A 576,716-nucleotide genomic window follows, 5' to 3' on the forward strand; every position below is an offset into this window, starting at 1 on the left:
AAGCAAAACAAAGACTTTGCGAACACCGCAGCAATGTGAACTGTAAAAAAACAACCACAAAAATGTCAACTCACTACAAAGAATCTGGGCACTCTGTGAATGACCTACAGTGGGTCATCCTAGAAACCCTTGAAACTGTGGACAGGAATGGAGCCAAAATTCTATTTGAAAAAGAGCAACGTTGGGTGCACAGACTTAAGACAGACAGTGAGGGCCTGAATGATGCCGTTCCGTGGTTATGTCTTAACAAATAATTGATATTTTGCCTGAATTACGAATTTTCCAACGTTCTTTGATTATGAGAAAATTCCGAATGAGCGCCTTAAGAGTATATTCTCATAAACTCCATTTGTCATCTATTTCCAAGCTAGAAATGATTACAATTCTTATCTGAAAATTAGGTATAACAATTTAGTACAACTAATAAGTATAAACACTCGAGTAACTCTTCAGTTTCCATTACTTTGCAATAAAAGAAGACAGGTTACACACTGGCGATTGATTCCGGGTCACCAAGGGCAGAGACAGCACAAGCTGCTAGACGGGTGTTTGAAGGCTAGAGGTATCGAGGAGCATTGTCCTTTTCGTTATGGAGTAAACCGCAAGTATTAAAACCCCTTTACTAAACTCCTTTTTTCCTCACTCCAAAACAGTGAAGCCTCCCCCTAACTGCCGTGGTTCCCGAGGAGACAAGTCTTACATAATGTAGAGGTACATTCTATAAGGTCTAGTTACGCATAAGCGCATCTGAAGACCCTGCTCTGTTTTAAGTTTTGCTTAGTTTTAGACTTTTGTTAGAAGTGCCTACTTTTCGAATAGAATCTCTTTCTGATTAGGCTTTCCAGAGTGCGCATTTAAAGATACTATAGCGGCAGTATGCACATATTCGTTTTTCAGAATACATGTAGAACGAGTGCTTGGTACCGTCTAATAACGAGTGCATGTACTTTTAAATAATTGTAAGAGTCTATACTCGAACAGGTATTACATCGTTATACTAATGTCTAAGAAAATCGTGATGACACAGTAAAATTGAATAGCGCCTTTGACGTCATGGTAATGTAACAATGGAATTGCGCCTTAAATTAAACAGCGCTTTTAATATCAGGGCACTGTAAAGAAATGATCTCATGACGCCTAAATACGATTTTGGGATTTATACATCACAATATTCCGCATAGAATTTTGAGAATGAGTAAGTTGACGCTTAATATGAATGTGACTCTGAGTGTAGTATTGCACAACTCGCTTTTAATTATATGTTTTTTAATAATATGCTTCATAATTCTCAACTGTGTCTCTATGTCATTGTACATTGCTGAAGTGTCTTTTCCCACTTATTCGCTACAAATGTGGTTGCACTATCTCCCTTTTCTTTTATTACAGGTACAATGTGACCTACTACCACAAAATGAATCAGGTTACAAATTTACCTTTTCCCTTTTTTTCACTTAATCACTTTATGGTCTTGAGGAAAGCCGACTGACCAACAGGCAGATAAGGCTGAAACATGTCGACCACTTTTAACCTCACAAGATTAGTGCGCTAGAATTCCTAAATAATTCCATAGCGACACGCCTTAACCTTTTACCCGAATCCAGAAATATTAAAGTTGAACCTCTGGCTGTCCGGGTATTTTAGAACACCTTTATAGCACTATTTCACTTATTCACCATCACTACTGTTTTAACCAATGGTACAACCTCCTGGCGGAGGGTGCAAACAAAAACTGACCCAAGGAATACGCACGGACACGTGTTACAAGAAGCGGGGACACATCATATACCGCTACACGACTCTGAAAAAACACGTGTATGAGGGTCTTTTATTTGGGAGACACCTACCGATCCACCTGCAGACCTTGGTTATGCAGGACCAGTGATCCTTTCCACATTGATTTATAATTATTGAAAGGAGATTGAAAGGATCTCTACTCTCTCTCCCTCCACCAATTTATGATACGTGAAAAGCAGCGTGCAGCTGTGGGAGTTTAAGAAATCTAAAACACGAGTCCTCTGAACAACAGTCCCCTGTGATAATTGATCATGGCTGGGAGTTTTGGACTCAGCTATACGAGTGAAGAAATAGAAGCAATACTTGCCAGACCACCACTACTCATGGAAGGCGACCTTTCTCAAACTCTTTCTTCTACCGAAGAATGGGACGAGTTGAGTGAAATGAAAAAGGAACAAGTCAGAACGGCTGTGCACGGCATTACAATGACCGAGTACCTTCGGGTCAATGCGGCACCAAGAGGACTGTGGGTGACTAATGCCCCCCGGATATTCCTCAAAGATCTAGCCTTCCGGAAAGATTGGTCGTCCATCTCATGGAAGTGCACCAGAGACTACTTGGTACTAATAATAAAAACTGCCACCAGACTAACAGAAGAATTGATGGTAAAAATAGAAATCCTTGAAACCAAACTGAACAATACGGTAAATATAACCATCTACAAGACCAGACTGGAAGAAATCAATAAAGAAATGAAAGATAGTCAAGAATACCTTACACAAACGAAACTGCAAAAACTAGCCAAAGAACTAAAAAGGTTCTCACTAGAACGTATACATCCATATAGCAGTAAGGATTACAAACCTAATGACAATTCATCCAACAATGATTCAAATAGCATATCCTCAAATGACAGTTCAGACCAAAGTGGGGATGATTCCACAAAGCATGGGAGAGGAAACTACCGCGATAGGAGGGGCAATAGGAAAGGACAGAATAACTTCTGGAGACCACCATACTTTCAAAATGGAGGCCCAAATATGCCTTTCCTCCCTTTTAACCCACAATTCCAAGGATGGCCTAATCCTTATTTTGAAGTACCCATGAACCATCAAATGCAACAAGGGGGCCACAACTACCAACAAGGACGTCCTTTTTTAGGGAATGGCCAGTCCAACCGCCGGTCCAGACAAAAAGGGATAACCTGGTCCGACCAAACAAGACAAGTCGAAACCAGGAGTGTAACGAAGGCCAAGACGGGATCGGGCGCAACAACCTCGTCATCAACTTGACTGACAGAATCCTAACAAAGGATCAACTCAGCGTCCTGAATAAAGGACTTGGGTATGTCCCCACTCCAAGAACTGACATTTTCAAAACAAAATGCGAGCTCGCAGCCTTTTGCCATACCCTGAAACTGAAAGCCTTTTTTAAAGACAACCAACAATTGACACAAGAAGGAGATACAACACTGAGGAATAAATCGACATTCCGCCCCCTCAATTCACAAGTCCCAATTGAAATATGCACCTTTGAACAGGCAATTATGAAGGAAGTTGACCTATTGCATAATCAACCACAGAAACCTTTTCAAAATATCACCAAGGCGGAACAACTGGCTCTCACTGAACTCAAGAACGATAGAGAAATCGTAATCAAACCGGCGGACAAAGGGGGAGGAGTAGTCTTATTAACAACAGCTGGATATGACAAACAGTGTATGTACCTCTTCAAAGGGCTTTGTATTGCTCACAAATCGCTCTATGGAAAGGCGCCAAGTTATATTAAGACCCGCCTGATTCCATACAAACCGGGTAGGTCGCTAAGATCTGCTGAAGCAACCCTCCTTACCCAACCACGTTTCAGATTGGCCACAGTGGGTGGCCGCGCCATCTCCAATACCCTCCCAGCAGTTTGGAATAATCTACCGGTGGATCTGCGGAAGGAATCCAATTTGATGACTTTTCGGAAGAAGTTAAAAACTGTTCTCTTCCAGAAGGCCTGGGATGGGCTATAACTCCTAGTACGGCTTCTTAGGAACTCTGCTGTGCTTACCTGCCAAGCGCTTAGAGACCCCTGGGTTATAATGCGCTATATAAGTCGAATAAAATAAATAAATAAATAAATACCTCCTTGCAGATACAAAATTTTATGAGGTTCTAACAAGAGACCCAACTGCCCGTCTACAAAGAACAATATCCATGATGGTGGAAGAAGCGTAAGCCAACAATTGGGTGTCCAAAAAGGAGGCAGAATATCTGGAAGTAAAAACACCAGTAACACCATACTTCTACTCCTTACCAAAAACGCATAAAGGCAAAATGCCACCACCAGGGAGACCAATTGTGTCCGGAATCAATTCGATTCTGGAACCACTGTCAGAATTTGCAGACCAATATTTAAGACCACTGGTCCAAAAGACACCTACCTATCTGAAGGACACAAGAGACCTCCTAAACATGTTCCAAAATTTTGAGTACTCGGAAGGAACAATGCTCTTAGTGGGCTTAGATGTAGAGAGTCTCTACACTAGTTTGCCACAACAAAAAACACTAGACACTCTTGAGACAATTCTCTTTAACATTGACTGGCCAAACAAAACCCCCAGACATTTTGTTTTGGAGTGCTGTAGATTAGCTCTAATGGAAAATTTCTTCCAGTACAAAGACACCCTCTTCCTTCAACGCCATGGAACATCTATGGGCAGTACATTTGCCCCAAGTGTGGCGGGGTTGTACGTTAGCACCTTTGAACGCACCTTCGTTCAGAATGAGAACAATCCCTTTCTTCATCATATTCTCTTTTGGAAGAGATATATAGATGATATCTTTTTAATTTGGAAGGGTGATAAGGAAACCTTGACGGATTTTCATCGCTGGCTTAATACCCAAGATGAATGCTTTAAATTTACATACACTGCCAATGAAAGTACTTTAGATTTTTTAGACATTACCATCTTTTCTAAAGACAATACTTTGCACACCCGTACTTTCTTTAAACCGACGGCCAAGAATAGCCTGCTAACTTTTCAAAGCTTTCATCCAAGACCCTTACGGGAAAATCTCCCGTACAGCCAATTCCTTCGCTTGAGGAGAAATTGCATCTCAATTACTGACTACAAAAGTCAAGCGAATGACCTATGTGACAAACTACTGGTTCGTCAATATCCAAAAAAGGTGATCAACACATGCAAGAAACGTGCCCGCAACCAACCAAGAGAAGCACTCCTAGAGACGTGTCCTAAATTGAAGGAAGATAGGATCACATGCGTAACTACTTATAGCCCAGTCACCAACCAAGTGAAGAAAATAATCAACAGAAACTGGAGAATAGTAACATCTCACAATCTGAATTGACCTAAACCGATCTTTGCCAACAAGAGAACCGCAACCTCAAGGACTTGCTGGTGCACACGAGACCCCCACCTAAGAAAAAGAAAGACACACCTGGACTGTGGAATAACAGTCCAGTAACAGGCCATTACCCATGTGGAAACTGCACAGTCTGTGACACTACAAAACCCACAAAGGAATTACAGCTGCTCCCCAACTTCAATTGGAAATTAAAAAGACATACGTACTGCAACACAAGCCATGTCATCTACATGATAACTTGCCCGTGTCAAATGAGATATATTGGCATGACCTGTCGTAAAGCAAAACAAAGACTTTGCGAACACCGCAGCAATGTGAACTGTAAAAAAACAACCACAAAAATGTCAACTCACTACAAAGAATCTGGGCACTCTGTGAATGACCTACAGTGGGTCATCCTAGAAACCCTTGAAACTGTGGACAGGAATGGAGCCAAAATTCTATTTGAAAAAGAGCAACGTTGGGTGCACAGACTTAAGACAGACAGTGATGGTCTGAATGATGCCGTTCCGTGGTTATGTCTTAACAAATAATTGATATTTTGCCTGAATTACGAATTTTCCAACGTTCTTTGATTATGAGAAAATTCCGAATGAGCGCCTTAAGAGTATATTCTCATAAACTCCATTTGTCATCTATTTCCAAGCTAGAAATTATTACAATTCTTATCTGAAAATTAGGTATAACAATTTAGTACAACTAATAAGTATAAACACTCGAGTAACTCTTCAGTTTCCATTACTTTGCAATAAAAGAAGACAGGTTACACACTGGCGATTGATTCCGGGTCACCAAGGGCAGAGACAGCACAAGCTGCTAGACGGGTGTTTGAAGGCTAGAGGTATCGAGGAGCATTGTCCTTTTCGTTATGGAGTAAACCGCAAGTATTAAAACCCCTTTACTAAACTCCTTTTTTCCTCACTCCAAAACAGTGAAGCCTCCCCCTAACTGCCGTGGTTCCCGAGGAGACAAGTCTTACATAATGTAGAGGTACATTCTATAAGGTCTAGTTACGCATAAGCGCATCTGAAGACCCTGCTCTGTTTTAAGTTTTGCTTAGTTTTAGACTTTTGTTAGAAGTGCCTACTTTTCGAATAGAATCTCTTTCTGATTAGGCTTTCCAGAGTGCGCATTTAAAGATACTATAGCGGCAGTATGCACATGTTCGTTTTTCAGAATACATGTAGAACGAGTGCTTGGTACCGTCTAATAACGAGTGCATGTACTTTTAAATAATTGTAAGAGTCTATACTCGAACAGGTATTACATCGGTATACTAATGTCTAAGAAAATCGTGATGACACAGTAAAATTGAATAGCGCCTTTGACGTCATGGTAATGTAACAATGGAATTGCGCCTTAAATTAAACAGCGCTTTTAATATCAGGGCACTGTAAAGAAATGATCTCATGACGCCTAAATACGATTTTGGGATTTATACATCACAATATTCCGCATAGAATTTTGAGAATGAGTAAGTTGACGCTTAATATGAATGTGACTCTGAGTGTAGTATTGCACAACTCGCTTTTAATTATATGTTTTTTAATAATATGCTTCATAATTCTCAACTGTGTCTCTATGTCATTGTACATTGCTGAAGTGTCTTTTCCCACTTATTCGCTACAAATGTGGTTGCACTATCTCCCTTTTCTTTTATTACAGGTACAATGTGACCTACTACCACAAAATGAATCAGGTTACAAATTTACCTTTTCCCTTTTTTTCACTTAATCACTTTATGGTCTTGAGGAAAGCCGACTGACCAACAGGCAGATAAGGCTGAAACATGTCGACCACTTTTAACCTCACAAGATTAGTGCGCTAGAATTCCTAAATAATTCCATAGCGACACGCCTTAACCTTTTACCCGAATCCAGAAATATTAAAGTTGAACCTCTGGCTGTCCGGGTATTTTAGAACACCTTTATAGCACTATTTCACTTATTCACCATCACTACTGTTTTAACCAATGGTACAACCTCCTGGCGGAGGGTGCAAACAAAAACTGACCCAAGGAATACGCACGGACACGTGTTACAAGAAGCGGGGACACATCATATACCGCTACACGACTCTGAAAAAACACGTGTATGAGGGTCTTTTATTTGGGAGACACCTACCGATCCACCTGCAGACCTTGGTTATGCAGAACCAGTGATCCTTTCCACATTGATTTATAATTCCAATATTGTAACATTTTTTCTACAGAAAAGTAGCTCAGTTCTAAAGCACAATCCTGGAAAACCTTTCTGTAAACACAATCATTTTATCAGAATTCTCATCATGGCTGAACCTTAGATTTACTGTAAATAACCACAGAAAATAGGTTTGTAGGGCAAGCCTTAATTACTTTACTAGTGATCTCGCTTTCTTGTAGACAACATCCGCATTTGCGAAAGTAATAACTATTGGCATTGTAAATGACAAAGCTATTAATTTCGCTATTTGCAAAAACCAAACATATATAAACAAGCACTGGCGTTGCCAATAGGTTTCGCATTTGGAAAGTTGGAGCTATTGGTTTTGTAAATGACATTTTATATTTATATATTGTTATTGACAATGCCAATAACGATATATAAATATAAATTGTCATTTACAAAACCAATAGTACTGTCCCGCAGTCCCGCATCTGCGAGAGGGTGGGGTTACACCCGAGGTGCCCGGGGGCTTCACTGGGCGGGCATGCGTAGAATCCAATATGTTAACGGAGTACGACTGTGCCAGGGGAAGCATGTGCAACCCCTAGCTCTAGTGAGAAACAGATGCAAACATAGATAGAAACGAGGACGTCGCAGTACTATTTCTGTGTGGGTGGGAGTGCCTAGGCAGTTTAAGAGAGATTACTAACTGCAAACTGATACGTATTGTAGCGATAGGAGTTTACATTGTCAAGCTGCGGGCGGGGGAGAGCTCCTGGCAAATGGCCTCGCAATGCTGGCAAATGGCCGCAGGGAAGCCGGATGGGGGCGGGAGAGCCTGGTGGGGGGCGGGAATGCGAGCGAGGGGAGGAGAAGTGTGGCAGGCGGATTAGGGAGATGCGCGGAGGGAAGCCGGATGGGGGCGGGAGAGCCTGGTGGGGGGGCGGGAATGCGAGCGAGGGGAGGAGAAGTGTGGCAGGCGGATTAGGGAGATGCACGTGCTTGTGTGGTCACGTGACTCACATGCACTGTGAAAAAACCGCAGTGGTTTGACGAGTCGATGGAGCACTTGAATTCTCGCGTATTACATTCGCAAGCTAATGATAATAGGTGAAACCTAAAAATGTGTCATTTACAATACCAATAGCTCAAACTTTCCTAATGCGAGACCTATTGCATTGCAAATGCTTGTTGCATTTGATATAACTCTCAGCAATTACCTTTGGCAATTTTGAATGCAGGATAAGACCAATAGAGCTATTGTACAGTCTGATTGGAATCGTGCTGTTGTCAACCTTGTGAATTTAACCCATTTCAATCCAGATTTTGAGCAGTTGGCAATGTGGCTATTCGGCTCTGCAACTAGGGAGAGGTGCTGAACGAAGTCTGTGTACATGAAGGTTTGTCTGCTGTGAGCTCTAGGTTCGAAAGAAATGTGTGTACCTTTACAAATTTAAAGAATTGTCTTGCGAGTTCTTCAACAGCAACGTCGTAGCTACAAGATCCTGCTGCTATACGACGTGAGAAGCGGTCATTCTGGAAGCAGCACTGTTGGAGCAACGTCCCGGCTGAGTGACTCTGCTGAGACTTCGGAGCAGCCCTGCTGGAAGCTACATTGTGGGCGGAATCTGGCTATGACATTGGTGCGTTCCTCTGGCACAGCACATTGATTATTCAGGCAGCGTATAATGTTCGTGACGTGGGTGCTCTATCACCGTATCCTAGCAACGATCTGTATACCGAACCAATTCGTGTAATCTGGACACGATGAAGTGTCAATCAACAGCATGTTATGGCTCAGATGTTTTCGTGTGAGAAGTTGCTTACCGGTCACTTGACTGTTTTGGTAGCTACTGTCATGTGACACACAATGCATTGTTCCATAGTTATTCCTCGACATATTGTCATTACGTTTTAGTTGTATTGATTGTTTACCATGCTTAAGGGCTGTTGTCTGCTGTGGTGAGTGTTTAATGTGGGTAGTAAGTGGATGTTGTTGTACCTTTGGATGAGTGCATGTGTGTTTTTTGAGGTATGGAGTGCATATTACATTTTGAGGTGCGCAGTGAAATTTCTTCATGTGTAAGGGTGTGTTTGGGTTAGGTATTATTTTGTGACTGTGTGTGGCTAGTGTGTTGTTAGATACCCTTTGCATAATTCCCTGTGTGTGGGGATGGGTTAGGTTTGATGATACCCTGAGCGACGATTTCCTTTTAGTAGAAATGTCTATGGTTGGAAGACACCTTTTATTTGCAGAAGTGGAAGTGCTTAGGTCCTTTGTCCTGCGTGTGTGCAATAGTGGGGACATGGTTTATTTGTCCTGCAGTGTGTGCAGTAGTGAGGACGTGTTGGTTCCTTTTTCTTGCAAGGTGTGCAGTACTAGGAGTGCATTGCTACCTTTGAACCTCAGTGGGTGCAGTAGTAGAGGTGCATAAGTTCCTTTGTCCTATGAGGTGTGAGGCGCTTATACGTACAAGTAGTATTCTTAGATATATATATATAAGAAGGTATACAAGCATGAAATGGAGGTGGAAAGACGCAAAGCCAACAAATTCACAAGGGATAGGTTGGACTATGCCAATGGGCGAATTTATACATTCGCCCGCAAACATGACACCTTAAGGAGCCATGTGGCAATGGATATAAAAACAGGAACAGAGCACACAGAGGTGGGGGATAGCTCAGAAATTAGCTCTAATGATGAGGAAACAAGCAGTATGCCATTGGATTTTCACGGAGAGATGCAGCTGGCCCAGATGGTCACGCGACAGAGGGGAAGAGGATTAATCAATACGTGGGGAAGGGAGCGACAAATATCCCCAAAGAAACCCCTAACAAAATCACAACCAGAAGGGGCGGAAAGAGGAGCCAAAGCAAAAAGAGGCAGAGGAAAGCAAAAGTAGCAGCAACGAAACTATCTATATCAGATAACATAGTGATCAATCTGTCAAACATGAAATTATCTGATATACAACTAAAACTCTTAAATAGAGGACTTTCATATTGCCCAAAGAAGAATATCGACATCCCTAATGCACGAATTGATCTATACAAATTCTGCCGAAAGGTCAAATTAAGAAAGTTCTTCGCAAAAAAAAGCCCCCAAAAAACTTGATAGCATTGGATCTAAGGAAAAACTGTCCTCCATCCAACATAAGGATTTACCAGCCATCATGACATTGGCATCGATAAAAGAAGTACCATCATTGTGCCAAAAGAACAACACAAGTTCACCACAAATGGACATTGAATTTTGCCGAAAATCAGGAATACCTACAAATGTAGGAGGTGAAAGTGGTTTGAAGAAAAAATCTAGATTTTGCCCACAACTACCACCAGGAAACAAGGTGGACCTCTTCCACGAAGTGATGGTGGAGGAAATAACAAGGATTGCAGGCAAATCATTCAACCACAATGATGATAAGGACAAGACACAAAATCTATCATCAGAGGAGTACAAAGCAATGTCTGAATTGAAAAATGATCCGACAATACTAATTAAATCATCGGATAAAGGTGGAAACCTTGTTGTGCAAAATGTGACAGACTATATCGCTGAGGCCAACAGACAACTGGACAACCATGAACATTATGAACAACTTAAGAAGAATCCACTTGAAGATTGGACGAATGAATATCACTCTTTGCTGTTAGTTTGGAAGGATAGAGGCCTGATTGACTTCAACGAATACTCATACCTGAAAACTGATAATCCAATAACGGCCACAATATATTTTCTACCGAAAGTACACAAGTGCCTCACAAAGCCACCGGGAAGACCAATTGTGAGTTCAATAGGATCATTACTGGAGACAATATCAAGGTTTATAGACATATTTTTAATGACCTATGTAACCGCACTACCTTCCTACCTGAGAGATACAATGGATTTCCTAAATAAAATCTCTGGAATTGAATGGAAAACGAATTATTTAATGGCTACAATTGATGTCGCCTCTCTTTATACCTCAATACGCCATGAGGTTGGTGTCAAAGTTGTCAAAAAGGCTCTAGAAGCTTGATCAGTAAGTCACTTGGAACATTCTGTGATGCTGTTGGATATGATCACCTACTGCTTAACACACAACGCATTCCTGTTTCTGGGGAAAGTGTATCTCCAGAAACAAGGGACTGCAATGGGGACATCATTTGCGCCCACATTTGCAAACCTTCTGATGGGGCCATGGGAAACCGCGGTAGTTGAGAATGAAAAGAAAAATGGATCAAGAATCAAACTTTGGTGTTGTTTCATTGACGACTTGTTCATTATCTGGGATGGAAAAAAGGATGAACTCCAAATATTTATTGACTTCCTGGAGGAGAATGAATATAACCTTCATTTTACTTCAACAATTAGTACAACAAACCTCATTTTCCTAGATGTGGAAATGTACGTGAACAAGAACAAGCTATGTTCCAAAATCCACAGAAAACATACATCGTGCAACAGCATACTCCATGCGAACAGCGGACATCCATTCAACCTAAAGTGGAGTATTCCATATGGACAAATGCTGCGGGCAAAAAGAAATTGCTCAGAACAAAACGGTGTGGAGGATGAAATCGAGAAAATGAGCTAACGATTCCGGGAGAGAGGGTACCCCGAAGAGGTGATCTCCACTGCAAAATCTAGGGTGGCCTTGAAGAAAAGAACAGACCTCCTGGTACCTGGGAGCAGTATGGGTGATACCCCCAGGAATGAACTAGATCAAGAGAATGAGGTGACACGTTTGATTATTGACTTTAACAACCAAAGTGGGGAATTGAAAAGAGCCCTACGTAAGAACTGGAACATCTTACTCCTAGACTACACTCTAAAGTAGCATTTGACCTCATATATTTAAGCATCACATATAGAAAAACTTCATCATTACATGACATTCTAACCCAGAGCCACCTGGAACTGAAAGAACCACCCAAAAAATCTACATGGATGTCTACTCCAGGATTTTGGAAATGTGCCAAATGTAAGGCCTGTGAGCATGGAACAAACATCAAGGAGTATAAACTACAAAATGGCAAAATCGAGAAAATAAGGGATCACATAACATGTGAATCGAAGTATGTGGTCTACAGGTTGCAATGCCCCTGTGGAAAATCATATATAGGGAGCACAATTAACAAGCTGAAATTGAGGATCCTGCAGCACCTACGGGCGATTAAAAACAAGGACCCAAGCTACCCTATGGCCACACATTTTGCAAAATGTCATTAGAGTAATCCAGATCTGTTGAGATACTCAGGAATCAAATTAAGCAAACCCTCGGAGAGAGGGGGGGATCGCACTCTATAGTTGCGAAAACTGGAGTCTAGAATGATGCTGGGGACGGAAAACCCATATGTACATAATCTGGATGCCGAACTGTTTGTACACCTTTAAAAACCAAAAACTGTGAGAACTGAATGGATTGTTGAGAGTTATAATTCGGAACCACTCAATGTATATAGCTGTAAATAGGCGTTAAACTTGAAAAAGATATATTGTAGTCGCCAGAAGATATGGAATATACATAATTACATCTCATGAATTGCAATATAACCAATTACAAGTGATGAAGTGGACTGACATATAGACTTCCGGCAACAGAATATAGTGATATAGCTGAGTACTTTACAATAGAAACTATGTAGATAACGAAATTGGCAGCCAGAAACTGCGAGGCAGTGCTGTACTATACATTGGGATAGAATAATCACAAAAGCAATCTGGGAAGGTATAATTGATCTACACAATGCACTTCTAAGTGTGTACACTACTGATGTATATATATATATATATATATGGTGAAGAAAGAAACGCTTCTACCGGAGTGCTGGAACCCGATGGAAGTTGGCGCAGATCCCGGCGAAGCAATCCGGGTCAATATGTCCAAAATAAATTCAAATGAAGAATGTCATGCGCTCTCAGGCAAAAAGACAGCAGGGGATCCAAAATAGCAAGGATGCAGTTTAATACACAACGCGTTTCACCGAAAAGGCTTGTTCACGTGTACCTGCACACAGGAACACCAACTTTTAAATAAAGTTTCCATGCTTCATCCCAAATGGTAAACATGAAGGTCGGACTACCCGAAAATACATGGCAGACATCTTTGAATGGTTTACAGTGCATGATAATTACCTGCGCAAAGTGCAAAACTTAAAATCACAAAGTAAAACACAAATGGTTGCTCGTATTTGTTAAATGTCAGAAGCGGGCATCCCAAGTACATAATATTGCCCAAATAACTTCTCATAGTACCAAATGAATAGCCAATATAAGGGTGAAGTCACTATTAAAGGCTGACATGTTGGAGCGGTCAAATTACACAACTATGGTTTGAAGCCCCATGCTGCTGGTCTGTCATAGGTCGCCCGGCAATGAAGCACAGAATGTAATGACTTCATCGTATGGGCAAAGTTCAACAGTTAAATAGACACTGTTTTCGAGGTGCACACTCAAATTAATACAATGTGAACTGTGACATGCAGTAGCTTAGCAACAAGGTTGGACATTTGCGCAAATTATGTGACAAATAAATGCTAAGTGTGATCATGTCTCACGGAAAGATTATTGTGAACCATAATAAAGCATGTATAATATTGACAGGTAATGGTACATGAAAAACAAGGCAAAATGAAAAACCGTCGCCCAGTGCGGCGTGTGGTGTCTATATAAATATACGACAGACTTTCAAACGGCGTAGTAACACCGGTGTGGGCATAAGTTGGTAAGCACAGTTCTGCATGCAGCCAAGGGAAAACACACGTATATGCTTAGTGCAAGGGCAGGGGCGACATGGTTCATTGCTGCAAATGTCATGTGACAAGTAGGTGGCAAATCAAGGAGCAAAATTATCCGTGATAATTCTCGTAATGAGAAGCCAGTAACAAGCTTATTGCTGCCCGGTTAAGTCAAAGTGCCATATCATGCTGGAAGAGTTCCAAAAATTTGGGAAGGTCTGACCTTGTAAGTTGGTGTCTCAAAGTGTGATAAAGTCAAGAGCAGTGATTCCTGGAGTGCAAAGGTTGGGTGCGCCCGTGCAAGTGAAATCCAGTGTTGGGCCCCCTCCTTTCCTCCTGTGGAAAACAACAAAATAAGAAAAACATGAGTTAAATTCACACAAGTTGAATATAAATAATGGGAAAAAATTGCATAACATGAAAATACAATGTCAGAAAAGGAAGTATACATGATTAGAGAATGATTATAGCAGATCTCAAATGCTAGTCAGTAACATAGATTATTCTCTTAAGTGAATTGCTAATTCCTCATCAATATTAAGGCCTCCCGGGAATCGGGTTTGGAATTCAATTATGAGTTTGGACTCACGTTGCGTCAGATTGAGTAATCTGTTACCCCCTCTCGGATGTCTGGGGACCTGTTCCAATATGAAGAAATTTAAATCAGCAATATTGGAAAAGTGTTGTTGTTCGAAATGACGTGCCACCGGGTATTTCGGGTCTTTGTTCGTGATGGCCCTGAGATGTTCCAAGATTCTTTTTTTGGCAGCACAACTCGTGCTGCCAATGTACCAAAGTTTGCAGGAGCATTCAATAGCATATATAACAAAAGTGGTACTGCAAGTAAGGAAAGAGGTCAATTTTTTGGTAATGTTGTTATATTCCACAGATCCTCTGTATTTGCTGTGTTTGCAGGCTTTGCAGTGGCCGCAGGGATAGAAACCGACTAGACCATGATCTGTGTCTGTCTTAGTATATTGGGTGATGTCATTTCTGACCACTAGATCACGTATGTTCTTACCTCTCTTGTAAGTAATCATGGGTCGATCTGGGATGGTATTACCTAAAACAGAATCGGTTTTGAGAATCCCCCAATTTTTGGCAAGAAGTTTTTTAACTTGTTGAGATTCAGAACTGAAAGTGAGGATGAGTCTGGTCGATTCATCGTTTTCAGTAGTGTCAGGCACCCGATTATTTTCCAGTATCTCAGATCTTTCTATACTCTCTGCTCTTTCTTTGGCTTTTTTGAGAACCCAACTGGGGTAACCTCTACTCTTGAACCTAGTCATGATGGTTTCCTGCTTCCTAAGAAAAGAATCATCGGTGTTACAATTGCGTTTCGCCCTCAGAAGTTCTCCGTAGGGGATGCTCTATTTGAGAGCCTCAGGGTGACTACTTAGAGCATGCAAAACGCTGTTCCCAGCTGTGGCCTTGCGATACAGTGAGGTGCAGATTTTTTGTTCTTTGATCTCTAATTTAACATCTAAAAATTCAGTTTGGCTGTTACTGATGCTGCCTGATAGGAAGATGTTGTAGCTGTTGCAGTTCAGTTTAGTGATGAAGTCTTGTGCTTCAGCTTTAGTGCCTTTCCAGACAATAAAGAGGTCGTCGATGTAGCGTAGCCACACGACGACCTTTTCAAAGTCTTCCCTCAAGGTGGCACTGTCATGGATTTCCTGCTCCCAGTAACCCATGAAAAGATTCGCTACACTGGGAGCAAAGCAAGAACCCATGGCAGTACCACTGATTTGCCTGTAGAGGGCGCCGTCAAAGGAAAAAATATTGTTAGTCAGACAGAAAAACATCATCTCCATTATCATTTTCGTGTGTTCACGATAGCACAGAGGTCTATTTTTCAGAAAATGTTCACAGGCTTCAATACCATGTTGGTGATTAATGGTAGTGTATAGAGATTGGACATCTAGTACAATAAACATGAATTCAGGTTCCCATACTATATTTTCGATCTGACAGAGAAAATCTTTCGTATCTTTTATATAGCTGGGTAATTGGATAACAAAGTCTCGAAGGAAATGGTCCACATATTTAGAAATGTTTTCACTGATGCTACCGATGGAGGACACTATCGGGCGTCCTGGTGGATCAGAGGCATTTTTGTGGAGCTTGGGTATTAGGTATTGGATGGGTAGTTTGGGGAAGTCTTTTTTCAGATAGCGATATTCTTCCCAGACAAGGAGCCCCTTGTCTTTCCATGTTTCCAGCTTTTCCCAAATATCAGTAATACTTATGTTGTAGGCATCAATTTTAACTGGAATGTAAAACTTGGTATCACTGAGTTGTTTCATTGCCTCACCAATATAGTTCTCTCGATCCAGGACAACAATGTTTCCACCTTTATCGGCAGGACGGATCACTATACTAGTGTCATCATAGAGTACTTTAAGTGCTTTTCTTTGGGAAAAAGTTAGATTGTTTCTAAACCCTCTCTTCCGTTTGGATTTACTTTGTTTCCTTAGGCTAAGCAGCCCTTGCACAATGCACTCATGGAAGGTGTCTATGCAGTCGTGTGGAAGTGCAGGCATGAAGGTTGATTTTACCCTAAAGTTACTTTTAGCATGTGCATGTTGTGTGAGATTCATGTCATCAAGGCATTGGGTGATAGGGATGGATTGGTCCTCACTGGGAATGTCCTGGATCTCATTTAAATCAGACATGACTGCTAAAGTCTCAGCATCTCCAATGATTAAGTTGGAAGAGACAGTGTTATCTGTGTTACCACTGGTATAGGATTGGCCCAATCTTTTGAGTTTATGCCAACAGCTCTCATGGACGAGGAAACTTTGAAAAAAACGTTAGATACCATGAAAGAAAAACTAACAAAACATGAAGAAGAGATTAAACTACGCAAACAACGCAAAATGAATCGCGATTATGCTGATTATGACTGTGGGCGAATACTTACCTTCAGCCGGAAATATGACCATCTATATAAAAAAGATGATGCCTCCAAGAGTTCTGGAACCTTAGAAGAACATCCCTCCATCAGTGACACAGAATCCGATGTAACGATGGGGAGTGTGTCTAGTGAAGAAGTTGTACGCCGAAAGAATTTTTTAGACGAGTTTCGGGTGATGAAGGAGAATCGTCACAAGGAAAAACACAATCAGATGGAATACTCATCTCCGAAACCGAGAGGACGTGGATGCGGAAGGGGCAGAGGCCGAGGAAGAGGAGAAACCGGAAGAAAAGACTCAGACAACGGTGGGAACATCGACAAGACAAAGGGCGCAGTGGGAACCAGAAAGACACGCTCCAACAAGAACTACTAATGGATGCACAAACGGTAAACAAAACTGTAGTTAATCTTTCTAAAAGATCCTTGTCTGACATTGATAAAAAGACACTGTGCTTAGGCCTCTCTTTCTGCCCCACGACCAGATTGAATTTCATTGACACCCGCATAGAGGTTTTTAAATTTGCACGAAAATTAAAATTAAGAAAATGGCATAAACTCAAAAGATTGGGCCAATCCTATACCAGTGGTAACACAGATAACACTGTCTCTTCCAACTTAATCATTGGAGATGCTGAGACTTTAGCAGTCATGTCTGATTTAAATGAGATCCAGGACATTCCCAGTGAGGACCAATCCATCCCTATCACCCAATGCCTTGATGACATGAATCTCACACAACATGCACATGCTAAAAGTAACTTTAGGGTAAAATCAACCTTCATGCCTGCACTTCCACACGACTGCATAGACACCTTTCATGAGTGCATTGTGCAAGGGCTGCTTAGCCTAAGGAAACAAAGTAAATCCAAACGGAAGAGAGGGTTTAGAAACAATCTAACTTTTTCCCAAAGAAAAGCACTTAAAGTACTCTATGATGACACTAGTATAGTGATCCGTCCTGCCGATAAAGGTGGAAACATTGTTGTCCTGGATCGAGAGAACTATATTGGTGAGGCAATGAAACAACTCAGTGATACCAAGTTTTACATTCCAGTTAAAATTGATGCCTACAACATAAGTATTACTGATATTTGGGAAAAGCTGGAAACATGGAAAGACAAGGGGCTCCTTGTCTGGGAAGAATATCGCTATCTGAAAAAAGACTTCCCCAAACTACCCATCCTATACCTACTACCCAAGCTCCACAAAAATGCCTCTGATCCACCAGGACGCCCGATAGTGTCCTCCATCGGTAGCATCAGTGAAAACATTTCTAAATATGTGGACCATTTCCTTCGAGACTTTGTTATCCAATTACCCAGCTATATAAAAGATACGAAAGATTTTCTCTGTCAGATCGAAAATATAGTATGGGAACCTGAATTCATGTTTATTGTACTAGATGTCCAATCTCTATACACTATCATTAATCACCAACATGGTATTGAAGCCTGTGAACATTTTCTGAAAAATAGACCTCTGTGCTATCGTGAACACACGAAAATGATAATGGAGATGATGTTTTTCTGTCTGACTAACAATATTTTTTCCTTTGACGGCGCCCTCTACAGGCAAATCAGTGGTACTGCCATGGGTTCTTGCTTTGCTCCCAGTCTAGCGAATCTTTTCATGGGTTACTGGGAGCAGGAAATCCATGACAGTGCCACCTTGAGGGAAGACTTTGAAAAGGTCGTCGTGTGGCTACGCTACATCGACGACCTCTTTATTGTCTGGAAAGGCACTAAAGCTGAAGCACAAGACTTCATCACTAAACTGAACTGCAACAGCTACAACATCTTCCTATCAGGCAGCATCAGTAACAGCCAAACTGAATTTTTAGATGTTAAATTAGAGATCAAAGAACAAAAAATCTGCACCTCACTGTATCGCAAGGCCACAGCTGGGAACAGCGTTTTGCATGCTCTAAGTAGTCACCCTGAGGCTCTCAAATGGAGCATCCCCTACGGAGAACTTCTGAGGGCGAAACGCAATTGTAACACCGATGATTCTTTTCTTAGGGAGCAGGAAACCATCATGACTAGGTTCAAGAGTAGAGGTTACCCCAGTTGGGTTCTCAAAAAAGCCAAAGAAAGAGCAGAGAGTATAGAAAGATCTGAGATACTGGAAAATAATCGGGTGCCTGACACTACTGAAAACGATGAATCGACCAGACTCATCCTCACTTTCAGTTCTGAATCTCAACAAGTTAAAAAACTTCTTGCCAAAAATTGGGGGATTCTCAAAACCGATTCTGTTTTAGGTAATACCATCCCAGATCGACCCATGATTACTTACAAGAGAGGTAAGAACATACGTGATCTAGTGGTCAGAAATGATATCACCCAATATACTAAGACAGACACAGATCATGGTCTAGTCGGTTTCTATCCCTGCGGCCACTGCAAAGCCTGCAAACACAGCAAATACAGAGGATCTGTGGAATATAACAACATTACCAAAAAATTGACCTCTTTCCTTACTTGCAGTACCACTTTTGTTATATATGCTATTGAATGCTCCTGCAAACTTTGGTACATTGGCAGCATGAGTTGTGCTGCCAAAAAAAGAATCTTGGAACATCTCAGGGCCATCACGAACAAAGACCCGAAATACCCGGTGGCACGTCATTTCGAACAACAACACTTTTCCAATATTGCTGATTTAAATTTCTTCATATTGGAACAGGTCCCCAGACATCCGAGAGGGGGTAACAGATTACTCAATCTGAGGCAACGTGAGTCCAAACTCATAATTGAATTCCAAACCCGATTCCCGGGAGGCCTTAATATTGATGAGGAATTAGCAATTCACTTAAGAGAATAATCTATGTTACTGACTAGCATTTGAGATCTGCTATAATCATTCTCTAATCATGTATACTTCCTTTTCTGACATTGTATTTTCATGTTATGCAATTTTTTCCCATTATTTATATTCAACTTGTGTGAATTTAACTCATGTTTTTCTTATTTTGTTGTTTTCCACAGGAGGAAAGGAGGGGGCCCAACACTGGATTTCACTTGCACGGGCGCACCCAACCTTTGCACTCCAGGAATCACTGCTCTTGACTTTATCACACTTTGAGACACCAACTTACAAGGTCAGACCTTCCCAAATTTTTGGAACTCTTCCAGCATGATATGGCACTTTGACTTAACCGGGCAGCAATAAGCTTGTTACTGGCTTCTCATTACGAGAATTATCACGGATAATTTTGCTCCTTGATTTGCTACCTACTTGTCACATGACATTTGCAGCAATGAACCATGTCGCCCCTGCCCTTGCACTAAGCATATACGTGTGTTTTCCCTTGGCTGCATGCAGAACTGTGCTTACCAACTTATGCCCACACCGGTGTTACTACGCCGTTTGAAAGTCTGTCGTATATTTATATAGACACCACACGCCGCACTGGGCGACGGTTTTTCATTTTTCATTTTTCATTTTGCCTTGTTTTTCATGTACCATTACCTGTCAATATTATACATGCTTTATTATGGTTCACAATAATCTTTCCGTGAGACATGATCACACTTAGCATTTATTTGTCACATAATTTGCGCAAATGTCCAACCTTGTTGCTAAGCTACTGCATGTCACAGTTCACATTGTATTAATTTGAGTGTGCACCTCGAAAACAGTGTCTATTTAACTGTTGAACTTTGCCCATACGATGAAGTCATTACATTCTGTGCTTCATTGCCGGGCGACCTATGACAGACCAGCAGCATGGGGCTTCAAACCATAGTTGTGTAATTTGACCGCTCCAACATGTCAGCCTTTAATAGTGACTTCACCCTTATATTGGCTATTCATTTGGTACTATTAGAAGTTATTTGGGCAATATTATGTACTTGGGATGCCCGCTTCTGACATTTAACAAATACGAGCAACCATTTGTGTTTTACTTTGTGATTTTAAGTTTTGCACTTTGCGCAGGTAATTATCATGCACTGTAAACCATTCAAAGATGTCTGCCATGTATTTTCGGGTAGTCCGACCTTCATGTTTACCATTTGGGATGAAGCATGGAAACTTTATTTAAAAGTTGGTGTTCCTGTGTGCAGGTACACGTGAACAAGCCTTTTCGGTGAAACGCGTTGTGTATTAAACTGCATCCTTGCTATTTTGGATCCCCTGCTGTCTTTTTGCCTGAGAGCGCATGACATTCTTCATTTGAATTTATTTTGGATATATATATATATATATATATATATATATATATATATATATATATAAATAAAAAAAAGAGAGGGGAAAGAAAACCTTTTCCAGGAAAAGTTTTTGAACTTGTAAATAGTGTACATAGAAGTGCGATCACTCATTGACAACTAAAATAGTGGAAGGATTGTCCTCATAGATGTATATGTATATTTTATTATATTTTTTTGTAGTATGGTTATATTGTAAATATGTACTTTATTTTGAAACTATTGCTAGGCAGCCATCTCTTGAGTTGGGGTACTTTACTTTGAAACTATTGCTAGACATCTATCTCTAGAGTTGGTGAATGGTATAAATGTACTTTACCCTGATATAATTGCCAGGCATTGGAATGACACTCAGGAAAGTGTCCTAATGAGATGTGACATGAATATAAATATAGATGTAAAGCAATGTATATATTCATATCTCTTAGACATCAAATGGGTACTTTACTGGAATGCCAAGAGAGGAGAGAGGGGAAAAAATGGCGTATAAAATGGAGCCATGCAATCTGAGCAAGGTTGATGGTCTAGATGATAACAGAAAGGGAAAAGGGTACTTACACTGAGCACTTAAAAATGGTCTAGACCCCAGGGACTCTATGGTCCAGTGGAAGGCTGGGAGTAGCCGAAACGCGTAGGCCGTCCGTTTTGATGCACGCAATTATCTTGCACATGGTGTGTGAATAAAAAGCTTTTTATAAAAAATCTTACCTGTTGCTGTGCCGTGACTTCTGCCGATGGATGTAAGGCGAGGAGAGTCTGAGAAATATATATATATATATATATATATATATATATATATATATTCAATCTTGCCAAACTTGTCCGGTTTAAAGAAGGCGCTGACACCATGAATCTGAATCCAAACTCGATTTATTAGATCAGTATCTGCTCAGACGCGTTTCGGCGTTGCCGCCTTGTTCACTACATCTGCATCTACATTTGGTTTCTCAATTTATACTAAGAGTGCCATGGGTGTGTTTGTCAATTAGCATACAGGTTCAAACCAGATGTTGCCGTGGTTACATTAAAGGCAAAAACCTGTATTGTGACGATAGTCTTTTCACAGTTTTTACATATATGGCAAACATTACATCAGAAATATTTTACACACAATATAAATACATTACAGTCACCCAAATATGTGTACTAAAATGGTGTTTGCAACCTTTTCGTCATGTAGCATGTTAAAAATCACAGCTAACATTTAGGTACCATTGGAGGCATTTATTAGAATTCTAGTGAAAAAATAATAAAACTTTGGCACACTTTGCTACAGTTTCCCCGTGTTGTGGCCATAGATGTTCCTAATAAAAGGACCTGACCGAGTAGGTCATCTGGTTTGCCTGTTTCATGCTCGTATCACCTTCCCACTCGTGGCTGCGTGTATACTTGGACACAACATGCCGTCTCGAGTCCACCCCGTCCATCATACGCCTACCTATGCCGCTGTGTAAGTGCTTGCGTGCGTTACCAAGTTTATTTTGTGGTTTTGATATTTGTGATTGCTGCACGTACTCATTCATCTATAGTCTTTGTTTGTACAGCACTAGCGGGCTTTGGTGACTTAAAGGATCATACGGGGTATCAATCATTGTCCTGGTGCCTGTCCTTGTAAGCCGTAGGGATTACCGTTTCAAAGTAAAAGTCGGTAACATAGGACAGAATATACCATGCCGCGTCTGGGGAACGGTTGAGGTATTGCGCGTGCATCTCTTGTAGAATCCCGCTCAGACAGTAATTCTCTAAGTAGAGTTAAGGAGACGGGAATTCTGTGTGTTTTGGTGCACATTATCTGAAGTGATTATAGGATTGTTGGATTTAGAATTAAGGTGGGTAACTTTACGACAGTATGCACCATGCCGCGTCAGGAGAGTGGGTTGAGTTATTACACGAGCGTCTGTTGGGCATCAACATCCAGCCAAGACTACTCTAAGTAGAGTTGAAATGGGGGGGAAAAAAACATAATTGTATATGTTTCAAAGTGTTTAAGTGTCTGTGAGGTTGGAAAAGGGGGTGAGGAGTGCCGTGTACTCAGACACCGGTGTGGGTCTGAGATGTGCTCTTAGTATGCCCGTGATAACCCCGTGATACGTGTAGTAGATGAACTGCAGATGTTCTTTGAATGGTACTCAGGGCAAAGGAAATGCCATGTGGGTGTGTTAGATTACATCTTTATAAATGGACACTTAGGGCTTCGTCCGCATTCAGGCCGAATGGGATCTTGGAGTTCAAGAGTATAATGTACCTCGACTCCAGGCGGCGTAGCGCTAATGGGCGGTTCCCCCCTCTTATGTTTTTGGGAATGCTGTCAATTACAAAATACTGGATATTTTTGGCATTACCGTTATGGGTCTCATGTATATGCCTGGCCACCGGGTAAGTTGGATCATTATTGGCGATTGCTCGCAAGTGCTGTAAGATCCGTACGTGCGCTGGATGGATGGTGGAACCTACATAATTTTTACCGCATGAACATGACAGTACATAGACTGCAAAGTCTGTTTTGCATGTATATGCGTCTCTCAGCATGTAAGGTTTAATCCTGAAAGGGACTTGTATTTTTGTAGTGTTCACCCCGTGGGTACAAGCTTTGCATTTTGAACACTTCTTGAAGCCCCTTTGGGAATCCAACCAATTTTTGGGTTTTTTGAGAACCGGCGCATTACACACTAGTTCTTCCCTCATGGATTTTGCCTTTCTGAAGTTTATTAATGGACTGGTGCCCACTGATTCACCTATGCTTGGGTCCCCTCGAACTAGAGGCCAATGTCTTGTCAGGATTTTCCGTAGGTTGCTGTGATATCTGTTGTAACCAGTTATTAATCTCGGAGGATCTTTTTTATTAGGCTCAGTTGTTGTTTGTGTTGCAGTCTCTGGGAAAATTAGATCTTTTCTATTTTTACCTCTGCATTTTTCTTCCGCCCTCTGGCAAGTGCTGTTAGTGTATCCTCTCTTCCTGAGTCTTTTAAATAACTCTAGTTTGGCATCAGAGAGTCCCTCATCGGTGCTACAGTTCCGTGTCATTCTCAGGCACTCAGCATAGGGAATTGATTGTTTTAGTGGTGTAGGGTGGAAGCTGTGCGCATGTAGTAGGGCATTCCCTGCGGTAGGCTTTCTGTATGTTCGTGTTTGTATTTTGTTATCTTGTACATACAGTTCTAGATCAAGGAATTGAATATTGGTAGCATTTGTGTTACATGTAAACTTTAGATTCAATACATTTTCATTTAGAGCCAATGCAAATCTTTCTGCTTCTTCAGCGCTACCTTGCCATAGAATAAAAATGTCATCTATGTACCTCTTGTACATTATTACATTGTCTGACATAATGTCTCTATGTTGGACTCCTAGTACCTGCTCCTCCCACCAGCCCATGTGTAGATTCGCATAGCTGGGGGAGAAGCAAGTACCCATGGCTGAGCCTTGCAGTTGTTTATAGTGGAGTCTGTCAAAGATGAAAATGTTGTTTGTGAGACACCACTCTGCCATTTCCAGTATAATTTTTGTGTGCTGATATAATTCAATGGGTCTGTTTCCAAGGTAGTATTTCATTGCATTGAGGCCGTCTCGGTGTCTGATACTAGTGTATAGTGACTGGACATCTAGTGTCATGAATCTATAGTTCTCGTGCCAGTCAACATCAAAGATTTTTGCCAGAAAGTCACTTGTCTCTCTGATGTAGGCTGGCAGTTTTTTGACCTCTGGTTGAAGGAAGGAATCAATGAAAATGCTCGTTTTTTCAAAAAGGCTGCCAATTGCTGATATTATCGGCCTTCCGGGTGGTGTTTGTTCGTTTTTATGAACTTTGGGTATCAAGTAAAGTTGGGGTGTTATCGGATAATCATTCTTGAGGTAATTTAGCTCCTCCTTGCTAATGAGGCCCATTCCCTTCCATCTGTACAACTCGTTGTGATACTTTTCCTGTACACCAACATTGTGGGTGGGACTCACTCTCATATAGCATTCCTTATCTTGAAGTTGAATCATGGCTTCATGATTGTACATTTGGAGGGGCCACAGTACAACATTACTCCCCTTGTCAGACCATCTGACTACCACATCTGATCTAGATTTGATCTTTGTCATTAGGTTATTGTATTTTCTTCTGTGGTCTTGATTTTCTTGCCAATATTCTTTTGTACTCTGCAGGGACAGGTTTTTTAGTTCTTTAATTACATTGTCAGAGAATAAATCCAGGTTGTCTTTGCCCATTAATGGCATGAATTGAGACTTGGGTTTGAAATTCGTCTTAACCGGAGCACAAATGTTGATTTCTGATGTTATTGCAGCCCCACTGGGTGTTATTTCTTCCTCTGTATTTTGCAGTTCAAGATCTATTAGATCCTGTAGAGCTTCCATATTCGCCACTGACAGTTGTTGAGCATGTTCTTCCATCGGTTTTGATGAGATCGGTCGTTTTTTGGTGTTTACAAAATACTTTTGCAATTTTAGTTTTCGGACATATTGGAACAAATCGATTCGCGTTTGGGCATAATCAAAGTTCGTGTTGGAGCAATACGATAATCCCAGAGATAAAATTTCAAGTTCATGTGTGTTGAATTCCATATCTGTTAAATTAATGACTGTGTTATCTGTTTTATCTTGTACTGTCATTAACGCCGTCTGTAGCGTCTGTTTTGTTTTTTGTTCTGTTTTTGATTTTGACCTTGTGTTTCTCCACCGTCTGTTTTTTCTTCTCCTACTTTTTGTTGTTGTTTTTGCTTTTTGTTGTTCGATTTCCCTTTGTCTGCGCCCGAATCTTGCTTTGATGGAAACCGGGGCCTCAGTGTTCTGAGGCGCTGCAGTCTTAAAAAAGCCAATTCTTGTGCAGGTGTTGGTGGTGGGCCTGTACATGTCTCCCCATCTGTTTCATACTCTGAACTTAGTTCATTCTCGCTTTGTTCCACTGTTACGTTGGCTCCACTTGTCTGTTGTTTCGGTGGAGATTGTTTTCTTATTTGATCATACTTCTTGGCAAAAGTGTAGATCCTCCCGCTTAAATAGTCATTGCGGTCTCGCTGGAATTTAGTTGCTTTGCGTATATATATATATCCAACTCCTGTGTTTGGCGCGAAGCATAAGTGGCCGCTTGCAGCGGCGGGCCAGGACGGGAGCGCCACTCCCAACTATATCACAGCACACGTTCTGCAGTCTCTCAAGAACGACGTCCAGGCCAGCTTAGTTTTCAAAAACCGGTGTTTATTTCACAGCCCACTCAACGTTTCGGGAACCACTTCCCTTGCTCACGAGTGATCGTGTCTGTTTACACCCAGTGTTTTAAGGTTTGTCATGTGATCAGAAACAATATAAACATAGTAGACAGACTCCCATTTCATTAGTTCTCTGGAGCTGTGAAGACAGACTTGTATGCTTTGTCAGTGGAACGTGGCACATTTTAAAGATTCTCATTTAATTAAATGAAATACATTTATGCGTCCTTCAATTGCGACAATAGAAATTAATTTAAATAAAATAAAATAAATTAAATTGGCGGCATGTTTTGGCCATAACAATGATACTCATGATTTGACGTTATTGGCCTCTGTTTCCCGTCGACCGGTGACATAATAGTATTTCATGCAGTCACGTGATTTTTGGCCCAAGTGGGCTAAAACAATACATTGCAATTCCGTCCATTGCATAAATCAAGCAATGTCAATTCTGCATACTCCAAGTTGACTCACTCGTGGTAGATCATATCAGATCCAATTTAATTTATTCTATTTAATTTAAATTAATTTCTATTGGAGAACGTGTGCTGTGATATATATATATATATATATATATATATATATATATATATATATATATATATTTATTCCACAAGTTGTTGCTCGAAGAAATCCTGTACAACAAAGAGCCGACCCAAAGAAATGCTGGTGCAAATTCAAATTTAATTCCGTGAAATATATATATATGAGGTATGTCAAGTCCCAAAAGGTCCGTAGGCACAGCAGTACATCCACACGAACAGACAGGAACCAGCAAGACCCAAAGTGGTGCAATATTATTTTATTAGGTTTTTAAGCCCAGCACCAGCACCAGTCCGCCATGACTCGTTTCGGCTAGAGATAGCCTTGATCACATGACAACGTCACGGGGGCTGACCACCCATTTAAAGTGCAATAGTGCCATCACGTGTCATAAAAACGGAAAAAATACTATTTCGCATTTTTTCCCCCCACATAGTTAATTACTAGTTAATAGTTAATATATATATATATGGTTCCAATCCTGTTTCTCCAAATATAAAGCAGGCACCGACTCCGCGGGATAAGAATCAAAGATTAATTTATTCCAAAACGACCAGATGCATTTCGGCGGACAAGTCCGCCTTGTTCACTATATATATATATATATATATATATATATATATATATATATATATATATATATATATATATATATATATATATATATATATGTCAGAAGAGGTTCCCACGTTCGTAGTTCAGGAAACACAAAAGACTCGCACTCCAGGGTCCGTGTAAATGTCGTTTATTGGCGACGCGTTTCGACCAAGCGGTCTTCTTCGATAGCCAACCAAACAGAGAATACAATCACCATTTTAAAGTGCACCAGGGGATTAGTGAACATAGACATAGGACCACATCCCAAAGTTTGGACTACAGGGCCTGTGTGGACTACAAAAAATGTAGAAGAGAGACTCATTGATGTAACCATTTCATGATATCGTTTTTAAAAGGGAAAATAAAATATGTTACATGTAAACACATTTGCATGATATCTATTGCTTGTACATTAGTTCATTGCATTTTACATCTTCTAAATGTTTTAATTAGCCAACTTAATTAAATTAAATTAATTAAACAAATTAAACTAAACTAAACTAAACATGCTGGCCCATATATATATATATATTTTTTATATATATATTTCCAACAACAACATTCCAATAGGAACATTCAGGAGCACACAGCGGATTCCAAAAACCTTTTATTGTGCCAAGCAGACACGTTTCGGCAATAATTAGCTTTTCTCAATGCTTGTCTCCACAAGGGTCTGATAATATCAGTTCTTTCATGTATATAACAAAACTCACTCCCATTGGTTGCCAGGTCTTATTCTTATAACAATCCAGGTGGTTTGTTTTTTAATCCACAGGCACTACAATTGGATTCTTATAAGACCTGCCAACCAATGGGAGTGAGTTTTGTTATATATATATGAATGAGATGGAATTCAAGGAGGATATAGATCACCAACTGTTGGACACATCAGTACTCCAAAACCTCATGGCCAACCCTTTATAAAAAACAAACACGTTCATTGAACAAAGGCTTATAATACTGGAGGATGCATACATTATCTCTGATGCAGAATTTCGCTACATGTACAATCCAACATCTAGGATTCTCTGCATTTATATTTTATTTAAAATCGACTAGCCGGGGAATTTTCCACTTGGAAGGCTGATAATTTCAGGCATAGGGTTACTCACAGATAGACTCTCAAAGTACATCGACTTTTACCTGCAACCGTTCATCTCAAATTCACCATCATACATAAAAGATACTAAAGATCTGCTCAGAAAGTGGCTGATTTTGAGTGGACAGGGCACATTTCTGGTGACACTGGGTGTGTGTTCATTATACATGAGCATCCCCAAAGAATGGGGAATTTCTGCTATACAAGGTTTTTTAGACACATGGGATTCTACTTTGCTAGAACATACTCAAATGCTACTGGATCTCATTCATACTGTTTTGGATAACAATATATTTGTACACAATGGGGTTTGGTACAGACAATTGCAGGATGTGGCGGGGCACCATTTTCTCTCTCATTTGAAAACCTGTACATGGGACCGTTTGAAAACGTACACATTTGGACCCGATACCCCACACAAGTCAGTACATATATACTGAGGAAGGTATATAGATGACATTCTAATGTTTTGGTCAGAAAGTGCAGACTGGCAAGAACACTTTTTCAATACCTCAATTATAACATCTATAACATTTGTTCCACACACGATTATAGAACACACAAGAATGATTATCTAGATGTCACACTGTACATAGAAGGTGAACATAGAGAGTCAGCCCTATTCAGGAAGCCTACTGCATGCAATTCAATATTGCACACAGGTAGCTCACACCCGCCATCTCAAATCATAGACATTATATACGGGGTGATGGTCAGAATTAGGTGCAATTGTAGTTAGGATATGGAGTGCTTTACGACTTGGACAAATTGGAGACCAGATTCAGGGGACCAGGGTCTATACAACCTAACGCTGGGCGCTGCTTGAAACAACGCTATCAAACTGAAAGGGGATTACTTGCTGACCAGCTGTGGCCCCAGGCAGAGAAGAAAAAGAAAGAACAGGCAATTAAATCTGATCACTTCCTACATGGAATTGCACCAAATTCTCAATAGACTTTGGCATATGTCACTCACAGACGACACTCTGAAAGGGGTGAGAACAGCTATATCCGGATTCACATATGGCAGAGGCAGGACACTGAGGGAGACATTCTGGCACAGTTTTATACCAGCCAATAGACAGAAGACTTGGCTTCCTTCACCCCTAGAGGATTCTTCAAATGTAAATTTTGTAATATCTGCTGTTTCTCTAGAGACAGAACAATCACTTTCCAGTACAATACTAACAGGGTACACAGGATTACCAAGTTCATTAACTGCAACACAAGATATGTTGTATACTGCAGTGTGTGCAAGTATGGCCTAATTTGCATTGACAGTACGACCAGACCACTGAAAGAAACGTTACAGGAGCATCTAAGGGCAATCAGAAATACCAATATAAGTTATCCGCTGGCAGTACACTACAACACGTTGCTTAAGAGATAACAAAACAAGTGAGGGCAGTTTCCATGGCATTGATACCATAGGCATGATGTACGGGGGGGGCAAGACACTTGCCCTAAGACATCTGAAGTCCAAATGGATAATTTAACTCAGTTCAGTGGACCTGGGTTTGAACATTGATAAGGAAATGCATGTCTTCTTGACGGACTGACTGCTTTCTGGAATAGGGCACATTACTAATGTCCACATACTCAATACTAAAATTGATATTAACATGCATCATCTATAATACTGGATGTTTACAGCCATACACACTCTTTAAATTGACATTTTCTCAGTGGTCACCTATGTATGAGTTTTGTCCTAGTGTATTTTTAATGTATATCATAATTTGTGTTTGACTGCCCATGTACACTTCTGTAACCATGGTGCACTTGTTTTAACTTCACCATGTACATTGATGTTACTATACATACTGGATGCTGATCATTTAATGTGATTCCATCTCCAAAGATACACAGTGTGTGGACTCGGGGAAGAGAGGGGGGCCCTTACGGGCGCCAGGCATTAGTTGATCTCCCCCTGGGTGACCGCACAATGGAACGGGCCACAGAACAGGATAGGTAGGGATAGTAGGATGGGCGGGGCTTAGCAGTAGGTTATTTAGTTAGGTTTTTGGGCAAGAAGGCGCTCGTTGAAGCAGTGCCAAGAGCAGTTAGAGAATTTTGTGTGACAGAAATAGTTTTAGTCAGGTAAGGTTATAGTGAGATTTAGGTATATAAATTACCTCTAACTATTGGTGATGGAGGGTAATAAGGAAGTTCGTAGAACGTTAATGGTTTTATGTGAGGCTGGCAGGGAGGACCTTTTGAAACGGGGTATGCGTTGGTGGGTTTAGAACGACCTAAGTGGAGGACGGCTAGTGGCGTAGCTGCTGCAGTGTCAGCATGCTTGCCAGAAGAAAACCAAAATAAAATGGAGGGTGGGGTAAAAATAAAAACATACTGATTGCAGATATCTCTGAGGCTGACACACTGGTAGAATTACTCAACTGTAAATCTGGCTCCCCCAAGGACCCTTTGCCAGCCAAACAATATAAAAAACTGGCACCCCTGCTCAACCCATTCCTTAACCATATCTGGAACGAATCCCTGAGAACGGGCATTTTTCCCGCAAAATGGAAGCATGCGTCCCTAGTCCCCATCCTTAAGAAACCTGATCTTGACCCAGATAACCCTAGTAACTACAGGCCCATCTCTCTCCTGCCTGCCCCAGCTAAGATCCTGGAAAAACTGGTGCACGCCCAGCTTGCCAACTATATTGAATCCCATGGGCTCCTGCACGACTCTCAGCACGGCTTTCGATCGGGCCACAGCACGGAGTCGGGCCTTGTTGAAATGGCTGACTCGGTGAGATGGACGCTGGATCGAGGGTCGAGGGCGGTGTTAGTGCTGCTGGATCTCTCAGCAGCATTTGACACCGTCTCTCATAAGATCCTGCTGAGAAGGCTGGGAGACCTGGGTATTGGCGGTACAGTGTTGAGATGGCTCTCTTCCTACCTGGGTGACCGTACTCAGCAGGTATACACCCCTCCCTACACCTCCACCGCTAGACCACTTAAATGGGGAGTTCCACAGGGCTCCTCCCTGAGCCCGCTCTTGTTCAATGTTTACTTTTCCCCCTTGGCTAAACTGATTGCGCAAACTGGGATTAAATCCACCTCCTACGCTGACGACATTCAGTTACTCTTCACCTTTGATACCCCCACTGCCTCTGCCTTCGACCCATTGAAAAACTGTCTAAGAGACATCTCTAGCTGGATGGACTCCAATTCCCTCCGACTCAACGCTGGAAAGACAGAGATTTTGTTTTTTAACTCATCATCCCCTCTTGATTCTAATTTATGGTGGCCGGATGATCTCAGCCATGCCCCCACGCCTAAAGACTCGGTGAGAAACCTGGGAGTGCGCTGGGATAATCATCTCAGTTTCAACGCCCAGGTTCAAACAGTAGCAGCATCCTGTTTTGCTAAGATCAAGACAATTAGACGGCTCATCAACTACCTGCCGATGGACTGCCGTAAGACTGTGGTACAAGCCCTGATAATATCTCACCTGGACTACGCCAACGCACTATATCTTGGCATCACAGCAGGCCTATGCCACAAGTTACAGACTGTCCAGAATGCTGCTGCTCGGCTGGTGGAGAGAATTCCTGCCAGACATCACATCTCCCCACACCTCCGTAAACTCCACTGGCTCCCCATTTCCAAGAGATGTATTTTTAAGGCCATGACCCTGGCTTTCCGGGCCTCCAAGGGCAAAGGCTCGGCCCATCTGAAAAGCACTCTGAGACCGTATGTCAACACCAGGACATTACGCTCAAATTCCCTACTTCTGCTGGAAACCCCTAGATTTAAACGTACTCGCGCCGGAGGGAAAACATTCGAGGTCTGTGCCACTCGGTGTTGGAATAACCTCCCGGTTGCATTACGAGCCTGTCAAACTGAATTAGCATTCCGAAAGTCCCTGAAAACACATCTCTTCCCCATATAATGCCCCATTGGTGCCTAGCCTCTAAGTTCCATGATTTATCAGCGCCGGGACGCCCCATTGGGGCAGCTGTTGCGCTTTACAAAATACACAAATAAATAAATAAATACTGTGCAAATCGGTGGTGTCAGGAGACTCTCCTGGGCAGCAGTCCGAGGTCTTGTGTGAAGTTCCTGAGGGAAACAACGTTTTGATAGTGGAGAGCGTTATAGCAGCACCACAATGTATCACTCTAGAAAAAGAGGAGGGCTGCAGGAGGAGTGTCGATGCATAAGGGAGGAGCACAAATGGTGAAGCCTGTTATGAGGTCCACCCAGGAATGCATGAAGCAGTTAAGGGGAGTTGCTTTATGTGAATCCAATGCGCTACCTACGGAGGAGGCAGGTACTTTTTAGGTCTTGCTAGAGTCAGCGCATGCGCTGTCCTTGCGAGACATTTAGTAGCTGCTTAAAAAAGCGCTATGTTGCCAGCTACCCGCTTGCTAGAACGCGCACAAGCGAGTGCAACGTGCACAGCACTTTTTCCGGTCACGCGCGCTCGTGCGCACAACTTCACTTTTGCGGCCGCTGACGGCAAAGCTCTGCAGCACTTCTAAAAAAGGTCTCCAAGGTTAGGGAACAAAGTTAACATTTAAACTCTTTCCAGTGACAGATCTCGGCAATCCATCATTCACTAACCTCTCGCATGTACTCTGGTCGCCCTGCACCATGGGATAGTAGCTTCACAGAGTAGTTTACCATCTGCCCGCCATCTGCCATTACTTTCACTTTCGCGGCCGTCCGCCGCTGACGGCGAAGCTCTGAAAATATTACAGCACTTCTAAGAAAGGTCTCGGAGGTTAGGGAATAAAGTTAACATTTAAACTCCTTCCAGTGACAGATCTCGGCAATTCTATTACAGAACCAGAGGCTTCGTATTATGCATTCTCTTTCATTCATTGCTACTCACAGCAGCCAATGAAACTTAGTATTGTGTAACAAAAAAACTACATTTCCCATGATGCACATGTACACATCACATCCTGTCGGACCCCATAAGAGCCACTCATGACCGGATATATACCTCTTTCTTGCTGCTCACGCAGACAGTTAAGTGATAAATGCTTGCTTGTGTTTTAAATGCACTTTATGACCATATTTCGTTACGCGCCGCTTTGTTTATTTAAACGCGACTATAGCGCTCTACGCCGCTTGCTTTGCCTGCATTCTGTTCAGTGTGCTTGCTCTGCTTTAAGTGTAACCGCAGTGTAAATTCCTCTCTGTCATCGGTGCTAAGGCCGCACCCGCCTCCCCGTTGCCATCGGGGAAGGCGTTTCCCATGCTCCAGTTCACCCACTTGCTATGCAAGCAAGTTTGAATCTCCTGCTTGCATGGGATTAAATGCGCAGTGTTCAGCCGTGTCCCCGGCCTTCCCTTCAGCCCCACGGGGCACTAACCTGTGCCGCACCACTGACAGCAGTGTCCCCTTGCTGTCTTATCACACGCCGAGGCCCCCCTCATAGGCCGGTTGCGCAGGAGCCCTATACTTTCAGTTTTAGTTAGTTTCGATGTGCGTAGCCCAATTGGGCTGGATTTTGGTAGGATTGGGCTACGCACGTCGCTACTGCCCGTTTTTCTATAGGAATTAGTTTATTCTCTGATGGGATTTCCCTGGGCAGTTTGTGGTAAATAAATAATTAATTACCGGTACTATTTTTCATAATCAATAAACAGGTAGCTCAATAAATAAGAGTCAGGATTCGAGGTATCTTGAGTCGTCAGGCTTTAATCAGGCATAAAGGACAGGAACAGGACAGCCTGCACGGGAAGGGAATGAAGGCAGCTGCCGGGGGCAGGATCTGGGAATTGGCTAGCAACTTTTAATATGGGTGCACAGTATATATATCAAAACAATTGCATTACATTCAATACAGTAGGCGTAGCAGTAGGCGTGACTCGTAGCAGTCGCGAAAGATAAGGGCAAAATGATGTAACAAGAAGGCGTGTACAGGGCGTATACATAGACATGTGATGTAAACGTAACAGAATATGTCATAAACGGGGCGGGAACATGGAGGGGGCTACCTGAGCAGCTGGGACCTCTAACCTAGTGGTGCGCACAAACGGGCAATGACGTGTTACCAGGGAGAACTGGGGGCTATGACTTCTGCGCTAGAAGAGGTTACTAAAGTCTGGAGTGTCAGAGCGACATGTACCCAAGGCATATCTAGTATCTGGTGTTTAGAGTACATGTTGATAGAATCCAAAAGTTATCAGGGCAAAGGCTAATAGACTCTAAGACTGGTGCATACATAATTCTACATGTATTGCGTGTGCTAGGAATATTCTATGAATATTAATACAGTATTTCTCTTTCATGGAGACATAAAGGCTAGACCATGACGGAAACTATTGATGCGATTCAGTAGCTTAGGAATGCAGAGAAGGAGGGCTGGACTGATAACTAGAAACATAACATACTCTTGGCAGACTGGGAGGCAGAGCCAGGCCGGGCCGGGCACTGCGAGGCATGAAGTAAGTGAAGGGTCAGGGATGCAGGTGGGGGCTGTATCGCTCCTCGGAGAGGGTTCAGGAAACAGGAGCTGAATCTGAGTCCGGGCCCTTTTGAGGCCTAGAAACGGGGACAATTCAATGAATTAACGTGCACACTGTGAAATGTGGCAACGTAGGTTTACATAGGCCTAATATTCGTTGTTTTCACGAAGACTGGAAACTGGGGTACTAGAGATGGACACAACTGTAATTGCGTCTTTAATCGATCAGAGGGGAATACATGCATATCGATCATGCACATATAGCATAAGATGGGGAACACGTAGGCACATACAACATGGCAAAATTTACTTTTCCACAAGTTCCTCTACGCCTGACTGGCAGAAATAACGAACTGAGCCTGGAGGGTGCACACCTCCTGTACAATTAGCTGCTTTTTGGCTCCACTACGCCCTGAGGGCTGTAAGAACTGTGATACAGCTACTGCCGAGGAGCTAGGTACCTGAAATTTAATTGGTTGTGCTGTATGTTGGCTCCCCCCTTTAATCTTCTGGCAAGCATCTCTCCATGAGCAAGTATATTTACAAATTTGGTTCTAAGATGGAGGATTGGGTGCACTATGAAGAGGATGATAACTTATATGAGGAGGAAGTGGAAAACCCTTCCATAGAAGATAATATTGTTGAGGCCCTGAACGCCTCCGTCCAGGAGTCGGTCAACAAGGCCCTCGAAAAAGCAGTCCTATGGACTGTCCAACAAGCACTGGCTACTGCGCTAAAGCCCATAACGTAGCAGTTGAAGAAGTTTGCGAAGCGTCATGGTTTCACTGCTCCTGCAGGAACTCAGAAGGACGCTACAGCTTCAGAGCCAAAATCTGCTCCCTGGCCCCATTCTTCCATGCTGCCCTCCTTGCCTAGCGCTGGCAAACCCAAGGACCCGGACACAGATACGGATACCGCATCTACAGACACCCCAGATGAGTCTCCCCCCAGGAAGAGGGCCAAGAAATCTAAAAATGTGGAATCCCCCCAACCGGTTTCCACTCCCTTCAATTTCAATCCAGCAGATATAGTCCACCCTCGTTCGTCTGATTGGCTTCCGGCCCCCGAGGTCGCTGCATACCTGCATGATAATATTTGCAAAAGTTTCGATAAGGAGGTGCGGAACAGACTCTGTTCAGAGTGCCCCTGACCAGACCTTGCGGACAAGGTTGCGGAAACTCCGGACATAGATTATATCCTTCTGACCTTCTTGAAAAAATTTGCCAAAGACCCGAACAAAGGTATTAATAGGACTTGGAGGGGGTTCCAAGGCAAGCTCCTAGATGTGGTAGTGCCCCAAGCAAAGATCTTAGAAATGGCCTTGGAGGCCCAAGAATCTGGAACAGCAATTGACTATCATGTTCTGGCAGGGTGTACACAGAGGGCCATATGCCTCCTAGGTAACGCCAACTGCACCATCTCCATGGAACGGCGCAAATCGCTCCTGATGCGAATGGATTCTAACCTCACAGAGTTGGCGACAGCAGATCCAGGTTCGTTGGCGGACGGCAACCTATTTGGGGAGCGTTTTGTCAAAGATGTGGCAAAGTATGTGGGTAACTTCACTACTCTTGACAAGGCACAATCAGGTATCAAGAGAGTCTTTCAGGCTGGTGTTTTCAACAGGGCCGGACGAGGCCGGGGACGTTCGTTTGGCCGTCAATTCACACAAGGTCCTCAGAGGGGTGACTCCGGTAGAGTCAGAGGTGACTTGGGCTCCCTTCCAGAGGTCGTCATAGAGTCCGATTCCGGCCGCTGGGGCTGGGGGGCTCACGGCGGAAATATTTCCACAGGAGGGTGTTGGTCCCTCCGCGAACTAGACCTCCACATCAACTGTCTAGAACTGCTCGCAGGATCGTTCGCGATCAGGACTCGGTCACCCAAATAGGTCTTCTGTTGCATCCTTTTGCGGATGGACAACATATCGGCAGTTCGCCACATCAACAAACTGGGAGGCACGAGATCCTTCATGTTAGTAGAGATAGCGAAGGACTTTTGGCACTATTGCCTAAGTCACCAGATATCAGTCATAGCCGAATATATTCCGTGCCAGTCGAACGTGGTGGCGGACTGGAACTCCCGAAATCTCAAAGACTAGAGCGATTGGCAACTCCAATCCCAGGTAGTACATTGACTGCAGGCGATCTGGGGGACATGCCAGATCGACATGTTTGCGTCCAGATTGAATCGTCAGATGACCAGGTTCTTCAGCTGGAGACCGGAACCGTTAGCTCTGGCGACAGATGCCTTCACTCAGTAATGGTCCCAGTCTCTGAATTATGCCTTTCCCCTGTTCATATTGATTTCCCGGGTGTGCACGCAGATAATGCGACAGACGTTAGAAGTGATCCAAGTGACTACCCTGTGGAAGTCGCAGCCTTGGTTCCCGAGTCTCTTGGAGTCGAGCTGCGACTCCCCCAGGAGAATTCTCAGACGATACTCCAAGGCCCTTATGGAGAGACGCACCCGATGGTAATGTCGGGGTAGTTGTCCCTGATGGCCTGGAGACTTTCCGGCAACGTTGTCAAATGCCTGGATTTTCGGAACAGGCTTCAGCCTTTATCAACCAAGCTTGGGCTCCCTCAACCAGGAAGAGATGCACTTCAGCCTGGAAGGGCAGGTTTCGTTGGTGCGTGGAACAGCACGTGGATCCCGTGGGGGCAGACTTACCATGCGTTGTAAACTTTCTTTCTCAGAAGGCTTCGGATGGATTAGCATATCGTTCCATCAATAATTTCCGTTCTGCCATTTCGGCGGGTCATTCCCAGATTGACGGCAAACCAGTAGGGATGCATCCGTTAATATGTAATCTTTTGAAAGGTATTAGAGTAGCGAATCCGCACAAACCCAAGTATACTTCATTATGGGACGCCTCTCTAGTTCTTTACCTATTTAATCAATTGCCACAGAATGACATGTTAACCAGGAAACAACTTTCATCCAAATTAGCCATGCTCTTATGTCTCGCAGCATGTAGACGGTCATCTAACGTTAAGGCTTTGGACATTACAGGTAGTGTATTTACTCCTGAAGGAGTCTCTTTTAACATTATTTCCAGAACTAAGACAATGTCTCGGAGTGTGGAATATCATGCTTTTCCTAGTAATGCTAAGCTTTGTGTAGTGCAGTGTCTTAAGGCCTATGATGAACGTACCAGGTCTATACGGCCTGGTGGTGTAGTGCAATTATTGATTGCTTTTCAGAAACCTTACAAACCTGTTACTGCGGCTACAATAGCCAGATGGTTGAAATGTGTCATGCAAGAGGAGGGTATTGATACCCAGGTGTTTGGGGCACATTCTGTTTGTGGAACCATGGCCTCTAAGAGTTTTATGTTAGGCTCTACTGTTCAGGACATTATGCATTCTGCTGATTGGTACTCCAAATCTACTTTTAAGCAGTTTTATTACAAACCGGTGGGTGATATTTCTTCTGTGGTATTTCATCAGCGTTAAACTAGCATAATACGAAGCCTCCGGTCCTATAATAGAATAAAAAATTAGCTAGCTATCGCACCAAGAATTTTCAATTCTATTAAGGACACGGAGGCGAGGATTATTCCACCCGGTTATATTACAGTATTGTAATGTTTTACCTACCCGTGTGTTTACATTCTGTTTAAGCAGAAATTACGGGTTTTCTGTCTCTCATTCTTCCAGGTTCTGAGAAGAAGATGGATGAAATATGCTTCCTGTTAAAAAGATGTTCTTTCCAGTTGGATTGTTCTTCCAAGTTGGAGGATGTTATTATTGGACTTGAGTTATTATTATGGACTTTTACTGTTCGAAGCAAGAAAGAGGAGGATATCCGGTCATGAGTAGCTCTTATGGAGTCTGACAGGATGTGATGTGTACATGGGCATCATGGGAAACGTAGTTTTTTGTTACACAATACTAAGTTTCATTGGCTGCTGTGAGTAGCAATAAATGAAAGCGAAAGCATAATCCTCGCCTCCCTGTCAGACATTGTCAAAGGTGCACCACCACACATTATGCAGCAGACAGACATTGACAAGGTGCACTACCACGTATTATACAGCAGACAACAGACAGACATTGCCAAAGGTGCACTACCATACATTATGCAGCAGGCAGACATTGCCAAAGGAGCACTATCACATATTATGCAGCAGACAGACATTTCCAAAGGTGCACTACCATACATTATGGAGCAGGCAGACCTTGACATGGTGCACTACCACACATTATGCAGCAAACAGACATTGACAAGGTGCACTACCACACATTATGCAGCAGACATTACCAAAGGTGCACTACCACACATTATGCAGCAGGCAGACATTGCCAAAGGAGCACTACCACACTTAATGCAACAGGCAGACATTGCCAAAGGTGCACTACCACACTTTATGCAGCGGGCAGACATTGCCAAAGATGCACTACCACACATTATGCAGCAGGCAGACATTACCAAAAGAGCAGTACCACACAATATGCGGCAGGCAGACATTGTCAAAGGTGCACTACCACACATTATGCAGCAGGCAGACATTTTCAAAGGTGCACCACCACACATTATGCAGCAGACAGACATTGACAAGTTGCACTACCACGTATTATACAGCAGACAGACATTGCCATAGGTGCACTACCATACATTATGGAGCAGGCAGACATTGACATGGTGCACTACCACACATTATGCAGCAAACAGACATTGACAAGGTGCACTACCACACATTATGCAGCAGACATCGACAAGGTGCACTTCTAAAACACATTGTGCAGCAGACAGACATTGACAAGGTGCACTTCTACAACACATTGGGCAGCAGACAGACATTGCCAAAGGTGCACTATCACACATTATGCAGCAAGCAGACATTGCCAAAGGTGCACTACCACACACACACACACACACACACACACACACACTATGCAGCAGACAGACTTGACAAAGGTGCACTACTATCACACATTATGCAGCTGAGAGATATTGACAAGGTGCACTTCTACAACACATTGGGCAGCAGACAGACTTTGCCAAAGGTGCACTACCACACATTATGCAGCAAGCAGACATTGCCAACAGTGCACTACCACACACTATGCAGCGAGCAGACATTGCCAAAGGTGCTCTACCACACACTATGCAGCAGACAGACATTGCTAAAGGTGCACTACCAAACATTATGCAGCAGTCAGTAATGAGGGTAGCATAAGTTCTTGGCATAGGGTTGTTAAAACGCACCGCTAGGTCTCCTGGATACCCAAAATAAGCTGGGGCTCCCGGACTGCTCTTGTGGGAGAGGACCAATCCAAGGCCATTTCTACTAGGTGGTCGGAGCATCACCAGTGTTGCGCTGAAACACCCCCAATAATACCACCTGCCCCAGCATAGAAGCATTTCTGTAGTCAATACCCCTCCAAGCAAGTAGACTACGCTGGCAGAAGAAGAGACAGTCAAGTCTGGAAAAACTGTTATTTTCTGTAATCAGGGCCAATGTCTGTAGCACCTTTTCTTTGACTGTGTTTTGCGTGATTGAAAGTTTCACCTGCATGCACTAATGATTGTTTGAGACGGAATATTGCGACAGCCTGCTTTGGGGTAGGGGAAGGAAACAAATGTAGCTGCATCCTTTGTGCATAAGGAGCCCTATCTTTGTAAGGTACAAATGCACCCTACCCAGTTTATCGCACGATCTGCAGGGCAGGACTGGGTACCACAACCGGCCCTGGCAAAGTGCTCGGCCGGCTCCCCCCCCCCCTCCCCACTTCGGAGGGGGAGAAGGGGTGGGGGAGGTTGGAGGTGCCGCCGAGCTCTCTGCCGGGGCCGGTTACCGGCGATTTTCGGTACAAAATCCGACCCTGTAACAAAAACGGCCCCCAGGGGACCAAAACCGGCCCCCACCCGTGCGACGCACTGGGCGATTGCCCGGTGCCCGCTATGGCCAGTCCGACCCTGACAATCTGCATATTTAAGAAATATCTACTCCTCGCTACTACTTTTATACGGTGTGCAGGTGTGTTCTTTGTGTGCTTTCCCTAGGCTGGGGCAAAAAGCAGCTACCTGAAGTGATATGATCCATCTCTCCGGGGTAATATTTGGAGGTGTTAGACTGGAAGAGCTACCAATGAGTCAACACAATGTTCACACGATCGTTCATTGACGTCAGAGAGACGAACACTGGTAAAATCCTACAAAAAACAGAAACAATACTCATCCAGCACTGTAAACGTGCTACTTGTAATATTTTTTTCTTGGAAATATGGTATTTGTAATCTTTTTTTCTTACGTTTTTTTTTCTTTCTCTGTAAGCATTTCTGCTCACATCTATCATTGGCACTTTATGTTTATAAGAAGGCATTTGATTGGTTATCATGTTTTGCTTAACTTTCGAAAATGTAATAAAGAGTCACAATTGTCAGAAAGTCTAGCATTCCCTGGGGCCTCGCGCCCGCGCTCGAGAAGCAGTCCAGGAGACAGGTTTGTTGACGGTGCGTGCACCCTCATTTGTGAAGGCCGCAGCCTGCAAGGGGTTAACCAGAACCGGTACCACAGAGGCCTGTCCTCGCCTGTCGTGCAACATCCGAAAACACAGCAAGCTCCCCCGCCGCCTTCACACACTTATTATTTAACAACATGGAGCAGGAGACGACTTCGAGCCTTTTAGGACTCGGTGCAGGTCATTCTGGATAATCTACAAACGAAAAGCAGCCTGCCCCTTGACAGCAGAGCAGAATGGCAAATTGTATTGTTTCGGGTGCCAATTTAAATGCAGTTGCTAAGTTAGAGCAAACTTGCCTAACAGCATCACGGAGCCCGCCTGGGCATTATTCCTAAAACTGCTTATCTTAAGTGACAACTTCCTGGCTGGACCTTTTCCGCAGAAACGTGGAAAATGGCCGAGGTGACAATTGAGTTATATCGAGTGATGTGTTTTCATGTGACTGCTAAGAAACACAGTCTTTATTTAATTAGCCAGAGGCCTTCTTGTGGCGCCTCTGCTGAATCATGTATATTGACGATTCACGCTGTTTGAATTGAGGGGCCATGTTTTTATATTAGCTCAGAGTGGGCAGGATCAGAGAGTGTTGATTACGTCAACGGTAACTTTTGTTTCATTCATCATGATTAAGTGGGGACCCACCGCTCGTGCATGTCTCATTAACACTTTAAACCAATCGAGTCTCGAGGCTAAACTGCTGAGCTGAAACCCGCACATTTGATTTATAATCCTGTCTGCTGCAATTAAATATTTTTTTCATATGGTGAGAGTATTTTAGTCCTAACATTGGATGGTCACAATACCACTCCTCCCCAACTCTTTTTAAATCCTCGGTCTCTTGCTCCTTGATATTTTAAGTGCAGATATATGAATACTCGTGTAATCCACACTGAAAATAAACATGTCAATGTAAAGTTTGCAATTTGTTGCAAACCCTTATTTTTTAAGAGGCAGCTCCAGTTCTGCCCAGTGACCATCCCCTGCAGGAACTATGATATCATAACTTGGCCGCAATTGGTTGTATTTATTGCAGTAGAGCAGTAGGCACACTTACAGTCAAGTTTTGAGCAGGCGCTCATGTGATGCAAGCCATCCCTTGTCCGATGTGAGATGGTTTGCCAGTCTTGGCTTTTTTATTTATTTATTTATTTAATGCGTTTTTATATAGCGCAGAATTTACCCGAAAGTGTCAGAGCGCTTGACAATAGGAACAGAACTGATACATGAGGAGGAAAATTACAAGTGAACAAATTACAAAAGCAAACGTTAAGTTACATGAGGCAAAAGTGACAATTGTGAGCAAACAAAATACAAGAGGTAGGTAGCAAACGGTGCATTACAGGAGGAAAAAGTGACGTGTGCAGTTTACAAAAGCGTACAAAGTACAAGTAGAGGTAAAATACTGCAATAAATGGCAGACACTCAAACACAAGAACAAACTTTACGTATTGTAGCACCTTTTCCTTTGTACACTAGTACATCCTTTCGAGGAATGCTGGAGTGCATGTGCCGAGTGCTATGCACCGTCAGCTAAACACTCAAACCGGGCTCTAATGTCACCAACATGGAGATTCCTACCCACCTTCTCCAGGACCTAAACCAATCTGTCTTCTTTCCAATTTGGACCCTCTTGCAAGGCGCTTAGCACGGGGGCGAATTGCAAGGAAAACAAGCATTTACAATGCAACGGTTTCGCCTTTGCACATGCTCCGCAGTCCCATTTTAAGCAGGCATTATATGGACACATTTTATACAGGCAGGCAGAGGTACCTGCACTGACTCTCGTGGGGTAGATATACATTCAGCGGGGGGGGGGTTGGGAGGGGGTGAGGCAGCGGCCCCGGAGATGTGCCCTGGCAGGAAGCGCTTCGGCAGAAAAGGGGGCTGTGTAGAGGAAACTGGACTGAGAGAACAGGGGTAAAGGCCATGGTCGGGGTCGAGTTTAGGAATAGAAACAGAGTGTAGGGACAGTCGTCGAGTGTAGGGATGTGGTAGAGTGTAGGGACGATGGTAGAGTGCAGAATGATGGTAGAGTAGAGACGGTTGTAGAGTGCGGGGCGATGGTAGAGTGTAGAGACGGTGGTCGAGTGTAGGGACGGTTGTAGAGTGCCGGACGGAGGTTGAGTGTAGAGACAGTTGTAGAGTGCGTGGCGGTGGTAGAGTGTAGAGATGGTGGTTGAGTGTAGGGACGGTGGTAGAGTGCCGGACGGAGGTCTAGTGTAGAGACGATTGTCGAGTGCTTGCGGTGGTAGAGTGTAGTGACGGTGGTCGAATGTAGGGACGGTGGTAGAGTGTAGAGATGGTTGTAGAGTGTAGAGATGGAGGTCGAGTGTAGGGGCAGTGGTAGGTATGCAAACCATAGTGCATCTCTTTATCCATGGTAGTTTGTAGGGACAGGGTATGGTATGGAATAGTGACTGGCGTGCAGTGTAGGGCAGTGATTGAGTGCGGTTGTGTATGGAGGGGTAGATGATAAAGGGGGGCAATGCAAGGAAAGCAAAGTGTGTGTGCATGTGTAACGGGCAGTGAGGACAGGCTGACCAGTGTCAAGAGACCAGACAAGGGGGTAATAGCAAAACATGGTGCCTAGCCCTCCTGTACATAGAAGCGTGCCTATGCCAGAGTTCTGCCAGCCTGCAGGGTCCACAGAGCCTGCAGGCATGCCCCAGAGCAGCCATTGAGCTCGCGGTGGAACTGGGATCTTCTAGCAGCGCCACACCGGCCGCAGACCCCGTCACTCCGCCTCCAGATCCCGTCAGCCTGCAGCAGTCGGTCCACCAGCCCCGGATCCTTGAACAGCTTGCGCTGGGTTTCCGGCACCGCCTCTGGGTCTCCGCCTTTGTCGGCACAGACAGTGGGCGGGCTGGAGGGAGGGAGAAGGCACGGACAACGGGAGGGAGGGCGGGGACAAACAAATGGATCGCTGACGGCGGGATAACTCCTCGGCGAGAGGAGTGGGCGGGAGGGAGGAGGCACAGACAGTGGGCGGGCTGGAGGGAGGGAGAAGGCACGGACAACGGGAGGGAGGGCGGGGACAAACAAATGGATCGCTGACGGCGGGATAACTCCTCGGCGAGAGGAGTGGGCGGGAGGGAGGAGGCACAGACAGTGGGCGGGCTGGAGGGAAGGAGAAGGCACGGCCAACGTGAGGGACGGGGATGATAAACAAATGGATCGCTGACGGCGGGATAACTCCTCGGCGAGACAAAATGCCGTGACGAAAAAAGGGGCGGGTGACGGAAAAAGGGGGCGGGACTTAAAAAAACACACGGGAACGCCCCTGATTCGCGTCCTGACGGGGAAAGAGTGACGGACAACAATGTCTTCCAATGGCTAGCCTCCATTTATGGAGCTAGCCAATGGTAGACTGAGGCGGGACATAGCCACATAGTGTAGATCAATAGATTTCCCCTGCGCGAACGCTGCTGCGCAGCGGACGCCAGGTGAAACCTAATAAACGAACTTGCAGTAGGCATTTCGGACCCAAGTTACTCTAAATTACGTAAACAGGCGTAATCTAATAATTTCCACTCATTTCACATCACAAAAGCAACAAAGCTTGCCTGTGCCTCTCTTGGTGGTGCGTTATCTGTTTTCAGTGTGTCAGGGATTCCTACATACCTGTCCTCTGTTTTGTGTCAGATGTTGGTGTGTACCACAAAGACACTTACACTGCTGCAGCGCAAGATCTTCTTGCTCTGTGCGTGTGAAAGGAGCTTGCATTACTGCTGCTTGTGACTAAAGGGTATGTGATAGGAATATGTATTGTTTGTACTTCACAAGCCTAGTCTTGCAGCGTTCTCGAGCTCACAATTCCCTGCTTTTTCTCTTCCTACAGATTTGCATGCTTTTTGCTCCCAAAAGATTAACACTTTGTCTTTACATTCTTGGTGGGAGAAATTAAAGTACGTGACAGGCCTCAACATTTTATTTTGGGCAGCTGTATAAAGCGGAAACAAAAACAGAGTTTTGAATTCTGTCTTTATTTGTACTATGCTATTAAACTGCCAAAAATGAATTACTGATTTCTGTCACCAACAGACCAATTGGCCCGATTCAAGCAGATTGCCTCTGCACCAATAAAAGTCAGTGGGGAAAATGCATTCTCCTAAAATCGTAGACTTGCCTGCTCTAAAATGTTGGCATATATGCTGATGGGCGCTAACAACGCTTGCAACCCTTGAGACAGGTGACAGGGACTCTAGTGTCTGTATGACCTTAATGCAGACGGTTCCTTTCACTCGAATGTATGACGATACAACGCATACATTTACAACGCATGCCTTTACAATGCAGTTTTTACATCGCAACATCCTTTACAACGCACTCCATTACATCGCATGACACTACATCGCATTTTTAGAAACTACCTTTACAACGCATACCATCACAACGCATACCATTACATCGCATTTCAGGTAAGTGTTGGATAGTGTAGGGGTAAACATTACTATTCTAACTCCAGGGCGTGCAACAGTAGGGTAAGTGTTGGATAGTGTAGAGGTAAAAATTACTATTATAACTCCAGGGGGTGCAACAGTAGAGTAAGTTTTGGATAGTGTAGGGGTACTATGCGATGTAATGGTATGCGTTGTAATGGTATGTGTTGTAATGCCTGCGTTGTAGTGACATGGGATGTAGTATCATGCGATGGAGTGTCATGCGTTGTAATGCCTGCATTGTAGTGACAAGCTTTGTAATGGTTGTTGCGATGTAATGACTGCGTTGTTAGTGTAGTACGATGTAATGGTTGCGTTGTAAAGGATGTTTTCCCTTACACATTGTCTGAACAGTGCTGCCCTCTGCGTGGGCCCAGCTATCCTATATCAAAAGCTGGCCTGTATGCATACGATTTTCTTTAAAGTCCTATTTAGTATCATGTCCTGGCCATTGCAGCCTCTTAAAACAACTACTAACGGTTGGTATATACCCATGGAAAAGTGGCAACCCAAAAGGGTTGAAGTCTGGTAAACGCAGGACGTCACTCTGCGTGACACCATTAGCACTGTTTATGCTAATTTGCTCCCTTCACTATTTGTTTTGGGACTTATGTCCTGTACATACCTGTTAAAAACTGCAGTGGAACAGGCTGTGCCTGCATGCGACAACATTGAGGAGAGGAGGGGGGCGGGGGATGCAGGAAACCAGATTTTCCAGGAAACATCAAAAGTCTATTCTTGCTGTTCGGACACCCCAGAGACATCAAAAAGTCCGGCCTGAAGGAGTGAGTGCTCGAGAGTGACGGGCAGCGGACATAACCAATATCCCCAGTGGACAGTTACAGGCACATGCATCATTCTATGAATTTGCGATTCCTTATTTGCGATTTTTAAGGAATCGCAAATAAGGAATCGCAAAACGCGATGCATCATTAAAATAACGAAAACATAAAGAATCTCTAAAATTCGCAGAAATATTTGCGATTTCTGGCTTTTGCGATTTCGCAATTAGCGAAATCGCAATTTCCGGAGTCGCACATTGATGCATCTTGATGACATCAGAACCAGGAAGTGAGCACTCCAAGCCTCATTTTCAGTGCAGAGGCTCAGGGAGAGGAGGGAGCTGGGTCTGGGAGCAGAACAGGAGTGGGAGAGAGAGATTGCAAACACCTGGCAACCAACTGAAAATGGAAGCTGCACAAACAGCACCGGATAGCCAAACAGGCAGGAAAAGAAAATTAAAATTTTCAGAGAAAGAAATAGAAACGCTAATTGAGGGAGTAGTACACAGCCATGATAAGCTGTTTGGCAAAGCTTCATTGAAAGTACCAGAGCAGGAGAAACGGAAAATATGGATCCGGATCCAGGACAGAGTAAATGCAATTGGGGTGACACACCGCACCAATGAAGAGCTAAAAAAGCGATGGTACGATCTGCGGGCTGAGGTGCGCATTGCAGACCGGTTGAAGGAGGCAAATAAAACAGGAGGGGGAACACCAACAGACACTGGAAACATTCCCCTGGAGGACTTGGTGGAATCCAAAATCCAGCCTGAAGCTGTTGTTGGTGTGACACAGCTGGACACCTCAGGAACTGCACACACATCTGAAGGTAAGAGGAATGCATGTTGCCATTGTCCCAATTACTTAAGTCACAACCTGAGCTCAGCACAGCATACGTGCACACTGTAAAGCATTTACTACATTTGTTATCAAAAAGGGAAGTGCATTATGGGAGATGTAGGCAGGGCAAACAGTTACAATGACAAACATACACATATGCAAAAAAAACGAATACAAATAGTGTAGCAGATGTTCAAATTAATGACAAATGTAATAATTGTCAACTGTGACATGACCTCACAAGCATGAATTAATGCTGTTTTGTACTGTTTAACCTCACAGATGCAGAACGTGTTGAGGCTGGGGATAGTGAGGTCCAGGAAATGCAGCATTCCAGCGAATCTGAACACAAGGACACACCAGCTCTGCCACCTAAACAGTCACGTCTACCAAATTCCCGTAGGGCACCTGTCCCAACACTGGTTCCCATGGCGTCAGATGATGAGGCCAATGCAACACCTGAGGGCAGCCTTCGCCAAAGTACTACCATCACAACTCCACCAACACAGATCCGCAGAGGCAATCTAGAGTGTGACGGAGAAGACATAGAGCACACAGAACACAGCAGGCGGAGCAGACAAATGAGGTCTGGGGTGGCCTGGAGGGACAGATGCTTCGTACACATCGCCTGCAGAGCAAGAACACACGATTAGTGAAGATGAAAATTGCAAAGATGGCAGACAACATAGCAGTACTGTCCAGTAGTGTGCAGGAACTGACCAGGGTCATGCAGGAGAGACATGCATCTCAAAATAGACAGCATCGGCAACTTATGCAGCTCCTCAAACTGTATGTGAAATCAAACAATAGGCTGGCCACTACAACTGCACTGCTGGCACGTAGGTCCGTGACCATGCAAACCCAAATGTGTCATTGGAGCGGAGATGTAGCAAAAGCACTAGACCAGGTGACCAATGCTGTTGAGATGATGAATGCATCCACTAGTGCAGGCAACATGTCTGCGCCGGAAGAGAGTAGTGAATGTAAGCATAAGCAGTACAATAATGCCAGTAGCCACTGCAGTGAGACGCAACACACGCAGCGGCACCTCCTCCACTCCCAACGTGAGGCATGAAGATGCTGTCGCTGACAGGAGTCTGGGTGTTCGTGGGAGAAAGCACTAGGCTCCCATGTACAATGATTTTCAAAGATGGTGACGTAAACATTGTTACAATGTGACCTTATTACTGACTTTTAAGTGTTTGTTCCTTTTCATCTATACATGTTTATTACCAAGACTCTTGTGCCACTAGTCACATTGAAAGTTTGCTTGAACACCCTGGTCATTATTTCCTTACATAAAGCTTACTTTTCTTGCACATTACTGTTTTCGTGTCATCATTACTCACCTTAGAAGTAATTTTGTGTGATCTCCAATCTTCTCCTGCACCCTTCTGCTGCGCCTGATCCTGGTGTTGTACTTGCTGGTTCTTATCCTCCAAATCGCTGTCAGACAGCTCCATTTCCATACCTCCCTTTGTCGCAATGTTGTGCAGCATGGCACATGCTGCCACTATCTTGCAGCATTGTTCAGGGTTGTATTTCAGTGCTCCACCGGTCTTATGAAGACGTCTGAATCGGCTCTTCAGCAGCCCAAATGTGCGCACTATGACGTTCCAGGTTGATATATGTGCTGCATTGTACCTCTGTTGGGCGGCAGTTGTACGATTGAGGTAAGGTGTCATGAGGTAATTCCGCAAGGCGTATGCGCTGTTACCTAAATGTGAGGAAGCAAAGGGTGTCAGTGGTTGTTTGGCATTGACATACGTACAATGAATTTGTTGATCTATTGCACATATTTACCTAGCAGATGTCCCTCTCCAAATTCTCCCCTTGCAAGACGGATGTGAATGCTACTTTGCCTAAATATATATGAATCATGTGCACTGCCGGGAAATTGCGCCACAATGTCCGTTATGATGTTTCTGGCATTACACACAACCTGAATATTGAGGGAATGATAACATTTCCTATTCCTATATAAATATTCCTGTGCTGCAGGGGGACATATTGCCACATGGGTGCAATCAATACAACCCAATACTTGTGGGAAGCCTGCAATCTGGTAAAACTCCAGCTTAGTATTGGCAATGTCATGGGCTGTGGTAGGGAAATTGATATGTGAGCCTATCCGGACCGTCATGGCATCAAGGAATGCTTTAAATTTTCTTGACATTGCACTTTGCGACACACCTCCTGCTACTGCGATAACACCCTGAAAACTGCCTGACACCAGTATCTACACCAGTATCAACACCAGTATCTACTGGCAACATAAAACCTGTACATGTGTTGGGATGGCATTGGTCCTACGAGTCTGTCATTGCAGGATGGGGTCCAATTCATTGATGAGATCATGGATCATTGCTGCATTCAGCCTATACTTATCGTATAGCTCGTCCTCATGCTGTCGCGCAGCCTGCAGCCTCATCCTCCTCACCATCAGGTACAGCTCTGCCATTGTGACTTCTGGTAGCTCATGTGGGTGTGTTTAAATCAGTTTCAGTCGATTTGCAGCTGTGTGAAATTTGCACTCATGATTACCACCTGGTTGTGTTCCTTCTTATTTTACGATTGCAATTTTGCGATTTCCAAGGTAATCGCTATTTGCGATTTTTTATGCATTTCATTTGCGATTCTTTATTTGCGAATCTTTATTTGAGAGTCGCAAATAAAGATTCGCAAATGTTTTCTCAGAATAATTTTGCCATTCTTCAATTTTGCAAAAAATACAGTTTTTCGCAAAAATAACGGTGATGCATTGCTACACTGTAATTTGCGATCGCAAATGCCATTTTTTTGCGATTCTCAAATTTTGCGATTTATTAAATGCCTGATGCATGTGCCTGTTAGTGTTTCATGATATGCGCAAATAAATACCTTTTTCAGCGGCTGAGCAGGTGAAGTGACCTCTGGAGTCAAATACCAAGCCGCTGCGAGAATGTAGACGTCAGCATAACTATCATGAGGTTACAGTGGTGGCCAATTATGCGATCAGAAACTTTTGACGAACGTGCTGGATTACAGAGTAGGGATTTGCAGGTCCCTAGTTTGAATTTTGGCAAGTCCGTCTCCTCTTTAGTCTTTCGCAGGTTGCTAATTTCTGCATCATTTCAATGGTTAACAAGCATTGGCATAGCCAATAGGTCTCGCCTTTGGGACCTTATAAGTGTTTAGCCATGCAACAATTGATGTTGTTGCACCAAGGCTGTTGTACTGCATAACTAAAAACCAAAAGCGAGCCCTATTGGCTATGTCAATGCTTGTTTTCACATGGGCCGGAATGGGTGATCGTATCAGGCGGCAGCGGAGAGCGTGGATAAACTGTCAGGGGTGGTCGGATTTGACCTCATAAACGAGTGTTCAACGTAGATTCCACAAGGCTAAATCGGAGTTCTCCTTCCAGCATTTCCTATTGAACTCCATGAGAACTATGTGAGTCCTTTTGTGACATTCCATAAACAGCGTGCTGGGTTGTGTTGGCAAACTTCGAGACGCTCCCTAACTAAGTGAAAAGGGAGTCTCACCCGCAAATAATTGCTTGGCTTACTGCTTGGTTAGTGACCACGCCCCCTTTACTCAGCGTTCTGCTTTGTGAGGATCCCGTAGCGTTCTTGGTTCCTGTCTGCCTTCCTGTTCAAGTTTGTTCCCTGGTTCCTGAGCCCGTGGTATTTTCTTTGTGTCCCTGTTGGATTCCCGGTATTTCTTCCCGACCCTTTACCCCCGTACTTCGCTGCCTAATCTGTTCCCGATACTTAGTCTCCCTGTCTCCCTTCCCGCTTCTCAGTTATCCCCGGTGCCTTGCACGACTTTCCGCCTTAGCGACTTGTTCTGTCCCTACGCTCCTTTACTGGTGATTGGTTCGTCTTCGGGCCATTCTTTCCGCTCCGTTCCACTCGGTCTTCTGTTCATGAGTGGACGGAGGCTTTCTCTGGGCATTAGCGTTTTTTGTGTTTGTACATGTCCACGCGCTCCACTCTGTCTTTAGTTTACGAGTTGGACGCATTGTGCGTACTCCGTGTGTTGTCTTGTTGAGTGTACACCCGCTCCACTCCGTCATAAGTTCCAAGAGTCGGACGTGGCGTGTGTATTTGTGCTTGTTGTGTGTTCTGTGTTTACCCACTCCGCTCTGTCTTTAGGTTATGAGTAGGAAGTGGGTGTTGTTGCCGTGCCACTTTGTCTTTAGCTCCATAAGTAGTACGAGTCTGTCACCTGCTGCTCTTGTAGCCCAGTCTTGCTCAGTCTTCAGTATATGAGCAGGACTGGAATTGTTTACCTTCTTGCTTGGAGGTATCTCTTGCTGAGTAGTCATCCAGGTTCCCTTCACTACCTCCTGGTTCGTGACTTTTGACTACTCGCTCATGCTTTGATGCTCACCTGGTGAGGTAAGTGGAATTCTATATTGAACACTTGTGTACTAGTCCTGCAAATTACTAGATAGTTTAGTACTATTGTATGTTTGGTTACAGCCATCTCCTGCCATCGAGACTGCAGCTACAACGTCCCTGCTGGGGGAGAGTTAGTATACTCCCTGGGAAATTCCCCCCACACTTTTTGGGAGCAACTGACTTTGAGTGAGTTATCTCTTCTCACTTGGGTCGTTGCTGTTTGGAAGTGTGGGGGACATTCATCTTTGCTCCTGTGGACTTCCATCCTCCTCAACAGGGGAGGACCCTTAACATAAACACCCGCTTATAGAGTGACTGGCAGCGTTGAGCGGGAGGCAAAAAGTAGGCAGTTTGCTCCCCCCCGTGTAAGCTAATTTGAGAGGTGGGGCGGAGGAGGGGTTGGTTATGAAGTGAAAGGAATCGACCAACCCCTCCAAATTGGCAGGCGAGGTTTCTCTTAAGGAGAGATATCTCCACAGCACTTAGAAAAATGCACGGACAAATAATGATGTACACTACATTGATGCTGTTGCAATTGGTGAACACTGGCAACTTGTGTACTTGATCATTGTGTGTAAACGTGGCCCCTTCGACAGTAAGTGGACAAGCTTTGCAAGAACCACATTTGTGGTGTCCAATTATTGGAGAAAGACCCAATTGATTCCTCAGATCAGGTGGTTTCGGTGGTTCAAGGTAGGCCTTGACTACATTGTCTCTGATATTTCTGCCCCTTGTAAATGCGAACAGGGGATGTTCAGTGGTTTTAAGGTCATGCGCTACCAGATTCCAATACTTCTTTATGATCTTACTTATGTCATTGCTCTTTGAGTTGAACGTGGCGGCACATACAATGTTTTCAGTTCCAGTCTTTTTCTCCTTGGGCTGTAATAGTTGCTCCTTGGGACAGTACCATGCTTGCTTCTACGCTCGCTTCAGCAGGCCTGTTGGGTATCCACGGTCTCTCAGTCGGACCAGGTGTTTATAACAGGCTCCAATTGAGACTTCTGGAGATGAGGGCCCTGTGAGATTCTCACAATGCCTGCCAGTGAGTCAAAAAGGTGTCCAGGATAAGTGACCATTCATGTATTACAGTTGTGTTTGTGTTTCTGTGCTCATAGGTGTGATGGGGGTATGCAGGTTTCAAAATAATGACAAAGCAAAATTAAAAGAATATGCAATGCTTGCTCGCAATTTAAGAGTCCTCCCTTACTTTTACGCCTCACCACTTTTAAATGTCACCAGCCACTACTGCGTGACAGCCTTGACTTCCCCAGTGGCAGTCTGCTTTAGATGGATATTACTTTGTGTCCTGGATTCATTTAGATCCTGTAAAACAGCCAAACGATCATGGATATCAAATGGTTTTCCATCAGCCACTGCACCTTCACAATCAAGATCAGGTACCCACATTCTCGTCCCAAATAGGACCTTATATGGAGTGACACACCCTAGAGAGTTTCTTGGCTGGTTACTTAATGCCCACTGTACCCCATAAAGGTGCTTGACCCAACTACCGCCCTTGCCTAGTACCCTAGCTGTTAAATATTGCTCTAAGTCCCACTTTTCTAAAAAAGTTAGTTGCTAAACTTTTCACTACACTTGACAGCTCGTATCCCAAAAATAGGACAGTGAGGTGGACTATTTTTGAATTTTTAAAGTTACATTTGTAGCCTTTAGAGGCGAATCCCATAATAATGGTGCTCACACCTGGTCAAGTGCCTCTTTATGTCATCGGTCGTCAGATAAATATCACCCACATAGGACATTGCTTCTTCATCAATTTTTTGGAGTAACTCAGTTACCCTTGTGGAAAATACCCCAGGGCTATTCCTATACCCTTGGGGGAGATGACAAAATTGTCGCTGGGACCCCAATGCTGAGAATGCAGTTAAATACCTGCTTTCAGGTACTATATTTTGGCAGAAAAATCAATTTGAGATATCAAGTGTAGTTTTGTATTTTTTCCGCACAATGTTATTAATTAATGCGGCACTTTGTGCATTTTGGACAGCGAATGACTTTGTGCATGAGTTTAAATGTCTGTAATCTAAAACGAAACAATATGTAGTGTCGGGTTTAGATACGGGAAACAAAGGATTGTTCATTGGAGAGGTACATTTTTCAATGACCCCCTGATATTCAAGTTGATCTAAGATCTCCCTGACTTGATTTTTAGCTACTTGCTTTATTGGGTATTGCCTCTGAGCATTAGGTGAAACTTTTAACGGGATTACGTGGTAGGTTGACTTCTCATCCAATCTGACGTGATTTTTGTATAACACTGGTACCTGGGCGACTGCCTACTACCGTGCATATTTGTATTTAAGTTGTTCGGGAATGTGTTCGGAGAGAGATGGAAAAATGATACTTTCTCTCCTGGGGCACTCCATAACGAATGCTGGCGGCCAATCTTGTTCAGCTAACAGGATGTCATAACCAGATGATAGGTTCTTCCAAAAGAGATCTTTTACGTACCTGGGCTTGTCCCACTCCATCCGTAGTGTTATTTAATGTAACTTATGTGGGCCGCTGACCCTCTTGTCTGGTGTTTCCACCGGAGTGTCATCATTCAAGTCCGCTGTCACCAGAAATTCCTTCAGGTTCCGGAGCACTATTGTTACTACTGCCTCACTGTCTAGCATCGTCAGAGCCCATTCCACATTCAGAAGTTGCGTCCTCAGAATTCTGGGCATGTCTGATCTTTAGACCTGCCAATTTCTTTTTCTTAAATTGAGATTTTAATTTTGGCTTATCTTCTTTTTTGGAAGTAAAGTATTGAGCGCGCTGCTCGTCTCTGGACTGTGTTCGCTCATCTCTATGTTCTGGCCCTCCTTCTCTCTTAGATTTTTTTGTCGAGCCCTGGAAGGAACGAGAAGAACATGTATCAATATCCTGATACCTGTCAGGTTTCCTAATATTATCCCTATTCCCGAGGTTATACCGCTTTTCAGAGTGCTCCTGTGTAGGAGAGCTACGTCGGGACTGAGATCTGTTGTCTTAAAATTTTTGTTGTTTAGGCTCCCACTTCTTTTTAGAAGAATCAGGTGTCTGCTTAGAAGTGTCCTTTTTGGGCCTGCCCACTAGTTGAGGTTTTAAGGCTTTCCCACCCAAACTGTCTCTGCCTAATTCTGCATACTCAGTTCAATTATTCTGGGTAGTTCACTTTCCTGTTCTAATGGACCGAACTCCCGTAGGCGTTGGTGGATTGCCACTGACGCTTCTTCCCTTTTATTATTAGCTAATATTATGGCGGATAACTGGTTGTAGTTATTTAGTACAGAGCAGGCTCTGCTCCGTACTCATTCTGTATCTGCCTCAATACATCTGGTATCACTGCTAATGAAGGAATACCATGAGTTCTGGTATATATGGCAGCAAATACTGTACCCCAAGAGGTATAATACTCTAACTGTGGTGTAATCCCCATGGGCAAGCAGATGGTTAACATTCTGTGTTTCTCAAATGGAGTTGTATCTCGAAATACTGCTTCCAACTGAGTGCTTTTCTGAGCTACCCAGAAAGGAATTTGTTCACGTTTTGTGGGCATTTTACCCATTACCGCATGTAATGTTTGTGGAATTGTTTTAGTAGATGTACTCTGTGTAGAAGCTGAATTTGTTATACTCATTGTTGATTGGACTGCAAGTGTTCTCAGGACAAATAGTGTCATGTTCCTGTAAAGTTTTATCAACTCTTTTTGTTGTACGAGCAATTCATCATTTGGCATTGTGTCAATGTCAGGATGTGGTGCATAGTTTGCTAATATTGGCCATGTTGCTCCTGGTCTTCCTAATGGACAGAGTCTTGCTCTTCTTCTTGAGTGGGGTAGGGTGCCATTAAACTAGTAAATATGTTCCTGGTAGGTAAGCGAAATTTCTGTCTCCTTGATAGGCGTTAATTCCAAGTTCCGCCCCTTTCGTACATTATGCTTATGAGTTAGCGGAATGTGTCTAACTAATTTCTTGCATTTACGCATTTACATTTATGTTCTTTGTATTCAGTTATTCACTTATGTGTGTGATATCATTTCAGTGTTCTTAGCTTAGCCTGTGTGCCACCATTTTGAATCATTTCTCTGTTTGCGTGCAAACTGCTCTTGCTCATTCCCCCTCCCGTAGGAATAGGAATAATTCCTCATGTCAGCATATTTTCATTCCTTGGTTTACTGTAGCTGAAACTCCTGCTAACGAAACTCCTTATCAGGCCGTTCTCATGTATTGGAGATGTAGCGGCCTGGCTCTGTGTCCTTGGGAGATGATAACAAGTGTTGCTATTGCAGGTGCAGATGCCTCTTGTATGAGGCCATTGTCCACGCTCTTGCGGGACCAGTATTTTTCCATTATGGGCGTGTTTTACTCTGCCTTCTCGTATTATAATGTATCACCATGATGATGTGAGGCAGTCCTTCTCGACACACTCTTGGGGGTGAGGTCGATATAGGGCCCTCTCATATGGGAGTTTGTGGCCTAATAAACTTGCTTTGGTTATTCTTCTCCACTGTCCGGCTGCCTTATTCTTGGGTATCTATAGGTGAGTGAGGTAAGTCACTCGGGTGGAATTTAGCCACGCTTATCATCCTCAAACGGAGTGTAGGCCGCTGGGACTTCTTCATGTATGTAATAATGAAAAGTTTTTGTTCTAGCATTTGCTGCTGGGAATGTAACCCAAGAAAAGAATACCTCTGTCTGATAATCTTTGTGTGCCTCTATCACAAATATCACTATGCCACCTCTGGCTGATACACCATCTTTGACAAGTTTCATAGTGGGTGAGTGTCTGCCATTGGGTACAATATGCATTGCATTGGCATCCTTCGCCTCATCTGACTGAGGAAGTTCTTGTGCCAGTGGGTCTAATTCTCCGTTTTGGTTAATCATTGTGTTTAGAACACGGAATAACTTTCCATGGGAATTCACATAAGGTTTTTGCACGATCGTGGGAACAATAATGTCCCTCTTGATTAACCTAACAGCCAATAAATAGGATATCTCGCCTATTCAGCTGTGGCGTAGTTGGTGCCCACCCACTACAGACGTCTCTGGTGTTTTATGAGTAGGGGTCTCTGAGAATAACCACGACTGAACTACTCAGATTTTACGGTTAAATAAATGCCATACCAACATTGGCGGTGCTATGTTGAGTAGTTCCTATAATACCCATGCAGGACATGCACGTTTGGATAACATAATCTGTAGATTTGGTGGCAGACTAATTCTGAGCACCCCCATCGAATATGTTAAGACTGTTTGTGTTTTAGCTAGCTCACAGTGCCACTAGTTTCTCCTCTTATCAGGAGAGATTTGTTTCTGGCTACCTTAGTACATGACAACCCTGATCCCTCAATATCGTGGAAACAATATAGTACTTTTCGCTCAGTCACTCGTACTTGCTCATTAGGGTCTCAGAAAGTTACACGGAAGACACAGCTGGGCGTGTTACAATTTATTGCACAGTTGTTCTTTTTGTGTAAAATATATGTGCTGCACCCACTGTAAACCAGTAGCAGAGATATATGATCAGCAGTACAGTGAATATAAAAGTATAGTACAGTTCTATAATTTTGCAATAGTCATGAAGAAATACATGAATATAAAATGCATTTATACAAGTAAGCGGGTACTCCTACGATTCCTATCTAGATGTACCTAGGTGTACCTAGCATGTGAGTAGGTGCTACAGCCAAGAATCCCTCTAGGATTTAGTCGAGCCCCATTACCTAAAGTGTGAGAATGTCAGAGCCCTTCTTGGTCTCGAGTTGGACACCCCACAAGGGATGTATCAGACCACTGTCAGCTGGAGCGTCTGCATGCAGGAGCCTCAGCATCTCTGGTCAGTGTGTCGGCCTGGAAGTCTCGGTTCCCTCTAACTACTGATAGCAAGAGGTGCTGTATTTATACAGAAAAGTATAGAGTCCCTTTGTCCCTTGTGACTGGTTTTAGGGCTCAGGGCGGGGGGCTAGGGTGGGGTCGTTTTTGGGGTTGGGTTTTAGCGCTCAGGGCGGAGGGAAGGGGCAGTTTTTAGGGCTGGGCCGGTTTTAGGGTCCAGGGCGGGGTGGCTGGGTTTGGGGTAGTTTTTAGGGCTAGGGTCTGGGTTTTAGGGCTCAGGGTGGGGGTCAGGGTAATTGTTATGGCTAAGGGCGGAGTGGTTTGCAGGACTGGGGGGCAAGTTTTAGAGCTCAGGGCAAGAGGGCTGGGGTGTGATCTTTACCACACATATGCCTTGACCAATCATGCCTTTACAATGAAATTTGTTGTAAAGGCATGCATGATAAAGGCATGTGTGGTAATGATGCGGTTGTGGTAAAGACCACGTTGTTAAGGCATGTGATGTAATCGCACGCGTGGTTCTGTCACACAAGTGTTGAGAGGGGAACCTTTGCTATGGGAATCACAACCATAAGCTGATGCTGCACAATGTGCCAGGAGGCCAAGTAATCAGCGAATGCTACATTATACGAACAACCAATAACACAATATAACACAACACACCACAACATAACATATAACATAACGTAATATAACATAGACTTAGCTCCATAATGGAACAACGCTTGGACATCAGAGGAATGTGTTCAGCTGTTTTCTTCTTTCTTCACATGACAACATCGGTAGGTGAAAATTGTTGAAAGCACTGCCAAGCCAGTTGCAGCAAGAAATTCTCTGCTTGAGTTTAGGAGACAGCTCAAAGCATGTATCTTCAAACAATTCCTGGCACAATACTAACAGTAAACAAAGGACAACTTCCTCACAGACGCTAATCTGCATAATTATTCTGCAAAGAAGTCTTCATCTTAATTGAACATGCAAGAATTCCTAATTAAAAAGAATTTATACATTTATTTCCCCTCTCAAGTTATTTTGCATTTATTTGAAATGCACCTTGTATATAAGCATTAATTAATTTACTGTGTCCGCATTTAGCTTGCTGCATTTATTTTGAAGTTAAAAATGCACATATAATCATGTACCTGAAGTACACATCATGAAGTGTCACCATAGCTGATTTAATGAGGTCTGAATCTGAAATGCATTATGTTTGCCTTCCATGTTGTCTCCTCTGCAAATGTAGTTTCACAGATTCAGTAGCTAGAGAAAGAAGTGATGTGTATTTGATATAGTGAGGACTGAGAAGAAAATCTTGACAGAGACATGAATCGCTAATAACCTGAAGAAACTTCCTATTCATTGTGTATCAGTAATGGTGCACTACCAACGTTGTGTAAATGTCCAGGTGTTGTAGGTGAGACATTCTGGAGACGTGGCCACAGTCCACTTGAATAGCAATTCTATTGGTTCTTGGAAGGGTGGTGTTAGGATCAGATTATGAGTATGTATGTGTGGGTTAATTCATAAATACACAGAGTTTAAGGCAGAACCTTTTGGACTCTGAGTGGTACAGACCTCTCTCCTTACCCTATTCTCGCGAATGCAAAGCTGCACGCTAAACACTTGTTCCCATTTATACGATTTATACTGCAATCTTCCCGATGCTGACACCTTCCTGCTTCTTAAATTTTACCTTCCTGCCACTTAAAGTTTACCTTCCTGCTTCTTACATTTCGCTGAGAATGTTCAATTCTGTACCATCCTCGATATAAACTTAGAGCCCTGGTAGATTACTTTAAGTGTTATACATGATGAGAAGGAGAGTTTGAGTTTTTTAAAGGAACAACAACTTCTGTTTTTTGCCATTTGTACTGAGGGTACTGTGTTGTCACATATCTAATGCTATTTACTTTATTGGCTAACACTTCCTGTTTGAATTCTGTATCAAAATGATGCTTAATTTCCATTGATTATTAATGTATATTAACACCACTTAACTTTAGCCACTGTTTCCTGGTCCTTAAAGGTCATAGGGGCTACAAGGATTTGAAATTGTTCTATTGAATGCTAACTCCTTTGTCTCTCAATTCAATTCAAAATTCAAAAAAATCTTTATTCGGATTTAAGCAAATCCATAAAAGCAATGCATTTAAAAAAAACATAAGAATTATAAGGATTAAAATTCATTTCAAGAACTATATACTACAAAAGGTGCATATGGACACAGGTATAGACATTCTATATAAAGCCAGTTATTAAAGTGCAGAGTGCTTTGACAACTGTGGAACACACAAATAGTTCAGGGGCCTTCCATCATTTTACGTGTATAAAAGATAACTCTCAGAAAAGAGCTTACACGAAAAATCAATTCATCATTCTCTAATTTTAGGAGCATGGAGTAGGATTGGTTCAGGGAAAGTGGTCTATGTTTTTTAAAATATGGGGCCAAAAACCATTTAATATATTTCATATAAAATGTACAATTAAAAAAGAAATGTAAATCATTTTGCCTGCTAACTCCATCACATGGACATGGCATATTTCCAGAGTTCATTATACCATGGCCCAGAGGAAAACAGAGTGAGAATTTTATGGTCCCTGCTCTCATACGAAATAATAACGATCTCTCCCAATTAGTCATTGGCAATGTCAAATATAAAGGGATTTGTTGCAGCAAGAGATCATTACTTACATTATTCACATAAAACTCAACAGTTTGTTTTCGCAATTCTTCTTCCAACCTCTTTTTCCTGAAAAGGGCATATAGTTCAGATTGAATTTCCTTTTTGTCGGTGTTCTTAATCTGAGAGGGATCGTCAAAAAGGTGGCCTTTGCCAACACTGTACAGGCTTTCCCGTGTTACTCGAAGCCATGGAATGCTCATCCCTTTATCGCAGTCCAAGCACTCCTTCAGAATGTCCTGTGTTAGGCTAGCACAATCATTGACCCAAATAGCCAACCAGAACAAGGCAGGTCTTGCTGCAATGAAGTCAGTTATATAGGGCAAATTTAATTCAGCATGACAAATGTACCCAGATGAAGAAATTGGGGCTCCCAGAAGTTTCCTGCACAACCGATTTTCTTCTATTTGCAGACTGGGAGTTTTTACTATCCCCCAGATCTCGGCGCCATAGGTTGCCACCGGGGCACTCTGTAATCTGTATATCTTTAAAATCGCTTTAGTTGCTCCTGTCCTCTTTGGCCGTGGGAGGGAAAGAATTGAGTTTATGGCTTTTGAGAACTTGCCTGTCGCGTGGGCAAGATGCCCACTCCACAGGCCGTTCGCAGCAAAAACCATACCTAAGTAGGGGAATGTTTTTGTTGAATGCAACTTGTCCTGTCCTACATTAATAAAATTAAGTTGTCTGGACCCCGGCCCACAGGACATAATAAAAGATTTTTTTAAATTTACTTTAAGATCAAGGTTCCCCATATAATATACGAAGTTCTTAACCAGAGCACGTAAGGCATTTGGTGTTAGTCCCATGAGCACCGCATCATCGGCGTACAGAAGTGCGGGTAACAGTCCCCCTTTAATTTTCGGGACATCAGTAGTCGCCCTCTTCAGAGAATCACTCAGTCCGTTTATGTAAATAATAAACAACAGGGGTGCTAAAACGCACCCCTGCCTCACACCTCGTTCGACCTTGATTGCCCCGGAAATTGCGCCCTCCATGCCAATCCGTACCTGCGCTTTTGTATCTGTGTGTAAATAGGCCAGAAAATGCACTAAAGGCTCGTCAAGACCATAGGACAGAAGGGTCGACCACAATTTAGACCTATTTACCAAGTCAAAAGCGGACGATAAGTCCGTAAATGCTAAGTAAATAGGCGATGCCCTAGCTATATTATGTTTGCTAATTATAAGATTTAAATTCAGGCATTGTTCAATAGTCCCAACCTTGCTTCTGAAGCCCATTTGGCATCGGTCCAGCACCCCCATTTCCTCAGCCCAGTCATTCACTCTATTGTACAGTACCCGGCCCAGGATTTTCAGGGTATTATCCAAGAGCGAGATGGGCCTGTAATTTGCGGGGTCAGATCTTTCGCCCTTTTTGTAGATAGGGACTATTATACTTGTTGACCAGGTGCCAGGAATTGATACCAACGGGAAACTATTAAAAACATTTACAAGAATTGGTCCCCAAAATTCCGGCTTATGTTTGATTATGTCTATTGGGAAGCCATCAGGCCCAGGTGCCTTGTTGCCAAGGCTCTGGTTAATAGCCACGATGACCTCCCCCTGAGTTATGTCTAATGGTTGCAGATTACCAAAACTATGGTCTTCTATAACAGTGCCCGAGTTGGCGTATATTGTGGAGAAATGTTGTTCCCATTGCTGACTTGAAATGGTGCAACTTATTGGGGATAAATGCTTACCCATATCCCGCATCTTTCTTACTGCAGGCCAAAAGGTAGTACCATTCCCCACAGCGGCGGAGACAGTTAATTCCTCCCAATGCTCTTCCACTATAGCAGCCTTCCTTGCCCCTACAGCTGTTTTATAATTGTGTCTGGCAGCCCGTACTTCTATTTGACACCTAGGTTTTGAGTTTAAAGCTCTGCGTAGGGCCTTATTTGCTGCTGAGCAGCAACTATCGAACCACCTGGGCTCATAATTAGTACTTTTATTGGGGACACTTAGAAGGGTCTGTATAATATTACAGAGATTGACGAAATCTTTAACTATCCTCTGATGGTTCCCATCAATAAGTGAGCAGGAATCAACTATGAGTCGGTGGTTACTTGTAATTGCATTCATGATGCAACCACTATCCACCCCCCTCCATTTCAGTCTTAAATTGTTAGTTGAGGGCATGATATCCCTTGCTCCAGGGGTACTAGCAGGGGCATTGGCGGATCCTAATCTAATGCTCACCTCCAGTGCATTATGGTCTCCGAAGGCGGTTTCTAGAACTCTAGCCATAGCGACTCTGTCTATAAGCTCTGCTGACATAAAAATATAGTCCACTGTGCTAGAGAAATCTCTCCCTCTAAAGGTTGGGATATATGTGGTTGCATTGGTCTTTCTTACGTCCAATATATCCATTAAGATGTGTTCATTAATGAAACTTTCTAATTCCCTGCCTCGTTTGGTAGCCCTATCCATTTGTGTGAAGCCCTCTTTAGCGTTGGGAAACTTTGCATTAAAATCCCCGGCTAAGATAATCCTGTCACTCGCACAGTTGTTAGATGATTCAGCTATTTTTGATAGATTTCCAAATAATTCTATGTAGTTCTTATTTGGGATAGAGTGGAAATCGTTGTTATAAAAGTTAATCAAGTAAAAAGGCAACCTACGCGTAAACTCAATTATTTGAATATTTGGACTTTTGGTAGGTATTAATTTAATGGACCCCCCTAAAGTTATCCTGAACCCAATCAGTAGGCCTCCAATCGGACGTCCAAAAACAGATTTTTGAGCATTAATACTATAGCAGTGGAAGCCCTCTATATCTACAGGAGAAGTAGCCCACGTCTCTTGCAGCAGTATTATGTCTTTTCCGGATAGGATATTTAGCCATTCCAGATCCGACACCCGCTGTTGAAGTCCTGCAACATTCCAACTAAGGATCTTGAGCTCGTTGTTAGGTTGCTTTTTTAGATGTTGTTTCCCTTGGGTTGTGTGTATATCGGGAACTTTTTCAGGGCTCCTTAGATCTGAGGGCTCGAGTACCACAGTCTCCTTGATGATGCCACATTCTAGCTCTTCCCTAATTGATGCCGTCCTTTGGCTAGTTGGGCCTGAGACTGTACTAGGGACCTCCTCAGCACGGACCTCTTTAATCTTCTTCCCCCTGCTCTCACTGACCCGTTTATCTCCCTCTAATTCAATATTTTGCAGCCCAGTCGGTGGTTGAAGTCAATCAACCATCTCTAGGCTACTAAATCTATTGAAAGTTGGGATTTCCCAGTGGGTTCTTTGGGGATTTCTATAGTTGTCTCTCCCCCACTCTCCCCAATTGTTCCCCGGGTCCCTCTGCCCCACCCGGCGCCAACCTCCATCAGAGCCATGATCATGATAGTCTAGCCTAGCATGACTCCTAGATGGATAGAAGAAGGAGAGATGCCTTGTCTCAATACCTTCACTATACCCCTCACTTCTCCAGGAACAAATATAATCTACCGTGCGTGGATCTTCAAAATTAATGATCACGCAGTCGCCCTGTGTTTTCTTTCTCTCGTGGCCCACCCACGGTACTCTCCTAACTGTTAAGATTTTACTTTTACAGTGTGGGGGTAGAGGCCTGTTGTTATTTAGCCAATGGTTGACCTTGTTTACTAGGGACCAGGTGGGTTCGTCAGTGCTATCTAGTGTCTCTGGGACCCCCGTCATCACAACTACAAAGGGGGTTGAGCCTGGGGGCAAATCGGCGACAAAGCTCTCTTTATTTCCTTTGTTCCGATCTTTATGGCTGTCGAAACTCCCGCCCTGCAGTTTTGGTGGGTTCCCTTGGGAATTTGTGTTTACAGTGGGAAGGGTAGGTCTATTTACTACATCCTTAGTTGCCGCAGATAGCTTGGGTTTGGTGTTTGAGGCTACTACGGCTTTTTTTGCAGGTTGGCCCAATAATTGGGGGGTACGGGGTTTTGCAGCCTCTGTTGTGGGCATTACTTTTGTAGGGGGGCTTCTGACTAAGGTGCTTAATTCAGTTAATTGTTTTTCTATGTTCCCTAGTCTTGCATCTATGGTTGCCAAGTGTGCACTTATAAGTTCCCCAACTTTCATTATCAATTGACTATTTGATGAACAGTCTTTACATAATATCCCCAACGTGGGTAGGTGCCCTGTATGTTCCGGCCCTGTGTTTACTTTCTTGTTGCCCTTCTTTGGAATGTTAGGTGGACTTTTCCCCTGCTTTCTCTGTGGTGGAGGGTTCCCCTTGGGTAAAGATACGCTTGAGCCTCTAAGCTGTTTCTGTATGGCTCCCTCCCTTAAACCTCTCAGCGCTCTTGGACTTGGGGTTGACTCCTCCAATGTGTGAGTAATGACTGTATCTATGGCAGGGATAGATTTCTCAGCCACCAAATCCGAGTCTGTAATCAGAATCGGAACAGTAGCAGAGTCATGTGTAGTGTCCATCGCAGTGGTAAGGGGTAGCTCAGACTCCGAAGTGGGGATCGAGACCTGAACCTGGACCGGGCTCATAGCTGGAATCGAATTTGTAACCAGATCCAGTTGTGTATTGAAGTTATCAGTTAGATCTAGGTTTGGAGATCTTTCCAGACTCAGCTGCAAATCGGAAAGTGACTGTGTTACTGACAAATCAATCATATTGGGCATGCTATGGATTTCCACTCTAACTCCAGGCATTGCGCCAGTGTCATTATCCCGGTTTGGAGTATTAGCTGAGGCAATGAGGCCCAATGAAGAACGTTTTGCATGTGCCAGATCTAAGGAAACTCTGCGTTCCAAGAGTGAAATTCCGTGGCCTACGGCCTCATTGGCCCTTGTAATGAAGTTATCAATTGGGCCAGTAACCTTACCTCCTCCTGCAGCAGTCTTACTCCGACTTCCCCTTGTTGTCATAATTTTTGTTGTCAAGAGTGGTCACCCACTTTACAATAAATTTTACAAGACAAGTACTTCCCTTTGTCTCTCAGTCAACCACAAAAGTCTGTCAAATGATATTTATAACCGTGTGCCAACCCGCCAGCATTCCTTACGTCTTGCTTTTCTTTGCCTTTTTCAATGCTTGTTTATCAGGTCTTTTTTTAGAGTTCCCTGAACTGGGGTTGATTCTGATTTATCCTGTATACTATTTTGGGTTTTCAAATTAGATTTGTTTACTTTGAGTATGGAATGGTGAATATCCACTCTTATACTCTGTATGTTGTTTTTTACCAGATTCTGGTTGTTTTTTAGTTGCAGGTCTTCCTTTGCTGGAGCTTTTACTGAATCTTTGTGCTCTATTTCAGGGGGTAGGAGTAGCACCTTAGCTGCCTCCTTAGACAGCATTAGTGCGTTATGTGTACTGTGGTTGTTGTTTATTAAGGGCTTGTTCCTGCAGGCCTGGAAAGGTTGCACATGTCTGATTTAAATTCTGTGATCAGAAGGCTGCTGAGCTTATCTAATATGGGGCATGCAAGCATTTCGCTTCCTGCACGTCTCTGTCTTCTTGCACACGCTTTACCATAGTGCCTAAGTTGTTGCGTTTTCTGTGTATCCCGGATACGAGCACTGCCAGCATATTTTGTAGTCCACTTTTAAATCTACATTTTTTGACTGATAGTTGAGAGCATCTACAGTTGATTAAAATATGTTTTTTAAAAGATTGCTGAGGTGTCTGTTATATAGTTACCTTGTTCAATGCATTGACGTGTTGTAGTTGTTCTCTATCTGTGTCTTGGGTTGGAGAAGTTTAGTTGTTAGCTTATCAGCATGTGTCTGCTCCTGGGTGTGTCCAGCCTCTCTTAATGCTTAATTTGATGATGTATATACTCCTTGACTAACTGCTCGCTGAAATCTATGGTTTTGTGTGTCAATCATGATCAGCCATGTTGATGTTACCATATGATTGCGGCTACCCACGTGTTCCGCTGTCTTGTAGTGCACACAGAAAGTACACTGTTGGGTCTTTTGAAGGCTAATGTCCTGTAGAGCCTTGTTTAGTTCCGCCGTTTGGTTTGGTGGAAGTTCCTCAATGAGGCTGCTATGATGACTCTTTAATCAGGCATTATTTATTCCCAGTGGTAGCAGACTTCTCTTGTCCTCTGAAGTGTGCACTTGGGGGTTGAGTTGTTGCTTATGTGCAGCAGTTGTTTAATGATTGAACTAATGCAGTCCATTGAAGTCTGAGAACTCTCCTTGCGACCCCTCACGGTGTTGTACATTATCTCAGTTTTAGGTCGAGCCTAGAGCCAGTGCGCATGCGCAGCTCTGCAACACTTTATGTATCTACAATACGGGCTTTAATCAAGCCCTTGACTGCCACTCACTCTCTATGGTGCCAATCATAAATGCTGACCCCCTATTGGTGTAGTGCTTCCAGAGTCCCTCCCCTGGAAGCTTGGTTGTTGCCCAGGCAATTTCACTAAGAGAACATTTTTGTTGCCCATCCACCTCATTCAAAGGTTTCTTTCTGTGAGTGCGTGTGATGTACCCTCCTCCCCCTTCCCTCCTCACTGCATGGAACCAGATGGACTTACATGTGTGTTCGGAAGCTGTTATTCTATCTTGAAATGCACAAGGTTCTGTTAAAGCTTGGACATCTGTGCCAACTGGTGCACATTTTGTAAATGTTTTTACTTGATAAACAATCTCATATACAAAGTTCCACAGTTTAGCACGGCTGCTTTCCCAACGCCTCCATTCTAAAATTGCCATCCTCTTCCCTGCTAACAGCTTTTTTAGCGTCTTAAATATTACACGCAGCAGGTGTGCTTTACCTGCTCTTCAGCAAGGTCGTAGCTGCACTCTTTGCCTGCATATGGGAAAGGCTGTTACCAGCAACTTGTGAGATCGCTCACTGGGTTTATGCACCTGCTACAAAACTCTTAGGGGCTGATTTACAAGCCCCTTGCGCCTCTTTTACACCGCCGTTGCGTCACTTTGGTGACGCAGCGGCAGCGCAAAAGATGCGCCATGCTGCGGGGTATTTATAACGTGACGCATCTGGGAGTCACGTTGTCAAGCCCTGCGCCAGAAGGAAGCAGTGGCGGTGCGTCCATGGGGGGCGTTGGGGCGTTGCCCCACTAGCCATGGACGACCGTCACTGTGACATGCATTATAACAGTAAAGTTTTACAAACACTTTTTAAAAATAAATCACAGCGCACTGACTCGGCGCTACCGGCCCGGGACAAGCCCGAAAGAATCGGGCATTGCTTACGAAGTGGGCCGTGGGGGGCGGGGCTGCAGCAGAGTGAGTGACAGCACACAGCACAGGCGGCAGCCAGAGCACTGAGTATAGCCGTAGCGTAAGCACTAGCAGCTGCAGCTGGGTGACACTGACCACGCATGTGACAGCCAGGAGTCATCAGATTTTTGACTTGCCTGCGCATGCGTACATGCATAAAACCTTCCCCCCCACATCCCTCCATTGCACTGAGACACAGGCAGGGACCCGGGCCCCGGTCTCATTATGGGCATATTTTATCCTGCTCGAGGCCAATCCTGGCGCAGTGGCGCTGTTAAGGCTGCAAAAAACACAGTTGATGGACAGAATGTAGAACAATGTCATACATTCACCCCAGTACAAGGATCTGGGCCTAAATCCATCGTTTTTTTGCACTCCACACCACCCTGGGTTAGACACTGGCTATATGAAAATCAGCTCTGACCCTGTGCCTCATGGGAACAGTCCAGACCGAACTACCAAGCCATGTCTTTCCCAGACCGGAATCAAGCATCCAAGGACCGGTTTCTGGCTATCAGCCTTCATCAGCCTGGATAGCTTGACTCCAGTGGTGTGGAGAGCCTGGGATTCACGTCTGAGCATACCCAGCCCACTCGGGGTGAAAATAAAGAACGGTGATGGATCAAACCCAGATCTTTTGACTGGGTGTGAGTGTTTGATTGGTTCAGATGCTCCGTCCATCACCACCCCCTTTTGTACCGCTTTGGCCGCCATAAGTGTGGCAGGGTATGCTCAGACGTGAGTCCCTTGCTCACTTTGCCACTGGATTCAAGCAAGCCGGGCTGAAGACGGCTGGAATGCCAGAAACCGGTCCTCAGAAGCTTGTTTGCGGTCCAGGGAAGGCATGGCTTGGCAGTTCGGGCTGGACTGTTCCCATGAGGCACAGGGTCAGACTGATTTGCATATAGCCATGTCTGGACTGGGGTGGCAGAGTGGGCTAAAGAACGGTGATGGATCAAACCCAGATCTTTTGACTGGGTGTGAGTGTTTGATTGGTTCAGATGCTCCGTCCATCACCACCCCCTTTTGTACCGCTGTTAAGGCTGCGCCAGGATTGGCTGACTGACAACACTGGTACAGCAGGGATGGTGCCGCGCTTGGGTGTTGGCTGCTCAGCACAGTATGGCCAATCACATATGGCTATATCAAGCCATGTCGAGGTGATTGGCCATTTCTGTAAGCTGCAGTCACGTCATTGCGTGTGGCGCACCCTGCCACAACAACGAAAAGTGATAGTGAAAGTAGTTGAGTCAGTCAGAGAGCGCGTGGCTCTAGTGACTCGTCGTGACTTGTTGTGCCAGTGTGCCCACTGCCTACAGACGGACGGACCCGGACGGAATTATATTGCACTGGCCTGCCTGGGTATGCTAATTTTATGCTTCTCTTTTAGATTCTTTATATAGTGGGGAAATATCGTCGATAAATATAAGCAGTTGGCTGCCCAGCAATACTTGGTTGTTTTGACCCTGACCCCTTGCCCCGGCCTCAGCACGCCTTGCTTCGCTTGCGGTGCGAGATCTGACAGTAGTTGCAGGCTGCAGCGGCATCTTTTCTCTGACCCCTGGCCCTAACTCTTTTCTGTAGTTCCGGACCGGTGCTCTCCCTGGGTGGCAGGACTGAGAGGGAAATGGTCGCCGTCGTTCTGGTTTGTGTCGACAAGCTTGTCTTTGAAGTACACGTTCCAATTCCAAATGCACCCCCTTCTAGCTAGTGATGAAACTCTCACAAGCTCCTGACGGTCTGACCCCGGCTAATGAATTTCCGATGGCTGCAACTGAACAGGCCTCAATCATGGAGGTAGCTGCTAGCCTGCTCAGTCTGTGTATATTAACCTCTGATAATACCCTGAGGTCAGGGTGCCCAATGCTGCAGTACTGTCTAATTATGGAGGTGGCTACAATGCAGCTGTCTAGTTGCTCACTGTGCCACATTGGATTCAAGCCCCTGGTGCTGTGGTGAGTAATAGAACGACTAAACTTAGATCTCTTAACTGGGGTCGAGGGGCTAAACGTTTCAGCACTCAATCTTTTGCCATGTACTAGTATCGTTGGCATTTCAACTTCCAGCACTGTAAAGCATAAACCTGCCGATGCCTGTCTTGTGCTGATATATTCAGCAATCGGAAGTATATTTGTCATTGCCATCCATAGCATGTAGGAGACTCAAACACTTAAAAAGAAGATTACTAACTTATTTGTATTAATAAAAGGTGCGTATATATGCCTTTGTAAATACAGCAGTGATGTTTGTAGTAATAGAAAGCTGCTAGCTTACATATGAGAAAATAAATAAAATCTAATGCAAAAGGGAACTATATCTGACCCATGTATCATGGAAGATCAGGACCAAAACAAATGCTGCTTAGAGGTTCAGGGTCATTGCAGTCAATAAATCGCATGAATTTAATTCAGGCTGTCTTGGAAGCTCAAGGTGGAGGAGTGGTGTTTGCTTGTGGTGGTTGTTTTTTTCACCCGAAGCTGTACCGGATGTGTTTAGTCAAGTCTATTATAATGAATGTCGATCTTGGAGGCTTTAGTTTGTAGGAATTCTTCAAAGATGGCCTTGTATCATTCTTATGAGTGTTCGTTTGTAGGACCCTAAACAGATCATGACGCATCTCTGATGTATTGATGTCTTTTCATGATCTGGTGCTTGTTTACTTGAGCATAGTGACTGTTACCTGCAGCATAAAAGTAGTTTGGCCGGGAAAATGTTTACATTTACAAGTAAATGTGTTTTAGAAAACAGGGGACCCCTACAGTAATAGGTTTGCTATATGTAGGGAAACAGAATTATTTTGGGAAACGAACTATATAGCAAACAAACAATTTATAAATGCCATCTCTCTCACGAAAAAGTATTAAATAGTGGAATAGACATAAACCATGGCGACCAGATTTTTGCTATATTCTCAATGTGATGACACAATTTGATATTGATGTACAAAAAGATTCTTTTTATTCATTGATTCATTTGATTAAATTGTTGCATCAGATAGTTCTATATTATATAATGTATTCATTTACAGGTTTGATAACAGCAAACACCCTCAAGAAGATATGGGACGCTTGTAATGAGCACAGCTAGGTAGTATTCTGGAATTTTGATGAAAGGTTTTTTATAGTAGTTCTTCTCCTAGTCTTGAACCGGCATGGGTCAGGTTTTATAGGGAAATCGAGTCTTATAGATGCACCGCGATGTACGATTTGTGGCAATCCTGCATGTGCTCCTATGCAGACAGCGGTCAAATCTTGTAAGGAAACCGGGCGTGTGGCATGCACGTTTGTAGGACCCTAAACAGATCATGACACATCTCTGATGTATTGTTACTTGAGCATAGTGACTGTCACCTGCAGCATAAAAGTCGTTTGGCCGGGAAAATGTTTACATTTACAAGTAAAGCCCTGTGTTCTCAGACTTAGTTAATAAAGTTATATATAGGTAGCACACTGGACTCGGGCCACTCGGCAATAAGTGGCAATGATGCCATGTACAGGTACCCCCTCCACTGTGCTTGTACACTTGTTCAGAGTGTCTCAGATAAGAGCATCCTACTAAGCTGATGCAATGCACTCTCAATAGGGTGCCGTCTTTTGTCCCAGACCCTCACGACTCACCAAGGAATAGGATATACACTAATTTGCATCCACCATCACATGGAAACAGAGGCAAAACACAGGCCCGCCCTGCAGACTCTGCTGTGCAGGAATCCCCTTCAGGAAGAAATAGATCATCCCAAGGCCTAAGCATATCTTAGAGACATGGGAGTCTCAGTGGATCCTGCATTCTGCTGAGGGAATCATTTTGCATTTTGCCACTGCACGGAAACACTCATCTCCTGGTGGTTTTGTTGGGGGGGGGAGGGGCACTGTCGTGCTGCTCCTCACTACCGGTCTCTGGGTCTTCATTGGTTCGTGCTGTGGCTGGGAGGGTGTGGCATTTTTACTGGTGATCCACAAAATGGCTGCCAAGGTTTGGGAGTGTTGTGAAAGGTGCCGCGGGACTCACAGCTGCCACAGGAGGATCCTAAAACATCCCAAGGGGAGCTGCCGCTCCTGCGATATTGTGTAGGAACTGCTGTCAGGCTTTCCAGGGGTTCCTGCTCTCTGACCATCTCCTGGTGGGTGGGTGTTGGTTGGTCATCATAGCAGAGAGTGGAGTAGGCACATGCTGAGAAGCACAGGAGGTTGGGGTGCAAGGAGTAGCCCTAGGCTAGGTGGTAGCCTGCTAGTCAAGTTACCCAATAATGTGGGTTCTTCTCCTGGTGGGGTCATTTATGTATCCACTCAATTTACAATAAACCCTCTCCTAATCTACTGGCGTTGTCTGCATATTTCTACATGCCAATTTACATCAACACACGCTAGTTTCTGATAGCAACGCTGTCCTTGAATGACAAGTCTCAGATTACCAACCGCACTCTACCGCTGTTCAGAGTAGTGTTCTCGCACTCTCAGACTTGCTGTAGCACAATAATGGAAAAACAGTCACAATCCCCAGAGACTGGCAGTCAGTCACACACTACCGGCTGCCCTCTCAAACTTCTGGGAGCCCTCTCACGCCCCTCACAGATTACCACGCAACACTCAACAGCACTCTAACCAGTCCTCACAAAGTAGCAGCACAGCATCAAGGCACTCTTGAATGAATTGTGAATTTCTGCATTTATTGTGGATGGGTGAGTGAGTGAATGCAAGAATGAGTCCGGAGGATGAATAGATGCATGAGAGTGACTGAGTGTATGGATCATTAGTGATTAAGTACATGGATGGGCGGATGAATGTCTTGATGGGTGGAAGCTGCAGTGAAAGCCAAATCTAATGATTTTGGCAATGCTTCCTTTTCATTGGTTTCCCATTTAGGAACGCAGACACTTCCATTAATGAAGGTGCAAACACTGCCAGTTAAGCTGTTTGCACGACCAGGTCTCATTGTACGTGCGAAACACTGGCATCCTTGGGTGCTTTCACTTAGTGATTCACTAACCTCTTCCTCAGCACTTCTCGGCCCAGGGAGGTCTGTGCTCGATATATGTTCTAATCTCAACCACTGCTGACTTCTAGCCATGTGATGTGTCGTCACCCTTTGCCCCAGTGTGCTGTCACTACTGCCTTGCAATCATGTGGTTTAAGGGCTAGAGCGGCCGACTTGGCAACTGGCGAACCATCTCCGAGTCTGTCAACAGGCTCAAACAATTTTTGTGATTCTGGGCAAATCACTTAATCTCCCTCTACCTAAAAAAAAATAGGGACCTGTCTGTCTGTAATGCAACTGGTGCTCATGTAAAGCTCTCTGAGTCTGATACCTGCTGGTCGAGTTCGCTCTGTGTAAAACTGCAACAAAAAAAAAGGGCATCCTAACTTCTGTAACAATTATTTTATGCTCTATGAGTAGGTGAGTCGTGAGTGGAGTGCCATATACAACCAACCCACCCATTTTAGATCTCTAGCTGTTACCAGTGGCTGCCCTCCATTTATTGTGTTGATTCAATTACTCCTGGTATGTTAAGTGTACATTATTTATGCAATAGTTTCTAATCTTAGGTATATTTCCTATGATGAGAGTATTCACTGGAGGCCGGTACATTAGTATGTACAGTAAAGCAGGATTTTAGATTCCTCTCTAACATTATGCTTAGGATTCTCGCTGTTCTGTGGTCATTCCTTGGCAGTCCAAAAGTCTAGTCTGACCCATTCCTTCATTGTGTTCAGTGGATTGAATTCTCATTCATTTTGCTGTATGGGTGACATGCGTTCTTGTTGCTGGCACAAGCGAATTAAATGTCTGATTTTCTCAGTTGTGGACTTAAGGCTGAGAATGTATTGCTATTACGTTCGTTTCTTGTGAGAAGTCTGCCATGATAAACATCTCGTAATGTTCTAATAAAGGGGGCTCTTCATTTATTAGCATCATAGAGTATTTATGTGGCCTGTTGGTGTCTCAGATGGCTTTGCCGTATCTATCCTCTATCTCGGTGGAGGGGATTAGGGAGGCTATCTCATGCGGAGTGATAACAGGCTGAAATCGCCTCGAGGTGCCCCACTGCACTGCCCAGGGATCGGTGTTTCGAGCCATGACGCACTTTCAAATCAGAAAAACAGTACTAGCCAGCAGCAGCACATTTTTCAGCTTTTATCATTTACAATGCTTTCTATGTCATTTAAGGTGCGCAGAAAGCAACTGTTTTCTACACTACAAAATTCTGATTATTAAAATTTGTTATGACCAAGACTTCTTAAGGTCTAGTAAACAGTTACTTTTTGGTCCGTGGAATTTGAATGCGCATCAACTGTATTGTGGAAACACATTTGGATTTGCAATATTTAAATTTGCCTGCAGTGTAAATTGTTAGTTATGTTTGTATGTCAGTAGTAATTGTGTGGTCCATTATTAGGGCAAGGCCACATCCTATAAACAATGTTTTGGTCCACCGTCTCAAGCATTTGAATTTTCCAGCACTATACCCTGTCATGAAGCTCTGTGGTTATACTGAATAAGCAGCTACCTATGTTATATGACATCTCTTTAATAATGTAATACCTGCACTTTAACAATTGCTTTATTAACCTTCCTGCTTTCTCAAATTTGCTTGAAATTCACCATTTTTCCACGATTTTTTCAAAAATTTTCCCGGGGGGAATTCCCCCCGAACCCTCCTTAGGGGGTTCGGGCTCGCTCGCTACGGTGCAGTATCATTAGCATTTTACGCCTCACCACTTTCAAATGTCACCAGCCGCCACTGGAAGGAGGCGTTCCTGCACGGGTGGGGGGGGGCGTTCCGGCGCAGGAACACCTCCTAAAAGTTGCAGAGTGTAATCTACAAGATTTCACTCAGTCACTTTTGAGCCCATGCTGCGTCAAAACCCTGTGCCTTCTTGAAGCAGGCGTAAGGATTGATGCTGCATTGTAACAATAGGGCCCCCCAGAGCATTGCTTGTGTCTGTAGGTGCCATCTCATGTTCTGGCATGACTCAGAGTTCTGGGTCTTGTCACCCTTGATCATTTCTCCTGCGTAGCTGTGGTCAGGTTCTTCAGTGTGACAGGTCTGGTCATACACCCTTCTCTCCTCTCCTTTCTCAGTTGTCTTTTGTTATATGGCATCATGCTATGCAACATGTGTTCTCTTCTTCTGGTGGTAGGTGGCATCAGGCCACATGCCACAGATTCTCTTCTCATGGAGCTCTCGCCGGACCCGTCCTGTTAGTAGGACTGCATGTTTTACCCCATCATGGACCTCTCGCGAGACCTGTCCTGCCTGTATGACTTGACTCTTCTACTAATGGCACGGTACCTGTGCATCGAGGTCGTGCTTTTGCTGCACAGGGTCGTGGGCACCTGGCAGGGTTGGTCCCACGGTGTGATGGTCTCAGTGACAGGCCTAAGGTGGCCATTTGGTGCTGGTGCGACCAGCTGGTATGGCCTACTTTGTGCAGCCATACATTGTATATGTGTCCCCTGGCGGCACTCTTGCTGCACCGCAGTACAACAGTAGTCTCTTCTTCCACAGGGGTCCTTCCTGCCTGTGAGGCAGCAACGCGAGCAGCAGTGACATTCCTTGGCAGTGTCTTTGCTGTGTTGACAGCCAGTGGCTTGTTGCAGTACCTGATGGCGTTCCAAAGGCAAAGGCTGATGGGTTGCCACTTGGGTGCCCTCTCGCTTCTGTGCTAGAGGGTGATCCTCACATTGTTTATAGGCACCATAGGAGGTGCTGGGCATCAGAATCTTTCGTTCAGTATGATCTCTCTCACTGAGGGCTTTCTCTTTCTAGGGCTCCAGCCCTTCCTGTGAAATTCCTGGGTGTGGCCCTCTGTGCGCTGCAGCTTCATGCGGGTCTTACTTTTGCATGCTGGAAGAGAGGCACCGGTGGTGCTTCTGGGTGCGGGGGTGTGGTATTGGTGGGTTTTATTTTACTGGTATCATGCGTCGTCTTTACAGGCTCGGATACCTTGTATCTCCTTATTCGCTTACTACTTCTAGTGCCATGATAAGTATGCTGGGACTTGTAGGTCCATAGCAGTCATAGGAAGAGTCAAACTACAAGAACCAGCTTGCCTAATACATGTTTTGAAATGCAAGGGCTGGCTGAAGGTCACCTTTATTATATCGGCCTATTGCAAATCATTTAATTGAAGACATGTTCCTTTTAGAGAGGGTGCGGATAAGTCTGTTCTTTTACCAGTCACTGGCTGCCCTCCCAGCTTACTATCCTTCACGCCACACTATTGTTTATGGGGTACTGTATGTGACATCTACTTCACTAGGGATATGAGGGACTGGCCCTTTGGTCTGTTCTTCGTTTGTTCTACTACCTTTCTTGTTGTATTACTTGTGCATTCCAGTAAGTCATGAAATCAGCATGTTGTGAAACCCTCTGACATTCAGATATTGGCTATTTCCTTATTGCTATACTCGAGCTGTTATGTGTGTACTATTTGATTCAATGCTTATTAGATTCCCCATGTTAGACTCATGTTTTGATTTGTTACCTTTGCCTCAAATTGTAAAGCGCTCTGATATCCTTCGGGATGAAGTTCGCGCTATATAAAACTTTATAAATAAATAAATAAATGATACCTATTAGGTATAGGTTGCGCCTATAAATACCCTTATTCACTCATCCCCTTCATAATGTTGTGGAGGGAATGAAGTCACCCACACATAGGTGTAATTGAAACTAATACCGTTTGAACGTCGAAGAGTGCACAGGAACAAGAAAGTCAGAAGACTTAAGTGACCTTTCAGGTCTATGAAGCGCTATATAATTGATATATACACAGTAGCGCCATAATCAACAATCGAAAAGTGCTTTATGAATCACAAGCGAGTGGAAAGTGCTTATGGTTGCCACCTGGCTGGTTTTTGACCGACATGCCCAGTATTTTAATGTCCTGGCTGCTACAAAAATTAGGAAAATCACTTCAAAGTTGTATTTTCTGCTTGTCAACAAAGATAAGAAGAAAATACATCAAAACGTGTTAGAGGATCCCTGGCTGATAATTAAAGTAAACAAAGGCAGAAAGGCTGTGTTAATAGTGAATGCACAGGATTTTATAAAGTTCGATTTAGGTATCATAGCCGGGCATTTGTAGAATCTTCAGACATGAACAAATGGCTGGCATTTTTCGACTCCGTTAAACGTAGCAGGCGTAAAGTGCTATATAATAAATAACCATGCAATAAGCCCTTGTGAGATTGCTCGCATGTACATTTACATTTTATACCAGGATAAATCCACTTGTATGTGAGCAAGGGACTCACGTCTGAGCATACCCTGCCAACTTGCTCACTTTTCCACTGGATTCAAGCAAGCCGGGCTGAAGACGGCTGTAATGCCCGAAACCGGTCCTCGGAAGTTTGTTTCCGGTCCAGGGAAGCAGTTCGGGCTGGACTGTTCCCATGAGGCACAGGGTCAGACTGATTTGCATATAGCCATGTCTGAACTGGGGTGGCAGAGTGGGCTAAAGAACGGTGATGGATTAAACCCAGATCTTTTGACTGGGTGTGAGTGTTTGATTGGTTCAGATGCTCCGTCCATCACCACCCCCTTTTGTACCGTAAATCCACTTGTATGTACAGATTACTGTTTATTTTAATACAAAGTCAAGAATTTACCCTTCTAAAACAGGCCATTTGCACACTGAAGCTCACACCAGTTTCCTCCAGTTCTACAACTACATTTATAGTGAACTGAAAGGTACCTATATTATACTAATATTAAACCAGCATTGTTCTGTGTATGGAACAGCTTCCCGCTATTTATTCATCCGTTCTTTTCAACGTTGTTTATAATAAATAGTCATTTTGTTCATAGAGCATAGTTTTAGCAACTGTGGACTTCAGTCCCCATAATCCTTAGCGCTTCCGGTGGCATGTGTCCACTTCAAGACTCGGCTGGTTCTCAGCCGGGCAGGAGGGGATGAGTCCCGCACAGCATTGCGCTGCACATACTAACACCATAAACTATATTTTCTGCTCTTGCACGCTCTCCGTACAAGTGCTGGATCTTATTAGGGAACACTTCTCCCAGGGCTGAGTAAGCTGACACATGACCTCACGCACCAGAAACATTTTCTCTGGGGAGTCATATCTCTTTAAGCAGACTGCCCGGCTCGGTGCACGATCAGACACCAGGAAGTGCAAGCTGCAGTCTAGAGCGCCTCGAAAGCAGAACCCTGCTGCAGGAGCTGCGCGCTCGCAGACCTTGACCTTTTAAATCAATATAGATATATTTTAATCGTCACGCTTAGAATCAGAAATGGGGCGGAAAGTGACCGTGGCCACGTGTGCCCTGAACCAGTGGGCTCTGGATTTTGAAGGAAACCTGCAAAGAATAGCAAAAAGTAAGTGATCGGCTCGGCATTGAAATGTTGCTAATATTATTTCAGCGCCTCGGCAGGAGTAGTAGGCGCTATATAAATGCAAGTTCAATATTTTTCTCATTACAACCAAGCCGGGGGAGTTGCATCAGAGCCGTGCTATGTGGCAGATGCGCGCGAATTCTCAGAATTAGCAAGTGAAAGGGACAGACAGTTCGGTGTGTTCTTATAACTAAAGTGCACCAATAATGAAGGCACTTCTCGGAAAGTCTGCAGTGCAGAGAAGGAGACGGGGTGAGCACTTGTCAGGATATCAGCTACACTGCTTCAGGGCATCAGCACTTCTCACTGGGGTTGTTGTATTTGGTATTGATACACGCCTGCATTACAATACCTATGCTTTTTATACTTATCAAGGCGAGAACTTCTCTTTGGCACTGACTTTTAAAAGGAGAATACAAAAACCTCTTGATAGTGCTTCTATGTGACTTTACATCTTGTACATTTGCCTTTTTTTCTGTTTGTATCCTTTATGTAACGCATGTAATCCTAAATCCTTATGTTTCTCAACTGGTTCTTATGTAAAGCGCTCTGTCACCTTCGGGTAAAGTTCGCGCTTTATAAAATCGCATAAATAAATAAATACATATTTACTGACCATTGAGTTCGAGCTCACCTCTTGCCCACCTGTTCAGGTGTGTGATGCACAGGTGAGGTGTACACACAGCCTGTTTTGAGCCTTTCTTATACCACATGTGAGGTTCAGTGAGCCTGCCTTACCTGGTCTTCAGAAGTCTCAGGCTGCGTTGTGAAGGAGTGGCTGTTCTGCCCCTTCATATATCCTTAATCCACAATAAAGTATTTATTAAAGTATGGTCATATAGCATAAGTTAACAAGAGTCTACACCTTAACCACCTGTATGTGAGGAAGTCAAAACCTATACATGCGCTGTAGTGGTGCAAGCTTTCGACCCACAAACACACACAGCCTTACACTACGGTGAGCTGGTGTGCTACAACGCAGGACGCAGCAGGACATACTTCCCTTGAGCGTGGGCACAGAACTGGTTCAGTTTAGCTAGCTGTTCTCCTTACACAGAACAGATGCAGCTAAACTGGCAGCTGTGTAGACTTCCACCAAATACTTCCAATGTTTAGCTCCGCCTCCCTTCACTTGCCCATACTCCCCGCATCTACCGAAGCAGTAGTGGAGGACGCTCCTTCTCCCACATCTCAGCAAAGTCCCGGAACAGCCTCCCCATGCAGCTCTGGACCATCACCTCACTTCCGTAATTCCGAAAAGCCGACAAGACCTGGCTGTTTGAATAAGCCTCCGGAGCCTGCAAGTGCCTGGATACCCTATCGGGTGATTAGCCGGAGTTTATATATCCTGATTGATTGATTGATTGATTGATTAATTTAGCAGAGGGAGTACAGTAAACACACATGCACAGCATGCATTTACTCACTTACAAATGAGGTACAGTGTGGGCGGTAGCGTATGATTTACTGTCACATATACAAAAAAGTTGTAACACGGAGGGTAGCTGTACTGTGTAAGATTCTCACACCCCCACCAGAGAGCATGGAGGCTCGAGGACGTACAGATTTGCTATCTCCGGCTAATAGCTTATCAAGTGCTGCGTGTCTTGCCCTTCCCTATCTAGGTTGCCAGTCTGGCTGGGGTTCGAGCATTGACCCAAATAGATGTCACATAAGTGGAGCTCATCCACCTTTGGGAGCTTTCAGGAGTGACAAAACAACAGAGTATGGAGGGGTCCAAGGGAATTTAAAGACCTGCGAGGATTGAATCCCTAAACAATAAACACATGAAATCCTCGGGTCTAAGACCACACATATGCCTGAACAAGAGACAAATGCGATGATCTCGATGTGCTACAAGGGAGTTCCTTAATTACAACGTAATCCCATCACCCACCGAGGTGGCATGCTTCATCATCTGGGATTCTGCTCTTGATGGGGAACCCTAACCCCACAAGGCTACTACCCCCTCACTGTGAGGGAGGAGCTCAGGGATGTTTTTTTATTTCTACTCTGTTTAGGATATAATAAATACTTCAGATGAGAAGACTACTAGGTAGGTTGGGTAGCGAGCGCCGTGCAAAACTAAAAAAGCATTAATGTGAGGAAGTGATGTTAAAACTAACTACCAGGAGCAATATGAACTTTATTGGATTGTTCCTGGTGTCAGGATTAAAAAAAAGAGCACCTGCAGTTTAAAATAATAACTGCGTCTGGTGAACGTGAACGGGTCTACATGTTTCACCCTCAAGGACCCTACAAGGTGTCGCGGCTTTGGTCATGACCAAATAGATATTATGAGCTACTGCGATGAGCAAAGTGATGTCAAAGAAGAGCTGTGATAACAAGTAAAGAACACAAAAATGTGTTTACAGAACTAGTAATCCCACTTGTGGGACACCCCCGCGCCGCACGGCCACCAGCTGCTGCGTGTGCCCCCCTGTTGTGCCCTCCGCCTCGCTGCCTGCCGCGCTGCCGGCTGACCCTGCTAACGCTGCTCTGCTCTGTTGCGACAATCACTTGTGCTTGTTTTTTCTTCACAGGCTTTACCCGTGGTTAGTGTTGTTTGATCAGCATTTATGCTTGTTTTTTCCCTCATAGTTGTTTTTCCCGTGTTTAGCGTTTCTCTTATCCTGCATTTGTGCTTGTACTCTTTGTTGTTGTCCCTCGTGTTTTCCCGCCTCCCTCGCCGCCCCCCGCTTCCCGCCACCACCGCCGACCCCGCCCCTTTTTTCTTCTGTTCCCTCCCCGCTCCCGCCTCCCAGCTGCTCCGCCCACCCGCGCACTTGGCCTTAAAAGGCGACCGTGCGACACAGGTGAGTGTGACCCACTTGTGGGACACCCCCGCGCCGCACGGCCACCAGCTGCTGCGTGTGCCCCCCTGTTGTGCCCTCCGCCTCGCTGCCTGCCGCGCTGCCGGCTGACCCTGCTAACGCTGCTCTGCTCTGTTGCGACAATCACTTGTGCTTGTTTTTTCTTCACAGGCTTTACCCGTGGTTAGTGTTGTTTGATCAGCATTTGTGCTTGTTTTTTCCCTCATAGTTGTTTTTTCCCGTGTTTAGCGTTTCTCTTATCCTGCATTTGTGCTTGTACTCTTTGTTGTTGTCCCTCGTGTTTTCCCGCCTCCCTCGCCGCCCCCCGCTTCCCGCCACCACCGCCGACCCCGCCCCTTTTTTCTTCTGTTCCCTCCCCGCTCCCGCCTCCCAGCTGCTCCGCGCACTTGGCCTTAAAAGGCGACCGTGCGACACAGGTGAGTGTGACCCACTTGTGGGACACCCCCGCGCCGCACGGCCACCAGCTGCTGCGTGTGCCCCCCTGTTGTGCCCTCCGCCTCGCTGCCTGCCGCGCTGCCGGCTGACCCTGCTAACGCTGCTCTGCTCTGTTGCGACAATCACTTGTGCTTGTTTTTTCTTCACAGGCTTTACCCGTGGTTAGTGTTGTTTGATCAGCATTTATGCTTGTTTTTTCCCTCATAGTTGTTTTTCCCGTGTTTAGCGTTTCTCTTATCCTGCATTTGTGCTTGTACTCTTTGTTGTTGTCCCTCGTGTTTTCCCGCCTCCCTCGCCGCCCCCCGCTTCCCGCCACCACCGCCGACCCCGCCCCTTTTTTCTTCTGTTCCCTCCCCGCTCCCGCCTCCCAGCTGCTCCGCCCACCCGCGCACTTGGCCTTAAAAGGCGACCGTGCGACACAGGTGAGTGTGACCCACTTGTGGGACACCCCCGCGCCGCACGGCCACCAGCTGCTGCGTGTGCCCCCCTGTTGTGCCCTCCGCCTCGCTGCCTGCCGCGCTGCCGGCTGACCCTGCTAACGCTGCTCTGCTCTGTTGCGACAATCACTCGTGCTTGTTTTTTCTTCACAGGCTTTACCCGTGGTTAGTGTTGTTTGATCAGCATTTGTGCTTGTTTTTTCCCTCATAGTTGTTTTTTCCCGTGTTTAGCGTTTCTCTTATCCTGCATTTGTGCTTGTACTCTTTGTTGTTGTCCCTCGTGTTTTCCCGCCTCCCTCGCCGCCCCCCGCTTCCCGCCACCACCGCCGACCCCGCCCCTTTTTTCTTCTGTTCCCTCCCCGCTCCCGCCTCCCAGCTGCTCCGCCCACCCGCGCACTTGGCCTTAAAAGGCGACCGTGCGACACAGGTGAGTGTGACCCACTTGTGGGACACCCCCGCGCCGCACGGCCACCAGCTGCTGCGTGTGCCCCCCTGTTGTGCCCTCCGCCTCGCTGCCTGCCGCGCTGCCGGCTGACCCTGCTAACGCTGCTCTGCTCTGTTGCGACAATCACTTGTGCTTGTTTTTTCTTCACAGGCTTTACCCGTGGTTAGTGTTGTTTGATCAGCATTTATGCTTGTTTTTTCCCTCATAGTTGTTTTTCCCGTGTTTAGCGTTTCTCTTATCCTGCATTTGTGCTTGTACTCTTTGTTGTTGTCCCTCGTGTTTTCCCGCCTCCCTCGCCGCCCCCCGCTTCCCGCCACCACCGCCGACCCCGCCCCTTTTTTCTTCTGTTCCCTCCCCGCTCCCGCCTCCCAGCTGCTCCGCCCACCCGCGCACTTCGCCTTAAATGGCGACCGTGCGAACGCGCAGCGTTGACGCGCAGCGGGCGCGCCGATTGTGCGCCGAAGGCGCGCCAAAGGTAAGCCCGTCTGCGCCCGTCCGCGACCGGACCGCGACCAGCGCCAGGACCCCTGGCCCCCACCGACGGAAGCCGACCCGACGAACCTACAACGCCGCCGATCTCATCGCACTCAACACCGGCTGCATCCCAGGATGTCATCGAGCCGCCCCGAAGCACACCCACGGACCCTTCAGCTGCCACGCCTGCAAGTTCACCTGCACCCGGACTCACCCTGCACCAGGACTCGCCAAGCCGAACATCAGCAGCAACCACCTCAAGTGCATCCTGCTCAACACCCGCTCCGTCCACAGACACGCCGTAGAACTCTGGAACCTCCTCGACACCACCGCCCCTGACGTTGCCTTCCTCACCGAGACCTGGATGAACGCCTCCTCAGCCCCAGACATCGCCATCGCCATCCCGGAGGGCTACAAGATCATCCGGAGGGACCGCACCGCCAACCAGCCGGGAGGAGGCATCGCCATCATCCACAGAGACACCATCCGCATCACGACCAACACCGACGACACCCTAACCACCGCTGAACACCTGCACTTCCAGATCCACACCAACCCGAGGACCACCCTCAGAGGCACCCTGATCTACCGACCCCCGGGTCCACGCACACGATTCAGCGAGGACATCGCCGACTTCGTCAGCCCGCATGCACTCCCCTCCGCCGACTACATCCTCCTGGGGGACCTCAACTTCCACCTGGAGAACAACAGCGACCACAACACCATCAGCCTGCTCGACAACCTCGCCAACCTCGGACTCAAGCAACTGGTGACCACCCCCACCCACCTCGCCGGACACACACTCGACGCCGTCTTCTCATCCAGCAAAGACGTCACCTTCAGCCACGCCACTGGACTCCACTGGACGGACCACAGCTGCGTCCACTTCAGCTTCAAAAGAACGACGATCCACCACCACCAGCAACAGGTTGCCCGAAGAAGCTGGAACAAGATCACAGCCGACCAGCTCTCCGCCTCCCTGAGCCAGCACCCCCCCGCCAGCTCAGCGAACCCCAGCCAGGCCGCCGACAACCTCACAAAGTGGATCAACAACGGCGCGGACGAACTCGCCCCTCTGAGAACCCCGCCCAGCAGACCCTGCAGCAGAAAAACACCATGGTTCACCGACGAACTCAAGAGCTCCAAGAAGAACTGTCGAGCCCTCGAGAAAGTCTGGAGAAGGGAACCAACCACGGACAACATGACCACCCTCAAGCTCACCACCCGGAAACACCACCAACTGATCCGCGCCACCAAGAAAAACACATACAAGGACCGGCTGGACAACAACGCACACAACAGCAAGGAACTCTTCAACATCGTCAAAGAGCTCTCCAACCCCAACGCCGGAAACAATGACATCACCCCGTCGCAAGACCTCTGCAACTCCCTCGCATCCTACTTCCACAACAAGATCGCGGACATACACAACAGCTTCAGCAACCAACCAACGCAAGCCACAACCACAACAACGCCACCCACCACCACCCTCCGCACCTGGACTCCGATCAGCACCAAAGACACCATCCGCACAATGAACTCCATCCACTCCGGATCTCCGACTGACCCCTGCCCTCACCACGTCTTCAACAAGGCCGACGCTGTCATCGCACCCTACCTGCGGGACATCATCAACACCTCCTTCGACACCGCCACCTTCCCCGAGAGCTGGAAGCACGCCGAACTCAGCGCTCTCCTCAAGAAACCCACAGCAGACCCCACCGACCTCAAGAACTACCGTCCCATCTCGCTCCTCCCGTTCCCGGCCAAAGTCATCGAGAAGACCGTCAACAAACAGCTGGCCGCCTTCCTCGAGACGAATGGATCCCTCGACCCCTCACAGTCTGGCTTCCGAGCGAACCACAGCACCGAGACCGCCCTCATCGCTGCCACCGATGACATACGAACTCTGATGGACAACGGAGAAACAGCGGCCCTCATCCTCCTGGACCTCTCCGCGGCTTTCGACACTGTCTGCCACCGCACCCTAGTACAGCGCCTAGGCAACATCGGAATCCAGGACAAGGCACTGGAATGGATCACCTCCTTCCTCGACGGAAGAACACAGAGAGTCCGCCTACCACCGTACAAGTCTGAGGCCACCAAAGTCATCTGCGGCGTCCCTCAAGGATCCTCACTGAGCCCCACCCTCTTCAACGTCTACATGAGCCCCCTCGCGGCCATCGCACGCCAACACAACCTCAGCATAATCTCCTACGCCGACGACACCCAGCTGATCCTCTCCCTGACCAACGACCCCGCCACCGCCAGATCCAACCTGCACGAAGGTATGAGAGAGGTAGCCGAATGGATGACGACCAGCCGCCTGAAATTGAACTCGGACAAGACGGAGGTCCTCATCCTGGGCTCCTCGCCCTCCGCCTGGGACGACTCCTGGTGGCCCCCCGCCCTGGGCACCGCACCCAAACCGACGGACCACGCACGCAACCTGGGCTTCATCCTGGACTCCTCCCTCTCCATGACCAGACAAGTAAACGCCGTCTCCTCGTCCTGCTTCAACATCCTGCGCATGCTACGTAAGATCTTCCGGTGGATCCCCACCGAGACGAAGAAGACGGTCACCCAGGCCCTCGTCACCAGCCGACTGGACTACGGCAACGCCCTCTACGCCGGAACCACCGCCAAGCTCCAGAAAAGACTCCAGCGGATCCAGAACGCCTCGGCCAGACTCATCCTCGACATCCCCCGTCGCAGCCACATCTCCGGACACCTGAGAGATCTGCATTGGCTCCCGGTCAACAAGAGAATCACCTTCCGTCTCCTCACCCACGCGCACAAAGCCCTACACGACCAAGGCCCGAGCTACCTCAACAACCGGATCAACTTCTACACTCCCAAGCGCCTCCTCAGATCAACCAGCCACGCCCTCGCCGCCGTCCCCCGCATCCGAAGAGCGACAACAGGAGGAAGGTCCTTCTCCTACCTGGCCGCCAAGACCTGGAACTCACTCCCAACCGACCTGCGCCTGACCCAAGACCACCTCTCCTTCAGGAAGAAGCTCAAGACCTGGCTGTTCGAGCAGTAGCGGCACCCCCCCCCCATCCCAGCGCCTTGAGACCCTACGGGTGAGTAGTGCGCTATATAAATGACCTGATTTGATTTGAATTTGACGTTTGGTGTATTCAATTTACTGGCCGTACCTGTAAATGACAAAAAAATAACAAGAGATCAAACAATGCAAACGTCTCTTAAAGCAGACGAATAGGTTAATAATGTCTCCAGGTGAGACGTAATTCTCATCCTTGGTCATTACAGATGTGAAATACAGAAAAACAGTAAAATGGTAGCTTATCAGTGGTGTACGGATAAGTCGCATCACCTCAACCTGGCAACAGCTATGGGGAGGGGCAGTGTTCTGTGAAAAATGGGATTATCACTGTGTAAAAAACATATATTCTAGTGAATTACTTGACATAGCTTCCCTGCATTATACATAAAAACTGTTCACAAGTCAAACAAAAGCACAATGTTAAGCAGCAAGCTAGCTCAGGCTCAGGCTTCCCCAACTGGAAGCAACTAAGAGTAAGGGCATCTGTGACATATTCAACATAATGCAGCTACACTACGTAGTTCCTAGTGGGCAGGGTTTAGCAAGACTTATAACTACCTTTAAATTAATGATAAATAACATCCAATAATCTGCTTGCCATGTTTGACATGCTACTTTAATGCGTTCTGTTGGTTTATCATTATTGTTCTTCAGGGAAGAGGTTTTATGGTGTTAGCTGAAATATGGGCGTAAAATGTAGTGTGGGATTTCATGAACCTGAACTTTGTGCATAGAATGTTTGAGTGTTGTGTGGCAGTTGAAGTTTATGGATGGTGTGTTATGTTTCCATGTTTAGAAAACAAGTTGAAGTTTCTTATATCTTGGCAACTTTCAATTTACTGTGTAACATTTTGCAGACCGGTCTCCAAGGCGTTTGTCACTGTGTATTTGGATCTGGTTTCTGTTTTGGTCTTTAATCTGGTGATGTATTTAGAGTTATGCAGAATGTTCTGTTGTTCCATAATGTGATATGGGTACAGCTCTCCCTTGTACCACCATGTTCGTTTCTTGGCAGTAGCAGAAAGCTGCCCTTCTCTCTAGACATAGTCTTGATGTTATAATAATACAATTCCCTTTTATCTGACACGTAATACTTTACCTAGTCCCTTTCATACCACTTACTGGTCTGAATCGAAATTTGCCTAGCAGTGTAACGGTAAGTTTCAATTCTATTAAGGACACGGAGGCGAGGATTATGCTTTTGTACCTTCTTCGCTGTATTTATTACAAAAGTCACAGCAGCCAAAAACAATCAAATAACAACAGCCCTACCTTAGAACAAAGGATATGGGCAAACAGAAACAAAGTCCATAAACCACAACTCCCATGAGTATTAGTAGGCAGTCCATAACATAGTCCTTTCTCAGTCTCCAGTGTAGCTATACAGGACGTCCCCTTCATGACCACTTCCTCTTTCTTCGCGCGAGGCACGCAAACTCATCACTGATCCTGCTTGGCACCATCATTTCCTATCAAGAAAAGTACCACAGCGTCAGCAGTGAAAGGGCATCCAAAGTACAAACAAAGCAACACAGTCAAGTCCCAACAGCATAAGACTGGAAAACCTGAGTACTTACTGCAGTACGGGTGGGAATCACCGCAGGAGACCGGGCGGGATAATCCTCGCCTCCGTGTCCTTAATAGAATTGAAACTTACCGTTACACTGCTAGGCAAATTTCGATTCTATGTCAGGACCGGAGGCTTCAGATTATGCTAGTTTAAAGCTTACTCACCACCAAATGAGCAATGTCAACCACCGGTTTAAAGTAAAACCTCTTAAACGTGGAGTCCGAGGACCAATCCGCAGCTCGCATCAAATCCTCCAAGCGAGCTCCTAACGAGAACGCCTTCGAAGCCATGGCTCCTCTAGCTGAATGAGCACCAAACTGCTGAGTGTCAATGCCTGCTTCCTGCATTACCCACCGCACCCATCTGGCGATGGTGGGAGAAGAGACAGCCTTGTGCGGCTTTCGCAGCGCGATTAGCAACTGTCTTTCGCCCGGAGGACGAAGTTCCAAGGTCAGATCCTCATAGGCCTTCAAACACTGGACCACACACAACTTGGGAGCATCCACGAAGCATGGGTAGGAAATCGTGCGCGAGCCACACTTCGTGCGACGTCCCAGCGTGAAGACCACCCCATCAGGGGAAAAAACTCTCGCCGTGACATCCAGGGCGCGAACATCGGATACCCGTCTGCACGACACCAGACATAGAAGCATCGCCAACTTTGCTGAAAGCTCCTTCAATGACAGATACCTATTCTGAGACCATGACAAAAAAAGGTTCAGAACGAGATTAACATCCCAAAGAACCGAATAACGCGGTTCTGGGGGCAGGGAAAGGCGAATTCCCCGTAAGAGGCGACACACGAAAGGATGTTCACCCAGCGGCACACCAGCAATCGGTTGGTGGCCCGCCGAAATCGCCGACCTCATCGCATTGATAGTACGATAAGCTAACCCGGCCGAAGCCGATTCTGCCAAGTAGTTCAGCACTGGAACAACACCCGCGACCACTGGATCCAAGTCCCGTCGAAGACACCAACGTGACCATTTATTCCAGGCAGACCGATAACGTTTCGTGGTGCTGCCCGCCCAGGCCTTTGAGAGGAAACTCTCAGCCGGTCTCGAAAGGCCCGGGAGCGACCAACGTCGCCCGAAAGCCTCCACGCCATGAGGTGAAGGGAGCTCTGAGTGAGCAGATGATGGGGATCCCCGTCCGCGTTGAGAAGAAGCCGCGGAAACCGGGGGAGTAGGATTGGAAAATCCCAAGAAAGTTCCAGTAGAACCGGAAACCAAACTTGAGACCTCCACCACGGAGTCACCAGGACTACGTCCGCCCGTTGGCGGCGAAGGTGGGCCGCCGCCCTCAGTATCATTGAGAACGGAGGGAAACCGTAAGACTTCTCCACGCTCCAGTTCTGGAGGAAAGCATCCGTGGCCTCCGCAAGAGGATCCGGCCTCCAACTGAAGAAGCGCGGGAGCTGGAAATCCAGACGAGATGCAAAGAGGTCCACCGAGAACGGGCCCCAGGCGGCATTCAGGCAGCCGAACACCCGAGGATCCAGTTTCCACTGACTGGAGTCCCGCAGGTAACGGGAATGCCAATCCGCACCCTGATTGTCCCGACCCGGCAAGTATTCGGCCGTCACTGACACCTGATGTGCCAGGCAGTAATTCCAAAAGTCCTTCGCCAAGTCCGAAAGGGCCTTGGAACGAGGACCCCCCAGGCGATTGACGTAGCGCACCGCCGAGACATTGTCCATGCGCAACAAGACGCAGGAACGGACCGTGTCCTTGGTCCAGCAACGAACCGCAAAGGACCCGGCCAGCAGTTCCAGGCAATTGATATGGAGCTCCTGCTCCTCGAAAGACCAGGCGCCGCCTGTGGAAAACTCCCCACAACGGGCGCCCCAACCGTCCCGACTGGCGTCGGACTCTATCACCAAGTCGGGGACAGGTCCGAAAATTGCCCGGCCATTCCAGGCCTCCATGTGAGCAAGCCACCAGCGCATCTCCTCCTTCACTTCGTCCGACAGGAGAACCACCTGATCGTACGTCAGACCTCTCCTGAGATGATGCGCCTTGAGGCGCTGAAGGGCGCGATAATGCAGGGGCCCCGGAAAGATTGCCTGGATGGAGGACGATAGTAGGCCCACCACCCGGGCAATTTGACGGAGAGAGGTGTGCGATCGCAAGATCGTCTGGCGGAGGATGTGCCGGATTTTTCCCAACTTCGTGGGCGGGAGACTCAAGGTACACCGCACGGAATCCACAGTAAACCCGAGGAATACCACCGTCTGGGACGGCACCAGAACAGACTTCTCGCTGTTGATAACAAACCCCAGATTCTGGAGTAGGGACACCGTCCGGCGGAGCTGAAGGTCTAACTGTACCGGGCACTGCGCCATCAACAGGATGTCGTCCAAATAGACTATCATCCGGACACCTTGGCTTCGCAAAAACTCCACCGCCGGCCGAAGGAGCTTGGTGAAACACCAAGGCGCTGAAGAAAGTCCGAAAGGAAGGGCGGTAAACTCGAACACCTGACTTCCCCACCGGAACTGCAGAAAGCGCCGGTGCGGGGGATGAATGGGCACCACCAGGTACGCATCCTTGAGATCTAACCGCACCATCCAATCGTTGGGAAGCAAGACGTCCCTCAGAAGATGGATACCCTCCATCTTGAAATGCCGGTAGATCAACCAACCGTTGAACTCTTTGAGGTTGATCACCGGACGCTTCCCCCCGTCCGGTTTGTCCACAAGGAACAAATTGCTCAAGAAACCTGCCGGGTGTCGAACCGAAGGGCAAATGGCGCCCTTGCGTAACAGATCCGACACCTCCTCGTCTACCAGAAGTGCGTCCGCACGAGAGAAAACGATAGGGAGGGGAGGCCTGTCTTGGCGGGGTTGGTCGTAGAATTCCACATGGAAACCCCGTATTGTTTGCAAGACCCAAGCGTCCGTTGTGAGAGCGGCCCAAGCGTCTGGAAACAAAGCCAACCGTCCCCCCACGCGGACCTCGTCTGCCGAAATGAGACCTACCTTTAGAGGTGTTGCCGGCACCATTGTTGAATCCACCACGGCCACGGAAGCGCTGTCCTCTGGTGGGATAGAAGGTGTTGTAGTTCTGAGAGGAGTTAAACTGCCCTCGTCCGGAGCCTTGATTCCTGTTGGTCGCTTGCGGACCACCACGGCCGGTCGCGCGGCCCCCTCCGCGACCGGCCCCTCTAGAGAAACGTTGGTGGAACACCTTCTTGATACTGGACTGGGCCCTATCCAGGGACGTGAAAGTATTAACAAACTTCCCCAGTTCCTTAATAAATGGTTCCCCAAAGAGACCACCCTGGGCGACAGCTCCGGCTTCCGAAGAGGCTAAATCGCCCAGCTTAGGGTCCAGCTTGATTAGGAGGGACCGTCTACGCTCGGTAGACAACGCGCAATTCGCGTTTCCTAGGAAAACTACCACCCTCTGCGCCCAGTTAGAGAGGACTTCAGGGGAGATGGCCGCCCCGGACTCCTTGGCCTCCTCCGCCATGTCCAAAATCTTAGTAATGGGACCAATGGCATCCAAGAGCTTGTCTTGGCAAGCACGCCAGGAGCGGTCAATACCTTTGCGGGGATCCTTAACGAATTTAGCCAAAAATGTGGCCATCTTCGGGTCCAACTCCGGGGTCAAGGCTACCTTACCCTCCAATGTAGGCCTAGGGCACTCCCCGCGCAAACAGCTCCTCGCCTCCTTCTCCAGGGGCTTGCGGAGGCGACCAGCAACGAACTTCGCCACTTTCTCCCCGGGAGCCCAGGCAGCGGACCGCGGATGCATAATTTCATCCGGGTCCAACATCCCAGAGGTATCCCGAGGGAGCTCGGCGGCAGAGCCCGAAGGGCGCCAAGAACGCTCCGACCCATCCTCATCATCAGTGTCCACCGGGGAGGTAGGCGCAGGAGACAGAGGAGCAGTGCCAGCGGAGCCCGAAGGGCCCGGGGCCGGTGAAGGCGCAGGCGCGGGATCCAGTGCCTTAGCTAGGAATGCGTCACGCAACCTCTCAAAGGCGTCCTTGTCCACACCATGCGAACCGCCCGGCACCGCCTCCCGACAGGGTTTCTTAGGGGCCGGGGGAGTAGACCCCGACGGGGCGGAAGACCCAGCAGGCACCCCAAGGTGCGCCTGAGCGACCCTCTCACATTCCTGGGTAATACGGGCAGAGAGGCGGTCTTCCATAGGCCCCACAATTTCAGTGACACACCTATAAATCGAGCTGTCTACAGCTTGGTAGAACTCATCGTCGTTGAGGTAGCCCTGCGACTCCTCCTCCTCGTAATATTCATCACCCATCACCCCTAGCTGACCAGTACCCCTAAGGACTGAATGGAGAAAGAATGAGCCGGGGCAATCTGGGGAATCACTGGTTAAAACCAGGAGAATTACAGGGGCAGAGCACTGCTGCCAAAATCAGGGGCCCAGTGGAACCGGGGAATCAGGGGGGCACCCACCCCACTAGCGCGCAGGCCCTCCTGACAGGACCGGGCCACAGTCACCTCCCAGCGCGCTAGACTCACTCAGGAAGCAGAGGACACAGAGTGCCTTAAAACGCCCGCAGGCGGCAACGCGGTCACGCCGCAATACAGACCCCCGCCGGGGCGTAAGAAATGACAAGAAATGCGGGGCAATACAGGCTCAATTCGAGCGTCAAGGTGAGGTGACAGGGAGCACCGCGCCAGAAACGTTCTCCTCAGCGCGATTCCACCAGCGGAAACCGCGCCGAGGAGAACGAGACGGAACAGCACCCTCTAGCGGCCGGAGACGGCCGAGACAAAGGCAAAGTCGCGTAGGAGCAGAAAAGGCTCCCGCGACCTAAGGGGGCTCTGTAAAGAAAAACGGAGCGCACCGCAAAGCCCCGCACACATGAACAAATCAAATTGAAGCAAAAGCGAGCCCAGCAAACCCCAACATAACCAAATGTGAGGAGAGAGGGCAAAAACCACTTAACTGGCTGCGAAGCAGCGAAGAAAGAGGAAGTGGTCATGAAGGGGACGTCCTGTATAGCTACACTGGAGACTGAGAAAGGACTATGTTATGGACTGCCTACTAATACTCATGGGAGTTGTGGTTTATGGACTTTGTTTCTGTTTGCCCATATCCTTTGTTCTAAGGTAGGGCTGTTGTTATTTGATTGTTTTTGGCTGCTGTGACTTTTGTAATAAATACAGCGAAGAAGGTACAAAAGCATAATCTGAAGCCTCCGGTCCTGACATAGAATTCAGGTTTAGCATACAGTTTTGTTTTGGCTGTGAAACTCACTATTTGAATGTAGACAAATTGTTCTGTCATTGCATTGTCTTTTCTAGTACGGAGGCTTCTTCGAGTATTTGAGTTACTTGTTCTCTCTTGATGCTGGAGAAGAATATTGCTGTTTAGGGCTGATGAGATAATTTACCAAACCAGGCCTCGTAGATTTGGTAGCTTGCTGGCACTATGATGGAACCCAGTTTTCCAGTTTTAGTGCAAGGTATGAAATGCCCATCACAGATGTCTTCAGAATTAATGACTGCCTTTAAGCCCACTTCTCCACCAAGAAGTGGTTCTTCTTAAGCATTCAATATCCCTTCCAAATATTGTACTTTACTATATACTGAATTGAGTCGCTCTCAAGTCATTAAGGAGTTTGAAATATCTAAGAAGTTTATTACATCGACTGTGGAGGAATTGAGCCTTCTTTTTACAGAAGATGACATTTATCAATCAGTTAAGATTTTATGAGAAGCTCTTATATGAAGGTCATAGTTTTATTAATGAAAGGGAGAGTCGTAACCAGTCCTTTTCAATAATCCTGCATCTGGTGAAGCATTGCTCTGTAAGAGATAACTGATGAACCAGACTAGAAGCAACCACTGGCAACCAATCTTCTGATACAGTGGAGCGAGAGTGCGAGACCACGTATCAAACCGGCAAAGGAAAGTGATCTGCTTGATTTCAATAGCTTATGTTTTTCTCTTGTAGGTATTGAAATTGCAAAGGAAAAAGGTGCCAGGTACAGACTTGGACCAGAACTGGAAATATGGTGAGAACCTTTTCCTTTGTTTTACAGACTTATTTTTTTAGTTTAAAGATTTATTTTGACTGAGATTTTGTGAATTATAGTTGTGGTTCAGAGATGGGTCACAGAAGTTCCCTAAATAGAAGACAAACACAACCTGCCGCCATCTAGTGCACGTCGTAAAAACCACTTGCGATGTAAAGCCATGCGTGGTAACAACGCGGTCGCTTTAACAACCACGTTGTTACCTACTGGGTGGTAACACCACGCGTTGTAAAGAGACATATTTGTATTTATCAAATACTGTAACACCTTCGCTGCGGCGGCTATTCCGCCGCAGCGCTAAGAGGGCGGGGGGGCCCGCGCGGCACGCCCATGCTGGTGACGGAATCGCTCCGTCACCAGCCTCGGTTGAGCTGTGCTCATGACGGAGCGGTTCCGTCATGGCCCCGCCCGCTCAATGGAACGCTCCGCGCAGGCGCGAAATCAGCGCCGCGCAGGCGCGAAATCAGCGCCGCGCAGGCGCGTCAAGTGGGCCATGACGGAACCGCTCCGTCATCAGCACACCGCTACCGCAGCTGATGACGGAGCGGTCCCGTCCTCAGCGTGGAAGTGGCTATGCTTGATGGAAGATCAAAGTAATCAAAACATTAATGAACTCAAGTGTTCTGGCCCTTGTTCTTCCGTCCTAGGTGTGCGCAGATTAGCTTTTCAGTGAAGATCCAGATATTAGTCACTCCTCCTTCAGGGCAAGATGGGGCATAAAAAACAAGCAAAAGTGAGGAAAACGAACTGAGGTGATTCTCAGAGCTAGGTCATTTTAGGAAGATATCAAAAGAATATCTGTGTTTCATACATGTTAGGTGAACAAGTGCCCAACGTCCTGCATTACAGAGGGCATATTCTTAAAGAGGGTCCAAAGCACCTTAGAGGAGACGAACCGGGAAACTAGCCAGATCACGTGCTTCTTGGTATAGTTCTAGTTCTCCCCCAAAGGAGGTGCCACAGCTTCATGATATGTGATACGGCTAGAGAGTTCTCTACGGTAGTTCCAGTTATCCGCTCGCCTGCTGCCGGACGTATCCAGTCATCAGTTCGGGTTTCCAATTCTCATTGCCCATAAGCCATATTACGATTGTAGTGATATTTGTGTATAAGAGTGCATTGATGTGATACAATTTTTAACTTTTCAAAAGTTTTCATTAAACGTTTTAGGAATATATAATGGTGAGGGTGCCATATAGGGATCTGAAGTTTGGGAGTTAGAGAGGTCCAGTCAACGGATTTTATAATCAACTTTCCTCATTCTCATAAGTCTTTCATTGTTCTTCTACATTAAGCATTCCCAAACATTCCTGCTTTTGCTCTACTCACATCCTTGACACCTCAGTGGTGTCTTTCACCAACTGGAAAACCCAGGACCAATTATCCTCGCTGTTGCATCTCATGGCAGCATGAGCTGATCCGAAACATCTCAGAAGTCTATTTGTTGTGATAGTGCGGTCAAGGATGTGATAGTCATTGGACAATCTTCTGCCCTTTCCTTATGTGAATGGGGTTAATGCACCGCCTTGCTTGTTCACTATTCAATGCTAACATCCTAAAAAGATTACTAATGGGATCTATTCATTTAAAAGTTTTTTGGGAGTGTTTTTCTCTAACAGGACAACTCAACATCAAACAAAACTAAGTGGACAGAATATGTCACATTATGTGTCTAACCCAATACTATAACCAGAGTCCTCCCTTAACCACCAACCCTGAGATCTTCCAGAGACTTTATAGCACAACTAAATATATTTAGCACTACAATGACATCACTCGTAAGACACTCCTCCAGGCACACAAATGCAGACAACAGGGCTGCAGATCTGTTCAGTTGTTTGAATGTAGCAGCCTCTGCTTCCTTTCAACAAGCTACAATCTTAAATTTGGAGCAACTTAATTTACGAATACCCCTTCCATATGTGCACAACATTGCTTCAAAGCCACATACTTGTCAAAGGTGCTTGTAGACCGAATAGTAATCCTAATATGAATAGTGGACAACCACACTGCCAGCAAAGCACAACTTAAGCACAAAAACATCCATATATATTATGAACAGCACAGATCCTCGACAAGGCCTACGTTGGCTGTTACCCAATGTGAATTATTACTAACCAATCCATAAGCGTTTAATAATGTATTAGGCCATAATCCAGTATGGTTAATTACTACAATACCAAATGCAAGTGTACATTGTGTCCATGGACTGCCTCTGCTCCAGTCATCGGGAACTTTGAAGCCATAATTGATGTAGGTAATCCCAAAGCACTGCAGAATCGGACTGCACTTTTTAATAACTTTTTTTGGAGTTTTATGTAGCGCAAACTAGACCCGAAGATATCGGGTATCGGCGGAGCCCTTTACATAAGCAACAGTTGCGTTACAGACAGACCTGTTCATTTTTGTTGGGCACAGAGAGATTAAGTGATTTGCCCAGAATCACAGGATATTGAGCTTCGTTGCTGAGACTTGAACCCAGTTCCTCGGCTTCGAAGACGACCGTTCTAGCCGTAAGGCTACATCCTCTCCCCCATGTAACATAAACCAGCAAATAAGAGAGAACATCACACACAGAACAAAAGTTGTTTTTAATCCTAGTTTGAGCACAACTCATGTCAAAAAGGCTGTTCAACATCGGATTTATTCAATGTTTTATCCTATCTGACTAAACTCTAATCCTATTTGACTGCCCTGTAAACTGTTTTTAACATGGTATTTATTAAATCTACTGTCCTTGGTGACACCACGGCAATGTATGTGTTTGACATTGTATTTATTCAGTGTTTTATTTTAGCTGATTACCCTGTAATCTGTATTACTGTCGCAATGAATGTTGAATTTTTGTACTGTTTTCTTTTCTTCGAACGGAATGCCTTCTGTAGGAAAGTGCCCTTTTTTAGGTCTCGCCTCTCAATGCGCATGCGCATTGAGCAGAGCGAGACTATAGGGGCTTAAACAGACCTTACCTAGACTGGCGATTTGATGCTGTGCCCGTGCGCTTTTAGGTCAATGCGCAAGCGCATTGACCTAAAATGCGCGTGCACAGCATCAAATCGCCAGCCGTCTGTTGCCCAGCTTGGTGCCGCTCCACCCCCTGCAGCATCAAAGGCTTTCACGGCCGGCCGCGCTTTCAGTTTCACGGCCTGCCGGCCGTGTCTGCCCAGCTTGGTGCCGCTCCACCCCCTGCAGCATCAAAGGCTTTCACGGCCGGCTGTCCGTGCTTTCAGTTTCACGGCCGGCCGGCCGTGTCTCCTTATTTAACTTGTGCCGCTTTCTCTTCATTACCCTTCTCTCTTCTTGTAACATTAGATCCATCTGCCTTCCCTCTTGCCTATGGGTCCATGCTCACGCGCTTTCTACTTAACTTCTTTCTCTCCGCCCAACTATCTCTCCAGCTCTTTCTCTGTGCTACTCTGCCCCCTCTCCTCTTTCTTTCTTCCGCCTCTCTCTCTTTCACATCTGTCTCAGTCTATCTCTTTGTCGTTCTCCCCCAAACCCTCCCCCTCCCCGCCAGCCCCCCTGTCTCCTTCAGTCAACCGGACTCTCCCGCTCTCACAGACTTTCTGTTCCTGTTTCTCAGGGCTTTCTCGGGGTCCCTCACCTATCGCTGCCTCGAGCCCCTCTCTGACATACATGTCTCCCTCCTCGGCTCCCTATCGCTGCTGCCTCCTCTCTCTCTCTGTAGTTTTCCCCTGTACCCCACAGCCCCTCCCGGCCTCAGCAGATCTTCCTCTGTACGCAAGGCAGCACCCGCATGTAAGGGGGTGGAGATGGCTGGGAGGTGAAGAGTGACAGTTAGGGGCTGAGGAGATGGGGCCGCATCTTCACTTTCTGTTAACCAGAATCCTAAATTTATTTTATTTTATTTATGGAAGCAATTATAGAGCCCTTCAGAGCAGGACCACTACTTTAATCTGGAAAATTAACTCTAGTTATGAGGAAAGTGCTACTGTGTGCTATATTTATTTTAAACACGGTCACAGAACTTAAGCATAAGAAGTTGGCCAGACCCAGTAATTATAGAGCCATCAGCTATCAAGAACAAACACAATGCCTCCTCCGGTGGCTCCTTTAATGGGAGGTAGTCGGGCCGCTTTATAAGAAAAAGAATAACTCAGCGTTGTCTCCCAAATGGCTCAATTAGGGCATGCGGTGGTGCAAATCGTCCCGCGGCTGCAGCTAAAGGCTGCAGGGTAAACCACGCCCCCTCGCCACTAATTCTCATTAAGTGGTTGGCACTGGTAGCTAAAGGTCGGAAACTTCAGGAGGTTTTTGTGCTATTGCCCGTAAGGTCTTACAATTAACCTTGTTGGGTAATATATATATATCTTTATATTGGCAAACTAGACAATTATTAATGTATGCCATATTAATGGTAATTAGCATAAAAATTAACCAACAACATTGCTTGTTTTTCTAGAATGTTCCCAGTATCAGTGCTGAGTGCCTGCGCCCCCGCCTGCACATTTTCCTGTCTGTGCTCAAGTGTAGGTCTCTGTACTATCAAGATACCTCGAGCCCTGCGACTCCTTCGCTCTGTCCTAGCTGTTGGGTGATGAGCATGTTGTATTCTGGGACTTGTAGTGTCTCTTTTCGCATTAAACTGTAGGCCTACATTTCCAGCATAACCATTGTGGCTGCGATGTTTGAGGGGACCTTTAGGTGGCTAAACTAGTAGCTGTACAAAGAATCCCCACCTCTGCACCGCGGGGGCTGCAGGTAGCTCGGTGTCACGTGCTGTTGAGTTCAAAGACACTCAAAAGCTTTGTGTTCTTGCAACCATTTTGCATGATTAAGCGTTTCTGGCGGGTGCTCGCACGTCATTCACAGGGCAGGGCTCAGTGAAAAGGATGAGAAAGTATAATTGGAAAAAGTGCTTTGTGGGGCGTCGGTTCAGTGGGTGTGGATGGGGCAGGGGGTGATTTTGACAAGTGTCTAAGAAACTAATGGGGGCTTGAGGGGCGTCTTTGCTGTCTCGTGGTTGGAACTATCGGGTTTAAACTGTAATCCCGTCTCAGCCCCTGAATCACTGTGTGGGAATGTCACACGACTGTCCGTTTCCTCTCTGACACTGTCTGATTGCTAAATATTGCATCTGCTGGTGTCCTACCACCAGCCTGGCTGGGGCGCCTGCTGTGGAATATGACCGAGCCAACATTCCTCTACCAGGCTTGGAAATCGTCCTCACTCGTACTCACACTACTTTATGACACACACACTGAGCCCACACACTACTTTAGGCCACACACACTGCGCCCTCACACTACTTTAGGCCACACACACACTGCACCCTATCACTACTTTAGCCCACACACACACTGCACCCTCAAATTACTTTAGGCCTCACACACTGCGCCCACACACTCTGCACCCTCACACACCCTGCACCCTCACACACCCTGCACCCTCACACACTCAGTGCCACATAATTATATGCTACATAATTACACTGCACTTAATGGAACATACACTCCAAACAATACCACTCAGTGCCACATAATTACATGCCACACAATTACACTCTACTGAATACAACATACACTCCACACAATACCACTCAGTGCCACATTATTATATGCTACATAATTACACTGCGCTCAATGCAACATACACTCCGAAGTGCCACATAATTAGACGCCCCACAATTACACTCTACTGAATACAACATACACTCCTCATAATAACACACAGTGCCACATAATTAATGCTACATAATTACACTGCGCTCAACGCAAAATACCCTCCAAATAGCACTCAGTGTCATATAATTACACGCCACATAATTACACTGCACTCAATGCAACATACACTACAACACCCACTCAGTGCAACAACATTTTATGCTACGTATTTACACTGCGCTCAACGCAACATACACTCAAAATATCACTCACTACCACATAGTTACACACCACATAATTACACTGCACTCAATGCAACATACAACCCAAATACCAGTCAGTGTCACATAATTACACGCCACATAATTACCCTACACATATTTATATGCTACATATTTACACTGCGCTCAACGCAACATACACTCCTAATACCACTCAGTGCCTCATAATTACAGACCACATAATTACACTATCTATCACCCTCACTCTATCTACCGCCCTCACTATACCACTCTACCTCCCACACTCTACCACCCTCACACCCTCACTCTACCCAGTTCTCAGCAAAAATGCAATGTATCAGTGTTTAAAGCTTTCTTACAAAAGTAAAAAAAAAATAATATTACACTTTTAATCTTGATTTTAAAAAATTATAAAATACGCAACACAATCTTCTCACAATTTTTTTTTTTAAATGTAGTGCCATTATACATTACAAAAATTATTATCTAATTAATAATTACTTATAAAATGTATAAGCCATTAAGATTTGTCATATCAATACATGTAAGTCAGGGGAATACTAAACATGTAGCTTTAATAATGTTATAGGTGTCACATTTGCAAATTCTATAAATATTGGCATTTACAATAACAAAATTAATACATTTGCTATTATAATAACATAAACATAAATTAAAAAATTATTACATTTACAAGACTAATAGCTCCAACTTTTCTAATGCGAGACCTATTGCATTTCCAATGCTTGTTTGATTGGTCATCCCGACACTTTTTGCCCTAGTGCTGATGATTAGGACTTTGAAAGTGCATTGGAGCCTGCTGACTAGGACCCAATGCCAGTGCTCTCTCCCTAAACACTCTGTACCAAATTTGTTCATCAGATTGGCAAGGACTTTCACCCCCTTATAAGTATCTAGTAAAGTGGTACCCAGGACATGGGTGTTAAAGGGGTCCCCAGGGCCTAAAGCACTATTTATGCCACCCTGAGTGACCCAAGTAAACAGATGACCGCAGGCCTGCCATTACAGACTGCAGGAACAGTGCAAGCTGCTTCAACTTGACTTTGCCCTCACCATGTGTGGCAAGGTCAAAAGCACAAACTTTATTATGTGCCAGCCACCTCTAAGGTAGACCTCCGCAGCCCAGGAATCAGAAAACAGTATATTAAAAGTGTGGACATATAAATGCAAGTTTATATGTGCCCATAGTGGCCTTTTCCATTAAGTACTACTGTTCGTGCTCAGCGGTCCATTGGATAACATAGGCTGGTACCGGGACATACCGAGGTTGCTGGCTCCATGATGGTACCACTGAATATCTTCAAGTTTGGTATCAAACAGCATGCCCCCTCATCCCTGACACAATTCAAGTGTTCAGGTTGATGTGTCAATTTTAGAGGTTGCCCACCTGGTTGCCCCAGCTTGTCCTATGCTCTGGCTGGCAGCCTGTAGCTATCACCGCCTAGACAGGATGTAGTGTACTTCCGATATTCCCAATAGGCTCTGCGCATTGGAATAATATATCCTATAGATATGACGTAGGATTTATGTCAACTAGGTCTCTATCAAATATACTAAACTTAATTGTGAGTGCTAGCTAGCTCAGAGGTCACTAGAAACTTTCTCGAATACACAAGAAGGGATTAGTTTCTGACAACCGCATAAACATGACAACTTTGTTTCCCTAGGACTGGAAAATATCTTCAGAGGCGTAGAAACAATAGATAAGTATTTCACTCAGTTAATCGTGCATGCTTCGTTTCAACAGAGTTGCAGAGAAATAGAGGGACGGGCGTAGTTGCAGAGAAATAGAGGGACAGGCGTTTTCAATAAAAAGGGTTTATTGAACAGTCTTCTTTCTCATGCAAGAGAGGTGAACTGCTACAATCGTTATGCAGAATGCAAAGTATAATGCGTACAGCGAGAATAGTATTATAAAATAATACTGTAATAGCATTGTATGGTTTCTAAGCCATAAAAATACATTCATAAATAACACAGACTAAAATACACAACTGGTGCTTCTAAAATACGCCTACCCCAATGTACCTAACCTAAGCCTAGTACAAGGGAAGAAGTAAGTATTGTTTAGCATAGGTTTAGTTTTTGCCAAGCATCTACCAAAGGTTTCTCTAGGTTCTAATCAGCTCCAAACCTTGTTAGAATGAAGGAGGTCTGGTATCTCTTGCCCACATGCATCAAAGGGAATTGCATTCTCAAACGGTGCGACTCGCAAAATTCAATTGCAATTTCCTTTTTTGGATGCATAATTTTTTTAATTTTTTCGCAATTGAAGGAATCGCAATTATGTTGCGGTTTCTTAAATTGCGATTGCATTTAAGAAATCGCAATTTGTGATTTCTTAAATGCAATGCATGATCATTTTTTTTTGCGAATTCGCAAATAGGAAGAGGTAAATTACCATGAAGTTGAACTTCATGGTAATTTTCAAAAACTTTCAAAAATGCACAAAAGTGCATTTTTGAAAGTTTCATTTTGCACACAAAAATGTTCTTAAAGTTAAATTTTAAGGGTGCAGGGGGGGTCCTTTGGACCCCCCCCCCTGCACCCTTGAAATAGCATTCTCATTTTGCGATTCCTTAATTGCGAATCGCAAAATGAGAATGGCTTCCTATTCATTCCTATGGGCCTCTAGGCCCATAGGAATCAGTGGAACGGGATTCCTTAATTGCGATTAGCAAAATGTGAATCGCAATTAAGGAAAAATAAGAAATCGCAAAATAAATTGAGATTTTTTGATGCATAGCCGTTTGCGATTTCTTAATTGCGATTCCTTAATTTTCGCAATTAAGAAATCGCAAACGGCAACGTTGATGCATGTGGCCGTCTGTCTCGGGGACTCTATTTCCCAACACCCCGCAAGGGGAGCCGGAAACACTGGAGCTGTGTTTCTCAGCAGAGGAGGTCAGCGTCCTGATCAGTGCTTCAGCTGGAGAGTTGGCTTCCTTCGGCACTTGCTGTAGCAAGCTGCGTCGGGCAAGTAGGTCTTCGAACTGCTCCGAACCAACGTGCTTTGCCATAGCAAGTGAAGGTATATTTATACATTGAAGATGTTTAGGAATACGATGTTTGACTTAAAGCCGGGCATATGAACGTCATAAATGAACCCCTGGGGAATAGTTGTTCATTGTAAAGTAACTGAGTTCTTGGAGAAATCAATATTCAAGCAAGGGAAGTTACCTAACGGCTTAAGCTGGTTTTCCAAGAAATCGTTGTGACGTTTGGTGAATGGATGGAAGTAGCCATGCCTGTATTTGGGTTGCATGGGCTATGCCTAAATAAGGGCTTGATTTCTATGCCTAAATAAGGGCAACGAGAATTGTACATATATACGGGCATGAATCGGGAAATTTCAATCGGAGCCTAAAACGCCACACAACAAGGGATCTGATCTCCTGCCAGGCAGTGTGTACACATCTATCCCTGACAGGATGACTAGTGTAGTGGCACATCAAGGCAACTCTTCTGATATGCATGTAGGCTGACTCCCAGGATCATTTGATACGGCAGGTAGGAAAATTAGTAAGATAGCGGGCGAACACCCCCCAAAGGCTAGCCATAGCCCTAGTTTCGGCTGCCTGGTCTGTACAGGCGAGGTAGGTTTCCACCATTTTTAGAAGTGGCAGAATAGAGAATTCTGGGTAGTAATGGTGACACACACCCCTGTTTGTGGTCACCTCTGGGGTGGATTATCTGCTGGAGCAAGTAGCCCATTGCACACTTGCACCCACTCCCCTAACACCACTAAATCCAGGCTTTAAGGTACACCCCTGACACCAGAACCTCAGATCTGTGAAGACTACTACAAAGGACAAAGAAGAGATCCGGGTCTGCGACAACAGGAGCTACACAAGCCAGAGGTAGGATACTCTGCACCAGTGACAGCACTCCTGGAACTGTTCGACTGAGACTAGTCCTAAACCAAAGAGTCCCTCTCCCAGGCAGAGGGACCCTTTGAGAGCCAAAGGCAACTCCAGGCTCCCTTGAACTAGTGGCACTAGTCCCCTGCTCACCGCAGGGGAGAACAACATACCGAACACAATTATCGCTGGCAATGGACCCTCCGAGGCATCGACTTGTTGGTGACCATTCCGAATACCACACCCTATGACAAAAGGAAGTCACGCAACACCTTCATTGACCACATTAGTGGCCCCGTAGTTGACCTTTTGCATCTGTATTCTCCTCTGCACCTTCTAAGCAGTAAACCCAGGTATCCTGTGGCTCCAGCTTCAGCACCAAGGACAGCCAGGACAACTCTGCACCTGGTCCTCTCTGGCCAGGAACATTTGAATTGACTGTTGTGAATTGGTACTGGAACCTGCAGCACCTTACCCCTCCATGGGTGCCACTTATCTCAACCTGAAAGTGACTGATTGTCACTAGTACCGTTTTCCCATTGACTGCAATGGTAAAGTACACAGCATTGAATTGCATTGGTTTATGATTTGTTCTAAAACTCATAACTTCAGTTATATGTATGCAATTGTATTTGTTTTGAAGTCTTAATTCTTATAAAAATTTGCTTTATTTTTGATTAATTGGTGTCGGATTCTCATTGAGTCGTGTCAGTTACTTATCATCCATGTTGGTATTCTGAAATGCTAAACACATGTTTCTCTAGTAAACACTGACTGCTCTTTGAGCCAAGGATTGATGATTGTGGATCCAAGGACCATCTTTGGGGTATTACATGGTGAGGCCTAACTGGGATCACCACATAATACTCCACTTTCCTATATTGGTGTTAACAGCGGTGTTATCCTGAGCTTGTATTTCACAGTACCAGATGGTTATAAATTAATTTTGCTCAAGAAATTCACTATTGACTTTTAGATTCAAATTATTTGTTGACATTTTTTCGTAATTTTTTTCCATTGGGCCATGTGTAGACCCCCATTCCTAAAGTTAAAGTAGCACAGTTTAGAAAGTTAGATTAAAGGGTTTAAAAGTTTTTCAGAGTTTTAAAATGATTCCATCTTTCAAATAAAAGTTAGGCACAATAGAGGCTGTCCAAAATCTTGACATGCCAGTCATCCGAGCTCTGAAGGGCATTGATCTTAGAGATCTGTGCAAGTTAAAGGGTATTGCTTATAAGGCAACTACCAAAAAGGAGGAACTTGAAAGAGCCATCAGCTCTTTTGAACAGGAGAAGTTAGAGAGGAAGGGCCATTCTTCAGAAGAAGACCCTTGAAGGGGTGAGAAATATGCCCTAGTCCAAATTGAAGATGATGGGGTAGAAGGTGAAGAACTAACATTACAACTCTTTCCTAGACCACCTTCAACAGTGGGAAGTGACAGAAGTCACTCTAGCAGACCCCGTACTGGAAAGGTGGTAGGAACCTTTGATGAAGAGCTTGATCTACTCTCCCTGGAGAACATCTTGAGCTGAAAGTAGGGAGACAAGATGGGCTTAAGGCCCAAAGATAATAGTGACAGCAATTTTAATAGGGAAAAAGAGGAAACCTTTGACCCTCAGATCCCCAAATGGATAGCCCCAAGTTTAGTGATGATGATACCATTGATAATTGGTTTGCAGCCTTTGAGCGGGCCTGCAAAATGAGTAGGGTAGCACATGAGCAATGGCGCCGTCTGTTGTGTAAGTAATTCTCAGTGAAGGTCAGAGACAGACTTCTAACCCTTACTGAGTAAGACGCTGAGTTCTACAAGCACATGAAGGAAAACCCTCATAGGTGTTGGACTCAGCACAGAAGAATACAGAGTGAAGTTTAGGGACACCCATAAGGTCAAAACCAGACATGGGTGGATTTCATAGACTCCTCATTAATAGCACTAGAAGGCTGGATAAAAGGCAATGAGGTGGACGCTTAGGATGAGCTGAATAATTTAATTATATAAGAGCACTTTTTGTCTGATTGTACACAAAGGAACTGCATCAGCATTTGGTGGACTCCAAGTTGGCCTCTCCCATAGAGCTGTGCAAGATAGCTGACAAGTAAGTCAGTACTAGGGTGACCAAGAAGACCCATCGTGGAGTGACCACAAGAAGAGTGCTCAGACTTACCAGCAGTTGAAGGAGGTGAGCAACAACAAAGATTAAATAGGAGTTCTCTAAAGGCCCCCAATGGTCTTCTCGGTAGGGTTAGCCCCACTAGTCAAGGGTAGGGGTTACCAAGGTAGGGATGTGAATCGTATAAAGGCCTCTGGGACATTCTTTGACTGTCACCAGTTTTACTGTAATTTTAGATTTTTTTTATCTGAAGCCCCTGTTTGTTATCCATAAAATTAGGTCCCATAAAATTGCAATTACATTTCTAGTTACATTAGCGAATCCATTGACGTTCTACAATGCTGCCTTGCTTATTTTTAAATTGATTAATGCAAGAAAAAGCAATGTGCTATAAACTAGAATTGAATGCTCTTAGTTTTTGGTATTTTTAAAAACATGCTAAAACTTTTTTAACTGTACTATATTGTGTGTGCTTTTATGGCTGTTTGATTTTAATAGCCGAATAAAGATTTTGATGATGATGACTGTCACCAGTAAGGGCACAAGGAAGAAGATCCAGAATGCTCCAAAAGAGTTCCCCTGTGGTGGTCAATCCAAAAGGTTGGCTAACATAGGAGTGAGGATGGGAGTGTACTCTGGAGAGGCCAGAGGATACTCTGAGGCTACTTTAGAATTCCTGGGTGGTGTGCGTATTGAAGCATTGTCTGTCTTACCACCAATCTTGGAGAAGTGTAGTCAAAGGCCTAAAAACAATAGGAATGGAGTAGAGGCTCTGAAGTATACATGTGCCAGTATAACTATGGTGGCAGAAATTGTGTGTGTGTGTGTTTGTTTTACCACTAGAGCACAAGCAACACATCAAGGAAGTCACGGGAACCTGCAGCCTGAAATAATGTACTAGGCATTCCAAAGCAAGAGAAAGGACAAGAAGTCTGTTAAGGCAGCTACTAAGAGGCCACAGGATAAAGGTGAGAGTTCTCCTGAGGGAGATGCCCTAGTTGATGAAGAAGGGACTGTAGCTGAAGGTAGGCGACTGACCTAGCAGAACATCTTAGTGCAGGGCAACCCACCAGGGGGCAAAAGTTCCAAGGGCAAAAGTTGTGCTGTACTCTTGAAGGCCTTGGGCAGCAAGCTGCTATGGAAGAAGAGGAGGGAGATGCCAGTGATACCCACAGAGTCTACTGGGAAGAGGAGCTTCTGTGCTCTGAGGCCAGGGACCCCAATCCAGGGTCATCAAGGAAAGTGGTGGTCCATCAAGTGTGCAAAGAGTACATTCTGACCCTGGCCCGTAACATCTCCATAGCTGGCCATCTGGCACAAACAAACAACCTGGGACAGGTTGGTTTTCCATTTTTATTGGCCCCAGATGTCTGTAAAGTGGTGGCGTTTTGTCGCTCCTATGTCACATATCAGGCCAGTGGTAAGGCAGGTGGACAACAAATGGTTCCCTTATTTCCACTTCTAGTGGTTGGGCCTCCCTTTGAGAGGGTAGGGATTTATATTGTTGGTCCCCTTGACCCTCCAACTGCATCTGGGAACAGGTTTATTGTAGTGGTAGTGGACAATGCCACTAGATAACTATAAGTTATTCCCCTCAGGACTGCCACTCACACAAGTTGTTACGCATATCCGGTACCTAAAAGGCAAACTATGAATCAAAGGATGCAAAAGCAATCGGAGAAGCTGATTTCCCCCCTACTCCTGAAAATTTAGAACACATGAAAAACAAAAGTTGTTCCTCTTCCAAACTCCAGGACTACGGAATTATCTACCTGAAAATATAACCCTTAGGGATTTATTTAAGGTGTTGATGGCCAGCTGCCAGTCTGCCAAGTACATGTAGGAATGTCCACAGCTCCCCGTACTCCATACTTCTCACCATACTAAAAGATCCCAGGCAGGCTGGCTGGCAACTCTGTTCCCAGCACAGTTGAAGGCACTGAAGCTTTGTCAAATGGGCGCCATGTTTATTAAGCTTACTCAGCATAGTTTTTTTGTTTTTCAAACCAAATTTCCCAAACTGGAGTTTATTAATACAAAATAAAAATAAATGGTCCTGGCATTCAGGGAGATTTAATCCAGCAAGTGAGGGTCAATTCTTTGGTTTCTTGTGTGGTACCACCATGCTTTACCTGCATGGCTTGACTTAAATGGCCAGTATGATTTGTGACTTTGTACAACTTGCGTGCGGTTAAAGGTTCATGCATCTTAGGATAATGATCCCATTCTTGGAGAAGTTGCTCTGAATTAAAAAAAATTCCAGTGTACTTTTGTGCGTGATTTAAATGCATTAACCAATGTTTGCAATCCAACTATTGCTGGTGACTGTAGATTCTCGGAGGTGCAATTTTCTTTTGAAGTTCAAGTTTGACTATTTTTGTCTTCTTCTTATAGTGGTTATGGTTGCGCTGATCACTATTACGAAAGTGATACCCTTCTACATTCATTCCAAGTCCTGGCCAAGCTCCTGGAAATGCCTGTCACCCAAAACATAATCTGCGATGTGGGCATGTAAGTGTCTTGTGTCTTTGGTGTTTCAGATGAATACTAGTTATTACTTGTACCCACACTGTAAGTTTTTTAGCTAGTTTGAAATTAATTCCAAGCCATCATCCCTCAGATGGCAGACTGCCAACAGTTCATAAATGTTTATTTAGATCAATACGATACTCATGAACCAAGGAGTGAGTTTAGCACTCAAGTCTAGATTTGGGCAAACGTCTCCGAAAGTGTTTGTTCAAACATTGCTACAACACTAGGCTAGTACAATCACTGTTTGTGAAGTTGTTATTTTATTTTAGACTTTTGTTAAACTCTATAAAGTTTGTAGGGAGGTTCTTTTCATGGGGAGAGGTTAAATACTGAGACAGGACGAGTTAAATTGTTGTATTGTCTCAGACTGATAATCAACCCAACCGCTTTGATTTTAGTGAATTGTCTCCACCACTATCCTGGAAGGATATAGCTATGGCAGTTTTATCAGGCTAGCCCTTTATAAGATCTAAACTCACCTGATGGCTTTTGCAATTAAACTGGGCATAGAATGGTGCCCTGGCAATGAAATGCATCTTTGGTGTCCCAAAGGCATATCTGTGGCAAGTCTGTCTATGCCCATCCACGATCGTTCCGCACCCCGTGTCCAGACATGCTTCTTCTCTGCCCCCCAGTATCTTTACTTTTGGTTTAACCTGAATTATTAGTGCCTTATTAGGCCTAATCAAAGTAATCAATGATTTAACTCTGAAGCCTGCTCAGTATGCACAAGTTGTCACTATAGTTGGACAATCCCGATTCTGTATTTGGAGGTGATGTAGCTGAAAACGTAGCCGTAAGCCCAGACATTATTACTGTGCAAATACACCATTCCTAATAAATAAAATTACCGTATATAAATTAATATCTGGGACAAGAAGGTGACATTAAATATAAGGAGAGTAGTTGGGAAACGTATGCGCTGTTAATCAACCAATGAGAGACCATGAAATGTTTTCCTGGTTAATTGCCAAAGTCTTGAGATTGGTCAAAGAGAAAGCAAGAACATGTACATGAATATGATGCTATAATCAATCAATCAATCAATCAGGTCATTTGTAGAGCGCACTACTCACCCGTAGGGTCTCAAGGCGCTGGGGGGGGGGGGGGGGTGCCGCTACTGCTCGAACAGCCAGGTCTTGAGCTTCTTCCTGAAGGCGAGGTGGTCTTGGGTCAGGCGCAGGTCGGTCGGGAGGGAGTTCCAGGTCTTGGCGGCCAGGTGGGAGAAGGATCTTCCTCCTGTTGTCGCTCTTCGGATGCGGGGGACGGCGGCGAGGGCGTGGTTGGCTGATCTGAGGAGGCGCTTGGGAGTGTAGAAGTTGATCCGGTTGTTGAGGTAGCTCGGGCCTTGGTCGTGTAGGGCTTTGTGCGCGTGGGTGAGGAGACGGAAGGTGATTCTCTTGTTGACCGGGAGCCAGTGTAGATCTCTCAGGTGTCCGGAGATGTGGCTGCGTCGGGGGATGTCGAGGATGAGTCTCGCCGAGGCGTTCTGGATCCGCTGGAGTCTCTTCTGGAGTTTGGCAGTGGTTCCGGCGTAGAGGGCGTTGCCGTAGTCCAGTCGGCTGGTGACGAGGGCCTGGGTGACCGTCTTCCTCGTCTCGGTGGGGATCCACCGGAAGATCTTACGTAGCATGCGCAGGATGTTGAAGCATGACGAGGAGACGGCGTTGACTTGTCTGGTCATGGAGAGGGAGGAGTCCAGGATGAAGCCCAGGTTGCGTGCATGGTCTGTCGGTTTGGGTGCGCTGCCCAGGGCAGGGGGCCACCAGGAGTCGTCCCAGGCGGAGGGCGTGGAGCCCAGGATGAGGACCTCCGTCTTGTCTGAGTTCAGTTTCAGGCGGCTGGTCGTCATCCATTCGGCTGAAACTGAACTAATGGACGAGTGAGAGTAGGTCTGGATGGCCTTGTTTAGGTGGATCCCTGGTTTTTGATAGAGCTAAACCTACTCTGTAGAGAGGATCATATATTGGGTTCCTTTCATCGAGTAAGGTAGGACAGGGTTTCTGCCACCTTTATACGAGGACAACCCTCTTCCTGCATGTGCTTTCTTCTTCCAAACCATAATATGCGTTGTGCAACCTGAGGACCTGTCCAGTGCAGGTTCAGGTGCATGACAATCTATTGAATCTGCAACTCTCCAAATAAGCAAGACCTACTGGAGGTGGGTCCATCCCCTAATGTGGTAGAATCAGGATCCTGCATTATTAGAGCACCACCTGGATATGAGGACAGCCCTCTTTCTTCTTCTAACCCATTATTTGTGTGGTGCAACCTGAGGATGGTCAAGTACAGGTTTAGGTGAAGGGTACTCTGTTGAATCTGCACCTCTCCCATAAGGTGAGACCTACTCGAATTGGGCCCATCACCATATGTGGTAGAATCAGGACCTGGCATGATTAGAGCACCACCCAGGGTGGCGTGCGGAGTTGAGATATACACTTCTTCATGAAACCTTGTATGTATTGTCACTAAGACATGAGTGATGATTCACAGCATTTTTGCTGTTACTAATCGCGTGTGTTGCTCACATCGCACCTCAACAAACAGACATTTACACGAGGAAGTTGTTGAGTCGAAAATGTTCCAGGATGTTGCGTTGTATGTGTGGATTTCTTCTCCGCATGTGAAGTAACGTTCATTGATTCTGTGTCCCAGAGTATAATGTGCATGCAGCCAATGATCGCGATCTTCAGGGTGGTCCTAGTATTGACCTGTGAGACTGAGAAGAGTAGAGGCTCGCACCCAGCGTCGAGGCCACCGAGAATTCTGAAATAGAAATAGAGAAGAGCTACACTAAGGATAGGATGTTTATTTGTTCTATAGTAGAAGGTAATAAAGAGGGCAGCACCTTAACATTTTGTTTGTGGTAGCTATATTAGCTCCTGTGGTCTTTTGCTGTGAGGTTAGTTGCCTCTTAAGGAACATCTGCCAGAAACTCAAGGGCCTTGAACGGCAGAATTACGTCTGACTCCCCAGTAACTTCTGCCTTCTACTCCGTAAGGAACCAGAAGAGCACTGATCATATAGTGATAGAGGTAGGACGAAGGCAGAAGATATGTAATATTGGAGATTCTGGAGACTAACCATGGTCCTTTGCTCTCAGTTCTCCTGGGAAGGGATCTCCCACCCGATGGCTTGCCTGTTCGTGGATTGGGCAAGCATTAGGTGGCCTTAAATATGCAACCCTTAGGGTGGGCAAACATATGGACTATGAACAGGGATTCCCCAAAGGAATTGGTAATTTCTTTTGGATCTAATCATTTTCTCATGTATTGCTAAGAAAATAGAAGAGGTATGTTGTTGTTCAAAAGAAGTGCACTTCGTATACATCTCCTATGATATTGCTGTCATATTTGTGAAGATTCTGTTCCTGTTTTCTTTTTTTGAGCAAGTAATCAAAGGTAATCTAATGTGACACTCTTGAACTTTTCCAACAGGCCTGTGATGCACAGAAATGTCCGGTACAACTGTAGAGTGATCTTCCTAAACAAGTAGGTGCTTCATCTGCCTTTCGGCTTACCTTTTTTGTCATACAAAAGAATAATGCAAATGTTATCTGGATGCAGTCAGCCTATTGTGAACCTAATGTATTGACAGTAAATGTTGAATGGCCAGTATCTATTAGTGAGAGACCTACCATGGGCGATCTCTGTTTTATTGCTATAGTGGCTCAGTTACAGAAATTCACATGGCATCTTAATCACACATCACCAACTACTAGTCTACCCAATCTGTCTGTAGTGCGCTTAGCCATGTAACCTAGATGGAGGTACCTATTTTCTAAGATTTTGTTATGCCAAGCCATGAAGTTTCCCTGCCTACTTTGTGATGTCATCTGCTCAGCAGCAGCAATCCGGCCGTCTCCATAGCAACCGCTCCGTGTCTCCAAGGGCGCTCCTGCACCTGTACCTTAAATCCCTTTATTGTAATGGTAATTGTATGCAGCAAGGATGGGTCAGCTGTGCGCTCCTCCTGCTTTGCTCGATAAATGTGCAAAGATGTCTATTTGCAGAGACCTACAGATCTAGTGCTAGGACATCCACCCCTGCTGCCTGGATGACGTGTCCATCAGAGGAGCGGGAGAGTCCCTTCTCTGTTTTGTTAGCCTGAACAATGCCAGAAAAACATGGAGTTTCTAAACTGAAAGCATGGCGATGGGGGCGGGGCACAGTTCAAACGGAGAGTCTGCTAGCCCCGTGCCTGCCGCTATACACACACACTCCTATTCACATGCAAACAGCCCTCTCTTGCATGTTTCATACCCTGTAATCCTAAAGCCACGCCACACTCGACACAAGCAATTTCCCTAGCTTTGTGTTACCTGGACTGGCCGTCAGTACAGTTGCCACACCCTAGCGTGCGTAGCCTCTTGGCCTGCTGAGGCCAGTTTGTTCTAGGGTGGAAGAGGTCTGGGCCACACACATAGGGTGTAGGGTGCAGACTCCTGCTTGTTTTGGCCCATGCTTTCTGGGGAATCTTCATCAAACCTATTTGCATACTACGGGGATTATGGCTAGTAGAGTTGTGCCGCAATTGTGGGAGAACGTACATTTACCAAAAAGCACAAAAATCACAATGTTATAAGAAAGACTTGATTATCATAACCAATGTTCCCTCTAATTATTTTCCTCTGTGTGCGGCAGAGTAAGGTCTCTGTGCGCTGCAGCCAAGGCTATATGCGCCAAGAACCTGACCGTGGGCGTAGACTAGGGCTTGGAATGGGATGAAAAAACTCGGGGATCTCTCAAAGGGGTGTAACCGATGCAATTAATGGTGTGGCTTAACAGCAATTTAGCAAAAAATATGTGCTAAGCACAGTGTGCCACCCGACTGATATTTTTCTGCTACTGTTATTGCATCCAAATATATAATACAAGTAACATTACACCTACAAGAAGCCAAGACTATTAACTTTGTCAATGGTTGTTTTTTGCATCAAGTTGTGCTTAGTATTGAAAATGCTTCCGCTCTTGTGGTTGTGGTTGTGGCTTAATGCTCGAGCTGTCGATTTAGGAGATGGGTTGTGAGTCTCGGGTCAGCTTAACATCCTGTAATACTGGGAAAATCAATTAATCTCCCCATGCATACAAAACAAATATATATAATAATAAATCATGTAAAGCGCACCAATACTTTTGGGTTGAGTTCGCACTATATAAAAACTTTCTGTAGTTCTTTTCTAAATACAGGTTAGAAACAATAACACGTGGAGGAAGAATGAGGATAAGAGAGGGAAAAGGAAAGGGAGGGCAGAAAGGAAGAATGAAATATAGGAAGTATGAAATGAAGGAAGAAACCGCGACAAGGAGAGGTCAATAAAAGGATGGATACCTAGTTGAAAGGTTTGAGAGATGGAAGAGTAAAGTTATATTTGCATTGGTGGGTGCACGTAAGAATGGATTGAAGGATGAATGTTTGAAGAGATGGATGGAAACCAGGATGGAAGGGTGAAAGGATGGGCGATTGATAAAAGGTGGGTGAAATAATGGATGGATGGATGGATGGATGGAATGCTAAAGGAAGAATGGATGGATTAATTGAAAAGAACGACGGATGGGAGCATGAATAGACAGGTGAAATGGACACTGGATGAAAGGCTTAAAGGGTGGAGAGATTAATAGATAGAAGGAGGGATGAAAGGACCTCTTCTAGGGAGGCAGGCCTTACTAGCTTCACTCTCATACATATGAGGTACTAATCGAATTGGGGGGTATTTTAGTTTGCTCTTCTCACAAGCAAAATCAAGCAATAAAGACGAGGGGAACACATAAATATCTGAAATTGCATGCATTTGAGCAATGGAAAAGTCTACGGTCTTAAAATTGCTGCAAAACACCAGAAATGGAAGAGTACAAACCCGTACAGTGTGCATGCTATCTTCAGAAAAGATTTGTCTTCTACACTCCAACTAGACAGCTGCGATTCTCTTCCCAACTTTTGTCGCAGACCCCCAGATTCAATCGTCACAGGCTGGGTGGTTGCTCACTAGTCAGGAAAGCTAGTCTGGCTTGGAATGCCCTACCTTTGGCGCTCCGGAGCATCCAGGACCATGCGATGTTTAAAAAAAAGCTCAAAACGTTCCTCTTTTAGATGATTCTTTGGTACCTTCTGCCTTTACCTTTGCACGGGCCGGGACACTCTGTTGAGTAGCTAAGCACAATACAAATGTATCTAACATAACATAACATGCTTGCAGTTCTTAGCAACTGAGTGCACACTCTACAGCTATCATAATGCACTGATCGATAGGAGAATGCTGATAGTGATACCAAAAGTGCTTAGAAGCTTAATGCCAGAGGCACCAGACAATAATTAAATATGCTATTAGGGATTCTGTGTTACCCATGTGATAAAATAATATGAACGACAACTGTTATTTATTGTATGTGAAAGGTGCAAGCCACAGACAGTATACTCAATGTATCCATTACATTATGGTTTTACCAGGGCTGGCTATGTACTCATATTCTCAAGTCACTGTTTTGTTAATTTATAAAGTAAAAATAACACCTGCCTCTTTACAGTACTTTGAAACATTAAACACGAAGCAGTTAGCACTGCATTATTTGTAAATCTACGGATTTACAGATCTGGTGTTGCTGTCGCTTGTAGCTGCCAAAAGCAACACCTCCTTAAATTCGGCTTTGAATCTGCCCGCTCGAGGTTGTAGGCGCAGCATGAATTTTATTGTGCCTTAGGGTGCTACTTGAAAGGATATGTTCCTGCAACCTTACAGTCCTCCACTTCATCTGTGAGGGTCCTTGCACTGCCAGATGTCTGGGCATTTGAGTGCATAAACACAAACAGCCAAAGTCTGAATCTCTTAAATGCTGCTGCTTTAGCCGGGAAAATCATTACAAGCATTTTTCAAACGAATGCTATAGAGGCCTACGCGCTCAGAGCAAAAAAAAAGAAAAACATGTAACCATAAAAGACAAAGATCTCAGAACTTCTCAGAAACAAAAATCATAATTTTAATCACTCCGTTTTAGAACTTTTAACAGATGAATACGTGGCAGTCACTAAGGCAGAGATTGTTGCAAAGGCTGAGTGTCCTCAAAGGTGTTGGAGAGACAGGCCTCATCCCTGACTGTCCTGGTCATCCAGCACTGCAGCTCTGTGTAGGTACGAAATAATTTGGGGGTCTGGTTATGCCCGAGGAGTGCCACCGAGCATGGAGAGGGTGGTTTTAACAAAGCAGTACCATTTGACTCAACTTGAGATCTGTTGGAAGAGAAGAACTGTAGTGCCATAACCCCAGGTTCTGCATGCTCAGTGACAAGAGCAAAACTACACTGACCAGCAGGCAGCTGATCGCGCTAAGCAGCACTTAATTTAATGCAAATTAGATTAACACTTAACTGCTGACTCTGTCACTATCTCACTGACACTTACTTGTGAGCCACGCAATTCTTGTTTACAGGCTGGCCTCCTGAGTCCTGGCCTGCCACTCCCTCAGTAAATGTCCCTCTGTCCCCCCCACCCCCTCCCCAGCTATCAGACAGCAGCAGGAACAGCAGAGATGCACAGTATTGGATCCTACGGCAGATTTGTAACGGATCCCGGCTGGGGCTGATTGTGGGCTTTTTTAAAAGGATTCCTGTTAATTGCAGCACATAACGGGCACTGTGATTAGCAGGAATCCTTTCGCAAAGGCCTTAGGCAACCGGGAAACTGCTTTTTTTCGCCGCGTTTTAAAAGTGTGCGGCGGTGCTTAGGTGTGCGCGCTTCATAAGGCACACTGCACGCTCGGTGCTCTACAGGTGCGCGGGCGCGCAGGCGCGCATGTTACTGGGAACATTGATCATAACGTGTCTGATGGCCCAGCGCACCAAATCAACCGCTGGGGATCTGTGAGTCACTGGTTCAAATGCTAGATATGTTCCAAACAAAGAAGAGAGTAAGGGAGTTCGTTCACCCAAAAGTGAACTAGAGACTTCTCCTATTCCCCTGGGAGGAAATATATCAAAAACAAAAAGAGGAGTATCCACTATGAATTTGAAGAACAGACGTATCTGGAGGACCGGTTCTTGGCAAAAAGGAGGAAATTCATCCTTTTGATAGAAACCCCTCACTCACCACCTAGTGGTGACATGCTTCATCATCGGGGTCCACCTTGGCGTCCTAGCGACACCAAGGTGTGCTGCAACACCTGGACTACAGTGGAGCGGGTTGTGGCTGTAGGTGCAAAAAAATGTTAAAAATTGTCCTGGTTGTACTCAGAAAAAGTGGTTTTAATTATAGAGCAACTGAACAATGTTTTAAAAAATATATATAGGCGAGATCCTGGTAGGGAGGGTTACGTCCAAGGGATCTCTATATGTGTTGGGTGGTCAACATGTTTCTACCATAAGGGCTATTGCCCGGTATTCGTCAGGACCAGAAAAAACAGGTGGACAGGGGGTGCGTGCTCCCTAAAAAGCACACCCGGCCTTGATCCCCTGTGTGCCTACTGGCAAAAAATGCCAGTGGTAGGTGCTGCTCAATAAAATAAGTGAGCTGGCGAATAAAAAAGAGACCTGTAAGGAGAGAAGGGTAGATAAAGAACAATCAGGTATTGAGTGATAGACTTACTCTCCTGTAACGTCGTGCAGTCTCTCAGTGCAATGGAAATATAGTGCCAAAAGGGGGGGGTGGGTCTCCAGATATACATAATACCGTGGTGAAGGAGTGTGATACTAGTCAACATCTATGCCAAAGGATGGGTGCACGCGAGTTGCATGCGGTGCGAGCACGGCCCAGGGGGGATTGAGTATAGAGTATAAAATACTTGTGCTACACGGAACATGTCTGTCACGTGGTGCCTAGGCTACTCGCAAGGTATTAAATGACAGGGTGGTACCTCTACCACTGTAGGTGAATGTACGGTGGGGTGATTTAAGGCATAGTAGTAACTCGGTAGTGCTATGTACATTTATCAGCATCCGACTCAAACGTGTAAGTGAATAACATTAAATTAACATACATAACGAACACACATGTAACACTGAGGGACACACTTGAGCTCAAAATGATATGGGACTGGGCTTACTCGAGTAGGAGTGCTCTGCGCTTCAACGGGCAGGGCGTAGGGTCAGTGCCTGTATAGTAACATATTCTGTAAGAAAATAAACAGAGCGCGAGCGTCGTAAATCTCTGCGCCTCTCGAGACGCTGCGTGGGTGGTGAGCGGCGCCCTCGTGGACCCAGTACTGGGATGTGTACCAGGGACCTGGTCTCGTGAATCTACTTACAGTTGCAGGCAGGGAAGATCATGGTCGACCTACTCCTCGCGTCCACTGCTCGGCTAGTGATTTCGAGGGCAGCTGGACGCGGTAAAGAGGAGTCGGCCGCTTCCGGGTTTGGGCGCGGCCTGGGCGGGTCGGGGGCGGGGCTAGCAGTACGCGGTGGCGTGCTGTCGGTAGCTAGGCTACCGTAGGGAGACAACCAGCAGGTTAGGGTGTGTGACAACATTGGGCAGGTTGGGTAGGCTCGCGGAGCTGCTCCGCAGTGCTAGTATGAATGTAAACGATGCGTGAGGTTCACGTCAGCGCATACAGTGTAAACAGGGGTTAGTTACACAGCATGGAGATTTCAGAAGGGTAAGAGAGTAGACAGTGTGGAAGAAATAATTAAAAAAATATAATAATATATTTGCACTGCAAGGTGAGGGAAACGTTGGGTGTGTGACCAATGCTGGGTCTATGGTGAGCGAGATACCACAGTGTCAGCAGGCAGCCTCATTACAAGGTTCTGGAGGCTTATGCATTATCAAATTAACAAATTAACAGTACTGGATCAAGTGGGGGATGGCCCAGTACACGGGCGCCAATGCGGCGCAAAAGGGCCAAGGTGATTCATAAGCAGGTCTATGGTATTCTTTAGTGTAAGGAACACTAAGTTACAAGCTCAGTAGAGCAAAGCTTGGAAATATATTTAGAGTATCAGGTGGTAAAGCTCTGTTCTAGGTCGTCGTGACCAGGGAGTTAGAGTCTCACTTCAACACCGAGTTCCATGGGATATTGTCGTTAAGCCCAATTTTGTGAGAGGAAAGACGATAAATCCAACGCTGCTCTTTTTCAAACAGTCGTGCTTGTGCATTAGGACCTGGTTGGATTTGCTCAATTACCGTCCATCTCATGTCGTTGGGGGTGTGATGGGCTGTGAGAAAGTGGTCAGTGAGCCTGGTGTTCGTTTTTTTGCATCGAATTGTGTTACGATGTTCCGCTATTCGTTGTTTGACCTTTCTTGTCGTCATACCCACATATGGCTTGTCACAGCTGCATCGGATTAGGTAGATTACAAATGTGCTGTTGCAGTTTGTGTGTGATCTTTGATGCCAAATTTTGCCTTCCTCAAGGTTCAAAGTTTTGGTGTTATTCGTGAGGTGACAGACGCTGCAGTCACCACATCTGGAATGTCCGGTCACTGGGGGAAGGCCCCAAGCGTTGGTGATGGTTTGGTCGGTTGTTGCCATGTTCATTCTTGGTCTGGTGTTGACCAAGGTGTCTTTTAGGCTCCGGGCTTTTTTGTAGGAAAAAAGTGGTCTGTCCCAATTGTGATTTCCAGTGTTCAGTATTTGCCAATGCTTTCTGATACTTTTGCTGACCTGGTTTGACACCGCATTGTATGTGGTCACGCATGTAAGTGGAATCTCCTCCTCTGTTCTTGGTGTATCCTCTAGCAGGGCTTGTCTTGGCTGATTTCTGGCCCTTTTCTGGCATCTCCTTGTGATTTTTTCGGGGTATCCTCGGTTAGTTAGTTTCTCCGTCAGGTCTACTGCCTGTGTTTTGTAGTCCTTCAACTCGCTGCAGTTCCTCCTAAGTCGGAGATACTGACCGTAAGGTAAATTCTCCCTCAGGGGGCGAGGATGAAAACTGTCAAATCTCAGCAAGTTGTTCTTCGCGGTGGGCTTGAAATGGGTTTTAGTCTTGAGCTTGTCAGTGTCTCTTTCGATCTCAATGTCAAGAAAGACCATTCTGTCTTTGTCTACACTATGTGTGAACCTTAAGTTAGGGTCACACGTGTTAAGCCACCTGATAAACTCCATTAGTGTTTCTTGCGGTCCTTGCCAGATGGTAAAGACGTCATCTATGTACCGCCTCCAAAATTTGATGTGGGTGCTGTAAGGGTTATTGGGGGTGATGACATATTTTTTCTCGAAGTCATACACGTAGAGGCCCGCTACACTGGGAGCAAAGACACTGCCCATCGATGTCCCACCTATTTGGAGATATAGCTTTCCATCATGTTCAAAAAAGTTTCTTTTCAGAGCGAGGGTTGCACATTCTACAATGAACTCTGTTGGAGTAGTATGATCCCATGTGGAATTGTCCAGTGTTTGTTTTAGTACTGTGATGGTGGCGTCTTGGGGTATGTTGGTGTACAGGCTCTCTATGTCTAGACTCACAAGGATGTGGTCCGGTTCAATCCTGATGTCTTCCAGCATTGTCAGTAGGCTTTTAGTGTCCTTCAGATAGGTTGCAGTATTTTGTACAATGGTTTTTAAGAAGTAATCACAGAAGCGTGACAGGGGTTCCAGAAGCGAGCCTATGCCTGACACGATTGGTCTGCCAGGTGGTGGGATCTTGCCTTTGTGCATCTTTGGGACTATGTAGAAGTAGGGGATCTTACCCTCCGTTTTACAGAGGTAGTCCGCTTCTTGTTTTGAAATGTGGCCTGAGGCCTCTGCTGCTTCCACCATATTGGTTATTTCCACCCTTAGGTCGTCAGTAGGGTTGACTGTGAGCCTTCTGTAGTTGGTGTTGTCTCCTAGAAGGCGTTGGCATTCCGTGTCATAGTCGGCCTTGTTCATTATTACCAGCCCCCCGCCCTTGTCGGCTGGTTTTATTATGATTGAATCGTCATTTTTCAAGTCAGCTATGGCTTTGTTCTCAGCTTGGCTGTTGTTATGGTATTGTTTGGTGACCGCTAGTGCTTCAACGTCATTAAATACAGCTTGCTCGAAGGTGTTGATCTCCACCGGGATTGAGTGTGGCGGAGGCGTGAAGGTGGACCGCAATCTGAGGCCCGTTTCATTTTTGGTTTCGTCAGATTCAATGGTGGTGATTTTTTCAAAATATGCTTTCAGTTTAAGTTTCCGAAAGAAAGCGGCCAGCTCACAATGTAATTTGAACTTGTCCAGGGCTGCAGTGGGCACAAAACCTAGACCTTTGTTTAGTACATTGGATTCTGTGGTTGTCAGTACACGTGAAGATAGGTTGGTTACTAGTTCCTCGCTGTGCTGGGGCCCGCTTTGTTGGCTCCCGATTTGCTCCTGGTTACGCTGCCTGTTGTATCTTCCTCTTCCCAATGGACATTGTTTCCTCGTCTGTTGCGTCCCCTCCCGCGCCTGCCTCTGCTCTGAAAAGGAGGGCGGGACTGGTTTTGTTGGAAGGGGAACTGTTGGAAGGGTGGCTGCCATCCAAACATTGGGTACTGTTGAGGGTGTTGGTAAGGGTTCATCAGCGGCGGCTGGAATGGGTACTGGGGTGGGTGGTTAAATTGTGGCCATTGGAAATTCCCTCTATGGCCTCCTTGTTGTCTTTTCCTGGGAGTACCATTGTTGGAACTACCGCTATTGTGGGAACTGTTGGTGGTGTCACTCGATGCATCTGAGTCCTGGTCCGGGACTCCAGTGCTTTTGAAGTCAGGGTCCGAGTATGGATAGACTTTTACAAAAGAAAATTTCTTTAAATCTTTCTGAAATTTTTGAACCTTTTGTTGGGTAAGGTTTTCCCTGTATTCGGCTATTTCTTTGTTTAAGTCATCCAGCTTTTTTTTGTATCCAGTGATACTGGCTTTTATTTGTGTCTCGGTGACTTGAATCTCTACTTGGATCTTCTCCGACAGGCGCATGGCCGTTTTCAGAATTAATATGATCCAATCGTGGGTGCAGTGCCACGCAATGAGTGCCCAGTCCTTTCTAAACTCGGGGTCATCTAGGAAGATACGTGGAGCGTTTGTGACCAAGAGGCCCTTTGGAGCTATCTTGTTGGTAACATATTCCTTCAATATTGTTCCATGCAGGATAGTCCTGATACGGTTCCTTTTCATTTCAGTCAATTTTTCCCAATCGCAAGTTTGGGATATGGTGTTACTAATATTGGCGTCCGCAAAGACACTGAGATCGCTCATGATGGAGTCTATCTCATCAGTAGAGTACGTAAGTCCTGTGTATTCCGCCATCCTGGCTGTGGGTGTGTTCCTCAGAGATTACAGTGAAAGACAGGTTAAAATGCTCAGTGGTGAAACCGTGGTGAGCTTGGTAAAAAACTCTCGCAGCTGTGCGCTGCCGGGAATGTTCCAAACAAAGAAGAGAGTAAGGGAGTTCGTTCACCCAAAAGTGAACTAGAGACTTCTCCTATTCCCCTGGGAGGAAATATATCAAAAACAAAAAGAGGAGTATCCACTATGAATTTGAAGAACAGACGTATCTGGAGGACCGGTTCTTGGCAAAAAGGAGGAAATTCATCCTTTTGATAGAAACCCCTCACTCACCACCTAGTGGTGACATGCTTCATCATCGGGGTCCACCTTGGCGTCCTAGCGACACCAAGGTGTGCTGCAACACCTGGACTACAGTGGAGCGGGTTGTGGCTGTAGGTGCAAAAAAATGTTAAAAATTGTCCTGGTTGTACTCAGAAAAAGTGGTTTTAATTATAGAGCAACTGAACAATGTTTTAAAAAATATATATAGGCGAGATCCTGGTAGGGAGGGTTACGTCCAAGGGATCTCTATATGTGTTGGGTGGTCAACATGTTTCTACCATAAGGGCTATTGCCCGGTATTCGTCAGGACCAGAAAAAACAGGTGGACAGGGGGTGCGTGCTCCCTGAAAAGCACACCCGGCCTTGATCCCCTGTGTGCCTACTGGCAAAAAATGCCAGTGGTAGGTGCTGCTCAATAAAATAAGTGAGCTGGCGAATAAAAAAGAGACCTGTAAGGAGAGAAGGGTAGATAAAGAACAATCAGGTATTGAGTGATAGACTACTCTCCTGTAACGTCGTGCAGTCTCTCAGTGCAATGGAAATATAGTGCCAAAAGGGGGGGGTGGGTCTCCAGATATACATAATACCGTGGTGAAGGAGTGTGATACTAGTCAACATCTATGCCAAAGGATGGGTGCACGCGAGTTGCATGCGGTGCGAGCACGGCCCAGGGGGGATTGAGTATAGAGTATAAAATACTTGTGCTACACGGAACATGTCTGTCACGTGGTGCCTAGGCTACTCGCAAGGTATTAAATGACAGGGTGGTACCTCTACCACTGTAGGTGAATGTACGGTGGGGTGATTTAAGGCATAGTAGTAACTCGGTAGTGCTATGTACATTTATCAGCATCCGACTCAAACGTGTAAGTGAATAACATTAAATTAACATACATAACGAACACACATGTAACACTGAGGGACACACTTGAGCTCAAAATGATATGGGACTGGGCTTACTCGAGTAGGAGTGCTCTGCGCTTCAACGGGCAGGGCGTAGGGTCAGTGCCTGTATAGTAACATATTCTGTAAGAAAATAAACAGAGCGCGAGCGTCGTAAATCTCTGCGCCGCTCGAGACGCTGCGTGGGTGGTGAGCGGCGCCCTCGTGGACCCAGTACTGGGATGTGTACCAGGGACCTGGTCTCGTGAATCTACTTACAGTTGCAGGCAGGGAAGATCATGGTCGACCTACTCCTCGCGTCCACTGCTCGGCTAGTGATTTCGAGGGCAGCTGGACGCGGTAAAGAGGAGTCGGCCGCTTCCGGGTTTGGGCGCGGCCTGGGCGGGTCGGGGGCGGGGCTAGCAGTACGCGGTGGCGTGCTGTCGGTAGCTAGGCTACCGTAGGGAGACAACCAGCAGGTTAGGGTGTGTGACAACATTGGGCAGGTTGGGTAGGCTCGCGGAGCTGCTCCGCAGTGCTAGTATGAATGTAAACGATGCGTGAGGTTCACGTCAGCGCATACAGTGTAAACAGGGGTTAGTTACACAGCATGGAGATTTCAGAAGGGTAAGAGAGTAGACAGTGTGGAAGAAATAATTAAAAAAATATAATAATATATTTGCACTGCAAGGTGAGGGAAACGTTGGGTGTGTGACCAATGCTGGGTCTATGGTGGGCGAGATACCACAGTGTCAGCAGGCAGCCTCATTACAAGGTTCTGGAGGCTTATGCATTATCAAATTAACAAATTAACAGTACTGGATCAAGTGGGGGATGGCCCAGTACACGGGCGCCAATGCGGAGCAAAAGGGCCAAGGTGATTCATAAGCAGGTCTATGGTATTCTTTAGTGTAAGGAACACTAAGTTACAAGCTCAGTAGAGCAAAGCTTGGAAATATATTTAGAGTATCAGGTGGTAAAGCTCTGTTCTAGGTCGTCGTGACCAGGGAGTTAGAGTCTCACTTCAACACCGAGTTCCATGGGATATTGTCGTTAAGCCCAATTTTGTGAGAGGAAAGACGATAAATCCAACGCTGCTCTTTTTCAAACAGTCGTGCTTGTGCATTAGGACCTGGTTGGATTTGCTCAATTACCGTCCATCTCATGTCGTTGGGGGTGTGATGGGCTGTGAGAAAGTGGTCAGTGAGCCTGGTGTTCGTTTTTTTGCATCGAATTGTGCTACGATGTTCCGCTATTCGTTGTTTGACCTTTCTTGTCGTCATACCCACATATGGCTTGTCACAGCTGCATCGGATTAGGTAGATTACAAATGTGCTGTTGCAGTTTGTGTGTGATCTTTGATGCCAAATTTTGCCTTCCTCAAGGTTCAAAGTTTTAGTGTTATTCGTGAGGTGACAGACGCTGCAGTCACCACATCTGGAATGTCCGGTCACTGGGGGAAGGCCCCAAGCGTTGGTGATGGTTTGGTCGGTTGTTGCCATGTTCATTCTTGGTCTGGTGTTGACCAAGGTGTCTTTTAGGCTCCGGGCTTTTTTGTAGGAAAAAAGTGGTCTGTCCCAATTGTGATTTCCAGTGTTCAGTATTTGCCAATGCTTTCTGATACTGTGGAAAAGTAAATTTTGCCATGTTCTGTGTCCCTACGCTTCATCCATCATATGTTATGTGTGCATGACCAATATGCATATGTTATTCCCCATGTCCGATTAATGACGCAATTCCAGTTGTGTCCACCTCTAGTATGTTAGTTTCCAGTCCTCGTGAATACTACGAATATCAGGCCTATGTAAAGTAATGTTGCCACGTTTCTCAGTGTGCACGTTATCCCATTATAAAGTCCCCGTTTCCAGGCCTCAACAGGGCCCGGACCACAGATTCAGCTCCTGTCTCCTGAAAGCCTCGCTGAGGAGCGATACAGCCCCCACCTGTATCCTCGACCCTTCACTTACTTCCTGCCTCGCAGTGCCCGGTGCAGCTTGGCTCTGCCTCTGAGTCTGCCAAAAGTATGTTATAGTTCCAGTTATCAGTTCAGTCCTTCTTCTCTGCATTTCTAAGCTACTGAACTGCATCAATAGTTTTCGTCATTGTCTAGCCTATTCGGCTCCACGTTAGAGAAATACTGTATTTAATGGTCATTTAATATTCTTCATCACGCACTACATGTAGAATAATGCATGGTCCAGTCTTAGAATCAAGTTAGCTTTTCCCCTCCTGACTCTTAGTTTATATCAACATGTTCCCTAAACATCAGATACCAGATAGGGTTTAGGTACATGTCGCTCCGACCCTCCAGACTCTAGTCTCTGCTCCTAGCACAGAGTTCGTAGCCCCCAGCTTCTCCTAGTAACACGTCATTGCCAGTTTTCGCGCACCATTAGGTTAGAGGTCCCGGCTCCTTAGGTAGCCCCCTCCTATGTTTCCGCCCCATTCATGACATATTCTGTTACGTTTGCATCACATGTCCATGTATACTCCCAGTTACACCTCTTTTTACTGTTATCTTTCGCGACTGCTACGCGTCACGCCTTCTGCTCCACCCACTGCTACGCCTACTGCAATGTAATGCTATGTGTTTGCGCTATGTATATAAGTTGATGTATTGTTATTAAAAGTTAGCGCGCTCATCCCAGATCAAGCCCCGGCAGCTGCTGGGCCCCAGTTGTCCTGCTGGGCCCTGTCACCTCTGTTCCTATGCAGGTTGTCCTGATCCTGTCCTTATGCTGTAATAAACCTGCAGAAACTCCTACTACCTCGAATCTTGACTCTTATTTTATTGAGCTATCTGTTATTCATTCATTCATCCAAAAATAGATCCGGTATTATTTATTTATATACCACATAATGGCGCCCGAATAGGGACTTGCCCTTTCCCCACGCGTCGGTGAAGCCACGCCGACCCCCTGACCCTCTGCAGCCGTGACGGAACCATACCGGCCACGTGCAGATATTTCTGCTTCAAGTATCCCTCAGGCCCACGGAGGAGACGGAGGAGGCGGTCCAGCATCCGAACGAGACGGTGGAGGAACGCGGCGAGTCCCGACCAGAGCCCAAGCCGAGAGTCCAAGGTCCGAGGTATCCGGAGGCCCACCCGTAACTGAAGTCCGAAGTCCGAAGTTCGTCGTCGTAGCAGTCCAGTCCCGTCCGAGGCCTTCCGTTCCGTGCTGCCCGGTGAGTACCATTGCTGGGGTAGTATCTAGACAGGACCAATCTAAATTGACTCCTGGTCCGTGGGTTGGTGGTGCCCAGACTCACAAACGAAGTGTTCACCTAGGTGGATACGGGTCTTGACGCGTCCCTTTATGGGACCGGTATGTTCCGTACTGTTACAGCAGTGCATCCAGTAACTCTAGTCTGTTCCGTTCTCGAGAAAATCTGTTCTGTTTCTGTTTTCAGTATTTTCAGGTAGTATTCTGTCCGAACTGTTATGTTATGATGTTGTTCAATGTATTTCCAATATCGTGGTATGCCTGAATTGTTTTCCCAATTGTTATTGTTCTTTGTGTATTGTATTGTGTTCCGATTCAAGTTTACAATGCCGCTCCTTTCCAAGTTACGTCAGTTAAAAACTAGAAAGGGTTTATTAGAAGAAGCAGTTCCTGTTCCGCCTAGGGACAGTCCAGGTCACTTTATGTATCAGAAACATGGCATAAGTGCCATATTGTATCTAGATTTATGGGTAGAGTATACCAAACAGTTAGAAGAAAAGTATAGATGGCCCGTATCGGGTACATGGGATGCCGAATGTATCATGCGAGTAGAAGAAGCATTATGGAAAAAGAAAGCCAGACAGTCACAGAAAGATGCCATCGAGTTATGGCGCAAGGAAGCTCATAGAAGAACGGAAAAGGAAGTCAGAAAGTCAGAGTTAAGTAGAGAATCCCAAGAACGAGCCCAAGAAAGAGAATTAATCGAGATAGGTGAACAAGTCAAAGCCGAACAGTCAGACAGACAGAGGCATGCCCTTATTAAGGGTATGTATCCTCTCCTTGCCGAAGGTTTGCCAAAAGCGACCCCAGAGGCATCCAGTAATTTCCCGCCGCCATTAGTTCCGACCAAGCTACGTCACAAACAGACCGCAGCTGATATTTTTATTTCGTCCTATTTGGACGACACAGTCCCGGAATATGCGAATCCTGTTCGCGCTCCGCCAGTCCCTGCAAATCAGGCACTTCCCGCTCCTCCAGACACCGGAGTACCTGTTACGGTACCCCCGGTCCAGCCTACAGTTCCATTTCCCACTCTGCCAGGACGAAGAATGTCAGTCGACGATTCCAGTTTAGGGGCCGCGGGAGGAGGTCTTCCTCAAACCCCGCCGCCACACAAGCGTTTAACGTTAGCCGAATTACATGCACAAGCATCACAGCGTACGCCTAGATATCAGTCTGTTGCAGAAATAAGAAAATCCCTTGCCGAATGTTGCTATGATCCAGTCCCAGGCGAGGATAATATGGTTTTATATTCATTCCGCGTAAGAAAGGTGGCCGAGTATCTGGTCACCTTACCGAATATGAAAGAAGATCTAGACAGAATATATCGTTTCATCCGTACAGGGGATGATCCAGAAAGTATTGGCGAGATTATGTCTCAAAGGAAAGCCGAGATTCAGCTCATGATATTAAAGTTCCTGATCAATTGTCTAATAAGAGAACAAGATTACCCGTCTAAAGATCCCGCCGAAATGAGAATCCTGACAAGGTGGAGTGATAATATAGCCGAGGGTAAGCACAAGACCATTAGTGCTATGGAGAGTATGTACAAGAAAATCCGTAAAGAGATAGTAAAGATACACGAACAGCGTAAAGCAGCACAAGTAAGCGAGAAAGAAAGTATCTCTGATCCTGAAGAGGAAGACGAGAATTCCGCCAGAATAGCGTATGTAGGAAAATCTAGATTTCCAGATCGCCATTTACGTCTAGAACACAAGCCTATTTTTCATCATCCAGCACCAGAACAAGGTTCTCTAGAACAAGTATTTCAAGCTACCGATCACATTCTGAAATCACGAATCGGTTACAGTGAGTTAAGTACTATGCATGAACAAGAACTAGCCCGATCAGCAGTCCGATGGATTACTGATTGTACCACTTTTCCAGACGAAATAGTGGCACAAATGTTTCTGAAACTGCCCCCAGCCGAGCAACGATTGGTGGGTATGTATATGATTCAGCACCTCATTACTTTGTATGAGGGTCAACATTCTGATCCAGGTCCGTTGCATGATATCCTGAACGAGTTACTCCAGTATAGATGGAGAGGTCTAGGTACCGATTTAATTAGTGTCATTCTAGAACAGCGCCACAAATATAGAACGTTTCTGAACCCGCATTTTGTTCATGTCTCACCCCCAGAAAGTAAATCATTCTACATAGATAGACAGAATCCGTTACGAGAAGTCCACCCAGTCAGAGGGACGGGTGGCGAAATGCAACGAGTGTTTGTATACACTCCGATTTCAAAAATGGAACTTCTTGAAATGAAGAAATTAATTCCCTGTCATGACAAAGATCCAGCAGGGTTCCATAGAGAATTAAAAGACATGCTCCGTATGGGAGAATACACTTACCCAGATATCATTAAAATGTTAAAGGTCCTGTTACCCGCAGGGGTATATGAAAAGTTAAAAGAAAAAGAATGGGAGGTGGGAGAGAAAAAGATCGATTGGGCAGCTCTAGAAGCTGAAGACAAGGCACGAGTACCAGGTACCGGTCTTGGAGATAAATGTAAAGAATTACCAGAATTATTGATTCAAGTTTTACCCAGATTATTGACAACGAGAAAAGAAGACTGGGATGCAATCTCAGCCTGTAAACAGAAACAAGATGAAGATATTAGTGATTTTTATTCTAGATTTGAGAAATGTTTTAGTATTAACAGTGGTCTCAAGACAAGTAGTGAGTCATACCCTCACCTTTTTGTTACCAAATTAGTCGAGAATTCAAGTCCACAAATTAAAAATCGAGTTTTGAAAGTCGAAAGCACCTGGCAAGCTAATACCCCGTCCCAGATGCTCCAGATGCTCCAGTATCACCAGAATAGAATCAGGGAAGAGCAAGAACACGAAAGAAAACGTATGAAAGACACGAAAATTAAAGTGCTAGTTGCACAATCTGTTCCTCAAGACAGTCAGAAGAGGGGTCCGAATCAAACCAGTCATCCTGCAGCTCCCGTTAAAGGGAACTGCAATTATTGTAAACAGCCAGGTCATTTTATAAACGAGTGTGCAGTTCTGAAACATAACATAGCTACTGGTAAGACTAAAGAAAGACCACGTCCGCCTAGACAAGAACAAGTTTCACAGACTCCTCAGTCACAGAATGCACAGCAGACAGTTCCCGCACCGCAGCCTATTGCTGCAACACAGCATGTCACATCACAGATGTACCAGTATGCACAGTCTGAGTATCCAGAGTACCAGCCATATTCATGAAACAGCCTAGAGAGGGAGGTAGGCTTGCCTCTCATCGAGATACCTGTAGATCAAGAAGGTCCCTATGTTCACAGTCAAGTATTAGGGAAAGATAGAACGTTTTTGATCGATACAGGGGCAAGTAGGACCACAATTAGTCATGCCGAAGTTCCAGGGGCTCCGCTCTCAGGCTCAAGAAATGTTTCCCTTGGATTTTCAGGAAAGCCAATAGTTAATGAGATATCTAAGCCAGTTACTCTAGAAGTAGGTCCATTGTCCCGTACTACTGATCTGTTACTTACTAAGTCATGTCCAGAAAATCTGTTAGGCATTAAGACACTGAAAGAATTAGGTGCAGTTATTTGCTGTTCCCCAGAGGGAATACGTCTGTTCCTACGTGACTTTAAGGGTCACTATGTATTACGAGATTTTGATTCAAGATTGTCTAATGTTCCGCAGCATTTATGGGCGCAAGGTCCAACTGATGTAGGTTACATGCAAATCACACCCCATCGTGTGACTCTCAAACCAGGTGTAGTGTTACCCCGAATCAGACAGTACAGATTGCCACCTGAGGCTGTAGCAGCCTTATCCAAAATTATTGACGAGCTCATGGCTCAAGGAGTAGTTGTAGAAACTGACTCCAATGTATGCAATTCTCCGATCATTCCAGTCATGAAACGTACTGATCCGAATGCACCCCCAGTATATCGATTAGTGATTGATTTACGAGAGCTTAATAAATGTATTATTCCTCAGTACCCAGTTGTCCCAGACATCTCATCCCTGTTAACAGCCATTGATTCCGAAGCCATGTTTTTCACTGTCATAGACCTCAAGAATGCATTTTTTAGTGTCCCCATTCATCCAGACAGCCAGTTTCTTTTCGGATTTTGTTTAAATGGAAGGAGCTATATGTTCACACGCGCTCCTCAAGGTTTCACAGAAAGCCCTAGTATTTACAGTCAAGCACTCAAGAGACAACTAGACAATATTCACATGCCAACTGACACTGCCCTGCTCCAGTATGTCGATGATCTACTGATCACAGCCCGTTCTGAACATGACTGCGGGCGAGCATCCCTTACAGTCTTGTATTTTCTAGCTGAGATGGGGCACAAAGTGTCACCTTCGAAGCTTCAATTCTGTGTCCAGCAAGTGGTATACTTAGGACACTTACTGTCCAAGAGGGGTAGGCAGTTGACACCCGACCGTATCCAGTTAATAGCGAGTCTTCCCCAGCCCAGAACCCAGAAGGAGGTACGTGCCTTTATCGGCCTTACTTCTTATTGTAGACAATGGATTCCCCAGTATGCATTTCTAGCCAAGCCACTGATACAGTTAACGACACAGGAGGCAGCCGTATCGACTGTCCTCCCTTGGACATCTGACCATACACTTAGTTTCAACGAGTTAAAGAAAGCCCTATGTCAAGCTCCAGTTCTAGCTACACCGAACTACAGTAAGCCTTTTACACTTTTCGTTACTGAACGCGAAGGTACAGCATTATCTGTTCTCACACAAGATCAAGCAGGACAATCCAAGCCCTGTGCTTATTTTTCGAGCACATTAGATCCAGTCGCCCAGGCGTTGCCTGCGTGCCTCAAGTCAGTTGCAGCCACAGCACTAGCAATCAGACAAAGTGATTCCATAGTATTAGGGCATTCCCTGACAGTACAAGTCCCACATTCAGTAGAAGTTCTTTTAAACCGAACACAAACTCAGCACTTGACAATTGCACGTTTAACAGGTTATGAATTGACACTGTTCCAGCCACACATAGAAATTAGACGCTGCAACGTCCTGAATCCTGCTACACTGTTACCATCAGTTAGTTCAAATCCAGACACACATGACTGTGTGGAAGTAGTTAATATTACGACTAAGCCAAGACAAGACCTGACAGACATTCCGTTACCAGATCCCGACCTGACACTTTATGTGGATGGTTCATGTATGAGAACAAGTACAGGAGAACTAGTCGCCGCGTATGCAGTGACTACTGACACTGAAGTTATTGAAACACACCGTATTGATACCCTGTCCGCTCAAGCAGCAGAGCTAGTCGCTCTGACACAAGCCTGTATACATGCCAAGAACCTGAAAGTTAATGTTTACACAGATTCACGTTACGCATTCGGAGTTGTACACGACTTCGGAGTGCTCTGGCAGGAGAGAGGTTTCATGACTTCTCATGGAACCAAGATTCAGCATGGTCTCCTTATTCAAGCCCTGTTAGATGCCATACATTTACCGACATCCATTGCTATCATGAAGTGCAAAGCACATACGAAAGTCACTGACATTATTTCCCAAGGTAACGATCTAGCAGACCGCACAGCCAAACTTACAGCACAGACTCCAGACATTCCAGTTAACATGACACATACTCCAGATCCGATTACATGCATGACAGTTAAGGACCCTACACAAGATGTCATAGATATCCAGTTACATGCTACCCCCAATGAAATCAAGAAATGGTCTGAACAAGGAGGGGTCCAGACAGATCAAGGATGGTTAACGAAGGGTAGAGCCACATGGTTTCTCCCCGATTCTATGGTTCAAGTCATTATCAATACCGCACATAGTCCAGCACATTTAGGAGAAAAAGCTATGTTAGACAGTATCCAGAACATTTGGTTCAACAAGCATTTACGAGCTGCAGCCAAGCAGAAAGTCCGTACCTGTATGATATGTTGTCAGTTTAATCCAGGTAAAAGTGTCCCGGTGGAACAAGGTGGTTTCCAGCCCCCTGACCACCCTTTTGAGGTCCTCCAGATGGATTATATTCAGATGGAGCGATGTCGAGGTTTCAAGTATGTCCTTGTAGTTGTATGCGCTTTGTCCAGGTGGACAGAAGCATATCCAGTCCCAGATTACACAGCCGCGACCACTGCCAAGCAGTTGGTTCGTGAATTTTTCCCTAGATATGGACTCCCTAGAGTCGTATATTCTGATAACGGTCAGCCATTCTCCTCAGAGTTAATGAAGCACGTTTCCCTGTTGTTAGGGTACCAGTGGAAGTTCCATTGTGTACGCCATCCTGAAGCAGCCGGTCTCGTAGAGAGACATAATCAGACCCTGAAAATCCGTATTGCCAAAGTTTGTAAAGAAAAAGGTGTGGACTGGCTAGTAGCCCTGCCAGTCGCTTTGTTTTATATGCGCATGGTCGCACATTCCAGATCAGGTCTATCCCCGTATGAGGTCGTATTCGGCCGCCCCCCTAACATGTGGGGTACTCCTAGACCCCGAAGTATTACCGATGTTTCATGTAATATGCTGACAGATTACCTAGCTTCCTTGATGTCTGCCCTCAACTCATGTCGTTCACAGGTTGCTGCCGCCTTTCCAGACAATACCGAGGTGGCACCACATGCAATCGTTCCAGGCTCCTTGGTGATGATCAGAAATTTTGACAGATCAAGTCCGCTGGAACCACGTTGGAAGGAGCCACGTCAGGTCCTCCTCACCACCCGTACTGCCGTCAAGTTGGAAGGCAGAAAAGGATGGATCCACCTGTCTCATGTTAAACTTTTTAAAGGACTGAAATCCGTTTCTAAAAACATTTCCCAGGATTTGAAGGACTGCCAGAATATTGCTCTTAAGGACTGTCCCGCACAAGACATTATTACAACCCCTCCCTTGTTAGAGAAAACTCCGCAGCAGGAGTATAAGTTAAAGCTCAGGTCTAGTAAAATAAGTCAGTCAGTTTGATTGTATAAGTCCTCCCCTAGGTGAAACGGTTAGACTGTTTCTGACATGTATAAAATAGACCCCCATAGTGAGAGAGTCAGTCGAAGTTCAATCAGATGTATCATTTTTCTGAGTTTCATATTATTCATCAGCATAATGATTTCCTGCACCAGCTATGCGTTCTATCTGTATTTTCCAGTTCCTCATGTAAATATGTCTGCTAATGCTACAGTAGAGCACACGTTTAGTGATCTGCCTCCTCACGAATATTCTTACCGCCTCGCTATGCGTAACAACACATTTATCCGTATGTTACATTACTCACACCAGACCAGCAATGCCACTAATTGTTGGGTGTGTGGTCGACTCCCCCCTTTCCAGACACCGAAGGGAGTTCTGCCACTGTTTCCTTATCCATTCTCACATAATGGTTCATGTGGAGCATGGTCCACGTTAACGTCATCCTCAACAGATATGTCTTTTCTTAACAGTACATGTTTTCCAGACAAGCAAGGTTTCCCCCACAGAACAGGTTTAGATCTAGAAAATGAAGTATATAATTTAGGTAATTATTCGTCGAATTTCATGGTTCTGAATGTTCAGTCTGATACTACTCCAGACTTACCTGCTATTTCAGTACTACCTGTCAAAGGCGAATTATGTGTCCGTAATTATGGTTCTGTACATGTAGGACATAGTGAATGTACTACTGTTATCCAGTATAGTGACAGTGGGAAATCTGTTTTCAAAGCTTCCCGTCATTCTTATTTTATTTGTGGTCAGACTGCATATGTCCGTCTGCCCCTCGATTGGGAGGGAACCTGTTACATTGCTTTCCTACTGCCACCTGTTTTCCTAGCCCCATCTGATTATCACAGAAACACACATCTAGTACACATTAGACATAGAAGGGAGTCCCCAATTGTCGATTATACTGAAACTACTCTAGAACAGTATACAGATTTCAATAAAGGTTTCTTCTTCTTTGTAGGACCTGTCCAGAATAGTAAACTGATCCGTAGGTTAACAAGAACCCTTGAAGCTGTAGTAAATGAGACTGCCTCTGCTCTAGGTAACTTAACCGAAGAACAATCTGCTATGAGATTTGTCGTTTTGCAAAATCGTCTCGTCCTTGACGTCATACTGGCCGATAGGGGCGGGGCCTGTAGAGTCATCGGATCTAGTTGCTGCATTTTCATTCCAAATAACGCGCCGTCTGTTTATTCAGCTATAACCAGACTCCATAAAATTGCCCATCTGTTACACCAAGATCCAGGCACCTGGACATGGTCCGGTTGGTTCTGGAATATAATTTCCGCATGGGGATGGAAAGTCCTGTCCTTTCTAGGTATTGCAGTAGCGATCATATTTAGCTGCTGCCTCTGTATACAATGTGGCCCTGCGATTTGCAGCATGTGTGCTACCTCTTGTATTCCTAGTCCCAAGCCCCGTTCTAAATCCCGTTCCAAGACAATTCGAGACGAGCAAATGGTACTGTATGAAATGATAGATGGTATCATGAAAATTGATGTTTCCTGATGGAAACGTAGTGACAAGGAGGGAATGTGGAAAAGTAAATTTTGCCATGTTCTGTGTCCCTACGCTTCATCCATCATATGTTATGTGTGCATGACCAATATGCATATGTTATTCCCCATGTCCGATTAATGACGCAATTCCAGTTGTGTCCACCTCTAGTATGTTAGTTTCCAGTCCTCGTGAATACTACGAATATCAGGCCTATGTAAAGTAATGTTGCCACGTTTCTCAGTGTGCACGTTATCCCATTATAAAGTCCCCGTTTCCAGGCCTCAACAGGGCCCGGACCACAGATTCAGCTCCTGTCTCCTGAAAGCCTCGCTGAGGAGCGATACAGCCCCCACCTGTATCCTCGACCCTTCACTTACTTCCTGCCTCGCAGTGCCCGGTGCAGCTTGGCTCTGCCTCTGAGTCTGCCAAAAGTATGTTATAGTTCCAGTTATCAGTTCAGTCCTTCTTCTCTGCATTTCTAAGCTACTGAACTGCATCAATAGTTTTCGTCATTGTCTAGCCTATTCGGCTCCACGTTAGAGAAATACTGTATTTAATGGTCATTTAATATTCTTCATCACGCACTACATGTAGAATAATGCATGGTCCAGTCTTAGAATCAAGTTAGCTTTTCCCCTCCTGACTCTTAGTTTATATCAACATGTTCCCTAAACATCAGATACCAGATAGGGTTTAGGTACATGTCGCTCCGACCCTCCAGACTCTAGTCTCTGCTCCTAGCACAGAGTTCGTAGCCCCCAGCTTCTCCTAGTAACACGTCATTGCCAGTTTTCGCGCACCATTAGGTTAGAGGTCCCGGCTCCTTAGGTAGCCCCCTCCTATGTTTCCGCCCCATTCATGACATATTCTGTTACGTTTGCATCACATGTCCATGTATACTCCCAGTTACACCTCTTTTTACTGTTATCTTTCGCGACTGCTACGCGTCACGCCTTCTGCTCCACCCACTGCTACGCCTACTGCAATGTAATGCTATGTGTTTGCGCTATGTATATAAGTTGATGTATTGTTATTAAAAGTTAGCGCGCTCATCCCAGATCAAGCCCCGGCAGCTGCTGGGCCCCAGTTGTCCTGCTGGGCCCTGTCACCTCTGTTCCTATGCAGGTTGTCCTGATCCTGTCCTTATGCTGTAATAAACCTGCAGAAACTCCTACTACCTCGAATCTTGACTCTTATTTTATTGAGCTATCTGTTATTCATTCATTCATCCAAAAATAGATCCGGTATTATTTATTTATATACCACAATACTTTTGCTGACCTGGTTTGACACCGCATTGTATGTGGTCACGCATGTAAGTGGAATCTCCTCCTCTGTTCTTGGTGTATCCTCTAGCAGGGCTTGTCTTGGCTGATTTCTGGCCCTTTTCTGGCATCTCCTTGTGATTTTTTCGGGGTATCCTCGGTTAGTTAGTTTCTCCGTCAGGTCTACTGCCTGTGTTTTGTAGTCCTTCAACTCGCTGCAGTTCCTCCTAAGTCGGAGATACTGACCGTAAGGTAAATTCTCCCTCAGGGGGCGAGGATGAAAACTGTCAAATCTCAGCAAGTTGTTCTTCGCGGTGGGCTTGAAATGGGTTTTAGTCTTGAGCTTGTCCTTACAGGTCTCTTTTTTATTCGCCAGCTCACTTATTTTATTGAGCAGCACCTACCACTGGCATTTTTTGCCAGTAGGCACACAGGGGATCAAGGCCGGGTGTGCTTTTTAGGGAGCACGCACCCCCTGTCCACCTGTTTTTTCTGGTCCTGACGAATACCGGGCAATAGCCCTTATGGTAGAAACATGTTGACCACCCAACACATATAGAGATCCCTTGGACGTAACCCTCCCTACCAGGATCTCGCCTATATATATTTTTTAAAACATTGTTCAGTTGCTCTATAATTAAAACCACTTTTTCTGAGTACAACCAGGACAATTTGTAACATTTTTTTGCACCTACAGCCACAACCCGCTCCACTGTAGTCCAGGTGTTGCAGCACACCTTGGTGTCGCTAGGACGCCAAGGTGGACCCCGATGATGAAGCATGTCACCACTAGGTGGTGAGTGAGGGGTTTCTATCAAAAGGATGAATTTCCTCCTTTTTGCCAAGAACCGGTCCTCCAGATACGTCTGTTCTTCAAATTCATAGTGGATACTCCTCTTTTTGTTTTTGATATATTTCCTCCCAGGGGATTAGGAGAAGTCTCTAGTTCACTTTTGGGTGAACGAACTCCCTTACTCTCTTCTTTGTTTGGAACATTCCCGGCAGCGCACAGCTGCGAGAGTTTTTTACCAAGCTCACCACGGTTTCACCACTGAGCATTTTAACCTGTCTTTCACTGTAATCTCTGAGGAACACACCCACAGCCAGGATGGCGGAATACACAGGACTTACGCACTCTACTGATGAGATAGACTCCATCATGAGCGATCTCAGTGTCTTTGCGGACGCCAATATTAGTAACACCATATCCCAAACTTGCGATTGGGAAAAATTGACTGAAATGAAAAGGAACCGTATCAGGACTATCCTGCATGGAACAATATTGAAGGAATATGTTACCAACAAGATAGCTCCAAAGGGCCTCTTGGTCACAAACGCTCCACGTATCTTCCTAGATGACCCCGAGTTTAGAAAGGACTGGGCACTCATTGCGTGGCACTGCACCCACGATTGGATCATATTAATTCTGAAAACGGCCATGCGCCTGTCGGAGAAGATCCAAGTAGAGATTCAAGTCACCGAGACACAAATAAAAGCCAGTATCACTGGATACAAAAAAAAGCTGGATGACTTAAACAAAGAAATAGCCGAATACAGGGAAAACCTTACCCAACAAAAGGTTCAAAAATTTCAGAAAGATTTAAAGAAATTTTCTTTTGTAAAAGTCTATCCATACTCGGACCCTGACTTCAAAAGCACTGGAGTCCCGGACCAGGACTCAGATGCATCGAGTGACACCACCAACAGTTCCCACAATAGCGGTAGTTCCAACAATGGTACTCCCAGGAAAAGACAACAAGGAGGCCATAGAGGGAATTTCCAATGGCCACAATTTAACCACCCACCCCAGTACCCATTCCAGCCGCGGCTGATGAACCCTTACCAACACCCTCAACAGTACCCAATGTTTGGATGGCAGCCACCCTTCCAACAGTTCCCCTTCCAACAAAACCAGTCCCGCCCTCCTTTTCAGAGCAGAGGCAGGCGCGGGAGGGGACGCAACAGACGAGGAAACAATGTCCATTGGGAAGAGGAAGATACAACAGGCAGCGTAACCAGGAGCAAATCGGGAGCCAACAAAGCGGGCCCCAGCACAGCGAGGAACTAGTAACCAACCTATCTTCACGTGTACTGACAACCACAGAATCGAATGTACTAAACAAAGGTCTAGGTTTTGTGCCCACTGCAGCCCTGGACAAGTTCAAATTACATTGTGAGCTGGCCGCTTTCTTTCGGAAACTTAAACTGAAAGCATATTTTGAAAAAATCACCACCATTGAATCTGACGAAACCAAAAATGAAACGGGCCTCAGATTGCGGTCCACCTTCACGCCTCCGCCACACTCAATCCCGGTGGAGATCAACACCTTCGAGCAAGCTGTATTTAATGACGTTGAAGCACTAGCTGTCACCAAACAATACCATAACAACAGCCAAGCTGAGAACAAAGCCATAGCTGACTTGAAAAATGACGATTCAATCATAATAAAACCAGCCGACAAGGGCGGGGGGCTGGTAATAATGAACAAGGCCGACTATGACACGGAATGCCAACGCCTTCTAGGAGACAACACCAACTACAGAAGGCTCACAGTCGACCCTACTGACGACCTAAGGGTGGAAATAACCAATATGGTGGAAGCAGCAGAGGCCTCAGGCCACATTTCAAAACAAGAAGCGGACTACCTCTGTAAAACGGAGGGTAAGATCCCCTACTTCTACATAGTCCCAAAGATGCACAAAGGCAAGATCCCACCACCTGGCAGACCAATCGTGTCAGGCATAGGCTCGCTTCTGGAACCCCTGTCACGCTTCTGTGATTACTTCTTAAAAACCATTGTACAAAATACTGCAACCTATCTGAAGGACACTAAAAGCCTACTGACAATGCTGGAAGACATCAGGATTGAACCGGACCACATCCTTGTGAGTCTAGACATAGAGAGCCTGTACACCAACATACCCCAAGACGCCACCATCACAGTACTAAAACAAACACTGGACAATTCCACATGGGATCATACTACTCCAACAGAGTTCATTGTAGAATGTGCAACCCTCGCTCTGAAAAGAAACTTTTTTGAACATGATGGAAAGCTATATCTCCAAATAGGTGGGACATCGATGGGCAGTGTCTTTGCTCCCAGTGTAGCGGGCCTCTACGTGTATGACTTCGAGAAAAAATATGTCATCACCCCCAATAACCCTTACAGCACCCACATCAAATTTTGGAGGCGGTACATAGATGACGTCTTTACCATCTGGCAAGGACCGCAAGAAACACTAATGGAGTTTATCAGGTGGCTTAACACGTGTGACCCTAACTTAAGGTTCACACATAGTGTAGACAAAGACAGAATGGTCTTTCTTGACATTGAGATCGAAAGAGACACTGACAAGCTCAAGACTAAAACCCATTTCAAGCCCACCGCGAAGAACAACTTGCTGAGATTTGACAGTTTTCATCCTCGCCCCCTGAGGGAGAATTTACCTTACGGTCAGTATCTCCGACTTAGGAGGAACTGCAGCGAGTTGAAGGACTACAAAACACAGGCAGTAGACCTGACGGAGAAACTAACTAACCGAGGATACCCCGAAAAAATCACAAGGAGATGCCAGAAAAGGGCCAGAAATCAGCCAAGACAAGCCCTGCTAGAGGATACACCAAGAACAGAGGAGGAGATTCCACTTACATGCGTGACCACATACAATGCGGTGTCAAACCAGGTCAGCAAAAGTATCAGAAAGCATTGGCAAATACTGAACACTGGAAATCACAATTGGGACAGACCACTTTTTTCCTACAAAAAAGCCCGGAGCCTAAAAGACACCTTGGTCAACACCAGACCAAGAATGAACATGGCAACAACCGACCAAACCATCACCAACGCTTGGGGCCTTCCCCCAGTGACCGGACATTCCAGATGTGGTGACTGCAGCGTCTGTCACCTCACGAATAACACCAAAACTTTGAACCTTGAGGAAGGCAAAATTTGGCATCAAAGATCACACACAAACTGCAACAGCACATTTGTAATCTACCTAATCCGATGCAGCTGTGACAAGCCATATGTGGGTATGACGACAAGAAAGGTCAAACAACGAATAGCGGAACATCGTAGCACAATTCGATGCAAAAAAACGAACACCAGGCTCACTGACCACTTTCTCACAGCCCATCACACCCCCAACGACATGAGATGGACGGTAATTGAGCAAATCCAACCAGGTCCTAATGCACAAGCACGACTGTTTGAAAAAGAGCAGCGTTGGATTTATCGTCTTTCCTCTCACAAAATTGGGCTTAACGACAATATCCCATGGAACTCGGTGTTGAAGTGAGACTCTAACTCCCTGGTCACGACGACCTAGAACAGAGCTTTACCACCTGATACTCTAAATATATTTCCAAGCTTTGCTCTACTGAGCTTGTAACTTAGTGTTCCTTACACTAAAGAATACCATAGACCTGCTTATGAATCACCTTGGCCCTTTTGCGCCGCATTGGCGCCCGTGTACTGGGCCATCCCCCACTTGATCCAGTACTGTTAATTTGTTAATTTGATAATGCATAAGCCTCCAGAACCTTGTAATGAGGCTGCCTGCTGACACTGTGGTATCTCGCCCACCATAGACCCAGCATTGGTCACACACCCAACGTTTCCCTCACCTTGCAGTGCAAATATATTATTATATTTTTTTAATTATTTCTTCCACACTGTCTACTCTCTTACCCTTCTGAAATCTCCATGCTGTGTAACTAACCCCTGTTTACACTGTATGCGCTGACGTGAACCTCACGCATCGTTTACATTCATACTAGCACTGCGGAGCAGCTCCGCGAGCCTACCCAACCTGCCCAATGTTGTCACACACCCTAACCTGCTGGTTGTCTCCCTACGGTAGCCTAGCTACCGACAGCACGCCACCGCGTACTGCTAGCCCCGCCCCCGACCCGCCCAGGCCGCGCCCAAACCCGGAAGCGGCCGACTCCTCTTTACCGCGTCCAGCTGCCCTCGAAATCACTAGCCGAGCAGTGGACGCGAGGAGTAGGTCGACCATGATCTTCCCTGCCTGCAACTGTAAGTAGATTCACGAGACCAGGTCCCTGGTACACATCCCAGTACTGGGTCCACGAGGGCGCCGCTCACCACCCACGCAGCGTCTCGAGCGGCGCAGAGATTTACGACGCTCGCGCTCTGTTTATTTTCTTACAGAATATGTTACTATACAGGCACTGACCCTACGCCCTGCCCGTTGAAGCGCAGAGCACTCCTACTCGAGTAAGCCCAGTCCCATATCATTTTGAGCTCAAGTGTGTCCCTCAGTGTTACATGTGTGTTCGTTATGTATGTTAATTTAATGTTATTCACTTACACGTTTGAGTCGGATGCTGATAAATGTACATAGCACTACCGAGTTACTACTATGCCTTAAATCACCCCACCGTACATTCACCTACAGTGGTAGAGGTACCACCCTGTCATTTAATACCTTGCGAGTAGCCTAGGCACCACGTGACAGACATGTTCCGTGTAGCACAAGTATTTTATACTCTATACTCAATCCCCCCTGGGCCGTGCTCGCACCGCATGCAACTCGCGTGCACCCATCCTTTGGCATAGATGTTGACTAGTATCACACTCCTTCACCACGGTATTATGTATATCTGGAGACCCACCCCCCCCTTTTGGCACTATATTTCCATTGCACTGAGAGACTGCACGACGTTACAGGAGAGTAAGTCTATCACTCAATACCTGATTGTTCTTTATCTACCCTTCTCTCCTTACAGGTCTCTTTTTTATTCGCCAGCTCACTTATTTTATTGAGCAGCACCTACCACTGGCATTTTTTGCCAGTAGGCACACAGGGGATCAAGGCCGGGTGTGCTTTTTAGGGAGCACGCACCCCCTGTCCACCTGTTTTTTCTGGTCCTGACGAATACCGGGCAATAGCCCTTATGGTAGAAACATGTTGACCACCCAACACATATAGAGATCCCTTGGACGTAACCCTCCCTACCAGGATCTCGCCTTTATATATTTTTTAAAACATTGTTCAGTTGCTCTATAATTAAAACCACTTTTTCTGAGTACAACCAGGACAATTTTTAACATTTTTTTGCACCTACAGCCACAACCCGCTCCACTGTAGTCCAGGTGTTGCAGCACACCTTGGTGTCGCTAGGACGCCAAGGTGGACCCCGATGATGAAGCATGTCACCACTAGGTGGTGAGTGAGGGGTTTCTATCAAAAGGATGAATTTCCTCCTTTTTGCCAAGAACCGGTCCTCCAGATACGTCTGTTCTTCAAATTCATAGTGGATACTCCTCTTTTTGTTTTTGATATCAAATGCTAGATAGGCATCTCAGCCTTTCATCCTTTTGAGATTGACAAAATTAGTACCATTGAGTTGAGCTATAATAAACCTCTGGTATCTGCGGTGCTTTAAGTGGGCCGGGTCTCACCGGTGCTGAGCATCTGCAATTTTTGAAAGGGAGCCTCGAAAGGGGGCACGATCTGCTCTGTTTGTGGCACAAGCGGTCCGTTTTTTATCCCGGACTGCAGTGACCGCAGGCCCATCGAAGTGCGCTGCTCATACTGCTCACTTCTCACCAGTGGAGAAGGTACAGCATGACATCATGCCAGGTGAGCGTTGTAGGGGAAGGAAATCCTTTAAGGAGAGTCTTTTTCTCTCTGGATTTCCCTTCTCTTTTTAAAACTCAGGAGCAGTAACATTGTCCTGGTGTCACCAGGGCTTTAAGTGGAAGCTTTTTCAATATTATATACAAGCCATAGTTGCTGCTTTATTTATCTTATGCAACTGACAGCCATTGACAAAGCCAATAGTCCTGAATTGTTGTATTTATGATGTTACTTGTTGTATTATATATCTCGATGCAATGTGAGAAACGGCAAAATACAAGTCGGGCGGCACACTGTGCTAAGCACAGTTTTTTGCTTACCTGTTCTTAAGCTACGCCCTTAACTACATTGGCCACGCCCCTTTGAGAGACTCCCAGTTTTAAAATCCCACTCAAAGCCCTGGGTTTCTGTCACCAGTACAACTCGAGTACTGCCCTATGTTGCATTTTGAGCGATATTGCCAATTTAGTTGCATGAGCTACCGGAAAATGTATGTAACTGATGTGTTTTACCTTGCCTATTCATGCAGTTTTTTCTGAAGATGTCTACATATGACTCCATTTTACACCACTCGTATTCTACCCCCTCTACGCTTCCTAAAATAGCCACAAACACCCCCGTACACCTATCCCTCCCAGGACTCTGGTGCTAATGCCCCCAGCCCATCACCTCCTGCCCCCTACAGCCGCGCTCTCCTGGTGCTAGGGGTCTCCTCACACCTGCTGGCTCATCCCTTTGGCTGAATATTATCCCTGACTCACCTTCTGTGGGGTGGCTTGTGTTTAGGTTCTGCAAACCAGGAGCACAGATGTTGTAATGACAGAGGAATGTGGGCGCCTGGTTATCCAGGGATATTGCTGATAGCACAGGAAATTGGGCACTTTTTGCCATAATGAACAGGTATCCATGGGTAAGCTGTGAAGAGTATCTTGTTTACATATGTGATCACAGCAGTGGTGGGTGGAAGCAAGAGGTCAGGTGAGTACTTCGGGCAGCAGTGCTGCTGGGAAACCTACGGCATAACTATACACATGTTGGCTTGTAAGGAAGTTTGATGGGGCCACGGAAAGACTGTAATTGGGCCTACAGTAGCCATGGAGATATTACAGAGTATGATAGGGCATCGGTGACCTGGGAGGGCTGAGGTGAACTCGGGCACCTGATCTAGATCTGTAGGGTAATGCAGATATTTCAGGACACGTAGGGACTTACCGAGGGCTGGAAGGGCTGGAGAAGTATCAGACATGTTGACCTGTGTAAAGAACGCATGACATGACAGTGCTCTGACTGACAAGTAAAAATTGGTCAGAGTCAGACATAAGTGACTTATGAGGAGAATGGTTGGATTTCAAGACCCGGTGAGTCTTAAGCGGGACGGCAGTGCGGGGTCAGAGTCAGTCAGTTGGTGGCTTGTATAGAATTCAAGAAAGTACACTCTCTTCATAAGAGAGCTTCTGAAAAACAAAAACATCAACGCGTTTCCATGAGTTTTCCATTCGACTGGCTCTGGACATATGTGACATTGAAAAAACATTTCTGTTTTACAGAAAAATTCTTCTGATTCGACCAAAGATGGCCTTGGCAAATACGGGGAACTACAGAGAGCTGCGCTGGTTTTCACCCTGGAGCAAACCACGGTGAGCTAACTTCTGACCTGTGATCCTCAATAGGGAATGCACTCCCTACCTATCACACTACATAGCGCCCATATGTCTTTATGGGGATAGGCAAACCTTCGGACTCCCGGGAAACGCGCCCAACCAGCCTCTTACACGTGTCTATTACAGTATTCGGACCAACTAAACATGTAGCACTCAGTCTGTACCACCCAAAAATTGTATTCGTACACTGTATGAACAGTTATCGCAAACTTAATTTCCTGTAGACATTTTCCCTTTTGTACGTATTACAAATATGAATCGCTCAATTATGTCTGTACTATGTCAATCAGCTATGTATGATGTTAAAAACCAATAAACAAATGTAAACAAAAAAAAACCAAGGTGAGTTTACTTATGCCTGTGTCCGCTCTGACATGAAATGATAGAGAATTGTAGTTTGCAGGTTGCCTGAGCTAGCCTCAAACCTGTCACATGGATATTTTAGTGGTATAAAATTCTAAATATTGTGTACTTTTCATAGGCATGTGGAAGAATACTTTTTACCAAGGATGATACAGGAGGTGACCGGACAGGTACGTTTTACTGGAAGATACTGGTGCCTACAGGTTGTAGTGCTGTTTCAGTGTGCTCTTACTTTTGTACAAATTCTGTCAAATCCAAGTTGTTTTTTGGCAACAAAACGAATACTTGAATACGCTGCACTCGCTCAAAGTGCTGTAAGGCTGGTGGCCCACTGTGGTCACAACGGTAGCCCTGGCCATTCGTCTGATCCCTGATTTTTGTTTTTACCTACATGGTTGGTAGCCAGAGCTGTTGTAAATCTCTACCTAGGTACGTGCAAGGAGCCAAAGGCTTCTAGATGTTGGTTTAGAAGGTTGCCCACAACTTGGCAGTCCCCTGTGAGTGGATTTCTCTTCGTCTTGTCCTTGCCACTGTGCCCTACCCCTGATTATTAGACAGTCTTCAGATGTCTGCTGCTTAGTACCCACTTACTCAATAGATTGTGGCACGTAGATTTTAATGTATGCTTTCACAATATCCCCTTAAGCAACTTTGGCAATTGTAAGTCAGCCTCCCTGGCAACATGTGTACACTCCCCACGCCTCCGGGCATCCTTCTGACACTACAGTGATCTGAACGGCATGTGCTGATCGAACAACAGGTCTCACCAGGACAGCTCTATTGTTTAGTGATTTCAGAAAAAAGCTCGCTGAACTTGAGTGGCACGTGCACATTACAAGGCTGCAATGAGCTTCCTTAATCCTGTCATCAGTAACTAAATCAACTTTTGAACTTTTCCTGAATCATGTCGGTAGTAGGGCAATGTAGGTGTCTGGCACTGTTTGTCTTTCTCTATAAGTCATGAATTCTAACACACAGTCATGCAAGTTAACACTTTGAATTTGAAAAAGACTTCATTTATACAATCCAGTCCATTAAAGTGCCAACAACTTAAAATAATAAACTGTGCAAGCGTAAAATCACAAATAAACAATATCTCATTATGCATTACAGTGAACTCATGTAGAATTTAAAACAGATAAGACTCGTGACATGCTCATTTAAATTGCATCTATCAAGTAGCTTAGACATTTGACAGTGAATTATCATTGAATGCTGAATCAAGTTGGGCCTTGCTGCATATGTACATGCCAAATAATGTTTACCTTAACCTAAGGCTTGCGTATCTCGACATAAGCCAATCTGCTAACATTTTGTTTTTACAGTGCTCCAGTTTTGACTTAAAACTACAGTAGCTACAATTGATAGCATTTCATTACTGGTGATGCATTTACAGGATAAAAGCAAGTTAGTCTGAACCAAAATGGTTATTACTAAAGCGCAGAATTATAAAGTGCTGGGCACTAAAAAGTGTTAAACTAGTTTTGGAAAGTCATTTTTTTTAGCTGACTGGTACTGGTGGTAACGGACTCTGACTGTCCTTGGGCGCTGCCTAAGCAGGCCCAGGACCAGTGCTATGCTCGAAACACACTTAGAGTACAGTAAAAATACCTACACTACGGTACACTATGGGTTTAGGGTACCCCTATGATTAGCATGACCTCTCCTACAAGGCCCTAGTACATAATAGGGAAGGTGGATCAAAACTATGTGTACGTCCCTAGTATATAATAGGGCATGGTAGTTTAGAGGCCAGCAGCCCTTTCTGCACTTGCTTGTGTGCCCTGCTGTGGCCTGAGGTCCGTTTAACAGCATCGATGCGGTGCATTTTCCCGCTGTACACGGCAATTTGAAAATTACCACGTTACATGACGAGCTCAGCTCGTCATGAGGGTACGGCAGGTTACGCTCATGACGAGCTGAGCTCGTCATCAGCCCGGAAGGGGTTAAAAACAGCCCTGTGTTGCAGGACTGCTTTTAACAGGTAATTTGTGCCCAAACTCGACTGTGGTGTTTAGGGCACTTGAAAATTAATAACCTGCAATATTCTGGCATATTAGGTACCCACAAGGTCTCCCCTAGGTGTCCCAGTGGTGGTGATGGTAGGGGGGGTTCAGGTATTTATAAGGAGGGCCCTTATAAGATAGATTTTATATGCCTTGGGTTTAGTGAAATTGCTAATTTCTCTACCCAGATTGTAGTAAAGTGCTTCCCAAAATAAACTTTTGTGCTAGGAGCCCTGAGGAGTGAGGATCTGCAATATTTGTACATTTCAGAACCCTTAAAGTCTCCTGTGTTCCAGGGGTGGGTCCTGTAGATATAGGCAAGGGCCTTATAACAGTTCAGGTGTGTGGAATTTAATAAAATATCTACTTGTACATGGGGCAGGTTGCTTCATAAATCTACTTGTCCTGTAACAAAATCCACCTGTCCCTTTTGTGCCATGTAATGCGGCGACAAATTAGGGCAGTCATCTCATTATAGAACAGCTCTGAAATAGCCTCTCTGATTATACCAGGGCTCCTTTCATAGTAGGGTTTGAATACTAGGAATTCCTTTATGTTGCCACGTTTCTGCAGATTTGCATACTGGGGCTGAAGGTAAGCAACAGTTCAGGGTTGTCCTATTGAATCTGTGCAAACTGTCTAACTTACATGCTTTTAAGGGATTTCGCCAACTCTTCTCTAATCTTTTCCCATACTGAGAAAGGTTGGAAATTTACTCCTGACAATGGCAGTGATTAAACTTCTTCCAGGGTTGGAGAAAAAAGTGGTTGGTGGGGAAGCGAACTAGCAAATTTACACTTGCAAATTTGCTCATGCTAAAATGCAGTTCACAACTATTTTCTAGGAGTACTTTTTATTGGCTTACTTCTGTTAAGTCTTCTGAATTCACGAAAGTCGTACATCTGCACTTAATGCTAGAAAATGGGTGCTCTTTTGAGACTTTATTTGATAATTGGGCCCCTAATTAGGTCTGGCGGTAACCATGACCTTTTGTGTTTATTAAAATTGTATCTCTCTCTCTCTCTATCAGGTAGCTTCACTGTGAATTACAGCATTCTGTTCTTTCACAAGGAGCATATCAACACACAGTCGTTTTGTTCAGCGCCAGGAACTACTGTGCTTATTGAGACCAAAACAATTTTTGCTTTTGCCAGTGTTTGTTGTAATGGAGAGGGCCCAGCAGCTCTGACACCCATAAGGTTTTACAAAAACCGTGTCAAAACAAGTCGTGCATTGACCAAACCAAAAGGCTGACCAACATTTTCAGACCAACTGGCTTTACCAGTGCTTGTTTATTTGTGTTTCCCATAATCTTATTAAAATTGGTTACACTGACTTTCCTTTATGTACATGTTTGAAAAAGAGTAGCATACAACTACAGATTTTACTAAATGATTCTGCAAAGAAATGGTACCTTACAGTAGTTTAGCGAAATGTTTTTGCATTTTTTGTAAACATTTTATTTTTAAAGCAAAGATTCATCAATCTTGCTTCCAAGCTCCTGCACATATTTGCATCTAATCAGAGAGCATTCTGGGAGCAGTATACATAACCTCATATTGTTAAACATTGAAATCGTGTGTACACATTTTTATACTGGAACCACTGTCAATAGTGCAGTCTGAGCGTATAACATTTACTTAGAGCGCTCCCCCTAATAATAAAGGTTTCGCTTTAATGAACCATAAATACAAGTGTGAACAGCATTACAACATGGACATAAATATTACCTTAACTGCAGGCAATGCCTTTCCCTGATCCATATTGTGGTCCTGTAAACTGGCTTCCAAAGGGTTTGTGCAGTAGGGGGTTGGGCCTACTTGTCCCAAGGACAAAATACACATGAAAACTTGGTGCCCTTGACCCCTAACAATATGTCATGGGCGTCGGACTATAGGAATTCCACATCCCTGCAGATGTTTTATAAGCCCTGGTGTTGGAGAAATTACCCGGTTCATTTTATCCATTGCAGATCCCCAGCCACATAGGTTAACATGGCAAGAAGTTACTAATTATTAACTGCCGCCAGGAAACACAGAAAATATAATTCAAGGACTTACTAGTGTTGTATTGATAAATCAAACAATATGCTATTGTTGAATTATCATAAAATTTACACTAGGAAGTTATAAGACGTTCTTGTCTGTAAGCCAAAATTCAGCCTTCATATGACCTGTCCTAATTGGTCAGAGTTAAGTTTAGCTTTGATGAGGTGATAAGTAGCCCATGGGGTGAAGAGCCCTTCTGGGTGGTTATAGTTTCTACTGCTTAGGAATGCCAGAGCAAGGGGGAGTGGTCATAAACCATGATCTTCAAAAGAAGGAGGGGAAAGGCAGAAGAAGCTAGTTTCATTTGTACCTCTACTCTTTTAGCCCAGCCAGATGGCAGGCTTAAGGAAGGAATGTGCAGATGCCAGGGGGAGGGAGAATATGTAGGTGAGCCATTCTGGTTGGTTTAGCCAAATCTTGCCTCTCTGCTGAGACTACAGCCATATTGAATTTTTGGAGAAATAGTTCTTTCTGGGGGAGACTATTGGACAGGATGCCCTCCTGTGTCACTCCAGAGAACAATGAATTAGTGTCTGAGAGGGGCAGTGCTGCTCAGACATGCTTCTTGAAACTAAAGGAAGAAGAAGGGTCCATGCTAGAAGTTTGATTTGCACCAACCAGGCCCTGCACTCTGGCTGACAACCCCAGCTGCACTATCTGGAACTACGGCCCAGTGGGCCTAACTTGCTTCAGAAGGACTAAAGAGTGTCAGAGCTCACTTGGACCATCACCACCAAAAATCTCTGGCCTGGAGAAACACCTGTTGATTTGTAAGGGTTTTTCCCAAGTAGATTGTGGGAATTGACGTAACAAACTTTCAAGGACCATTTTGGAGCTTCCAGACCCTTTGAGTAAGTTTTGGACACTTTGGGGCCCTGAAAGGAACTTCAGGAAGAAGTTCCAGAGGTTTGAAGAAATTTGGGGCAACTTTGGAAAAAAGTTACATATGTGGACCGACTTGACCTGGCCAGCCAGGCCGGCGACTCTTAACCGCGAGCCGGCTTGCCCTCCAAGATCGTCTTGCTGACAAGCTCCAGAGGTCTGATTTCAAGAGTTTGGCTGGAAGCTGATCGAAACCCAAGCCGGAGAAACCCTTACCGAATCCGTTCTGGTGAAGAGCATCAAAGGACTCCAGGAGTAAAGGTACGTAAAAGATTCTAAGTACGAACGTAGAAAATGTGATCAGGACCAACTGTGAGAGTCCAGCCACCCACCTTCAACCGCAAGGATTGTATTGTATTATCTCTGGATATCTTGTTCATTCTCCTGGAAAGCTCCAGAGTTCTGACTTCCATAGGTTTGACCAGGAGCTCGTCGCAAGTCAAGCCAGCGAACCCTCACTGAATCCGGACTGGCTGAGAGCTACGAAGAAAAGCTCCCAGAAAGTTTCTAAGCCAGTAGGTAAAAAGTTTGACTGAGACCCACCTCGAGGGGTAGCCGTGCAGGGCTCCAGCATAGTTGGCCTGAAACTTTGACATTGTCCTGGTCTAGCATGACCAGATATCCCAATAGGCGATATGGGTTTCTATGTGCTATATGGTGCTAAATCTTTAAAAAATCATATCTCCGGTTCCCTACACGGTATATTTTTAGTTTTGGTGTCATTTTAAATTGAAAAATATTTCTTGTTTTTAAAAAATGATATTGGATTTTTAATGTGTTGTGTCTTAATTGTTACTCAGTTGGTGTTTTTAAATGTTTCACTGATCTGTCTCTGACGTTAAGCCTGCCTGCTCGCAGCCAAGCTACCAAGGGTTGACCAGGGGAATACTTTTCTGGGACCTATTCTGGACATTAGTGCTGTATTAGTGGCCTTATTGCCAGTGGTAGATATATATTTACCACTACTAATAATCCACTTTCCAACAACTAGATATTCACTAAAGATGCAATGAAGATTATACCACAAGCAGACTCTCAACTACGAGTTTCTAAATCAAAAATATTGGATGAAGTTTATCAAGGACGATCAAAAACGAATAATAAGCTTAAATGAACAGCACTCATAGAACCACAGGACTCCATCACATTAGACGCTGGCACACTCAGAGTACATAAGGATAAAGATCATTAAATAAACATTTTCTGATATAATGTCCCTATAGGCGGGCAGATGGTTTATTTGTCACTTTAAATATGATAACTAGACCTTAATCTCTTGTGAGGGCCAGATAAAGGCAACAATCAACTGCTAACGGCGTAACCCCATTGTTCGTGCATGCTGACACAGCGTACTCATTCCTGTTGGAAAAAAGTATTTGGCAAAAAAAGCTTTTTTAAGAGTTATTATCGTTTTCGCATATTTTATTTAAAAAGCTTTCAAAATTCCCAGCAAAACTCAGTTTAAGGTTCTCATGTTTGTCGCTAATAGCCCTCAGAATTAGCTATGGACATCTATTGTTTGCAGACAAATCTGTTGAAGGAACAATATGGTTTTCTGGTGAACTTAAAAATACTGAAATTTCCCAGTGAAGGCTAGCTCCTCAGCCAGGACTCTACCACAGTGCACTGCTCCTGACCTCACAGATGACCTCACAGATGCAAGATAACATCATTAATGAAATCACTGTTGTCATTATCAATGTCCCCAGTCTTTCAACTGAGTCATGGGGCTCACAGAGGGTGGACTAAGCCACCTGCTTTGGGTAAGTGCCTGTTACATAGAGAACTGATGACCAAACAGCCTGTGGCCGGAAGCCATCTGTTTGCTTCCAGTGGAAGAACTGCTTTTCATGCAGATACCAGGACAGTGAGGATATCTGGTTATTGACAGTGGCACTATGCCCTAGTGTATCTGTAGCAGCCTTACCTGTTTATATAAACTCAGTAACCACTAAAAGAGGCACTATGGGTTTATATGTGGTGGTTGTAATAATATTGTGTATTTGTGCTGTGTGTACTGTGTAGACAGTAAGATTTAGACGGTTCTCTGCGAGTGTTATTATCCATTCAGTTTCCACGAGGACTCATCTTCAGCGAGTCAGTGAACGCTTCTATATATAACTTCTTTGAGGATATGTAGTTGCTGAACTCTGTTTTATGTAGAATATCTACGGAGACAATTGTTGGCTGTCAATGGTACAGCAGCCTTTCTTGTGGTTGTAGTGTAATCTATGGCTCTCCATTATTGACGATTAAATTGTAAGGTCATGGAGATGGTGCATTACGTTTGTGTTTTTTAGGTTTTGGAGTTTAAGCATCATACCCCTCAACTGAATTAATGAAATATAATTAGATGTTTGTCCTTTAAAAAAAAATTCTTGCAGATGTGTCAATCTGGGCTAAATGCATTAAATACTTTCATTTGCACTAACCAACTTGACCATATCTGCAAGTCACTCATGCCAGATATAATATATGATTCATAATCACATAGTTATGGTTGATGTAGGAAAGTAGGTGATTAGTAGGGAGGGGTATGTACCTATAGCTAGTAATAATACCACTATCACTAATTAGGCCCAGTTAAGTCTCAATCCTTGCTCAACACTTGTTAGCTTGTCTGACTAGTAGTCAGGCTTAACTTAGGAGACAGGTGTGTCAATCGGCTCACCGCGAAGACCCAAGAGAACTGTAAAGCCTCCTTTTGAACTTTTTCTCCCTCAATCGGCCTCCCTCCGACACTCAGCTGAACTCTGTAATGCTTCCATTTCAACTTTTTCTGTATCTCTCTTTCCTTGCCGTTACCATATATTTTTGTTTCCTCCTCATCTTGTTGTAAAGCGCTCCGATACCCTCGGGTCTGGCCAGCGCTATAGAAAACTTCCTAAATAAAATATCACTAAAACAGTAAACAAGTAAAAGACACACACAGTAAAAATCCAACATCAATCTATAAATTTAGAGATTTTTTCATCTTTAAACTGACACCTAAACTACAAGAATCCATTGTAGGAAACCGGAGATATAAATTGTTAAAGTTAATATTTAAACAATGTGCATTCTAGTGCCAAAAAGTATAAAGTGCCAACTGCTGCTATCTGGTCACGCTGAACTGGGACAAAGTCAAAGTTATAGGCTGACCACGATGGAGCATGGGTCGTTTAGGTTGAGTGCTATGTACCGGTCAAGATTTTACCATCGCACTTAGTCTTTTTTTTAGCTTTTCTTCTCGATGTCGAATGTGTGGGTCCTCTGATCCGGAGTTCACGTTGATGACGGCGGCCTGTTGCAGTGTGATTCCTTGGTGAGTCTCGGAAAGGCTTTTGTCCTCGGTGGCGACTCTGAGGAACACTGGAGCTTTCAGTGGGACAAACCAGCGTGGCCAGGCCAAGTAGCGGTTCAGCGTCATCGGCTTGAGTCTTGTCATCGATGTTGGTCTTCTTATGGAGCTTTTCAACAAACTGAAAAAGTTCCCCAAATTTCAGATCTTCCTCTGAAAGATTTTCTGAGGGTCAGGAAGTGTCCAGGAGCACCAGAAGAATTTAGTTGTTGCTGGTCAGCTTGAGTAGTCCTCCCTTAGTTTGCTGCAGATTACTTCTTCCAGGACTTTTCTATCTGTTGCTGCTCAGGGAGTACACTGCTTATTCTGTATGAGAGGCATGGTCCTTTCTTGTGTGGAGCCTTGAGAGTGCAGCTGGTGCAGGCCTTCTGTGGTGCAACCCAAGGGTCCAACAATCCTCCTTCTCCCCCATTTGATTCAAGCTTGTATCTGAGGGGTTCCTGCGATCTCCCATATTTATTCTCTATTCTTTGCTGGCAAGAGGGGGGACACCCCAACCACTAGGGTTCCATTTGCTGCACTCTGCTATGACCTCTTCATGCAAAAGGTGGCATATATTTGACCCAGAATGCACTGGTCTCAAAAAATCAAAATAGAAACATTCTCATCTGGTCTCCAGGTGTGGCTAAAGAATCACTAGACTCCACAACCAGCCCCCTCTCCTAATCTCAAGGGGGCTCTGATCTATGGGGATCAAGGAAGTAGGGGCTGGTGTGGGTCCTGTGACATCTGTTCTCCTGCCTTTGAAATCCAGATTATCTCCCCAGCCCCCTTCCTCTCCCTGGCTTCACCTCTCATCAACTAGCTTTATTGTTGCAGCCCCAGGCCACTTCCCACTTACTCAGATCGCAGCTTGGCTCAGACTGAGAAAGGCTGGACAATCAGAAGAGGCTGCTACAGGGCTGCTCTAGGTAATTAGAACAATAGTGAGGTCTAAAATGACTTTCCTGTAATAGTTATAATACATTCTACCGTGGCAAGTTGTTGGTTTAATTTAACCATTATTTTGATACAATGCTCATATTGCTAGCTAACTCAATCAAAAGTTCGACTTGATTAAAGTTTAATAAAGCCTATCCATGTTAGTCTGTGGGGTTAGCAGCACTACGATGGGGAAAAATGTCTTTGACTGTTTCCCTACCAGGGTTTATAAAACATCTTTTGTATTATCTCTTTTTTATAACAATGCACCCTACCCTTGGGGCACCCAGGGCAGACCGTTGGGGTGACGTATATGTAATTAAAAGGTGGTTTAGGAATTTGTTAGTTCTTTTGAATCCAAAGTCAGATTTGGACATCGTTTTATTTAAAACTAGCCTGTAAGGCAGTCCTGACTTTAAAGTGACACAAGACACCACAGCAGTGTACACTTAAATGAATTGTCTCCTGGGGTCTCTAAACCTACACGCTGTGCTATATAATAGGGACTTCCAAGTAGGCTGTCCTGGCCAATAAGAATTATACCAATTTACCTTATACCTTTTAAGGGGTCAGCTGAGCTCAGGGCACTTTCAGAGTCAGTAACTACCAGTATCAGTCAGACAATGGCAGAGACCAGGGTAAAAGTGTGACTTTCCTACAGTTGAGTTGATTACTTCTTTCTAAATGGATGTTCTAAAATGCAAACAATGTTGGGGCTATTGGATGATCAGAATGAAGTTTATCAATTGTATGTTCCATCTAGCTAACTTTATTAATTTCATATAACTTTCTAATGACCACGAGGAGAGGCACTTACATGAGATGATCCGAGAGTAGTATATCCCATTTTACGTCCTCTGGATATTTTTATTCCGCTGTGATGTAGAATGCTGACCAGAATTACACCACACTCAGCCTAAATATAGAGTGTTACCACAAATAGGCCCTTATTTTGTTTGGCGTAGATACATTTAGTAGTGTTTGTGATATATGCATTAAACGGCTTGTTGGGCAGGAATCAAATGGTGGACTTTATATTCATCTTTGTTTTCACTATTAACTTGGGTGCTGTTTGATAAATGTGCACAACATTTGGCAGCCACAAGGTTCTTTCTACCAAGATACTTAATTTGACATTTCTGGGAGTTTGGTTTAAGGTGGAAGTAATTATTTGGGGTGATACAAAAATAAAAAGTTTGCTTTCTACTAAAACAAGATCTTCTAAATGGAACTCCACAGAATTTGGAACGAAGATAAAACTTTACTCAGAATATATCCTTCATTTAATTTGAATTTAATTTGTTGAGTGTTTTTGATTTGGCTCATGTGCCCGGAGGTATTTTCAAGCACTTTCAGAAATTATTTCTGGATGGGTGCCATGAGCTGTTTGATCTGGGAGCACAGCAACTTGCACAAAGAAGAATCCAAGTGAAGTGGTTGTTGTAAGAGCTACTTGGTGCAAAGTATGGTGGATGCCACTTCCTACTTCCAGGGCACACTCTACCTCTCTGAAGGGCATGAGACCTGTGCTCCAGGGCCCAAGGGCTGGGAGCAGCATGTGGGCATTGGCTGAAACGAGTGCTCCGCAAGGTCTATCTGGGCCTGGGTGCTGCTAAAGGAAGACTTGGGACAATGCACATTTTTTTTATTTTAATGAATTTTATATAACGCAAACTTGACCGGTTATCGGAGTGCTTTACATAGCACCAGTTGCGTTAAATGAGGACACATTCATTTTTTTGTTTGTTTTGTTAGTTAATGGGAGATTAAGTGATTTGCCCAGAAGTACAGGATATTCAGCGTTATTGCTGAGACTCAAACCCTGTTCCCCAGATTCAAGGTTGACCGCCCTAGCCGTTAGGCCAACTCCTCTCCCTTGGGTCCAGCTGGGTGTTGTGAATAACAGAACACTGAGGCAGTGTGTAAGGTAGAAATAAATGATATACCCTCTGCCCAGCGCCTGCTGCACCCTGCAGAACGTAATCTATATTAACTCAGTGGACGAAGGACAGGTATGAGGATGGAAGAGGCCTAATACTAGCTGTGCACTGTGTCTTTCAGTGCCCTCTGGGTTCTTCTGCAAAAGGCAAACAGAAACCAAACAGTTCACTGAAAAAACATACGTTAAAGGAAAGTTATGTTCAAAAGAGAATAGTGTCTGGTATAAAAACATAGAAATTCGCTGAAATGAATATCGTTTGAACAACACAAAGATGCGTTTTTTTTAATATCTTTTAGTAGATCTCAACCATAACCTCCCTAAACATAACTTTGTCAGAATTTTTCTTTTTTGTACTATTATTCTTTTAGTATAATTTTTTTTAAAGTGCTCAGACTGCCCTCAAACCAAGAATGATCTCAGTCAATATAGTGATTTAAACAACAGCTGTTCTCATGCCAAGTCTATGGAAATGATTGGCGGACGTCACCGCCGTCTGCTGAATAAATCTCATTAGAGCGACTATTTGGTCGCTGTAGGTCTGGGAGTACTGGAAGAATCACGTGCTGCCAGCTTCTGGGATTCTCTGGTGGGCTCAACAGATCCTACATGGTGAGCTGTCAGAAAAGTCTCAGGGGCTGCTGGACAATCAATGTAGGTTGGTTCCACCGACAGCATTTTTTGTGCGTCAAAAGACTGCAAATGATTGCAACCCCTCTGGCTGGCAGAAGATGAGATGTTAGGGTGCGAGGACAGACACCAGGGACATAACTTTTGAACATGCTCAACAATTTGCGCTTCAGTGGAGAGTAAAACGTATCATGAGGGTTTTGTATGCAGAAAATCCATTTTTGTCGCGGTCACCAATCGGGGCAAACTATGGAACAAAAAAGCAGAACTATGCAGTACAAATTGCCTCCAAATTGTGTGTGTTTTTGTTAAACGAACAATACTTTATTAGGAAAACTAAACATGACCGTACCCACAAAGTCAAACTCACCCAAACTACAGACACACATGTACATAAGTAAGAGTGTTTTGTCCATTACTGTTTACAGCTGAAGAATTTATTATTAACTATCACTGTTGGGGATAGCTGTTTTGACAAATAATCCATTATATGTATATTTATTCAAATTTCAAGAACGTAGACTTTCTGTTGCTCTTTTTTCACAAATCTTTTTTTTTTTAGGAAACAGTGGCCTTCGGGGATGCGGTGATAGCCACGAAGGACACCTGCATTGGAAGCGAGATTTGTGAGGAGCTCTGGGCACCGAACAGGTAACTGATTGTGTGCAGCTTCGGTCTGTCAAAACAGTAAGGTAACATTCCCTGTTGGTGACTCTTCATAAGTATCACAACTTCTAACAAGGTCAGCTTCTTTTTGTGTGTGCCCATTTAGCACTTAGCTTTGCCACTTGGCTAGCCCTTATCAGCACTCTTTACCATTTACGAATTATTGGTAATGCAGCAGGGTGGCAAAGATGTCCAGTAATCGTGTTGCCAACATGTTAGCAGTCTAATGCCCTTGCATTATTAAATTCAGCACAGATGCCTTGTGTAATGCTGCTACCCCTTGTTTAGACGACCATGTTGTTGTCGTTAGAAATGATAAAAAAAAAAAATAGTACCCCACCATTGATAAGAATAGGTTCTGTCGAACCTCAGTGAGGCTACTTCACGCTTTCCCTGTTTTTCACTAAACTCCCTTCACTTTTTTTGTTTAGTATTATCATTTATGTTGTTCGTATTTTTCCCTCATCCAAAATTGCTTTGAATGCTAGATGAATGTGTATGACTGTTTCACCGAATAATTGAAAGATAGTGAATAGACTGTATGAAGTTGATGGTCCTATTTTTCGAATAGGTTTGTCTGTGTTTTTGTCTGCACTTTTTTTGTTCAAATCTGTTTTTTATTGTAAACACAGCGATAAGCCTACAACCCCATTTCAGGGCCGGCCGCGCAGAAAAAAAGCCAGTAGGTAGTACTAACCAGGGGAGGTGGAACCATTAACACAGCGCTCTGCCTACAACCCCCGGAGGGGCCGGCCGCGTGGCTTAGGGGAGAGTATAGCAAGAGGCGGCCATATGATGGCAATGCGTCGTTGCGCGGGGGAGGCGCGTATGTGAGGGAGAGCAGTGGTGCCACATTTTCAAAGGCCCAACAGGGACCGAACTGCCCCAAAGAGGGGCGGAAGCCAGAGTGGCAAGTAGGAAAGAAGAAAAGTCAGAAGAGGATTGAGCAGTAGCGAGGTGGAGAGGGGTCTGGGGGGTGCGTCTGCAGTCGCCAATATGGGGTGGAAAACGCAAATCGGCACTGGGGGAAGTGACTAAGCGCCTAGCCTGCTCGGGTCAGCAGGGATGAGGGCATCCTCAAACAATTGCAGGGCGCGGAGCCTGGGAGGCATGTGGCGGGCATAGCTGATGGAGCACAGGTATCGCACGAGAGGTTCCCACACCGCCTTGAAGCGTATCCCCCTTGATTGTATCCACGCCGTGAGTAGCTCCATAGTCAGGACTTGCCAGAGGCGCTCGAACCAGGATGCTATCGGCGGTGCCTCAGCCAGCTTCCAGTACAGAGCAATGAGTTGCCTGGCAGCACCTAACATGTGAAGGGTGAGGATCCAGTCGCTGCGCGTGAGGGCCCTAAGTGTGGGGGGTCGAATGCCCAGCAGGAGTGTGCAAACCTCTTCAGGGAGGGGAAAACCCAACACCTTCTTAATGTGACTAAGGACCTCCTTCCAAAAGACAGCTAGGGTAGGGCACGACCACCAGATGTGTACGAAGTCACCAGTCACAGTGCCACACCTCCAGCACAGCGGCGAGGAAGTGGGGAACATTTTGCTGAGTCTCAGGGGAGTGTAGTACCATTGTGTTAGCATCTTGTACGCGTTTTCCCTCTGCGGGATGCTGCGGTAGGTTTTGGGGATGTCATTCCAGAGCCGAGTCCATTGAGATGGCGTGATATCAGCGCCAGTCACCGACTGCCACTGCCTCTGATAGGGATGTGCAGGCGGAGCGACGGGGTGTTGCAATATGTTGTAGATCTGGGAGATGAGCCGTTTCAAGGGAGGCCAAATTCTTCCCTGCAGTCCAGCCATGATTTAGGCGACCCACCAAGAAAAAGATCTCCTGCAACCCTGCAGTCTCCTTGTGTCCAGCTCTCGAAGGCTCGGGTCTGGGCAGCGGGGGGAAATTGCGGGTTACCTGCAATGGGGGTGTGTGGAGAGGGGAACGTGGTTAGACCCTTGGACACTGCCACTCTGTCCCATACTTCAAGAACCGTCCTTGTGGGGACCGCCATATATGCACTTCTGGAGCGCACCACACGCGGTAGCCAAGGAAGGTCCCATATGGTGCGCCCCGTGACCACTCGGTCCATGTGGAACCAGTGCTTGTCGCTTTCGCGTGCACCCCACTCGATCACGAACCGGAGATGTGCCGCCCAATAGTAGTGGAGGAGATTCGGGCAGGCCAGGCCACCCCTGTCTCTCGGCTCCATGAGGACTTTCTGCGAGAACCGGGGCCGTTTGCCCCCCCATATGAAGGACGTGAGGTCGCGTTGGAGGGTTCTGATGCAGTGAATCGGGATCGGGGTGGGGAGGCACTGGAAAACATACAGAATGCGGGGGAGGACCGACATCTTGACAGCGTTGAGCCGCCCGAGCCCGGAAATCATCAAGGGTTTCCATTTCCGCAGGTCTGCCAGAACTTCCTTGCGGCAAGAGGCCCAGTTCCTCGAGGACCACGAGTCAAGGTGGGGTGTGAGGTCCAGACCCAGGTATTGAATGTGGTCATCCGCCCAACGGTAGGGTGTGACCCCCTTCAGGAAGGAGACCTCCTCATCGGGGATGGTGAGGTTAAGCGCCCAAGATTTGGTGTGATTAATTTTAAGGCCGGACGCCTGCTCAAACAGTGAGAGGGCTTCGTGCACCGCTGGGAGGGAGACCCGAGGATTCGTAAGGGTAAGAATCAGGTCGTCCGCAAACAGCGCTACCTTGTTAGTGCGCCCTCCGTGGGGGATACCATGAATGTCAGGAGCGCGCCTAATCAGCTCCGCCAGTGGCTCGACCGCAAGAGCGAACAGGAGCGGCGAAAGCGGGCATCCCTGCCTCGTGCCCCTGTGAATCGAGAGCGGCGATGTCAGTTGGCCGTTGACACGAATTCTGGCCTGCGGCCCAAGGTAAGGGGCCATGCACCTGGAGATCATGGTAGGGCCAAGACCAAGTTTCGTGAGGACCGCCCGTAGGAAGGTCCAGTCGACCCGGTCGAAGGCCTTTTCTGCGTCCAGCGAGAGGAGGCAGGCCGGGATTTTCCAGTGGTGCACCTTTCCCACTAAGTGTGCCAGCCTGCGAACATTGTCGGCTCCCTGACGGTCCCGTATAAATCCCACCTGGACCGGCATGTGCGGGTCCAGCCGCTTGGCCAGGATCTTAGTGTAGATCTTGAGATCGGTGTTAAGGAGGGCGATGGGGCGGTAGGAGGCACATAGGTCGGGGTCCTTCCCAGGCTTGGGGATCAGGGCAATTTCCGCCAGGCCCATATCAGGGGATGGGCCAACGGTATCAGAGAAGGAGCTGTAGAGCCGCAGTAAATACGGGCGGAGTTGGGTCAAGAACAGGCGATAGAAGGTCAACGGCAGGCCGTCCGGTCCCGGGGTTTTCCCCACGGGGAGGTCTTTGACCGCTTCTGTTATTTCCTCCTCCTGTAAGGGGCCCTCTAGCGTGGCTGCACATGCAGGGGACAGTGGAGACCCCCCGAAGTCTGCGAGGACGGCCTCTCGTGCCTCCGCAGAAGTGGGCTCCTCAGCATACAGGGAGGAGTAGTAAGCTACAAATGCGGCCTGTTTGGCCGTCTCTGAGGTGGCACTGGTGCCATCCTGCCGCTTGACATTGGCAATGTGGGCCCTAGCGGCACGTGCCCGCAGCCTGCCGGCCAGCAGACGACCAACCTTGTCCCCTCCCTCGTAATACCGTTGCTTGAGCGCTAGTAGGGAGTGTTCCGCCTTGTTGGTGCGCAGGGCGCGGAGTTGCCCCCTGAGAATGGCAAGAGTTCTCTTTGACGCCCGTGAAGGGGAGACCCGGTCCCGAGCCTCCGCCTGTTTGATCTCGCTAGCCAGGTCGGTTTCCATCTTGAACGCTTCCTTCCTCCGCGCCGCCGCCAGGGAGGTGATGTGGCCCCGAATGGTGGCCTTGAAGGCATCCCAGACCGTGTGAAAGGGCAGGTCGGGGGTGTCGTTAATGGCGAAATAAGAGTCTATGGCGTCTCGGATGCTGGCGACGTCGTCCGGGTCCCGGAGGATCCTCGGCGGGAGCGCCCACCTGCGTTCACGAGTGGTACGGGCCAGGGGGTCCTGCAACAAAAGCTCCACGTGAGCGTGATCCGACAGGGAAATGTCGGAGATAGCGGCAGCTAGGGAGTCTCGGGCCAGTTCAAGGGAGGTGAAGAGATAGTCGATTCGGGAGTATGTCCGATGGGAATGCGAATAGAAGGAATAGTCCCGGGCCCCCGGGTTGTGGTAGCGCCACACGTCCACGAGTCCCAGGTCTGTAAGCTGCGTTCTAAGGGTAGAGGACATTGCTCCCGCGCCGTTAAAGGGGGCTCCCGCCCGGTCTAGCTCAGGGTCCCAGACAAGATTGAAGTCGCCGCCCAGGATCACATTAGTGTCGCCCGATGGGAACTGCTCCCGCACAAGCGCCTGGAGGTATTTGTCCTGCGACTGGTTGGGTGCGTACACACACCCTAGAGTGAACTGTGCTCGTCCCATCTGTACCGTGGCTCGGAGGAAACGCCCGTCAGCGCCTTTGAAGGGTTTCACGGGTCCCCGCCTAATGCCAGCCCTGCAGAGGATCGCCACCCCCGCTGTCTTGGTGTCAGAGGATGCCCAGAACTGTGTAGGGTATCTGGGGTGTGCCATGCGTTTGGTGTCTCCCCTGAGAAGGTGTGTCTCCTGGAGGAGGATAATGTCAGGGGAGTGGTGTAGGAGGTAGCGCCATATCTGCTTCCGCTTGTTGGGGGAGTTGAGCCCTTTGACGTTGAGGGAGAGGACCTTCAAGGGTGTAGGGATGTTCGCAGTCATAGCACTAAGGGGGAGTGGAGTCGCGCAAGACCCAACATAGCAGACCCTCCCGCAGACAGGACAGCGGCAGCCTCATCTCGCCTCCAGCGCGCCAACCCCCGCAGGACCCACCCCGCCACCCCTTCGCAGGCGCGGGGAGAGAATAATAAGAGAGGGCAGTGAAGGGGAAAGTAGGAAGAGGAGAGAGAGAAAAAAGAGAAAAGGCGCAGAGAAGAAACAGAACCAAAACAGGCCAACAGGGCCAGTGTACATTGTCCCAGGTACCGGACATCCTCTACCCGAGGGTTTGGATGAACTCAGGAATGTCACTTCCTACGGGACAAAGGGGGGGAGCGGAGATCTAGGTAAGTGGAATAAGATTAAGTCGTCTCAGAGCCCGTCCACCCCGCTGCTCCAAGGTAGTCCGGGGGCGTGTCGGGCCGTGGGGCCACATGGTCCGTTCAGGCGCCAACGGGGCGCTGGGGCTCCGTGATGCAGTACATGGCCTGGAGGAGGCAAAGGGTGTCGTCCATTCCTGCAGACCCCCGCGGGTGGGGGGGGGGAGAGCCACGGATGTGGCCTGCCAGTGAGAGGGGGGAAGCCCCTCCCCTAAGAACAGTGGGATGAGGTCTCCATGGTGCATGAGGACACATCAGAGTGCCCAGTGGGCGAGCGTATGCTCAGGGCAGCTGTGGGCACAGTAGCAATGGTCAGTGTCCTTCCGCAGTCGAGGGGCGATCCCCACCCTCAGACCCAGAAGCGAGGAGCTGGGAGGCCTGTTCCTCACGGTCGCCCTCAAGAGAGCGGATGTGTGCGATGATGTCCTGTTTGGTCTGTGAGGCAGAGAGTGCATCCACCGGAGGGGGCCGTCGACGTTTGCGCACAGTGGACCATTCTGAGCGTGGAGGGGCCTTCTCCGGGTGGGGAGGGCGGGTTGGACTGTGGTCCGGGGACTCCGGCATGCCTAGCAGTTGTGCCGCTTCCTGATAGGACCTGAGTGCCCTGCGCTTGTCCTCCCACCTGAAGATGAGCGCGAAGGGATGGCCCCACTGGTAAGAGATGTTGAGGGTCCGGAGTCTCTCCGTGATCGGGCGGAAGACCCTTCGTCTGTAGAGGGTTGAGGGGGCCAGGTCCTGAAAGATCTGGATCTTGTGGCCTTCGTACCTCAGGTCCGGGTTGTCTCTAGCCGCCTTCAAAATGGCCTCCTTCTCAGTGAAATAATGAAGCCTGGTGACGATGTCGGGCAGGAGACCCGCTTTTCCTCCCGCTCCAAAGACTCGGTGTGCGCGGTCGAGGCGCGGCGGGGGGGCGTCTTCCTCGCCCCACACCGCTTGCAGGAGTAGGGCCACATAGGCCATGGTATTAGTCCCCTCTTCTCCAAGTGGCACGCCCCGTATGCGGAGGTTGTTGCGGCGTCCCCTATTTTCCAGGTCCTCCTGCTTGATCTGGAGCTGGATATGTTGTTCTTCGAGGTTCGCCACTCTCCGCCAGATCTGCTCCAGGTCTTCGGTGCGGGAATCAACCGTCTTTTCCAGGCCGTCGACCCGGTCGCCAAGGTCGGTGACTTCCTTGCGAAGTTCTTTGACGTACGTATGGACCTCCGACCTGAGGGATCCAATCTCAGTCTTTAGATCAGCCATGAAGGAGGACATGAAGGCCTGTGTCACCGGTGGAGAGTCGGCTGGCGGTGGGGGTTTCCCCCCTGATGATGATGGGGGGCCCCCGGAGGATGATGGCGATCCCGCCTTGCCCCACATGGAAGCCACTGATGTTCCTCTGGTCGTCGTGGGCGGGGGGTCCAGCCTGGTCCCCTTGCCGCGGGTCATGGTCCACTCGGGGCGGCAAAGGGCAGTGGGGGGCAGGGCCAGTTGCTGTGGATGATCCCTGGTCTGTGGCGGGGGATATGCTGTGGGAGGCCGCGCTGGCGCCCCGCGATCCAGCCGTCCGGGTCCCACGATCAGGGGCACAAGACCACGAGGCTAGAGATGGCGGTGTGCGCCGTGGCCCTCACGAGCCCAAAGCCGGAGCGGTCCGCCAACAGGACGCGGGGCGCACTCAAGCAAGAGAAGTCCAGGATGTGAAGAGGCCGCAGGAGCGGAGGTAAATGGCGCAGCCGGGGATGCAAGGCAGCGTGTAGGTAGAGGAGGCGCCAGGGGGGCGATGGCAGCAGGTGCTCCACGGCAAGCAGGGCCTGGGGCCTACAGGCGAAGGGTCTCCTATGGCTCGTGGCGTGGCGCAGCCTCCCGGTCTCGGCTGGGTCAGGGCCAACCCCCAGCGCGGCGCCCAGCCGGCTCCTCAGCGACGGCCGAGGAGTGATCAGGGGGGCCCTCCCTAGTGTCCCCGCGTCTCAGCAGTAAGAGGCCCAGTGCCTGGGGGTAGAAGATGGCGGAGGCCCCTGGGGTCTTCGCCCGCTCGCAGCAGGATCGTCCAGACTGCAGCTCACCAGGCTCTGCAGGGCCGGGTTGTGGCGGAGAGGCGGTCAGGGGATGTGTCCCGTAGAGCCGGGGCCCACCGAGGCTCAGGCCGCGTCAACACACAGCGTCAGGTCCGCTCCCCAGAGCGCTGTTTATGTGTCCGGGGCAGCGGGGAGCGCCCAAGCAGGGGCCGTCTGCACGGGCGAGACTGTCCTCCACTAAGGGGGTAAGATGGCGGGTAGGCCCGCGGTCGAGCCCTGCTGTCGCCGGGCCCCCCCGGGAGGTGGAAAAAAGGGGGGGGAAAGGGCGGCGCGCTGCAGCTCACCAGATGTGTCCAGCGATGGGGCCGTGATCAGGGCTCATGGGCAGGGGGCCTCCGGCGACTCCTCCGGTCTGGGCCTGCTGTTCCCGCCAAAGCCGGGGGCTCTCGTAGATGCGGCGTCCAGGCCGCTGCTGTGTGCCCCGCCGGTGGCAGCCCGGATCCGGCAGCTTCAGCGCGTCGCTGCTGGTGACAGGCTGGTTCCGCTGGTGGATCGGAGCCGCAGGCGGGATCAGGAGCGCTCCGGAGCCTCACCCAGGTCGCAGTGCCGGTCCCCTCCTCGAGAGCCAGTCCAGGTGTCCCGGCAGCGGACCCTGCGGCAAGATGGCGGCCAGCGGCCGAGCTCGGGGACCCCGGAGCTGTGTGCTGCGACCGCGTGAGTTCTCACAACCGCGGGTCGCCGCCAGGAAGGATCGCCAGCAGGGTCGGCAGTGCACCGGGGGTCCTCAGGAGTAGATGACCCCCGAAACTACGCTGAAACAGGCTTAATAGTGCAGCGGGGCGACGGAGCTCGCTCGAGACACGTCCGCTCACATCGCTGTCTCGGCCACGCCCCGTCTGCACTTTTTTACACATTATGGATTAACATATATTCACCTTCTCTTCCGCCCACTTTTATATAATTGTCAAACTTTTTAGACATAATGTGATAAGAAATATTTATGAACTCTAAAAAATAAACAGATTAAGTCAGTCACAATTTGTGTTGTGGTTATGCGACAATTGTTTAATATCATTGTGCATTTAAAATTTGGTGAACGAACTGGCAGTACTGGCATTTTGTTTTGTTGAGAATCTTGTTCGGCGCAGCCTTACTGCGCTCTAGCCAAACCCTTCTAACAGCCTGATTCATGAAGCTAAATTGCGCCCGCAATCGCTGCGAAAATGCAATTGTGGGCGCAATGTCGGTAATCGGCATTCATCATTAAATCGCAAACACATAATAGCGAATACGCAATAATATTCGCAGAATCCCGGTAGGAGAGCATTAGCGAATCGGAAAATGCGACAATCCACGGATTATGCGAAAAAAATTGCGGTTTCGCTATACAATCACAATCGGTATTCATGAAATACCGCAAATAGAGAAAAACCCCAAAATCGCTGTTTGCGCGGCGCAAATTAAGGACAACTCAAAGCAGGTGGTAACCATAAAAGCCATGGAATTTTTTTTTTCAAAAAACAGTTGGCCAATCAGTAACAGGTTCAGGCCTGACCAATCACACATAAGGACAATCAGCAGCTGCATTAGGAGTTCCACAATGCCAGGAATGTAAATGGTCGTCAGGCGCCGAAGGCTACAGCGAGCAGCACGGAGGAGAGGCCAGATCCAGGAGAGGATATTCCGCCAGCGGGTCACCTTGCTGGGCCAAACAAGAGAGCAGATATATGCAACATACAGGCTGAATGGGGAAATGATAATCCAGCTCATACACGACCTTGACCCCCTGATGCAGCACCCAACAAGGCGTACCAATGCGGTGCCTATACATGTGCAGGTATTGTGTAGCCTGCACCTCCTGGCCTCTGGGAGCTTCCAGGGGATAGTAGCGGCTGCTGGGGGGATATCCCAGCCCACCATGTCACGCTGCCTCAAGACTTTTGTTGACGCTATGCTTACCCAGCTACACCGATACATAAAATTTCCCACCAGCCAACAGGAATTGGACTTGACCAAGCTACAATTCTACAATGTAGCACATTTTCCACATGTACTCGGATGCATAGACTGTACCCACGTCGCCATCTGCCCACCAGCTGCCACAGAGTATATGTTCCGCAATCGGAAGTCCTACCACTCCCTCAACATACAGATGGTCTGCAATGCCAAGACTTACATCACGGACATTGTGGCCCAGTACCCAGGGAGTACCCATGACTCCTATATATTCCGGCACAGCGGCCTCCACACACCACTGGCCAGGGGAGACTTTGGGGAAGGACACCTACTTGGTAAGTACACTTTGTCGACAATGTCACATTGCTATGAAGTAGCAGCGCAGCACAGGCACTCACCCTCTGCTCCTCTCATTCAGGTGACAGTGGCTGCGCCCTCCGTGATTACCTCCTCACCCCATACCTCAACCCTGCTACACCCCAGCAACGGCGCTACAATGTTGCGCACATTTGGACAAGGAACTACATAGAAAGGACATTTGGGTTGCTCAAAAGCAGGTTCCGCATGCTGCACAAGACAGGTGGGGCCATGTATTACAGTCCTGCAATGTGCTGCCGCATTGTGGCTGTCTGCGCAATACTTCATAACATTGCAACCAAGCGCCGGATACCTGTTGACATATCTGGCAGTGAATCTGAAGGGGACGACCGGCCACCTGCTCATGCACGCCATGCACACGGGGAGAATCCTGCTGAAGGCCACAGACGTCGCAACCACATCACACTGAACAGTTTCTGATGCACCCTCTACCCACAAATCACAAATGCATGCAGAAATCAAAAATGACACTACGCCAATGTGTGCTGCTAAAATAAATATAATTGTTTCATTCACAATAATGGTACCACTTTAAATGTTGTCTTTGCTAACAGTATTTCAGCATACTGCTGTGTGAAAGGACAGGGCAGGCTTATACTCAGCCTGTGCCTGTAAGAGTCATAGAAAGTCATGTGCGCCTCCTGCGCGTACCACCCAAACGCCTCTGTGGCTCATCCTCATCCATGGCACGTGCAGCTGCTGTGGGCCTGGTGCTGCGCCTGAGTGCCCCTACGTGTGAGGCAGAGTGGCTGCTCACACTAGATGTCCCCTCACTGGCATCATCACCCCCAACAGTGGCAGGTAGAGCAGGACGGTGTAGTGCTGTCACGGCACTGGTCAGGTGCTCAAGGACCCTTGCCACATCCCCGCAGCACTGGATGAGCTGCTGCTGCTGCGCAAGGGACCGCCACGACAACTGTGCTGTGGCATTGCTAATGATATAATTGGACCTGGTGTAGGCGGTCAGCCTAGTCAATAGCTGCCGGTGGCGGCGGCGTGCTGCGTTGCGCTGCGATGTATTTGCAGCAGTGCTGGCCACCATGGCTGCAGTCATGCGGACCATACCCTCCCCCACACCTGCCATGGCTGCAGTCATGCTGGCCATTCCCTCACCCACACCTTCCATGGCTGCCGTCATGCGGTCCATCCGGTCCCCCACTCCGGCAACATTGCGCCCAATGTTGTACAGCTGTAGCTGTATGGCACCTTGCTGCCGTGCTTGCAGCTGCTGTATACGGAGCATGCGTCTTTCCACGCTCACTCTCACCAGCTCCGGTCCATTCCCCCTCCTGCTGCTAGGTGCATTGGTCTGCAGGCGAGGCGTGCCACGCCTGCTCTGCTGGCCTGACACAGTGGGTGGCCGCTGTGTTGCCGCTGTCGCAGGCCCTGATGTAGAAGCCCCAGCTGCTGGTGGTGTCACGGCAGGCGTTGTTAGTGCGGCAGGGGCTGGAGGCACCCTGGTGGTGGACCTGGCTGCGGAAGTATTTGCTGGGGCAGGGGCTGGTGGCACACTGGTGGTGGACCTGGCTGCGGAAGTATTTGCTGGGGCAGGGGCTGGTGGCACACTGGTGGTGGACCTGGCTGCGGAAGTATTTGCTGCGCCAGACGCAGGAGGCACACTGGTGGTGGACCTGGCTGCGGAAGTATTTGCTGCGCCAGACGCAGGAGGCACACTGGTGGTGGACCTGGCTGCGGAAGTATTTGCTGCGCCAGACGCAGGAGGCACCCTGGTGGTGGACCTGGCTGCAGGAGTAGTTGCTGGGGCAGGGGCTGGTGGCTCTGTATGTGGCGGCACCTCCTCCTCATCCGGTGCCTCCTCATTTATTTGCAGCCTCTCGCTGTCGCTGCTGTCTGCACCACCTGTGAGGGGAAGTGGACGTTCATTAGTTGCATGTATCTGTCACACGTGCAGTTGCTACATGCATGCTGGGTGACATTCCCTGACTGGCTATGGCTTTGCGTACTTTGGAACCTGTCTGGCTGCATTGTGGTAAATCTACATTGTGGCCACACTACATGTCCCACAATGCTTCAGGGCATTACCTGATGTGGAACGATGGCATGACTATGGAACAATATGGGAGGCTAATTGGTCATGGACATTCATAGGGGACAGGGTCGCAGTCGCATGCCACTTACCTCGGGTGTCTTGGGTGGTGCGGGATGAGTCCATATGAGTCACTCCGATGACCGCCTCTGTCTCCAGGGTGTTCTCTACTTGGTCCTCCATGGGGGTGTTTGGAGGGACTGTAGGTTCTCCCCCTCCTGTACCCGATGATTCTCCAAGGCGCTCAGTCACCCTCTCTTTGGCACGACCTCGGAGGTCGTACCAGCATTTTTTCAGTTCATCCAGTGACCTGTCCGCCACACCCACGGAGTTCACCGTGGACGCTATACCCTGCCAGATCCTGCGTTTTTCCTGTTCTGCCACCCTCCTAGAGTCCTTCCCAAACAGTTTGGAGTGGTTGGCCACCACCCCCTCTATTAAATGCTCCAGCTCCTGCTCGGAGAATTTTAACTTTCTCTTCCGCCCTGTGGTGTTGCTGGGCCCAGGAACAGCCTCCTCAGACATTGCTGCACTGTACTTGCTGAGTAGTTTCCTGACAGATTTGCTGGAGCTCTCCCAGTTGCTGACTCGAGGTCTGCCTCACTGTGGTGTATGGGGGTGGGCCCTGGCTGCTTCCTGGTTGTGATGTCATCGCTGTGCTCGACATGCGACTTCCCGTTTTCCCGATCTCGCGCTATTTGAGGTCCCGCTATTGACGATCTCGCTATTAGAGAATTCGCAATTCCGACACGGATGTTGCCGGAAATAGCGTTTTTTATGCGATTTTCGATAGTCGCAACCGGTATTTGCGGCCGCGTGCGATTCGTTTTATTTTCTCTAAATTATTCATGAATACCGTTTTGCGCGTCCTTGATAGCGAGTCGCTATTATTCGCTATTAGGGCCACGCAAAACGTCCCGTTGATGAATCAGGCTGATAGTTTCTTGCTACCCCTTTATGGCATTACCACAGTAAGCGCGACTACTCATTTGTGACTGTCTCAAAGCTCAGATTTCTTCGCACCTCTAATTATAAATATGTGTAATTGAATGTGAATAAATGTAAAATTGTGTAATGTAAAATGACATGACTGCTGCACTTGCTTGTTCCAATGTGCATCTTTATGCAGTCTGGTATATCTGGCTCACAGCGGACAAAATAGCGTTCCTACTGCGGCATCCATGCTTGAGGGGAACTAACTGTTGGACAGGCATGCCTTGTAGAAATGTTCGTCCTATATCAGATACCCAAACATCTGATAGGCATATTATATACCTTAATGGGTATAAGTAAAGGGGAGGCGGTAAACATATCCCAGTCAAGGTGTGCGTTTAGAACAGGAGACAGTGAAAATATTGCCTGTTGTGGTAGGATGTAGAGAGACACATAGAGGGTGTTTTGGACCCAGTCAGTAAAATAATTTACATGATTGAATGTGGTGTACATAAAAAGGTAGGTCCTTAATACTGAGTAACTTTATTGTAGGAAACAGTGGGGGATAGATGTGCACAATATGCCTGATCCTCGTCTACTATATAGTATCATTAAATAATTCATCTTATAAAGTGTGACTACTCTCCCATGAGGGTTTTTCAAGGCACTGAGTTGGGGAGGAAGGGGAGGAGGCTCTGGTTTCAGTCTTAGAGCCAGGTCTTGAGGTCCTTCCTGAATTGCAGCAGTGATGGTGATTGCCTGAGGTGCAGAGGCAGGGCAGGTCTTCCCTGCGAGGTTTGAAAAGGATCTTCTAGGAGCGGTCTTGCCGATCTGTGGGATGGTGGTCAGGGCCAGTTGGGTGGAGCGGAGATGTCTGTTGAGAGTGTGGAAGGAGAGGCAGGGGTTGAGGTATGCAGGTCCGGTGTTGTGGAGGGCCTTGTAGGCATGCGTGAGGAGCTTGTAGGTGATTCTTTATTGACAGGTAGCCAGTGTAGGTCTCTCAGGTGGCCGGTGATGCGGTTGCGGCGTGGGATGTTCAGGATGAGTCTGGAGTTTTTTTTTACTTTGTGTGGTGCTGGCTAGAGTGTGTTGCCGTAGTCTTGTCTGCTGCTGATGAGTCTATGGGATTCCTTTTTTCTGGACTTGTGGGGATCCACTTAATGATCTTACAAAGCAGGCGGAGTGGGTAGAAGAAGGAGGAAGTAACGGCGTTGATTTGGCAGTTCATTGAGAGTGATGAGTCCAGGATGTTGCTGAGGTTTCATGCGGGTCTGGGGGAGTGGAGGCCTGGTTCTGAGTGTTGCGGGCCACCAAGAGTCGTCCCAGGTGGAGGGGGAGGGGCCCAGGATGACGACCACGTTCTTCTCTGAGTTAAGCTTGAGGCAACTGTCCTTCTACCAGGTAGCGACTGCCTTAATCCCATTGTGGAAGTTGCTCTTGATGGCTGTGGGTACGTCTGTAAGGGAGGATATCAGCTGGGTTTTGTCAGCGAAGAAATCCATGTTGAAACTGTGGCTTCTGATGATAGCTGCAAGCGGGGCCATGTAGATATTGAAGAGGGTGGGGCTCAAGGAGGATCCCTGAGACACTCCACAGCTGATCTCTGTTGGTTCGGAGTTGAACGGCAGAAGCCTGTCTCTGCGTTCAGCCGGAGAGATAGGAGCAGATCCATTCTAGGGCTTTGTCACAGATGTAGGCGTCGTGGAGTCTTTCATAGAGGGTAACCTGGGAAACTGTGTAGAAGGCTGCTGAGAGGTCCTGGAGGATGAGGGAAGTTGTCTCGCCTCAGTCTAGGAGGGTGCGAATGTCGTCTGTGGTGGTGAGGAGAGCGGTCTTGGCGCTATGGTTGCTTCTGAGGCCTGATTGGGAGATATCTAGGATATTGTTTGGTTTGATTAACTCTGAGAGTTGGGCGTTCATGGCTTTCTCAATGACTTTGGCTGGGAAGGGGAGCAGAGAAATGGGTCTGTAGTTCTTGAGGTCATTGGGTTGGTAGAGGGTTTCTTCAGCAAGAGGGTTGATCGCTGCGTGATTCCAGTCTTCAGAATGGATGCTCGTCATTATCTAGAGGTGAGGGTAGCCCAGTTGGTTAAGGTCGGCTGTGGTTTGGAGCCATTGGGTGGGGTGGTTAGGTCTTGGGTTGCGAAGCTGTCATAGATCTACTTGATCTTGTGGTGGAAAAAGGTAGCGAGGTTGTCGCAGACTTCCCGAGATAGGGGAATGTCTTCTGTCTCTGTGTTGGGTTTAGCTAATGTTTTGACCAAAGCGAAGAATTATTTGCCGTTGGGTACGTTGGCTTTGATGCGTTCCTGGATGCCTGCTTTCTTTGTTGTTCTGATGAGGTGGTGTTGTGCGGTGTTGGTGGATTTGAAGGCTGTGTGTCCTGTGGTGATCTTGTTTTGCCTCCATCTTTCCTCAAGCTGTCTGCAGGTGACTGTCAGTAGCTGAGCTAGTAGAGTGTGATCCTGTGCCTATAACAACATGCCACACACTGCCGGTCCCCACCACTTTCCTATGCAAATATTCCACTAAAACAAACCAAGGATGCAATGTTTATTCTTTATACTCACTTTCTCCTACAAATGCCTTGGTACAAAATGTAATGCACCTTATGGAGAGCTTTTAAGTTTTAAGTGCATAGCTGTAGAATGGGCCAGCACCAGCTCTGAGTTGTAGGTGATGGACTCTATAGGTCTTTCTGTTCCCTGCGTATGGATCATTTGTGTAGCGCTCCAAATAGCATCCAAATAGCATGTTCTTTCCATTTGCCAAGAGGACAAACACATGCCATAATGTACGATTTAGTAGAAAAAGTAATTCCCTCGATGACCTCAACCTCCAGTTAATAGTAGCTTAGAGTCTCTGTTGGGTACTAAGTAGAATTGCACTCTTACCCATTACAGGACAAAGAAAATACATTTATAGATCAGACTTGGGTTTGAGGTTTTCCTTTGAATCACTGGGTATTCATGCTTCTAGATTCCAAGTACACCAATCCATGCTGAACAGATCTTCTAGGAGAGAACATTAACTTGTGTGTATGTTTCTGCTTTTCAACAGCCCTCACATAGAAATGGGTCTTGATGGGGTTGAGATATTCACAAACTCTTCGGGCAGTCATCATGAACTGCGGAAAGCCGACAGGAGAGTGGATTTGGTGAAGTCCACCACAGCAAAGGTAGAGCTTTCAAGACCTTGTCTTGTGCTTTTGGAGTAATATTTTCATCGTTATGGATAATGTTACACAGTAAACTACTGAAAAGGGAGCCTTTGACACTAGAACGCATGTTGAAATGTATAAAGGGAAATATTTCAGCATGTTTGTCGTGTTGAGGGTCTTTGTATACCTTTACGTTTGTGGGCTGTCCTCTGCCTTTCTATATGGCCTATAACCAAGCCAATAATATAACAGCAATACATAAATGTAGCATGCGTTATGACTCTGTTGATCTTATGTTTATTGTAGAATTTGATTAACATTTGTTCAGTACAATGTAAGCTAGTCATAAGCAAAACGTTAGCCTTTAATTGTGCTGCAAAAATTAAAATGCAATTTTATTTCCCCAACAGTTTTACTTAACACAGGCAGGTGTCATAAAACTGTACAATAAGATGAGATTTACATTCAGGAGTGAAGCATAAACCTATTCAAAATACTATAGTGCTTGTTTTGTGTACATATTATAATGGGGATATTACCAGAGTATATAAAGTTGAGGTAATATAAAAATGACTACAAAATGTTGGTGTGTCATCTGTGTGATTAAACAGTAAACTGCATATATTCTGCCATGACAGTATGTAAGGTCTAAGGTAGGATATATTATGTCACTGGGATAAAGGACAAGTACTGGAGTTTTGCTAAGAACAATACGAGTATTTTTTGCTGACCCAAAAACAGTGAGCAGACGAGAGATAACTAGTTGCTATTCACTAGTAAGAACTATAGGCTGTATTTTTAATAATGGATAAACATACCTATAGGTAAGATTAGTGGAGTGGGTCTCTGAAAGAATTGTGTTAAGATGGTTAGGTATTTGTCAGTGTATTGATTTTTTATGAGTTTCTTGAAATGGGCGAATTATGAGGTACTTCTTATATTGTTAAGGAAGACAGTCCAAATTGTTAGTACCTGACCTGAAAATAATATGTGGATTATACTATGCTCTTCTCTAATTTTAAAAATGTACTATGATACTTACCCTCACACTGTCAGACACTAACCAAGTGGCACACATTGCCCTTTTCACAATTGCATATCTTTGTAATGCTGCTTGCTGGCCAGCGCATGCCCAGTGTCTTCCAGTACATTGCACCGGCGGCAACTACATATAAGGATTAGAGCCATTTTATTTATTTATTTATTCAAAGTTTTATATAGCGCGAACAAGATCCTTACAGATATCAGAGCGCTTCACAATGACAGGGTAGGGGCAGTAGGAATGAACAGAGGTAATGGGAGCAATGTAGTAGTCACTAACATGAAAGGATAATAATAAAATACATAAAACATATCAATATACAGTCAGGTAAACAGGTAATATAACGGCACAAGTCATTGATCCCATTACAGAGGTGTTCAGGTACACCTTGGGTGTGTGGAAGGCTTATACCAGTGTTTTAGTATAGAGAGCGCACTGAGTGGGGGCATCGGGAGGGTGAATCAGTGACCCAATGTGTCTCATATATTGGTCGGTAGGAAGAAAGTAGCGTAGTAGTGTCACCATCAAGTAGAGGTATAGTGCCAAAGGACAAGGTGAGCATTGATACAAGGCAATGCAGAGTCTCTGATCCAGCACCTATAAGGTTCAGGAGATCTTGGCCAGAAGGATGGTTTTCACCTCTTTCTTGAAGAGTGCAGCGGAGGAGATATGCCTAGTTTCAGGCGGGAGCGCATTCCAGATCCTGGGTGCCATTCCTGAGAAGGAGCGCTTGTAAGTTTTCTCTTTCCTGAATCTACGGGGTTTCAGGAGTAGATTTTTTGAGCTTCTATTGGATCTCGAACCTCCTGATATGGACAACTTTTGAGCGAGGTAGTTGGGTGCATTGTGGTGCACGGCCGCGTGTGTCATAACTGCAATTTTTAGTTGTATTCTGGCTTCAAAAGGCAGCCATTTTAGGGACTTTAAATCTGGGGAAATATGCGAATGTTTTCTTGAGCCAGTAATGAGTCTTGCGGCAGCGTTCAGGGAGGCTCTTAAGGGTGCTGTTGTGGATAGCGGGAGTCCGCTGAGGGTCACAATTCCGTAGTCGATTCGAGGGATGACTAACGCTTGTACAGCAGTTTGGAGGTCTTCAGTAGGGAGGAAGGGTTTGATTTTCCTCAGTGTGTTGATTTGGAAATTAGCTGCTTTTGTGGCTTTGCTGACGTGTTGCTGCATGTTGAGCTTGGCGTCCAGTGTGATGCCTAGGGATTTCGCTGAGTCCACGATGGTGGGTTGGACATTGAGTGCTGTTAGGTTGTTGAGCCATGTTTGGGTGGTGGAAATTTTCGCCGGGGGTGAGATGAGAAGGAACTCAGTTTTCAGAGCATTTAGTTTGAGGTGATTATCGGCTAGCCAAGATTGAGTGTTAATAAGCGTGGAATTCAGATGTTTGATATCTTCCGGAGATTGAAGCTTTAGGTACAGTTGTGTGTCGTCGGCGTACATATGGAATTGGACATTAGAAGCTTGGAGCAAGGTGGCAAGCGGTTCCATGACGAGGTTGAACAATGTGGGGGAGAGGGAGGATCCTTGTGGAACACCTAGATCTGCAGGCACAGGTGAAGATAGCACATTATCGATCTTGAACCTCTGAGACCGGTTGTGTAGGAAGGACGAAAACCATTTGAGAACCGTTCCCGATAGACCCATTCTAGTGCTTAGCAGCTCCAGCAGGTTCTCATGTTTGACCGTGTCAAATGCTGACGAGAGGCCAAGAAGGATGAGGAGACAGGACTCATTGCGATCAAGAATTTGGAGGGCGTCATCAATTATGTGTGTCATAGCTGTTTCCGTGCTATGTTTCGCTCGGAAGCCTGATTGATGAGAGTTGTGGAGGTCAAATTGGTCAATGTGTCTTGTTAGTTGGAGTTGGACACATTTCTCCAGCAGTTTGGCCAGGGTGGGGATATTGGTGATGGGCCGGTAATTGTTTAGGTCAGACGGATCAGCTGTAGGTTTCTTGAGTATAGGCGTGACTTGCCCCACCTTGAGGGAGTCTGGAATGAGGCCTTGTTGCAGGGAGCAGTTGATGATTTTGGTCCAGAGAGGGAGGAGCAAGGGGATGAAGTCTTTTACAGCATTGGCAGGTAGAGGGTCTGTGAGGTGGTCAGAGGGCTTCAAGGTGCAGAGCAGTTTGTGTATTGTTTCTTCCGAGTAGGTATCGAAGTACTGCCAGGAAGCCATGTTTTTAGGTTGAGTGTTAGCCATTCTTGTGTGGTTGGGGAATCGGCTTACATCCATGATGAGGTCATTTCTTATGTTGTCAGTCTTTAGCTTAAAGAAAGCAGAGAAGTCTTCACAGTGTGGGGTGTCGCTTGTTGTGCTATTTGATTTAATTTAATTTAATTTAATTGCAGGTTTATATAGCGCTAGGAATCGACTCCCGGAGGAGTATCTCCACGCTTCGACCGCTGGGGAACCCGTCCTGGCTCACCCTGAGAGATGGTCCCTGATGGGTATCTCTAAGGTGCGACCAAGCATCCCCGGCGGTCTGGGGAGGCCGTTGTGAAGATGAGGCAAGCTGATGCCCAGAGTTGCCGAGTGTGGTTTTCTGACTAGAGTAGGCACCGAGGCGAGAATTATCGAGTCCGCTGACCCTGGTCCACAACCCTGCCGCGTCGGGAATCGAACCCTGGTCCCTGGCCGTTCTCTGCTTACGGGTCTGCCGCCTCTAACCAGTGAGCCACACTTCTCCACCCTGATTGTAGGGGTTGTGCCTTTGTTTGGGTTTTGATTAGTTCGAAGAGTTTTCTTGGCCTGTTTTTTGCTTGGTCCAATTGGCGGCTGAAGAAGTCCAACTTTGTGCGCTTTATTTTCCTGAAGTAGGCATTTCTCTTGTTTTTAAGCCTTTTGAGGTGCAGTGCTGAGGGGTCCGCTCTCCAGGTGCGCTCTGCCATTCGCATCGAACGCCTGTCGTCATTGAGTCTGTCGTCATACCAGGGGTTAGAAGTTTTGGTGGAGACTCTCTTCAGTTGCAGTGGGGCGACTTCATTGACTAATGTATTCATAGATTCAAGGTAGTGGTCAGTCAGTGATTGAACATCCGAGGCACCTGAAGGGGGAAGGAGAAGATTGCCGATGTGGGGAGGCAGAGTAGAGGGGTTGAGATTCTTCATGTCCCTTTTCCATGTTTTGGATTTGATTGGTTGAGCCGGGTTAGGTTTAACTTTTTCATTGATAAAGAAGGTGATAATGTTGTGATCTGACCAGTCGCAGGGTAGAATCGTCTCCAGTTGTGTAGAATTCTCTTTGGCAATGATGAGATCAAGTATCGCGCCTTTGTCGTGTGTTGGTCTATCGCATATTTGGGTGAGGTCAAGTGCATTAAGGAAAGTTTTGAGACTATTCACCACTGTGTCTTTCTGATCGTTCCAGTGGAGATTGAAGTCACCCAGGTAGACTTGGGTGGTCTGCCGACCGGCATTAGAAGTGATCATGTCCATGAGTTGTTGGGTGAATATGAGATTGTCACCAGGCGGGTGATAGATGAGATGTAGAGCACAAACTTGTTTGCCCTCGCTGGTGATGTCGAGGCAGAGGAGTTCAAGGGAGGGGGAGTGTGGTTTCTGACTAGAGTAGGCACCGAGGCGAGAATTATCGAGTCTGCTGACCCTGGTCCACAACCCTGCCGCGTCGGGAATCGAACCCTGGTCCCTGGCCGTTCTCTGCTTACGGGTCTGCCGCCTCTAACCAGTGAGCCACACTTCTCCACCCTGATTGTAGGGGTTGTGCCTTTGTTTGGGTTTTGATTAGTTCGAAGAGTTTTCTTGGCCTGTTTTTTGCTTGGTCCAATTGGCGGCTGAAGAAGTCCAACTTTGTGCGCTTTATTTTCCTGAAGTAGGCATTTCTCTTGTTTTTAAGCCTTTTGAGGGGCAGTGCTGAGGGGTCCGCTCTCCAGGTGCGCTCTGCCATTCGCATCGAACGCCTGTCGTCATTGAGTCTGTCGTCATACCAGGGGTTAGAAGTTTTGGTGGAGACTCTCTTCAGTTGCAGTGGGGCGACTTCATTGACTAATGTATTCATAGATTCAAGGTAGTGGTCAGTCAGTGATTGAACATCCGAGGCACCTGAAGGGGGAAGGAGAAGATTGCCGATGTGGGGAGGCAGAGTAGAGGGGTTGAGATTCTTCATGTCCCTTTTCCATGTTTTAGATTTGATTGGTTGAGCCGGGTTAGGTTTAACTTTTTCATTGATAAAGAAGGGTAGAATCGTCTCCAGTTGTGTAGAATTCTCTTTGGCAATGATGAGATCAAGTATCGCGCCTTTGTCGTGTGTTGGTCTATCGCATATTTGGGTGAGGTCAAGTGCATTAAGGAAAGTTTTGAGACTATTCACCACTGTGTCTTTCTGATCGTTCCAGTGGAGATTGAAGTCACCCAGGTAGACTTGGGTGGTCTGCCGACCGGCATTAGAAGTGATCATGTCCATGAGTTGTTGGGTGAATATGAGATTGTCACCAGGCGGGTGATAGATGAGATGTAGAGCACAAACTTGTTTGCCCTCGCTGGTGATGTCGAGGCAGAGGAGTTCACAGGAGGAGAGGGAGGGGGAGGTGACTTTAGTAACGGAGAGGTTGCTTTTAAAAATGCATGCAATTCCCCCGCCCGTCTTGTCTGAAGACCTGTCTAACCTAATGATGTGATAGTTGGGGGGGACTAGTATGTCCATAATCGGGGTAGAGGCTTCAGTGAGACAAGTTTCTGTTAGAATGGCTAGGTCCAGATCCCTAGCTGAGACGAGATCTGCGATGTCGGAGGAGTGTCTCTGGGCCGATCTGCAGTTGAGTAGGATGCATTTGAGTTTGGGAGAGAGAGGGGTGGTCGAGCTTTCTAGAGTGAGGGGAACTTTTCTGAGGTTGTTAGGGACGGAACCTCTGTTGTTGAGTGTTGGGAGCCTCAGAGGGTTTGTAAGAATTGTGGGTATGGGGATGTGTGTGCTGGGTATGTGTTTTACCGGACCTGAGCCATAACATTCCAACAACGCCAGTATATCCCCCCCTTCGATTCCCTGCCTGCTTTCCAGCTCACTACACAACCACTCACCAATGGCTCCCACCACCTACGCCATCCCCAATGCTCCCCCTGACCAGACTTTACCCACCCTCCAACAAGTCAAAGAGGATATTCTACAAATCAAAAAAGATGTCCGCGCAATCAAAGACCTGCTCTCATCACAGCCCAGTCCACCTCCCATCATCCCTCTACCCTACAAAGGACGCACCCGCCCTACATACCCTCGCCTCCAATGACATCCGCGCTGGCCGACTATCCCCGTTCGCAACAACTCCCACCGCCCCCGCCGTGTCCTCAACCCACTGTCGGACCGCGACCTATGCTCACTCCTACGCTCTTATGGCTCAGGTCCGGTAAAACACATACCCAGCACACACATCCCCATACCCACAATTCTTACAAACCCTCTGAGGCTCCCAACACTCAACAACAGAGGTTCCGTCCCTAACAACCTCAGAAAAGTGGACCAGGGTTCGATTCCCGACGCGGCAGGGTTGTGGACCAGGGTCAGCAGACTCGATAATTCTCGCCTCGGTGCCTACTCTAGTCAGAAACCACACTCCCCCTCCCTTGAACTCCTCTGTCCTTGGGGAGTGTGGGGTGTTAACAGCAGGTGGGCTATTTACTGGGGTGCTGGGGGTAGAGGTGTTGTAGGTGGGGGCTGCGACGTCAGGGGTGATGGTGCTGGTGGAGATCAGGGTGGGGGTCCGCAGATTGGAGAGGTGCTCTTTGAACTTGGGGAACAGGTTGTCTAGTAGTTCCAGGTTCTTGTCCGTGGATTGAATTAGGACAATCCCGTTGTTATAGATAGTAATGGTAGTCCTGCCAGGGAAGAGGTGTGAAGGTGTGATAGAGAGAGTTAGGCCATGAGTTGTTTTTCTGGTGGAGGAGACGGTAAGTAGGGTTAGGAACGCTTTTCTCCATTGGGCTCTGCGTGAGGTGTGGAAGATGATATCGGTATTCAGGGCTCCATTGCCCGGTGAGAAGTAGGTGTCGGCAAAGGGTGTTTCAGGGTGCGACCTCATGAAGTTATGTTTAAAACGTTTAGTGGCTTTTTTGGTCTGGGTGGAGGGGTAGTTAATTCTAAAAGTGTGCTTGCCGCTGCGCTCCATTTTAGAGGCTGTAATGTTGGGTGTAGGAGCTAGGGCGTTATAAGTGACACTAGTGAGCATCCAAAAGGGATATGAGGTAGCGTCCAAGAAAAGATATGAGGTAGTATGTATCTAAATCTAAATCACTGTATCTAAATACAATAATCACTATCAGATTCAGCAGTCGTTGTAAACATGGTCAGAATCAAAATCTAAATACAATAATCACAATCAGACTCAAAATACAACGAAAACAGGATGTAGGAGGTGTTAATTGGTGCAGTCCAAGGAGCGGAGTGGAATGGGTTCACCTTACCGCAAAGGATGGAGACAGAAATATGTGAAGGGAGATCGACGTAGCATAGGTATAAAAATACTAATAGTAATAATACAGGTATGAGGTAGCATAGTAATAGTAATAATAAGAGTATGAGGTAGCAGTCAGTGCAGTACTGAGATAGAGGAAGAAGGGTACAGCTTATAACAGTGGATAGTCTAGTGGTGTAATATTAGTGCTACACTAGAACAAGATACACGTATACAGAGTGAAGAGATATGTAGTTTTTAGAGATATGAGGTAGTTAACGGTGCAATACTATATTGAAAGTGCGAGGGGTGTAATATACATAAAGGAGTATAATATTAATGATATACCAGGTCAGAGTATATATACATAATAGATGTGCAAAGGAAAAGCAGCAGGAGTCAGAGATGCCCCTAGTGAGCAGCCAGAAGTATATGAGGTATCCGTTAGTGCATTAAGTACATGTAGAGGTATAATACTGCAATAAACGGTAGACACTCGGTACTTGAGATTAGGAGAGAGGAGAGATAGGGTCAGACCACTCCAAAATGGCCGCCAAAGTAGAGGAGATAGCTACGGCAGTCCTCTGTTAGTTTCTGTTGCTTTTAGGCACAGGGAGGGTTGAGTCAGATTCTAGATTCTGTTTGAGCCAGACCAGATCCTCTCTTGCTGGGAGGGAGTCTTATCTGTAATATGGTCTGTGTGGGGGAGTCAGAGTCAGACCTGGGAGCCTCGTGGGCCTCTTCGATGCAGGGGCGATTTATTGCTGCCATTTTATGGCCACAGCCATTTTGAAAAAGGCACAAAGGAAAAAGGGGAAATGTGTGCAGGGTCGATAAATACCTTCTTATAGTTCTGCCCATATAGACCCACGATGTTGCCAGCGGAGTGGTGCCAAGTGACGCCTTTTTTTCTGATCTAGAAATGGGGAAAGGACGCACACCGCTGTTGCACCGCCTTCTGGTTGATGTGTGTGCGCAGCGTGTGTTTTCCCTACTGCCCCAGGTCTCAGGAGACAGCCATCTCCTCCGTCAGTGGTGGAAACAATAACTCCGCTTCACTTCACCTCAGTTCCCCGTGCAGAGGGGTAGGCTCTGGTCGGACCGTTTTCCGATGTCTCCCACTGACCGGAGTGCGTCATAGCTCCATTCCTGCTGCTCTCTGGGCGGCGGCGCCTCACCTCCGGTCACCTTCGGCTCCCGTCGCAGGGGCAGCACAGGCTCCCGCTATGCGTCGCTGCTCGTCCGGATCCCGCACGTCCCGGGGCTCCCCTCAAGCTGTTCCTGTGGCAGCGCCGGCATTCGCTTTCTGGGCTCTGTGTCTCTGTGTTGTCCCTCCAGATCACCACCGCCTCTGGCCAGTGGGTCAGACACCTCCGATGCGCCGCCAGCCAGCTCCTCTCGCAGGCAGTCACGGACAGGCACAGCGCGCATCCGCCGCGCGAACCAGGCAGGAATCATCACAGTCGTCCGTCCCTCACTGACCCGCAGCAGCCAGTCGAGGAGGGGGAAGGGGGGCTCCAGGCGACGCACGACCCACCCGAGCGTCTGTGCTACCCTCCGGCAGGCTTCGTCCATCCGACTCGGACACCGCCTGAGTCCAGAGCCTCAGCAGCCTCAGCAATCTCCGGCGGACTCCTACCCGCTGTCCTGGTCTCCGCAAGCGTCCAGAAGCAGTCCGGTGGAGGAGTGGGTGCTCGCAGGACTCTGCAGGACCTCCGAGAATAGGTAAGTGTAGTCCAGTAATTAAATCCAGTTACTTGCAGAGGTTCTATTCAGTTCAGTTCTCCATGCAGTTTTCGTCTTCTGTCCATGCACCGATAGCAGTCACAGGGGTCCCAGCCGCCGGCGCCGCAGGTCAGGTGTCTGGCACGATGTTAATTTTCACTCCAGTTACTTTTAAGGCAAATCCAGTTACTCTGTATCATAATCCAGTTACTCGTGTTTGATTGTGTGCGCAGAGATGGGTGCTTTTTGGGGATAAATCCAAGATAGGGATCCCGAGCACTGGGAGCTCCGGACAGGGGCTCCTACCGGACGGCCATCTTGCGTATCATTTTGGGCTTTCCTTTATGCAGCAAACTGCAGCTTTCTTTGAACCACCATGATCTCCCAGGCTTCTGCATGCAGTCATGCCAACTATAGGAATTTCCTTTGTGTCATTTGGCCTCCTCCAGGAGTTTTGGACCACTGCTTACCCTGCATCCATATGCAAGTTTTAGGAGTATACAAAGAAAAGCCCAAGCAAAAGGCCCTACTTTAATCCTACTGTGGTAAAAGATTAACAGTTAGAAAGACTTGTTTTATTTTTTTCTTCCTACAAGTAGCTGAAGAAGACTTAAGTAAGAGTAACATACCCACGTCAACAGAGTAACAAGAACCTGCTTCTGGTTCAGTTAACAGTGGGCTAACCCCCTTAGTCATCCTACTACCAGGAGAATGGATGCTTTTTTTTTTGTATCTCAGCACACTTTGTGGTCCATTCCACCCAGTCTGAACTTATGGCTCAAATGCAATGTTCAACCAAATGCTAACCTCCATTTCACTGTGAAGGTCATTCTGAAACACCAAGTTGCCTAGAACCCAATAACTATTTAGGTATATTCCTATTTAATGTCCTACTATTACATTGGATACAGTCAACATTTGAGTTAAAATGGGTTATCATGTTTTGTTTGTATCCGTGGCTATTTTATTTATTTTTTACATTGAATAGGTTGTGTTGTGAATATTATTGTCTTAAAGAGGGTGGGCAACTGCTTCAAAACCCCTCTTACATGATAAAATATTTTCTGAGTGACCACGTTTTAAAACCAGTTATTTGCTATTATCAAGCTATCACTTCTGGAGTTAATTAAGAGAAGTCCTAATGCTCAGTCTTCTTTTATTTAAATTGTCTATATATTATCTGTAGAAGAATTCATTACAACAAGGCAACATAAGTCCCATATATGTGGATATGAAACGTTTTATATTTGGGGTACCCCAAAAACATCCTCTGATTTAGCAGTGCCTTGGAGAGATATTAAAACCCCAATGTATGAATAAGCAGAACAAATCTTAGTTTGATGTCCTATATGTTAAAGAACCTCTTTAATTTTCTTTTTGTGGTTTTAAAGTCTAAAACATTTGCTGTAATAGTGAACATTAACATTATTCTTTTTTTTTTTTTACTTTTAGCATTTTTTTTATTTTTACATTTCTGTTTCATGTATAGTGACGACTTCTTCCCTCAGATGTGCACCACCATAGCCTCTACCTGTTACTGTCTCATAGTATTCGGTAAAGTCGTTTTTATTTTTTCAGAAGATTTGTTTTATAACAGGCTTTATGGAAGTTTTTAAGTGTACTTGCAATCACATCACGTCTGTTCAGTATGTAATGTTAGGTCGATTTGTATGGTGAAACTATGTACCCGTGACGCTATGCAGACACTAGTATGAGTAATAAGAGAGTTCTCGGGGGAAGACTACATATTATCCAAATATGCAAACAAGAACGATGGACACCACTGTAGTATAGTGACATATATTGCAATAGGCATCATTGAAGAAAAGGCACCAATACATCTCTGAAGCAGCAGCACTTGGTCTATTCTTATATTTAGCCTGCATGAGCAAACTGGGGACAACCTCAGGGAATGCATAGTTGTCTTGTTTAAGTCATTAACAGGCACATGCATCAAGCTAGGATTTTGCGAGTCTTTAATTGCGAATATTAAGGATTCGCAATTAAGGACCTGCAAAATCCTATGCATATAGGAATCGCTATAATAATAGCGATTCCTACACATTTCTTATTTGCGACTCGCAAATTGCCTGTAGGACCATAGGAATGAATGGGAAATTGCAAGCGCAATTTGCGAGTACTGAGAGGTACTCGCAAATTGCGCATGCAATTTCAAGGGTGCAAGGGTGTCAAAAGGACACGCTGTTGCACCCATGAAATTGATCCGTGCACATATGTTGCGCACACACATTTCCCAAGGACGTGTGTGTGTAACCTACAACTTTGAAAAATTTACTTTACTGCATTTTTCAAAGTTTTCACTATTTACCATGTGGTATGATTCCACGGTAAATAGCGGGTCTAAATGCGTAATCGCTATTTTTAAAGGCGCATTGCATTTAAGAAATCGCAATTTGCGATTCCTTAAATGCAATCACAATTTAAGAAATTGCAAAAATGTGCAAGATCTTAAATTACGAGTGGCAAGTGGTTTCCATCGCAAAAGCTATGTTTGCAATCGCAAAGGGCCGATTTTTGCGAATCGCACCGTTTGTGATCGCAAAAAGCTTTGATGCATGTGCCAGTTAGCAGTTCATGCCTGTAAAGAGACAGTATTGGCTGAATCGACACCAAGTGGATATAGTTTGCATATGTGGTGTGGAATCTAGGGAAGCAGCTGAACCATTGTTGAATTTATAGCCTAGCTGTACTGGCGGCGGTATGGTTGATGTAGATAATCAAGTTGAATTTAAACCTATTCCTGCATACTTTTGGCTATTTTGCTGAGATTATATCCCAGTCACGATCGTCAATGTCTCTTTCTAAAGTTTTATCCAATTTAACTTTTAAATCCAAGTGTATTTTGGCAGTATTATTGAGCAAAGCATTTAATTTGTTGAGGTTTTCTTTTTGCCTTCCTCCTCTTGCTTTAACTTCGCAAGCAACATCATATTGTGCCTGGGTTCTGTTTCTCCTGTATTCTAGGCTAGCCTTTTAGCTCTGGCTAGGGAATCATAGGTCAGAAATGTGTCAGATTTTATTCCGTAGTCACTTCTTTCTCAGACATACAAAGCAGATCCAACTGGAATACGTTTCCTATTTTGTTAAAGGATTACTTTTTAAAGAGTTATACATGAAACCCGGGCAAAGCTCGTACCAACCCCCCCCCCCCCCCCCCCGCACCACCCTCCCCGCCCCCCAAGCCTGCCAATGGCCAGTCAACTGAATATAATTATGTTTTGCTTAATTTGCTAAGATATCGATACTAACAGTATCTAGCTGTGCTCAGAAATTTCGGGAGGTGCTTCTTCATACCTTGTATGCAATATAGGGCACCCTATGTACTTAGGAATAACAGGTGCTTGAGATGTGAGACCACACATTATAGTAGCCCTGTCATTATATCATATCTCAGATAAATGAACGTGGCAGAATTACCTGAAAATTAGTAAAACACTAAAACATCCGGGAGCATTACCATCTCAGCCAGGGAGATCCTCCCAATCACCGAGAGGACAAGGCTTTTCCAGAATCGTATTGAATTTCGTATTGCACGGATTGCCCAATCTTTGTTGCCGGCTGTGAGGATTGTATATCGGAATCCCTAAATACTTGAACGTGAGGGCGGACGGGGACAGTGATGACTGACCTACTCCCGATAATAATGTTGTTGCCACCTAGTACAGTGTAGAAAGATAAGACTTGTCCCAAGTTACTTTAAGGCCTGACAATTTCTCGAACTTCCCTAATATTTCCATTTTTTTTCAATTGGCCTTTAGGATCGTGGAGGTACGAGAAGATGTCTTAAAAAATAGCAAAATAATATGTCAGTGTAGGAAAATGGGTTTTGGCTGAGGCAATAACACAATCCATGCCAGGGTTAACAACAGTAGTCACTAAATTAAACGTAACCAACTAGTAGCTTGACACAAAAGCAGTCAGGCATAACATAGAGGCAAAGGGTAGTGTATTTATGCAGTAGACAAACATTGATATAGGAAAAATGCGACACGATAAAAATCCCAAAACTAAATACAGGCACATTTAATAATCCAATCGGTAGTACCGGTGATATTAATTTTTTTAGTTTTGTGAAAATAGGACCTACAAGCACAAAGTGGCAATCATGGCCACCTGGTTGTGCTACACCAGGGTAAAGTCACAAGTTCAGACCTACTGCAATGGAGCGTAAGCCGTATACAAGGACCAAGTTAGTCATGCTGAAGAGTAAGTTACCTTCTCAAGTCTAGCTCAAAGAGTTCTATTCACATTGTAGGCCACGAGGAGCCCAACTTCAGATTTTCACCTTTTTCTTTTTGTAAGAGATTCAACTGATGCCATCAGGGCTCACTCCAGCAGAGGCCAGCAGCAAGGCTACGGCGTGTCCAGTTGTAACTTGTTAGCTGGGTAGTCGCTGGGAGACTTCTTGAAGCTTGTTGTGTCCCTGTATCTCACATGGGAGGTCAGCCAACTGGCCTATGTGGTCACTCTGGGTAGCTTGGAATGCAAGCAAGCAGTTCCAGTCCTTCTAACAGAAAGGCAGTCTTCCAAACAGCAAGGCAGTCCTTCTGAATTTCCCACAGGTCCAGATACTACTGAGCAAGGGCCATGAAGGTCATATTTTTTATAGCTGATTCCCGCCTTTGTGTGAGGGGACTAGTTCTGGAAAGTTCTTCTCCTGGTTACAGGTTCCAAGTCTGGGGTGATAAAAGGCAGCCACACTTCCGAACAGTACAGAATGCTATGGCTTGATTAATACAGGCCCGCATCTGAGGAAGCAAAAAATGCTGAAAACTTGTTATTCTTAAACTGGTACCCAGCCGGCATCATTGCTACTTTCAAACTTAAATTCCTGGTTGCAGAATACACAACTAGGATATTTGTAGAAATTCTCTTTCTGGTAACCTGATACATTGTTATATTTACATGGACAATTCTTAACTCAAACACCAAACGTCTGTTTGTTCCGGGAAGTAAACATTGCCTTGATCTCCATTTAATTTTGCTGTGAAACTTGGTGAATATACTAGCAATTCCTTATGAACCATTCTGTCTTTTGGGAATAGTTTTGCTACCGGACTGCTTGATGGAGTATCTAATGAAGGCCTACAATACTGCCATTAGCCATCTCTTCAGTGAATGCACTTTAATGTGTGCCTGCACATTTATTTACATTATCTACAGAAAATCAAAAAAGGTGCACAGGGTTGTGGAGAATGGGAGAGTCTAGAGGAGCTGGAACATATGTTTCAATTTAGCATGGTAATTTGATGAGGATGCATAGAAAAACTGACTTGATTCCTATTTTGCAATCTTCCAATGTTGAACTTATTTCCTACATATTAAACCTTGTTTTTTGCACTTACTTTTTCTCTCTAGAGGTAAGTCTCTTCAGTTGCCTATTTAGTAGTTCCTATGTGATCCCAACATTAAGCTTCACAGGTCACCCAGTGACTCCATCAGCTTTGAACCCACAATGTCCTGTTTTCAAGCACCACTAAGTGTAACTCAATAAGGATAACTACCTCAGTGCACCAGCACCCAATGCACTAAAAAGCTGAACAAAGAAATATGGCATACTGAGTGACAGCATCTGTATTTGTGTTAATTGCTACCTGGTGGCGTGTGTTTTTTGTACAAAATCTAATATTAATTTATAGTACTGTTTGTCTCTTTTATGACCTCTAGAACACTGAAAGGGCGGCTCTAACAAAAGCAATTAGGTGTATAAGTGAACGGCAGTACTTTTGTCTCACAATTTCAAAGTTCTAACTTTGAAGGTGAAATTGATTGTTGTAATGGTAGATGTACAGTACAAGCTGTTTTTTGTCTTGACATATCGTTTTATTTTGGTTAACTTTTTTACATTTTGTTAAAAAAAAAAAAAAATGTTCCTCTCTTTAGAAAATCTCAGGTTTAAGAGTATTATATTTGATCTTATATTTGATACCATTCATTGTTGTGTTGTAATGTCATTGAGGCGTTAAGGTACCTCCTAGAATGTTGACCTGTCATGAATAACCCTCAATGTACTGCATGATGGACACACATTGATAAACACTGATCTCTGGTTTGTTTTCAGAATGGTGGTGTCTATATACTGGCCAATCAGAAGGGCTGCGATGGTGACCGCCTCTACTACGATGGGTGTGCCATGATTTCTTTGAATGGAGACATTATTTCACAAGGTGCCCAGTTCTCCTTAGATGATGTGGTATGTTGCCTTTCTAACAATGTTACATCTGAGAGTAATCATCATGGCCTGGGTTTTCATGTTTTAAATATAGGTTTTCGTGGATTATTGATGACCGCTTCCCTGTTTATTCCTTCCAATATTTATGTAACAAATTAAAGATCTGATTGATAGAATTAAGGTGAAACATTCAAATGAATGTATTAATTATCTAGAATCCCACATCTCTCGCGTCCTCTCTAGCATCCTTTCTTTAAAATTGTATAGCCCTGTGTACATGTGAAGGATAGCATACTCCATATAGTGTTGTGTTTTCTTGTCACCTACTAGTCTCACCGTGCCTATTTTAAATACACCGATGGGTGTGCAATGATGGGGACAAGGTTGCCTGTTATATTTGCATACTTTTATGTAGGAAATTGAAGGGAAAAACTTGGCATAGCAATTCGTATGACTGGGATAAGCCGACCAGAACAATTATTGAATAATGCGGTACATTTATTTTATAATTAAATGCATTTTGGTAATGTGAGTATCTGTACATGAGTGGGATATGTGGTTCAGGATTCTGTGTGGGAAATCTCTAACTCAAACAGTAATAGAATTATTTTTACTATCTCTGTAACTTGACCTTGAATTTATTATGTAGGTTAGTAATGAATATGCAGTGTTATGGGTCTCATTTAAAGCTTGATCGACAGGGTGCGAGATCACAAGGGCAGCAGAGACCTCACGTCAGCACTGTGGTGGCTGTCAAGAAAACGTCGAGCTCCCATCGGGTCAGGAGGATATTTCCCAATAATGTTCCCACAAATCCGCTGAATTTACTTTTTGCAAAACTGTAGGCCCATCATATCAAGGCAGCTGGTAGGCAATTCTTTGTATTACAACCCGGTCAAAAACAAATTAGCACTGTCCCTGATGGGGGAGATGTTTTCTCCCTTTTCCATCTGGGACATGTTTCCTTGCATGGAGGTCCTGTGCTGCAAATATCACTATCAGAAGCCCCCCCCGAAGTAGAGTGGGCCTTCTGTTATTCTAAAAGTGAGGGTCATGTTGCAGATAGGCCAATGGCAAAGGCAGCTAAAGCTCCACTGTTGTAAATTGAGCAGTTCCTCTGACTTTAATAGATGGGAACTGGGGTGAGCAGTGCTACTTTGCTGTGGGGCTTAAAAGCTAGTGTGCTTACATTTACTTCATCTGAAGTTGTTAAAAAACTTTAATGTAGGTTGTTTTGGGTACAATGATATCCAGCTAAATTATATATTCTTACTGTGCTCCTTTATCTCTGTTAGTCTAAAATCACATATTTGCATGAACTTGTTAAGTGGGACAAGTGGACTGCTCTATTTCATTAACAATGGTGTATACTCACTTTGCTGATGTGATCCTTTTTCCACAGGAGGTCTTGACTGCAACAATGGATTTGGAAGACATCAGGAGTTACAGGGCAGAGATGTCTTCTCGAAGCCTGGCGGTAAGCATTCAACCTGATGACTAAAAATGTAAGCATTTGTGCCTTCTTTAAATGGCTTTCAATGCTTATGATTTTCTCCTTCCCTAAAATTCCTTCAAACTGCTGTCTTACGAACGTCTTTTTAATAGAAAAAACATTATTTTAAACCTATACTGACATGTTGTGTGCCGGCTTCAAAAACTGTTATCAATTTTAAGAAATCATATATATTAATAGTCATGCATTCTTTATATATATATATATTACCTACTGGCGGTCGCCAGTAGGTATATATAGTTAGGATTTTTTCTCTATGGGTTTTTTGAAAATTCTATGTCTAATAACTTTGGCGTTTGTGGACGGAATTGGCTGAAATTTTCAGGAAAATGGCACATTTTGTTTCTGAGCAGCCCCTGAAAATTTTGGGGGGGTTCGTCAAGGGGGGGCCGAGAAAAAAGGGGGGTCCCAAAACGCGTTTTTCCCATGTTAATTTCCATAGGGCGGTTGGCCTCACTTTTAGCCCGAACGGCTGAATGGATTTGCACGAAACTTGGCAAAATTGTAGGGACTGGTAGCCCGATGTGCCTTTTGTAGGTCTCAATATATGTGCTGCAGTGGATTTTGAGAAATTAACGTTTAAAAAAAAGATATATATCTGTAACAGCGGACTGGGCAGCGGCCCAGGACGCGGACTTTTCGCGCAACGGAGCTTTGTGAAGCGAAGCTGATTGGTTCTCCGGCGTCTGTCAACATTCCAAATAGTCCGTAGCGGCCGCCATCTTGTCTCTCGGTAGGATCGAGAGACAAGAGGAGGCGAAAGCGAAGGGGCAAATGACCATAAGGGGGAATAGTAGATCCTCGCTGACCCCCTAGGTTTGATGTGGAGGTTTTAAAAGGGCCCCGCGGGGCAAAAAAAAAAATAATAATAATAATCGAACGGCTGAATGGATTTGCACGAAACTTGGCAAAATATTAGGGACTGGTAGCCCGATGTGCCTTTGCTAGGTCTCAATATATGTGCTCCAGTGGATTTTGAGAAATTAACGTTCAAAAAAAGATATATATCTGTAACAGCGCTCCGCTTCGCGTAACGGAGGTTTGCGAAGCTGATTGGTCATTCTGTCACTGGGCTATAGTTGGGCTACATCTGGCTGATATTTGGGCTACATTTGTTTTTTTGTGTGTCTGGCGGCCATCTTTGGGCTACATTGGGCTACATTGGGCTTCATTGGGCTACATTCGGCTAATTAGCAAATAGCTCATCGCAAACTAGGAATGGTAAAGAATCGCTATTTATTCCTTAAAGTTCGCTATTTAGGAAATGCAAAAAACTTTGATGATACATATGGCGGTTCATCTCTAACAAGATAAGAAGCATAGGGATACATTTATGATGACTGGCGCATCACCAGGGATGTGTTAGTCATTCTGTGCCGCTGTTCCGTCACCTATGGTGTGCTGCATTTACAATGCGGCGCATCATGGGGCAAAAACAGCACAGATGCGTGATGTATCTGTGCCGTAAAGGTGGCGCATTGCTGGAGTTGTATCGCAAGTGTGATGAAGCTCCAGCAAGGGTCGGGGTGCCCCTGTCGCAGGGTTTCTGTTCTCACACAGAACTGTGGACAGAGGATTGGAACCTCGGCGAATGCATTGCTGGAGTTGTATCGCAAGTGTGATGAAGCTCCAGCAAGGGTCGGGGGTGCCCCTGTCGCAGGGTTTCTGTTCTCACACAGAACTGTGGACAGAGGATTGGAACCTCGGCGAATTAGGGTGTCCCAAAACTCACGTTAGTAATGAAAAACTCCTTAGCAAGCTAGGTACAGTGTCACATTGGATATAACAAACTCTCAATGTTTAGACAATCCAGAATATGAACTTATAGTACCTCAGGATACGTGGAACTCATGAACAGTCGGTCGTTATAGATTTCTTAGAAACCAGAACATGGAGTTAAGAAGAACAGATGTGTATTTGAAATGTTTATTTACTAATGCCGTCTTCTCAGGCGTAGTACCTTAGATAATAAAAGTACACATATTATCAGTAGCAAAATTACCAGCATAGTTACTAGTACATAAAAAGTGAATGGTGATAGTATGTTAACATGCTGTAAATGAATAAGAGTTAGCAACACTTATAAGCGGCCGTGGAGGGAGTTACGGTGAGGCAGGGAGGCGGGGAGGGGGAGAAGCAGGGTGGAGAATACAAGTACACATATTATCAGTAGCAAAATTACCAGCATAGTTACTAGTACATAAAAAGCGAATGGTGACAGTATGTTAACATGCTGTAAATGAATAAGAGTTAGCAACACTTATAAGCAGCCGCGGGCCGTGGAGGGAGTTACGGTGGGGCAGGGAGGCGGGGAGGGGGAGGGGCAAGGTAGAGAGGGCTCCACCCTGCTTCTCCCCCTCCCCGCCTCCCTGCCCCATCGTAACTCCCTCCACGGCCCGCGGCTGCTTATATCTCACCCTCCCTAATACACATATTATATTATTTGCTAAGAAGGTCTCTTTGTGTTGGTTTAGGGCGTGCCCATACTTTAGTGTCTTAGATTTGAAGGAATCACATCAGCATTCACCAGCTCTCTCTTCATGTGAACCGCATCAACTGTTGTGTATGTGTGTTCGGCAAAGCAATATAAAACCCGCCTCATGCCCAGAATTGGCAGAAGTTGCACTTATGTTATGAGTATGAAGTCGTGGAGATCAGACCTCATAACAATTCTGTATCGTGTTGTTCTTGAAACTTTAGCACTCGCTGTACAGATATAGTTTAACAAGTAAAGCAGATAGTAGACCAATAACATATTATTCTCATGTAAACCACGATGAACTACTAGGTGGAAAGCTAAAGCAACAACTAAGTGTCGTGTGCAGAAGTTGCAAAAAAGGAAAAATGGCGTTTAAACCGGTAATGAGCCCATGCTAACTTAACACGGTGTAAAGATATCCAGGACCTAGATGACACCTCCCCATGATCCGGAAACGAACTGAATAAGATAATAGAAGTGCCATCTCATGAGAGCAGATTGCAAGTTTATATGTGGACGGTCCGCAAGGTAAAGCATTAAAAACTAGGAAAATTTAATGCTAAAGAAAAATAAAACAGCCAAGTACTTTATCGAGTCTTAAGCCAATAGGCAAGGTAAATAATAAAAACTTGACAAATAAGTCAATGAATTGTCAATGAAATGCTAGTACACAGCATATCAAACATGAAAAAGGTCTATGACATAACTGTGTATGCAAAATAAGCTGCAACAGCCTCCAATAGGAAGTCACCGTCTTCATCCGAAAACAGTTCAGCCATCCAATTTAAAAGCGGAAAAGAACATACGTGCTCTCCCAGCACCGGATCCTCTACCACCATCAGAGGACAGCTCGGTGGGTTTTCAAGAAAGCTCTGTTCCAAGAAAGACTGTGCTGCCGCCAGTAAATTCCAGGGACCAAGTAGTCCATGCATCAATGCCACAGCCATAATCCTTTCGCCAGGACAAACCAACTCGTGAGTAATGATAGGAGTCATCAGCTGATTAAAGTCGACGTCAGGAGAAACCGGTCCGCAGAGACACAAATCAATGGCCCAATCGAAATCACAGGTCAGGCAGTGAAATACAGGCTGGACACAGGTGAAGTAGGAGAATCGAAAAGATAATCCATATGCCGTGCTTAATATCGCCAACGGCATTGTGCCATAATATTCTAGCATGCGATTGCGGAACAGTGTCAGCAGCTGCAGGGTGGGAGGTTGCATAGGAGGGACATCCATATTTAAAAATGTAAAAAAGCACAAGAGCGTCCGCTGGTAATGCAAGTAAAAATGCCAATCCACGAACCAGAGTGGAGAAAATAGAATGAAAGGAAGCAGGGATGACTCCAAAGATTTTCTCAAATGAAGTCACGAGACCACTGGTAACAACTTTAAAAAAGTGCGCCAGGGACTTTGTGGAGGATGCGTTAAAGATAGTCGGAAACATGTTGCTGAAATTGAAAGGCAAATCTTAATTGAAAAGGGTGTGCACCTCTGTACGGGTGTTCGCTATGTGAAGTACGAAAGTTTCACGGGCCGAACTCAAGGCCACCTCTCTCTGAGACAAAAGAGCTCTTATTCTTGCCATGCCGTTGAAACGTGTCCCAAGGTTGGTATTTGTGGCCAGATTGAAAACTCCCTATGTTCATGTGTGGGAGGAAATAGAACATTTCTGCAGCAAATAACCCGTTCACTTACTGTTACGATAAAAGGAATACTTTTAATTAACTCAGAACAATCTTCATTATTGAGCATCAAATAACTACCATTTTCCAACAACTTGAACGTGGGGATGATAGCAGGAACTGGCGTGCCTTGCAACACGCAAGCCATATTTGGTCGGTGTTTGTTGCATGAACCGTGTAACTGTATGTGCCTACACATTAGTGAATGATCTGGCGTCTCAGTGCATTCCTCTCCATTCAGATAAACTTCTTGATCATCTTTGAAACATCTGTATGTGTATGGAAGCGACCAGACCTCATGAAGAAAAGCACTACCTAAAGGTTCATAACGACCTATTGGTATATATTTCATACAATTTGAAAACTTATATAAAGCAAAAGGCAGCGTTATTAAACCGTGGATAAGGCATGTTGCCAAAAAACCCGCAATCCTCTGCTGATGATGTCACTGAGCATGTCATGAATGATGTAATATGTGACATCATCAGCAGTGGATTACGGGTAATAGTATCTCTAGTTTACTCCCCTATAGCTGTCTTTCTTTTAACATAAGTGTCTGTTTCCTTCCCTTATACTTACTGTTTTTGGTTCGCTTCCGGTTCGCGTACCGGCGAGTGAACTGGGAAGCGAACTAAGAGAAATAGAGGTTGGCACAGTTCCAAATATTGTACCAATTTTTTAATAACGGGGAGGTAGTTCTGAAAAGAACTTTTTTTTTTATTTTTCTGAACATTTTTTTACTGTTTTTGAATTTTTCGGAACAGTTTTATATTTTTTGGGGGTTTTCTTGGAGGGGGCAATGAAAACGATTCATTGTAAAGGGCTCAACAGGAGCAACAAAACAAAAAAAAGAAGTATTTATTATTTTGGGCGTTTCGTACAAACTTGCATATGATAGTCAATAGCTCTGTTGATCAGAGTGATGCTTTTTTCTCCGTAGGAAATGAATCCATCGCAAAATACGCAGATGTGTTTTACATCACCAAATCTCATTTGTATATTTGGCACCATCTCCCTGCCCTCTGGTCCCGTTACTTCCGGTACAACAGATCTTCTGGCCATAATAGGGAGATTATCTAGGTCGTTCCGAAACTGTGCAGCACTGTAGTTGTTAGGATGCCACCTAGTCATATGGCGATGCATTGTGTAGTTTCCGAAACTGTATTTTTTGTCGGTCCCTCTGGACAGTCTATCTTGACATATAAGGCAAGTTACGTATCTTGCATTTACTTTTTTCTGACCTTTGGGAATTTTAAAAAATTGCCAAATGAAGTTTTCTTTCCGGTGAGACGTCCTGGGCTGCTCAGGCAAAAACTGCCTCTCTTCGTGCTCGTCCTCCTGTTCCTCTTCTTCTTCTTCTTGTTGAATTATAACTTGAGCAGGTGGTCCACTCTTCCTTGGATGTGGTGGAGGTGGTGGGGAAGCACCAGCTGAAGCTACTAAAGAAGCCATTGCTCAGTGATCACAAAGGGTCTTTCTCTCACAATGATGAAAGTCAGAGTGAGGAAAGAAGGAGGGATTTTCATCATTTGGGAAAAACAAGAGTTCTCAACCAATCAAAAGTGTTCATTTTAGATTATATGACCTAGTCTTACATCATTAGGAAACCAAAAGTGAAATGAACCAATGAAAAGTGTTATTACCAAGTCACATGACTTGCTGTGTTTACGTTAAGCGCTTTGCAGGGCCTCCCGGTTTGCTTCCAGAAACCTGCGCTTTGCGACTCGCTTCGCGTACCAGTTCGCTAACGTAGTACGTCATATGACGTATCACGCGACAACGTGAAACGTCATGCGGACGGGAGGCGTCACGATGTTGTTTTGTAACGCGGCACTTGCGGTAAAGAAACGTTTACCGGCTCGCGGTCTATTTCGCGGCATCAAGGTCAGCTAACGGGAAGCTTCCCGATTTGCGAAGCGGGAACGAAGAAAAAAAAATATTTATAAAAAAAATTATTCATAAACATATAAAATATATTTTTGGATTTAAAGAAGAATACATTTTACAGCTACAGATATTAGCTGTTAAAAAACCAATGAAATTCACAGAAAAAACCATAGGTTATGGACCATATATAGTTAGGAATTAGCATTTACAAAACCTTGAAAATTCACTGAAAAAACCATAGGTTATAGACCATATATAGTTAGGAATTAGCATTTACAAAACCTTGAAAATTCACTGAAAAAACCATAGGTTATAGACCATATATAGTTAGGAATTAGCATTTAAAAAACCTTATTTTACTCACACAAAACCATTGAAATTCCATATATAGTTAGTTGCACTAACTATATATCGCGCACCCGCAATCCACTGCTGATCATGTCACATATTACATCATTCATGACATGGTCAGTGACATCACTGATGACATCACTGATGACATCTCAAATGACATCACTGATGACATCACTGATGACATCTCAAATGACATCACTGATGACATCACTGATGACATCTCATTTGACATTACTGATCACATCACTGATGACATCATTCATGTGATAATACGATAAACCTCTTCAGACTCTAATATAACCTTAGATACACTCAGTGTAAACAGACACTCATAGACTGTCACTCATCCATGGAGTTACTCAGACACTTAGTCAGTCATGCAAAGAATCAATCACACCTCCATTTCCTCAACTATACAGTTATACACACCTTACTTATTCAAACATATACTAAAACATATTTACTCACTTATACAATCCTGGATACAAGTTCACAATGATCCATACAGCCACTCACACATTCACTGGCTCTTATGCACAGTTATTTATATATGGTAACTCTCACATGTACTGTGTTTTACATATGTACTTACTTTGACATGTAGCACTGAGATATCCATTCACTCACCAATACACTCATGCACACAGTCAACCGCCCATACAGCTGTTTCCACATGCACTTTTGAACCCATACATCCAGTCAATCAACTGCTCACACATCTATGCAGAGAGTCATACACCTCCCAGCCACCCACACACACACTCAGTCTCCCATACAAATGCTTGGGCAACCAATCAATAACCCATACAGTTAATCATATAGCTAATGATCAACACATGCAGCAGTTTACAGAACAACAGACATAATGATGCACAAATTAAGACAGTTTAGTCACTAACCCATGCACTCAGTGAGACACATTTAATCAGTCACTCATACAGTCAGCCATGCCCCTACTAAATCCTTCATCAAGACACTTATACATCCATTCATTCTTCAATATGTAAGACATATTTTAACTTTACAGAATTATACAGTCACTGGATGACGTCATCAGTGATCTCATCAGTGATGTCATTTGAGATGTCATCAGTGATGTCATCAGTGATGTCACTGACCATGTCATGAATGATGTAATATGTGACATGATCAGCAGTGGATTGCGGGTGCGCGATATATAGTTAGTGCAACTAACTATATATGGAATTTCAATGGTTTTGTGTGAGTAAAATAAGGTTTTTTAAATGCTAATTCCTAACTATATATGGTCTATAACCTATGGTTTTTTCAGTGAATATATATATATATATATATATATATATATATATATACTCAACAAAACGTCTCTAAATATAGAGAGAACTGATAATTCCTCCATCTAATTGCATCAGACAGCTTGGTAAATCGAATTGTCAATATTTTAGAATATATATATAGATTTAATTATCTAGATATATAGATCTATATATTTAGATACTCATCCATCCCCTAGTAGTTATAGTTAGGGCCTAGTTTCCATAAGAAAAGCTTTTTTTCATTTGACAATAACTTTGCCATCGTTTGAATCCTTAACAAACTTTTCAAACTAGCTTGCCACTCACTTCAGCTCCTGTCTTGACAGTTTTGGGGAGATCCATCAACGCGGGGGTGAGAAAAATGGGTGGGGGGGTCCAAAAATGCGTTTTCCCCATGTTAATTTATAAAGGAACTTCAAACACGGCTACAGCCCAAACTGCTGAACAAAATTGCGCCAGATTTGGCAGAAAGGTAGAAGTTGGTTCAGGAAAGTGCATTTTTGTGATTTGGTGTAAATGCATTCAGTAGTTGCAGCATTATTAAAAGAAACTTACAATTGTGTGTGTATATATAGATCTATATATATATCTATCTATATATATATATATATATATATATATATATATATATATATATATATATATATATATATAGATAGATAGATAGATAGATAGATAGATAGATAGATAGATAGATATATATAGATCTATATATACACACATACAAAGAGCTCCTTCCGGGAGCCAGAGACCCAAGGAGGGCAGTGCGCTGACTGGCGGAGCAGGCCGGTAATCACATCAAAGTTCGGTCTGGGTAGAGCGCACACAAAGTTCACGACAGATTAGATAAGCACAAAGGGGATTTATTACATCATATACCCCGCGTTACGCGTTGCGGCCATACAATGGGCGAGTGTGTGTCAATGTGACTGGCTGTACGGGTGAGTGACTGTTAGTATGAGTGGCTGTATGGATGACTGAATGGTTGTGTGAGTGGCTGTACGAGTGAATAAGTGGGTGTGTGAGTGGCTCAATGGAGGAATAAGTGGGTGTGTGAGTGGCTCAATGGAGGAATGAGTGGGTGTGTGAGTGGCTCAATGGAGGAATGAGTGGGTGTGTGAGTGGCTCAATGGAGGAATGAGTGACTGGGTGTGTGAGTACTGGTATGGGTCGGTGAATGGGTATGTGAGTGGCTGTGTGGTTGTGTGAGTGGGCGTACAAGAGGTTATATGGGGGTGCGATTTGGTGTGTGAGTGGTTCTGTGGAAGGAGTCATCAGTGATGTCATTTGAGATGTCATCAGTGATGTAATTGGCCATCTACGAGTCATGTAATATTGTGTGGTCATGAGCAGTGCATTCCAAGATGTAAGTTTTAGTTAGCTCATATAACTATAACTGTTGAATTTCTGTGGTGTTGTATGAGTAAAATCTGAGCCTAACTTTAATATCCATGTAACCACTAGTTTTTTTAAGGGAATTTCTTTAACAAGTAGACTCATTTGCAGAGTGGTAGAGAAAGGGGGCAAGACTTCTGACCAGCTCTCCAGAATCCTGCTGTATGGGATTTACAGGAGGTAACAGGAAAGCTTCATGGCCCCCAGGGTCCCTCAGCATCCAAGAAGACTTCATCCCCCAACCAGTAGTGCACCTGGAGACACGTTTTCAGAGTGGTGAAGAAAGGGTCTGTGGCCTCTGAAAACTTCTCAGCACTCCTGCTGTGTGAGACTTACTGGAGGTAACATGACGGGCAGTTGACCCCCAAAGAGTCTCAGGAATTGAATTTTAATTTGTTTGCACAAGTTCATTATAACCATTGTCTTGCAATAAAAGAATTAAAAAGAAAAGGACATCACAGTTCATACAGGTTAAAAACTCTAGTAAGGTGCGATAGTTATGTCCTAACATTTGACTCAGGGCTTCTTCACATATTTACGGTGCAACGTTGTTCTTTGTCCGGTCCCCTATGAAAGTAACAACCTTCTGGCTTAGCCCTTGTTTCTTTGTTTGTGTTTAAATTAAAGGGAGGGGGGTCGGATAGCTTCCCTCCCAGGCCAATTTTGGCCTCGTGGGACCCCATCTCCCGGCCCACCCAGGGCACCCACTCACCCCTGATGACGACCGTGGGGGAAGCCTGAAGGCCCCTGCGGTTCATGCTGAATCTCCGTCTCCTGCGGGAGCCGACACTACTTTTACAGAGAGGGAGCTGCTGAACATGCAGCTCTCTCTCTGTGAAAGCAATTCTGGTCCGATTCTAACACGTGTGATTGGGTGTGTGAGTGGTTCTGTGTGATAGGAGTCATCTGTGATGTCATTTGAGATGTCATCAGTGATGTAATTGACCATCTACAAGTAATGTAATATTGTGTGGTAATGAGCAGTGCATTCCAAGATGTTAGTTTTAGCTAGCTCATATAACTATTACTGTCGAATTTCTGTGGTGTTGTATGAGTAGGCTTTCCTGTTTTCAGTTTCTATTTTTGGTAAATTCTGGTGGGGTTTTTTCAGTGTTTTCAATATCTTAAAAAACAGTTGTTATCAGTGGTTACACATTTTCGCGCCACAAAAACAACAGAAAAAGTGTTTTTCCAGTGTTTATGGAACGATTTGCTTTTATTATTGCTTGCTTTCTGCACTGAAAGAACATGGTATATAGACAGTGTATTTATAGTGTATATGAGGTCCAAATCGATTTTTGCAAAATAATCTTATTGTAGTACACCATACAATACTTCTTCAGTGAGTCTCTGGATCATGTGCGCTTGCTCTTCCCTTCCCATGTAAACTTCTGTGAAAAGGCCCTCTCAGCATTCTTAGCCCATTGGGCTGAGAACCATCAGCTAAGGGACACAGTTGGGATGACTCTTTCTTTGATGCCACATAAAGCACGAAATGATAAATATTTGCGTTTTAGTTCCTGTGCATTAGAAACCAGTGCACCAGAATGGACTAAAAAGTCAATAGCATCCCTCATTAACTCCTGAAATTGTAAAGATGCTTTCAGCATACCATCTAACAAGTGGCAAGGATTCTACTACAGGGAATCACTTCAGCTGGGGTATCAATTTTGACTGGCCATCACACAACTTTTTTTATATACGTAGCTGAATCACTGCAAATACAAACAATATCACTCCAATCTTTGTTGAACTTGGAAAGAACCTTTTTTGCAGAGCACTAAAAGTGACACTGCGTTCCATGTTTTCCAAAAGTCTGGTGTCATGTTTTCACCACTATCCCAGATGTTTGGTGATATATATACTTGTCACTATACCTTGCATTGCATGTTTAAAGCCTGAGGTGTTGGCAATTCACCTACTATCAATACTGACCCTGTAGAAACTATGGTCTGATGTATTAAGGGGTTTTACCCATTTTCTGTGGGTAAATGTGATGACACATATTAAGAAAGATTTTTATGAAACCAGCCATTTTACCTATCGGTGAAAGAATCAAATGCAGCCAAAATATCAAATATGAGTTTGATATTTCCTGATTCTCTATAGTTTAAAAAATAATTAAACTAGACCTAAAACATGAAACTAAACCCTGCATCTTTAGACCAAAGGCCACAAAACAGATAAATAAAAGGAAGAAGAAACAATATTTTAGTGGCATCCCTAAAGAACAAAACTCAAGCAGAATAATGTTAGCCAGTCTTTCTTACTGCTACTTGTATAACAAAGTTACATTGTATTGACCCCTTCAGGAAGAAGAAAATGACTTTCACTCTCTTTTTCCTTTCTTTAAATGGCATTTAGTTTGTGGTTGTCCAGGTGTTTTTTCAGTGTTTATATGTTTTCACCTGCGAGGGCTGTTTTTCTTTCAGTGGGGTTTTATCAGTTATTATAGGTTTAAACCTAAAACCCCACAGCCTATGTTATGTTATGTTATCCGGATTTGTAGAGCGCACAGATGCCCCAGCAAAGGGGCGTCCTGGCGCTAATAGGACAGAAAACCGGACAGAAGCAATACCAGGGACATAAACACAACAACACTAGGAATCCAAAGGAAAGAGGAAAGTTTTAACAGCCTTCCTGAAGGCCAAGAGTCCGTCAATCGCACGGATATGGACGGGAAGAGAATTCAACAGCCTAGCAGCAAGCACTCTAAAAGAGCGGCCGCCGGTCCTAGACCTCTTGAAGCGCGGAACTGTAGCCAGATGTAATCCCGAGGAGCTCGGAGACCGTGTGGGCGCATATGGAGAGATGAGATGCTCCAGAATCTGAGGGGAAGAGTGTTTCAGGATTTTAAACGAGAGGCAAAGAGACTAAAACTTAATTCTCTGAGCAACTGGAGGCCAATGGAGCTTATGAATAGTTTTTTTGGCCGAACAGAATCTTGGTAAGCCTACCAGAGCCCTGGCGGCAGCGTTCTGAACGCGCTGAAGTCTAGAAATTTCAGCCTGATAGCTCCAAGCAAAAGAGAGCTTGCGTAATCCAACCTAGACAGAATCGTAGCTTGTAATATAAGCTGTCTGGTAGGAGCATCAAAGAATTTAAAAATGGATCTGAGCCTACGAAGAGTCCTGAAACACGTGGCGGCAACTTTTTTAGTATGAGTAACAAAACTACGTTTGGAATCAAGCCAGACCCCTAGATTTTTAACCTCAGTAGCAGGGATGGGGATTGGACCGAGCTCAGATGGCCACCAATTGTCACCCCAGAGATGACTCTGCTTACCACGATGAGCACCTCGTTTTTTTTGGCGTTCAATTGAAGGTAGTTATCTGTCATCCAGCGGGCCACTGAGATGAATCCCTCACGGAACTTAGCCGCTTCAAGGTCGGCGGCCCCACTTATTGCAACCGCCAGCTGCGTGTCGTCAGTGTAGGATACCATAGTCAGGTTCCAGCACTTGGCGACAGCAGCCAGCGGCTGCACATAGAGGTTGAATAAAGGGGGGCTAAGAGCCGAACCCTGCGGAACTACCTGGACAATAGGATAAGGTTTAGATTCGAAAGGAGGAGTGGCAACCTTGAAGGTACGACCAGATAGAAAAGATCGAAACCATTCAAGTGCCACGTTGCCTATGTATGAGTAAAATCTGAGCCTAACTTTAACAACCATGTAAGCACTATTTTTCTAAGTGAATTTCTTTAACTAGTAGACTCGTTTGCAGAGTGGTAGAGAAAGGGGGCAAGACTTCTGACCAGCTCTTCAGAATCCTGCTGTATGGAACTTACAGGAGGTAACAGGAGGGTTTCATGGCCCCCAGGGTCCCTCAGCATCCACGAAGAGTAAATCCCCCAACTAGTAGTGCAGCCGGAGACACGTTTGCAGAGTGGTGAAGAAAAGGGCTGTGGCCTCTGAAGACTTCTCAGCACTCCTGCTGTGTGAGACTTACTGGAGGTAACATGATGGGCAGTTGACCCCCAAGGAGTCTCAGGAATTGAATTAATAATTTATTTGCATAAGTTAATTAAAACCATTGCATTACAATAAGCGAATTAAAAAGAAAAGGACATCATAGTTCATACAGGTTAAAAACTCTAGTAAGGTGCGATAGTTATGTCCTAACATTTGACTCTGGGTTTCTTCACATATTAACGGTTGGGCGTTGTTCTTTGTCCGGTCCCCTATGAAAGTAACAACCTTCTGGCTCCACAAATCTCCAGGACTACTTAAGTTACCATTCTACACACTGATACTCTTTCTTTTATGAAGTGCTTGTGCTTTTCAACTGTGTTGGAGAGTGTTCTTTTGAAGTCCTGTATTTAAAATAGTCCAGTATCAGGAGTAAAGTGAACTTCATCCCCAAACCAGTAATGCACCCACTCACCACTGATGACAACCGTGGGGGAAGCCTAAAGGCCCCTGCGGTTCATGCCGGCTCTCCGTCTCCTGTGGGAGCTGATACTGCTTTTACAGAGAGGGAGCTGCTGAACATGCAGCTCCCTCTCTGTGAAATCAATTCTAGTCCGATTCTAGCACGCAAGAGCATTTTTCATGCTCTCACTTACTAGAAGCGGACCATTTGCTATGGCTTGGTGGGAGTGGTAAAGCTCCAGCCGAGCTTGACCAAACAGACATGTACTGCGGGTGTGCACCCCGGGACAAAGCAGGAGCCATCCCTTTGTAGGGTAGTGGTCCCAAGGTCAGTCTATGGCTCTGGGAGGGGTTGCGTGGCCACCGCTATTCTTGAATTTTTCCACTGGGAGGTGGTGGTCCCCAGGGCTGCGGAGATGGGGTAATCCCCGTGGACTCCCACATTAATAGAAACTAAAGCTGCTAGGGGTGGGTCTACGCTACCCTCCCGCCCTGTAGTTTTTCAGGTAAAGCCCCAGGGAGGTGTCCATCCCTTTGACTGAGGAGGGATTGAGAGGCCCCCCCATTTAAAAAGTAAATAAGCTCTGGGGAGGTGGTAGTCCCCGGGGCAGCTATTCATTTATTAAGAATACTTGGGGAGGTGGTGGTCCCTGGGGAAATATTAAGCCCCGGGAGTGGAGGCCAGGGCCTCCACCCTCCCTTATTAAAAGAAATGCCCCCGGGATCTGGCCCACCCGGGGGCCAATAGTTAACGAAGTGCTGGAGCCCGCTCTTCTTGTTTTTTTATAATTATCGGCAGGATTCGCAGACCTCACTGAAAATTTTAAAAAAATGTTGGGCCCTTAGGGGGTGCTTGTGGGACCCCTCAAGGAGCCTTGGTGGTCAGAGTATTTCTAACCTCCCACTTTTCTTTAAAAAATAAATACATTCTGGGACTCGGCACAAGCTGTTTTGAAGTATTGGCACACAATCAGATCTCAGCACAAGATCGGGAACGGGTCGCAGATCCTCCATTTCCCTATATATACAAATTTGGATTTTCTAATATTTGAACAACTACTGAACTGTATACACCAAATTACAATAAGGTCGCTTTCTGGACCAACAGCTTCCTTTCTGCCAAATGTGGTGTAATTCCGTCCAGCAGTTCGGACTGTAGTCATGTCTAAAGTTTTCTATGGAAATTAATTTGGGGAAAACGTGTCTTGGGACCACCCCTCCTTTTTCTTGGTCCCCGCTTGACTGATCACTCTGAAACTTACAAGACAGCAGCTGAAGTGAGTAGCAAACTAGTTTTGAAAAATTTGCAAGGATTCAGCCAACGCCAAAGTTATTGGCAAATGAAAAAAGGAAGGAAGGAAGGAATGAAGGAAGGAAGGAAGGAATGAATGAACATGACTCGCACTCCAGGATCACGTTGAACAATTATTTGTATATATATAGTTTGTATATATTTTCATAATCCAATCACTTGTAGTTGCGTCTGCTGGCGTACTCCCAATGGCCGGTGGTGCATGAGTTGTGACGCATTCGCCTGCAGGTATCACAGTCATCCTGGCCCTATAGAGAAGAGATCAGTACTCTAGACACTGCTTTGCAAGTTTTATTCTGGCTGCAAAAAAAGTACATCAATGCATTTCGGCTGCATGTGTCAGACTCGGTCACGATGACGGCGCTATTATAATTCATATGATATTTACTGTCTGTTTACACAGACAAAAGCAAGAAACTAACAGAATAAATGCTATACGGTTGCCGGTTACATGTTGGAATCAAAAAGTTGTATATAGACAATGAAATACATAACAAATAAGTGATATGCTAATCGTAGGATAGGAAGATGTCAAACATAGTTCCTAGATTCAAAGTTGGTAGGAAATCACAGCATGTAAACTTAAGATTCCATTCATTTTGTATATAAAACTACTGCATCATAAATTAAACCTAGTTATCAATTTATCATGTGTACAGTACTTTTGCAAAATAAATCAGATTGCATATCAATTTGTTAAGATCCGTTTTTCATAATTTCAATTATTCATCTGTTCATAATGTGTACGCTACAACATAAAACAAGATATATCAAACATGACCAAATTCAGCAATAATCAATTCTGTTGCAATACCAAATCAGTATTAATTCACCAATGTCTCTTTCCATAAGTGGTTAGTCATATCACTGTTTGTCTATTCCTGTGTATGAAATAGAGCATCCTTTCCAACCTCTTACATTCAGCCACAGTGGGCTTAGAATCCAAGAATTGTTCACCAGTCAATGTAGTTCTTCAACTATTTTGAGGCCATGGGGTTCCATCCTGTCCATTTCTAGAATAAAATGTGTCTCCAATCTCTGGAGCTCATGCTGTCTCCTCCCCTAATTTCTGGTGCACAAAAGCATTTTATAGCATTTAAGGCCAATTTAAAAATCCGGATTTTAGCTATCCAGTGGCAGCCTTACAAAAGATATCATGAAGATGATGGGTCCTTGTTGAAGTATAGTGGTATTGCACAGCTATCCATTCATTTGAGAGGAGGAGACAGCGAATGTGCTGGGTTTCACTATTGGCCACCTCAATGTCATGGATTTAACCTTCTTGGAATGGTCATAAATTGAGTTGCCCAATTGGAAACTGACTGTAACGTTCGGAATGCGCTAAAATCCTAATAGTAAGCATTTAACATGCTAAGCAATAACATTAAATGCAGATGTCTTCAGCTTGTACGAATCTGAAGGCAATATTGTTTTATTAGACATACAGAACTAATATAAATTTTTTGTATTTATAAATGAGTTCTTAATCTGATTAAGTGTTCCAATTAGCTATTCAACATGATCAATATGTAACCAATAATTAAAATAGATTTTTTTATCACCGGTTTGTTTTTGACCTGGCTTAGTGCTTGCACCGCAGTAGGGTTATCACAGAAAGCGTGGGAAGATGGTAGGGAGCAGGGGGTACAGACTAGCTCGATAATTGAATCACCTTATCTTGAGTTCAACAGATAGCATTCTCTTCTCTTCTGAACTTCATAGAAAAGAGGGGATTACCACCGTTGGTTTTAATTGAAAGATTTAAATTGTTTGCATTGATTTATTATTGAATACATAGTTATATATTTTCTGTGTATAAAGAAGGTAGACTTTCCGAAAATATTTTAGTAACTGGGGCATCTGTTAATAGATGATTGTCAATAAATGTTGTCAGTGACCCACACCTACTCTCTCTTGACCTTACAAATCTAAATTTCATCTGGATCGTCCAAATTATCATGCCCTCCTCTTCACCATCTCGACCTAAGCTGGTAGAAATCAAGTTGGAGATGGATGTATAGGTTGCATGTGGAATCATAGTTGCTACTTACTCATCACATGTGTTTTTTCGCAATGGTGTATGTTGTGCAGCGACAACCAGTTGCTTGCTCACGTTTCGGTGTTTATTACTCACCTTAGGCAAGTATTGGAAAGCTATCCGATTTTTTTTCTTTTCTAAAGATAATAAATCTCTAGTAAGAGAATAATAATGTATACTTTCAGTTCACAATGTGTCTAACATAATGCTATGGTTTGGAACTCTTTCTAATAGGTGAACCTATTAAGCCTTTTGAAAAACTCAGATCGGATTCACTTGGGTGTCTTTCTTTGGTAATGTAGGTGGATAGGATAGAAAGAGTCTATTGTCTGAATTTAGGGATCCTAAAGCCTTGATGAATGACACAGACCAGATCGGCTGGTTACTGTGGTCAGAAACATGTTGGCTAATATCAGACAGGTTTGAGCCTTTGTTCTCTATTTACCTGCCTGATACAGTGTTTTTATACATGCCTAGAATCCTCACTAATAAACCAAGAAACTTTTAGATAGTCTGGATCCCGCTTAGTCCAGTAGTTTTATTCAAGAACTACCTGCTACCGTCAAGTCTGCAAGGAGGTTGAGTACAGACTCGACCACCATGCAGAGTGGGCAGTACCATCTTGACAGGGTGGGGAGAGGATGCTGATGATGAAACATGACATTATTATGTGTGTGAGGCATCCTCTTCTATAAAGGATGGCTTTCCCATGTAGTCAAAATCCTGTTATTTAAAATTGTGTGCACTTTCCTAAAATTTAGGCAACTCTCTCCCTTGTTACTCATTGGTTTGTCTTGTATATAGTAAGCCCCGTACCCTGTTGTAATAAAGTAGTTATTTGTAGGGGGGATGTACAGGAGCATATCCTCCACCTATTTATTTTGTGATAATAGCAATATACTACTCACCATATTCTCATACAGCTCATCCTCTTTACTAAAGTCCCCATAAAGAAAACATTCAATTTGAGAACATGCAGTAGTTTCAGCCATTCATCTATACATACAACGGACACCATGCCTTCTTCAGCACCAGGATTAGTACCCAGTACTTTACATTTTTTATCTGGTCACTTAAATTTGAGTGTTTATACTGGTTAATGTGGTTGGCAGAAACATGTTTTATCTACAATGCTTTACTGTTTCATTACTAGCTGGAAGTTTTATATTTCCCAATTGTCATCATGTTCTAATTGTTTTTACAACTCAGGTTTCTTCTGTATTCAATACATCAGTCGTGCTTGCATATCACTCAGTTGCTGAACCACTCATGTCTTTGTAGCAGATCACTTCATTGATCCACTATTTAGTTGTGCCTGTGGATCAGCTTTCAGTGTGGACACGTCAGATTCTGTTAGAATTTAGTTTGTCATACTGCACATCAGCTATATGTTTTGTCATTGAGGAGACTTGAAATTATTTTTGTACATTTAGTTGACCAAAAATGACTCTGTACAAAATAAATTTGGTAAAAAAGTAATGGTAAAGTTTAGCTAGATTGTGTTTGTTTACTGCTAGCACTTCCGGCCCACTAAAAAACAGAATTTCTTGATAAGTAAGTGAGTAGACTGAATGGTTTTGAGCGGTATCACATTGAATGAACATGAAAAGTAATATTTTGCACTATGAACCTATTGTAAATTCACATGCTGTGCATTATTCTGCCATCAAGTGGGTGGGTTCAGAAATTTCTTTGTGTAAGTAAGAGTTTTACTTTTAGACGTCGACCATTATCCCTCATATTGCGCCCACTAAAAGCCTACACTTTTTGGGATGTGCATAAAAGCTGTAGTATATTTGTATTTTAATATCCGGATTAGAACGCGTACAGAGGCGAAAAAACTACATAAAGAAAGGCTGTTGGAAATACTTATTTAACCAACAATAACATCTTAAGTAGTGCATTGACAGGGATGATAAGGAGGTTATGGCAGAAATTAATCTCGAGCGTACCGGTCAACAAGGATATGTGTGGAAAAGAGAATGTGCTCAGGGTGAACTAGATCTGTTATAACATTGTTGATTTTGATGAAGATCCCGTAGACTAGAGGCTCTGCTGAAATATCCTGTAGACCACCATTTCCCAAACTGTGGTCCGCGTACCCCCAAGGGTCCGTGAGACATTCCCAGGGAGTCCGCTGGACTCGAGTGCCTGTTGTCGTAGTGAAAAATGAAACGCCCATGCGTGCTCACAACACACAAGAGCTGTGAATATTGGCGCAGGGGAAGCGAGACCACAACGATGCAATCGGGAGGTGGGGGCAGCGAATGGGCAGTGGGCAGTCAGGGGGGCGGGGCCGCAGGGGGCACAGCGGCGGGGGAAATGAGTGGAACAGAAAGCAGAAGGGCTCAAAAAATCTAGTGGAACAGAGGGCAGGAGGGCACAAAAAAACGAGGGGAAAACGAGTGGAACAGAGGGCAGCAAGGCACAAAAAACTAGTGGAACAGAGGGGTAAAGGGCACAAAAAACGAGGGGAAAATGAGTGGAACAGAGGGCAGAAAGGCACAAAAAACGAGTGGAATAGAGGGCAGAAGGGCACCAAAAACGATGGAAAATGAGTGGAACAGAGGGCAGAAAGGCACAAAAAACGAGTGGAACAGAGGGCAGAAGGGGCACATAAACGAGGGAAAAACGAGTGGCACAGAGGGCAGACGGGCACAAAAAACGAATGGCACAGAGGCAAAATACAGATCACAGAAATATAGGGGCAGCTAAGTACAGAAGGCAGAACAGTCAGAGAGGCACAGGGGCAGTGAGGGGAACAGAAGGGAAAACCGGGCAGAGACACGGGACAGCGAGGGGTACAGAAGGATAGACCGGGCAGAGAGAGCACGGGGACAGCGAGGGGAACAGAGGGAAGAAAAAGGGGCACGGACCACGTACAGGCAGCGGGGGAAGACAGACAACAGCAGTCAGACACAACAATGAAAATACAGGCAATACAATAAAAGCAATAAAACGTTGAAAGGCACACGTGTATAGGTTACCGTTACTTGGCAGGCAGGTAAAAATAGGTGCAGCCAGGATCAGCAGTCGGATTTTTGTGCTGCTGTCTAATTGCTCACTTTCCACAAGCCCTTGGGTACCACTAAATAATACACTTCTGTATGCATACATGTCCATGCGAATAGACCCAATTCAGGCTGTCATCCTCTTGAAATTGCCCCTGCTTCAAAAGGCATATTTTAAAAAACATTTAAATTGTACAAATTGCTTGGGAATCCCCGGCTTCCAGTAGTGATTCAGTGGGGGTCCTCAGAAGTCAACAGTTTGGGAACCACTGCTGTAGACCAGATGAAGGATATGATTTGTCGGCAGCCTGGTGCTTCTGAAGGGAAGAGAGTGATGGGGCAAGCTTCTTCGGTCTAGGATCCTGTTAAATAGATTGAAACCTATTTCGAAATTCATTTAGTGTGAAATAGTTAATGAAAAACATTTACTGTAAAATGATAATTTGTTGAGGTGAGTTTTTTGTTTGGCATCCCCAATTCCCCGCCAAAATGTTGTTTTTGCACTTGCCCTCACTATAAATATAACCTGTTTTTGCCGTAGCTTCAGTGCTAACCAATTTAGGTACTCGAGCATGGTCTTGGTTATTAGTAATATTGATCAAAGATTATATTTCAGCCTTTGGTTTTAAACCAAGGCAGCTGTCCTGCCATCCCTGTCTAGAGTGCATTGATAATTAGGGTTCTAAATAACATGGTAAAGGCATCTATGTCTTTTTGGCAGATGTCCAGCGTTCAGCAAACTCTAAAGCAGGACCTAAGTATTTTGAAACTGCTTTTTAAACTAAAGGTTTTTCAAACTAAATATTTCAACCTACTAACCTCATTCAGGGTAGCTGCCTTTTGGATAACACTTTGGGTTCCCCGATAGGCCACTCCACCTCAGTTTTACTTCCATAAGGCAAGTTTCAGGTGGTACAGTGCTAACGTTTATTGTCCACACTAAGTAAAGTGTTAGTCAGTTCCCATATTTGTAATTAGTATTCTGTGTGTTAATAATACATTTTTGTAATCTCTTGAACAGGCAACCAAAGTAGCGCCCTACCACAGAATAAAGGTTGACTTTGCTCTGTCGCCCTCTGATGATATCTTTGCCTTCACCAGCACTCCCATACAGTGGCAATATCACAGCCCCGAAGAAGAGATCAGGTAGGAAGACACAACAGAGTTTAAATAAATGCGAGAACTGCGTTCTTTCAATAATGATTTTAGATGTGCTTTTAAAAAAAACTCACTTAATATGACTTTAGCACACCAAAGTAAATATGGAATGTGAAGCCTGTCAGTCACCCCCTGATTTTAAATACTAGTTTAGAGCTTGCTTTGCAGTCTCAAATTAGGTCCACACCTGAGGTTGTATACAAGAAAAATCTAGTTGATTTTATAAGGCTGCTAATAAGTTGTTTCACTTGATACTGCTTTGCTCTAAATTCTTTTGATATAGAATTCGTTTCTAATGCCTTTGTTCTTAATATACTTTCAAATGCAGAGACTTATATCTAAAATGAACATTGCATTAGGGATTTGCTCCCTTGGATTATGCTTGGATGGCCATTGTATGGATGTTTTTAAACTGTACAACAAATAAATAAGTACATTGAGGTTCTTCTTGTTCTGAATGCTGCGAAGTGCTGTTTTTCATTGAATATTGTCCCGCGCCCTCTTCACACTCCTTTTTAGCTAATATTGGTATTAAATACTTTGCTATTAAATCAGTGCCTCAGGTCTTGTTACCACTTGTATATTTAAGACATTTTGTTTAATTACGCTTCTGTATTTTGGGATTTCTATTACAGTTCATAAGTATTAGAATACCTCTGCGAACAGACAAGATAGCAGAACACTTTCATATTGTCACTACAATAATAAGGATTTACGTATTAATGGGGTTAGAATAGAAAAGAACCCAGAAAACAATCCCTAAAGCCATCATGTGACACCAAAGCCAGACAACATGAATTAGGGATATGGCCAGCAATGACAGACAAAGATCTGATAGACATGAAGCTACAGTTGCTGTCCTTGGGAAAGTTCTAATTTTTATATTTTCTGAGCGGAGATATGGCGATACATCCATATCTCTGCCAGACACTGGCGATGGCAGAAATGCCTCTTAGCCCTAGTTGCGAAACATAACATGAAACATAGATCTTTTTGCATTGGAAATCCCCACCACCATATATGGGGAGATGGGATGAACTTGCTATTATGTTGCATCGCGTATAAATATTAATGAAGTTCCTATTACTTAGAATGTTTGTTGTTCATCTTGGGTGTCTTTAATATATGCACGCGGCCATCACAAGAAATAGCCATGGGAATGGAAATAGATGTGTTGAAAAACCCTGAAGTTAGCAAAATCATGGGGTTTGTGACCGCTAAATTCCTTTTTCATATGTACTAAATCCATTTTGCGATTCTTAAAGTGTCTCGGAATTGTAAAATGAGATCAGCGACCCATACTAAATTGCAACTTGGTAGGGAAGAAAAGGGGCATTCCTGTCCAATCATGAGTTGGTACAGTGTGAATCCATGGTTTGCAAACACAATTCCAATTTCAGTTCAGTTACCGACTACCAAGGTGGGGTGGTTAATGACTTGGGAAGGGGTTCTTTCTTGACCCCTAACCTTCTGAAGAAACTCACTGGCAGCTTCTAGGGGGAATTTGGAGGTCCAAGGAACCACTCCCTGCTCCCCCTGAATTGTTCCTGAATGGACAGTATTTTTTTTAAAAAGCAGCCCCAATTTCCCATCAAAGAAGGTTTTAATTTTGGAATACAATCTCTGGGATGGTGGTCTGCTGTCCATTGCAGGCCACCATCACTATTATTGCATCCAATCACCTAGTGTATCAAATTGCTATCTGCTTAATGAATATTATTTAGCCTGGTCGTTCTGCAACACCCTGTGACTCCATTTTTTTTCAAATGGACCTTTTAGTACATAGGTTGGTTTGCAAAATGTGATTAGATTGACGAATAGGTGGTGCACATTTAGCAAGGGCGTGCTTCAAATTATAGCTTAGTACATCCTGCCCTATGATCCATTCCTGCCTATGATTCCAGACTGAGGGCTGACATCATTTACAGTCCTTAGTCTCTGGAGCAGCATGTGGGTCTTATAGTGTCTACTTTTTTTGGGGACTACTATATTGACTGTTTTGTTGTGTTCCTTTTGATAAATAAGAGGTAAATGTGGCTAAAACAGCCTATTTTCTTAATTTTTTTAAATATGTTTTGAATTCTTATGATTTGCAAAATGTCTACCTCGTGGCATATGTAAAAATGTTTTTGCATAGAGCGGTTTTTGTATAGAGATATATTTTTGCATAAAGGTATGTTTTTGTATAGAGCTATTCTTCGTTATACAAAAGTGTTTTGATCCAGCAAACAAGTGCTGAATGCCGATTCGAAACCTATTGTCATCTAGGAGCACTTCTTGGTAAGGCTGCCGTCCTCACAACGGTGATCTTCATAATTCCAATGCCTGTCCCTAAAATGACGCCTGTGATCAGACCTCACCTCCTGTCAATAAGTGATATCGCAGTCTGTTTAGCTGTAATCTTGATTTTGGGACAACCACTTCTCCTATACACCAAGTTGGGGGAATCTTCTCTACTCCACCTCTTACCTGTTAGTCCAGCCTGCAGAGTGCTAGTACCCTCCACAACCCTCATACAACTCTGTTTCCTTTGTAATCGCCTACTATGGTCGGCCGTGCATGTTTTCAGTCTGAGGGTTGGCTCCCGCGCCAGAGGCAAGTAGCCAGGCGACCTCTCTCCAATGAGCGCACCAATCTCCTTACCCACTTCAGTTATTCACCAGCGAGCCACGAACGTCGCAGCAATAGCGCTATAAAGTACGTGTGAAGATGGTCGGAGTCTATTGCTTTCATAGGCATCAAATGTCGACAAATATCACAAATCAAGATTATGTAACTTAAATCATAAGCAGTCCATAAGTGTAGTGCATATTTTATTAAAGCACGTCATAAGTAGGATACTTAGTATCGGTCATAGAATAACAGAATTAAAGAAATCAACACTTAGAACATATCAATTATTCCATTTAGTAAAGAATGAATTAGAAAAGACAAATTGAGAAAAACAAGTGTGCTCATCGTAACAAGAGCCAATTGCATTCTGGTGTATCAACGCGCTCTTTAGTGAACAGGAAAAGGAGTAGTTAGAGGGGATGGGTGTGATGGGATAGAAGTGGGGACTGGGTAAAGGTGTTGTGACCATGAAACAATCACCGTAAAATTCAATGCAGCCTTTACAGTCTAGTTTTGATCAGTAGTTCCATACTACTCTTAAGCATAGGAACTCTATTAATCCATAGGTTCCTCCTATGCTCAGAGAATTGCCGTGGGCTAGTAGTCTACGTTTCGACCCCTGGTTGAAGGGTTGTTGGGAACCTCATGCTGGGGTCTTCTTCAGGACAGAAGGAGCTGGAGCGCCTATAAATACTACAATTACAATGAATGTATCTACCCACTGTGGGGGGACAGTCATGCACTAGGACTGGAATGAGAATAAAATACATACTTAACGTGGGGCCAGTTCAATGGCCGTTAAGATAGGACCTTCCTGGGTTCCTACGTTGTGGGATATAGCCTGCAATTGTTTAAAAGGATCAAGGTTACAGTAGGATGTACAAGGGGGTTCCTTGACTCCTAAATGAGCGATGGGAATACCATGGGGGCACTTACTGGGACGTGGTTGCTTTCCAGATCATAAATCTGTGTAACTCTAAGTCGTCGTCTGTCCACCGTTGGTCGTAGGGGTGCGTGGAAAGACTCACTGATCCGATGGTTCTGAGGAATGGAACAATGACATGGGTCAGTCAGACGTATTGGTTAAAAATTCAAAGAAATTATCCTGCCTGCAGCATGCTATGGACGGGGACCACGCCGGTAAGTGATCTATACATTGAGAGGCCAAATTATCAAAGTAAAAACGGGCACAGTCTGGAGCCCAAGCATGTGTATTGAGTCTAGAGGCGCATGTGAGCTGTGGGCTGGAAGACGAGTGACTCAGACACAGTCCGGTTTCTCAGTCCGGGCAGCTCGCGCTAATCATTTATATTTTATAGCAAATACAGGTTTTGAAGCTCGCGCTAATAATTAATGGCAGATATAGTTTTAACCACAGGGCATCAGAAGCTGGCTGTTGCCGTTTGTGTCAACTCGCTACGTGAATCGTATCGCGCCTGTTATTGGGAAAACTTTAAAGGTTAAACTTAAAAATCCCCGCGATAGTGGGAGTGAAATGGGGCGGCTTAGGGTTAAATCAGGAGGAGGAGGGATTCGTATTTTACCTAGTCTCAACCAAGAAGTGAGCGAATGCATCTCACTCTGACGGCAGCCGATGGGTGTCTAAGCTGCCTCGAGGTGCAGACGCTAGATACTCCTCGGGGGCTCGTCGCTAGGCAGCCAATCACCAGAGAGTATTCGACTTCGTCTTAGGGAATGAGGCAAAAAGACCCGTGTGTTGGGTTTTGGGCCTTAGGGAGACTGTAAAATGGTCTCATTTTATTCAAATAGTGACGTTAAGGTCCAATTAGCAGAAAAGAAACCGCATTGAGTATAGAGAAAGTAATATGAGAGAGATGGTTGTCTCTCTACATCTCGATGACAAAGTATACAGTGTCAATATTTTAGAATCAAGGTTTAGGAATGTCCACTAAACACAATTACATATATATACATAGGTTCACAAAAATAGTTGTAGATTTTAACTGTATCCATATCAATTGCATTTAAAGAGAGGTTATAGCGCACAAGGGCATACACATACACAGGAGCACATAGCAATTATGCATTAGTATTCTGTTCAGTGCAGGTTATGGCGGTGTGTACCAATGGGTCAACCACTGTTACGTGGAAGTTAACATTCACGGTCAATCAGGGTCAATCATTGCCATCTGGGCAAATGTGGTCTCCAGTTCATTCAAACCATTCTGGACAGAGTCAAAAGTTTGCATCCATTTGCATTCTCTTAAATTCAGAATAGAATTCAGGTTCCCCCCTCGTGGGCCTAGTGTAATTTTCTCAATCACTACCCACTTCAAAGATTCTGGTGTGTGGGTGTTAGCTACGAAATGTTCTACCAAAGGGGCCCCAGGTGTTTGGCATCTTATTCTACTGCAATGTTGCAGCACTCGGTTCTTGATTTTGTTTAGTTTGGCCTACGTAGATGGAACCACAAGGACAGAAAATTGCATATATGACTCCATGGCTGTTACAGTTTGTAAATGATTTTAGGGTGATGGTCAGGTTGTTATGCGTGATTGTCTTTGTTTCTAGACATAATGCACAAGCTTTGCAGTTACTGCATTTGTAGTTGCCGAGTGTGATGGGTAAGTTCCACATTGTTTGTATGGTGGGAGCCGGTGGGCTATCCAGCATGGAGCAGACTACGTAGTCTCTGACACTCTTCGCTTTTTTGAAAGCGTGCATAGGCAAACTGGGCATTTCAATTGCATCTGATACAACATTCCAATGTTTATTGACAATCTTGCGTATCTCATTGCTCTTACTGCAATAGGTAGTGACACAGATCATTCTGTCTTCTGAAGACTGTCGATTCTTAGGTACAAGCAAGGTTTCTCTGTTACTGAACCACGCCCTCTTACATGCCCTCTTTACGAGCCTTTTGGGGTAGCCTCTTTCCAGCAATCGGGTAATGAGTTCGTCTGATTCTGAAAAGTAATCTTCCTTCAAGGTACAGTTCCTCCGGATCCTGAGGAACTGGCCAAAGGGTAAATTGTCCCGTAAGGACCGAGTGTGGTGACTGGAGTACTTGAGCAGTGTATTTCTTTCAGTCGGTTTTCCATACAGAGTGGTGTAGAGGATCCCCTCACTTTCTTTGATGTTGATGTCCAAAAAGTCGATCGATTGGTTACTGCAATTACTTGTAAATTTAATGTCATGTGATTGCGTGTTAAGCCATTGGGTGAAAGCTTCAAGTTCTTGTTGTTGTCCTGTCCATATGATGAAGATATCATCTATGTAACGGCGGTATTCAGAAATTTTGTGAAGGTAGGGATTCTGGGGGGAGAGAATGCAATGTTGTTCGTACTCATTCATGTATAGAATTGCCAGATCCGGGGCAAAGGCTGCCCCCATAGCTACTCCTTTACTTTGCATGAAGAAGTTGTTCTGAAATATAAAAAAGTTCTTTGTCATCGCAATCTCTAATAGATCAATTAAGAACTCCGTAGGGACTTCTGCAGGTTGTGGTCGTGATGCCAAGACTCTTCGTATTGTTGCCAGTGCTGGTACTTGAGGAATGCTTGTATAAAGGGACACAATGTCCATTGTGACCAATAATTGGTTGTGTTTGTCAAAAGGTCGTTGGTCTACCAGATTGATCATCTGCATGGTGTCTCTCAAATAGGTGGGAGTTGCTTCTGCCAGCGGTTTTAAGAAGACATCAATGTACTTGCAGAGGGGCTCCAAGAGGGACCCACATCCTGATATAATCGGTCGTCCTGGAGGTTTCGTGGGATTCTTATGAACCTTGGGTAAGACCTAGATGGTCGGAATACGTGGCTGATTGACATTCAGATATAGGTATTCTTTTTCTGTTAGGAAGCCAGCTTCTTTCCCTTTTCCCGTGATGGCAAGGATCTGAAGTCTGATCTCATTTGTAGGATTCGTTGCTATCGGCCGATAGCTAACGTCATCTCTCAATTGTGAATATATCTCTTGTTTATAGTCATCAACATCCATTATGACTATTGCTCCCCCTTTGTCCGCTGGCTTGATGACCAGTGATTTGTTGTTCTTCAATCCATCAAGGGCGGCACGTTCGTTCTTCGAGATGTTATGCTTCACATATGGTTTCTTCTCACACATCTTGAGTACATCCTTCAAGACAAGGCTTTCATAAGTTAAGATCCGATGGTTAATCAGGGCGGTGTGGGGTGTGAAGGTAGAAGGTGGTCGTAGATTCGTGAATGCTCTAGTTGTACTAGGTGGTTTATGTAGAAAGAAGTTCTTCAGGCGAATCTTGCGGAAGAATTTTGCTAGTTCAGTTTTGATATTGAACAAATTGCCATGTGATGTAGGAACAAAAGAAAGGCCCTTACTCAGGACCCTGATTTCATCTGGTGATAGTGTCTGTTTGGATAAATTCATAATGGGACTCCCTCTGGTTACCAGCGATAAGTTTTCCTCCGGGTACTGATTTCTCCGTGGTTGTCCTGCTGGAATCTCACTTGCTTGTTGTTGTAGCCTTGCTGCCTCGTGTCGTTCCAATTCTGAGGGTTGTGACCTCTGGTCAATCGTTTGTTCCATCCTCCACCTCTCCCTCGCGAGGGTCTCCATGTACTGTCCTCTAAAAAAGGCTGTTGTTGTCTGTTCGGAGGATCCTGTGGGGGTTGGTACCATGGATCTTCATTATGGTAGTTGCCACTGGGTCCGGCTGTCTCGTTGTCACTGCTCCCACTGTATGAAGAATCCGAGAAGTTCGTGTATCTTCTTCCACCTCGTTGACCACCCCTATACCCGCCTCTGCCTCTATAGAAGAACCGACCCTGGTTATCCTGCTTGAAGTAGTCCTCCGCCAGATATGGGTAGGTTTTTTTCTTGTAATAATATTGGATATCTTTCGCCAATTTCTCCAATTTTTTGTTTTGTGTTTCAACGTCAAAATCTTTCAATGTTTTATTAAGACGTTCAAGGGTTTCCTTTGCACTTGCGAAGGCCGAATGGCTGGTAATTTCCGCCTTCAATTCCTCTATCTCCTTGGTTAACTGTTCCACCTGGTCCCGTGCGGTCTCCACCCCAAGGACCATCCAGTGGCGGGAACAGTTATTAGCCACAAAACTGAAGCCCTCCTTGAATTTAGGATTGTCCACAAATATGGCTGGCTCGTTGCGGACCTGTAACCCTGTTGGTATGACGTTAGCCTTGAGGTACCCAGTTAGGAGATGGCCATGTAGTTTGGTGCGTACTAGTTTCTTTTCCAGTCGCTCTAATTTATTGATCTTCTCATTGAGCGAAAAATCAACAGTGGTGATGTTTATTGAGAGGAAAGCTGTCCCTATCTCGCCCCCAATGAGCTCTCTTATGTGATCCTCAGTATAAGAGAGGGTTTCAGATTCAAACATGATAACACCCTCAATGTGATCCTAAAGCGTAAATGCAGATCTATTAGTGAAAAACCCTCGCAAGACAGCTCTTGCACCTAGAGTAATGAGTTATAACGGGGTAAACCCTAAGAACTCTCTGACCCGGGTCAGTAATATAAAGTACGTGTGAAGGTGGTCGGAGTCTATTGCTTTCATAGGCATCAATTGTCGACAAATATCACAAATCAAGATTATGTAACTTAAATCATAAGCAGTCCATAAGTGTAGTGCATATTTTATTAAAGCACGTCATAAGTAGGATACTTAGTATCGGTCATAGAATAACAGAATTAAAGAAATCAACACTTAGAACATATCAATTATTCCATTTAGTCAAGAATGAATTAGAAAAGACAAATTGAGAAAAACAAGTGTGCTCATCGTAACAAGAGCCAATTGCATTCTGGTGTATCAACGCGCTCTTTAGTGAACAGGAAAAGGAGTAGTTAGAGGGGATGGGTGTGATGGGATAGAAGTGGGTACCAGGTAACGGTGTTGTGACCATGAAACAATCACAGTAAAATTCAATGCAGCCTTTACAGTCTGGTTTTGATCAGTAGTTCCATACTACTCTTAAGCATAGGAACTGTATTAATCCATAGGTTCCTCCTATGCTCAGAGACGAGCCCCCGAGGAGTATCTAGCGTCTGCACCTCGAGGCAGCTTAGACACCCATCGGCTGCCGTCAGAGTGAGATGCATTCGCTCACTTCTTGGTTGAGACTAGGTAAGATACGAATCCCTCCTCCTCCTGATTTAACCCTAAGCCGCCCCATTTCACTCCCACTATCGCGGGGATTTTTACGTTTAACCTTTAAAGTTTTCCCAATAACAGGTGCGATACGATTCACATAGCGAGTTGACACAAACGGCAACAGCCAGCTTCTGATGCCCTGTGGTTAAAACTATATCTGCCATTAATTATTAGCGCGAGCTTCAAAACCTGTTTTTGCTATAAAATATAAATGATTAGCGCCTCTAGACTCAATACACACGCTTGGGCTCCAGACTGTGCCCGTTTTTACTTTGATAATTTGGCCTCTCAATGTATAGATCAATTACCGGCGTGGTCCCCGTCCATAGCATGCTGCAGGCAGGATCATTTCTTTGAATTTTTAACCAATACGTCTGACTGACCCGTGTCATTGTTCCATTCCTCAGAACCATCGGGTCAGTGAGTCTTTCCACGCACCCCTACGACCAGCGGTGGACAGACGACGACTTGGAGTTACACAGATTTATGATCTGGAAAGCAACCACGTCCCAGTAAGTGCCCCCATGGTATTCTCATCGCTCATTTAGGAGTCAAGGAACCCCCTTGTACATCCTACTGTAACCTTGATCCTTTTAAACAATTGCAGGCTATATCCCACAACGTAGGAACCCAGGAAGGTCCTATCCTAATGGCCATTGAACTGGCCCCACGTTAAGTATGTATTTTATTCTCATTCCAGTCCTAGTGCATGACTGTCCCCCCACAGTGGGTAGATACATTCATTGTAATTGTATTATTTATAGGCGCTCCAGCTCCTTCTGTCCTGAAGAAGACCCCAGCATGAGGTTCCCAACAACCCTTCTAACCAGGGGTCGAAACGTAGACTACTAGCCCACGGCATTTCTCTGAGCATAGGAGGAACCTATGGATTAATACAGTTCCTATGCTTAAGAGTAGTATGGAACTACTGATCAAAACCAGACTATAAAGGCTGCATTGAATTTTACTGTGATTGTTTCATGGTCACAACACCTTTACCCGGTCCCCACTTCTATCCCATCACACCCATCCCCTCTAACTACTCCTTTTCCTGTTCACTAAAGAGCGCGTTGATACACCAGAATGCAATTGGCTCTTGTTACGATGAGCACACTTGTTTTTCTCAATTTGTCTTTTCTAATTCATTCTTGACTAAATGGAATAATTGATATGTTCTAAGTGTTGATTTCTTTAATTCTGTTATTCTATGACCGATACTAAGTATCCTACTTATGACGTGCTTTAATAAAATATGCACTACACTTATGGACTGCTTATGATTTAAGTTACATAATCTTGATTTGTGATATTTGTCGACATTTGATGCCTATGAAAGCAATAGACTCCGACCACCTTCACACGTACTTTATATTACTGACCCGGGTCAGAGAGTTCTTAGGGTTTACCCCGTTATAACTCATTGCAGCAATAGCGCTAGCCCCTTCTACCCTGCATCACTTACTCTCATTTGCCGCATTCCACTATAACTCTTTGAGACAGAGGATATGATTCTTCTCTCTACCAACTGGAATCCCTCTCACCAGCATTACAGCACCATGCCTGAGAGCTGCAGGATTCAACTCTTATACTTTTTCTGTCCCCTCCACCCCCAACCTACCCTCAAAATCCTTCAAGCACAATCTCCTAAGAAGACACCCTGAGACACTGATTTCCGACCCGTACTTCAACCAGGATAAGGGCACCATTGTCAATAACCAATATTTTACACCAGGAAAACTGCACTATGGCGAACATCCGTATTAAACTTATTGAACGTTACTGAAACCAGAAACATTCTGTATGGCACCAAAATTATGACTGCTCCCTCACAATACCTAAGAGCTGACCTTAACATCACAATCTACAAAAACAGCACTATTCTGATCCAAGCCCCTCAAAAGGATCTACAAAAACTTGATTTACATTTCCTCAGCCTAATAGGTCAGATGCTTGCATCTGTGTCTTCCCTTCAGCACGGGACGCAGAGTAGCATCTCCCCCAAAGCAAATAGTCCACCTCCTATCTCACCACCTCAATTTTCCAATCATTTAATTAGAGTACCACCTACCTCACCACCTCAACCCATCAAAAAGACAATGCCAATTATTACACCTTCAGCTCTTCGTCTCCATCCCACATCCCTTGCAGGAAATGCTTGGGCCATCTGGAATTTGAAGCCCTCCCCTCCCACCCCCTCAAAGGCTGCCCTACTACCATGCATAGCACAATAGGCCCTCGACGCACCTCTCCACACAGAACCGTAGCCACCCGGAGACTGAACTCAACAGGATACCCGACTATTACATTCCAAGCCCTATCTCCTTCCCCCCTTTCACCACTAGCGCACACGTCACTAACAGACCTAGAAGCTGTGAACCTCCAAACAGCCAGCCTAGCTCAGAGCATACTTAACGCGACCTTTGAATTGAGGAACCTCCTACTCTCTACTGAACACTCACTTGCTAAACTCAAACATAGTCATCATGCAGCACCCTACCCGCATGGTAAGCCTCACACTCAACCACTGTCGCTGGCCTATAGACAATAACGCTCTCGCAATCAACTTAACTATCTATCAGAAGATGAAACCCGTCCTCTTCTTAAATCCTACGAGGAAACTCCTGCCGCCCTGAATCCTCCTACTAAGGCAGGCGAACCCAAGATTGATACGATCTCATTCAACACAAACAGATTCACCAGCTACATCAGCAGGGGGGTATTCAGCAGCAACCTAAAATGAATACCCTTATCCACCCCTACCCATGACTTAACCCTTAGGGAAATCAGCATCTCCGCTCTCAGGTCTCCATTTTAACTGCAGATCAGGAGTGAAGTATGACTTCGACATTGCCAAGCTCATCTGAGTCACGAAATTGACGTGGAAATCCTCACGGAATCCAGGCTGAATGTAGCTTCCTCACACTGCATGTACCTTTTGGTCCCTCCAAACTACAACATTATTAGACTTGACAGACAAATTAAAAAAGGGGGAGATATTGCATGCATCCATTTCGACGACCTCTCCGTTACCCAGTTCAGCTCCGACTCTCTGGACTCCTGCGAATACCTCATACTCTCCATAAGTGACGACTCAAACCACTTATGCAAACTGCACACCTCCTATCGCCCACCAGGTCACAATGACTCATTCATTGATCACCTCATGAAAATCATTGTAGCAAATACCTTCCCTCACTCCAATGATATATTCCTAGGAGACTTCAACCTTCACTGGAATGACCACAATGACGCTCAGGTCAACATCTTTAAAGACTTCCTGGATGGCCAATAACTTACTCAAGCCTGCACTCTACACACACACTCGAAAGGAGCCATGCTGGACTGGATCATTTTAAATGACACGGCGGTCAGGCTAACTTCAGTTGCTCCCTGTACCTGGTGAGACCACCATGCTATCTCCTCCAAATACTGGCTGCAACTAAGAAAAGATCAGTACAGCCAGTGAAACCGAAACTATGGATTCGGAAAACTAAAAACTTAGACACCGAGAAGCTGACAGCAAGATGCGAGACGGAACGCCACCCTGCCACCAATCTTTCAACGGTCAGTGAACTTACTGACCACTACAACACAACAATGTCTGATATAATTGACTCACTAGCCCCGTTGAAACTAAAAAAGAGTCCAGACTAAAGACAAAAATCCCTGGTTCAACGGGGCCCTAAACGCCGAAAGGAGAAATCTACGGCTAATAGAAAGGAATTAGAGACCACACCCCTCCTCCTCCCAACTAAAGCTTCTTAGAAAGACCAGAGGTGCATACAATAAGAGCAATCATAATTCAAAAAAAGATTTTTTTAGAGTAGAACTTGAAAATGGCAAGAACAGACCCTGCAAGCTCCTCTAACTGGTAAAACAGCAATCGAACAACCTGGCTAAAACTTCTAAAGAAACAACAGAACCCTTAATTAGCTCTGATGAGTTTTCCTCATTCTTCACGACTAAAATAAACTCACTGGGCATTGAGCTGTTTTCCGCTGCCATCGTCCTCCCATAGCCTGCAGTGACACTCAGAACTGGCGCTACACACTCCCCACAGACGTTATCCAAAAACCAAGCCCACTGGATCAACTTCAATCTTTATGACGAACATAGCACATCAAAAATCCTATCAACCATTAAACCGAACAACCACTTCAATGACCCTCTCCCATCCAACTGCTTATCTGCAGCTGACCATGTCAACATACCCATCTGGACTGCAATAATCAATGCTTCCCTAATACCAGACTCATTAAAACTTGGACAAGTCATCCCCATTCTAAAAAAATCCATGCTAAACCCTGCCGAACCAGACAATTTCAGACCAATATCCAACATTCCTCTACTCACAAAATGTCTAGAGAAATGCATGCAGCAACAACTTAGCCTCCACAAGGCCTCCTTCAACTTGCTAGATGTATGCCAATCTGGTCTTAGACCTGCCCCAGCACGGAAACCACTATTCTCCACATAGTAGATGATGCCCTTCAAGCCCTAGACCAAGGAAAAACTTGTCTGTAAATTCTGTTGGATCTTTCATCGGCGTTCGACACAGTCTAGAAAAACTTCTAGATCGTCTGGAATCCAGGATGAGTTTAGGGGGAATCGTTCGCAAGTGGCTCAAATCCACCTTACAGAACCGCTCCCAGAGATTCTTAGTTAATCATAATCTATCCTCCCCTTCCCTGATTGTGATTGGTGCCCCCCAAAGGTGAACTCTGTCCCGAACTCTCTATAATCTCTATCTCGAACTATTAGCTGAAACTCTTCGTATCACCAACAGCTTTTTTCATATGTATGCAGACGACACTCAGATCAACATCAAAATCTCCTCTTTTGAGGAGGTCAAAATAATGAATGTTGCTCTGAAACAGATGGTTTACTGGCTTGCCAACAACCAGCTCAAACTTAATGTGCAAAAAACCGAATTCTTATTAATCAGCCCCCCAAAAAGCGCCCCAGACGTACTTGACTGGACCAACTCAATCACCGTGCTGTACTGCATCCCGACCTTGGTGGACTCAGCCAAATCACTAGGAATCTCACTGGACAAAAACCTAAACATGCGAGCCCACATAAACACTCTGGCCAAAAATGCCTGGTTTCACCACAGCTGTCTGAGAAATCTCAAACCGTCCCTAGACCATTCAGACCTAAAAATGGCAGTCCAGGCCTTAGTTATCTCTAGGATCGAATACGGATGCTCAACCTTATCTGGCTACCAAAGATCTCAACAGCTCCCCTAAAATCCTGTCTCAGCACAACTGCAAGACTCCTAACTGGCTCAAGAAAATTCGATCACATTACACCGCACCTAAAAGCTCTAAAATGGCTGCCTTACGAAGCCAGAATCCAACTCAAACTGGCCTGTATCACTCATAAAGCTGTACACTCCAACTCTTTTGCATACCTTGCTCAGAAAATCGTGATCTCCGGAGGTGGCAGGCACTCTCGGTGTGACAGGGATTTTGTTTCGAAACCACCCCTCTTCCGGAAAAAGAAAACATACAACAGAGCCTTCTCTGGGGCTGCCCCCAGAATCTGGAACTCACTGCCTGCCACCTTACATCAGAAGAATACCTGCCCGATCAAGTTTCAAAAAAGAAAAAGAAATGAAAACCTTCCTAATGGGAAAATTCCTACCCTAATCCCTCTCAATGCTTTTGTAGCTTCAGCAGTTTAGCGACTTGCTTTATCTCGTATTGTAATTCTGCCGGCATTGTCGACTCTCCTCTCATGTCTACTTGTTCCTTTTTGTATCTCACTTGTATTGCTAATTCTTGTAATTATGTACTGTTGCTGTAAAGCACTCTGATACCCTCACGGGTCATGGTAGCACTATGCAAAACACTAAATAAATAAATTGGAGATAAGCCCATGCTTTTAATGAAGATGTGTATAATGGAGAACTCTGGTAAAATGTAGGGAACATTCTCTTTTTTGTTTATGCAAACATACTTAGCAATGTATAGCCCTCTTTCTTGTGCCATCAGCAAGCCTAAATAAATTAACATTTTCTGCGTGCCGTGAGCTTGTCTTTCTATAACTTCTATCCACATTAAACGTACTCTTTCTTTCCAGTCTTGGACCAGCCTGTTGGCTTTGGGACTACTTGCGGCGTAGTAAACAGGTAGGCGTTTTCAGATTTCATAAGGTTGATGCCCTTTTGTAATGGGCCAGTTGAAATGCAAGCTGTATCAAATGTGCTAGAGTGTTTAGGTCAAGATTTCCTGTCTCATTTTTGTTTGTTCTCCATATTTGAAATGGATATGTCCTAAGAGTAACCCATGGAGTAGGGGATCAAGTCCAGCTTACTCACAATGGCCCAAGATGTTGAAATATGCCAATTGTTGGTTGGTATTTCTTACAGAAGGTTGAAGGTTATTTATTTTTATTGCATAGTTAATTAAAACCTCTGACACTTTATATCAATGTTTGTAGCAACCATTGACTGTTATATTTCAAAATAAATGACTTTAAAATGATATGCAATAGACAGTAAAAACCAAAATTCACATCGATTTAACATCTTGATCTTTGTGGCGCCGATAAAAAATTTCAAGTAGAGGCGAAAAGTCGCCACCGCCACTTTTAGTGCAGAGTGCAGATTGAATAATTCTGTGACAAAGTGCAGCTCCAGCTGAAGTGCAATTTGTTCCTTAAAAGCAAACTCAACTTGTTCTAACAATGGAAGTTTAAGAAGCATGACATGCCGCCGAAGTGCAGCTATTTCGATAAAATGCAGGACAGATAGATTCAGAGAAGATGCAATTAAAGTGCCAATAGATCAATAAAATGCAGTTAATAAAAATCAAAAGTGTGGTACATGGCCGCCACATTCACTATAAAACCATTTTAATAAAATGCTGAACCAGTGTACTCACACATGCTCTAAAAGATGCAATCGATATGCAAACAGTTCAAAGGGTGCAGTCAAACAAATTCAGGAAAGCAGATCACAGCCGCTGCTTCCACTATAAACAAGCATTTGCAATGCAATAGGTCTCGCATTAGGACATTTTGAGCTATTGGTATTGTAAATGACAAATATTTTATTTATGTGTTGGTTTTGAAAATAGCGAAATTAATAGCTTTGTCATTTACAATGCCAATAATTTTTGCTTTTGAAAACGTGACACCTATAGCATTTGTAATGCAATATGTGTTGTATTTACATAACTTAGATGTATTAATATTACAAATAACAATGGCTTTTATTTTTTTTGATAATTAATACTTAAATAAAAGTTATTGTAATTTATAATGGCAATAGCTTAAACTTTTGTAAATAACTTTTGGGAAGATTATGTTCAGTGTATTTTATTGTGATGAAAATCCAAGAACAGCAGTGAAATATTAACATCTTTTTGTGACATTTGTAATAAAGCTTGAAACATTGAGAGAACATATTAGAACTAGTTGTTGTTGAATGGTTGCACAGGGTGCTGCTGTGGCGTTCAGTGGTGCTGAGTGATGCTGTGGCCTTCAGTGGTGCTGAGTGATGCTGTGGCCTTCAATGGTGCCGAGTGATGCTGTGGCGTTCAGTGCTGCTGAGTGATGCTGTGGCATTCATTGGTGCTGAGTGATGCTGTGGCATTCAGTGATGCTGTGGCGTTGAGTGATGCTGTGGCGTTGAGTGGTGCTGTGGCGTTGAGTGGTGCTGTGGCGTTGAGTGGTGCTGTGGCGTTGAGTGGTGCTGTGGCGTTGAGTGGTGCTGTGGTGTTGAGTGGTGCTGTGGTGTTGAGTGGTGCTGTGTTGTTGAGTGGTGCTGTGGTGTTGAGTGGTGCTGTGGCGTTGAGTGGTGCTGTGGCGTTGAGTGGTGCTGTGGCGTTGAGTGGTGCTGTGTCGTTGAGTGGTGCTGTGGCGTTGAGTGGTGCTGAGTGATGCTGTGGCATTGAGTAATGCTGTGGCATTGAGTGATGCTGTGGTGTTGAGGGATGCTGTGCGCTGATTAGTGCTGTGGCGTTTAGTGGTTGTTAGAAGAGCGATCTCAGAGGACCAGGTTATGCTCACCCTACCACCACGGGACCCACCTCTCCCACAAGTACTGCAGAGTCTTAACGTGAGGTCCTCGCCGGGGAGGACTTCGGGCCAAGGATCGTACACACTGAGCTCACACCACACTTACGAACAGACACCACACCGTAGGTTTTCAGTAATAAGTTCTTTATCAACAGTAAAAAGGAATCAGCACTCTAATTTACAAGTGATCGAGGGATCGTAAAGTCTCAGGAATTCGGGAAGAGGGAAGCGGGACAGTCTCAGTCTTTAGGCCAGTACGAAGCGTACCCTGCGCACAGCTCTCAATCCTCGAGCCGGGGGATACGAAAGATGATGGTCGTACTGGCTGCTTCACTCACTTCGAGTCGACTCAGGTCGTGTTGGTAGCGTCGATGGTCCAGCTGGACCAGAGTACTCCTCGAGCCGCGACGAGGTCAGCAGGGCTCGATCCGGAGGTGTTCTTGAGGAGCCGCGACCGCGTCAGCAGGGCTCAGGAGGTTTCACGAAGATCTCTGTAGAGTTCAAGCTCGAGCTGCGACGAGGTTAGCAGGGCTCCGAGGTTCTAGTTTCGTCTTTACGAGGACGAGCCGCGACAGCGTCAGCAGGGCTCTGGTGTTCTAGTTCCGTCTTTACGAGGACGAGCCGCGACCGCGTCAGCAGGGCTCCGATGTTCCAGTTCCGTCGGTGCGAGGATGAGCAGGGACAGCGTCAGCAGGGCTCCGATGTTCCAGTTCCGTTGTTAAGAGAAGGAGCCGCGACAGCGTCAGCAGGGCTCGAAGAGTTCAAGGTTCAGTTTTCCCCAAGGTTCAGCCGCGATCAGATCAGCAGGGCTTTCTTGTCCAGGATACAACTGCCCGCTAGTTCTCGGGCGGGCCTTGATATAGTCCAGTGGCCCTTTCATGTCCGGACCCTCACAGGCGGAGGTCTCATGCCTTGGGGGCTGGTCGTTGGGGAGGTCCGGCGGTTGGCTCTGTGATCCTTTTGAAGATGGGTCCGGGAATTCCCAGATGCCCAGCAGGGTCTGGAGCCAGCACTCGGGGAGGCCAGAGGTGTGATTGAAACCGGCCCACAGAGTAAGGCCAGAGGTGTGAGAGAAACCAGTCTCTCGGGGGAGGCCGGAGGTGCAATCGAAACTCCCTGTCTTATCTCACTCGGGGAGCCCTTTACCCCTCAGCCGGGACTGGCGCGTCTAGAGCCTAAGTTTCGCTAGGCCCAGGGAGTCAGGGACCTCGGGAAGGGAAAATGGCTGCCGGGCCCTGTGGGGTGATGCAGGTTCTGGGTGCTCGGAGCCGGGAAGGAGGACGGGGGCATGCGGGGCTGGTCGTCGGTTGCGGGGTCGTGCAGGGTATTTGGGCGTACAGGGACAGGACGACCAGGGGATTCTGGGTGTAGGGCTAGGCTAACGGGGTGCTGAGGAACGGGGGGGAACCACGCCACGAGGCCAGGTCCAACACGCGTCCCCCCCCAGCTGAAAGGCAGAGAGAACTACCCATCCCCTTGGGGGTTCTCTTCACTGAGGCGGAAGAATCGGGACAGGCCGTCCGCGTTGGCGTGGTCAACACCAGGCCGGTGATCAACAGTGAAATCCATCCCCTGGAGGGAGATAGACCATCGCAACAGTTTGGGGTTCTCCCCTCTCATTTGCATTAGCCACCGGAGGGGTCGGTGGTCGGTTTGGACCCGGAAGTGAGTACCGAACAGATAGGGCCTCAGCTTCTTCAGGGCCCAAACCACCGCAAAGGCCTCCCGCTCGATGGTGCTCCACCTTTGCTCTCGAGGGAGTAGCCTCCGGCTAATGAATGCCACTGGCTGGTCTAGGCCGCTTTCGTTCACCTGAGATAGGACCGCTCCGATGCCATGCTCGGACGCGTCCATTTGGACCACGAACTCTCGGGAGTAGTCGGGGGCTTGTAGTAAAGGGGCAGTACACATGGCGTCTTTCAATGCTTCGAACACCGAAGGCAGGCGGGGGTCCAGCTAACTTTCTTCGGCTGGTTTTTGGAGGTCAACTCCGTGAGGGGGACTACGATACTGCCGTACCCGTTTATGAATCTTCGGTAGTACCCCGTGAGCCCCAGGAACGCCCGCACTTCCGTCTGGGTTGTGGGGGCCTCCCAGGCCACGATCGCACCGATTTTGGCTTGAAGTGGTGCCTGTAGGCCGCTCCCGACCTGGTGCCCCAGGTAGACCACGGACCCTTGTCCGATTTGGCATTTGCTTGCTTTAATGGTGAGACCCGCCCTCTGCAGGGCCATCAACACCTCCCAGAGGTGTTGGAGGTGCTCGGACCAGTGGGAGCTGAATACCGCGATATCATCTAGATATGCGGCGCTGAATTCCTCTAACCCAGCCGGTACCTGGTTAACCAGCCTCTGGAGGGTGGCGGGGGCATTTCTCATTCCGAAGGGCATCACGCGGAAATGGTAGTGACCATCCGGGGTGGAGAAGGCGGATCTCTCTCTGGCCCCCTCGGTGAGGGCGATCTGCCAGTATTCGCTGGTCAAGTCGAACGTGCTGAGATAGCGAGCAGCTCCTAGGCGTTCAATAAGCTCGTCTGCTCGGGGAATGGGGTGGGCGTCTGTTCTGGTGACTGCGTTGAGCCCGCGGTAGTCTACGCAGAACCTCAGCTCGGGAACAGTGCCGGGGGCGGCCGCCTTCGGAACCAGGACCACGGGGCTGGCCCATGGGCTGTCAGAGGCTTCGACCACTCCTAGGGCTAGCATCTTAGAGACTTCGGCCTTGATGCAGGCCCGAACTCTGTCAGGGACGCGGTAGGCTCTGTGCCGTACCGGAGGGCTATCTCCGGTGTCCACATCGTGGACGCACCAACTGGTGACGCCGGGGACGAGGGAGAAAAGGTCAGAGAATTGTCCCAGTAAATGGCGACAGTCCTCGCGCTGCTCGGGGGTGAGGGAGGAGGAGAGACTCACTCCCTCTACGGAGCCATTTTTTTCGTTTCATTTCTTCCTGACTGGCCTCGAGGTTTGTCTCGGCCAGTTCTCGGAACTTCCGAGTCTTGTTTCGGGGGGCCAGGATGTATCGAAACACATCTGGAAGGGGCTCCGGGGCGGCCGTTTCCCAACCTTCTTTGACCAGGCTGAGGGGCACCCGGACGGGGTGCCCATAGAACAGCTCGAAGGGGCTAAACCCCAAGGATTTCTGGGGGACTTCTCGGTACGCGAACAGGAGACAGGGAAGGAGAATGTACCACCTGCGCCTCAGGGGCTCCTCGAGACCCATGATCATTCCCTGGAGGGTCCGGTTGAATCGCTCAACCAGGCTTACCTTGGGGGTGGTATGGGGTGGTGAACTTGTACGTCACCCCACACTGTTGCCAGAGGGACTTCATGTACTTGGATATGAAGTTCGTCCCTCGATCGCTCACCACTTCTCGCGGGAATCCCACCCGGGAGAAGATCCCCATGAGGGCTCGCCCCACTACGGGAGCCGTCACCGTTCGGAGGGGAATGGCCTTGGGGTATCGGGTGGCATGGTCCACCAGGACGAGGATGAATCGGTGGCCTAAGGAGGTCCGGGGGTCTAAAGGCCCCACGATATCTATTCCCACCCGTTCAAAGGGGGTACTGACCACGGGGAAGGGTTGGAGGGGCGCCTTGCGCCTCCCTCTGCTCTTCCCGCTGGCCTTATTTACAACAAGGGGTGGTGACGGACAGAGTCTCTGAATTAAGCAGAGTACTCTCACCCAGTCAAGAGATCAGGGCTAGATCCAACACTGTTTTTTAGCTCATTGCACCATCCCAGTTTCAGAACCTGGCTGTATGCAAATTAGTCTGTCCCTGGCCCAGTGCATCGTGGGAACAGGGCAGACCAGACTACAAAAGCCAATTCTTACACTGGGCCGACACGTGGGGCAGGACTTGCAGTGGCCCTCTACACTGGAGCGCATGCCGGGCCAGTAAAAGTGAGTGACCGGGCGGTGGTAGGTTTTGTCCTGTCCCTGGTGTCCCGCCAGGGGCACCTCATGGGCCAGGTTCAGGTGGAAGCCGCGGAAGCGTAGGGGTACCACCAGCACTCGGGCTGACCCTAGCTCGGCGGACTTCTGTTCACTGTACAAGAGGCCGTTTTCCCAATAGACAAGGTGGGAGCCGGACTGGTCACCGGCGGCCTGGGCGGACCCTCGCAGGCGGAGGTCTCATGCCGTGGGGGCTGGTCGTTGGAGAGGTCCGGCGGTTGGCTCTTTGATCCTTTTGAAGATGGGTCCGGGAATTCCCAGATGCCCAGCAGGGTCTGGAGCCAGCACTCGGGGAGGCCAGAGGTGTGATCGAAACCGGCCCACAGAGGAAGGCCAGAGGTGTGAGAGAAACCTGTTTCTCGGGGAGGCCGGAGGTGCAATCCAAACTCCCTGTCTTATCTCACTCGGGGAGCCCTTTACCCCCCAGCCGGGACTAGCAAGTTTCGCTGGGGCCGGGGTCATGCTAGGCCCAGCGAGTCAGGGACCTCGGGAAGGGAAAATGGCTGCCGGGCTCTGTGGGGTGATGCAGGTTCTGGGCGCTCGGAGCCGGGTAGGAAGACGGGGGGCATGCGGGGCTGGTCGTTGGTTGCGGGGTCGTGCAGGGAGTTTGGGCGTACAGGGACAGGACGACCAGGGGATTCTGGGTGTAGGGCTGGGCTAACGGGGTGCTGAGGAACAGGGGGAACCACGCCACGAGGCCAGGTCCAGCAGTGGTGTTGTGGCATTGAGTGGCGCTGTGGCGTTGAGGGGTGCTGTGGCATTCAGTTATGTGGTGGTGTCCCCGAGTAATGTGGTGGTGTCTCTGAGTGATGTGGTGGTGTCCCTGAGTGATGTGGTGGTGTCCTCGGGTGATGTGGTGGTGTCCTCGGGTGATGTGGTGGTGTCCTCGGGTGATGTGGTGGTGTCCTCGGGTGATGTGGTGGTGTCCTCGAGTGATGTGGTGGTGTCCTCGGGTGATGTGGTGGTGTCCCAGAGTGATGTGGTGGTGTCCCTGAGTGATGTGGTGGTGCCCCTGAGTGGTGCACCTGATTGATGTGGTGGTGCGCGTGAGTGATGTGGTGGTGCCCCTGAGTGATGTGGTGGTGTCCATGAGTGATGTGGTGGTGTCCCCGAGTGATGTGGTGGTGTCCCCGAGTGATGTGGTGGTGTCCCCGAGTGATGTGGTGGTGTTCCCGAGTGATGTGGTGGTGCCCCTGAGTGATGTGGTGGTGCCCCTGAGTGATGTGGTAGTGTTCCTGAGTGATGTGGTGGTGTCCCTGAGTGATGTGGTGGTGCCCCTGAGTGATGTGGTGGTGCCCCTTAGTGATGTGGTGGTGCCCCCGTGTGATGTGGTGGTGTCCCTGAGTGATGTGGTGGTGTCCCCGAGTGATGTGGTGGTGTACCAAGGTCAGCGGACTCGATAATTCTCGCCTCGGTGCCTACTCTAGTCAGAGACCACACGCGGCAACTCTGGGCATCAGCTTGCCTCATCTTCACAACGGCCCCCCCAGATCGCCGGGGATGCTTGGTCGCACCTTAGAGATACCCATCTGGGACCATCTCTCAGGGTGAGCCAGGACGGGTTCCCCAGCGGTCGAAGCGTGGAGATACTCCTCCGGGAGTTGATTCCTAGCGCTATATAAACCCACAATTACCCAAGTGATGTGGTGGTGTACCCGAGTGATGTGGTGGTGTACCCGAGTGATGTGGTGGTGTCCCCGAGTGATGTGGTGGTGTTCCTGAGTGATGTGGTGGTGCCCCCTGAGTGATGTGGTGGTGTTCCTGAGTGATGTGGTGGTGTTCCTGAGTGATGTGGTGGTGTTCCTGAGTGATGTGGTGGTGCCCTCTGAGTGATGTGGTGGTGCCCCTGAGTGATGTGGTGGTGCCCCGGAGTGATGTGGTGGTGCCCCCGAGTGATGTGGTGGTATCCCCGAGTGACGAGGTGGTGTTCCTGAGTGATGTGGTGGTGTCTTTGAGTGCTCTAGTCAAGAGGCAGCTTGCACCAGCCCATGTCTCCTGTTCGCTCCACCTAAAATAGCATGGCTTGTATAACTCGAAGCAGGGGCGACACTGTTCGGCCCGCCAATATCCTTTTCAGATTTTTGAGAGTTACAGCCAATACCAAGCACTTCCTTTTAATTATTTTTTTCTGGGCAGCAACTGAGCTGTTTTTGTTGCTTTTGGAGGCAGTGTAGTACTGATAGCGTACGGTTATCTTCTTCTGTAATTGGACGTCATCATTTACCCATTTGGTAAAATGCTTGCATTCATGGGGTTTTCTTGACTCTGAGGAAGCTACCCCACCGTGGAAAATGCTGGCCTGAGGTTTAAAACTAGTAAATCCAACTAGTCTGTCCTATATTTTACTCTTCTTAATGAGGACATTTTCTTGTTAAATGCGATTAGAAAATTCCAAAACCAGCCAATTACTCGAAGGAATTACTCAAAATTACTAATTGAATCTCTCTAAATTACTGCACAGGCGGCAAGTGTCATGGCAGGATAGATGCAAGGTGATGTCCAAATTGTTTGTAAAACAAAATCATAGTGTATGCAATTTAGGTTGATAACCCTGATTAATCCCCCTCATGTACTCTTCTAGGGACTCAGGTAATGATACCTATATGTGTATTTGGTGCATGGTTTGAGAAGTACCCACCGATGACGCACAATCCCAAATCCCACACTCACTATCACTTTGCCTATCATGAACCGTCTAAAAATAGTTGTCCATATTTAGGCACATTGAAGAAATATTTTCTGTGCCCATCATTGTGAAGGGTTGGGCTTTTGTTAAAAGTATGGAACAGTGGCACTCTAGGTGAAAATGTAAGATGACATTATGGTCCTAGTTTGACGGGGGGCATCCATCTATATAGCTGTTGATTGTACTTCCCACTGAGTGTAACTCATTGAACCATGTTTATTTACTAACTCTAGTAGTCAAGTAATCCTTAAAACGTTGTCCATCTTTTTTTTTTTTAAGGTATTACACTATGGTTGTGCATGGCCACAACTAGCCACACCATGGAATGATTCAATTTACTCTCTGCAAAATGATTTGCCTCAAGGCTTTATTGAAATAAAATAAGTAAACTGTGCAGCAGATTGGTGTGCAGAAGTCACCAATGTGACAATTAGAGCTTACACAGCAGGGTTCCCTTCGGAATCTCATCAGCGTGGCCATCAAATTGCTGTCCTCTGGGAATAAAATTCACATTTGAGATTCTAATATGAAAAATCTTGGGGCCCCTGTAGAATGAAGTTTGAATATTAGACTCTTAAACAACATTTGACCTTCAATTTGAAGGGTTTTTGTAAGAAGATATTAAAAGATTTTCTGCTATGTTTTTCCAGGGCTGTCCCATAATAGTATTTAAAAATAAAAACTAGACCATTCAGCTAAAGACGATCAATTTGGAAACCTGAAGCCATTGAACGGACACCAAGACTACGCTAACCTTGTCCGCTTTTCTTTTTTTATAAGACCCGTCTTGCTGCTATGTTGTGTACAAATCGAATTTGTTCAGTTTGAAAACTGGGGGACTTTTCCATGACAATTGCGTTTTAAGGTACCAAAGAATCAATGATGTTTCTGAGATATCATCTACACGGGGAAAAATGTATTTCCCTTGTCTCATGCAGAAAAAATGCTAAGCGAGTTACTGACACTGTGTGTGATTGCTACAAAATTCATTTTGGAGTCTCCAATAAGGCCCAGTGTCTGTGCATTTCTGATAAACTTTACTCAGAGGTTAAACGTCTCAGCTGTTTTGGAAGATTGCATGAAGCTCAGAGTTTGTGAGTTACCACAAGAGTAGGTCTTCAGTTTTGCATCCAGTTAGAATCAATCAACTTTGGCAAAATTGCCATAATGGCTATTAATCCGCAGATAGATTTGTGTATTGTCTGACATCTGATACTGATGATAGACAGAGGACAGATATGGATGTGAAATAGCAGCAGACACAGTGGCGGCCCTTAAATGACAGCGCTATCCATGTGTCGCATTCCCAAGCTTTTTTTTATGTATCTAAATTAAATACGTGTGGGAACAACCGGCCACATGCATCATTGTAGGATTTTGCGATTCCTAAATTGCGAAAATTAAGGAATCGCAATTTAGGAATTGCAAAATCCGATGCATCAAGAAATCCTAAAAGTTTTTAGGATTTCTTAATTTTCTGTATTTGCGATTCCTTAATTGCGAATCGCAATAGAGGAATGGCATTACATTGATTCCTATGGGCCTAGAGGCCCATAGGAATCAATGGAAAGGCATTAGCCTTTTGCGAATTTGATTTTGCGAATGACATTTTGTTGATGCATTGCAAGGGTGCTGAGGGGGGTCCAAAGGACCCCCCTGCACCCTTGAAATGTTTTTATTAGTGCAAGTTTCACACACACACGTCCAAAGGACATGTGTGTATGTGTGTGTAACATGACACTTTCCAAAATGCATTTTTGAGCTTTTTTGCTAAATTTCGCAAATTAACACGAGGGTCCACCTCGTGTTAATTTGCACTACCTATTTCCTAATTCGCATTTTTTTTTAATTCATGCATTGCATTTAATGAATCGCACAAATGCGATTCCTTAAATGCAATCGCATTTTTAGGAAATGCAAAAAATAGCGAGTTTTCTAAAATTGTTTCATGCATCCCAAAAAGTGATTTTGGAATCGCAAACGGCCGATTTATCCGATTCGCACCGTTTGCGACTCCAAAACCACTTGATTCATGTGGGCCAAAGTGAACTCTAGTTCGATCTATAGATATTCACATGTACAGATGGAACTTAGCACTTTGGACAAATCATCAATATGGCGTATTGTCTGCTTATGGGTAGCTACTTTGAAAGAGGGTATGACAGGGATGGCCATCATGCAAAGTGCTGTGGACGTAAACAAACTTGTGTCTTTTATTGTTATTCACAAACATTTAGCAAGTTGTTTATTATCCTCCAAATAATTTCACTGTGGGTAAAAACAGGCAAATGTACACTACTGACCAGATTACCCAATGAATTGTCTTTCAGGAGTATGCTTGGAAAAGAAGTGCTTGGCTCATGGAAATGCTGGGTGTGCGTGTGGTTTCTATGCCTACCTTAGGGGAGGTCTTTGTAAATCCTGTAAACTTGGAAAGCTATACAGCTCTTTAGTGGGAAGCTACAATGCCTGGATCTCCAACTTCTTGACAAAACCTAAATGATGTAGACCATTTATGTCTTCCTTCTATCATTAGATGTAGCATTAGATGTAGCACCGTAGGTTGGACTTGCAATTCTGTGCCGATAATTGTCTTTCAACACCTTGAACATTCAGATCGAGAACCTACAGACAGATGTGAGCAATATACAAATTTGAATACATCATTGAATGCAGTTTACATTAGCCTTTTTTTTAACAACAATTCACTCTGATGAAACAAATCGGATAATGTCTACAGCGTTAGTGAGATGCTCGGGTGCATGTGGACTTCCCAGAGATATTCTCTAGCACATGTTGCTGTTTCTTAGCATATTTCCAGATTGAGTCTAGAGTCCATGTATTCCCCAATTTGCTGCGGAGATTTTCTCTGTGAATCTGCTCAGCCGTCTTGTGGATTGTTTTCAGTAATGAGAGTCCCAGTATCTAGAGGTCGGGAAGATGCTTGCGTCTGCTCTCTGCAGACGGGCCAATTCTAAATAAATAAGGCCACACACCACCCAAAACAAATTCTGCATAGATAGTGGCCTCCTGTCAATGGCTGCACAGCACTACACCTTGGAGTATTATAGAAATTAATATATGTTATATGGTTTTATATAGTGCTCAGCTGCCCCAGCTAAGGGGCGTCCCGGCGCTGTCACTGACAAGAAGGGCAGACTGCCCCCAAACAGGAAGCACAACAAAGTATTGTCACTGAGTAACAATAACTTTAGCATAATACAGTATGTCTAGCAGCAGGCCTGAGACAATGAGATAAAGGTATGATAGAGAGAAAACTGTTTCATTGGTTACCCATTTATGAGAGTTTAAAAAAAAATACCCGTTACAATAGTGTATCAGTAGAGATGCCCTGGGTTGACATAGATTAGTTTATTTCTTGCTTTGTTACTTTCAGACATTTTAAGTCATCAGATGCCAAACAACTTGTAACGAAAGCTATTTCTCCTGATAGGTGGTTAGAGATTTTCAGTGATGGGACCTAAATACTGGGACAGCTTCCCATGTGACCTATGACGCACCCACGAAGTCTTTAGCAAAGCTTTGAAGCACTATCAGTTCTCCAAAGAGTAATTATTCAATTTAGTCCAGTGAAGATAATTATCATGTGAGGATCAGATCCTAGAGGCCATCTACTTTGAAAAGTGTGATCTATGCAAATGTACACTCGCTTCTTCTGCATATAATGTTGTGGTGTGTGTACTCTACTGAAAGACCTCCTAGATTTTCTTGTATAAAAGTAGATAATGTAATTTGTTTAACTTATAAGGTCTTCCTGGAGTCTTGGATATCACTGTGGGAGGAATTAGCGTCTATATTGATATACTCCTACCCTGGTCATCATAAACCAGGAAGCTTACTAAAGAGCCACAGATAATCTGCTATTTACCCAGACTATCCCAGAATTTGAAGGAAAATCCTAGGAAACTTGGCAGCTATATAGATATGGGTACCATGCCACCAAAGAACTACTCATTGGACTTCCTTTTCGGCGCTCATATTGAGAGCATTAAAGGTTTTCCTCCTTACCCAATGTACAGGTTTTATCACTTTCTTATTCCCTTTCCTTTATTTTGACTAGTCTTTAACTGTGACCATAACAGACCAAAAAAAGGGCCATATTTAGAGTTTGGCAGACGGGTAACTCTGCCACAAAAGGGGCCGATATCCTGTCCTCCATATTAAAAGTACATTATAACTAGATTTTTCCCGTTTTAAATTTCTATTTGTTGTGAATTTCAGTGAGGTTTCTTTGGTGTTTTAAAAAATTGTACATAACAATAGTTGTCAATGTTTGCTCTTTATTTTGCTCTACATAAAAATCACGGGGATGCTGCTTTTCCAAATAATTCGAATTTTACTTCCTTCTTTCCGTACTCAATTCCTATTGTCAATTCGTCCTTCCGTCTTTCATGCTCCTAGTTCCTTTCTCTGTATTTTTACCTTTAGTTTGTTCTTACAAGTGGCTTTTCATTACTTTCTTCACCTCTCTGCTTGCCTCATTTCCCAGGACACAAAACTCCTCTTGAAAGCCTGCCAACCCACCCCGTGTCTGGTATGTGCATTGATGCTAATATCACTGCATCTCACGAAGACTTGATTGGAGTGGATAAGAGGGTCATTCAATTAAAAAACCTTCCTGCTGCTCTATTCTTCAGACACATTCCAACTGAAGATTTCCTACTGAGGACATGCGAGATATGTAACATGAGATGATCTGTCCTCTTTTATTGAAAGAAAGTGCCACACTGCCCTGTCCACCCTGCTCTTTCTCTTGAGATAACACAAAAGGACTGGACTCATAAATGTGGCTGTCCGCTTTGATATGGACCTATTCCTACTCTACATGGGCAGACGGATGAACTCAGCTAAAGAATTAATATGCATGTTATTCTATTCTTTTAAAATCTGTTTATTGCATTTTTTTGTCCTTCAATTCCAACAGCCAACGTAATGTTTACATTGATACAGAGCAATGCTTATCCTACATAAGATTGGCTGTCCCCCTTACAAACATGCTTTATGCATACTGTTTGCTATAGGTGCTTTTTAACACAACCTATGGTGCTGTTTAAAGAAGAAGCTGAGTAGTGTTGGGTACAGCATTTTTAGGATTCTGGGGGCATACTTATACACCATAATCTTTGTTGCTGCAATCTTAAATTGGGATGGGTAAGCTTTTTTCTAGCAGTAGGCACATTGTCGGCTCCCTTTTTCGAGAAAAAAATTGATTTTTCGGTAGGGTTCTCCCACACCCAGTAAATCAGGGTGTGGGAGAACCTTACAACTCATAATCAGGTTTGCGAATTTAATGCACAAAAACATCTATTCATTTGGCCTGCCTAACTTGTAATCATGGCCCAAGAGTGTCATAGTGAAAGCATCCATAATAGAAAAGTACTAAAATGTAGAGGCTGCACTTATAGTTCTTTGACATTAAAGGGCACCAAAGCAGGAAAAGTGCAGCAAAATCTGGTGCGTTCAGGTTTCTACTGAAAAGCAGATAGTCTCTTAGGTGGTGTTTTACAGGTTAGTACTTGCTTTAACTGAAACTGGTTACCTGTGGTACTATGGGATACCTCGTAAGTTTGTGACAGAGTATCCCATCCAACAAACTTTAAAAAAATAAAAAAATGCCCATAATTTTTTATTCTAGAAGCTGTTAGTTGCTTAATACTAGCTCCTGAGCTGTGGTCTGTGGCCTGCTGGAATGTTTTGTCGATCACTGAACTGTTTAATGATATTTGCTAACAACTGTACTTCTCATAGCAGCACATGCGAGGCTGCAGTTTTTCATGTTTGTCAATGTGAACATCTGAAACTTCATGTGCTCCTCCGAGAAACCTCACAAGAAATGATCCATGCAAATTAAAAAGGAAAAGAGTGTAGAAAGACTTTATGCATCTTTGACCTTGTCCCTATTCTATCCTGTCTGCAACCTTAACCTCTACAACTCAAAGATAATTCGTTTTTGCTTTTTAAAATGCTAATAGAAGTAAATTTACTAACATGATATGTACCTTTGTACTAAGTGATCTATTCTGGCTTGTGATTTCAGGGTGGATTCCTGCTGCCTCTCAGTGGTGGGATTGATAGCTCAGCGACAGCTTGCATTGTGTTTTCCATGTGCCACCAGGTTACCCTCGCTGTGAAGAACGGAAGTAAGTGCATCTTCGTTATTGCTACTTAGTAAAAGCGAGGAGGTCTTTCCTACTTTCTATTCCCCTTTCTTCTTGTCTTTTCTTCTGTATTTTTCCTTTCCTCCCTCTCTTATCTTTCCTTTCCCACTCCTATAATTAAAAAAAAAAAAGCATTTTCTCTTAGTATATATCCTAGATCTACCCTTTTTGGGGTTTACTTTGATATATTTTACATTCATATTGTATTGCTGCATTTTTTTGCTTCCTCTTTATTTATTTACTTTTCTCTTAATGATTGTGTTTCTATAACGATGTTTTACTTGGCTTATTTGATCAATAAAGCTTTGTAAACTTAAAAAAAGCGAGGAGGTCTACCAACTTTTATATATAAAGAAAAAAAGCTGCGATCAGCCAGCCACCAGCAAAAGATTTACTGGTGTGATCGCATAGTCTGTACTCATGGTCTGCTCTTAGCCCCCACACGTACACAAATGTGGAAATTGCGGATGTAAAAATTGTGTCCCTATGAAAACATAGAATTTTCTATAGGCTGGAAGATAGCTCACCAAAGTAAGCGCTCATTGATGACATCATGAGTGATATAGGGGTAATGAGATTCGAAACCTATTAAAGCCAGCGTTAGCTTTACACCCTTCCAAGGTTGGTCGATATCATTATATTAGAGAATAAACACTTGTTATTTATAGTGCTCAGAAATGGTACAGTATATTGAGTGCTACATTACTACCACAGATTATAATCCATCTAAACAAAATTAATTGATAAATTGCGATCGAAATATTGAAAGCAAGGTGAGATATTGCTCCCTGCTGAGTGAGTGTATGCCACAGACGTCTGTGCATCCTGTAGGCACAGTTCCAGATTTAGACGGTCTGGCATTTATCCTTCCAACTTTGAAAACAATGTGCCATTGAGTTGACTAATGATACCTATTTACTTAATGTCCAATGAGACCCTTGGGTCTCTGTAGCGCCCTTCATAAATCATCAATATTATAATAATGCTAGCAGTCCGCTCTATGTCGTTGCTATGGCCGGGTAAGGGAAACGTTTTATCCTTGGAACCAGCCGTAGTAATCCCCAAAATAAGGGGGTTTCGCCTCTGCTGTGGCTAGAAGCTCAACTATGCCTGTGGGGAGGTCACCAGTCACATCAGAAACCAGGGGTCGTATTAGGGAAATGCCCCGGCTGTAATACTGAAAGTGCTGGTGCACATCCAGTACCAGCACTTTCTCATGAGGGCGGTCTCTTATTTGCATGGGGGCGTGGCCCCATGCAAATACCTTTCTTTCTGCTCCTGTGTCATATGATAGACACTGGTGCAAAGGCAAAGATGCATCCTATGGACCGCCCCAGACAACCCCCTGCAGGCTGGTGCAGTCACTCATTGGACCCGCCTGCAGGGGGAGCTCTATCCCCCTTATAAGTACACGCTAGTTGCCACCTACTCGGTGAAAAATGCAGCGGCAGCTTCAAACCCGCTCTGTTTTTCACTTGAATGCGCTGCCCCCAGGGCAGGACGAGTTTGCGGCGGCCCTGGGGGCGGAGCATTCAATGTAATAGAGCGCACCCTCCCTGTTTGCACCTGGCGCACCTATTCTAAGGTGCACCGGAGCAAACAGAGAAAGGGCGTCTAGTTCGTCAAGATTCCCATCCCACTCAGCTAAGCCATTAACGACAAGAGAGCCAGTGTGCAAAAATACAATTTAGACGTTTATAGCCAGTAATTTACAGTGGCGTTACCTTTGTTCTCTGTGGTATTTCCCCTGCAAAGCTCATAACAGGACTTCCACAAAACTCCGGTCGAAGACGTTCCTGCCACATTTACCATTTCAAAACATGAATTTTGAGCACTGTGCACTTCACGTTTTTCTTCTTTCTTTCTCACATACCCCCTCCCAATTCTCACCCACACAGAAGGTGGTGAGGGATCCTGCAGTCACGCATACCTCACAGATATTCATTGAATGGCGTCCCCCGAAAGGTTGTGGCCCCTCCAAACCCCTAGGGCCCCCCTCACCTTGGGTGTCCCCAAAAGGTTTTGGGTCTCCAGCTTCACAGGTGACTTCATTACACTCCTGCATGTACTATACAAACATAACTACTTCTTACAGGTTATCTGTTACATCTGTTACATACATGTCTATAATTTGAGAACATTCAGCCAAGCAAAACACAAACGGATACATGTTTCAAAGACCGAGAAAGGAGAACAATTTAAATACAGAATACAACATTCTGTTTACCTTTCTCCTTCTGTCCAATTGAATTAGTTAATGACGGGAAGAGGCTAATGTCAGCAGTGTTTGTTCAGGTGAAGATACACTGTGTTGGCTAGTCCAAGGAAGCCCAGCCACGCTGCACCGTGTTTGATTGGCCCACCTCAGGCATCTTCAAGGGAAGGGTAAACATTGTGAACGTGGTTGGGGTCCCCATGAAAAACAGAAACCATAAATTGCCAGACTGGAATATAGAACATGTTACAGGTAGGAGGGGGGTGGCTTTCATTGGTGCAGCAGGCACAGTGGCACCGGGGACTGAAAGGCACTGAACTCTAACTATTGCAGTATTTCACATTTCAAACAGTGGTCAAGGGCACAATGCCCACGCGACTGGCTACAGATTAATATGGTGCCCAGCATGCCTGAAGGAAGAGGAGTTTTCGTCCCTGGCTTGGCCATGGCTCTAGAAACATGTCCAGATGAAGTGATTAAATCCTCTACCAGACACTGTTATCTATGAATGCCCTCAGCTTTTTACTTCTCTTTCTATCGGTTTGCACCAGAATCCAAGTCAACACTTACTGGACTTATGCTTCCACTGTCTGGGTGGCCTAGGATTGCCTCTCCTGTGTTCCAAACTGCGTTTATTGTTAAAATGCTGAATTCTTGCTAATAGAGCACATTTCCACACCGGCAAGAAGGAAGCATTCCAACAAGAAACGATGAAACATCAGAAAAAAATGGTCGACTGCCAAGCAACACCAATGAGTGGTGCTGCAGCTGCTTATCATACCACTGAGCCCAGAAAGCCTAGTTTATATAGCTTTCTGCAGCATAAGGGACGCATTATAAAATGCCACAGCATTAGGCTCTTTAAGTGTCCTATTATTAGCAAAGAGAGATGAGGCCAAGTGGTATGAATTTGAGAATGTTGTTGCCATGAAATTGTACTTACACTTATGTAGCGATTCATGCTCCCGACGAAGGAACTGAAACACATTTGTACATATTTAGCACGCTACTCCAGGAGAGTGCTTGGATGGAAGAGTGTGTGCATCTGTCGTGTAGCCTTTATGGGTGACAGTGCAATAAGCATTGATGTTCAAGTCAATTGGGAGATGAATGGACAAGAACAGTCTTTTATAGATAAATCTACAGCTCTTACTCATCCACCCGCGTTTCCTTGTTCACTTCGGTTTCCGTCTCAAAGTACTTGCGTATTCCAAGGTTCAGCACTATATGAAACCGTACTAACTTACCCAAACCTCTCTGACTATCACCTCTTTCACCTCTTTCCTCCTCAGTCTCTGACTTGGTGATATCGCCTGTGGGAGACTTGCGTAGATACAAATGTGGGCTGTGTTTTCGACCAGTCCTAGGGACAGACGGGGTTCAGGAATCCTTGTGTAATCAACCTAATTTTAGCCTTAGATGTTTGATGTTTTCACAAAAACCTACTGTTGTGCATGTCCAATTGTTTTCATTTCTTACTGGTTACCATATTATTACAGTGATGTTTATGTTATTTCAGCCAACTGTTGGGAGATTGCTGATGGGCGCCATGCACTAGTTCTAGTGTTTGTTGAGTGGGACTCCATCCTTATTTGAAGCTTATTTTTTCTGTTTCCCAGTCCACTTTGTTCCTCATGAGTCCCACCCTAATGGCATGTATTTTTCTACTCACATTTTGCCTACTCAAGCCGGTCCTTTGTGGCCACGGCTGTTCCCCAAGTCACACGATTTGGTTGTTTCTCCCTCACGTTACCTACTGCTACATATCGACTTCCCCCATGAAGTCCAAGCCAGGTATTGGGTGAAAAGTAGAGGGGTAACGGGCATATTTCTATGGTGCAGTTTCTGCTTCAGCCTCGTACGGCCAGGCAGTTGCACTACCCCTATCCTGCACCCCCCGTCTTTGTATCACCCCGTCTCATTTTTCTACGCTAGCTACATTGTTCCTGTTAGAATTGGGGGTCCATACTTGGTAGGGCCACGGCCTCTGACCAACTAGGGACCCTCTCCTCTAGCCAAGGCAAGGTGGATGTACGTCAAAAGATAATCCCTGCTCACCCCCTTGGTAGCTTGGCAGAGCAGACAGGCTTATCTCCAGGGCAATGTGTAAAGTATTTGCACCAACACCTTCAGTAATTATAATGGAGACCACAAACGGACACCACACAGGTCTGATATAAAAAATAATATTTGTATATATTGTTAGGCAGACTTAAAACGGACATAAACCACCATAAAATAGGCTTCTTGAAACAAAAGTATTCTTCTTATGGAAAGTGTTCTTAAAACGTAAAATGAGTCTGTTGCAAAAGATTGGGCAACTCAGAATGCACCCCGAGCAGTCTTTGGATGAAAAGGACTGCCCCGCTCTTCATGGGGACCCTGGGCGCGGGTTGCGTAGGCATACAATGCCCCCCTGAAATGCACCTAGTGACGGCTACCCTGGTGATGGTCCAAACAATGACTTCCTCTTAGCCCGGTACCGCACTTCACCCTGAGACCAGGGTCATCACTGCCAGCTCCTCCTCCCCACTAGGTACTAACTCCTCCCACAAGGTTACACTCATCAAACCCGGTTTGGGAGCAACAGGGGGTGCTGGGGACTTCTTGGGGCACCTAAGGGCAATGTGACCATCCCCATTGCAGTTGTACCACCTAATGGGACCTTGAAAGGTACGCCCACCCTTAGGGGGTGGTGGTGCCTCGCGACTGGGGACTGAGGACTCCTTTCCAACCGAACTGTTTTGGGGCCCTTTAGGGACTCCTTCTTGTTACCTGTGTCCCCCCCCCACTCTTCTGCTGGGGACCCTGTCCAACTTTGGCTGTGGTACTCACGATCCCCTTGTGGACCCTGGTGCTGGTCCAGCGGTCCGCCTCCTTAGCAATCTCCCTGGGATCAGTTAACTTACTATCCAAAAGATGCTGGCGCAGCTCTGGAACACATAGACCGCTCAAGTGCTCCCAACTAATTAAATGGCACAACCCCTCATAATCAGTTGCCTTGCTGCCCTTTATCCAACCTTCCAATGCACGCGTATACAGGTTCACACACTCCACCCATGTACTGGACTCTAACTTTTTAAAGTTCCTAAACTTCTGTCTATACTGCTCTGGGGTAAGCCCATACCTGAGGCATATGGTCTCCTTCATATGGGGGTAGGTCATTTTGCCTGCTAATTCTAAGGGTGAGAGGACATCCCTCCCAGAAGCCTCAAAATGTTTCCACAAGCCCGCCCCCCAATCCTCCATAGGCACCTTACTCATCTTAAGAGCAATCTCATAGGCTGTGAACCACGCATGGATATCCTCCCCCCTCTGAAAATTCTGGACTATATCCTTGGGGAGATATACCCTATGCCCATGGACTGGCTGTGCGCTGCCACCATTCGAACCGGACTCCCACTGTTTAGCTTTTAGATCCAGTTCTCTCATGCTCACCTCATGGGCCAGAATTAACTTCTTTTCTTCCATCTGGGCCTTGAGCCTCAGGACTTCCAGCTCATGTTCTCGCGCTCTCTGGTTCGCTTGAATTTCCTCCGGGGAGAGACCCCTGCTGGAATGGTTGCTGCCAGCCCTTGAGGCTGGTCCGCCTATTGGGAGATCCTATGCTCCAAAGTCATTCCCTGGTGGATTCTCCGTCTCTTCAGCACCTGTCCCCGCGGCCTCCTCGGCCTCCCACCAGACCCTTAAGGCTTCCTGCAGCTCGTCCTTTCTAGAGCCGCTTTTAATGGAGCACCCAAAGTCTCTGCAGTACTTCCTTAGAGCATCCTTGTGATGGGAATACAGATCTCCAATGTCAAAATCAACTTCTCCCTTTGTACTGGTTTCCTTCTCACTTGGCGCCTTTTCACTGGGCGGTGACATGGTGCTTCACGGGGATTCAAAAATAGAACCAGGAGCCAATGATTCGGTATGTGGTTATGTAGGTCTGCACTAAACTAGTGGTGCTCACCAATCACTGTAGGTTCAGGCGCAAACACACGTCCTCATCCCACCGCTACACCACCAATGTTAGAATTGGGGGTCCATACTTGGTAGGGCCACGGCCTCTGACCAACTAGGGACCCTCTCCTCTAGTCAAGGCAAGGTGGATGTACGTCAAAAGATAATCCCTGCTCACCCCCTTGGTAGCTTGGCAGAGCAGACAGGCTTATCTCCAGGGCAATGTGTAAAGTATTTGCACCAACACCTTCAGTAATTATAATGGAGACCACAAACGGACACCACACAGGTCTGATATTAAAAATAATATTTGTATATATTGTTAGGCAGACTTAAAACGGACATAAACCACCATAAAATAGGCTTCTTGAAACAAAAGTATTCTTCTTATGGAAAGTGTTCTTAAAACGTAAAATGAGTCTGTTGCAAAAGATTGGGCAACTCAGAATGCACCCCGAGCAGTCTTTGGATGAAAAGGACTGCCCCGCTCTTCATGGGGACCCTGGGCGCGGGTTGCGTAGGCATACAATGCCCCCCTGAAATGCACCTAGTGACGGCTACCCTGGTGATGGTCCAAACAATGACTTCCTCTTAGCCCGGTACCGCACTTCACCCTGATGCCGGTATGGGCTTCCCAGGAGGGCAGGGCGATCGATTCCTTCAGTGCCGGCCGGCGCCAGCCATCCACGCACTACTCGTACCCCTCTCCTTCCAGGTGGACACGCGCTCGTCCAAAGCCCACCCTCGAGCGTTACCTGGGGGGGAACAGCAGGCAGGTCGGCTCCTGGCTTCCTGGTGACACGCAGCTCGGGCCAGACGCGCTGGGCCAATCCCAGCGCGGCTCTCGGATGAAGCGGCGGGCCGCCAGCCAACCGCAGCGCGGCTTTCTGATGACGCGGCGGGCCGCCAGCCAACCGCAGCGCGGCTCCAGGGAATCCCAGCGGTGAGGTCAGAGCCCGCCGTCCAATCCCAGCGCGGCTATTTGGGCGAGCCTCCCCTCTTCTTCTCGGCTCCCGGTGCCTCGCCGATCTCGGTGCTGGAGGCCCCGGGGGGTGCCGGGTTTTCTCGGGCAGAGTCAGGGGCCCACGGCGCTCCTGTTTAGTGGCAGGAGGGCGGCCTCCTGGGCTCTGGCGATGCTTTCTGAAGTTTAAGCTTGGGGAGAGAGGATACGAGCCCGCGAGCTCCCGCAGCACCCTCTCTCTCGGCAAATGTAAGTCACCAACACGGCATTCCCCCGCACACAGCCAGGAGGGGGGGGGAAAGGCGATGACCATGGCAGAGTTTCTTTGTCCCTGGACTCTGGGGCCAGGAGGCTAGCTCTTCTTCTAACCCTTGGAGAGTTCTTCTCAGCAGGAGGGGGACAAAGCACACATCACCGTCCCAACGCCCCCTCTTAGGCAGGACAAGACAAGACAGCAGGTCAGCTTCCAGACACACAGCAATGGTAGCACTGTTCCTGGGGTCTTCTTACGGTGTCCTCTTCAGCAGGGACGCTCCTCTTCAGTCAGAAGTAGTCTGAGTCTAATGTACACAGGTCTTTCCTTTATACAGAAAATTGTCTTTGATGCCTTTGAGGTTTTTATGATTTAAGCACGGGTATCCCTTGTCCAGACTCTGGCGGCAGGAGTCTCTCAGTCCTGGGGAATCTTTCCCTTTGAAGCAGGGAGGCAGCAACATCCGTCATCCAGCAGACAGGGGAGCCGGTATCGTAAAGGCAGGGCACAGCCCAGCACCACTCCTCCCCCTAACCTTCAGGGGCAGCCAGCTATCATCCCACTGCTGGAGCTTTCCCAGACCCTGTCACACTCCCTCTAACTCGCACACCCAGGCAGGCCCACAGGCAGACTGGACAAGGAATTAGCCACTTTCTAAAAGTGCTATTTTCAGACACAACATTTCAAAACCACCCATGCTAACAGATGTATTATGGATTTCTGAATCCAGAGAAACCAGGTTTGGAGTTTCTATCTTATTCCCGGGGGAAGATAGGCAGGCACCCATGGGCCCCCCCTCATTCTGTCCTATGGGCAAGGTAGCCTTGCTACAGTGAAAAACGAATTTGGCAGTAATCCACTACTGCAGCATGTCCCTTACATCTGTACAGGCCCTACTAGGAGCACTTGCACTTTGGCACTGATCAGCGGTGGCAAAGTGCCCAAAGCATCTAAACTAGCAAAACGTAATCCAGCATAGAGTCAAAAACATAGGAGGTAGAGATCAAAAAGTCAGGGGAAACCACGCCAAGGATGCCAGGTCTAACACGTGTCCCCTCCAGCTGAAAGTGAGGGGAACTACCCAACCCCTTGGGAGTTCTCATCACTAAGTCGGAAAAATCTAGACAGACCGTCAGCATTGGCGTGTTCTGTGCCAGGGCGGTGTTCCACCGTAAAGTCCATTCCCTGTAGGGAGATTGACCACCTCAACAGTTTTGGGTTTTCTCCTCTCATCTGCATTAACCATCTGAGGGGCCTGTGGTCTGTCTGAACCCGGAAGTTAGTCCCAAATAAATAGGGTCTTAGCTTCTTCAGCGCCCAGACCACGGCAAAAGCTTCCCTTTCAATTGCACTCCACTTCTGTTCCTGGGGGAGTAGCCTACTACTAATGAAGACTACAGGCTGGTCCCCGCCCTCATCATTCAGTTGGGAGAGCACGGCTCCCACCCCATGCTCTGAAGCGTCTGTCTGCACTACAAATTCCTTGGAGAAATCAGGTGCCCTGAGCACGGGTGCGGTGCACATGGCAGCTTTCAGGGTTTCAAATGCTGTCTGACAGGCATCAGTCCAGATCACCTTTTTGGGCTGTTTGTTGGAAGTCAGTCCTGTCAAGGGGGCCACAATGGTGCCATACCCTTTGACGAACCTCCTGTAATACCCGGTGAGTCCCAAGAAGGCTCTCACCTCTGTCTGGGTCTTGGGGGGCTCCCAATCCAGAATGGTATCAATCTTTGCCTGTAGGGGCGCCACCTGGCCGCTCCCTACCTGGTGTCCCAAGTACACCACAGATCCCTGCCCTATCTGGCACTTACTGGCCTTGATAGTGAGGCCTGCATTCTGCAGAGCTTTCAACACTTCCCAGAGGTGTTGCAGGTGTTCCTCCCAAAGGGAGCTGAACACAGCAATGTCATCCAGGTACGCGGCGCTGAATTGCTCCAGCCCGGCCAATACCCGGTTGACCAGTCGCTGGAAGGTGGCAGGGTCGTTTTTCAAACCAAAGGGCATGACTCTGAACTGGAAGTGTCCCTCTGGGGTTGAAAACGCCGACCTCTCCTTTGCCCCCTCAGTTAAGGCAATCTGCCAGTACCCTGAAGTCAAATCAAATGTACTGAGATACTTGGCAGCCCCCAGCCGATCCACAAGCTCATCAGCTCGGGGGATGGGGTGTGCATCAGTCTTGGTGACCGCATTGAGCCCGCGGTAGTTCACACAAAACCTGAGTTCTGGGGTGGCACCGGGCGCAGCAGCCTTTGGTACTAAGACCACTGGGCTAGCCCACGGGCTGCTGGATGGCTCAATCACCCCTAGCGCCAACATCTTGGAAACCTCTTCCTTGATGCTGACCCTGACTTTGTCAGCTACCCTGTAAAATTTCTGATTCACAGGGGGGCTATCTCCAGTGTCCACATCATGGACGCACCAATTGGTGACTCCTGGGGTCAGGGAAAACAGGGATGCAAACTGACCCAACACATGGCAACAGTCTCTCTGCTGCTCGGGGGTCAGGGTGGGGGAGAGAACCACTCCATCCACTGACCCATCCTGTTCCTTGGCTGCCAGGAGGTCAGGAAGAGGATCACTCTCCTCCTCCATCCCATCATCTGTAGCAAGGAGCATTGTGACATCCGACCTCTCAGTGTGGTTTGAGGCGGTTCACATGCAGGACCCTCAAAGGGTTCCTGGGAGACTGAAAGTTAACCAGGTAGGTTACATCGCTCTTGCGCTCCACCACCTCATACGGCCCAGTCCACTTATCTTGGAGCGCACAAGGCTCCACTGGCGCCATCACCCACACCTTCTGCCCAGGTTGAAATTCGACCAGAGTGGCATTCTGGTCATACCATCTTTTCATTTCTTCCTGGCTGGCTTCCAGGTTCGCCTGAGCAGGTTTCCTGAAGCGTTGAGTCTGGTTGCGGAAGGCCAGCACATAGCTGAACACATCCTGAGGGGTCTTACCATGGGATTTCTCCCAACCCTCCTTCACCAGACTCAGAGGTCCTCTCACAGGGTGACCGTACAGAAGCTCAAAGGGACTGAACCCTAAAGACTTCTGGGGCACCTCTCTGTAGGCAAACAACAGGCAGGGTAGGAAGACGTCCCACTTCCGCCTCATGGGCTCTGTGAGACACAATATCATGCCTTTGAGGGTCCGGTTGAATCTCTCCACCAGACCATTCCCTTGAGGGTGGTAAGGAGTGGTGAACTTATAAGTCACCCCACACTCCTCCCACAACGACTTCATGTACTTAGAGATGAAGTTGGTCCCCCTGCCGGATACCACCTCCCTGGGAAATCCCACACGGGAGAAGATCCCCATCAATGCACGGCCCACCACAGGGGCTGTGATTGTCCGGAGAGGGACAGCTTCTGGGTACCGGGTGGCATGGTCCACCAAGACCAGGATGAACCTGTTGCCTAGGGCTGTCTTGGGTTCCAGAGGCCCCACAATGTCTATGCCCACCCGCTCTAAAGGGGTGCTAACCACAGGAAAGGGTTGGAGGGGTGCCTTGCACCTTCCTCCACTCTTGCCACAGGCCTGGCAAGTCTGACAAGTCCTACAAAAAGTTCCCACGTGCTTCTTCATCTGGGGCCAGTAAAAGTGGGTGACAAGCCGTTGAAAGGTCTTGTCCTGCCCTAGATGTCCTGCGAGAGGCACGTCATGAGCCAGACCCAGTAAGAAGGTCCTGAAGCGCTCGGGCACCACCAGCACACGGGCTGCACCGGGCTCAATGACCTTAGGCTCACTATACAACAACCCATCTTCCCAGTAAATGAGATGGTGTTGAGACTCTCCACCTGCTGCCTGGTCTGCAGCCTGTTGCCGCATACCAATAAGAGAAGGGCACTCTTTCTGCGCTTTGCAGAACTCCTCCCTGGAGGGACCCCCTTCCTGCTGCCAATGGGTCAGCTCAGGCAAGTTTCCCAGTTCGGCTACCTGTTCCCCTGTAGGTACCAGAGCATCCCCCTCCGGGTCTGCTTCCTCCTGGACCGTGGGAACGGCCGGGGCGGGTTTCCCACGCCCCCTGCCTTCCTCCTCTGGGCAGGTACCTGGGCCACTGTTTCAGGCTCAAGGTCTGCTTTGCCACCCTTGCTGCCGGCCATGGACCGAGTGGTCGTACAGGCCCACTCAAGCCAACCCAACATCTCCAGATGCACCTGGTGTTCCACCTCCCTCCAGGGGGAACTCTCCAGGTCATTGCCTAGTAGACAGTCTACCGGCATGGAAGGCCTCACAACAACTCTGAGACCCCCCCACTCAAAGGGAACTTGCGCCACTTTGCAGCGGCGCACAGAGTTGTCAGCTGACACTACCGGATGTAACACATCTGGGATAACCTGCTCCTCAGAGACCCACTGACACCTGACAGATGTCACACTGGCTCCCGTATCTCTGAGAGCCTCCACCCTCCTCCCGTTGATGGTCACCCACTGCCTGTACTTTTTAGTGTTTTCAGGCAGGTAGGTTTCCTGGACCATCTCTTGGTCTCCTAAAGAGACCAGGGTCATCACTGCCAGCTCCTCCTCCCCACTAGGTACTAACTCCTCCCCCAAGGTTACACTCATCAAACCCGGTTTGGGAGCAACAGGGGGTGCTGGGGACTTCTTGGGGCACCTAAGGGCAATGTGACCATCCCCATTGCAGTTGTACCACCTAATGGGACCTTGAAAGGTACGCCCACCCTTAGGGGGTGGTGGTGCCTCGCGACTGGGGACTGAGGACTCCTTTCCAACCGAACTGTTTTGGGGCCCTTTAGGGACTCCTTCTTGTTACCTGTGTCCCCCCCCACTCTTCTGCTGGGGACCCTGTCCAACTTTGGCTGTGGTACTCACGATCCCCTTGTGGACCCTGGTGCTGGTCCAGCGGTCCGCCTCCTTAGCAATCTCCCTGGGATCAGTTAACTTACTATCCAAAAGATGCTGGCGCAGCTCTGGAACACATAGACCGCTCAAGTGCTCCCAACTAATTAAATGGCACAACCCCTCATAATCAGTTGCCTTGCTGCCCTTTATCCAACCTTCCAATGCACGTGTATACAGGTTCACACACTCCACCCATGTACTGGACTCTAACTTTTTAAAGTTCCTAAACTTCTGTCTATACTGCTCTGGGGTAAGCCCATACCTGAGGCATAGGGCCTCCTTCATATGGGGGTAGGTCATTTTGCCTGCTAATTCTAAGGGTGAGAGGACATCCCTCCCAGAAGCCTCAAAATGTTTCCACAAGCCCGCCCCCCAATCCTCCATAGGCACCTTACTCATCTTAAGAGCAATCTCATAGGCTGTGAACCATGCATGGATATCCTCCCCCCTCTGAAAATTCTGGACTATATCCTTGGGGAGATATACCCTATGCCCATGGACTGGCTGTGCGCTGCCACCATTCGAACCGGACTCCCACTGTTTAGCTTTTAGATCCAGTTCTCTCATGCTCACCTCATGGGCCAGAATTAACTTCTTTTCTTCCATCTGGGCCTTGAGCCTCAGAACTTCCAGCTCATATTCTCGCGCTCTCTGGTTCGCTTGAATTTCCTCCGGGGAGAGACCCCTGCTGGAATGGTTGCTGCCAGCTCTTGAGGCTGGTCCGCCTATTGGGAGATCCTATGCTCCAAAGTCATTCCCTGGTGGATTCTCCGTCTCTTCAGCACCTGTCCCCGCGGCCTCCTCGGCCTCCCACCAGACCCTTAAGGCTTCCTGCAGCTCGTCCTTCCTAGAGCCTCTTTTAATGGAGCACCCAAAGTCTCTGCAGTACTTCCTTAGAGCATCCTTGTGATGGGAATACAGATCTCCAATGTCAAAATCAACTTCTCCCTTTGTACTGGTTTCCTTCTCACTTGGCGCCTTTTCACTGGGCGGTGACATGGTGCTTCACGGGGATTCAAAAATAGAACCAGGAGCCAATGATTCGGTATGTGGTTATGTAGGTCTGCACTAAACTAGTGGTGCTCACCAATCACTGTAGGTTCAGGCGCAAACACACGTCCTCATCCCACCGCTACACCACCAATGTTCGAATTGGGGGTCCATACTTGGTAGGGCCACGGCCTCTGACCAACTAGGGACCCTCTCCTCTAGTCAAGGCAAGGTGGATGTACGTCAAAAGATAATCCCTGCTCACCCCCTTGGTAGCTTGGCAGAGCAGACAGGCTTATCTCCAGGGCAATGTGTAAAGTATTTGCACCAACACCTTCAGTAATTATAATGGAGACCACAAACGGACACCACACAGGTCTGATATTAAAAATAATATTTGTATATATTGTTAGGCAGACTTAAAACGGACATAAACCACCATAAAATAGGCTTCTTGAAACAAAAGTATTCTTCTTATGGAAAGTGTTCTTAAAACGTAAAATGAGTCTGTTGCAAAAGATTGGGCAACTCAGAATGCACCCCGAGCAGTCTTTGGATGAAAAGGACTGCCCCGCTCTTCATGGGGACCCTGGGCGCGGGGGTGCGTAGGCATACAATGCCCCCCTGAAATGCACCTAGTAACGGTTACCCTGGTGATGGTCCAAACAATGACTTCCTCTTAGCCCGGTACCGCACTTCACCCTGATGCCGGTATGGGCTTCCCAGGAGGGCTCGGCGATCGATTCCTTCAATGCCGGCCGGCGCCAGCCATCCACGCACTACTCGTACCCCTCTCCTTCCAGGTGGACACGCGCTCGTCCAAAGCCCACCCTCGAGCGTTACCTGGGGGGGAACAGCAGGCAGGTCGGCTCCTGGCTTCCTGGTGACACGCAGCTCGGGCCAGCGCGGCTCTCGGATGAAGCGGCGGGCCGCCAGCCAACCGCAGCGCGGCTTTCTGATGACGCGGCGGGCTGCCAGCCAACCGCAGCGCGGCTCCAGGGAATCCCAGCGGTGAGGTCAGAGCCCGCCGTCCAATCCCAGCGCGGCTATTTGGGCGAGCCTCTCCTCTTCTTCTCAGCGCCCGGTGCCTCGCCGATCATGGTGCTGGAGGCCCCGGGGGGTGCCGGGTTTTCTCGGGCAGAGTCAGGGGCCCACGGCGCTCCTGTTTAGTGGCAGGAGGGCGGCCTCCTGGGCTCTGGCTTTCTGAATTTTAAGCTTGGGGAGAGAGGATACGAGCCCGCGAGCTCCCTCAGCACCCTCTCTCTCGGCAAATGTAAGTCACCAACACGGCATTCCCCCGCACACAGCCAGGAGGGGGGGGGGGGAAGGCGATGACCATGGCAGAGTTTCTTTGTCCCTGGACTCTGGGGCCAGGAGGCTAGCTCTTCTTCTAGCCCTTGGAGAGTTCTTCTTGGTAGGAGGGGGACAAAGCACACAGCACCGTCCCAACGCCCCCTCTTAGGCAGGACAAGACAAGACAGCAGGTCAGCTTCCAGACACACAGCAATGGTAGCACTGTTCCTGGGGTCTTCTTACGGTGTCCTCTTCAGCAGGGACGCTCCTCTTCAGTCAGAAGTAGTCTGAGTCTAATGTACACAGGTCTTCCCTTTATACAGAAAATTGTCTTTGATGCCTTTGAGGTTTTTATGATTTAAGCACGGGTATCCCTTGTCCAGACTCTGGCGGCAGGAGTCTCTCAGTCCTGGGGAATCTTTCCCTTTGAAGCAGGGAGGCAGCAACATCCGTCATCCAGCAGACAGGGGAGCCGGTATCGTAAAGGCAGGGCACAGCCCAGCACCACTCCTCCCCCTAACCTTCAGGGGCAGCCAGCTATCATCCCACTTCTGGAGCTTTCCCAGACCCTGTCACACTCCCTCTAACTCGCACACCCAGGCAGGCCCACAGGCAGACTGGACAAGGAATTAGCCACTTTCTAAAAGTGCTATTTTCAGACACAACATTTCAAAACCACCCATGCTAACAGATGTATTATGGATTTCTGAATCCAGAGAAACCAGGTTTGGAGTTTCTATCTTATTCCCGGGGGAAGATAGGCAGGTGCCCATGGGCCCCCCCTCATTCTGTCCTATGGGCAAGGTAGCCTTGCTACAGTGAAAAACGAATTTGGCAGTAATCCACTACTGCAGCATGTCCCTTACATCTGTACAGGCCCTACTAGTAGCACTTGCACTTTAGCACTGATCAGCAGTGGCAAAGTGACCAAAGCATCTAAACCAGCAAAAATGTAATCAAGCATAGAGTAAAAAACATAGGAGGTAGAGATCAAAAAGTCAGGGGAAACCACGCCAAGGATGCCAGGTCTAACAGTTCCTTATTAGTAGTCACCAACTGTGTCTCCTTGGCCCTGATGGGAAATTCTGCTAATACCAATCTGCATTTGGGTAGACCCATAGACTCATTCTTCATCTCAACTCTCCACCCCTAATTCCCATCTCCTCAGCTGCTCCTGGTGCTCGCCTCTGATCATATTGTATAGTTTGTTGGATAATAGTCACTCCTCTGACACCCTAGGTTGATCTTGTCTTAGGTGTCATACAAGAATCAAATGTTATGTTAATGTTAATGTTATCAATTACTTGTAAAGCGCACCGTCACCAAAGGTTTCATGGCGCTAATCATGCTTTAAGTTGTTACATAAGACCCGGTTAGTAGGCTTGCCCAAACAGCCATGTTTTAAGTGCCTTTCTGAAACCGAGTCGGTTGTCACAGCTTCTCGTTGTTACCGGGAGGGAATTCCAGAGAGTGGGTGCCAGATAGAAAAATCTGCAACCTCCAACACGTTTAAATTTTATAGTCGGGACAGATAGAGGATGCAGATAAGATGAACGGAAATTACGCCGAGGGGCGTATTTGTTGATCATGGCCATGATGAATTTTGGAGTGTTGCCATGCAGTGCTTTAAAAGCTAGGCACCCGGTCTTAAATGCAGCACGTTGCTCCACAGGAAGCCAGTGGAGCTTGATCAACAAAGACCTGGCAGAGTGCCATTTTGGCTGTTTGTATATTAGTCTGGCCGCCTGGTTCTAAACTATTTGCAGACGTTTTAGTAAGTACTAAGGCAGACCGATGTAAAGGGAATTTGAGAATTCCAGGCGTGAGAGAACCAGCGCTATCACCACTTGGATTAGAGCTGAGTGGGTCAGCAGGTGGGCGATCTTCCTAATTTTACGGAGTTGGTAGAGACTAGTGGAGATCACTGCACCCACCTGTCTTCTGAGTGAGAGGTCAGCGTTAATTACAACCCCTAAGCTTTTTACTGACAGGGACGCGATAGGGGGGGTACCCAATTCACTGGGCCAGAAGTGTGGGCCCCAATAGTTCATGCTTTTCCCAGGCAACACCAATTCCGTCTTGCCTGGGTTGAGTTTCAGATGGTTACTGTCCATCCAATGCTGAATGTGGAGCATGGTGATTTGAAATTCCACAACCGCATTAGGAGAGTCTAGGGGGAAAATCAACTGAAGGTCATCTGCATAATTAAAGATGGTTACCTCCCGATTTTTTAGTGAGTAGAGCAGAGGCCTCAAGTAAAGGTTGAACAGTAAGGACGATAGGGACGAGCCCTGCGGAACACCACAAGAGGTGGTCACTGTGGGGGCGGTAAGAGTACAAAGTCGCACTGCTTGCGTTCTGCTGGTGAGAAATGACTTGAGCCATTTATAGGCAGGACCTTGGATACCTGCTTGTTCAACACGGTTCAACAGAGTGTTATGGTCGACCGTGTCGAACGCTACCGACAAATCCAAAAGCACCAAGGCCTGAGGGGTTCCCCTATCAAAGGTAGCTCTTAAAGTATCCAGGACAGCAAGGACTACTGCCTCCGTTGAGTGGGCTGGCCGAAAGCCCGCTTTATTTGGCTCCAGGTATTCTGTTTGTTCAATAAAATTCGATAGACATCTGGACATGGGCCTCCAAAATCTTAGACAGACATGGGAGAAGGGATATGGGGCGATAGTTAGAGGGGGTTAAAGGATCTGCCCCAGGCTTTTTCAGAAGGGGGACTATTGTGGCGACCTTGAAAGCAAGCAGTGGGTACCACCCCTTTGGTGAGAGTTTCATTCAATAAGAGGAGGTTGCTGTGTGGTAGTGCCGTGAGTATGTCTTTAAGAATAGAATGCGGGCAGCAGTTATTAGGGGAGCACGACTTGACCCGGGTTAAAAGATCGGACAACGTTTTGAGACATAAGACTGATAAATGAGTCATAGTGACAGCATTTCTAAAGATATCGTCCAGGCATTCTGTATTAGTCGGGGGGATGCTGGATTTAATAGTGGCAATTTTTTCCAAGAAATAATTGTTTAAAACATTACACATCTCTTGAGTGGGGGCCTGGTTAGGTAATATTCTCTCATCACTGATAATCTCACTGACAATTTTAAAGATTACCTTGGTTTTATTATTCGCGTTGAGTAATCTTGCTGAGAAATGGGCCCCCTTTGCAGTCAGTATAGCCTTTTTATACTCTGTGCGGGCCGACAGAAACTGATGTCTGTCTTGAATATTACAGCAGTGCCTCCATTTCCTTTCTATTTGTCGAAGCCTTCATTTTTGTGTTTTTAATTCGGAGGTAAACCATTTATGAGCATCATAGTATCTAGTGCAAGATAATTCAGTCAAAGGGGCATGTTTGTGACTAGTCGACCTTAACCAGTCCGCAATAGTAGTTTCCATGGCGTCGACATTTGAATTAAAGGTGGGAAGAGAACCAGCCAGGGTGTGAATACATTCTTGTTTATCAAGAGTTCTCCACTTTCTTTTTAGTCCTCCCCCTGCCTTCGGGGGCTTCTGCCTACCACTGAGACTGAGTGTAAAGTCAATTAGATGGTGGTTCGACCATATACAAGGAGATATCAGGGGAGTTTGTATAGTCAGGTTGTGGGACCAAATTTGTGCCAGTTTGTGGCCTTTTATATGGGTAGAGGATTATAGAAGCTTAGTCAAATACAGATTGGAAAGCAATTCAGATAGTACTGTTGCCTGTGGTCCACCGTGATCGTCATTAACCCAATAATTCAAGTCCCCTATAGGTAAGACCCTGGAATGATTCATCACAAGATTGGCCATTTGTTCGCTTAACAAATGTGGAAAAAGGGCATGGACTGGGGGTGGGGGGACGATAAATCAGCACCAGTTACATAGGCTCCCGCTGTTGAGTCCAGTGACATGACTATATTCTCTACATCAGACAGTTCCAATGAGGTCATGACAGTAAAGTTGAATTTCTAATGTATAATGGCATCAACACCCCTGCCGATTTACCTGGGCGCCGGTTAACATTCAGGATATAGTAATCTGAAGGGAGGGCTGCTAATATATCAGGTGTGGAATCCGAGGTCAGCCAGGTTTCAGTAATCAGCAGTACATCCGGTTTTTCTGTAGAAACCAGCAGGAAAATGTCCAGCTGATGCTTAACCACGGATCGGGTATTAAGATAAAGAAGACGGAGACTAACGGAATTGGCTAAGATAGGACAGCTGATGGGGGGAGCGTAATGATCAAGACATGGGAGTATGGAAGGGCCCGCTGCTATTTTTCCGATTTCATTAGTCCGAATGCGGTTTACTACTGCATAGGGCAACTGGGTGTGATGTAGCGCCAATGCTCTTAGTTCCGAGGGTGAATAAGTGATGGTATGGCCAGAGGTTATGGCCCCTGGGCCCATTTGGGCGCAGACGGGCATGCCTTTGGCGCGCCCGCTGCGCGAGTCCGCTGCGCTCCTGCTTGTGGAGGTGCATTTAGGCTTGGCCCAGCCTCCAAGCCCCTCCTCCTACCGGCCTATTGTTGCAGGCCTATCAGTGGGGGAGCTGGATAATCATCAGGGAGAGGCGTTCAATTATTAAAGTTCGCGATTCGGGTAAGATTTTAAAACAAACACAAGTACAAAATATGATTTTAGAATTAAAACTGTAGCGCCAGCAGGTTGGGTCCGCGCGACAACGAAAAGCACAATTGCCCGCTTCCCGCGCTGCGATGTCTTTTCAAGGCCTGGCCCCGCCTCCAAGCCCCTCCTCCTACTGGCTGATTGGTTCAGGCCTATCGGTGGGGGAGCTGGATAATCGTCAGGGAGAGGCGTTCAATTATTAAAGTTCGCTATTCGGGTAAGATTTTAAAACAAACACAAGTACAAAATATGACGAATCTCTCCTGCAGACAGCTTTATCTTGGATGCAAGGTTTGAAGACAGCTATACCTGTGTGTTGTCAAAGACATTTGTAAAAATACAGAGGCAGATGACGTACATATTTTCGCAGACTGCATAGAGATTAAAAACTATTGGTCATCGGTCTGTATTTTCTTAGAAGAGGTATTGTCTAGATCAATTATCTGTAACTTTAGACTGATCTTTATGGGTCTGCTAGAGGAATATGACATCAGAGATAGTATCACCCAGTTCATATTTTATGTGATTGTTATTGCCAGGAGAGAGATCTGCAGAGAATGGAAATCCCCTACCCCCCCGAGGTTTGCAGACTGTCTAAAAAATATCATGATCATTAGTAAAATAGACCTCTTGTGTGGTGGAGAGGAGGTGGCAAAGATTTGGGCCCAGTTGATAAGATGGTCGGACAGTTAAACAACAAACGTCCAATGATTATGCCAGGGGTTTGCGGTCCGGTCCTCCCCAAGACAAGGCACAGAGACATCGATCAGGGGAGTTGGACTGGTAGAGAACCTACCTCTGGGAGATCTCTTGAATGCTCAACATAATAATAAAGTATTCCAGGGCGCACAGTAAGGTATTGTGTTGGCAGAATTGAGAGTTTCCATCTAGAGTTATTCCATCTGGTGGCATATATGAGGACAAAAAAAAAAAAAGACATTTGTAAAATAATACAATAGATATAGCGAGCTTTGGGTCAACCCTCTTCTCGTGTTTTGATGGCTTTCTTGTCTGCCTCACTTTCCTCATTCTGATTGATTGGCTTTCCTCCCTTATTTTTGATTTGCCTCACCCAGAAGTATTTTGTTTTCCTCATGTTTCAACTGGATGGCAATTATTGTTCCTCTGTTGATGTTCGACCTTGCAGTGCATACAAGGGATACATTTTGCCCACCTCTCCACCTCTCCTGCCATCCTTATGCCATCTGTTTATTTAAAAGAAAAATCCCCAACTTAAAATCATTTTGATAACTGTTCCGTTATGGTCCCAATGCATACCAGGCAAGCACTTTCCATTCATATCTTATGCTTAAAAAAAAAAAAATCTGTGATGACGGCTGCAGATTTACGCACATGTGCCATGCCATCTTTAAATAGCTTTTCATAAAGCACAAGAAAACTGGTACAGAGATGGCATCCGCCCCAATGGACGTCTAGAAATACAATCCGTAACAAACGAATTCCATTTCACTGGTGAAACCTTTGGGCTTTGTTAATGCTTGTTTGTAAATGATGGTCGATTGCAAGCTAATTTGCATGATTGTCGCTGCACGTAAACCTATATGCAACTTAATGTGATAAGGTTTGGCAAAGAATGAATGTATCTCCCTTGTCACCCTTTATCAGGCCCCAGAATACTATTGTACAGTGTGAGGAACTCACACTGTTGTTGAGTAGTTTAGATTCCAGTGTTGTTGATTCAGCAACTTTCAAACAAGTAGCCTTTGAATGCCTTTGGGTTTACTTGTTATTGAAATTAATTCAAGATCCTGATGTTTGTGTTCCATAAATATTTTATTGTATTATTCATGACCGCTTACCTAAACATGAGAACCCTACAGTCATCTTTGCCTGAGTGTTCTTTTCCGAATTGATGAATGAATGTTGAAAAAACTAGTTGTAACTTAATTCTTTCACAGAACTAAACAGATTGTGGATAAATGCTGATACAATTAGAGAAATAGGTATTTGAATACGTACAGATACGTACTCAAAACAACGTAAAATGGAATTGCGCATATAAATCATTTTTTATTTGTTTTTACTTTTTGTAACATGCTATACCTAGCTCAAGAGCCCAGACTGAAAAAGTAATGTTTCCCCTCTACTACCCCAGATATGCAAGTGCTAGACGATGTCCGGAGTCTAGTGAATGATGACACCTACATGCCAGGAGACCCCCGGGAGTTCTGCCAACGGGTCTTCACCACCTGCTACATGGCAAGTGAGAATTCCTCCAAAGACACTTGCAACATGGCGAGACTGCTGGCAGAGCAAGTAGGCAGGTACAGGACCATTTGAAATTAACCAGGTTACTTTATCATTTAAAGGAATGCTAGAACACAACATTCAACTACCTTCTGACATGTGGGAGTGTGGTGAACCCCAGATGTTAGGGAGCATAACCGGGTAGATCTCCAAAGCACCAAGAGGAATAATATGTAGTAAAAGCTCTTCCTAGAAAAGGAGAATAGGTAGGTATCTCTCACTACTCTCTGCACTAAGTAATGCTCATTCAGGTATGACATGTTAAGAGTCAGATAACCCTGTCAAAGTTATTCTCTTCTACAGGGGGAGGACTGAATTTAAATCCAGATCTCCAACATGTCCCTTAGAAACAATGGACAAACACAGTTGTTGTTTACCAACATACAGTTCTTTATCATAGCCTTATAGCCCGCTGTAGTGGGCTATACCGGCTATTAAAGGCCGGCTCCCGCGTCAAACGCCCAAGCAGAAGGCGGAAGGCGAGGGACTTTAACAAGGGAGCGGGACTTTAATAGCTGGTATAGCTCTGCTACGAAGGGCTATAAGGCTGTTAGAACATTCTGCCACTAGGGGGCAGAATGTTCTAACAAATAAAACAAAGGCCTCTCGTAGCTCGAGGGGATTTAAATCCCCTCGAGCTCCGAGAGGCCTTTGTAAAACATTGGAATGTTGCTCTGCGGACCTTAGAAGCATGGAGCGCTCCATAGGCTACAATGGAGCTCCCAGCATTCCAATGTTCTAATATTGGATAAGTCGGGGATATCAGAATGGTAGTAATTGTTATGCTAATCTAGTTAATTATAATATAAAACAAAATTAACATTAGGAAAAGTGTAATCATATTTCATCGGGCATTCCTACATTCCCCATTTAATCATTCTAGTCCCTAACTCATATCTACATATATGTCCTCAGCTCATGACTGTTATATTGGCTGAATGGTTACATATTGGATGAATGGTTGTTAGAATTCCCTAATGATTTCAATGCCCTCATACCATATAAAGCCATCGGCATGTGGTCCGATATCAGTAATTCAGCATGTCTCTTAGCATATCCCATTTTGCTTTATCCGTCAGTTGTTCTCTTTGGAGAGAGGAGCAGGAATTCTTGAGTATGGAAAGCAGGCAAACATAATCATTTCTGTTTTCTTTCAAGTCTGATGTGTTCAAAGCATGATGGCATTTTAGCTCAAATTTCTGCACATAACTGCATCTTTCAGAGTGGACGGTTTTAAGTGCTTTGTTTAGTTATAACCACTAATGTCATCTTTAAACAGCTCAGAAAATGTCTGAAAGGAAAATCTTTCAAATTGTGTTAGTATTATCACTCAGCATATTTGTTTTCTAGGCCTTAAACCGGTTTCTCTCTCTTTCTCTCGCCCTCTCTCTCTTATACACACACACACTCTCTCGAACTTTCATGTGGGCATATATTCAGGCTTAACTCTTATGTTAATATGTATGTATAATGGAATACAATCAGCCACACTTGACAAGAGAGGAAATTCGAGCAAAATATTCTGTATATACATGCTGTTATCACACTTAGAAATTTGGTGTCTTAAGACTATTTTCGTATATTGGTAAGATGTAGAGCTGGGCTGATCCTGCGACTGAAAAACCAACTAGAATGCAAATAATATCTGTCTGAAATTAATAATTTATAAAGATTTTTCTCATGCATATTGTGGAGTTCCTGAAAACCAGAGGGCAATTGATTTCACTATGCAGTGGTTTGATAATTCCTTCCCTGTTGTGTTTTATGCCATCAGCTCCAATATGTTTGTGCAATCCAAGAATGAAATTTACCTTGAGGTAAATGCCATGCATGAGGTCTGGACAACTATGGCGCTTGAGCAATAAAAATCATCCACTAATTAACAATATGCTCCAGATTTCCCCTCTGCTTCTCATAAATGAGTGTAAACAATAACAACTCTGCTGCATTTACATTTACTACAGACTACACTTTGAATGAAGTTTCACAGGTTCCCACCCATATTTGTATTGCTGGCATGATTTTATTTTTTAATCCTGTCCATGTTTGGGTTTTGACCATACACTTAGTTATTTGTTGTTAGTGCCAGACAGGTAATGGCAGTTGTGAGTTACAGATTTTGCTTTCTCCACTACCCCCTTCTTGATAGTTTGTGCAATATTTACAGTGCTACCTCTGGCAATATTTGCTATCTGGATTTTTTGGGGCTTTTGAAGCCTTTTTAGGTCGAGTCTAGTAGTGCGTATGCACTGCTCTGCGAGGCATGCGGTATTCACTTCAACTGGCTTTGGCCAAGCCCTCGCTGTAGATTGGTTAAAGTGTGTTTCGTTCTAAAAATCTATCTTATTTGTGGTTTCTTGTAGGTATATGTCCCACCTTCTCGTGTCTTACTACTCTCCTGGAGTATTGGCCTATTACAGTATCCTTTCACTGAAGGATTTTTCCGTAGTGTTTGTGCACTTTTTTGCATCTTGTTCTGAACAGACAGCTGCAGTGCTCTGCACATATGTGAATGCTCGCTCCCGCTCCTCAAGCTGCAGCTGCCTCCTTCTCCCTCGTGTTTGTTGTTTTGTGCTTTACAACTACACTGCGCTTATGTGATGGCATTTGTTCAGCTTCAGCAACCAGTGCTGCTCACAGCTTGTTTTTTAAGGTATTTTGCACAAAGTCACAGTATATCGAGCTCACGTTGAGACTTGCTTCCCTAATCCCCAAGTCAATGTGTGTTTCTTTGGTGCCAGTGTTATTACCCTCTTTAGTTGATCATGTGCAATTGCTTTATTTTTTTGTTTTCCTTCAGCTCATGTATCAGCACAGCCCCCTCTTCACAGTCGCTGTGCTAAATGTTTTGGACATGCAAGAATTTTTTATTTATTTGTATATGTTTGGTCACAATGTACATCTTTAATCCACTCACAATAAATCTAACCCATCGCATGGACTTATCTGCCTCACCTTTATCTGCCTCTCACTTTACAAAGATTTTCCCATTTTCTCATTCTAAGCGCCTCATGGTCATACGAATGGCAAAAGCGCTATGCAAATATGATCATTCCACTGCAAATAAAAAACAAAAGTAAAAAACATTGTCAGTTTCAACGCGAAGAGCTCCGACTTTCACATATGCGATACCGATTGCATTGCAAATACTTGTTTAGGATCTTTTTTGGCTTTTTTTGGCAATCATCCCATTAGGGTCTCTTCCAGATGGGAGTGTGAAAACACCTTCAGGCGGGTAAGGATAATTTCTCCCCGATATCAGTTCATTTTCATGATTCCTTTCGACTCTAATCCTGTATCTTTATCCTGCAGAGTCCCCAAGCGCTCGTCCCTCAGTTCAACACTCTTTAATATCTATGTTGCTCCTCTAAACACACTGGTAAGATCTTTTTGTCTTATCAATCTTAAATAACATCTAGCTGATGAGTCAATTTCTTCTCATGTATGAGTGCAGTTGCCCTCTAGTTGTTGGACAACTGCCTCAAGCTCAATTATGATAAGACAAACTCTTTCCTTTAGCACTCAGTCTAATTTTTGTTCCCTGTCTTGTTGGCCTTCTTAAGTGGGAGGCTCAACTGCAGCTCACGCAGAGAATCTAGGTATCTCTTTCAATCAAAATATTACCTTTTTGAACCAAACCAGTCAAGGTCTGGCATCTGTTTTAGTCTTCCAAGGATGCTCAGGAAAATCCTTTCTTCTTTCCACTTTTACCAGTAAAAGATTGATACATTATCTTATAACTTCATGGCTGGACTATGGTGGAGCGGTCTTTCTGGGACTTACGGACTGCCTTTTACATCAGTTGCAAAATGCCCAAACAGCCTCAGCTTCACCCAATCTATCTACCTTTTACTGGCTCCCAGTGGAAATACTGTCAATTTAAAGCACCGCACCTCACCTCCCCTCACCCATCAGACCATTCATAGTTCAGGCCCTGTAAAGATCATGAAGATATTTATTCACATTCTTTCTAGATGCCTTCTCAGGTCATCATTCCTGCTAGTTTTGACAGTTCCCTTTATTAAAATAGCTTGGAAGGTTGGATGTGCCTTCTCTTACCTAGCCTCTACTACTCTGGACTCTACCATTCCAACTGAAAAGCATCACTGGGTCCCACGGTTTCTGTAAAAAAAAGTGGCTTTTTGTCTGCCTTCTCAGTCCTGCTTTCAGTAGTGCTTCGGTTCCTTTTCCTCTTGAAAATAGTTCCAGGGCGCCTTTTATCTTACTTGAAACGATATAAATGTTTAACATAGCATAAAATGGGGCAATATTTCAATATATGAGGGTACTGCTGTTACACGCCTGGTCAGGCACAGGTGAATTAAAAGTTTGTTGAAATGACACTTTATGTTCAACAGGACATAAAGACCATGGTTCTGTCTGAGCTGCTTGGCAAGGGCACCTCACATCTCCAGCATTATGATCTCTTTTGGCATGGTGCCCATTTCTCAGACCTGAATCTGTTCCATGACATTTCCTGGACATCCATGGTCATCACTGTGGGACCTTAAGGTGGTGTTGCAGACATAATTTCATTAGTAAACTTAGAAAGGACTTAAATCATTGGCAGACAATTTTGTTCAATATAGCACTACTTCTCATGGAGACCTGATTCCTTCAAGACAGACACATGCCTCTTTCAGTCTCCTATTCTGTCCCCGATGCCGTTCCTCAATGCAACCGTGTGTAGTGTTATACTTGTGGGACTTTAGAGCCACGTAATGCTGTATTGTTCAGCTATGACTCTTATGAATCCCCTCATGTACCTCTTGTAAACGTTATCACATAGCATAGCATCTGATACCTTTGGTTCTAGCTAGCGCTATATAAAACTAAAAATAATAATAATCACGATTTCTAACATCTTCACAGAAACACAGCGTTTATAGGCAACCAAGTGCTTATTTGGCTAGGAATGGAATTCTAGCCACCCGAGCACTCACAGGAGAATGTAAGACAGATTTTTTCTTCCTGCAATGGGTATATATAAAATCACTTCCTTAGTAGTGCTTCATACAGGCAAACACATAGTTGTGTTTCTGGTGATTCGTGATTTTAGAAACATCTTGCTTATGCGAGTACACCTGATCCCTGTTGAAGGACCAATCACATAACCTCACCACCAGTTGGAAGACGCTGCAACATACAACTAGAGCTCTTACCTGTTGAGCATCCAATATGCCTCCGGCTCTCTCAAGTGGCCACATAGGTGATGTTGCAGAACTCTGCAAAATGCACAGAAGTTGTCTGTAATTGCTGTCATTTGATTATTTCTTCTTTGTACTTCTGCTTTAAGAATTCTGTTCTTGTCTTCTCAGTGTGATCATCAGTGTGGTTGAGCTTGTTCACTGAATTTCCACCACACCTGTATGTTCGTCTTGCATCCCAAAGATGATCTGCTTATGGTAGGGAGTTCATCCAAGCACAGTAACATTTATACTTTTAACTCTGAAGCTAACTGATTGTAAAATCTTATACAAGCACCCTTCATTACCTATCATATGCCTTTACTTTAATATGAGTTTCAGCCTGAACACCTTTAATACAATTCTAGTGATTTTTTGTGGGTCCTTAACTAAAGTATTTGGTTCTAAGTGCATTCTTCATCTCAAAATAGATTCTACTTTTATTGCTTAGTAAACCTACCAACCACGCCATTGCATCCAAAATAATATGTAATAAGTACTTTCTGGTACAGGACGTAAATACCCTCATCTCATGATCAATCTTCCAAAGTCTGGGCACGGTCTCCATTGGTCATGGGCATGCATTACAGAGCTGTGTTGTAGAAATAGCCCTCTTTCCGTAACATGTTCATACCAATTTCTTCTTCATTAACTACAGTGTGAAAGCCAGCCGGTGCTTGTCGATCACTTGTCAAATACCTTCTTCAATTTACTTGATTTAAGATGACCTCCTCAAATTCTAGCAATAGGTTCCTCTACCTCTCTTTATGATCCATTAAGGGCTACAGTATTCAATTCCTAGTCTTGAAAAGCTGTGGCAACGTATTATATACATAGGTTCTAAGCAGTATAGTGTGAGTGATTAAGGAATAGAGTTTTCCTGGCAGCCTTTCATTTGTTTTTTGAGATTGTTTATTCAACTGCAGGTCTTAGCTTGTACATGGGAAATGCCTCTAAAGATAAGGACAGGAAGGAGGGTGCATTGTTTTATCTTCATTCTGTGTGCACCTTCCAGTAGAAGTGTAGCTGTAACTAACTCGCCTCTAATTCTCTCTTCAGATACACTGCCTCTTGAAGGAGTGCTCTGCTGTTTCACTCCGTGCTACAAAGATTGTCTCTTTTAAGGCATAGGTTCAGTACGCTGCAGAAAACTTTATGCAGTGTATTTTAGAGGTTGCTTCTGGGATGACTGCAATCTCCCTCGAGTTAAATGGCGATAAGACTTAGGTACTCGTCTTTGGAAGACCTCCCTCCATCTGGCCCTTCCAACTGGTAGCCAAAGGGACTGGGACAGCCCCCAATACCTGATACATCAGCAATTAATTTAGGTTTCTACAGTATTTGTGGGTGCACACCATGCAGGAAACGCTAAGTGTAGACCTTGATGCCCAGAAGTTGAGTCCTTTCGGCTTGGTGATTGGAATACGTCCTATTAGAATTTGGCTGTGGGACCTAGATGTCTGATTTTTAAAGGTTTTTCTAGATGCTGTCCTGCCCCCTTGTCAAACTGCCCTGCCCCTGGGGTGTGACTAGTTAACCCCGCCCTGGGGGTCAGCACCAGAGTGCGGCCTAGTTTCCGTAGCAACTTTAGGCAACCTGATTATTCTGTGTCTCCATGGAATCACCATATTGTTAGTGTGGACTCCCAATCGTCGCAAGCCTGAATTCCTAGATTCAAGTAAAATAACCCCCAATACTGTCTGTTAGTCAAAACAAGTTATCCTGAGCACTACACATTGTGTATCGTAAAATCAAAGTCCTGTCTGTCTTCTGTCAATTCCGATGATTTATTCTTGAAGTATTCTTTAGTCTTCTTCACATAGCACAATATCCTTTTCAGATAGCACAATAGCCAACACGAGTTTCGTCAGATCTGATTCCCCCGCATCTCTGACTTCATCAGGGCTAAGAAATGTATCTGAATTCCATGCATCAGTATCACTAATCTCCAGACGTCAACTATTTGTAATCAATTAATGTACAATCATTAGTCTTCTTAGGTCCTCCATCCAGGACAATTAATACCCACAGTAGGTCCTTTCTGACCTGAGCGAAAGAGAGTACTCCCAACTTGTTTCACCGGCGTCTCACTAGGAGTAATTTTACGATACACCCTGTGTAGTGCTCAGGAAAACTAAGGGTGTTTCGTTGTTGTCAGACCGTTTTTCTGGTCCTTTCTCTGGGGGTACGCATCGCTGCCCTCTTCCTTGGAGCACACAACTTTAATAGTTTGTATTAGATTGGAGGGATTATTAGAAAAAATCTTTGTGCACGAGAGCCTTGCCACATTGTGCTTTTTTTTTGCTGTCTGCTAGTCCTTTCTGTCTGATACAATGTATTTATTTTGTTGAAAGGGGATAGAGGGATGCTGGCTGTCTTCATCGGAGTTGACTTACTGAGGTTTTAGTCGCTGGGATTAACACTATCTCTTTTCATTTACTGGGGCGTCTATTTTACTCAGAATCCTGGTTCTGTGGCTGCATGAAGGCACTACCCCCCTCCCCCACACTGTCACCCCTCCAGGCTGGGGTTGTGGTCTAGTTCCCCGTTGCGCTGGACTCTCCAGCTGTGGTTGCTGCTGCCACATTTCTCAATTACTGATCCCTGCTGTGGTTGTGTGGCGAATGGCAGACCTCCCTGCGACTGAGTGTATGATGTGTTCTGAATAACCTATGCTTGATACTGAGGAGGGACATTGACCATATCCTGTCGTGTGGGGTTTTGCAGTGGCTGGCCCATATGCACTAACTTCTGCTGCTTTTGCTCTTCATGGTATGCCTTTATCTGGCATGCCTCTACCTGGTGACCTCTCCTACGGCAGTAGAAGCACTCTCTAATGTCTCATTGCGGCCAGCCTCCCAGGCCTCTACTACCATAACCTGTTTTGTTCCTGGACTCTCTGTTTGGAACCCTCTTAAGTTTTGCGGTGGAGGCCCCACTGTGATTGGTGCCATCTGTACTGCTTATGCATCACTGCTCCCTCAAGGACAGTCTTTTTTTAACTTATGCTCCACTTATTTTATTTGTCTCTTTTGGGTTCTGCTCCTGCTTCTCTCTATCCTTTTCTTGCAATTCCTATGGTGGATTGGGGCTTGTAATTCCTGCCAAAGTTTGGTATCTAAACAAACTACGCTGTCCAGCCCGCTCTGCATCTTGGTGGGTACTCATTTTAAAGAATATTGTAGAACAATGTGACTTGTGGGCCTGTGTAGGTCCACGGCTGTCCAGTTTCCTGTTCCCAGCTTTCCCTCTTTCTAGTTAGGGAATCGTTATGCTTTACTCTGGCTTCATGGTCTCTGTCATTGGCCCTCTGGATGGTCAGGGAATATTTCTCTGAAGGCAGTTCATATCCAGTACCTGTACGTATGCGGACCTGCCATGCTGGGTATTTGTGAGCGTGATTGCTGAAATGCAAGCTTTGGTGAACACAGTGTTTGTCTGCTCCCCAATTTGGCTGCATAGCAGGCTCTTAATGTCACCTTTCGTTAGGTTTATGCCTGCAGTGTCTTTTTCAAAGCATGTAACCCATTTCTCTGCCCCATCCAGCAATGACGCCAACATTCTTCTCAACCCCTCTTTCTCCATCTGGGCCCATGGCACGTATATAATGCCTGCCACGCCTTTCTGCAGTATCATTCTCATTCTAGGTGACTCTACGAGCTGTTTCTCAACATAGCATTCCCATCTTGCGAGGCATTGCTGCATGTAGAGGAATTCCTATAAGTTTCCTCCTCCATGCCTGCAGGGGCGGCCTTAGGCATGTGCAAGCTGTGCACCTGCACAGGGCCACCAAACCCCAGGGGCCACCACGCCAACATATATCCTTAATATAATAATTCTCTGATGCGTGGCGGCCCCTGGCAGGGATTTGGCGGCCTGTTCCACTTCCAAACACCCTGACCCCCCCTCTTCACTGGCCTCCGTGCTCCGCCCCGCCCGGACTCCCTCTTCCGGGTCCCCCTACCTACGCTCCCTGCCCAGGGCCGCCATGAGCCTAGAGCCGCCCCTGATGCATAATGCAACCCTCCACTTCTGCCCCATCCTGTTGCTAAAATGATCCTTTCCTCCGATAAGACCTGTAATTTTGGTTCTTCTCCTCAGTCTAAACTGCTAATAGGACTCAGAACTGGTACGCAAAATACTTCCTCCATTTTGGCTATGATCTCTCTCTCTGGGTTACTTTATCTCTGCGTGCACCCGTATGATGCAGCACGTATCCTCGTCGGTGCTTCCCTCATGTGTGGCCTGTCTCCTTTGCTCTGAGCTACGTGCTGCTTTCATTGACCTGACTACACCTTCGGATTCACACGCCATTTCCTCCTCCGCTAACTGGGCGACCCTATGGCCCCACCCTCGGAAGTGGTTCCTGGGGGACTGGAGTGCCTTTCATCTCCGTAGTTCCGTAGTTCGCTGAGTCACTATCAAGAACTTCCACTAACGTTCCTGCCATTCTCTGAAATTCCCAAACTTTGGAATTCCCTTACCCAGGAATTGAAAAGGAAAACTGAGTTTTTGGCCTTCAGGAAAGCACTCAAAACCTAGCTTTTTAGCCAGTAACTCTATCATCTTTCCCACTGCAGTCTCCTCTCTGAGTCAGCACCTAAACACCCTTGGGTATTAGATGTGCTTTACAAAGTACATTTTCATTTAAATTCATTTCATTTTGCGCTCGCCTGAAACTGCGGGGGAAGGGGCGGGGTTTACTTGCCTAAGAAGTGTCACGTATCGAGCTTTGTGGCCGGGGAGTTGAGCTTTTGGAGACCTTCCCTAGGGACTTGTAATAATAATAATAAAGTAAAGTTATAAAGCGCCTGGTTACACTAGGCTAGTGTGTCCCCCGCGCTACGGTACAGACCTACCAGAACCCCTCAATGCCACGCTGAAGGCTTCTGGGCTCGCTTACTTTTGGTTTTCTCAGACTTAGACCTAACTTTCCCTTTCTCTTTGGGGGGGCTCGTCGGCTTTCACTATTTGATTTAAATATCCTAATGCAAGGGGAGCTGGTATGAGTACATCTATCCCCGCATGTGGTGAGGAAGGTTGCCGAAGCCTTGCTCGCTATCTGCATTGTTAGGCTGCCTGGTTTAGCTTCTTCAAATTGGACCCATATCTCGAACATTCACTCTTTTTTTGTCCTTCTTTTGTCCTGCATGTTTAGTCTTAATTTGTGTTTTAGTATGTTCAGTTATAGCTGTGATAAATATTCCCTACTTAGGCCAGGGAGGTGAATGTGTGTGCCTTTGTGTGTAAATGCCACTCCTGGCAAAACGTATTCATTCTCTTTTTCTGTTTGGGGATCCTAGTTTCCATATGCTTCAATGGGGAATCCATGTTAATTATAGTAATTTGGATAAATAAAATTCAAGTGAAAGCTTTTGTAGTTTTGTTTGTCTAATGATAGGGGCAGTCATACGTGGTGCACCTTTATAGTTTATGTATTAGGAGCTCAACACTTCTATAATATTTGCATCAAACAGTACGACTGAACATTTAAAAAAAAAAGAAAAGATAAAAATGCATATGTAGTATTACAACATTGTGTGAATAAGCAATATGTTACAATTGTATCTCCACGATCTCAGTTTTTTCACATAATACAATTTGCAATCAATCAATTTTACATCACATACATAATTGAGTTCAAAAATAGTTGACAGAAAAAATACTTAGTCAAAAAATGAGTACACTCACAGCAAAAATTACTATTAAACGCCCAAGGTCCAAGCTAGATTTACCTTCCACACTCCTGCCAGATATTTAGGGTGTTGAGAAACCTCCTTGCACTGAGTAAACATTAAACGAATAAACTATGAGGCTGAAGTATTAACTCCACCCAATTAGGATAGCTATGTCACAAAAATCTGCATCTTGGGCTTTATCAAGGGCTATCTTCACCTAAGCTAGCGTACTCCGATATCGAGTAAATGTGCCTTTTTTGGGAACGCTTATAAGGCCGCCTTACGACTAATTCAGTTAGGACATATAAAATGGGTAATATGCCAGATCCTGCCTGTGGCACAAGTGCTTGTTTTTTATGCTTCTCCCTAGTTTACCAAATGCTGTAAACTGTGTTTGAGGTCCTGATATAGTCTCTTACCCTCTGTGACGGCGGTTTCCCAACGGACCTCCGCCCCGAGGATTCAGCAGAACTTCCAATCAATTGCGGTGTCTGCCCACTTTTCTTGCCCGGGCATTTGAACGACAGCGATGAACCCCCCACCTTTGACCTATCTATCAGCAGTCCCAGGGCTAGGTCTTAGGGCCTGCTTGACTACATATTTGCGAGTCGAGGTTTATGTGGAGTTCACAACGTTTGAATAAGGATGAGGTTTCATTTTCATAGATGAATGCATCGATTTCCATATTAACAATATCCATTCCTAGAATAAAAAGGCCTGCCTCGATGTGTGATCCTTCTCCTGGCATTCCTCCAAGCTTTGGCGCATGCTCTCTCTGGTTATAGGAACTGAACCCAATTACCTGCTATTTAGGAAAGAGAATCAAGACTTGACTTTTGTGGGGGTTCTCTATGCTTTCTCCTGTTTGTTTTCTGTGTAGGAGTCAGGACGCCCATGTAGGACATTTGTTGGGCTATATTACTATTTCATGCATTCATTCTTTCAAAGGACAATACATATTACCTTTATTAATAATGGTCTAAATCTATTATTTGCCTTTTTCATTTTTTTTCTCCAGTTGTCATCTGAATGTGAACATAGACGGGGTGGTGAAGGCTGTAACAACCGTTTTTAGCATGGTGACGGGAAAGGTCCCGTTGTTTCGAGTCCACGGTGGGAGCAGCAGAGAGAACCTGGCACTACAGAACATACAGGTATTGCCACAACTGGTGTGTCTCAGTTTCAGCATGGTTGTTTGCATAGGTCCCAGATGAGATTAGTTTGATTTCTTTCCTATATATAGCCTGTATCTTGCATCTGTTCAGGAACTGTGTGGCTACTTAAAACTTTCTCAGCACGGTTCCTTAATATCTACAGATCCAAGCAATGTGTTGCTTAGATGATTTTTGTGTATGTTAAAAACAGTTAAAATGTGTTGTTTCTCATCTGGCCTTTCTAAACATATACTGCAATGCCTGTGTTGTCTCTTCCAGAAGTAAGGGTAAAATGTAACAATCGAGTCACATTCGTACTTGACACATTCACAATGTGTTTTAGTTTTATAGAATAGTCTGTATTATGTATACCATATTTGTGAGTGCTGATCGTTCTTTCCAGATAAAGATGGGCTAGTGTCACTGCCCTATGGCTGCTCATGTTAGCAGGACAGGAGAACAAGCTTCCTGAAGCAAAATTACTGGGTTTGAGAACACAAAATGTCTTTTAGTATGAACTAAACTCATTTTACAAGTCGAAAAATACTTTTCGATAGTGGCGGGTCCTCCGCTAAGGCGGGATAGCGTCGCCCCACAGCATCGGAGTATCAAAAAAAAGGAAAAAATAAAATGATAATATCTAATGTTTTTATCATTTTTTGTTGACCTCAGCCTCCGTGAGGGGGTGGGGCTGATGAGCAAGGGAGGATGGTACAACCCTACTAAATGCGCAATGACTGTTTGGTCGGCCCTCTCGGGCCCCCAAACCAGTCATGCGCACTTCCCCCTTTTCCATTTATTGTGATCGTTCCTGTCCCTTGACTGCTACTACCAGCCAGCAGCTGCGACTGCTTTTCGATTCACAAAATTGTTTTAGTGGCCCATACCACATCGCAGTTAGGAAGTGGTCTGAAAGGGTTTACCCTCCAAATGGAGATTTTGTAGGGCACGCATCAGTGGTTTGCTCCGAAATTGTGGTTGCCAAACATTGCTCAGTTACTGACTGTGTTTCGGATGTTTCTACCAGCCTTTGGGTGAGGAATCGGCGCAAGGGTCCACCCTGCACCTCTCTGATTTTCCTGGTGCCTGGGCTCGATGCAGGTGTACTATAATTCCCTCCATGACATCTTTGCACCTCTACCTCCCTCTGGTGCACCTTTGAGCCCCAAGGAAGTGCCAGCTGTACTCACGGATTTCTCACCCATGGCAAGGCCTCGGCAGTAAATTCCGTTCTGCTTGCGGAATTTGGTTAATTTAGCGTTCCGATGAGAATGCGAAATCGCCCAAAATACTGCGTTCTGTGACTTCGTAAAATGTTTGCTTGTTCGCGTTCTCAAAATGCGTGTTCGCAAGATATTTCCTCCCGAGCACGCAAACAGCAATTTTACTTGTTCATAGGAGATTTTTTACCGTTTCGCGGAGATTTGCGTAACGCGATTATGCAAATTCTGCCTCCACTAAGCCCTCTGTATCCGTAGTTGTAACCGTATCAGCTCCGGTGCCCAGCCTATCCTGATTCCCAGCCGCGACACCGGATTCTCGTCAGCTGACAGCGACGCCGCTGATCACTCTTCCCGAAACTATGCCACACAAATACCATAAGGCGTCGGGTGCGGCGCCGATAGAACCATCCGTCTCGGATACCTTCCCTCCTCCTTCTACACTCCTCCTCCTACACAGTCCCTTGCTGTTTTTCCTACTGCAGAGCAGGCTTTTGTAGGGGCAAGAGAGAAGCAGAGGTTTATGAAATGCGTACTTGTGTATGATGTTACTGGTGCTCGTGTCAATCCTCCAAAAAAAACTGTAAAACTTATTTGTTGAATTCCCTTGAACTAAAACCTTATTTTTACATTTTTTTTTTCCGTCTGCGTTCTGATTGTAGCGTGACATGGTTCTTTTACAGTGGCCAGGTTGATTCAACTAGACAGTGCATGCACTGTCTGGTGTGAGGCATATTGTGGGCTTACCAAGAACATACAGGGGCTTATAGTCCAGCCATTGGTTGGCCTTCTTTTCACTCTCATTTGCCTGCTTTTGATTCGTGACACAGCTTGTCAGTCATGTTTGTCCTTCCCCTGAAGCATAACCTCTTTACCATCTCTTTTGAAAAGTAGTCTTTCTAGCTCGACACTACTGGGAGAAAGAGTAGGTTCATTAGAGATTTGTTATATATTTCTTATAAAGTAACTTTTCAGTAGTCCTCATTAGCAAATTATATTGTGCATCCTACCAATTTAGTTTATAGTTCATGTAAATTGCATCCCATATTAAATCAGTCTGTATTGTGCTGTCATCCTATGAAAGAGGGACCATGAGCTGCTGGGGTTGACAGGGCAGCAGAGCTGAGCAAAGTCCTGTCCTGTCACATGTCCTGCAGAGCAACACATGTGACTCACTACCTTGCTATTCTAGAATGTTGTCACATCTCTAGATGTCCATGCAGTGCAGGCCGAGTGGAGGACAAACAAGAACACCCTTTGGCAAAGGCAATAGGTCTGGCCTTAGAATGCTGCTGCAAGAAATGCATTGATTTACATTTTGCTATTGCAGTCATAATTACAAATGTGGCCACACTAGGCTTGTAATAAAAATCCTACATTTAAAACATCACTAATGTGGCAGTTTTACTAGCAATGTTTCTAAAATAAACCACTAGCTTTTTACTTGTGCCATGCAATTAGCTATTCTTTTTTGTGATGGTCACAAGAAATTATCAACCAATTTTTGGGGGGAATGTTTAAAGAGAATATATAAAAAATGAAAAATATCTATTTTTTTTAAGAATGTTGTAACTGACTAGAAAGGTTTTAAGTTGAGCCTACTAGACAGTGCATGTGCTGGCTGGTGTGATATATATTGTGTGCTTAACAAGACCCTACCGGGGCTTACAGTCCAGCCATTGGTTGGCTTTCCTTTCACTGACATTTGCCTGCTTTTGATTCGTGACACAGCTTGTCAGTCTTGTTTGTCCTTCCCCTGAAGCATAACCTCTTTACCATCTCTATTTATTGCCTGGCTTCTATTCTGCCACCACTTATTTTTATTTTTTGGGGTACACACTCCACGGGAGTGAATATGTTTTCCATATGTCATCCTCGTGTAATACTCTCCCCCTGCACTCTGTGTTGCTACCTGTCACTCATGTGGTTCTTCCCATACATGTTATGCTTGGCCTCGTTTATTACCCCTTACTGTTTTTTCTCCCATGTGCTACGGCCCCTCCCCCACGCTCTGTATTGCGTCCTGCACTCTCCTTCTCTCTCACCGGTTGCTTCCCCTCCCCAGGCTCTTTTGCTTCCCCATATCTGCGCCCTCCTCTATCGCCTGTTGCTTCTTCTCCTCACCCCCACCTTCCCCGTTGTATCCCCTGCCGAACCCTCTTTCGCTCCCACTATCTCTGCACCCCACCCTTCATGGCGCGTCAGTCCCCCCACACGTTGCTTCTTCTCACCGGTGTGCCCTCTGTGTTGCTTCCCCACCCCAACCATCCATGTTATTTCCCTCCACCCAGGACTTCCGTGGTGCTCCCCTCTACCTGAGCTTAAAAAAAGCCACCTTTCACAATATTTTTTTTAACTGATCCAAAAAAAAAAAAAAAAAATGTTCACATCTTTCTGTTTTTCAGTTGCATGTGTGGTATACCCACCTATAAAAAGACTTGACCACCATTTTCTGGTGCCCATTTTTTTAAAATTTGTTTTTTTGCCAATGCTACATAGCATTGGCGTTGTTTGACAGCAAGTCTAAAAAAAATGGGTCCTAATGTCGAGACCTATTGACTTTGCTAATGTTTGTTTTAAAAGAACGTGAACACTGTGCGCAGGTTTTGTGCTGTCAAAGTGAAGCAAACCAGTGGGTAAAGCTGGATAATCCAGTGCTGCTTGCTGTCTGCTAAGGAGGGCGGAAGCAAAGTGTGAATGACAGTCCAATGGGTGAAGCCTGCTGACAAAAAACCCCAATATTAGATATGTCGTGTGATTTATTTCTGATTTTTTGATGGAAAACCGTAGTCTGGCGAGAGAGCTAGAGCGGTCTCAAAGGCCATACCTAAAAAAAAAAAGCATTAACTATTATAAATAGTAGCAGTTGTGCAATACAGCCAGCACTGAACCCCCACCCCAACCCCCCTCAATGAGTTGTGGTTAGTAAATGAGCTTGTCATGTGCTACAACAGACAGCACTCGTGCTGCAAAGAAGTGCAATCGTGGACATTGTCCCAGGACAGAGCCATTGTTAACATCTGTATTTCCTCTGTGTAAAATGCATTGGACATTGTTATAATAGCGGCTGCTGAACTTTGAAAGTGGTGGGGCATAAATACCTTCCTCGATTTAGACTGAGCAAAACTCACTTTCAAAGGGTCCGGGACGGTTCTCACCTTTGAGAAATCTCGAACATAAAAATAGGGGCTAGTTGGTACATTTTACAACATTTTATTTTAAATGGGAAAAAGTAGATTCTGAAAAGGCACTGATGATATAACACGTTTGGAGTGCTCACATGATGTCATGGATGACCCTTCATATCTGGGCTTGGCAGTATCTCCCCAGAAACAGCTTCTCAAGAACGAGTCTGATTAGGCCAGGCTGAGCCCCTTCCCTTACCAGACACATACTCCAATGCACATATGTGTTATGCATACTCACATTCATACCTGTATAATCACAAACACAGACAGAGATGCAGACACCCATAAATCCAACATTTGACTCCACCCTGTACCCACTACCTCCCTCCGGGTGACAGTAGCGACTGCGGTTCAGCCTCTTTAGTTTACACACATCTGCAGGTTCACCCCTCATTCGCCTCACAAGAGGACTCGGTGACAGTGATTTTCCTGCACTTGAAGTGCACATGGAGGTGACACTCACCCTAAGAGGGTCTCTGAGCCATCGAGCTCTAACATGATTATGTTCCCAGTAAGTGCATACTGATACAAAGAAGTGTAATACTAGACCAGGTGATGTAGAACAGGATCACAGCTTTATTAATAAGATATTGAGTAATTAGTACATTTTAACAAATACCTTCTTGCAGTCGTTTCTGTCTGCTCCCATACTCTGACTAAAGCCCAACATTCTAGGCAAGAATTTAAATAACTATGATCTTCACACTCTGGAGCGGCCATTGCATCCTTACTGCGGGTTTGAAATGTGTCTTCACTTTCAGAAATGGGATGTCAGTAAGTGCAAGCATGCTGTTCCATAGGAACCAAAAATGGTGGTGTGTCTAGGGTCAAACTACATCAAAGGCCACATGAGGCAAAATCAATTGCAAATGAAAACTTATGTATCATTGTCGTGTATTACACATCTGATTAATATGGGTTATTTATGAACGGACTTGCCCAGGCTTCCATTAGCAGTTATCAAATTTATGGCACTGCCTCATGCATAACTAAACAACTAAACATCATCTAATGCTCTACTTGTTGGCTTTGTTTCTACTGATAGCCGTGGTACCTTTGCGTGGCGAAACACACCTCTGGGCGCCCTGAAACCTAATTAGATAACTTACATATATGTGTGTTCTCAAATCGATAGCTTTAAGGTTTCACTAGCTTGCTGATAACCTCCTACAAGCCCCTTCACCCTCTGAGTCATAAAACAGTCATACGCATGCGTGCACACAAGCAATTACTAACAAGCATTTGCAATGCAATAGGTCTCGCATTAGGAAAGTTTGAGCTATTGGTCTTGTAAATGACAATGTTTGTATTTATGTGTTGGTTTTGAAAATAGCTAAATTAATAGCTTTGTTATTTACAATTCCAATAGTTTTAACTTTCGCAAATGTGACACCTAGAACATTTGTAATGCAATATGTGTTTTCTTTACGTGACTTAGATGTTTTGATATTACAAATAACAATGGCTTTTATTTTTTTTAATAATTAATACTTAAATAAAAGTTATTGTAATTTATATTGGCAATAGCTTAAACTTTTGTAAATAACTTTTGTGAAGATTATGTTCAGTGTATTTTATTGTGACGAAAATCCAAGAACAGAAGTGAAATATTAACATATTTTTGTGACATTTGTAATAAAGCTTGAAACATTGAGAGAACATATTTGAACCAGTTGTTGTTGTTGAATGGTTGCACAGCTTGATGCTGTGGTAGCGCATAGTGATGTTGTTGTTCCCCTGAGTAATGTTGTGGTGCCCCTGAGTGATGCTGTGGTGGTGCTGAGTGATACTGTGGTGATGCGATAGATAGAGTGAGTGCGATAGATAGATAGATAGATAGAGGGAGGGAGGGCGATAGATAGAGGGAGGGCGATAGATAGAGGGAGGGCGATAGATAGAGGGAGGGCGATAGATAGAGGGAGGGCGATAGATAGATAGAGGGAGGGCGATAGATAGATAGAGGGAGGGCGATAGATAGAGGGAGGGCGATAGATAGAGGGAGGGCGATAGATAGATAGAGGGAGGGCGATAGATAGAGGGAGGGCGATAGATAGAGGGAGGGCGATAGATAGAGGGAGGGCGATAGATAGATAGAGGGAGGGCGATAGATAGATAGAGGGAGGGCGATAGATAGATAGAGGGAGGGCGATAGATAGATAGAGGGAGAGCGATAGATAGATAGAGAGCGATAGATAGATAGAGGGAGGGCGATAGATAGAGGGAGGGCGATAGAGGGAGGGCGATAGACAGAGTGAGGGAGGGTGATAGATGGATAGAGTGAGGGCGATAGATGGAGGGATGGCGATAGATGGAGGGAGGGCGATAGATGGAGGGAGGGCGTAGATGGAGGGAGGGCGATAGATGGAGGGAGGGCGATAGAGGGAGGGCGATAGACAGAGTGAGGGAGGGCGATAGATGGATAGAGTGAGGGCGATAGAGTGAGGGAGGGCGATAGAGTGAGGGAGGGCGATAGATGGAGGGAGGGCGATAGATGGAGGGAGGGCGATAGATGGAGGGAGGGCGATAGAGGGAGGGAGGGCGATAGAGAGAGGGAGGGCGATAGAGGGAGGGAGGGCGATAGAGGGAGGGAGGGCGATAGATGGAGGGAGGGCGATAGATGGAGGGAGGGCGATAGAGGGAGGGCGATAGAGGGAGGGCGATAGAGGGAGGGCGATAGAGGGAGGGCGATAGAGGGAGGACGATAGATGGAGGGCGATAGAGGGAGGGCGATAGAGGGAGGACGATAGATGGATAGAGTGAGGGCGATAGATGGATAGAGTGAGGGCGATAGATGGATAGAGTGAGGGCGATAGATGGATAGAGTGAGGGCGATAGATAGATAGAGTGAGGGTGATAGATAGAGTGGGGCCACTGCAATACAAGAAACATACACATTGATGCTAAATGTATGCATTAAGGTGGTCAAAGCATTAATACATTGGCTTGTTATGTCTCTACTAAAATAGTGAGACACAGGACTTCGAATCGCATGAACAGAAGACCCCCTTTCCCATCTAGCGCTTACCACCCCCAGCTCTGTTCTAGGCACATGCCTTCCAAAAGGGCGCCCAGGAATCGGTAACAAGGATAGTGCTTCAATGCACTCCCAGAGTACGAAGCGCTATGCAAGCGCGCCAGTACTACACAATGATTAACTTTTGCCTCCAGTGGCACAATGCAAAAGAAGGGGGGGGGGCACGTTTGAAGAGGCTGGGGGGGGGCTTCCACAACCCAAGGCGTGAGTGTAAGCAGGGCGTGAGACCCTCCCTCGACCTTAGAATACTGAGAGCAGGGCTTGGACGTGACGCCATCGCCTGGAGTAAGGGAGGAGGAGGGGTACAGGATGCCCCCTGCACAGGTGGCAGCGGGGTGTGAACGATTTAAAGCAGGCTGGTGAACAAGAGCAGAGGGCGTGAGACAGCTCCGAGGAGCCGTGACTAGAGAGAGAGGCGACTCCATGAAACACTACCCCTCTGTCCTCGGCTGCTGGGGAGGGCGAGGGGGCAGAGCCCCTCTTTGTCGGCAGGGCTCTGTGCACGTAGGTCAACCAAGCATCCAATCAGAAGGCAGGACGCGCAGTACGAATGTGTGGTACAGGGGAACACTTAATAAGGGCACTGAAAGACACACCGAAGAGAGTTGGATAGTCCTGTGCGTTCGCTACCTGCTGCTGAGATCACTGTGACTCCAGAGGGTCACGTTGCATTTTGTCGCGTTGATAACACGCACACAGGTTGTTAGTGGCAGCGCTGTGACACTACGCGCCTACGGCAGAGAAGAAAGCGCGGCAAAGTGCACAATTGTGACAGAAAGCGCTGCAACGGGCACAAGTATGACAGACAGCGCTAAAAAGGGCACAAGTATGGCATAAAGCGCTGCAAAGGGCACACGTATGACAGAAAGCGCTGCAAAGGGCACAAGGATGACAGAAAGGCTTCAAGGTGCCCGGAGGCGGCCACCTACCTCCGCCGTTCTTGTAGTACAGGTACGGGAAGCGCCACACGTTGCCCAGGCCCACGGCGAAGCCCACGCAGGACATGGTGAAGTCCATCTGCCGGGTCCAGGTGGCGCGCTCGGCCGCGGGCTCCCGCAGCCCCAGCGGGGGGTACCCTCCGGGCAGCTTGGCAGACCCGTTGGCACACACGTCGGCATAATGCCCACCTCCGTTGGGAATAAGTTGCCCTTTCTTCTCCTCCAGCAAACCGTGACATGTCCCGTTGGAGAGCGACCCCCGACACTTCTCCATTCGGAAATCCGTTTCAAGTTTATTTAGCGTTTTTCTTTTTTCTCTACGAGGCGCTTTAGTCTGGTCGACCTGCCCACCACAGGGGGCACCCCGTTAGTCTGTCGCTGACTCGAGAGGGCAGGTAGTCAGCAGCTTTTTTTACCTCTCCACTAGATGTACTATATTCTACACTCGTCTCTGTCCGGAAACGTGGTAGAAGAAAGATAGTGCGGAGGGCCATTAAAGGAAGAAGATAGAAAGGAGCCTGTGAGAACTCACGCCGAAAGTTAAACAAGCATTGGCGGCCGCGAATGAAAATAAAAAAAAAACGCGAGTGTGGTATCCGGGCTGGGAGGAGTGGGAACGTGCCGCAGCCAATAGAGCCTGTACTGAGACCTAGGGCGTTTGGTATTGGCTACTAGTTGTTGAGTGGGCGGGGCTGTGTGTTCCGCGCCGCTCTGTGTGTAGCTGGGGGCCGCTGCCGGCTGTAGGTGCGCTGTCTCCGTTTGGAGCTTCTGTCCCCCGGCGAGATCCACATGCCTTCCCTGTGAGCCGAGGTAATGTGGTGCGGAAGCCCCGGGCTCCTAGTTCTGTGTTCCGGACTGCGGGGAGGCGTCCGATGGGGGACTCCGTGGCCAGGACAGCGGCTGTGAGGGGGGATCCCCGCCGATGGAGGCTGGGGCAGCTAGAGCGCCGGGCGGCCCGGCGAGCAGCACTGGCAAACAGCAAGGAGAGGAGGCAGGCTGGCGCCCACCTACCTCTGTGCAGGAGCCGCCTCCGCCGCTTCCAGAGGAGCCGCCGCAGTACCGGCTGGAAGACCTGAAGAACTGGACACACTGGCCACAGTGGTGCGAGCCTGGTAAGGGGGGGGGCGGGTGAGTTTGCCTGTATGTGTGTGTCTGTGTGCCTGCGTGTGTGTGTGTGTGTGTGCGTGCCTGCCTGCCTGCGCGCGCGTGTGTGTGCCTGCGTTCATGTGGGCGCGTGTGTGCCTGTTCACCAACGCGAAAGCGTGCGCGTTCACGCACCCAAATCCAGCCAAATCGGCAACAGAGGCGCGTAACACCCTCCTGTCCCTAATTCCCCCGAGACGGCTGACTAAAGTTGTCGAACTGGAGCATCCTATCGGATGCAACTCCAGCTCGACCTAAAAATCACATGCACACTCCGGACAGTATTAACTCATGCCACTTCATAAACACACATTCACACACACCTACACATCCACCTACCTCTCAGTCTGTAACCTCCAGCCTTCATCGCCTCCCTGCAGAAACACAAGCAGAAAGGATAGTCACAGACCCTATGTACACTCACAAAAGGGGCCACAGCCCTATGCGCACGGAGGAGACAATGCAGGAGATGGCACAGGTGCAATGCAGGAAACACATTTTACCAAGCGATGAGAATCACAGCAGGACTACCATCTACTGCATAATAACTATGTATAAGGGTCATCCCTTTCATCATTCTTGGCCGACAAGACACAGCAAGGTGGAACCCCTGAGGGTACCTTTTGGGTATATAAACCCCATATCTTGGCTGGGACAGGCGGAGGAGAGAGCCTTCCATGCTGACACACTGACGCGAGACTCTGAGGTTCCTGAATGCAGACACTACAGCTCGCAGTGGTCTGACATCCCTCGCAGGGTGTCCATCTCGAGACCAAGATGGGGTCCTACATTCTCTCACACCAGGTTATGGGATTGGTTCGATCCTAGGATTTTTGGCTATACACTTACAGAAATGCTAGGTACATTTAGGTACATCTAGTTAGGGTCTGCATCATAGGAGTACACATTATTACTATCATGTATTTATGTGCCTGCATATATTAATTGTTTTAGCACTATTGTAGAAACCTACCATTCATCTACTCTGTTGGTGCTTATAATCCTTTACATCTGTTTCTGTCTTATGGTTGTTACACCACACAGTGGAGAGGTGTGGTGCAGCGGCCAGGGCTCCTCAAAATTGTTGCTTTCTTGAAACTTGAATGTTTCCCGGTTTTATGGTATTTATTTTTTTAACATTTCTGTCTGTACTTATCCATATTTATTTTGTTGGCCATCTTATCTGTATTTATCTATATTTATTTTGTGTTTTGCACATAAATGAAGGTGTAAAAGTCTACATTTCCATATTTATTTAAATGATAGACGCACACTCATACTTTGATATATGTCGTGTTTTAGCTATTTAAGCTGCTAAATATTACATAACAAGACATCCACTGGGAAATTCTAGCATTATACCACAAATGTATACTGACATATACCGTTATTCAAAGAAGTATCATTTGTTTTTTCGTTTCCCATGCTGTCCATCTGCTCAGCTGTTGGGCTATAATTCATGAGAATGTGTTAAAGTAGCGGAGAACCAAGATATACCGCTCTTACGTAAGACCCAACACGTGTATGAGGGTTTTTAATTTGGGACAAATCGGTACGTGACCTGCATACCCTAGTTATGCAGGACAAGTGATCTTTCCCCTTGTGATTGAGATATAATTCATGAGAGACAGCACGGATTGTCACTTAAAAGCAGCACCATTTCTGTATTTATCCACTTTTAAAAATAAATGCAGACAGAAAACACCTTGTTTTCTGTTTGTAATTAACTGTAAAAATCCGTAAAGACGTAAAATAGGGAGCCTTAATTATGATCTGCAGTGTTTGCAGTGGCTGTAAATGACTCCATTAGTAACATTTTAGTCGGGAGTACTGGACACCAAGCCTGTGAAGTAGCATGAATGTCGGTAAGAGTTGTATATCTAGACAGCCCCTGTACTATCTGTCGCCAGTCACCTGTAACCCCCATTTTCTTGGGAGTACAGGCTGCAGAATGTGACTGCCAAAAAGGCCAGCTGGCCCGTCCAGGTGACCTTCGAAAAGTGTTCACTTTCATCCATCTCTCTGAGGGGAACACAAAGCCAGCCCATTGGGTGGTCTGCAGTGTCTGTCCATAGATGGTGGCCTTTAAACTTGTCTTAGTACTTCTGCAACACGAATGTCCCATTCATCAACAGCCCTGTAACCGCAGAACAATCCTTGTCCTGAAGAGCCCATTCACAAAGAAATAGGATATGGGTTGAAACACATAGAACTTCTGTGAGCACCAAGTTCCTTATAGATCAAGGCAGGAATATCCACACAGCAGCTACCAGGTGCACTGGCATTGCAGCGTTCTCCTCAAAAGCACACTCATTAAAAAAAAAAGAACAGGCTCATAAGGCCCTCCTTAACAATGACTACTAAATTCTGATTTGCTCAGCTGAAAGTCTGGATCAAAAGAGAGAATTTTTAGTACCCCTGGTATTTCCTAATTTCCTGGTTTCACAGTCCAGCTCAGAATGGTCTGGATTGACCCCGCTCATGGAGTTGCAAGTAGCAAAGATACTGGTACCTTTAGGCGAAGAGGAGGGGTGTAAATACCAGGCACATTTTAATTCTTCTCATACAGAGGACTCATTTAAAGGAAACTTGTGCTAAATAGAAGAGAGAATATTTTGTAAAACCATCACACAGATGTTCTCACAAATGGGGATGTGTCACATGCATGCATATTCAGAGTGGTAAAAAATGTATGCTTACATAAAACATTTATTAAGTATCCATTTACTTTTTGTGGATAAAATATTCAAATACAAAATATTATTTGAGACTTTGGGTGTTGTGAGTTTTTTTTCGATTGAACCTTAATTGAATGTTCTTGTGTACTATTATATATGCACATATGAATATCCCAGTGTGTCTGCTAATGTTGTGTGACTTTGTCTACTGCATTATTATTGGCTGGTTTAAGACTAACTGAGGTTATATATTCAGTGAAGATTGAAAAAGACACAACAATATACTTCATCCATGACAGGGCCCTTTGGACCATAAAGGGGAGTAATGTGGTTGATGGCTAGGAATGGGGTGAGGGGCTACTATTCAGAGAGCCCGCCTTCAGTCCAATACCAATATTTGTGAGATATGAGAGACTCAGGTCCCTCGCCCCATTCTGCGGGAGGTACCCATTATTTTGTGTTACGTCAGTTTAAAGAGGTCAGCAAGGATGTGAGGGTGAATGGTGCAAAGGTTTTTTTCATTTATGTTCCAGTGATGTAAAAAGTATGGTTTACTTTCCTTTTCTGGGAATGTCACCACCTTATATTTTTCCTCTTCAAACCCAGTTTTCCCCTCCATTGCCAACATGTGCTTCATACATGTTACTTGTGTGAGCTAGTGTTAAAAATGAATTTTTTGCATTTGGTGCCTGACTCTAAGAGAGTTCAATCTCTTTCCACTCTTCATCTGCAGGCGAGGGTACGGATGGTCATCGCCTACCTCTTCGCTCAGCTGAGCCTCTGGTCACGTGGTATGCCTGGGGGACTCCTAGTACTGGGATCAGCCAACGTGGACGAGAGGTGAGTAAGATCTTATTGGGATGAGTCCGTGTGAGCAAGCGACATGGATGCTGCCTTTTACGCCTGTCATTGAGATCAATTTGGATTACCTTAAAGAAATGGTCCAGCATTGCTGCTTTACCGCAGGGTTTCCAGATTATCATCCCCGTTGATTCATGCCACAATCACATCCCCATTGATGCTTGACACTTGGGGAATCTGTGGCAATCCAGGCATAGCACATTGTTACTTTTTCTGTTGATGTGTTTCCAAAATCTCATGCACAGGAGTTTCTTCCCTGTCTTGGTCAACACATCTGTGCACACGAGTAACCAACGAGTGACCATTTCTGATGCCCTTGGTCTGCAGAGAGGCCTTGTCAATGCCAGAGCAGCCATGGACTAGATCCCTTTATAGTAAAATTCATTATCTGAGGCCTGTTTATTGTGTTTGGAACCTAAAGTAACCTGGTTTATCTAGGCTCTCCCAGGGCTGCTCGCCAACGTTGGTCTGAGTGAGCTTAACCTAGGTGTACGAAGAGGAAGATCAGAAGGTGTGCATGGGTTTGCGCTTTTGATCATGCCGCATTGATGACCCGCCACCTCGAACTGTACAGTTGTGAACGTGCATTACTCAGATGAAAGTGGAGCCCAAATATAACATAGGCATTGTTTACAAACCATTGGCACTGGATGGAAACTTCTAAGGTCTTAATTATTGTTCAGAAGGGCTTGGAATTAGGATCAATGCTATGTGAATAGATTCATGTCAGTAACTGCTTAGAGGATCAGGGATAGGATGATTTACAAACTTTGACTAAATGGATTGGGCCATTTTAGAAGACGTGGATTTAACCAACTAGATACACGCACTTCCACATAAAACAAGTAATATGCATGTCTATGTCATGAGCTACAGTATGGATCCTGGACTCTTTCCACCCAACTGAAATTTCCTTTACCGATCAAGATTTGCTCAGCTGTGTTCTAAATAGATCCCTTTTAAAAACACCTCTCAAAATGTATTGGGAAATCCCAAAGCATATCAGGAAATACAGTAACGAAGAGTGAATTAAGTTCCAACTACGGTGGGCAAGTGAGTAACTCTTGCATGCAATAAAAGAATCAGTCGGTGCCAGTCTTGCAAATTATGCAACTGGAAACTTTATGGTTCAGACTCACAGTGAAGGAGTTGAGACAAAGGAGAGACAGTGTCCATAACATTAGATTAAAAAAACATGCAGAAGATGTTACAGACAGAGATTAGGCAGGTGAATAAAATATACTCCTAAAATTTAAATAGTCAGGTTGAGCAGAGTTTATTACAATGCTTAAAGAAGTTCAAGAAACGAACTCATCCCATCTTACAGGATCCTGAGCGACCACAAAAAAGGCTTTTTGAACTGCAGAAAGCCCCATATTGCTATTCAGTAACTTATTACTGAATTGTAAAATGGGTTTGTGATTCGGTATTTGGACGGGGAGTGTTAAGGGCATCCCTTCCTAATAGAGATTCGCAGTGGTATGTGTGAATGTATTGCGACTAAATGCGGTACCAAAACATTCACATTTTAGAGCCTACTTCAAGTAGGTGGTAACCTATTTGCAAACGGGAACGTGTCCCCTTTGTGAATGGTCTAACAACTTTTCTTAAGAGCAGGCAGTGGTCCCACAAATCAGTGCCTACTCTTAAAAAATTAGAAATAAACTGGCTCCATTTAAAAAAAAATTGCCTTATTTAAAAACTATCACAGATATGGTGGTCTGACGACCCAAGCAGGCCACCATACCTGTGATTTTTAGCGATTCACAATGGGTCACAAATAGGGACCTACCTCATGAATATTAATGAGGTAGGTCTATTTGAGACTCACTGGAAATCGCTAAATGTATGTGTGAAACACACATTTGTACATAGCTGTTTGTGATTTCCAAATAGCGAATCACAAAAAATTGCTATTTAGTCATTACAAATCTAAAGCTATGTACATCTGTCCCTAGTTTTTGCACCACGTTGAGTGCTGGAATAGAGTAAACTTGTGGCTGGATTTGTGTGGCTGGTGGTAATTCACCAGTCTCAGCAGTAGGTAGATTGATGAGATAGTAATTATTTTCCTATGTTGGGGAAAGGAGGAGGTAATTGTAGAGTCTCCGACGGCATCCAGTGAGTGGCATGGGTTTCAAACTAGGATAGACCACCCTTTGTGTGAGTCAGACAGGGTTATTTCTCGAACCTTAACATCTAGTGATTGAAGCTGGTAGATACAGCGGCAGACTGACTTTTGTGTGGGTTAAAGCAGTTGAATTTGAATATCCTAATACCTCTCACCAAGGCATTCCAACCATAGCAACCTCCTCTCGGGTTGCACTGTGAGGCAGGTTATCCCACAAGCAACACTCAGTTTAAAACCTCTGTGACAGTATTTGCATTAGGGTGAGTCACTAAAACAGATCAAAATGCAAAGGAACCCAGTGGTAGCTCCTCTGCTTTTTAGTAGTGAAATAAAGGAAAAATAAAATAATAACTCAACGTTATTATCATCTTATTTGTTCCTGATACTGTAGCTTTGCAGGGCGGGGCTGCACCTGTGACAGAGTACCAGGAGGAGGAGTAGTTTGCACACTCCAAGTGTGCATAAATGTTTGGCCGGCCGTCTAATGACGGCTACACATTCATGCACACTTTGCATGCTCTCCACTCAAGCTGCATTACAGCCTGGGCGTAGTACATGCCCAGGATCTCATTCCCTGGTTGAGCGCCGAACCACAGTGCTCAGAACAATGACAACTCTGTATTGCAGCACTATGATTGGTCAGAGGAGCCTGGGTGCTTCCTTCCTATTCCTTACCCACACGAGGAGAGTCTGATGAGAGATGCGGCGATAAGATAAGTGCTTTTTTGTCTTAATTTCAGATCGCCCCCCCCCACACCACGCCTCCCGCCCCGTAAATCCCGATCCGTGCCGGCTGCCACTGAAGGAACTTAATTCACAACCCCAATAGTTCCAACCTGTTCACCATTTAAGCTCAGTTATTTCATCAACACCAAGCAGGCTGGTTCTCCACAAAAAATAGGGCACAGTCTAAGATATTCTTTATGCTGTTTACAGGGATATCAAGTCCTACGTCCTTACCTCTCCTAACTAGTTGCATCAGTTTTTAGGTTTTGCCTAGCGAAAGCTGCGCTCTGCGCAGCTTTTCGCGCAGGCGAAATCCTGTTGAGAACTGTAGGGTGCTTTGGGTCGGCCCTCGTCATTGATTGGCTGGCTCCGTAAACGGAGCCTTGCCATTGGACGAGGGGCCTGTCCGTCAATGCCGGACCAGACACGGGGGCGTTCCTGACATTCTTTTCCTTTTGCCGACGTCACGCGACGCCGGGAACGCCCCCGAGTCTGTTCCGGCATTGCCGGCACCTCCCTTGCTCTACTGTCATCACCACAACACTGCGCCCATTTTATCCCAAGCTAAACACTCGGAGAGGCGCAGTGACCGGGTCTTTGAAGGCCGCTCTCCCAATGAAAACAAGTTTTCTCTCCGAGTCAGCACGAGCAGGAAGACGAGCAGCGCGCCTCCCAGCTGGCCTCTCGCATCAGCATCCAGAGCTGCCCTGCGCGGTGTGTAGCTTCAGTGGAGCTTCAGAGTGCAGAGTGGAGCTTCAGAGTGGAGCTTCAGAGTGGAGCTTCAGAGTGGAGCTTCAGAGTGGAGCTTCAGAGTGGAGCTTCAGAGTGCAGCTTCAGAGTGGAGCTTCAGAGTGGAGCTTCAGAGTGCAGAGTGGAGCTTCAGAGTGCAGATTCAGAGTGGAGCTTCAGAGTGCAGAGTGGAGCTTCAGAGTGCAGATTCAGAGTGGAGCTTCAGAGTGCAGAGTGGAGCTTCAGAGTGGAGCTTCAGAGTGCAGAGTGGAGCTTCAGAGTGCAGAGTGGAGCTTCAGAGTGGAGCTTCAGAGTGCAGAGTGGAGCTTCAGAGTGCAGAGTGGAGCTTCAGAGTGGAGCTTCAGAGTGCAGAGTGGAGCTTCAGAGTGGAGCTTCAGAGTGCAGAGTGGAGCTTCAGAGTGGAGCTTCAGAGTGCAGAGTGGAGCTTCAGAGTGGAGCTTCAGAGTGCAGAGTGGAGCTTCAGAGTGCAGAGTGGAGCTTCAGAGTGGAGCTTCAGAGTGGAGCTTCAGAGTGGAGCTTCAGAGTGGAGCTTCAGAGTGGAGCTTCAGAGTGGAGCTTCAGAGTGGAGCTTCAGAGTGCAGAGTGGAGCTTCAGAGTGCAGAGTGGAGCTTCAGAGTGCAGAGTGGAGCTTCAGAGTGGAGCTTCAGAGTGCAGAGTGGAGCTTCAGAGTGCAGAGTGGAGCTTCAGAGTGGAGCTTCAGAGTGGAGCTTCAGAGTGGAGCTTCAGAGTGGAGCTTCAGAGTGGAGCTTCAGAGTGGAGCTTCAGAGTGGAGCTTCAGAGTGGAGCTTCAGAGTGGAGAGTGGAGCTTCAGAGTGGAGCTTCAGAGTGGAGCTTCAGAGTGGAGCTTCAGAGTGGAGCTTCAGAGTGGAGCTTCAGAGTGCAGAGTGGAGCTTCAGAGTGCAGAGTGGAGCTTCAGAGTGCAGATTCAGAGTGGAGCTTCAGAGTGCAGAGTGGAGCTTCAGAGTGCAGATTCAGAGTGGAGCTTCAGAGTGCAGAGTGGAGCTTCAGAGTGCAGAGTGGAGCTTCAGAGTGGAGCTTCAGAGTGGAGCTTCAGAGTGGAGCTTCAGAGTGGAGCTTCAGAGTGGAGCTTCAGAGTGGAGCTTCAGAGTGGAGCTTCAGAGTGGAGCTTCAGAGTGGAGCTTCAGAGTGGAGCTTCAGAGTGGAGCTTCAGAGTGCAGAGTGGAGCTTCAGAGTGCAGAGTGGAGCTTCAGAGTGGAGCTTCAGAGTGGAGCTTCAGAGTGCAGAGTGGAGCTTCAGAGTGCAGAGTGGAGCTTCAGAGTGGAGCTTCAGAGTGGAGCTTCAGAGTGCAGATTCAGAGTGGAGCTTCAGAGTGGAGCTTCAGAGTGCAGATTCAGAGTGGAGCTTCAGAGTGCAGCTTCAGAGTGCAGATTCAGAGTGGAGCTTCAGAGTGCAGAGTGGAGCTTCAGAGTGCAGATTCAGAGTGGAGCTTCAGAGTGCAGAGTGGAGCTTCAGAGTGGAGCTTCAGAGTGCAGAGTGGAGCTTCAGAGTGCAGAGTGGAGCTTCAGAGTGGAGCTTCAGAGTGCAGAGTGGAGCTTCAGAGTGGAGCTTCAGAGTGCAGAGTGGAGCTTCAGAGTGGAGCTTCAGAGTGCAGAGTGGAGCTTCAGAGTGGAGCTTCAGAGTGGAGCTTCAGAGTGGAGCTTCAGAGTGGAGCTTCAGAGTGGAGCTTCAGAGTGGAGCTTCAGAGTGCAGAGTGGAGCTTCAGAGTGGAGCTTCAGAGTGGAGCTTCAGAGTGGAGCTTCAGAGTGGAGCTTCAGAGTGGAGCTGCAGAGTGCAGAGTGGAGCTTCAGAGTGCAGAGTGGAGCTTCAGAGTGCAGAGTGGAGCTTCAGAGTGGAGCTTCAGAGTGCAGAGTGGAGCTTCAGAGTGCAGAGTGGAGCTTCAGAGTGGAGCTTCAGAGTGCAGAGTGGAGCTTCAGAGTGGAGCTTCAGAGTGCAGAGTGGAGCTTCAGAGTGGAGCTTCAGAGTGCAGAGTGGAGCTTCAGAGTGGAGCTTCAGAGTGCAGAGTGGAGCTTCAGAGTGGAGCTTCAGAGTGGAGCTTCAGAGTGGAGCTTCAGAGTGGAGCTTCAGAGTGGAGCTTCAGAGTGGAGCTTCAGAGTGGAGCTTCAGAGTGGAGAGTGGAGCTTCAGAGTGGAGCTTCAGAGTGGAGCTTCAGAGTGGAGCTTCAGAGTGGAGCTTCAGAGTGGAGCTTCAGAGTGCAGAGTGGAGCTTCAGAGTGCAGAGTGGAGCTTCAGAGTGCAGATTCAGAGTGGAGCTTCAGAGTGCAGAGTGGAGCTTCAGAGTGCAGATTCAGAGAGGAGCTTCAGAGTGGAGCTTCAGAGTGGAGCTTCAGAGTGCAGAGTGGAGCTTCAGAGTGGAGCTTCAGAGTGGAGCTTCAGAGTGGAGCTTCAGAGTGGAGCTTCAGAGTGGAGCTTCAGAGTGGAGCTTCAGAGTGGAGCTTCAGAGTGCAGAGTGGAGCTTCAGAGTGCAGAGTGGAGCTTCAGAGTGGAGCTTCAGAGTGGAGCTTCAGAGTGGAGCTTCAGAGTGGAGCTTCAGAGTGGAGCTTCAGAGTGCAGAGTGGAGCTTCAGAGTGCAGAGTGGAGCTTCAGAGTGGAGCTTCAGAGTGCAGAGTGGAGCTTCAGAGTGCAGAGTGGAGCTTCAGAGTGCAGATTCAGAGTGGAGCTTCAGAGTGCAGAGTGGAGCTTCAGAGTGCAGAGTGGAGCTTCAGAGTGCAGATTCAGAGTGGAGCTTCAGAGTGCAGAGTGGAGCTTCAGAGTGGAGCTTCAGAGTGGAGCTTCAGAGTGGAGCTTCAGAGTGGAGCTTCAGAGTGGAGCTTCAGAGTGGAGCTTCAGAGTGGAGCTTCAGAGTGCAGATTCAGAGTGGAGCTTCAGAGTGCAGAGTGGAGCTTCAGAGTGCAGATTCAGAGTGGAGCTTCAGAGTGCAGAGTGGAGCTTCAGAGTGGAGCTTCAGAGTGCAGAGTGGAGCTTCAGAGTGCAGAGTGGAGCTTCAGAGTGGAGCTTCAGAGTGCAGAGTGGAGCTTCAGAGTGGAGCTTCAGAGTGCAGAGTGGAGCTTCAGAGTGGAGCTTCAGAGTGCAGAGTGGAGCTTCAGAGTGGAGCTTCAGAGTGCAGAGTGGAGCTTCAGAGTGGAGCTTCAGAGTGGAGCTTCAGAGTGGAGCTTCAGAGTGGAGCTTCAGAGTGGAGCTTCAGAGTGGAGCTTCAGAGTGGAGCTTCAGAGTGGAGCTTCAGAGTGGAGCTTCAGAGTGGAGCTTCAGAGTGGAGCTGCAGAGTGCAGAGTGGAGCTTCAGAGTGCAGAGTGGAGCTTCAGAGTGCAGAGTGGAGCTTCAGAGTGGAGCTTCAGAGTGCAGAGTGGAGCTTCAGAGTGCAGAGTGGAGCTTCAGAGTGCAGAGTGGAGCTTCAGAGTGGAGCTTCAGAGTGCAGAGTGGAGCTTCAGAGTGGAGCTTCAGAGTGCAGAGTGGAGCTTCAGAGTGGAGCTTCAGAGTGGAGCTTCAGAGTGCAGAGTGGAGCTTCAGAGTGGAGCTTCAGAGTGCAGAGTGGAGCTTCAGAGTGGAGCTTCAGAGTGGAGCTTCAGAGTGCAGAGTGGAGCTTCAGAGTGCAGATTCAGAGTGGAGCTTCAGAGTGCAGAGTGGAGCTTCAGAGTGGAGCTTCAGAGTGCAGAGTGGAGCTTCAGAGTGGAGCTTCAGAGTGGAGCTTCAGAGTGGAGCTTCAGAGTGGAGCTTCAGAGTGGAGCTTCAGAGTGGAGCTTCAGAGTGGAGCTTCAGAGTGGAGCTTCAGAGTGGAGCTTCAGAGTGGAGCTTCAGAGTGGAGCTTCAGAGTGCAGAGTGGAGCTTCAGAGTGCAGATTCAGAGTGGAGCTTCAGAGTGCAGAGTGGAGCTTCAGAGTGGAGCTTCAGAGTGCAGAGTGGAGCTTCAGAGTGGAGCTTCAGAGTGGAGCTTCAGAGTGGAGCTTCAGAGTGGAGCTTCAGAGTGGAGCTTCAGAGTGGAGCTTCAGAGTGGAGCTTCAGAGTGCAGAGTGGAGCTTCAGAGTGCAGAGTGGAGCTTCAGAGTGCAGAGTGGAGCTTCAGAGTGGAGCTTCAGAGTGGAGCTTCAGAGTGGAGCTTCAGAGTGGAGCTTCAGAGTGGAGCTTCAGAGTGGAGCTTCAGAGTGGAGCTTCAGAGTGGAGCTTCAGAGTGGAGCTTCAGAGTGGAGCTTCAGAGTGGAGCTTCAGAGTGGAGCTTCAGAGTGGAGCTTCAGAGTGGAGCTTCAGAGTGGAGAGTGGAGCTTCAGAGTGGAGCTTCAGAGTGGAGCTTCAGAGTGCAGAGTGGAGCTTCAGAGTGCAGAGTGGAGCTTCAGAGTGCAGATTCAGAGTGGAGCTTCAGAGTGCAGAGTGGAGCTTCAGAGTGCAGATTCAGAGTGGAGCTTCAGAGTGCAGAGTGGAGCTTCAGAGTGGAGCTTCAGAGTGCAGAGTGGAGCTTCAGAGTGGAGCTTCAGAGTGGAGCTTCAGAGTGGAGCTTCAGAGTGGAGCTTCAGAGTGGAGCTTCAGAGTGGAGCTTCAGAGTGGAGCTTCAGAGTGGAGCTTCAGAGTGGAGCTTCAGAGTGCAGAGTGGAGCTTCAGAGTGCAGATTCAGAGTGGAGCTTCAGAGTGCAGAGTGGAGCTTCAGAGTGCAGATTCAGAGTGGAGCTTCAGAGTGCAGAGTGGAGCTTCAGAGTGGAGCTTCAGAGTGCAGAGTGGAGCTTCAGAGTGGAGCTTCAGAGTGGAGCTTCAGAGTGGAGCTTCAGAGTGGAGCTTCAGAGTGCAGAGTGGAGCTTCAGAGTGCAGAGTGGAGCTTCAGAGTGGAGCTTCAGAGTGGAGCTTCAGAGTGGAGCTTCAGAGTGGAGCTTCAGAGTGCAGAGTGGAGCTTCAGAGTGCAGAGTGGAGCTTCAGAGTGGAGCTTCAGAGTGCAGAGTGGAGCTTCAGAGTGCAGAGTGGAGCTTCAGAGTGCAGATTCAGAGTGGAGCTTCAGAGTGCAGAGTGGAGCTTCAGAGTGGAGCTTCAGAGTGGAGCTTCAGAGTGGAGCTTCAGAGTGGAGCTTCAGAGTGGAGCTTCAGAGTGGAGCTTCAGAGTGGAGCTTCAGAGTGGAGCTTCAGAGTGCAGATTCAGAGTGCAGCTTCAGAGTGGAGCTTCAGAGTGGAGCTGCAGAGTGGAGCTTCAGAGTGGAGCTTCAGAGTGCAGATTCAGAGTGGAGCTTCAGAGTGCAGAGTGGAGCTTCAGAGTGCAGATTCAGAGTGGAGCTTCAGAGTGCAGAGTGGAGCTTCAGAGTGGAGCTTCAGAGTGCAGAGTGGAGCTTCAGAGTGCAGAGTGGAGCTTCAGAGTGGAGCTTCAGAGTGCAGAGTGGAGCTTCAGAGTGGAGCTTCAGAGTGCAGAGTGGAGCTTCAGAGTGGAGCTTCAGAGTGGAGCTTCAGAGTGGAGCTTCAGAGTGGAGCTTCAGAGTGCAGAGTGGAGCTTCAGAGTGGAGCTTCAGAGTGGAGCTTCAGAGTGGAGCTTCAGAGTGGAGCTTCAGAGTGGAGCTTCAGAGTGGAGCTTCAGAGTGGAGCTTCAGAGTGGAGCTTCAGAGTGGAGCTGCAGAGTGCAGAGTGGAGCTTCAGAGTGCAGAGTGGAGCTTCAGAGTGCAGAGTGGAGCTTCAGAGTGCAGAGTGGAGCTTCAGAGTGGAGCTTCAGAGTGCAGAGTGGAGCTTCAGAGTGGAGCTTCAGAGTGCAGAGTGGAGCTTCAGAGTGGAGCTTCAGAGTGCAGAGTGGAGCTTCAGAGTGGAGCTTCAGAGTGCAGAGTGGAGCTTCAGAGTGGAGCTTCAGAGTGCAGAGTGGAGCTTCAGAGTGGAGCTTCAGAGTGCAGAGTGGAGCTTCAGAGTGGAGCTTCAGAGTGGAGCTTCAGAGTGCAGAGTGGAGCTTCAGAGTGGAGCTTCAGAGTGGAGCTTCAGAGTGGAGCTTCAGAGTGCAGATTCAGAGTGGAGCTTCAGAGTGCAGAGTGGAGCTTCAGAGTGGAGCTTCAGAGTGCAGAGTGGAGCTTCAGAGTGGAGCTTCAGAGTGGAGCTTCAGAGTGGAGCTTCAGAGTGGAGCTTCAGAGTGGAGCTTCAGAGTGGAGCTTCAGAGTGGAGCTTCAGAGTGCAGCTTCAGAGTGGAGCTTCAGAGTGCAGAGTGGAGCTTCAGAGTGCAGATTCAGAGTGGAGCTTCAGAGTGCAGAGTGGAGCTTCAGAGTGGAGCTTCAGAGTGCAGAGTGGAGCTTCAGAGTGGAGCTTCAGAGTGCAGAGTGGAGCTTCAGAGTGGAGCTTCAGAGTGCAGAGTGGAGCTTCAGAGTGGAGCTTCAGAGTGGAGCTTCAGAGTGGAGCTTCAGAGTGGAGCTTCAGAGTGGAGCTTCAGAGTGGAGCTTCAGAGTGGAGCTTCAGAGTGCAGATTCAGAGTGCAGAGTGGAGCTTCAGAGTGCAGAGTGGAGCTTCAGAGTGCAGAGTGGAGCTTCAGAGTGCAGAGTGGAGCTTCAGAGTGGAGCTTCAGAGTGGAGCTTCAGAGTGGAGCTTCAGAGTGGAGCTTCAGAGTGGAGCTTCAGAGTGGAGCTTCAGAGTGGAGATTCAGAGTGGAGATTCAGAGTGGAGCTTCAGAGTGGAGATTCAGAGTGGAGCTTCAGAGTGCAGAGTGGAGCTGCAGATTCAGAGTGGAGCTGCAGAGTGCAGATTCAGAGTGCAGAGTGGAGCTTCAGAGTGCAGATTCAGAGTGGAGCATCAGAGTGCAGATTCAGAGTGGAGCTTCAGAGTGCAGAGTGGAGCTTCAGAGTGCAGATTCAGAGTGGAGCTTCAGAGTGCAGAGTGGAGCTTCAGAATGGAGCTTCAGAGTGCAGATTCAGAGTGCAGAGTGGAGCTTCAGAGTGCAGAGTGGAGCTTCAGAGTGCAGAGTGGAGCTTCAGAGTGCAGAGTGGAGCTTCAGAGTGGAGCTTCAGAGTGGAGCTTCAGAGTGGAGCTTCAGAGTGGAGCTTCAGAGTGGAGCTTCAGAGTGGAGCTTCAGAGTGGAGCTTCAGAGTGGAGCTTCAGAGTGGAGATTCAGAGTGGAGATTCAGAGTGGAGCTTCAGAGTGGAGCTTCAGAGTGGAGCTTCAGAGTGGAGATTCAGAGTGGAGATTCAGAGTGGAGCTTCAGAGTGCAGAGTGGAGCTGCAGATTCAGAGTGGAGCTGCAGAGTGCAGATTCAGAGTGCAGAGTGGAGCTTCAGAGTGCAGATTCAGAGTGGAGCATCAGAGTGCAGATTCAGAGTGGAGCTTCAGAGTGCAGAGTGGAGCTTCAGAGTGCAGATTCAGAGTGGAGCTTCAGAGTGCAGAGTGGAGCTTCAGAGTGCAGATTCAGAGTGGAGCTTCAGAGTGCAGAGTGGAGCTTCAGAGTGGAGCTTCAGAGTGCAGAGTGGAGCTTCAGAGTGCAGAGTGGAGCTTCAGAGTGGAGCTTCAGAGTGCAGAGTGGAGCTTCAGAGTGCAGAGTGGAGCTTCAGAGTGCAGAGTGGAGCTTCAGAGTGGAGCTTCAGAGTGGAGCTTCAGAGTGGAGCTTCAGAGTGGAGCATCAGAGTGGAGCATCAGAGTGGAGCATCAGAGTGGAGCTTCAGAGTGGAGCTTCAGAGTGGAGCTTCAGAGTGGAGCTTCAGAGTGGAGCTTCAGAGTGGAGCTTCAGAGTGGAGCTTCAGAGTGGAGCTTCAGAGTGGAGCTTCAGAGTGGAGCTTCAGAGTGGAGCATCAGAGTGCAGAGTGGAGCTTCAGAGTGCAGAGTGGAGCTTCAGAGTGCAGATTCAGAGTGGAGCTTCAGAGTGCAGAGTGGAGCTTCAGAGTGCAGAGTGGAGCTTCAGAGTGCAGATTCAGAGTGGAGCTTCAGAGTGCAGAGTGGAGCTTCAGAGTGCAGAGTGGAGCTTCAGAGTGCAGATTCAGAGTGCAGAGTGGAGCTTCAGAGTGGAGCTTCAGAGTGGAGCTTCAGAGTGGAGCTTCAGAGTGGAGCTTCAGAGTGGAGCTTCAGAGTGGAGCTTCAGAGTGGAGCTTCAGAGTGGAGCTTCAGAGTGCAGATTCAGAGTGCAGATTCAGAGTGGAGCTTCAGAGTGCAGAGTGGAGCTTCAGAGTGCAGATTCAGAGTGGAGCTTCAGAGTGCAGATTCAGAGTGGAGCTTCAGAGTGCAGATTCAGAGTGGAGCTTCAGAGTGCAGATTCAGAGTGGAGCTTCAGAGTGCAGATTCAGAGTGGAGCTTCAGAGTGGAGCTTCAGAGTGGAGCTTCAGAGTGGAGCTTCAGAGTGGAGCTTCAGAGTGGAGCTTCAGAGTGGAGCTTCAGAGTGGAGCTTCAGAGTGGAGCTTCAGAGTGGAGCTTCAGAGTGGAGCTTCAGAGTGCAGAGTGGAGCTTCAGAGTGCAGAGTGGAGCTTCAGAGTGGAGCTTCAGAGTGCAGAGTGGAGCTTCAGAGTGCAGAGTGGAGCTTCAGAGTGCAGAGTGGAGCTTCAGAGTGGAGCTTCAGAGTGGAGCTTCAGAGTGGAGCTTCAGAGTGGAGCTTCAGAGTGGAGCTTCAGAGTGGAGCTTCAGAGTGGAGCTTCAGAGTGGAGCTTCAGAGTGCAGAGTGGAGCTTCAGAGTGCAGAGTGGAGCTTCAGAGTGGAGCTTCAGAGTGCAGAGTGGAGCTTCAGAGTGCAGAGTGGAGCTTCAGAGTGCAGATTCAGAGTGGAGCTTCAGAGTGCAGAGTGGAGCTTCAGAGTGGAGCTTCAGAGTGGAGCTTCAGAGTGGAGCTTCAGAGTGGAGCTTCAGAGTGGAGCTTCAGAGTGCAGATTCAGAGTGGAGCTTCAGAGTGGAGCTTCAGAGTGGAGCTTCAGAGTGGAGCTTCAGAGTGGAGCTTCAGAGTGGAGCTTCAGAGTGGAGCTTCAGAGTGGAGCTTCAGAGTGGAGCTTCAGAGTGGAGCTTCAGAGTGGAGCTTCAGAGTGGAGCTTCAGAGTGGAGCTTCAGAGTGGAGCTTCAGAGTGCAGATTCAGAGTGGAGCTTCAGAGTGCAGAGTGGAGCTTCAGAGTGCAGAGTGGAGCTTCAGAGTGGAGCTTCAGAGTGCAGAGTGGAGCTTCAGAGTGGAGCTTCAGAGTGCAGAGTGGAGCTTCAGAGTGGAGCTTCAGAGTGGAGCTTCAGAGTGGAGCTTCAGAGTGGAGCTTCAGAGTGGAGCTTCAGAGTGCAGAGTGGAGCTTCAGAGTGGAGCTTCAGAGTGCAGAGTGGAGCTTCAGAGTGCAGAGTGGAGCTTCAGAGTGGAGCTTCAGAGTGGAGCTTCAGAGTGGAGCTTCAGAGTGGAGCTTCAGAGTGCAGAGTGGAGCTTCAGAGTGCAGATTCAGAGTGCAGAGTGGAGCTTCAGAGTGCAGAGTGGAGCTTCAGAGTGCAGATTCAGAGTGGAGCTTCAGAGTGCAGAGTGGAGCTTCAGAGTGGAGCTTCAGAGTGGAGCTTCAGAGTGGAGCTTCAGAGTGGAGCTTGAGAGTGGAGCTTCAGAGTGGAGCTTCAGAGTGGAGCTTCAGAGTGGAGCTTCAGAGTGCAGCTTCAGAGTGGAGCTTCAGAGTGCAGAGTGGAGCTTCAGAGTGCAGATTCAGAGTGGAGCTTCAGAGTGCAGAGTGGAGCTTCAGAGTGGAGCTTCAGAGTGCAGAGTGGAGCTTCAGAGTGGAGCTTCAGAGTGCAGAGTGGAGCTTCAGAGTGGAGCTTCAGAGTGGAGCTTCAGAGTGGAGCTTCAGAGTGGAGCTTCAGAGTGGAGCTTCAGAGTGGAGCTTCAGAGTGGAGCTTCAGAGTGCAGATTCAGAGTGCAGAGTGGAGTTTCAGAGTGCAGAGTGGAGCTTCAGAGTGCAGAGTGGAGCTTCAGAGTGGAGCTTCAGAGTGGAGCTTCAGAGTGGAGCTTCAGAGTGGAGCTTCAGAGTGGAGCTTCAGAGTGGAGCTTCAGAGTGGAGCTTCAGAGTGCAGAGTGGAGCTGCAGATTCAGAGTGGAGCTGCAGAGTGCAGATTCAGAGTGCAGAGTGGAGCTTCAGAGTGCAGATTCAGAGTGCAGAGTGGAGCTTCAGAGTGCAGATTCAGAGTGGAGCATCAGAGTGCAGATTCAGAGTGGAGCTTCAGAGTGCAGAGTGGAGCTTCAGAGTGCAGATTCAGAGTGGAGCTTCAGAGTGCAGAGTGGAGCTTCAGAGTGCAGATTCAGAGTGGAGCTTCAGAGTGCAGAGTGGAGCTTCAGAGTGCAGAGTGGAGCTTCAGAGTGCAGAGTGGAGCTTCAGAGTGGAGCTTCAGAGTGCAGAGTGGAGCTTCAGAGTGCAGAGTGGAGCTTCAGAGTGGAGCTTCAGAGTGGAGCTTCAGAGTGGAGCTTCAGAGTGGAGCATCAGAGTGGAGCATCAGAGTGGAGCATCAGAGTGGAGCATCAGAGTGGAGCTTCAGAGTGGAGCTTCAGAGTGGAGCTTCAGAGTGGAGCTTCAGAGTGGAGCTTCAGAGTGGAGCTTCAGAGTGGAGCTTCAGAGTGGAGCTTCAGAGTGGAGCTTCAGAGTGGAGCTTCAGAGTGCAGCTTCAGAGTGCAGAGTGGAGCTTCAGAGTGCAGCTTCAGAGTGCAGAGTGGAGCTTCAGAGTGCAGAGTGGAGCTTCAGAGTGCAGAGTGGAGCTTCAGAGTGCAGAGTGGAGCTTCAGAGTGGAGCTTCAGAGTGGAGCTTCAGAGTGGAGCTTCAGAGTGGAGCTTCAGAGTGGAGCTTCAGAGTGGAGCTTCAGAGTGGAGCTTCAGAGTGGAGCTTCAGAGTGGAGCTTCAGAGTGCAGCTTCAGAGTGCAGAGTGGAGCTTCAGAGTGCAGCTTCAGAGTGCAGAGTGGAGCTTCAGAGTGCAGAGTGGAGCTTCAGAGTGCAGAGTGGAGCTTCAGAGTGCAGAGTGGAGCTTCAGAGTGCAGAGTGGAGCTTCAGAGTGGAGCTTCAGAGTGTCAAGAGCAATGCCAATAGCTCTAACTTTAACAAAGGCAAAACCATTGCATTGTAAATGCTTGTTGTTTAGTTGACTGCATTCTCACAACCTTCATCTCTATGGCATACCTGGCCCCACATGAACTCCATGAAGGTTGTGCTACTTGGTCCTCTTCTTTGTAAGTCCTTTACACGCTAGATCATATCACTCCACCATTAAGTACAAACATATCCTCAAATCCCAACAAATATTCTAAAATAAAATCCACTTTTTGCCAAAAAGCTGTTTCTGCCGTTCGAACTGTAAATATATATATAAATGTTATTCGCTAGCATTTTCGTTCTCCGCGCCTCTGTGCAATGTCTGCTTCCCACTGCTGAAATCTACATGTATCCTCAATCTATCTCTCTGTAATCACCCTTATCCGCCAGGATACCCTCACGGTCAATAAGCTGCGCTATATAAATTTACAAATTATTATAAATACATAGTTCTGATGCACCGTGTGAAGCCCTGTACAGCACTTATGATTGAGGAGCCGCAAGCACTTCATTAAACTCAAATGCAAGCAAGAGAGCCTCATGTCTAGTAATCCAGCATATTAGATGGTCAGGTAGTTCACTTTACTGCAGGTGAGGAGGAACACACATACTGGATAGCATCAATGTGTGGTCATTGCAGCCATTCGAATGCGCCTTAGTCCCTGAGCCGGTGAGGAGGACATTCACTTTAGTGTTTTGTGTCTGACGATTATAACATGGCTGATGGTGATACAGGCCATCTTGTGGGCGGGGCATGGCATGCCCTAGAGCTCTGCTGCCTGGTCATTTAAGCAGAGCAGAACTCCATAGTACCATAAATACGTATAGAACAGAGCTGAGGTCTGTACCCCAGGTTAGGTGACAGAGGGTGGATGGGAAGCCTTCTGGAGTCATGTGGCTTGTTTGGATGCTGAGATCACCTTGTATGGTGGGTGACAGGGACATGTATTCTTGGGTCTGTCTGTGTTCAGTACGTGCAGCAGATTGGGTTAATCATTGGAATAACCTTTTATTGTACAGTGAACAGGGACCTGAATTTGGGGGTCTGTGCAAACACAGGAATTAATTAATAAAGAAACTAAGCAATTGTTCTTATTTGCCTACAAATTTAAAACTAGAGAGTTTATGATGGTTTCTTGGATTCTGATTGCTCGATAAAGGTATATTTTTTCCTCGGACAGTGAAAAAAATTGACAAATTTAGTAGCTATAAGTATGACAAGTATAATAGTGACCGCCCTCTCTCAGTATAAAAGGTGAATGGCCTCTGAGGCTTGCTTGAGAGCACTGTTGGATATATGAACAGAACTCTCATATAATGTATTTGCACTGCCACTTTTGGTACCGTCTTGTAATCGTACATTCCTCTTTCGGTACTTCTGCTTGACTTCTGTCCTGCAGCCTTCGCGGATACTTGACGAAGTATGACTGCTCCAGCGCTGATCTTAACCCTATCGGCGGTATCAGCAAGACGGACCTGCGGAGCTTCATAGAGTATTGCGTGGACCATTTCCAGTTCACGGCGCTAAAAAGGTGAGTCTGATGAAAGTCGTTATTTGATGATCGCATTGAGCATCACCAAGTCTCATGACATCTCACGAAGGATACCATTCTCTGCGTCAATCCTGATCGCTTGCTATCATTTCTTCGCTTGAGATCAGGATTTGGAGTAGGATATCATAGGTTCTTAGTTGCCATAATAGGAATTCCAGGGCTTTTTGTAGCATGGATAACTGCTCACTCAAGGCAAGAAAAACCTACACAGCTGTAGCTCTTAGCATCTCTCTGCTGCATGGTCTCATTTTAGGATTATACACTATGGGGTTTATTTGCTCTTTGTTTGTTTTTCGCTCCCCTCTAAGGATGTGCTGGGCATTTAATGTCCCAGTTGCCGAACCCATACCACCATTTCTAGAGAATGGACAAATCCGTGATAAATGTAATACAGTTCAGTGCAGTTAAGAATAACACACAAGAAATGTACAAGTTCACTAAGTAAGGAGCGTATTAGCTGCAAACATCTGACAAGGAGGTTGAGACGGGGTTGAGAGGAAGTCTTGATAAATGATAGATGCTAATACGTTCCTTACTTAGTGACCTTGCACTTGAAATATACATGTTATGTCAAAATAGTTTAGGAGGGCCATAGATGCCTCGATAAGTAATCTAAGCCTTTTCTTTTGATTATCTCTGATTTGAAGCCCTCACAAAATGTGCTACATTGAAGGATCTCTTTAAAAATTTTGTTTGCCTGATAGTATAATCAAAATCAATTTCCGAAGCACCACAGCGACAAGGCAAAGAATCTATTTTGTAAGGACCCAGAAAGATGTTTCCAGAGGTGTGTTTCCATGCTGTCACAAGTTATGATCTTTAAAGAAACGTTGATGGTTCCCTGTGTCTGCAAGGACCTACACGAAGGAACCCTACCAGATGGTCTAATGACCAAATACGTCTGCGAGATGATCCAGGCTTGCTTCATGCCTAAGTCGAGTCTGATCCATAAAATCATATTACACATGAGCGCTGGGATGCTCGAGGGTAGCCATGCGCTCTACAAGAAAGTATTCATTCATTCATTCATGGTGGAAGATATACAATAAGATATTCTCTATATTAGGCAGCACAGTGTTGTGCAGAAGAAGACATAATGGTACATCTTTCATGAAGTGATTACGAACATGGAGCCATTTGTAGTATATTGAAGTACATTAACTTGAAATGATAAGAAAGTTAATGGTAAATTTCATAGCCTGCACCTGTATACCGCCACAGGTGGAGTTACACACTGTTTGTCATAACCTATGCCATCTTTATTTTGCAGCATTTTGGTGGCTCCACCCACCGCAGAGTTGGAGCCTCTTGCTGATGGACTAGTGTCTCAAACCGACGAGGTAAGTTAAAGTGCTGCTACCTATTCCGCATGATCTTTTTATTTGTTCATTTTCATCTGAAAGAGGCATGTTAGTGATAGATTATTTACCTTAAAATATTCCTAGGCGTCAGACTGGATCCGGAAAGTTTTTCGGCAGTCGTACTCCTGCGCTTCCTTGAGTGGTGTCGTGCGGCTCTGCGTCCATTGCTGGAGTTGTAAGCGCCAAGATGACTTCACAAAGACTACTTAGGCACCACCCATGCGCGCTGACATCAGTTCTTTCTTTTTTCGCTCCAGCAAAAGCAGATCCGGTTAGAGCACGTACCCTAGTTACTTTTTGACTAACTTTTTTGAGAGTTTTGTCTCTACTTCTTTTGAGTCTTGACTCCTGATGCCGTGTAGGGTTGCCTGGGTTTAAATCCTGCAGGGCCTATCGACGTACGATGTCGGTGGCCGACCCCCACAGCGTTTGTCTCTACTGTCTGGAGTGCGACCATGACTCCCGGTCGTGTTCCGAATGTCTGGCCATGGCCCCAAAGGCTTTGCGGGAGCGGTCCCGAAAGCCGCTGGAGGCCCGGCAGTCGTCTCCTTTTTTGGCACCCACATAGCCAACATAGAGCTGGTCATCCACCCGGAACTGGTGTGTGCACTACAGATAGAACGAGAGGGCACATTTTGGGTCCAGAAGGTAGAGCCTCTCTTCCTCTTTCAAAGGATTCGGAGGCGGAAAAAAGGTGCAAAAGTGACTGTCTGCCCGATGTGGAAAGGCGTGACAACCTTTGGCAAGAAAGAAGGACGGGTCCTTAAAACCACCTTGTCCGATGAACAGAAAGGAAAGGAGCTCAGGTCTTGGTGGCCCTCGAACCTGGAGACTGTATGGTAGCGCTGGACTTGCAGGACGCATATTTTCACATCCCCGTCCTGTCGGCCCACCGGCGTTACCTGCGGTTCACAGTGTTCAGTTACTTGCATGCCCTGCGTTCCTAGCGGTGGAAAATTGTGTACAGAACTGACGTCAGCGCGCATGGGTGGTGCCTATGTAGTCTCCGTGACGTCATCTCGGTGCTTACGACGCCAGCGACGGGTGCGGAGCCGCACGACTCCACTTACCGACGTGCAGGGGTACTGCTGACGAAAAAGTTTCCGGATCCAGTCTGACGCCTCGGGATTTTCCAAGGTGAGGAATCTATCACTAACTAATGTCTCTTACAGATATATCGTCACACAAGTAGTAACTTGTGCAATTGATTTATTTATTGGTCATTATCAAAAGCTAGGAAGGCTGAGCTGGTGAAGGAAACAGAATGTTGACTGTCACTTTTTAGTGCAATGTATATTGAAATGTCACTGAATGTCTTACCAACTGGCCCATATTTGGAATTAGCCAATGACAATTTACAGCCAGATGCCTAAAGAGCTCAGTCCTGTCTCATACCTGTTGTCCAAGACTACAGCAGACACTGCTTTTCCATCTGATGTAGTGCACTTGTCTCTGTGTAATACCCGTAGTTTAGGTTAATGTGTTCATTTGATATACTATTCGCTACTGTAGTGTAATACTTTTAAAGAACTGTAAGTAGATTATATTGATTCCACAAGGGCACATTATGGCCACTTTTGCATAAGTATTCCCCCAATCTTCCTTAGAAGACTTCTCTCTGGTAAGGAGTGGGTTCAGTTATGTTTTTTAACCTTTATTCTAGCACTGCTGTACCAGAATATGTTTGGCTCACACTAGAATTTCCATTTTCAAACTGTTTTTACAAATGAACGCAGGCACAGGGTGCCATCACCCTCGGATGTTTAGTTTGTGCTTTAGAAAATTAAATAAATAACAATAAAGATCCAGTAGAGTGGTATCCAGGTGTATTTTTTGCTCCTTCCCTAACCTTTTTTTATCTATAATCTCCTGCAAGAAAGACCGCGTCTGCCACAATTAACCAATGGAAAGAGTAGACATGTTCATTTCAAAGCACAGATGTTCCTTCTTCAATATTTGATCACTGGCCATACTGGTTCCCTGTCCTGAGGAGTCCACCGTCCCTCGGAACGTAGAGAGTTCGAAACGGGTTGAGCCTATTAATCACGGATATTAGACAAAAAAATCTTAGTGATAGCTAACAGAGAGGACTATTATAAGGCAGTTCAGCTACCACTAAGCATGCATCAGCATCCCCTTTTAACTATCATCAATTTTTACAGATAATCACACACAAACGTTGACCGGTTCCTTATTTATGACCCTTTGGAACTAAAAATGAACCGTAGTTCTTCCTTGAATCATTTTTTGCATTGCTTTTGCTCACACAGATTGGTGTCAGAACACAAACATTTTGCACATAATTTTAAATGTTGTGAATTTTTTAATGTAGTTATTGGTGTGATCCCCCCCCCCCCCCCCCCCCCCCACCAGGCAGGAACCAATCCCAACCTACAATAAGGCTTTGATTGTGACTCCCTTCACTTTTGTGTTGACTTCCAATTGGATGCAAGGCTGGAGAGTGATGATTATTGAAAGTTTTTTTGTTGTTGTTGCTCGCTGACCAGTACCCATGACTATGTCTCGTCAAATGGCCGGTGCTACTTCCGCAGCCTCGAGGTTTCCCTGATTCACTTTAACTGAGAACCCAAAGTGGTCCCTGGTAGTAACAGCTAGTGGCCTGGTTTTGAACTGTTTTATTAATGAGTCACACTGACTCACCTGCGCTTCCTTTACTTTACTACTCAGGCAGACATGGGGATGACCTACACAGAGCTCTCCGTCTACGGTAAGCTGAGGAAGGTTTCCAGAACTGGACCATACAGCATGTTCTGCAAACTCGTCAACACTTGGGCACATATTTGTTCACCAAGACAGGTAAGAATGAGCACTATTTGTTTCTCAAAAGTCATATAGGGAAGATTTTAGATTTAAGGCTGCACATCCGCGCTGTGGCCCGGAGGAGATTTTTGTATAATTCATGTTTTGGGCAAAATTTGTATTGTAGACAAAAATCTAGATACATTTGTAGTTTTACTAAATAGTATGCCATAATGCAAAATATCACAGATATAAACTCAGTTAGCAAAAGTAGTGTTTTCAAAGTCACATGCTTGCTATGCTTTGTGTAAGTGTGATAATCTTTCATAGAAAAGAAATTGAAAGACAAGAAAGAAGATGAGTGTGGCACATTTTGACTCTCTAAACACCTTTTAAAAACAGCATTACCAACTAACTCTTCCCAGGCCATCCTTCTTCACGGTAAATGCAATTTGGTTTGTAAAACATCAAGAACTTACAGGCCAGGCCGGGCCAGCCTACTTCACAGTGGTAATGCAAGGTGCAGTTTATTGGGTGTTGGAGCCCAATGCCAGGGCAAATTTAGCAACACCATGTGTTTGTGAACAGTGAAGTCCATGTATAATTCAGGAAGGTATCATTTGGTATGGTTGCTCAAGGTTGTCTTACTAACAGCGCCTCATGAGCTACAGTTTATTGTTGAACATGCCCTTTTGTCAAGTTTTGTTTTATGTCCTCCATTTTGGAATACAGTCACAGGGATGGTGGTCTGTTGCCGCTTACAGGGCACCATACTTTTGATTGTAGCCAGTCGCAGGCGGTTGCAAATTGCAACCTGCCCAATGAATATTTATTGGGCAGGTTATTCTGCGACTCCATGCAAATTCTTTTTTTGTGAACCTACCAATATATACATTGTTCAGTTTGCAAAATGACATAGTAGTCACAAACAAGTAGCCTGCAAGCGCATTTTGTGACGGCTTAAATAGTACATTTGGCCCATGGGCACGATAAAGCTCAGTGCACTCTCATTCTTTTTTATTTTTTTATTTTTTTTTAAACTCTTTATTCTCGACTGCACAGTATTAATTACATCAAGTCGAGTTTACATTCTGTATGGCATAGTCATTTTCTCCAAACTGAACATAATGACCAATTATATAACCGTCATGACACATCATGTAACAAAAAGTGGTATAGCTTCTAAACAGTTCTCAGTTGTGCTACATCATATTATCACCTACTGGAACGTCGTTATCTAGTACAACACGTCATTTAAGAACCAAAAATAACAGATAATGTACCTTATCCCCATTCCTCCCTCCACCCCGCATCTCCCACCCCTATCCTACCCGTCTCCTGGTCTCAATGAAAGCCAGTATGTGTCACTCCTCTACAGTGATGTCGAACAAATACAACACTTTACAGGGGTACAAATAGCCTGCGTGTAGAATGGTTCCTACCTACCTCGCCTACACAATCGGGCACACAATGTACACGTTTTCATGGCCTATCCGCCTGTGATGGAACCAATTCCATCTCTTCCAAGTCTAACGGCATGACCTCCCAGTCCTGCGCTATGGAATACTTCCGCTGGCCTCTCTCCTCCTCCCGTCGAAGCGCCACCCCCTCCGCCCTGCCCCACTTCACTAGGTCCGCCTGCCACAAAGATGTACTGGGTGGTCTGTGGGACTTCCACCTCATCGTCAACGCTCTAACAGCTAATAATAGGGCCAAATCCAGAAATTTTAGTTTGACTTTTTGTGTTTTGGGACGGTTTAGTGCAATCTCATTCTTTCTAGGTTTTTAGCAGTAACGTAAACTGCCCTGTGTTCTCAGTGCCCCAGATCCCTCATACCCATATTCCCTCTGTTTCTAATTCAGATTCTTTTTGAATGCTCCTCCTCACACTTCTGGCAGTGTTCTACAGACTAAGGTCAGATGCCACTGAGATGTAGAGAATTTGCCAATGTTGCATAAGTGTCTTTTGTTAGAATCTGAAAAGGTAAGCTTGAACTCAGTTTGTTGTGGATTTAATGTGACGTTTGAACCATCCATGTGTGGAATTGTACGTGACACTATTTGAGATAGGTTGCCATATGTTCATATTTAAAGAAAAAGTCAATAGACTAGTTAAATTTATTTGATAACAATTGCTTGCCGCCTCCTGAGCAATTTATTCAGAAAGGGCAGGTGGACTTCTTTTTTTCACGATTTTCCCTCTACCACGCCGGAACAAGTGGCTTCCTTGCTTCTGTAAAGCAAATCTAGATCCCCTATGACACCTGTCCAGCAAAGATATTGAAACTTAACCCAGAAATAATCGCCCGGCACTTGTCGAATATTTTCAACACCATGTTTTCTACAGCCATATTTCCACCAATTTAGAAACCGGTTTCCATCTCCTTCTTTTTAAAAAAATCCAACCGCTGCACCGATATTAGTAATTATTGCCCAATCGCGAGCCAGCGAAAACATTGAAAAAAATCATGAATATTACACTATCAAAATATATTCCGAACAACCATCTCTTAGACTGTAGCCAGTTCGGCTTTAGACCAGGACACAGTACGGAAACTGCCCGAGTGTTTGTCCACTCACACAAAGTGAGAAACCTAGTTTTCTCTGTCTGCTGTGAATATATTTGTGAACCAGTTCAAAAGCTGAATTCACGCACTGGGAGGTTTAGTTATTGTAGAAACAGAAATGCTACTAGCAGTGTTAACCGGGCTCCCAATCTTTCATTTGAGCAGCGCAACAATCATTTTAATTAAATGCTCAGCACATTGGCCTAGCAGCAAATGACAGGCCACATGCAAGAAAGAATTTTGTTTCGCTCGTCTTTAGACCAGGACACAGTATGGAAACTGCCCTGGTCAAAGCAATGGAAGAGGTGTGGATGGCGGTGGATAATGGGGGTTCCGTACTCAGGATACTGCCACTAGTGTAATCACACAGGATACTGCCATGAGTATAATCACACAGGATCCTACCATGAGTATAATCACAGGATACTGCAATGAGTATAATCACGCAGGATTCTGCCTAATAACCACTGCCTCCAACAGAACCCCCCAAAAGGCATCACAAAAGTACATAAACAAATTCAAGCCATTAGAACCAGGGCTGGATCATGTTGCAAACATGATCTTTAGGACATTGTACATCAGTCGCACTGACTTAGCATTGGAACGTCACATCAATTTTTAGTGCATCATATGTTGGTTACATTCCAAAGTAACCATGATTTTTATGGTATTTTTCATTTGTTACTTGGATGCAGCATTGCACAGTAACATTGTTTTAGTGCATGGCACATTAGTTACACTGACAGTATTACAAAGTACCATTAATTGGGCATGCTGTGTTTGTTACATTGATTAGAAACTGTTATGCCATTATATATTTATTACATCGATTCTGCTTTGGAACTTCGGTTAGGGCAACATCTGTTGGATAGATTGACGAGGGATTGCAAAGCAACAGCTGCTAGACTCCTGAAAGACAATCTCAGAACAGGTGAAACAATACTCCAAACTCTGACACTGAGCTGCAAGTCGTGAGATCCGTATCCAGTGAGGGAGGGCCCGATGTAGGTAAATCTGATTTAGCGACTTAAGAATACCGAATTTTACCGATTCGGTATTCTAGATTCGGTAAATCAGATGTGGGAAAAAATACGGTAATTTTTACCGAATCTGTATGATTCGGTAATTATTGAGGCCCATAGGAATCAATGGCAATTACCGAATCGGTAAATACCGATTCGGTAAAATTACCGAATTGTCAAGGGGGACATGGTGTCTTTTTGACACCCTGTTGCACCCCTGATTCTGGCTTGTGTGCCATGTGGCACACATACATGCCCTAAGGGCATGTATGTGTGTCACATGGCACAGTATGTACACAGGAATTCGTTATTTACCATGACATACTAAAATAACGAATTCTTAAGAGCCTGTGGCACTATTTTAAGTGCCACCTACATCTAGATTTACCGATTCCGTAAATTTACCGATTCGGTATTTTACCGAATCGGTAAATTCACCGATTCCGTAAATTTACAGAATCGTTAACATTTGGGCCCCCTACATGTCACAAACCAAATACCGGTCGGTAACGGCCGAAATCGGCCGTTACCGACCGGTATTTGGTGACCTACATCTGGCCTCCGGAGACTCTACAAGCTCTACAAGAAATGAGATTCGTACCCAGTCCATAATAATGCTGCACTGGTCCCCTTTTTGTATTGTCCTGCCCTTCATGCCACCAACACCCCCTCCCGTCTGATGCCCTCTGGTGTTATTATTACCCCACTCAGTGGTTGGCCAAGGAGTGCCAAACTTCAAATCTCCCATCTTTCAGGAGGGGATACCTCGAACAGGAAATTACATGAAAGCACATTTGTTTGAGACCTTAATTCCCCTTTGAAATAGGAAATGTGTAACTTCAATTATGTAGCTGTGGGTGCTGCCGAGGAACAGGATGATATTATATTGAACATCAAATCACGTGTAACGTGTTAATATCTGGAAAAGTAAACATTGCAGTGCAACAAGAATTTCCTAGCCCGAACTTCTGTACTTTGTCCACCAGGTGGCAGAAAAGGTGAAGCATTTTTTCCGGTCCTACTCTATCAACAGGCACAAAATGACAACGCTGACTCCGTCCTATCACGCGGAGAACTACAGCCCGGATGACAACCGGTTCGACCTGCGCCCCTTCCTGTACAACACCGCCTGGCCCTGGCAGTTCCGGTGCATCGAGGAGCAGGTACAGCACGCCACAGCCTGCCTTTCTTTTGTGCGCGTTTCATAGCTGCCAAGATTTTAGATTGCTATGTGTGACATTTTCATAATTTCAGTGTAATTATGAGTGACATTCCAATAACTACGAGTGACACTTTCTCGCGAGCTTAAGTCAAGTAATAAACATGATGGAAGCATATAAATATCAGAAATTACACCCATTTCACCAATTAGAAACTCTAAGAAGATCTGACTATTACTGCAAAGCGCCAGATATGAAGGGCACTATACCCTAGCCTAGTCAGTGGCGGCTAGTGACATTTGAAAGTGATGAGGCGAATCAGTAGAACTCGGGGTCATGTCAAATTCATACATGCAAATAACCTAATTCGGGAGGGGCAACCCCGATTTTTCAAGCCAAAACGGCTTTATTTTACGAACAGTAAGCGTAGTTTGCGAAGTAGCGCTACGCAAAGTGCACTTCGCACTACGTGAGCTACGCGTAGCACTACGCGAACTGCGAAGTAGCATGGTTGCACTGTGCAAGATGTCGTTTTCAATGATTCCACAGTGCGGACAAGCATCTGGCACTGTGCAGTCATTGAAAACAGCATCTTGCACAGTGCTAGCTGCACTTTTCTGCCGCTCAGGTGGATTTTTACTCGAGCTGCAGCATTCTCAACGCGGACTGGTAGTTTCTCATCGTGAGCATGCGCGACCACTCGCAATGAGAAACCGGACATCCCCGCGTTGAGATTCTCGCCAGAAGGTTTATTTTCCATGTTCGCGATCGGCAACTTGATGTTGCTGATCGCGAACAAGGAAAAAGTTTCACGAGGTTGTCATTTTGCTTGCTTGCGGTCGCCAACTTGACGATGAGGCCCGCGACCAAGCAAAAAATGACCGCTGCACTACGCTACGCTACGCATGTTTGCACTGTGCTACGTGCAGTTCGCATAGTGCGAAGTTGCGAAAACTTCACTAACTACATGAGCGTAGCGTAGTGCTTTGCCCAGGGTTAGACAATATCAGCTGCTGAGTTTACAGTAGGCCAGCCAATTGTCTTTTGATGGGGCCAGGTAGTTACACCTACAAGCAAATATGCACTCTCTGAATGTTGTCAGTATTATGAAGTGTCATGTTGTTCCTATAAGCATCAAACGTGGCCCAAATGGCGGTGCATGTGAGACACCACTTTCCATCAGGTGGGAAAAATAATTCCACAATTGCGCCTTCCAACACCATCAAGGAGCAAAATAGTTCTGCAAATAGATCTATACTGGATAAATTTCATTCAAAAGCAAACAATGAGCCCGGTTATAATACATAGCAGTAAGAGAGAGGTTCATACAAGTAAAGATGTTGGAGTGTGCGGCACATATCTTACACAGGAGACGATTTATGTTTGTCCACTTACACAAAGTAAGAAACCTAATTTTCTCTGTTTGTCTGCTGGTGAATATATTTGTGAATCAGTTCAAAACTGAATTCGCGCACTGGGAGGTTTAGTTATTGTAGAAACAGAAATACAACTCGCAGTGTTAACCGTGCTCCCAATCTTTCATTTGAGCAGCGCAACAATCTTTTTAATTAAATGCTCAGCACATTGGCCCAGCAGCAAATGACAGGCCACATGCAAGAGCCCAGGACCTACAAAGAATTGTTTTTTGCTCTGGGAGACTGGGGCTGCATTTAAACTCTTCTCTTCGCAATGGTTTTCACAATGTGTACCGATACACGCTTAACTCTAATTTCAATGTACCCTACCCTCCTACATGCAATAAACCAAAGCACACAGCAGCAGACCAAGGTTTCGCACATCAACTTTGCCTGTTTCAGAGTTATTAGGTGGTGCTGCTACTCTCACCATCCGCTGCCAAGGATGTATATCATAGCAATAGAAAAAAGGAGCAGAGAGGCGCACTCAATGAAATTAGTAATGTAAGAAGTCCATTAAATATGCAGATCTTCTGTTTTCTTGAATATATTCTTTATTTTCATTCACATAAAAACGGCACAGCCAACGTGTTTCATCCCCAATTGTGCCTAGGGAATTTCGTCAGGGCTGAAAAAAGACATTTACATGCATAAGTATTTAGTTTATCTTATGCTAAAAATTACATATAAAATGGAACATGTCCAGGCTAGTAAGTGGAAGATGTGATCCTTACAAAAAGACAAACTAGCAAGATTTAAAATACAATCAAAACAAACCAATAGATCCAGACATATTGGACAGATTTAGTGTCTGCCATATGACAGAGCTACTTATCCCCTTACGGGTGCATATGCTCCCTCACCAGTGCATTGCAACCATACAACCAGTTCGAGCAATCATGCTTAGAGCTGATGGAAGGGGAACCCAGGCTGTTGGAGAGATAAACGCCTGGAAGATGTTGGATCATTATAATATGCATAAAGATTAGCGTGTCCATAGAAGTAGTGTGTGGTCAAGAAGACCATAGTCCAAAATTCACCAGTACGAGCCACCCGTGAAAGAAAGAAACCATTAAAACACCCTTTGAAGATGGAGAAGTCCACAGCCTCAGTGGCCCAAAAGATCTTAAAATACCTTAAAACCGTGACTACATGAGGTTTATTACATGGCTCACCATATACGTAACGATCCGGTTGATGCGGTGGTCCTAGAAAAAGATGCTCTATGGAAGCTGATGTGGAAAAAGATCACAGTAGATCACAGTGTTTTCCTAAGGCGAAAATAAAATGTTGCAATGTAATTATGGCTCTTGATTAGCCCCCATGCTGGGGCAAGGCGTCCAATACAATTGTATATTGCCGGACAAGATGATATTCGTTCTATACCCGTAAGGGTGATTGATATCCCAATATACATGCTGTCCATGATGTTTATATTTAGAAGAGGACCCCATACGCATAGATGCAAATGCAGTCATATCCTAATTCAAGATATGCCCCTGGCGATAACCAGAGAAGAGAGGGAGTTGGATAAACCGAGACCGAAATAAAATGGTGCCATGTTGTATCGTATATAGCCAGGAATGGCTGTATAATACCTGAGAAAAGTGAGCCACTCAAGTCCGGTTCGAATAGAGATTCGCGTCCCGCCGGTTAGCTGAGGATGTGACCTGTAATGGACCAGGTATCTGTTAATCCTGGGCCCCTTTGTGTAGTGACTAGAAAAAATCAAAAATATGTATTAGGTAAGGTGCCGCATGTAGTTACACTGCAGGCTTAAAGAAAAAACGAGCAAGTCATCAGGTGTAAACTTGAGATTAGGACGTGTGCAGATATAAATTGCAGTTTAAGATATAAGTGCCCATGGTGATATCTAATAGATGGTCCGTTGGTATAGACCAGGTTACAACTAAGCTGATAGTGCTAATGGATACAGTAGATCAGGCTCAAGAGTCGATGGTGAAATATATGATTATATAGTGATTATATGAGAATGGGGGTCGCTACAATGAGCACTGGATACCTCTATCATCTGGTGTGGGGGGTATGAAGAGTTCTACATGACCAGACAGAGACAGGGGCAATACCCAAAACAGGGATGGGAGCCAAACAGAAATGATACCTCTTTCCATTCCTATCCAAGAACTTTGTGTCTCAGAATGTAATACAGATCTAAAGATTGTTAACCTGTCAAATAAAGTGCTTGATGAAAATGAATTATCTGTCCTGAGTAAAGGTCTCAGCTTTTGTCCATCCCAATATGGCGATTTGACTCATGTACATATTGATCTTTTCAAGTTCATTAGACTCTTGAAATTAAAAGATTTTTTCTCGCATCAGACACCCAGGGTTCCATCACAGAGAGGGGCCCCTTCACCAGTACCACACACAGTGGCAGATATCCGCACTGCCCTATTACTTTACAATCTGGATGAGGAACATGAACGGGACAGGACTACTATGTTAAGGGATTTGGAAATAGAACAGGACTATAGCATGGACAGTCAGCTTAAATGCAAGTCTACGTTCACTCCTACTTTTAACTATCATCCAAGTATTGATACCTTTCATGAAAAGGTGTCTGCAGACCTTTACAAACTGGAAGACACTGGAGCACTTTCTACCATTCCTAACCACAACATTACCGCCAAACAGCGACAAGCCCTCGAAAAACTGAAGGCTGACAAAATTATAGTCATTAAAGAGGCGGACAAAGGCGGTAATGTTGTGGTAATGAACCATGGTGACTACATGACCGAAATAAACCGCCAACTCGGCGATAAAAATTGTTACAAACGCATTTCCCATAATCCTACTAATGCAGTGACTGGCATGATAACAACAAAATTGCTAGAATGGAAGGAGACTGGCCTCCTATCAGAGGATGAAGCAAAATATCTCAGGGTAAGTAAGCCAAGATTCCCCTGTATATACATCTTGCCTAAAGTGCATAAGGGGGGGGCCTTTCCACCAGGACGCCCCATTATTTCTGGGATTGGGTCTCCCACTGAGAAAATTTCAGAATTCGTGGATCTCCACTTACAGAAATACGTTGTGGACCTCCCTTCCTATATAAGGGACAGCAAAGACATTCTTGCCAAGTTAAACAACTTTCAATGGGCAGATGAACTCTCATTCGTCACATTTGACGTTGAGAGTTTATATACTTGTATCCACAGAGACATGGGCATGAAGGCTTTACAATCCTTCTTAGACCGAGAACCAGCTGATAAGCATGATTTTAACAACATGATACTAGAGATGACAGATATAATTCTAAACAACAACTACTTTTTACACGACTCTGTCTGGTACCACCAGACCCGTGGTACGGCTATGGGTTCGAAGGCTGCTCCATCGTATGCCTGTATGTTTATGGGCCATTTTGAAAAGATGCATGCTTGGAACAGATGTGCCTCCCCCTGGACTGAACATATTGTATTCTGGGGGAGGTACATAGACGACATCATTGTCCTCTGGTCAGGTTCTGTGGAATCCCTACATCAATTCCACACGTATCTGAATAACAACAATCATAACGTAAAGCTGACCATGACACACAGTAAGGAAACCATCAATTTCTTGGACATTCATTTTTATGTCAAAGAGAATGTGGTACAAAGCAGCCTATACAGGAAGGAAACCTCATGTAACGCAGTATTACATGCGGATAGCGCCCATCCCCGCTCTGTAATCAACAATATACCGTACGGCGAGATGGTAAGAATGCGCAGAAATTGCAGCGAAGATCATGTCTATGCTCAAAATCTCATCAACACAAGAAACAGGTTCCTTAAAAGAGGCTATGACCAAAAAGTGGTGGATGTAGCAATACAGAAGGCAAAGAACTTACACAGGGAAGACACTTTGTTGACGACAACTCACGCCAACTCCACCAAACAGAAGAAGAAGAACCATAGCATAACCTTCACGACCCAATACAATGCTAATAGTAATAAAGTCCATAATGTACTTAGAAAGCACTGGGGGATTTTGCAAAATGCTCCTGGTCTACGGGACTCATTACCTAACAGACCACTCATTTCATACAGAAAGGGTAAATCCCTTAGGGATGACCTATGTCAAAGCTACATAACTACCCCACGTGATTCATGGTTTCCATCCCAACCCTTGGGTTTCTACACATGCGGATCGTGTATAATTTGCAATTCGGGCCTAAATAAAACCACCAATTTTAGGTATAACACACTAAAAAATTACAAAATAAACAGTTTCATTAACTGTAATACCACACATGTAATTTATGTTTTGGGATGTGGGTGTAACATCATTTATGTGGGAAGTACCATCCGCCCACTTAAAATAAGAATCCAAGAACATCGAAGGGCAATCATCTGTAAAGACAAACGTTACCCAGTAAGCTCACACTATGATGAGAAACATCCACATGATACCTCCTTTTGGTTCCACGGCATTGATCATATACCACAGGACAAAAGGGGGGGTGATCGTGAACTAGCTGTTAGGCAGAGGGAAGCAAAGTGGATTTGCCGCTTGCGGGCGACACAAATGGGGCATAACACGGACAAAGAGCTCCATCACTTCTTGACATAGAATATAGAATTATGGTAACACCATCTGAGTCATTTCCCCAGTATGAATGGGAGTATACTATATTATAATGCAAGAAACTAACCGCAATAATGAATTCCCTCTGGTCAGACTTTGCATTTTTGTAAATGTAACATTGAGTTTCGTAGGATTTCCAAAACATACTCTGTATAATGTGCACATTACATGGTTCCTTCTATAAATGTGATGCTGTCTCTCCTTACACTGTAAATATTCTGTGATATATTGGACCGTTGCTAGATGTTCTCTCTTAGGGGGAATCCATCAACAACATGGTGGAGTATACAGCAGGGGGTTTGGACCCATTAGGGCATGTTTGCCCTTCTAATGCACGGTACCTAACCTGGCTGTTTTTCTTTCTCTTTATCTACTAGATGCACTGTAAGTATGACTTCACTTTTTATTAATTTGTTCACAAGCACTGCAATTGTGTAATGACAGTTTTGGGGGTACACTAATATAGGCCCCCTGATCACTCACCATCACTGCACCCTTGGTCTTTTTCCTTGAATCTGTACCTGATATGCGATGGGTACATAGTTCAGACTAATCCATGATGGCCACCACGATTAGCGGGGATTGCGTTCCGTCCACTTGTATCTTATGAAACTTAACTATACCCCGGAAATCTTATCGGGGCGAGAACGCGCTTTACTCTCGCACATTATATGAATTAGAGTGCATCAAATACTGTTAAAATGTACATGATACATTTTAATTATCGTTTTCAGATAAACATATTATGGGATATATATAGTATCCAGTTCTTAATGTAACCTTTTGTGATATTATTTTATCCATAATGGTTACACTTCCTTGACAAAATATGAGGTCCTGCAATCTCGGACATTGGAACCTTGCCATCGCCCGCTACACTTACAAATGGCCGCCTTGGCGGACACGGGATCCCCTGAAATGAACCGGGTTGGTTCCGGTACCACGTGAGTAATTGAAAGCAACGGCACACCTTGCTTTTAAATATGGCGTGCACTGACCTCTTGTCGCTTCCACTAATCTGTGAGGAGGAGCAGCGGCGAATAGTCACCATATCAGAGGTACGCGAAATGTGCATGCGTCTCTTGTCTGTTGCGTGATCTTGTGCTTTGTCCGTACTGGTGGAAACTTTAATGTGTTCGGCCACCCGCAGGTACTGTTCGCAACTACGCGAAGACCCGGGACCACACATACCGGATTTTGCCCGGAGCCCGCCGATTGACTTTTCAAGCTTGAAGCCCCCACCAGATACCACATGTAAGCGGGGAGAAATTTGAATATTATGGGGGCGGCAGTTCCTTTATCGGCACGCGATTCCTGGCAGGGGGGGGGGTCATGTAGAACTCTTCATACCCCCCACACCAGATGATAGAGGTATCCAGTGCTCATTGTAGCGACCCCCATTCTCATATAATCACTATATAATCATATATTTCACCATCGACTCTTGAGCCTGATCTACTGTATCCATTAGCACTATCAGCTTAGTTGTAACCTGGTCTATACCAACGGACCATCTATTAGATATCACCATGGGCACTTATATCTTAAACTGCAATTTATATCTGCACACGTCCTAATCTCAAGTTTACACCTGATGACTTGCTCGTTTTTTCTTTAAGCCTGCAGTGTAACTACATGCGGCACCTTACCTAATACATATTTTTGATTTTTTCTAGTCACTACACAAAGGGGCCCAGGATTAACAGATACCTGGTCCATTACAGGTCACATCCTCAGCTAACCGGCGGGACGCGAATCTCTATTCGAACCGGACTTGAGTGGCTCACTTTTCTCAGGTATTATACAGCCATTCCTGGCTATATACGATACAACATGGCACCATTTTATTTCGGTCTCGGTTTATCCAACTCCCTCTCTTCTCTGGTTATCGCCAGGGGCATATCTTGAATTAGGATATGACTGCATTTGCATCTATGCGTACGGGGTCCTCTTCTAAATATAAACATCATGGACAGCATGTATATTGGGATATCAATCACCCTTACGGGTATAGAACGAATATCATCTTGTCCGGCAATATACAATTGTATTGGACGCCTTGCCCCAGCATGGGGGCTAATCAAGAGCCACAATTACATTGCAACATTTTATTTTCGCCTTAGGAAAACACTGTGATCTACTGTGATCTTTTTCCACATCAGCTTCCATAGAGCATCTTTTTCTAGGACCACCGCATCAACCGGATCGTTACGTATATGGTGAGCCATGTAATAAAACTCATGTAGTCACGGTTTTAAGGTATTTTAAGATCTTTTGGGCCACTGAGGCTGTGGACATCTCCATCTTCAAAGGGTGTTTTAATGGTTTCTTTCTTTCACGGGTGGCTCGTACTGGTGAATTTTGGACTATGGTCTTCTTGACCACACACTACTTCTATGGACACGCTAATCTTTATGCATATTATAATGATCCAACATCTTCCAGGCGTTTATCTCTCCAACAGCCTGGGTTCCCCTTCCATCAGCTCTAAGCATGATTACCCTCCTACATGCAGTCTACCTCACATTTTTTCCCTATAGCATTCTGCATACACAAGCACTCAAGAGATGCAAGTGCCGAAGATAGCCACCTTCCATGCAGTAATCCTGACATGTTTTACATAGTCAGCCGGTTCCATCACCTAGCCAATTCTTCTGTTAAAGTAGTAACAGAAACAAAGAAATGTTTTTGAATACGATAGATAACCTGGCTCTGTGGGTTATATGTTCGCTTCTGTCATCAATGTTAAACGAATGGGTCGAATGTTTGAGTGCTGGCGCAAGGTCGACACATCCAATGCCATTGTGGTAGATAACGGTAGCATCTGTTTTTTGAGAGATACAAGATTGACTGAACTACAGAAACAAGCAGTTCTTGAAACGTTCACCCAAATAGAGGCGAAAAGAGTTATGGCTTGCCATCTTGTTTTACTAGACAGTCCAGTACTTTAACTCGTGTAACAGTGCTTCGGATTAGCAGTAATTCTACAGTTGTGTATACCAGCACTCACTTGTGAGTCTGGGACCTGGCCCAAACAGGATGTGCGCGCCCCAACACACTGGTGCCTAGTGTTGTCGCAGTCGGGCAGGCAGACAAAAAACAGAGCACTGAGATTGACAGCCAAATCAATCTGGATAACACCATCTCAGGACTCGGGCCGCTCTCTGTGACACGGGTGACGTCACCCGGCCCAACAGCAGGGATCATGTGATAGGCCTCAACACAACAGTTAGTCACGGATCCACCTGTGTCTCGGTGATGGAGCACTAAGACTCAGTCAGCAAGCAGCTGAAGCAGCGCCCTGATCGCATGCACCTAGGCATTGGTAATTTATTGGTGTTAACAATGACGAACAGTCTGGGGTTGCAAATGACTGGTAAACAACTGTCTACCTACTATTGAATGTCCTTAAGACCAGCCTGACTAGCACGTTATGTTATGTTATGTTATGTTATTTTGTAACTTTTATAGTGCACGGCTACTCAGTGAGTGTCCCGGCGCTTTATTGACATCCTAAAAACAAACATAACACATAAAGAATACAGAAGGGAACACAAAAGAAAATTTTAAACCTAAGAGGCAAACAGCCAGGTTTTGAGGGCCTTTCTAAAAGATAACAAATTGGAATTGCTTCGTAACGCAAAAGGCAGAGAGTTCCAAAGCTGAGGGGCCCGAAGCATAAAAGAACGACCTCCCAGCCTGGCCCTCCTCACACGGGGAACAATGGCAAGAAGCTGCGATTCTGATCTCAAAGATCGCGACGGGCAGTATTGCTTGAGCCTCCTCTGCAGATATTTAGCCCCGGAGGAATAAAAGGTCTTATGGGCAAGAGTCAAAGTTTTGAAAACTATCCGCTGTCGGATAGGCAGCCAATGAAGTGCCTGTAACAGGCCAGAGACATGCGCTCGCCTGTGTAGACCAAAAATGGCGCGGGCCGCCGCATTTTGGACCACCTGCATCCGCTGCAGGAGGTATTCGGGCAGGCCAAGATATAAGATGTTAGCATAGTCCAATCTTGAACCGATCAAGGCCTGCACCGTAATCCTCCTGTGATCCTCTGAAAGCAGCGGAAAGAACTTCCGCAGCATGCGGAGAAGTCCAAAGCATGTGCCTGTAAGAGTAAGGATCTGAGAGCTGAGGGTCAGGCCGTTGTCAATTTTGACCCCTAGATTCTTCGCCACCTGCGAAGACTGGCTCGGTGGAGACATGTCCGTCGGCCACCACATCTGCCAGTCCGGGTCGGATTGACAGCCAAAAAAGAGTACCTCCGATTTATCTGAGTTGCACTTGAGGCTGTTCAGTTGGAGCCATTTGAAAACAGCCCCAAGGCACTCACGGATACTCTCTCCGTCAAAGTCCTCCCCTTTCCGGCAGGTGGAAAGCAGCTGGGTGTCATCCGCATAGGATACGATCTGGGCTCCATAGGACTCCGCCAGAGCCGCCAAAGGGGTCATAAAGATGTTAAACAGAGTCGGGCTCAATACCGAGCCCTGAGGGACTCCGACTCCCAATGGCGGCATCTCGGCGGAAGCCGAGGAAACCCAGACCGACTGTCGGTGACCAGCTAGAAAAGATGTAAACCATCTAAAGACCGTCCCCCTCAGACCGATCTTATGAAGTCTGAGGAGGAGACCCTCATGGGGGACGGTGTCGAAGGCTGCCGACAGATCGAGCATGATCAACATCGCTCTACCACCCAGATCTAGCATCTCCTTGATGGCCTCGGAAACCTCCAGCAGCGCTGTCTCCGTGCTCAAATTAGGGCGAAAGCCCGACTGAGTGGGGTGAAGCAGGTCGTTGGTTTCCAAAAAATTAGAAAGCACGCTATGAACATGCTTCTCCAGGGTCTTGGCCAAAGCCGGAAGAAGAGAAATCGGCCTATAATTGGCCAAGACCTCAGGAGCCAGACCAGGCTTCTTAATCAAAGGAATGACCATGGCCCGCTTCCACGCCGAGGGAACCTCACCTAGGCTAAGGGAGCGATTCAGGAGAGGGTTGACCAGCGGGTTAACTACCTCCGCCATCCTCGCCAAAAATTTGGCCGGGCATGGATCGAGCGGTGACCCAGATTTAAGATTGGCCAGCAGAGCCAAGGAGGAGGCCATAGGTAAAGGCGGGAAGTCTGCCAGGACAGGTCCCGCGGGAATCGATGGGACAGAGCCAACATCGGGGCCAGGCAGGACAGCCGCCGGCCGCGATGGAAACGACTTCTGTATCGTCTTGATCTTCGCGGTAAAGAAGCCAGCCAGATCCGAGGCCCACTTCTGACTGGGAACGGACTGGGTCGCATTCGACCGCGGGGTGATGTATTCCCTAACGATCGAGAAGATCTCTTTGCAGGAGTTCGAAGCATCCTCGATCCTCCTGGCAAAATAGCTTTTCTTCTCAGCCAGAATCGCACGATGGTAGGTTTTGACCATAGTCCTGTATTCGAGCTTGGCTCCTGGATTGTACTGGGCTCGCCAGGTCCAATCAGCCACCTTGCACTGCCTGCGAGAAGCAAGCAGTGCGCCAGTAAACCACGGGGCAGAAACCCGCCTAGATAGTGATCGAGGGGGTCTAACCGGGGCCAGGTCATTTAGCCTCTCCTCAAGCCAATCCTGCAAGGATTCCAGATCGCTATCCAGATGTCCCATCAGCGGGCACGGATGGTCAAGAAGTGCCTTGGATAGCAATTCAGGGGTCACCTGGTGCAGCGCCCTTGTCTCTGAACCAAGCTGCCTAGAGGCATTGCTCCGGAGTCTCTCATTGGCCGGTATATAGAACTGCACCAGGTAATGGTCGGTCCAGAGCACCGGTAGAAGTGCCATCACCTCTATAGGGGAAGAGGAAAAGACCTGGTCCAAGATATGGCCTTTGTCGTGCGTAGGTTCAAAAAGAAAAGGGGCTAAGCCCAAGGGAATCGTGATATCAGCTAGTTTGATCACGTCTGAGTCCTGGGCATCATCCATGTGAAAGTTGAAGTCGCCGGCCAGAATGCAATGGTCAGCTCTCATGGCCAGCGATGACATAGCGGCCTGAAGTTCATCAAAGAACAAACCTGCTGGGCCCGGAGGTCTATAAACTAACAGACCTTTCACAGACTGATGCGGTGCCAAGGCTAAAGAAAAGGCAAGGGACTCAGACCCATTAATAACCTCAGTGGGAATGATAGAGCACGCAACAGAATTATTCACCACGATGGCCACACCACCCCCCCTTCCTCCCTGCCGGTCCTGTCTATAGATGCTATAATCTGACGGGATAGCCGAAGCAATATCCCGATTGGAGGCAGCTCCCAGCCAGGTCTCTGTGAGCATCAGACAAGTCGGTTTTTCCAGAGTCAGAAGATCTGAAAGCTCCTGAGCGTGGCTACGCACAGATCTGGTGTTCAATAGCATACACAAATGCTTCACCGGAACCACCTTCCGATGAGGAGGTAGCCGTGGACCAGCGTCTTTCAACCAGCCACATCCAGGGCATGTGCTCTTACCTCTGTAACGCCCAGGGAAAACCTTACGACAGCCATAAGACACCGTATTGAGCGACCGAAGTTGCGCAGAGGTATAACTCACCATAGTTACTACGATGTGATCTCGTCGCCCCGAGTCCAGATCACCCGCGCCCGACCGCCTCCGGGACGCTGACGGGCGCAGACGGGCTGGACTCTGGCGCGACTCAGGCGCAGGGAGGGCGCGACCGCTATGCGTCACCGCTACGCGGGGAAGCGAGCTTTAAATAGTAGTCCCTGTGGACATCCGGAGCACTACACTGCTCACTAATGCACTTCGTGGCATTCACCCCACTCCAAGATGGCGGCCGTTCCTAGCCCACCACCCAGAACCGGGAACCGGACCCGCCAAATGCGGTGAAGAACTATTAAAGTGCAGGTAAGGGACCCTAGAAGCTGTCGAGTAAAAACAGGGTTAAAGAAACCTAAAAATAAATTAAATACAAAACGGGAAGCTTTAAAAGAAGGAGCGCGATCAAACAGCGCCCAGCGTAATTGCAGTCTTCAGGTGTCTTCAGGTGTTTTCAAAAAGGGATTATCCCTCGAGTGCTCGCCTTAAATAGTAGTCCCTGTGGACATCCGGAGCACTACCCTGTTCACTAATGCACTTCGTGGCATTCACCCCACTCCAAGATGGCGGCCGTTCCTAGCCCACCACCCAGAACCGGGAACCGGACCCGCCAAATGCGGTGAAGAACTATTAAAGTGCAGGTAAGGGACCCTAGAAGCTGTCGAGTAAAAACAGGGTTAAAGAAACCTAAAAATAAATTAAATAAAAAACGGGAAGCTTTTAAAGAAGGAGCGCGATCAAACAGCGCCCAGCGTAATTGCAGTCTTCAGCAACTCATTCTGCAAAGCAGCAATCCACCTTAGACTTCGGTCCAGGCTGCCGGCTGTTCTCAATGAGTCCTGCTGGCGGACTCTCAGATTGAGTCCCACGCCGCTTCTGACATCACTTTCTCTGCCTCCAGGCCAGGGCTCGAGTATGGGTACCACGCGGGTGGACGGCGACCCCCACTTATTTTACCGGGGTAACGCCGTCCTCCCGCGTGGTACCCATACCCATGCTGCTTTGCCTCTCTGGGACGAGGAGCTCAGCACCTTTCGTGACGTCACTTCCGGTGACAGCGTCCCCCCACTTCTTTTTTTACTACTGGTGCCCTGCTCCAGACCATGATGAGGCACTCACATCCTGATAATCCGGGGCCCTCATGGTATGCCACAGCCAGTCACAAACACTGCTAAGGGCAGGCCCACCGCCCAGTCTTGGTAACTGGCAGTGATGTGTGAGTCTGTCAGTCATCATCTGGGCATGTTGGAAAGCCGCGCGGCGCCACGGACGGAGGAAAATTAAATAATGTTGCCAGGCACGCGACAGGCTGGGCAGATTTCATTTATAACATTGTAGCACTCTCAGCCACTCCAGAGCTGAGAGCAGACTAGATTAACTATTAACTCACTGAGAACCCTGAGCTGCAACAAGTCTGCGGGAGCAGCACTGTGCGCCGGCTGCGCAAGCCTGCACCCTACGTAGCCCCTTTTTGAAATATTTTGGCCACCACAAGTGTGGGAGGGTATGCTCAGACATGAGTCCCTTGCTCACTGCACCCTCAGGATTCAAGCAAGCCGGGCCGAAGACGCCTGTAATGCCAGAAACCGGTCCCCGGAAGCTTGTTTCCTTTCCAGTGAAGAATTGGCTTGGTAGTTTGGTCTGCCCTGTTCCCATGATGCACTGGGCCAGGGACAGACTAATTTGCATATAGCCAGGTTCTGAACTGGGATTGTGCAGTGAGCTAAAAAACGGTGATGGATCAAGCCCTGATCTGTTGACTGGGTAGGAGTGTTCTGATTAACTCAGATACTCTGTCCATCACCACCCCCCCTTTTTGAAATATCCAGACCATGATGAGGCACTCACATCCTGATAATCCGGGGCCCTCATGGTATGCCACAGCCAGTAACAAACACTGCTAAGGGCAGGCCCACCCCCCAGTCTTGGTAACTGGCAGTGATGTGTGAGTCTGTCAGTCATCATCTGGGTATGTCTGAAAGCTGTGCGGCGCCACGGACGGAGGAAAATTAAATAATGTTGCCAGGCACGCGACAGGCTGGGCGGATTTCATTTATAACATTGTAGCACTCTCAGCCACTCCAGAGCTGAGAGCAGACTAGATTAACTAATAACTCACTGAGAGTCCTGAGCTGCAACAAGTCTGCGGGGAGTAGCACTGTGCACCGGCTGCACTCGCCTGCACCCTACGTAGCCAGAGTTTCAGAGTGTGGCAAAAATGCGTGACAATGCATTTCAGTGCTGTAATGCAGAACACCACACTGAAATGCGTTAGCGTCACACCTGATGCGTGATACTTGGCAGGCCTGGCATTTGCGTCAATGGCGCAGCAAGAGTTCATTGGACCCGGATGCTAGTAGGGACCATCACCCCAGGCCCCCCCCCACACACTGTTTAGTAGCCCACATTTACCTATGCTAGTATGACATGGTTTAAATAGTTGTTGAACACTAGAGGTGGGGTGAAGTTGGTGAACCACACAGTAGAATTACTTACATCTGATGCCAGAAGATCTGGGCTGATTGTCTTCTCACACTTTGTAATTTGCTTGGAAATTGAGTGCACATTTTAAAAATAGTTTTTTAAATCTTATTTTGATGGTCAAAGAGAGGTTTTCATATCAAGGACTCCACTGGGAATTTTTAGGGTCTGGTGTTTTTTTTTTTTTGTATATTGATTTTCTTGATTCTTAGTTTTATGAGCTTTGTCTCAAAATACACTTGCTTTATGATGATGTTGATAGCCGCCGTTGGTTCACGAGGTTTGGATACGTGCCTGGTTTTGAGGGTAACCACATGAGCCTTTTATTTATATTGTCCGTTGCTATCATGCAAATCTGGCATGGGCCCAGGCCCTCATGGAGCAGCACTAAACACTACCGATAAAAAGATGAAAGCTTTGCAGAAGAAAGAGCGAGTATTCAATGACCTTTCCTACGGGAGACAGAGGTATTTCTGAGGGACTAGCCATTAGGACATTGAGACTCCACCCTGCCCCTCATGCTCCCAACTCGCAGTCTCCAACACTTGACATTAGTCACATAATTAAGATATGATAGCTGTGGTGTAGCAAGGGGGGGGCGATCCGTCCCTGGGGGCACGAGTTTTGAGAGTGGCGCCCCCTGCTCTTATCTGCGGCCACGCATGGTGGTACACAGAAATCGATCTTCAACACCCCCTGCTTGTACGGCCGCTGCGGGCAGCAAAGATTGGGTAAGCCACGGGCGGCAAAAGGCCTAGCCACGGCACTGTATGGTAGTATGATACTGTAGTTGGTGTGTGGCCTAAATCTGAGGTCAGGCATCCAGGCACATTTGGTCAGCACAAATGCAACCATGCTCTAACATCACTCTGTGCAAGATATCATGCCGCATCGGTTACCAGCGGCGGCTCCTCCGCAATGGCGAGGAGCATCGCCCCACTGCCTGGCTCACAGCCAGGAAATGTCAAATAAATGATGTTCTTGCATCGTTTTATGTTGCATTTTCCAGCTCTTAGCCAGCATTGTAGGGAGGGCGGGCCACAGGCATGGGGGGGGGAGGCTGAGGAGGGGGGGGGGGGTGCTACATGCACTCCACTCCAGAAGTAATCATGTGTTTGGCAGCTGTCTCAGGCCAACCCAAACACACATGCGCACTTTGGTTTTCTCCAGCCCAGCTGCATTGAGCTGCCGGGCTGCAAAACCCCCATAGAGTCCATGGACTTAGCAGGGTGTCTTTTCAGCCCGCACGGGGCTTGGATGGGAGTCTCTCTCGGGGGCTGCTGGGACCCAGGAAGAGGAGAGGCGGTGAACGCGAAGCGGTGCTGGAGACAGCCGGCATCTAAAGGTATGTTTTTTATTAAAATCTATTATTTCTACCCCTGCCACCCTCCCCTGCCCGCCTCACCACCCTTTATTAGTGCGGCCACCACTGGTGCTTACCTTTGAACAGTTCCCTTGCTCCATACAATTTGGCATCAGAAGATTATTGCCTCATTGCACTATTAGACTGCAGTCTTGGGCGGCTGACTTGTAGCCCAGGTGTAGAAGGGGCGGCATGTCACTCTTAGGCAGAATCCACCCTTTGCTACTCCATACAGGCGAGTGCACACAAGTGTGCAGATGTGACCTTGCTGCCTGGGGTCCACCTCTTCTCCAGGGCATTTTGCTTCCCCAGCGACCTACTACAGTTACAGTTATGGTACTCCAACTAGAAGACTGCAGCTGCATGAATAACATTATTTAATTGATAGGCCAAACATCCACTCTCTTCCCTGTTTGTCTTCCAGTGTTCACCGTAGCTGCATTGTTAAACAAATGGAGACGAGAGCGGACATTTCCCAATATTGTCATTTAACAGCCTCCTCCTTTTTTGCTTCATATTTCAAAGGTGCCCAACTAATGTCAGAGTTATACAGTCACTCCTAGTGACTAAAAAATGAAATGTAAACGGCGAGAACAGTAGTGGGGAAGAGTTGTATTTATTACTCCAGACTGTATGCAGGAGAGCGGCACCTGTTTCTGGGCATGTGAAATCTAGTTGTACCTGTAACTAGGCATGGGTTTAGGTGCCTTGTGGCTTCATGCCATCTGTGATAGCCAACAACATGTTGCAATCTGGAACATGCAGCTTATCTTTTAACATTGTATGTATTGGCTCAAAAATCCAAGTAGGCTTGGCTACAAAAGCTGAACTACATCAAGATGACACACATGATAGAATCCCTTGGGTGTATGCTTGGGGGTGTTTGGCATATGGAGCTGTACTGTTGTTCTTGATCCAAATACACCAAAGGGCAGACCCAGTATTTCTAGGAACTAGGGCAATTGTCCGCACGGTATTTCAAGAGTCAACAGATGCACTGGTGAGTCTGAGTAGTCCTAGATTTTCTGACCCCAGATATTAAGAAACTTTGCTATGATTTGTGAAACAGCGATGGCAAACAATCACTTTTCATTCAGTATTTAGGTTGCTATCTGTAGCGTTTCCTGAAGAAGACCTCTTTTAATTGATCATGAGGGTTGAAACATTGACAGATTACCTCCGGGTCACTCGTTGATTGTGGACTTTTCATAGCTGAACTGTCAGGGCCTGTCTACGTGACCAGTCGATATTGATTCAGATTGATTCAGATGGGAGAGGGTAACATAAAACATTGCTTAGTCTACCTAAAGTCCTCACCACAGACCTGAGGAAAAGAGCTCTTCGGGTCTGTGTTCATGCTGATGTTTCCTACCTCAGAGGTCCACAGTTCATAGATGTATGTGCTGGTTTTAGAGGTGTTGAGCCATAAGACCTTTCAAACGAATAATATCGCTCCAAATTTATGAGATTGTACAAATTGATTGTCTATGGTCACTGTATAATATTGTAAATCATTTCTGAATTATATACAAATTGTTTGTGTGTCTGTATGTGGAGAGTGGTTGATGAATGGTAGATAGGTTGAATGGCGGTGAGTATGGAATAATGCTGAATATGTGTAGTAAAATGTTTTAGAACAAATGTTTTAGTATTTTTGATGTAGATGCTCAAAAGGTAAATTTGGTGAAGTAAACCAACGAATGAATCCAAAGTAAAAAATAAACAAAGGATTAATTTCAGACTGAATCACAAGTCTTAGACCTGTAGTATGTTTAACTCGAACATGGTGTGTTGACTACAAGTGGATTGAGGATAACAGTATTGGCAATTGTTCAGTTTTCTATTAGTTTTAGAGGTGCGGCAGATGCTGTGTAATGAGGGATACAATCAGGGCTGCGGCTCAAATCTTACCAAGACGCCCACTCCAGGGGACTTCACATTACAGCCCAGATGTCTAGGCAAAGCCAGCAACACACATTATGCCCCGATCTGTGACCGGTCAGGGGAGCCATTGACCTGATTTACACTACGATTATATCACCGCTAGGTTAGTAGCTTTGTATCCCACATTTATTACTCTGCAATGCATCTGCAACCTCACACCATTACACTCCTAGGTGTCACAAAACATGTTTTTTCCCACTATGCTCACAGACACAACCTTATGAAGCTCCGCAGATCCCACCTGCAGAATAAGAGCTGCTAAATTGCAGCAACATTCCTTACACTGCGACACATGGTGGTCCAACACAACCGTAACAGTATGGGCCAATGAATGATATCCGGTGTATGTAGCTGAACCCCATTTGACTGAGTGCATCTATTTGCTGACCTATTGTTCATAGACCCGACTCCAATGCTGTACTGCACAGATATGTAAAACACAGGTCAGCATACTATTCAACAATATTTCCAAGCAAGCAAAGGGTCCCAGTGATGTGAGGAGAAATGAAATGTGAATGAAACTTTTGCATCAACCTAACCACTGGTCTTTTTCATTGACAGGTATCCAAGTTGGAAAAGAAATTGGAACTGTCTGCACACGAAGAGTTGGATTGATGTTATTCTGCTATTTGACTTTTGTCTGTGTGATTCGTTCACTCTTTACCATGAATTTGAATCTCTCGAACATAACACAGAATTTTGAAGTCGATGCTACAATAATGCAATGTTTGCCTGAGTAGCTAATATGAAATCAGTGGTAGTGCAAGGACATTGTTAACCTCTTGCCTACTCATCACACAAGGTTAAGTAGGTGTAGAGAGGTGGTCTGGAAGACGAGCACATTTTCCAATCAGTTTTTGAATGTAGGGGGTGTCCACCAGAATTCTGTAGGTGTGGAATCCCAGACTTGTTCTCCAGGTAGCATAAAGGTAACACCATTGAACGCGGAACCTCACATTCTCATAAAGCACGGAAGAGCGCTTTCAGAAACAAGTAGTGGTATTTAGAGGGTGTACCAACGCCAGCCAAGAGGAAGTGCATTTAGCTACAATGAAAACCACAGACATTCGTTGTTGTGTGCTCCAGATGTTGAAGCCTTGAACGATATGTTCATGCCCTTAATCCACGATGAGAACTAGAGTCCCCCTTTTTAATAAGTGGGTAAAAGGACACATGTCCAAAGAAAGTCCTGGTGTGGCAAGGGGTCTTTCGTATTTCCTGCTCATGTAAATGTCGATTGCTGTGTTTTTCTGAAACTCCCAGATAAGGAAAATGTCCATTCTGTGATGCTCCATACAAACACAGCAGCTGAAATGTGGTACTAGGAGAGATGAACTTGTGGTTCCACCTTGTAGGTAGAAGGAAGAAAAGTATCAGTAGACTTGGGTGCTGGACAAGAAGCATTGGTCACTATCCAGGAGTGGAGAGTACAGCTGACCCCTCCCGGCTCCATAGAGCACGATGAATTATCAGGGTATATAAGATACTGTTCCTGGGGTGAGGTGTAGGACACATGGACCGGTTGCTGGACGGCTGCTTATATAGGACTTTCCATCTTCAGTTGCCATTGCTTAATAAGGTACGATCCAGGCATATAGGATACTGGTGCAGAGGCGAGGGATAGACACGTGCAGGGGTTCCTGGAGGGCTGACGTTCTAGCTAAAGGTCAGACAGCACATAAGGTACACTGGAAGGCATTACACGACCTGCCATATTTGTATATTCTGATATAACTATGCTATTCTAGACAGTTGGTTATAACTTGTTTAGGGTTCGACACTATTTGTGGATGAGTAATAAAATTCATATGGGGCGTGTTTAATTATGCCCTGATATATTTATCGAATTACTGCTGAGTTAGTTACTGTAGTCACAGTCATTTTAGTGCACGATTTACAGACAGGCTATAATAAATGCTCAAATCTTTTGAAATATCAACCACTGTGTGTGTGTGTGTGTGTTTACTTACTGTGGGGTATGAGGCAGGGATCTGAAACCATCTGCAGATGAGAGATTCTCTGACTTGTGTAGTCTGACTCTACCACACTCACCTATCTGGGCATAACTCAGGTGGGAATGAGTGACAGACTCCAACCAATCAACATTTTTCCCCAAAATGTCATAATTTCCTTTTGTGGCTTAGGAAACCTACAGGACGTGAACCCATTCATTTGAGGGTAACACAGCAAAAGAGACAAACGATGCTTCCTTAACAGCAAAACGAGTGGCGTTTACTTTAAAGACCGCTTTGTAAATGAGGCGCTAGTATTGTGCAAAGTTAGAGAATGCTAGAAATCCTAGAGTAGCGTGGATGTACCCAATAAAACTCCAACCTGAAGAAATATCAAGCTTACAAACGACTAAAATGTTATCAGCAATTGCAGCGAACTGAATATCAAATCTTAGGTGCAGTAAGAGTAGGGGAAAACATATGTACGTCAAAAATCAAGGTAACTGAAAAATATTTTGACCATATTACTTTCGCAAAAAATAGGGTAACCCATGGTTCCAGACGTTTGCCCCCAAGCTCTAGAATGGTAGTCTTTTTATTATATCTACTGCTGAAAGGAAAGACAAGCAGGGTAAAGCTATAGAAACAAAGAGATGACCAAGTAAAAAAAAAAATGACTTGAAGGGGGCAAGTTTGCAATGGCCACTCTAGTGCAGGTGGTGGCTGGTATGAAAAACAGGAGGGATAGAGAGGCCATACATCAAGGAGAGTTCTACATTGGAAAAGTCTGAAAACCTACACTAGACGGTGGTGTGGTAAAAAGAGGGGCATAGGGTTCCTCCTCTTGAGTAGGATAAAGGAAGAAACGGCGACACCGGGTCTCTGCCAATAAAGTAATTTTTAAAATTGCAGATTTTATGTACTTTTGTGTTCGTTGAAACAAATACTACAGCATATCGGAGCATTTGTATGAAACATTCCTGATTATTGTGTGCACATACTTGTATACCATCAAAATGATGCCAAGCTGTTGGAGTGGAAGACCTCCACTTGGTTGTGGGAAGCGGTGCTGCCCTGCTGTTGCACATTTCTGGACAGCCCTTGGAATTTATCCCTCTGTGAACTCAACAATATTGTTTTTTTCTGATGAAACTGCACATACACAATCTTATTCCCCTCTTCCTGCAATGGTTTCTTTCTGAGGTTGGGGGGGGGGCTTCGCCATTTGGCTTTTTCAGGTGTAAGTTTACTGCTAGAGTGAAATCCATCACTTGCCCCATTTAATGCCTGGATTTGGAGATGGCTTTCTGTATAGCTCCATTCCTCAAAACTATCTTCGCCAGTGCAGTCCAGAGCGGATGGGTAGCTGAGCTGCATGGCTTGTGCAGCAGAGTCTCATTCCAGACCCAAGCCCCCCAAAACTGGGCGTTTCCATCACCTGGTTTGCCTGGTCTAGCGATCAGGAGTAGAGCTGGACCGCTGCTGGTTGCTATGCTGCTCCTGGAGTTGGACGCGGCTGATGTGGCTGACCTGAGCATAGAAGAAGACTGGCCTGCGGCGAACAGGTGGGACAGCCTATCACCGAAGAAGATTAAAGATCAGTGGGCTGAAAGGACTTGTGTTCAGAATAGGACGTTGGACAACTAATCAACAGGATGCAGGAGAGGCGTCTTTGCCATCTCGCTTCAGGCTTGGTTGGGTCTACTTTGTCCTGACTCTCCTAGTGCCTGTGTGGTGCCTGTGGTCCCTTCCTATTAGCTGGTGAGGTCTTGTGGAAACCTCACCGTTCTTTATCCTATGGCTTTGATGGCCCTGATTATGGAACCATTAGAATTCTGTAGCCCTAGCCGTTCCAGAAAAATGCAATTTGACTCCAGTTCAGGACCCCTGTACTAGTCTTGTAATCAACTGACCTTTGAGATAGCTGTAGGCACCTTAGGGCCGGTAGGTATTTTGGCAATAGAAAATCTGGACTGTAGCTGGTGAGCACTGGATCACATGCCCCACCAGGGTACAACTGGCACCCTTCGCTACCTCTGCCCACAATAATTAATGTCTTGGCTACTGGACATGGGACTACAGGTGACTATGGGCCCGATTCACAGAAGTAACTCAAGACAAAATCCTAAACTTTACTACCGTTGTGGTATTCACAGAAGGCACGTACTCATTTTGGTATTCACAGAAGTGTGGACTCCTAAACTGAGAAAAATCCTAGCTTTAATACTTTCGGTATTCACAGAAGGCATTTAGGAGTCCTAAAGTTAGGAGTCCTAACTTCTGTGAATACCGAAATGAGTACGTGCCTTCTGTGAATACCAAAATGGTAGTAAGCTTAGGATTTTGTCTTAGATTAGTTCTGTGAATCGGGCCCTATGGGCCTGATTTATTTGTTGGTGAAAAGAGTACTCTATCGCAACAGTGACAGATTACCCTTTCCACCAACCTGAAGGTCCACCCACTTGATTTTGAGTTAGGTGGGCCTTCACACTACCCTGCCCCTACCGCCTTTACACATGACAGATGGCCTGACGGATTAAAAGCAGTCAGAGAAATTGCTGTATGTCCCCCTCCCCCAACTAATTTTAGATAAGCGGACATATAGCCGTTTCTAGTTTCCGTCCCCGCCAGGAAAAACCTGACAGTAAGGGGCACTGAGAAGTGCTCAATGCCCCCCTTACCATCTCAGAAAACAGTTGTGACGAATGTGGCATTTTTTTTATTTTCAAAATTGAAATCCAACTTTGTGATTTTCTTTTTGAAAACAATAAAAAGCAATTTTTCTGTACTGCGCTTTCAGTCATGACATTACAATAGATTGACAGGAACTACCTTGATTCCAGTTCCTGTCAGTTCTTGAAATGTTTGCCGGCTTTGGCGTAGTGGTTACTCTAGAAGAGGGGTTGGGGCTAGCAAACTGTCAACACTTTCTGCTTGGAGAAGGTGGCTACTAAGGAATGCCGGAGTGAGGGGCAAGAAGACAGAAAATACTGTGTTCTATACCTTATTTTGCCAGGCATTACCCAGTATTAATTTAGTATGAAGCTTGTTTCTGTATATGTGTTCATTTTGCCATTGTAGTCTGTTGTTTAGATCTATTGGTTGAAACCCAACAATATTTTATGCTGATCCAAGCCCAGCAGCATCAGGTACTTGAGCTGTGACCTGAAAGTGGTGCTGGCAAGAGTGTGGCCTATTGCTGGGAGGCTTGTGTCCCAGTGCAGAGCGCAGTACAGTATGCCTAATTGCTTTTGGGCTGGAAACCTGTTAGCATGGTGGAGGCCATTATTAGTTAATGTGGCTGCACGTTAGTACAGCCACGTGACCAGCAGTTTGAAAGATGATTGCTTAGGGTTAGAACAGGTATGAAATGCCAGTAAAGAACAGTAATGCTCTCACCAGAATGGCTCCCATGATGAGGAGTGTCTGAGAAAGAGGTGTAACTTCAGCACACTGATAGTGAACCTCAAAGATGACAGGAGGTTTGTGTAGTCTAGCGGTGGTCGACTACTGCCTGGGGCAAACCTGTCTTCGATAGTAACTTGTCAAAGTAGGAAATGACTGGGACCCCTGTCCTCCACAGGTATGCTGCTACCACCACCATCACTTTTGTGAGCTCCCTAGGGGCACTGATAAGACCAAAAGGGAGCATAGTGAACTGAGAATGCTAATGTTTCACAACGAACCGCATGTAGTACCAATAGTCCTTGCAGGATGGGTATATGGAAATTGGCATCCTGTAGGTCTAACACCACCGTCCAGGGAAGACAATACCTGGGCCAGTGTAAGCATCTTGAATTTTTGTTTCCGGAGGAAAGTGTTGAAAGGGCGCAGGTTTAAAATGGCATGAGGACCTCTGTCCTCCTTTGGTACCAGAAAGTAGCAGGAATAACAACCTCGACCTAATTCTAGTGCTGGCACTCTCTCGTTTGCCCCTTTTGCTAAAAAGGCTTTCAATTTCTTTTTGCTGTAAGACGGACAGATGGTCATCTGTCACCACTCTGGGATGGTGGAAGGTGGGGCAGAGTGGCACTCAAGGGCATTGTATATCCTTTTCGAACTATCTGCAGGACGCACCTGTCCAATATAATGGACAACCAACCCAGCAAGAACCACTAGATCCTGCCAACAACAGTGTGGCTGTGCTGCATGAAGGGAATACTAAAAGAGTTTGGGAGTTGGAGTTGTGGGTAGGGGCCGTGGACTGAGTGGCTGTGAGCACCACAGTTGTGAAATTGCTGTGCAACGGGCTGTAGCTGAGAAAGGAGCAGTAGGGCTGATGCAGCTGGCTAGGCGGGGCAGATAAGGCCAGAGATTATGCTGTGGACCTGCTCCCTTTGAACCGCTGCAGAGTGAAATCTGTCTTGTCTGGAAACAGGTGAGGCCCGTTAAAGGGCATGCCCATAAGGGATGATTGGATATCGCTTGAAAAATACAGTTAACCAAAGCCAGAGGTGACAGCGAATGGCAACGTTGATGCCAATAGCTCACCAAATTATGAACTTGGCCGCATAACGAACATCGTGGATCGCTTGGGTGGGGCGTTCTGGGGCACCTGGATGGATTTGAGCCATCAAAGAGCAGAGGGATAGCAGCCCAGTTGGCAACTGGCATTCATATACCGAAGGACCAAGCTGGTGGAGGAAAATACCCTCTTTCTAAAGGTCTCCACACATTAGGGGAATAGTCAAATAGGTATTCGGGTTGGTCTGACTTGTAGACTACTGCAACACCAAGCATTCAGAGAGCAGTGCCGCCTGGGGCAGGGTGTGGTGTCTCACTATCTGACAATTGACCGTGGTCCATAGCAGGGTTGGCCAAAACCCCCAAAAGGTGATTAAGCCAACATTCTCCCCATTCACAGAAGAGACTATGCCGGACCTCCAGGTGTAACTTCTGCTCGTGATCTGCGAGGCATCAACGGCTGAGCAGCCGCCGCCGGTACCGAGGCGGGTCTTTGACCTTGACGATGGTGTGACTACAGTTTGGGCCCCCACATGGTACTCATGGGACATTTTCCAGATACTCTCTGAGAATGTGCCGTTGGACGAAAATATCCTCTATCACATAACGCACCTTAGCGCGTGCACCACCTACTTGGTCTTTTAATAACACTTTTCTAGACCACCACTTAACTTGCACTACACATAAGGTGCTGAAGAAAGCGATCCAACTAAAGAGAGCATGGCTGAAACATGTTGATCGTTTAGGCTATCAGAGTTACTTTATACCTCTAAAGATATCCGTCTCTCGTTTTTAATTACTACCAATGGCCCATACATTAAAATAGTCCTTTTTGTTCCGTGGGACCCATTGGACAGTTTTTTAACATTCACTCACCCACCTTCACAGCACTTTCACGGCACAATACCCGCTCTGCTGTATCCAGGCGTTGTAGCACGCCCAAGGTGCACTCAGTGCCTTGGGTGGGGCCCGATGTTGTAGCATGTCACCAACTAGGTTGGTGAGTGAGGGCCTTCTAAAAACAAAAATGTGTTTCCTGTAGAACAAAACATACGCTAAGAGCACCCACTCCATAGATAGTTCTCCTGGATATATATATATATATATATATATATATATATATATATATATAATTTCACTTGCCTGAGTATTCTCCTGTCTCTTGAGGGACACCATTATTGAGGTGGCACCATTTCCAAGAGACCTGGAGAGGAAAAAGGAGAAAGATTGTCATTCTGGGTGTGTCATTCACGATCTACACCCAAGATGGACAGAGAATATATTACTTAGAAGAGTAATATCAACTGGAAGAAAACTAGTTATAAGATCTTGCTGTATCCCTATGTATATCTGACTTTCGCAGCGCTAATAAAAGCCACTATACGTTGACTAAAAAATCCCAAAACCTTATTTTGGACCGCCCCTCCACAGCATGGTGGTGGAAGCATTCCGTGTAGTAGTGAAGAGACCTTCTTGCCTGTGTAACTGGAGTAAGGCCTACAGGCTAGGTCATATAAAGTTCTGCTGCTATGTGCTTAACTCACCCTGAACTTACATCAAATTAGTGTGTAGCGCACATTTGGTTGCATATGTGTGTGCTGTGTGTATGTGTACCTATGAATGGCATAATACATGGAAGATTCTGGGTTACATTTTGGGAGACCCAGAGCTGACTGGAGGAATATGAGGAGGTAGAGGGGAGGTGGAATCCGTCAGAAGTGCACGTACAGTGCAGGCCTAACGAGGGCCTACAGAATGGCTGCGGTGACACAACCTGGGGTTTTCATTAAAAGCAATATAAATTGTCCTGAAACATTCAAAAAGGCAAACTGAGTTGACGTGCACTACAGGAGAGCACATAACACAGCCCATAGTGTCGGTATCAAAGTTAATAATTTGATAAACGTCAAAATGTGCAAATCTTCTGTGGGCATTTATTTATTTGTAAAGTTTCATAAAGCGTGAACATGACCTTTGCGGGTATCAGAGCGCTGTACACAGAGGCAAAAGCATGAATAGACTCAGTACATTGTAGGTCAACACTGTAAAACAACAAGGAGTAAACAATCCAGAACAGGTAGTGGGACCCACTAGTTCAGATTCTCATAGGGTGAAAAAGATTTCCTGTAACATTCAGCAAAACAATCATAAAGTGACTCGTCAAAACATAGTAAAATAAATGACAAATCTGTAGTCGGTCCACATAGTATAGTTGCGGAAGGGCCGTAGTATAAAATAACAGTTTACCAACCAATCATGAAATAAATAGAGAAAGATATGTTGGGATAAATGTCAAATCTGTCAACAGGGGACTTGAAAAAGAGTACAGGAAGATGCAGTTAATATTCACTCCGGAAAAGCCATTTGGCCTGTTTCTTGACAGAGGCAGTGGAATGATTGGCTCTAATCTCAGTAGGAAGAGCGTTCCAAATTCCAGGAGTAAGGCCAGAGAAAGCACGTTTGTACGTACTTTTCTTTTTTAATTTTGGAGGTATCAAGAAAAGTGTGGACGTACTTCTTAAGTTCCAACCTGAGCCAGAAAGAACAAACTTGTTCGTCAGATAGGCTGGAGTGTTGCAATGCAAGGCTTTATGCATGCATTCTACCTTCTTAATTTTACATTCCATCTACTGGCCAAATGAAACAAATGCAACCTAAAAAGTCTCAGATAACAACTAGACCATACTAGTGTCCGCTGTGATTGTGGAGGCACTAAGATCCCCGCACAAGGTGATATTACATAAATCAGGACCTTCACCAGCCAAGCAATAAGACTAGCATCCTTCCCAGCGCTAGTACTTCCATTGGTCAGCCCATCAGGGTGAGAACATGCTGAATGCTCAAAGTAGGATGAGAAGGTCTTCTGAACATCTAAAAAGTAACGGCATGAGAACACCTTCTAAAAATACAGTGATGTATAAAAGCTCAGTGGGAGGCCTTTGCTGAGGGTTGGGCGATCAAATTCATAAGCTTATTGCTGCATTTGACTGTTAAAGCGGTACTAATGTAGTGAAACGTTCGCTAAAATAGTGCTAAAATGGGTCAAAGTTATAAAATAAATTCACAAAGTGTACCGCATTACGCTGCATAATTTGCTTATTCGTGCTGAGTAATTTAGTTAGCTGCTCTGCCACATAATTTGTTCCTCCTTTGCCGCATAATTCCAGTGACTTTCCGTACAGGCATTTTTCAGTGAAATGCGTCCTTTATTTAGGGTTCATCCGTGTCTCTCGGCAGCGTGATCAGTAGGAATTGGGGCTCAGTTCGGGGCCTTGCCAGGCCAGGGCCCCTGTCACCTCACCTCCCTCGTGAAACTGTGTGGGTGGGTGTACATTACAACTGTTCCAGAGCGCGGAGAGGTTCGCACAGCAGTCAAACTCTGGGTGAGGCACGTGACCTGAAAATATCGAGGCAATGACAGGGTCGGAACGTGTTCAGGATTTTGGGGAATAATCGACTTCCATTGGTTAAATCACCAGTATCCTCCATTATGTAAGTGCTGGTGGGGAGATTCGTGATACACAACGAGGCAACTCAACAGCTGGAAGTGATTATCTAACACCCGCATAATGGTCCAGAGGGTAAAAGTTACCCTGTACCCTGCTGGATAATTTTGTTTCCTTGCTACAGTCCCAACGAGAGCCTGGATGAAAGTAATACAACAAAATCTGTGGTGGGTACCCGGGCCCTATAATGATGGTATTAGAGTGATTCGTACTTTAAAAGGAAAACGAAACGCACACGTTGTTTCAGCAACTTTTTACACATTTAAAAACGTCGCGCGGTGGGGCCACAGCTTTTCAGTGCAGTGATCTGAGTGTACCACAATTAATGCAGCATATAAAATAATTTTAAATATAATAATATTTATTAAATATGCAGTAAACTCGATACACAAACTAACTGGGAAATTTCTTGGTTGAAAGCGAATGGAGGTGAAAAAGTAGGAAGGCTGCTTCTCTCAATCGTCGCTTGCCTTAGAAGCCCAGGTTAACACCAGAACATGGGCTTCTATGGGAATTCTCAAGCCCATTATCACCGCTTTAGGGGCAGCCTCCTGCCGATAAAAGCGGCGATAATGTATCGCCCTTTCTTGATAATATGGCCCGTAGAGTCCTATTTGTTGAAGGTAAGAACATCAAAAACAGGGAAAACCATAAGGCAGGATGGACACAATGGAAAACAGTAGCTGATTGGGAAGAGTGTGTGCACACCACATGGATTGAGTGGCAAATTAGGAAGTGCTGGCATCTGTGAGTGCAGGAGTAGATTGGGAGACAGAATATTATAGCTATTCCAGACTGTTGGCACCTACATAATGCAGGCTTCTACATTTCTGCATCTGGTTGACCTGATCCCTATAAAACATGGAAGACGTGGGAGTTATGTAATGTCTATTTGCATAGCGCACTAATCAGCCATGAGTGTATCCAGGCACTTGAGCAGGTGTGTAGGTGAGTAATTCGAAGAGCCAGGTCCTCCTGCATGAAAAGAACATCAGGATCAGAGGTCTGTGGATGGCACCCACCTCTATCTAAATATGACACAAGAAAATGACATCACCGGGCTCACAGATTGGCTCACGAGCGTCCAAACATGGATATGCTGTAGCAGAATGTTAAACACCTGAGGTCAGGTCTGTTGATAGTCACTAACTACAGCCAACAGTAATGGCTCTGCGTGATGAACCTTGACGCCTTCACCCAAAGGCACCAGCATACGCCGCATCCCTGGGATTTCATACTAACCACCCTCTGCTTTAAAACACACTTCTCACAAGGCACAGACGGCCTGGTACCAGAACAATATGCCACACTCCCTTATGAATGGCAGTAAAGGCCCTTAACCTATCTCACTATAAGAGAGGCGATGAGGTGCTCACTAGGCTGTCATAATCACACGTGACCTCCTGGAGCGTGTGCCTCACTCTGCTGCCCAACCGATCAAGGGTCTGGGAAAACTTTAGAGACTCTCACCCACCCTCAAAGACCTCCCTCTATCAGACCAGATGACCTGCAAAGTACGCTGCGTCACCTCTGAAGCTGGAAACTTAAGCAGTCCACCCCACCAGGCAAGCAACATTCGGAACTTTTAAGAGGTAAGTCAATACGCGCTGTACCAACCACACGAGGCTGGAGACCACAAATGCACATGGAGATGACAAGCCACAGACATACTCTTGCTACACTCCTAAGATCTGTTCTCCTGCACTTCACAGAGTAACTGAAGGACCCCCTTTTCAAACAACTCTACACCCATGTGTAACTCTCGGAGTGATGGACCCGACGTGGTTGGTCTCTCAGCGCCCTGCTGCTCAGGAGTGTGGAATCGATTTGAAAGCAGTGATGGACCGCTGCATGACGCTGCTGTGCTGCTCCATTGAGCCCTACTTTCTTTTCTCCGAGTTGCTCACCCTCCGGACTCTGTCTTCCTCTTCGGGGACGGCTGTCCTAATCCCCGTTCCGACTTCCCCGGACCGGCAAGACCCCGAGAGCGATCTGCGACCCTCTAACATTTCCTCCCTCCTGAACGAACCTGAAACGACTGCCGCCTTCCCCATTCAGCACCGCTTTTGGGGTAGGTTTTTCATTGCTGGTTGTTTACTCTGTCTTGTTGTTCTACCAGCATTCCCGCCATCTTGTTTTTGGGGTCTTTGTTCTCGTTCACCATTTTACAGATCCTTGCCAAAGGTCAGCGCTATTTTTCACCAGGTTGACCGTTCGCACCTTTCTTGACCATCCGGACTGTTTTGACTTACTTTCTCAAACTTTTTTTTTTTAATCCACAAAAGTTCTTTACGCCATGACTGGACTATGACTCTGTAAATATGTAATATATAATTTTCCAAGCCTAATCGCTGTTAAAATGTAATCCTGAGTGAACTTACTAAGCGTGTGTGTATGTATATATATATATATATATATGTGTTACCACTAGTATATGTAGTAGACCTTTGTATTTACTACCATTCCTATGTGATTTTAGAATTTATAACTTGTGCATTTGCAATTTTTTCTATTTGTATCTCTTCCTTGAGTGACTTTACAACTTGTACATTTGCAATTTTTTTCTGTTTGTATCTCTTATGTAACTAATCTAATCCAAAGTCCTTATGTAACGCAACTGGTTCTTTTGTAAAACGCTCTGACACCTTTGGGTAATGTTCGCGCTATATAAAATCGCATTAAATAAATAAATAAACCCCCATGTCCTGCCTGAATCTCCTCTCTCGCGTCCCTGCTCTGTATTCTACCTCACCTTTCTACAGCACCTCGTTGTTTTATAGCTAGGTTTGCATTCACCTTTACAATATATAAATCCTCATTCATAAAAAAAAAAAGGATTGTGTGAATCTTTTTGTTTTATGAGTTCAGTTTTCAGTCGTGAAACCGGATTGTCATGTCCAGGCCATTCTGTTCGTGCTGGTCACAGAGGGTCATAAGATCAGACCTGCAATGCATCATTGTCCAGGGGTGCTCTGTTCGTGATAAGGGTGGCTACTATTATAGGATTATGATGTTGTGTGTGAGCGGGACATGTGGTACCATTTGGGAAAATATATGGAAAATGGAGAGGGAAATCCCAAAAAATAATTTACAAGGAACCTTCATAAGAGCCAGATTGTGTTTTCTCATTAAAATAACAGTCTCCCTGATTTGATTACAGAGATTTGTAAAGATGAACCATCAAGGATAAGAATTCTTAATAGGTCGTTTTTACAGGTCTTGATAATCAGATCCTTGGCCTCAAATAATTGAAGTGTTGGGAACAGTTAGAGGTTCAGGGATATTTACAAAATGGGTGCCTGCAACTTGTTGCAAATGAATGAAGATGGTGCAAGAAAGAATACCTTTTAGAAACATTTTCGCCACTTTGAAAAAATAGTATTTGATGGACTCTTTTTTCTCTGATATATTCAAAGTCAGTTTATTATGTGTATCTGGGTAATAATTTCCATTTTCTTCACCTCTCAAGGTACATGGAAGATATTTCCAGAAGTTCTTTGACATTTATCTAACAATCAGTTGGCAGTGAAATAAAGAAAGTGTGAATTAGAAAACGAGCTTGTGAATAAACCTAGGTACATGCTAACTTTTATTTTTTATTTTTAATCTTTTTATTGAGCAAAAGTAGCAATCCACATGTGTACAATGAAACAGGCACCAAACAGGTCCCAGTTGTAGCAGGTATCTGTAAACCAACAAGCGTACACAGCGTAATGGCAAGTAAGCACGGCACAATACACATTTACAGTGTTGATTGCAATGAAGGCACATTTTTGACTTGAGAGACAGTGAAATTTCTGAAAAAACCTAAAATCAAACAATAAATCATAATTGTGAGTACGTGAGTGCAGAGGCGTAGACCAAGAATCACTAGAAGTATGTAGAGTAGTGGACATTGAGCAAGCGGAGGCAATCAGTATAGCAGGTGACAGCGGCACCAGCCGCAGCAGGCAACAGTGCAGGAGGGAGCAGCCCTGAAGCATGTGGTGGCCAGCAATCAATTAAATACATACATCATTCAGTTTGTACCAACGCAGCGCCCCTGCGCCCCGCCAGAGACGCGGCCATGCTACGGGTGCCATATAGCGACCAGGCAGGTGGGCGCAGCGCTACATCCCTGAGCAGCCTAGCCCACACCCTCCGGAACAATAGATGCAATCGATCGAGCTTGTGCCTCATGGGTTATCCAATAGCCGGGATGCAGAGGGAAGCTGCCCAGAGTATTCAGTACTGTTAACGTTGCAATGGGCCAGGCTGCAAAGCCAAGCGTGTACAGTGGGGGGCCGCCTAGCGCACCAGTGCAATGCAATCTCCCACTTGGCCAGCAAAAAACAAATGGCTGCTAGCTAACGGAGTGGGCGACTAAAGTTAACCACATAGCCAAGCAGTGCTATTTCGGGAGTGGGCACCAATGGCAATCCCAATATGTCATCCCAGGATCTTATGGACCTGGAGCCAATAATCTTGTGAAAGCGGGCAAGTCCAGGATAGATGGGCAAAGTCAGCCTGTGGAGCAGCGCACTTGGGGCAGGAGTGTGATCTGTTAGCATCAATTCTATGAGTAAGAGCCGGGGTGTGGTACATCCGTCTCAGAAACTTAAAGTGTATGAGTTTGTGCCTGCTGTTTGTTGACACTTCTCTGGTGGCAGCGCAGCACGCCGCCCATTGATCATCAGTAATCTGGGCACCGAGGTCGCCCTCCCACGCGGCTCGAACCGCTGTATCTGAGGTGGGAAGCGAGGCTAAGCAGATTTTATAGACCTTCGAGACAACATGTGACCCCGTCTGAGATTGAATTATGTACGTAAGCATAGCAGCGTCATCAAGGGGAAGCGGGAATGTGTGAAATTCTGTGCGCAGCATGGATCTAACCCTAGTCAGAGTGAAAGAATCCATGAAGGTTCGATCTTGGAACCTCTGGTCCTCAGTCAAGGAGAAAGCGTGGCCATCTGGGAAAAGATCCCCGATCGTGGTCAGGTGGAATTTGGAGAGTGTGCGACAAACCACCGGGTCGCCTGTGATAGGGAGCCAGTGAGGGTTAGGCAACGGAAGTGCAGGGGAATACAGCTGATCAAGTCGCAGCATCCGTCTCAGCTTCTCCCAGGCCCAGCATGTGGTGGAGACAGTTTGTATGTCCTGAGGATCGAGGGGAATCCCACGGGGGGGAAGGGACTGAAGGGCCACTGGTAATGCCGTGTCAGCTTCTGGCCGCAGATGAGGGATTCTGGCATCAGGGTGAAAACAGGAATGTAGCATACGAGCACTGCGCAACCAGATAATAAAGGAAAAAATTAGACACGCCGAATCCGCCGCGCTCATAAGGGAGGGTTAGTGTACGCCACGCCACCCGGGGGTTTCTGCCGCCCCACACCAAGCGTAATAGGGCGGAGCGAAGTTGAGCGAAGTGGGATAGGGATATTGTTAAATAAGTATAAACACCGAGGTAGTACAATCATTTTAAGAATGGCAATCCGGTCCGCCATTGACAGGGGAAGACGGATCCAACGTTCCGTGTTGTCTTCCAGAAAGTCTAGTGCACGGCCATAATTTAAACGCACAATGGACACCGTGTCTAAATGGACATGGACTCCCAAGTATTTCACGGAGTCCGTGTTCCATTCAAGAGGACAAGCGCCAGACCATTGCGAGGTGGCCGGGGTAAGCGGGAAAATTACAGACTTGTGCCAGTTGACACGAAGGCCTGAAAATTCGCCGAATCTGGTTATTTCCAGCAATAAGGGCTCCAGATTCGTTTGAGGCGTTCGGACATACAATATCGTGTCGTCCGCATATAGCGAGACTAAGAGCGGGCCAGTGCGAAACTGGAGTCCTCGGTGAAGGTGGTTCTCCTGAAGATGCCGCACCAGGGGGTCCATAGCTAGGATGAACAACAGAGGGGATAATGGGCATCCCTGATGGGTGCCATGGTATAAACACCGAGGTAGTACAATCATTTTAAGAATGGCAATCCGGTCCGCCATTGACAGGGGAAGACGGATCCAACGTTCCGTGTTGTCTTCCAGAAAGTCTAGAGCACGGCCATAATTTAAACGCACAATGGACACCGTGTCTAAATGGACATGGACTCCAAAGTATTTCACGGAGTCCGTGTTCCATTCAAGAGGACAAGCGCCAGACCATTGCGAGGTGGCCGGGGTAAGCGGGAAAATTACAGACTTGTGCCAGTTGACACGAAGGCCCGAAAATTCGCCGAATCTGGTTATTTCCAGCAATAAGGGCTCCAGATTCGTTTGAGGCGTTCGGACATACAATATCGTGTCGTCCGCATATAGCGAGACTAAGAGCGGGCCAGTGCGAAACTGGAGTCCTCGGTGAAGGTGGTTCTCCTGAAGATGCCGCACCAGGGGGTCCATAGCCAGGATGAACAACAGAGGGGATAATGGGCATCCCTGACGGGTGCCATGGGTAAGGTAGAAGTTAGTGGTGATGGTGCCATTTAAACGGATCCGGGCAGTCGGTGCTACGTACAGCAGCTCGACAGTTGCCACAAATAATTCCGGCATGCCCATGCGACGCATGACCGATAGGAAGAAGGGCCATTCTAAAGTGTCGAACGCCTTCTCGGTGTCTAAGAACACCGCAGCAGCTGGGGTGGCCGGGTCAATCCTGTGCAGAACCGAAAACAGTGTGCGCAAATTTAGAGATGTGGACCTGTGCGGCACGAAACCAGATTGGGCAGGGGAGATAATGGATCCCATCAGTAGGGACAGTCGGATCGCCAGGACTTTGGCTAAGATCTTATAATCTAAGTTCAATAAAGATAAGGGTCTGTAGGAACTGCACAGGGAGGCGTCGTGGTCAGGTTTAGGAAGAAGAACAATCACTGCTTCCCTGAGTGTGGGAGGGAGAACGCCAGATTCAAGGGCCTCCGCATAGACCTCTTCCAGTTTTGGCACCAATTCTTCTTTATATTCCTTATAAAAATCGGCCGAGTAGCCGTCGAGACCAGGGGCCGAGGAGCTGCGCAGTGAATCGATGGCCTCGACTATGCTGTCAGGGGTTATGGGCATAGCTAGAAAGTCTTGCATGTATTTTTCGAAGTATACCATGGCGATCTCATTTATGTAAGGGCCGGGGTCGCGCCGCCCGTCCGCCAGCGAGGAAATGTATAACGTTTTGTAGTAGTTCAAAAAAGTGTCGCAGACAGCAGGGGTGGAGTAGTGTCGTGTGCCCTGCACGTCCACAATCTCTGAGATATAGGCTGCCTGGTGGGGAGGACGAAGCATCTGTGCAAGTAGCCTGCCCGGTCTCTCTCCCTCGCCGTATTGACGTGCCGCGTGGTGTTTACCCAAAAATTGCAGCTCTTTGTCAGCAGCGTCCCTAAACTCCATCAGCAATGTCAGACGTCTGGCCTCCTTCACCTGCGAAGGAGAAGCAATAAGATCCCTCTCTATTGTAGAAAGCTCACCCTCAATGCGGGACAGTGTGGAACGTATATCGCGCAGAGCCCCCACATGTTTGGCTATACATGTCCCGCGAATGGTGGCCTTGAAACCCTCCCAGAGTGTAGCACAGGAGGTCACAGAGCCGGTGTTGATGGCAAAGTACTCGTCAATAGCTTCGCGGATCTCTTCCTTAAAGACTGGATCCTGCAGTGCTCTGCTCGGGAACCGCCACTGTCATTCATAACCACCCAATCTAGGAAGCAGCAGCGTCAAAGTAATGGGAGAGTGATCGGACAGCGTACGCGGCAGAGTGGAAAAACCTTCCACCCAACCAGCGACACCGGGGGATAGGAGCCAGTAATCAATTCTCGCACTACTGTGAAACACAAAGGGGACACGCTTGTGCACAAAGACAGCAACCCCTCTGGAATAGTTGCTGTAATTCGAGAATATTCTATGTTTGCTCCTGCCCTGAGCCATTGAAGAAACATCTGTGTGCGCCAAATGTGTTTCCTGCAAAAAGAGCACATCCACCCCGTGACGTGCCACATAGTTCAGAACCTGCTTGCGCTTACGTGTGTTGTTCAATCCACGCACATTCCATGACATTAGCGTGAGCCTAGACGGGCCAGTCTGCAAGCCTACCCTAGCCATAGAGCTGCATCAGAAGGAAAGGAAAACCCGCTAGCATCAAGCAATCCACTTCCAAGAGCTCCATCAGCACTCACCATAAAGAAGGAACGTACATAAAACACAATCCCCACCCCCAACCCACCACCCAGCCTCCCACTGACCCCCGAGAGGCAAACCCCAAACAGATCCTGAAACGAGGTACAAAACTGAGCATGCAATAGCAATGACCTCAAACGATAAGGCAAAACACAGATCAGAACCCCAAAGAAGGAAAACATTAAGGCATACGCCATAGGGGGTGGCAACACCACTCCATGCGGGCGCACCAATCAAGGCGATCAAAGTCGTAAGAGCAGTGGACAAGCGGCAGAGAAATAGGAAACCATGTCAGATCAATAGGACACCGGTCGGGTGTAGCAATGTGGCAGCGAACATTGAACAGCAAGGTTCATTCATCCCGGGCCAGTCTCAGCAAAGAGATCTGCACTGGACTGCGTGTCTGTCCGGGCCGGGGATCGCGTCGCGGATCCAGAAGCCGGTGGTGAGCCCTGCCGCCTGTATCCATGACAGAACTCCTGAGCTTCTGTGGGGGCTCAAAGATGCGGAATCTCCCATTCACCTCCACCTTTAAGCAGGCCGGATACAACATTCCGTACTTCAAGCCAAGGTTGCGCAGAGTTGTTTTGACCCCATTAAATTTGCGGCGGGCTTCTTGCACCATGAGGGTGAAATCTGGGAAAAAGGATAGGACACTGACCTGCCAGCGTAACTCGCCGGCCTCACGGGCAGCGCGAAGCGCAGCGTCCCGATCCTGGAAGTTCATGACTCTGGCGATTATAAGTCGCGGAGGCTGACCAGTGCGAGGTTTAGGGCCTAAAGACCGATGCGCATGCTCGACCACAAAGCCAGACTTAAAGGTGTCTCTGCCGAACAGTTCAATGAAGAGGTGCTCAACAAAAGTGTCAAAACGACCCGTCGCTGTCGTCTCCGCCACACCAAGAATTCGTAGGTTGTTCCGTCGGCCACGTGCTTCTAAGTCCTCATTTTTCATGGCCACATCCTTGAGGATTTTTTCCACCCTTTCCAGACGTTTAAGCACTTTGGCGGCACTGTCCTCTCCATCAGAAATCCTCGATTCGGCCAAGTCCAGCCTCCTGTCATGGGCCTGCACCATCGTGCCCATGTCTGCAAGTTTCTTTTCTAGGCCATCGAAGCGGGTGTCGAGCGCCTTGAAGCCTGCGCGCATCTCGTTCATCATGGTGGATACCATGGCGGCAGTGTCGCCCATGTCCGCAGAGCCACAGGCCCGCCAGGCGGAGGATCCGTGGCGTGGAGTGACGCTTTATCAAAACTTAATTTGCGCTGGTTCGGGTCTCTCTTCCCCATGGTCTGGGCAGCAAGCACGGCGGGGGCACCCAAAGAGAAGAGGGGAACCACAGGCCGGTCAGTAGGTCGTGACAGGGCAGAGTCAGGCCTCAGGCGAAGGCACGACAACAGCGCGCCGTGATGGACTGGGGGGTCGCAGCACTCAAGTGGCCGCATACGATATCAATCCCCACTTCACAGTCGTCGGTCACATCAAAGAGCAGGGCTTCTCTATTCCAATTTTTGCCGCGCCGTGGCGGAGGCTATGGCTGGAACTGCAAGGAAGTGCCCCCCACCGTTGTGTAGCGTGGCAGGGCAGATGGACTCTCTGGGCCTCCACGCGCGTGTGCCTGACTGGGCTGCCTATGGGGAGAGGCAGAGCGCCACGACGACCCAGCCGCCGTCACCCCCGACTCCAGTCGCCGCCGGGCGGACAGCCCAGCCCCCCACCCAAGCCCCGCGGCAGGCCCGAAAATCGAGGCCCGGGCTCCAACGCGCGGCCAGGCCCAGCGCCACAGCTGCGCCCCGGAGACCGGCGCCCCTCACGCAGCCTCAGAAGCCGTCCAGGTGGTCACGGCAATGTCAGCAATCGGAGCGGCAGTGGCGTGGGTCCGGAAGACACCGGGTCACATAGCTGGATCGCCTTAGGCCGCCCGCATGGAGGAGCTTCACTCTGAAGCGGCCATCTCGCTCGCCTCCGTGGCCACGCCCCCCAGGTACATGCTAACTTTGTCTGGGACTGCCTGGACTGACTGACTATGGTACAAGACAGTAATTAACTTTATACTTTTGATAATTTTTAAATTTCCATGTACAATTCAGGAACTTTTCAGTAGAAACTCTTCATAAAAGCTTGGTTGTGATGAGGTAGTAGGAAGCAAAAAGTACAAGAAATATCCCATGGGACTCATTTACATCAGTACCTTTAGAATAAATAACCAGTACTATAATATTTTTAATGAGACCATCTTTTTCCACTGAACCGAAATATTGATTTTAATAAATCAATTACATTATCACAATGTATAAAAATAAAGTTGCCTAATTGCCGCCTCTCTCCTCCGTCATCTCTCAGCGTCTCTTCCCGACGAGTCCGGCTAGAACGGAAGCAGGAAACACAGAGTCTCCCCTAAGCCAATCACAACGCTGATGTCAGCACTGTTGAGATTGTTGTGAGTGCCGTGTTTCTGCGCTCAGATGGGGAGTGGGAGCCTGTGCATGTTCTCCACCCAGACTGTACAACACAGCCGGGTGGTGAACAAGTTAAGTGCGCATGACTATTTGTCTGGTCCAAGACGGCCGCCCAAACCATCATGCGCACAAAGAGAATGCCACCACTCCTCTCCCTGCTCTGTGTGCAGAGAAGCCTAGCCCTGTCCCGCAAAACTGCCTCAGCAGGGAAAAATAAAATGATAACATTGTGTTATTATCCTTTTATTTGATCCTTTTTTACACTGCTTAAAAGCAGTGGGGCGACGCTCCCCTACGCCTTAGTGGAGGAGTCCCCACTGTTTAGCGGGTCTTATCAGTCTATGAGAAAAATGAATTTTAAGAGTTCTCTGAGGGGCATAACAACAGGGTGAAACACATTACTCAAGACCATGGGTTTCAAGGCGAATGCCGCCGCATCACAATAGGGAGGAATACATATCCCTAGAGCATAGGTTTCAAAGTGATTGCCGCCACATCCCAATAGGGTGGAGCACATATCCCTGGACCCTGGGTTTCAAGACGATCGTCGCCACATCACAATAGGGTGGAACACACATCCCTATACCCTGGGTTTTAAGACATCGCTGCTGCATCACAATAGGATGGAACACATATCCCTTGACCCTGGGTTTTAAGGCGATTGCCGCCGCATCACAATAAGGTGGAACACATAACCCTAGACCCTGTGTTACTAGGCGATAGCCGCTGCATCACAATAGGGAGCTACACAGAACCCTAGACCCTAGGTTTCAAGGCGATCGCAGCCCAATCACAATAGGGCAGAACACATATCCCTAGACCCTGTGTTACAAGGCGATAGCCGCTGCATCACAATAGGGAGGAACACATATCCCTTGACCCTGGGTTTCAAGGCGATTGCCGCCCAATCACAATAGGGCGGAACACATATCCCTAGACCTTGAGTTTCAAGGCGGTCGCCGCCGCATCACAATAGGGCGGAACATATTCCTAGACCCTAGAGGCGATCACCGCCGCATCACAATATGGCGGAACACCTTTCCCTAGACCCTGGGTTTCAAGGTGATCGCAGCCATTTCACAATAAGGCGGAAACACATCCCTAGACCCATGGGTTATAAGGCATCGCCGCCGCATTACAATAGAACGGAACACATATCCCTAGACCCTGGGTTTCGAGGCGATTGCTGCCACATCATAATAGGGTGGAACCCATAACCCTAGATCCTGGGTTTCAGGGCGATAGCCGCCGCATCACAATAGGGCGGAACACAAAAACCTAGCCCCGGGTTTCAAGGCGATCACTGCTGCATCACAATAGGGCGGAACACATAATCCTAGACCCTGGGTGTCAAGGTGATCGCCGCCGCATCACAATAGGGAGGCACTCATAACCCTAGACCCTGAGTTTACAAGGCAATTGCCGCCGCATCACAAAAGGGAAGAACACAGATGGCCTAGACCATGGATTTCAAGGCTATCGCCGCCGCAACACAATAGGGAGGAACACATAACCCTAGACCCTGGGTTTCAAGGCAATCACCGCCGCATCACAATAGGGCAGAACACATAACCCTAGACAATTGGTGCCAAGCGATCGCCGCTGCATCACAATAGGGAGGAACACATAACCCTAGACCCTGGGTTTCTAGGCGATCACCGCCGCATCACAATGGGGTGGAACACATAACCCTAGACCCTAGGGGGCATATTTACAATAACTGGCGCATCCCCAGGGATGCGCCAGTTATTATGCTCCTCAGCTCTGCCACCCATGGTGCGCCGCATTTACAATGCGGCGCACCATGGGGCAAAAACGGCACAGATGCGTGACGCATCTGTGCCGTAAAGGCGGTGCATTGCTGGGGTTGCATCGCAAGCGCGACGCAGCTCCAGCAATGCTCTGGGGAGCCCTATCTGTCCAATGCTGCGTTAAGCCTTACGCCTGCTTCAAGCTGGCGCAGGGTTTTGACGCAGCATTGGCCTAAAAGTGCCTGCGTGCTTGTAGATCTACAAGCACGCAGGCATTTTTGCGAGGCGCAACTGCCCCGGAACGCCAACCCTGCGCCGGAACGCCCACATGTGGCGCAGGGCTTTACAACGTGACGCATCTGCCTAGATGCGTCACTTTGTAAATGGGTCGCAAGAATGCGCCACGTTTATGCCGCTGTTGCGTGACGCAACGGCGACGTAAACGTGGCGCAAGTTCGACATAAATCTGCCCCTAGGTGTCAAGTGATCGCTGCTGCATCACAATAGGGAGGAACACATAACCCTAGACCCTGGGTTTCAAGGCGATCACTGTCGCATCACAATAGGGTGGTAAACATACCCCTAGACCATGAGTTGCACTGGATTTTATCGCAGAGATAACGTGCTATTAGCAACGTCTATCTCCAAAGCGATAAAATATCCGGCGATAGCGGCGAAATGCGTGAATATCGCTGGAAATGCAGCGATATTCAGGCATTATCGCTAATAGGGACTTAACCTAAATATCCACCTCCCATTGGATATACAGGCTAATAAGTGGTCTGAGCAGGCGTTAGGATTTGGCGATATTCGTGCTTAGCGCGAATATTTTAATCGCTACGCCTGCGTTGATAATAGGCGATAGCGATGTTAGCGACTGCTTTCAGTCGCTAACCGGTTGGGTACGCCCACTTTGCATGTAATTAGCGATAAATATCGATAACATGCAAAGCGGGCCACAAACCGCACGCTATCACCTAAAAGCTGTCGCTAACTGATGTTAGCGACAGCTTGGTAATAGGGCAATGACATTATCGCCGCTTTGCAAAAGCGGCGATAATTTCATTTCGCCTGCCTTGGTAATATGCCCCGAAGTTCTGTATGTGTAGGGTGTCTCGTAACTCGCTAGTCACATTTAAAACTTATTAATTTCACCCGCCTCTAATTAGGTTCATATTGGCATATTTTTAACGACAGCAAAGGTCAGGACAAGCTAAACGTCATCTGTCTACATCTCACTGCAACAAAATCATCAAGTGAATGATTGTGAGTCCTGATACCCTCAGGGTGACAGTGATGCGCTCTACAAATGACTGACTGATTGATTGAGAATAATTTTTCACACGTCTGTGTGGTATTAAATGTAATATGAACCGTTTCCACTTACTCATAGTGGATGCTCTGGTTTGTCTGTGTAAACCTTCTGTCAACTATTAGTTTTTTACAATGAGTAGGCCTTATCCTATACCACAAATACAGCATTATAATTAAGGCTTCCTGTTTTCCGTTTTTACAGATTTTTACAGATAAACACAGATAGAAAACCATTTATTTTCTTGTCTGTATTTATTTTTAAATGTAGATAAAAACCGAAATGTGTGCTTTTTGAGTAATTCTAAATACACTTTGCCATGTCTGCCAAGCCAATAACTGTGTGGATTGATAGAAAAGGGGTAAAAAAAAAAGTACTTTTAGGAACCTACCTCATGTAAATGTGAAGCGCTCTGATACCCAAGGTCACGTACGCGCTATGTAAAACTCTCTAAATAAAATAAATAAATAAATAAAAGAGGCGTAACAGCAGTGAATATGCACAAGGCGGATACTGAAATGTGCATATTTTCATATAAGTGCATTGATTTATCTTATGCAGGTGTTCTTATCACTGAAACCTGGCAGGCATTCAAGCATGATTGCATATTTATTAGTTAAATAAATGTGGAAATGTACCAGTTTCACCTTTATTTTTTTCACAAAACCAATAATAAATATGCATAAATACAGATAAAGTTGACAAAAAAATGAAATATGGATAAATACAGACGGAAATGTCAAAAAACACCAATACCATAAAACCGGGAGCTCTAATTATAAGGAGCATTGCTGAAAGGAGGGAGATAAAAGAGAAAGAAAACCACTTTGTCCAATGAGGTCTAGTCCGGTACCCCGAGAGTCTGAATCATGGTACCTTATAGGAGGGTGTCCACTTCTGTGACTGGCGTAGTCTGGTAGTCGTAACTGGCCTCTGTGAATTATGTGCAAGCGTCGCTCAGTCATAGACACTTTGTGTTGCTGGTTACTGAAAACTGCAATGAAGCACTTGGCTACTGTGTCTACTTCTTTCTGATACTATCGAGTGCCTCTAAGTGTCTTGCTACAACAAGACTCACATTCAAGTGAATGGATGCTCTCTTCAGTGCCTCCCTAAATTCTCCTGTGCTTATTCCTATGATTATGTTTTACTCATGATTAACCTCCTACATAATAATATATTCTTTCGCTATTCCTCTGTGAGTTTTTTATGATTCTGTTGCTAGTCTTATTTTTAGCAATGATGATTAGCCTGTAAGACAATAATGTACTTTGCAGCATATTATTTTCTATCTTGTGTGTATTTTTTATCTTTTTGTCGAGTGGGTTAGATTGGAGTGGGGTCGACTGGGATAGATTAGAATAGATTGGAGTGTGGTAGACTAGGTTAGATTGGAGTGGGGTAGATTGCTGTGGAGTGGGGTAGATTGCTGTCTAGTGGAGTGGGGTGGCTTGGAATGGAATGGTTTAGATTAGGGTGGTGTGGGGTAGCTTGGGGTGGATTGTGGTAGGTTGGGGCAGAGTAGGGTAGACTGGAGTGGGGTAGATTGGTTAGAATGGAGTGGTGTGGGGAGATTGAGTGGAATTGAGTGGAGCGGGGTAGATTGGACAGGAGTAGAGTATGGTAGATTCAGGAGGAGTGGGTTAGATTGGATGGATTGGAGTGGGGTGGAGTTGATTGAGTGGGTTGAGTGTGTAGATTGAGGTAGATTGGAATGGAGTGGAGTGGGATAGATTGGAGTGGCCATCTGAGTGGGAAAGATTGGAATAGGTTGGAGTGGACTGGAGTGTGGTAGAATGGAGTGGACTGGGGTAGATTGGAGTGTATTGTGGTAGATTGGAGTACAATGGGGTGGATTGAGATAGATTAGGGTGTAGCGGGTTAGATTGGAGTGGAGTGAGTAGATTGGAGTGTGGTAGGTTGGAGTGAAGTTGGTGGATTAGGGTTGATCGGAGTGTAGTGGATTGGTGTAGATTGGGGTGTGGTGGGAGTACTTTGGAGTGGGATGGATTGGAATGGAGATTGGAGAGAAGTAGGGTAGATTGGAGTGGAGTAGAGTGGGTAGATTGGAGTGGAGTGGGATAGATTTGGGTGGGTTGGGGTAGATTGGATTGTAGTTCATTGGTGTGGACTGGAGTTTGGTAGAGAGGAATGGGGTAGGCTGGATTGGAGTGGAGGAGATAGAAAGCTATAGATTGAAGTGGAGTGGAGTAGAATGGAGTGCTGTGGAGTGTACAGAAAACACATTTTAAGTTGAAATGACAGTACATGTGCTCAAACATCCTGTTTTACTGCACACAAACAATGATGTCATTATGTCATTGTCATTATATAGCTCAGTGATTCCAAACATGTGGTTCGGGGACCCCTGGGGGTCAGTGAAGCAGACTCAGGGGGTCCGTGATTACTAAGAAAATTAAATCATATTGACAGATTAATAAAGTGTATATAAATAAAGCAGCTAAATGTACAGTTTCAAAGTTTAAAGTTTAAAATGCTGTCTAAATATAAAGAAATGTAAAATTGGAGGCTAAAAATTAAACTAGTATTCTCAGATTGATTTATGACAGCAGTGCAGCATACAGACTAAAGTATGGACAATGAGTGACTTCAATTGAATTTAAAATCTCTCAAATCCTCCTATTAAAATCACAATTTTGATTTTTTTATATTTGATTGTGAATTAAAGAAATTATTTAATCATTTGTTCATTTGTTTGATGAATGCTTGTTTCTGTATTCTTTGTGTATCGTTTAGCGGTTCAAATCATCAATGTTTAGGCCAGGCTCTACGGCTTCCAGTAATAACTCCGTGGGGGCCCCCGATTCCATTGATAATTCAGTGGGGGTCTCCACTTTCCAATAATGATTAATTAGGGGTCATCAGAAGTCAAAATGTTTAGAACCACTAACCTAGCATATTGATGTGTTTTGATCATATTCAAATATTTGTTCCAGCACACTCTAGAATTACAAACCAATGTCCTTCATTTGTACTTTCCTAATTCTGATTTATTCTGAAATATTAGCTTACCTGATTTGCAGACATATAAAATGTATTGTGTGCTAGAAATAAGCCTTTCCTTTCACAGCAAGATTGTCACATACATTTTCTCACTTTCAAGTGAGAAAAGGAAAAGTAAACATCACGCTCCCTTGGAAGACAGAGTCTGACATTTGACCTTTGATTTTGAATGCACAGCACACGTGACAAGATAAGAACTAGATTTAAAGATCGGTTTACAGAAAGTGAGTTTGTGGAGGAATACAGTAAACAGGGTATGCTCCATGGGAGGAATGAACTCAAGCTGGGCAACCTAAAACAAAGGCAGCAAATAGCTAGCAAACAACTGTGAGTTACACACCACAAAGCCAATGATAAGCAATGGGCAGAATGAATTCCCAGGGAAGCATTCAGAATGCCCACAAGAAGTCGATAGCAAACCATACAGCTATTCTGTCTGGTAGGCTTCAACCTATATAGGGTTGCCTGGATTACGAGGCAATTGTGGTGCATGCCCACATGAACTTTACGGTTGAGGCTGTGGTTCCCTTTTAGCCAATACTGGGATATGTAATACACTTCCACTGTGGATGCCCACGCTCAGCCTGGCAGGGGGTTAGCTTGAGCCTACTAGGAAAACAGAAGAAACCTGTAAAAAAGGCCATATTTTAGGTAAGAAGATATACAACTCTTATATGTGTGTATTGGTATTATATAGCATGGCCCAAGCTCGAGAACACAGTACAGAGAGTATGGAACGATGGTGACCATTTACAGAAAAGGAATCCAACAGGAACTGGTCGTCTGGGAACATCCTATCTCCTTGGTTGAGGCTGGATGTCTGTAGTAGCTGCACAGAAAATGATGGTGGATTAGATGGTCCTTGGAAGAGGTGAATCTTCAGTCTGTTTCTCAATTGCAGGAAAAAGGTATAGGTCTGAAATATGAAGCACTGAGTTACAGATTTATTGAAATGCAGTTGTTTTTGTTCCCTAAATCAGGCAGCTGAGTAGGAGCCCAAATGCAAATTTGATTTGGGGGTAGCAGTTAAACGTGATTGCCTCCTTCCTCAACAGTCTAACTCTTCTTATCTTTTTGATCACATTGGGACTCTCAACCAGGTGAACACCACAAGTAACATCACTGGGATCACCGCCTTAGATATTTGCATCACTGGCCTGGATTTGTATCATTGACTATGGCGGGAACCTCTCATAATCGTCGAATACAGCTGCATTGAGGCTTACTGTGTTAGGAATCTATACTAATATTATAAAGAGAGAGCCCAAACCTTTGAGGCGGGTAATCTCAGGAACCACAGCACCAATCACAACACCCAATACAGCATTGGAAAGGGCAGTTGCAGCAGAAGGACATAGGCTATGCAGACACCCACCATATACATTTAAAAGGTAAAAGAACCTTACCAGCAAAGGAGTCCCTTGTGGGCGTGGGCGGGGCGAGGTATGACGACAAAAAAAAAGCATTCCTTAAACGTGTGCGTTGTGCTGGGGGCGTGTGCTGGGGGCGTGAACAAGGCCAATGGGCACAACAATTGCAATTGCGTGTCAGCAAGGGGTGTGGCCAATGGGAACAACAACCGGCAACAATGGCGCGGCACATCCCCCCCCAAAAAAGCATGCCTTGAGGGCGTGTGGAAAACAAACGTGTGCGTTGGGCCGGGGGCGTGGCCAAGGCCAATGGGTGCGGCAATTGCACGGGAGCAAGGGGCGTGGCCAATGGGCGCAGCAATTGCTGGGGCGTAGGCGGGGGCAGACGCGACTGATCGTGCCTGCGGGGACAATAACTGCACAGTATCCTGCGCGCTGTCAGCCAGTCAACTCTGCATAAAGGACCGTGCCTGCGGGGACACTAACTGCAGCATCTCCTGCGCGTTGTCACACACTCATGTCTCTGCATAAACAAATTGACACCAGGCGCGCAACATCAACCAGGGCTGGAGCCAGGCTCAGGCGGCGGATGACGTGACTAAGCGCGCCTGCTGGGACACTAACCTTTGACTGACTGCACTTTCCCACACGCGCAGCGTCTCCAGCCCGCGCTGTCACCCACTCAACTCTCTGCATCAATGACTTTACACCACAAGCACAACATAAAACAAAACTGGAGCCGGGCCTCAAGCGGGGGATGACGCGATTCAACATGCCTGCGGGAACACGAAATTTACAACTGAAGGCACTTTCACACATGCTTACCTACGGAAGTGGAGTACATACACACTAGAGACATCTGCTAATACTTCTTACTCCGAGGTACACACAGTATCTGCACACACATGCCTAACTATTGTGCCACTTCATGCTAAAAATGTTCTCTACCGCGAGATTTTAAAATAAATTTCCCTTGCCTATTACACATATTCTATTTCATACCCAGACAACGTCGGGACAGGCTGCTAGTAATTCATAAAGACACTTCTAATGGAGCTGTACATAGCAGAATGGTGGTACATGATTTGCTGATCAAGGGTACCACCGAGTCCAGTGCAAGAAAGGAAAATGCCCCCCCCCCTTTCTCTACTGCTTGGGTAGTAAAATATAGCCATAATTTGAAGAACGTGAACCCCAAAACCTTTGGTCCCCATTGCCATGACACTTACTACACCATGGATGGTGCCAGCCCTAATATAAGAGCGAAGACAGGTGGTTCCCCAGAGATACAAGGGTGGAGCTTACTGGTGAATAGTGAGACCGCTTGTAGTAGTAAGAAGGCCCTTCAACTCTATGCTTCAATGGTAGTGTTGTTAGATTAACAGGCCAACATACCAAGCGCTACAACCCGGGACAAGACAAGACACTGATGAGGCTAAAATTGCTTCTGGGAAGGGGTTTAAGCGAGATGCTCGAACACGGGGTGAGTGCAGTGCACATGTGTTGCAATTACTGAATAAAGTGAATTCAGTTTGTCAGCAATTAATTTGCAAACATGAAAATTGCTTGGGAATTAAATTTAGTTTGTCTTTCTAAAGGAAAGTCTATTTCAATGGCAAACATTGATATAGCCAATTGGTCTCGCCTTTGGGACTTTATAAGTGTTTAGCCATGCAACAGTTGACGTTGTTGAACCAAGGATATAGTGCTGCATAACTAAATACTTATAAGGTCCCAAAAGCGAGACCTATTGGCTATGCCAATGCTTGTTGAACAAGTTTTGCCTTGGTTTTCCTCAAAGATCATGTTTGCGCTTTTTCTTTTAATTTCAACATGTTTTTATTGTTTTTTTACATAAAACATAAAACATACAGTCATCGTCGCATTCTTGTTACAGAACTGTTCTCTTTGTGTTGATGTGCCGAAACTCGAACTGCTTAATTTGAAAAACAATGAGTGCAGTTGCCCAAAGTGCTGCTCAGAAGACCATTCAGCTCTGTTCAGGGTCAGAGAGCGAAATACCTAGGCTGGGGAAACCTGAGTCCACCTCAAGGCTTTAATGCATTCTCAGGTATTTCTCTTCTCCATTCTTCCCCGTTGGTGCGTTTTTCCTTCTGTTTCACTTAGGAAATGTCTGCTAAGTAAAAAAATAAGTGCCTGTCCCCCCAAACACTGGCTCAAATTAAGCACTGGAAGTTCGTATTCTTTTTGCACTTTCCAACTCCTAGCTCAAAATATAATATGCTCTCAAGTCGCCAGCTGGCAAATAAATAGGGTTGCATCCCGAGGCTTGATACACCCACTGACCTTTTTGACACTATTTCTTGTGTTCTTTTTCATATTTATGGCACGAGGCCGTCTCTTTCAAGCCACCATTGAGCCTTTCCTAATTATTGTATTCATTTTTTTTTTAAATACCCGAATTAATAATTATATAAAATTGCATCTTTGACCTCTATTTACTAATGCAGCGCACTGCATGTATAACTATCTGTTGTATCTGAAAATATCAGCTTTTTTTGCACGATGTCGAATGATCCTATTGGGGTAGACATCTGGGGGCGATACCATAAATGTGTGAGTATGGTGGAAAGGAAATAAAGTAAGTGTTCTTCAATCAAAAGTAGTCTTTTCAATCTTTTGTGCCGGTAGAGAGAAGCTTATCCATCGGAATAATAACGTATGTTATTGAGTACTTGTGCTTTGCCATTGAATGCCGTTGCCAGCCATACCCGAGCACAGTTATACTCAGGTTATCGACCTCGGAAGTAACGCCGAGCAGGTGGCTTGACACTTGTTACTTGCCAACTTCCATGTTAATCTCACAGTTCTGCAGCATTCGCATTAACTCTAGAAGCTTATGAATTCACAGGCTGCTGAAACAAAACAAACACAGGCAGCAGTGAGTATCGAAGGTAGCCTAAGGAGCTAAATGCCGACTAACTGAGCATAACTGACATACTTATCCTATGGAGGCGGCAAGTTTTCGCATAATGTTGACCCCGCCCCAACCTGCGATGCAGTGACACTTTAAGAAGATTTACAACTGTATCAAAAACAGTTAAATCATAGGAAATAGGTCCTGAATGGGGCGAGCCAGAGAACAAATGAGTGTGCTGTTTACTTTCTGTGTATATAATCTATTGGAAGAATATTAATGGGTTCTTGGTGGAGTCCCACATGCCACAAGTGTGAAGAGGAAGCACGGCTAAGGAATGCGCGTGAGAGAGACGGGAAGAAGGAGGTGAGCCAGGGAGTGGTGCGTGCATGCGCGCGCAGTCTGTTCTTCTTCTAAGCTCATACTCGTGGCGTGCTCCTGCGCGCTCCCGCAAGCGCAGAGCAGAACGACGGCTAAAGGTCTCCTATGCAGCGCATGCGTACTGCGTAGGCGAGACCTAAAAAAAGCTATTGTTTGATAAACATAAGGACAAAAGAAGAAAGTATTCACTATGGACAAAATCAGCAGAGGTTTGTAAATGTAAACACAGATTCATTGTAGGAAACGAGGAATGAAGGGGTGGGATGAAGTAAAGACATTTTAATTCCCAAAGAGATATACACTGCCCAAAAGGTAAACAAATAAGAAATTTCAAAATGCGTGAGTCAGACACATGGAACAACAATGAGTGTTGCAGGTGGTTGGCAGTATCTGGTAGATCGTGGTGGTAAACAGAAGATTCCTGCAAACTGTTCTCTTGGGGAGAAGGAGGTTACCTGATGATGGACAACCCCTAATCCTAATGAGGGTGAAAGGTGCTGCTATATATTGATGGCCATGGAAATCCCTAACCGTGTGTCACTCATCCAGTGTCAACACTTCACCCGCCTTGACAGTGCCTTATGGAATGTCAGGCTATTTCACTCCGTTTTTGGAAGATGTCCTCAACCTAACCCTACAAACGATCACCAAGAAAGTCTTCATCATGGATGATCTCAATCAGTGAATCAATTACAACTAGCTAGTCTCAAAGTACATTCAGAACAAGCATGTATTGGGCAGTACGTAATTGGCTCTCATTCCCTCCGCTGAAGGGTGGATATGACTAACTTCTCTTGGAGCATGTTTATATACAAACCGGAAGTCACGTCCTGGTCTAGGTTTGTTCATGTGTTAGTGTATTCTTATCCACAGGTGCCAAAGTACACACATGTACAAACAGACAGCAAAACAACAGGCAAAATAACTTTTAGTTCAATGTTATTTATTCTGAATTTGAACAGACGTTCCAAGCAACATGGCCTTCCAAGAGCTCAGGCCTAAACAATTGTTAAACATGCATTATAACCACACTGCAGGAGCATTCACCCTTGTTGCCTTTTTATAGGTGGAGAACCCCATATGAGCAACCAAATAGCCAATAAATGGAACAGCGATCGCTTGGGTAAATTAAACAGATTAGGTTTCAGCCTTGATTATGACATTGTCAAGGCTACAAGTAAGTTCCACATGAAGGGTTATGACAAAGTTGTAAAGTGTGAAACACACAAAAGGGGATGGGATGCTTTCAATTTTTCTTACTACTGGCAATCGCTCAGGGCCTTGTACCAATCCATCATTTTTCACCCACCATGCCACCACAGTTTGGACACAGCCATATGCAAATAAGTCTTGATCGGGCCCCTCATGGGAATAGTCCATCCCGCATTGCCAGGCTAGGTCCTCCCTGAACAGGAACATAAGCAACCCAGGACTTGTTTCACTCTAGTTATGGGCTCATCAGCCAGGTACAGCTTGGTTCCAGTGACACAGTGAGCATGGGACCCATGTCTGGGGATACCCATGCTACTAAGGGCAGTACATGAAACACACAAAAGGTGTTGGGAGTAATGCTTTCAATTTTTCATACCACTGGCAATCACTCAGGGTAGCATCCCACCCCATCGCTCTTTTGCTTACCATTCCACCTCAGTGTGGACCCAGCCATATGCAAAACAGTCTTGATGCTGCACCTCATGGGAACAGTCTTCACTATACATCTTCCTTTTCAATGTGCCCATGTGCACTCTTGCTCAGGTCATGCTCTACCAGTTTCAGTTCTTGTTTTGGTGAGAGACGAAGTAACATCATTAAATGCTTGGGGTACATTTTTTCTCTATTCGAATGGGGGAAATCCTAGGTTCTTATCTTTGAAAACGATCCAATGGTAACCTTGTTCCACATTTCACATAGGGTGACCGACCATCCGTAAATTCCATGTACTGTCCGCGATTTGGATCTCACGTCCGTTGTCCATGATTATCCCTTTCATGGACCTTGGAGCTGCTGGTCGCAGGACTTTGAAAACTCTCCTCATTTTCATCCGTCAGTCTCAGAAGGATGAAGTTGATGGTGTGCAAATCACCGTTTGTAAAAGATCGCACCGACGAGTATAAATTAGAAGTAGAGGTGTGAAGAAACGTTGGAGTAAAGTCTGGATCCCCAACGAGTTTCACAGCTGTTTTAACATGAAAAATGCAAGTAGTGGACACCACAACAATATGGGATATTTGACTAACATTTTTTAAGTATTTGATGTACGAAAAGTTTATTATAAATTTGCCTGTTCATGAAAACTGTTTATGCCAATTTCTTTTGAAAATAAAACAAACACTTTTTAGGCCCTCATGAGTTTTTTTTCTAACCATATTTTGACATTCTCAATAGCTTTAAATTATCTAACATGTGGGAAAAAGGGACAACAATTTGGCCTGAATGTTTTTTTGTGGAAAAGTAATGAAGGCTTAAGCACAAACAGCCCCCCCCCCAAAAAAAAGGGCTCACCACAGGTGGGGGTAGAGGTGTTTGCGAGGTAGAGAGTTAGCAAACCTCAGCGCTTGAGGAGTTAAGGATTGGAAGGATGTCTATTTCCCAATAGATGGTCCTGTTGCAGAAATCAAGGTTTTATGTCTTTACTAACTGCTTGTTTTCTATGTTCAAGTGCACAAACCCTGTTATTTTAGGGCTCTGATACAACAGGCTATGTTTGTTACTCTACAACAAAATACTTTTGCTATGGTGCGTTGATGGTGACTGCAGACACTCCCTTATTCTTGTGTTTAGCATTTGAGGATTCTTTATACTTCGTTGAAACTGTAGGGGCTTATTTACAAGCCTGTATGTCACTTTTTCCCAGGCTAACAGTAAAGCACCTGCAGAACAAGGGGCTTGTAAATAAGCCACGTAGTGTTGAGACATGGTCTGTTTATTTTTACGTTCAAAGTGAACCGAGTACAATGTAGGACAGTGTCACAAAAACAATGCGCGCCCCCTTTGACGCTAAAAAGGTTCTGCGCTGGAAGTCAAACTTGGGGCCGAAGCTTCAACGCAAGAGAATTTGCGAGGGAGCTTGCTGTGGGGTTCCAGCCGTTTGAGGGGTGGCGGCCCTGATTACCCCATTGGAGGCCCCTAAACAATCGAAATGTCATAGACCCCCCTAGCAATTATCTCCTAATACGTTTCTAATTTTACAACTGACAATAGTTTGGTAGATTTTTTTTACAAGCTGCCAGAAGATGAGCTTTCAAGAGACAAACTGTTATATGAATTTGTTGTCGCTGGTTTATGTCCTCTAAGTTGTTAATGGGTGCACTACATCCATACATTATTTTCTCTATAGAGTCTGTAATATAATGTTTTCGTCTCTTTAGTTGATTCATTCTTTTCTATCTTTTGGAAACAATTTTAGAAAGCTTGATTGTAATTTTCTTTCAAGATCAAATCAATATTATTCTGATCCATTGTCACAGGGCCACTAACAGGAGTGTGGGGCCCCTAGGCCGGTGCCTCCCTTGCCTATTTGGTAATCTGGAATTGCATTTGCGTGCAGCCAAGCCACGGGTTACACAATTAAAATGCCATGCGCGGTGAAGGACGCCTGCCCCATATCACAGCAGGGGCGAAGGACGCGTGTCCCATATCACAGCAGGGGCGCGAGCAGCGCACGTGTGTCCGCTCTCACTTTAAGACATCTCGGTGCGGTTCTGACGCCGGCTGTCACTGAGAGTGCGGAACTTCATGTGAGTGAGAGGGGCTTGTCTGCTCGCGCCCTCCGTATTAAGATAATTAAAAGACACTAATTGAAAGGCCCGGAATCAAGAGGCGGTTACAAGCCTCAGTTACAAGCCTCGTGCCACAGATGACTGCTTCCGAATCCCATTAACTTTGCTAAACTAATTACGAAAAGTGGGAGCTCTAGACCAGGCGAGGGGATTGAGAGGGTATGTGAATAAACTCTTCTTTACCCTCCCGTATCTACCTGTGCCCCTGGGAGCTCATTATATGGGGCACAACGTCCACAGTGGCAGCAGGCGAGCAGGATAGTGCAGTGGGTTGTGTGCCTTCAGCTAGCATCCATGTGCCTTCTGGTTAGACTCCCTACCCTACCCTTCTGCAGTCGATACAATGGGCGCACTTACTTTATGTCTCTAAGGGTGGCTGCGGACTGTGTAAGTCCAGAATTGGTGCTACTCTGTACAGCACGTCCAGGGCCGGACTGGGAACCAAAACAGCCCCTGGCAAAGTGCTCGCCCCCCCATCACCTCCCCCTGCGGTCAGTCCGGCACTGAGCATGTCCAATTAGCTCTTTTATCAACATCAGGAGGGCGATAAAAGGACTGCGGAAGAGATGTGGTTTTGCTAACCACCGTAGGACCAAGGTAACAGTGGTTTCACTGGTGTCCCCATCCAAAATTGGGCAATCCTGTTCAAATGACAAATTCAGCATATGTGTCTGGGTCCAGTCCGGATCTGGCTCAACAAAAGCTGCCTGCTCTGGACACGGTTAGATCCCTACCATTTCCTGCACTGTTTTAATTGTACTGCACTGTTTTAATCATGATCATCGGGAGGAACAACTCTGCATGGGGCCGGACCTACACCACAACCACAGCATCATCTCCGACAGTCAACTGACTATGAACCGACAAGTCAACGTAGTTGCTCCCCCCCGTCCGTAATAAACAGCAGCCCCAGGAACAGTGAAGTGGCCCGGCCATAAAAAGGAATATAAGGTGTCTAGGAAGAACACAGCATACTGTGGTTTACACATAAAGAAGAAAGAAACGTGGAACACCCCAAAAAGGCGATCCCCTGACAAACACCCGACTTTAACCCCAGGACCACAGGCAATCGCCCAGACTGGTACAGTGCCAGGAACCCAGGTGACCGCAGAAAGAAGTAATACGGAGCAAGCATGAGGGTGCAGAAAGGCACCAGACCCAATAGAAACCCACTAAAGGTGGGAACCTAGAGGCCTGCTTACAGCCTAAAACCAGGGAAACTCAGGACGTGGCTGGCCTTAGCGGGTGGGGTAGGCAAGAGAAACATTGCAGAGGCAGGGGAAGAACTGGATTCCTGGAAGAGAGACATGGACTGGTGCTGCATGGAGTAAGGCGAACTATTATTCAAGTACGGCTAGGAATATTACCTCTGAAATCATACACCTTTAAGTGGTCATCAAATGATGGAGGGACTAATCTCTGTGACTTATGCAAAGGTGGGGTGCAAGATCTAGAACACGTTCTGTTTGTATGTCCAAATGAGACCGTTGTAGCAGCCAGGAACAGATACATTACGCCGATCAAAACAAAATGTAATATAAATTCGGTTCAGATGTTGACTTCCCTCTCCAAAAGGTCCACCCAATGAATTTGTGTGTATTAACATGCATAACTTTTTTAAGTCTTTTTTAAAAATATATTAACGTGATAATTTTATTAACAAAAATTGTAATTTTTATCGTTTATAAATTTGTTGTTCTCGTAAGAGTACTGAATCAAATAAATTATTTCAATTTCAATTTCAATTTCAATGGACTGGTGCTGCAAGGCGGAACAATCGATTTATCAAAGATGGGGTTGCCCACGCAAATGGGAAAAGATATGGGTTGCATGGGCAAATTACAGAGGCAACTGATCAGTGTCATAAAGAAAGTAATGGACTTTTCCAGAAGCTAAGAGGTGGATGACTTTTCGGATCGTACTGAGCGTAGTAATGTACCGCTGGAAGTCAGATAGTAAGCACCTTATGATACCTGCTGTATCCACCAGTCCTCCAAATGTATGCTGATATATGATCTTGAACTGAAGCATGTTTGACGTGTTTAATAAAAAGATTTTTTTTTTAAATCAACAATCAGGGAAACCGTTGCTCTAAACACCTGTACCTCAACCACTCCCCATTCCCGAAAACAGATAGAAGTGCACCCCACCAAAAGAAGCCGAACAAGATCCGACACCGTACCCTCTGTCACTGCCAAGAAAAAAGGTGACAAGGACGAAAGAGCAACCAGGAAAAGAAGGCAGGAAAGGGCAGTACCGGAGACCCAGAGCCATCCCCAAAGTCAATGGGCAGAAGAACAGTCAGATTTCATTAACATCTAATCCAAACAACGGTCACACAGAATGAAGTGTAATTCACCAAGCCTATTCAGTTATTCTTCTCTGTACAAGGTTTAATAACTGACGTAGCCTCGTCGGTAGGGAGGGGGTCGTGGGGGTTGAGCGGGGAGGGGTGGGCCATGTAGGGAGGTGGTGGTCAAAATGTAAAGAAAAAAGATGTAACGCCTACCTTTCCACCGGGTCCCACATCTTAACTACTCCTGCCTCTGACAGGAACAGGAAGCGGGCAGCTAGGCTCCCTCCCCTAAGCCAATCACAACACTGCATGCAGCATTGTGATTGGTCTAGAGCACTGTGACAAGGCGCTCCGCCAGGGCCTAAAGAGGTGCATGTTCTCCATGCAGGCTATAATTTAGCCTGCATTGAGAAGGGCAAAGTGCGCATGACTGGTTTCAGCGGCCCAAGAGGGCAGACCAAACAGTCTGTGCACACTCAGGAGTGGGCAAACCACTCCTCCCCTGCCCTGCGGGGGGAGCGAAGCAGCCCTGCCCGCCTACCCACAAAGCAAACATCAAATGGTTATAAATCAAAGTCATTACCTTTTTATGTTTTGGCTTCTCACACTGCGATAAAGCAGTGGGGCGATGCTCCTCCGAGCCGCCCTGTGACGTTGTTAAAAATTAGGTTTGATATTGAACACTCGGATATACATTCAGGTGAAGCTGAGCATGTTTTACAACTACAAACATTGCAAGAAATACTCTGATTAATTCTCGCTCTGCCAACCTCTGGCCTCCTCTTAACTCACCTGTGTAATTAAAGTGTAGCATCAGGAGAGGGGCGGATTGTCTATAAATGCACAACACTGTCATTTCAGTTACTAGGATTCATGGGGCAGATTTATGAGGCCCTTGCGCCTCTTTGCGCCGCAATTGTGTCACTTTATTTGACGCAACGGCGGCGCAAACAATGCGCCCTATTTACAACGTGACGCATCTAGGACATGCGTCACGTTGTAAAGCCCTGCGCCATAAGGAGGGGTTCCTGCGCAGGGGGGGGCGTTCCTGCGCAGGAACGCCTTCTGAAAGTAGCTGAGTGAAATCTATAAGATTTCACTCAGTCACTTTCAGGCCAATGCTGCGTCAAAACCCTGCGCCTGCTTGAAGCAGGCGTAGGTCTTGACGCAGAATTGTGAAGATGGGGCACCCCCGAGCCTTGCTGGAGCTGCGTCGCGCTTGCGATGCAACTCCAGCAATGCACCACCTTTACGGCACAGATGCGTCACGCATCTGTGCCATTTTTGCCCCATGGTGCGCCGCATTGTAAATGCGGTGCACCATGGGTGGCGGAGCTGTGGCGCACTGTGGCGCACATTAACTGGCGCATCCCTGGGGATGCGCCAGTTAACATAAATCTGCCCCCATGTTTCTAAATTAATGTTTCTAAATGAAAGAGTGTATTCATTTTTCTGAACAAACCTTTGATGGTGACAGCTGTGACTGCACTCACAAATGGATACAACAGCTGTTCAAAGCGCTGCTCCTAGTGAGAACCCTCTCAGAAAGCGCCTAGAGTGAACAGGATCATGCGCCAGCCAGACGCCAGGGAGGGCAAGAAGATCTGGATGTCCCCCGTCGGCAGAGCTGAATCCATGGGGATAAAAGGTGAACTTGCATTAAACCGACCCCTGACATACATCTGCGAGAGAGGGTGCCTCCAGCGACTCAGCGCCTTGAGACCCTCTCAGGTAAGTAGCGCGCTCTGATTGATTGATTGATTGATTGATAGTGTCCTTCTGGACACGTTCTAGTGTCTCAGCAGGCACCAGTTTACCAGCCACTACGTGGAGGGCTGGCCATACCCCACACCCATCCAACACAGGCATCACCCGTCAGGTGACCCTACTAATGAAAGGGCACATGTGCACATGGGCAGTTTCTAGAACCATATACTGGTGTCTGTGTCATCCTTACTGCAGTATGCGGCCTAGGGCCCACGGCATTACACAGGCGACGAGCAGGTTCTACCCCACATGTATGCCAGCGGCTGCTTTGCTCTGCCTCGTGGGGGGGGGGGGTCTAACCTGAGGCTCACAGACACCTACTGCTTTCATGGCAGCGTTAGTGGCAGAACAGGGTAAGACTACGGTCACCGTATGAGCGAGCACGATAGCGCACGCCTGATGATGCCGCTGCAGCAGCTAGCCTGCCATGAGCCTGCACCAGTACACTGACTAGGTAGGTAGGTATAAGGCTTTATTTCGATAAAAACATATCTTAAAAGCATAACATTATACAGTAATTTGATATCAACAAATGATGCAATACTCAATTTACAATTTGGTTAAAAATACTATACAATTAGAATAAAAAGACTGCATAAAATTGAATATAAAATCACTAATTAAATATTTTCATTAAGCCTTTTGGATCTGAGTACACTGACTAGTCTTGTACCCAGAAGGAAAGAGCTTGAGAAGAAGGGGAGAACCAGCCTCCTATCCCGCTGCTGCGACCCCAGTAAGGCAGTGGCAGACCATGAGAAATGCCTGCTTACCTGCTGGGTGTAAGATGAGCCCTGCAGGTGGCAGCATGAAGCCGTGAGTGGACAAGTTTATGAAAAGGGGGTGAAGTGTCGCAGCCAGCACTGAGTTTGAGGCGTTTGCAGGCTGCCGACTGGCCCTGTGAGTGAAGGTCCTGCCTGCTGAGGATGAGGGCTGCCATGGCCTGGTAAAGTGGCTGCTGCGGGATTGAGAAGAGTGGCTGCAATATCACCTAGTGACCGCTTCTCCACACCTGATCCTCCAGCTGTGCCTGGCGCCCAGATACGGTAAAGCAGCCTCAGTGTCCCTTGCAGTGGCTGAATGCACACAGCCGCAGCCCATGCAGGTAGGAGAGGTGAGGCGGTCTGTCGAAATCCCCCCTGGCCTACACACCCACAACTCTTACCTGCATAGGCCGCGGCTGGATGCACCGCATCCTGGTCGGAGGTAAGCCAGATCCTGCTCATGCTGCACAGGCCACAGTAGGGCGGTTAGAGGTCCCTGTGCAGACCAGTGGCTGCACGGAAAACAGAGCACTGCTGCTACCTCCACTGGAAGCAGGGCAGAGGGTGAGAGATGAGACTGGGACAGTCTAGGCAATAAGTTCAATAAAGTTTGGGAGGAATGTTGTGTCCTGCTGGACACATTCTAGTGTCTCAGCCACTTCTTGGAGGGCTGGCCATACACTCACCCCAAGCCCATCCAACACAGGCATCAGTGGTCAGGTGACCCTGCTAATAAAAGGGCGGAGCGCATTTGCTCGTGGACAGTGTCTAGTACCATATACTAGTGTCCGTGTTATCCTGACTGCAGTTTCCAGCCTAGGGTACAAAACAAGACATCTGCCTCCTGCCAGCCCTGTACTCATCCACACTCTGTTTCACCGATGTCCTGTGAGAAAATCCCATTAATGGTTACGCACCTTATGAATATATGAGATTGTGAACTGAAACCAAGTATTACATGAAATAGGAAAAAATATAATTAACAGAAAAAGAAAAAGAAGAATTACTCAAAAGAAAACATTCACTAAAAAAGAAACAAATAAAGTATAGTTTTGTATCAAAAAGAAGTGGATGGAGTAATATGCGCAATTGTAATCTGTAAGCGATCTTGTATAGAATTAGGCCTGTGATGATAATGAAATTGTGTAGTTCTTGGTTCTAGCATAATTCTTTACCCCATGTGCACAGTAATGCAGGCTTCTTTGCAACATGGCTGAAAGTACATCAAATATTATCGTATCGGGCGGCCAGCGAAGACAGCATCACCGTTCTTTTTTTCCCTTATTTTCAACCATGTCATGCCGCGCCCCGCCTTGCTGTGCAACATGCATACAAAAAAAATAACAAAGCAAATAGGTCTTGCATAAGTGAAACCTGTTATCTTTGCCAATGCTTGTTTTTTTGCCAAGACCATTTTCTGTTCTGTAGATATCACCTTTTCCTTGAACAATGCGAGAATGGGTTTAAAATGTTGACATGGAATATGCTGTTGACTGGAAAGGCAGTACTGGATATACGACAAATAATAATTAATAATCCATAGAAATCATTATCTATTTGTACAGTGTGCAGCTGCTGCCAAAGAAGTGTCCCAGCACTAGATGACGGTTTCACATATGACATGGTTGCAGTTTGCAACTAGACCTAGTGTGACCACTATGATACTGGTCAATATGAACACTGACTCCAAATGTTTCCTTACAAATCATCGTTTTCAGGTATGTTAATCTAGTTACTTCAATTGGACCAAGTAGGAGTACTCAGAGTGCATTAGGTAATCGAAAGAAAGTTCAGGACTCAAAACACTGTCAGTAATAGCTTTGTAGGAGGTTATCGCCCTAGCTGAGTACTTAATCTGTTTGCTTGTAGTGTAAGGTTGCCTCCTGTACAGTTTTTTACCAGCTCCAGTTTAGGTTTTTACTTTGAATTCTGGGACTTGCAGTCTTGTTTATTCCATTATAAAACAGGAATACAAATCCCAGAATTCAAAGAAAAGATCTGGACTGGAGCAGCACATCACGCATGGACCTATGAAACTTTGCATCTATGCTCATGTTGCCCAAGTTCATATGTATGCAGCTGATCCAGTCCATATTTTTGGGTTGAGGACCGTCGCACTGCGTAGCAGTAGGCGAGCCCGAAGATTTTATGTTTTTTAATTAGGGGACTTGAACCCGCCCCTCTTCTCCATTGGCTGGCCTAGTAAATGCTGGCCAGCCATTGAGAGTGTCGTCACTCGGTTCAAGCCCCGTCTTTTTCGGAATGGGGGCGTGTTTTTTGCCTTCTTTCAACCTGTGACGTCATCCGTCACTCAGGAAAAAAACACGGCCCCGAATCGGAAAACTTTCGGAGGTTTGTGGCAGCCATTTCTGCCCGACCGCAACTGGCCCTTGTTTACAGATTACTTGTGTGTGCATCATAAACCACAGCCCAGCTCTGCCGACTCTCCGCTGAAATACACAGACATCACTGTAGACACTCGCGTACGCATGTGCAAATGCAAAGGCGCCTGCCGTGTGTAGGGATGCTTGGCATCACCATCGGTATCACTCGCTGTACAGTTCGTGAATTTTCTGTCAGCCTCGCGTTTGCCTCGCGCGCGGCGCTCTCGGCAGATATTGCAGCCATTTGCTTATTTCCAGACCGTCTATATATTTATTTGCCGATAGTCACATCTCCAGAGACCCGTCTCCCCACTTACCTCCACAAAATAAAAGCAGGGTAGCAGCGTGACACTGTCCTTGGTTATCCTTGCTTTCTGCCTCTCCTTCGCAGACATGGCTCCCGCTTCTCACAGCTGGCCTTTCCGTCCGCTGTGGCCGGCGCTTCAGACGGGCTGAATCGGAGGCGGAGAGATCCTTTGGCGAGCTGTGCTCTGTGTGCGGATGTATCTATCATTCCCGAGAACCACCTACGGCGTGTGCTGCATCCAGCTTTTTTCCTCCACTCGCAGCAAATGAAGGACCTCGCGCTGTCAGAGGAGGGAATGCAAAAATGGCAATGGATTGCACGCAAAAAAACATGCAGAATGGGCGTCCTCTCAACTGTTCCTCACTGTGCTCATGTGCCCCCACCCCGCTGTTTCTCGTTGTGCTCGTGTCCCCCCCACCCCGCTGATCCTCGTTGTGCTCGTGTCCCCCACCCCGCTGTTCCTCGTTGTGCTTGTGTCCCCCCACCCCGCTGTTTCTCGTTGTGCTCGTGTCCCCCCACACCCCTGACCCTCGTTGCGCTCCCTTTTCTGCCCCCCCCCCGCCCCCTGTTGCTCGCTGTGCTAGTGCCCCTCCCCCTCCCCCACTGACCCTACAGGCTACCCAGGAAGGTAGCGTGGGGACATAAGGTCACAACTCGACTGCTGACCAACATTAACTTTAAATCCCAGCCTACCTTTTTTGTTTTTGGAAAAAAGTACTTTTAAGGACACAATGAGAAATGCAGAGTGATGCCCCTGATCTCAACTCACTGTGGGGGCTAAAACCTATCCATCCTCTTCATGTTTCTGTCACCCGGGTCACCCTGTCTAAGATTGTCCCCAGCCTTGTCTGTTCTTCTGTGTTTTTTACTTTTATTTTAAGATTGTCCCCAGCCAGCTTTGGTAGAGCAAGAATAAGGCTCAGGTGCAAATTATGTTTCCCACAAATAAAATGTGCAGTCAGTTCGTTGCCCACTCTAGTTCTTACCCGTCACTTGATTGGACAAAAAAACAGTCTTTAGTCCTCGCACTCACCTCAGTGTTTTCGGAGAGGCATCTGACCGCAGATGGTGGCCAGTGGTATTCATGATCTGCCTCAGCAATTGACAACATTGACGTCATGCAGAGCTTGTGTCTACACTGAGCGTAGCTGCCTTGGACTGTCAGGATGGTACTCAGGGGCTTATGCTGCTACGAGGCTGGCTTCCTTAGTAGTCGCAGCCCACTTCCGAGCCAACGAAGACACTAGCTAACGCAGCTGCAGCCTGACCCAGGCCGATGCACATAGCGAGGCAGTTGGAGCCCCAGCCTGGGCCGACACAAACATCAGGTAGCGCTGCCCCTCCCCGGGCCAATACACAGGGCAAGGCAGATGCAACCCACCTTAAGCCAATGCACACGGCAGGCAGTTAAAGCCAGATATAGACCAATAAACAAGGCAAGGTACATGCTGGCTGCGTTGGGCCAATGTACAGATATATGTACTCTTTCATGGTTCTCACAGGGAGCCGAGCTGTGCTTGCTTCCCTGCCCCCTCACTGTGCTTGCTTCCCTGGCTGTGCTTGCTACCCTGCCCCGTGGCTCCTGGCTGTGCTTGCTTCCATGCCCCCTGACTGTGCTTGATTCCCTGGCTGTGCTTGCTCCCCTGCCCCCTGGCTGTGCTTGCTCCTCTGCCTCCTGGCTGTGCTTGCTCCCCTGCCCCCCCTTTGTGCTTGCTTGCCTGCCCCCTCGCTGTGCTTGCGAGAGTGTGTGTGGCTCTGGGTGTGTGTGTGTGGCTCTGGGTGTGTGTGGGGGCTCTATGTGTGTGTGTGTGGGGGCTCTGTGTGTGGGGGGGCTCTGTGTGTGGGGGGCTCTGGGTGTGTGCGGGGGGCTCATTGTGTGTGTGGGGGGGCTGTGTGTGTGTGTGGGGCTCTGTGTGTGTGTGTGTGTGTGTGGGGCTCTGTGTGTGTGTGGGGGGGCTCTGTGTGTGTGGGGGGCTCTGTGTGTGTGGGGGGGTTCTGTGTGTGTGGGGGGGCTCTGTGTGTGGGGGGCTTTGTGTGTTGGGCTCTGTGTGTGTGTGTGTTGCTGTGTGTGTGTGTGTGTGTGGCTCTGTCTGTTTGTGGGTGTGTGTGTGTGTGGCTCTGTCTGTGTGTGTGTGTGCGCGTCTCTGTGTGTGTGCGCGGCTCTGTCTGTGTGTGTATGTGCGCGGCTGTGTGTGTGTGTGTGTGTGTGCGCGGCTCTATCCGTGTGTGTGTGTGTGTGTGTGTGGCTCTGTGTCCGCAAATACTCTCTACTACTCTCTAATGCTCACCTATTGCCATTGTAAATGACAATACCATTTATTTAAGTTTTTATAAAAAATGAAAATAATTGTCATGAGCAATGCCAATAGCTCTACCTTTAATAATGCCGAGACCATTGCATTGTAAATGCTTGTTTTCTCTTCCGCCGAGTTTTATCATAGAATGCAGGGACACAAGTTCCAGAATGCAAAGAAAAAACTATCTGGACCGCATCTACCACCCAAAAATGAACTTGGGGAACTTGAAACCTCCGGGCAGTAATTACAAATCAGAGCAATGAAGGAGCTATTAATAAAAAAAATATGCAACGTTACTGAAACGGAATGCCTTCCCTAAAACACAGCCCCATTGGTGAGCCAACAACAGTTCATAGCTTCACAAACCACCATTGGCGTAAAGCGCTTCAACAACTCATCAGGGGTAGTAAACTCTATATAAATGCAATTACTGATAATTAAGCAGTTAGAGTGATGTTTAACTGTAATTGTATTTATACAACGCTTAATACCTCTAACAAGGCGTTATAGTGCTATTTCGGCAAGTAGCATGCTACTCTGGAATCAAAAAAGATTCGTGGAAAATTAGTATAGGGAGATATGAAATTAATTTGAGCGGTGGACATGTGAGTTCTAATTTGGAATGAAAAGGATAGTGGAGGGATAAAAGAGGGAAGGTTTTGCATTTATATAGCGCTTGCTACCCCTAATGAGGTGTGGATATTTTTCGGCGGGTACCACACTATGCTAGAACCCAAACAGGATTAGTGGGGAAGTAGTACAGGGAAATATGACATTAATTTGATTGGTGGACATTTTAGTTTGTTAGTTGGATTGAAAGGATAGTGAAGGGATAGAAGAGGGAAGGTCTAGAAAGTGTGTTTTTTTCAGTCAGTAGGAGGAGGATAAGGATGAGTAACATGGAGGTGGCAAAACTTATTTCTCAAGGAAAAATAAGTATTTAAAAATGTAAATAATTTTTATAAAATTCGACATTTTAAAATTGGAAAAAAAGTACAGAATTTTTTTTTATGTAAAAACCCACGAAAGTATTTATTGAAGCAGTTAAGATTAATAAAATGCATGGATACTTACTTGGGCACATTAATGAACACAACGTTTTAAAATGAAAACAACTATTTATCAACTGTAGGTACTCTGTAAAAACAAATACAGATTACTTTAAAAGCTGTATCGAGATGAAGAAAAATACCGATTTAGAACTCCAACACCCTACAAAATACCGACACTTAAACTACATGCAAAGCAAGTTGCCCCATCTCTTGGTCAACTTCTTTAGCCGGTGTTGACACCCCAGTCAACAACACTTTCCATGCTGGGGTTTTTAAGCATTATAATGCTTAACGCTAAACTACAAGTATCAGAGTCAAACACGCTATGGGTTTCCGTTCTATCTACATATGTCCCGCGCACACATGCACGGTATAGTGCCAAGAAAGGAAGGAACAAGCAACGAGACTACAACTCCCAGCGGCCCCTGTCCAGGAAGAGGTTGCAAAATAAAGGCAGCCGGTGCTGGCAGACGCTGAGATGTCCAGGAAACCGTGGGAGAAAGTGCTGGCTTTGCTGAAGCTGGGGTAAAGTTCTTCGCACCCTGCCCGCACTCCACGAGCCCCACAGGGCGAAGGAAGGACGGTCCAGTCTGACCGGCTACCATTTTAGTTTCCATGGGCTTTTTCGTGCGACATGCTATCAGAAAGTTAGATGTTGCATCACTACTTTCATCTTTGCCGGCTGAGCAAAAACAGACCAGAAAGACTTGAAGTCGTTTTTTTTTAAATTATTATTTTTCTCCGCGTACTTTTCCAGTATGAAGATATAGAAGCGCTATATTTTTAAAGACATAATTGACAATACTGTGATATTGCTGAGGAAGATCCCGGGGGTTCGTGGTACGGTACTGCTGCTTAGCTGAGTCGGTCCCCAGCCGCAATGGAGACCGAGCCGCTGCTATCGCCGACCGTGCAACGGAGCTGGTGCGCCAACCCGGACTTCGAGGCGCCTGAGCTGGACGCCAAAGCCAGGACTTGCTCCTACTCTTCGTCGGGCTGCTCGGTGACGTGCGTGCTGGAGCCAGGTAATGTTCTGTGCGGGTGAGGTGCACATGGGTAAGGAGTTGATAGCGCCTAGTTGTGCTCAGGGTTGTTTCATTGCGCTTAATGAGAGCACTTGGGATCCCACACTTCCGAATTTGCAGTGGTGCCTTCCCCGAGGTCTCATACTATCTGCACTACGTGTGAGTAGTTCCTCCAGTACATATCTTTCTTTCGTGCTATTTGCATTTTTACTTTCCAAATGTCTTATTTTTGTATTTAAGTTTAAGGCACACTCTCCTAATATGTTGTGACTTTAATCTCTGCTGCGTCTCCTCTGCCGGCCCGTGGGCAGAGTCTCCTGCTCCGAGGAAGTATTCACCCCATCGCATCCTCAGTGGTTCTTTACTCCCGCCCTGTGACTTTACCACACGGCTGAGATAGGTGAGCCCCCCCAAAAAACCGGGAGAGATCCGAGCCAATGGCCTGGCTTGGCTCTAAAATCATGTGCACGAGCCGAGCCTTGAAAAATAATTGGTTCTAAAGCATGCAACACATACCATGTAAAATATGATGACCTCTTCATTTTTTCAGTGTATTGCTTTGACATGTGGGATCAGTGCTTAATTTGAGCCGGTGGTAATTTTGTGGACCGGCACTTCTTTTTCCTCATCTCACATTTATGGCGAGCAAGAGGGGAGGAAAACGTACAAAAGGAGAACGGTGAGGGAAGATATTTGCGGAAGTACATTAGGAACTGGGAAGAGTGAGTTAAAGGGGCAGGGAGTGATGATAGTGGAGTAAAGAGGCACCGAATACGCATCCTTACTTTTAGGCGGGTGGACATTTAATCAGCTGGCCACGGGCTTCTGAGCAGTGTTTTGGGCTGCGCTCAATCTTCTTACAAAATAAGCACTAATAGCTTTATCACACCACGATAATCCCTCGCTGAATTGAAGGTATTCATTACAAAGTAATAGTTGACAAAAAATCATACCCGCCTTTCCCCAGAAATGCCAATAGTGAACTGAGATGTGGGTTTGGTGACTCAGTGGACTAATGCACCCCCTGTGTTCGATCCCATGGTCAGGGTTTTCGAATCCCGGCGGGTGCACGCAGCCCTTCATCCTTCTGAAGTCGATAAAACTAGTACCGTTGATTTGGTAACAATAAACACCTGATATTCAGCGCCAGGTTATCCGTTGTCCTGCGTCCTCTTTGTGACCTGGATTCTTGTTTACATGCTGTAGCCTCATAGTTTTAGTTTATCTTCAGTTCCCGAGGCTTTGGCACAGAACACCTATTCTTGAACGTATGCATCTGAAGCTTCCATATGTCTCCGTGAAGAGGAAGCTGCGAGAAATATCCCGTCTCCTAGAATCCCACAATTTGGTTGCAGAGAAGCGAGCTTGATCCGAAATGTTGTGGTTTTACTTTGAGGGATCCCGCCTCTATATAGGCGTTTGATTCCCTTTGCCTGCTTACACGAAAGGCATTGTCTTAATTCTTGGCGCCTGCGATTAGTGTGGGTGGCGGCAGACAGACGTCACATGTGAGCTCGGCTCGTTTGGGCTCGAGTCTCCAAGAGTACCCTGGGCAGAGCCAGGCATCTGGCTCGAGCTTTTATGGGCTCGCCCACCTCTACCCTCCCCATGTCCAGTTCACTGCCCCTGAGCCGCCTCTGTGCTTCCACCCTGTGTGCTCTTAGGCACATCTTGGCTGCTGCCACCTGGTCCTTTTCGCCACATCTTTACAATATTATCCTCTTGAATGGCCCTATCATGCAGACGATTAGAGAGACTTCCCGTTTTTAGGTTTCGCCTCGTCGAAAGCTGCGCCGCAAAGCTTTTCGGCGCAGGCGAAATCTAATGTTACAACAGTGTGGCCTTCGTTCCGCCTCTTTCTTCCATTGGCTAGCTCCATAAATGGAAGCTAGCCATTGGAAGAGAGAACTGTCCGTCATTTCCCGAGGCGATTGGTGGGCGTTCTACCGATTCTTTCCCTCTCCGCAACCGCAACGTCATGAAGACGTGGCCACTGTGGGCGTGTACTCCCCCCCCCCCCCCGATGTTTGTGTTCATTGTTAGTCTTGTTACCTGTCCCGCTGGCTGTTTCCCGACCCCCCCCTCCCGCTGTCCGTGTTCCGTTAACCCCCCCCCCCTCCCGCTGTCCGTGTTTAATGCTTGTTTTTTTAGTTTTGTGTAGGTTGGAATTGTGGAAAACATTTAGGAACCACTGGTCATATTTCACCATTAGTGGCGCACCTCTGCAAGCTGCAGTTCAATGGGACTGACCCTCAAGTTTGACAAATTTACATGAGACATCTTTCTCCATCTACTTCCCCTTCTTTTATTAGGTCTCGCCTGTCAATGCGCATTGAGCAGAGCGAGACTATAGAGGCTTAAACAGAGCTTACCAACACTGGCGATTTGATGCAGTGCATGCGTACTTTTAACTCAATGCGCAAGCGCAATTAGTTAAAATGCGCGTGCACAGCATCAAATCGTCAGCTTGGTGGCGCCAGCAGCTCTTCCCGCTCCGCCCCCTGCTGCATCAAAGGCTATGCGCTCTGCCTCAGCCCAGCCATTCTCCTCCCCCTAATTACCCCCTGCTGCATCAAAGGCTTTTTCACGGCCGGCCGTGCTTTCAGTTTTCACGGCCGGCCGGCCGTGTCTTCTTCTTTTTTTTCTATATATTTTCCCTTCTCTCCTATTCACTCATAATCTCTCTCTCTCCCTTTCACTCGTACTCTCGTTTTCCGTCTATATCTGTCTGTCAGCCCTCTTTCTTTCTATAGTTCACCCTCGTTCTTTCTCGCTCTCATATTTATACAACTTGCTCGCTCCTCTGATTCTTCCCCCACTCTGTCCCTTCTTTTTTCTCTCCCTCAAGATACCCCCTACTCTCCTCGTATGTCGGTCTCTCTTCTTCTGTCCGTCTTCCCCCCCACCCCACCTCTCTTGTCCTGCCCTCGGTTATGTAAGAAGCTCTCCTTCTAATACTTTTACTTGGACAGTACTGGCACTTCTTAGAAACAATCGGGTATTTATTTATTTATTTCATGCAATTGTATATTGTTCTATTTCAGAGGGGTGGGGTTTCTTATTTCCTCTCCCTCGCTCTTGCCTTTGTTTGCCCCCCCCCCCCCCCCCGTCCTCCCTTCCTTGACCTCCGTCTTCAAGTGTATTGGTTGTAATTTATTCACGTTAATTAACCTTGTTTTTATTGTGGCTGCTATTTGTCACCTAACACTCCATCTAGGGACCAGCAGTAGTATTGCAGGCGTTAAAGCAGCTTTCAAAAGGGGCATCTATCTTCGTACACTGAGCACACTTAGTCAGCTCCAGTATTTAAGGAATACTCCACTACAGTGCACCTCCCAATCGTCGCGACTCCAACTCTATTTCTACCCCTTTACATACAGTTTATGGTCCGATGGAGAAATTAATAAAGAAAATTGCGGCTGCTATCAGAGAGTGGCAGCAGCAACTGGCAGCAAACCGCCTCACCCATAACTTGTTTTTTTTGGATTTACTTTAAGCTAGTGCCTTAATTAATACTTAAATGAAAGTTATTGTAATTTATAATTTGAAAAAAATTTAAAAGCCATTGTTATTTGTAAAATCAATTACTATTTCACCTCTGTTCTTGCATTTTCGTCATAATAAAATACACTGAACATATTCTTCACAAAAGTTATTTACAATAGTTTAAGCTATTGCTATTATAAATTACAAGAACTTTTATTTAAGTATTAATTATTTAAAAAAAATTAAAAGCCATTTGTATTTGTTTTATGAATACATGTAAGTCACGTACATACAAAACATGTTGCATTACAAATGCTATAGGTGTCCCATTTGAAAAAGTTAAAAGTATTGGCATTGTAAATGACAAAGATATTAATTTTGCTATTTTCAAGACCAACACAACATTTTTTTTTTCATTTACAAAACCAATACCTCCAACTTTTCTAATGCGAGACCTATTGCATTTCCAATGCTTGTTTGTGTACTGGCCTCCGCCCTCCGCCTGCTCCCCTGGTCTGCGCAGCTTTTGCCACGAGGGCTCCTGAGAGCGAGGACCGCAGCCGAACGTCACCTCCTCGTAGACAAGCCCTGTGCGCTCAGGCTCACATGCAATGGAACAAGCCAATCGGGTGGTTGGCAGGCCCTGCTAATCACTGGCCAATCAACGTGCATATCCTGATGGAACTTACATGAGAACGCTAGCTGATGATTGGGCAAGGTATTGTACACGTGCTGAAAACATTGTTATGACAGCATCATGGCGTGTTTTTTTAATGTATATAGAGCTTTAAATGCTCGGAGATCAAGTGCCTCCGCGCATATGCAAATATCTATGTACAGGCAGGTACTGTTGTACCACGGTGACCTCTCCTTTCACAGCCAATAAAGCAGCCTCCAAAGCCCCGAGGCTACTCGGAAGTCTCTGGTTTTCCTGGCAGGCACTAAAGCAATAAATTCAACAATGTGCTCACCCACACATTTTTTTGGGAATGCCGATGTTGGTGTGTTTGCGTAGTTGAATAAGTCATTGCCTTTTTTGTTAGTAATTTCACAAAAGGATTTTTCTAGTCTTTCTTTTTCCCTCCTGTATACGACTATTTATTTTGTCTTCTGTATCAGTGACCCGTCAAACACTACGCGAGGGGGAGGGGCCAAGCTACATCTCATCGAGGGGGTTCAAATGGGGCCCTCTACACTTTTCCCCTTTGTAGGGTTGGCGCTTGTACCGTCTTGGTTTGTGTGCGTGCGAGTGTGGGGTTGTTGCTACAGGGAAGGGAGTTTACCGTGCCCCACTGTGGCGTTTTTATACCATGCCAAATCTTATGTGTGTGTGCACAGGAGTATGTTGTGTCATCTGAGAGGGTGTTGTTCGGTGGCACTGCAAATGGAGCCTCGTACAGGGTATTTCGTAGGTCATCCAGAGGTTGAGGTGCATGGAAACAACTATGTGAACTTTAATGCTGAAAACAAAGTTTGTGACGTGGCATAAACTGCAACTATTTGGTTCCCCTTCACCTTGTGGTTAATTACAGATAAGATACAGCGCACATACCTTAAATGAAAAATAAAGTGTGTGTTACTAGGTAGTCGCCCAACTGAATCCTGATTGGGGCACTCGTAGAATAGTGGTAACCATTTAAAGCGCCTCGAGGTCCCAGCTAGTGACTGACAGCATTGTGCATGTGACAGTCATTATTTTTAAATTCTATTGCACACAGTATTAAAAAAAACACAGGCTAGCGCAACAGGTGCAGAGATTTAGGGGCATATTTATTAACTTTTATCTCAACAGCATCAAATCTGGGCGTAATTTATGATACTACCTCCTCTTTTAAACCTCAGATCAATGCTATTACTTCCTCTACTTTTCACACATTTATTTTATTTATTTTTATTTTATTTTTTAAACTTATATGGCGCAAACAGCTACCCAAGAAGGGTTTCCCGGCGCCTAAGAACACAGCATCATAGATGGAAAGAAAAAAAAAATAGCAGGGGTCGTTCAAGGTTACTGATCGAACAACCAGGTCTTTATCTCTTTACGGAACATGGGGAGACTTCCCTCCATTCGTATGTGAAGTGGTAATAAGTTCCATATAGTGGGACCGAGGTGGGAAAAAGATCTTCCTCCCATCCTGGAGAGCTTGAATCTAGGTATACAGAACTTTTCAGCTGATTTGGACCGTAGGTTTCTTGTAGGGATATAGGGGTGTGCTAGTGTCTGAAGATATTTAGGAGCAGTACCTGATTTGATTTTAAACATGTAGTTTAAGGCCTTAAATCTAATGCGATTTTCTACCTTCAACCAATGCAGTTCACGTAGATAGGGGGACACTCTGATGTTTTTTGGTATATGGCAGAGAAGTCGGGCAGCCGTATTTTGTACCAGCTGTAATCTTTTTATAACTGCCTTATTTGCCCCCAGGTACAAGATGTTCCCGTAGTCAAGCCGGGATGTGATTAAGGCATTGACTACTGTTTTTTGCGTGTGGACAGGCAGCATCCACAGGATCTTCTTGAGCCATTTTATGATGGTAAAGCAGAGACCCACTGCTTTGCTTGCCTGTTGCTTCATGGACAAAGTATTGTCCAGAATTACTCCCAAGTTTCTTGCATGAGGCACTTATCTTACGGATAATACTCCCTTTTATACCTCGGGATCTCCAAAAGACAGTTGTCTCCACCCTTGTCCTTTCTAGATTTGACTACTGTAATGCTTTCCGGGTCAACATACAGAAAGGTTTTCTTAGCAAACTGCAATTTCTTCGGAATATAGCAGCCCGTTTATTGACAGGGGCACCCAAACTACAGTCTGTTAAACAAGCTCTTATGTCTGTTCACTGGCCAGGCCACCCATGAAGAAACAAAATGTTTCCAGGACCCTCTGCGTCGCCTCCAGGGCCCCACACGACTCTGCTCCACTTTACATGTACGGTAATGGCCCAAAATATTGGTCCCATAAGCTCACATGGTACGCACCCATAAGACAACTCCGATCTAGCACTGTGTCACTGCTCACCCCTCTGTGAATACAAACCTCCAGAAATGGAGGTCGTGCCTTTTCCTTTCTTGCCCCCTCCTTCTGGAATAAAATGCCCTCGAACCTACGCACTACCTCAGAACACATCTGCTTTCTTAAAAAGCTGAAGACAAGGCTGTTTACAAGCTAAGCTGTCCTCCTCTCATCAGAGCCGTCTGCAAGCGCCATGAGACTCTTTGGCTGTGATATGTGCACGTTACAAATACCTCTGACTTGACTTGACTTTATCTTATGCACATGTTTAGAGACCTTCCCTCTGCAAAGCCAGTTTGCTGGAAACTCCTAGATTTAGGCTTTCCAGGTGGGGAGGTAGGACTTTTTTTCTTACACAACGGCCAAATTGTGGAACACCTTACCCATCCACCTGAAAAATCCCTTGGATCTGCTCCCGTTCAGAAAGGCCCTTTGAACCTGACCTTTCACCCTTCTGTCATGATCAGCACCGTCTGAGGGTTCTCTGCTGTTTCTTCTCTTGTAGCGCCTAGACGCATTAAGGCAGTAGCTCGCTCTCTTTCAATATAAAATCAAACCAAGACAGTGCAGCAGAAAGTTACTGCGCTATGTCACCAATGTACTTAGAGCTGATGCTGTTTTTTAGGTTTCGCCTGGCGTCCGCTGCGCAGCAGCGTTCGCGCAGGCGAAATCTTTTGAGAACAGTCTGGGGCTTTGTCCAGCCTCTCTGTTCCATTGGCTAGCTCCATAAATGGACGCTAGCCATTGGAACAGAGATGCGTCACTCATTCCCCGAGCAGATTCGTGGGCGTTCCGGCGATTTTTTTTTTTCGCTCTCCGCCACTCTGTGAACGTCATTGCGGCGGTGGGCGGATGTCTTTTTTTTTGGCCGTCATGTTTTGGTCATTTTCAAAGTGTCTTTGGAAGGGGTGGGCTACGCACTGAGGCCGCTGGCCGATGTCGGACGAGCTGCAGTCGTCAGGAGTCACCGCAGCAGTGTGGTGTCGGTTGCGAGCTGCAGACGGCAGGAGTCACCGCAGCGGGGGTGTACCTCTGTCCTTGCCTGGCTCTACTTCTGTGACTCTCCCTTGTCTGTGGACGCCTGAGCTTGTTTATGTTGTCGTGTTCGTGGCTGCAGTGAGTTCGTTACAGTTTCTGAGATATACGCAAACACGCTGTAGTGTTGGACGGCCTCTAGCTCAAAAAAATCACAAGGGGTTAAATCCATACAGTGAGCTACAATTTCGTCACGCAAACGTGAAGGTGGGCGTGTTATTACAGACCCTTAGCGTGATCGCCAAGGAGGAGCGCATTCTATGCATACATTGTGTATGTGGTTTTATAAGGCGCTCCTCTTTTTGTGATCAGTGAGCGCCTTGGCATATCGTTGATGGCTTTGCGTGTATGTTTTGGCCTCGTTCCTGCACTGTGCGGTGTGTGTCTGAAATTTGAATCGGGTGTCTCTTTTCCAGCCCCACTACGTGCCTACAAATCCGTGTGATACGCCTGTAGTAGCCATGAATTATTTGATGGCTGATAACAATAGCTGGCCTGGAGTCGGCGCCGCCTCCGGATTGGATGCAAAACATTGTAGTTTCTGGGCCTTTTTGGGAAGCCGGCGTGTGTGCAAAGGAAGGGAATTTCCTCGGCAGCCGCCGTAAATACCAAAGCGCAGCTATTATATGGCACGCGATATTGGGCAGTTTCTGAAAACTGCCTAATTTGGCTAGAAGTAACCGAGACACAGGTAACCACTTCGCTCATGCGGTCATTTATGGAGTTTGTTTTCAGGCTCCGTAGGCGACAGCCTTAAAAAGTCTAGATGGCATTGTGAAAAACACATTATACGCATTTTAGAACGTCAGTCTGGAAATTAATGAGAAATATAACCAGTCCTTCGAAATTAGGTACGATATGACCAGGGCCTCAAGAATTATGCGACCGGGGAGAACCAAATTATGTGGCAGGAAAAGGCAAATTATGCGGCATAATGCGCCACATTTTGTCATTGTATTAGTTTTAGTCTGTCGTTCTTACACTGATTAACATTGCCTGGCCAAAGGTTTCACCTCAATAATACTCGTTCAACATCCAAATATAGCAATAAGCAACAGAAAGGTGACTGACTAGTCGGCCATTGCGAAGGGCCACCCACTGTGTGGCAGCATTTGTAACCGTGTTTTACTAACTTTTGATTAGCTTGTGCTAGAAATAGTTTTTTTTTGTTAAAATCTGCTGATTATACAACCGATTTGGATCATGGAGCAAATCCAAAGTTATGCGGACACTGCATCAGTCACAAAATCGCACAATTCCAGTGGCCCTTGCTATGACTGTATTATGTAAGTCGGTGGGACCTTGGAGCTTTAAAATGTAGTGAACATTTTATGGGGGGGGACGACTTTACAATACGGAGAACGTTTTCTTCTTTCATAGCTAAGGGTGTAAATTAATATAATCTATGAAGTATGTGTTATGGAGTAATCTAAATGGCAGTTTTTACGTCTCACATAAAACAGCGCATGCTCTATTGCATGCACGAGATAGTGTAGGAGCCTGCCTACTGCTTACCATTTGTGGGCTTGTCACTCTTGCTGTCTTGCATTTGGCCAGCGCGAGCTGGCTTCACTTCTTTTGTGTGGCTCATAGACCAAGTAATGATTGCTTTGTCTTGTTTAGTATCCTTCCACTGGTCTGCTACTATTTTTCTCTTCTACTTTCATCTTTCTGTCTTGTTTCTTTTTTCTTCTTTTCATCATGTTGATGTTTTTCTTTCCGTCGTTGTGCTGCTCATTGTCGGTGTTGCTCCCTCCTGTTGTCTGTACTACTGCTTCCCTCCCTTGCTCCCTCCCACCCTCCCGTGGTCCATGCTGCTGCTCCCTCATTCCTTCTTTCCCTCCCTCCCACCCTCCCGTTGTCCATGCTGTAGCTTCCCCCTCCCACCATCCTGTTGTCCATGCTGCAGCTTCCCACCTCCCACCATCCTGTTGTCCATGCTGCAGCTTCCCTCCCGTTGTCCATGCTACTGCTTAGCGTCCCTACCACCCTTCCGATTTCCATGCTGATGCTTCCCTCCCTTACACCCTACTGTAGTCCATGCTGCTGCTTAAATCCCCCCACCCTCCCGTTGTCTATGCTGCTGCTTCCCGCCCACATTCCAGTTGTCCATGCTGCTGCTTAAATCCCTCCACCCTCCTGTTGTCTATACTGCTGCTTCCCTCCCTCCAACCCGCCTGTTGTCCATGCTGCTGCTTTCCTCCCACCCTCCTGTTGTCCATGCTGCTTCTGTCCCTCAAGTTTTCCTTGCTGCTGCTTCCCTCCCTTCAGTTGTCTATGCTGCTGCTTTCCTCCCTCACACCCTCCAGTTGTCCATGCTGCTGCTTCCCTCCCTCATACACTCAGGTTGTCCATGCTGCTGAAAGCATACTTCCCCGCCCCCCTCCCGCTGTCCGTGTGCCCGTTCCCGCCCCCTCCCGCTGTCCGTGTGCCCGTCCCCCCCCCCTCCCGCTGTCCGTGTGCCCGCCCCCCCCCCTCCCGCTGCCCGTGTCTCCTGGATGTGCAGTGGATTGCAGTTCACAGCACTTGCCTGGCCCAGTGTACTGTAGTGATGACTGTGTATGGTCGGTGACAGCTGGCTGTGTAATTGGACTATAGGTGACAGCTGTACTGTGGACGGCGGGTAAGTGTGCTGCTTATGACGATTGATTGTGCACTGTTGGAAGCTGGTTGGGAACAGTTACTGTAGGCAACTCCTAGTCGTACATTTTACAGGTGACAGCTGGCTGTGCGGTGTACTAGGAGTAACATCTGTCTGCACAGTGGTTGTCATCCAGCTGTGCATACTATGATATGGGTGACACATGGATGTACATAAAGTTAAGTAACAACTGCTTGCATTGTACAGTGCATAGCAGGATCCTGTGCAAAAATAGTAACAACTGGTTGTCCACCGCGTAGAAAAGTTAGCAAGAGCCGGCTGTAGTTTGCTGTAAGTCACACCTGGATTTGCGTGTATCATGTATGACAATTGGATTTGGTCAGTTTGCGACAGATAGCGAGCAGTTTACTGTATGTGATTGCATTCTGTTTTGTACTCTAGGTTGATGTGCGTAATGCCCCGTGGCTGTAAGCGGAGTGCTCAGTATGACACAGATGTCGGCGTGCTCAGAAAAGTATTGTGGTTGGCAGCTAGGTTTTTGTTTTCCAGCTGGTGGAGCTGATTTTGCACTGTGTATCGTGGGTGACGGGCCTGGGCATGCAGTGTGTTTTGGTATAAAGCTTCATGTGTAGGGTATGGTCGTTGAACTGCACATCATATGCTATATAGGTGAGTGCTTGCAGTGTATTTTGGTGACCTAGGTCTATTCAGTATAGGTCACATAACAGAGTGCTTACAATATGTGAACGAGCTAGGGTGAATATATACGTACAAAATAAGCATGTATTCTTTACAGTGTGCAGCTGCCTGCAAATGTGTACTCATTACAGAGCGTTGGTGCACAGTCCTCAACTTATTTTCTGTACTGTGCGTGTTGGGGCTCTGTGCGTGTTGGGGCTCTGTGCGTGTTGGGGCTCTGTGCGTGTTGGGGCTCTGTGCGTGTTGGGGCTTCGTCTGTGTGGCTAGCTTTTTTTTGTAGGTGGCTCTGTGTGTGGGTGGCTCTGTGTGTGGGTGGCTCTGTGTGTGGGTGGCTCTGTGTGTGGGTGGCTCTGTGTGTGGGTGGCTCTGTGTGTGGGTGGCTCTGTGTGTGGGTGGCTCTGTGTGTGGGTGGCTCTGTGTGTGGGTGGCTCTGTGTGTGGGTGGCTGTGTGTGTGGGTGGCTGTGTGTGTGGGTGGCTGTGTGTGTGGGTGGCTGTGTGTGTGGGTGGCTGTGTGTGTGGGTGGCTCTGTGTGTGGGTGGCTCTGTGTGTGGGTGGCTCTGTGTGTGGGTGGCTCTGTGTGTGGGTGGCTCTGTGTGTGGGTGGCTCTGTGTGTGGGTGGCTCTGTGTGTGGGTGGCTCTGTGTGTGGGTGGCTCTGTGTGTGGGTGGCTCTGTGTGTGGGTGGCTCTGTGTGTGGGTGGCTCTGTGTGTGGGTGGCTCTGTGTGTGGGTGGCTCTGTGTGTGGGTGGCTCTGTGTGTGGGTGGCTCTGTGTGTGGGTGGCTCTGTGTGTGGGTGGCTCTGTGTGTGGGTGGCTCTGTGTGTGGGTGGCTCTGTGTGTGGGTGGCTCTGTGTGTGGGTGGCTCTGTGTGTGGGTGGCTCTGTGTGTGTGTGTGTGGGTGGCTCTGTGTGTGTGTGTGGGTGGCTCGGTGTGTGTGTGTGGGTGGCTCGGTGTGTGTGTGTGGGTGGCTCGGTGTGTGTGTGTGGGTGGCTCGGTGTGTGTGTGTGGGTGGCTCGGTGTGTGTGTGTGGGTGGCTCGGTGTGTGTGTGTGGGTGGCTCGGTGTGTGTGTGGGTGGCTCTCTGTGTGTGTGGGTGGCTCTCTGTGTGTGTGCGTGTGGGTGCAAATGCAATAGGTCTCGCATTTGCGAGAGTAAGCTATTGACATTGTAAATGACTGCCATTTATTTATCTGTTTTCAAAACCAACACATAAATAAAACATTTGTCATTTACAATGCCAATAGCTCTAACTTTTACAAAGGCGAAACCATTGCATTGTAAATGCTTGTTTTTTCTCCCTGCACTGGCACACTTTAGGCTGACATTCCCCAATGCACACGCCCTTGCGTCATAGCTCAAGGGTGTTTGTGTGTGCTGTCAAGCATAGGTTTGTACTAGAAAAATATTCTTTCAGTACTACAGTGCTTAGGCCTAGTTGATCACTTTCCCACTCAATCAATCAATCAGTGACACTTATATAGCGCGCTAACTACCCGTAGGGTCTCAAGGCGCTGGGGGGGGTGCCGCTACTGCTCGAACAGCCAGGTCTTCAGCTTCTTCCTGAAGGCGAGGTGGTCTTGGGTCAGGCGCAGGTCGGGAGGGAGGGAGTTCCAGGTCTTGGCGGCCAGGTAGGAGAAGGACCTTCCTCCCGTAGTCGCTCTTCGGATGCGGGGGACGGCGGCGAGGGCGTGGTTGGCTGATCGGAGGTGGCGGTTGGGCGCGTAGAAGTTGATTCGGCTGTTGAGGTAGCTCGGACCCTGGTCGTGTAGGGCTTTGTGTGCGTGGGTGAGGAGGCGGAAGGTGATTCTTTTGTTGACGGGGAGCCAGTGGAGGTCTCTCAGATGTCCGGTGATGTGGCTGGTTCGTGGGATGTCGAGGATGAGTCTGGCTGAGGCGTTCTGGATCCGCTGGAGTCTCTTCTGGAGCTTGGCGGTGGTACCGGCGTAGAGGGCGTTGCCGTAGTCCAGTCGGCTGGTGACGAGGGCCTGGGTGACGGTCTTCCTGGTCTCGGAGGGGATCCACCAGAAGATCTTACGTAGCATGCGTAGGACATTGAAGCACGCCGAGGAGACGTTGTTGACTTGCCTGGTCATGGAGAGGGAGGAGTCCAGGATGAAGCCCAGGTTGCGTGCATGGTCTGTCGGTTTGGGTGCGGTGCCCAGGGCGGGAGGCCACCAGGAGTCGTCCCAGGCGGAGGGTGAAGAGCCCAGGATGAGGACCTCCGTCTTGTCAGAGTTCAGTTTCAGGCGGCTGGTCGTCATCCACTCGGCTACCTCTTTCATCCCTTCGTGCAGGTTGGCTCTGGCGGAGGCGGGGTCGTTGGTCAGGGAGAGGATCAGCTGGGTGTCGTCGGCGTAGGAGATTATGCTGAGGTTGTGTTTGCGTACGATGGCTGCGAGGGGGCTCATGTAGACGTTGAAGAGGGTGGGGCTCAGAGATGACCCTTGGGGGACGCCGCAGATGACTTCGGAGGCTTCTGACTTGTACGGTGGTAGGCGGACTCTCTGTGTTCTTCCGTCGAGGAAGGAGATGATCCATTCCAGCGCCTTGTCCTGGATTCCGACGTTGCTGAGGCGCTGTACTAGGGTGCGGTGGCAGACAGTGTCGAATGCCGCGGAGAGGTCTAGGAGGATGAGGGCCGCTGTTTCTCCATTGTCCATCAGGGCTCGGATGTCATCGGTGGCGGCGATGAGGGCGGTCTCGGTGCTGTGATTGGCTCGGAAGCCTGACTGTGAGGGGTCGAGGGATCCGTTCGTCTCGAGGAAGGCGGCCATCTGCTTGTTGACGGTCTTCTCGATGACTTTGGCTGGAAACGGGAGGAGCGAGATGGGGCGGTAGTTCTTGAGTTCAGTGGGGTCCGCTGTTGGTTTCTTGAGGAGAGCGCTGAGTTCGGCGTGTTTCCAGCTCTCAGGGAAGGTGGCGGTGTCGAAGGAGGTGTTGATGATGTCCCGCAGGTGGGGTGCGATGACAGCGTCGGCCTTGTTGAAGACGTGGTGAGGGCAGGGGTCGGTCGGTGATCCGGAGTGGATGGAGTTCATTGTGCGTTTGGTGTCTTCGGTGCTGATCGGGGTCCAGGCGTGGAGGGTGGTGGTGGGGGGTGGTTGTTCGGTCATGGTGTGCGTTGGTTGGTTGTTGAAGCTGTTGTGTATGTCCGAGATCTTGCTGTGGAAGTATGAAGCGAGGGAGTTGCAGAGGTCTTGCGATGGGGTGATGTCGTTGTTTCCTGCGCTGGGGTTGGCGAGCTCTTTCACGATGTTGAAGAGCTCCTTGCAGTTGTGTGCGTTGTTGTCCAACCGGTCCTTGAATGCTGTTTTCTTGGCGGCGCGGATCAGCTGGTGGTGCTTCCGGGTGGCAAGCTTGAGGGAGGTACTGTTGTCCGGTGTAGGTTCCCTTCTCCAGACTTTCTCGAGGGCTCGGCAGTTCTTCTTGGAGCTCTTGAGTTCGTCGGTGAACCACGGGGCTTTCTTGCTGCCGGGTCTGCTGGGCGGGGTCCTCAGCGGGGGGAGCTCGTCCGCGCAGTTGCTGATCCACTTCGTGAGGTTGTCGGCGGCCTGGCTGGGGTTCGCTGAGCTGGCAGGAGGGTGCTGGCTCAGGGAGGTGGCGAGCTGGTCTGCTGTGATCTTGTTCCAGCTTCTGCGGGCGGCCTGTTGCTGGTGGCGGTGGGTCGTCGTTCTCGTGAAGGTGAAGTGGACGCAGCTGTGGTCCGTCCATTGAAGCTCTGTGGCGTGGCTGAAGTCGATGTCTGGGCTGGAGGAGAAGACTGCGTCCAGTGTGTGTCCGGCGAGGTGGGTGGGGGTGGACACCAGTTGCTTGAGTCCAAGATTGGCGAGGTTGTCGAGCAGAGTGCTGGTGTTGCGGTCGTTGTTGTTCTCCAGATGGAAGTTGAGGTCGCGTAGGAGGATGTAGTCAGCGGAGGGGAGGGCATGCGGGCTGACGAAGTCGGCGATGTCCTCGCTGAATTGTGTGCGTGGTCCCGGGGGTCGGTAGATCAGGGTGCCTCTGAGGGTGGTGTTCGGGCTGGTGTGGATCTGGAAATGCAGGTGTTCGGCGGTGGTCAGGGTGTTGTCGGTGCTGGTCGTGAGACGGATGGTGTTCCTGTGGATGATGGCGATGCCTCCTCCCATCTGGTTGGTGTTGCGGTCCCTCCGGACGATCTTGTAGCCCTCTGGGATAGCGATGGCGATGTCGGGGGCTGAAGAGGCGTTCATCCAGGTCTCCGTGAGGAAGGCGACGTCAGGGGCTGTGGCGTCTAGAAGGTTCCAGAGTTCGATGGCGTGTCTGTGGACGGAGCGGGTGTTGAGCAGGATGCACTTGAGGTGGGTGCTGCTGGCGTACGACTTGGTGGGTGCTGGTGCTAGGCAGGTCCGGATGCAGGTGAACTTGCAGGCGTGGCAGCTGAAGGGTCCGTGGGTGCGCCGTGGGGTGGCTTGATGGCATTCTGGGAGTCGGCCGGTGTTGAGTGCGATGAGGGTGGCGGCGGAGTACGTCAGGCGGGTCGGCCGGGGTCTTCGGGGGCCAGGGGTCCTGGCACTGGGCGCGGTCCAGGCGCGGACGGGCTTACCTTTGGCGCGCCTTCGGCGCACAATCGGCGCGCCCGCTGCGCGTTCGCACGGTCGCCATTTAAGGCGAAGTGCGCGGGTGGGCGGAGCAGCTGGGAGGCGGGAGCGGGGAGGGAACAGAAGAGAAAAGGGGCGGGGCCAAAGGCGGTGGCGGGAAGCGGGAGCGGAGGGCGGCGATCAATCAGGAAGGAGACTGGGCACGGCACAGAGGCTACAATGAAATAAACAGGCACAAATTACGGGCAAAACAAAGAAAAACAGCTAAATACACGAACAGACGGCAGAAACAAACCAGCACAAATTACGGGCAAAACAAGGAAAAACAGCTAAATACACGAACAGACGGCAGAAACAAACAAGCACAAATTACGGGCAAAACAACTGGAAAACCAGGGGGGAGCGACCACGGCGTCAGCGAGGCCGGCGGCGAGGCAGAAGGCAGGCAGAGGGAAACACACGCAGCAGCTGGTGGCCGTGCGGCGCGGGGGTGTCCCACAACCACTCTGTCGGTGTGCTGTGCAGCACACATGAAAAGTTTGGAACTTTAAGAGAATTTCTTCGACTTCTAGCCAGCAAACTCAACCATTTGTGCCGGTTTGCGTCATAACATGTGTATTTGTAATGCACAAACGTACCCAGAAGGGTATCTTGGCACTGAATAACAGATGTTTGTTACCCTACTTAATGCTACTCAGATCGCACAATAAACTTCTCATTTCACAGAATTACCTTTTCTGGGAACTGGCAACAAAGGGTCGTCCTGTTCATTGCATTAAATTGGCAGGTACTTGCATGTACTGCATACCAGCACTTCTTATTTTGATCCCTTTACGTACCAGCACTTCACCACCACCAAGGAGTGTCCGATAGCCTGTTTATTGCTTGGGCTGCTGAGGATGACGCTGTTGAGTGGAGCCAGTCTTTAGGACACTGGGTGCCACAGAGTCTCTGTAGCCCTGTGCTGAGCTGCTGCTGAACCATTTAGCAGTGGGTAATTTGCATTACATATATCAACCCGTTAAGGTGCTAGTAGGAATCCCAATACCTAGAGGGTTTGAGAGGTAATTATAACCAGAGTATATCCTCCCTAAGAAGTATACTAATCACAAAAAAATACTCCAATTGACCACGTAGGACCGGAACCTGAATAGGTTAAAATGCTGGGTGACTGCTCAAATTGAAGACCACCCACATTATCTCTCCGGTCCTGTGTAAAACGGTCCACTTCCCCGAATTGGATGTAGTCTGGCAGATGACACACACTAACATTTTACATACCATGAGGAGTAGCTTCTCTGCCCTTGCTTCACTGATAGGATAGGGACCTCCCATCCTTTAGTTCCCACACATAGGGGGTCAGTCTTGCCCTGAAGAAAGTCCAGGACCTTTATGGCCACTACGGGCTGAAACATGTCGGCACTAGGGTCTTAGGACCATAATACTCCAACAAAGATCCAAATTTAGATATTTTTAATTACCCAGACAGACCCAAGAAGAAAGGGAAACCGGGGATCTGCCTGAGGTATTTTTTCTTTAACCCTTCCGCTGCGGCGGCAAATCCGCCGCAGCGCTAAGGGGCGGGGGCGGGACGCGCGGCGTTCCGACGCTTATGACGGAACCGCTCCATCACGCTCCTCGGGTGGGCTGTGCTTGTGACGGAGCGGTTCCGTCACGGCCCCGCCTGCTCAGTAGAACGCGCTGCGCAGGCGTGAAATCAGTGCCGCGAGCGAGCCGTGACGGAACCGCTACGTCACCAGCACAGCCCACCCGAGGGGCGTGACGAAGCGCTTCCGTCATAAGCGTGGGAGGGGTTAAACCCCCCTGTCTCCTGTGTATCAAAACAGCTCCCAACACTGTGGTTGAGCCTACCCTGACTTTTAGGGGTCAGGGTGACCCAATATGAGGGCATGACACCGCTAGGGTGTGTGAGGGCAATTAAAACAAAAATAGTTTTTTCCCCACATGCATGGTTGGGTTAGGTACAACCTTTCACTAAAGAGTTTCCCCCCCCCCCCTATTTATTTGGTCCCATACTTCGGGCTCATTTGCATTACGCCTGGCGTATTCAGGTGCATGGGCGGCTCTTCCGTTGGAGCGGAGGAGCATCACCCGACTTAAAACCCGCCCACCCCAATAACTCATGAAAAAATAAAATGATGATTTATTATCATTTTATTTTTCATCCTCGTCCCAAGGAAGGCGTCAGGACATGGCGGGGTCGCTGCGGAGTCACAGCAGCAGGGTGGAGGGTGTGTTGTCAATGCTCTTATGTTTAAAGTACCCATGTCTTTTTGGCTGTTTCTTGATATGGCCAGCCACATGTGCACTTTAAACATCTCTAACCCAGCTGTTTTAAGACAGCTAGGTAAGTTAGTGCAGGCCTCAGGATGCTGTGGAGCGCCGAGTGAGGCCATTCCTTCCAATCAGGGTAGTGCTCTCACAGCAAGAAAGCAGTGCCCCGACGCCTGATTGGTCAAGGGAGTTCCTAGCTCCAGTTCCAGTGGAGGCCTGTAGCAGAAGACGTCAGTAAGTTGTTTTTTTTTTTTGTTTTTTTTTTTTGGGCCTTTCCCATTCTCCCTATAGAAACCAGCCACTACTGTTCTGGTGCTGGGAATTTCAACAACACGCTGTGTTTGACGGAGCAGTCAGTGCACTGTAACTCACAATCACACTATCGTGTGATTTTGGCCACACACCGTCATCCAGGCAGCCCATTGAGAGGGGAATTTAGAAAGCCGCAAGAGGTAAGTAGTTAAGACATGCTTTTTATCCTCCGGGAGCCTTATGATGAGTATCTCTCCGCTTGTGTGAGTGTTTATATGCAGTTGCGGCTGTTATGACACGCGGGGGGGTCGCTTGGGGAGGGGGGTCGGATGGGGAGTGGCATTGTAATTTAATAATAATAAAAAAAAAAATACTAGCTGCTTGCTGGGTCCTGTGTCGTCTCTGCTTCTCTCCTACCTTCGGCAAGAACAGGAAGCAGGCAGCCAGGGTCCCACCCCCAAGCAATCACAACACTGCAAGGAGCATTGTGATGGGTCGTGACACCGCCCAGCCCGGGGCTAAAGGCCTGCCCATGTTATCCATGTAGGCTGCATTGCAGTTTGCATGGAGAAGGGCAGAGTGTGCATGACTGGTTTGGTCGGCCCCACAGGGGCGCACTCAGAAGTGGGCACACCACTCCTCCCCAGCCCTGCTCGCAGGGCAACCCTGCCCACCTGCCTGCAACCAAACCCTCTGCTTTCTCGCAGTGCGAGAAGTAGAAACATAAAATGGTAGTTTATACCTTTTTATGTTTGTGCTTTTCGCACTGCGAGTAAGCAGAGGGGCAATGCTTCTCCGCCCTAGTGGAGGAGCCGCCCCAGTTTATATGTGTGATAGAGGATGGGTGCGAATCTTGACACTCTCGAAAGGTATTTAAAAATAATGTGTGGATTGCTTTTTGTGTGCCTGTCTGCTTGTGCCTCTGTGAGTGCGCACACAAGAATACACACATTTTGTGCACAATGCAAAAAACAGTGTGTAATCACGTAGCTCACATATAACCTAACCAGAAAACTTTATTATAACATGATTTTGGAATGTTGGTGGCGTGTTGGTATGTACTGCAAGTGACGCAGCCCTGTCAAGTTTTCGAGATCCTTATATGATTTGCTGCTTCAGTCCAGATTTCAAGTTCAGGTCTTTTCTTTGAATTCTGGGACTTGCAGATTATGTGTTCCAATATAAAACTGGACTGCAAGTCTGAGAATTAAAGAAAAATCCTGGCCTGGACCAGCACATCACACATGGACCTGGGAAAGCGGGAGCTCTGCTGAAGTAGAAGTCATTATTAATGCTTCTATTCCACCCTCTCTCACCAGATGCCAGTGGTGCGCTGACCAGTACCCCGATAGTACTAGCTGTGCTAACACGAGGTTGGCTTTATTATAATAATAATAATAATAATAATAATATTAATAATAATCCACATTTGTAAAGCGCACAATCACCCGTAAGGGTCTCTAGGCGCTGGGTGCCGTCGGGAAGATTAAGCAAGCTATTGCCCAGAGTCACATGGTGCTGGGCTAATCTGCCGCCGGTGCCGGATATTGAACCGTGATCCCCAGATTCCAGAGTCAGTCACCCTAAATGCGGCGCCACACCTCTTTATTGCGAGGTTTAGCCCCTTCGCCGCGGGGCTAATTCCCCCGCGGCACGGGGGAGGGGGGCCGTGCACGATGACGCGGTGTTCGTGGCGAGGTCAACTCGTCACGAGGCACAGTGGAGCTGTGCTCATGACTCCGCCTACACAGTGGGACGCCCCGCACAGGAGGGGAATTAAACCCCGCGTGAGCGTTCCGCGGCAGTTATGACAAGCTCAGCTCATCATGAGCACAGCTCCACTGTGCCTCCTGACGAGCTGAGCTTGTCATAAGCGCCGAAGTGGTTAGAGACACCTTCCCTTCAGGTTAAGGGCCTCTAACCAGCAGGACTGCACACAACTCTTTCTTCTGATATCTAAGGTAGAAGACTTCCACATGTCACCTTGTAAACAAAGGCACACTTTCACACCCTACTCAGTGTGCAGCTACATCCAGTCTGGGCCTCTGCAGGGGGTTGGCCCTCCACTGCTGGGTGCTCTCAAATTCAAAACCAGAGAAGAGAACTAGAGATGTTCTATTGGTTAATTTAATTAATGTAAATACATGTTGGTGCATCGGAAGTACCCATGTCAATATACAGTGCTGGCCCAGTCCACCTAAATACACAGTGGGCGGCCAAGATCACGCCGCGTTCTGTCAGTATCACACAGCGGGGCCCTCCTGTACACAACACACAGACCCAATAGGACGTAGCGCTTGTCCAATATACATCACTTGCCCTCTGACCATACTATCCTTTATAGTCCCAATATCTCACAGTGCTGTCATCACATAATGCTGGCTTGCAGCACTGCGCAGGCGTAACAGCACCCACAGTGATGACCAATGTGCATGGTATGTAATCTGTCAAACGTTTCATGAAGAACCTTTGGCATGCTCTCAGTCCTTATAGAATCTACTGCCTGAATATGCACATAGAATCTGAAAAGACAATGAGTCCAAAAAATGAGGATCATTAGAAAACTATGGTGCTGAAGGAGGGGTGTCGCCAGTGACGTTTCCTCCACTAAGGCAGAGGAGCGTCGCCCCATTTCTTTTCAGCAGTGAAATAAAGGAAAAATCAAATAATACCGTCCTTTTTATCTGCTCCTGCTTTGTTCGCTTTGTAGGGTGGTGACTGGCTGTTCTGACGACAGGTGCAGGGGCACATGAATGTTTGGCCGACCGTCTCGGGCTGGTCAGACAATCGTGTGTAATTTGCATGTTCCCCACCCAGGCGTTAATGCAGCGTATTACAGCCTGGGTAGAGAACGTGGCCAGGTTTCCACTGCCTGTCTCAGCTGCGAACCACGGTGCGCAGACCAATAACAATGCTGCATTGCAGCGTTGTGATTGACTAAGGGGAGCCTAGGTGTTTTCTGGTACTGGCTGAAGCGAGGGACTATGGAAGAGAGATGCGATGAGTAGGTACTTATATTTTTCCTTCTTTTACTTGCCCTCGCTGCCCGCCACCCTTGAACCATGCTGACCGACTCTAGGCCCAGGGCTGCACAGATACGGATTGGTGTTACCTCGTTAAAATGAAAATAAAATGGAAAATCGGTAATGGGTGAGTGTGCATGTTGTAGCTGCTGTGCAGGAGCTGGCCCCTCTGTTTGCTTCCATGGTAGCAACAATAGGTGACAGGACTGTGCTCCCTCACATTACACCCTCCATTATATTCATGGCAACATACTGGAAACACCTATGGGTTTGTTACAGAGATCCATCACCTGGCACACACGGTGCTTCCCTCACTCATGGGAGCCCCACAGTTGCATCGGCGGCCTGAGCTGCCACTTATGCTCCTCCTCACGTCTGCTGGCACACGCGGGGCTCTCCCTCAGGCATGGGAGCCCCGCGTCAACACTGCTCCCATCACGCCTGTCGTGGGGCGGAAGTCCGGCCCCACGACAGGCGTGACGCACCCGAACTTCCGGTTTTTGGGCCGGCGTGGAAGCCCAGTGATGTTCTTCGGAGTGCAGTGACATTCAGACGAGGCGCAAGAAGGTCAGCTTGTTTCCTCCAGTTAAGAGTTCTTGGTACGCAGCCATTTTTCACCCTCTTTACTTTTTTATGACACAGTTCTAGTGGGAAGCTACTTTGCCACTTTATGTAGAATGTAACAAAGTGTCATGTGCTACTGTTCAACTCGAAATACGAAACAATTGTAAGGATGTAGAAAGATTGCACCTGCCGATTCTTAACTTCACATGTTTAAGTAAGAACTTCCCCCGTTTTGTATGGCGGAAATGCGCATTTGCACATTTTACCTTTTTCCGCCACATTAAAATGAATGTACCAGGAACAGAAAAACCTTCCTCCAAGATCCCCTTAAATTATCTGGACGTTTACGATATTTCCACACCTCATTTGCACTGTTATTCCAGCATTTTTTCATCTAAGTGAATAGTCCTTGAGAACATTAACTAATACACACAAAGCTATGGCTTTCTTTTAATATTGGGTGTTCACCGACGTCCTAGTAATCATTGCCCTGCTCTTCCCCTGGTAGCAAGTGTCCCACCTTTCACTCTATACAGATGACAGCGGACAATTAACAATTCTGGTGTTTCTCATGATCGTAATGCAAAAATCCTTTGAAACCCATTGCTGCACGCCACACACTGCTGCACGCCACACACTGCTGCACGCCACACACTGCTGCACGCCACACACTGCTGCACGCCACACACTGCTGCACGTCACACACTGCTGCCCGCCTCGCACTGCTGCCCGCCTCGCACTGCTGCCCGCCTCGCACTGCTGCCCGCCTCGCACTGCTGCCCGCCTCGTACTGCTGCCTGCCGCACACTGCGGCCAGCCTCAAAACACCACCACATCACTCAGGGACACCACCACATCACTCGGGCACACCACCATATCACTCGGGCACACCACCATATCACTCGGGCACACCACCATATCACTCGGGCACACCACCATATCACTCGGGGACACCACTCTGGGTCACCACCACATCACTCGGGGGCATCACTCTGGGTCACGGGTGCATCACTCGGGGGCATCACTCTGGGTCACGGGTGCATCACTCGGGGGCATCACTCTGGGTCACGGGTGCATCACTCGGGGGCATCACTCTGGGTCACAGGTGCATCACTCGGGGGCATCACTCTGGGTCACGGGTGCATCACTCTGGGTCACCACCACATCACTCTGGGTCACCACCACATCACTCTGGGTCACCACCACATCACTCTGGGTCACCACCACATCACTCTGGGATACCACCACATCACTCTGGGATACCACCACATCACTCTGGGATACCACCACATCATCACTCTGCACCACAACAGCACTGTCCTTGCTTGCTACCAACAAGCATTGCGATAGCCAATAGTACTCGCATTAGGAAAGTGTAATCTATTGGCTTTGTGAATAACTATGCTGCTATTTTATATATTTTCAAAGCCAACACATTTAAAAAAACTTGTCATTTACAATACCAATAGCTCACACTTTACTAATGCGAGACCTATTGCATTGCAAATGCTAGTTACTTGAGGTTTGTTGCTTGATTAACATGCTGAATGTTTTCTAGACTTGGTTTGTGCAGAATGTTAGAATCAAGCCAAAGCATTGGATTGACTCTGGCTCGGCTCTCCCTGTTAATATGTTGGCCTGCTACAGCGACACACACAGGCCCCTCCCTTGCCCCCCGTGCACATGCATCTGTACCAGCTTTACTCCCTTGGTGTCGGGGGTCTCAACATCTCAGCAAGCATGCACTTTTGGTCGAACATTTTTCTGAAATCGCCCTCAGCAGCCCATGCTTCAAACCTCTTGTGGCCTTCAAAAATTCACTCTAGGTTGAGCTCTCGTCCTGCTGTCCTGCCTGGCCTCCTGAGATGGTATCTTCATCTGAGCGGGCAGTCTGTCTGTGCTTTAGGGTCTTTCTATGGTCCTTGAGAAGGTGCTGAGTTGGAGATGCCATGTCCAGCTGGATGCCTACCCTCTTGGAAGACCTCTCCCAATGGGTTGAACAGGTCCTCTGTAGCTCTGAGAGCTGAAGGGTGTACTGGTGTGTCCCTCAGAGTTCCTCCGGGTCCTCATCGCTCTTCTGTAGACATCCGTCTTCTTCTTGGCAGCCATTCATGCGTATCTGCTAATTAATGCTACGCCAATGACACCCAGAGGCGTGATGCTTTCTGGCAGCCCCATCCAGGTATAGACCATGAACAGCATCAGTCGGAGATTGTTTTTGAATGTTGTCCATGTCGCTCCAGCTTGGTCACAAAGGGAAGTCCTTTTTAGGTCGAGCTGGCGTTGGAGTGCGAAGCGCTCCCGCCAGCGAGTTCTATAGTCGCCGTGTTCACTGGCAAGGGAGTCTAGAGCTGTGCACGAGCCGCTACTGGCCTGTGCACGAGCCGACTCAGCTCTGTGGACGCGCACGTCTCCGGAAGACGTGCTGCGCCCGAGCCGCCTCCCGCTTGTTCTTTCAGCAAATATTCTCAGAGCCGTAGGGCAAAGTTACCGAACAGCACAACAGGTAGGCTTTTTACATTTATGAAGACAGTAGGATAGGCCTCGTACACACACCTCCCCTTCCAGTGCCATACTAAATCAGTCTAGCAGTGTACTGTGGTAAATAAATAATTACCGGTACTATTTTTGAATACAGTGAATAAAACAGATACCTCGAATCCTGTCTCTTATTTATTGAGCTATCTTGAGTCTTACAGGCTTTAATCAGGCATAAGGGAAGGGACAGGAACGGGATAGCCTGCACGGAAATAGACTGGATGGCAGCTGCCAGGGAATGGGAATGGCATGGGGGGGTAAAAGGTAACTTTCAGTAACAGTACACAGTATATATACTAAAACAATTACATTACATTCAATACAGTAGGCGTAACAGTAGGCGTAACTCGTAGCAGTCGCGAAAGATAAGGACAAAATGGGTGTAACAAGAAGGCGTGTACAGGGCGTATACATAGACATGTGGTGTAGATGTAACAGAAGTGTCATAAATGGGGCGGAAACATGGAGGGGGCTACCTGAGAGCAGCTGGGACCTTTAACCTAGTGGTGCGCGTAAACGGGCAATGACGTGTTACCAGGGAGAACTGGGGGCTATGACTTCTGCACTAGAAGAGGAGACTGAAATCTGTGGGGTCAGCACGACATGTACCTATAGCATATCTGGTATCTTGTGTTTGGAGTACATGTTGATAGAATCCAAAAGTTATCAGGGCAAAGGCTACTTGACACTAAGGCTGGTGCATGCACATATTCTTCGTGTAATGCGTGGGCTATGAATATTCTACGAATATTAATACAGTATTTCTCTTACATGGAGACAGAAAGACTAGACCATGGCTGGAACTGTTGATGCGGTTCAGTAGCTTAGGAATGCAGAGAAGGAGGGCTGGACTGATAACTAGAAGCATAACATACTCTTGGCAGACAGGCAGGCAGAGCCAGGCCGGGCCGGGCACCGCGAGGCAGGAAATAAGTGAAGGGTCAGGGATGCAGGTGGGGGCTGCATCGCTCCTCGGAGTGGGTTCAAGAGACTGGAGCTGAATCTGATGTCCGGGCCCTTTTGAGGCCTAGAAACGGGGACAATGCGATGAATTAACGTGCACACTGTGAAACATGGCAACATAGGCCTAATACTCATTGCTTTCGCGAGAACTGGATACTGACATACTAGAGTTGGACACAACTATAATTGCGTCTTTAATCGATCATAAGGAGATACATGCATATCGATCATGCACATATAGCATAAGATGGGGAACACGTAGGCACATATAACATGGCAAAATTTACTTTTCCACAGTACCCTAGGTATTGTTGGGTACAGAGTATTTGAGATCTTGCTGTTGGCTATGGGCTATTAACGATGAAAGTATTCTCAAGCTTTGTCTGCGCAATTACATATTTTGTGATGATCATCGTGATTTCCTGTTTGGGTTTTTTCGGATCCAAGAGAGGTGTTGACAGTCGATAAAGTTGATGTTTATAAAACTGTAATAAAGCGTCCTGTCTCTTTTTTGTGTTAAGCTTTTTTTTGTTTTCTACACGTAGTGTGTATATATATGTGTGTGTGTGCGTATATATATATATATATATATATATATATATATATATATATATATATATATATATATATATATATATATATATATATATATATATATATATATATATATATATTCATTCATTCCAGGGCAGACAACCAAAGAAAGAAAATAATTTCGCGAAAGGCGTGTATTGTATTGTAGCTGAATGTATATAGTGCTTCTTACCTCTGAGGAAGTGCACTAGAAGAGGGGTAAGCACACTTAGAGTGCAGAGTGCAGTTAAAATGTTGCTAGGCTAGGGCTTTAAAGACACCCCAAACGTGGAAAAGAGTGCTGTTTTTCTTTGGTTTTGTCCAATCTTGTCCAGACGGTCACGCCTAGTATTTTTTTGCAACTATCTTTTCTCCTAAAACATTAATATGCAGGATTGCTGAGGGGTCTCCCCTGTCAGTCCTCGTGGTTGTTTTTTGTGAAGCCCCTGCAAGAAATGGCCATAAAACAATTGGCTGTTTCAGTTGTCTAGAAACACCACAGATTCTGCTTGACCTGGGCCAGCTCCATGACTTGCAAATGGAACTTCACAGACAACTACATAAAAAAAAAAGAATTTGCAATGCAATAGGTCTCGCATTTGCGAGAGTTTAACCTATTGGCATTGTAAATGACAATGCCTTTTATTTCTATTTCTATTTCTATTTAAAATTATTTATACAGCGCACGTACACCAGCGGTTTCATGGCGCTAGACTGACAGAGAGCTAAACATGAGGGGGAAGCTCCGATTATTTAGTTAAAAAGATTTAGCAAAGAGATGTGCCTTAAGCTGTTTCCGAAACAGTAGGTACGAAGTAGAAGCTCTAAGTTTCAAAGGCAGTGAGTTCCAAAAAATCGGGGCAAGGGTCGCCTGGTTTGGTTTAAAAACCAAAACATAAATAAAAGACAATGCCATTTACAATGCCAATAGCTCAAACTCTAACAACTGCGAGACCGATTGCATTGTAAATGCTTTTTTTATTCGTCACTTTCTCCATTCTAAAACATTCTTGATTCTGTACTGGTCAAAGTTTGCTGTACATCACTTTGCGAGTTGGTCGGGTGCCAGATAATGGAGACGTGCGAGTCAATTGCTTTTCCTGTTTTCTACTTTAACAACATGTCGCCTTTCGGCCACTTTAGAGCGTTGTGCATAAAACGGAGTAAAATAGTGTCAGATGCAGGTAGGGGGGTTCCTGTGTGTTACCTGAGAGTTAAGGTTGGTCAGAGTAGCTATGGAATTAAAATTAACCCAGCTCTCGAAGTTCTCACCGCAAGCACCTCCGGATCCACAACCATTGTTGAAAAAATGGCAGATTTTGACAAACATTTACACCGAATATGGGAGTTTTATTTTTTATGATTTGGTAAAAATTGCATCTGTCCAACGGGTATACAACCAAAGGGCGTGTAGAGGATACAAAACAAATCTGGTTTATTCATTAGTAATTGTGACTGTCTTGCCCCCACCACTCTTTTTGACACTTTTGCTGGCATGCAAGGTGTGCTCTTTGTGTGACCCTGATTTAAAGGTCAAACACTCTTTGTAGCTTTTTAAATGAATTTATATGAGCATAAACAACTTTCATTAAACCCAATGCCCCGGAACAGGACATGGCTATTTAATGTCATTTTGTAGTGCCACCTATCCTTCAGGATACTTTGGTGCGCTAGAAAGAAGTCAGTCCAGTACATTAATGGCAGGGGCACTGGTCTTAAGTTATAATTTAGACGTGGTATGAGCTATGCAGCTGGAAGCACGTGCAGTGTACGTCACTTTAGCATCTTTAGACAAGGTAAAAGTAGGTGAAGGTGGGAAGCCAGTGTTTAACCATGGCCGGACTGGCCAAAGCGGGCACCGAGCAATCCCCCAGTGCGCGCACGGGTGGGGGCCGGTTTTGGGCCCCTGGGGGCTGATTTAGTACCAAAATCGTCCGAAAACCGGCCCCGGCAAAGAGCTCGGCGGCACCTCCAACCCCCCGAGTGGGGGAGGGCTGGCCGAGCACTTTGCCAGGGCCGGTTGTGGTTCCCAGTCCGGACTTGCGTTTAACTGTACAATCTATTACACCCTTTGCGTGAGTAACCATTGTATGGGGAGAAAAGAGGTTTTTAGGGCTCGCCTGCTGATGCGCTTCTGCGCATAGCTGGCGAAGCTCTATTGTGGCTTATCCAGCGTTTAACCACCACTGGCGATTCCTCTGGCGATTCCTTGCAGTGCATGTGCTTTTTAGGTCATTGCGCAAGCGCAAGCCCTAAAAAGCGCGTGCACAATGCCACCAGCCGCCTGCCTGCCTGCCTCGCATTACCACATCAAAGGCAGCCCTCCCAGCGCATTTCTCACCCCCTAATTAATCACGGCCGGCCGGCCGTACTTTCAGTTTCACACGGCTCCTTTTAAGACTTGTTTAACTTGTTTTATTCTGCTGTCCTTCACCCCCCAGGTCCCCCTGATCGGAGACATTAGGCGCTCTAACTTTAACGAATATGAGACCGATAATATTTGAACTGTGCGCTGTAATTGGTTTCCGTGTGCATCTGCCCTTCAAAGTTATAAAGTGCCAGTAATTCAGGGCAAGATTACCAGCAGCATTGTTTCGCAAAAGACACCCTGGGTAAACGAGGCAGGGGCTGCTCAGACAGTGGAGAGGCTGCGATTAGAGCCTGACCGGGCACAAACATCCCGAAGGCAGTCAGCCGGGGGCGCTCCTGCAGACTTTCCTCCCAATCATTCGTTCTCTTATCACTTAGTGCCGGTTTTTAACAATAATACATTAATAATGTAGGAGGCTGCTAATTCGTGCGTACATCATGGGCAATCATATATGAAACAGTATAAAGTATACTTTATTTATTTCCTGCACATATTGCTTGCTTTTACATTGTTGCGGTTTCGCAGATTAGCGTCATTAGAGGACCCAATACGCAACTTTACACCTGGTTGCTGCACTGTACACCGAGGATTTACGGAAATGAAAAAAATAAAATTGCGCAGTTTAACATTCTAATGCTTTGACTCCAGACATGTTTCCCCCACGGTGTCCATCTTCTATTTCTACTTTTACCATTGCCTCTTCATCTGTGTGCATCATGAGTCAGCCGGGCGAAGAGGCCTCCACCTTCCTCTACGAGATCCGGCCGTTTATAAAACAGATGTGACTTGCATAGAAAGTGTTAAGGTTTTTTTTTATATCTGGGCCGTTCCTCCACTGCCCCTTTGTTACCCTTTTCTTTTGTTATGTATTCCTTCTGCACTCAAGGGAGACTGAGAGAAGGTCAGTAACTTGGCAGTGATTTAAAGAAAAGAGAGACCAAAGACCTAAAAAGTAATTCAGTAGACACGAAGAGTGCACTAGCAACCACTTTATGAGATTTCCTTCACCTCGCTTTAGAGATGGGTGAGCCAACAAGTTTATTGGGCTAGTGGATTCAAGCGTCTGCCTGGACTCTTACAGCCTCATGCATATAAGCCAAATTATACAACAAACCACATAAAATATGACAGTTTTCAGAATTCGGAAAGGTGTTTTCAAATGCAAACACCACCTCGGAGAAGCCATTCCCGACAGTGCCACCAAATGATTGTTTTTGGGTACGTGCAGGAAGCATTCAACCCGACTACCGCCTGGAAGTTTCGCCTCACAGACTGGCTTCCGTCTTTTGCGATGTCTCAGACACTAATTAGGAAACTTGTTTGCCCCTTCCCTTCTGTATGATGCATGTCTCTTTTCTGTATCGCACTTTGTCTGTCCTGCCCCACCCAGTCTCTCCCGTTGGTGCACTTACATTTCTCTATCATTTCTCATTGTCTCCACTTAGTGTCTTTATTGCTCTCTTCCTCTCGTGCGTTGATCTTCGTTTTTCTCATCCATATTGCCTGTCTAATGCATGTCTCTTTCCTACTCTGCCCTTAAAATATTGGAATTCCGAGTTTCCCATTCACTCTCCTAGTCTCTTTATTGCTGTCACTCTATCTCTCGTTGCTATATTTCTCCCAGAGTATTCTATCTCTTGCCTGTGTCTGTTTGTGCACCCATACTTTTATTGTCTGTATAGCTCTCCTCTCTTGGACTCAAACTTTACACTTCCTCTTGCCTCTCTCTCTCTGTCACTTTTACCCAATGATGCCATCTTCTTTCTCTTTCGTTCTCCCTGTGTCTCACTGTACTGCCTTTTGCCCATCTCTTTTTTTTCAACTCGTCCATCTACTACCACTATCTCGCCGGTATCACGTACTTCCCAGTCCCTCATTTGCTAGCCCCATGCATTCATTTTTCCCCAACTTCTCGTTGTCTCCCTCCAGTTTGTCTTACTCTTTCTCTCCCTTTCATTATTATTGTCTGCTCTCGTCTTTCTCTCTCGCAATCTCTCTGGCCCACTCGTACCTTTTTTCAGACTCACTATCTCCTTTCATAGCACCTTCAATCTAGCTGCCACTGCCCTTCAGTCTCTCTGTGCCCCTCCTCTGCCTGCTCTATGCCTGTGCCTCTCCGCGGCTTGACCTGCTCGGTGGATCGTCGTCTTCCATATCTGCCTTTGCCCCTCCTGTTTCTCACCGCATGATCTGTCTGCGGCACTCTTCTTCCTCAAAGCCTGCCATCCTTTCTCTCTTACTCCTTCTTTGTGTCTGTTTCTCAGGCAGTTTCTGCCTTCTATCTCCCCTCCTCTCCCTCCTTCCCTCTTGTCCTCCCTCTCCCTCCCTCCTCTCACTCTCACTCTCACTCTCCCTCTCTGTCTACCTCTCTCCCTTTCCCTCGCTTCCCTCTCCCTCTCTCCTCTCTCACCCTCTCCCTCTCTCTCCTCTCCCCCCTCCCCCTCTCTCCTCTCTCCCTCTTTACCTTCCCCCTGCTCTCCTTTTTCTCCCTCTCCCCCTCTGCCTGCTCTCCTCTCTCTCTCCCTCTCTCCCTCCCTCCCCTCTCTCTCCCCTCCGTCCTTCGCTCTCGTCCTCCCCCTCTCTTCTTACCCTCCCTCTCTCCCTCTACCCTCTCTCCCTTTCTCTCTCCCTTTCCCTCACTTTCCTCTCCCTTTCCCTCACTTTCCTCTCCCTTTCCCTCTCTTCCCTCTCTTCCCTCTCTTCCCTCTCTTCCCTCTCTTCCCTCTCTTCCCTCTCTTCCCTCTCTTCCCTCTCTTCCCTCTCTTCCCTCTCTTCCCTCTCTTCCCTCTCTTCCCTCTCTTCCCTCTCTTCCCTCTCTTCCCTCTCTTCCCTCTCTTCCCTCTCTTCCCTCTCTTCCCTCTCTTCCCTCTCCTCCCTCTCTTCCCTCTCCTCCCTCCCCATCTCCCTTTTCCTCACTTCCCTCTCCCTCTCTCCCTTTCCCTCTCCTCTCTCCCCCTCTCTCTCTCATGTCTCCCCCCTTTCTCCCCTCTCTCTCTCTTTACCCTCTCCCTCTCCCTGCTCTCCTTTTTCTCCCACTCAGCACCACCACAGCATCACTCAGCAGCACCACTCAGCACCACCACAGCACAGCTCAGCACCACCACAGCACCACCACAGCACCAGTCTGCACCACCACAGCACCAGTCTGCACCACCACAGCATCACTCTTCACCACCACAGCATCACTCTTCACCACCACAGCATCACTCTTCACCACCACAGCATCACTCTTCACCACCACAGCATCACTCTTCACCACCACAGCATCACTCTTCACCACCACAGCATCACTCTTCACCACCACAGCATCACTCTTCACCACCACAGCATCACTCTTCACCACCACAGCATCACTCTTCACCACCACAGCATCACTCTTCACCACCACAGCATCACTCTTCACCACCACAGCATCACTCTTCACCACCACAGCATCACTCTTCACCACCACAGCATCACTCTTCACCACCACAGCATCACTCTTCACCACCACAGCATCACTCTTCACCACCACAGCATCACTCTTCACCACCACAGCATCACTCTTCACCACCACAGCATCACTCTTCACCACCACAGCATCACTCTTCACCACCACAGCATCACTCTTCACCACCACAGCATCACTCTTCACCACCACTGCATCACTCTTCACCACCACTGCATCACTCTTCACCACCACTGCATCACTCTTCACCACCACTGCATCACTCTTCACCACCACTGCATCACTCTTCACCACCACTGCATCACTCTTCACCACCACTGCATCACTCTTCACCACCACTGCATCACTCTTCACCACCACTGCATCACTCTTCACCACCACTGCATCACTCTTCACCACCACAGCATCACTCGGCACCACCACAGCATCACTCGGCACCACCACAGCATCACTCAGCACCACTGCGCCATCACAGCATCAATCTGTGCAACCATTCAACAACAACTGGTTCAATTATGTTCTCTCAATGTTTCAAGCTTTATTACAAATGTCACAAAAAGATGTAAATATTTCACTTCTGTTCTTGGATTTTCGTCATAATAAAATACACTGAACATAATCTTCACAAAAGTTTTTTACAAAAGTTTAAGCTATTGCCAATATAAATTACAATCACTTTTATTTAAGTATTAATTACTTAAAAAAATTAAAAGCAATTGTTATTTGTGATATCAATACATCTAAGTCACGTAAATACAAATCATGTTGCATTACAAATGCTATAGGTGTCACATTTGCTAAAGTTATAACTATTGGCATTGTAAATGACAAAGATATTAATTTAGCTATTTTCAAAACAAAAAAATCGTCATTTACAAGACCAATAGCTCAAACTTTCCTAATGCGAGACCTATAGCATTGCAAATGCTTGTTATGACTTTATTTTGCAGAGAAAGTCAAAAACCTCAGGATTATCTTTTGACTCTGAATCCTCATTGGTACCCATAGGTAATTTATGAGTGAAAAATGGTCACTTCTAACTAGAGAAACTGAGGCGTAGACTGACTGAAAACCACTGAGCATTAGTAGTCGGGGCATCTATCACCTCTCGCTTTTACTACTTCACCACCATGTTATTTGTTTTTCCCCGTTCCTTCTTGTGCGGGTTTGGAAAAAACCATTGCTGGTATTGTGCACCGTGAGCTGTAGCTTTGTTTCATGTTATGGTCCAAACGAATTTGATTTATGCAGGCATTCTGCTGTGTTCATATCTGAAGGTGCATGAGCATAAGAATGGGGATGCATGGGGGTGGTGACTGTGTTAGGAATTGAGGAGGGTAGCTAGGAGTATTGATGTCGTTAGATGCCGTGTGTGGGAGTAAACAAGAATATTTCAGGGGGGGAGGGGGTTGTCGGGGCCTACTACAGTATTTATCACGGTTTCTGGGTTTGCCGGATGTTTGCAGTATTTGGTATAATTTTATGCTCTCCTGGAGGAGTAGGGTCTCTGAGTTGCTTCATTTAAAAAAGCAGAATGAATATAGCGCATTGAATATTACATCACATCACGAAACGCCCTCTCCGTAGAAGGGCAGTAGATATTCCTGTGCATTATGGCATCAAACGGGACGTACAGCAGCGACAAGCTGTGCTTGTATTATGACATCACAAAGTGATATACGCGGGCAGAGGGGGGGACCTTGTACATTATGACCTCACACAGTGACGCAGAGCTGCCACAACGAGGCCTTGCTGCATTATTACATGTTTTTAATTTCATGATTATTATCCTGATTGTTTTCGGAACTTATTGGTGTGTAAATCTCCTTCTGTACCTTACTTGGTTCTATTGTAAAGTGCTCTGACACCTTTGGGTAAAGTCCGCGCTATATAAAACTGCAGTAAATAAAAAATAGGGCGGCAGCAATATGAAGCTGTGGGCAAGACTCCGAACAGAGAAAATGTGGTAATTAAGAATTCAAATTGGTTCTAGGTGGTGTTCATCGGTAGCACTTCGTATTCGGATGAAAACGCTGAATACCAAAGGTATAACGATGGACCCTTTCTAGTGTCAGCACCTAACTATTTTTCACCCCAAATGATAATTAACCCTAAGATGACTAAAGGGAAGTGTGTGCACACTGGCTAGCACCCATCGTTACTGTGCTGATTCCATATGGAATTATGTACAAGTTAAACAACTGCAAAGGTGCACCACAAAAAACAATTAACAAATTTCAATGCCATTAATAAGCAACAGAAAAGAACGTTTTGCATAAACGGGATGTTGATGTTCTTCAAATGATCTTTATTTTCAATTTATTCCAAAAACAAGTACAGCCGACGCGTTTCGTCCCAAGCCGGGACTTCTTCAGGGCTTTTGGAAATATTAGCTGTCCCATAAGAAATGAGAATATGGAGAGAAATTGGAGAGTCTGGACCACGTGTTCCCAGATTCAGTCATCCATTATGCATTTATAGGTGTATTCAGTTTCTGATGATTCCTTTTCTCAATCAGTATGGAACAAACAGGGTTGTACCTACTATGTATTTTTGTATTGAGTCTGGACAGGGTCAGGTTGGGATCCTAAATATAGGCAGTGAAAAGATCTCACAGATTCATATATTTGAACATCTTCTGCATGTTCTGTAATATTGTTAGAATATCAGGGGACAAAAATGTCCTATAGGTCCCCAGAAGAAGGAGGTGGGCACTGTATTCCAGTCGGCCGTTTATATTCAAAGCAGCCGGCGCCCATCCACCAAACCTCCGTCCCGACGAAACACCCGCAAGGTAGCTGTGTCGGATGAAAACGCATTGAGGTGCAAAATTACTCCTGGTTCAACATCCGCAGGAGTGCACAAGTTTAAAATCCCTTTTTGTGGGAAACCACACCCTTAGTGCAAAAGAAACTTGCAGGCACATGCATCCATGTTAGCCTGTGCGATTTCTTAACTGTGATTTTTTAAGGAATCGCAAAAGCCTATGCGTGTAGCAATTGCTTAAAAAATAGCGATTTCTAAAAATTCCTTAATTGCGATTCGCAATTAATGAATACTTGCGCATTCATTCCTGTGGGCCTAGAGGCCCATAGGAATGAAAGGGAAGACATTCTCAAATTGAGATTCTCAATTAGAGTATCGCAAATTGAGAATTCAATTTAACGGGTGCCAGGGTGTCAAAAGGACACCCTGTTGCACCCCCTGAAATCTGCATACGAGTACATCTTGCGCACACACATGCCCTTGGGCCATGTGTGTGTGCAAAATGGAACTATGAAAAATTCACTTTAGTGCATTTTTCAAAGTTTTTGCAAATTACCATTAAGTTCAACTAAATGGTAATTTGCGCCCCCTATTAGCAAAATCGCTAACTATTTTACTTTAATGCATTGCATTTAAGGAATCTCAATTTGTGCTTTCTTAAATACAATCGCAATTTGAGAACTCGCAATTAATTGCGAATTCTCAAATTGCGAGGGCGTTGACCCTTGATACAACACAAAAGCTAATTTTGCGATCGCAAAAAGCTTTGATGCATGTGTCTGATAATGTGGAAACGCTTTTGTGCAAAAATACACTTAAAAGCAAAACTCTAAATGTACAAACATGATTAAGTGTAAAATCAGCCTTGGTGCAGAGTCAACAAGGAGTGAGGTGCCAAATCTGTGGATTCAGAGGGAAAATAAGTCACATTTGCTGTGAAAAATGTCTTAGTATGGCATCAAAATTATTTGCGAGCACATTGGGTGCAAAATAATCATTGGTGTCACATAAGCATGAGTTTGAAAAACATTTAAGAGCACAAACCCCCCTCTAAGTGCAAAATCACCTTTATGTTTAAAGTAAGAAAGCAGCAATATGGTAACGCCTTTATTGGTAATTCACATTTTAGGTGACAGTCACTCTTAGTGCTGTATCAGCAGGAGCGCTGTAACGCTCGTAGTAGCAGGAATCCCATTTAGAAAAAAAATGCATTTCGGAGCAAAATCTCCTTTAGTTGTAACACCATAGTTGGTGCTGCGCCAACACAGGCGTGGAAGGACTTTTGGGAGCACAAATGATCTGAACTGGGAATCCCTCTTCTGTAGATGGGCTTGGACACCTGTTGGCACACCGAAATAGATGAGAATTAAATACCTATAACATTATTCCAAAATGTGAATGTTGCTCTTTTGAAAATCACAAGCTGTTCCTAATGGATGCGAGTAGACCATCCAGCCCAGCGGGGTTTCTTGACATTGTTTTCTAATGCTAGGATTTTCCTTCCCCATTATTATTCAACACTGAGAGCAAAGGGCAAACAATCGACCTTGGGAGACAATTTAATGTCACTAAGATTTTCGGTCCTAAACTTTGTTTTCATACCGCACTGTCCTGTTGATTGTCTGTCTGGTGTTGATTCATACAGCCTCGACGTTCAAACTAGCAACACTGTGGTATTTTCTTAGGAATGCCATAGAACTTCTCTATGGTCTCCTCTTCAAATTGCATTGGACTTAAGATATTTTAAGACAGAGGGTCCATGAAGTACCCAAGAGAATTTTCCGTAGTGGGGTTGACGCCCTTCAGTGTTTGAACATCCCTTGTGGGAGCTGGCATATGGAGTGAGGGGAAGCATATGGAGAGGGTACAGTGAATGATCGCCCAGACTTTCCATCTTCTCTCCTCCGCTTGACACCCACCTTTCGGTTCTGATCCACCAGTGAGTCTCTGCATTCCTCAGTGCAGTACATTTGTTAAATCCACTACAGATTCTTGGTGCATGTTAGTGTGGTACCCCCCTCTAGCTCTCTCCTCCTCCTACTGATGTTGATGAGACTTTGAGTGCTGCAGTGAGCCTGGTTCCAAGGGATGCCCTCTTGATTATCCAGGCCAACAGAGCTCCCTGCTGTTGGGCAACTGATGGGTGAGACTGCAACTTGATGCTGGTCCAGTGGCACCGTGGGAATATTTACCACCAATCCCACAGTTGTTCATGAACTGAAGGGAAAATGATGCATAGGCAGCCCTCTAGTACATAGACCAAGCTCTTGAGGCAACTGCTTCTGAAGAATTCACAAAAAGTACTGTTACCCTGTCCGTTTTAGGACTCGCATATGGACTGCTTTAAATCTCTGCGGAGGGCTTATCTTGTACAGATTTTGTATACTTCTCCGTTTTGTGTTACATCTAGAAAGAGGCGTTTGGACATCCACTTACAGTCATTGGCTACTGTGATTCAGTTGGCTTTAGTCATTGGCTTTAGGGCTTGTCCATCAGCACTTATCAGCCCACGGCATTTCACAGATGTGAACTACTAAAAGGTAGTTGAAATACAGAAATGCGTATTACATTTGTTTTTGAGTAAAGCGTTCTGGTGAGTCTCGAAGGACACGACGACACGGGCCAGTATTTTATCTTTTATTGAGACTTATCGAACCATCGCCAACGGTCTGCCCCTATCTGCAGTCTCCTTCCTCCCAACCCAACCGCTGCGCGCTCTATTCTGTTTTCGAGCTTGTCTGTCTCGAGACCGGCCACAACACACATCACAGTTCAGCATGACTAAACAAAATGAATAACTCCGAAACAAAAGGGCAAATGCAAGAACATGGATCTGAGCATTAAAATGCTAAACTGATTAAACAAAATACAAGATTAAATAACTTTGCCCTGCAATACATAAAAAAAACAGGAAGTATGTTGGTTACAAAAGTTTCAAACATTGAAAAAAAACTAACGTTTAATATATATATATATGAGAAGAACTCCGTTTTTAGTCCCAAGGAACCTCTGAACCAGAAAAACGAATCCGGACCCAAATAGGAATTGCAAAAATGTATTTAAACATCAAAAGTGCAGAAAACACACACGCCGCCATATGTATATGTATATGTATATGTATATGTATATGTATATATATATATATATGTGTATGTATATGTATATGTATATATATGTATGTATATATATATATACATGTCTACAAGTACAATAGTGACTGAGTATACTATAGAATCACAAAACCGTATAGTATCAAGGTTCTTAGACGAAATTACGCAACATCTCAGGTTTTGTTTGCTGTCTACTGGGACGCACACCTCGGTCTCTTCTTTTACATACTTCACCATGTGGTTTCTTGGAGTTCACTGCTCTGACGTGATTCTCTGAGTCATACAACATAATAGTATTACCACCACTGCCCTTTGCTCTCACTAACTGCAACAAACTCCACATATCACCAGTGTCAAAATAACCACATTCTTTTGAACTCCAGCAACTTTATACAGTCCCATAAAAGTTGTGGTGCCCTTCTTTACAAATCTACGTTTCTTGACATAAACCATGTCTCCAACAATCCATCTTCCACTCTTCATTTTATACAAGGCTTCACACCTTTCTTTGTACATACGCTGGTGTTCTCTAATGCGCTCACTGTTCACATCACCGACCTCATCATCACTGTTCGGAAACACACCACTGAAGATAACTTAGTTTTATCCAGTCCAGCCCTCCACCCTTCAAACCGAGATATATCAGACACACTGTTAGGGGTAATCCTGTGTGACCACAGGGTCTCTCAAATGTCTCTACCAACGATCCCATATTCTGCAAAGTTTGCTGTACGTAGCTCTTCAATACCTAAGTCATTGCCTCAGCCAGACCATTATCTTGAGGGTGGTAGAGTGCTGTACGACAATACTGTATTGCCAGGGCACAAAATAAATATTTTTCTTGTGAAATGAACAGTCTGCACACCATTATCCATCACCACATTATTTAGAATGCCCTCTTTAGAACCCGCTTCCTTCAAAAACTCAATGATGGTCCTTAAAGTGACACTATTGAAACACTTAGCCATTACCCACTTCGAGGCATAATCAACAACCAATACACAAACCTCTCTGAAAGACTCAGCAAGTCAAAGGGCCCCTATATATCCATTCCTAACTTTTGCCAGGGCTCATTGGGTACTTATACCGATGAAATGGGCGCCTGTCTTACTTTCCTCCCCTTGTCCGCACGTGCACAGATGTTGCAATTCCGAACTCTATCCTCAACCATACCTGGCCACCAATAAAATTCTCTCAGCCTGGATTTAGTGAGATATCTGCATAAATGACCCTTGTGTGCAAAGTACACCAACTGCACCCTTATGCCTTTTAATCACTTTGTTCTAGGTACTGCTCTACTTTGACACTATTGCTTTTCAACTTCACCAAGAACTTCTGCATTTGGCCAGCCTTTCACCAGAAAGTCACTTATAATTTTCTTTAAGTCCCACTCTTCCTCCTTCACTGCTTCTTGAACCACCCACAGCACTTTATCTCCTTCAACATTCACATCATCACTCAACATAGGTGGTCTAGAAAGACTGTCTGCCAACTTGTTCTGTGAACCCTTCACACATTTTACCTTCAAATTCAATTCTCTCCCTCCTTCCATCCACCGGGTAGTCTGGGTGCTCACCCCCTTACATGACGACAAATTCACCAGTGCTTTATGGTCACTGTGTATTTTAAACGGCAGGCCCCACAAATAATATTTGAAGTATTTCACCACCTGTGTGCATACCAGAGTCTTTCTCTACAACCGAGTAGTGAACCTATGTTCCCTTGAATGCCCTGGATGCAAAAGCAATCCCTCTTTATCTAGCTGGGACAAAACTGTTCCCAGTCCTTTCAAGCTGGCATCAGTGGTCAAAATGGTCCTACTACGGAAATCGAACTGTCCTAATGTTGACATACTAATCAATTGTCTCTTGATGGACTCAAAGACATTTGAACTCTCTTCATTTCATTTCACTCAAACTCTTCCTCTTTCCTAAGGAGTTGTCTCATCAGATGAACTAGTGTGGCAAAACCCTTAATTAGCTTGGAATAGTATTCCGTAAACCCCAAAGATAATCTTTGTCCCTGGGTATCGGCACCTCTACAATAGGCTTGACCAAATCTAATTTGGGACCGATCCCTCCTCAGGGATAGTGTGGCCCAAGTAAGTTACTGGCCCCATTCTGAATTGTCACTTCTCTCTTTTCAGGGTCGTTCTGCTCTTCTGTAGTTTCAACAACACTTGCTCCAAAACATCCTCATGATTGCTTCAGTTTTTACCGTTAACTAGGATGTCATCCTAAAAAAGCTAAATTTGTTGCACACCCTCCAACACTTTCCCATTATGTGTAGGATACAGGAGGCCGCTGAGGACAACCCGAAGGGCATCCAGATAAAGCGTAACCACTCTGGGGTGTAAAGAGTGAGGTTAAGTGCCTGGAGTCCGCGCTCAACAAAACTTGATGGTAGGCTGAAAACCAATTGAGAGCACTGAACACCTTAGCCTTCCTAGCAGTGATTGCTCCTCTACATTGTGGGGTAGAGGTTGCCTGTCCTACCAGATATTCCTGTTAGGATCTGGAAGATCAACACATATTCTGATATTCTTCCCTCTATCTTTGGGTGCTAAGACTACAGGCACTAACCATTCACAAGATTCAATCTTCTATATCATTCCTCAACATTTTGGTGTTTTTAAAGTTTATTTTTGTTAAAGTATGTGTGTATCTGTCCCAAGTTGTTAACATTTAAAATGTTAATATAGGACTGTGGGAATGGAGGTTACAGAATAGTGTTCTAATGCAGTCGGTGATTAATTTGAGCCAGTGGCTGACAGTGGGGCCACCGACACTCATTTTTGAGAACCGGCACCTAATTTTTCTCCGGGTTCTGATAATAGCTGTGGGCGCTGGCGTTATGAGACAGTTAATACCTTTACCAAAATGATATATAATAAAATACTTATTACACAGAGGTGCTTTAAGATTGCCTGCCTCTGCCATTGGTCTGTTATCAGTCGCACTATTCGTCGCCCATAGGGCAATGGGTAAGCTCACTGCAGTCATTGGCTGTCTTTTTGAGTGATGGTATTAATTACTTTCCCAACGAGCACATCGACACAAAGTAGTTCACATCAGTCCCATGGCAAAGTCTGCGTTGTGCAGTCAATAAAATATTTTGCTTTTGCCCGTTTTTTTAAAAGGTGTATTTTATAATTAGCATGACTTCGTCAGCATCCCCAAAATAGTTTTACAAACACTATTGAAAAAAAAACCGAGCATTGACAAAGCCAAAAAAAGGCTGTCTGCCAAGCCAGACCTCCCTGCTTTGACAGTGGTTGTTTAGCAGTAATGTTGGGATAATGTTCGCCGGGCTCTGTGCAGCATGCAATGGCATGTCAGCCCAGCTGTAAGTAGATGTTGCAGCTGCACTGATATGTACAGCAACCTTAGACTGAAGGGAAACGGTGGCTCGTTTGTACACAAATTATGGGGCTGGATAAGGATGGAGTGTGCTGAGGTGTAAAGTAAGAGCTAGGTAGTTGTGCACACAGCAAAATAGTTTATGACCCCCCTTCCCCCAGGATCACCGCTGTGTTACCAGCCTCATAATAGAACTACTAGCAGTGCCCCCAGACTCTTCTTTCTTGCAGAGTATCTGGTGATTTTAGGGCTGCAGGTTTCTTTTGCCAGTTGATAAGTTAACAAACTCTTTGTGTTGTAATCCTACTAGAGGTGGGCAAGCCAGCAAATTAACAGGGAGAGGAGAGTCCAGGGCCTGGCTCGGTTTGTAGAGCCCATGCATGCGCCGAGCCCTGAAAATATTTATTATGGAACACTACACACACGATGTAAAATATGCTAAAGTTCAATTTCTAAAAAGTGCATTTCTTTAACATATGGGAACTTTGACACTAATAGGGCACATTATTGCACTGCACTGTGATGTACTTATTGAAAATATATTTTTGTACAACTAGAAGTCTGTACTCGTATATGTGAAAGTGCTTTCATACGTGATAATGAAAAAAGAGTTTTGGTGAAATAAAACATTTGCCTAAGATAATACAATTGTAGTGGGGAAGCCGCACTTTGTTCAGTTTTTTAGGTTTCATTTTCTACAAATCGGCCATTGAATGGATATGTATTTGTCTTGCCTGATGATGCTAAGCCTTTCATTTTACCTCTCTGTGCATTTTTCTGCAGTTTTTAAAATGTTGCCAGACTCGCCCGAAGGTTATTTGAGTGCTTTACATGATCACTAGTTATGTTACACTACAGGTCTCATGCATTGTTTATAGGCACTGGGAGATTAAATGCTTTGCCCAGATTCACAGGAAGTTGAGCGGATGCCGACCCCAGTCTACTCTGATCATGACGCCTCATCTTGGGAGGAGAGAGGCAGGCGGAAGCCACATGAAAGCTCGGCAAATCCGGCTCGATCCTGGCTCGAGCTTTCATTGTCTTCCCCCATGTGGTTTTATCCCGAATTCAACTTGAGGAAGTGGTTGCCAATCCGGCTACCCGCTGCTTGCATACAACTATTGAATCGACGAGTCACCTCCTCAATGTTACTCTTGGTAGATACCACAATTTGTGTGTCATCAGTGTAGGAGTTGGTTGAAAAACAGAGGGATCTAATACGTTTAGTGAGAGGGGCCACATAGATATTGAATCAGGTGGGACTGAGCGACGACCCCTGTGGTACGCCTCCACACCTGATTTGCGCTTGTCCTGTACCCGACCCTGAGTTTCTTTGTAAAAAGACTATGTGTGTGTGTGTGTGTGTCACCATGTCTGAGATCATTTCAGTGAATCTGCTATGGTTTTTGGTTGTGAAACGACTACATTAGTCCACATTGGCTTGGTGAGCGTCGGGTGATATCAACCACTTCAAGTGAGCTCAATTGAAGGAGATTGCTGATATATTACTTTGCATGGAGGAAGACACCATAGAACTTGGCATCCTCAAAACATGGAAACAAGGTCTTGTATTCATTGACTGGGTGGAAAAGGTGTAAACAATTATACGAAGAAATCGCTGCTCTGTTGTGACCCCAAAGTTCGGAGGCGCGTAGATAGTCTTCCCTGTAGTGCAGAGAATGGTGGAATCAATTGGACCCTCTCCGGGTTCCAAGGTCACATTTACAGAGTACTGTCCAGTAATAGTGTTAAATGGGCTTCTTCTAAGAAAGACTCTGACTTTCACCCTGATGCAGGTTTTTTGTGGCCTGTTCTTACCTTTTCATCTAAAGATGTAAAGCGGTCTCTCTATTGTCTGAAGGCTTCTCTAAAAACCACCAATCTTATGAGAAGTCTATAATTGTTTCACTAAGCGAAGCTTTCAGGGGAATTTTATTTGATTTGCTGGGGCACTGATGAGCATGAATTTGAAATAAAAATGAATTTGATACCAAAGGGGTCATGATATGTAGAGAATGCATTTGAAAAATAGAGGAAGCTTTCTTTAATCTTTTTGCTGTAGGGCGTGGTTTGGAGGACTTCAGAACAGTGCATTGGGCCTATTTTCATGTGCAATTTGATTTCATTGATTATAAACCATCACTGGGCATCTAGATACAGTATTGCGGTAAAGATCGGACGACACGTGTTGGTGCTACGATGACTATGGCAGGAGAACTAACCTCATTATTTAGATAAATTAAACTCAAACAAACACAACCTGGAGATGCCTGATAACCAAAAGCGATGGATGCAAATGCTTGAGCTAGTCTACTTTAACATTGGGTATTTCTCAAGGTGTCATTCCATTCCGTTGTATTTTGTCTCGCCTTGCTCTTTTCCGAAGGGTATCCATCCTACCTAACCTGCAGTGAAATTGTTGAGAGGATGCCAGGAAGCCTGAACATCTAGGACATGTCTTTTACGGCAGCACCAGCTGTGTCCAGAGAGTGTATGTCCTCTCTAGTGCGGGATGGTTCGAGTCTTGGATGCTGCCAACCCTGGACCCACATTTTAGACATCTGCAGCGGTTTTCTCACCCAGACAACAGCAGCGTTGCAGCTGATTTCAGCAATGGCACAGATGAGCTAAAAACCTTGAATCAAACCCTGCACAGAGGGATTTCTAATTTCCATTTAACTTTTTGGGTGTTTGTCAAGAGTTGATGGTTTTATATTGCTTTTCAATTTTTTTTTTTTTCAACCAGTACTTGTACTTTTATTATTTATATATGTATATGATTTATTTCTGTTCTAAATACAAACTAATAGAAATGGATGCACTGGACTAATTGCATGCAAGTCAAAGCTATGCCATGCATATTCCCATGTATCACAGCCTCGCCCACGGTCTCTCCGTCCCTAATTTCCTATGTACACTGACCCAGAAATGCTTCCCTGCACTAATTCGATCGGTCTTCTAGTGCGTTTCCTCATTCCAAAACTTTGTTTCTATTGACCTGGTATCTTCTTTATTGTCAAAATTCAACAAATGGGCCTCTAACGACAACAGGATGCACAAACCAGATTTCCTTTCATAAATATGTAATATTAAGTGATTGCAAAAATGGTGTGTGGTGTAAGTAAGGAAAAAAAGCACACAACTTTGAGATGGACTCAACGACATCCGAACAACCAGCATTAGAAAACCCATTATGTCTGGTGTTGGGTGCCAGCCTTTTAGCCTTGTCAATGCTTGCTTTGTCATGATTTTTGTGATACTTTCTAGGGTGTGAGACTTTTATTTTTTTTACACATTTAATACTAAAGCAAGGTTATTTTATCTCAAGAGGCACACGTTGCTATGGAGGGAGTTACTGTGTGCAGTTGTGTTCCTTGTGAAAGATCAGCAATACATCACTCCAAGTTGGCCAATGGCTGAAGTGGGCTGACTCACAGCCCCATGCTGCATAAAGGCCTCAAGGGCGTCTGAACACTATACATGCAAAGCAGTTGCAGTCCAAAGAGAATCTCTGCAGTGCAAAGAGATCATTGCAGACGTCACTGCAGTACATATAGTATTACATGCAAAAGCGGGAAACATGATCAAGTAAATAAGGATCTGTGACACTGCAGAAATGGGGAGCAAGGTCCTTTGCAAGCAGAGAACGACGAGGCATGTCTGAGAGATTTCTATATATATACAACTATTGATCCCTAACTGTATATGTGATGCCGGGATCGCTCGGGAAGTTGAGCAAAGTCAGGACCTTGCATCGGCAAAGAGCTAAGGTATTGCAACAGTAATGCATACCGTAGAACGTAAATAGTAGCTGGGTCTTCATAAGTTCTATGGAAGCTGAGGAAAGGTCCCACCAAAATAGAAGATGGCAACAATGCAGATCCTAAATGAGCAGAATTGGGTGATGCTACATTTTAATGCAGAGGTTTTTGTGTTTGGAAGGTTTTCCAGAGGAAACTGTTTAGAAGGAGCGGGGTTTCAGTGGCGGGTGGAGGAAGTCCGGGTTGTGTACAAGAGCTATGGTGGATTGTAGAAAAAGCTGTGATCCTCCTCTCAACAGATGAAACTCGACCATCACCAGTCCTCCTTGGACCAAAGCTCCTCCATGAGATGAGCTGGTTTTTGTGGAGCAGAAGCTCTGAAGCACAGACCAGCTAGATGAAGGGAAGGGGCAACCAGGCCCTTGCAGTGCATCCTAAGTGTTAGCATTGCACAGGTACACCCATTGGTTCCTAATGTCTCCCTTGGCACAGCTGAATCTCGATTATAGTTGTTGCTCTACTTTGGATTGTGTGTACTATGGGCATCGCCCAACAAATGTGGTTTACTAATTCAATTTCACTTTATTGGTTTACAACAGTATTTAGCGAAGATTGAGAACCACGCTGTATGTACCCCATCTAAGCTATCAGTTTAATTGAAGGGGACCTGGAAAAAGGTTCCTAGGTTGTCTTGTTCCAGATTCCATTGACCAGAAGTCCTTCGTCCCATACACTCGTGCGTGCAGTTGTCTTTTATGCTTTTGGGCTGTCGATGTAGTCCTCTCCAGATCCCTGTCCTGTAAACCTGTTGTCATTCCTCTCGTAATCCTTCCTTAGCATCTGTGTCATCTTTTTTAATTTTTTTTTTTTTAATTTATCTTGGAGTTTGTTGGACCCGGTCCTTTGGGCAGGTTTACCCCGTGACTTTTTGCTTTTTCCTAGCCTGTTTTTGGAACCTGGATCGGTGATTGTAGGCCTCTGCGCACTTTTTCACTGTGGTACAGTGTAAAGTGCGTGTGCTTTCTGTGTATGGATGGTGAGCGCCCTGCCCTCCCATAGGAATGAATGGGGAATATGTATGCCCATGGTAGATTCCTGATGCATGGGGAGTGCAGGGGCGAGTTTGATATGTATGAACTCGTGAGAATGAATGCTGCAGAATGGTGTATGCGGCATGGCTGTATCTAGTCCAGAAGCGCCACTTTTAGAAGTTGGCATAATTGTGTAGTGAGTCTGCTAGCACGTGATTGGCTGATGGGCCTGGCCCAGGCATGCCTGGGCCTGTTGGTAGATGGACTGTCTGGAGGAGGGGGTCTGAGTCAAGCCGTAGATGAAAGGCCCCCCCATCTGCTGTTAGGGAGGAGTGGAAAGAGCTCTGGTGGTGCCAGGCTGTGTCTGTCGGCCCACCCTGGATGACTCTCCCTCCCGATGGCCCCCTGTCACCTCTGACCTGAGGCTGACAGGAGAGGGAAACCAGATACTCCCAGAGCTTAGGGCTCGCCTTTCACGAAAGCTTCAAAGTACTTCAAAGCTTTTTCTGTGTATAAGAAGGGGCTCTGCCCCTTCCAAAATGTTCTTGTCCTTGCTCTTGTCGCTGACTTGGATCTACCAGGGGTGGGCGCTGCCCAGCCCCTGGATGCCTGGATTCCTGGACTCCTGGGGGACCCTTCTGCCTGCCTGGGCTGAAGGGGGGACTTGGCTTTGCCCCTGGGGAAGTTCTGGGACCATGGCAGCATGGAGAAGCTGCCCTTTTCCTGTGGAGAGCGCTGGAGTTGGTTTCTAGCGCCTAGAGGCGCTGTGCTTCGCCTTGAGCGCCTGGGAGCGCTCTGCCTGCTGTCTAGCGCTTTGGAGCGCTTCATTTCCCCCAAGCGCATGAGAACGCTGTCGCTGGACTTTCTAGTGCTTAGGAGCGCTTTTGGTGCTCGCTTATAGCGCTGGAGGCGCTGAGGATTCCTGGCCGTATTTACTTAATCAATTACGAGTGCCCACCTCGATCTGCCGCGGTGAAAACAAACCACGAAGGGGCCGCGACCGGATTGGCCGGTGGATAGTCGCGTCATGAGGGGCTCGTCGCAGGAGCCGCGACGCGATTGGCTGGGCCGCCCCTGAGGCCGGGGAAGAAAGGGGAAGGCGAGAAAGGTGGCGGCCGGTTAACAGGGCTCCCGTGTGCCGAGGGAGCCCTGCAGCGAGAGGAGAGCGGCCGCGAGCGGCTGAGCGGCCCGGCGGGGCTCCGTGGTGGAAGAGGAGCCCCGCGCTGGCCAGACGAAGAGAGCCGCCGCCCGGAGGAGCCGCCCCTGAGGCCCGGTGAGTTGAAGGGCTGGGGGGCTCCGTGTGGACCGGGTGAGACGGGGGCTCCGTGATGCTGCTGCTCCGTGAGGGAGCAGATGGGTTCTCGTGGTGCCGGTAGAGGCCCCAAGGAAGGGCGGCCCCGAATGGCAGTGGGTCGCCCCACCGTGAGCAAAAAGCCCGCGAGGGGCTCTTGAGGGCCCGCATTGCTTCGTGTTGGTGCCGGGTTAGAGGCACTGCTTCAGGGCGGCCCCGGATGGCAGCGGGCCGCCCCAACGGTGTGTAGAGCCCGTTTGGCTCCAGAGAGGGCCATATTCGAGGCGGGGGGGCTCCGGGGCATATTGTCGGTGCTCGTCCCCTCCTGCCCCCGAGTGTGAGGGCTAGAGTCCGGTGAGGCTCCTGGGGGCATCATTGTTTTAAGAGCCGGTGTGGCTCCAACGGTTGGTATGGTGCTTTAGAGCCTTTGTGGCTCCAACGTCTGGGGCATGTGTGATATGCCCAGAGCCTGTGTGGCTCCAGCAGTGGCGCAGTTGGCGCCTAAGGGCCAGTGAGGGCCCTGGCGCAAGTTTGTTGTTCTCCAGGTGCCCAGCACTTTGTGGGCACCTGCCACGTTTAGGCTTTTTGTACTTTGAGACTGGCACCCTGACTTTGGACTCAGGGCGTCTGAGCCCCAACAAGGCCGTTGGCCTAGGGACTGCCACAGGTAGTGGCTCATGTGATAGTATTTGCCTAATGTGAGTTTTGCGCATTGTGATGTGGTGCTAGGAAATGTACTGCATTTAGTATGATTACGCACCTTGATCTTACACCTCTGAATGTTTTTAGACATCATGTGATTCTTGCGCTATTGCTTTACTCTTGACCCCTCTGAATGTGTAGGTTTATGCATCATGTGTCTTACTTTTCCTGCGTTGCACCTCTGAATGTTTAGTCATCATGTGTCTTCTTGCGCTGCACCCCTGAATGTATTTTATTGCATCATGTGCTTTATTCTTAACACCTCTGAATGCTTTAGGCCTCATGTGTTTCTCTTTATTACTCCTCTGAATGTGTTCATGCATCATGGGTAAGGTGTTCTGGTTTATACACCTAAATGTGTTTATTCTTAGGTGGTTGTCTTTTCTACTCCTCTGAATGTAGGTTTATTGCATCATGAGTAATGTATTCTTTCTTAGACCCCTAAATGCTGTGTGATACTTAGGTGGTTCTTCTTTCTTAGTACAGGTGGTCCTAGTAAGGTCCTGGTCCCCTGCGTGACAGTCTCCCAAGGAGTTTAGGGTTGCGTAGGTGGTACTTACCTGTTCCCAGTAGTTACTGGATGTGATCTATAACTGTTACTTTGTGTTACAGTGAAGTTTATATACTTTTATTCTAATTTCTGACAAGTATTTCTATATCTGCAAAGTGTTGATTCAGACAGTGGCCCATGTGGCCCTGTCTTGTAAATAATCCCTTGTGAATATTGCCGTGCCAGTTGGCACAATGTACATGGGTGATTTCTATCTGATATGTTTTGACAATACAAAAGTTATTTTAATATAACCTTGTGTGGAGTCTCTTTTGTGGTGTGCCTAGTATGTTGTTGCTGTCGTGCGCTGACGCGAATGCTTTACACATCGCCTCCGAGTTTAGCCTAGACTGCCCGCGCCATGCTACCTAGAGGGCGAGCAGGGGTTATCTTGGCGTGTGACTTCCTTGCCCTGACTGGAATGGTGGTTTCTGCCTGGCTTTGGCATAAGCCTTAGCCTACCAGAAATAGCCGGTTTCTAACAGAGTTCATGGTGCAATGCGAGAATACATAATTAACCACAAGCAAGGTATAAGAACATCTGATACAATTACATGATCACTCAAAAAATAAGCAGCTAAAAACAAAAAACATTATTTGATTTGACGTGGGGATAAAAAATGATACAGAAGATCGATCAATAAATATAACAATACAGTACATTTCAAGTTCTTATTCTGTCCTCCAGCCATTTCTTAACCGGGGTCCATAATCGTCTTCCCATCTCTTATTTTTTTAACACCTTTAAATTCATAGAGACAAGACTCAATATTATAAATACCCAAAAATCTGGAGACCCAAATCTGAAAAGAGGGGGCTGTAACGTCCATCCATCCGGCCGAGATTAAAATTCTAAGCACAGCGACCGACATTAAAACCAAAGCAGCCTCATCCTCTGTTAAAACCAGTTTAGAATCTGAGCCAAATAACATCAGTGTTGGGGATAGATCGATCTTGTGACCTAGCAGCCCCTCCCAAAATTTTGTAATTCCATCCAGGACAGGGGCCAATTGCTCACAAGTAAAGAACATATGTAATAAGTCTGCTTGGCCCTTATTGCATCTTGGGCAGCAATCCTCATTCCTGACACCCCAGGCAAATAGTTTGGCCGGTGTATGATACAGATTAAAAACGGTTTTAAAATGTTGTGCCCGTAAGTTGGACGCCCGAAAGATCTTTCTATTTAACCATAATGCTAGGTCCAAATCTACATCCGGGTTTACCAGTTTCACTGCCCAGTTTCAGAACCTGGCTGTATGCAAATTAGTCTGTTCCTGTCCCAGTGCATGATGGGAACAGGGCAAACCAAACTACAAAGCCAATTCTTACACTGGAAAGGAAACAAGCTACCGGGGACCGGTTTCTGGCATTTCAGCCTCTTCGGCCCGGCTTGCTTGAATCCTGATGGTGCAATGAGCAAGGGACTCATGTCTGAGCATACCCTTCCACGCTTAGGGTAGACAAAATAATTTGCATACAGCCAGGTTCTGAAACTGGGATGGTGCAATGAGCTAAAAAACGGTGTTGGATCTAGCCCTGATCTCTTGACTGGGTGAGAGTACTCTGCTTAATTCAGAGACTCTGTCCATCACCACCCCTTGTTGTAAATTAGCTTGAAAATGCAGCGCTTTTCCAATGCCCTCAACCACAGGGAAGTCTACCAGGGGTTTAAGTTTTGGCCTGAAAGCCTGTATGATACCCGAGATTTGGCCATATATAAGCCACTGATTTACAGGGAGGGCATATCTTCTTTGCATGTCCTCAAACCCACTCAGCATTTGCACTGATGACACAGATGAGATAGCATCTGTGTCATCAGTGCATTTCTTCAACTTTATTGGGAATAAAAATTAGAGGACTCAATTTCACTACTTTTCTCTCGTTTCTGTCCAAGAGTTCCAGCCTCGGGGTAGATACCTGTCCCGCCCACCCTTCTCCTCTACTTTGTATCTTGCAGTGACCTCAAAGTACACTGGCTCTAATATTTCCCAACCTGTTCTGTGCCATGGCTGCCTTTTCATGGCCCTGAATTTCTGATTTCTATTTATTTCTCAACAGATGCAGAGGATCTATACATGAAGCAGGCAGCAGTATTCATTGAAGATGCGATCCAGGTATGCAAAGTGCATCAACTGATTATGGTTTTGTGAATATATAGGAACATGTTACTCATGCGTATGTACTGCCTTATTTTTTAAATTTGTATTGCAGGTATGTTCTCATGTCAGAACATGCCTGTAATAAGACAATGATGTCAATAGTTGCCTGTAATAGTTTATCACGAGTGCTTAGTAGTGGCTCCGTAATGCCCCGTGACTCAGAGGGTAGTCATCTTGCCTCATAGACCACCGTCACCTGAGCACAATCGCCGTGCGCCCGGAAGCTGAAGAATAAAATGGCTTCCTAATCCTAGCTCTTTCAGAGCACCAACAACACCTCGGCTGTCTGAGAGCCCTGTCTGTGCCTTGCAAGTTCAGAGGACCGTGTCCAACCCATCTTGCCAAGAGCAACGTCACAGACCTGCCTCAGCAGACATACTTCATCAGCAGCATGGGAAATGTAGGGCCTTAAAGCATCAGTCCAATTTAGTTTTGGTTTACAGCACTCGAATATAGAACGAGAAAAGATCTGCCGAAGCAAGTAGAACATTCTAGAAGGCAGGAACTGTCAAAAGTGGGACTATTTCTGAAAAGGCACTAGTCCTTTTTAGACATTTTATTAGAAGTAACGTTTTTTAAAGCAGTTTTCTTTCTTATCTGCAGAACAGAGACACGCTGGTCCAAATAGGTTCTACAGGTGTTGGATGTATACCAAACGTCCAGTAGCTCAGGGGTCTTGTTGTTTCTGGTCCTATCTCTTGCCCAACCAAACCAACGAGCTTTCAGCTTACCTCTGAGGCCTGGGAGTGCGAAGGAGCATTTTAAGACCAGTGGCAAGGTTTTTGCAGATGGGCCCCTGGAACCGAGAAAGCTCGGCCACCTCAAGAATAGAGACTACTCCAATGGGGTTTCTAATAAAGATCCGCCTTTTCTACATATTTCCCAAGTAGGAGCAAAGATGAAGTGTTGCTCGTTACAAAGTAAACCCTGCTGTACCTGGGGGTGTCCTCTGGCATCACTTGGTTGAATAATTGCCGTGCACTTTAAGTCTCTTAGTTCAAGACTTCTGTCAAGGTGCACTAACCTGTATAGTTTGTTCTCCTTGCCAAAGTCCGCAAGCAACCCCGGTTCAGTAAAGGCTCTGTTCTATAAATCTGGATAGTTTACACTGCAGCCTGTCCACCGCATTTCAAGCTTTGCAGTGTACAACACGACTCATTTAAGAGTGCTCCCTTCCTCCCTCCCGCCTGGTATACGCCCCACTACACCCTTTTTTTTATTGACCTTCTCTTTTTGATCTTTCTTTCCTCCTTTCATATGCATACCACCACCGCTGTACAACACTCCGGTTTTCTTTGATACTCTAAAAATATATATGTACTGTCTTCATAGAATCCAATGCTTTTAAGAAACCAAATTAAGGGCCTTGTCTACAGTTTCGAGCGACTGAATAGCCTACAATTTTTGGAGAAAGCCCTAAATACAAAGTGCAATCTGCCCCAGCTATGGAGATATTATAACATGTTTACTTTCTTGAAATAGTACCATGCAGATGGCAATGCATGTATCTGCCTTCTAGGCAGTACAACTGCTGTTTTTTTTGTTTTTTAAAATATTTTTATAAGGACAAGGCATCAATAATAAAAACATAGTACGGAGGAGACACTCTCCCATATTGCACACCGTCACATCAGGAGAAGGAAGGGGTGGGGGGAAGCAGGGAACAGGGTACATAGTTATAGAAAAATCACGGGGAGGTAGGCGCATCAATGGGAGAATAAACAGGTGACACACAAATTTCCCCACTGTAGCAGTTCCACAGCCCCCACACCGATGCCCACTTACGAGGGCGACCCCTCGCCATATAAACAGTTTTTTCGCGAAAAATACACCAGTCCATGTTCTCCTTCCATTCTTCAATGGTGAGTAGCCACTCGGATCCCCACCGCTGTGCTATATTCCTTTTCGCTGTCATATCGCCCAGTGTTGCCCATTTAGTCTGCGCTGAATTAAGATCAGTAGGTTCCCAAATATTTAGGAGGCATCTCCCGGCTACACTGCCACTCCCAAAACCTCTTGCATGATATCCTGTATCTTACTCCAATACTCTGCTACATATCGACACTCCCAAATGATATGAAGAAATGTACCCACAAGACCACCCCCCCGTCTGCACAAACCACAACTGCTGTTTTTAATGTGCTTATGGATAACATACTATCCATATAATCTACTGCACACACCCTCCTGTATGACTACATGATGGTACATACTTTTTAATATCACATTATCTTGCCTTGAACAAATGCATAGATTTGTTGGAGCCTTGTGCCATTGTTACACCCTACTTATGGCTTTCTTGTGCGCCACGTGTCTAATGTAAGTTTCCATCCTTTGAAAAATAACGATGTTTCTTTCATAGCAAGGGTGGGTCTTGGTGCTCACTAGACTAAAGCATCCACTTCAGATATCTGTGTTTGACTTCATCTACACAAGCACCAATCCTGGTGAGGTCACTCGGCCCTCCATCCTTCCCAGGACATTTACTGTTCGTTTCAAGATATATTCACAGTACTTGCGACCACCAGTGGAGTGGTATTTCTTGCTCCATTCTAGGTGTAACTGACTTAGAGACATAATAGCCAGTTTTACACCACCAGCACAAAGAGCTCCATCACTGCTCCTAGCTGGAGGAGGGGTGCCCGCAGGAAGTGGGCACAGTACACAGACCTACACAAGAAGTAACATCAACCATTTATGTCATCCGGTTTATTGATCTCTGTTGTGGTTGGTGATAACATGCTGCAGTGTTGTTGTCTGCGAGATATTTCAGTGAATTAACGCTAGACATTTACACCTTCTTTAATCCGCTGACCACATGTATCAATCCCATCGAAGCCTTCTTGGCCCTCTGATGTTAGTAAATTAGGTACCATTAACTTCCTGTCCCAGAAACTACTACAGTGTGGTATAAAGTGGCATATAAAAGTTAAGAGATGTTTCTCATGGAAATGCATATGGAAGACTGGGTATGTTATGCCCATGCTGCTGTTGCTAGCCAATGGAAAGCCATGCGTTACGTGAACTGTGTGCTCCCCCGGACCCCCTCCTCCCACAACCGTCTGCTGAGCACGCTGACACTTTCTGGACTCTAGAATTCGAGGATGGGCTTGATGGAGAACCCATCACACCACCCTTCCCTAGTCGATGTGAGTTCACGGAGTGTCTGTTCACCAGTGCTTGTTTGCGAATCAGCCCTGGGGCGCTAAAAGCAGATGTCTCAACCTACACAAAGCCTTAACCGCTGTAAATATGCCTTTATGATGGAAATAGCTCCATACCCACTCGTCAGGCGGTCACAGAAGGCTACTGATAGGCATAATGGCTTTACTGTTTCAGATTTTACTGCCACAAATGCATAAATATCTTCAGAAGTAAATCTCACAAGAGGGGTGGGGATTGGATAGATCAAATAGTGTTTGTTTCAAAAGGTTGTTAATGCTCAAACATGTATTTATGGACATTCACAAACTCCAATCTGACCCTTTCTCACTCTGGAAATGGTTGTCGTTTCACTCCAGTAAAAGGCTGCGGTAACTGCTAGGAAGGAAGAGGGGATGAATTGTTCTAGAAACTAGATAAGGGTGTAGTGGAAGGTGTTTCTTAATAGTTTTTCCCTACAGAGTATACATTTGCACACACGGCTGCTCTGCCTCGGTGCCCAGAATTTAGTGGTAACATCGGAGCGATGAATGTGGTTGACTCTCTCCTCCATTCTGGATTCAGTGGTGCACTGAAGCTCTTGTTGTGATATTCTTGGAGTGTCTGGGGTGGTCATCAGAGTGTTTCTTGTGTTAGATAAATCAACACCAAAAATAACAGGGGCATAAGTCAATCACCTGTAGGCCCTGTAGTGCAAGTTGTCCCAGGCCTTAACAGGGTCCCCATTCCAACTCCAGATGAATAAATATATATGTAATATGGTAGACTCAGGGATCCTCGTTCACATTCTGCAGGGGCACCCATCATTTTGCATCACAACACTTGACATGTATTTAATACTCTGCCGCAAAGGTCTTGTGAAGATGGTAAGCTGGGTTTGCCTCGGCTGGAAGTAGTGTTACTGGTCTTTAATAATCTGGAAGCCTTTTTGGTCCATTTTTGTTCTAGGAGGTAGGGAATGCTTGTCTTGCTTGTTTACTGATGATATTCCAGCCTGGCTGCATGGAGCATGTTATCAGCCTGTAGCAGGTCCTTCCACGTTTAGTTTTCATTGGTAGGGGTTTGCATTTCTGGATTTGTGACTCCAAGGATTTAGGGAGGATCACCCTGGGAATATTTCTCTGGGGGCCAAAGTAAGAAGTGGTTGGGAAAGGGATAGATTTCTTGAATGTCAGTTTGTAGATTTGCTTGGCAGTGAGAACCGATGGGTGAAAATGATCAGCAGATAACCTCTGTACCGAGAAAAGTGGGGCAGGTAGTAGTCTAGTTATGTGAGCGAAGGTGCGTCTAATATGCATAAAATCACTTTCTGTCAAATTCTGTGTGATCGCGCTGAGGGATGCTCCATGTTTTTGTGTGTGTGTTGTGTATGATTTATTTTTATATATTTTCTCTCGGTGTTCTCTCTTTGTCTGAATTTTCTCACTCTGCCCCTCTCCATTGTCTGACACTGTATTTTTCTTTCCTCTCTCTTGGTCTCAAACTCCGTGTGTCTCACCACTTTCTGTCCATCACTCCCTCTCCCTCTCTCTCTACCCCCCCCTCCTCTTTCCCCCCTCTCTCCCCTTAAGCCTGAAAAAAGGTCTAAGGACCTGATTTAGAGTATGCCGTATGGGTTACTCCATAGTTAACATGGGCGATATCCCATCTACGTCATTTCAAGTGTATTAGATGGCTTGTCTCTCTTATTACTAGTAAGTTCAATATGTCATCCGTCTTATTACTGTGGGAAATCACTCTTTTATTCTTCACTCTTTTTACTCTTTCTTTCACAAGAAAGGCCAGTAGTTGGAGGTCTGCCAAAGTAACTTGAATTTAATATTCACACGGGCGCACATATTCACAGCGCAGGCAATGGCTATGAAGATGGGCAGTTTGGGCTAGACTGTTTCAGCAAATTGTGTCTTTGCCCACCCACGCCCTTGGACATACACTTGACGGTGTGTGCTCCAACCTTCCCTCCCTCACAACCCTTCCCCCGGTCCCTCAAATTTGGACGGATCACTGCCTGATTCCTTTCCACATTAAAACCTCCCGCCCACTTCCGTCCAGCAAACCCAACTCTCACCCTGAAAACTCCGTAAACTGGAAAAAAATACAAGAAGCTTTCGAACTCGATCCTATCCCTCAATCTCATGTCCCCATCCTCACCGGAGACATCGAATCCGACGCTAACCTCTTCCACGGATGGATCACTCAAGAAGTCAGTGCACGGACTCCCCCCAATCGCTCCCGCAGATCTGACAATAAATTCAAATCTAATGCCCCCTGGTTTACTCCCGACGTAGCCACGTCACGTCTTTCCTGCAGAAAGGCCGAAGGAAAGTGGCGCAGAACGTATGATACTGCTGACCGTCTATCATACATTCAACTAAGGAAAGACTACCACTCCAACATAAAATCAGCTAAAAAATCTTTCTACATCAAAGCCATCAATGACTCACACCAAAAACAATTTTTTTTTTTTCCATAGTGAAATCGTTTACCCAGCCCAAAACCCTACAAACTGAAATACCCCCATCCCAAGAGCTATGCAACAAAATAGCTGATTACTTTGAGGAAAAAATTGACGCTATTCAAAAGGACTTTTCACCCACCTTCTGCCCAGCCCTCTGGTGGCCAGATAAATCCGTTGCCCCTCCCAAGACCGTAACCACTGCAAGGAACCTAGGCATCCTGTTTGACAGTGATCTCTCCTTTGACCACCATGTCAGGACCGTAGCGGGCCGTTGTTTTGGTATCATCAAGTCCTTGAAAAAATTCTTCGACTTTCTACCTCTTGACTCCAGAAAAACGGTAACGGTAGCCCTAATAATCTCACGCTTGGATTATTGTAATGGTCTCCTCGCAGGAGTCAAAAAGTCCACACTCAACAAACTCCAAAGTGTCCTCCATACCGCAGCCCGACTCGTCCTAAAGCTGCCCAGAAAATCGTCCATCTCCGCCGCCTTAAAATCTCTGCACTGGCTCCCCCTTCATAAGGGAATATTTTTCAAAATGCTGCTTGTCGCCTTCCGGGCTTTCAATAGCTCCGGCCCACGATACCTTACCAAACGTTTCCCCCATTACAACCCGTCTAGATCTCTGCGTTCCTCCCACGACAACCTCATCCTCCCAGCCAAGTTCAATCTGAAGACAAAAGGTGGCAAAACCTTACACCACTTGGCCTCTAAAGCCTGGAACCTATTGCCCAAAAACCTAAGATTCATAACCCACGAAAAACCCTTCAGAAAACTGCTCAAAACCTGGATCTTCACTCTTAAGGATGACTATATCAAAGCCGCCATATAACTCCTTTCCCCCCATTACCTGATATGATCCTCTACCGGGAAATGTCAGCGCCAAGATGCTCCTTCCGGAGCGACCGTTGCGCTCTATAAATACCACCACAAATTACAAATTACAAACCACAGGGTGAAAACTAATTTTCATATGGCTTGGTCCAAACTGGAGTGGTATGGGGAGCAAAAGAACGATGGATTAGACCCAGATCTGTAACTGACAGGTGGAAAAGTTACAGCCCTCCGTCCATCATGTTGTGTTTGCTATGTTCACCCTAAGTGGCCATGGGTATGCCAAGATGTGAGTCTCTTGCTCCCTGTGCCACTGGATTCAAGGTAGCCTGGCTGATGAGGGGTGATACCCTGAAACCAGTCCCAGGATGCTTGTTCCCAGTCCTGGTAGAACCTGGCCTGGCCGTTCAGGCTGGACTGTTCCTATGAGGAACACAGTCAAGACTGATTTCCATATGGCTAGGTCCAGGCTGGGGTGGTATAGTGAGCAAAAGAACGATGGATTAAATCCAGATCTGTGACTGGGGTTGAGTGGTTGAAACGTATCAGCCGTCCGACCGTCCTCTTCTTGTGTTTGCTATAGAGTGAACATTGTACAAAGAGCTGCAAGGGTGTTTATACAAGTTGCACGGGCTGTAGATGAGCAACATATTAACAAAAGGAACTATCCCGGATTAGGTAGGAAGGATAAGGCCTGTTCCTGACAGACAAGCCAACAAACCAGTATAAACATTTCACATGGGCATTGCTTGTTCCTTCTCATACACTGACCGACAATCGAGTATACACATAACATGTGGACACTGCTAAGCTCTAGACGGGCAAAGAGCAGGTAGGTCAAAACCAGATGTGTTAAAAGACACGATCAAACAAGTCTGTGCTGACTTGAAACAAATAGAAAATCATCAAGGTCCAAGAATCAACATCTTGGGTAAGGGGGTGGATACAAAAGGGAAGGACTGATGCTCAGATTAATGTAGCAAAAACCGTTTTTCACATTACAGGTGTGTTAGATTTCCCATCTGCTTTATTACATGAGTGTTAGATATTACAAGTATGTTTGTTAGCTATCTGATCTGCCTTAGTATACAATACACTTGTAGTATGGTGAACGAGATATCTGCCATCTTTGTGCCCGAGTAATCCGTCTGTCAAACTGTAAATTGTGCCGTCATTACGGATATAATATTGTAGAAACACTACACTCTTTGTAATTCCGCGCTGGGCCGACAAGATAAATCAAAATAACTAAAGAAAACTTGAAATGAATCCTTAATGAAGTAATAATATGTATCTTTTAGAAAGAAACCGGCTGTCCATACTTTCTTTGGGCTGCATGTTAAGTCGCTGAGACCTTCCTAAGGCTGCTGTTAAAGGGCATGATATTTTATTAGCAACCAGAAAATTACAATTTTCCGACTTCTATGTGCATTGCAGATCAGTTTGTTTTTCCTGCTTGGGCCTAGAGCAGGAAGTTGTTTAGAGGGTGGGGGAGGGAATGGCTTGTGTGTTGTTAACGATAAGATAGAGTGAGTGGGGCAGGCAGAGAATGTAAATAGATGAACCCAACTTGCTCCAAATAAAGCCAGAACCGGCAGATTGATGTCAGCTATTCCTTCCCTACACACAAACTGTCCCCGAAGCCCATGGGCTTGGAAAATCACTCTAGTATTGGAGCATTGCTGTTTCTGCTGATTGTCGTTTGGGCCTGGGAATGATGAAAGCTAAATCGCCCCCTCTAGATTCAAACCTGCAGATATCTGGCGTTCACAGCCAATGCTACACTCTGCTTCCTGCTGACAGCTGCATTTTCTAAAATGTTATAGTCGTTGTACCTGTTGCCGATTAATACACGTTCGCTTACTTTGGTAGTTCACTAGTGCACATAAAGCATCTCTATGCCCTGGTAACGTTTGTAACAATTTGCAGCACAGTGGCCTTTGTTTGTGTTCAGCCTCACAAGGATGAAAGGCAGAGGTGTCCACCAGGATTCGAATATGAGAAGTTCATATTACAGAGATTTATACTTTGGGTGAAGTTACCAAATGAGTTGACTCAAAGCTGTCTGGAACTGGGCTAAAGGGGAGTATAATAAGGAAATAAATAAACGCGATGCAATGGACATACTAATCATTTCCAATGGACAATCAGCCAACACTCGAGGATGGGTGGTTGAATAGTAGACGTGATCTCTAGGTTTCCTTCGGTATAGGGCCAAGTTTTCCTGCCTCTTGATGCAGAAAACAGCGGGTGACTGATGTGCAAGTGGCAGGTGAAAAAGGGACTGAACAGTGGATGTGTATTGGGGGGATGGGAGGGGGGAGGTTTTGCTGCCCAAAGGTGGTAGAACATGTCACTGGCAAAGGAGAGGGGCCAGCCTCCCAGCATGGTTATTTCATTTTTATTTTATCCACTGCTTGAAATTTAGTGGGGCGACGCTCCACCGTCTTAGCGGAGAGCTGCTGTTGCCTGTAGGCCTGTGCTTGGTCTGCACCCAGCTGTCTGTGTCCCAGGAACAAGCTGCAGGCACCAAATGGTTTGGACAAGAAAATGCAAACTTTCCAAAAGTGGCATTTTCAGAATTGTGACTTAAAATCGGACTATCATTAAAGAGGGTTTTAAATTACAGTTCCTCAGACACTAAACAGGACTGTTCAACTTGCCCCAATCCAAAGTACACACTCATTAAATGTAATAAGGTAGTCCAATGTTATCCTGTGGGAGAGGTAGGCCTTGGAATAGTGAAAAATAAATTTGCTAATTAATCACGACAATTTAAAACTGCTAACAGGCTGCAATGGTAGGTCTGATACATGTTTAAAAGGATACGTTAGTGGGTGGCACAATAAGTGCTGCAAGCCCACTAGTAGCATTTATTTACCAGCACTGGTTATGATATACCACTTTACACTTTAAATTAAATATGCCAACTGAGTAACTCAATTTCACCATGTTTTTGGGAGTCCGCATTAGTACTCGTTAGCAGTGGTGCAGTCACACAGTCCTAAACACTGCATAAAACGGGCTCACGAAACAGGAGGAGTGAAGGTAAAAAGGTTTGGGGGTGACTCTGTACACAGGGCCAAGTCCAACACCTATACTAAACAAACATGAAAAGCATGCACACGCAACACCATACTGTGCACTATGTAGCTCTGTTTAACCGCTTATTTTATCAGCAGATTTCATCAGACGTTTGAGCCATATCGCTTAACTGTACTAACATCAGTTTAGCTGCTTTCTAAAGAAAAAAAAACAATGGTGCTATACAAGATGCTTAACTAATCATGAATGATCACTATTATAAGACCATATGCCTTCCGGCATAATATAGGAATTAATCCGGTATTTTGTATAGTGTTATCATTCATTTTCTTTTTATAGAACACCTCAACTAATGTTTTTCAGTACTTGTTTTTTAATGTGGAGCAGCTACTGCAAATTTTGCCACTTTGTAGCACTGTAAGAAACAATGGTTCCTACTACTTGACCAAGTTACACCTAGTTTATCAGCCTCAGCTGACCATTCTGAAAATCAATCAAGTGCCCTACGGGTTACACATAAATTCCTGCAGGAAGCACCACTGTATCAAAAGTAGCCATCTACATACACGTGATTGTTATGAAATTAATGGAATGTTCTTTCTTGAACGTAATGATAGGATGCAACTTTTTTTTTTTTTTTTTTATTTATTTATTTTTTTACTTTTTCAGTAATTTATTTTTTATACAGTGCTTCTAGTTAGGAACTGCCTCAGCCAGAAAGAAAAAAAACACTTTTTCATTTTTTCATTTACTTTTTGGGGATGCAAAAGCATTTGCAGAACATTTGTCATGTCACTCTTTTGTTAGCAGTCTCTAGGCACCTTGGACTGGATGCCTGCAAACTTTTTATAGTGCAAGGGTTCATGATACCCGTGCCGTATTTGTGCAAGAGAGCAGTTACTATCCCTTCTGACTTGAAGCCTGTCCTGGGCCCCGAAACTAGCACCCGTCCATGATGTTAATGGGTAAAATTAAAGTATTAGGCAGAGCCTGTGAAACTGCAGGACCTTGTGAAACATGAACAAGAATAGAATTGGGGAAGCTATTATTGCAAGCAAAACACCGGAAACGGCTCTCTAACACACATAGAATGACGTCTTAGCATTTAATGTATAAGACATGGGATCAAAGATTTGTGCAATGTTATTTATATCAGAATTGCTCCATTCAATGCTCTATCCATTACATATGTAGACTGTCAATACAAAAACAAAAAACATCAATATAAAGTGTGAATGGGTGACATAAGTACATGGTGCTCAAACGGTGAACATTATATACCGTGAAAGCAGTTCCATATATACAAGTTGTGGGTTAGGCCAGATATCAAATTCAGTCCAGAGATTCCTATCTTTACTAGTATAGAATCCTGGTGGTACTGGACCTAGAAAAAGCGTCGACGTTTCGACTCTATGGTGCCCCAATGGGTGGTCATGACGGGTCTTCCTCAAGACGGGTATAGTGGGGATATTGTAAAGACAGTACTGTGTGCAGGCCGGAGGTCTCAGCCTAGGGTAGATGGGCGCAATGGCCAATTATCTATAAGCTTTTGTAGTTTTGTCAGTTGCGGTCTCCTACTCGGTTATCTGAGGTAGTGTTTTACACTGTTGTCCATATAGACCCGATAAATAAGCAGACCCATCTTTTAACCCCTTCCATGCTCATGACAAGGTCCGCTCGTCATGAGGCACACTGGAGATGTGCTAATGACGAGCTGACCTTGTCATGAACAATGGGAATTGGAAAATATCAGCACCCAGCGGGAATTGCCTTAGCACCAATGTGGTTAAGACCACTCGCTATTTATTTGCTGAATTCCTTAATTGCATTGCTTTGGTTGTTGCCTATAGGCGTTATTTCAGTCTTTATTACATTGTGTTGGATTGGGTTTGTTTGGGGTGCTCATTCACTTAATAGTAGAGCATTTGTTTTGTAAACCATATGTTTCAAGCCCTCTGTCTAAAAATGTTTTCCCTCCTCCCTCTAGTACCGTTCCATAAACCACCGCGTTGATGCCAACTCCCTGCGGCTGTACAGATGGTATTACTCCAGCATTTACCAGTGGTGAGAAACTGTGCTTTACTGCTGAAGCTTACATTTACTTTGATATGAATGCTTGTTGATCATATAGAACTAAAGTGGTCTCCTATGGTTGGTCGGTCCAGAATGAGCAGACCAGAGTGCTGTGATGGGCTGAGATTCAGGGGGTCTATCTCGTTATTTTTGCTTATAGAAGTGTACCCTAAATTGCTTGCAGGCGCTTGTGCGGTGGGTCTATGCTCCGTTTTAGCAGGTTGCAAAGTGCTCACCCATGAGGAGGCTGAGAGGGTGTTTGTAGATGTGGTTACATGTCTACAGTGTTACCCATCTTGCGTGTCTTATTTTACTGCTCTTGTACATTATGCATCATCAAATCAAATCATGGGGTATTTATTTAGCGCACATATCACTCGAAAGTCTCATGGCGTTCGCGGATGACTCTAAAGATAAGCTAGATTTGATACAGTTAGTTGTCAAACAGCCATGTCTTTAACTACCTGTGGAATCAATTATGGTCATTGATGATCCGTAGATACATGGGTAGTTTGTTCCAGAGAGCTGGAGCAAGGAAGGAGGAGGACCTTTCTCAGTTTGTGGTAGTGCGAATTCGGGGAGATGCGAGAAGTGATTAGTTACTGGATCTTAAAGTTCTGCCAGGTTGGTACCAGCTTTACTTTTTTGCCCAAAAACCTGGTCTTCTTCCGTACACGTTCTTGTGCGTGAGGCATAGAATCTTAAAGCGTTTTTGTTCTCTTTCTGACCGTAGTTCTGTTGCATTCGGTGCAGGAGTCTCTCTTGTTCGTAGCTGGTTCTCACTGGTTCTTCATGGACATCCCTTGGTACCAGGTCTAGAGGCTCTGCTACTTGGATCTTCAATGTCTGTTTGTGGGGATGGCTCTTTTATTTCACAACAAGTCGCTGTGCTGATAGAACAGGCTTCTAATTTTCACCTGAAGTTCATGAGGTTTGGGGTGTAGGGTGTAGACCTGGGCAGAGCTGAGGAGGTGGTCTGATTTTTGCATATGTGAGGAAGAAAGCACCCAGCAAGAGATGCATTTGCCATCCATCCCATTTTCCATTTGTCCCTTTTGTTGGTCCTCAACCTGGTGATTCTCTGGACCTGCCTGGACCCTTCGTGCAGGAGAACATCCCCTCTGTGAAGCGGATGTCCCTCCTCGGGAGGGATAAGCCAGTTGCCCTGCAGAAGGTCTTCTCGCTTCCCAGTGTGGAAGTCTCCAACCAACCCAATGCATGCTGGGAGCCCGGTCCTGCTGTATCATCCCCCCCCCCCCATTTGGACTAGACATAAGAGAAGACCGAACGGGGATGCCTTGGGCACAAAACTGCGGTAGTTCAAAGTAAAGAGGTTTCGAGTTAAAGTTATCTCATAGTTCAACATCCATTAAAAAGCACTTGGAGACATTCTAAACTTTTTAGTTTGTTCACGTGCTGGAGCAAGTGTATGGTTGTATGAGAGTAGCACGTGACTGGCCTGGGTGTGTCTGTTGACATGTATGGCTGGTTGGAAGGCAGTGTTCATGCCGTGGCATTTAAGCGTCTCTTGATCTAGTAGAGGTCTTTTGCATTCTTCGAGGTATACTCTGGAGGGGAGGATTGACTTGTTGCCTGACCAGAAATTGAAGCTCCTCATGACAAGGAAGTCTGGTGAATAAATACTTGGGGCTTTTTTTGGCTGCACCAGGTAGATGGCTGCAAGTTATGCACCAGTAAATATTGCACCCTCCTTCCTGGGGCATTCTTCACCTCGCACAATGCGATCTGACACTACAGGGTTTGAGGTTTATTGGTTGCAGTAACTCGCACATATTAAGAGTTATACCTTAAAAATGAGGCATAACATCCTGCCTTTGGTATTTTATGCACAAAAACACAAATGTGCTGGCATTTATGGGGCATTTTCCCTCTGTAAATTTGGCAAATTTGAGGTCCTGGTGCTGTTTGTTAGATCAGGCACCATTATGTTGCATTAGTGAGATGTTTTTCTCATTTACTTTTGTAGGTATTGTCCATGTGTTAGCGCAGTTTACGGTAGGTGTAGATTGGTGGCTGCCCATCTTTTGAGTACCATTGATGTCCACTCGTGTGCGCTCTGGGTAACCCTGGACTTGTCAGGGGCTACTGGAGGCCTAACCGGCACCTTGGAGATCATGTCTTGTATTCTGAAGTTCTTGTGGCGTTTTAAGCTGTGGAGTGTCTGCCCAAGGACCTTTCTGGCTATAACCAGCCTGGGCTGCCCATACATGCGTCCTCCACACCTTATAGCATGGTCAGCTCCCTCTCCCCTCCCCCTTCACACGGGTGAAGAGGTCAGACCTCCATTTTTTTTACTTAAAAGCATCACAGGAGGTGTTTGCTTTGCTCTCCAAGTTGTCAGTTATGACTACAGGATGATGCTCTTGTGTCAGTGGATCCATGGTAGATCCTACTTTGGTACTGCCTGTGTGTTCAGTTTGCCACCACTTGGTTTGACTGGACTTTTCCTTCCATCAGTGCTGGTGACTGGGCTAGCAGAGCAGCTATCTAGTGCTTGGAGGCGCTTCGGTCACAAAATGGTCCAAGGCCACGAAAAGCAGCAGTTAGACTTATTTTCCAGCTTAGAAAACCTGAGCAGACCGCTTTACTCACACCTGATCGGGCCTCTCTACTCGCACCTGAACGGGCCTCTCTACTCGCACCTGAACGGGCCTCTCTACTCGCACCTGATCGGGCCTCTCTACTCGCACCTGATCGGGCCTCTCTACTCGCACCTCGCACCTGATCGGGCCTCTCTACTCGCACCTGATCGGGCCTCTCTACTCGCACCTGATCGGGCCTCTCTACTCGCACCTGATCGGGCCTCTCTACTCGCACCTGATCGGGCCTCTCTACTCGCACCTGATCGGGCCTCTCTACTCGCACCTGATCGGCCTCTCTACTCGCACCTGATCGGGCCTCTCTACTCGCACCTGATCGGGCCTCTCTACTCGCACCTGATCGGGCCTCTCTACTCGCACCTGATCGGGCCTCTCTACTCGCACCTGATCGGGCCTCTCTACTCGCACCTGATCGGGCCTCTCTACTCGCACCTGATCGGGCCTCTCTACTCGCACCTGATCGGGCCTCTCTACTCGCACCTGATCGGGCCTCTCTACTCGCACCTGATCGGGCCTCTCTACTCGCACCTGATCGGGCCTCTCTACTCGCACCTGATCGGGCCTCTCTACTCGCACCTGATCGGGCCTCTCTACTCGCACCTGATCGGGTCTCTCTACTCTCACTCCTGAGTGGGCCTCTTTATTCTCACTCCTGAGTGGGCCTCTTTATTCTCACTCCTGAGTGGGCCTCTTTATTCTCACTCCTGAGTGGGCCTCTTTATTCTCACTCCTGAGTGGGCCTCTTTATTCTCACTCCTGAGTGGGCCTCTTTACTCTCACTCCTGAGTGGGCCTCTTTACTCTCACTCCTGAGTGGGCCTCTTTACTCTCACTCCTGAGTGGGCCTCTTTACTCTCACTCCTGAGTGGGCCTCTTTACTCTCACTCCTGAGCGGGCCTCTTTACTCTCACTCCTGAGCGGGCCTCTTTACTCTCACTCCTGAGCGGGCCTCTTTACTCTCACTCCTGAGCGGGCCTCTTTACTCTCACTCCTGAGCGGGCCTCTTTACTCTCACTCCTGAGCGGGCCTCTTTACTCTCACTCCTGAGCGGGCCTCTTTACTCTCACTCCTGAGCGGGCCTCTTTACTCTCACTCCTGAGCGGGCCTCTTTACTCTCACTCCTGAGCGGACCTCTTTACTCTCACTCCTGAGCGGACCTCTTTACTCTCACTCCTGAGTGGACCTCTTTACTCTCACGCCTCTTTACTCTCACTCCTGAGCGGGCCTCTTTACTCTCACGCCTCTTTACTCTCACTCCTGAGCGGGCCTCTTTACTCTCACTCCTGAGTGGGCCTCTTTACTCTCACTCCTGAGTGGGCCTCTTTACTCTCACTCCTGAGTGGGCCTCTTTACTCTCACTCCTGAGTGGGCCTCTTTACTCTCACTCCTGAGTGGGCCTCTTTACTCTCACTCCTGAGTGGGCCTCTTTACTCTCACTCCTGAGTGGGCCTCTTTACTCTCACTCCTGAGCGGGCCTAATTACTCTCACTCCTGAGCGGGCCTCTTTACTCTCACGCCTCTTTACTCTCACTCCTGAGCGGGCCTCTTTACTCTCACGCCTCTTTACTCTCACTCCTGAGCGGGCCTCTTTACTCTCACTCCTGAGCGGGCCTCTTTACTCTCACTCCTGAGCGGGCCTCTTTACTCTCACTCCTGAGCGGGCCTCTTTACTCTCACTCCTGAGCGGGCCTCTTTACTCTCACTCCTGAGCGGGCCTCTTTACTCTCACTCCTGAGCGGGCCTCTTTACTCTCACTCCTGAGCGGGCCTCTTTACTCTCACTCCTGAGCGGGCCTCTTTACTCTCACTCCTGAGCGGGCCTCTTTACTCTCACTCCTGAGCGGGCCTCTTTACTCTCACTCCTGAGCGGGCCTCTTTACTCTCACTCCTGAGCGGGCCTCTTTACTCTCACTCCTGAGCGGGCCTCTTTACTCTCACTCCTGAGCGGGCCTCTTTACTCTCACTCCTGAGCGGGCCTCTTTACTCTCACTCCTGAGCGGGCCTCTTTACTCTCACTCCTGAGCGGGCCTCTTTACTCTCACTCGAAAGCGGGCCTCTTTACTCTCACTCGAAAGCGGGCCTCTTTACTCTCACTCCTGAGCGGGCCTCTTTACTCTCACTCCTGAGCGGGCCTCTTTACTCTCACTCCTGAGCGGGCCTCTTTACTCTCACTCGATAGCGGGCCTCTTTACTCTCACTCGATAGCGGGCCTCTTTACTCTCACTCCTGAGTGGGCCTCTTTACTCACTCGATAGCGGGCCTCTTTACTCTCACTCCTGAGCGGGCCTCTTTACTCTCACTCCTGAGCGGGCCTCTTTACTCTCACTCCTGAGCGGGCCTCTTTACTCTCACTCCTGAGTGGGCCTCTTTACTCTCACTCCTGAGTGGGCCTCTTTACTCTCACTCCTGAGTGGGCCTCTTTACTCTCACTCCTGAGCGGGCCTCTTTACTCTCACTCCTGAGCGGGCCTAATTACTCTCACTCCTGAGCGGGCCTCTTTAGTCTCACGCCTCTTTACTCTCACGTCTCTTTACTCTCACTCCTGAGCGGGCCTCTTTACTCTCACTCCTGAGCGGACCTCTTTACTCTCACTCCTGAGCGGACCTCTTTACTCTCACTCCTGAGCGGGCCTCTTTACTCTCACTCCTGAACGGGCCTCTTTACTCTCACTCGATAGCGGGCCTCTTTACTCTCACTCGATAGCGGGCCTCTTTACTCTCACTCGATAGCGGGCCTCTTTACTCTCACTCCTGAGTGGGCCTCTTTACTCTCACTCCTGAGCGGGCCTCTTTACTCTCACTCCTGAGCGGGCCTCTTTAGTCTCACGCCTCTTTACTCTCACGTCTCTTTACTCTCACTCCTGAGCGGGCCTCTTTACTCTCACTCCTGAGCGGGCCTCTTTACTCACTCGATAGCGGGCCTCTTTACTCACTCGATAGCGGGCCTCTTTACTCTCACCTGATCGGGCCTCTTTACTCTCTCACCTGATCGGGCCTCTTTACTCTCACACCTGATCGGCCTCTCTACTCACACCTGATCGGGCCTCTCTACTCGCACCTGATCGGGCCTCTCTACTCGCACCTGATCGGGCCTCTCTACTCGCACCTGATCGGGCCTCTCTACTCGCACCTGATCGGGCCTCTCTACTCGCACCTGATCGGGCCTCTCTACTCGCACCTGATCGGGCCTCTTTACTCGCACCTGATCGGGCCTCTTTACTCTCACTCCTGAGTGGGCCTCTTTACTCTCACCTGATCGGGCCTCTTTACTCTCACCTGATCGGGCCTCTCTACTCGCACCTGATCGGGCCTCTCTACTCGCACCTGATCGGGCCTCTCTACTCGCACCTGATCGGGCCTCTCTACTCGCACCTGATCGGGCCTCTTTACTCTCACTCCTGAGTGGGCCTCTTTACTCTCACTCCTGAGTGGGCCTCTTTACTCTCACTCCTGAGTGGGCCTCTTTACTCTCACTCCTGAGTGGGCCTCTTTACTCTCACGCCTCTTTACTCTCACTCCTGAGCGGGCCTCTTTACTCTCACTCCTGATCGGGCGTCTTTGCTCTCACACCTGATCGGGCGTCTTTGCTCTCACACCTGATCGGGCGTCTTTGCTCTCACACCTGATCGGGCGTCTTTGCTCTCACACCTGATCGGGCCTCTTTGCTCTCACACCTGATCGGGTCTCTCTACTCACACCTGATCGGGCCTCTTTGCTCTCACGCCGTGTTCGCTGTCTGGCATTGAAGCGAAGGACCTTCTATAAAAGCTACATCTTCATTAACAAAGTGTCCTGACAGCCGGGGAGGTGTTGTCTTTCTAAACTGTTTCATCATATTACCCACTGAGATCGTCTTGATGCAAATTGATAACGTTCTTACTTTTGGGAAGGCCGTGCGAACCCGTGGCTGAGAAGTGCTGCATGCGCCCTCAGATGCCCTGACCTTCTCTCGTCCAGCCTGATATTTAGTGCCAAGAAACCTACTTAGTAGTATTTCGTGCTGTATAAGTATCAGAAACAAATCTTATAAAGACCTTCCCCGTTTAATAGGAGTAACATAAAAAGACCTCTGTGTGTTCTGTATGAAACAAGTGAGGCCTTCATGATCCGGTTTGTTCGGATTCGGGCTAGTCGCCAGAATCCGACTGTAGCCAGGGATAGACGGACGCGCTGCACTTCGAGAAGCGATGGACGTATTTGTAGAAGTTTCCTCTGCTCAAACTGTGGTTTTAGTGTAACTAACCGCGTGAGGAGCTGCAGAGAACTGTTTAATTTTAATCCACCGTGCAATGATGTGGGAAACTGTCCAGAATGCATTTTTCATGCCTCACAATCTTCGATATGAAAGGATTGCGAAGCACGAAGAATGCATTTTAAAAATACATATTTAAGCTGTAAAAGTCGCACTGCCTATTCCAGGTGTGTCTTTCCAAGGCTGACCGTCTATATCCAAGAAAAAGATATGTTAGATGTTCAGGTTAACAATCGAGTAGGTGAAAAAAAATCCACCCATATTCATTGTAGGTAATTGTGTTTTTTTATAGAAGTGCACCGAAAAGCTTGTATATCTCTGCCTCTCCTGGACCCACATTGGACACCCTTTGGTCTTTCCATTTCTTTCTTTACAAAGGCCTGAAAAATAAAACCGACTAGATTGCTATAGGCTTTATCCAGCTTAGGGCTCGATGAAATACTAGGCTTTTCAGGTATTTGGATAAAATACATTTCCATGATGTGGGTCTGAAGGAGAAACGTATAGTTCAAAGATAAAGAGGTCTAGATTAAAAAAAAATATATATGTCAAAGTTAAACACTGGTTATCTTGGAAATTTGGTATGCTGCCTTGGATCTACTTTGGACACCAATGGGTGCACAAACATGGGTAGATTGTAGAATTAACGAGCAACAGTAGTCTCCCCTCATCTTTGTCAGCCTACCTGTTGCACCGGTTTTCATGATGCGCTATCCTGGGACCAGACTGGATCTTGGTGATTTATCTTAAACCCTATAATGAATTTGTTATAACTCTAATTTGTTACACGTGCAGTCACAATGGGCTCCAAGACGCCCTTTGTGGCTCTCCTGCCTCTGGCAATATTTCCTAGTCTGTGCCCACGGTATGAGGCAGACATGGGTGACCGGTGAGTCACCGCTCGCAGGCCCGGCTCTCGCCATCGCTGTTGTGCGCAAGAAAGGATGTGAGTTGTGGTTTGTGGGGACCGCCCGGTTCATGTGTTGCAAGAAGTCACACTGTATCATTTTCTCACAAGACTTGGAGGCATGGGTCTGCGGAACTTCTGGTTTACTATTGGTGACTAATTAAAAATGAACTTCACCTTATCCGAGTAGCTAAAAGCAACCCATGTACACATAGAGTGTGTGCTTATTAGCGTGGGTCTAAACACATGTCCAGGTCATGAGTGCTCTGCCGTAGCAGCGTCAGTGCTTGGGAAGGTGCACCGCTCAATAGCATGCAACGTGGATCACCACGTTGCATGCTATTGAGCGGTATAAGCGGACAGCGCTGTGACGCTACCTATGACCCTTAAATGAATTAAGGACGTGCAGAGGACATGTGCTTTTACCTTGACCACGCTGCATGGTCAGTTGGGCTTGAGGTGTACATGATCATGGCAAGCCTCGATCTCATGAGAACATGGCACGGAGTGGCCACCATGGAGTCTCCGCTGTTTAAATGCATTTTGTGCTTAAGGACTATACATTTAAATGTACTTAAAAAAATGTCCTTGACCTCTGCGCTGACCTACACTAACCAGCGTAATAAGTTGGTGGTAGAGGATTTTGAACACCCGTGCACTTTGACTTGCAAAATATTTCACATTTTTGTAGAAAATGTGGCTTCATAGCTATGTACAGTAACCCACAGCACACATTTCCAAGTCATTTAGGTTTGGTATAGGAGATCCGCCATAAATCAGGGATCCAGTCCTGTTGAGCTCACGGTTCTCCTGCCTCAACGAAAGGTGGGCGCCTGCTAGGTTGCCTCATGGCTCTGCCTTCAGAAGCTTCCGGCTCAGTGGCCCATGCACTGGAGGGCGGCCGAGTCCATCTGCCGGAAGACTACCGTGTTTTTAGGTGGGCCCCGGCTGTCCCGGGCATGAATATTAACCAATGACCCCATGGGCTGGGACATAACCCCTGCCCTGAAGTTTTGAATCTCCACAACAAGACAGGAACGCCTACTTGCAACCATGATGGAGGCAGATATTTCTTCAATGTGATCCGGCCAACAAAGCAGATACATTTTGTGGGCGGTCCCTAGTCAAAATGGCAAGATCCTTCGCTGCTCTGTGAGCTCCTGGCCATGGGTTCTATTTATCCACTCCTAGTTTTTGATACGACAATACTTTGCCTTCTGGGATTTCGAGGTCCTTCACAGCAATGTTTGCGCTAAAGACACATTGCATGATGCAATGGATCCGGTATCAAGACCTAACTGGTGTCTGGTGGTCCCTGTGGCGTAGGGTCAGTTATCAGCATTGGGGGATCATAATGACAATCTCGATGGCCACGCGCTAATCTGGCATGACCAGTCACCATGTTGTAGACAAATTTGGTAGCACTGTTGCTTTAGCAAGACCATCACAATTCAGCGCTAAACTTTAACGTTTGCAAGCCTTTTTGTGGTGGTGTTTAGTGGTAGTTCTGATTTGGCCCTCTGAAGTGCAGTTCTTCGCATCCTCGGCTACGAGTAAATAATATTACTGTGCATTGGTTGTTACCTCAGACCGGGTCATCGCTTGCCATATTTATCAAGTACTAATGTGCAAATACCCCGCATGGACGGAATGTTTCAGATACCCATGCATTGGCTTCATATACAAGAGATGGCCACTGTATTGCTAACAATTTCAGTGATGCTGAGGGTAAGGGTAAGGGGGAAGGGATGGTGAGGGGGTGGGGGGGGGGGGGGGTGAGGAGGGTGTCTCATAACGTTTTTTGCCATTGCAATTTCCCCATAGGAAAATTGAGCAGTCCCAATGGCTGAACGGAATAACACAAAATTTGGCAGAAAGCTAGATAATTACCCAGAACCGTGCATTTTTTAGTTTTTTTTATTATCATAAATCAGTTCAGGGGAAATCAGGGTACAAAATATATTGGAGGAAACTAGGGTTTAAAATGTGTACACACACACGCACTTACTCACTCAGCAGCAAACTCAAACCCCATGGTCTGGGTGGCTGACCGCAACATGGAGAGAACGTGTCAGCCACCACTTTATGAATCTGTGACCTGGTCCCACTGTCATTGAAAATAAATAAAAATAAGGGGACTGGGCAGGGGGACCCTGACCGTCGTTCTGGCTCTTGTGGGGCCCTGATTTCAAATCAAAAAATTGAAATAATTTTGTGGTATTACCACAAAGCATAGCCCAGCTATTGTGTAATTTTGTGATGGTACAGTGTAACTGCAAGCTAAATGTGCAGGGCCTTAGGGCGCTACAAGACCCTGATGGGCTGTGTGTCGCATGCGTTATACCCAGTTGGGGATGGTAATAAAATATAACTTTACACTAAAAAAAACCTGAAAAATTCACTGTAAAAACACAAAGGTTAATCTGCCATCATAGCTAAGCGAAAATGGCTGTTAATAAATGTTACATTTTAAGCTAAAAAACCTTCTGAAATTAACCTGAAGTAACTGTAACTTTCACCCTCGCCATGCACTGCTCATTAACTTACATTTTGCATCACTCATGACATGCTCTGAGATCAGTACTAACATCAATGTAACATCTGACATTCCACCAATGACAAAACTGTGCATGGGGAGGGCACAAGTGAGTTAATTTATTTAACAATAACTGCAGATTTTTTTTTTTACAAGTTTAAAATGTACATTAAATGCAACTGTTTTACCCAACTATAACATCAGTTTTTATTTTTTAATGAATTGCTAAGGTTTTTTCAATGTAAAGTAAAATATTCTAATACCTAACTATAACGTCACTTTAACCTTTGGTTTTATTCTCAATGAAATATATTTGCGCATTCACAAGCACCACCCACTCACATTCGACCAATAAGCATATGATATTCTTAAAGGGTGATTGATTGTTTTACGGGCCCCCCTGCTGTGAATCAAAGTGTTTGTGCTCCCGGGCTTTGAAATGGGTTAGCCTATTCGGTAAATTTATAGATGAGTGGTGTTGACTCCGTAACCTCCCGCCCTCTGAGTGATGTACTAGGTAGTCTCGGCTCTCTGTCAAGAGCTACTTACTGGCAGCTGACAATGTTGGAGCCCGTTTTGTCCAGTTCTGGCATACGTAGTCTAATAGTGGGCTTTAGATGTCCACTTTCTTTACATTTTGACTTGAGCTAGTACTTCAACAAAGTTAGTTACAGGAAAAGGTAAAGTTTTCTTATTTTCCACTGCCACTCATTGTATTTTAATTGGGGAGTGTAAAATAACCCTGGAAATATGTTCAAAACCATATAGCATGGTTTCTCAGAAGAGATCAAGTGTGGTGTAAGAGCACAACAAAGTTAATGTTTTACGATTTGAATACAGATGTATAATATTTTGTAAAGGACTATCAATATCCAGTAGTAACCACAAATTGCTGGTATTCAATAACCAGTCAAGGAATGTAAATACATAAAATCCACAGGATTCATATAAAAACTCCTGAACACATTAAAAACAGACCACTAGCAATGCTACCAAAAGAACAACCGTAGACCATAATTTCATTATTTAACTGCTAAGCATAGAAGTCCCGGATAGAAAATCTTGCTGGATTGAGGATGGGTAGAATAGATTAAGTTACCATTTTGAGTAAAATTTGTGAAGACATGGAGCATTTATTAAGTTCAGAGGCTTCAGGCAATACAAATAACAGGACATACCAACAGCTACATAGAACTGGTTGTCATTTTTTTGTTTAGTTATTGCGTTTATTTTATTTTATTTTTTTCTGTTCATAGGATTTTGAATGTCACCATTTTTGTGAACCTGGCATTAGCCTTCATTGAAAGGCCTTCCTCGCTGACCAGTACCTCTGATGTGCGTTACCGTGGCCTGGCCTGGGAGCCTTCATGCGGTCTCACGGAGAGCATTGAAATGCTAACTTTCCTGATCTTCATCACCGATGTGTCTATGAAGGTGAGTGAGTGTATGTAGAGGTGAAGAAGGATCCAGGAGTTAGCATGCGATGGGGTCCATACATGAGGGCGCTGGTCAAAACCCATTGCAGCTCACGCTCTCGAGGCATCTGTAGGGCGACAGCTGTTCGTAGGTGAGATTGCGCCTCCTTGGATAGCTTTGGAGTTTGGCTTATGTTCTTAAATATGCTGGAAGGCAAATATGCGTGGTGGAGCTTGTGGGTTTGACCTAGCAAGGACTGGCAGGGAGAGGGAAACGGTGGGTGAAAGCTATCCGCACAGATCAGAGTTGATCCATCTTAGGTAGAACACAGAAAAGGTACTGCTACTCAAGAGTATCTATGACCGTCTTCGATCAACTTTTGAAAAAGCCTTACTTTTCTTACTGTGCCCTGTGTCCAGAAACCATGGTAGTATCCAGTGCCTGATCCTGACACAACAAGATTTACTCACACGTCGCTTAGAATATGATGTGGCCTATAGAATATTTAACTACCTAATGAAAAATAAAACCTAGCTGCACTAGAATACTATAGATCGTAGGGAGGAGAACAGCAATATCGACCTGTCAGTCTTTCAGTTACAAAAAAACTGTAAAGACCTACCATTTTCTTTGTGGGTGCAGTGAGGGACCAGTAAAGTTGGGTTACGTGGAGCTAAATAGTGGTAGTGGTGGTGGAATTACATGACCGCTATCCCTTCAGCTTAGAAAATTGCTAGACAAAAGGCCATGTAATACCAGCAATATGGGATTTATTCACTCATTATTCAATGGCTTTGTTATATCTCTATACACAAATAACCTGATTACATAGAACACTACAAACGTTCAATATTATTATAATCCAAAGAAAGGCAGCTGTTTTGTAATATATCTGGCCTTAGGTCATGCTCCGCTTATTTATAAGTTGTGCCCAACTCCGATGCGGTCTAAGCATTTAGAGTTCTTCAACCCACCACCACGTCAAGGAGGTGGCTTAAGCCCAGACTACTGGTAAAGTGGCTGACGACTGGTGGCTGCAGTTTACTCGATGGGGAAACGTGCTTAAAATTTGCTTTTGTTCCCCTGTGTGAGTACGTTGCTGGTAGAAATCCACCGGGTAACAACGTGATGGTTTTTGTAGCATCAGCAAGGTGGAGTGGCGTCCCTGAGCCTGATGAAATTACCCAAAAAATTGGCAAGGCAATGTAACATATCAGCCTTTCCAATTAAGATGGTCTAAGCATGCTGTTCTGAGTGCGGTCACTGTGAAAAGTAAAGTATGTAGGACTGAAAGTGACCCACAACTTATTTTAGATTAGAGAAGTTTTTTTTTTTGTGCTTGTTACGGGGTTCAGATGGCTGATGCAATCAACCACACCCTACTTTTCTTCACCTCTTCCTACACAATCTCAAGATGTGGGGATAAATCTCTCGCGTTCCCTTTTTCTGTTTTGGTCATGAAAGTAACCGATGATGACAACGTGAGCCAAGTGGTGAGTACCAACCAGTAGCTCTTTGGGTGATACTTACCTGGTACTTTCTGACCTCTCACACTTTTTTCCTGCTCTATTTTTGATGTGAGTATGTGTGTGGAGAGTAGACAAACTCTAACCGCGTAGAACGCAGCACACTCTGAGTTGGGCACGACTGATAAATAAGAAGAGCCTGACCTAGGGCCAGACATATTACAAAACCGCCCCTTTCTTGGGATTAAAATAACATTGAAAGTTTATAGTGTTCTATGTAATCAGGTCATTTGAGTATGGATCAGTGAGTGGAGGGCGACCTGGCTACTATCCCTCTGTAGCTCCCCTTTATTTGAATTATTATATCTCTATGGATGGGTAGAATAGATGAAATTAGCATTGTGAGTGAAATGTTATATAGGACTTCCATCCCTTCTGCCTTATGCATTGTGCATATTTCAGCAATGAAAAACCTGTTTTGTACTTGCTTGGTACAAACCTTGATTTGTAGACGCTGCATGGGCGGGGTGAAGTGTAGATTTATATAGATCTTGATGGATGGCAACTTGTACTGTTTCCTTATGTTCTCCATTTCAGGGCTAGGGAGTAACAATGCTGGGTTTTCTGTCTCTTCATCCAGAGAAGAATTGGCTCTATTGGCTTTAGGTGACAAATTGCACTATACGAGCCGCAGAGTTTCAGTGCCTCTCCCATTAGTTTACACTGAGGCGATGAAATATGATTGTAAGCCAGTGCCTGCTTGGTAATATAAGTACATAGTACTATTACAGCATATCGTCCACAATGTAACTGCAGCGCAACATGTGTCGCAACTTCATTTCAACTTGGCACCCTAGAATACTTAAAATTAATCATCTGGCGCAGCGTGCCCAACAATTACACGGTGTACCTGTTGGTACTAGGGCATGGATTCCTCACTCCTCTGAATTCAAAGACCAATGCCACTGCTGGTACTTTCTCTTCTATTTATCAGTGGTAATTAAGTCGGGTTCCTAAATGTGCTACCCTGCGCTCTTGAGCGAGAGGGTGGCCATTTTGCAGCTGTGTACGTGAATGGGTCGACCCTGACACATACGTTTCAAAACATCGAGCCTGATTCACAAAGGTAAATTGAGACGAAAGTCTAACTTTATGACTTTAGGTATTCACAAAGGTTCTTTACGAGCTGTAAGGTTAGACTTTTGTCTCAGTTAAACTTAAGTTTTGGTCTTAAGTTTAACTGAGACAAAAGTCTAACTTTACTACTCATACATGACCTTTGTGAATATCAAAAGATGTAAAGTTGGACTTTCATCTCAGTTTACCTTTGTGAATCGGGCTGTTATTTACACCCTGGCCACCACCTCTAAGCCGAAGACCTTGAAGAATCACTGCAAAGAAATTCTTAATTCAGATAGTGCTTCTCCATAGAGGTCAACTGGCCCATGTCAAAGTGACTTTATGCTAACCTTGTTTCCATATACCCGCATAGAGCTTTTGGGGACCGGTAGGCAGTTATACATAATGCAAACATGAACATACAGGTCACATGCTGCTAAGTGACATTGGCTGAGAAAATAAGAAAACCTGAAAATAAACATCTGGATATGAGGATAGGTGGCAGCTGTGTTCCACTTTGTAGGGAAGGCTATTACTGTTGTATTGAGTATCTGGGGCTTTACATTCTCTAAGGTCGCCCTACAACGCCATATAAACTAAAGATGCGACACTCAATCCTAATACATTATCTGCAGCTGAATTGGTCTACAAGAATTGTGAGATGGTCTGAAGAAACAGGGACTCATTCTTATGGGGGTGGCACTTCTGGACATGGCGTCTTACTACATATCTACCACTGCATTAACAAGCTTATTTTAGTGAAACTATATTAAACTTGGTTGATTTTCCCTGCAGTGCTCCTTTTGTGATTTCTGCTCTCTTGGTTGCTAACTTGATGCATTTGTTTGAGTCTTTTTCAGAGTTATTTAATAGGTTTGGAGGAATTTAGGAAAAACAAGTGGCTGATGGCCTACATTCTGGTCATTGCAGTGTCGTTTGCTGATTGGACTGCATCTCTTTGTTTTCTTTGTAAAGAGGTAAGAAAAGTTTATACACAGCTGTTTGTGAGTGTTAACTGTCCTGGTTTCACCTGGTATCATACAGTAATTTTCTTGCGAGGGGGAGAAGCTCACCCATTAGCATCTGTGCTGTTTCCATGTCTGTGCCCGGGGAAACAAACGTGTGTGGCTCACATAGGATAGTTTCATATTATGGCCTGGAAGAATGGTGTGTGATCTGTTCGATTCTACCTATCTGCAGTCATATCGTTACAATGCGCACTGTGTGCTGTAACCGCTCCCTGAATTCCTATTTCTATTCAGAGATTTTACAGATCGCATCTTTCTCATTATTTATTTTCCTGTTGAGACCTATGAAATCGAAGGCTCTGTTTTCTCCCATACTTCATGTTCGATAGCCAACATCCTACTGTCCGTCTTTCCAAATATAAGTATAGGGCACTCTACTTGCTATGTATGGCTCTCATAGAGCGCCTCTATCCTTAATTTCAGTTTCTGAATCTCAAAAACCATTGCTATGACGGCAACAGTAGATAACAAAACTCATTACCTGCTGTTGTGACGTCATAAAAGCCTTCCAGGCCAAGCTGACAAGCCTCCCTGAGAGCCTGTCTGCGGTGGTGGGGGTTGGTTATGGGTGGAAAATGAGTTTTAACCTTTGGGACATGGAGACATAACAGGGACCATGTTATGGCTGCCCCCTTCCCTCCTCTGCCACTACATAGCAGTTAAAAACAGGGGAAGATGATTTTGGGGGTGATGCATAGCCCATCTATAATTCTATATGCCAGGCTTAATATGATCACTGAATCCTAGATCTGTACTTGAGTTTACTCTGTGCACTATGGATTATGTATAGCTGCTATCCAGAAAGTGATGGAGGCAGCTATGGATACTGCTTTGGTCATGCCAATGGAGACTGCGACCATGCTAGAATATTGAGATGGATGCAACAAGCTGGCTCAGTCATAACACGTTTATTTCCAGTTTCTTTTGCAACCCGTGCAGCAAGTAAGGGCACCAAAGATGGGGCGAGTGCAACATTTAAATTGCAAAGTTGGGATGTTTGGCAGAGTGTTGTCCCCATTTTGCAGAACAAGGATGGTAGTTTTAATCGAGGCACCACCAAAGAGGAACAGGTGCTCCTACGTTCCATTCTTTTCAGTGTCTGTTTGAAGTCCTATCAAGGGTGTCCCATTTGAGAGAGACTATGGAACCGTTTCTTCACTTCTCTAAAAGTTGCCGACCACTCCCACCCATTATTTTAAAATGGTATATAAATAGTCAACCTTGTGCGGTGGTGTTGTATTGGACCGCCTTTATTTTTACTTGGTGCGCCTGTTGGGTTGTCCAACCAAAATTACAATACCGAGTAGACTTGCTATGTGTCCTGAGCATCCTGAAAATGAAAGTGCTAGTAGTAGCCCCACAGAGATCTGAACTTCGATCTTTATACTGCACTAAAAAACTTAGTTTTTGGGTTTAGTAAAAAAGTGACTAATGTAAAACTTGGATAAGTGCAAAGAGTGATAACTTGGGATTTGGAGGAAACAAAATCTCACACGTCCATTAGGATTTTGAATTTTATATACAAATGGGACTAAAATAGGGATGTCCAGATAAAAGAATTGCACAGGAAAGTATGAAGCTAGGCAGAAGGAGACCAAGAAAGAAAGGCAAGAAAGTAGGTCAGTCTACCCCTCCGACCCCCTTGTATGTATTAAAGTTAAAAACAAAACATGCTACGAGAAACAGAAAAAAAGTCTGCGCTTTTTTTTCTTATTCTCCCATTTCATAGAACTGTTGAGAGAAGGAAAATACGTCTTTTAAATCCGTCTCTTTTTCAATTGTGCAGAACCGCATATTTGTAACCAAGCCACAGCCCACATCTCATAAGCCACAACCGTCAAGAAAAAGTACTTCTGAGAATAAAAGGAAATGGCTACAGTCTTGATATGGCAGTAGGGATAAATGCAAAGAGACACGCAAAGAGCAAATAAAGGTGGTATAAAAAAAATAAAATAAATTAAAACATAATGAAACGTCCACGGGAAAAACGTCAGGCCATCAACATTCCCATTGGAAACCGAGCATTTTAAAAGTATTCATTCAAGCTAATTCTTCGAAAGTTATTGAATTCGAGTTTTAAGCTTTGAATTAAAAAGAAGCACCTAATCTGTCCTATTACTCACTGTGAGGTACTTTACCTAAGTTGGCAATAAGCCCTAGAACTAGCTGAGGAATCCTTGTTTTTTACTCTTCTTACAGTGAACATGACTCTATAATCAGAGTAACTTTGCAGTTTCTGTCTGAGGTCAAGTTCTTTGAAAGATGGGAGCATCCAGGGATGAAAGCAAGCAGCTGCATCCTTGGGTGTTACAATAGTGAGCACTACTCTGGATATACCCACATTGTTACAAGTGATAAAAATAAAGTAGTATGTGTTAGAGGTCGACTAGTGTGTTGATTGTTGTATATCCCTGAACTTAAATGTGTTGTGGACGTTGTTTGTCTTTTAATATTTTGAAGATGTCGATTATAATCTAACTCAATGAAAATGGGACACGGCTAGTCAAGAGTTCTTTAAACAAGGGTTACTAAAAAAAAAAAGAAACCATCCCCTTGAGTAATGTTCAAATGATCAGGTTACTCCTTCTCTGTCACTAAAGTAGACTAGGGTTTGGACTCCCATTGGACCCTGGTAACATTCTCTACTCCTTGGTGTGTATCTAAAAGAAACATTCAACCACACACTCAATCCTCCCCTCCAGATAACCTCTATTCCCCACAGCATTACTTACCACTCGCGTCCATTCATCTTTCCCATGCATCTATTGCCCCATGCCCATCCAGATCACTCCTCAAACCAACCAATCACTACAACCGTTCACCCAGTCTATAACTATTCTAGATCCGTAACACTGCCTGGACACCACCGTAGTCAAACACTACTATTGATGGTTTCTCCTTACCACCATACTTGACCTCCCCAAACTACAACTATAGTCCCTGCATATTAACCTTACGCCCACCACTGCATATTTATTCCTACTCCTAAAATATCACCACCCAATCACCATTACTCTCCCTCCCATCCATAACCACAGTGCACAATATAAATAAATATGGCATCATAGTAGTGACTGCGATAGGAGGCCCCTCATCTTCACAGATATTATATTATTTGGTTGTAAAGCTCTTCTATTAAATGCAACCATAGTACTATATTGACCTGCCCTTTCCCCCTTTGTATGCAGACCTCCACCCAATTTTAGAGCTTTTATTGAGGTCTGAGTAGACTCAATATCAAACCTGTCTATCGTCCACTCAACCCCTGGTGACTTAAATATCTGGTTTGACAAACCTTATATGCCTCAACCCAATGTCCTCTTATTAGGCTTGGCCATGCGAAACCGAATATAAATTGTCACCGGGCCTACCCACTGAATAGGGCATATATATTGGGCCTGATAATCTGCAACTCTACCACTTGTAACCATGCAGGAAAACTCTCCACTCAGCTCGGCTGGTCATGTCCTTCACACATTAGATCCTTTCAAAACTCATCTGCTCATCCCATTCAGCAACAACCTTACAGACCCTTGAATAAGCTGAATAAGCATTGAAATTCATCTAGCTACAAGCGCACAACTGGAGACCATAGACTCCATAAAGACGCTACATGGATTGATGACCACAACACAGATTGTCGATGAACAAAGACCTAAACAAGATAAAAGGACAAATCTCACACTGCAACACAACTCTCACAAATCAAAGGACCCTCTTGACAAAATGCATTTACAAATGCACAACAGAAAGTGTACATCATACATCAAAAAGGTAAAGAAAATCCAATATTCATGCAGGTTCTTCTGCTCCAAGTGCCAAACAAAGGAATGCCACAAAATACTGTTGGGATTCAAAAACCCTGAAATTACTCTAAAAATTACCCCTCGCTCTCAAGAAAACGCGAGTAGCAGCTGTCCCCCAACGATGCCACGAGTGCTCCAGAAAAATACATGGATCTCTATTGTCTTTCTGAAAAATAGCATTGATAAAAATTCTGGAGCTTGTATAAGCCACGGGTCCAGCTGTCGGTCCTGCAGACCCAGGTACACCAGAAATGTTCATGAAATTTCTATTATTATATATGCGGCTATTGAAACATTGAATATAATCACTGATTCTCTACCCACAGGAATCTTCTCACAAGACATAACAAATCATAGAAACAACCATTAATCAAGAACCTGAACCTAGAAGACCCTAATAGCTATTTCTGATGGACCCTTCACTGGCAAACTGTGTGATAGAGCAGCATTTCTCACAAATCCTAGAAGACACCCCATAATCTCAGTCCATCAAACCGGATTCTGCCCGAGATGACCCACCGAATCGTCCTTACCTGCAGTGGCCCATCTGTACGGGCTGAATGGCCATGCTCCCCACCTTTTTCCAGGCATGAAGAGTGTCTGTCAGGCTGTACACAGGTTAGCCTGACGGGCACTCTTTTGGTACAGATCGGGCAGCCAGGAGCTAGACATGTGTTAAATATGCAGGCTACTTGAGCTGAACTTTGCCAAGCTGATTATTATACGGCCCACTGGGTGGGACTTCCTCAGCCTGGCTAAAGTGCCTCCCGGTCCCCCTCCTCCTCATGACGACGTGGAGCGTCAACGATTGCCTCGTAGCTTGACGCTACGGCTTCAAGTCCTTCAGTGCCCAGAGCTGAGTGTCAATCAGTAACACCTCACTGAGTGGGGTGTTTCAGCAGTCTCACTGACCCCATCCCAATCTGTGACTAGATTCGGACTGCTGGCTTCCCTTATTGGCTGACCTGTCAGCCAACGAGGAAAGGCAGCAGTTCCAACCCTCTTGGAAGCTCTGAGGCTTCCCTGTTGGAGAGCTGCAGTTGAGATGTTTTATGTGTGTGGTTTTTTTTGGGTGTGTGTGTGTTTGTATGTGTATTTGTTAGTGAGTGTTGTGAATGGGTGTGTGAATGAATGGGTGTGAGAGGCGTATGTGTGGCCCTCCAGCCCCCCGCCTCTAGTAAAATTACGAGCTTCCACTGGTCTTTACTCGAATTGCAATGTGGGGCGCTTAAACAAAACACTAGCAAAAACATCATGGCCTTTCATTTCCCGGATCTTTCTGTTGCTTTTGATAAAATTCACCATTAAACTTTAATTCTCAGACTTAAGTAAATCTTCATTACTGGCATAGCACTTGTTTGCCCCCTACTACTTCATACTTTTACATTGAACTCTCTTAAGCTAAATACATCAAAACCCAAAATACTCATTTGTGGAGTTGATCCATTAACAATGAATGAATAAAAAAGTGGACACACTAACCCGGTTGGTATACTACTGTGACGGGGTAGGAGCGGGGCCCACAGGGGAAGGTGAATCAGCAATGCTATGATCGGGTTCAAAAGAGGCAGAGTCAGGAAATAGTGCACGAAGAGACGGCTTTATTTTAAGATATGCTTTTCTTCTCTTAGTGGTAGCTCTCAGTCTTGCGAAGTCAGAGGTCTCCGTTCTGACTCCTCTTGGAAATCCGGGACTAGCCAGAATGATGCAGGGCTGCTCAGGTCAGAAGTCGAGTAGGCGTCGGTCTTGTGACTGCCTCGTAACTCCGGAGAACTCCCCAAAAAGCAAGGAAAAGAAAGAACACAGTCACTGGGGTGTCCACACAGGACTGCAGGGGCCCGGGGAGTGAGGGAAACCAAGTGCACAACAACACCCCGCCGTCCGTGGTGCTCGTGAGGGGAAGGGGTCTCAACTGTACAAAATTTACACTGGGTCTCGAGGGCGCCGCGGCTCACTCCGTCCCACCCAGCCCGCAACTGCACCCCGTACCTTGTCCAGCCACGCTCCTCCCGTGGGACCGTGGCAGGGCGAAGCGCCAAACCGGTGGCCTCCTGGCTTGTCGACCGCTGGGCTCTCTCCGTATTCTTCTCCTGGGATCTCCGACTGCACCGCTCTCCGCCTCCACGCCAACACACCATCCGCCTCCAGGGAAACGCCGTCCGTCTCCTCCGGCGCTCTTCCTGCTTTTGGATCTTCCGCGTTGACGGTGGGCGTGGCCTCGCCGTCCTGACTCCTCGGGTTAAAGGGACCGTGTACATATTCCTCATTGTAGTCCCACACACCGTAGTCCTCCTGTGAACGCCAGTCCCCTAGTGCAGAGGCAGCAGTCTGTACAGGGACGACAGAAAGGGGGGTCAGAGGCATTGCGGACCACCAGTCCGAGGGCATGTCAGTATTGTGATCCTCGTGGCCCACCGCCCCGTCTATTATGTATTACTATACATTGATCACCACTATCGGCTGTCATGTATTACTATAAATTGTTCATCACTATCGGCTATTATGTATTACGATACATAGTGGTGATCAATGTATAGTAATACATAATAGCCGATAGTGGTGATGAATCGTCCATTATGTATTACTATACATTGATCACCACTATCGGCTATTATGTATTACTAAACATAACTCTCAAGGCATTACACAAAGGTCATGTATTCCTCCAGATAAAAATCTAAAAATACTCGAGATCTAGCAATTTACATTCCAGACTTGCATCACAATTAATAATTTCACCTTATAAAAAGCAAGCGGTTGTTGACACTACTTTCTCTGTACCAGCTGCCAAATCATAGCATTGCTTCCCAGCAAAAATAAGAGCCTTTGACTTCCGGCCCTGTACAATTAAATAGAAAATAAAAGTACTATCAAAACTTGCAAATAACTTTTTCTGCAGTCACTTGCTCAAGATGGCATGAAATCCAACAGGCATTCTCCCACGATGTTGTTATACCTGCGCAAAACCTAAAAAGATGTATGACCATGCAATGTACACAATCTTCTGCATGCGCTGCTCCTCTCCTGTTCGTAGCACCATGTCCTATATCAACTCCCACACAAAGCTGCATGCCCTCGGACCGATTTTCTATATGTACCCGTGCGAATTTCTCAATCTAGAGCCCATTATCCCTTCCTGCTCGCCATCATTCCTGCAACTCAAACTGGTAATCAATTGCCTGCAATCTAACTTTCTTTGCACTATTTATTCACCACTCCAATCATTCTCCCAAGCATACATATGCCCTGAACCACCTGCTACCACAGACCTCTAACTATGTTGTTGGTGCCTCCACATTATTTTCAACCTACTAATCCGTCACATGGGCTAACATTCCCATCACTCCCACCAGTAATGACGTGTTTCCCCACAAACCGAGCTAATGCATAAAAGGGTTTCTTCTGAGATCGCAAGGTTAAACTCCCTAACCAAAAAAGACTAAATTAACCACTATCTTTGGGTTCCAGATTAGAATGATACTCGCTATAAGTGCTTCAGTACTTCTTTTTTGTATTAAGCACTTTAGAAATGCAATTATGATAAAATACAATACAGTTAAGCAGTAGTTGTACCCGTGGAGCTCCTTTTGATCCAGGCAATGAACATTTTAGATCTTTGGTGTTGAAAACTGCAGTGGTTGGTGTGAGTTGAATTTGTCTCCAAACCTTTTATGAAGTATAGTAGTGCTGGGGCATTCACGGTGAGTCGGCTCTTCATCTGTAGTCTTCCAGCTGTGTTGAAACTGGTAAAGGCAGTTCATCTCGCTGTCGAGTCTTCTGGGACTCTGAGGGCGCATATTTACTAAAAACAACGTTTAGGGTCCTGATATTAGTCCCCAAGCCTTCACACCAACAATGTTATGTTACTACAAGTTTGGAATTTGACTTTGAAGCAATGCTCTCTATTAGGCAAAATGCAGAATGAGTTTGAGAGCGAAAAACAAGTGGCGTCTCCCTAGCGTGAGCAAGGCATCTCGGGAAGGTAAGTCGCATTAGATCAGGCTTCCTACCCTTCCAGAATTGATATTGATAGCCATTTGTATAGCGCATGGCTACCAGGAGGCATCCCAGCGCTAGCAGTGGCAGCAGTGAGGTGTTCAACCAGTTTAAAGAAAAAGTAATGTTTTCATGTATCTGCGGAAGGAGAGGTGGTTGTGTTCTGATCACAGGTGGAGGGCAGCATTGAACGAAAATTGTCGGCCTCCACTTCTGGCCTTCCTAATCCTAGGGATAATGGCCAGATTCATGGTTTTAGAGCGAAGGCTTCTGTTGGGCTCATAGGGCTGAATGATGCTGTGAAGAATGGGGGACCAGTTTTAAATAGTTTTGTGAACAAATGACATGGAAAATCTATTGAAAGGATAGACGAGAGCAGTTGGAATGAGCCAGCAATTCTGACCTTTCAACAGATTAATACAGTCCAGGACATACTGGGGTTTGAGAGAGAAACTCCAGTGAACAGCATAGGTGTACCTGGTTCCCTGCCACAACTCTGAGAATTTGAAGGACTGACAGCAATGGCCAAATGTGATGGTAGACGCCGAGGCGGGAGAACGCCAACTAATGCTGGTAGTTGATCAGGCGTCATATACGAAGAATCCTCCAAAGCATATACAAAGAATCCTGGTAGGGCAATTGTAGTAGGTGAGCACAAACACAGCGATCACTACAGGAAAGGGGAGAATGCGGGCAGGAAGATCACCTTAATTTATTTATGCGTTTTTATATAGCGCTTACTTTAACCAAAGGTGTCAGAGCACTTTACAATAGAACCAAGTACATTACATAAGGGCTTCAGAGTGCATGGACTACATATAAGATACACAACAGATACATGAATATAAACCCAAAAAGAAATCGTTACAATGGTGTGTACGATATATGTGAAATTTAAACTCCGTGTAGATATAATCTGCCTGTATTGGCAGGAAGTGAGCACCAAGAATATAGACTTAACATAATGATATTCCCACGATCACGCTATAAAGTGGGTGCAAGCCAGGCTATAGTAAACGTGCCCTGGGTGGGACAACCTTCCCAGTTGTATCCCGCACTACAATTTGCATAAGGGAAGTGCGGCAGTCCGACCTCTTCACTGTGGATCGGTTGAACGCCGCATGCTGGGGGTGGCTGAACTGCAGAGGTATGCAGCGACAGTCTTCTCATCTCCAATATGGCCATCTTGGTCTCACCATTTCCCACACCTGCTGGTTGCGCTGTCCCAGAGACTGGAGAGTCCACAGCAGCCCGCCCTCGTATTTGGTCCCAGCTCGTGTTTGTTCCCTTCCTGTGGGACGGGGGCTCGCCTCTCACCTGGTGGGGAACAGGGAAAGAAGGGAAACAGTGCTGGTGGCCATCTGAAGGCACTCAGCAGGGAGCAGAGGAGGGTGTCGGTGGGCTTAAGGTATGCATTACATGCAGTTTCATGGTCAATTGACACTGGTTAGAAATATAATTCTGATTTTATCCTGTTGCAGTTCCCGATGAAGTTGCACAAACTCTGATGTAGCATCTCAACTTGAAAAAAAGTTACAATAGTTAAGTGTCTGCTGGTCAGTCTCCTCGGATACTGAGTTGCAGGCATCTGCCCTACACACTCTCGCTCTTCGCATATAACACTTGGAAAGGGTCCTTAAAAGACAGATCCCGGCAGAACAATCAAGCAGGACTGGACATCAACCATGATTTGACACTGTAATATCTAAAATTATATTCACAGCCCCCACCCTGCATATTCTGATAAGTGTATAGGGGTCTTCTCTGCCCATTCAGGTCAGCCTGTTTGCTTATGGGAGGCATTTCACACATTGTTCACACCTATTCAAATACGAATTGCTGGCTGGCAGAAGTTTGAGAGTAAATGCAAATTGGCATCTAGGAACTTCATCCACATAAAAGGTAACATTCCAAATGCTGCTTTCCTGATTTCACCATTGAATTGGATACTTTGTGCACTTTACCCCTGCTAACTATTTTAATAGTACACAGAGTGTGGGTGCCACCATTGTAAACAAAGTATAAAAGAGGAAAAAAAGGCATGTGGCCCTACGGCTATCTCAGCCAAATGAAGGGTGCAGCCGCCAATATTCTCGCTAGGGCGTGCCACGCTGGATAAATAAAATAAAAATAAAAAAGCGTTGCAGGAGAGCAACAGCAGGCAGGAGAAACCCGTTTAAGAAAATAGTGCTCCAAGGCTGTAGTAAAAACCTATGGAGTTTCAACACGTTACAGAGGGTGTCCTCATGGGGGGGTTACAAGAAGTGAAAAGGCTGTACTAAAGAGGGACTCCTAAGCCTATTGACCAATGAAAAGCCACCATTTACAAAAGGCAGTGACCTGAGCCAATTAACAAGGTGGGCGCAAAGTGGACGAAGCTTCATGACCATATCCTGAATACATCATGTCTTGAAGAGACCGGGCAAGTGCTACCTTGTGAGACCAAAAACTGCAGCACTGCCATTTTAACCCATATGGGTACTCCGCTTGCCCCCTCTTCCTTGAAGGGACCATACCCATAGAAGCATCAATGTAATGCCCTTGCAGGCCAACACTCGCAATATCATAATGGCTCGAGCCTGAACACCGTAGTTCTCTCCGAGCTGAAGATCCCAAACTGTGAAGGGTGTCTGTGAACGGTGAGGAGATTTAGTAGAGCAAAATAATCTACCGGTAGTGCATACCAATGCACCATTGAGACCGGAAAGTAGAAGTCTCCTGACTCCAGCACTCCTGGTCCAGACACCTGTCCGCCTCCGGTGTATGTATTTATATGTATGTCACCAGTAGGTAGTTATAGTTAGGACCTAGTTTCCATAGGAAATCCGCATCATTCTATTTGGAATAATTTTTGCGCCGGTCGACGAATACACGCGAAATTCTCCAAGAAGATGGCCCGCTCCGCTCCTTCCTTAAAAGTTTCAGGGTGATTAGTGAAGCGGGGGCCGATAAAAAGGGGGTTGCCAAAACTTGTTTTCCCCATGCAATTTTCCATAGGGACCTTTTAAGTGAGGCTACAGTCCGAACTGCTGAACGGAATTACACCAAATTTGGCAAAAAGGTAGAGTTTGGTATGCAGATTACGCTTTTTGTTAAATGGTGTAAATCCGTTCAGTAGTTCCTGAGAAAATCTAAAGTAAAGTCATAGATATATCTATCGTACCTTCCCGTGCACGAGCTGAATGCTAATTGGCTGTCAACACTCCAAACCAGGAAGTGTTGGCAGCCATCTTGTGCCTCGGTAGAACCGAGGCACAAGAAAAGTGGTAAACAAGTGTGCAAAAGACGCAAAGGGGGCAGGGTAGAAAGACCCTGACCCCCTAGGCCTGCTCAGGGGTCCCACAAGGCCCCCCAATTATTTTTTTTTAATCACGGGATACGCGTAGGGTACGCGTACCCTGCCGATTTCCCCCCCCCCCCCCCCCCCCCCAAAAAAAAAAATTAAGGCGCCACACTGAAAACGCTCCCCCTGGCGTATTTGCAGAGGGGGAAATAATTCCCCTTGAATACTGGGGCCATGTAGCCCCTGGCGCATACTGGAGGTTCCTAGTGGGCTAGTTGACCCCCAGGGACCCCCAGTATTCAAGGGGAATTAGTTCCACCTCTGCAAACGCGCCAGGGCGCTTTGTTGCAGAGAGGTGTAATGAGGCCACATCTTTTTTTACACCTCTCTAGAGCGCAGCCCCCTGGCGCATACTGGAGGTTCATGGTGGGCTAGTTGGCCCCCAGGGGCCTCCAGTATGCAAGGGGACTTAATCCCCCAACTAAGAACGCACTACGGGGTGTGTTTGCACAGTGGTGAAGGTAGGGGGCGGAGATTGAGGTGATATGTGTGCAAACATGCTCTGTGGCACGTTTTTAGTTGGGGAATTAATTCCTCTTCAAACCAGAGGTCCCCTAAGGGCCAACTAGCCCACCTGGTACCTCCAGTAAGCGCCACGGAGCTGCGTTGCAGAGTGTTGTAAAAAGGGGGCGTGGCCTCTGAACACCTCTGCAACGCAGCTCCCTGGAGCATACTGGAGGTACCTGGTGGTTTAGTTGGCCCAAAGGGGACCTCGGGATTGAAGATTAATGAATTCCCCAACTTAAAACGCGCCACAGGGCATGTTTGCACACATGTCACCTCAGGCCCCGCCCCCTTCCTTCACTATTGAGCAAAATATTCCTCCAAAATCAGGCGAACTACGAATTCCGATTTACTCACCTGTTATCAGGAGAGATCTCAGTGCTGCATCTTTCAGCTCACTGCTTATCCTGAAAAGTAATTCTAACCATACTTACAGTAACTAGAATTTCCTTTCATAGGCTAACAATGAACGGTTTCACTTGGAAATTCTTCTAAGCGTGGAGTTTTGGAACTTAAAAAAATTCCTTAAAAATCAGCCGAACTATCAGGAGAGACCTCGGTGCTGCATCTTTAAGCCCTGTACTGATCCTGAAAAGTAATTGTAACCATACTTACCAGTAACTAGAATTTCCATCTATAGGTTATCATTGCCTGCTATATAAAATATATAAAAATTAAAAAATTATTAAATAAAAAAGAAATATTACAATTTTAATATTTTTAAACACATTTATTTTTCAATTTATATTAAAAATAATGTAATTTAAAAAAAAGAACTAAAAATAAATAGTTTAAAATAATGTAGTAAATCGGTATAAAAAAATATAACAATACATTTAAAAATTATCATTTACAAACCCTTTGAAATTCACTGAAAAAACCATAGGTTTCAGCCACGTTATAGTTAGGAATTAGCATTTAAAAAACCTTAGAAATTCACTGAAAAAACCATAGTTTTCACACATGTTATAGTTAGCTGGACATTTTACTCATACAAAAGCATTGAAATTTCCCCGTTCTAGTTAATTCAGCTGACTATAACTCGCGCGCCCGCAATGCACTGCTGATGACGTCACATATTACATCACTCATTACCTGGTCAGTGACATCACTCATGACATCACTGATAACATCATCTAGTGAATATGTCTTTCTGAAAAACAAATATTTTTTATATATGTATACCTAAACGTCGATGGAAGAATAAACGGTTAATTAAATGTCTAAATGGATGATGTTTTTGTAAAATTGATTGTATCTTACTGAATACATGTATTAGCGAGTAATGTTTAAATATTTAAATATCTGTATCAGTGTCTCACTTTGTGTATAAATGGCTGCATGGGTTGGTGAGTAGCTACATAAGTGTGTATATGCTTTGGCGGGGAGTATTACTTCGTGCACAGATGCATGAATGAGTGACTCACTGTTTGTATGTGTTTTGAAGACAGCAAGTGTACAGGACTGTATGTGTGGATGAGTGTGTGTATGGGTGTGTTAGTGAGTGAATGACTGTCTCAATAGTATCTTTATGAGTAAGTACATATGTTTTAAGGTAGTATATGTGAGTATTGATGTATATAAGTTTATATATAAAGTCCCAACTTTATCTCAAACTGCAATCACCCAAAGACATCACACTCCTGAACTCAACGATCAGAAGCACCCAATCTTGGTTGGCCACTAATCATCTCAAACTCAATGCCCTAAAAACAGAGTTCCTTCTGATCTCACCTCCAGCGAAGATCACTACCGCACAAATGTGGCTTAAAGACCTAACGGCGCTCAATGTCCAACCCACCATCGTGGACTCAGCGAAATCTTTGGGCATAACACTTGACATCAATCTCAGCATGCAGGAACACATCAACAAAGCAACTAAGGGAGCAAACTACCAAATCAACACCCTTAGGAAACTTAAACCTTTCCTTCCAGCCAAAGACTTCCAGACTGCGGTACAATCACTAGTCATACCTCGGATAGAATATGGCAGCACCGCCCTCTGCGGCCTCCCCCTAGCGACTACGGCACCCATAAGAGCCTCTCTAAACGCCGCAGCGAGACTTATCACTGGATCAAAAAAACACTCACACATTTCCCCTGACTTCAAATCATTGAACTGGCTGCCGTTTGAAGCCAGAATACACCTGAAAATAGCTTGTTTGACCCACAAGGCTGTCCACCTGAGCTCACCTAGATACCTCGCTCAGAAGCTGACGATTTCTGGAGGCTCCAGAAACACTAGAGGCACAAACAACCTTTTGCTAAAGCCTAAAAGATTCCGCAAGGAAAAAACCTTTAAACGCTCTTTCTCAGGAATGGCTCCCAGGATTTGGAACTCGCTCCCCCCTGAAACAAGGCTTATCACCTCTACCATACTTTTCAAGAGAGAAGTAAAAGCGATCCTCATGGCTAAATACACTTGAACGACTACTGAGGAATAACTACAAAGACTCGATACTCATCTGTACTAATTGTTCGAACCCTTATATTTGTTATTCTTGACTTTTAAATTGATTTACTTGATTGTTTTATGATATCACTTCAATGTACTGTTAACATGATTGATGTATCTGCGTATACATGCTCCCCTCCTCTGTAAAGCGCTCTGATATCTGCGAAGATCTTGTTCGCGCTATACAAAACTTTCAAAATAAAATAAATAAATAAGTGAGTATATGTGAGAGTGATAGATTGGAAGAGTTCCTGTATAAATAAGTATGTTTCTATAAGTGAATGTTTAGGAGAGTAAGTATGTGTACATTTCTGTAGAAGTAAGTGTAGTGTTGTGTGTATAGCTGTATATGCAAGTAAATGGATGTTTGATAGTGTATTTGCATGTGTGAGTGTGTGTGAGTAACTCCATGGATGAGTGTCAGTGTGTAACAGGATGTATAGGTGTATGAGTACATATGAGTGAGTACATGTATGAGTGACTATATAGAACTGTTGGTGAGTGAGTGTATGTAGATGTTGGAATTACTGAATAGGTTGTTGTAACTGGTATTGGCATCTCCTTTTTTTTTTTTTGAAAATTTTAGTGTCTATTTTTGAATGTGTGTATCAAAGGTTATATTAGGGTGAGAGGAGGTCTGCCACTCTTTCACAAGGATGATGTCATCAGTGATATCATTTGAGATGTCATCAGTGATGTCATAAGTGATGTCACTGACCAAGTTATGAGTTATGTAACATCATCAGCAGTGCATTGCGGGCGCGCAAGTTATAGTTAGCTGAACTAACTACAACGGGGGAATTTCAATGGTTTTGTATGAGTGAAATGTCCAGCTAACTGGAACATGTGTGAAACCTATGGTTTTTTCAATTAATATATATATAATATATTAGAATATGAGAAAATCACAAGGCTTTGTTTTTGTGTCCGCCCGTGACCTCTTTCTGCATGGCTAGATTAAAATAACCTTTCTGCTGTCAAGGGCAAGACTTTCTCACTTCAACCACCCCCGGGCAGGGGGGATGAGGGGTGTGTGTCTATCTATCTGTCTGATTAATCTATCAAATCTATCTAGGAAGTGAGAGAGTCTTGCCCTTGACAGCAGAAAGGTTATTTTAATCAAGCCATGCAGAAAGCAGACACAAAAATAAAGCCTCTTGATTTTCTAAGTTCAGCGGTTAATAATGTGACTTTCGCAGCGGAAAGCCAGCGTGCAACCAATGGGAATTGGCGACTGCCGCCTAACACTAGCGTGCTAAAGATTTACTTCAAGATTTTGGGTGAGAGCAATGGTAGAATCCAACACTCCACCCCTGCTTGGACTCCTTCATCACCCTCACCGTCTGCCCCACCCCAGAGAACAAGACATGGTATTGTGATGTTTATAGCGACTACTAGTTTTACTTGTCTCGCCTCTGACCTGCAGGTTAGGTGGCAGGCGTAGGAGGCTGGTAAATTTTGGTTCCGCCATACATGTGCAGTTTACACTACAGTCACACCCTGTGCCTCACCCTTTATGACACAGCTTGAAGTAGAAGGCAGGAGTCTGAGTTCACAGCTGTAAATGCACAGCTTTTCCCCTTCATTTATTTCTAAGGCAATTTCCCCATATGTTGCTATGACTCTCATTGTCATAATAAGAAATGGGAGAGGCGGTATCCATTTTGGTACTGAGATACCAGGAATGCGTTCCTAGTCTGCTCAAACATTTGATTGTGAGCAAAATCAGTCACTTAATTTTCCCATGGCCTCAATAAGTAATTATGTAAAGCGCTATAATGCCCTTGGGCCAAGTTCGCGCTATATAAAAACTGAAGAAAGGATTCTATTAGTCAATATGATAACTTGCAGGCTGTGGTAAATCCAGCGTGCGGCACAGCACAAGCTTGGCCGCAGTTCACTTTAGTCTTCGTTTGTATACCGTGGTCTGTAACGTCGGTGCTTTAGATTCTACACTGGCCCCTCTCCCTTAAAATCTTAAAAATAGCTTTCTCTTCTTCTTTATATTACCCACTCATTTGATTGATGGGTTTTTCAACTTGTATTGCAATATTTTGTATCACTGTTTTTTTGTATTACTTATTATTTGAATAGAGATTTCAAACGTAAAAAATAATCTACTCTGGCCACGGTGAATAGGAAACTCCTTTAGAATCTACATTGGCCATTGTGAATAGGAAGCGGAGTGCTTTATAATGTGTACTGACCATTGTGAATAGGAAGCAATGCCCTATTAGAATGTACACTGGCCATTGTGAATAGGAAGCGGAGCGCTTTAGAATGTTCACTGGCCATTGTGAATAGGAAGCGGAGCGCTTTAGAATGTACACTGGCCATTGTGAATAGGAAGTGGAGCGCTTTAGAATGTACACTGGCCATTGTGAATAGGAAGCGTAGCACTTTAGAATGTACACTGGCCATTGTGTCTAGGAAGCGGAGCGCTTTACAGCGTACACTGGCCATTGTGAATAGGAAGCGGAGTGCTTTAGAATGTACACTGACCATTGTGAATAGGAAGTGTAGCGCTTTAGAATGCACACTGGCCATTGTGAATAGGAAGTGGAGCGCTTTAGAATATACACTGGTCATTGTGAATATGAAGCGGAGCTCTGTAGAATGAACACTGGCCATTGTGAATTGGAAGCGGAGCGCTTTAAAATGTATAATGGCCAATGTGAATAGGAAGCAGAGCGTTTAGAATGTACACTTGCCAGTGTGAATAGGAAGCTGAGCGCTTTAGAATGTACACTGGCCGTTGTGAATAGGAAGCTGAGCGCTTTAGAATGTACACTGGCCGTTGTGAATAGGAAGCGGAGCGCTTTAGAATGTACACTTGCCAGCGTGAATTTGAAACTGGGTGCTTTCGAAAGTTCACTGGCCATTACGAATATCCAGCTGGGCTTGGGCACTGACATTTGCTTAATGGCTTGAGGCTTGTAACCCCGGGGTTCCTGAATACTGCAGCCCCCACCGCAGAGAACTAGACCTGTGACTGTGATATTTATTGCAACTTTTCGATTACTAGTTTTAATTGTCTCACCGGTGACCTGCAGCCTTGGTGGCAGGCGCAGACGGCTGGCAAATAATTGTCCCACCACGCATGTGAAGTTGACACTGCGCATGATTCAACACAGCCGCACCCTGTGCTCCACCATGTGTAATGTAAATCATATTGTGAACGTTCAGTCTGTGGCGAACAGTGCTTGCTCGTGTGCACGCGAGCGTTACTATAAAACTAACTGGTCCTAGACCCAGTCAGTGAGTGTACTATGCTGAGGGGGGCCCTTGGAGCTCTGGCCACTGATTAATCTCATAAACGCAAGCCAATCATTTGTAGTAAGCCCATTGGACCTCAATCTGAATAGGTTACTGCTGGAAACTACTCTGTGCTTTGGCTCCCTTGCAATATCCTCATGTATGGGGCTGTTAATTTTAGTTCCACCGAAGAAATAAACGACCATGGATGTCAACTCGCTAGGGTACCGGAAGTGTCATCACATGTCCTTTGACCCGCTACCACCAGGTCCCCCATGATATCATAGGAAGTTAGGTCATCTGACCTGCTGTCACCCTCCCCATAGCTGTTTATTTTTCAGCTGTCTGTCTTGTTTACTTCTCAGTCGTCTGTCTTTCTCACCTGTTGCTGTCTTTTATACCCCCTCCCTCTGCACGGTAGTCCAGGCACTCATCACCTCTCGCCTTGATTACGGCAATGTTCTCTATCTCGGTAGCTGTCAAACGGTACTGAGAAAGCTACAGGTAGTTCAGAACTCTGCAGTATGCCTTCTTATTCAAGTTCCTAGACAGGCTTCCATCTCGCCGTATTTACGTGACCTTCACTGGCTTCGAATTGATCAAAGAATTACATTTAAAACCCTGTGTTACACCTTTAAAATCAAACCAGGTGTGGCACCAGCGTATCTGCAAGAGCTCATCCATCCTTACATTCCTTCTCGTCCCCTGCGCTCTACAGCCCACGGAGACTTCGTGATTCCCAGATTTAAACTTGCAAGAATGGGAGGCCGTACCTTTTCTTGTCTTCGCCCCCAAATCTGGAATTCTCTTCCGGTGTCCTTGAATGACCCGTCCTATCTCAGCTTTTAAAGAAATCTTAAAACTTGGCTCTTTTAGTAGCAAATGGTTCTTGACTGCTCCTTTTCTAGCAATTGGTGTGCTAGGCAACGGGAAACCCTTTTTTGGTAGCTGTGCGCATTACAAAACTAATTTAATAATAATAACTGTACCTCACTGATCGCCTTTATAATATCTCACATCTACTCATTTCTCACTTGTTCTCTCTTGGTCATATTTCTTGCCTGTCCTCCTCTACACATCTCCCTCAGATGACTTTTCTAACCAGCCTCTGTTTTCCCTCTTAGCTATATAAATGTTGTCTCTCCCATTTATCTATCACTTTATCACGACTCTCTTGATTGTCTCCCTTCTTTCCGCACTTTCATCATTGTCCCTATGACCCGACTCGTCTGACCCCTGCCTCTCCTCTCATCTGAGCACTCTGTCAGACTCTCACCGGTCCCTCCTCACTCTCTCTCAGCTGCCTCTTTATTACTTGTCTTACTTGCCCTTCTCTGAGCTCTAACTTTCTTACTAGTCCCACTTACCTGAATCTGCCTCTCAGTAATGTATCACCTGCTGTCCCTCTCTTTTAATCTCTTTGCATTGACCCAGCTCTTCCTTTCTATTTTACTATGTTACCCTTTGTCTTCTCCTCTACTAACACTCTTTCTCCCCTACTCTCTCCTATCTTGCTTGCTTTCTTCACATGATCTGGGGCAGTGGGTGAGATAGACGCCTATTTACTGGCTCCACTTGCAACAACAACTAATTGTTTTGCAAGTTTCTTACTTTCCTCTGAGCCCAGAGGCTGCTAGCACAGCACTAGGGTTCACAGGAGGCCAGCAAGGTGACGTCCACATTATTTGTGGGAGGACTAAGTCATCTAGAAGTCAGATGGTGAACCTGGCATGCCGACAGATGTCAGATTGGTACACTGCCAGCAGATTAAAACCTTCATTTGTTTTTTATGCTTTGAACAAATAAACATGGGAAGTCGTGCTGCTGATCTGTTTACACCCTGGCATTTATGGGGCCGACTCTTTGGGGTGGCACAATGCCAACGCTGCAGGCACTAGTGATTTGACTCTTCCGCAGCCAGTTTTTTTTTCCTTTTGTGTTGTCAGGGACTGCCTTTTTACTAGCTGGTACTGTTGCCTAAAGTAGCGGTTTAGGGTGGGATTGCATTATTTTAAGTGTGCAATTTATATATATGACCATGTCATGAGTGATGTAATATGTGAAGTTATAAGCAATGCATTGTGTGGGCGCGAGTTATAGTTAGCTCACTAACTATTACTGCTGAGTTTCTCTGGCTTTGCACGAGTGAAATCTGACCCCAAACTATAACGTTCCTGTACCTTTGGTTTTTTTTTCAGTTAATTTCTAAGGTTTATCTATTAGCCACATTTGCAGAGTGGTGCAGAAAGGGAGCTGGGCCTCCGACCAGCTCTCAGAAATTCAGTGGTGTAGGACTTACAGGAGTTCCCTCAGCAGTAAAGTCGACGTCGTGCCCTAACCAGTAGTGTACCACGAGCCGCGTTTGCAGAGTGGTGGAGAAAGGGGGCGAGGCCTCCGAAGACCTCGTAGCAATCCTGCTGTGTGGGACTTATTGGAGATAACAGGAGGGGTACTTGGCTCCCAAGGATGCCCTTGGGGGGCAACTAACCCTCCTGTTACCTCCAGTAAGTCCCACACAGCAGGATTTCTAACACCTGGTAGGAGGCCAATGCCCTTTCTCTACCACTCTGCAAACGTGCCTTCTAGCGCACTCCTAGTTGGGGGGGGGGAGGAGGAAGTTCCCTTGGCTCTTGAGGGTCCTTGGGGGCAAATAGCTCTCCTGTGACCTCCAGTACAAACCACACAGCTGGATTACTTAGAGGTGGTCCGAGCCCCCACCACTCAACGCGCCTGCTGGCGTGCTAATGCTTGGGGGAAGAAGTCCACTTTAGTCCTGAGACTCTCAGAAGGCCAGGGGACCTCCATTTCCTCCCCCCCGCCACCCGACAGTGCACCAGCAATATATTATTGCAGCAGAAGTTCCTAGCTTGCAGCAGAAACACATTTTGTACAAGTACTTTCGACACGGTAAACCACCGCATACTACTACAGCGGCACACCAAGCTAGGAGTCTCATCAACCGCAATCTCATGGCTCGAATTCTTCCTGAAGGAGCGCTCCCCGACCAAGTGTTTGAGGGTGACACTGCTTCCACTAGTAAACCTCTCGATTGTGGGGTACCGCAGGGCTCCTCCTTAAGTCATACGCTCTTCAACATATACATGAGCCCCCTCGCTGAGATAGTCTGTCCCTTCGGGATTAAAAATAGTCACCTACGCGGATGATACTCAGCTAGTGGTAGCTCTGAGTCATTCTCACACCAGCCCCAACAGTCTCAGAGACTGCCTGGAAGCAGTGACCTCCTGGATGACATCTTCCTGTCTCAAACTCAACGGAGACAAAACTGAGCTAATGCTACTAGGTCACCGCCCCAATCTCAACATCAATCACCTCTGGCCCACTTGTCTTGGACCCCCCCCTGTGCCCAAAGACACGATAAAGAGCCTTGGCATCTGGCTGGACAAGTCTCTCAATTTCAACTACCAAGCAGCAAAGTTATCAGCCACCTGCTACGGCCTACTGACGGCTCATCCGAAAAATCATCCCCCTCCTTCCCTCTAATGCCAGACGGATCATGATCCAAGGCTTAATCCTATCACGTTTGGACTTTGGAAATGCCCTCTATCTAGGTGCGCCACAGTCCACCTTAAACAAGCTAGAGGTTATCCAGAACTGCTCCAGATTCTACGTCTAACCTCAATTCAAACAGAACTCAGGCTCCCTGTCAAAGACAGAATCGTATTCAAGGGCCTGTGCATCGCACATAGAGCCTTTTGGAAATCAGGCACCACCATCAATCATACCCTGGTCACTCCCTACCAACCAAACAGACAGCTAAGGTCTACCTCCTCAGACCTTCTCACAATACCCAGAATTAAGAAAGTTAGATGTGGTGGACGCTCCGTCTCCCACAAGACGGCCAAACTCTGGAACTCCCTACCCCTTCACCTGTGTACGGAACACAACCTGTTGGCCTTCGGGAAAAAGCTTAAAACCCAGCTGTTTAACAACTAGAATAGGATCCTATGCCCCCTCTTATGCGTTTGTCCACAGCGCTAGGACGCCTCATGGTAGCTACCGCGCTTTACAAATGCTCTTTTTATTTCATTTCTTTTCAAGTTCCTATTCCGACACAGGTTACAGTTCATATCTACCCAGGAGTTCTCACTATGCTGGACTATATTAAGGAAGGAACAAGTCCATCTATAAACTAATCTGAGAGAACAACCGGGCCTGCTGGGATACTGAAGAGTAAATAAGTGGGATCAGACGCTGTCCTGCTATTTAGTATTGAGTATTCCAACAGATGTGTTTATAACAGTAGTGGGCAGCATCTTGGACTGGAGAGACTGACAGTGACAGGTGTTGATAGACAAGGGTGAAGGCAGGCGCACATGTAAGGAATGATGTCATGAGTAGCCAGGAGACTGACTACTGTGCCGTTCCAGCAATCCGTGAACAACAAACACAAACCACCTTGAGTCGATCTAAAACCTACCAAGCACTTCAACGAAGCAATGGCTAATGGGAACTGGCCTGAACAACCCAGCTGCTGCAGGGGTCTCACCCAAAGCGTATTACTTTGTGTATTGTTACAGGCAGTTGGTCATGGCGGTCCAGGCCTAAAAGGGTAACTTCAGGAAATGTTCCAAGTACCATCTTCTTGATTTCAAAGACGGATTAGCCATTCTTGCTGTATTTACATATGTCAGATGCGGCCCTGTGCAGCACTATCAGGCTGTCATAGGAGTGACTGCACCTCTTTATGTAATCCTGTGATGTCCAGGACAGGGCATAGGGCCGCGAGAGCTGGATCCGTGTCACATTTTTATAATGGGCATACACAAAGTTGTAAAATCTTCTTGACCTTCCTTAGACACTGGCCTCTACATCTCTCGCACACACACGAAACAAAAAGAATTTGTCATCCGTGACTCTACCTACCTGGGATCCAGGCATCTCTGTCTCCACACAATAAAACACTAAATGTCTGCAGGTACGATGCAGGTCTCATTAGTACTCCCAAAAACGTATGTGTCATTAAAAAAAAAGTGTGCGACTAGTATTCCGTAGGCACTGATGCATACGCTATCTTTTCCGCTTGATCCACACTGCTTCTTGCAACCTGTAAATAACATCCAACTTTCCAGCAACTGTGAAGCTTTGGTGGTGGAGTAGTTACCCTAAATATTCCCACGGTAGTTTATATCAAGGAACTTTGTTCCTGCCTTCTTTTTACTATTTAATCCCACCAGTATCCTGATCATGTAAGAGAGTATGACCCAATTCTACCTTAACTCCACACCTGTTTCTTTCATCACCAACACCGAATCCTCGCAGATAAGTTCTTGATTTTACTGTAACTTCCAAATGCTGTGCAAGATGGCGGGGACAAGGAGGTGACCATCAATTATATTTCAGAAAAATGCAAAACAAGTAAATGGCGTCAATTTAGATAGTGAGTGTTCACAACATTTCTTAATATTCAAACTACAACACTGTGGATTGCTCAAGAGTCTTGGAATCTTGGATATATAGACTAACGACCCTGCATGGAGCCTTCACTTTACAATGTGAGCACATTTTCAGGAGTGTCTGCTTTAAAGCAAGGGTTAGAACAAAGGCAACAGGTCCAGGGATCCTAGGTCTAGATAATAATTCCTAAAAAAGTAGAATGTTAAGGAACTATGCTCGAAGCTCTGGACGGTGGTAGCTTCGCATAGTCAAGTAGGGTTATATATTTAGGAGCTTATGTGCCTTCCTTTTGAACAAGTGATTAATCGACAAGGATAAATCCTTATTATCAAATGTTCCGCTGATAGAGGGCTATTATTCCATTTCCAGTTCGTTTGTCACTGTTTAGCCTTGAGAAAGCCCTGGCGTGATCGGCCACATAGGGCGAAACACGTGTAGGCTGTTTTCCTTACCGTCAATAAAAACTTCTGAAATAAATCAAGAGTGAAATAAACCAAGAGTGAAATGGATTAACTAAGTGACAAACAAACTGGAAATGTAATAATAACCCTCTATCAGCTGACATTTGATAATAAGGATTTATCCTTGTCGATTAATCACTTGTTCAAAAGGAAGGAACATAAGCTCCTACATATATAACTCTGCTTTAAAGCATGGTTTGCCAAGCCACTGGTGCAACTATGCGATAGGAAGCACTGATGGAATGCCCTCGCACATGCACGGGTGCGACTACGAGCAGATCTGCCCAAAAAGCGTCCATGTGAAGGAATGGAGACATGACTGATATTTGAAGTTGACCCCAGTGTGCCAGAACAGCAACATGCAGATTGCGTATGTGCTAATCGGATTGATGAATGCTGATTTTTATTTGTTTGGGTGAATCAATGCAGTTTGTATATGTATCATCTGATTGCTTGGGTCGATACAATTGATGTCTGAAGTTTGGGTCTGTGTGAATTTTGGAGCCAGAGAGCTCCATTTCCCACTAAGGGTCAGTCGCTCCCGTATGTTTGGCTCATGATGCAGATATGACTTGTACACGTCTGATTCTACATGAATCTTCTGTAATCACGGTGCCACCTAGGGCCAGGCAATGTCAACCCTTGCAAAATACAAGTCATGTAGGCCCACATTAAGAGTTGGGGTATTTAATCGGAGGGATAACTCTGGGTGAAATGCCTCAAGTCATCATCACAGGGGTGTCCAAGTCTGGAATTGTCTAGTTGGAAAATTCCCAACCACTGTGCATGCGACAAATGCTGCAGAGAAGGGGTTGTGGGTTATAGCATTGACTGGCACCCACCTGCCCCCTGCAGCAGTTCAAGGGGCGCAGACAATTCTCCCACACCCCCTGCTCCCGGACAGATGAAAGCGTGCCCCGGAACCCTGCCCATTTCCCCATCACCTCCAATTCCGCTGACCCTTTCGGTCTGCCATGGGCAGGCTCAAAATGTCAATGCTTATTTCGCCGATATCAGAAGAAACTGCCTGGTAACTCTGAATGCCCGGTTTGGGGGAAAATGCATAATGCACCGACTGTCGTGCGGAGAGGATGGTTGCCAACTTTAATTCTGGCCCCGATATCTTGCCCCCAAAATCTTGCCAACTCATAAAAAAGGCCAGGTTTCTTCTGCACCCCAGCTTGTTCAGGGGTTTGATTCATGAGATGTCTCAGACTTGGCCTGGCCCAGAGTGGTGCTATGACACAAATCCCTTCACACTGGTGACCTGTCTGGGACTTCTCTCTCTCGGGCATACCAATGGAAAGAGCTTCAACTCTTAGCTAGTGAAGGGAGCCCTCTCTATTTTGCATTATGTCTTTAAAAAGTTTCAAATTTCCCCCCTACAGAGGTATCCTTTAATAACCTGACTCTAAAAGTCAAGAGTTCATTTTATTGAATGTTTAAATCCATCTCACCCCTGCATCGATTCTGCATTTCCACCCTTTACCTGTGCTGCTTCTGTTTTTATTTTTTGTGCCTTCCTAGTGGTATTCATGTTTGGTCTTCTTATCATTGCAGGGTGTCCGGGTAAGGCGGATCCTTCGACCTTTCTTCCTTCTGCAGAACTCTTCTTTGATGAAAAAGACACTGAAGTGCATCAGAAGGACACTACCTGAAATGGCAAGGTGGGTCAGTGTCATCGGTGACCACTGTACCAGGAGGGGGCTTGACTACTGTTGGGACATTGAACAGCACACATGCAGCTTGGGGCTCGAAATCTATAAATTGTACCATAATGTGCGTTTTATGCTCTTGAGGGCATCTGATCCACCTAATTGGTTCTGCAGTCCCGTCACATACCTGGAGTTTGACAAGTGTAGTTAGTGTTTCTGCAATTAGTGTTTTTTATTTGACAGCACTACTCTTGTTTCTGTGGCTTGTCGCTGAGTTCTTCTCGCCCACACTGCTTTCCAGGTGGTGTATATCGTCCATTTCATAGAAGGCAAAAACTCAGTTTGCCAGCAATGTAGGAATACTATTACGCAACCTCTAGGTAGAAAGGATTAGACAAAGTTAGTGGAATGCAAATTAAATCATGAGCTGTACAAGCTACACCAAAATCTAGACATTACTTTAAAGAAAATATTCACTACTGAAAGAAAATGAGTTGTTTTCCGGCTGTACTCTTTGTCCCGCATCTTTTTTCTAGCCTGACTCTGGCTTAGTTTAGCTGTTCAACTACCTATATCTGGTCCATGAGGTCAAGCTGACCCCCTCTAGTGCCCCATACCCAGAGCTCGTAGTCCCCACCTCCCCTCCCCAGAGCCAACCACTGTCACGATGCTCATGGGGTAGCACATGATTGCACCCAATGACTGCGCAATTCAAACCTCAGGAATCCCAAGTTTTTTTCCCTTTAGAGCGGGAGTTTTCTAACCAGGGGAGGGTCCCTCCTAGGCGGTACTCAAGTGATCCCAGGGGGGGAGGGGCGCCACGCTCTGGCCAAAAGAAGCGTTATGCTGATAACTGTTCTTTGTTTTCAGCGTAAAAAAAGACAGTAAGGCACTTTGTATCTGGCCATCCCTAACCTCTTTTGAAGTAGTACTTTCAATGGTATCTTCCTCCCAGACCCTTAACCCCTTCGATGCGGGGGTTATTCCCCCGCTGTGCTGGGGGGAAGGGGGGGCGCGCAGAGCGCCCGCATGCTCATGACGAGCTGAGCTCGTCATGAGCTACGGCGCTCCTGTGCTCATGACGAGCTCAGTTCGTCACATGTGTATTGTCTCCCGTGGAACGCTCAGCACAGGATTGGAATTCTCCCTGCACCTGAGCGTTCCACGGGCCATGACGAGCTGAGCTCGTCATGAGCGTGTAAGGGGTTAAAGTGAACTGGGCAGCGCTTGGTCAAAGTTCCTCGTATAAAGAAGGCATGGTGGGGAGGCAGGAGCTTTGTTTTGGGGGCAACGAAGGCCTGGAATGCCTTGCCCCCCGCCTTGAGGAACATGACAGACCTGATGGCCTTCAGGGAAGGCATTAAAACCTGGCTGTTCTCACACTAACGTGATCCTGGCCTGATCCTTTAGGAGTATTTATCTAGCCCCAGGACACCTTCGGGTAATCGCGTGCTGTATAATGCAAAAAATAAATAAAATAAATAAATATCCTGGGTGGGAGAAGGTGTCATAAGGGTTGGGACTACAAATATTATTGAAAGCTCCACTCCCATTCCTAGCAATCACACTGTGGATACTTTTACATGCTAGTGGGGCCTGCCTGACCAGAATAGTATGTGTGGCGATCATGCATTTGATTGCGTTTTTAAAACGGTAACATAACTGCATGTTTTAAATAAGTCTAGACATATTTAAACATTGGCAGTTTAATAGAACAATTGTGAAATTTTTTGATGGGGGAGTGCCACATATTTAGTTTTTCTTACACCGGCGTGGCGTTAAAAAGACCACTGCTTCAGAGAGAAAATATTGTAGTTAAAGATCTAAGGTTTTAGAGGTTTTTGCTTGTCAAGAAGTGCAGGCTAAGAAGTGAGAGATATAAGAATTAAAAAAAATTAAAAAAAATCTACAGGTTGTATTAAGGTGACTTGAAGGAACTACGATTGACTGGCTCAGTCTAAAGGAGGTTGAGGGAGTAGGTTTTAGTTTATATATGTGATTTTGGGCAAGGGAAATCTTGGTGTGGAAAGCATGCAGAAGTATTTGCGCACTCAGTCCAATTATCTTCATGTGTACAGGTTCACCTTTATGTTGGATTTGGAGTCAGACTATTTACTTTACAACAGTTACTCTGGACAGAAGAAGTAAAATGAACTAACTCGACAAGAACTACAGAGCAGTCTCGCATTTGAAACCTATTGACTTTATCAATGGTTTTTAGCCCTAGTGTTCCGCGTACCTGATGCTAAATAAGAAAGAAAAAAAGTTTGCCGTGGTCAGTCACTAAAATTTGTAGGCGCACACACCAAGCATGCATGCTGCTACAAAATGATGCCGCCACATCATGTTTTGGTTTGCCATTCCGAGTTGGGTCAGAAAATAAAAAGAAAAATATGTGCAGAATCATTTTTTTAAAGTGTAATTGGGGGAGAGCAACACTCGGCTCCAAATAAATCAAGACACTTTATTTACATTGTGCTGCGCAAATGATAAATATTTAAATATATAACCGGTTTCCACACAAGATCCTTTTTGAGCTATGTTGCTTTATCAGTAAAACTGCATGTCAGTACACATTTTGTGACCATGTCAATAGAAAATGTGTAGTCTCTAAAGCACAGGGCACTACCACACCCTGCTTTAGTAATGTATTTGTGAGAGTGTGCTCTAAAATGCACCACTGGCTACATACCTCACCCTTTGCATTCTGTTGCTGAATGGGCGTGGCTCATTTGTTTTGCTTATTCTTTGTGTGAACCTTGGATTCCAACTCTGAAAATGGTTCCAGCACCATTGCTTAACCAAGGAGTAGCTTCCGAGTGTTGGCAGATATTATGTGCTAACTGCACGGAGGTCCCTATTTTTCCTCCGCATCGTTGGTTGCTACAGTTTCAATGGAAGGATCAGGTGTACGAGTTTGCATCCCTTCCGTTGGGTCTTTCTTCGGCCCGGGGTGTTTCACCAAGGTTCTAAAAAAAAAAAAAGAGTGCATCCTACAGCCTTTCGTTCCACAGTCCCCGTACCCCTTCAAGATGGTCAGATGGCTCGTGCTACAAAATCCTTACTCACCTTGCAGTCAGAAAAAAGAGGGAAATACCCATCTCTATATTAAAATAATAAGCAGCAGTTTGTCACAAGACATAGCCTGACATTAGACCTCTGTCTTTGAAGGCACAGCAAATGCAACAAGATAAACACAAAATTATAAAGGCTTCTTGACAGCACCCCCAGCGCCTGTGTGGTTAGGAATCCTTCGAGACCATGTGATCGCCACTTAAAGAAGCGACTAGTCGTTCTAGTGCAGACCAGCCACTCTGTTCAACCTGTATGACCTACACTGTTCATAAGAACTTCAAGTTCTTTTTAATCTCTCTTGGCTGTACGCCTACACTTCAAATTTCGTAAAGTTCTCGCAGTGCCTAATTTGTAAATAAGTTCAAGTACAAATTGTTTTTTTAAGATACCCCCCACTTGCTCTGCTGAATGCCGGGGTTGCAGAATACCAAGTCTGGTTGGTCCTACCTCATACAATTCTCTTCTGTCAAACCTACACTCTCTGCCTCTTTATCTCACTCTTGCAGTTGCCATTCATCCCTGCTTTCTACCGTAACAGTTTTTTACTTTCCTTCTCTGCCCATTTGTTTCTCTATTTTTTTACCTTTCTCTCTCTAGCTGTGGATCAAAGTCTGAAAAATAGGTCCCTGTCCCTAAAAGTGAGACCTAGGCGCCGCCTCCTTAAAACATCTGCACAAATTACGAATTTTAAGAAGAAATGGGGCGCAATAGTACTACAAGATGCCATCCCTAGCTCCTTCGCTGTGCTTCAATTTAATAATAGGTGGTATAATATTTATAACAATTAAAGTTGTATCTTATTTTTCCTTGTTTCACTTTTTACCTTTGCTTGCAGTTAAGTATCACTGTTTGTATACTAAGAGCCAAGGGCAGTAATTTAAAAATAAGGTTATTTTTCATAAATGAATCTGAATTTCGGGAAGACTATTCCTATAGTTTACTCCTAGATTTCCACTTGCCACCAGCGTGGGTGATCTAGCTCACTGAGTAAACCTATTGCTCCTGAGAGCTGAGCCCAACCTGCAGGTCACACCTTTGTTACCAAACAGTGTTACATGTGTCTCTTACATGTGCCTCCAAGTCTTATAAGTTTTGTAGCTTTGCGGTAGTTGATATTTGCACTTCCAATAATAAGCAGCATGATCTAAAATTAGCTATTGAATTGGGGGAATTGTAATCGTCCAATAGTAATCATTTTACACATTTGGATTACTTGCTGAAAAAGTATCAAAGTGGAAGAAATTTAGTTCTGCAATTCTGTAGCTGCACGGCACACAAATGTGTTCTCGTGTAAGCCACAACTGAAAGAATACAATTCTGTTCTATATAAGTTTGTTCTTTAAATTTCTGTTGTATTTTAGCAACTGGTTGCCATCTCCACTGGATTCTAGATTGTGTATTCCAGTGGCAGAGAGCAGGCGTCTGCTGTAGTGAAAGGACAGGACAAGGGCTGTTGCTCTGTATTTAATACATCTGTGTCTTGGCGTCTTAAGTTTCCTCCTCCTGGGTGGGAGGTCTTAGTAGGTGACAAATCCTTTAATTTTCAAAACAATAGCAAACCACGGAAATTGTGTGGTTGGTCACTGCAAGACCTGATGCATGCATCTTTTTTTTTTTTTTGTCCAGGATTGTGAAAACCTCGAGTGCAATATTTATGTACTAGGTTTGAAATATGAAAGATATGCAATGTAATTGACGGAAATATCAAAGTTGGATTAATGCAATTACAGTGACCGTGTTAATGTTTGTTATGGACACACTTAAGTTAAACAATTTTGAAAAATCTGGCAATATGGATAATTATTTGTAATATGTGTAATTGAAATTGATATGTCTCGCTAAATACTGTAGAGATTAATGTTAATAAACAAAAAAGGAAAGCTGAGGATCCCAAGCTTGTTCCATGTCCCAGTCCCATAATGGCTCCCTGACTATGAGCTTACTAAAAGTGGAAACTGCAGAAAGTATTCAGAGCTCTCTGTACATCCTCTCGAGCAGCAGCCATTAAAGGTACCGCTTTAGGGTCTGGGGGTGTCGCAGTTCCCTGCTCCCAGTCTGTCTTCTTCCACCAACCCTAGAAGTAGAGGGACCATTTCTTTGCTCGCACGAAGGCTCATTCTAATGGCATTGATGGCTTCCAGTCAACAATGGCACAATGAGTCATACTACACATATGATGAAAGCTCGAAGATCTAACCTTGTTTTAACCCTTTCGCCGCTCGTGGTATTCCCCCGCTGTTCTGGGGGGCAGAGGAGGGGGGGCGCGTACAGCACCCCCATGCTCATGACGAGGTCAGCTCGTCATGAGCCACGGCGCTCCGGTGCTCATGACACGCTGAGCTCGTCATGACCGCGCCCATTCCAATGGAACGTTCAGCACAGCAGGAGAATCGGTCCAGCGTGCGCGCGTTCCAAGTAACGGGCGCGGTCATGACGAGCTCAGCTCGTCATGAGCACCGGAGCACCGTGGCTCATGACGAGCTGAGCTCGTCATGAGCATCCAAGAGGTTAAGGGATACAATTCCAGGACACCCACCTAGATGGCGAAATAATGCATGGCATGTGAATGAAGACGACTTTCAAGTTGCGTAACTATTGTAACCGATAAGTAACTAGTTTCTTATTAATGGGTGTGAAATTCCAGCCTGTCAAACCTGCTTTTTTCAGACTATTCCACCAGCCTCGTTGAACAAAGCCATGACGAGTAATCGGTGTTTGTGTTTTTTTTCATCAACAGTGTCATGTTGCTGCTTGCACTTCACCTCTGCCTCTTTACCATGTTTGCCATGCTGCTCTTTGCTAGGGAAAAGGTAAGTAATCCATCATCGTTTCATAATTTGTTGATGATTGTCTTGTGTCATAGACCAATTTTCATGCATTTTGTAGTGCCGATACTGTTTATTTTGGTGCTTCTGGAAGTTCGAAATAGCGGGGCATTACAAGACTACAACTGCTAAATGGAGATGAATATATGCCAAACTAGAATTACTGCTAGCCCAAGTAGCTTCTCAATTCCGATATCACAATTATGAGAGCTGCAGAAACACCACAGATCTTTTAACTTTCACTTCAGCTGCTCAAGTGTGAGCCAATGAGGAGTAACTGGTGGAGGGTGGGGGAAGAATCAAACGTGGAATTACTACTTTCACAATGTAGTGTCTCATTTCTTAGTGGATCCTCAGAATCCAACTTGCGATTGGCTGAATTGTTCTGACCCCTGGTGCCCGCATTATCATACCCGGCCACTCGTAATGAGTGTTTTAGGTACATCCTTACCTCCATACAGCTGGGACTCTGTATCCCCCCCGTGTCCTTGTGTTACTCTTGACCAATCATCATAAGAGTCTTTGAGCCAGGTATTAAGTGACTACCCCTCTTAGTAGCTGAAATAGATAGTTTTCATATCCGTTTTTGAGGGAGGGTTAACTGTGGATGGTCAGCTGGAATCCAAAATAGGTTTGTCTTGGTGGTGGTGGCAGGATGGGTGATTGGTTGGTTACAGTGGGCCATAGTGGGAATAGAAGTGAAATTGCATGTGTGATGGTATTGGTAAGCTTTCAGCTAGAGTCTGATATCAATTTAGCACCCAATGCCACCCCAGGGACATTTTATAAACTTTTTAAGAAAACATAAGCTACCTTTCTTGGTAGCTTATGCAGGCTTGGGAGTAGATGAGCATCATTTCATTACATTAGTGGTGAGCAGTGAAGTCAATACAAGTTGGTGGTTGTAGCACGCTAGTTCAAACCATATGTAACTAGGCGTTGGTGGTCTGGTCGTAGAAAGCAAGCAGCAGTAGGCTTTTGTAGCTAATGATCTGACAGTACAGAGTAGTCTATAGTGGGGCACAGCTAGAAGGAACATGATGGTCCTTGTAGGTCTGTAGATGAAGCACTCTTCTGTTGGGCATGCAGTACAAAGCGGAAATCACACTTCACGTGGCTGTTTTAGGCCATAGCAAATGCCATGCTTTGGTTGGTCAGTAGCCTTGCCCACACATTGGTTGGCTGGCTATTGCAGGTCAGTAGTTATATGTGAAACCAAACCCCAGTTTGCTGTTACAGGCCAGTGTCAGTATCTAAAAGCGTACAACGGCTGACTGTTGAAGGTCTGGGGCTGAAAGGAAAGCGCACCTAGGCTGCCTATTGTAAGCGAGGTGGTGCATTTAAAAACACACGCCTGTTGGCTGTGGCTTGTTAGTAGCTGTAGCTGAAACCACAACTCAGTCGGATGTTTCAGTTCCATATCTGGAGCTGAGGGCAAACCTCATGTGGCTATTGCAGGTAAACCGCTTTTGCTGAAATCGCACACGAGTTGGCTTTTTTGGGCCACAAATGAAAGCATCCAACAGTCATTGATACGAGTACCCGAATTAAGACCCTGCACACGCTCTTCCAACTACAAGACCCTCAGGAGAGGGAGGACTCATTGTTCTGGGTCTTAGGTAGAATGATGGGCTGGCGACTGGCTTAATGGTAAACGCAAAGCCTGCGGTGAAGAATTCAAACTAAAAGGTTAGTAGGGAAAACTAGTGGAGTGCCTATAGCAGTCATAGGACAGCCTGCCCTTTAAAGTGCCTTTTTCACTCACTGTGCAGGAGGCCCCAAGGGAAAGTTGCTCTTTTTTTGTAAATTCCATTGCCATCTGCCACTAAATTGATCTCGTGAAGGTATTGGAGAATATAAATGAAAGTTTAATGCCACTTGCACAGGAACCAAGGAGGCAGCAACTTAGACACCTGCTGTATCACACTCGTGAAGAAGAAATCAACTGCAGCAGTCACAGGAAGAGGCCCTTGAAACAAACGCAATGACCTACATGCCAACATAGAAGTGTATGGTAGAGATTGTAGGCGTACTCCCCACGCAGACTTTCCATTGGGACGAATATTTCAGTAAGACTGATAGTAGGGATAATTTTATAGGCATTTTGAAGATCATAGCCTGAAGCTTTTAGCTCTGATAGTTTTAATTTGACTGGCCACATGTTATCATGGTAGGCTTTAGATTGCTGATGAGGAATATGTTTTCTCTTTTTGTTTTGTTTATTCAACAGACATTTAGCATTATCTGTTCAAGGTAATGGCGAGGTGCTCAGTGGGGAGGTGTTTGTTTACTGACTTCAGTATTCTTTCCTTGTGCAAAATAAATGTAAAGGTTCAGTCTTTGGGTACTAGATGATTGCAGGCAGTAGTTCATGTTTTGTGTAAATTCACTTGTCGTCTGGACGGCAGTCCTGTCCATCAGATACAGGTGTTATCTGTGAATAGGGTGGGCTGCAGGATATGTCTGCCCGGTGTGCCGCAAAGGATTTAGGTCTGGTGGTCCGCAGCCTTTAAACTTTGCAGGGCAGCAGGCCTTTTTACATGAGAGGAAATGAACACCGATCATTCCCTGCTATCCTCAAGATGGTTGTTTTTAGTGTAGCTGGATTAATCCATCCTATTCTTGTTTTACGGGACCCACACAAAGTTGTTCATGCAATCGCAGAATTTATTCTCCAGGTTAAACGCAGATTCATTTGGGTGTGAGGGCTGCTTTGGTAATTAGGGAACTTCAAGTCAAATCTACAGTTTTAGAAGTTAATTTGGGTTCTCGTTGAGGTAAGTCGTGTCTGTGGCATCATAGTGATCTTAACGTGGCTGGTTGATGAAGGTTTAAGGGCTGGTTTAGGAGCTGGTATACTACAGGCAAGCACACACACTAGAGATATAGGAAGATGGCAGGTTAAGTGTTCCGTGCAGATAAGACCTTAAAATCAGTTGCAAGTCCAGACTTCTTGTGGCACTAGGAACAGGACGTCACACGTTTTTGGGGCACGTTGCCTGGCAAAGTTTAGGTGAGGGAGAAGAAATTTGTCTAGGCAACTGGACCCCAAAGTGGAACTGAGGGTGTAGGAACAGGAGCATATGTAGGTGGCTGAAGTGTGTTGTCTCAGTTAGTCCTTGGGGTTCACCTCTGTGTTGTGGAGAGCCGCTTTTATTGGTGTGTAAGGTAGGTTTGAGATCCAGGTTAACATTTAGAAAGTTCTAGAAGACCTATCTGCCATGTTCAGTGCTTTGAAATAGGTCTTTTGAGGGAGTTCAGAGAATATGCTGATAAATCTCTTATTGCATTTGAAAGAAAGTGTTTCCTGGCATTTCCTAAACCTTGCCAGCATGGTTTGTGTGTTATAGCGTTTTTGGTGAGTCTTAAAAATGTGTGGTTCTCCACCTCCTGATCCTATTTTCTAGTTGCAGTATTGATAAAATATTGAGGCAGAATTGTACAAAAAGCCAACCTTCCATCCTGCAAACACTTCAACATAATGCCTCAGCCTAATGCCTTGATGCTTTATGCAGTGTTGTTGCAGTGCTTGGGGGCTGCTCTGTTCCCAGAAAGTCAGGTTCACGCTTTGTAAATGTGGATTCTCGCCCATTACTGTGAGTGGAGGGTGAGACCTATGTTGTGACGAAAGCACCGACGTACTTCTCTAACATGTTGTTTCATTGTGTGCACAGGATGCTCAGATAGACAAGGAATGGATGGGATTTTTCCGCAACTTACCCGATTCGATGACCTCGCTCCTGGTGCTGCTGACCACGGCAAATAACCCTGATGGTGAGTCATGTGTTCCACGCTGAGCCGCAACGTGTCGCCTGGGCGGGAGAGGACACTGCGCCTTGGATAAGTCATTATTATTTTAAAATGATCAATGACACTTACAGAAAGGCCCTTGTCAGTGTCATCATAGTCACTGAACACACATTCATGCCCACTTAATGTCCTTGATTGCAACAGAATGTCACCCAGGCACAGCATTATCTTACTGGCAGATGTTTACATTTCATGCGCTCTTTACTTAAAGTCCCACTAAATATGAAGTTTATAGTAAAGATACTGTCCTTTAAATAATTCACTTGAAGTCTTCTACTTAAGCACACAATTGACAACGAGCGGGTGGAAAAAAATAAACAGTGACTTATCCCTCCCTCACAGTCCTTTGCTCACAAGGATGTGACCAAGAAAGAGGCATAATGGGGTGCACTGATAGAGTGAGAGGAGAAGGTAGCAGAAAAGGTTCACTTTGAATTCCTGCCTTGACGTTACCTGGGTTATTATGACTGGTTGGAGACATCCGTGGACATTAAAAATAGTTTAAACCAGAAGTTTTGGGAAGCTACTCCCACCTCTTTTTTTTTTAGCCCCACTTTAAGTCCAAGTTCCCCTAGCTCTCCTGCTGAAGATCCTTAAGGAATATTAATATATACAGGCAGCATCCACTGGGGTATGAGAGAAACGTATAGATTCCAAAAGCAAATCTATACAAGTTTCAGGGCCAACTGGTTGCGCCTTCTGCAAAGGGCGAGGAAGGCTACGAAACAAGCTTGATCAAAGTATTCAGTCATTCCTTTAGTACGTTTGGGACCAGGTCAGCTATTTTGTGCTTGGATAGTACTGGCTCAGATAAGGTAAAGCACACGCTGTGAAGTAAAACACAGTTTCATCCATTTGAGCAAGAATGCCACGTGCGGAATGTTGGGGTTTCCACTTATGAGCAACAACTGATGTTCCATTTTCACCAAATTTAGAAATATAGGGCGACCATTTGCACTAATTATTTCTGTCTTGTACATTTCCATCTGTGATTGATTTCACTGGTTTCCAAAAGAATTTGCTAACGAGCCCAACTTTAAGAATTGACAATTGTTGAACCCCAGTATTGCACACAGGTAGGGTGACCAACTGGCATTGGTTCAAATTCAGGACGGTGAGTGTAAAAATTCAGGACAAAGGGTCAAAATTCAGGACACAAATTCAGGACAGGAGGTCAAAATTCAGGACAAAACTTCAGGACAATAGTTACGTTTTACAGACACATCAGAGGTCGCGCAATAGTATATAAGTAAGCCCAGCCATTTCCAAACATATTCAACCATTTGCAAACCTATCCATCATGTATCCTTCCATCTATCCTTTCACTCATCCATCCCTTCATCCATCCCCTCATCCTTCCTTTCACTCATCCTCCATTATCCATCCATCCACCCTTTCACCCTATCCATCTGTACACTTATCCATCCACTCTTCATCCCATCCATCCATTCACTCATACATTCAGCCATTTACCCTTTTACCAATCCAGCCATCCTTTCACTGACGAATCCTTCCACCCAACCACTCTTTTAGTCATCCATCCATCCTCCCTTTCTCTCTCCATTGACCCTTTCACTTAGCCATCCTTCCATCCATCCACCCACCCACCCATCCATCTACTCATCCACTCATGAATCCATCCATTGACCCTATCATACATCCATCTATCATTTCACTCCTTCACACATCTATTCATCTTTTTGTCCATCTACCCTCCCTTTCACTCTCATCCATTCTTACATCCACCCTTTCACTCATATGTCCAGTCATTCACCCTTGTACTTATCAATCCATCAATCCATCCATCATTTCACTCATCCACCTACCCACCCATCATCCACCCAACCATCCACCCACCCACCATCCACCCACTCATCCATCCTTTCACCCACCCACCATCCAATCCACTGATCCATCCTTTCACCCACTCACCATCCACCCACCCACTCATCCATCCATCCTTTCACCCACCCAGGGCTGTTTGCATCTGAATAGATGTCGCTGCTCCTTAACCTGCAGCCCCTCCCTCTCAGTCACCTTCGAGCACCTCTTAACAGCTCATCAAGGGCTGGAGGTGGGAGGGTCGCCATCCAGCTGTGCCTCTCCAATGCTGCGGAGTATCTGAGGAGCTTTTGTGCAGCATCGGAGTGAAGAAGGGAGGTGGGTGCAAGCTGTGCCGGCTTTAGGGTGGAACAACCGGTGTGCCCTGTTAAAATGACGGACAAATGGCGTCCGTTAAAGAATCCTTCACGGACAACGGACAGACGGCCGAAATTACGGAGTGTCCGTGAAATTTACGGACGGTTGGTCACCCTACACACAGGAGCCAGTCTCGTCTGAGAAGTTGCACATAGTTGAAGCCTGGGTGCACAGCACTATAGTGGCTAACACAATCGCACCACACTATCTGTGCTTCTTGGCATCTTTGAAATGACTGGTGAATGATAAGGGTTTTAGGGGGGTATGGCCCGTGTGTCTGCCTGCTGTTCCTATGCTTCTAAACCCAGTGTGAAAACCTGGTGGTGAGGCTATCTGCAGTTGTGCTGCACACCTGAACGCAGAAGACCAATGCACAGCAGTGCACAGGGCCGAGCAGATGTGAGCTCTAGAGGGTTGTAAAGTCCTCTTCATTCAACTGTTAAAGCATAACGGGAATGCACCATTGATTACATTATGCGTCTGGGTGTTTAGCAGAAATTGCAGATGGGTGAAAGCATTTTAAATGAATTCATGCTTCAACAAGGGTCTTACTTAAAAATAATAATTTAAAAAAATGCCTAGTCCCTCATCAGAAGGTCACTGCAGCTTGCACAACCCATTGCCCCTTCCAGAACTGCCAATAACAGCACAGACTACTAATCATCACACTTAAAATGTGAGATTGCCAGGCTCCCAAAGCTATAAAAACGGCCTGGGTGGTAGGTGTTAGTCATTTTTATTGTGTATTCAATTAATAAACAACTGTTGTGCTGATCTCTAAATTCAACTGACAGCGCCACCTTGTGGCAGACTGTCATAAGTGCCGCTGCCGAGCACCGGAAATCACCGGCTCAAATTACACACTGAAAGAAACTAAGTTGAGTTGAACAAACCAACTGGCCAAAAATATAGAACACCTGTCCACTTTGCATTGGTTGGTCGAGATGTAGAATTGATTTATTGTAACTGTCCCTCAGTTTTTGAGTGAACGTGTACCTTTTGGAGAGGACTGTATAATGACAAACACCCTTAAATTAGAGACTTAGGTTTTAATGTGACCAACCAACCACTTCCTTCCTTCATTATTTTTTTAGGCTTGCATGGATTGACGTTACTACACAATGACTAGTGCTACACAGCAGTTATGTGGACTCTAAATTAAGCTTCTTTAGTCTTATAATCGGGGGACATAATTACCTACTTGAGCTTTCTCATATTTCTGGAGCATTTTCTCACAAGTGTTTCCGAATGCCACAAACCTGGTAATTAATGCTTGAATATTTCGGATTTTTTCCACTTACACTGACTTTAGAACCGTGTAACTCCTTTGTTTTCTTCTTCTTCCTTGCAGTAATGATTCCAGCGTATTCCAAACACCGAGCATATTCCCTCTTCTTCATTGTCTTCACAGTCATAGGTAAGACCTGTGTAATTGTTGCTCAATTCTTTTTGTGGGCATGTCAGATGTACAAAGATCTATATTGTTTTGCAGAAATCTACATTCCTAACTTCTTCTTTGCATGCCTGCTTACTTGGGTCCTTAGGTCCCGCAAAGACCTCTCAACATCCTATTTTCTTTATTTCGGTTCAATAAAACCATAAAAAGTACAATATCATTTTTTTAATGCAATAAAAACATGGCAAATCATTTAAAAAAATTACCCTAGAAAATACAACTCGTTTTGGGAATTACCATCCAACAATCCAAATCTCCGAATGTTTCAAAATCCATAAAATTAATAAATTAATAAAGAAGCATCCCAAGTTAAAATGATGATTTACAAAAAGTAAAGTAAAATCCTACGAAAATAATGTAAGTGGGACATCCGTGAAAAAAGGAATTGAAGTCCATCATGAGTACATTTGTGCTACACAGGATGGTAAGTGTGCAATAGGTGAACTTACTGTTTAGAAAATACATTTGTCTTAATATACCATATTGCGGACAGACCCCTCTCAACATATCTGTGCCTCCTTTTGAGACACTGCAGGCCCCACACTACAGAAATAATAAGCCATGCAATACAAAAGCTCTTCCTTTACTCTTGACCCAGTCAAGCGCACACCTACTAGCCCATACTCCACACTCTTCCATAGAGTAGCCTGAGCAGAGGAGGCAATTAGCTAGTTGTAGACCTGCTGGACTTTTATGACAGTGTGAGACCCCAATAAGCCCCCTACTTGATGTACAGTATTCTCTATCCGTGAAATGACTATTCTTTGATTCGCCAGCCGCCTTTGATGTATCCACCTTACTTAGATGCTCTAGAAGTGGATGCCATAAGTTTCCACAGTTGCTTTGATTTTACACCCAGCTCCTCGTGAGCTAACCAGAGTAAAACTTTATGGTGCGCCAAGGAGTGTGTTTCGACTCTGCATGGCAATATGCACCTTCCACTTTTAGATTCTATGTCCTTTTTTTTTTTTTTTTTTTTAGGATTCTATATCCCTCAAACACCAAATGTATCATCAGAACAGTATACTTACTTTACTTGTGTGCATTTCCCGCTGCTGGTTCCTCACATTCTCTTTTTTGGCTTAATACTCTACTGCACGGAATTTATAAAAATTTGCTACAAAAGACACCATTCCAATACAGAGAATTTTTATTTTTATTTTGAAAGAACCTGTCCCAGTATAGTAGAGGCATGCTTCATTTTCAGTTCTCATCCTGGTCTCTAAACACCAGGACGGGTTCGGCCACATTTAAGGTAGCACTTTGAACTGTATGGTGATCAGTCGTTAGGGTAAAGGGACCATAAAATCGAACCCTCAATTTGGCATTTTCTTTGAACTGTACCCCAACAACCGTTAATAAAGCGATGCAGAGTTTGATTTGAGATATTTTTATCTTCTTGGGTACCCCAGCTGTGAAAAATATTCGAACTGCTCCTATTGGTGAAGCCTTTTTCCTTCTTCTGGACCAACTATCCTCTACTTGGTGGCTTGCAGAATGAAAAATGATTCTGTGAATGTAACAATAGACTGTGTTTAATTTTGTAAAAAGTTCTCAGTCACGGAATAGGATTTTTCTGCAGTGCTTATCCCAATTCATTTTAGGGCTCATGAATCTGTCCAAGCGTGGGATGCCCTTCCTGAGTCATTTAGAATAGTATGAATGGGACATGTCTTAAAGTTCATGATGAGCTGCTAAGATGTCATCTTCCAAGTTTCAACAAAAGTTTTTGAAGTTGGTCCAGACTTTCCTCCATGGCACCTCTCTTCTTTAATTGCCTCCACAATGAAATTATGAGGGGTGGAGTCAATGGGGACCGGTTCACGAAACAGAACACAAACCATTTAACATCACCATTCCTTAGAAAGATGTTCCGTGTTTTTTCAAACATGTTATGTACATCTCTTCTTGAAGGTGACCTGACTACCCCTTCCTTTTAGCCAGCATGCTCTTACCACACTTTTAAAAACCATTCACTGACATCACTGTTTTCCTGTTTTGCCTCACTTATATAAAATTGGAATTAAATTTAACCAATCAATGCTCCACTCAGATGCCCAGCCAACCAATCTTTCACATCCAATTGCTTCTTTTTCCAACTTTAACCTCTCTGAGTGGGTAGGTGGAGTCCTTGGTAGTAGAGTAAGTGTAAGCTGAATGGACCCTTAATGTTGCATGAGAATCACTAATCTCCGCATCAATTTGCTTATCTGGGGACAACAAATAAATACATTGAATGTCCAAATGAGGTCTGTCATGGTGGGGTGGTACCATGCCCCTATCACTGTCGCTTTAAAATGAGTTGGCTACATCTATGTTTTTGACACTACTGCAGATAAGTAAAAAGAAAATCTCACCACAGACCTTCTTTTTGTCTCTTTTAAGGAAGTTTGTTTTTGATGAATTTGCTGACGGCCATAATATACAACCAATTTCGTGGTTACCTGCTGGTAAGTTGAAATTTTGTAATTGCTATCTGTTTATGAGTAATAAAAAAAAATTAAAAAACACCATGTCAGATCACCGATAAATAAAACCTGTGCTTGGAGATATTGTAGTAGTGATCGTGACAAATAACTGCTTGTGTAGGGTCTCGCAGAATTTTTGCATTATTTTCATCAAAATATTTTGGGATAGTCTGTTATTACTGGTTGGAAGCCACGTGAGGTCTTAGGCCAGTCCGGACAGCCAGGTGTGGGCCACATCCTATGGAAACCTGTGAGGACTTGTGGTGTATTACATGGTGTGGTTGTGCAAATTAAATACACTCAGGAAACCAACTAGGGTCCAGTTATGCTCATTTGCGAATACTTAAATCACCTTGGGAAGCTGTGGCTTCAAGCAGTCAGGCTTAAACACAGGAACAAGTATAAAGCATTTAGAAAAACCAAAATCATGAAATAAAGCCACACAAAATGAAAAATTCAACACCAATTTAGAAAAATAAATATTACTTTTAGGAATTTTTAGACACCCAAATGAACAAAATCCACCAGAGGGTTTTGGAGATGCAGATTTTTAAGTACTATGTAAATCTCAGCTTTTCATTCAAAAATGCAATCAAGCAATGGTAAGAGCAAAGTTTAAAAACTGGTTAAACTTTTAAAGAGTTGTTTGTCTACCCTGGCCCCATGAGGGCAACCAAATCCTTCCGGGGGAAGGTAAGGAGGGTCAATGAGGAGTAGTAGGACAGTTACCTTGGCACAAAGACCGTCTCAAGTACCATTCCTGGCACTATGGGCTTACCGCTCTAGACTTTACTGGAGTAGTCCTAATGCAAGGGATGCTGCAAATGCTGAGTGAAACCAAAGGTGGTGATGGACGGAGCGTTTGACAACCCAAACACTCACCCCCAGTCACTGATCTGGGTTTAATCCATCACCGTTCTTTAGCTCACTCCGCCACCCCAATTCAGCCGTGGCCATATGCAATACAGTCTGACCCTGTGCCTCATGGGAACAGTCCAGCCCGAACTGCCAAGCCATGTCTTCCCTGGACCGGAATCAAGCTTCCCAGGGCCGGTTTCGGGCATTACAGCCGTCTTCAGCCGGGCTTGCTTGACTCCAGTGGCAAAGTGAGCAAGGGACTCACGTCTGAGCATACCCTGCCACTTAGGGCGAACAAAGAAAAACCAAAGGTGGTGATGGACGGAGCGTTGACAATACAAACACTCACCCCCAGTCAACTGATCTGGGTTCGGTGCTGGACTTTTCCCATGGGGCACAGGGTCAAGACGGATTTGCATATGGCTGGGTTCAAACTTGAAATGCATGGTGAGCAAAAAAATGATGGATTTAGGCCCAGATCTCTGTACTGGGGTGAATGTATGACATTGTTCTGCATTCTGTCCATCACCTGTTTTTGCTTTTGTCACCCCGAGTGGGACGGGTATGCTCAGACGTGAGTCCCGTGCTCTCCATGCCACTGGAATCAAGCTATCCAGGTTGATGAGGGCTGAAAGCCCGAAACCGGTCCTTGGATGCTTGTTTCCAGTCCAGCGAGGACCTGGCTTGGCAGTTCGGCCTGGACTGTTCCCATGGGGCACAGGGTGAAGACTGATATGCATATGGCTGGGTTCAAACTAGAAAGGCATGGTGAGCAAAAAAACGATGGATTTAGGCCCAGATCTCTGTACTGGGGTGAATGTATGACATTGTTCTGCATTCTGTCCATCACCTGTTATTTTTGCAAATGCCGAGGGGTCATGAGGGTGTTCCTAGGACTACTCCTCGGGCGATGGTATAAGTAAGTCAATTTTGGCCACAGGGGTTGATATCCTTCGTAGTCCTCTTTGGTCCAACCAAGGTCCAGTTGCCACTCGACTACTGGTCTCTGTTCACAGTGAAACCAGCAGTTCCCTTTGATGAAGGCTAGTGTTCATCTTGGGCAGCCATACTGCATTCTGATTATTTTCCCTGGTCTAGTGGTGTCGGGTGCAAGTGTTAAGCATTGGGACTATGTTTGGGCTGCACAATGTCAGTTAGCAGCAGTCTAGTGATTGTGGCTACTCGCTGACCAGAATAAGCAACTACAGCTTTGGTGACCCTGCTGCTGTAACAGGAAGTCAGGCAACTGACTCTTGGAGTTGCCCTTTTGTCTGGGGCTCAGGAACAACTTTTCCATGAGCCAGGAACCACAGGCACAGTCCTGTCTTTGCTAGCCCAAGTTACAGCAGGTGCAATCCAGCGGTTGGTGCAGTATCTCTTGCCAGGTCCAGGAGACAATAGGGCAGTCCTTCTTTGGTACTCTGTCCAGTCTGGATGTGGTCTGAGGTCTAGGTGCCAGCAGTGCTGTATTTATGCCCAGAAAGTGCCCTAGTGGATGTTGCGGCCATTAGCCAATGGGCTAGTAGGTTCTTTCTCCACCCAATAGTGTGCTATTCTGCACACTCCCATGAAGGCAGAATCCTCATTTGGTGTGTGGAGCTTGGTAGCCCACTCTAGAGGTGGGCTACAAATGCACAAAAAATAGTTTGGCATCTGGTCTCTCCTTACATGTTGGACAGTTCGGCGTTGTGGGAGAAAGAGCAGCCCCCTCATGTGTCCACACCCACTGTGGCTTTTTGCCAGAGAGTGGTGACCCCTCTTTCAATGGCAGGCTCATGGGCCTTCTTCACACTTCTTCCCAGGAGGTCATAAGGCTGTCCAGTAGCCAGCATCTGTGTTTGGCACCAGAATACCTGGCAACATAGTGACAACTTTATAAAAGTTGCACTTACTTAAATTACATTAAATTTGACTTTGGTATCAAGTTGGGTTTAATGTGATGATTAGTTTGATACCTTGAAATACCTACTTTAGTAGTCCCATTCAGGAGTTGGCACAGTTGAGTGGTTGGTGGCTGTTCACAGTAAAAACGACAATTTTTTTTTTTTTTACTAATAGGACACATAAAAATGTATGTCCTGCTTTTTAATATCCAGCACCCTGCCTTAGGGCACGATAAGCCTGCTGTAGGAGTGGCAAGTATGTTTGAAAAATTGAGGTGTGGGTTTCACCATTCAGTTAAATGGAAAAGTTAACAGTTTAAAAACGCTCTGACAGTCTGGGGTGGCAGGCTGGGATACATGTTTCCACGTAGTCTCAGCCAGGTTGGCAAAATTATATCTTATAGGCTGTAGGTACTTGTGGTACCATCTACTAGGGAATTAAGTACGTGAAGCTTGTCAATTGGGTACAGTAACTCTAACAGTACATTCTTAAGGGTGAACGCACTGGCACTGATGTCTGGTTAGCAGGCCTCTGGGCACTCGGAGTAAAAATACCAGCAGCATATGAGTGATCACGCAAAACGGCATTTCCTTACATTGGGGGATATTGACATTTTTGCTAGGGGTTCCGAAACTCCAGATACGCTGGCGGTAGGACGCGCCCTGGACAGGGCTCCCTCACGTCGTCGCTGACACTGCAACTTAAGGTCCTCTTGCTTTCTTTGAGACTCTTTTTCCACCACGAGAGTTTTTCATACTATGATCAGAAATAGCTGATTCTCCGTTTTGGAAACCTTTGATACAGTAATTATCTTTACCATAAGTACTTTGTCCCGAAGAAGCCCATGTTTGGGCTAAAAGCGTTGGTTGGTCTCATCCTTTTGCATAGCAATAACATCTGGAACTAAATGACCAATATCGGCACAAGACAAATGTTGTCTGATTGAATGTGTATATGTGACTTGTACTCATATGTTGCCTCTCATCCAACTAGCTCTAATACTTATTCTTATGATCTACTGGCAGCAGATCATTTGAGGTGGGTAATATAGATCTCCAATCTTGTGACTAGTCCTGGAAGTGCAGTCCTCTAGTACCCAGCTGATTGTTCTATATAAATACGGGTTCTGAAAGGACCCTGCGGTCTGAGACCAATCTTTGATACGTGTTCCATATGCTATGTGTACAGTAAGGACATGTCTAAGTTGTCAGTATTTGTATGCATCAGTGTCCCTCTGCTTATATTCCCTTTTGAGTGATTATAGTGTCATCTGGTTCTTTTTCTCTTAGATATCCTCCAGTTTACTGATTCATATTGGGTCCCATTTTTTAAAACCCAGAATGTTGCCCGCATCTCGTAGTAGGTCGCTGTCCCATAATGGTGTTTTGTTTATTTCCTATTTCCAACCTATATATCTTATTGCAGTTTTCCAGGTTCCTATCACTGAAGGGGATTTGTGGAGGAAAGAATTAGAATAGAACTGAAGGGGTAACCCCCACGGGCTACCACTTGCCTGTTGATCTGCAGAGGGTCAACTTTTGTATTTTTTTGGGGCGAGGGAGAGCGCCCATTTTTGGGTCTCCATTAACTGTGAGGTCATGTAGTATTTTGTATGTCTGGTAAGGCTATGCCTTCATCATGTGCTCCTGTTGTGCTTTTGCGTTTCTATTCACACAGATGCACAGTTTCATGCGAAACATATTGCAATATGTCACTAAATGTTGATCTTCATATTTTGTGTTCCACATTCAGATGTGATTTGTTAGGTCTTTTTATACTGTTTTATGCACCCGCCTCTCATGGCGAGCAAGAGTCCCAGGCTATGGTCTGGACCTGTCTTTATGTTCTTCTCGCCTCCTGGTGAAATCCTGTGTGTGCCCCACCTCATAACCCATTACCCAGACCCACACTCTTTGAGTTGTCCGACTTGGGCCTGGGGAGAAGAACTTAGGCTTGTGTTAAAAGTCTCTGTCAAATGAGAATGGAACCCAGTCAGTGAACAAGTTTCCCTTTTTCCTTCTTTTTTCAGAAATCTGTTCAGGCTTCCCTTCTCCGAAGGCGCCTGGGAATAAGAGCGGCTTTCGAGGTGCTCTGCTGTCACACTGAGGTTCTGGGGCAGACCAATAACCATGTGTAAGTGGTAAATATCTTTTATCCGTAAGAGCCATTTATTTGTCTTTCCAAACTGTAGGACAGTCTGTTTTCTATTGTCTCTGCTGAAGGAGTACTCCTTCAATCATCTTGCATTCAATCGATTATCAATCTTATCCTGTCCTTCAAACAATTGATTTCTTCTTTCATCCTCATAAAGGCTATGGCCATTACTTGATTACTCTTATCCATTAATTAGCTGCACACCTTCATTCGTCTTCTGTAATAAGTGACCTCTTTTCCTCTTTCTTATTCCTCACACACAATCAAGGGACACTCTATCTTTCAGATTTGCACTCTTACCCGTTCCCTATGATCCCTGGCAGGCACACCGGCTTTCCCGAATAATTGTTCCCACTTTCATTTTCCTTCATCTAAATCCTTGGCATCTCCTCTGTTGAGTCATCGTCTTTGAAACACCACCAAATTTACACTCCTCTGTAATGAAGCCAGCATTTTTTTTCCCTTCTTACTTTTATTGGGCACTCTTTCCTTATTAAATCTTTTCCTTTTATTGATTCTTTTTTTTATTTCTATTTTGCCGTAATGGGCCTTCTTCCTTTCATTCCCTTATTCAAATATTTGGCGCTTTGCTATTCCTGTGTCTTCATTAATCACTGATCTGTCTCCTCTCTATCTCATTCACATCACGTGGCACTTTAATACTTCTTTGCTGCTTGCATACTAGATTTCTTTTTTTATAAATATCATTATATACTCTTCATTTTTATTTGTTACTAAGGTTCTATTTATTTTGCAGTCGTATGCTTTTTTTTTTCTCCTCTAGATTCTATCCTCTCCATTAATAAAGGACTTCATTTTCTCTTCTCCAATACTTGGTCATTCATCTTGCATGCAGTCTATAGCTTTCTTATGATAACTGTCTCTTACTTTTTATAGATGTTCATGGGTTTGTTCTTTTTTCCACTTTTTCTTTATCCAGCTTTCCTTCTCTCCCCATCTTATTCTCTCCAGCTTTTTCTTTTGTTCACATGCTCTTTCTCCCTAGCTGTCTCGACTGTATGTTGGCTGCCGTGCACACACATGCGGTACAGTGTGTACATGGCCTGGGATGATGCATAGTGTCACTCACCGGTTGAGTAGTTCCTGTTCTACAGCTTGAGATGCCTCCTGACTCCATAAGTGTAGGCAGATTCTGGCTGCCTTGTTATGGACTCTTCGTAGCTCCTCAGTGTGATTTTGGGTGGCCGGTGGAGAGCCTATTGCAGTAGTTCCAGCCTACCCTTTACTGTAGCTGCATTTAGCTGTACTTTGTGATCACTTTGAAAGAGTATGAGGATTTTTGTGGAGACACATCTCCTTTGACGGCGGCATTGATCCGAGTGCTGACGTTAAGGTCCGAATCCCAAGCTATCACCAGATTTGTGACCTGTTGTGTAGAATGGTGGAGCATAGACTGGCTGCAAGCCAAACTGGAGAGACTTGAGGACCACTCGTCTGCTTAAGAGTTTAGTCTGCTCCATTCAAGCATAGGCAGCTCTTGGGGTTCTCCGTAATGTTCAGATTCGCGACTTGCGCCCTGCAGACAAGTAAGGGTAAAAGGAGCGGGTCCGATGATCGGCTACACATCTTTATGACCAATGTCACTGCAATGAGGAAGTTTTTAGATGACCTGACTGAAAATGAACCTTTTGCATTTCTGAAATTAATCTGGCAATAAAAATGGAAACGCATCGTCTCACCGGCATATTGTAAATATTTAATTCTTGCATGATGAAATCATTGTAGGGTCTCCTTGTTTATTTTGAATTTGTGTCTTGGACAGAGCTGCTGTCAACAGCGAGATGTTTTTAAAAGTCTTGCAGAAGGTGGAAATGGAATTTTACTGTAAGGTTGCCATCATTCAGGTAGGCCTCAAAGTTCTATCCTATAGAATGCTTATATTATTGTTCTGATTGCATGTATGTTACTTTTAGCGACACCTACTGGTTCTAACAGGGATACATGTCAAATTTGTTTGTAAAGTGAGTGGAATAGTGTTTTTCAATTTAAAATAAAACCAGGATTTACTTAAATTTTTTTTTTAAATCAGACACAATACAGTAGGATATTTGATACATGAATAAGAAAAGTTACAGTAGGATATTTGATACTTAAACCGAGAGGAGAAAAAAAAGACAATAGTACGACAATAAACATATTCCGCTTATCCTAAATTATCAAATTTCTTAATATTGAATCAGCAATCGGGTAGCTTCAATCTCCCTTAACTTTTATATATTGATAATATGACAATAATTACAATCTTGATGCGATCTAGTTACGCTGCCTTTGTCTAGCCCACCCCTTGTCTATTTTGCTCCTCCATCCAGACGATCAATGGCTTCCAACTTTTCATACCTTTCCTCATAGTTTGTATCCCTTTACATTTATAAAAAGCAATTTCTTGCTTCCCAACAAAAAGTAACCTATTCATCCATTGATACACTGTAGGTGGTTCCTGATCCTTCCATACAGTTGCTATCATGAGGCGTGCTATTGCTATTATTACAAACAAAAAATCCCGTTGTGATGCATCGACTTGCACCTTTAAATCATATCCCAATAACATCAGTGTAGAGGAAATCTTTTTGTTCTTCCCTAATGTCTGTAAAATAAAGCATTCCATCGCCTCTCTTAATTTATCCAATTGTACACATGAATAAAACCTATGTAGCATGCCGGTAGGTCCCATTCGACATCTGGGGCAGTCATCTGATTCTCTTTTCCCCCATTTAAAGAGTTTCGATGGTGTGTATTACAAGCCATGTACCGTTTTTATATTGTTGAACCTTTAGATTGGATGACATAAAACAGACTTTCCCAGGTCCAGCACCTTATCTATATCGATTTCCCCATCATTTAATTTAGTTGACTAGCTGGCTTCTGTTTTTTCTATATCATCCTGAAATTTTACCAGTTCTTGATAAATATCTTTGATTCTATTGTTTGTATTGCTCATAAGCTGTATAATTGATATTGACCCAAAATCAATACTCTCTTTAGCAATTCCTTTTATACAATTTCGGATCTGTAAATATTTAAAGCATGAGTCCCGCTGTAAACCAAATCTTTGTGCGTTCCATAAACCACACCATTTCTTAATTTAGATAAACATCTGCCAAAGTAGCTATCTCCTTTTGTTCCCACTTTTTAGCCATATCATCGTACATATTTGCCTGCAAAAGATCAGAATGCCAAAGTGATGAATATCTAGTAAACCTGCTTACCCTACAAATTCTCTCTGCTTTTTTCTACACTTTCACAGCATAATCAATACATTTATAATCTTTCTTCTGATATTTTTTAAGGCCATTTTGCCGTTGATATATTCCAGTTGCTGCATCCCTGCTCGACAATTAATAAATATTCGGTAGTACACTCCCATTGCTTTGTATATTCTCCTAATGATAAAGAGCACCGAGATGCTGCAAAGCTGTGGCCATATAATACTTCTGAATGTTAGGAGCACTCCATCCCCCCCGACCACTTGGGAGAGTCAAATATCTGTAATCACGTCGGGTTTTGTGATAATTCCAGATAAAGTTGGAGAACAATCCCTCTATTTTTTTTTTTTTTTTTTGCCGCAAGCTCTAATGGGATAGATCGAATTAGGTATAACATTTTTGCAAAGATTTTCATTTTGATAACGTTTATCCTACCCACTATTGTGAGGTGTAAATGGTCCAGCCGTTTCAACTCCCTATTAATTGAGGCCATCACTGGATCTATATTTACTGCCCACAAATCTATAATTTTAGAGATTTGTATGACTCTTAAATATGTTGCTGACTGCACCACTCTAGGGTCCTGTAATGTACATTGAGAGGAGCAGATAATTTGTGTCTGTGAGCTATTTAGTAAATAGCCTGATCTCCTCCCAAATTTTTCAGCCAGCCTTTCAACTTCTATTATTGCTTCTTGTGGAGCGGAGGTTAAAAGGGCAATATCATCAGCGTATGCCAATATTTTATTTTCATAGCTGTGAGAGATTACCGGCTTAATTTTTGGGTCGTTCAAAATCGGAGAAATAAAAGGGTCCAAATAAAAAGCAAACAAAGTTGGGGAGCAAGGGCAGCCTTGGTCTATCTTGAGTCTTCTAGATTTATATTCCATTATTTAGATCTTGGCATGAGGATTATAATACAAGGCTTGTATCGCCCGAGTACGTCCTGAACCACAGCCTCTCAAGTCAAGTCAAGTCAGAGAATTTGTATAGCGCACTACATACCCAGAGGGTCTCAAGGCGCTTGAGGGGGGTGGGGAATTACTTGTCGAATATCCACGTTTTAAGTTGCTTTCTGAATGCTAGGTGGTTCTGGGTAAGGCGAAGGTAAGTGGGAAGTGAGTTCCAGGTTTTAGCTGCCAGGTAGGAGAAGGATCTACCTCCCATGGTGGTTTTGTTGATGCGAGGTACAGTGGCAAGGGCTTGGTTGGATGATCGTAGCTGGCGGGAGGGAGTGTAGAAGGACAGTCGTGTGTTGAGGCATTCTGGTCCGATTTCGTAGAGTGCTTTGTGTGCGTGGGTTAGGAGCCGGAAAGTGATCCTCTTATTGACGGGAAGCCAGTGGAGGTTTTTCAGGTGACCAGAGATATGTTCTTTACGCGGGATGTCTAATATGAGCCTGGCTGAGGCGTTTTGGATTCGTTGGAGTTTTTTCTGGAGTTTAGCGGTAGTCCCGGCGTAGAGGGTGTTTCCATAGTCCAGTCGGCTCGTGACCAGAGCGTGGGTGACCGTTTTCCTAGTTTCGGTGGGGATCCAACGAAATGTTTTTTTGAGCATGCGAAGAATGTTGAAGCAGGATGAGGAGACGGCGTTGACTTGTCTGTTCATTGAAAGTGAGGAATCCAGGATGACGCCCAGGTTCCGTGCGTGGTCTGTCGGGATGGGTGCTTTTCCAAGGGCTTCTGGCCACCAAGAGTCGTCCCATGCGGAGGGGGAGGTACCTAAGATGAGGACTTCTGTTTTATCTGAGTTCAGTTTCAGACGGCTGTGTTTCATCCATTCGGCTATTTCTTTCATTCCTTCGTGTAGGTTAGTTTTGGTGGTGCTAGGGTCATTGGTGAGTGATAGGATCAGTTGAGTGTCATCCGCGTAGGAGATGATGTTGAGGTTGTGTTGGCGTGCGATGACCGCGAGGGGGCTCATGTACACGTTGAAGAGGGTGGGGCTGAGTGAAGATCCTTGTGGTACGCCGCAGATGACTTCAGTGGCCTCTGACTTGAATGGTGGAAGGCGGACTCTCTGGGTTCTTCCGGTGAGGAACGAGGTGATCCATTCTAGTGCTTTTCCTTGGATTCCGATGTTTCTGAGGCGCTGTAGAAGGGTGCTATGGCAGACTGTGTCGAAGGCTGCGGAGAGGTCGAGGAGGATGAGGGCGACTGTGTCTCCATTGTCCAGTAGAGTTCGAATGTCGTCTGTTGCTGCGATGAGGGCGGTCTCAGTGCTGTGTTTTGCTCGGAAACCGGACTGTGAGGAGTCGAGGGATTTGTTGGCTTCGAGGAAGGCGGCGAGCTGGTTGTTGACAGCTTTTTCGATGACTTTGGCCGGGAATGGAAGGAGCGAGATGGGGCGGTAATTTTTGAGTTCAGTGGGGTCCGCTGTGGGTTTTTTCAGAAGGGCGCTGAGTTCAGCGTGTTTCCAGCTTTCCGGGAAGGTGGCGGAGTTGAAGGAGCAGTTGATGACGTCTCGGAGGTGCGGTGCTATGATGGAGTCTGCTTTGTTGAAGATGTGGTGAGGGCAAGGGTCTGTGGGGGATCCTGAGTGGATGGAGTTCATCAGGCGGATGGTGTCCTCAGTGGAGATTGGGTTCCAGTCATTAAGGATGTTCGAGGGGGGTGAAGGTCCAGCAGATGGTTGGGTGGGTTGGTCTCCGGGTTGGTTGTCGAAGCTGTTGTGGATGTCTGCAATTTTGTTGTGGAAGAATGAAGCTAGGGAGTCGCAGAGGGCTTGAGAGGGGGTGATGTCGTTAGAGTTGGCCGAGGGATTGGTAAATTCCTTGACGATGTTGAAAAGTTCCTTGCTGTTGTGGGCGTTGTTATCTAGTCGGTCCTTGAAGGCGGTTTTCTTGGCCTTTCGGATCAGTTGGTGGTGTATGCGGGTGGCGTTTTTGAAGGCGTCCTTGGTGCTGGTGGTTGGGTCTTTTTTCCAGGCCTTCTCAAGGGAGCGGCAGAGTTTCTTGGATTTCTTAAGATCATCGTTGAACCATGAGGCCTTCTTGCTGCCAAGTTTGCTTTGTCGTTTTTTCAGTGGTGCTAGGATGTCGGCGCTGTTGGATAACCATAGGGTGAGGTTGGTGGCGGCTTGGTCGGGGTTTGAGGAGTGAGCTGTGGGGTTTAGAAGAAGCGATGAGGAGATCTGGTCGATGGTGATTTTGTTCCAGTTTCTTTGCAGAGTTGGTAGGGGGTGGTTGTTGGGTTTGGGCTTGTTGTAGGTAAAGTGAACGCAGCTGTGGTCAGTCCAGAGGAGAGCCGTAGTGTGGCTGAAGGAGACATGATTGCTGGAGGTGAAGATAGGGTCGAGGGTGTGACCTGCGATATGGGTGGGGGAAGTGACCAGTTGTTTAAGTCCGAGGTTGGCGAGGTTGTCCAAAAGGGTGGTGGAGTTGCAGTCGTTGTTCTTTTCAAGGTGAAAATTGAGGTCTCCCAGAAGGATGTAGTCCTCGGAGGGGAGCGCGTGTGGAGTGATGAAGTCCGTGATGTCTTCACTAAATTGTGCGCGGGGTCCTGGTGGCCTGTAAAGGAGGGTGCCTCTGAGTGTGGTCTTGGGGTCGATGTGGATCTGGAAGTGAAGGTGTTCAGAGTTGGCGAGATTGACGTCTGAGCTGGTTGAGATGTGGATGGATTTCTTATGGACGATAGCGATTCCTCCTCCTGTGTGGCCGGTACGGTCCTTGCGTATGATCTTATAATCTTCTGGGATGGCAATGGTGATGTCTGGGGCGGAGGATGCGTTCATCCATGTTTCTGTTAGGAAGGCGACGTCCGGAGAGATGGTGTCTAGTAGATTCCATAGGTCAATGGCGTGCCTGTGGACCGATCGGGTGTTGAGCAAGATGCATTGTAGGTGGTTGGGGTCGGGAATCTGTGGTGTGGTCGTAGCGGAGTTGTTGTCGGTGCCGATGAATTTGCAGGAGTAGCATGAGAAAGGTCCATGGGTGTGTCCAGGAGCGGCTTGGACGCAGTTGGGAGAGCGGCCGGGGTTAAGGGCTAGGAGGGTGGTGGCATCGTAGGTAATGCGGGAGGGCTGGGCAATGCGGGGGCCAGGGGGTCTGGCGCTGGGCGCGGTCCAGGCGCGGACGGGCGTAGACGGGCTTACCTTTGGCGCACCTTCGGCGTGTCCGTAGCGCGTGGACGCTGCGCGTGGGTGCATCTGTCCATAAATGGATAGTGGGGGGGCGGAGCGTGGGAGGGTCAGCTTGGGAGGCGGGAGCGGGGAGGAGACACTGGGGCAGGTAAACAAACAACAACAGCAAAATGGCGGTGGGGTAGCGCGATTTCAGCAGTCCCCGCGCTAAAGTTGCCAGATATCAGGAGCACTGATCAGAACAACAATATAAATTATAGCGCAGGAAAAACGCTATTAGTTAAAAGTTAATTACAATTCTTAACAGGAAGAAAAACGAAAAACGATACCAAGCGCTATGCAGGAGCGCTATGCAGGGGAGAAGGCAGGCGCTGTGCAGCAGTATACTCTCTGTGGGGTAGGGCTCGAGGAGGAGCGAGTGGGAGCGACCTCTGAGAGCGAGAGTCAGACTGTCAATTTGTCTCACAAATAGCGCCTGCCCACCCAATCTAAAGCTTTCTCTGCGTCCAGGAGGACCACAGCCATTGCTCTTTTTTTCTACCTCTACGAAATCCATTATTGAGATTACTCGCCGGGTATGGTCTGTGGTCCCCCTGTCTGGAATAAAGCCATGCTGCCATGGTGAAATAATTGCAGCTATATTCTTTTGTAATCGGGTGGCTATGATTTTAGAGTAGATTTTCGCATCCGCATTCATGAGAGAAATTGGGCGATATGACGATAGGAGCTCTGGGGGAGGAGTGGCAGTAATGGAAAAAAACAGAAATCAGATACATACAGTTGGATGTACAAGGAGATGCAGTATACCACTAAAATATTTTCAGGAAAATACAAGCAATGGCTATATAAGGTATTTTTATTAAAAAGTAATGGGTAAATACACAATCTGTTCATCAAACGTTGGCGGTCTAAATGATAAGCTGAAACGTTCGAAAGAGTTTGAAATAATCACAATGTTAAATCTGGACGTGCTGTCTTTACAGGGGAGACACATTGCATGGGCTAATAAAACCTGTTTGGAGATTAGAGGTTATAATCTAGCAGTGTGCTCTTCACAGACAACTACAACAAGAGGTGTGGCCATATATATTAAAAACCGGCGCGGCACAGCCCTCAGAACAAAATCAGATAAATGGGGTCGCTGGGCTATAATGGAGCTATCTTTTCACTGTGGTCAATATATATGGATCCAATTTGGACGATCCTTATATTTGGGAAGAGCTGGAGAACGAGTTAGCACTGTGGCTTGGCTCATTGATTATTTGTGGGGATTTCAATATACATGTGGAGAGTGGCAGCCTCCTAAACACATATAAAGGAAGGAAACCTAAAGTATTTAAAGCATTCTGCTCATTCAAAAGTACTCATGGGTTAGGGGATTTTTAGTTAGAAAAACAATATAATAATCCTGGTTTAACTTATTATTCACACCCCCACAAAACATGTGTTCAATTGGATTATTTTCTGGCTCCTACACAGTGGTTAGATAATTTAGACATAAGAAAACTTCCACAGCTATACTCAGATCATAATCCACTACTTCTGGGAATTAAGGCGATCCAGGGTCTGAATAGGCAAACTGTTTGGACTTTTGATAGAAAACTTATTAGATAATGAGTTTTGTACCTATATCAAACAATGGATACAATTATTCTTTGATACCAATAGATATAGCGCATTTCGGGCAGTGGTGTGGGATGCATATAAAGCAGCCCTTAGGGGGGTAGTGATAGGGTTTGTAGCATATACTCGGTAAAAATGTGAGTTAAAGATGGATCAACTGATCAATATACTTGGTAAACTTGAGCAAGAGCATATTCAGATAGTTACCAATGGAGTTGAGGAAAATATATTAATGCAACATCTATGTAAAATCGCACTGGCAATAGTTGAGATTAACCAATATATTCAAGAGAAGGTGGCTCAGAAATATCAGATCTATCAGCAGGAACTATATGAGTATGGAGAGAAAACCGGCAAATTACTGGCTTTAAGAACCCGGCAATAGAGTGTTAGAAATAATATTCTAAAAATGCAGGATACGGATGACACATTGGTGTCTAATCCGGAAAAGATCATTAGAATCTTTGAGGAATTTTATAATAAACTCTATTAAGCAAAGCCTTTGATATGAGACCAAGGGGAAGAATGCACGGATATATCACTGCTTAGGTGCTTAGATAAGGGAACCTCTCAAGATCTAGAGCAGGAAATTACGATATAGGAGGTACAGGCGGAATTGGCATCTTCATAATCCGGCAAAGCGGCCGGGCCTGATAAAATCCCTTTAGAGCTATATAAAATACTTGCAGCACCAATAGCACCTCTTATAAAGGATTTATTTTTGGATATTAAATTACATGGAATACCCCCAATGTCATGGCAGGACACGGACGTTATTGCGTTTTTAAATAAAGGCAAACCTCCAGAGCTCCCATCGTCCTATTAAAACCAGCATTTATAATGCAATAGGTCTCGCCTTTGAAAAAGTAAGAGCTATTGGCATTGTAAATGACTAACTTTTTATTTATGTGTTGGTTTTGAAAACAGATAAATAAATGGCAGTCATTTACAATGTCAATAGCTTAATCTCTCGCAAATGCGAGACCTATTGCAGTTTTTCTGGTCTGCTAAGGACATTAATCTAATCCAACTAATCACAAAAAATTAAGAAAAAATCCACTTAAGCAAGAGGAAATTTTACTGTATAATTCGACACATTAGCTAGACCTACAGAACAGTTCAGCACTTCTAAAGTTTTCTTAAAACTTGACTGCAACCAGTCGATAAACCACGTACTCCAGGATGCTTTGTGGGGTACTATAAATAAGGAACAGCTAAAAGAAAGTGGACCTCAGTAATACTGATAGCTGTTGCCTTAATAAATAACGATGACACAATTGTGTAGTTAAGGCATGCAGTATGCTTCAACTCACAAACCGCGTAATTGGTAAGAGAAAAAAACAAGCTGTACCCAGGTCACCAGCAACCAGCCACGACTGAGCCCCTGATCCACTCCCACACCGGTGTAATGCTCACACCTGTTGCCCCCTCCCACTACAAGAACACCCCTCAACTCCCATCGCCAACACGATGAGAGTAAGGTGTCCCCAGCGAACTCGCAAGTAGCGGGAGCAGACTATAGGGCTGTACCCACGACAAGGGCTTCAAAATAAGAAGGCACACACACGTGTGTGTGACATCAACTGAGACAACGTGCGCCCTGAAAACACAACGAAGGCTCAGAAATAATAGCGGGCACGGAGAGCTATGCGTGCGAATTCAGCGGAGACAACACACGCCTGAAAACACAACACTGTCTAAAAAATAAGCGGACACACACAGCCGTGTGGATGCTACCAACGGAGACAACACTCGCCCTGAAAACACAACGAGGCTCAGAATTCTTTTTTTTCCCGTATACATCAAACTGTGTTACAGTGCAATGAATCGGCTTGTCCATGACTATTTTCTAAATAAGCAGCGTCTGTGTCGGAAGACCAAGTTAGTATGTGAGATGACCAAACAAGCCTGTAATTAGTCCTAGTCAACAACTACATCACCTATACAAAAAGAGGAGCTCAAACATTCTGGGAATTTGAAGATACAATTACATGGGTGTAAACCGCAAGAACAGAACCATCCTATCACGCCCAAACAAAACTTCATTAAGTTGAGTACAAGGACATAAACTCAACGGCCTCATGTTGAGTTTACCCAGATAATCAAGCAGCAACAATGCTGATCCGAGTTTCTTCCCTGCAAGCATGTTTTTCTGGTCTATTAGACAATATAAACCTTAGAAACTTTTTACCATACAACAGCATTTTGATACTACCTTCTTACATTCTCTTGTGGCGCAGTGAGAGGGTGTCAGCACTGGCAGACAGGACAAAAGACAACACTGGGCTCAAGCTTTAGCCTAGCCAGCCAAACAAACAGTCGCTGGTAGTTCTGTACTAAGCACATGCGATGAACAGGATCACAAACGGAATCAGCCAAAAGAAAGACATGAACTGTGTCTAGTATATTGGGCGCCATTCACAGCAGGTGACCAGGACCTATCCCAGAGCGGCCAAAAACGCGCTCAGTCGAACACTCCTAGGAGCGTGCCGCTTTTATAAAGGAAATGCTGTTGTGAAGTGGAAGGTAGGAAGCCAGCCACCCAGCCATGGAAATAAGTTGCCAGTTTTACGGAACAGAACGATTTATCGAGACTTTCCGATTAATGTTCCTGGGAAATGGAGCATGGCGAAGGCATCCGAGATATATACACACCAAAAGGGGGGGAGGGAGCTGGTAGGATTCAATGTGGATTACAAAAAGCAAAAGGGGGTGCATATAGGAAACAGACTGACGGAGGGGTAGGTTATAGTCATCAGGGAATAGCAAGAGATGAGGCCCCAATAAGGGAGGCTATCCCAGAGGGCAGATAGAGAGTGGCCAAAGCACAGCATACCTGGCAGGTTTAAAAAGCGGTATACCTGGCAGAATGAAATAGTTGCAGCTCATAGTTAGCAGACCAAATAACAAACTAGGTTCACATAGCGCAGGAACGAGGCACTGAATAGTAAGGGCGTATGGCAGCACGATATAGACAAAGTGAGGCCAAGCTCTAAGGCAGGCCATGGGGCCGGGAGTAATTGGCCCAACATGTCACACGAGACATAGTAAAGCTGCTGCAGTTCCTGCTCCAAACAAAGAAGTATTAACTAGATGGACTAAGCGTTAACACAGCACAGATAACAGGGCACTAGAATATAACCGCATTAGGCAGCCCGATATAGATAACGTAAAGCCAAAACGTGGGGCCAATGGAGAAAGTGCCAGAACAGTCTACGCAGGATTTTCTTACCTTTAGACAGACGTGCTGCGGATCAGGGGTCCTTCGGGCGAAGAAACCACAATCTGGCTGCCGGGAAGGCAGGAGCTCAGAGATGAGTGAATCTGAGGCCGCATTTAAGTAATGACGGTGCGAGCCGAGACCCAACCACAAAAGACAGACTGGATGCCGAATCCTCCCCAGAGGCAAAGCAATAGTCACAAGCGCTCGCCAGGCAGCTGCGGCACACGCGCTTTGCTTATTACATTTTAATAATAAAGCGCGGGTGCCACGATTTTACTAAAATTAAAAAAATAGATGTTTTTTACTATTTCTTTACTTTTGGTATAATCGCGACGACGTACACATTTCTCTTTTAGAGCCGTCTATTATAATTAAGATAGTCCTTGTAGCCAGATGTAGTGTAGATATATTCATTAGGTTTATTGTCAAGATAGTCACATCAGTAAATCACAGGAGCAGCCTCTGTCCTGCTCAGCCTGCCACCAACTGACACTCCACAGCTCCCCAAGCACCCAACATTCCATGATGACCACATCATACCTCCAACATTCCAGTCATCTTCAGGCACATCCATACACACACTGGCTGAGCAGTAGATAGAGGAACCATAGAGAAGGGAATTGCAGCAATAGATTATAACACATCCCCCTCCCTAAGGAAACCAAACACAATGAAGAATAAATAAAGATGCATGAAAATACACTGAACAAATGAATCAAGTACATATAACAAAATGAAAATGTAAGCCAATTCAAATTCCAATGAAATCACACACCTTAAATCACAATAAAAGAGTTCTCGGAAATCATTAGATACAAACAGTATTAATGTAATCATTCCAACACAACGTAGGTAAAACAAGAAAACCACAAACAGATTCATAACCAGGTAAAACCCAGAATTGCTTCAACTAAACATTTTATAGGTAAGAAGCAGTGAAAACCCACAAGAATGTGTCATATGCAACACAATCAAACCTAAGATAGCATTTAAAGAAAGTACCGGAAAAACCATACACCCACCAACCAACAGCGAGTGTAAGCGTAGAGAACTTCATGTGAAGATGTTTACTCCACGCAGACCAAACCATAATGACTAACCAGGAAAACCATTCACTCACCAACAAACAGTGAGTGTGAGCGTAGAGAACTTCATGTGAAGATGTTTACTCCACGCAGACCAAACCACAATAACTAATCAGGAAAACCATTCACTCACCAACCAAACAGTGAGTGTAAACGTAGAGAACTTCATGTGAAGGTGTTTACTCCACGCAGACCAAATAGAAAGAATTCACTCACTAACCAAACAGTGAGTGTAAACGTAGAGAACTTCATGTGAAGGTGTTTACTCCACGCAGACCAAATTTAAGTAACACAGAAAATGTGAAACCATAACCTCAAATAAAGGAACACACAGAATGTGAATCCAAAACCAACAACACAGAAAACCACGCCAAGACACAACATACACTCTCCTCCTCTCTTCCATATAAATTAAAAACAAACAGAAAAATCTTGCAACACTTGCAATATGGCCCACTACAATATTGTAAACACCCAGTTGTAAATAGGAATAAATCAACAGTAACATAACCAATTAAAATAATAAACATGGTCACCGTAGTCTATCATTGATGAGCGATTTCTCACCCGAAAATCCATGTAGCTTCTCACCCAAAGTCCAGAAAGTATTTGTCAGATCCAGAGTTTCCACTGTAGTAGTACCACATTCGCAGTAATGACAACCCAGTTTGAAATGACCACATGCGAGGGGTCAACACCAACAAGGATACCGCAAACCCATCTTGGATTAGAAAAGAAAAACGCTGCATCTGTTGAAAAGAGCGAATGATGAAGTGTCTGGACATCGTAAAAGAACTAGGAACATCAAACAAGTCAAAGTCCATTGCAAACCAATCTCCAACGTCGTGTTTAAAATCAAAACAAAGAAATCCATCCCAAAGTGTTAAAATGGCCGCCACTGCGTCGTTAAGTGTCATTTTCTGAAGGAAATAGGCCACGTTGAGCATGACGCAGGTTACACTGCTGAGATCCGTCACAGGGGTCATCTTCACCAGTTCTCCGGGGAATTCGAAATGCGTCATCAGAAAGACACAGCAGAGGAACAGAGAGGAGCTCTGCTGGCCAACCGTCACCAACTCCACAACGGTGAGTCAAAGCAGAGAAGTGCTCTTCACACATTAGGAAATAATTGTTGAACTTCTGCTAAAACACGCTGCACAACTGAAGTCTAAAGTCTTATTAATAAAATAGACAATCCTCTCGATCACACAGATGCTTAGCTCGAGCACAAACAAGTTATTGAATTCCTTAAGCATATATATTTTTTTCCAGTAGATGGCAGCAACAACACAGGAATCAGTCCGAAATGTAAGTAATTTGTTGATGTCTTAAACAGCCATGACGATGCGATCACACGGACAACGTTAAGTGAAAGTTAGTTTTATTTTTTTTTAAATTTACATCGTCAGTCCAAATTTTACACAGCAGATAATTGTCAAAGCGCCCTGGTCTGTAATGTGCAGACGTCCAAATAACCACAGAAATGGCACCATAGTCCAAATTCCAAATTCAGCAACTCGCACACGGCAGAAACCTCTTTCAAAGATACTGAAATGCTAAATAACCGTAAAAACACTCTGGTTCTATAGGCTGTCCTGATGACTAAGGACACTGGTGGGGCTTACCAGAGTGCAGTTTCAAGTAATCTTCTTCTTTGAAAGTAGAGTTCTAGTTGCAGTAATACTCAAGTCCTTGGTTGCAGGGTAATCCAGGGTAATCCAGGGTAAAGTAGGTTAATCCTTCACCAACACGTAGGTAGTTCCTTTGACCTCGTCGCCAGTATTACAATCAAGATAGTCCTTGTAGCCAGATGTAGTGTAGATATATTCATTAGGTTTATTGTCAAGATAGTCACATCAGTAAATCACAGGAAGATGGTAAGTCCATATGACGCCCCACCAGGAGCAGCTTCTGTCCTGCTCAGCCTGCCACCAACTGACACTCCACAGCTCCCCAAGCACTCAACATTCCATGATGACCACATCATACCTCCAACATTCCAGTCATCTTCAGGCACATCCATACACACACTGGCTGAGCAGTAGATAGAGGAACCATAGAGAAGGGAATTGCAGCAATAGATTATAACACCGTCCCACTTGAACGGGCTCGGCCGGACTTCCTGCTGTCGTAAAAGGTTTATTATCTTCTTTATGGGGCCATCTGTTTGGATCCATAAAGAAGATAAGAAACCTTTTACGCTAGCAGTAAGTCGGGCCAGCGAGTCCAAGTGGGACGGCTCTATAAGAGAAAACAGTACGTCACTGTAGGCTCTTTTCCAATTGCTGGCCACAGTTTAGCATGAAAGGTGATGCCAGCCAATGGAAAAGAGGGGTGGGGCTTAAACCCAGCTAGTGACAGCTACCGGTAAACATAAAATCTCGCCAGCGAGACTGCGCATGTGCGCAGCTTATGCTAGCCGAGACCTAAAAACAATCAGGAAACTTTACTAAGTTCAAAATGTGGTATCTTGTGTATAATTGAATTGTAGGCCATACCTCACGGTCCAAAGTGCCCAAAAATACGCTTAGAGGGATTTTTACAACGGAGGAAAAACCCTTCCAATTGATTTATTTGTTCAAACCATTAACCCCGAATGAAAACGTGATATTTCACGCCTGCAAAAAGTAGCGAAATGTCGCAAATAGTACACAATGCCAAATTTAATTTACACCTGCATCCTCCCAAAAACTCAACTGCTTGTGTAATCAGACGGAATTAAAGCCCCTTATCCTGTCGGGGAGGTGGCACGAACGCCCTTGGCACTGTAAGGGTTGGGAAAAGCTCCGTGATTGACCTCGCTCTATCTTGGCTCCCGCGAAAATGCTAAGCGGCTGCGGCAGTGTGAAATAATCCTGAAGTATCATAGTAAAACGAGTGCACAGGGATAACACAGATTCAGTATATGGGACAGACCCACAAATAAGTGTGCCAAGTCAGCTGCTTTTCACAAGTATATCTAAAAGAAAGTTAATGAAGCAAGCCAGGTTATGGTAGCAGTACTATGCGAAAGTATCAACCCAGGCCAAATTACAAGACAAACACTGGCTATTTAAAGACAAAAATTATGCAAAAAAGTTTTTATGAACTATAACACAAAAAAATATACTGTTGTAAAAAGTTTTTTTTAATTATATTGATAAAAATAGATTTTATTGTATCAATTTATCTTGTATACATGATGTATGTGTTTAATCTATTTTTATCTTTAGTGTTTGTCTTGTAATTTGGCCTGGGTTGATACTTTCGCATTGAACTAATTTCCCTGACCCAGGAACTTTATCCTTACCAGGGGGTCCTTGATATATCACATATGGTAGCAGTATTGACATAGAGAGATTAAGCATTCGAGGCAGTGCTTCATTTGTAAAATATTAAGTGCAAGGGCCCGGATCAGGAGTCCACTGCAGCTTGCACCACCATTGCTCCCGTCAACTACTAACCATCTCGCTCACCCACAGTTCAGATTAGTCCAGGTCCCCAAAGCTAAAGGAATGGCTGGGGAGGCAGGTGTTCTTTATTGTTCATGTATATTGTATTCATAAACAGCCGTGCTGATCCAAATGAGATGAGCAGCGCCACCATGTGACAAACTGTCATAAGTGCAGTGTTGAGAATTAAATGCCAGTGCTAAAAGACCCGCTCCAATTAAGTACAGAATAGAGGGATGTGCAATCTGAGGAGGAGACCACCTTGGCAGCACTTTAACTACAACCTTATATTTGTGATGATTTTGTCTTATTACTCAGCGCCCCAGGTAACAGGCTCACCCCCTCCATCACTGCTCCAATTACTAGTCGAGAAGCATCCTATCTCCGGAAGCACTGCACCTTCCACACATCATTCCCTGGTTTACTGTCCCAGAATATCCTCTTCCTCACCCACGTGAACAGTGTGAACACAAAATTAATAATACACTCGAAGCAAGGAGTTTGTCATGAAATATATTTCCTTTGAAAAATCTCTGGTACCATTTGTATTGACTTCTCAGGTGGTAAGTTACACAAACATGCTATTTAGAACGGTCACATTCGTTAAGGGGGGTCAGTTTATGCCTTCTTTCATTTTTGGTATGGGTGGGTCTGTTTTGTAGTTTGGAGAAATCCAAGCGTGTGTATCAGTTCAGACAAAATGTTATTAGAAATATGGATTTTCGATGCCACAATATAAAATAATGCATGTTATTACAATACGGACTAGAGTGATATTTAACACTACTAAAGATTAATATTAATAAAATCTCAATTAGATGGATAACAAAGCGACTACCACGGTACCCATCTGTGTACTGTAATATCCCTGAGCACAAACAAACTGAAATAATTACAGGGATACTAATGATGCCAAATGTGTACACAGAACACATTTCCTGATTTCTTCCCATTTTATATATTTTGTTTCCAAGTTCTGTAAAGCTAATCTGCATTTTTTTTTTAAAGCTATAATGCACTTGCTTTGTTAGGCAAGTCACATAGGGCCACATGCATCAACATAAAAAACAATTGCAAACGGGCAGATTCGCATAATCTGGACCTTTGCGACCAGTATTTTCGTATTCAGGATGCATCTTCCCAAATGCAAATATCGCAATTTAAGGAATCGCAAAATTCGTGATTACTTAAATTGTGATTACATTTAAGAAATCGCAAGTTGCAATTCCTTAAATGCAATGTATTAAACAATAAAAATGTGTGATTTTGCAAATAGGAATTGCAATTTACTGTCAATCTAAAGTTGATGGTAATTTGCAATTTCTTTGAAAAATACACTAAAGTGCATTTTTCAAAGTCCCATGTGACACACACAGATTCCCATGGGTGCATGTATGTGCGCAACATATGTATAAATGGAAATTTCAGGGGTGCAACAGGGTGTCCTTTTGGCACCATTGCACCCTTGAAATTGCATGCTCAATATGCTGGGTACCCGCAAATTGCACATGCAATTCCCATTCATTCCTATCTGCATCTCGGCCCATATGAATGAATGAGAATCAATTCCTTAACACCTTAGCTGCTTCGAACGTTCTGCGCCAGTGCGGAACGTTCGAAAAATGGGTGGAGCTGCGTCGGCCAACGGTCGTTCGCAGCGCCAGCCAGGTAGTGCTCCTGTCGACCGTTGGCCGACGGGAGCACGGAACGGGTTAATTGCGACTCGCAACATGCGAGTCACAATCGAGGAATGTGTAGGAATCTCAATTTTTTTTGTGCAAATTCTACAAGCATAGGCAATCTCGATTCTCTAATTGCAATTCCTTAAAAATCGCAAATAAAGAATCGCTATTGACTATTTTGATGCATATGCAACATAATCTATATGGGGTGGATTAGAACAAATGTGGAATTTGTTTTGGTGTACGGAAGAGAGTATATGCATTTGTCTATCGATGCAGTGGATAATCAATTCCTCGCTCTTCCTCCAGGTCAACTGTTAAACAATCAGTGTGTTCTTTGCACAATCAATCATGTGGAAAAATATATTATTTAATGTCTCCCACCGAGCCTGTATTTTGAGTGTTCTTTTTGCATTTTGAAGGAAAGGACTTGCTTTAAAAACAATATTATTTCTCTGTGCTTCTGCTTGCAGCACGTGCGGGCCTCCTCAAACGGGCTCATTTCCTCTGATCAATTCCAGAAACTGTTCATTGAGTTGGATAGAGACACAGTTAGAGAAGTAAGTGAAGTGTCAAAGATACTGAAAGTCAACATTGTAAGCTATACGTTTTTTGTAACACCATGCCTATCCTGGTAAATTCTACATGTGTAGCTCTTTCTGTGTTTCTTTTTATGTTTCTGTGTCAAATGTTAATATCTTGTTGTTGGCTTTTGTGAATATACCTGTAACAGTTGTTTACCTTTTCTGACCATTCAGGCAGGGGCACCTTCTATATCCGTGGAGGGGGAAGAAAGCAATCGTTGTAACCTACTGACAGGAAATATTGGAAATCAGCAATCCTTTTTGAGTCCATGCCTCAGTTCACAATTATTGCTCATTATAAACAGTGTTTATAATGAACTACAACTGAAATAAAATGATGACTTGCCTACTGGCTCGCCTCTTCTGGTCCTCTGTGTGCTTCCAGTCCGTGGGAGCCCATTGCTCCCGAGCGAACTCCTCTCCACCAATGCAGACACTGCTCTCATGCTGCTGATAATAAGCAGCATGTGAGAAGTGACAGGGTTGGCTGCAGCGGGCTGGCTTGACTCTCCCTCACTAAGACAGCTTGGGTTGGATAGGTTTAAAGTTCAATGTCAGACTGGCTATCGCCAAGACCAGCCAAAGTGATATACGCACTTTAAACAGGAGTGGGTACCACTCCTCTCCTGCCGCCAATCGGCAGCAATAGCCCTGCCCTGATACTCGACTCTGGCCGGGAGCAGTGAAAAAAGAAATGGTAATAAAATAATTTTATTTTTCACCTTTGCTGTGATTTCGGCAGTGGGCCGACTCTCTTGCGCCCTGACAGAGGAGCCGCGGCTGCATTCAGGATTAATAGTGGTAATCTAGATACTGTAGTACATGAGATTCTGCTGTTAATGAAAGTGTAATATCTGAAATATTGCACTGGGATCATCAGGGAGTTTGGAAGAACATAGTTTTTCTTTCTGCTGCTCCTCTAATCCTGCACATGGTGGTAGATTCGAAACATAATCCATGACTTGGACAAGCGGCAATCATGAGGTAGGGATGAATAGGTTTCACATTAATGAAACAATAACAGCCTAAAGTCAGTGACTCGGATTAACCTCCCAGGACAACTCTTGAATGAGTAGATAAAGTGCTGGACAGGCTCATGGGAACTTCTGGAAGATTTAATCAGGCCAAGGGAGTAGCCAGAAATTAACCCCCCCAACTTTGGCCCATACCCCTAATGGTACCAAGCAAGTGAAGCATGCATGCATGAGATTCCCATGAAGCGTTCCTTACAACTTTGCATTCCTCTATGATACATCAATTCATTCATCCTTTCAGTCCATCCTTTCAACTACCAGTCCCTTCTTTCACATATCCACTATTTCTACCACTCTATTCATTCTTCTGGCTCCCATATTTACACCCTTCTGTTTTTTCTCAATTTGATTCCTCTTTTAACCTTTCATTATCCCATTGCTTCCCTTTTTACCCTTCTTTTCGTTCCTCCTTCAGTCTTGCCTTCAATTTTACTTCCTTTCTCTCTTCCTTCCAAATTGTGTTCCCTAATTTCATACTACCTTCTTTTTGGCATTCCTTCCTGGCCCCTTTCCTTGGTATATTCTTTCCATCTACACTTTGTTCTTTCTTGGTTTCCTCAATTTCTTGATACACTTTGTTTTCCTGCTTCTCTCTAATTTTTCTTTCTCTGTCCCAGCGCTTGTCTTATTTGGCATCCCTAAGCCCACACCACTTATCGCTGTCATGTTTTCTCTTAGTGATTTTTATGAGTTTCCATCTGCCCATGCAAACTGAAGAAACCCTAAAGAAATAATCACTGTTTTAAAAAGATCGGGCTTACAGGCCATGCGGTACAGCGGCTACCCCCGTTTTAGCTGCTAATGTGGAGGCTGACCACTGATTCAAATACTGGAATACAGGGAATAACAAAACTTTGAAAGTATTTTTGTAAACTAGAGACTTTCTTCAAATTAATAGCATTCCGAGGATGTTCACCTGGTTAATTTCCATTGGTTAAGACCTTCCGTACAGCCCTTTTTTCCACCATCACAAATCTATTGTTTTGTCTTTTCTGGGTGAACCCCATACAGTCTTCTTTCTCACACATTCTTCCAGAGAATGGGCAATGGACAAAGTGGGCTCTTGCCCAGGGTCCCAGCCTTTCAGGCGGACCCCTTAAAGAGCCAACTTCGTTCTGCTGAGAGTTTTGCCCTGATGACCAGGAATAATTCTTCAACATTTTTCTTTTTTTAATACCGTTTTCCTTTAATTTATTTACAATGTGGGTGATGGGTGCGAGTCTGTTAGACATTTTGCGGAGAAATATTTCATACAAAATCCAGAAAAAAAGTTTCTTTTCGCGCAAAACATGACCTCACAAAGGAGAAATGGGAGGGGGGTCACAGTGATTATTTGCAATAATATTAGTGAGCTGCTGCTGTTACAATATTGAAAGCACACGTCACTATCCCTTAATATTGGATGTAAACACATTTAGAATTTGAACCAATGTGCCTACTCCCTGTCAGTAGCCTGTCAAAAGAGGGCATTAAAGAGCGGACATTGGATGTGAACTTCAAAGATTTTCTGAACAGGAGCTCCTAGAATAGCCGGGGTGGCTCCCCCGTTATGGCAGAGGAGCGCGTCATCCCACTGTTCAGAGCCAGAAGATAATAAAAATAAAATAACAAACTATTATCATTTTATTTTCCCCTGGCTGAGCCGAGGGGCCTGAGTCTATGGCGTGGCCATCATCTAAGTCGTTAGCCGTGAGGAGGAGAGTTCTCCTCTATAAGTTAGCATGTCTGTTTGGCCGTCCATCTTTGGCTGCCCAAACAGACATGTGCACTTACATTTCCCCAATCCAGCTGCCTTGTACAGGTGGAGAAAAGGCACAGACTTCCGGTGCCTGAGCAAGCGTTAGTTCAGCCCGCTCAGGCCAATTCCAGTGCTGCTCTCATGTAGCATGAGAGAAGTGTCTGGATTTGGGTGGGAAGTATGAAAGCCTATACAGTGTGACGCAATGCTCTAAGAAGCTGCTCTCCGGCAGCAGCAGGTAAATCATAATAAATAAAAAAATTATTATATATATTCATATTCTTCAACCCCCCTCCCCCCCCCCCCCCCCCGTCCCCCCGGCGCACTGCCTCAGCACTTTCTGTTGGCCGCCACTGTAAAAAAGGTTTGTCCCAGGGCGCCCAAAATTCTTAAGATGTCTCTGCGATTCTTTCCCTCTTTTCCCTCCACTTATTATCCATCTATCAATACTAAAGTCTATTCCTTGCCCCTACTTCCTCATCTGTTTTTTCCTCTTTATCCTTGCTCTTGCAATAAGCACTTAGCTCTGTCGCTACCTTAGTCTCCTATTCCTGCCTGTACCCTACAACTGCTACCCTACCTAATGTTTCTAACCTTGTCTATTTTCTTATACCTCTACCACTATCAATAACCTATTTACCTAGATCCCAAGTCTGGGACTGAACAGGACCACTTTTTTGGGGTAAGTGCATTCTCTCCGAACCGGTCTGTGCAGTCATTGCCACCCCATGCTTCATGGAAACCACTATCTATGTTTTACTCTTACTATTCCCCCTATCTGTGTCCTAGCACATCGTTCCCGGTCCATACCTTAGTCCCTCTTTACTAGAGTATATGTACCGTTACCTGTATCCGGTCACTTCTCCTGGAGCATATGTCATAATAACTCTTTTCGCCTCCACATACTATACCCCCTTTTCATGTTACTTGCTTTCCTGTGTGGTTTTCTTGGCCAGATTTTTATAATTTTGCATATTTAACAAAAGCTTCACCATCTTGTAATTTCACTAGCCCGGAGTCATCAGAGCGGTGTTCTCTTTTCATGCTTTTGTTCAGGATGACCTGAACCACATTTGCTATGTTCTGTCTGTGTTCTGCTGGATGCTTCGGTGCCCCAGGTGAGTGACGCTGACATTGCACCAGTAAGCTGCAGTGGATATCCTGGAGTAAAGATGTTCTAAAGGGTAAAAAAAAAAAACTCCAATTTCACAGCAGTGGTGGGACTTCTGCTGATTTCTCTAGGGAATACTTTTTTATTTTGTGCTTTAATAAGTAATGTATCGCATTTCATAGTCTACAGTGTGTTGTAGTTAAACAGAGCCACAACGATAGCTCCTGGCTCTGCTTGGAGTGCATACAAGACACATATTTAGTATTCTGGCTTATGTATTGTAATGTTAACTGGAGGTTAACCCCACACTGTTTCTTTTCAGCATCCCGCAAGACCTGTGTACCAGTCTGAATTCCTGAAAAAGGTGCAGTCTATGTGCAGCCATCTTTACTTCGATTACCTGGGCAACCTCATCGCCTTTGTCAACTTAATTTCCATCTGTGTGAGTACTATGGTGAAGATTGTTGCTTCCCAACCTAGATGAAACCATGTTGAGTGTTTAAAGGGTATTGTTATACTTGGTCAACAGGCGCGCTTTGGCTTCATGTGAATAAGCTACATGGTAGTCCCAGTAGAATTACTACATTGCCTCTCTCCAGCCGCCACAAGATAATTAAGTTTTCCTGCCCCAGCACTCTCTCGCTCTAATTCCTTCACTGACAATTTCCCACACCAATGGCTTGGGCTGAAAGTGCTAGTTAATGTCAGTCTTGGCCTTTAGAATGGGATTAACCTATGTGTTGTAAAAGCAAACTTGCTGTACTCTACTCCGCTTCTGGTGGGTTCTGGATATGACACTTGTCCTAGTAACGCACGACCCTGGCTATCTTTACTGATGATTTTATTAACTACACTAGTCACAATCCTTATAACGTTAAACCAAAAGATGCAGTATAATTGGCACTGGTGTGGATTCTCTTGTTGGGATTCTATGTACGCTGGGTTCACAGGTGTCCATGCTATTCTCGGCTTCTCATCTTGCTCCCGAGGGCTACACCGTCCGATACCTCTTCCCCACAAAGGTACCGGAAAAAGAGAAAAGCATAGACTGGGGTAAGTGTATGGGAAGTCTGAAAGTGGATTTGAGTGGGTCAAGTGTACCCTTCACCGTCCCTATTGTGCTTTGTGCCTTAGTGGGGGAAAAAGGTCTGTGCCCAATCACCCTTGGGTGCCCTTTAACCCTGCCCACCACCCCTTAACAAAAGAAAACTGCAACTCGGTCACTTCACTGAAGCCACGACCCTCCTGGGCCGTAGGGTTGGGAGCCACAGCATTCTCTTCTCCTGGGGAAGGACTGAATCCAATCGCGTTGCTCCTAGAGCTGTTCCCTGGAGTCCTGGGCAGCTTCGCGTTGTCCGCTCCAAGCTCCGGCTCTCCTGCAGGTTCCTCCGCTCCGGTGTGTTCCTGTGTAGGTCCCCGTGTCTTCGTCGTGTCCTCCGGTTTTCCTCTGCACGCAACACTTGCCGGCCTCGAGAGCCCGTCCACTTCAATTTCCGCCCCTTTTCTATGCCTCCCGTCTATTGCGAGTGGAGCTTTGCCGGTGCTTCCATTTGGGGTCATTGCGGTCGCCATCTTGGAAAGTTCGTGTCGATCCACGACCCCATCACACTTGCCCAACTGTACTGCGCCCATAATGCTGATGCTATTAGGACTCTGGTAAGAAGCCACTTGTCAGCTGCTACCTCAGACCTTAATTTGTACATGCAAATGTGGGACTTCCCCCAAGTATTTGTAGGATAGAATGCTTCCTGGACCTTTTGGTACAGCTAGGAAAATGTCATCTTGGATCAAAGTATAAACATTTTTTTTATTTTCTTATTTTAGCAGGTATCAAAGGGAATTATTTCTACACTTCTCTTTTCATTCAAATTATTTTTGATTAGGATCTAAAGTAGAAGCCCCTAGGCACAATATTTCAGTTTTTTTACAAATATAATTTAACACAGTGGGTCAGTAAAAAACGGTGGGCTATTCACATGTTCACTGTTAAGAAAACAAAATGTATATTAAAATGTACGTTTAGTTAATGGGTTACCAAAGGGTTCGATGAACTATACAGTGTTTAAACATACATTGGGGAACGGTACTTAAACATAAAATGCTTATCAAGAGGTAAGTACTGCCTCAGACTCCCTTGCCAACAACAGACTCAAGCAGCTAGTGACTGCATCGACCCACACAGCCAGACTGACGCTCGACCCCCTTTACCTCTGCCAGCGGAAACATCACCTACAGGCACACCACTGAACGACTGGACCAACCACCGCTGTGTACATCTCGCCTTCACCTTGCCTACCGTACACCACTGCCCTTGTTCCCCTCCGCAGCTGGAACTAGGCCATCGTAGAACGTCTTGCTGACTTCCTCGGCACGACCACTCCAACTGACCGCAGCGCCCCACCTTCACCGATGGATCTCCAATTGTGCCCTCAAAAAGACACCAAGGAAGCCAGCTGCTTCACTCCCACCCTCCACAAGTCCGAGATGCACCGGTCAACGACTCTAGAAGAGAAGGAGGAAAAACAAAACTCCATAAACCCACGCTACCCTCTAATCCGCTGTCAACTCATACTACCGTCTCCTCAAAACCACAAAGAAAACAGCCTTCCAGGACTCAATAAACACCAACGCACACAGCAGCAAAGAACTCTTCAACATAGTCAAGTAGTTTGCCAGGCCCAACAGCGAGACCAGACAACCCACCCACCCAACACCTCTGCAACCAACTCTGCACCTTCTTCCGCCACAAGATCAGACAGAGCTATGACCGCTTCGACACCCAAGACCCAGCCACCATGTCCACCACCACCGCACGCAACCACGCCTCACCACAACAGATCATGCTCAACTGGACTACCCTCACCACAGATGACCAGCTCAAGACCATGAAGAGCATCCCCTCAGATGCCCTATCGGATCCTTGCCAGTACCACATCTTCCATAGAGCAGCCCCCTAAATCGCTCCCCAGCTTCACCACACCATCAACTGCTCCATCATAGCTGCCACCTTCCCCGACGACTGAAAACACGTGGAGATAAACCCTCCACTGACTAAACCGTCCCCCGACCCGATAGACCTCTAGAACTTCAGACCTATTTCCCCTCTTACCCTTCCCAGTCAAGGTCATCAAGAAGGCCACCAACGGCCAACTCTGAGTTTATTGAAGAGCATCTCATCCTGGACACCTTCCAATCCAGTTTCTGAAGCTACCACTGCACCAAGGATGCACTCCTCACCAACACCAATGACACTGGCTCCGTCCTCAACTGTGACCAAACCACAGCCCTCATCCTACTGAACCTCTCGGCCGCCTACGACACCATTTCCCATTGCACCTTAATCACGAGACTCCACGATGCTGGCATCCGTGACCAAGCATTGGACTGCATTCACTCCTTCCTCACAGGCAGAACACAGCGAGTCAGACTATACCCGTTCCTCTCGGATCCTACACAGATCAGCTGTTGAGTGCCCTGGGGCTCCTCATTGAGCCCCACCCACTTTAACATCTACATGTCTCCCCTTGCAGCTAACGTCTGAAGCCAAGGACTCAACATAGTCTACGCTGACCACACCCAGCTGATCATCTCCATCCCCAACGAACCCACAGCCGCCAGAATCAACTTTCACAATGTAATGAAGGCTGTTGCTATCTGGATGCAAGACAGCTGCCTCAAGCTCAAATTTGACAAGACCGAAGTACTCATCCTGGGACCTGGACCCTCTCTGCCTGAGATGATTCTTGGTGGTTCGCTGCACTAGGAACCCGTCCAACCCCTACGGACCATGCCCGCAACCTCGGCATAATACTGTACTGCTCGCATTCAATGAACTGCCAAATCAACCCAGTATCCTCATCCTGTTTCCACATGCTCAGAGACATTCAGATGGCTCCCCACAGAATTCAGAAAGACGGTCACCCACGCACTTATCACCAGTAGACTTGACTACAGCAACACAATCTATGCCAGCATCACATACAAACCGCTCAAACTACAGAACTGTCACAATGCCGCAGCCAGACTGTACCATGACATCCCCCGCCGCAGCCAAATGACACACTTCCACAAGCTCCAGTCAACAAAAGAATCCGCTTCAAGTTCCATGCACATGCCTACAAGGCCCTCCACTAGACCACCTTGCTTTCCACACACCGGCCAGACAACTCGGCGGCTCTACCCAACTCACCCTGGCCTCTGTCCCACAGATCCAGAAGACTAGAAACAGACGAAGATTGTAGGAAAGTAGGATCTACTTCTATGGTGACCCCCACTTTTAGCCTGGTGCTAAACTGTATTATGACTAGTCAGACTGGGGTCTTGAGTAGCAAGCTCACAGTCGTTCTGCTTTCTCCCTAAATTGTTCTGTTGAATACTTTGGTACCCTCCAGATTGGATACTGGGGTACCCTTATCAGTCGCTAGTATATGGAGACACATTTCTGCCCAACTGCTGCTGAGCCAAGCTCGAGCAGAAGCAGGTGGAACATTAGGGTTCCTGTCACAGGGAGGTGTGACAACCTCCCAGACAGGATTTAGTGTATTGGGACCAGGTGGGTGCGCTTGCCAGCACCAGAAAGTCTACATGAGGGGCACACTTGGTGTCCCTGTGCATAGTCCAGTTCAAACCAGTGGGAACCATTGCCTCCCGCTTTAGGCCGAAACTGGACAAAGGACATTGGAGTAACCTCCTCCCTATCCAGACCCTCCCCTAGGAGGGTCCCCTGAATCTTCCCAACCCTTTCCCTAGAGTACTTGAGGGCCTACCTGGGTGTAAGTCACGAGATTCGTCGTGGGATGAGATTCAGGTCAGACACCACTGCACTTCTACCGTCTGGGACCTCTGGACTTCGTTTAGGTCTGCCTTTATTTATTTATTTATTTATTTATTTTTATTCATTCAAAGTTTTATATAGCGCGAACAAGATCCTTACAGATATCAGAGCGCTTCACAATGACAGGGTAGGGGCAGTAGGAATGAACAGAGGTAATGGGAGCATTGTAGTAGTCACTAACATGAAAGGATAAAACATATCAATATACAGTCAGGTAAACAAATAATATAAGACGGCACAAGTCATTGATCCCACTACAGAGGTGTTCAGGTACACCTTGGTGAGTGGAAGGCTTATACCAGTGTTTTAGTATAGAGAGAGCACTGAGTGGGGGCATCGGGAGGGTGAATCAGTGACCCAACGTGTATCATATATTGGTCGGTAGTAAGAAAGTAGCGTAGTAGTGTCTCCATCAAGTAGAGGTATAGTGCCAGAGGACAAGGTGAGCATTGACACAAGGCAATGCAGAGTCTCTGATCCAGCACCTATAAGGTTCAGGAGATCTTGGCCAGAAGGATGGTTTTCACCTCTTTCTTGAAGAGTGCAGTGGGGAAGATACGCCTTGTTTCAGGAGGGAGCGCATTCCAGATCCTGGGTGCCATTCCTGAGAAGGAGCGCTTGTAAGTTTTCTCTTTCCGGAATCTACGGGGTTTCAGGAGTAGATTTTTTGAGCTTCTATTGGATCTTCTATTGGATCTCGAACCTCCTGATATAGACAACTTTTGAGCAAGGTAGTTGCGTGCATTGTGGTGCACGGCCGCGTGTGTCATAACTGCAATTTTTAGTTGTATTCTGGCTTCAAAAGGCAGCCATTTTAGGGACTTTAAGTCTGGGGAAATAAGCGAATGTTTTCTTGAGCCAGTAATGAGTCTTGCGGCAGCGTTCAGGGAGGCTCTTAAGGGTGCTGTTGTGGATAGCGGGAGTCCGCTGAGGGCCACAATTCCGTAGTCTATTCGAGGGATGACTAACGCTTGTACAGCAGTTTGGAAGTCTTCAGCAGGGAGGAAGGGTTTAATTTTCCTCAGTGTGTTGATTTGGAAATTAGCTGCTTTTGTGGCTTTGCTGACGTGCTGCTGCATGTTGAGCTTGGCGTCCAGTGTGATGCCTAGGGATTTCGCTAAGTCCACGATGGTGGGTTGGACATTGAGTGCTGTTAGGTTGTTGAGCCATGTTTGGGTGGTGGAAATTTTCGCCGGGGGTGAGATGAGAAGGAACTCAGTTTTCAGAGCATTTAGTTTGAGGTGATTATCGGCTAGCCAAGATTGAGTGTTAATAAGCGTGGAATTCAGATGTTTGATATCTTCCGGGGATTGAAGCTTTAGGTACAGTTGTGTGTCGTCGGCGTACATATGGAATTGGACATTAGAAGCTTGGAGCAAGGTGGCGAGTGGTTCCATGACGAGGTTGAACAATGTGGGGGAGAGGGAGGATCCTTGTGGAACACCTAGATCTGCAGGCACAGGTGAAGATAGCACATTGTCGGTCTTGAACTTCTGAGACCGGTTGTGAAGGAAGGACGAGAACCATTTGAGAACCGTTCCCGATAGACCCATTCTAGTGCTTAGCAGCTCCAGCAAGTTCTCATGTTTGACCGTGTCAAATGCTGACGAGAGGTCAAGAAGGATGAGGAGGCAGGACTCATTGCGATCAAGAATTTGGAGGGCGTCATCAATTATGTGTGTCATAGCTGTTTCCGTGCTATGTTTCGCTCAGAAGCCTGATTGATGAGAGTTGAGGAGGTCAAATTGGTCAATGTGTCTTGTTAGTTGGAGTTGGACACATTTCTCCAGCAGTTTGGCCAGGGTGGGGATATTGGTGATGGGCCGGTAATTGTTTAGGTCAGACGGATCAGCTGTAGGTTTCTTGAGTATAGGCGTGACTTGCCCCACCTTGAGGGAGTCTGGAATGAGGCCTTGTTGCAGGGAGCAGTTGATGATTTTGGTCCAGAGAGGGAGGAGCAAGGGGATGAAGTCTTTTACAGCATTAGCAGGTAGAGGGTCTGTGAGGTGATTAGAGGGCTTCAAGGTGCAGAGCAGCTTGTGTATTGTTTCTTCCGAGTAGGTATCGAAGTACAGCCAAGATGCCATGTTTTTAGGTTGAGTGTTAGCCATTCTGGTGTGGTTGGGGAATCGGCTTACATCCATGATGAGGTCATTTCTTATGTTGTCAGTCTTTAGCTTAAAGAAAGCAGAGAAGTCTTCACAGTGTGGGGAGTCGCTTGTTGTGCTATTTGATTGTAAGGGCTGTGCCTTTGTTTGTGTCTTGATTAGTTCGAACAGTTTTCTTGGCCTGTTTTTTGCTTGGTCCAACTGGCGGCTGAAGAAGTCCAACTTTGTGCGCTTTATTTTCCTGAAGTAGGCATTTCTCTTGTTTTTAAGCCTTTTGAGGTGCAGTGCTGAAGGGTCCGCTCTCCAGGTGCTCTCTGCCATTCGCATCGAACGCCTGTCGTCATTGAGTCTGTCGTCATACCAGGGGTTAGAGGTTTTGGTGGAGACTCTCTTCAGTTGCAGTGGGGCGACTTCATTGACTAATGTATTCATAGATTCAAGGTAGTGGTCAGTCAGTGATTGAACATCCGAGGCACCTGAAGGGGGAAGGAGGAGATTGCCGATGTGGGGAGGCAGAGTAGAGGGGTTGAGATTCTTCATGTCCCTTTTCCATGTTTTGGATTTGATTGGTTGAGCCGGGTTAGGTTTAACTTTTTCATTGATAAAGAAGGTGATAATGTGGTGATCTGACCAGTCGCAGGGTAGAATCGTCTCCAGTTGTGTAGAATTCTCTTTGGCAATGATGAGATCAAGTATCGAGCCTTTGTCGTGTGTTGGTCTATCGCATATTTGGGTGAGGTCAAGCGCATTAAGGAAAGTTATGAGACTATTCACCACTGTGTCTTTCTGATCGTTCCAGTGGAGATTGAAGTCACCCAGGTAGACTTGGGTGGTCTGCCGACCGGCATTGGAAGTGATCATGTCCATGAGTTGTTGGGTGAATATGAGATTGTCACCAGGCGGGTGATAGATGAGATGTAGAGCACAAACTTGTTTGCCCTCGCTGGTGATGTCGAGGCAGAGGAGTTCACAGGAGGAGAGGGAGGGGGAGGTGACTTTAGTAACGGAGAGGTTGCTTCTAAAAATGCATGCAATTCCCCCGCCCGTCTTGTCTGAAGACCTGTCTAGCCTAATGATGTGATAGTTGGGGGGGACTAGTATGTCCATAATCGGGGTAGAGGCTTCAGTGAGCCAAGTTTCTGTTAGAATGGCTAGGTCCAGATCCCTAGCTGAGACGAGATCAGCGATGTCGGAGGAGTGTCTCTGGGCCGATCTGCAGTTGAGTAGGATGCATTTGAGTTTAGGAGAGAGAAGGGTAGTCGAGCTTTCTAGAGTGAGGGGAACTTTTCTGAGGTTGTTAGGGACGGAACCTCTGTTGTTGAGTGTTGGGAGCCTCAGAGGGTTTGTAAGAATTGTGGGTATGGGGATGTGTGTGCTGGATATGTGTTTTACCGGACCTGGGCCATAAGAGCTTAGGAGAGAGCATAGGTCGCGGTCCGACAATGTGTTGAGGACACGGCGGGGGCGGTGGGAGTTGTTGCGAACGGGGATAGTCGGCCAGCGCGGATGTCGTTGGAGGCGAGGGTATGTAGGGCGGGTGCGTCCTTTGTAGGGTAGAGGGATGATGGGAGGTAGACTGGGCTGTGATGAGAGAAGGTCTTTGATTGCGTGGACATCTTTTTTGATTTGTAGAATATCCTCTTTGACTTGTTGGAGGGTGGGTAAAGTCAGGTCAGGGGGTGCATTGGGGATGGCGTAGGTGGTGAGAGCCATTGGTGAATGGTTGTGTAGTGAGCTGGAAAGCGGGCAGGGAATCAAAGGGGGGGGGGATATACTAGCGTTGTTGGAATGTTCTGCGGTGCAAATGGGTGGGATGGCATTCAAAGAGTGGGTTGGGGGTGTGGGTGAAGTAGGCGGTGAAGGCGGTGGGTGGGAGGCATAGGTAGTGCCGTCAGTGGGAGACGGTGCCGGTGAGTGGAAGAGTGAGTGAAGGCTGAAGACAGTGGGGGAGACCGGAGGGTAGTGAGGGCTGAGAGTAGGAGGTGGGAGAGAGGGGGATGCTAAGGTAGGGGAGGTGGTATATTCTGTGTGTGTTGTTGGGAGGGTGTGAGTGTCGTGGGTGGGAGTGGGGAGGGAGCTGGGGGGGGGGAAAGGTGTCCGCCGTGGGGGGTATGGGAGGGGGGGGTGGATAGACTCCGAGTGGTGATGTTATCATATGGTGGCGTGTTGTGGGTGAGAGTTGTTCTGTCAGGTGTGAGAGTGTCGTGGGTGAGAGTGGGGAGGGAGCTGGGGAGGGAGAGGCGTCTGTCGTGGGGGGGATGGGAGGGGGGGGTGGATAAACTCCGAGCGGTGGTGTGTTCAGGTGGCGTGTTGCGGGTGGGGGTTGTTATGTCAGGGAGGAGAGGGATAGGGGGGATGTGAGTGGGGGTAAAAGGGGTCATGTTAGAGGGGCGGTTAGTATAAGAGGTGGCGACATTTGTGTCTGTCCTTGGGGAATGTGGGGCGTTGACAGCAAGTGGGCCATTTACTGGGGTGCTGGGGGTGTCTGTCCTTGGGGAGTGTGGGGTGTTAATAGCAGGTGGGCCATTTACTGGGGTGCTGGGGGTAGAGGTGTTGTAGGTGGGGGCTGCGACGTCAGGGGTGATAGTGCTGGTGGAGATCTGGGTGGGGGTCCGCAGATTGGAGAGGTGCTCTTTGAACTTGGGGAACAGGTTGTCTAGTAGTTCCAGGTTCTTGTCCGTGGATTGAATTAGGACAATCCCGTTGTTATAGATAGTAATGGTAGTCCTGCCAGGGAAGAGGTGGGAAGGTGTGATAGAGAGAGTTAGGCCATGAGTTGTTTTCCTGGTGGAGGAGACGGTGAGTAGGGTTAGGAACGCTTTTCTCCATTGGGATCTGCGTGAGGTGTGGAAGATGATATCGGTATTCAGGGCTCCATTGCCCGGTGAGAAGTAGGTGTCGGCAAAGGGTGTTTCAGGGTGCGACCTCATGAAGTTATGTTTAAAACGTTTAGTGGCTTTTTTGGTGAGGGTGGAAGGGTAGTTAATTCTAAAAGTGTGCTTGCCGTTGCGCTCCATTTTAGAGGCTGTAATGTTGGGTGTAGGAGCTAGGGCGTCATAAGTGACACTAGTGAGCATCCAAAAGAGATATGAGGTAGCGTCCAAAAGAGATATGAGGTAGTATGTATCTAAATCTAAATCACTGTATCTGAATACAATAATCACAATCAGACTCAGCAGTCGTTGTAAACATGGTCAGAATCAAAATCTAAATACAATAATCACAATCAGACTCAAAATACAACGAAAACAGGATGTAGGAAGTGGTAATTGGTGCAGTCCAGGGAGAGGAGTGGAATGGGTTCACCTTACCGCAAAGGAAGGAGACAGAAATATGTGAAGGGAGATCGACGTAGAATAGGCATAAAGATACTAATAGTAATAATACAGGTATGAGGTAGCATAGTAATAATAATAATAAAAGTATGAGGTAGCAGTCGGTGCAGTACTGAGATAGAGGAAGAAGGGTACAGCTTATAACAGTGGATAGTCTAGAGGTGTAATATTAGTGATACACTAGAACAAGATACAGGTGTACAGAGTGAAGAGATATGTAGTTTTTAGACATAAGAGGTAGTTAACGGTGCAATACTATATTGAAAGTGCGAGGGGTGTAATATACATAAAGGGATATAATATTAATGATATACCAGGTCAAAGTATATAAACATAATACATGTGCAAAAGAAAAGCAGCAGGAGTCAGAGATGCCCCTAGTGAACGGCCAGAAATATATGAGGTATCCGTCAGTGCATTAAGAACATGTAGAGGTATAATACTGCAATAAACGGTAGACACTCGGTACTTGAGATTAGGAGAGAGGAGAGTTAGGGTCAGACCACTCCAAAATGGCCGCCAAAGTAGAGGAGATAGCTACGGCAGTCCTCTCTTAGTTTCTGTTGCTTTAGGCACAGGGAGGGCAGAGTCAGATTCTAGATTCTGGCTGAGCAAGACCAGATCCTCTCTTGCTGGGAGGGAGTCTTATCTGTAATATGGTCTGTGTGGGGGAGTCAGAGTCAGACCTGGGAGCCTCGTGGGCCTCTTCGATGCAGAAGTCGATTTATTGCTGCCGTTTTATGGCCACAGCCATTTTGAATAAGGCACAAAGGAAAAAAAGGGAAATGTATGCAGGGTCGATAAATACCTTCTTATAGTTCTGCCCATATAGACCCACGATGTTGCCAGCGGAGTCGTGCAAAGTGAAGCCTTTTTTCCTGTTCTAGAAATGGGGAAAGGACGCACACCGCTGTTGCACCGCCTTCTGGTTGATGTGTGTGCGCGACGTGTGTTTCCCCTACTGCCCCAGGTCTCAGGAGACAGCCATCTCCTCCGTCGGTGGTGGAAACAATAACGTCACTTCAATTCACCTCAATTCCCCGTGCAGAGAGGTAGGCTCCGGTCGGGCCATTTTCCGATGTCCCCCACTGACCCAAGTGCGTCATGGCTCTAATCCTGCTGCTCTCTGGGCGGCGGCGCCTCACCTCCGGTCACCTTCGGCTCCCGTCGCAGGGGCAGTACAGGCTCCTGCCATGCGTCGCTGCTCGTCCGGATCCCGCGCTTCCCCGGGCTCCCCTCAAGCTGTTGAGGCTTGAGGGGAGCTGTTGAGGCTGTCAAGCCTTCATCTCCCTTCCAGTCTGCTGCATTGTCTGTGCCTGTGCATCATACAGGAACCCTCCCAGGCCTTTGTAGCATCAAAGACACCTGAAGTAATCTCCCTTGGAGTGAAGGAGTCACTCCCCTGCATTTGCAGGCACCGCAACTAAGTCAACCAATCTGGAGATCCTAAGTTCCTCTGGAATGTGTGGACTCTGCAACAGAGGTGGTGGTTTTCCACAGCTCACGAGGCCTGCCCTGCCCTCTCACCAAGTTTAAGACCAGTATCCCTCGTGGGGGTTTCAATAACTGAACCCCTTGTACACCGCGTCCTACTTGCAGTTGCAAAGCCTTGTTGGCTTCTTTGCAAGAAGCGCTGCGGGCTCCAAGTAGCCCCTACCTCAAGCACCTCCAGTGACCAGAATCTTCAGCCACACCGCATTATGTGCATCGTGGCCTGCATCGTTTGGTGAGATGCTTGCGGCCCTCTCGTGACTCCGGTGCCTCCGGCCTGTGGGTCCACTTGAGTGTCACACTTCTTACTTTTGTGCTCCCCTGATTGGTTTAACACGGTGGCATTTATAGCAATGACCTGTTGATAAGGTATTCAAATGCTGTTTGCCTCTGTGATAACAGTCTTTTAGATATACTAATTTACTTCATTCACTCAAAGCAGATTACTTCAAAAACACTGCCATAAGGTTTTTTTTTCCCCTTCAGAATACGTTAGTATATCCTTTTGGCACTTTTCACCAGAAAAGGTTTGAGCATTTGCAAACTAATGCTGATGACTGTACCCGAGTTTATATTTACATTAAAAGAAGTGGGGTTTAAACACAGGAGTTTGCAGTGCTGCACAATATTTAGCATTAGCTAAATATAGAGAAGTGTAAGTACTAATTTGCTCGTAACAGTTAAAAAAAAAAAAAAAAAAGGTGGACGAGCAGCCTTCCCATATCGTTGCAAACACCCAGCAAGATGGGTGTTTTTAATTTTAAGTCTTCCTCTCCTGTGCTCACACATGCTTTAGCTATATAAAAAAAACAACAGGGCCACCACATCAATAATATACAGCCAGATTCGTCAAGGGAAATTGTGCTCGCAAAGGGCCAGATTCTGAGAATCTGGCCCTTTGCGAGCGCAATGTTTGCATTTGGGATTCATCATCCCAAATGCAAAACTCGCTATTACAGAATTCGCAATTTAGCGAGGAATAGCAATTAAGGAATCTCTATTTGAGATTCCTTAAATGCAATTCATGAAACTTTTAAAATTTGCGAATTCGCAATTTCCGGACGCTATTTACCACGAAGTCTGACTTCGTGGTAAATAGCAAAAAACTTAGAAAAATGCACTTTAGTGCATTTTTCTAAGTGGTATGTTACACACACACACATGTCCTTTGGACATGTGTGTGCGCAACATCAGGCTACATTTCCATTTCAGGGGTGCTACAGGGTGTCCTTTGGACACTCCTGGCACCCTTGAAATCTCATTCTTATTTGCGATTAGCAAATTGCTAATCGCAAATAAGTAATAACTCCCCATTCATTCCTATGGGCCTAAACTCCCCATTCATTCCTATGGGCCTTTAGGCCCATAGGGATGAATGGGGAGTTATTCCTTATTTGCGATTAGCAATTTGCTAATCACAAATAAGGAGGCTGTAGGAATCGCAATTTTTTTTGCAATTCCTACATGAATCCCGATTTGAGAGTCCTTAATAGCGATTCCTTAATAATCGCTATTAAGGACTCGCAAATCGGGACAATGATGAATCTGGGGGATAGTGTCCAGCAGAAAATGGGCACATACTGAACCCAAACGTTTTGCATATATACCAGTCAGTATTTACTTCATATAAACACACTTTATTATTTACTGTAAAAAGAGCGTGGGTGCTTTAAAAACATATTTATTTTTTAGCACAAAAGGTAGAAGCACGCTGCATTTACTAAAAATGCATTGCGCTACTCCTTCAGAAGCAAAATGACAAACATACCTTCCAAAGTGTGCACATGCTCCCATAACACTTAATAAACAGAGTTCTCGAAAGTTTGCAAATAAAAAGGCAACAGGACCAGCTGTGTGAGCGCGTACCATTCCTATTCTGCTGTAGAAACCTCGCAGGGTGTGTGTTTTCAATTTGAACTCTTCCTCCCTTGTGCTTACTCCTCTTCCTCCTTCATCTCATGACAAGAATTAGGCTCTATATCAGTAACAGCCTCCGTCTACAAAGTCTAACGCCTTAGCTCCTTCCACGCTGATGACGGAACCGCTCCGTCATCAGCCGCGGTAGCGCTGTGCTGATGACGGAGCGGTTCCGTCATGGCCCGCTTGACGTGCCTGCGCGGTGCTGATATCGCGCCTGCGCGGCGCATTCTATTGAGCGGACGGGGCCATGACGGAACCGCTCCGTCATGAGCACAGCTCAACCAAGGCTGGTTACGGAGCGGTTCCGTCACCAGCATGGGCGTGCCGCGCGCCCCCCCCGCCCTCTTGGCGCTGAACGGAATAGCCGTCGCAGCGAAGGTGTTAATAAATACAAAAAAAATAACACTTGTGTGTCCAGCTGGTTAGGAGGTATGTTAGGCGCCCTATCCTGATCAATAAGAATAGTGTCCACAGAGGATGGTGCAGATGTTGCTAGAAGGAGATGGTGGTTATCACACTGCACACACACTATGTCCAAATATATTTTCTCAACCTTCTGGACAAAGAAGGTAGCCAGATCCTCACATTGCTGTTTGAGTGAAGTGGACCTAGATTGTGTTTTGGAACCTGCGAGCTCCTTAACAATACTAAATAGTATTTTTTAACAATTCAGGGCATCAGAAATGGTTGATGAAACATATTCAGCACGGGCTGTCCTACAGAGATTGCTACATTTTTTTGGCCGTTTTATAAATGTATATATATTTATAAATAACTGTGCCCAAGACCCACGGGGTAAGTGGTTGCAGCGTTGGGTTAGCATTTTCTATATAATTGGGAATCCATTAATTGATTGAACTTCCTTCCAGACTACTTTGTCATGGTTATTTTCCTCCACTAAACTTACAAGCTCAGAGTTTTCCTTTTATAATATCCAGATAAGCTGATGTAAGCTAGCACCCAGACTTTGCCTCAGCTCTTTTAGTGCTCTGTAAGTCTGTATGCTTCATCTAATAATATATATTTTTTTCTCCTCATCTCACCGTGTCAAGTCTTTGTGGAACTTTTACAGCCATATTCTCCACCTGTGGGCCACTTGGCTGACCACACTTCACTTGGGTCACCTTTAGTACCGGGGACATGGTGTAATCATTGGAGCGACTGGATCATTGTTAGATTTCTACCCCACCTCATTAGAGGGTGCCAGATGTTAGATGGCTTCTCGTCTGCCCTCTCGTATTCCAGCCGAGCCATGTTAAAAGATGCTTTTAACCAGTCCTCACTTCTCAGAGGAAGACGGTCTTTCCATCTCCTACATATTTCCCTCCTTGCCAGTAGGATCATATACAATAGCAGCCCTTTTTCCTGCCATGTGGCCATCTGATAGAATAGACCGTCATCCCCGAATGTAATCAAAGAGAGGTTAACTTCGACCCTGGTCTTAAAAACTCCCAACAATACGTGCCCCACATCTTTCCAGAAAGGTTCCAGCTCTTTACATTCGGAAAACATGTGGATGTCATCTGCCAACAATACCTGACATCTCGGACATTTTGGTGGCGGTGTGGGGGCAAATTTCGCGATTTTGTAGGGGGTATCGTAGAGCCTATTGACCACGAAGAAATTATTCTTTTTCAGACAAGCAGGCTTTATATGTTTGTATAATGTCTTCAAAGATGGTTCGAGCATGCCCTCAGCCTGCGGAACCATGGAGAAATTATTCCAATTCCTCCATGGTTCCGTAGGCTGCTTCATCTAATATTAAACTAATCGTACCTTGATTTGGGTCCAAGTGATTATGTAATGGGATAAGAGGACAGACTATGTTTTGGGGTGTCACATATGCATCTTTTTAGGCAGGAACAATGCCCATGCCAGAGGGACATGGCAAGAGGTGCTAGAAACCAAAAATGAGGGCTAAGTATCTTCAGACTGTTCTTCAATGGGCGATGTTTTTATAGAATCATTAAATAATTTCTAATATACTGAAAACTGGACAAGAATCAAGCATTTGTAAATAGCTCAGTCATGAACGGGGCGACATTGGATTAGATTGCAGGTGGTGGGTGGACAAGACATGCATAGGTGAATTTCTGGACAAAAAGACGAGCCCGGATGATTCTGCCTCCCATGTGCCTAGTGGGCACAGTGACAATGATCATGCAGTTTTCAGGTGATTCGTGACACTCAGGAAGCATTGGGGATCTTGGTGACCAATTGCCTTGTATGGTCACAGATCTGGTAATTGATTGCTTGGTAGTAGTTACTACTGGGCATTAACGACCATCTGCTGCCCTAATAACCTGATCCTAGTGAATTAAGTTTATTCAGCTGAGTCAATTAAGATCGCAAGATGTTTCAAGCCTACTTACTGCGAAGTGTAGAGGATTGCAATCCCGGTGCATTGACTGTAGGCGCTTGTACCTACTTGTTCATCACCATTTAAGAACCTCCTTCTCCTACCGAAGTACATCCACCCAGACGCCACGTGTGTGTGTGTGTATATATCCGATCTCAGATGTATTCTGCACTTCCGATACCACCCAGAAAGTACAACTGTATTTTTTCCTCTGCCACAGGTGGTGCTGGTTATAGATGCGGATAAGCCTGGGAGCGAACGGGATGACTTCTTTTTGGGGGTAAGTGTGCTTTATCTGAACTTGTTTGTGCAGTCCTTGCTGCCTCTGGTTTCGTGCTAACCACCTACTTTGTTTTAAACCCAAGGCTATCAACTGCTTCTTCATTGTTTACTATTGTCTGGAAATGGCACTGAAAATCTTCTCGCTGGGGTTCAAGAACTACGTATCATACCCAAGTAACATGTTTGATGGGCTGCTGACGATCATACTGGTGGTAGGTTCTTTATCATCTCGTTCCACAAACATGCAGTCGTCCACACTACCAGCCTGCATGTCTGACATTGTGCAATCACTACCTCCCCATAATCATGCATACCTAACTGTCATCACGCGATTTCACAAGTAAAGGCATCTAATACTGTCCCATCGCTCCATCGACAAACATGAAATGAAATGAAAAAGAAACTTCTAAAGCGCACTGCGGCCAAGCGGCTTCCTGGCGCTAAGGATCACAACAATGTCTACCAAGAGGGCACGAAAGAAGGGGTTTAGTCTGGGAAAGCCTGAAGGAAGAGGAAAGTTTTAAGAGCTTTGCGAAAATGAGAAAAGATAGGAATAGAGCGAATAGAGAGAGGGAGAGTGTTCCAGATCTGAGGGGCCCGCACAGAAAAGCGGGTGCCACCTGTGCGGGATTTGCGGAAACGGGGGACGTGAAGAAGAGAAAGGGACGAGGACCGAAGCGTGCGGCTGGGAACGTGAGAGGAAATCAGAGAGTTAATAAAGTGAGGAGCGGAGCGGGCATGCGCCCGAAAGGCCAAGCAAGCAAGTTTGAACTGGGACCTAAAATGAACGGGGAGCCAGTGGAGGGTTTTAAGGGCAGGGGTGATGTGGGAAAACTTGGGAAGACGAAGAACAAGACGGGCCGCCTGGCTCTGGATGGCCTGGAGACGACGAGTCTCGTAGGCTGGGATGCCGACATACAGGCCATTGCCATAATCCAGGCGGGAAGTGATAAGGGCAGTGATGATGAGTTTGAGGGCATCAACAGAAAAAAACCGGGAGATTTTGCGGATGAGGCGGAGGGAAAGGAAACAAGAGGATACAACAGAACTGATGTGCGCGTGCATAGAAAGATCATTACTGATCTTAATACCCAAGGTCCGGACAGAGGGAACAGGGGAAGGAGGGGGACCAAAAGAAAGGGGCCAATGGGCTGAAGACCAGGGATTAGAGGGGCCACCCGTGAGAACAAGCTCAGTCTTGTCAGGGTTGAGCTTCAAATGATTGAAGCTCATCCACTGAGAGATAAAGACCAGAGTAGAGCTAAGCTTAGAAAGGGAATAAGTGGGGGAGGATAGATCAAAGACGAGCTGGAGGTCGTCCGCGTAGTTATACACTGAGACCCCCAGCTCAAGAAGCGAGGAAATAAGAGGACGGATATAGAGATTAAAAAGAAGGGGGGACAAAGAAGAGCCTTGGGGTACCCCACAAGTGACAGGGAGGGGAGGTGCAGAAAAGTGAGAGAGATGAACAGCCTGCGACCGTCCCTGAAGGAAGGACGCGATCCAGGAGAGGGCAGAGCCCTGGATGCCCGCTGCGCTGACACGGTCAAGAAGGATGGCATGATCGACCGTGTCAAACGCAGCGGACAGATCCAAAAGGACTAAGGCCTGGGGAAGATTGGTATCGGCCTTGCCCTTCAGTTCATCCAGGACCGCAAGGACCACGCCCTCGGTTGAGTGGCCTGGTCGAAAGCCAGCCTGGTGAGAGGCCAGGATGTTATTCTCCTCTATGTAGGAAGAGAGGCAAGATGTCACATGGCTCTCAAGAATTTTCCCTAGATAGGGAAGAAGGGAGATCGGCCTTCGATGGAAGGGAAGGGTCCTGGACGGCTTTCTTCAGGATAGGAAGCACGATGGCAGACTTGAAAGAAGAGGGGACAGAACCCAAAGCCAAGCAAGAATTGAGAAAGGTTAGGGGGGGGTGGGACAGCTAGTGTAAAGGGTTCTAAGAATGCGGGCAGGAGCACAGTCCGCCGGCGAGCCAGACTTGACCTTAGCCAGAAGGTCAAGAAATCAATCAATCAATCAATGGCATTTATATAGCGCGCTACATACCCGTAGGGTCTCAAGGCGCTGGGGGAGGGGGGGTGCCGCTACTGCTCGAACAGCCAGGTCTTCAGCTTCTTCCTGAAGGAGAGGTGGTCTCGGGTCAGGCGCAGGTCGGTCGGGAGGGAGTTCCAGGTCTTGGCGGCCAGGTAGGAGAAGGACCTTCCTCCTGTGGTCGCTCTTCGGATGCGGGGGACGGCGCAAGAAAGAGCTCAGGTGTAATGGGCTTAAAGTGGTCCAAAACAGAGGGGGAGAGGGAGGAATGATCGGGCACGTCGAGATAGGGCACGATCGGAATGTTGGCCTTAATAGTGATTATTTTATTGATAAAATAGTCATTCAAAGAATGACAAAGAGATTGAGAGGGGGCGGGAGAAAGGCCTGCGCGGTCAGAGGTGGCAAGGCTACGGACCAGTGAGAAAATCTCACGAGATTTGTTAGCCGAAGAGGCAACGCGGTCCGTAAAGTATTTCGATTTGGCGGCTAGGATGGCTGATTTGTATTTTTGAAGAAGAGCCTTATAGTTCAGGCGGAGAGTGGGGCAGTAGTCACGACGCCAGCGACGTTCAGACCGCCTGAGCTCTAATTTCAGGGATCTGAGGTCGTTGGAGAACCACTTGTGGGCGTCGTGAAGGCGGGCCAATCTGATCTTTTTAAAAGGAGCGGCCTGGTCGCAAGCCGAAGAAAGCCAAGTACGGATAGCATCCGCCTGATTTTCCACAGAAAGGTCGGTCAAGGTAGGAGCCGATAGAGACAGAGAAGAAGAGAGATCATTGAGATCAACCTTATTCCATGCACACCTATAACTGGCATTGCACCATACGTGGTACGTGTCTGCTATGTTATCTGCTTTAATTGTTTGCATTTTTGTGCGGTTCTAATATGACTGTCGATAACCTAAATTTGTTCATCAAGTTGGGACTCCAGGCCACCCTCTGTGACAGAAATACCACAAGTATGGGATATTCACCAAGGTAGGCTATAACAGACGGTCTACACAATATTTGAATATCTGTAAAATCAAAGCCCTTCATCTTCAAGAGGTGTTCTAACCTGCCATGTCTTCTAAAGTCTAGTGACCCCTCCTGAATGTGCATTAAGTGTTTGACATTATGCATTGGCGACACGGAGTCGTGGCCAGGACAGTGAGATTGCGTGATGCCGGAGCTCTCAATAATTCACTCTGCCATGGATCACTACATTGGTACCAACTGCTCATTCTCTGGCTCACAGTAGCGTTGTCAAGGAAACTGGTGACCAGTTCTGTGTTGGCCCAACACTGGAACTCCAGCTCCAAGATGATTTAGGGAGGGGCTAGCGCTTAATCGTTGCCTACCCCTTATTTTCTCATCTCCCCTCAGCCAAGCACCACTAATACACTTCGTAAAGTGTGGGCACATTATGTTGGTAGCGATCTGTTCACAGGCACAGTATCAAATGTGGGGTGCAATGTGATTGGCAGACATTTGTATATGATGCCCCTAAATTCTCTTCCCGCTCGCTCAAATTGGATCATTTGCCTGGTGATCCATCGTAGCAGATTTATATTGTAAATTCAAGGATGCTTTTCATCCTTTTTCCCCTTGATACCCACCGACGCTTTGTCAACGCGAGATCTATTTCTGTGGCTGCTGTTTCTCGTCTGTTTTCCTGTTTGAATGCTCTTCACACTGATTGATGGAGAAGACATACAATTGTGGCTCTGACTCCTGTTCTTTTGTCATTTAAAGGTCTTGGAGATCGCAACTATTGCACTGTACAGTTTTCCTCATCCAGGCTGGTATGTGCTTTCTATTTATGGATGCAAGTAATTGTGCTATAGTTTTGATTTCTGCTTGATGTGAACTTTAGCTTGTCTAGCACCCAAGATTAATGTATTGGGTGTTTGCTGAGATCAAGCTGTTGCAAGACTTTTCGTGGGTGCTTGCCATGCTCTTGCATTGTGCTGACACAACATGTATATTATCTCTGTCAAAACCTGACTTACTTATCAATTTTTCTGTGTGAGTTGCAGTTGTAGAGCTATTGTGATGCATCAGTTTGAGTAGTTGTTATATATTGAGTATGTACTTACTGGGGTGGCAAAGTGGTAGATGTTGGATGTTGAAGATTAGGTAACGCCCGCAATCTCTGTGACCTGGAACCTGCGTGTCTCCCCTCTCTGGGACCTAGAACCTGCGCGTGTCCCCTCTCTGTGACCTGGAACCTGCACCTCTTCAGACCCAATGGTGGATGCAGGCCCAAATACAAGGAGCAAAAGAGGCCACCAGTCTATTGTACCAAGAAGGGTCACTCCGAGCTAACTCTCACTAATTCTCGATCTGCTGCTAGAGAGACTGACTTCAACCCCAACCTGGGAAAAAAATTGGAAGGATCTAGTACAGGGAATTAGATGTGCAGGGCTGGCATCTGGTCCAAAGTCATGAGGTGAGTATACATTTTTTTGGTGTAGTAAATGAGTAAACATCTGCACCCATGCGAGAAGACTAGTTTCCTTTTGCCCTCCGTTTAGTAGCGGAAACGTATTCAGCAAGTGGCGTGCGGCGCCATCCATTGGGCATGAAACATGCTACACTGAGCTCGTGAGCAGTTGGACTTCTAGTCAGAAGCCTCCCTGACCGGTGTAGGAATAGGGAAGCAAGACATAGCCTCGACTTGGGCAGATGGGATCTGGGGTTGACTCTGCGTGCATTATACACAACAGAAGCTCTGCTGGCGCTCCGGTGATGGCCAAGGGATGCCGCTCTCCAGGAGGGTAGCGCCTCAATGATAACCTTGCTTACTTCAGTCCTGGTGTTGGAGCCGCCTGGATCATGGTAGATCGCCCTTGCTCACACAGAGATGAAATGGGATCTCAGTGACCCGATGACCTCCTCTCTAAAGGATCCTCCCCCTGGGGAGGTGGATGTTCCCTTTGTGAACTTTGTGCTTATTGTAGCAACCAGACTCTTGTCTGCAGGGATCAGATGGTAGTTCTGGTGGCCATCTTGAGAGTACATAGAAGCACCGTACGGTGCCATGATCCTGCATGTATTTTATAGCTACTCAGTGGTAATAGATTCATTCATCATAGGTACTAGCTGCGCTCTACATGTGCGCTCCTGCAAAACTGTGCCCACCCCTGTGCAGCTGGTGGGGGTGAGGGAGAGGACCACGCTGAGACTGCAGTTGGCTATGTACCACAACGCTTCCTCGCCGAGACCTCTGCCATTCCAAAAGCAACCTGTTGCCTTATAAAATTTACTTCCAAGCTCCTGTATTTTTTTGCTCTGTAAGTAAGAAGTGCTATTATTTACTCCAGTGCAACTCATTTTTTTACTGTCAAAGGGTGGAAGGTTGGTAGCAGCAGCCAGGATCCGTGACTGTGCTCTTTTATGAGGCACATGCATTAACTCACTGAGCTATCCTTTTGAATTTAAGGCATCACGCACTATGATACCAGAGGAAATAAAAATGGTTCAAAAATAATTTAAAGGGCCCATACAGTGAATGTCGCAAAAAGTCTCAAAACCTCAGGTGAATCATCAAATAAACATTTTAGGACGCCTGTTGGTGATTTAGAGATGTGGAAATGGGCAAAGAAAACGGTTTTCTCCTCGCAGGATTGGCCTTTTAAGGAAATTACAGCCATCAAACTAGTTTATCTGCTTCCTTAGGACGATAGTTTGTTTCCGGCTTGCCTGCTTGATCCTTAGGCGCTATGCTCTACACCAATCTTCCTTAAGTGGCCAGTCTGCTGCACCTGCCTGGCTGCTCTACTGCAATGCTTGCCAAACTTTTTAGAACCACTATCAAGTTTTTAGAGCTACAAATATTTGTGACCCACCTCGCTTAAATGGACATGAGGAGGACCAATTTTTTTTTTACTGTAACTAAAGCATTGTGTGGTATCATTGTCTTTTACACGCATCACGCTTTCCACTGAAATTAACACTAAATTTGCACATACATACAGTTTTACTGATAAACTATTTCACACAAATAATAATGTGTTGAAATCGGGTTTCTGTGAATATAATATGTGCATCACCAACTAGAGTTTAGATTTGTTTTGAGCCTATAATCTTGGTTTCCAACACAGTGGTTCACTTTTGTTCTCCTGACTGCTCAATGTGTACAGTTTATTTACAGGTATTTACATGTAAAAAAATTACCTCATATGGTCTTTCCACTCACGCTCCCTGTACCCCAGCAAGACTGGTGCATAATTCACTTGACTTTTCTTTCTCTGAGTGCAAAGTGAGAGGAGTTTGTAAACAGTGCATTGTTTAATAAAAAAAAAAGTTGCAATTTTTCAGAAGATATAGCTTGGCATTTAGCCTCTGTCTTTGATGCTCAGCAGAGGTGACAATATAAACACACATTTTAAAGGCATACTCATTTATTGCATGGACTTTTCCGACTCACTAAAAATCGGTCTGTGACCCACAGTTTGGGAAATACTGATCTGCTGTGCCACTCACTTCCTCCCCATACTTTTTAGGTCTTGCATGACAGCATAGCGTCATGCAAGCGTCATAGTGTCTTCACACCTATTGTTACTACTTCTTTAAACTATACATAATGTGCTTTGGCTCCCCACAAGCTTAGCTGTATCATTCCACACTATGGAGTATTTCCATTGCCTTGCACTAGGAACTCTTTTACATCTCACACGTACTTTAAATGAATAAACATTTTATAAATAGAACAATTTTTTTCATTTTTTTCATTTTTCATTGCAGCACGCTTTTTTAAAATGTTTTAGTTAGGTCTTAAAACGCAAGCCAGATCGATTAGCTCTGACAATGCTGGTTTCTTTTCCAGTTTCATAATTATGCTCTAGTACATTGCGTTGCTTGTTACTTATAAATCAGGGTTATATGTTAGTCTGCAGTGCTCTACAAACTAACTGGTAGATGCATCAAGCATTTTTGCGAGCGCAAACAGTGCGATTCGCAAAATTCGGCCGTTTGTGCCCACAAAAATGGCATTTGAGATGCATCAAGGGTTCATGCACTTGCAATTTAAGAATTTGCAAATAATTGCAAGTTCTCAAATTGCTATTGCATTTAAGGAATCACAATTTGCGATTCCTTAAATGCAATGATGTACCATTCAAAGATAGCGAATTTGCAATTTGGGGCAGCTATTTACCGCGAAGTCTAACTACGTGGTAAATAGCAAAAACTTTAGTGCATTTTTCTAAGTTGTATGTTACTCACACAAATGTACTTGGGACATGTGTGTGCGCAACACCAGTGAACATTACCATTTTAGGGGTGCAACAGGGTGTCCTTTGGACACCCTGGCACCCTTGAAATCGCTTCCTTATTTGCGATTCGCAAATTGCTAATCGCAAATAAGGAATGACTCCCCATTCATTCCTATGGGCCTTTAGGAAAGCCATTCCTTATTTGCGATTAGCAATTTGCGAATCGCAAATAAGGATTCAGTGGAAATCGCAAAAAATATTGCGATTCCTACATGCATCCCGTTTTGCGAGGGTTTAGTAGCGAATCCTTAAAACTCGCTATTAAGGACTCGCAAAACATGACTTTGATGAATCTGGGGGTAAATTCCGAAGTGTAATGTGTGTGCAGGTGTGCACCATGTGTGGGAGTGCAATGTACCATACAAACCCTTGTTGCATGAACCTTAGAGGAGCGTTGACCCCTTCTGATGCCAAGTACTTGGCTCTAGGGTGAGACACCGTCCATACATTTAAAAAATTGTCTGTGATTTGGATCTCACATCCGTTGTCCGTGATGATCCCTTTTACGGATGCCTTTTGTTCGTAATTTTGGGCATTGCAGGGAGCAGCGCTGTTCTCCTGCGAGACGCCTCAGCTCCCTGGTGGGTTTGTCTTGCACTCCTCCTCTGAGCCTAAGAGCAGCCCCACCCTGCCCATTGTCATTCTGTATGCAGTTTACTGTCACATACAGAATGACAATGGGCCAGTCTAGGCTGTTAAAACATGTGGTGGGTCTCCTCTGTCTCAATGCAGTGCATTCTGTTTTAACCGTATTGCCCAGCTTACCCAACATGTGCGACTCCCATCACACGTGGGAGGTCACATTATTGACCTGATCTGCACCAACTTCCCGGTATCTCCCTGCGATCCTGAGCCCATGACCTGGACTGATCACTTTCTGATCAGGTTCTCCTGGGAAGCCTCTCGGCATGGCAGACATACTAAGCCTTCCCCTGGTGCACAAGCTAAGAAGGTTAATCTTCCAGCTCTCTCAGAGTTATTGGTTCAGTCCAGACCCCTTCCGGACACGGATTTGGAAGGGGCGGTGGCCAACTTTGATCACTGGATCAGTCAGGGTGTCAGGTCCTGTGTTAAGGGTCAGCGGGGCAACTCCAGGCGCTCCTGCCCCCCGCAGCCATGGTATTCAGTCTCTCTTAGAGATTTGAAACAGGGCTGCAAAAAGCTGGAGTCTGCCTGGCATCCGAATTACTGTACCCTAGACAAAGCGCTCATTCGGGCGGCCCAGAGGGAGTATTATATGGCCATTAGAAAGGCAAAGAGCGATCACTTTGCAGAGAGGATTATGATGTCCCGAAATAACAGCAAGGAGATTTTTACGATTGTGCGTAGTTTTCTTTCCCCGTGCGCTGAACAAAGCACCCTTCCCGTATCCAATGAGTGGTACGAGGAGCTCTCGTCTTTTTTCATCGACAAAATTGTTAAAATTCAGGAGTGTGTGTGCCACGTGGCTGGCACTTCGGATTCCTATCCCTCAGTCTCCAGGGTTTCCCCTCGAGATGGAGCTGCCACGTTTGTGTCTTTTCTTCCCACTACTGAGGCGGATGTGCTGGCGCTCTTGAAGGCCCTTAAATCGGGCTCCCCTGTGGATCCCTGCGCTGCGCGGGTCTTAGCTGGGGTAGCTGAGGTAATCTGCCCAACAGTTGTGGATATGGTTAATCTCTCTCTTCAGTCAGGGTGGGTCCCGGTGAAATGGAAGTGTGCGAAACTCCTTCCTCTCCTGAAGAAACCGACTCTGGACCCCTCGCAGCCGGCTAACTACCGTACTATTTCGCTGCTTCCAGCTCTGGCAAAAGTTTGCAAAAAAGTTGGGTTCCGGCAGCTAGAGGCCTTTGTGGAATCATCAGGGGCTTTGCATCCAGCGCAATCAGGCTTTAGATCTGCCTACAGTACAGAGACCGCTCTGGTGGAGATGTCGGAGGCTATCAGAGTGTCTGGATGGGGACGGCAGGGCTGCCCTCATCCTGCTTGACCTCTCTGCCGCCTTCGACACGGTACCCCACCAGAGGCTCCTGGACAAAACGTCGGCAGTAAGCATCTCGGGCCTGGCTTGGCAATGGATAGCATCCTTTCTGAACTCTCACTCACAGCAGGTGTGTATGGCCTCGTGCTCCTTGTCGGTCAGGGATTTGGGGATGGGGGTTCCTCAGGGCTCGACCCTTGGCCCCCTCCTCTTTAATATCTACCTGACGCCGCTTGTCCAGCTGGTGGAGGAGCTGGGAGCCAAGGTGATTGCGTACGCTGACGACACGCAGCTTCTGTTCACCTGGAAGGATGATGTCCTGGACACTGACAGGGCGCAACTGTGCCTTGCTGCAGTGTTCCATTGGCTGGCCAAGGCTTCCCTCAAATGTAATGAGGATAAGTCCGAGATCCTTCTCTATGGCCACTTCCCAGTGGATTTCAGACGCCGTGTGTGGCCTCCAGGATTCCCCTGCCCGGTACCCACATTGGGTCCTGCAAAAAATCTGGGCTAGTGAGGATCTCCGTCTTTCAGACCACATTCAAAAGCTTACGGGCACCTGTTTTGGAACCCTCAAAATGCTTAGAAAATTTCTCCCTCTGCTCCCTAGGGCAGCAAGAAAAATGGTCACCAGAGCCATGATTGTGTCAAGATTAGATTACGCGAATGCATTGTTTGTTGGGCTTCCAGCCTTTCTTTTGCAGAAGCTTCAAATTATTCAAAACGCTGCAGCTAGGCTCCTTTTTAACGCCCCTACGCGTTCCAGGACACGTCCATATCTGCGGGAATTGCATTGGCTTCCAGTGGTCCAGTTCAAGGCGTTGACGCTGGCACACAGAGCACTGCATGGATTGGGCCCTGTTTATCTTCGGAAACGCTTTGCATTCTATGTGCCTAATCGGCATCTGCGCTCAGCGGCGCTACGCAGAATGGTTGTACCACGCTTCCCCAAGGCTCGACTGGGAGTAAAATCCATCTCGGTCAAAGCAGCGGAAGCCTGGAACCTACTGCCTGTGGGTCTCCAACAGGTTTCGGTGTTCCAGACCTTCAAGAAGCAGCTCAAAACACACCTGTTCAGTTCAGTGTCTAAGCTCCTGTTCTCTTATTTGCTCTCATATCTCGGTCGCGCCAGGACGCTTTAGAGTAACAGTGCGCGTTACAAAAACCATTCTAACATAACATAACATAAAGAAAAATGTTGCATCTCACCAGATGGAAGAAATCTACAAATTCCAGTTCATGAAAAGTAGCCAGCGAAAGAAGTTAAAAAGAAGGGGTTATTATAATTCTTTCATAGTCTCATCATTTTAGAACTGAAGCCTTTTCAAAATTATATACAACTAAGCCATCGTTGCTACTAATTATTTTATGCAACTAACAACCATCGTTCAAGCCAATAGTCCTGGCTTGTTGTAGGTGTAATGTATTATTAATCTGGATGCAATAACAGAAGTAGCAGAATACCAGTCGGGCAGCACACTCTGTAAAGCACCGATTTTTAGCTACTGTTTTTAAGCCACTTCCTTAATTACATTGAACAACCCCTTTAGAGACCACCCCTTCCCCCCAGTTTTTTCATCCCACTTAAAGCTCTGGAAACACCATGTCACAGTGACCACACGACCTGGCACTATGCATCATGCGTGACTCATGACTTCAAAGTTTTCAGATTGCTCACGTGCAGGGACATGGTGCACCCTCTCCCACTCCTCCCTTGCTTTAGGAACTACAGCTGCAGTGGAGTGCTTGATGGGCTTCTTCTGTTTCCAACTCCACAAAGGCTCCGCTCATAATTAATGTGAATAGGTGAGTTAGTGAAGGAATGGGTAAATGGCTGGATGTATTAGTGAAAGCATGAATGGATGAGTGAAAGGGTGAATGGATGGATATTGAAAGGATGGATGAGTAAGTGGAAGGATGGATAAGAGAGTAAATAAATGTATGGGTGGAATCGTGGCTGTATGGTTGGAATGATAGATGTATGGGTAAAAGTGTGGATGTATGGGTAAAAGAATGGATATATGGGTAAAAGGGTGAATGTATGGGTAAAAGGGTGGATATATGGGTAAAAGGGTGAATGGATGAGTGACCAGGTGGATGATGGGTGAATGGATGGATGAGTGTAATGATGGATGGATGGATTGATGAATTGTTAAGTGAAAGGGTGAATGGATGGACGGATGAGTGAAAGGGTGAATGGATGGACAGATGAGTGAAAGGCTGAATGTAAGGATGGATGAGCGAGTGAAAGGGAGGGTAGATGGGCAAAAAGATGGGATGGATGAGTGAAAGGATGGATGGGATGGATGAGTGAAAGGATGGATGGATGAATGATTGGGTCAATAGATGTATTTCATGCATAGATGAGTGGATGATTGGGTGGATGGATGGGTGAAGGGATGGCTAAGTGAATGGGGGATGGAGAGAAAAGGAGGGTGGATGGATGGGTGAGTGAAATAATGGATGGATGATTGGGTGGACGGATGAGTGAAAGGGTGTATGGATGAGTGAACGGAAGGATGTAAGAAAGTATGAGTGAAATAATGCACAGATGAGTGATAGGGAAGGTGAAGAGCTGGACGAAAGGATGGATGGATGAGTGAAATGGTGAATGAATGGAAAGATGAGTGACTAGGTGAATTGATGGATGAGTAAGTGAAAGAATGGGTGAAAGGAAAAATGGTTGGTTGGGTGGAAGTGTGGATGAAAGTGAAATGATCGATGGGGTGAAAGGGTGGATGGATGAATGAAATGGTGGAGGGAGGAATGGATGAGTTAAATGCTGGATGAAGGATAGATGAAGGATAGGTTTGAAAATGGTTGAATAGGTTTGGATATGGATGGGTACACAGATGGAAGGACAGAATGAATGGTGAAAGACTGAAGGACGGATGAAAGAATGAATGAATGAATGCCACACCCTGAGTGACTCAGCCCACCATTCCAAACCGGCACATGACGTTGGGCAGCAATCTCGGAACACGGGCTTGAAATGCTCCTTCTGCCTGCCAAAAAGCAGAAATGAATCCCTTGTACTGCGCCGTGGTACCACAAGTGACGTTCCGCTGTTGTGCTGCTGGGCAGCCCTTCTCCCATGCCACTTGAAAACAGCGGGAGCAGCCCTCCACCTGCCCCGTAGCCATGTGAGATGCATGAGCGCACCGCTCTGTGCAGCCCTTCTGCGGAGAAAGGTGGGCAGACAACAGCACCAACGTGACTAGAGTGCCTTCCACAACAAATTTTTTTCTTTCAATAATTTGCACCTCTAAGAATATTGCGCCATGGGTTCACCAACCCTGTGATCCCGCCCATGCTACACACTGCCTACCAGTATGAATGACTTCTGACTACTACACCTGTTATCCCTCAGTGTCTTAAGTAACAGTTCCTATACATTGACTTTCACATTTATGAGTCATGGTCTCTATATAATGTGTGTAATGTCAACTCCTATCTAACCACTCTGACCCACAATAATACCATATTGCTCAGCAGTCTGCAGCCAATTATAGCTCATTCAGGCTGGTTAATAACAACCTTTTCCTGCTTATTGCTCTTGCCCTCAAAGAAGACATGTCCTCTGTGGGTCTTGTGTGATATTGGGGTACAGGCTACGTTGCTGAGCTGGCAAAAATGTGCCAAGTTATTTGTTTTCGCCGTTGGCAAAGTTTCACGTTTGTTTCACTTCGCCCCTGGTAAGCTTTTCTGCACGTTACGAGATAATAGCCACAAATCAGAACAAGCAAAGATTAAAAATAAATGTAAACCTTTCCCCTGCAAGCACAGCTGGCAGTTTTACTATAAACGCTGGAAAATAAATGAATGTTTTTCTCTAGAAGTTTTAATCTTTGTGACACAAATTGTTACAAACGGACAATGTTTGAGCATACGTGGGCACGCGTAAAACCACTCAATTTAGTAAAGATGTGGCGCGGAGCTTTGGACCAGGATGTCGGATCTTTCGACCTGCCACTGCAGGGCAGGGAAGGCAGGTGGCGGTATTGATTTTCCCAATCTCACTTGTGAACACACACTAGTGCCTGCACCTATTTAAAGTCTGTTTCCCTTCTCTGCGCTGCCCTCCCCTCCTGACTGTCGCAAACCGCCTAAGCTCCTCTACTTTTTTCCAAGAATTAAGTGCTGGCCGGTCTCTCTGACGCACGCCAGTGACGTCACGGAAACGAGTGACCGTCGGATGCGATTGATGAGATGGAAACGGGCTATGTTGGACGCTGAACCACTCGTGGGGGGTGTGACGTGGTGGAAAACTAGCACATTACTGCTGCGTGAGAGGAGACATCGTGGGCCTTGCGCTGTTTCTACATTTCACCCGGGTGAAAGGAGTCCCACGAACGTACTACAAACCCACTGGGTCCCTTAGTACTGTGCCTGTCTCTCTCCATGCAGTTCTCGGCCTTCAGCCGAAGTGGGCACCGTTCAGGGAATTTTGCCCATTAGGCGAAGTGATACTCGCTTGCCGTCATCTGTTGATCGAGTGCTTAATTTGTAAAATAAGTATTGGGACCTTGACCTGAAGGCCACTGCAGCTTGCACTATCAATCAATCAATCAATGCATTTGGCCTGTCACACATTTGGCCTGACTACCCATTGCCCCTGACAACGCTGCCAATGGCGGTACCAAAACAACTACTAACTATCTCTCTCCTGCAAGTGGTCACTTTAAGATATTCCAGGTCCCCATAGCTAAAGGAAAGGCTGGGGAGGCAGGTATTAGTAATTTTTAAAGTATATTGTTTTTATAAACAACCGTTCTGCTAATCTCTAAATAAACTGAGGAGCGCCACCATGCGGCAGACTGTCATAAGTGTGTTGATGTCAAGTAAGTGCTGGTGCCGAGCACCGGAAACCAATTAAGTGCCTGTACTGGGCAACATCAGCTCAAAATAAGCACGGTGTTGACCCCATCTGTGTTTCGAGAACGAATGTGGGAGCACCGTCCAATAAACGAATGCACACAGAAACTCATCAGGCTTTGCCCTCGGCACTTTATTGATAAGCTTAACTAATGCTTCCTTCTGTGCATTAATGGATTACACTAGTTAATATGCATTTTTTAATGATCAAGCCTTGGACGGCAACCATTTTATGGAAGTATCTGTCGTATTGTATAGTACAGGTCGCGTTGTTTATTTATTTATTTGAAAGTTTTGTATAGCGCGAACGTGACCCTTGGGTATCAGAGCGCTTCACATATACAGGTACAATACAATAGGTTGTTGATAGAATCTTTTATGTGGTACCTTGAAAGTGGCTCATTAGCAAATGTCGTTACCGTATTTGCAAATATAGAATCTGCAGTGACCTCATTCCTGTGCTCCAAAAACACAGACTCTACCTTTTCTGCCCTGTTTCTACTCCAGTCCCTTCCCTCTCCTATCTTTGTGCCTAGGTGTATGTGTAAACATTGAAATGTTTTTTGCTACAGAACAGTATTGGTTTTATCGAGGTTTGTTGAACTGGAGGAGGTAGGCATACAGTGATTGCTTAGAACAATGTTGACTTAATGCAGTAGTGTTTATGTAGGAAGAGCCACCCCCCCCCCTTCATCCCACCACTCTCTTAAAATTGGATGAGGCTCATGTGAACGCCGTGGGGTGTGTATAGGTTTCAGGCCTAACCAGCATATAGCACCGCTCACAAAAAGTGACCTGCACGCATGTATACAGTTCCGAGGAGTGACCACGCGCACTCGCTTCTCTATTTCATTTATACATTTGCGCCGCGTCTGACCCTGGGGATGTGGAAGCAGCAACAAAGTATTGTAGAGGCCGGGTGACATTTTACATCCCTTCCAAATTGAATTTCCCGGACACATTCAACCAGTTGTGGCTGGTCCTGTGAATCAATAGTGGGGGAGGGAAGAACGGCGATGGTGGGCGGGGGTGGGGGATAGATGCATTTGAAAAACCCACCAAAAAACCCTTACCTGTGGGTCGACCGACTGACCAGCCGCCGCCTCAATTCTGTCCTCTTCCTGGCTTCTGCTGGAACAGGAAGCAGGATAGGCTCTCCTCAGCCAATCACAACGCTGCAATGCAGCTTTGTGATTGGTCTGAGCGCTGTGGTTTGCCATTCAGATGGAGAGTGGAACCTCTGCCTCTGTAACAGTGTTCTCTTCTCCAGTCACAGCCAGGGACTACACTCGTTTGAACCAGGACACGTTGCGGTCCGCTGTTGTGTGTCCCTGCTGTACAGTGACCATAGTTCAATGGACGCCCTACACCTTCCAGATCTCCCTCTCGAATGGTGTGTGAAACTTTCATCCTGGATGGCGGTATCGCATTATGACTAGGTCCCTCACCGACAATCCTGAAGCTGTTGCTCAATGGATCAGTCTGGCCTTGTCATTTGTGCTTTTCTGCTCCCTTTTAGCGGCCTGTACATCCAGTACTGTGGGCTTCCACAGTGGCTTAGAGGGAATACAGTCCTGAATGGCTCTTTGCATCAGGAGGTCCACTGGTGCACAGTTTATCGTTCTGTGGGGAGTTTGTCGATATGCTTGTAGGATCCTATGGAAGCAACATTCCATGTCCACCCCTACTCTGAGTGTTCTATACAGGGTGCGCATGCAAATACTCCACCTCTCCATTAGCTTGAGGCCATCGAGGGTTACGTTCTAATGCTTAGTAACAGCAAATATTCCTTAAATTCATGCTTATTGAATATGGGCCCATTATCCGTCTTCACTACGTCTGGTAGTCCCAGCACATTGGGCCCTTTCTCTTAAATTGGCTTCACCTTGGAGAATGTGGTGGACTGTATGACCTCAACCACTGGGTCCTTGGTGTGGCTGTCCAGGATTAGGGTGGTTAGCCAGACATCCGAGTAGCTCCAGAAGTCCATGCTATCTTGGGACCACAGAAATGGTTCTTCTGTGACGACTGGTGCTGGTGCCGTATCTCTGCTTCTGATCGCATGAGTGGCTTCCTCAAGGCGCTTGCTTAGGGAACCCGTCCTGGTATTCCCCTGTGAGATACCCCGGCAGGGTATCCACAAGGTGAAAGCCAGGCATCCCGCCGCGAGGGGCCGTAGTGGAGATTAAGCAAGCTATTGCCCAGAGTCGCAGAGTGTGACCCCGTGAGTCGAGTAGGCACCAGAGCGAGAATTGTCGAGTCCGTGGAATTTTTGAGCCCGAGACCCGCCGAGGCGGGGAATCGAACCCTGGTCCACGGCCGATCTCAGCTTCCGGGTCTGCCGCCTCTAACCACTGAGCCACGCTTCTCCACATACCATCGGAGACCTATGTGGGTTAAAAAGGTTGCGATGCACAGACCGATAGGCTGGTTCTAGTTCTAGCTGATAGTAGCCAGCATCTAAGTCCAGTTTGGAAAACCATTGGGCTCAATTCAGGTCTGCCACAATGTTCTCCACCGTGTGGGGGTTATGGTTATCCCTTCTGATGACTTTATTTGGGAGACGCAAGTCTATGCACAGTCAGATTGTGCCTGGCTGTTTCGGTTTTGCGCAATCACAATGGGTGAGACCTACGGGGTTGGACTGGTGACCACCTCAAACACTCCTGGTTCATCTAGGTTCCTCAGCTCCTTTTTCACAAGCAGCCACAGATGGAATGGGACCCTCCAGTAAAATTGGTTGGGCTGCAGCTGCACTTCCCACCGCTTGATGCGAGGCAGAATGTGCCGGGATGTCCCTGCAAATAGAGGGACTAGAGTGCAGTTATGCTGTTGTTCTCACAGTCTCATCAGTATGTAGTCAAACCTTAGTACCCTTTAGTCTGCCCAGCCATTTTAACAGCTGAGGGAACTCCAGCATGATGCTAGTTGCATGTGATCATGGATTTGTCAGACAAAGACGACGAGCCCCAAGCTTTCTGCTGTGTGGCAACCTAACAGCCTACTGGTGCCTCATTCTGTAACGTGGATTTGTGCTGGTGTTGTCTTAGTCTCTTACAACTACGACTTCCACCACTTCTTTTAATGTTAATGGCTTCTTGCCACCATATATGTAAATCCTCGCTTTTGTTGGTGCTAGCTTGAGGCATAGTAGCAGCCTGCCGAATTGTACGGAGCCCATTACATTGACCGAAGCTCTTCCGGTTTCCTTTTATCCCTGCAAATGTGGTAAATACCTTGCTGTCGTCTTCGTCCATGTATGGTCTCTGGCTGCCACACACTGGTGGGCCCTCTGTCTCGTTCTTCCCCATCAACAGCTACCACAAAGTGGATCTCACCTTGCCTCTGTTATCCGGCCGGAGCCCTTGTCCTTCGCTACTGCACACTTTGGTGAAGCGATTCATTCATCCCCATCTGGAGCAGGACTGACCTTGGGCAGACAGGTGTTTGGTACTCTGTGTTCAAGGCCACAGTTGCCACACCATCATCTCTGGTGGTTTCGCCCCACTGGGTGTTCGAGGTCAGGCAGGCCATCGTTGTATGACCCACACTTGCTCCTCCATGAGCTTAACGGTGTGGTTCGTGCTCGTCTGTACTGTCCCTTGTGCCACTTCTGCCTCGTCTCATCGGCCCAGCTGTCTGCCAATTTGTGCGACCTTGCCAACATCAGTATGGCTTCCACGCTGTACCCAGGTTGGATGAACCGCTGGAGGACCGCCTACTAGTAGCCTTGAATTAGTTGGGCTCTAATTTCGTCCTGCTATTTTATATAGCATGTGACCACCAGTGCTTCGCCTGCTGCAGCTCGAAATGCTCGCTGGCAGGGTTGTACTGAGGGGATGAAGTGTCTGTTCAAAGCTGACACAGCTGTGTCTAAATCCGCACCAGCGCCTTTGTTGCGCGGTGTCTGAAGGTTCTACCTAAGTGCGTTTACCATGACCTCTTGATGGCGCTGTATGTTTTCCTAGGAGGCTTGGAAGTAGTGCTTTAGGCGTCTAACCCATTGCCACCAGCGTGGCAGGGCAGTCGCAGGGTGCGCTAGCTCGCTGAAGGGAAGCAGCTCAGTGACTGAAGAGTAGGTAGCTGGTGGGGGTGATGTTTGTTGTTTCTGTTGCATAGGCTTGGCAGGACTGTCTGGGTCCGAATACAGCTTGGATAATACAGGCTCGGCTTGTACAGTGTTGCCAATTTTGGGCAGTCTACATGCACAGTGCTGTCCTGTCTCTGCACCTCTTATGCGAGTGCCAAACGCCTTCTGCACTAGTTCTCTAGTTGCCACTTTATTGCTTTTGGTTCCCCAATTCTTATCCTCTTTTTACCCTGCTTCAAAATGGCCTCTCTTCTGTTGTTATGGTCCCCATGCTCAATGCGGCTGTTTCTTCTTTTAAAAAAAAATAAAATGTTCCAGCACACATCACCCAGGGCAGGCTCACGAACCTTCCTCAGCGTGTTGCTGGACCGTTGGCGCAACCTCGCAGCACGCACACACCGTTCGTCGCTCATGAGGAAGTGCTTCGCGATCTCCCCCAAAGGCATGCCACTACACACATGGTGCGGTGTGCGGCCGTAGCTAGCAGGTAGCGCTGCGGCTTAGCCCGTGCCATGAAGATCGATTTCATATGGAAACCTATTCATTCTGTGCAAAAAGCATCAATTGTTAACTTCCATTCTGCTGCTTGTTGTGCAGCCCCAATTTTCTTTTTCTTGACTTGTGTGCATGAGGTGGTGATTTCATTGCCTGCACACACTAACTTATTTTGTATAGTAGGGCTGTTATGGTTCTACTACGGCCTCATTTCTCTTGAGAGTTGGGGTATGGTGGACACAGATGTATCTTCTATACATTTTGAAAGTTGGGGAGGACTATTACTAGGTGGGACCACATATGCTTCTCAAAGTTCTTTATTGTAGCAACATTAGATGAAGTCTCATGTGGAATTGACGTTTTGGGTCTTGTAGCAGTATTGTTTTTGCTGCTCCAAATGAGGCAGGGTTCGTTAGCTCTCTAAGGGAGTCTTAAGTGGGTAGTAGTGGGGCTTCATGAAGTGTCTGTCTAGTGGAGGTGTGGGTTTGTGTGAAGAGGTGGGTGGTATTGGTCACTGTATTGCTAATGTCTAACCTGCAATCTTTGTTGTAGGAAGCCTGATGTAATGGGGGTCCTGTCCCTTTGGGAGATGGTGCGGCTGGTGAATATGTTCATAGTCTTCCGGTTCCTGCGGATCATCCCAAATATGACGGTAATGGTCACTTACTGTACTATTTCATGTGCTAAAAACTGAGCCAGTGTTCTGTTGTCCACCATCAGATCTAGATTTTGGGCATCCTGCTGCTACAGCATAATGATGAACTTTAGATGTACGGCAGCAGAAAAGATTGGGTGGGGGGTTGCCCACATTGCACAGTTTGCGCACAAACCTGCTCTGTTGTCCTCTAATTTGTAGTTAGGTGTGTGGCGAAACTAATACCTTATGTCTGAATACTGTATCTCCAATTCTGATTAGACCATTGTTCTACCTTTAATTTCATCCCTGTCCATCTTTACAAAATTTCACCTCCCAAGCGAGAAAAGCTATGAGTTCTGACTGTCCTTTCGGACCACACCTGGTCCCTTTCTGAATATACCACTACTCTTTGTCCTTCAGCTCAACTAATGCTGTGGCGCTGCACTTGCAATTACAGTTTTCTCCACCATACACGCTGTCGCCAATTCACTTTTTACTGTGCATCATCAACGTTGGTCTATCGCTAGGTCTGTTTCGGATTTTAACCCAGCAGAAAATGCTCTAAAAAAACTCTTGGCCAAATATCTGCATGTGGTGTGTTGGATTCAATAACGATCTATCGACCTACGACTCCTGCTCCTTGATGGATTAGAAGGCCATTCGAGAATGAGAGGCCCGGTATTTTTGTATAAGGCCTGTAGAAATTCCCTAGAGTGGTCCCTATCGCCATCAGGCAAGTTTCCTGATACAGTATGATGACCAAAGAAGTCGTTCTAAGGAAACCACAAAAAAATGCCACAAGCAGTACAGTTTTTTGCTGGTAGAAATGGTCTTGCAACCTAGATCTTACAGATGTGATGCAGTTCCCCATTGTTAGAAATGGGCTCTCTAGTTGGCAGTGGTATGCACCCCTCTTCAAGTAGGTCATCTCACTTTATTCGGAGTAAGGGAGTCGCACAGCTAAGATAATCCCTGCTTCACCCCCTTGGTAGCTAGACACAGAGCAGTCGGGCTTATCCCAGAGGCAATGTGTAAAGTATTTACGCCTACCCACATGTACACACACACACACACACACACACACACCATTAAGAGTCCACATCAGTTTAGAAAAATAGCCTATATCTATCTGAAAGAAACCCAAAAAAATCCAACATACACAAATCAAGATATCACTTTTAAAAGATTAAAACCAGTTTAGTCCATAAAAATTAATGAGTGAGCTTATTTTGGACAAAGTACCTTAGATGCTTCAAGAAAACAAGGATGCTGCAAGGCGCCGGGAAGTATCGAAAAAGCATGCTGCCTAGATAAACTGGTGCGTTGCACCTACCCTGCATTCTTTTTTGAGTTGTCAGCATTTCACAAGGGCCAATCCATCACTCTTCCACCCTTCTTCCTGTACTCTCTTTATCCCTTCAAGGTGGAGGAGCCTCTGCCTAAGCTACATCCCAGGAGTATGGTATATTACATAAACTGCTCCTTGTGGGGTGTGCAGGCGCTAAGAAATGAAAAGCGGTAACCAAGTGCATTATCTCACATATGGTTACCCTTCAGATTAAGTTCATCTGTGCCTTGACAACCCCATGAGAGCCACGTTAGTTTCTGCTGCCCTCGCTATTAGTGTTCCAGTGACTGACGCTTGACGAGCAGCTACATGATTATTCTCACATACTTTTGCCACGCCTTATTGCCACATGGCTCAAGCACACGAGGATGTATACTTTGTCAGGGCTGTGGTTTTGTTGAGACCTCTCAATGCGATCCACCTGGAGGGTATTGCTTTGGGAGTCATTCATGAGGTAAGGAATCTGCAAGAAGAATGATCAATCTTTGGTTACCATATTTATGTTGGATAACTATTTTCGGCTCATTCCTCACCACCGTCCCTTGAATCAGTCCTATCATTAATAAGATTCCAAGTTATGCAATTCGCTTTCTACAGTTATTGTCAATGTAACTTGTGGTATTTCAGTGCCTCTATTGGGTGAAAAAAATGTACCAGGAACTAACATAAATGTGCCAGTTAGCACCATATGTACTCCAGTGTTACGCCCTGTGCACGCAAAACTACGGTAGAATCTTTGCCACATGGCAGCTGTGTAAATCTGTTGCTATGGGAAATATGTTTCTGGCGCCGATCTCGTCTCTGGGGGTGATTTATAAGTTGTGGAATGTACCAGAAGATCAAGTATCCATCGGAAAAATTGTTAGTCAAGGTAAGTAACTTTTACTTTAGTGCTGTGTCAAACCCACTACATTGACCCATAATTAAAGTAAAATTATTTGAATTATTTTATATTTAAATGTATTGTTTAATTGGCCTAATAATAATTAAATATAATTAGTATCTTTAACGTAAACCTAAAGTATATGATTTTACATTAATAAAGGGTACCTTTTTATTAGTGTGAATTATCCTTAATAGTAATACTAAGCCTACCCTTATTTAGTATAATCAAATAATTATCCATGACATAACGGTATTTCTAATACATACCCACCTATTTTTAGTTTGTTAATTAATTTTAACTGGAGTCCACTCTTAATTTCCTTTTTAGGTAGAGCCTCGAGTCAGCGCGCTTGCGCTAAGCTGCAAGAGTTATTGTAGTGGAGTATGGAGTAGAAGCCCCACCCACTCTATGCCGATGTTTGTCATTGGCTTGTGTCATTGTCCTACGTAAATGCTGGCTTCTGATTCGTAAATCGGCTTGCTAGTCCTTCCTTAGTACCGCCTTGTCTACAACTATAACCTTCCATGGCGACTGGCCTCTATACTACGGTTGTTACAGAGCATGGTTTATTTTAGTCTTTAAGCACTCTTTTCTTTATTGAATTTATTACTTGCAAGCACGACATGCTTTGCTACATTCAGCACGCCACGCCCGCTTTCTGTTGTGTTTGCCCACCCCACCACCGTTCTGAGATCGCAGCTTTTTTTTTTTCACTCATTGCCGACCGCCATTTCCTTTGGTTTTCATTACTTTTGTTACAATCTCGGCACCGGCACTGGTGCCACGACTGCATCAAAAGTAAGAAATAGAAAAAAATGTTTTTCTATTTCTTTACTTTTAATGCAATCATGGCTTCCGCGCTGGTGCCGAGTTTGTAACAAAAGTAATGAAAAGAAAAGGATATGGGGGGCAGCTGCTTTCAGCATGTAAATAAATAGGAAACAAGTATTTGCAATAGAATAGTACTCGCATTTACGCAAGTTTAAGCTATTGGCATTGTATTTTAAAAAACAAAACTTAAATTAAAGGCATTGTCATTTACAATGCCAATAGCTCAAAGTCATGTAAATGCGACAACTATAGTATTGCAAATGTTTGTTAATAATTTAAGTTGCATTACCCTAATCACTCATTAATTGAGATAAAATCGTATTCAATATATTTATATTTATTCATTTTTAGAGTGCCTGGTTCCGCCAACCGGCGTGTCCCCGTGCTAAATGGACTAGATGCTAGGAGATTGGTATAGGTGGCTCCCAGAAGCTAACATTGGGGAGCTGATACTGCCTTTGTTTCTATCACAAAACAGAGGCGAAGAGCAGTGTTTTCATTTTTTTCATAAATGTTGTTTCACACTGTTCCATTCTTAGAGTTTCAGGAAGTTTGTACCATGATTTTGCCGCAAGGTATCTATAGGACTTTTCCCCCATTGTAGAGGTTCGAATTCTGGGAATGTTTACCAGCGCCCTTCCTTCTGATCACAAATTACGGCCGGGGATGTAATATAGCCTTATAGCCCGCCGTAGAGGGCTATACCAGCTATTAAAGGCCCTCTCCAGCTTAAAAGGCCCCGAGCCGAAGGCGAAGGCCTTTAACAAGGGAGAGGGACTTTAATAGCGGTATAGCCCATCTACGAAGGGCTATAAGGCTATTAGAACATTCTGTCACTAGAGGACAGAATGTTCTAATAAAAAAACAAAGCCTTTTGGGAGTGTGAGGGGATGGAATCCCCTCAGGCTCCCTGAAGCCTTTGTTCACAGCCAGAGCTGTGAACAAAGAAACATTGGAATGTTGGAGCTCCAGGCTTATACCAGCCATTATAAGCCCAGAGCACTCCATTGTTTTCAATGGAGCTCCCAACATTCCAATGTTCTAATATGTTATTAAACGGTGCAGGTATTGTGGTCCTTTTTTTGCAAGAATCTTATGGCAGTAACACAGTGACTTAAATTGCACTCTTTGTTTCTACCGGGAGCCAGTGTAAGTCCTTCAAAGCTTTCCGTGCAGATGCTCTTTTGGGAAGACTCAGTACTAGCCGAGCTGCTGCATTTTGCACTAACTGTAGCTTGGCTAACCCCTTTTTTTGGTGCTCCCAGGTATAATACAGTCCCATAATCTAATTGGGAGGTTACCAGAGCGTGCACTATGGTTTTCCTCGTGCCGGATGGGAGTAGGTCCAGTATTTTCCTTAGAGTTTTAATGGTGCCATAGCATTTGCCCACTACCTTCCGTATTTGGGCATCAAAAGACAATTTGGTGTCTAACCAAACTCCCAAATTTTTAACCTCTGTCTTTGATGTTGGTACGGGACCTAATATTTCTGGCCACCATGCAGATGACCATATGTTTGGGGTTTTGCCCACTATCATCACCTCAGTTTTATTCCAGTTCAACTTCAAACAGTGGTTGGACATCCATTTTGCCACTTCCTCCAAGCATCTCGAAGTTGAGCGCTTCCTGTTTGTTGTTTCCTGAGAGTGTTACAATCAGCGGAGTATCATCAGCATATGATACAATGTGTACCTGTTGTTTTTCCACCAGTTCAGCTAAGCGTCCTACATATAGGTTGAAAAGCGTGGGGCTCGGCATTGATCCTTGTGGGACTCCTTGGGATAGTGCCACACTTTTCGATGTTTGTGATTATTGCAGTACTTGGAAACTTCGAGATGATAGAAAGGATGTTAGCCATTTTAAAGCAGAGCCTTCTACACCGCATTCTTCTAGTCTGTGCAGAAGCAACTTATGTGAAACGGTGTTGAAGGCCGCACTTAGGTCCAAAAGGATTATTGCAGTTGTCTGCTCTGCGTCCACCCATTGTCTCATTGTGTCTGTGGCCAATAACAAAGCTGACTCTGCGGAGGTGGCAGCTCTAAAGCCAGATTGAGATGGGTGTAATAAGTTATTGTTCTGTATATGGGCTACTAGCTGTCTGTTTACTATTTTTGCCGCAATTTTTGCGACATACGGCAGCAGTGAGATAGGTCGCAAGTTGTCTAAAACTGCTAGATCTATAGATGATTTATTTTTCAATGGACGTACTATTGCCTGTTTCCATTTGTTAGGGACTTCCCCCTTCTGAATGGATGTGGTAATTAGTTCAGAGACGTACGGTATGATAAGATCTGCTACCATCAGTAGTTTGTCTGGACGTGCCAGGTCAAGTGGGGATCCTGATTTAATTCCTTTGGCAATTATTTTGAGTTCGTTAAGTTCTAGCCTAACCCTGTTTTTCATTAGAATTGTAATCATTCAATTACAATTCTGTTGTCCATCTCTTGAACGGTGCAGTGACCAGCTCTATAGTGCAGTCTGCAGTAGTCACATTGATGTAGAGCTATTAATAATAATAATAATACTGTATTTTATAAAGCGCAAACGGCTACCTCCGGAGGAAGTGTCCCGGCGCTAGGGTGAGCATTGTTGCAACAGGGATGCGCTCAACACAACAATCCTGTGTGATTGGTTCTTTCTGTAAGGGTTAGTAACTGTGGCCTCAGAGTTTACTACACAGAGGATTGCTCCGGTAAAGCAATTCTCAAAGTAGATCCTATAGCTAGAGGCCGAAGTGACTAGCATGACGTTGCACCCAAATGACTCTTTCATATTTTTACTCTTTTGCGCTACAGTGCAGCAGCAGTGGTCCTATGTATCCCTGCCCCTCACTCTCAGTACTCGTCCAGCTCAGTCTTTGGCTTGCAGACTTCAATAGACTTGTTTAGAGTACTCCGTGACATCAGTCGTGCAGGGGTAAAGCTTTCTGAACTTCATGTTACTTACTATCGCTGTTGATATGTTGATAACCTTTCACAAATCCAAAATTACTCCAGGCCTCCTAGTGCTTGCAGTTCACATGTTTCACAACCCTCAGATGAGCGCCAGGATACCAGTGCTATTTATGCGCTATATAAATGTTCACATAACAAGTGCGTGGCTCAGATAACCCCTTGACAGTCACTACGCCTGCCTACTTCTCAATAGTGAGCATGGTGTATCGCAGGGGACACGGCATGATGAGGCTCCTACTCTGCTACACTTGCTCCTTGTGATCCTAGTGGGTATCTCCAGACCTACCTTCGGTAAGCGATGATCAGCGTTTTACTATCTTTCTGTTCCTCCTTTCTTCGCCTTTCTGTCTTGCTCCGAGTCAAAGTATGATGAACAGATTCAAGTCACAGTCCCCACAAATGAGTGGCAGTGCCCATCACCTGCAACCACCGGCACAAATTAAGCACTGGTTTTCACACTACCAGGCATATTCATCCTGAGGGTTTTTTAATTAGTTTGTGGTTTCTAGCAGTATTAGCACCAGCTTAAAAGCTCTTCTTCATAAGGGAGTGCTTTGAAAAAAGGCTGATGACTGGAAACGTTTTGTATATCAATATACATTTTACAGTTCGTTTGCTGAATTTAGTGTTTGTTTGCCGCGCAATAGATCTGAAAATTTTTGTTAAAACAATGGAGTCCTTAGTATACGATAAGCGTCGCTCACCTATGTGAGTGTATTTTCTGGTCTTACTGTAGCTGAAATAGATTTACATAAGTACCTGTCCATTGTGGTGTTAATGGGCATTCTGGACTAACCGCAGATACTTAAGTTCTCTAGTCAGACTCCTTCCATATTGCGACTCAGCATGATATTGGGATACTCGTTCGATCTATGCACTGTTGCTTTGCCTCTTAAATGGATACATTCCATGTCGGTATTATCAGTCTTTTGTTCTTCACTGACAGCAATAATTCAACAATGCCATTGTAAAATATAAAGACCGCATTACCACTGTCCTTGTTGTTACCACATTTCTACATTAACGCCATTCTTGTGTTTTTTAGATGATGGCCTTGGTGGCTGGGACTCTGGTGGATTTAATCAAGAATCTCCGCGCCTTTGCAGGGATCTTGGTGGTAAGTACTGCTTCCCTGTAACACCCAGTATTTTGACTTGCTAGTTCACCGTCTGGAGTACTGGTTCAGACGCATCACTGAGAAGATCACATTTGATTTTGTTTTTAAGAGTTTTATATAGCGCGAACATGACCCTCATGGGTATCGGAGCGCTTCACAATTGTTGGAGAGGATATAGTTCTACGTTGAAACATGTAAAATAAAATAGAACGAGAGCAATACAAGATACAGTACCTCCCCAGGAAGAGGGTGGTGATCTTTCAATGTTATGAGCATAGATTAAATAAAACAATATCATAATAAGCGAATAGTAATCTAGAACAGTACAATGTGCGGCAACACCAGCAGAGGGCGGTATCATCTCCGTGTTAAGATAATTTGATTAGGCATGACACAAAATCACAAAAACAGTGATCATAATATCATAATCTAAGACAGTACAGGATTCATCAGGCAGCATTCCCAAGAAGGGTGGTGTCGCTCAGTGTTGACACAGAGAATTTAAAAGAGCAATAGTGGAAGAGGCCAACAGTAATCGTAAGGTGTGGTTGTATAAGTACATTGTACGATACGTCTGATTACAGATGGCTCATAAGGAATTACTTAATTAACGTTCATAATATAGCCTTATAGCCCGCCGTAGAGGGCTATACCGGCTATTAAAGGCCCTCTCCAGCGTTAACAAGGGAGAGGGACTTTAATAGCCGGTATAGCCCAGCTACGAAGGGCTAGAAGGCTATTAGAACATTCTGCCATTAGAGGGCAGTATGTACTAACAAAAAAGTACAAAGCCTTATGGGAGCGTGAGGGAATTGGAATCCCCTCATGTTCCCTGAAGCCTTTGTTCACAGCCAGAGCTGTGAACAAAGAAACATTGGAATGTTGGAGCTCCAGGCTTATACCAGCCATTATAAGCCCAGAGCACTCCATTGTTTTCAATGGAGCTCCCAACATTCCAATGTTCTAATAACACATAAGGTACACACATTTGTGGAAGAGGTGTGGCGCAGTGGCCAGGGTGCCTTACTCCGGACTACGGGGTTCACGGTTCGATCCCTGGTGCTGGCGGCAAGTTAGCCCAGCACCATGTGACTCTGGGCAATAGCTTGCATAATCTTCCCGAGGGCCCCCAGTGCCGGGACACCACTTTGAAGGTAGCGGTGTGCTTTACAAATACTGGTATTTCATTTATTTTACATATACATATAGAGAACTGTGAATGTATATAATGCAATACTACATGTTTCTGACATCGATAACTATGCCAAAGCTTTAAATAGACTTCAAAATAAAGCCCACCCTGCCGTCCACACTAGATCAGGCATCCCAGCTCCCTAAACTCTCCATTTGGAGCGGATCCACCGAGGTACCCTCCTCTTAAGTGAGGATGCAAACGTAGCGGTCGTTTTTACAGTGAATCTTTTCAATAGACTCCATGAAGCGTTTCAACAATCTGGAAAGGATGCTCATGTGAGAGTTTATCAGAAAAATGTGTCAAAGTCTTGCAGATTACTCCGGGTGGACAGAGGAAATGTTACAATATTTTAACTAGTAGTGCAGCTTCCATAGTGAAGGAGGAAAAGTATTAAAAAAAAAAAAAAAATTAGTTATAAAATCTATTTTCTTTTGTTTGTGGTATTCCTCCAGGTAGCTTTCAAACATCTGTCGCACAGCAGGGGCACCCTAAAATCTGTGCAGTTACTTTAGAAGATACTTCATGAATTTTGGTGACCCTGTGAAGCTGTTTTTGTCTCCCTAAAATGTATTTAATAGTTTTTGCAAGAACCAGTGCTTCACATTGAGGGGGAATTTCTAGATCATGTTGGAGGTGGTCGGGGGGGATGTATTGCACGTACTGGGATAAAAAGATGTACAGATTTGAATCTAGCCAGCTTTGAGAACCACTTTCTAATCAACCAGGATACGGTAGAGAATCTCAAAATGTTTCTGAAAATTCCAGTAAGTTTCAGTAGTTTATAGTTAGTGAAATACTTCCCTCTACATAAATAATGTAATATTAAGCATAGCATAGAGCTGCTGTCATTCACACTTCAATGAAAACAAAGTTCTTGAATGGCCAGGAGGAGGACTACGGCCCTAAAAATTTTTCCTGACCTGATGTTCACCGGAGGTACGTTTGGCAAGAGGAGTATGAACTAGAATCAACAAGCATTTACAATGCAATGGTCTCGGCATCATTAAAGGTAGAGCTATTGGCATTGCTCATGACATTTCTTTTTTTTTCTTTAAATCATAAATAAATGGCATTGTCATTTACATTGTCAATACACAGCACTCTGCACTCAACAGCACACACCACTCTGCACGCAACAGCACACACCACTCTGCACCTGCACTCACTACTCTGCACTCCCTACTCTGCCCTCACTACTCTGCACTCTGCCCTCACCACTACTCTGCCCTCACCACTACTCTGCCCTCACCACTACTCTGCCCTCCCCACTCTGCCCTCACTACTCTGCCCTCACTACTCTGCACTCTGCCCTCCCTACTCTGCCCTCCCTACTCTGCCCTCCCTACTCTGCCCTCCCTATTCTGCCCTCCCTATTCTGCCCTCCCTATTCTGCCCTCCCTACTCTGCCCTCCCTACTCTGCCCTCCCTACTCTGCCCTCCCTACTCTGCCCTCCCTACTCTGCCCTCCCTACTCTGCCCTCCCTACTCTGCCCTCCCTACTCTGCCCTCCCTACTCTGCCCTCCCTACTCTGCCCTCCCTACTCTGCCCTCCCTACTCTGCCCTCCCTACTCTGCCCTCCCTACTCTGCCCTCCCTACTCTGCCCTCCCTACTCTGCCCTCCCTACTCTGCCCTCCCTACTCTGCCCTCCCTACTCTGCCCTCACCACTCTGCCCTCACCACTCTGCCCTCCCTACTCTGCCCTCACTACTCTGCCCTCCCTACTCTGCCCTCACTACTCTGCCCTCACTACTGTGCCCTCACTACTCTGCACTCTGCCCTCACTACTCTGCCCTCACTACTCTGCCCTCACTACTCTGCACTCTGCCCTCACTACTCTGCACTCTGCCCTCACTACTCTGCACTCTGCCCTCACTACTCTGCACTCTGCCCTCACTACTCTGCACTCTGCCCTCTGCACTCTGCCCTCACTACTCTGCCCTCACTACTGTGCCCTCACTACTCTGCACTCTGCCCTCACTACTCTGCACTCTGCCCTCACTACTCTGCACTCTGCCCTCACTACTCTGCACTCTGCCCTCACTACTCTGCACTCTGCCCTCACTACTCTGCCCTCACTACTCTGCCCTCACTACTCTGCCCTCACTACTCTGCCCTCACTACTCTGCCCTCACTACTCTGCCCTCACTACTCTGCCCTCACTACTCTGCCCTCACTACTCTGCCCTCACCACTACTCTGCCCTCACTCCTCTGCCCTCACTCCTCTGCCCTCACTCCTCTGCCCTCACTCCTCTGCCCTCACTCCTCTGCCCTCACTCCTCTGCCCTCACTCCTCTGCCCTCACTCCTCTGCCCTCACTCCTCTGCCCTCACTCCTCTGCCCTCACTACTCACTACTCTGCACTCTGCCCTCACTACTCTGCACTCACCACTCTGCCCTCACCACTCTGCCCTCACCACTCTGCCCTCACCACTCTGCCCTCACCACTCTGCACTCACCACTCTGCACTCACTACTCTGCCCTCACTACTCTGCCCTCACTACTCTGCACTCTGCCCTCACTACTCTGCACTCTGCCCTCACTACTCTGCCCTCACCACTCTGCCCTCACCACTCTGCCCTCACCACTCTGCCCTCACCACTCTGCCCTCACCACTCTGCCCTCACCACTCTGCCCTCACCACTCTGCCCTCACCACTCTGCCCTCTGCACTCTGCCCTCACTACTCTGCACTCTGCCCTCACCACTCTGCACTCTGCCCTCACTACTCTGCACTCTGCCCTCACCACTCTGCACTCTGCCCTCACTACTCTGCACTCACCACTCTGCCCTCACCACTCTGCCCTCACCACTCTGCACTCACCACTCTGCACTCACTACTCTGCACTCTGCCCTCCCTACTCTGCCCTCCCTACTCTGCCCTCACTACTCTGCCCTCACTACTCTGCACTCTGCCCTCACTACTCTGCACTCTGCCCTCACTACTCTGCACTCTGCCCTCACCACTCTGCCCTCACCACTCTGCCCTCACCACTCTGCCCTCACCACTCTGCCCTCACCACTCTGCCCTCACCACTCTGCCCTCACCACTCTGCCCTCACCACTCTGCCCTCACCACTCTGCCCTCACCACTCTGCCCTCACCACTCTGCCCTCACCACTCTGCCCTCACCACTCTGCACTCACTACTCTGCACTCTGCCCTCACTACTCTGCACTCACCACTCTGCACTCTGCCCTCACTACTCTGCACTCTGCCCTCACTACTCTGCACTCTGCCCTCACCACTCTGCACTCTGCCCTCACCACTCTGCACTCTGCCCTCACCACTCTGCACTCTGCCCTCACCACTCTGCACTCTGCCCTCACCACTCTGCACTCACCACTCTGCACTCACCATAACGGCAAGTTACCCGGGCTGTGCCATGAGGCATTAAAGTCTTTGAGAGGTGCTGGGCACACTCACTTGCCTGCGCTCGTGGTTACCTTCCACTGCAGGCTGCACACTGCACCACTGTGCCAAGAATGCCCACTGCTACCTTTTACCAGCACCTGCTGCTTATTGGGGGCATTACACTGGCCCTGTACTTATAACTAGTTCGGGGCTAGTAGGCAAAACGCACTTTTCCAAAGCTGCTTCATGTTCATAGTCAAAGGCGACCAAAGCGCTGCGAGGCACAGTGGACTACCATTACAAACTAATACATTTTAAGAATGTAAAGCTCTTGCACCAAAAGGCGTATGCCTACCAGGTGGCATTCACTACATAAACGCTCATAAATTCACTACAAAATAAATTAAAAAGTATTTAGGTGTACTGTTTAATACCCTCTGGACAATCCAGTGCCTTGACATGTTTGAATGGCTATACTTTCATGCAAAAACATTCTCAAGTAAATTGCTTCTACACGCTGAACTGAATGGTCTGATTTTGTTACATATAGCAATTAACAGTCTACCCAACTTTGTTTCTAAAAAACACCTCTTTATTGAAGCAGATCGTAATGCTCGGCACATGAAAGCAATTTGCCCAGGAACGCACTTTCAAATGCATTTTGTTTGAATGAATGCAGTTGTGAAATAAGTAGACTGTTATAATCGATGTCGTGATGCTCAAGCAGTAGTTTATTTTTGATTCTCGCTGCTTCCGAGTTGTCAGTGTAGGCAGTGGCCCTAACAATGGTACAATTGGGTGGCGTAGTAATTTAACCAGGTGAATAACTGTGAGAAGTTGCGGGCGCCGCATAAGAAAGATTTTGAGCACCGGGACTTATTTTTCTACAAATTAAGCACTGCTTACACTGTGGCATGGAGTCATCCTGCTCAGCTCTCGGCCTCCCGCGCGCGCCACTCCAGGCATATGTTTTCAATTATCTCCGCCGTGATGGCGAGATAATTGAAGATATATGGCCTTCTGCTCTTAAGACCATGCCTTTCACGTCTGCCCTACACGGAAAGAAAACACAAGAAAAGCACGAACGCACGCCATTCACTGCAGACTGGTGAACGCGCCCACAACATCTGCATTACATTATCGCGGCACCCTGACAGGTCCTAATTGAAATTAATGCACTGCTGTGCACGTAACCACACAGAAAATGCCAACATGGCGACCGACAAATTACATTAAGCCTATCGCGTCAAGGCTACTAAAAACACAGCACAGCGAAGACGAATCACTATGCAGATGCCATAAAAAACGCGCGCGCACTAAGGAATGTTGCAGCCTGGACCCCTAAAGAATTTTTTTTATTATTATAACAGAAGAGCTCGGACCTCCGCCTCCCCTGCTGACGCAGGGTTGACGTAGGCCGAGTCCTAAAAAGGTGGACTATAGAAGGTTTGATCATTGGATATTTTACTTGACACTGTTTTTTTAACCTGGGTACTCTGAAGACATCCTGACTCCTGGATACTTAATTACCGAAAGCCATTGTAAGTCATGAAGGCTACTTTTAACTCCACATAACCTTAATGGGAGTCGGTTGAGCTCACAGGGAGCAGCAGCTATTTGCAGAAAGAAGCGCATCTCTGTATTCAAGCACCTCCAAGACGTAATAGCTCAAAATGCATGTGTCTATGGAGCATGTCGCACTAATTGTATTATCGTAATTTAGGGGCTTTCAGATAACGAGGCTGATCAACAGTTCAAGATGCTGAGCCTTTGGGACATGATTGGATGCCAAGACTGCAATCTTGGGCTCTAATGAAACTGTTCTGCAACACTTGCTGTGGGTAGACACTTGCCTCGTTTGGGTTGTATTATAGGGTTCATCTCGCTCAGCTGCATGTCATCTCTAGATCTTCTAATCTTTGGTTCTCTTGTTGTTTCTCTTGGCCCAGTTGTGCTCCATGGTGGCTTGATATTTTCCATAAAAGGAATCCTTAATCTGTGCCTTTCTGCTGTCACTTTGGAATGTCTTCGGATAATGTCACACAGTGACCTAGTGTTTACGTTGTACAGAACAGTATGTATGACCCTTTTAGCTTCTCAAATTGTGCAAGCCTTCGGGCAACGTATGTGAGCTTGCGACCAACTACTGGGTGGAATTCTGCAGCAGAAAGGGTGCCACTGCGAGTCAGATGAGACCTCCCCAGACTGGCCCCATGATGGATGTAACAAGCAGGGGTGGCTCCTAAGGCAGAGGAGCGTCACCCCACTGCTCTCAGAGCAGTGGAAAAAAAGGACAAAAATACAAATGTAATAACCTAGTATCATCCTATTTTTTGTTGCTATGGGGTTGATGCTGGTGTCACAGGGAGAGGAGTGGTGGCACACTAAGTGCGCTTGACTGTCTGTTTGTGGCCGGTCAAATAGTCACGCGCAGTTTGCATGTTCCCCAGGCTGGAGAACATGCCCAGGCTCCCACTGCCTGTCTGAGCACTAAACCACAGCAATCAGAAAAATCGCAATACAATGCTGCATTGACGCGTTGTGATTGGCATAGGTGTGCCTGGGCGCTTCCTCCTACGAGGACTCGCCTGGAAGAGGAGCTTAGACAAAAGAGCGAAATAAAAAGGTAGGTGTTGGAAAGTGGGTTATTGGTAGGGGCAAATGTAGGTCTGTCACTGGCAATAACGCCACTAACACATGGTAGGACTCAGCATAGGTCTTAGAAAATTATTCCTATGCTCAACCCTTGGTAACATGGCTGCGAGCAGACAGGCTTAACTTCAAAGACAGGAATGTAAAGCATTTAAAAACACCCTTTCAGTAAATAATTAAGACACAACACAAACTAAAAATCCAACACCATTTTATAAAAATAGGTAATATTTGTATCTTTTAAAAGACACCTAAACGAAAATAATCCACTGTAGGGAACCAGAGGTATGATTTTTTTTAAAGATTAGTCACTTTCTAGTGCTTAGAGACCAACAGCGCCCCTTGAAGTCATTTTGTTTTCCCTGTCAGGGACACACCTTTATAAATTGTTCTGAAGAATTCTCACCACTGTAGTGGGCCGCCTTCTTCAGCAAGCGGGGTCCAGTTAGAACACCTTCCTGGCATTCTGTTTGCGGGTCCCAAAGTATCCAACACACAATCCAAGGTTCTGGAATCTCCAAGAGGGTCGTTCAAAGTGTGAAACTTCAATTCCACAATCCACTTGAACAAACCCCTTACAAATCCACTGGTACTCTAGGCTTTGAATTCTTGGTGGGGCTGTCGAGGTGAGCTCTGTTAACCTGTAGCTTGCAGGTAGTTCAACTCTTGAGTACTTTGGCAGCAAGGTAATCCACAGGGCTGTAGTTTCAGATGGTGCAGTCTTCATAGGTCAGGCCTTAGAGTTCCTTGCACAGCAAAACTTTCCATCAGGGCACTTCTTGCTTCATTCAGTTTCAAGCAGCAGATTTGGAGGGCTCTGCCCCTCTCAGATTCTTATTCAAAATATTCTGGGTCAAGCACCAGGTCATTGCTGACCAATGAGAGGAGGGCAACTCCTCATAGTTATGACCACATCCTGTAGAGTGTGGCATTAGTTTGTCCCAGAATGCATTATTCTTCCAAATCCATAATGGCTGATTTTCCAGCCAGGAGGTAAGAGCTGGCTAAACACCCCCCCTGGTATTACTTATTTCTATGAACTCTCCCCCTACCATCTGCACATACCTTCCTTAAGCCTAGCCCTGACTCTGGGTCAAGACTGTCTGAGTGGACTGAAACCCAGGCCTCCCCTCTACCTTTGAAGCGGATGGTTTACGACTCCACCCACTGGCCTGGGATTCCTATAGACCAGCACACTGCCCTCCCAGCAGAGTGATTAACCAGAGGGGTTCCTTATCAACTCTTCAAAGCAGCCTGGCTAATCCACTTAACTCTGACCAATCAGGGCAGACCACTGGAAGGCTGAATTTGAACTTACAAACAAGAAAGTCTTATAACTACTTGTATGTACACTTTAGGAGAAATTCAACAATATAATATTGTTGGATTTACTACGACCATTCTGGGAAGTCTTTGAATGGTCCGGCTAGTCCTCTCCTATCAATATTTATTAATCAATCACTTCCTACCATGTTAACCTATGGGCCATGGGGTTTGCAATGGGGAAAATGACTTGGGCCACTTTTCAAGAACCAGGGCTGAGAAAACCATATTTAATACGTATTTCCCTAATTTCTACAGGTCCCCCACCCCCTGTGCAACTAGGGGAGACTTCAGGGGTTCTGAATCTGCAGAAATCATGCAGATTAGCCTTACCCAATTCTTTTAGCTTCACAGTCGTTTTTGAGCAGCTCTTTAACACAATATAGGGAGTGACATGTAAAATTTCACTTTACCCAGGCATATAAAAACTCATTTTATAAGTGCGCTCCTTATAGATAACTGACCCCCCACCCCTGGGATACCTAGGGGTGACCCTGGGGGTCCCTAGTATGCAACAACATGGCAGGGTTTTCATTTTTAAGGGCCCCAAAGTCTAGTTTGGGCACAATTTAAGGTCTAAAAGCTGTCCAGGCCACCAGGGATGCTTTTAAACTGACCTCAGGCTTTAGCTCTGCACACATGCTAGTGCAGAAAATCTGCTGGCCTCTAAACTGCCATGCCCCAGGATACTGGATACTTCTAGGTAGTTTCAATCCCCTGCCCTATTACATACTAGGGGCTTATGGGGTAGGTCATGCCAATACCATAGTGTACCCTAGTGTATGTTGGGTGTTTTAACTGCCTTCCAATGTGTTTCTTTTAGCTTGGCACTGGCTCTCGGCCTGGTTAAACAAAGCCCAGGGTCAGTCAGAGTCAGTTACCACCAGTTCCAGTCAGCAAACAGTTGGGGGTGCCCAGGGCACAGTAAGACTTTGCAACAGTAGGTGTGTTTCTTAACTGTTTGTTTTTTGATCCACCTCCACCCCTTGACCCTCTTTCCCTGCCAGCCACTACTGGTAACAAGACCAGTGTAAAGATCTGTCCTTGAACTTGCCGCCTTAATTCAAGTTTCATCCCAAGTGACCAACTGGAAACCCAGAATAGAATTAAGGAAGAGCTCTAGTTATACTAAATATAGCATTACCTATGTAGTTGTAAAGCACACAATCACCCCTTGGGGCATCTTGAGCTGTATAACTGTGAAGGGTGAAAGCATGAGTGTACCCGCTGACCTTAAACTATGATCACGATGTCAAGTACAGATATCTAGAGTGGGCGAATTAGCCCGCAGAGGTACCTGACCCCAAGCTCTATAGCATAACCAGTTCCACTGAAGGGTTTTAAGACGTGTGCCCTTGCAAAATGTTGCTTCCCTATTCGCAACTGGTGCTGGGCTGGCTGTCTTGAGGTCAGCTGGACTGGTCAGCTGGACTGGTTGTCTTGGGTAAGCTGGACTGGTTGTCTTGGGGTCAGCCGGACTGACTGTCTTGGGGTCAGCCGGACTGTCTTGGTGTCAGCTGGACTGACTGTCTTGGGGTCAGCTGGACTGACTGTCTTGGGGTCAGCTGGACTGACTGTCTTGGGCTCAGCTGGACTGACTGTCTTGGGGTCAGCCGGACTGACTGTCTTGGGGTCAGCCGGACTGACTGTCTTGGGGTCAGCCGGACTGACTGTCTTGGGGTCAGCCGGACTGACTGTCTTGGGGTCAGCCGGACAGACTGTCTTGGGGTCAGCCGGACCGACTGTCTTGGGGTCAGCCGGACCGACTGTCTTGGGGTCAGCCGGACCGACTGTCTTGGGGTCAGCCGGACCGACTGTCTTGGGGTCAGCCGGACCGACTGTCTTGGGGTCAGCCGGACCGACTGTCTTGGGGTCAGCCGGACCGACTGTCTTGGTGTCTGCCGGACCGACTGTCTTGGGGTCTGCCGGACCGACTGTCTTGGTGTCTGCCGGACCGACTGTCTTGGTGTCGGCCGGCCCGCCTGTCTTGGGGTCGGCCGGCCCGCCTGTCTTGGGGTCGGCCGGCCCGCCTGTCTTGGGGTCGACCGGCCCGCCTGTCTTGGGGTCGGCCGGCCCGCCTGTCTTGGGGTCGGCCGGCCCGCCTGTCTTGGGGTCGGCCGGCCCGCCTGTCTTGGGGCGGCTAGACCGACTGTCTTGGGGTCTGCCGGACCGACTGTCTTGGTGTCTGCCGGACCGACTGTCTTGGTGTCTGCCGGACCGACTGTCTTGGTGTCTGCCGGACCGACTGTCTTGGTGTCTGCCGGACCGACTGTCTTGGTGTCTGCCGGACCGACTGTCTTGGTGTCTGCCGGACCGACTGTCTTGGTGTCTGCCGGACCAACTGTCTTGGGGTCGGCCGGCCCGCCTGACTTGGGGTCGGCCGGCCCGCCTGTCTAGGGGCGGCTAGACCGACTGCCAAATGAGGTCAAACACGTGACGAAATGTGCACCGTGCAAATGCTAGTAACATAACACATGATTGATCCTTGTCTGTGATGACACTTGCAAAACATGGACTGTAATGTGTTCAGAGTCGTTATAGTGGTACATATTAATTAATCCGATTACATCCAATAGCTGTCTCGGCAATGGACATCTGAGCCACGACCTTGGCCATTAACTCTACCCAGTAGCAACATTAGAGACTGGTCTTGACCCTTTAAGGACGTTTTCAAAAATCCACTCTGCTGGACTCCCACATCTGTGTTTCGGGCCCTTACCCTGCAGATCTATTGATCTCAGTTCTTGTGCAATATGCTGGTGCAAGCCTTTGATCTTTGTAATACAAATTAGTCACACAAGCAAAAGCAGCCCCTCCTGTGGGGATCACCGAGGTGCTGATAGTGTGTTCAGGTACCGTCCAGATCTGGATCTAAATGTATCACCGCAGTGAGGGGAACCGGTTCACATGAGCGAGAAAGAGGAAAAAGTTAGTAGAGGCCGAAAAAGAAAGAGGGGCAGGGTTGGAGGACTGTACAAGTGTAAGAGAAAATGGCAGCGAGAAAAGGAAGTGCAGCATTTTTTTTCAAAGCGCAGTAAAACAAAAGGGCTGAGCTAGAAAGCTTCACAAAAAGTTAGAAGAAAGCTGTCAAAAAAAAGTTTTGAGGAGGATGAAAGTAGATGGAAAGTTTCGAATAAAGTAACAATGACACGAGGAAGAGACGTCAGAAAAAGTATTAAAAATCAAAGACCAGATTAAAGAAGAGTGCAGGCAAATATCGGCATAGCTTGAAAAGAAGCAGAAGCACAAAGGAAATGAAGCAATCAAAACAGTAAAAAAATAACAGGTGGTGCTTGTAACAGGTTACAACAGGAGCGAGATCTCCCTAATACATTATTGTTCACTATTGATGTGTTTTTATGTCGTGGGAGTCTTATCACGCTAGCTAATTTCGCGTGCTATTCGTCTGACTGCAACTAGATGGCACTCTAGGAGCAGCATTACTTCATTCAACAGTAAACTGTATGAGTGCTACTGTCTGGCGTTTTTACTAGTGCTGAACCAATGGGCCATCTGTCCAGTGTCAGTTGGAGAGCAACTTGACCTGCGACTTTGCTATGGCTCTTTGTGGTCCGGTATAAAAGCATACAATTCATAGGATAACAGATAGAGGCACTGCGTGCTTAGCCTTAGAATGCTACATCCTCCAAACAGCAGAAAACCAAATTATGTAGACAATCATGACCAGATTTCTTCCACAACCCCACCAAAATGTGATCAAGTACCCACGGCAGGGACGAAACGCGTGTCTCTCTCTCTCTCTCTCTCTCTCTCTCTCTCTCTCTCTCTCTCTCTCTCTCTCTCTCTCTCTCTCTCTCTCTCTCTCTCTCTCTCTCTCTCTCTCTCTCTCTCTCTCTCTCTCTCTCTCTCTCTCTCTCTCTCTCTCTCTCTCTCTCTCTCTCTCTCTCTCTCTCTCTCTCTCCCCCCCCCCCCGCCCCCCCCCCCTCCGAATGGTGGCATACTAATATAGGTTACCGCTATTAGCTGCAGGCCTTCCTACTAGAGCAGTAACCAACTCCCACTCATTGGAGGGAATTAATGCCTCGTGGGCGGGGCGGCAGCTGTATGACGGAACCACGCCATCATGAGCATACACCGCCCGTGACTCATGACGGCGTGCTCCCGTCATCAGCACGGAATGGGTTAAATGCCAGTA

At 45.9% G+C, this 576,716-nt stretch overlaps 2 protein-coding genes across 3 annotated transcripts in view; both read left to right on the top strand.

Annotated features, from left to right (window-relative positions):
* Positions 1-77,479: 77,479 nt before the first annotated feature.
* NADSYN1 (NAD synthetase 1) lies at positions 77,480-330,759 on the top strand. 2 transcript variants are annotated; one of them, XM_078684243.1, is made up of 21 exons: positions 77,480-77,926; positions 93,146-93,206; positions 107,480-107,596; positions 111,055-111,108; positions 143,040-143,129; positions 143,635-143,686; positions 155,845-155,933; positions 171,480-171,597; positions 186,841-186,972; positions 188,354-188,428; positions 209,312-209,436; positions 224,262-224,310; positions 238,899-239,001; positions 260,260-260,428; positions 272,294-272,429; positions 285,364-285,470; positions 301,445-301,576; positions 302,868-302,937; positions 305,647-305,775; positions 310,294-310,470; positions 329,382-330,759. In XM_078684243.1, the coding sequence occupies exons 1-21, from the start codon at positions 77,842-77,844 to the stop codon at positions 329,433-329,435; spliced, it is 2,124 nt and encodes a 707-aa protein (XP_078540369.1). In that variant the 5' UTR covers positions 77,480-77,841; the 3' UTR covers positions 329,436-330,759. The 2 variants fall into 2 exon arrangements, with proteins under 2 accessions (XP_078540369.1, XP_078540370.1); XM_078684244.1 differs by lacking the exons at positions 209,312-209,436; positions 224,262-224,310.
* A 44,365-nt stretch (positions 330,760-375,124) lies between these two features.
* TPCN2 (two pore segment channel 2) overlaps positions 375,125-576,716 on the top strand; it is a 228,681-nt gene continuing 27,089 nt past the window's right edge. Inside the window, exons 1-19 of the mRNA XM_078684245.1 lie at positions 375,125-375,724; positions 425,768-425,823; positions 437,356-437,432; positions 449,011-449,188; positions 452,616-452,732; positions 477,579-477,685; positions 483,486-483,558; positions 487,248-487,347; positions 490,934-490,999; positions 493,424-493,488; positions 498,278-498,381; positions 500,186-500,267; positions 517,223-517,309; positions 521,539-521,658; positions 537,484-537,543; positions 537,629-537,757; positions 541,322-541,371; positions 556,818-556,917; positions 563,967-564,038. Coding sequence (XP_078540371.1) covers positions 375,580-375,724; positions 425,768-425,823; positions 437,356-437,432; positions 449,011-449,188; positions 452,616-452,732; positions 477,579-477,685; positions 483,486-483,558; positions 487,248-487,347; positions 490,934-490,999; positions 493,424-493,488; positions 498,278-498,381; positions 500,186-500,267; positions 517,223-517,309; positions 521,539-521,658; positions 537,484-537,543; positions 537,629-537,757; positions 541,322-541,371; positions 556,818-556,917; positions 563,967-564,038 — 1,788 coding nt within the window. The 5' untranslated portion in view covers positions 375,125-375,579. The remainder of the gene's footprint in view (positions 375,725-425,767; positions 425,824-437,355; positions 437,433-449,010; positions 449,189-452,615; positions 452,733-477,578; positions 477,686-483,485; positions 483,559-487,247; positions 487,348-490,933; positions 491,000-493,423; positions 493,489-498,277; positions 498,382-500,185; positions 500,268-517,222; positions 517,310-521,538; positions 521,659-537,483; positions 537,544-537,628; positions 537,758-541,321; positions 541,372-556,817; positions 556,918-563,966; positions 564,039-576,716) is intronic.

The sequence above is a fragment of the Lissotriton helveticus genome, chromosome 3_2 (genome assembly GCF_964261635.1).
Source record: "Lissotriton helveticus chromosome 3_2, aLisHel1.1, whole genome shotgun sequence".
Taxonomy (NCBI): domain Eukaryota; kingdom Metazoa; phylum Chordata; class Amphibia; order Caudata; family Salamandridae; genus Lissotriton; species Lissotriton helveticus.

Coding starts and splice junctions, on each gene's coding strand:
- NADSYN1 (XM_078684243.1), top strand. CDS start 77,842: ATGGGGCGGAAAGTGACCGTGGCCACGTGTGCCCTGAACCAGTGGGCT. Junction 93,207..107,479: donor GGACCAGAACTGGAAATATG/GTGAGAACCTTT, acceptor TTCTTCTTATAG/TGGTTATGGTTGCGCTGATC. Junction 260,429..272,293: donor CTGGCAGAGCAAGTAGGCAG/GTACAGGACCAT, acceptor TTTTTTCTCCAG/TTGTCATCTGAATGTGAACA.